The 484,759-nt window shown below is 34.2% G+C and overlaps 17 protein-coding genes and 9 long non-coding RNA genes across 53 annotated transcripts; 10 read left to right on the forward strand and 16 right to left on the reverse strand.

The window, feature by feature from the left end:
* The first annotated feature begins 2,834 nt into the window (after window positions 1-2,834).
* On the forward strand, window positions 2,835-97,780 carry LOC145312134 (uncharacterized). The gene is made up of 16 exons (XM_080151278.1): window positions 2,835-3,012; window positions 10,483-10,664; window positions 11,862-12,061; window positions 20,348-20,448; window positions 22,540-22,591; window positions 34,783-34,861; window positions 35,548-35,604; window positions 39,492-39,619; window positions 48,350-48,475; window positions 77,243-77,357; window positions 78,075-78,124; window positions 82,265-82,335; window positions 94,058-94,183; window positions 94,707-94,734; window positions 94,944-95,022; window positions 97,301-97,780. The coding sequence occupies exons 1-16, from the start codon at window positions 2,908-2,910 to the stop codon at window positions 97,350-97,352; spliced, it is 1,551 nt and encodes a 516-aa protein (XP_080007404.1). The 5' UTR covers window positions 2,835-2,907; the 3' UTR covers window positions 97,353-97,780.
* Window positions 50,453-51,316, reverse strand: LOC145312136 (uncharacterized). The gene is made up of 2 exons (XR_013876912.1): window positions 50,955-51,316; window positions 50,453-50,753 (listed from the first exon to the last, which is right to left on the reverse strand). It is a non-coding gene; the product is annotated as an uncharacterized LOC145312136 (long non-coding RNA).
* LOC145312135 (uncharacterized) lies at window positions 54,009-54,783 on the reverse strand. Its single transcript, XR_013876911.1, has 2 exons — window positions 54,511-54,783; window positions 54,009-54,309 (listed from the first exon to the last, which is right to left on the reverse strand). It is a non-coding gene; the product is annotated as an uncharacterized LOC145312135 (long non-coding RNA).
* Window positions 97,781-106,537: 8,757 nt separating the features above from the next.
* On the reverse strand, window positions 106,538-110,283 carry LOC145312860 (protein Star-like). 2 transcript variants are annotated; one of them, XM_080152094.1, is made up of 7 exons: window positions 110,127-110,283; window positions 109,646-109,689; window positions 109,193-109,284; window positions 108,662-108,788; window positions 108,253-108,343; window positions 107,657-107,751; window positions 106,538-106,877 (listed from the first exon to the last, which is right to left on the reverse strand). In XM_080152094.1, the coding sequence occupies exons 1-7, from the start codon at window positions 110,271-110,273 to the stop codon at window positions 106,634-106,636; spliced, it is 840 nt and encodes a 279-aa protein (XP_080008220.1). In that variant the 5' UTR covers window positions 110,274-110,283; the 3' UTR covers window positions 106,538-106,633. The 2 variants fall into 2 exon arrangements, with proteins under 2 accessions (XP_080008220.1, XP_080008221.1); XM_080152095.1 differs by lacking the exon at window positions 110,127-110,283 and having other exon boundaries at window positions 109,646-109,714.
* Window positions 110,284-171,684: 61,401 nt separating this feature from the next.
* On the reverse strand, window positions 171,685-188,941 carry P58IPK (dnaJ homolog subfamily C member P58IPK). Its single transcript, XM_080151280.1, has 12 exons — window positions 188,428-188,941; window positions 187,425-187,660; window positions 186,944-187,081; window positions 186,417-186,497; window positions 185,985-186,073; window positions 185,481-185,582; window positions 184,262-184,456; window positions 182,737-182,805; window positions 182,516-182,585; window positions 178,526-178,687; window positions 177,896-178,016; window positions 171,685-172,394 (listed from the first exon to the last, which is right to left on the reverse strand). Exons 1-12 carry the CDS (start codon window positions 188,513-188,515, stop codon window positions 172,225-172,227), a joined length of 1,521 nt encoding a protein of 506 aa, XP_080007406.1. The 5' UTR covers window positions 188,516-188,941; the 3' UTR covers window positions 171,685-172,224.
* Window positions 188,942-192,992: 4,051 nt separating this feature from the next.
* On the forward strand, window positions 192,993-197,630 carry LOC145312138 (uncharacterized). Its single transcript, XR_013876913.1, has 3 exons — window positions 192,993-193,094; window positions 195,188-195,244; window positions 196,531-197,630. It is a non-coding gene; the product is annotated as an uncharacterized LOC145312138 (long non-coding RNA).
* Window positions 197,631-202,597: 4,967 nt separating this feature from the next.
* LOC145312122 (uncharacterized) lies at window positions 202,598-207,150 on the reverse strand. 2 transcript variants are annotated; one of them, XR_013876906.1, is made up of 5 exons: window positions 207,026-207,150; window positions 206,037-206,072; window positions 205,044-205,104; window positions 203,580-203,629; window positions 202,598-202,983 (listed from the first exon to the last, which is right to left on the reverse strand). It is a non-coding gene; the product is annotated as an uncharacterized LOC145312122 (long non-coding RNA). The 2 variants fall into 2 exon arrangements; XR_013876907.1 differs by lacking the exon at window positions 205,044-205,104.
* A 2,167-nt stretch (window positions 207,151-209,317) lies between these two features.
* Window positions 209,318-227,394, reverse strand: LOC145312139 (uncharacterized). 11 transcript variants are annotated; one of them, XR_013876920.1, is made up of 17 exons: window positions 227,266-227,394; window positions 226,801-226,873; window positions 225,067-225,133; window positions 223,730-223,878; window positions 223,162-223,267; window positions 222,371-222,538; window positions 221,617-221,855; window positions 220,465-220,574; window positions 220,081-220,138; window positions 215,655-215,729; window positions 214,005-214,202; window positions 212,814-212,949; window positions 211,555-211,677; window positions 211,221-211,274; window positions 210,085-210,735; window positions 209,821-209,894; window positions 209,318-209,424 (listed from the first exon to the last, which is right to left on the reverse strand). XR_013876920.1 is itself a non-coding variant. In XM_080151284.1 (15 exons), the coding sequence occupies exons 1-15, from the start codon at window positions 227,327-227,329 to the stop codon at window positions 210,499-210,501; spliced, it is 1,854 nt and encodes a 617-aa protein (XP_080007410.1). In that variant the 5' UTR covers window positions 227,330-227,394; the 3' UTR covers window positions 209,318-210,498. The 11 variants fall into 11 exon arrangements, 4 of the variants coding, with proteins under 4 accessions (XP_080007410.1, XP_080007408.1, XP_080007409.1 ...); XR_013876918.1 differs by having other exon boundaries at window positions 209,318-209,405; window positions 209,821-209,861; window positions 210,411-210,735; window positions 214,005-214,208; XR_013876917.1 differs by having other exon boundaries at window positions 209,821-209,861; window positions 210,411-210,735; window positions 214,005-214,208.
* A 1,890-nt stretch (window positions 227,395-229,284) lies between these two features.
* LOC145312124 (uncharacterized) lies at window positions 229,285-231,777 on the reverse strand. Its single transcript, XR_013876908.1, has 2 exons — window positions 229,729-231,777; window positions 229,285-229,507 (listed from the first exon to the last, which is right to left on the reverse strand). It is a non-coding gene; the product is annotated as an uncharacterized LOC145312124 (long non-coding RNA).
* Window positions 231,778-234,419: 2,642 nt separating this feature from the next.
* On the forward strand, window positions 234,420-235,463 carry LOC145312141 (uncharacterized). Its single transcript, XR_013876921.1, has 2 exons — window positions 234,420-234,503; window positions 235,394-235,463. It is a non-coding gene; the product is annotated as an uncharacterized LOC145312141 (long non-coding RNA).
* Window positions 235,464-239,639: 4,176 nt separating this feature from the next.
* On the reverse strand, window positions 239,640-243,958 carry LOC145312125 (uncharacterized). The gene is made up of 4 exons (XR_013876909.1): window positions 243,815-243,958; window positions 242,161-242,308; window positions 241,130-241,204; window positions 239,640-239,796 (listed from the first exon to the last, which is right to left on the reverse strand). It is a non-coding gene; the product is annotated as an uncharacterized LOC145312125 (long non-coding RNA).
* Window positions 243,959-246,608: 2,650 nt separating this feature from the next.
* shtd (anaphase promoting complex subunit 1) lies at window positions 246,609-263,542 on the forward strand. Its single transcript, XM_080151289.1, has 21 exons — window positions 246,609-246,881; window positions 247,471-247,576; window positions 248,001-248,054; window positions 248,325-248,423; window positions 248,798-248,923; window positions 249,305-249,611; window positions 250,168-250,334; window positions 250,633-251,025; window positions 251,459-251,605; window positions 252,088-252,200; window positions 252,693-252,888; window positions 254,002-254,164; window positions 254,472-254,691; window positions 255,141-255,246; window positions 255,959-256,185; window positions 256,398-257,400; window positions 258,126-258,316; window positions 258,669-258,750; window positions 259,259-259,364; window positions 260,505-261,750; window positions 262,302-263,542. Exons 1-21 carry the CDS (start codon window positions 246,649-246,651, stop codon window positions 262,699-262,701), a joined length of 5,685 nt encoding a protein of 1,894 aa, XP_080007415.1. The 5' UTR covers window positions 246,609-246,648; the 3' UTR covers window positions 262,702-263,542.
* A 5-nt stretch (window positions 263,543-263,547) lies between these two features.
* DCAF12 (DDB1 and CUL4 associated factor 12-like protein) lies at window positions 263,548-300,790 on the forward strand. 8 transcript variants are annotated; one of them, XR_013876922.1, is made up of 14 exons: window positions 263,548-263,739; window positions 264,754-264,860; window positions 267,635-267,752; window positions 268,054-268,156; window positions 278,702-278,761; window positions 283,623-283,693; window positions 285,555-285,677; window positions 285,996-286,094; window positions 286,527-286,607; window positions 288,468-288,609; window positions 294,721-294,843; window positions 295,264-295,581; window positions 296,015-296,218; window positions 300,077-300,790. XR_013876922.1 is itself a non-coding variant. In XM_080151285.1 (13 exons), the coding sequence occupies exons 1-13, from the start codon at window positions 263,690-263,692 to the stop codon at window positions 296,039-296,041; spliced, it is 1,422 nt and encodes a 473-aa protein (XP_080007411.1). In that variant the 5' UTR covers window positions 263,548-263,689; the 3' UTR covers window positions 296,042-296,288. The 8 variants fall into 8 exon arrangements, 3 of the variants coding, with proteins under 3 accessions (XP_080007411.1, XP_080007413.1, XP_080007414.1); XR_013876923.1 differs by having other exon boundaries at window positions 296,015-296,199; XR_013876925.1 differs by having other exon boundaries at window positions 296,015-296,199; window positions 300,107-300,790.
* A 2,057-nt stretch (window positions 300,791-302,847) lies between these two features.
* LOC145312126 (uncharacterized) lies at window positions 302,848-305,514 on the forward strand. The gene is made up of 5 exons (XM_080151267.1): window positions 302,848-303,399; window positions 303,614-303,742; window positions 303,940-304,133; window positions 304,412-304,588; window positions 304,963-305,514. Exons 1-5 carry the CDS (start codon window positions 303,003-303,005, stop codon window positions 305,278-305,280), a joined length of 1,215 nt encoding a protein of 404 aa, XP_080007393.1. The 5' UTR covers window positions 302,848-303,002; the 3' UTR covers window positions 305,281-305,514.
* A 165-nt stretch (window positions 305,515-305,679) lies between these two features.
* Window positions 305,680-310,061, forward strand: LOC145312606 (uncharacterized). Its single transcript, XM_080151864.1, has 4 exons — window positions 305,680-308,411; window positions 308,697-308,863; window positions 309,253-309,339; window positions 309,650-310,061. The coding sequence occupies exons 1-4, from the start codon at window positions 307,869-307,871 to the stop codon at window positions 310,059-310,061; spliced, it is 1,209 nt and encodes a 402-aa protein (XP_080007990.1). The 5' UTR covers window positions 305,680-307,868.
* A 2,502-nt stretch (window positions 310,062-312,563) lies between these two features.
* Su(Tpl) (Suppressor of Triplolethal) lies at window positions 312,564-408,177 on the forward strand. The gene is made up of 11 exons (XM_080151290.1): window positions 312,564-312,719; window positions 332,784-332,834; window positions 377,092-377,201; window positions 384,925-385,038; window positions 385,353-385,724; window positions 398,190-398,260; window positions 398,374-399,394; window positions 399,821-399,992; window positions 401,210-403,508; window positions 406,855-406,935; window positions 407,505-408,177. Exons 1-9 carry the CDS (start codon window positions 312,591-312,593, stop codon window positions 401,357-401,359), a joined length of 2,190 nt encoding a protein of 729 aa, XP_080007416.1. The 5' UTR covers window positions 312,564-312,590; the 3' UTR covers window positions 401,360-403,508; window positions 406,855-406,935; window positions 407,505-408,177.
* Window positions 408,178-413,493: 5,316 nt separating this feature from the next.
* rho-7 (rhomboid family intramembrane serine protease rho-7) lies at window positions 413,494-419,998 on the reverse strand. 2 transcript variants are annotated; one of them, XM_080151291.1, is made up of 7 exons: window positions 419,873-419,998; window positions 419,404-419,462; window positions 418,082-418,147; window positions 416,304-416,364; window positions 415,489-415,574; window positions 414,654-414,759; window positions 413,494-413,956 (listed from the first exon to the last, which is right to left on the reverse strand). In XM_080151291.1, the coding sequence occupies exons 1-7, from the start codon at window positions 419,964-419,966 to the stop codon at window positions 413,868-413,870; spliced, it is 561 nt and encodes a 186-aa protein (XP_080007417.1). In that variant the 5' UTR covers window positions 419,967-419,998; the 3' UTR covers window positions 413,494-413,867. The 2 variants fall into 2 exon arrangements, with proteins under 2 accessions (XP_080007417.1, XP_080007418.1); XM_080151292.1 differs by lacking the exons at window positions 413,494-413,956; window positions 414,654-414,759 and adding an exon at window positions 414,969-415,159.
* A 1,228-nt stretch (window positions 419,999-421,226) lies between these two features.
* LOC145312152 (presenilin-associated rhomboid-like protein, mitochondrial) lies at window positions 421,227-426,951 on the reverse strand. Its single transcript, XM_080151302.1, has 6 exons — window positions 426,776-426,951; window positions 426,083-426,153; window positions 425,499-425,585; window positions 422,681-422,737; window positions 422,056-422,135; window positions 421,227-421,359 (listed from the first exon to the last, which is right to left on the reverse strand). The coding sequence occupies exons 1-6, from the start codon at window positions 426,932-426,934 to the stop codon at window positions 421,259-421,261; spliced, it is 555 nt and encodes a 184-aa protein (XP_080007428.1). The 5' UTR covers window positions 426,935-426,951; the 3' UTR covers window positions 421,227-421,258.
* Window positions 426,952-427,043: 92 nt separating this feature from the next.
* LOC145312153 (U6 snRNA-associated Sm-like protein LSm5) lies at window positions 427,044-431,233 on the reverse strand. 2 transcript variants are annotated; one of them, XR_013876929.1, is made up of 4 exons: window positions 430,476-431,233; window positions 428,418-428,471; window positions 427,467-427,656; window positions 427,044-427,164 (listed from the first exon to the last, which is right to left on the reverse strand). XR_013876929.1 is itself a non-coding variant. In XM_080151303.1 (3 exons), exons 1-3 carry the CDS (start codon window positions 430,584-430,586, stop codon window positions 427,534-427,536), a joined length of 288 nt encoding a protein of 95 aa, XP_080007429.1. In that variant the 5' UTR covers window positions 430,587-431,233; the 3' UTR covers window positions 427,044-427,533. The 2 variants fall into 2 exon arrangements, 1 of the variants encoding a protein (XP_080007429.1); XM_080151303.1 differs by having other exon boundaries at window positions 427,044-427,656.
* Window positions 431,234-432,000: 767 nt separating this feature from the next.
* Su(var)3-3 (lysine-specific histone demethylase Su(var)3-3) lies at window positions 432,001-447,089 on the reverse strand. Its single transcript, XM_080151293.1, has 18 exons — window positions 446,968-447,089; window positions 446,483-446,579; window positions 446,140-446,242; window positions 445,009-445,135; window positions 444,265-444,467; window positions 443,745-443,853; window positions 443,286-443,329; window positions 442,046-442,190; window positions 441,562-441,682; window positions 440,751-440,903; window positions 440,130-440,238; window positions 438,561-438,707; window positions 438,280-438,376; window positions 437,393-437,618; window positions 434,811-434,924; window positions 434,305-434,404; window positions 432,794-432,896; window positions 432,001-432,394 (listed from the first exon to the last, which is right to left on the reverse strand). Exons 1-18 carry the CDS (start codon window positions 447,087-447,089, stop codon window positions 432,100-432,102), a joined length of 2,415 nt encoding a protein of 804 aa, XP_080007419.1. The 3' UTR covers window positions 432,001-432,099.
* Window positions 447,057-449,088, reverse strand: MED4 (mediator complex subunit 4). Its single transcript, XM_080151301.1, has 2 exons — window positions 448,961-449,088; window positions 447,057-448,463 (listed from the first exon to the last, which is right to left on the reverse strand). The coding sequence occupies exons 1-2, from the start codon at window positions 449,060-449,062 to the stop codon at window positions 447,765-447,767; spliced, it is 801 nt and encodes a 266-aa protein (XP_080007427.1). The 5' UTR covers window positions 449,063-449,088; the 3' UTR covers window positions 447,057-447,764.
* On the reverse strand, window positions 449,072-460,449 carry Sf3b5 (splicing factor 3b subunit 5). Its single transcript, XM_080151304.1, has 2 exons — window positions 460,302-460,449; window positions 449,072-449,372 (listed from the first exon to the last, which is right to left on the reverse strand). Exons 1-2 carry the CDS (start codon window positions 460,409-460,411, stop codon window positions 449,222-449,224), a joined length of 261 nt encoding a protein of 86 aa, XP_080007430.1. The 5' UTR covers window positions 460,412-460,449; the 3' UTR covers window positions 449,072-449,221.
* LOC145312127 (uncharacterized) lies at window positions 449,637-450,089 on the forward strand. The gene is made up of 2 exons (XR_013876910.1): window positions 449,637-449,752; window positions 450,052-450,089. It is a non-coding gene; the product is annotated as an uncharacterized LOC145312127 (long non-coding RNA).
* Window positions 457,173-457,628, forward strand: LOC145312862 (uncharacterized). The gene is made up of 2 exons (XR_013877147.1): window positions 457,173-457,291; window positions 457,591-457,628. It is a non-coding gene; the product is annotated as an uncharacterized LOC145312862 (long non-coding RNA).
* A 230-nt stretch (window positions 460,450-460,679) lies between the features above and the next one.
* Window positions 460,680-470,070, reverse strand: rogdi (rogdi atypical leucine zipper). Of its 7 annotated transcripts, none has more exons than XR_013876928.1 (8): window positions 469,940-470,070; window positions 469,287-469,475; window positions 467,880-467,978; window positions 467,107-467,204; window positions 466,578-466,778; window positions 465,737-465,830; window positions 462,430-463,643; window positions 460,680-461,847 (listed from the first exon to the last, which is right to left on the reverse strand). XR_013876928.1 is itself a non-coding variant. In XM_080151300.1 (8 exons), exons 1-7 carry the CDS (start codon window positions 470,006-470,008, stop codon window positions 463,575-463,577), a joined length of 819 nt encoding a protein of 272 aa, XP_080007426.1. In that variant the 5' UTR covers window positions 470,009-470,070; the 3' UTR covers window positions 460,680-462,493; window positions 463,556-463,574. The 7 variants fall into 7 exon arrangements, 5 of the variants coding, with proteins under 5 accessions (XP_080007426.1, XP_080007425.1, XP_080007424.1 ...); XR_013876927.1 differs by having other exon boundaries at window positions 460,680-461,434; window positions 461,780-463,643; XM_080151300.1 differs by having other exon boundaries at window positions 460,680-462,493; window positions 463,556-463,643.
* On the reverse strand, window positions 470,017-471,807 carry LOC145312149 (ribosomal protein S6 kinase beta-1-like). The gene has a single exon (XM_080151294.1). The coding sequence runs from the start codon at window positions 471,762-471,764 to the stop codon at window positions 470,451-470,453; it is 1,314 nt and encodes a 437-aa protein (XP_080007420.1). The 5' UTR covers window positions 471,765-471,807; the 3' UTR covers window positions 470,017-470,450.
* Window positions 471,808-484,759: the final 12,952 nt, after the last annotated feature.

The following is a 484,759-nucleotide window of genomic DNA, read 5'->3' on the forward strand; positions in this document are numbered from 1 at the left end:
CAATTTCAATGTTCAGGCGTTTCATACACTAATTTTAATCTACAGAGGGTATAATTTTTTGTGTATCATCATTTGGATGTGAATCAATTTATTGGCCATGATGTACTTCGCTTTCTTCTTGGATTATCTCCATGGGTTAAAAAAAATACAAAACAATCATATTTTTAATGTACAACTATGCCCTGTTTAAATAATTTTTGTCCATTATAGACCATAGTGTTTTCACTTTTTTTTCCACGTAACCATAAATCATAATAATATCTAAACCTAATTAGTTTCATATTTCCGTGTTTAGTCGCCAAATTCTGATACAATTTCACTATACAATATTAATATTAACAATTAGGATTTGGTTTATTAATAGAAATTAGTTGCTTCGTCCCTAGCTTCTAGGAGAGAGGGAAGGCGGTCAGCAAAAAAACCTAAAAAAAACCAAAGACTTTTAAAAAGCATTCCTGAAAAATATAATCAAGATAGGTACATTGTACCTTGTTGTCCTAGGAATGATTATGCCAAGTTTGAAGTCTAAAGGACAATTAGCATATGCCTAAATTAACGATGAAAGCTATCTGGTACGAACGTACGGACATATTGGACGGACGGACGGACTCTGATTATAGAAAAGCCTAGCTTTGAAATAATTAATTCTAAGCATTAAAAAATGTACATCATTTTACCTTTAGATAGTATTACCAAAATATTATGTACATGTTTTTTTTAAAAGTTGTAAAAATGTTGAGTAAAAATATGGAGGGAGGGGACATTGAACCGCAAACTATACTGGTACACAAAGTTTTGCTTCTATTAAATCTGGCTTGGTTGGTTTAAAATAGCAATATCCTCTTTATAATTTACTAATAATTATCATTATTATAGAAGGGGTAATTATGTTTATCAAAATTGTGGTTATACATTGTCTCATCCCTTTAAATCTCTGAATAATATAAAGAATTTAGAACAATCTTTAATGTTGTGAAAACTTTGTAATGTGAACCTCTTAAGATTTATTAAAAGTTTTGAACAAGTAATATGATGTTGTTTAGTTTGGTTGCGGTTATGTGTTGTGGATAAGAAAATTTCACGATAAATTTACATACTATCATTATCAACAAAGTTACATTGCAGTTAAGTTGTAGTTAATATGTAGTTAAAGTTATTTGTCAAAAAGTTTGGCGCTAATAGTTATGAACAAACAAATTAAATTCATGGAAAGTACCCAAATAAAATACTGTTATAAAACTTTGGGTACCAGTCGAAATTATAGGCAAATGTCCCCTCCCTCCCTGAAAAGTTTCCCATGTTAATTTATGACTCTCCTAGATGCCAAGTGCTCAGTCGCTGGTTATGTAAATAAGTAATATTTTTGGCTTGTTTGTTAAGATATCGCAAACTTCCAAGCCAAATAAGTCCCTTTTGTGGGAAGCTTAACATAGGTCCTAAGAGGACATTTTGCTATTTTAAGGTAAAAAAATCCTTTAATTTTAGCAAAGAAATTGTTAAGTTAATCTGTAAATCTGGTTGTATTCATAACAATTGGTTTGCAAAAAGTTCTGCTTCAGTACTAATTTTGTTTATTTATAAAGTAACTCTAAATAGAATAAATGCATCGAGTAAATAAAAAAAAACTTTTTAACAAAACTAACATTTGACGAATAGAGATATAAATGAATCAGATTTGGAGTCTTACTGGAAAATATTTTGTTATTTCTAAAAAATAGACCCTCTACTTTCAATTTCAGCCCAAGAAAAAAAATGTAAGTCAATATGGCAATTTTTCTAAGTCGGATGAACCTTCTCTGGACCTTTAGAAAGATTTACACTTAAGGAGAACCATATCAATATTATTATGCGGTTAGCGGCATAATAAATATATAAGTAAACATATATAACCCAGACAACTACCTGGTTCCATTGGTGGAAACCTTTTTCGTCTGCTAGCACATTGTTTTCTGCTCTTTTGCAGTGACTTGGGTGTATTAATATTTTCGACGCTATTGACTGATATTTAAAAACGAATTTAAAGTCATGGAAGGGTCCCCAACCCGTGGACATACAGTTCTTTTACCCCTACCCCCTCTATTCTTTTACTTTAATAGCAACACTTTTAGGTATAGAATTATGTAAATATATTATTCTTAATGTGTACTATCCCTGAAAGTATACGGGGGTCATCCCAGCGTAAAATGTAGGAAGTTGACGCACAAGCTCTTTTTACAACACAGCGACAATAATAGATATGCTAAAACTAGATGATCAATCTGTTAATTAGACCAATAGTAAATAAACACTTTAATGTCAGGTCCAACAGCAAAATCTCTCCTTTTCTATCCAAACACCCGGGGTATTAGGTTAAGTAACACCCAATAAACAACCAACTCTTTGATTGAAAGTCATAACTGTGCATGGTAAAGAAATTCGCTGGTTTTAGCCAATGCATTCTTTCAACTCTATTAATGTCTGGCATCTGACATATCAGCAATAAGAAACATTTTTAACAATTTTAGTTCGTCTGCTTGAAATTACTTTTTAGGTAGGTTGGATTATTGTGTATGATTGATGACTATCTAGGAGAATAAATCTATTACAACGACACTACTATTTCAATATATACGCGATAGCACCAGGGGATTTTAAGCAGTTTTATGCAAGAAAAAAATATTTTCTAATAAAAATAGTCATAAGTTCAGTTAGTTTGTTAATAGTTCTTATCAAAACAAATTATATTTTGTATAAAGTCCATATTAACCCCTGCAAGGGTTTGAATCTGTAGAATTTTATGCTTTGTGGTTTTAAAAACATCAGTTAGCTTACACTTGACGTCAATTCTGGATTTATTTTAAATCAAAAGTGTCAAACTATTTTTTTTACAATAAAAATATATATATTTTTACTCAAGTGACAGCTGCAATGTTTACTCGAGCTGCTATATTTCTGCTGTTGGCAGCTGGCTGCTTGGCTGACACGATGCTGCCGAGTGGGAAACGGCTGGTTAGAAGAATTAAGCATCACAAAGTAATTTTTTGTTTTCGATTTTTAAAAAGCAAAGTTTTTCTAATAAGGATCAGTCAGTCCGTCCATACGTAACGGCTAGCTATTGTAAATAATTTAGGCATGTTATAATTACCTATCGAATTTAATCTTTGTATTTTGATTGCTATAATTACCAGAAGTCGGTAAGTCTATAAAGCATGTTGATTTTTCATAAGATTTAATTATTCATATAATTTCTAGAATAATATTACTAGGACTATTAGGCATTATGTTCTTATGTTTGCCTGATTTGTTGAGCTTTGTTTTTTGGGTGTTGTTATTCTTGATTAATAGTTAAATTTAAATAATTAAATTTATTTAAAACCAAATATAAAACATAAATTTTACATTATTACATTATAGAATTTCTCTTACAAAATTTAGGGTTACATATTATTAAAAGCAAACAATTCTACAATTAGGGTCTTATTGTTATGTACTAGTATTAGGTTGGATTTAGAAAGCTAAGCAAATTGTTTTAAGAAAATCCGTATGACCATTTTAAAAATGCTGATTTTATAATTTTGTGTGTGATATAATTATCCTGTTCATCGGTTTTTAAAACAATGATTTCTATGGTAACAAGATGCAACATTTTAAAGGGAATCAATCAACTCAAAAATTAAATCGGATAAAAGAATTTTTTGAATCATTATCTTATATTAAGACTTATTTAGTTTTTTTAATATTCTGCTTATTAAGTTATGATACTCTACAAGTATTAATGTTCAATTGATCTTCCGTCAATTTAAGCTTCGCTTCTATGTATGAATTCATCCTTGTTTTCTTTAATAAAGAATAGCTGTGTTTCAAATTGTCCTTGATTTATTAATAATATTTCCTTTTCATTGCTACCCTTGTGAACATTCTCTTTAGAGAAATCTTTCACACACTTTTTGATAAGTAAATAGATGGATTTTTTTAATGATATAAATAACAAGTAAAGAACCTAGTAAAAGTGTCTGACTCTGATTATGACATAAAAAAAAATTGCCAATGAGAGGCCAGTATACACTGTAATTGACTAATGGTAAAATTTATAGTGGCCTTTAATTGTTTATTTTTTTACGTTAAAATCTGAGTCAGCCACTTTTGCTAGGTTCCAAGTAAAGAAATAATAATAAAACTTATACAGGGTGAGTCAAATAAAACTGAGTTTTCCGATTTTCAGAAACAACCAGAAGGAATACAGAAAAAATAATTATATGTCCTTGTTCTCTGTACAAAAGCACATCAAACGTGTAAAAGGTGTTTTTCATTATCTCTAAATATGCGGCCTCTATGATAGGTGTATGGTGTCAAAAAATGCCTTGTGTGAAAAATGTTGATCAAGAAAAATTAAAATAACTCATCTATTTTGTATAAAAAAATCGTAGAATTTAAATATTAATTTAGAAAAAGGTCTAAGAAAAGTACCTAAATGAGTTTTAAATGTGAAATGCTTTTTGGCTTCTCACAAAAGCATTTTTAGAATACTGCAATTGGTCATTTTTTCACATTTCTTGATTGTGATCTGTTTTCAGTAAAAGAATTGTTTTAATAAAGTAGCTTAAAGTATAAAGAAAATAAAACCTTTTTATTTGACAAAAAAATCTCTAAAGACAAAAAAGTTAGAGAAGTTTGAATTTATTTTATATGAATGTTTTTTTTAAATATTGCCCTATTTTGATTATTAAGTTATTATGACGGATTATAAAATATAAGCATAATTTGTCAAAAGGGGGCGGGGATTTTGAAGATTAAATCAGGTCATCATCTGATAATCTGATTTATTCTGTGAAAATTTTATTTAAATAAATTGTATTTTTAAGATGTTAAATATTTAGAATCTGTTGAATAAAAACTTTAATGAATAAAGAATATGTTTGGTCATCTGTTTAGAATGGCAGAAATATTTTGTTAGAAAGAAATCTACTTAAAAAACACAAAATAATAGACGAAAAAGTCATCACACAAACTTTTTGAAATCTTAATTGCTCTAAAAAGCGCCGTTGTTTTTAGAAATATTCAAAAACACCTTTTCTAAGTTTAATGTATATTTATATAGAAAACAAGAACCTATAATTGTTTTTTCCATATTCCTATTGGTTGTATCAGAAAATCGGAAAACTCAGTTTTTTTCTGATTCACCCTGTATCTAAAAATAAATAGCCTAAAATCAACACAAGACCTATGTAAATCTCTCATTAATGGAGAACTCAATCGTTTGAAATCTAAAACCAAAAAAAACTTACTACTTTATATTATACGAAGATGGTTGTCAATTTCACAAATAATTATGGATATGCCACAGTTATTCAAACACAACTACTTCTTTTTTATATTTAAATTATTGGTGAAAGGTTTGAAAATGCTGGTTTGTACTTTGTGTACTTGTATAATATCCAATATAATGTTCCCTGCCTCCCTGGAAATGAGAGGACAAGAATTGTAAAATCCAGGGCTTGGTAGCCGCGTGTAAGCCTCAGTTATATCGTCATATTATAACATTAAAATTCAGCTAGAAGTCTAATACTTTTCCTAAACAGACAATCAATATTTCCGAATTTTTTTTTGCACAAAAGTGGGTTTTAACTTGAGGCTTATGCGCAGCTTAGGCGCGGCTGCAGATCCCTGGTAAAATCCTCTTGTGCAAAATTCTTTTATTTGTATATCGAGTTTGAACGGACTCTGAAAGTAAAACACACTGCAAGGGCATAGTTGGTCAATCAAATTAGGCGAACGTGTACCTTAATATGCAAGAAACAGGATGTCTCTCTGTAAATCTGACTGTTTGTACTGAAAAATCTGGATAATATTTGCATCCTTGATGAGTATTGGTAAGGGGAATCATCACACAAGTTCAGTAGTCTATCTTAGATAGCGGCCGAGTAAATCACATTTTCTCCATTGCGTACTGATGGACATATGGACGTACAAAGTTTATTAATTATTTTTCAACAGAAGCTTTTGCATAATTAGGGCAAATCCTTCCATTCTAACGTCCGTAACAGGTAGCTCTTTTCGTTTATTTAGACATTAGACATGTAAGAATTGTCCTATCAATTTCAAACTTTGCATGATTTACGCAATTTTGTCATAAATCTATGTACAGTTTTGTTTAGACTTTACAAATTAATGTTCTGCTTATCAAGATCTGATACTCTACAAGAGTTATTGTTCATTTGTCCTTCTTTCTGATTTTATGAATGTTTTCATCTTTGTAAATGTACATTTTTAATATCATATTTGTAATGTTTTAGCAGAAAATATAAAATAAAGAAAATATTAATTATCTCATAGCCAACAAGACAGTTATTAATTCTATGATTGTTATTTCTATTTTCATAGAATTTTTTTACAATATAGATAAAGAATAAGAAAACTTATATTTTGTAGTCTTAAATTATATTATTGGCTATGCTACTAGGAGCATTTAAGGGTGCATGGGGGTGAGTTTGGGGTGTCGACCCTCCACAATCGATTTTAGTTTTTAAATAAATTTTTTTGTGATTTTTTACTAGGGATAACTTCTCTCTCCCTCCACCCCCCCCCCCCCCAAAAAAAAAAAAGAAGCTTTATGGGTCTAGAAAAGGCTTTACTGTTAACTGTTCAGCGGTTAGCTACAGACAGACACATATCCTGATACTTTTGAATTAGGAATGTATAACTATTACAAAACCTAAATCTAGTTTCTTTAATAAAAAATTTGCTTCAGAAAGTATGTTTTACAGTAACAGGATGTATGTATTTCTATAGGATTTTTTTTACCTTAAGGAGACTTCGGGTTCTAGACATCTCCACGCACCTTTAAAAATACTCCTTGTCTTATAATTGTCCATTCGCCCCATAGACTACCAACCCTTTGATTGCACGACCTTTGTCTAAAAAGTACCTACTGTGCTTGGTAATGAGTTGCGCCTGTTTTAGGCCAAGGTATTCCCCCTACTTTAACGATTTATGTCGCGCACCTGACATAGCAGCAATAGGATTAATGTTTAATGTCTTTAGTTATGACGAAGTGTTAAGCCAAGATTCGAACCTATCACCTCCCCAACAACGGACAGATGCGCAACGTGTTGATCCACGGTCAGGGGTTGAAAAAACTCTTAGAATAGGGCCGATTAAATGGAATAAAATCCACATGCAACCCTTGCAACCTTCCTGAATAACACAACCAGAGCAACCTTTATAATATATATATTCTAATATTGGATTTCTAAACTGCAGGATATGAGAAATCTATATTGTATTCATACTGAATCTTCAAATGGTTGCCTGGATTAAATTGTAAAATCTGTACTATTTCTGCTATAAATTATCATATGATTGTTTATATTTTCAATAATCCTAACCGCTGATCTTGTTAATTGCTGAACCGATATGATTCGAAGCTCTTTATAGTGCCTATTAAAAAGAGGATAAATTTAAAAGCTTTTGACTTCACATATGCTTTAAATGGTCTTAAGCTATTTTACTTCCTTTCTTGATGTTCGGGGGTAAGCAACTAGTTTTGATAAAAAGTATACCCTAACACAGAGAAAAGGGGTGGCTACACCCCTCTACGTGCCCATTAATCAAAACGCCCCCTGATATTCAGGGAGAAGTCAAGGTAAAAAAAACATCCCCCTTAAATTTAAAGAACGCTTTTTGGACTTTAAAGAATGTTGATTATGTAGAGATGATCATCTAGGAGGGTGTATCCACCCCCCTACAGCTCACACCCCCTTCGATTTTAGTTTAAGGGAAGTTTCAAAATTATCCAAATAATCTGTACAAATTTTACAATAAAACTTAAATGGCAGTTCAAACATATCAAACAAACACACACACACCAACATAATACCTATAATTTTGTTCTTTTTATGAGAAAGTGATGTTCACTTCTTTCTCTTCATTAGACTTATTTTTTTGTGATATTTGACAGGGAGGGATACGACATTGGAATGTAAATTATTAAATACCCAAAGTTTAAAAAACTTTGGGCACTTTTATTAAAGCTCGATTGGTTTGTTCTAAAAAGCTGTGTCAAAACTTTTTAATCAACCAATAATTTTGATCTACAGAAAGTGGAATTTTAATATTGACCATTAAAGTTGTACATCATTTTATCTCCATTTAGGGAGAGAAAATTACTCGAAAATCAGCCACGTGACGTCATAAAAATTAGGGATTATCCATCTATTTTTTAGGGGTTTTCTTTCCCACTTCTCCTCTCATCTCCCTCATTTTTATGACGTCACGTGTCTGATTTTTGAGTGACTTTCTCCAACTGCATCTCTATTGTTTTATCCCTAACTAGCGGCTTCGCCCCTAGCCTCTAGGGGCTTTGCCCAAGAGGTGATAAAAAAAAATTATTGCGAGAGACCATAAAGGACCATGGAAACTCCTTCAAAAAAAAAAAAAAAAAAAAAAAAAAAAAAATGGGGTGGATTTTTTGGTTTTTGGGGGGGTTGGGGGTGTCCCACCCCCCGAGAAAATAGCTTAAAACCACCACAGGACCAATAGGTAGATACCCTGAAGAGTAGAATCCGATCGGTTCAGTGGTTACCGAGATCTTAAGGGACAGACAGACAGACGGACGGACAGACGGTCAGACGGACAGACGGACAGACAGACATCGTTCTACTTTGTATTATAGATAGTGGGGCAACTGTCTTGTATAACAAATAAAAGTTTTAGCATGTTAAACTTATATTTTCTAATATTGTCAATCTGTCATTATGGCTTTTCAAACTTTGCTTTTATTTTTTTCTTCAAACTTTGGCCTTTTTTCCACATTTATCAATTGTAGCGAAGCTATTTTATGAATAAAGAATACCTGTCCTTGTAATCAAAGCATTTTAAGCTGCCAAAATATTTCTTAGGTATTTATTACAGTTTAAAATGAATGAAATAATACGTAGTGCTTTTAGTGCTTCCTGGGCTCGGCATCCGCGCGTCAGCTGCCTGAATGCTTCAGGGAAATCAACCTTAAAGCCTCCAAACGGGTTTTAATTTGAGGCTTAGTCGCCGAGCCCTGATTTCCTATGCACTGAAATGATCCGCGCGCCCTTCTTCTAATCTCCGAGGATTTTTTTTACTTAGATCCTCCAAGGTTCTATTCATTTAGGGTATAACTATCCATGCGGGGCTCTAATAAACTTTACTCAACCTGATATAGGTATAAAAATTAAGTCTTTTATATAAAAAGAATATTCATTTGCAACCAAGATATACTGTGAAGGAAATATTTTTCCAAATAAATAATTTAACTAAAAGTTAATGAATATACATTGATTTACTTACAATTTCCGCAAAATTTAAGATATTTTTATCTGATATTGCTGCGCCACTTATAACTATAATTTTACTTGTTATTACAAAACAAGTAATCGACATACTCAGATAATCTTAAGGGGTAAGACAATAAGCAATACATTTATTTACATCCTCAAAGATAATAGCATAAAACTTTGGGCACTATTGTAATCTATAAAACAAAGTAGAACGATGTCTGTCTGTTTGTTTGTCTGTTTGTTTGTTTGTAGCGAAGGATCTCGCTAACCGCTGAACCGATCAGGTTCTCCTTTACAGGGTAGCGTCTCATAGTTCCCGGGAAGGTTTGTAACTATTTTCTTGGGGGGTGGGACACCCCCAACCCCCCCAAAAGTTATAAATACCCAACTCCCCCTCCCCCCAAAAAAAAAATTAAAATAGTGGGGTCGACTAACCCCACCCCCCCAAAAGAAATTTTTTTTTAAATTTTTCTTTTAAATCTAAAATACGAAAAATTGGTTTGATCAAACCTCTTGGAGCAAAGCCCCTAGATGTTAGGGGCGAAGCCGCTAGTTAACAATAATGTAAATCTCTCCATAGATATGGTCTTCTTTCAGGATAAAAATGTTTTGATGATTGAATTGATGAAACTAGACCAAACCTTTTTAAAGAAAAAGAAACAAATCAAATCCTTCCTGGGTTTTGCACTCTGAGAGAAAATCACATCATAGTTTTACATTACTTGTCATTTATCCCTCTGGGACCCCCCCTCCTCATTTAGTAGTAGGGGATCTACTCTATAAGCGTTTATGTCTGTCATTATATATCTCTCTGTAATGCTATGGTGTACCGATTTAGATATTCCCCATACCTTTACTTAAAGTTTTTTCCTCCACTTTTCAATAATTTTCCCTCCCTTTTCTTCAGCCTTTTTTACCCTTTTTATACTTTTATTTCCCTTTACTTTTCTCTTTATCCCCCTTTCTTCTCATTCCCTTTCTCTAAGTCCAATTTATTAACAGTTTTAAAGTAAACGAATGAAGGAACATATTTACAAATCTTTGAGAATACTGCCCTAATTGCATTATAAGTTAAAGTGATACTTTCAAATTACTTTGAAATTCTTACATTTTAATTCCAAGGGGTCATTTTTATGGCCCAATTTAGGGTCTGTAGATATTACTGGATTGTTCCGATCACTTTAATACATTTCAGGAAAGTAATGACGGAGAAGAGAGCTGGCAGGGGGAGGAGCAGGGTGCTGCAGGCAGTACCAGGAGGGCGGGGTGGCCACCAGCTGCAGGGCAGGGTCAGGGGGAGGTGGAAGGAGGGGCACATGGGAAATTGGTTCGGAAGAAAAAGAAGATTTTGGTTGTCCCATCTTATAATGACAAACTAGGAATTGGATTTTTTCTTGTTAGTAGTAGTAGCGCAGCTACGCTATAATCAGGGTATGTCCGTCCCTACGCTCTTTCGTTCATAAGATACGGAAATTGTCATGTGTTACGTTATACAAATAAGTCCCAAAAGAAAGGATGAGAGGAGAAGTGGGAAAGAAAACTTCTAAAAATGGATTTATAGGTATTTTTATGACGTCACATATCACACCTCTTTCCGTTACGTTCGTTACGGTTAGCTCTGATCATTAGGCATGTTAGAATTAACCTATCAACTTAAAATTTTGCAAATTATTCCTGTAGCAGTTATGTTTGTATTTCCATTTTAAACATGCTGTGTTTGAAATTTGCTGATCCAAATTTTTTACAAGATTTACCATGATTCCTGAAACAATGTGTAATGAGCAAAATATATCTATTAAAATTAGTAAATGAAATAGTACATAACACATGTCTGAATCTATTACAGTGCCTCTAAATAAATTACGTTATACAATAAAATGACCAATGAGAGGCCTGTATAATTTTTACCATTTGTCAATTACAATTTAATGGTCATTTTATTATACGACGTCATTTTTTGGCGACACTTTATACTGTTTCCATATGTCCTATCTGTACATTTGTTTTGAGCTCTGCTTCCATGGATGTTGTCATCCTTAGTTTGTAAGGAATGTGTGTGAAAAAAAATATTAGAATTGTAAAAGTATTTCCAACAAAAGTCTTTAGAACAAAGTATTTAATCAATTACAAAAGAATGTTTTTTTATAAAATAGTTCTATAAAAGTACACAAGAAAGAAAAAATAGTAAAACCCCAATGAATATTTGACTTTTTTCTTTTTAAATTTGAATATTTTTCTTTTTTTAAATTGAAACGAGGGGAGGGTTGTTCTTTCCTGTGATTTACCCCTGTGACCCTGTAGGGCCTCTTCTACCTGAGTTGCACAAACCCTCCGGGGATATCCAGTGCCTAATGTAACCAAACTTAACCTGAATTTAAAATAATAAATAAATAAGCACCCCCCCCCGTATTTTAAATTTTTTCAAAGGAGGTAATTTATATTTTAAGTTAAACCACCTATTTTTTTTTAGGTTTCCTAACCCTATACTTTATCCATAAAATGGAATTAAATTTACTTTAAAAAATCACATACTTTTCTTATTCAAAGCTTATTTATAAAAATCTAATAAATTTAAGGAAACCAATTTAATCACCATGCTGACTTTACACCAACCTACAACCAAAGCAATATGAGACCGCCGCAGGGCTATGCGGCCCAAGGGTTGCTGCGACCAGAGTCTTCTGGATTCATGAATACACAGCTGCCGCAGCCACCTCAACCCAGCTATAATCGGCAAGAAACAGTTCCAGCCAAACCGGACGAAGCTAAACGATGTAAGAGGATTAATTATTACATAGTTTCAAAAGTGTTTTTAGTAAGTTTCAATTTGGTAAATTATTTCAGCAGTTTCCCCAAAAAGTGCCAAGCGAGCACAAAATCCCCCCCTCAATATTTTGAAATACATTTTTATAATATGTGTTGGGTAATTTCATTTGTTTGATGTTTAGCTAAATTAGGAATAGGGTATCCCTAAAAGTATGGGACCCACAGGGGTTAAATATAAGTAAAAGTTCTACTCAACCCCCTTTACTTTTTAAAAATAAGGCGAGAGGAGTGGGTCCTGTGCTCGCTAGAAACTTTGAAGGAAAGTACCAATATTTTTTTAAGTACTAAAAATCAGTTGAAGAAAGTGTCAAGGGATTGGTAAAAAGCAAAAGAAAAATAGTATTAAAAGTTCAGTTGTGACGAAATGTACTTATTGCATTATGTGTCTTGTCTACTATCAGACAGTATTCATAAAATAGTTTTAAAATCAACATTCTTTTATATTAATTAAAAAGAAAGAGGCAATTACTTTGTTTTTTAATTGCTATATTTTTACCGAATAGATTAAAGTAAAGATTATACAAATCTGTAGTATACATTTTTTAAACAAAGAGGACGGATAAAGCCTTTAGTTTAGATTTGATGCTCAATTGAAAATAGGGGTTGGGGGTAGTCTTTTTCTAATGGCTTAGTTTTTATGCCATAACCCTACGGGGCAATCGTACCTTGTACCCAATAAAACATAATCTAACCTGTTCTAAAGTAAAATATAAACCCACAATTGAAATAATGCTTTTTATTTTAATTCCAATTTATTTCAACAGAAGGGGACGGGGTTTTATGTGCTCAATAGGGAACTTTGAGGGAAATCGCCGATTAACCTTTATAACTTGCCAAGAGTTGCTTTGAAATCTTCTTGTTTAGTTTAGTGTAAAGTTTATATTCAGCAAATTCTCAGACAAATTAAAATTACATAAGCATTTACTAAACCATTAAGTAGAAAAAGATTTCTAGATGTACTCTAGTTTCTGTTTAGTTATTTTAGAGTGGGTTAGTTTCAATTTATTCTTAAACAAGTATGACAACATCCATAAAAGCGAAGCTCTGAAACGGTAGGACAAACGGACATTATCACTTGTATAATGTCAGAACTGAATAATCAGAATGCGAATGTATAAGAGTCAAAGCAAAATTGTAAGTAAATTTGTTGAAAAACTGCTTGATACAGGATAATGATTATGGACATACTTACATTTTTAGGACTTGATTATAGAGTTGCTTCGCTTATAATATTGTACTTTGTTGTCACAGGAATCAGTATACCAAAAATCAGACCAATCGGATAATTAGGTCACATACAAATTTGTTGTTAAAATTGTAAAAATCAACATGTTAAAACTAAATGAATCACCATGCAAAATTTGAAAGCGATAGGACAATTCTAACATATCTAAATTAACGAAAAAAGCTATCCGTGACGGACGGACGGACGGACTGACCCTAATTATAGAAAAGCTTCGCTATTAAAAATAAACTTTCTGCTCTTCATCATCCCCATGATAAAGTAACAGGATGCTTGTCTGTTTGTGTGTACCAAAGGAACACGCTAACCACTAAACCGATATGGATCTGCTTTTCAGTATAGCTTCTCATAGGTCCTGGGAAGTGTTATTACTATTTAAATATTTTTCTTTTTCAACTAAAAAAATTGGTATGTCAAATTGTAACCCATCTCCACCCTCTGGAAGCCTCTACGGGCGTAGCCACTAATAAATATATATTTAAGTTACATAAATAAACTATCTTCGGTATAGTGAAAAAAAAATAATAAAATTTTCTATAATATACATATTGGTGTTTTAGGAGAGAAAAAGCCCTTGGCCTTTATTTGATGCAAAAAAAAAAAAAACACCAAATTTGTGGCTGTGATTATATTTTTTTGGTATAGACTATAAAAATATTATTTTATTGAAATATTCTATTAAAAGTAATTTTAGAAATAAAATTTAAACCATATGAAGAAACCAAATTTTTGCATAATATTATCTGTATGCCAATCTAGATGACATAATATCACCATGACCTTTAAACATAACTTCAGGATGAAATATTCTTTTCGGGTGACAGGCAACCTTAGGGTAAGATTTTGTACAGTAAATATTTTGTACATATACATGGTTTTTTCTAGAGGTTAATAGATATGTTTACAAAAAATATTACTTAATCAACTTTTTGAAGAAGTATTTTATTGGGCCCTTATACTTTTAAAATTTTGATACATTCTAAGACTACTGGGTATCTGTCACCATCCTTCTCTGAAATATCTGTAAGAAATTTCCCCTCCATTTATCAAATCTGTGACACTAACAGGGAGGGAGGGAGGGGATATAGGACTATAAATTATACTGTTACCCAAAGTTTTATAACATTAAAATAATTTATTGGCCTAAAAACTTTAGATGATTGGGTTGTACAAACTTAAAGTGTCCAAACATCTCTACCAATAATAGTCTTCATATTGGTTCATATATATATATATCGTTGTTAGGGTGCTCATCAATTTATTGTCCATTATCTTATCCCTTGCGATCCCTGGAACCAAATCATTTTCCCCCTTTATCCCCCGGAATTAGCACAAAAACATCACTCTCTTGATTTATATGTGTGACACTTTTCTTTAATTAGGGTCTGTCTGTGCCTAGCAAAGTATCTAGATCATGGAAAGAAAACGAAGTAGCGGAGTTCGTAGAATTTTCACAGCTTTTCTTCTATTTCTAACGCTGCGGGGAAAACATTCACATTCACCTAACCTAATCTAACCTAAAATAACCAAAAGCTACTGTGAAAATACGATAAATCCGCTTCTTTGTTATCTCACTAACCTCTGAACAATAAAGCTTCTCATAGGTCCTGGGAAGATTTTAAACTATTTTGGGTGAGGGTACCTCCACCCTCCCAAGAGAAATCGCATTAGAAAAAAATAGGATGCTAAATGAGGTATATCTATTTTGATAATATTGGTTAATTGAAAAGTTTTCCATCAGTTGTAATATCTCCCCCCCCCCCCTTATGTTTTTATTTTTAAGTCATTCCAAAGAGCTTCGCTATTAAAAATGTTGTCATTCCAGATTATATAATAAAATATATTGGAAATTCTAAAGGGCAAAGATTTAGTTTTCCTATTCCCTCAGGGAGGGAGGGACGTTGGAATATAAATAACATTGGTGTCCAAAGTTTTACAACTAATTCATTAGCTTAATAACTTTGGATACTTTTGTCAAATCTTGGTTTGAAAAACTTCAAATGGCCAAATTTTTCCACCAACAATTTTATTATATAGAAGCGTTAAACATATTTATCGCCATTATAAATCTATAGTCCATTGTCTTATCCCTTAGGATCCCTGTATTCAATCTTGATTATCATCATTGGGGATGTAAACCTATTTATTATCCTTGTCTTATCCTTTAAGATCCCTATATTCCCTGCAGACTTGAAATGGTAATCTTGTTTATCATCATTTGGAATGTATTTTAATTTATCGTCCATTGTCTTATCCCCGTCTTCCCTGCAGATTTGTTGACAAATTGTGAATATTTATCAAGCAAACATATTCAAATAAGTTCTGGGTTAAATAAGTTTTTATATGCTTCTGGGTCATATATCATACAGCAGGGATCATAAGGGATATGACAATGGGCGATAAATTGGTATAATACATCTCCAATTATGATGCACAAAATTACCTGTTCAAATCTGCAGAAAATACAAGTATCTTTTGGGATAAAACAGTGGACGATAAATTAATATGCATACATACCAAATGATGATAAACAAAATTACCTCTTCAAATCTGCAGGGATCTTAAAGGATAAGACAATGGACAATAAAATAATATACATACATCCCAAATGATGATAAACAAAATTACCTGTTCAAATCTGCAGGGAATACAGGGATATTAAAGGATAAAACAATGGACAATAAATTGATAGGAGGTCTCACTTGGGGCTTGAAGGTTTAAGGACAAAGTATTTTTTCTATATGTACCATATCCCCTTCATGGTTGAACCATGAATATCAAAAATATATTTCAAGTTCTTATATATGGCAATAAGGAAATAGATAAGATTTATTTGTACAAATATTAAACTATTTATGCTAGACTTTGAATACAGTTTATTTTCTTTATATGAAAGAGTTACAATTTCTTTAGTTTGTTTAAAAATATTTCGCCAACCGCTAAACCGATATGGTTCTTTTCTTAAAAGTGTAATTGCCATCAGAGTGGAAGGTTAGATTGATCTTCCTGATAAAAATAAAATTAAAGGGGATGACTTTTAGAAAATAGATTTAATCTCCCTTAACAATTTTTTTTTAAAAGCTAATCCGCATAAAATAATCATGGGTCAGTCAGTCCGAGTAAGCCAACAAAAATAGTTTTCTCAGGGGTTATGAATAATAGAGGTTTGATTTTTCTAATGTAGATTCCACTGACTATAGGACATATTTGTCACTTTTATAACATTGACAGCCAGACCACTAAATAACCGCTTTTAAGCCGCTCAAAAAAGCAAATTCACATATAACTTTATATATGAAGTTACATTTTTTCTAAAAAATAGGAAGTATAAAATTTCTTTTCATTTTCTTGGTGGAAATATAATTTTGCGGTGTAGATCAGGGAGGGAGGGGACATTGGATAGTAAATTACACAAATATTATATTTGATTATAGAAAGTGCAGTGATTACACTTTTCATAGGGATAATTTTAAGTATGTAAACAAATGTATCGTCTATTGTCTTATCCCTTAAGATCCCTGGATGAAAAGAAAAAGCATACCGGCATCAGTCCAGGAAATCAGTGATAAATTTTCTTCATACCTTACAAATACACAACTCTTTATATGGGTGGTTTCACCTAATATCGCAAATGGAACACTTTAATTTTTTGTTAAAAATATGCATTTTTTTGTTCAACTTGGCTTACGTTATTAGAAGAGCCACGCAGAGTTAATAACTAGTAAGAATAGGGCTCTTGCATGATTATAGCTTAGAATTATGTTTTTTTAAAGAAGGGAGAAGATCCGATGGTCCATTTATAGGAATGGGTGAAATTAATCGACATCTTGAAAAATAAGCTGGATGTACATATAAATGTAAATGAATTTGTTGCACATTTCCTATCTTACATGAATTTTTGATATTCTAAGCTTAATTTTTAAAAGCCTCTAAATATGTTATGTATACATATATAGTAATAGACTTTCAGCTACACCACCAGAGGCCTCAAGGGGGGGTAACTTTCCCTTTTTAGCTTTAATTTCAAAAAGAAACAGTACCCTCTACCAAAATAGTTTTATATCCTCAAATGACCCATAGGTAACTTTACAGTAAGAAAAAACAAACATAAAGGTTAGCAAGATCCTTCTTAAAATTAAAATACAAACAGGCTGACAGACACACAGCATGTTACTTTTATATTAGGATTATCTTGAATGATTGTTGTGATATAAATGTTTGCTAAGCAAATTACAAATAGTTTCCAATTCTTTTACACAAAAAATACAACTATTTCGTATGATTAAACCAAAGTAATTCTTAGAGTTTCCTTTGATGCTAAAAGTTTGAAACAAACATAAAGTCTCAAAATAAATTTATTGTATGGTTTTAGTCTTTATATAAAAGAACCAGGTGTTTGTCCGACTTTGGGTGTGTGTGTGTATTTGTACTCAAAGATCATGCTAACCGCCAGATTGGTATGCAATTTTTGGTGAACAATTTATTTTACATCTTTGAGGCAAAAACCTGAAATTTTTATGCCTAGAAAATTCTTTATATTGAACCATATAGAAATGAACATTTTAGTATGGCTTCGAAACTGATTAATATCTGCTGTATTAGAGCCTATTCCGAGCCATACTGAAAAATTATGTCTAGCATTGTATTATATCCAGTTTTCTACGCATATAAAAATGTACAATCACAAGATTCAGTTTTTCTAGTTCATGCCTTCGACATTGTCATACAATAATGTTCACATTCTCACACCCCATACAAGAAAATACATTATAAAAGCTAGAACAGAATAGAATCATGTTTTCAACGAAAATACAACTTTTACCGGAAGCAGAAATAAAAATGGAAACAGGCAGAAAAGTTGGAAAACAAAGAATATAAACAAAAAATGTTAACATATTATGTAAGATTTAAAGTTTAACTTTTTATCAAAAATTCTTTTTGTCCTCTACCTGCATAATACATTTTTTTTTGAGGGGGGGAGGCAAGGATGCCCAAGATTTGTTTTTGGTGGGGGAAAATGAGGGGGTTTAAAGTTTGAATGGGATAAACATTAAAAACTCCTTTATTTCCCCTCCCCTAGACGTCTTTTGGGGGAGGGATGTTTTTTTTTGTAAGGACGGCTGTTGATAATTTTTTGAAAACTTACCTAGACCTAAAAGAAGCGTTGAGGAAAGTCAAAATATATCGGTTTAGACTAGCATCCTGTTACTTTTTTATAAGTGTAAAATATGATATTTAACATCAAAGTAAAATATTAAAATTAAATAGTACAAAACAGACAAATGATTTTACCAATTTTCATATATTTTTTTGTTTTTAAATATTTTGTAGAACTACTATTAAAATATTTGGTGTGAGATTGGTAAAAAGTTTTAGGAATGATACAAAATTTTGAATAAAAAAAATTATTATCCATTGCAGCATCAAAATTATTATAATAAGATTTGTTAAGTATAATAGAGATTTTTTTGGCAGATATTGTGATTAAATTCCTGAATCTTAATGGATAAGACACAAGATAATGATGATGACACAACCCAATCTTTCCAGATTTTGTATAATTTTTTGAGGAATACGACTCCAGTGACGTCATATTTTTCTTTCCCGATAAAGGGAAGGGGGGAAGAAAAAAAGAGATGGGAGAAAAGGGGGTTTTCCCCATCTCTTTTGAAGAGATTTTCTTCCCCCCTTCCCTTTTTCGTTAAAGAAAAATAAGACGTCACTGGAGTCGTGTTCCTCAAAAAATTATACAAAATCTGGAAAGATTGGGTTGTGTCTGAATTGACACAACCCAATAATGGAAAAGTTTGGACACTGATAGTTTGTTTCAACAAATGAGGAAAAACTTTGGGGACCAGCATAATTTACTTCTGGTGATTGATATTTTAATTTTTCAATTTGATAAATAAAATAAATATTTGAAAACTTGGAGCCCCAACAAAGTTTAGAATGATTGAACAATGGTGATGTCAAATTGTGGATGTGTGCAGGGATCTAAAGGGATAAGACAATGGCAGATAGATTGATGTAAATCCCCAATACTGATACACAAAAATTACCTCTTCGGTAAATTATGATTTGTGGTTGAAATTTTTAAATACTCAACTAAATGAATCAACCAATCAAAATTAGCTAAGGTCCCCAACTTGTTAAGCCAGGGAAAAAATAAACGTTATTATAAAACTTTGGGGACTCGTGTAATTAACAGCTCATTGTCCCCTCTCTCTCCTTGGTGTTTGTATGTGTGTGTGTGTGGGTGTGTGTGTGTGTGTGTGTGTGTATGTGTAAGTGAAGTCACAGGAAAGAATTGTAAAAAAAAGTATCCAGACATAACAAACACATTTTTACATTTATTTCTCAGCTGGAATTGCGGATTTATAATTATAATATACCTTTTATTTATTCTATAAATATAATCTTTTATATAGAAGCTTTACAAAGTGTCCTAAAAAATCAGCCTTGTGACGTCATACAAATGAGGAATTATCCATCTCTTTTTAAGGGGTTTTCAATCCCACTTCTCCTATCATCCCTAATTTTTATGACGTCACATGGCTGATTTTTTGAGATACTGTAAAGCTTCTTTTATATGGGGTAGTAAGGATTCTGTTTGGATCTCGATAACCACTAAACTGGTTGAGAATTACAAATTAGAAATGCAATAAGTCCTGGGACGGTTTTTATCATTTTATCTTTAGATAAAAGTCTTGGGACTATTTAAAGCGTTTTTAGTACCTATTTATTCCTTCCGACTAAAAGCTCCTAGATGCTAGGGACGCTACATATTAATAGACAATAGAAATTTAATATTTCAACAAACTATGAAGATTAAGAACAAGATTAAAAAATTAAGCTTCCCAATATTTCCTTAAATTAACCAGCTTAAGAGTAGCTTTTAATATACTATTATATTACAAAAGGCAGATTGTTTCTGCCATCATCAAAAAGTCGGAGACAAAATTTTGTTTTACTGAAATTAATTTTATTATAGTCTTGTCACTGTTTACACTGGTCTCCTTTCCTAATGATGTTTGTGTCTCCACCACTGGACAGAATGGAACCTGTTTCTCCAGACAGGACTGTACTAGTCAGGTAAGGTCTCCCTCCACAATACTGTGTGTGTCTCCACCACTAGACAAAATGGAACCTGTTTCTCCAGACAGGACTGTACTAGTCAGGTAAGGTCTCCATCCACAATATTGTGTTTCTGTGTGTGTCTCCACCACAGGACAAAATGGAACCTGTTTCTCCAGACAGGACTGTACTAGTTAAGTAAGGTATCCCTTCACAATACTGTGTGTGTGTTTGTGTGTCTCCAACATTGGACAAAATGGAGCCTGTTTCTCCAGACAGGACTGTACTATTCAGGTAAGGTCTTCATCCACAATCATGTGTGAGTGTGTATGTGTGTCTCCACCACTGGACAAAATGGAACCTGTTATTCCAGGCAGGACTGTATTAGTCAGGTAAGGTATCCCTCCACAATAATGTGTGTATGTGTCTCCACCACTAGATAAAATGGAACCTGTTTCTCCAGGCAGGACTGTACTAGTCAGGTAAGGTCTCCCTCCACTATAATGTGTGTGTGTGTCTCCACCACTGGACAAAATGGAACTTGTTTCACCAGGCAGGACAGTACTAGTCAGGTAAGGTCCTCCACAATAATGTATGAGTGTGTATGTGTGTCTCCACCACTGGACAAAATGGAACCTGTTTCTCTAGACAGGACTGTACTAGTCAGGTAAGGGGTCCCTCCACAATTATGTGTGAGTGTGTATGTGTGTCTCCACCACTGGACAAAATGGAACCTGTTATTCCAGGCAGGACTGTATTAGTCAGGTAAGGTCTCCATCCACAATAAGGTGTGTATGGTTTTGTGTGTGCCTCCACCACTGGATAAAATTAAACCTGTTTCTCCAGACAGGACTGTACTAGTCAGGTAAGGTCTCCCTCCACAATACTGTGTGTGTCTCCACCACTGGACAAAATAGAACCTGTTTCTCCAGGCAGGAATGTACTAGTCAGGTAAGGTATCCCTCCACAATACTGTGGTTGTGTGTGTCTCCACCACTGGACAAAATAGAACCTGTTTCTCCAGGCAGGAATGTACTAGTCAGGTAAGGTATCCCTCCACAATTCTGTGTGTGTGTGTGTGTCTCCACCACACTGGTCAAAACAGAACCTGTTTCTCCAGGCAGGAATGTACTAGTCAGGTAAGGTATCCCTCCACAATACTGTGTGTGTGTGTGTGTCTCCACCACACTGGACAAAATGGAACCTGTTTCTCCAGGCAGGAATGTACCAGTCAGGTAAGGTATCCCTCCACAATAATTTGTGTGTGTGTGTTTGTGTGTCTCCACCACACTGGACAAAATGGAACCTGTTTTTCCAGGCAGGAATGTACCAGTCAGGTTAGGTCTCCCTCTACAATGGCGTGTGTGTATGTTTGAGTGTGTGTCTCCACCACTGGACAAAATGGAACCTGTTTCACCAGGCAGGACAGTACTAGTCAGGTAAGGTCCTCCACAATAATGTGTGGGTGAGTGTGTGTATGACTCCACAACTGTGCACAATTCAAATTCAGGTATATTTATTTATGACACCGATTATCTGCTCTATAACTCACTCTGTCCGTTTGTCCCATCATTTGTGCTTCGCTAAATATGGATGTTGTCATCCTTTTTCAAATTTTACATCGTACATAAAGACCATATGTTAAAATGAATAAAAGTAACTGTTTTGAACGTGCATTCAGCATTTTCAATTTTATGATAAAATAATACAAACGAAACACGACGAACAATAATTTATCATCTTTTCAGGGAGGGAGGGAAAAAACCTAGGAGTGTCCGCTTTTTTAATAATATGACAATTTTGAAATTTTTTTATACCCCTGTCTACGAAATAATGACTATGGCCGCAGCGCTCTGCCCCCTAGCCTGCCTAGCCGCAGCGCTCGGCCCCCTGGCCTATAACCTAACCTAACAAGAGGACCGAGGGGTGGGGGGGTTGTATAAAAAAATTGAAAAAAAAATTTTAATTAAAAAAAAAAATTTGGGACTCCTGTGTTTGTCCACTCCGACGTTTGTCCCACTCCTGCGTTTCTCACCAATACAGATTGTGTATTTCAAAAATATTAAAAATTAATAGCGCAGCTACTCAATAATGCTATTCTATTTGTAGGGAGGTACTGCGGCTGGAACCTGTGCTTCGGGTTTTGGAGTTTGTTGCCTGGGTAAGTTAAATTGATAAAAACCGGTTTTCAGCCATACTGAAAAAATAATATATAGTATTCAAATAAAAAATCATGAGATTAAACCAGTTTTGTTAGCCCTGCCTGCCTGCGGGCTACCGGGACTAACGATACTAATTCTAATCATAAAATTTTAGCTTTCTATTATACGATGCCATAAATAACTATTAATGTTTCCAAATATGGATAAAATGCGGAGTAAAAAAATAGGATCTACTGCAGTTCACGGTAAAATATTGTTGGTAATAGGGTTGGGCCGGATATCCGGTGTGGCCGGATATCCGGCCGGTTATCCGGCCATTTTCAATATCCGGCCGGTTACCGGATATTGAAACTATCCGGCCGGATATCCGGCTCTATAATTTTTTATACTTTACACCAAAAATCTCTGCTTTTTAAAATCTTAAAAGGCTCTAATTTTCTTATTATTGAAGCTAGAAGAACACTTTTTCTGAATAAGTTTAACTTTATGTAAATTTATATAAGATTTCTGAAGAAATTTTTTTTTACTACTTTAATATCTGGTAATTTGGCCGGTTATCCGGCCGGATATCCGGTAATTTGGCCGGATAACCGGATATTTGCCGGATATCCGGCGTTGGCCGGATATCCGGCCGGTTACCGGATATCCGGCATTTGAAATCAGCCGGATATCCGGTATCCGGTATCCGGCCAAAAAAGTATCCGGCCCAACCCTAGTTGGTAAGCAATGTTTCCAAAAATCTATGAATTTTAAAGGCTGCTAGCTGCCAAACGGCTGAACGTACAGATCATACCCGCACACCATTTTAAGCGGCATAAGAAGGCCTACAAATAATCTGGAATAGCCAAGATCCAATTATGCACAGGGAAACCTTTACTGAAGAAAAAACGCGTAAAATAGGTCTTTTTCGCGCATTTCTCTGCACTGCGAGATAATTATGCATTATTGATTAATGGCTATTCCAGATTATTTGTAGGCCTTCTTATGCCGCCTAAAACATGATCTGTACTTTCAGCCGTTTGGCAGCTAGCAGCCTTTAAAATTCATAGATTTTTGGAAATATTGCTTACCAGCAATCTTTTACCGTGAACTGCAGTAGATCCAAAAAATAATTATCAAGAAAACAATCTAATCTAAAATGTAACTTTGTTTCAAGAGAAAAAGATTTATTTCTCTTTGTATAATTAAATGGTAAAACTTGATACCCTAATTAACAAAAACTTAAATGAAAGAAAATTTCTAAATAAAAACTCCTGGATAAATCTGGGAACATCAGGGAGGGAGGGGACATTGTTCACTAAATTACACTGGTACACAAAGTTTTATAAAGATCTCATTTTATTACTTGAAAACTCTTTTACAAATATTGATTGAGTGATTAAACTTGTCACCAATCTTCAGAAGGGGTTATTTTATTAGTCATAATTGGGAGTATATTAATTGTGGTGCTGATAAATAATAAACAGGAATTGTCGTTCAAGTTTTTCTAGGGAATAAATACACCTTTTGTAGTGTAGTGTGAACACTGCTGGTTTGTACAACCTAATCAATATTTTCTTTTACCCCACAAATAAGAGAATATGTTATCACACTTAGGGAGAAATATAATTTCCAATCCAATGTCCCCTCCCTCCCTCCCTTCCTCCCTCCCTGGTTGAATCTGTTTAAAAGTTGTATCTCATTATGTCTCCTTTATTCTGTAAAGTTTTGCTAAACATTTCATTAGTGTGCATAATGATGGCCTTTTATTTGGTGAAATATAACTAGTACACCGAGATTGTACGCATATTTGATAAGTAAAAAAAACATTTAATACAAATGGATTTAGAATATATGGATAAATTGTTAGGGTAAAGTTGGTTACCCATTTAGTTTGCTAATATGAAACTCGTTCATCCAGTAGGAGGAGAGGGCATGTTGTATAGGGTGTGGATAGGGTTAGCGTTATTTTTGCCAACTGCATGAAAATCTTGTACAACATCCAAGTAATGTATGTATGTATGTATATAAACCCTTTTAGGAAAATTAAAAACCCAGGAGGAGACTGTGAATAATTTTGGTCTTAAAAGTTTGGGTTGTACAAACTAGTAGTGTCCAAACTTTTCACCCAATGATATTCATCTACCAAAGGGATAATTTTATTCGTCAGATTAGGAGCTTTCATCAATATATCGTCCATTGTCTTATTTCATATATAAAATCCCTGAAAAAATGTGCAGGTTATTGGCTGTACAAAATTGTACATTGAATTGTAAATTTGCCTGTCACCCATTAATGAACTAAATTAAGGAATTCTAGTTTGGGCCTATTTCACGGTGTGCATCAACTCCACGTTAATACAAATAAGAAACAAAATTGCCACACTTATTATAGTAAGGCATCATAATATTATAAAATATTAAAATCACAATTGTCTGAATCATATGATTTCAGGAAATACACCTACTGGTTCAGTGGTGGTTTTAATTTGGAGACCCCACCCTCCTCTCAAAAAAAACGAAAAAAAGATTTTAATAGTGCCTATTAAAAATGACGTCATACTGACCTATCATTAGTCAATTAAAACGTATACTGGCCTACCATTGGTAATTCAATCTGTGTAGTGGCCTACCATTGGTAATTTGTATGTATAATATGCTGTCATTTTTATAGACATTATACAGAGCTTACTTTTTATTGTTCATGGTAAAAGTAAAAGTAAAATTTGTAAGTCAACAAATGAGAGAAAGTATTTCTTAAAAACTTTGGGGACCAGTATAATTTAAAGTCCAATGTCCACTCCTACCTGGTTAATGATACAGAAGTGATGTTACACCTTATTCCTTGCAAACTCTCCTTTCATCAGTGAAATCTTTTCAAATCTTGCAAACAATTTAGAAATAAATTGTTTAAAATGTTTTGCCTGTGTATTATACATTTCATATTGTTTCATTCTAAATCTAGATCTTTTAAACTTTTTATAGGCATAAGCATTACTCACTGACTGACTAACTAACTCCTCTCTCCCTCCTTCCTTCCAACAGAAAAGCTTGTAAAGCTATTAGAGTATTTACTTTAAACAGTGACCCTAAAGTATATGTAATTAGATTATAATAGTCCTTGCAATATCTTAGTTTGACTCTCTTTAAGGCTTCAAGGTGACCATCTTTTTCTCCAATATTTCCTATATCATCACCAAATAAATTAAAAAATTTGTACTTTTTATTAGATAATTCGCCACCTAAATTGATTAAGACTATGAAAAGAAGAACCCCTCCCCCCCCCCCTTATTTTCAATTTATTTTAAAAAAGAGAAGGGAGGGTTGTTTCCTCGTCACTTTGAGGGAAAATCTCCAAATTTTGAAAAGTAAGTATTATTTGGCATCTAAAGAATGTATTTGTAGATATCTTTGCATGAAACAATTTGTAATACAAAATAAAATTCAAATTTAAACAGTTATGGGAGTTTTTCAATTCTATCCATTTTTTAAGAATGTAGATTGTTGATTGTATTTATGCACAATAAATTTTTAATGAACAGTTTGAATTACCCATAAACTGAAAAGGAAAATTAGGAATGTATGATTTACATTAACTATTGCCTTTGCTCATTTCTTCTAAGATCTTTGCCATAAAAGAAGTAAGGAATGCCCCATTACATGTACTTTTAAGCTAAAAATAGGGATAAAATTATTAAGTTAGATTGTTTTGTGTGGATAGAATTTCCAGTATGGCTTCGAATCCGCTGGATTAGAACCAGTTCTCATCCATACTGTAAAATAAGGTATAGCATAGTTTTACAGACAATTTTCCACAAATATTGAAATAAAAATTATAATACAAATAACCTTCGGCAAATAGAAACTAACAAAACTGGTTTTAATACTTAATCCACGCAAAGCTGTCTATAGTACGATGCAATAAAAACATATTTCTATACTTTTCGTGAGCAAATATGAAATTTTTCTGAAATTGTTCAACAATCTATACAGCCATTTACGAGATCGTTGTGAACCTAAAACAAATACGCAGAAAAGATTGAATTTAAAGGCCCACAAATGCTTTACGCAATAAATTAGTTTCCAAATTTTTTCAATTATTGCATTTAATTTACCAGATATATTTTATATTTCAATTACATTAACTCATAAAATTTACACAATTTTAGTTTTTAAAGACAATGGCAACATGATTTACGGATCATAATGTTGCAGACATCACACAATATGTTGATATACATCTCCAATGATGATAAACAATGTTACCTCTTCAGAAATATTAATATTATTGGTGGAATAATTGGGTATAGTCCTTTCCACGACATCCCTCCATAAGGAGCGATTCTTCGTATTTTTAAAATGGCTTTTTATAGGTTATTTTAGGTTAGGTTAGGTTATATTGTGTAAGGTGATTGCCGCACAGGGTTAGGTAATTGGCCCCGCAGGGTTAGAGCCCCCCGCAGGGGCTAGAAATAGGAGAAAAGCTAACGTGAAAAATACGAAGAATCGCTCCTTATGAAGGGATGTCGTGGAAAGGACTATACCCGAATAATTTGTACACTACTAGTCTGGAACCAAGAAAAGCACCCAAAGTCTTTGAGTAATATGATAAGGTGGTTAAAAAACTTTGAGTACTAAGATAATATCCTCTCCATTCCTGGCAACACTCAGTTGATTAAATATTCTTTTTAAAAATCCTAACAACTTGGAAAATTACACTAATTCATGTAATGTAATCCTATGTTTAGAAATATGAATTTTAATATTAAAAATAAAAAAAATTTAATTTAAGCCTTGTCAATTTTTAGATATTTAAACTTTTTGAATTCTCCAGTGAGGGAGAGGACATTGGACTGGTTAAACCTTTAAAAACGTTTATTTAACCTTTTAGGGAATTAAATTAAATCTGAATAAGTTTCTAAAATTTGTCACCAATAATCTATATCTACAGAAGGGGAAATGTTCTACTATCATAAGCTTTGGGGATGTACCTAAATTTATCGTCCATTGTTTTATCCCTTTAGATCTTTGATAAAAACACCTTGTCCTGAGATTATTTTTGTTATGAACGAATTTGGAAACTGCAAAGCAGAGTGTGCTCTTATTATAAGCAAAGCTTTTCTAAAGCAAGGGTTGGTCCGCCATTAAGTAAATTTGGAACAGATTCACTTAGAATTGTTGTGCTAACCTTTGAATAATAATAAATATTTATTGATATCAAGGGCTGCTATTTAGCCAATTAATTCCATTTGAAATTGCCGAAAATTAAAATTTTGTTGGAGTAAGGTTGGAGTAAAACTTGTTTTTTTTTGGTGTAACTGAAAGGGAAGTGGGTGAGAGGGTGAGAAAAAAGGGAAGGGGGTTGAGGAGAAATTTTCACTTAGAATTGTTTGTCAGATTCATGTTCCATTTCCCTGGTTGGTATTCATTCGTATGTCCGGATGTTTTATAGATATTTTCATCCTTGTTTTCACCAGGGAACTAAAGGGATAAGACAATGGTCGATGAATTAATATACATCCACGTTAATGATACACAAAATTATCCATTCTATTGATTACAATTAGTGTTGCACTGTAATGAACCAACTAAACAAAATTCAACAAAAAGTCCCCAAAGTGTTGGGCAACGAATAAGAAAATGATTTTTGAAAATTTTGGAGACTAGTTTTATAACCAGTCCAATGGCTCCTCCCTCCCTGGTTTTCGCCCTATTTGATGATTTATATCAATGTTTTTCATTTTTACACCAAAATATTTGGACGTTATTATTTTTGTCCACAAAGTTTTTCATTTTGAAAACAATTATTTTCTGACATCAAACACAACAATCTTTCATATTAGAAAAGGATAGGGTACCCAAAGTTATATAAACAAAACTTTGGGTACTGTTTTTTATTAAATCTTGATTGGTTGGATCAAACTAGCAATGGCTAAACTTTTAATCCAATAATTTTGATCTACAGAATTCTAATTTTGATTATCATCATTGGGGATGTACGTCAATTTATTGTCTATTGTCTTATCCCTTAAGATCACTGAAGAGAGTAAATATCAACAAATTAATCTTCTCCCAATTACAAGCAACAAAAGAAGAATTCTATGCACAAAAATTGGGGAAAGATTAATTTTCTTGGAGAAGTTTGACAAGGTTTGTTTGTACCAACCAATAAACATCTTATATTTGTCCTAAACTTTTTATTCCAACGAATAAGAGAACTTATTTGCAAAACTTTTGGGACAAGTATGATCTAAAGTTTAATGTCCCCACCCTCACTTGTTCTTATTTCAGAAATAATAGTAGAGGCAGATAATAGATTGTTTATTATCATTGGGTTCCATATCCCTCCCTTTGAAACTACATACTCTATTTATTTCTATTCATGTTTCGTTTCAAATATTTTTTTTGCAATCTTTTGAAGTGTAATATTTAAGCATTTAAAATTCTTTACAGAATTTTACCTCATATGTTAAATTGTATTTTTTGAAAAATTTATTTTTTGGGCCCGGGGGTTCTAAAATTTGTGTTGTATTATAGCACACTTTTCCTCAACAGTTTAGCGGATTTAAAACCAACACGCAACAAGCGGTCAATGGATCCTATAAATAGACATATTTGCTGAATCAAAACTGGTTTTACCTAAATTGTATCTGTTCCTTCTTCAGGATTATAGAATTTCAAAGATTTTAACCAAAAATGTGCGATGATTTGACTTTAAAATAGCATTTAATCTTAATGTTCATGGCTTAGTAATATAAGTTTGTCATATTTGTTGAGGTTTTAAAACAATATTTCTATAGACAATTCAACACTGCATATTTAGGATTTATAACAATGGTTATTTTATGCATTATGAGTGATATAAAAAGTCATATCAAAAGTACTTTTTATATATTAATTCTAATTGTTTAGATACTTTGCCGTTTATTACACAAAAGTAAATATTTTTGTTCTAAACCATTTTGAATTTTATATGGATAAAATAATTGATATAATGAACAAGGATGACAACATCCATAAAAGCGAAGCAATGAAACGGTAGGACAAACGGACATAAACACTTGTATAGTGTCAGAACTCAATAATCAGAATATAAAAGTACAAGAGTCGAAGCAAAATTGTAAGTAAATTTGTGAAAAAAACTGCTTGATACAGGATAATGTTTATGGACATACTTACATTTTTAGGACTTGATTATAGAGTTGCATCGCTTATAATATTGTACTTTGTTGTCCCAGGAATCTATATACCAAAAATCAGATCAAACGGAGAATTAGATCATATAAAAATTTGTTGTTAAAAAAGTTGTTAAGTTATCAACATGTTTTAAATGAACGTACGGACATTCTGGTAATGATTATAGAGTTGCTACGCTTTATAATCGTACCAAACTACTACAGGAATGACCATGCAAAGTTTGAAATCGATAGGCACAATCGCTATTTTTTATATTGAGCTAGTATATCTTATTAAACACCAAATTATTGTCTTGTGTATTTAAGATTATTTAGCAATTGAAAAAAATTATTATTTAATTTTGTATCTTATTTAAGACATTGCAAAACCTTTTTCAAAATGTGATCATAATCTAAATAGGTCAAAGATTTTGGTCCTTGTTGATCTATAATTATATCTTTTTAAAAACAAGACTCTTTCAAGATAAAGAATAAAGGATAGAAGCATATACATACAACAAGTATCTTTAATAATGCAGGATTTTACGTTAACAAACTAATAAAGGTAAGTCATTAGGTTAGATTAGAAAACCTTTACATCTCATTTCTGCTGCTTGATTTTAATTTCTTTTATTTTTCTATATTTATTGTTCGTCTGTCTGTCCATAAAGGATAGATCTTATCGTTAATTTAGGCTTTTTATAATTGTCCTATTTTTTTATACTTGGCATGGTTGGTTATTTCTGTAGTAGTAAGGTACGATTTAGAAAGCATAGCAATTCTACAATCGTTGTCTATTTACAAAAAGTTGATTTGAAACATTTTTTATATTCCTACTACAAAAAGGTAGAATGTTATAAACAAAGCATATAAAAAATGTAGGGATGTTCTTAAACAGTCTCCTATATTTTGCAACAAATTTACTTACATTTTTTTAGACTTATACATATACATATATTTATATTTGCTTTTTAAGTTATGACACTCTACAATTGTTAATGTTTTTTTGTCCTACCCTTTCATAGTTTCACTTTTATGGAAATTTTCATCCTTTTTATTTAATGTATAATCAACTATTAAGTTGTTAACTAATTTGACTAGGTATACTTATTAATAACAGTCCTTTGATATAATCAATTAAAGGCCTAATGTCTTTAACAATCTATTGTTTATGTGGTTGATAACTTAATACTATCGTGTCTTTTTTACATACAAAATTCGAGTGTCAATGCTAATTGTTTCTATGTAAACAAGGATGACAACATCTATAAAAGCGAAGCTATGAAACCGTAGGATAAACTGACATTATCATTGTGCAGTTTAAGAAGTGAATAATCAGAATATAAAGTTATAAAAGTCGGAACAAATGTGTAAGTAAATTTGTTTAATTGTTTGTAATTAAAAAAAAACTGTTTAAATACAGGATAATGTTAAAGGACATAATTACATTTTAGGACTTGATTATAAAGATGCTTTGCTTTAAACATTGAACTTTGTTGTCCTAGGAATCAGTATTCCAAAAATCAGATCAATTAGATAATTTTTACACATAAAAATTTGTTGTTAAAAAAAGTTAAAATCAACATATTAAAAATGGGCGTATGGATTGGACATTCTGGTAATGATTATAGAATTGATACGCTTTCTAAACCGTATCTAATTAGTACAGGAATAACCTTGCAAAGTTTGAAATCGATAGGAAAATTCAAACTTGTCCAAGTTAATGAAAAAGGTAATTGTTCCACCTAAAAAGCTAACTGTTACTGACTGACGGACAGACTAACCGACCCCAATTGTAGAAAAGCTTCAATTTAAAAAAAAGTATATGTTGTAAATCAATTGTGCCAGTATTTTTAGTTAAATGATATGTTTATTTTTATTACTGTTTTTACTTTCTAAGTTTAAAATTTCAAGGTAATTTGAAGAAAAACAAGCATTAATTAAAGTCAGAAGTTACCCCCGTCGACAATTTTATAAGTTATAATTAATCTACAAAAAAAGGTTTTTAAAACAACTACTACTTTCATGTGTTAAGGGTAATATACAGCATATATATTTTACATCAAAGGCCATTTTAAAGTCAAATCATCACACAATTTTTGTTAAATCTTTGAAATTCTATAATCGCGAAGAAGGAACAGATACAATTTAGGTAAAACCAGTTTTGATTCAGCAAATGTGTCTATTTATAGGATCCATTGGCCGCTTGTTGCGTGTCGGTTTTAAATCCGCTAAACTGTTGAGGAAAAGCGTGATAGGTCTAAAATACACCAGATTTATAAAGATTGAGGTATTTAAAACATCATATATGGCATGAAGAGAAGAGCCCAAAATTCCTTTGATTGGGTTTTTGGGAGGTTAGGGTTGTAACCCACTCAGAAAACCTTTCATATTGTTTTTAAAAAAGTAGGGGTTGTATTACCACCTTGGACGTCCTTTGACAAGGAATACTGGCAATGTAAGGTATAGAGATGATACACTAACAATTCTTCTCAGAAAAATCATAATAGCATGGGGTTATTCTGGTCCTTAAAGTTGTATAAAACATTTTTTCATTCGTTGGCTTCACAACGTTGTGGTGATTGGGTCTATTTTCCCTAAATCGAACAAAAAGTTGGAAAAGTAACGGCTAACGGCTGGCGGCTGGGCCGTTTTCCCATTTTTTGTATCTATATAGTGGAAATTACGAAACCTATCTACACATAACACTCTTTGCCACTCCAAAACGCTATCAAACGGTTCTAGACGGTAGCTGTTGGTACTACATGTTTTAAAAATGGTTATTGCTATCATTTAACATGAATTAAACCAAAAATATGTTTTAAAAAGTTGATTCCTACGTAATTGATGATGGATTTACCCTGAAAATAAGCAAAAAACGGCTAAACGGCTGAGCCGCCAGCCGTTACTTTTCCAACTTTTTGTTCGATTTAGGGAAAATACCTACCAAAGACCTACCAAGGATTACTCATGCAAAAGTTCAGATCGAAATTCGAATTCTAAATGTCATTTGCTCACTAATTACGAGATGGTTGCATTAACCCTCCCCCCCCCCCTTTATTCAACAGAATGAGTAGTTTTGATCGACATAATTGAAGGTGTACATTAATTTATCATCAAATGTCTTATCCCTTCAGATCCCTGGAGTAATACCATAATAGCATCTTTAATAGACCTATTGATATAAATGTGTTTGTATCTCGGAAATGAACATGAAAAATCGGATGAATCTACTTTTTATCTCTCCTACCACACGCGCACACACACACACACACACACACACACACACACATACACACACACACACAACATGATAAAATAAAGTACCGTTTCCCTTAAATAATAACAAGGATGACAACATCCATAAATCAGAAAGCACAAAAAAATATTGATGGACAAACAGACAAAGTAAGTTATAGAGCAGATGTTCAATTTTCATTAAAAAGAATGAAAAAATAACGTAACATTTTTATAATAAAAAGTTTTTATGTCTTTTGATATATGAATGATTGACAGACGGACAAAATAATGTCTAGACTAGATTCGTACATGGCTTAGGAATCTTAACTGAAAATTTCAGCTGTCTTTCTTAAGTGGCAGCCGAGAAAATCCATGGCGTTACCTACTGACTGATGGACGGACAGACAAAGTAAATTAACTAGTAGCTTCGCTACTAATAATCTGTACAACACAGTGACTTGAGAAAATTATTATTAAAGCTTAAGTAATGTGTATCTATGTTATCAGATACCCAGGAGGCCAAAAATGTACGCAAGTCTAAATGTACAGGTTCTAGTAACCAATAACAAAATTAGTATTTGTTCAGTACCTTTTAATAGATAAATGGATGTAGAATATGCAAGGATATTATGACAGGAGAAAAATTGTCGTCAATTTATGTTGCAATATCCCCTCGCCTTTATTGGTCGGGCCGTTTATCAAGCAGAATGGAAGAGGATTGGGGTAAAGGAGGGGGATGGGGGAGATCGTTATTTTTGCCCGCTACAGAGTTCACTTTATTATAGAAAATCTGGTGTAAGATCCAAGTAATAATATACAAATCTATTTAGAAATAAATGTATAACTCGATAAAGATATACTGTACAAAATAGAACCCTGTATTAACCACTCATAGTATTTATGTAATATATAAATTCGTCAGATATGACTTATCATTTTCCAACCATGAGTTTTGGTTCCGCCAGTTAAACTCAACTGGAAATATTTCCGTTATGTCATACTTATCATCTTAATTGTTCTTTTTATACATTAAGAGATGTTATATAATGAAATCATTAGATAATGAATTGACTTTTAATATCCTTTGTATTATCAGTATAACTTTAGAATATTAGATTGATTAATAAGATGTTAGTTCTAAATACTAAAGTAAGTTTGGTGTATATTGTTTGGACAGGTTTAGGATGATTTGCTGAAGTGTGATCTCTACCCAAAAGTTAGTAGCCCTAATACAGATATTTCTTAACCCTACTCAAAAACTGCTTTGTTAAAAAAGAAATAAAAAAAGAAGATAACATTTATATCTTCTAAAATATAATTAAATCAAAGAATAGAAGGGGGCAGCAGCTACACATAACTTTTAGCAAAATTGCAAAGACCCTGTCCCGAATTTGTATTCGATCATTGATATGTCAATTGATAGTTTCCATAATATAAACATATAAACACAACCAATTTCCTGCAAAAGAACAAAACAATATCAATAAAATCCAAATTAGTTTATGCGGTACAGTGCATTCTACATTTGTTAAATTCCTTTTAAAGTTGTCTTTATCCTGTTCATTAATTTACTAATATTTTTTCAAAATATACAATATACATATTTTAAAGTTAGTATGTTTTTCAACCAATTTAAAAAAAATTACACTATTCTAAGACATGAAGATATATATCGATTTTAGCAATCATTTTCAATTCATTTTGTCTCTTGTAGAAGTGAATCGAGCAATATTAGCTTTGTCGTTATAGACATTCCTTGAAATGTTAAAATTTTAAAAATATTTTGTATAATTTTAGTGACTGCTACTTGTGGTGGTTCTACAGCAGTAAATGGAACTTTCTTTACCAACCTCGGGTATCCTTCTACATTTGACAGGTTATATTTTTATCATTATTTGTAAAGATCTCTATATGTCTGTCTGTTTGGTCTATCCGTCCATCCGTTAGTCAATGGTGGTCCTACAGCAGTTAATGAAACTTTCTTTGACAACCTTGGATACCCTTCTACATTTGACAGGTTATACAGTTTTTATTAGTAGCGGAGCTGCTTTATAATTCACTAAATTCACTTTGTCTGTCTGTCTATCCGTCCGTGTGTCAGTGGCAAATCTACTGCAGTAATTGATAATTTCTTACCTATCTGGGAAACCCTTTTAAATTTGACAGGTGAGGCAGTTAATATAAAGTCGCAAATCTGCTTTTTAATTCACTCTGTTTGTCTGACTGTCTAACCGTCCATCTGTCTGTCAGCAGTGGATCTAGATAAGTAAATAGGACTTTCTTTACTAATCTGGGAAACCCTTCTAAATTTGAGAGGTAAGACAGTTTTTATTTGTCATTGAATAGAAGATACTCTATAATAATGTCTGTTTGTTCGTCTGTAAGCAACTAATTGGCGAAACGTGAATTTCTCTGCTACTTTTCAAGATAGACTGCTTGATTTTTTAGTAGATTTTCTGTACCTGTTAGTTGAAAAGTAATCTTTATTAAAACAAAATATTTGTAATAATTGACAATAAAAAAAATCTACGAAAAGTATAAAAATCAAGGAAACTATTTTAGTGTTGGTTCCTGCCAATTAACCGTCAACAAATGCAAAGAAAATGTGTGTCAGCTCAGGTAAAATATAACATTTTTTTTAAATGAGAAAATTTTTTTTATGCAAAGTATGTTATATAAGGCTTATAACCTCCTACTGAACAGGAAAAGTGGTTTTTTATTCGTATTTCTAGACCGTTTATTGCGAAATAAAAAAAGGATTTAAAATTTTTTTTTATCTTTTTATCCAGACTAGTGATTACGCCCCTAGAGGCCTCTATGGACACGTAAAATGTTTTCTTTCAATCTATGTTGAGATCATCTGTTTACAGCAAAACATTTCTTTGGCCGCTATGAGAGGGAAGTGGAACCCTAGCCAAAACAGTTCTAAACTTTCTAAGGACCTTTAAGACGCCACCCTGTAAAGGAGAACCATGTCGGTTCAGTGATTGGCGAGATTCTTCTGTGCACACAAACAGATACACACAGATCCTTTTACTTTATTATAAGGAATACAGTTCAAACCCAGTTTTTATGCAGCAGATATAATTTTCTGGTGTGATCAAAAAATTTTATATTAGCAACAATTTAAGTGTTATGAATGTATGAAATAATACAACTATAGGTAATTATTGCATCGTATTATAAACAGTTTTCCACAGATATTTAATTAAAAATTTAGGGATTTAGATTAATTCCAGTTTTATTATTTCATTGAAGTACAAAGTTAATTTTTTTCTTGGAAAATTCTTTATAATGCGATACGAAACATGATTTTTCAGTGTTGCTCAGAACTGGTTTTAATCCAGCGGATGTTTATCGGATTCGACGTTTACTGGAAATGCTATGACTTTCAGTGCTGCAATAAAAAAAATTCATTTTAAATTCCTAAATCTTATATTTTTGTACTATTTGTGCATTTAGAATTCAACTTTAAGCGTAAACATCAGGGACTTTAAGGGATAAGACAATGGAAAATAAATTGAATTACATCCTTTTCCCCAATTGTGATAAACAAATTATCCCTTCTGTAAATTTAAATTATGGGTTGAAAAGTTTGAAAACTTCTAGTTTGAGCCAACTAATAAGATATTGTGGTTACTAAACTTTGGGTACTAATGTGCAATTTACTGTCCAATGTCCCCTCCCTCCCTGATATCATAATGGATTTGTTTTTAATGAGTTGTGAAAATTAGTCAAATTTGGAGATGAGAGAAAAATTTATGTTAATTAAAATGGCGCCTTGCTAGATAAATTTGGCTTTATAGTGCATTGTGTGGCTTTAAAGCAATGCATTTATACTTTTTGATCTGAACTATATATTTTCTTTTTTTTCTTTTGGTATGCATTTGTTGATGTTTCTTACTTTTAATAAAAAATTTGAATCGATGTATATCGAGAACTGAAACACCCCCCTCCCCCCAAAAAATAAAGTGGGTGATCTGTGCCAATTGAGGGAAATTGCCAAAAATATCATTTGAACATTCAAATTGAACAAATTGAATTTCATTAACTTTTAAAAATATAAAAAAGATTAATTTTAAAAACTAAGAACTGTTTTTATTGCAGCACTAAATGTCATTTTCATCTTAAATAAAAAAAATAAAAAGGCTTTTTTGTCTAAAACTAAAGATCTCTAAACATATTGTATACTGGTCTTAAGTGATTGTACTTTTTAAAGAAGCTTTAGATATGTCTAGGGGTGGTTATGAACTATTTTTCTGACTTCCCTACAATTTACAAGGGGCTAAGGGCGAAGCATACTAGTATACATATGATTTAATTAGATTAAATAGACTTAGATTATAAATATTCACCTGCTTTACATATTTTACACACCTAGATACCACAGGCTGCTAAATATTTGCTTTAAGTAGATTAAAATTAAATTAATTCAATTTGCCAATTCACGTACCTAAATTTTAATTAGATTATCATTTACTGTATACATATCCTTTAATTTTAATGGTTTTAATGCAAAAAATTAATTTGAATTAATTTTATACATTATATTGATATTAAAGATAAAAAATGAGCTAAAATTTAATTAGATTATGATTTACTGTATGTACATAACCTTTAATTTTAATGGTTTAAATGCAAAAAAAAACTGTTTGAATTCATTTTATACATTATATTGATATCAAAGAGAAAAAGGTGCTAAATTTTAATCATGTTTTGATTTTTAATGTACATATCCTTTAATTTTAATGGTTTGAATGCAAAAAAAATAGTTTGTATTGAATTTTTGTACGCAATGTCCATATTAAAAAGAAAAAAAGCTAAAATTTAATTGGGTTATGATTTACTGTATAAATCCTTTAATTTTAATGCTTTGAATGCAAAAAAAAGTTTTAATTATACATTATAACGAAATTCAAAAGATGATAAGTATAGACAAGACCGAGAATGGTCATAGATACGTAAATGTATTTTTTAATTAATTCTTAAGATTAAAAAAGAACAGTAAAATGGAATACTAAACTCAAAAAGATTAAAATTTATCTCAACTACAATATAAAATTTTGACAGGTTGCACTTTGTAGCCTTTAGAGGCTGCGTAGATTTATTAAAAAGTAGTTTCGAAAGATATCTTGATAATATGATTTCATATTGAATCAGACAAGTTAACTTAAACGTGAATGGGCTAAATTACATTTAGATTTAGTTTAATAGTCATCCGTAGTTTTGCAGCATAGATATTAGGTACCAGGGAGACAGGGAACAGTGGACCGTAAATTCAATTTGTACCCAAAGTTTTATAAACGATGGCCCAAAAAATTGAAGTGCTTTTATTGAATTTTGTTTGGTTGGTTCCAAACTTGGTGTCAAAAACTTTCAACCAATAATTTTGATCTAACGAAGGGGATATCATTGGGGATGTACATCTATTTATCGTCCATTGTCTTATCCCTGAAGATCCCTGTTATTTACATTTAATACAAATTTATTACAGCACAGAAAGCTGGATGCGAATTTCAGTACATAAAAATTTCCCATTGAGTTTACGTTGGACCACAATTTTTTTCAATTTATTAAAAAAAAATTTTTTTTATAAATTTAGAGCATTTATTTCATGTTATAGTTTATGAATAGTTTTAGTTAGCTAATGCAAAAAAAAATCAATTATTATGAACAAAACATGGCTTCCTATTTATATAGATGCTTATAAGAATTTGTAGACAGTCAAAATCGGGTTTCAATCATGTACAGTAACTATTTTTTTGTATATTTATTGAATGCTTTAGGTATTTACTGAAATGTACAAAATAAAGTGCGATTTTACAACTAATTATTCTTAGAAGTAGCATTTTAGTGGATATTTGCCTTCGTACTTTTGAAACTTGCCTACGTTCTCAGTCTACTGTTTATTAGTCATCAAGAATCTTACTTGTTTATATCTTTGTGCAGAAAGCTTATGTCTTTATTTTCGTATTTATTATCTTTATTGTTTGTCATAATTTTTGATAAAAATAGAGTACAAGCAGAACAATCATTGATACTGAAAAACTTTTGCAAAATTATTTTATATCATACTCAAAATATCCATTAAAATATAAATTCTTTGCGGCTTCTTATTAATAAAACCCATTAAACCTTGGAGTAAATTCCTATTTTTTTTACAAGCATTTACAATTAACAATTTGAGATATTTACATATGCTCAAAATGAATTATGATTGTTTAATTTTTAAGATAAAATCCTTTAAAATATCCTTTAATTCCTAAACTCTTCTGAATCCCAGGTAAAAAAGGGACGTTGGATGGACTGTAAATTTTAATGGACTTTAAAGTTTTTCCACCAATAATTTTAATCTTTAGAGTTGATAATCTTGTTTATCACAATTGGGGGTATAACTATAAATTTATTCTTAATTGTCCTATCCCTTAAGATCCCTTTCTTAATCCTAACCATCCCTGCAACCTACATAGTACCTTCTCCTACAATCCTGTTGTGTATACCTGTAGGTTGGACATAGAGAACATGGTGCTGGCGCAGCCAGAAACAACGGACCACAAGTGCGAGTCGGACCAGTTCATCGTGACCGGCGGGGCCCCGGTGCCCGCCATCTGCGGTACCAACACTGGTGCTCACAGTAAGGATACATTTTGTTACGTTGAAGCTTTTTATAGTGCCTATAAAAAATGACGTCATACAGTACAAAAGACTAATGATAGTCCAATACATACACAGACTAAATTACCAATGGCGGGCCAGTATACATTTTTATCGACCAATGGTAGGCCAGTATGCCGTCATTTTTTACAGGCACCATAATAAGCTTCTGTTGGTGTATACAGATTTAAGGAATGCAATGGAACAAGAATGTCTAAGCCAACGGGGGGAAGGCAGCTTATGAGATTTGTAGAAACTAAGGACTTTGAACAATTGCACATAACTATGCCAAAAAAATTTAAGAGGGGGATTGTGGGCTAACCCCCCTCCCCCTTATATATTCTTGAAAAGAAAATTCTACGACATGTAATATATAAAAGGTAAAAATCATAAAAAAAAGAATAATTGCTTTAACTATATTTGTTGTGTTTTAATTTAACACAAAAGTATACTGTACTCAAACTGTATAATTTATATGTATATCTGTATGTTTGATTAATAATGTAAATTTGCATCCGTTCATTTATACTCCATGGAAAAGACAAAATTCTAAGTATAAGTATGTTAGCTTTTGAAGGTCCATTATCACCATCAGTAGTTTCTGGTATTACTATACAATATTCAGTTTAGTAGGAATATCCAGGGATCTAAAGGGATAAGACAATGGCCGATAAATTGATGTACATCCCCAATGATGATACTCAAAAGTATCACTTCTTTAAATTGAAGTTAGTGGTTGATTGTTTGAACATCCAACTTAATAAACCAACTAACTGAAATCTAATAAAAGATCCCAAAGTTGTCAAGCCAAATAATAAGAAATAATTATTATATGACTTTTGGGACTAGTGTAATAAACAGCCCATTGTCCCCTCTCTCTCTCTCTGGGAATATCAGTTTATCAGGGAGGGAGGGAGGGCACATTGAATTCAAATTATACTATGTTACTAGTTTTAATAAAATATCTCAATTGTTGGCTACAGAAGGGTAATCAATTTATTGTAATTGGGTGTAAATCAATTTTTTGAACATTGTCTTATCCCTTAAGATCCCTGATTATTATATTGTATTTTAAATTTGTGTAACTAATAATGTTTGCTAAAATACCAGGGAGGGAGGGGACATTAAGTTGTTTATTGCACTAGCCCCCAAAGTTTTATAAAACCGTTTTCTTATTCGTTGACTCAACAACTTTGGAGACTTAAATTGAAATTGATTGATTGGTTCACCAACTTGAATGTGCAAACGTTTCAACCAATTATTTTAATCTACAGAAGGGGTAATTTTCTGTATCATCATTGGGTATGTACATCAATTTATAGGACATTGTCTTATTCCTTTAGATCCCTGTAAAATACTAAATATAAGACAATGAACAAAAATGTATGTATGTAAATCAACAATAATGATTAAAATGTTTTCTCGTATTCATTCAAATCCGGTGGATAGGAACCGGTTCTCATCCATACAAAAAAACTATGTCTAGCATCGTATTATATCCAGTTTTCTACGAATATAGAAATGTACAATCATAAGATTAAAACTTGTTTTTTTAGCCGGTGCCTTCGGCACCACGGGGCTAAAAAAACTAGTTTTAATCTTATAATTGTACATTCTATATCCGCGGAAAGCCGTTTATAATACGATACGAGAAATAACTATTCCCATAATGTAGATAAAAAATATTGGTTGAAAAGTTCGAATACTCCTCGTTTGAACCAACCATTCAAAAATCAATAAAAGTTCCCAAAATATTGAAGACAGCGAACGTTTTGAAAAACTCTCAATATAAACCCAATTCAAGAGTAAAATTAAAATTAACCACTTTACTTTTAGCTCTCACTGTTTGTTTAAAATATGCAAAAATCTTTCATTTGAATTTGTATAGAATATCAATGTATGGTAGTACTATAATAGACGTATTGCCATAGATGGAAAATTAATTCCAAATAATTCAATCACATAATAAGAGGGACAAAATCTTTGGATAATATAATTTTCTCATACAAAGCTTTATCCTAAGAAAATGAACTATTAAAAGCAGACTTATCATAAAATGAAAAAAGAAAATCATGGATAAGAATACGGACAAGAAGATTTAAAGAGCATTTCTTTAAACAAAGAATAGATTTATTAAAGATAAAATCACGAAACCTTTCCCACTTACCTTACTTTTTTTATATTCTTATTTTGTATGATGACTGACAGACTGACGGTCAAGGTAAATTCATACTGGTTGCTAAGAACGTTGAAAAAATTTATTTTGTACCTTTATCCACAAAAACTTTGAAAATCTGACTAAAAACACCAAAGTTAGGAGGAAATATGTAAGAAAAAAATCAAAAAAGCTACCTTTCCTCTTATCTTTGAAAATAACGGGAAATTTAAGTGATTGGGTATCTTGACTTTCTATATTTATTAGTGCTATATATGATGGCTTGTATGAAAACAATGTGTGAATTCACATTACTGCATACTTTCTACCTTTTAGAAAACTGACATTTGGGAAGAAAAATTTCATATAAAATAACCATATTAATCAAATCTGACTGTAAATATAAATGTATATAATTTTTATTTATTTAATTTATTATTGTTGTTCTTTTTATGTATGTACAATCAAGAATAATAAATCTAATCTATATAAACTATACAATATACTTAAAAAGGTGAATGCACCAAAAGTGAAAAACAAATTAGGTTCAATTCAACTAAAATTTGTTTTTGTTGCTGCACAACTAATGGTAAAGTGAATGCATTTACAATTCTCTATATTTTAAGTATAGCGCAGCACTGCTAGTCCATAACTTGCTTTGTTCATTTGCCAGTACAGAGGGTATATAAAAAAAGGTATTATATATTGATGCTATTCACCGCATTAATTAGGGTCACTCTATTTTCTCCTTTTTATATTAATGTTTATATGTTAAAAAGTTATAAAAGGGGAAGGGTTGGCAGGGAAAGGAAAGGAAAGGGGAGTTTAGGAAAGGGGAGGGATGGGAAAGGAGAATGAAAAGAAAAGAAAAGAAAAGGTAAGGGGAAAAAAATTAAGGAAAAGGAAAGGGGAGGGAAGTTTATATGGGAAGGTAAATGAAGGGAAGGGAAGATAAAGAAAAGGGAAAGGGAAGGTAAGGGAAGAGGAGAGAAAATTCGGCTATAGTCCCTTTCGTAACATCGCACCTTATGGGGCGATTCTTCGTATTTTTCACAGTAGCTTTTCTCCTATTTCGAGCCCTGTGGGGCAATCACCTAACCCAATATAACCTAACCTAACCTAAAATAACCTATAAAAAGCCATTTTAAAAATACGACGAATCGCCCCATATGGGGCAATGTTACGAAAGGGACTATTCCCGAAAATTCTAAATAAAAATCAGGCCACCCTACCATTACTGAAAGATAAATAGAATGATCGACAGACAGACGTGAATACTTCTAGAGTACCTTCGATCCTAATAAAACTTTCGCAACAACCCCAAAAGATTTAAAACTAACAAAAAAAGTATAGAAAAAAACGAATGCAAATTCATATATAATTAAAATTTTGCAACTTTTTACATTGCAGTTTGATTTAAAATATTGCGAAAGCAGATGGAATTCTAAATTTCATTTATTCATGGATTTTTAAAAAACTTATTTTGCGTGTTTAACATTTAAGGTAAATAATAAGGGCTCGGCAGCCTTAAATTTAAAACCGCATGAATGATTCGAAAAATTTTTGAAAAAAGGGATAGCCGTATTTAGTTCATGTTTAGACTACCAGCTGATTTTAAGAATTGTAAATGGTTGGATTCCCTGAGGCTTACAGCTGGCTGCCGAGCCTTGTAAAAAAATACTAAAAAATATAGTAAATAATTTTTTATTATTTATTTTTTTATAACACTATTATCCATTTACAATATATAATACAAAGTAGAACGATGTTTGTCTGTCCGTTTGAATCTCTTCTTGGTTTACAGATATTCCTGTGGGTGGGACAACCACAACCCCTACAAAAACTGAACCCCCGCATAAAGAGTAAAAGGACTTTTTTTGTATTCAAAAATAAATGTCTGGAAATGTTGCTTAAAGAGCTATATTTATTCGAGGGGGGGTTTCCTATCACCTTTTTCTGTCTCTAGAGGCTAGTTGCGAAGCAACTGGTTATATCATAACATATTTGGGATTTTCCAGAAAGTGCCTAGTCGCGTACTTTGATCCCCCTTCCCTTATTTAAGATGAATTGAAAATAAGGGGGATTAAGGTATTTTTTCGTGTGTTTATGATTTACTTTATGTCAGGTTAGGTTACGTTATATTTTGGTAGATAGTAGCCCCGTAGGGTAAAGGCCTTGCAGAGTATGATACCCCCACAGGGATTAGGTAAAAAGAAAAACAAATACTTCCCATTTATCTTCAATTTATTTCTACAATATAGGGATTGGGATCTGAATTCACAAGGCCCTTTGAGTAAAAGCACCACACATATTTTTTCAGTTCAAATGTTTGAATTAATTTGAAGCAACCAAACATTGACTCATAACTTTAACCTTCTTCTATTTACTTTCAACAATTTTTGTTTAAAATATAATTATGCAAGTTTAATTTCAAGTTAAGCCCTTGAGCCTTGGTTGCGGGGTGTTGCCTCTTTATGAATATAATTAAATGTGTTGTTTCAATTAAATCTTTGTTTTCCTTTTATTATACATGCAGGGATCTCAAGGGATAAGACAAAAAAATGATCCAACATGATGATAAACAAACTTACCCTTTCTGTAGATTACACTGCTAGTTTGAAACAACAAATCAAGGATTGATAACAGTACCCAAATTTAAGGCAATGAATATGAGCACGTCTTTATAAAACTTTTAGTACCAGCATAACTTTCATTCTAATACTCCCTCTCTCCCTGATTATATATGTTAATTATAAGATTTATTTACTTTAAGTATTTCGAAATAATTATATAATTAGATTCTGTCGGTTATCGGATTTTTAGCGAAGCTACTCTATCAAGGAGTCAATCACCAATATAAAAGTTTCTTAGCGACTACAGGAGATAGAGGTATGAATTTTCAAAATATTGGGCAAATATGAGCATTTTATAACATTGGCAGCCAGACCAATTCATAACTGCTTTTTGATCGGTTTTACTTCCGGTCTTTTTTTAACCATTTTTCAGCTTTTATACGAGATTATTGATAATAATATATGTAAAAAAGTTTTATTTTCCAAATATAATTCTATAAAAAATACTAGTCTTTAATATGGTTGCTTTTCATGATATCTATACTACAAAGTAGAATTGTGGTAATACGGCAAACAGACGGACGGGCAGTTTACAGAATTGCTACGCAGTGACTTATCATAACAAGCCTTCTGCACTAATCCCATTATATCGCCATTTACCTCATGACCGCCGGTGACCCCGCTGTCCAGCGGTCAAACTGGCCTGCCTAAATATGGGGAGGGGCACGGACACGCAGCTATCACGCGCCCCTCACGCAATTATACAACCGGGAGGCGCTGCCTCCCCTTTTACCACAGCTACCCCCGCCGACTGTCTACCGCCGTGGGTTAAGCCCTTGTGTCCCACACCCCCTTCAAACCTAACCATTGTTATAATCTGTTGTATATATATAGTAAACATCCATTGTAAATATTATTCAGTTAAATATATAATTTCTGTATGACTAAATCCTGCTAGTTTGTTTTGGTAGAATAATTCAAGGCTAAGGCTCGTTGGACTCGAACTCGCAACCCGTGAGCTGAAACGTTCGGCTTACCACAGAATGATGTCTGTCTGCCTGTCAGTCTGTCTGTCTGTCCGTCCGTCCGTCCCTTAAGATCTCGGTAACCACTTAACCGATCGGATTCTACTCTTCAGGGAATATACCTACTAGTCCTGTGGTGGTTTTAGGCTATTTTCTTGGGGGATGGAACACCCCCAACCCCCCAGAAAACAAAAAAAACCTCCCCCCCATTTTTTTTTTTTTTTTGTAGGGGATTTCCTTGGTTCTTTTTTATGTAGAGGATTTCCTTGGTCCTTTTTTTTTTGTAGAAGATTTCACCCTTTGGGCAAAGCCCCTAGAGGCTAGGGGCGAAGCCGCTAGTGTAATAAAAGATAACAAGAAAAGATTTTCATCTTCTATTATTTTTATAGAAAATTAAGGTTACTTATTTATGATTTTGTTTAAGATTAGATAATTACACATACTATACATATAACATTTTCTGTGTAAAAAAAGTACTACACTTATAAATTCCAGAACTGTTTAATGAAACCTCATCTTAATTCTTATTTATTTAAAAATTCTTACCTTTGCTAAATTTTGTTAATCATACAATTGTTTTTTGCTTTAAAAAATTTAAGTAGTTTAGGAACCAAAATGTTATTACTATGAAAGGCTTTTAGATGATTTTTTTTTAGCTTATAACGCTATTGCACTCATAGTTATTTCAAGCAAAAGTATTTTTAGAAATAGCAATTAGTTTGTAATTAGAATAGAATATATATGAATATAGATTTAATAAGAAAACATAGATCTTCAGGGATAAGACAATGGACAATAAAAAAAATTACTTCTTCTGTAGACTAGAATTATTGGTGGAAAAGTTTGGACACTGGTAGTTAAAAGTCCTAAATGTTTTTGAAACCAATGAATGAGAATTTGTGTTTATTAAAACTTGGGTACCAATTTACTTCACAGTCCAATGCAATGAGGAAGGGAAACTTTTTATAACTACATTATCTTATTTTTTGCTTCAAAAACTTTGGGTACTTTTAACGAACTATGATTGGTTGGTTCAAAACTAAAAGTGTCCAAACTTTTCAATCAACTCAAGGGTTAATTTTGTTTATAATCATTGGGGATGTATATCACTTTAACGTCTATTGTCTTATCCCCTTTTCCAATATTCTTCTTGCCTTCTTAGAAATAGAAAGTTAATTTTCATGTGCTAATAATTCCTGGTGCCACTAGACTTGACCTGATGTACTTTGTGCTGGCGGGACCAGAACCTATTGACCATGTCTGCAAGGATGACCAGTTCAATGTCCATGGCGCGGCACCTGTCCCCTCAATATGCGGCACCAATTCAGGACAGCACAGTAAGTTTAAAAAGGCGGTTTCCCTAAAATTCAAGGACCCTTCACTTTTTTTTACTTTAGGTCAGATTAAGTTAGGCTTGGGGAATAAAAACATGAAATATTGGGAATAGTCCCTTTCGTAACATCGCCCCATAAGGGGCGATTCGTCGTATTTTTAAAAAGGCTTTTTATAGGTTATTTTAGGTTAGGTTAGGTTATATTGGGTTAGGTGATTGCCCCACAGGGTTAGGTAATTGGCCCCGCTGGGTTAGAGCCCCCCGCAGGGGCTAGAAATAGGAGAAAAGCTACTGTGAAAAATACGAAGAATCGCCCCATAAGGTGCGATGTTACGAAAGGGACTATACCCGAAATATTTTTACACAACCAATTGTATTCCAAATAAAACTATAGGGTGGTGCTTATTTTGCTCCTCCCCTACCCCTCCGGTAATAAAGTACATACAAACAAAAAAAAAGGTAAAAAAAGATTTCAAGCTTTGAGAGTTTTAAAGTTTATTTAATTAAAATGTTAATTATTTTTATTAATTTAATAATTTTGTGTCTACATAAAGTTAAACATATAACATGTACATATATAACTATTTTATAACATGTACCTTTAATATATACACTATATTTTGTATAATATATTCACTCATAAATATGTATCTAAAATGTAAAAATAAAACATATTTTGTCTTTTTTATGTTTAATGTTCAAAATTTTTTGAAGTATTGTTATATTTTTTTGAGTTATGGGTCCTTTCAACAAATTATTTGGTAAGATTATATATCTATAATACAAAGTAGAACGTCTGTCTGTCTGTTTATTTGTTTGTTTGTTTGTTTGTACTAAAGGATCTCGCTAACCGCTTAACCGATCGGGTTCTCCCTAGAAAAAAATTATCCCCCCCCCGCAAGAAAAAATAAGATTTTTTAAAAACTAAAATATTAAATGGGATGGGGGATGTCGACTCCATTCCCCCCCCCCCAAATTTTTTCCCCTTTTTTAAATCTGAATTTAAAACAAACGCATTTTGGGATTCAATTCTCCCTTCCTCAAGTGCCCCTAGAAGCCTCTAGGGGCGTAGCCGCTAGTAATTCATAAATTACTAATAGTTTAAATGTTTTAATTTTGAAATTAGAAAAACGGATTCCAAAATATGAAGCATTATATGAGAATATTTTACCCAATCAAGAATTGTTAAAAGTCTTCAAAGTTTTTAGGACAGCGAATCAGAGATAATTACGAACCTAATTTCCAATAAATTATTTTGCTAATTTTTAGGTCCGCTTTAATTAATTTAACCTAAACCATATCGTGGGACCTTAAGCATATTTTAGAGTCCGTTTTTATTAATCCTAATTGAACTGAATCGTTGGAACAACAGATCTATAATGTAGATGTCTATACAGATGACTACCTGAACCCATTTTCCAAGGCCCTTTTCGTCTGCTAGCAAATTTTTTTCTGCTAATTGGTTATGTTAACATTCCCGACACTATTGGTCAATTTTCAGAGACCCAATTGAGAGTCGAAACAAGGTCCATGGGATGGGGACATACAGTTATTTAACCCCTTCCCCCTCCAGTGCTTTACTCTAATATTGGAACCTAAGCATACAAATAATTTTCTACTTCAGTGTATGTTGACATGGGCTTGTCCACCAACTCCCCGATAGTGTTGACCGTTGTGACAGCTGGTCCATCATTTGCCCGGTCATTCTCAATCAAAGTTTCTCAAATTGAATGTGATTCTCTGGCTAAAGGTAAAACATTGAGTCATGTAAAGGAAACGAAGTTGCGGGTTTCGTAGCTTTTCTTCTATTTCTTAGCCCCTGTGGGGGGCTCTAGCCCTTCGGGGCCAATTGCCTAACGCTGCGGGGCAACCACCTAACCTAACCTAAAATAACCTTTCAAAAGCTACTGTGAAAATACGACGAAACCCGCAACTTCGTTTCCTTCACATGACCCAAAACATTTGATAATTTCTTGACCGCTTGATAAATTTGAAACCCGGCGTTAAAATTTTTTTTAAATTTACCCTTATTCTTAATTATCCTTCGGTAGATTAAAATTATATGTGGAACAGTACAGATACAGCTAGATTATTTTAAGTTTTGGAGACCAGTATAATTTATAGTCTAATTTCACTCCATCCCTGACTTACTAGTATACATTTACTCTAAATCAAGCATATGTCCCTTGATAATGTCTGACCAAGTCACATAACAAAAACGACATTTTCTTGCCTGTTATACAAGATAGAAGTCTTATTTTTGATAGACCATTCCTTAATCCACATTCCATGATAATTTTAACAAAGTTAGAATTTTACATATTAATATAACATGTTAATAAAGGGGATGTTAAGTTTAGAGAATTTTTGTCAAAAAAGTAAAAATTATATAATATTTGTGTAGAATTTAGAAAATACAATTCAACTAATGAAATAAATGGTTTGGGCTAATTGTTTTCTAAGGATTATCTAAATAATATCCAAAGAAAATAATTATTTTTTCAGCGTGCTCTTTTTAAGTCCTAGGTTAATATTAATTGATATACATTATATTGAGTACTGTGTAGCCGTCTGATCTTTAGTATAGATGTATATACAGACAACTACCTCCCTTCATTTTTCAAAGACCTCTTTCGTCTGCTTCTAAATAATTTTTTGCTACTTAGCTGCGTTAATATAAGCTATACCATTTTAGTTGATTTTCAATGACCCATTAGGAAGGTTGCACAAGACGATTGCGATGGGGAGATACAGTTATTTAACCCTTTCTCCCTCTAGTGTTTTACTCTAATGTGTAGCCCCCCAGTGTTTATAAATCAAAGATATAGGGGAAATAAACTTATGAAAACGTAAACGTATTTTTAATTTATTTTAAAATAACGGGATGGGGTTTCAGTACACTATGGAAACTTTCAGAAAAAGCACCACGTTTCAAAAATAAATCTTTTAAAAAAAGGAAAAATTTGCATAAAAAAGAGGAAAATCGTGGGAATAAAGTTTTTAAGTCATTTCAAAGTTATTTTTCTCTTCAAAGTTTATGGTTGCATTTGTGGTTGCTTTCAAATATTTTACAAATTCAAACAAAAATTTTATATAAATTTACATTCTACAGTTAGGGAGTTGAATCCATTTTTATAGAAGCAGAAACATAATCTATGATTATGGTTTGGACCCTCTAAAACTGTAATCTACCCTTCCACTTTCCCCTCTCTTGGTGAAGATATCTTCAACGCCGATACGATTTTTGAAATGTAAGATTCCACTTTCAATAGAGGCGAAACTGGAATCATACATTCATGTTTACACATCAGCGTATTCATAAACATTGATTTCCTTATTTATATCGACATAATAGTAATGTATCATTCTACTTTCAATAGAGACAAAACTGGAATAATACATTCAAGATAACATATCATATATTTAAATTGACATAGTAGAAATGGTACATATTAGTTAGTTTTTTTTATATTTTTATTAGTTTGAAGTTTTTAAGAAAAAAAGGACCTAAAAATAAAGGTTGCTAACACTTAACAATCAGGCCCATTTCCGGACCTTAATAGTTCAACGCCCCCCCCCCCCCCACATATCATCTCAGCTCCTATTAGAGTTAGATGGCAAAAAAAATTGTGCATGTTTGTTGGGCGAGCGGAATCAATAGCCGGCCTATTAAATACCTATTTAGTTAAAAACCAAAACCGTTTATACTGCCAAAATAAAACAAATATTGAAGTTGTACAGATTTATTAAAATAAAGAAAAAGATGGATACATACAGGTTAGGTGCGAAGCTTCTCTACAGGTGTCACGCCAGGATGACCCAATCTAACCTCTTAGTCCTGGATTAAATAACCAAGACAAGGTTCAGAAGGCAAAGTAGAAGGAGATGACTCTAAACTCTGTTGTTAGCTGCTAACCTTTGCCCTGTCTCCAATCCTAGTTGTCAGTACAACCCGTATTGAGTAGGGCGCCAGTTAGAGCAACACTGGGTACAAGGTACACGGTATGGTGGAAACAGTTTGGTAGATTCTAAATAATAACATATTAAGAACAAATAATATAATAGATAACAACTATAGATTAACTATTAGAGTATCATAATAGAGTTAAACCTTACTATATTGCAAAAGGCAAAGTCCAAAGGTTAATTGAAAGAAAGCTGTCCTAATAGAGTGTCTATAGGGCCTTATATCTATTGGATAATGATAATTACAATTAATATTTACATACCTAAATACAGTGCTCATTAGGCGGCGGATTTCCTTAAACTGCAATTATCTACCATTTAGCTATCCCTAACGTAAACTTATAGTTGAGCGATAACTAGTTTAGGACATAAACAATAGAAACTTAGTGTACTTAAAACAGAATATCTATTAAAAATCACAATAATTCAATCATTTAATGTACATGTTTTAAGTAATATTTTGTCAACGTTTTGTAATAATTTTTATTTATTAAGTACAAATGAACATTAATTAACCCTTTGGGGAAGAGTGCATATTCACCTAGCTGCTCATACGACACTCCCATGGGAAAGGAATAAAAATGAATAACATTTTTTTTACATTAAGTTGATCGTATGAGCATTACTCAACATTATAAGCATGATTGTATGAGCAGTCTTCAAAGATCTTATTCAGATAATGAATCATATATAGGATGATAAACAATCAAGAATGTGTGTGTGTAGCCTAAAGTGCAAACTTTATAGGCAGGAATGGAAATATGTGCACTGATTAATGTGCATAGTAAATACGTGTGAATAAATAATCCAAGAAATGACATGTAAACGCCAAAAGTTAGGATAAGTTGATATGCATAGGAACAACTATAAATGAATAATCCAGAGATATGTGCAGAGTATGTGAAAAAGCATGGATAAACAATCCATAAAATGTGTGCACAGCTTGAATGTGCATTAAATAATAACATGGATGAATAATCCATATATGTGTACACATGTTAATGTGCATAAAGCTTTGTGCACATGTTGATGTGCAAATGAAATAGTTAGAGATGAATAATCCAAAGATGTGTGCACATGTTGATGTGCGAATGAAACAGTTGTGGACGAATAACCCAAAGGACGTGTGCACATGTTGATGTGCAAATGATACAGTTATGGATGAAAAATCCAAAGGATGTGCGCACATGTTGATGTGCAACTGAAATTGTTATAGATGAATAATCCAAAAGATGTGTGCACATGTTGATGTGCGAATGAAATAGCTATGGATGATTAATCCAAAGATGTGTGCACATGTTGATGTGCAAATGAAATTGTTGCGGATGAATAATCCAAAAGATGTTGGCAAATGTTAATGTGCAATTGAAATATATATGGATGAATAATCCAAAAGAAGTGTGCACATGTTGATGTGCAAATGAAATAGCTATGGATGAATAATCCAAAAGATTTGTGCACATGTTAATGTGCTAATGAAATTGTTGTTGATGAATAATCCAAAAATGTTTGCAAATGTTAATGTGCAATTGAAATATATATGGATGAATAATCCAAAAGATGTCTGCACATGTTGATGTGTGAATGAAATAGCTATGGATGAATAATCCAAAGGACGTGTGCACATGTTGATGTGCTAATAAAATTGTTATGGATGAATAATTCAAAGGATGTTTGCACATGTTAATGAGCAAATGAAATAGTTGTGGATAAATAATAAAAAGAATGTTTGCACATGTTGATGTGCTAATGAAATTGATATGGATGAAAAATCCAAAAGATGTTTGCACATGTTGATGTGCAAATGATACAGTGATGGATAAAAAATCCAAAAGATGTTTGCACATGTTAATGTGCAAATGAAATAGTTATGGATGAATAATCCAAAAGATTTGTGCACATGTTGATGTGCAAATGAAATAGTTATGGATGAATAATCCAATTGTGCACATGTTTAAAATGTGCAGGAATGTGGCATGGAACAGTTTTCCAAAAATTAGAACAACAGAAAAAAACTACATATTGAAACATATGATTTACTCAAATTGCCAATCATAGTAACAATATATAATTTCATTTTAAAAAAATATTTGAAACATATGATTTACTCAAATTGCCAATCATAGTATCAATATCATTTTCAAATATTAGCACGACAGAAAGAAGATGGTTATGATCATTTTTGTGTATGTGCTGAAAGTGTTTGGGCGAATTTTAAATAAACACATCAATAATGTACAAGAGTATATCGTGGAAATAATTTTCCAATGCAGGAAAAAGTTCCTGTATAAATGCAGAAAAGAGTAAGTGGATGTATAATTCAATGTAGGTGTAAAATATTCCTATTCATTTAAAGATCAACAATGTAAATAAAGTTATGAATAGGAAAATTGACAAAAATCAGTAATAGTGGTTAGATTTCAAGGGTATATTGCTGTAATACAAATTTTCACTCTAATCACAAAGCATTGAAAACAACAAATATTTCCAATCTACAACATATTGGAAATATAAATATGCAAAACATAGGTTCGGTTTAAATACCAAATCATAGTTACGCATACTATATCCCTTAATCTTTAGTAATGAGTAATCCTACTGATATCATGGACAAAGAGAATTAGTTAAAGTAGAAAATTAAGTTTAAGAGTAATAAACTTATCAAAGAAAATTAAAGCTCAAAGTATTAGAAAAACTATCAACAATTCAGAGTAGTGTGCTTATAAACTACATACATGAATTTAATGTTCAATATTGTTGACGAGATTTAAATAATACAATTTTTTTGACCTTGAGTGAGAATGCCTTTATCCCTGTTAAACAACACGGGTGTACGTTTAAAGGCTACAGAAATGTTTGTGTATGTAAGAGTGAGTGTGTGTGTGTGTTTTGCACTGGAAATTTAACTCGACAAACATACATACATAATTATATTGCTACAATAATAAAATTAATTATGGCTTGTTAAATTTAAAGAAATTGACTTGATTAAGACTTCCAAATTATTAAACCATAAATGCGAAGCAATAATGAAATGTACAAATACACTATTTGTTAATTTTGGCAGTGTTTACACTTTTTCACTTTCAAAGAAAGCACAGCTATTATGTACAAATATAATAGAGTATAATTTTAAGTGTATTACTGAAAATTGGCAGAGATTTTATTGTATTTAGAATTCTAGAAATGTATTTAGAATTCTGACAGTGTATTTAGTGTATTTAGAATTGTTGGGCGAGCGGAATCAATAGCCGGCCTATTAAATACCTATTTAGTTAAAAACCAAAACCGTTTATACTGCCAAAATAAAACAAATATTGAAGTTGTACAGATTTATTAAAATAAAGAAAAAGATGGATACATACAGGTTAGGTGCGAAGCTTCTCTACAGGTGTCACGCCAGGATGACCCAATCTAACCTCTTAGTCCTGGATTAAATAACCAAGACAAGGTTCAGAAGGCAAAGTAGAAGGAGATGACTCTAAACTCTGTTGTTAGCTGCTAACCTTTGCCCTGTCTCCAATCCTAGTTGTCAGTACAACCCGTATTGAGTAGGGCGCCAGTTAGAGCAACACTGGGTACAAGGTACACGGTATGGTGGAAACAGTTTGGTAGATTCTAAATAATAACATATTAAGAACAAATAATATAATAGATAACAACTATAGATTAACTATTAGAGTATCATAATAGAGTTAAACCTTACTATATTGCAAAAGGCAAAGTCCAAAGGTTAATTGAAAGAAAGCTGTCCTAATAGAGTGTCTATAGGGCCTTATATCTATTGGATAATGATAATTACAATTAATATTTACATACCTAAATACAGTGCTCATTAGGCGGCGGATTTCCTTAAACTGCAATTATCTACCATTTAGCTATCCCTAACGTAAACTTATAGTTGAGCGATAACTAGTTTAGGACATAAACAATAGAAACTTAGTGTACTTAAAACAGAATATCTATTAAAAATCACAATAATTCAATCATTTAATGTACATGTTTTAAGTAATATTTTGTCAACGTTTTGTAATAATTTTTATTTATTAAGTACAAATGAACATTAATTAACCCTTTGGGGAAGAGTGCATATTCACCTAGCTGCTCATACGACAATGTTCCCTGTTAAATAATAAATTTCCGACTTTAATTAAGACAAAGTCATTTTTCGCTTACTTCACCCTTTCATTTAACAACTTTCTTTTTAAGGTTGATTAAAATGTTAAATGGATGTAATTTCCTTATTTTTGAAGCTAGAACAATTTTTTCAGAAAATGTTTATCTTAAAGTAAATTTTATATTAGAAATCTCAAAACATAAATTATCTTATTTGTTGGCTTAACAACTTTGGGGACTTTTACTGAATTTTGATCTAATATCTATAATACAAAGTAGAACAATGTCTTTCAGTCTATCTGTCTGTCCATCCAGCTGTCCCTTAAGATCTCAGTAACAACTGAACCGATCAGATTCTACTCTTCAGGGTTTATACCTATTGGTCCTGTTGTAGTTTTAAGCTATTTTCTTGGGGGGTGGGACAACCCCAACCCCCAAAAAAATAAAATTCCCCCCCCAAAAAAAAAATATTCTGGTGATGCTCATAAATTATGGGCGCAGCACCTCATGGGGCAAAGCTCCTAGAGGCTAGGGGCGAAGCTGCTAGTAATTAATAACCATACCATTCAAAATCCAATAAAAGTCCCCAAAGTTGTTAAACCAGCCAATAAGAAAACGTTATCATAAAACTTTGGGGACTAGTGTAATAAACAGTCCATTGTCCACCTCTCTCTCTGCTAGTTCCCAAAGTTTCACAATAACGTTTTCATTTTTGTTTGCTTAACATCTTTTGGGACTTTTACTGAATTTTAATTGGTTAGTTTATTTAGTATAGTGTCGAAACGTTTCAACCACTGATGGCAAATTACAGTAGGGGTATTTTTGGGAATGTACATCCATTTATCGGCTATTGTCTTAAACCCATCAGATCCCTGGTGTCGATAAACTTGAATTAAAGTACCTAGAGTTTTTGGACCAGCTAAGAAGGTAATTTCAGTCCAATGTTCCCTACCTCCCTGGGTACAATAAAAGTTGTCTACAGGGAGGGAAAAATGGACAAAAAATTAAATAAATTCTGTCTATAATAACATGAGAAAACAGAATGAGAAGGACAGTAGCACCCTGTAATCGTTATCAGAAAGTTCTGAATGTCCATTTAAAACATTTGACGAAGCTTTTTATATTAAGAGTTATAGCAATATAAATTGATAAGATACATACAAAATGTTATTTCTTCTAAGCGACGTTTTCTACAAAAAGGGTTGGTAGAAGTCTATATGTATGTCTAAAAAAACATTCTTATGGTTTGCAGGTTTCCATAACTATGTCTTATGCCTCTAATAAGGGAGAGTTTAAATATCAGTAGTACCCTTAATTGGTTGATGAAAACTGGCATTGTCAAAACTAAACAGCCAACTGTTTTTCCAGTTTTGTTAGTCCTGAAGGGGCGAAGCCCAGTCTAACAAAACTGGTGTTAATTACAACTTTTTACTTTACTATTTGTATAAAAATGTCTATAATAATATACAATAAATGGTTTCAAGTATGGATTAGACGGGTCTGATCCAGCGGATATTAATTGGTTTCGTAGCCATACTGGAAAATCATAAAAAATCATGGACAGAATGACGGACAGGCAGAAAAGTGAATTGTAGAGTACCATCGCATTTTATATTTTCTTAGTATTCATATCCAGAGAGGGAGGAGACAACTGACTGCTTATTACAATAGTGCACAAAGTTTTACAACAACGTTTTCTTATTCATTGGCTTTGGGGATTTTTACTGAATTTTGATTGGTTGATTAAATTGTGTTTATAAACGTTGGAACCACTAATTTTAATCTACAGAAGAGGTTATTTAGAGCGTCATCATTATGGATGTGCATTAATTTATCGGCCATTGTCTTATCTCTTTATATCCCTGATATGTTTCATAATTTTATTTGTTAGCTTTGCTTAAAGGGACTGTGAACGAGAAAATTTCTCATCAGATTATCAAACCTTAACATCTTCTCATTGATATAATCTCAAATATAGGGCAAAACTGTCTCTCGTTTCCTTAAAAAACGGCTTTTTCCGACGATTTTTACTATGTCCAAGTTTGGAGAAAAAATATCCGGACTATATAAATGTGCAGTTAATTGTCTTTTTTTCCTTCTATAGCTAAAACTAAACATTTTTACATAGTTCTCTATTTTTCCTAACGATTAAGCTTTCTTTTAACAATATCCTTGCTGTAAACCAATGTATAGTTACTTAAAAATTGATAAAATAAGTAATATTTTTTATTGAAAACCAAATACAATAACAAAGCAGAAACAGGTTATTTTATTAGTATCCAAGTAACTTTAGATGGCCCATCTCTCGCCGACCTTTAATTACAAAGAAGGCGTCTTAACTTTTTTGCTTTTTATTTAAAGGGACTGTGAACGTAAATTTTTCTCATCTTAATATCAAATCTTAACATTATCTCATTCATAATATCTCACAGATAGAGCAAAACGCGCTTTTGTTTGCTTAAAAAACGGCTTTTTCCGACAATTTTTAAAAGGTAAAGGGAAAGGAAGAAATTTTCCGTATTATTTAAAATGTGCATTAAATTGCTTTTTTCTCCCATTATAGCTAAAATTAAACTTTTTCACATAGTTCTTGATTTTTCGGGTATAGTCCTTTCCACGACATCCCTCCATAAGGAGCGATTCTTCGTATTTTTCACAGTAGCTTTTCTCCTCTTTCAGCCCCTGCGGGGGGCTCTAACCCTGCGGGGCCAATTACCTAACCCTGTAGGGCAATTACCTAACACAATATAACCTAACCTAAAATAACCTATAAAAAGCCATTTTAAAAATACGACGAATCGCCCCTTATGGAGGGATGTCGTGGAAAGGACTATACCCGATTTTTCCTATCGGTTAAGCTGACTTTTAACATAATCCTTGCTTTAAACCAATGTATAGTTACTTAGAAATTGATAAAATAAGCAATATTTTTTATTGAAAACCAAATACAATAACAAAGCCAGAAACAGGTTTTTTTGTTAGTATCCAATTAACTTTATACGGCCCATCTCTCGCCCACCTTTAATTACAAATTTGTAAATAATAAAGACGCAATATTTCTTTATAAACAGTCTGATAAAAGTGTAAACTAATTCTCCAAAGTGGGTTATTTATTGTCCAACACAATAAAAAGGATATTACTATTTTAAACCATTTAGTGCCGAACCGGGTTTTAAAACCCGGTTCCAGAAAATGTAAAAAAAAACCGGTTTCCGGCTTCATAATTGCATCATTCTCAGTATGAATCCCCCCTCTACTACCCTGGCTTTCATTTCCCCCTGGAGCAGGCAGTTTTGCTTACTTCCATTTGCCGGTATAGATCAACAAAGTTTGAAAATCATGAAAATTCAAAATACCCCATCTAACTTTTTTGTTTTTATAGTAAAGTCGCTGATTTTTTTCGTTAAATCTAAAGTTTATTGACAAGTACATCTATTTGTGAATTCATTTTATTTAAATTATTATTTTTTATAGGATTTTTCTATCGTTTTTTTACGCCCTATATAGGCCCGGTTCGGCATTTCCATTTGGAGTCTGAAATTTTTATTACCCGGTTTCACTAATAGATCTTTTTTGACAACAACAACAAAACAGGGTTTTTTTACCCGAAATCGCCGGCTAAACACGAAATTTGAAATAAATCGCTTCATATTATACTTGTAGCTCTATAGATTACATGAGGTTGTGTAGCTTTCAATTACGGATCGTATCAAAGTTCTAAAAAGTGTTCATCTCACTTTTGGCGTTCAAAAATTACATTTTTCGATTTTTGGTCAAAATAACCGGGTTTATACAGGAAAACCGGGTTTTAACGCCGGGGGAAAGCACCAAAAACGGGTAATAATGCCTGGTTGGTATTTATGGCCGAGCCGAACCGGGGTTTTTTTGCAACTTTCCTGTGCACGCCACTAGAGCAAAACAAAAAAATACAAATTCCGTTTTGACCATTATAAAGCTTCCCTGAAACTTTCAGCTCGATTGGCCCATAAAAGTGGCGCTCAGCACTAATGGGTTAAATAACCTATGAGATTCAACCCTTTGTAGACAGTGAGGTATTTTTTTGTCAATAATACGAATTCAAAATAGGTCTTTATTACCTAATTACTACGTTATAAAAAAAACTAATTGGCAATTTTATATCATAAAATAAATCCTTAACAGTAAGTAAATTGTTTCAACTATATATGACAAGTTAAATATCCCTACAAACATTATAAGAAGCAAAAACGTTCAGATTTTCCCTGTTTTTTCCTTTTTCCCTCCCAAAATACCATAAAATCAAGGCATTATTCCTGGATATTTTTGTTAATAGGACGTTTTTGGTTGATCAGTGTAGTGAAATGTGCTTAGAAAATGTTAAGATTTGATATTCAGATGAGAAATTTTTACGTTCACACTCCCTTTAAGATAGCTAGCCGGTTCTTTTAGTAAGTAATAGATGTAAAATGGTCCATAGAATTCAAATATGCAATCGGTTTTTTTGTAGACCTCTTATTTTTGAAGTAATTTAAGTTTTTAAAAAAAATAATTAAGTCAGTTTTAAGATACTAAAACGCAACAAAATATAAGAAGAAAATTGCCAGTATGAACAAAAATAGTAAGATCTTTAATTTGACACCTTACTTTTAAAATTCTGTTGAGTAATTATTGAAAAAATCTATTTTTTTAACTTCGGTTTAATAAAAACTTTAAACCTAAATATTTTCTCAAACAGACATAAAAAATATGGGTTCATATATACCTTTAGAATCAGAAAAATATTACGAATCCATTCTAAGCAAAATTGAAAAAGTTTTAGAAAACTATAATAAAAATATGTTTTTTTTCAGAATCATAATTTTTGGCTTTAAAGGGCACACTTATTAAATTTAACCAACCAAAGAATTTTTTATCCAATCTTAACCAGACAAATGCCATCTAGCTAAAAAAAGATGCGTAGATTTCATTTCTGGCAACCAGAAAATCCGCAGAAATCGAATTCACAAGATCCAAAAAAGTTTCATTAAAAAAAAACCTTACACCAAAAATGACAAACAATAATTATAACGACGACTTAGTTTCTTTTTCCTGTTTAATACGAATATTGAAACTAATTTTCAGGCATGCATGTTTGTTGGTATAGTACTTTTTTTAGAAACCAAAATACAAACATATATAAAACTACGAAATTGTATATTAGTTACTAGAAAGATTATATTTTTTTCTTGCTTTAAAACAACTTTTTGTACATAAAAAAATGCATGCTGTATAGTTTTTAAAAAAATAGTCAAATAAAATACCTGATTAGAATACAAAGCAAGAAATAAAGGTTATCAACTCCCTATGAGCTTTTTGTGTTAAATAGAATTATTAATAAGAATAAAAGAGTTTCAAAAAAAAGTAAAATAACAAAATGTTAGGTGAATTGTTAATATTAAATCAATCAAAAAATGTTTTACATTCTTATAATTAATTTCAATAAAACATATATATGCTCAAGAAAGGTTATTTATAATTATGAATTCTACCAGACTAAAATATAAAAGTGGAAATAGTTTATGAAGACGACACAAAATGATTTTAAAAATTACTTATTTTTATCTTTTTTTTAAATCTTTAACAACTTTAATGTTTTTATTATGTAAATATATAAAGTATTATTCAAACTTAAAGGATTTAATCTTTTTCTTTGTAATTTATATGTCAAAACAGTGTAAAAATGAAGTTCTTAATTACGAATTTTCAAATCATTAGATTTTAATACAATTTATTATAGAAATAAAGAATAATTTTAACAAAAAAAAAATTGCTACAAAAAGGCTTACTGTATTATTAAACTAACTTAATTGTATAATTGCATTTATTTTGTTTATTTACCTTGAAAAATGAGTGTTTAAGTGCTGCATTGGTTAAAATCAAACCTAAAAGTGCTCTTTATTCAGTGACAGAGTGAAAAAAATATATACCTTGTTTTATAGTTTTTGATCTCTTTTTTTATATATTTTTATCTGATATGTATATCAAAATTTAAAAGTATCTATTTCATTAGATATTCATACTTTGCTAAAACGTCTTGGTTACTTTTTGCACTATATTTGCTCTAAAAAAGATTCTTTATCTGACTTTTACATTTAAAATGAAAGATTTTATGCCAATTTTTGTGTTGACTGTAGAAAAAAATAATTATTTTGTTTATATGCAATTTTCTATAATAAAATGTGAGAAATGCCTTTTTTCACATGTAGGGCGAAAAAAGTAACAATGAAAATATTTTTTACGTCTTAAGCATGTCCTAAACTCAAAGATAATAAACTTTCATAAAAGATTTATTTCAGAATATGTCATTTAGGGCATAAAATTAATTTTGCAAATTAACATTACAAATGTTTGCCAATAACTTTTAAAAATGATTTCTGCGGATTTTCTAATTTACAAGGGTGTTTTCTACACATTTTCCCCTTTCTAAAAATACCTTCCTCATAAAGATTGGCTTCCGGAATGTATATACTTTCCGAAAATGATATGTGAAGGGTTGACTTGAACAAAACCTGAACAAAACCTAAACAAATGTACATACACTGAAACAGATATTTTTTAAACACAAGAAACAATAATGCATTTTTAACTGCATTGTTTTGAAGTTTATAAACAGACTGAAGCATATTTGTTCATACTTTTTCATTCTTTATATGTTATGTAAGTATCACTATTTTTATTGTAGTATCTATTGTATATATTGTATGAACATTATCCTTTTTTTTGTCAATTCTATTGGTTAAGTTTTGAGGTGAAGCTTCCTGATTCGTCAATTTTTGAGATTTTTGATTGGCTAGTTTAATAGTTAAAATTAAGTATTGCCTGTAAAAATATAATATTTTAGGCCATTTTTATTTTTTTAAGTTTTTACTTTTTTTCAATTTTGCTTAGAATGGATTCGTAATATTTTTCTGATTCTAAAGGTATATATGAACCCATATTGTTTTTGTCTGTTTGAGAAAATATTTAGGTTTAAAGTTTTTATTAAACGGAAGTTAAAAAAATAGATTTTTTCAATAATTACTCAACAGAATTTTAAAAGTAAGGTGTCAAATTAAAGATCTTACTATTTTTGTTCATACTGGCAATTTTCTTCTTTTATTTTGTTGCGTACCCACAGGTCTCCTTAACAAAACCTTAGATTTAAAAAAATCTCCAAAGAAACGGACAACGGGGCCTTCAAATAGGCCACAGTGGTGGTTAGAATCCGTTGGAGATTAAATCTTAGCTGCTCCTTCTTGCCAGATATTTCAATTTGAAGTTGTGTGGTAAAAATGCCTAAAATTACAAGAATTCCAAGGATATATGCATACATGAACACCTTAATTCATCAAAAAAAAAGGTGAGTTTAACATTTGAGGAGTTTAGATGTCTCTGTATATAGAAACTACACAGTTCCTCCCCATTTAGAAAATTTTAAAATTTTTAAGAAATTATTTTAACAAGAGTTATGAAAAAGGTACAATGTCCAGTTTATAACTTTAAGCTAGAGGCTGTTACCCTGGAACCAGTAGGAAAAAACCTCAGTTCAAGTTTACATATAGCTAAAGTTAATTTTTAAAATACTCACAACCTCCCCCCCCCTCCTCCAACCCCACCACTTACAGCCCATAAATTTAAGGGGGGAGGGGGCGGGGGGGGTAAAGTAATAGTATTATGTTTTACTCAAAACTAAAGAAAAATTTATATGTTAGATTCTTAGGCCTAAAGTTTCTGGAAATATTGTTGACTACCCCCCATCTCCCCCCCCCCCCCTTCCTAATGAAATCTAATAGGAAGGGGGTGAAGGGGCAGAGTTCTTTAGATATCACTAAAGAAATATATAAGCTTTAGTACTTAAACTTTAGTAGGCATCAAAACCTCTTACAAATATTACTTTTACAAACATTACTGAATCCCCCCCCCCCCATCTGTTGGAAATAGTGACTAGTGGCATAGGTAAATAATATTGTGTATCATTTAGAAACCTCTAGAGATATTTCAATTTATATAGGCCCATATTTACTTTTATAAATATCTATTCAAACTATAACCCTCCCAATTTAGTACAATTATTTTGCTGCATAATGTTCTCCAACCTATTGAACTTATAAAAGAAATATTGTCAACCCATTGCTCCTTCCCCAAACATTGAATAGGTAATACATATAAAGAAATTTGGAAATCTTAAAGCTTTATTCCAAAAATTGCTCCTTATTGCTTTAGTGGTTCCTGAGTAAAACACAGGTGGTGAGATTTTATGGAGGGTAGCTGTAGAGGGAGGGGGAGGGCAAGCAATAATTTAATATTTTTTTATGGGGGTGGAGGAAATTATGCAGCAATATAATATTTCTGGTTGGGATTTGTTGAAGTTGGGGAAAGGCCAGCAATATTTGTTCAAGTATGAAGTAATTACGGACCTACTAAAGTTTAAATCCAAAAGCACACTATATCTTGAGTAATCTCAAAGTAAATCACAAGGGTATTGCTATACTCCCTTCTATTGTTTAATTGGAGGGGGGGGGGAGGGAGATTGTAAAGCAATACGGAGGGAAAGGGGGCTTGGTGGTTTCAGCAAAATTTGTAAAAGTTACTTTTGACCTACCAAGGCATATCTCAAAGGTTTGCTTGCTGCTATAATTCTAGCGGTCTCTTAGTAACACAACAGAGTAGTACCCTTTCAACTGCAATCCTCCCCCCTTTCTCTCTTTACAAAATGTTATGTTTTTGATTTATGGGGGGAGGGGAAGAGGTCAGCAATATATGTAAAAGTGCTTTGGGTCCTACAACAATACATATCCAAAAGCTTATATATATCTAATAGTCTTTTAAAACACATTGGAATGATCTTCTGCCACCCCCCTCCCCCTATATTAGGTTAGGACAAAGGGGAGGGGGGGGGGGAGAAGGTGGTCAACATAATTTCTACAAACTTTTGGCCTAAAAACCTTACATAAAAATTTTTCTCACTATGCTTCAATTAGTTTTTGAGAAACACATAATAGTATTATTATGCTTCCCCCCCCCCCCTCCACCCTAAAGTTTGTAGGTTGTGAGAGTATGGGGGGACGGGAGCAGAATTACTAAAAGTAACTTGGGCCATATGTAAACTTAAACTGAAGTTTTTTCTTCTGGTTCCAGGGTAATAGCCTTTAGGATAAAGTTGTAAATTGGACAAACCTACTTAAGCTTATAGTACCTTATTTATTACTCTTATTTAAGTTAAAAACATCATTTATAGTAGTAAAATTGTTTTGAATTGAGATGTAGTGTGTAGTTTACATATGAAGAGATATCTAAACTCCTCAAATGTTAAACTCACCCTTTCTATTTGATGAATTAAGGTGTTCACTTATGCATATATCTTTAGAATCCTTGTAATTTTAGACAATTTTACCACAAAACTTCAAATTGCAATATCTGGCAAGAAGGAGCAGCTAAGATTTAATCTCCAACGGATTCTAACCACCACTGTACCCTATTTGAAGGCTCCGTTGTCCGTTTCTTTGGAGATTTTTTTTAATCTAAGGTTTTGTTAAGGAGACCTGTGTACCTTAAAACCGACTTAATTATTTTTTAAAAAAACTTAAATTACTTCAAAAATAAGAGGTCTACATAAAAACCGATTGCATATCTAAATTCTATGGACAATTTTACATCTACTACTTACTAAAAGAACCGGCTAGCTATCTTAAATAAAAATCAAAAAAGTTAAGACGCCTTCTTTGTAAATGGTAAAGGTGCAATATTTCTTTTTAAACAGTCTGATAAAAGTGTAAACTAATTCTTCAAAATGGGTTATTTATTGTCCAACACAATAAAAAAGGATATCATTATTTTAAATAACCTATGAGATTCAACCCTTTTTAGACTTTGAGGTATTTTTTTTGTCAATAATACAAATTTAACCCATTAGTGCCGAGCGCCACTTTTATGGGCCGATCGAGCTGTAAGTTTCAGGGAAGCTTTATAATGGTCAAAACGGAATTCGTATTTTTTTGTTTTGCTCTAGTGGCGTTCACAGGAAAGTTGCAAAAAAACCCGGTTCGGCTTGGCCATAAATACCAACCAGGCATTAACACCCGTTTTTGGTGCTTTCCCCCAGTTTTAAAACCCGGTTGACCTGTATAAACCCGGTTATTTTGACCAAAAATCGAAAAATGTAATTATTGAACGCCAAAAGTGAGATGAACACTTTTTAGAACTTTGATACGATCCGTAATTGAAAACTACACAACCTCATGTAATCTAAAGAGCTACAAGTATAATACGAAGCGATGTATTTCAAATTTAGTGTTTCGGCTATAGGTGCCGCCGTTTTCGGGTAAAAAAACCCGTTGCTCGAAGTTTTAAAAGACACACACTACAAAAAAAGAACATATAAAATTTGGGTGTTACATATCAGAAAACGAGCATAAAACTATTGGGTGACACCTATAGAGATTACTAGGGTTATTAGGGTGGCTCAAACCCTTACTAATGACGTAAACTGTTATTTTTATTGGTTGAAAAGTTAAAACCGGGTAATAAAAACCGAAACCGAGCCGGGTTTTAAAATTTTCGGGTATTTATGGCCAAGCCGAACCGGGTCATAATAGGGCGTAAAAAAACGATAAAAAAATCATATAAAAAATTATAATTTGAATAAAACGAATTCACAAATAGATGTACTTGTCAATAAACATTAGATTTCACAAAAAAAATCAGCGACTTTACTATAAAAACAAAAAAGTTAGAAGGGGTATTTTGAATTTTTATGATTTTCAAATTTTGTTGAGCTATACCAGCAAACGGAAGTAAGCTAAACTGCCTGCTCCAGGGGGAAATGAAAGTCAGGGTAGTAGAGGGGGGATTCATTCTGTAAATGATGCAATTATGAAGCCGGAAACCGGTTTTTTTCCCATTTTTCGGAACCGGGTTTTGATGCCCGGTTCGGCACTAATGGGTTAAGATAGATCTTTTTTACCTAATTACTATGTTATAAAAAAAACTAATTGGCAATTTTATATTACAAAATATATTCCTTAACAGTAACTCAATTGTTTCAACTGTATATGACAAGTTAAATATCCCTACACACATTTTAAGAAACAAAAATGTTCAGATTTTCCTTGTTTTTTCCTTTTTCCCTCCCAAAATACCATAAAATTAATGCATTATTTTTAGATATTTTTTGTTAATAGGACGTTTTTGGTTGATCAGTGTAGTGAAATGTGCTTAGAAAATGTTAAGATTTGATAATCAGATGAGAAATTTTTACGTTCACACTCCCTTTAAGTGAAAGCTTTTCATTACATTAAGTTTTAAGTCTTAAGTATGTGTTATAACATATAACATAGGCCAAAGTTAAACTTTATCTGAGAGTGATAGGACAATGGCAGATTGGTTATCATACCTTTTCTTAAAAATGAAATGGTTTGGCAAGGGTAATTAATTTTCCATCGTCCTTTACCATTATCCCAAAGTTGATTAAATCTATAAGGCCTTTGAATCTAATTTATTAAGCTATTTGAAATATATTTAAATCTATTTTTACAGTTTTAAAGAATCCTGAGATATGAATTACCTTTACATAAATTCAATCCACCTACAATGAAAGCCAAAATAGACAGGCAAAATTTCTGGATTCTATTTTGTACTTCAGTTTTAATTTTCATTGGTTTGAAATAAATGCACATTTAAAATAATCTTTGTCTAAGAAAAGGAAGGGATTAAGGGGTGGGTGAAGTTCTGACACATTTGTATCAACCTGGTGTATAGGCTTTATCTTTGGACTGAGAGGATAGGTTATTAGGGATAAAATCATTCTTATATGATGAATTTCCCCCAGATTTAAGATTTTTTGGAGAGGCCTCCAGGTTCCGGAGCTCCAGGCCTCCAGGTGGTCTCTCTACAGGTAAAAATGAAAAAAAAATGTTTTTTTCTTCAAATATGTGAATAACAATCAAAAAGAAGCATATTTTGTTTTATAAGTTAACCTTTAACTCTTCAAAAAAATCTTATTTTTAATTTTTATCTGTACAGAGACCACCTGGAGGCCTGAAGCTCCGGAACCTGGAGGCCTATACAAAAATCTTAAATCTGGGGGAAATTCATCATATAAGAATGATTTTATTTCTACTAACTTATCCTCTCAGTCCAAAGATACACCCTATACACCAGGTTTACGCAAATGTGTCAGAACTTCCCCCCCCCCCTTATTACTCCTCCTTCTTTTTCTTCACTTTAACTGATACAAGCAACTTTTACTATAAATGTCCATTTCTTTACTCCATCCACTTTTAACTCACAAATCAGACCAAATTGTTTAGTGATTGATCAGTAATTTACCACAAAAATGCACAATTAGATAAGCAATTAACCTTTTAGTGCTTACTTACACAGTGAGAGATTACTAGGGAAATATTAAGATGAAATAGATTGAACAAAAAATTACAAATATATACAATTGAATTAATTAATAAACGACTTTCTTAAAATAATTTTGATTACTCATTTGATACACTTTTAAAAGTATTTTTTTAAATAAACAAAACATCTTTTATAAAAGGCTCTTTGTATGTTTTGTTTATTTAATTAAGAATATACAACAATGTTTAAATTATATATAAAATCTATGCTTTTTTCATAATTGACATAATTTTAAAATAGTATGGTACATTTCTATTATGTCGATGTTAAAAAAGTAATGGAAGATTACAGAAACATAGATATTAAAAATGTAAACCATGATTCTAGTTTCGCCTCTATTGAAAGTGGAATCTTACATTTCAAAAATCGTATCGGCGTTGAAGATATCTTCACCAAGAGAGGCAAAAGTGGAATCTTACATTTCAAAAATCGTATCGGTGTTGAAGATATCTTCACCAAGAGAGGGGAAAGTGGAAGGGTAGATTACAGTTTTAGAGGGTCCAAACCATAATCATAGATTATGTTTCTGCTTCTATAAAAATGGATTCAACTCCCTAACTGTTCTAATCATTTGTTGACAATAATCAAGAAGAAACAAAGTAAACAAAATTAATTTTCATGAAAACTTTTTTTAAAAAATGAAAATCGAAAAATGTTCTTTTCTCTACAGACATACAGGCTAGCACATATTGAACGGGTCATTTACTAAGTATATTTGCGATTACTTTTATTTAATGAAATCTTCCAATTTTTAACATGTACAAAACGGCCTGCTTAATTGCTTCAAGATCCATGTCAGATCTATATAGGAAATAAATGTCTATAAACGAGCTCAAGTTTTCCAAGGAATATATGATTAAAACTCATAGTGCTCCAATAATCGATAATAAACTCTCATTGCCCAGAACGATAAGACCCATTATTTTACTTTATTAAAAATAAATTCATTTTTTTCATTTCATGTTGCTATTTACCTTATATTGATGTATTTAATTTCTAATCATAAAAAAGAAAATTTAAATTTATAATATGATAAATTTAAGAAAACTATGTTTTAAAAGAATTTGATTGTGGCGACATTTTGTGTGTTCAAATATTAAACTAAAATTGTAATCATCATCATTAACCCTTTGGTGATGGTAATGTAAAGAAAAAAATATAATTTAAAAAAATCTTTTAAAAATCAATTAAATTATTAAATATTTACTTTCTTTTAGATAGTAATGCCGGGTGAGGAAAATAGATTTATTGAGAAATATATATGCATATAGAAAACTAGCCAATAGGGAGATAATTATATCGAGCCAACTCTAGTCTCAAATAACGCCTATCTCAGAAAACGCCTATCTCAAAAAACGCCCATCTCAGAAAACGCCTATCTCAAAAAACGCCTTTTACATAAAATGCCCACTACATTTTTAAAAAATAAAGCCTAATTTATAACTAGTATTTAATAGAATAATAAAATACCAATTCAACCAGTCAATAAACTATGTACAAAAATGGATAAAATGGTAAACTAAAGAGAAGCTTCTATATTAAGAGAATAGGGATAGTTTGAATAAATGGAAAATGGGGGATGGGAGAAAATTATTGGAGGGAGAACTCATTAGAGGTAAGGGTTTAATTATTGAAGCTTATTGAAAAGTAAATCATTTTTGAATCTGATAAAAAAAAGAAGGAAATTAGGAATAAGACATTAAAAATGTAAAATTGCTTTATAATTTATAATAATTATTCTAAACTAATTTTTTATTTTGAGGAACAGCTATATAATTCCGATAATTTTAAAGCATATCATACTCAATAAATATTTTGTATATTATTTGTGTATGTTAATTATTATATAACATGAATCTAAAATTTCTTTTAAGCATAATATAAACTAGAACAAAATTGTGTGGTCAAATAATAATAATAATAATTCACTAGGTAAAAGTTTTTGTTATTCAATTGTGATCAATTTTCAAAAAGCAAACCTTTAGTATGTTATTGCTCAAAATGATTAAAAAAATAAAAAGTGCCTAAGGAATGTACAAGAGTGACATTATATTCACAATACCTTCTTAGACTTACATGTTTCACTAAAAGATAATTCTAAAAAATGTAGTAGGCATTTTATGAAAAAGGCATTTTTTGAGATAGGCGTTTATTGAGATGGGCGTTTTTTGAGATAGGCGTTTTCTGAGATGGGCGTTTTTTGAGATAGGCGTTTTCTGAGATGGGCGTTTTTTGAGATAGGCGTTTTCTGAGATAGGCGTTTTTTGAGTATAGCCATATTGAACGTCTATAAATACTTTTTTTATAAATTCATACATTCTACCACTTCGCCAGATAGATATCCAATTTATTTATGGAACGAGTGGAAATTATTTCCTAGTGCTTTAAGCCCAAGATATTGAGAATCCGATGGAAAATGGCAACGATTCGCAAAATTTCATTTAGACAGACACTCATATATCCCTTAACTTAGAAATAAGGGGTATAGTCCCTTTCGTGGCAACGCACCTTAAGGGGCGATTCACAGTAGCTTTTCACAGCACAGTAGCTTCTTTCCTATTTCTAGCCCCTGCGGGGGGCTCTAATCCTGCGGGGCCAATTGCCTAACCCTGTGGGCCATACGAAAGCATTTAGTAATTTGAATCTGTGGGAAAGCAAAACTTTAGCTAATAACAAAAAGACAGTTACCATTATTGATTATAACAGGATGTCTAAATGTCTCAATGTTTATAATTTGATGAAATTAAAAGTTTCTTTGTTAAAAGTAAACTTGTAAGTTTTCTAAAAGTTTGAAACTATAGGAATAATGTTTTTTTTGTATTGCACAATATACACTACGATTTGTAGAACAATATACACTACGATATGTATAATAGAACTCATGAAATACTCGCACAAAGTGAAATATAAGTTACTAAATGTTTTGTGGCACTGCTGCCATAATAGTTTTATAAAAAATATCACAATCATAAAATAAAAGTGTTAGACCGAACTTATAGGACCATAAAAAGTTTATAAATATTTGGGGTGAGGATAGCTCCAACCTCCTTCTCCTAGAAAATATCCCATACCCCCCCCCCCCCCAAAAAAAAAAAAGCTTTTTCCGTTAAAACGGGGTTTTAACTTCCCTCTTAAGGGGCATAGCCGCAAGTAGTAGATAAAGCATTCAAAATGATATCTTATATTTATTCCTATATCCCTAGCGAAGCCCTCTTTATCCGTATAAGTATTCTTTTACTGATGCTTTAAATCCTTCGCCCACATGAACAATGTATTTTTTACTAGTATTTTCTTTGAATCTAAAATGATTCTTATGCTTATGTATCCCCTTATCCCTGATGAAGCCCTCTTTATCCGGATAAGTAGTTTCTTTTACTTATCCCTTTATTCCTGATGAAGCCCTCTTTATCCAGATAAGTAGTTTCTTTTACTTATCCCTTTATCCCTGATGAAGCCCTCTTTATCCAGATAAGTAGTTTCTTTTACTTATCCCTTTATCCCTGATGAAGCCCTCTTTATCCGGATAAGTTATCTGTTTTACTTATTCTTTTATCCCTGTTGAAGCCCTCTTTATCCGGATAAGTAGTATCTTTTACTTATCCCTGGTGAAGCCATCTTTATCCTGAGTAGTAATCCCTTTTACTTAAACCTTTATCCCTGTTTAGGCCCCCTTTATAGGGAAAAATATTCTTTTTACTTATCTTCTTTTTCGCCCACATAAACAATGAAAATTGTATTTTTTACCAATATTTTCTTTGAATCTAAAAGGATTCCTATATTTAAGTATCCTTTTATCCCTGTCGAAGGCCCTCTTTATCCGGATAAGTAGTTTCTTTTCCTGATCCCTTTAACCCTAATGAAGCCCTCTTTATCCGGATAAATAGTCTCTTTTACTTATCCCTTTAACCCTGATGAAGCAATCTTTATCCGGATAAGTAGTTTCTTTTCCTTATCCCTTTATCCCTGATGAAGCCCTTTTTATCCGGAAAAGTAGTTTCTTTTCCTTATTCCTTTAACCCTGATAAAGCCCTCTTTATCCGGATAAGTAGTCTCTTTTACTTATCCCTTTATATCTGTAGAAGAACTCTTTATCTGGGAAAGTAGTCTCTTTTACTTATTACTTTTTCCCTGATGAAGCCCTCTTTATCCGGACAAGCAGTCTCTTACTTATCCCTTTATCCCTGGTGAATCCCTATTTATCAGGATAAAAAGTCTTTAATAATTTATTCCGTTATATCGAGTAAGCTTTCTTTATCCGGACAAGTATTCTCTTTTATTATCTTTTTATTCCTGATGAAGCCTCCTTTATCCGGATAAGTAGACTCTTTTACTGATGCTTGGAATCCTTCGCCCACATAAACATGAATCTTTATGAAGATACAGGCTTTACATGCCCAGCTACTACTTTCTATGGGTTAAATTTTGTTTGTTTTTTTTGCTTTACTTTGCTTTGATAAAGATTTTTTATCTGGAAATGTAGCAATTTTAAGGTGGGAAGTGAAATTTTACTTCGCACACCCCCTTGGCTAATTCTTGTGCTTGCCACTGTATAAATTATAGATAGATTTCGTTGTGTCTTTTTAATTAAGTGCTTGAGGAGTGGTGTTTTAACTTTTTATACAATAAAAAATTGTTTCATGGGTTTGTGGGAATGATATAAAACACCCCCCCCCCCCCCCCCCCCCTTCAAGCCAATAGAGGTAGGGGGAAGAGATAGGGTTCAGCCAAAATCATGTAATGTTTTTACTTTTAAAATCTGTATAGAAAATCAAAATGCTCTTCCCCCTATAAACCAAATTCGCCTTCCCCTCCTCCCAACCCTCCGGGATTGCTTTTTTCCACATAGCGCAAATTCTTACATTTGGTTTGGTTGATTTAAATCCAAACCTTTAAAACTGTCATCTTTGTTCGGTTTTTTTGCATATTATATGGTGCAGCGATTCTTCTTCAAGCTTTGCAAAGTTACTTCCTTTTCCTGTTAAAAAATATACCAGTTTTAAACATTATAAATGCATTTATTTAATATGTACAGATAATTTGTAATGTAATTCATGTATAAAAGATATTACAACAGGATGAAGGGTTTATTAAGTATCGATTTTGTAGAGTATATGTATTCTTTTGAGTTTAAAAATTTAATCAAGGTTTACTTTCTATAATGTACGTACAAAACAAAGACATTTCTACATTTTTCAATATATCAATTCAACTTTTAAAAAAAAATCATTAAGTTTATTGGTCTTGTACTGTTTAAATTTGTGTACATACTCGGTCTCCTGAGTGTCTCTTATCTAAAAGGAACCTTTATTTAAGCAAAGCTTTTGGTTGGTTGATTTGCAATTTATTAAATAGCTATCATCATAAAAATTCCGATACATTAAAAGGATTAAAGTTTGAAAACTGATATTTATCTAAAGTCCCAAAAGTTTTAAAGCGAGCGAATAACATATTTAACGCGTTTCTAAATCTTTATTAGACCAGTATAATTTACAAATTCAATGTTCCTTCTTTATTATATCTAGATTTCTTTTAGATTCTTAGTGTTTTTTTTAAAATCAATACATATAATAGGTTTATTACTCTTGACGAACTATCAGACAAAATAATCCATAGAAAGGAATTTCCAGGAAGATTATTTTTTAGTTTCTTAATAGTTCAATAATACAAGCGACATTGTACATTCTTTAACCAATAATATGGCCGGTTTGTTCCTGAATTGTTTCTTATTAGTCCAATTAACTGATTGGGTATCTAGGCCAACTATATTTATTAGATACACATATACATAAGATCCAATAACATAAATAGGATTGGAAAAATAGTTTCATCTAAAGACTTTAAATATGCATGTGTGTGTTTGGTTTATGTGTGTGTGTGTGTGTGTGTGGGTATGGGTGCGTGTGTGTGTGGTTGGGTGCGTGTGTATGAAATACGTATGCAATCAGAAATAAAGGAAACTTCTTGATTTTTTTAACTTTCACAGGAGGGACAGAAATTACATTATTATATTAAAGCCCTCCTTCCCTTTCTTTTTCTCCTTTTCTCTCTGTATATTTAACTGGTTGATTTGCCCCTTGCCTCTAGTGAAGGGCGAGTGATATCTGGAAAAATGCCTGAAACCATACCATGTCATTTATAAGGCATTCCTCGAAAGTAGAACCCAATGGAACCAGCCGTTTCCTAGATATCTAGCTTCAGACAGAAAAAAACCTTACTACTTTTTATGATACTAGCGGCTACGCCCCTAGAAGCCTCTAGGGGCACTTAAGATAGGAAGGGAAAAAGTCGACCTCGTCCCATTTTAAATTTAAGTTTTAAAATGGGACGAAACCCTCCCCAAAATAGTTTAAAACCTTCCCAGGACCTATAAGAAGCTTCACTATAAAGGAGAACAATATTCGTTCAGCGGTTATCGAGATCCTTCGGGACAGATAAAAAACGCTTACTACTTTATAAACCCAGAACCACTTCATTATGCAATCTACATTTTCCTGGATATTTTGTCTACGGTAGTCCATAAGTGTACAGGTTTACAGTACATTGTTTCTATTTGTTAAAGCAACACATATGATAAAAGAAAAAGATTCTTTTTAAAGTAAAATGCTTATATTTCAATCAAAATCTATATTTTTGTATTTTTTACCGATCCACTTCATTATGCAAATCAAAAGAAAATCATTGGGAAAACGTTTGTTTTGCACTTTTCTCCACTTTTAAAAAATGATTCTGATAAAATAACAATTTTTTAAGGGATTTATGCATTAATTATAATGAAAAACAGTTTAAGGTAGATTTTAATGATTTTTCTAAATAAGAAATAATTGCAAAAAAGAAATTCTATCCCTATCACTTTAGAGGACAGCTGCAGACCCCCAGTCTTATGGATGAAGCTAAATACATGTTAAAGATAAAAATTACCCTGAAAAGTATACAAAAATGTTTTTTGATGTGTTAAAAAAATCCATTTTAAAATCTTGATTTTGAGGATGATGGCCTTTAAGATGCTCTTACTGGTGGTGAAGGTGAGCAAAATGTTATCTAAGTACATGACCATTACAACAACTTGTCTATTAACCTATGTACCGATTTTTGTAGTCATAGCAGCCTCCAGTGGAGCCTCTCGACATGAAATATAACCATTATCTAAAAACTACATTATTTACTTTATGAATTTTAGTAATTAAATTTGCAATTTTTTTCTTTTTTAATATTGCTTGGCTGGAGGCTGCTATGACTACAAAAATTGGACCATAGTTCAATATATAAGTTTTCTTCATGGGCATGCACTTTGATAACATTTAGCTCACCATCACCACCAGTAAGAGCATCTTAAAGGCCATCATCCTCAAAATCAAGATTTTAAAATGGATTTTTGTAACACATCAAAAAACATTTTTGTATACTTTTCAGGCTAATTTTTATTTTTAACATGTATTTAGCTTCATCCATAAGACTGGGGGTCGGCAGCTGTCATCTAAAGTGATAGGGATAGAATTTCTTTTTTTCAATTATTTCTTATTTAGAAAAATCTTTAAAATCTACCTTAAACTGTTTTTCATTATAATTAATGCATAAATCCCTTAAAAAATTGTTATTTTATCAGAATTAATTTTAAAAAGTGGAGAAAGGGGCAAAACAAACGTTTTTTCCTTGATTTTCTTTTGATTTGCATAATGAAGTGGATCGGTAAAAAATACAATAATTTAGATTTTGATTGAAATATAAGCATTTTACTTTAAACAGAATCGTTTTCTTTTATCATACGTGTTGCTTTAACAAATAGAAACAATGTACTGTAAAGCTGGACACTTATGGTCTACCGTAGACAAAATATCCAGGAAAATGTAGATTGCATAATGAAGTGGTTCTGGGTTTATAATAGGATGATAAATGTTATTCATTCAGGATTAATGTAGATTTAAAATATTTACATCTACGCATCTATGACCGTTTTCAGTCTTGCTTCAGGATAGCAGTTTCATGTATTTCTATTATTATCCAAGTTATTTTAAACTTTCACTGCTTTGCTACTTACGGACAGAATTATCCTTTCTTCTTTGGTACCTTTTTAAGAACACGTAGCGGTGCGCATTCGCTCGTCGTCGGGGAGATGGCTCGAATCTTAGAGCAAACCACGTCATAACTAAAGACGTTAAAAGTTGTACCTATTTGCTTCATTGTCAGATGCGTAACATTAATAGTAAGAAAATGGAGAATGTCTTCACCCAAAACAGGCGCAAAACCACGCAGACAAAGGTCGTGCAATCAAAGGATTAGTTGTTTGCTCTAGTTGGTATGTCAGTTCTTTAGATCCTACTATTTAGGTCTGACCTCAAGTTGTTAAAAACCGTCCCCAGATTTAAAATTATTTGATTACACTTCCCTCCATCCGTGACATGCAGGGAGCATAAAATCCCTTGCATAACAATAAAATCCCTTTAACCACAGGGATAATAATGGATAAGACAATGGACGATTAATTATTTTACATCCCAAAAACAACACTACCCCCTAAATTATAACCATTGGTCAAAAAAAATTTATACTTAAATATGAACTAGCAAATCAAGACGTTTGGATTAAAGTATCCAAAGTTTTTAAGTCAACGAATTAGAGAACATTGGGCACCGGTATAATTTACAGTCCAATGTCCCCCTCCCTCATTCCTGTTTTAACCTAAGAGTGACATAAACATAGATTTGAATAAAACCATTCAAATTTAGGATTACTGACTGAGACTAAGTAGACCAAATATGTACGCCAGTTAAAAAAGTACAAGAGCAAAAAATATAAAAATCTGTTTGTTTAGTACATTTTACCCTAGCCTCTAGGGGCTTTGCCCCAAGAGATGATCAAAAAAAAATTAAGGTGAAATTCGTAAAAGGACCAAGGAAATCTTCTGCAAAAAAAAAGAATTAAGGAAATCTTCTGCAAAAAAAAAGCACCAAGGAAATCTTCTGCAAAAAAAAAAAATAAAGGACCAAGGAAATCTTCTGCAAAAAAAGAAATAAAAATAAAGGACCAAGGAAATCTTCTGAAGAAAAAAAAATAAGGGGGGGATTTTTTGTTTTTTTTTGGGGGGGGTGTCCCACCCCCCAAGAAAATAGCCTAAAACCCCCACAGGACCAGTAGGTATATACCCTGAAGAGTAGAATCCAGTCGGTTCAGTGGTTACCGAGATCTTAAGCTTCAGACGGACAGACGGACGGACGGACAGACGGACAGACATCATTCTACTTTGAATTATAGATAAGGTCTTAACACAATCCTAGCCAATTGACATCAATGAGAAGAGAAAGACCTGTCAAACATCAATAACTAAAAATATTCATGTCTTAATGTTTGAGAGGCCTTTTTATGTCGAATTGTCAGGGATTGAGAAACCTTGTTAAGGTGTCTATAGAAAGGTCTTTACAGGCCCCATCAAAAACACTGAACTCTCCAAGTACTTAAGGCGAGTTAAATTGTGAGCGATTGTTTTTTTTTTCTCAAAACCCTTTAAAAATATTTCTAAATATTTATAAAACCATTGTATAAAATCTGACATATAATTAGCTATCATCAATTTCAAGGGCATATAGGAGAAACATTTCTTCAATTTATTCCAAGATTTTCCTTTTTTTCTGAAATGATTGATTTTATACTTTTATGAAGATATAAAAAAATAAAATTTTTAAATGAGGGCTAATCCTTTTTCTAGAATAATGATTTCTGGGAAAACAAGGTACAATTTCTTAAGCAAATATCTAAAAAATCAGATCCTAAAAATGTAAGTTCATCCTTAAACAGTATCTTTCTTAGAGTTTTGCTTTTATACATGTTCTCAACCTTATTTTCGAAATAAATTGGGGGCGCTGCCATTTTTACAACCAGCCGAAATTCACTGTATTACTGGTTTTCATGATTAAAGTAACTGTCATAAACACTAGCTAATTTTATATCCAATTTTGTCAAGAATACATATATTTTATGCCAAATGTACACCTACTTTAACCAATTCAGACAAATTCAAATTTATTTATATGTTTAGCTGGAACTGGATGTCTGCAGTACTTTACTGGAGTGAGTGGCAACTTCTTCTCATTCAACTACAATGATGGTACTGGCCTCCAACTTTCTGATACAGACTACACAATATGTGTCAGGTATACAACTTTTAGTTGGTTTTCTAAATTCAAAATTCAAAATTGGCAAGGTGAAGGAGTAATGTCATTGGTTTATATTAGTGGCAAATCAAACAATAACATGACCTTTAATCAAATACCATCGTATTATTGGGCGTATTTTAAGTATTGGACATGTTATTGGGCCATTGTAGTATGAATCAACCAATTATATGTTTCCATATTAAATACATCCAATACTGTTCTTGTATTTTGACTGTATGACATGTGATTGGTTGATTTATCACTTCAATGACCCAATCACATGTTTCCTTGTCAAATCAATCCTATAATGCGCTTGTTTTTCAACAAGAAGGCATGTGATTGGTTGATTTATCACTACAATGAGCCAATCACATGTGAACTTGTAAGATACATCCAATAATGCACTTGTTTTTTTGACAGAAAGGCATATGATTGGTTGATTTATCACTACAATGGCCCAATCAAATGTCCAATACTCAAAATACAACCAATAATACGATGGTATTTGATTAAAGGTCATGTTATTGTTTGTATTGATACTAAATCAACCAATCACATGTGTCCTTGTTAAATTTCATTTTACTATTTATCTACTCTATAAGTCAGTTTGTCTGTTTGTCCAACCCTAATTTGCTTCACTTCTCAAAGGTTGTCATCCTTGTTTTGATATTAATTATATTTAAAAGTTAGTTTGACCTTAAACTTTTCTTTCAGGATGGAGAGAAATTTTTGTGGAATTCAATACACAGCTTGTCCTGATGCAGGTATACCCTTACATTTCCCTGGAACAAGGGATGGTATACCCTTATATTTTCCAGAGAAAAGAGATTAATTTTACAGCTAATCTATAATAATTACCAGAAACTACATATTTTTCCTTTAAACATATAAATTTACTTTTGGAGAATTGATTCCTTGAATAATAAAGCATAATGTTATAAGTGGGTCATCTCTACAATTAATTCTTAAAATGTAAGCATATGTTCTAATATTTTCAGGGACAATGATTGCTAAATATATATTTTTTTAATTCGAGTATTTAACATTTCCCAAGAGAATTAAAGACATTTTACTTTATAAAAATGTTATTGATCCTTGGAGTCTCAAATAATTTAGATTTAAACACGTCACATTATTTGGCAAATCTTCAGAATAGACTATTTATGTAATTCTAAAACATTACTTACTTTAGGATCAACCTTTTTACTTTATTTTTCATTCTAGCGGCTACTCCCAGCCTTAGAGACTTCTAGAATCACTTGACAGATTAGGGTAAAAAAGAGCAGGAGATTGACCTCAACTTTCATTTTAGCTTTAAAAAAAATTGGGGGCATGGATTTTTTCGAAGGGTGGAAATACCATCATTTAAATAAATATAAATCTTTTTAGGCTTAAAAAAGCTACATTATAAATAAGAACCATTCCGGTTCAGTTGTAAAAGTGCTCTTAAGCTACACAGACAGATGGACATATTTTTACTTTTATATACGAAAGATATAAAAAGGCTAACAAACAAAATTGTCTACTTTGACAGATGGAAGGACCGATTTGTAAAGTAGCTGGCACTGCTATAAATTTATTAATCATCCGTTGTCCCTGAATTAGAATTATAAACAGGATTACCATAACTTTCAAGTCCAGTCTGCACAGTCATCAGGGGGACATAAGATCATAAAATACACAAGTTTGTTCCAAAACTTTGGGTACTTTTCTCACAATTTAATTGGTTTAGGTCCAAACTAGTGTGTCTAAAATGTTAATTTCTTTATTTTGATCTACAGAAGGAATAATTTTGATTATTGGGGATGTATGTAAATTTATCGTTCATTGTCTTATCCCTTAAGATCCCTGACAGAGACATGAATTAAGATTAAATCTAGATAAAAGGATTAGAAATTGATTCACTCCAAATCATGTTAAACAAAAGTACCCCTTTTGTAGATTAATAGTTGGAATAGTTTGATCACTGAAAGTTTTTCAGAAGTATGTAAGAAAGGGTTAATCAAGGGTTTAGACCAACGAATGTGAGAATTTGTTATAAAAGCTTGATTCATAAATCATCTGAAAAAGTTATAGGGAGGCTTTGAGATTGGTTTTTAATTTATACTTATAAGTACTTTCCTACATTCGTTGGATTAAAAACATTGGGAACTCCTATTAAATATTGATTGGTTGGTATAAACTATAATATACATTTTTAAAAATTCATCATTAAGAAAATTATTTAAATTGATTTTGATTGAGTATTTCTATTTGAATTAATAGGATTAACTTCAACTTTATTCAGCTAGATAATCTTTCTATAAAAACATTTTCTGTCTTCTATGATTAGGGCAAAAGTTCAGAGGTGGATTCCTAAAAAAAATTTGCTCCACTAATCGCTTAGTGGGGCAAAATTGTTTTCGTGAAAAAACCTCCAAAATCACATAAAAAATCTACAAAAATTAAATAAAATCTTAAGTCATAACCCTTCTATGATTTTGTTTATTTTTTGTAGATTTTTAATGTGATTTTGGTGGATTTATCACGAAAACAATTTTACCTCACTAAGCGATTAGTGGGGCAAACTTTTTTTAAGAATCCACCTCAGTTTTCAAACAGAGATGGCAACATCCATAAAGGCGAAGTATGCAGGAAGGGGACAGTGGGCTGTTTATTACACTAGTCCACAAAGTTTTTGAGAACGTTTTCTTATTAGTTGGCTTAACAACTTTATTGAAATTTAGTTGGTTGATTCATTAATGATTCATTACTTTTGTGTATCATCATTTTGGATGTACAATGTACATCATTTTATCAGCCATTGTCTTATCCCTTTATATCCCTGCCAAGTGTGTATGGATAATTTAATACTTAATGATAGAGTTGCCTCGCTTATTACATTGAGCCTAATTCTCCGAGGAATCAATATTTCAGGAACAAAGTCAATAGGACCTTTATATCGTGTATCAAATGTAATTAAACAAGCTAATATATCATATTTTAAACAGACAAAAAAGAATTTCGTTTCATGCTTATTGAGTTACTACGTTTTCTGAATTGTACCTTACTGTCACAGGAATCATGATGGAAACTTTTAAATCAATAGGACAATCCTAGCATAAGAGCTACTCGTTACTTATGGACGGTCGTAGACGGGGTGACCCTAAATGTAGAAAGCTTTGCCTTTTAAAAGTAGCATTTTGCACAGATTAAAAGTTTACACATTCACATCTCATTTCCTTTTCCTTAATCTAAAGGTAATATACAGAGAGAGGACATTGGACGGTAAATATAAACTGGTACCCAAAGTTATATATCCATGCTATCTGTTTTGTTAGCTTTAAACTTTGGGTATTTTTAGAATTTTCATATGTTGGTTCTAAATAAGCAATGTTCAAACTTTTTAACCAATAGGAAGGGGTAATTGTGTGTATCAGCATTTTGGATTTACATAAATATATCTTCAATTGCCTTATCCCTTAAGATCCCTGCGAGATATAAGGTTTATCAAGTTTTTGCAGGTTTATAATTGTAACACCTTGCCAAATAGCTTTATCAAATATACCAAAAAAAAATCAAGGTTTTAGGACTTAACAAGAATAATTACAGTCATAAGTAGCTAAGCAAGGAATGGACAAACGGCTAAAGTGAGGTTTGGGGTAGGTATTCAATTGTTCAACAAAGAAAAGAAAAAGAGAGAACATGCAAGATCATGAAACATTTAAAAATAGATTTTATGTCGTGTAAAGCATAACCAACAGACAGACGGACAAAATGATTTGAAGATTAGAGGTCAAAGTCAAAATAATCTTCACAGAAAATTCCAGCTGCAAGTCTTAAAAAGCAGACGTTAAAACATACGGACTAACTGATGGACAGAAAACGAATTATAGAGTAAGCTTTGCAACTAAAATAAGATTACCAAGAAATTTTTTTTTTTAATATAGAAACTTTTTAGTTTGGGGTTATTTTATACTACCAATCTTTTTTCCATGTGATCAGGGATCTTGATGGACTATAAATTGATGTACACACCCAATAACATAGCACAAAATTACAAAACTTTGGGGGCCAGTATTATTTACATTCTTATGGCCCCTCCCTCCCTGCATGATATAAACAGAGAAAGAAAGACATTAAAGTTATTGGTCGAAAAGTAGGCCACTGCTAGTTTGTTCAACCCTATCAAAATAGAATTTATAGAAAATAAGTAAATGAATGAAAGCACTTGAGTATATGAGTTACAGACCAACGTTTCCTTCCTCCCTGCATTATATAAACAATAAGAAAGGCTGGATTTGAGGCTAAACTATTTTACGAGGCACAATTGTAATAAATGGCGCAGAAAGAACAATTGGTGGTTTCCCTTAAATTGTCTAGTTTTACAAAGAACCTACCTGCCACCCATTTTTTATTATGAGTGGGGTGGGGGGTAGTTTATCTGTTTTTTTATGTTTTTTTTACTTTAGTCTAATAATGCTAGTCAAACCCTTGGTTGGGCGTAGGAATTTTTTTTAAAAAATAAGGGGGGGGAGGTTGCTGTACTTCCTAGGAACTTTAAGTAAAATCACCTAACAATTACGCAACTTCATTCATTCTAGATTAAAATATTTCCTTTTCAAATGGATTTAAATTAAAAATAAAGAAGTACAAAAGATAATTGAGGATAAATAAAACAGAAAATCCAGAAACCTTTTATTATCAATATATAACTTTCTTTTGTAGCATAACCGATAGACTGACGGACCAACTTTATACTGGATGCTCTTTAGCAAAAGGTATCTTAATAAACAAACAAATAGTAGTTCATTTAAAATAGCGGTCAAAATTACATTTTACTTGTACGGACGGACGGCTATCAAAGAGAATTATAGTTTAGATTCACTACTGATAAACATTAATTATAATCTATTTATTTACAGCTAATAATCCACCTCAGTCTTTCTCTATAACTGGAGGTACCCCACGGCTTGGCAGCCTTGTTGGAACACAGGTATACTTTTACAATAACATTTTGTATCTGTCTATCTGTAATAAACTCCCGACGACGAGCGTATGTGCTACGTTTGAAGTTACTGTCGCTGGTTTCTTTTAACAAACAATATCGATTAGAACATTGTCACAATAAAAAATTTCTTGGCTGGTAAGATTTTGTGATTTTCTAGGCATTTTACATTTTCTTTAAATCAATTATTTTCTTATTTCTAAAGTCTAATATTCCTTTTGTAAACTTTTATTACTTTGCTGCTTGTAGACATATTTGAGTTATATGGGGGGGGGGGGGGGGAAATTCTACCCTCAAACATCTATTTTAGGTTTTAAGAGAAATCTATTGGGGACATTGTTTTCTAAGGAGTATTTATCTTGAAATTAGAGGTATCCTCCCCCAAAACAGTTATAAACCTTCGTTGAATGTCTTAACTCTAAAGGAGAACCATATCAGTACAGCCTTTTTCGAGATATTTCAGTACACGCACACAGAAAAACATACACATAGACATCCTGTTACATTTATATAAGAATGTTGACAGCCAATACAGGAAATTATATAAAACTTTTACTTCTCAATCAATTATTGATTTTCAATGGTATAGAATAGAAATATGACAGACACAAGCGTGTAGAAGTGGGTGATGGTAGCGGGTGTATTCACCTCCCTGACAAAATTAAATTAATTTCCTACACCTCTCTACACCCCTTCCCCCTTGACATATGTCTACACCACCCTTAAAGACCCAGCTAAAACATTCAAGGGGAAGTGGGAAGGGGGGGGGGTCAAGTTAAAAAAAATACCAACCTCTTAAAACAATAGCATCAAACATACCAATACAAAGCTTTCCCAAAAAAAAAAAAAAAGATTTTATCTTCATTTAGGAGGGGTGTCAAATATATTTGTTACACCCCTTATCCCCCCCTCCTCTATCCAAACCCTATGCACGCCACGGCGTAAGATGTCAACATCAAACATTTTACAAATACAGGGCGTTATTTCGAATTTAAGAAAAATATTGTCAAATTTTACCATGGTTCTTCACGGATAAGAATTATATACAAAAATTGATATAAAAAACTACCCTTCTGGAGACTTATTTGTGGGACTACATCCCACTCTTATTTTCAATTTTTTCATTATTAGGGGGTTTATAGGCTCAACAAGGCACTTTGAGGGATTTTTCAAGAAAAAGTAATGTCTAATATTACAATGGATCCTGTGGTATAAGAAACTGATGATTATTAGATTACCCCTTATGTTTAACTAGCGGCTACGCTAGAAGCCTCTAGGGACACTTAAGGGGGAAAAGTCGACCTAATCCCATATTAAATTTAAGTTTCAAAAGAATAAAAAAAATATTTTTTTGGAGGAGGGGGGGTGAAGACACCCTCCCCAAAAATAGTTTAAAACCTTCCCAGGACCTATAAGAAGCTTTACTGTAAGGGGGGACAATATCGGTTCAGCGGTTAGCGAGATCCCTCGGGACAGACAAAAAACGCTTACTACTTTATATAATAGGATTAAAATTATTGGTGGAAAATTTTAGACACTGTTAATTTGAACAACCTAGTCAAAATTTGACAAAAGTCGCTAAAGTTTTGAAGCAAATGGATGGATAACGTATTCATAAAACTTTCGGGATTATTAAAATTTACATTTGAAAAATTATAATTGAAACAGCTAAAATTATTGTGGTGATTTGCTAATTTTTTAAACTTTGCAAAAATTCTGGCAATACTTAAATAGATATATATTTTTACTTGGACCTTACCATGTTCTCTAAAAAAGTGTTACAAGCATCGATCTAAAATAACATTTTACCCCTCCCCTCCTCCTGGATGAACAAACTGATCAATAAATGAGTTCCATGTTGGCAAGACCATGTTAGCTGACCATAGAACACCCTGTATATTGTCCCCAATATTTATATTTAATAAGCTTCTCACACATTATGTAAGAAAATCGAATATTATTTTGTACTTTTCTACATTTATATATAAGAATTTTTTGAGAAATTTTTACAACTAACAACTTGCAAGTCGGATATCTTAAAGGACAAGACAAAGGACGATAAATAAATGTACATCCCAATGATGATAGACAAAAGATTAGAAATTTGAACCAATCCATCATGATTTAATAAAAGTACCCAAAGTTTTTAATCAAATTCATTTTAAAACACGTTAGTAGTGTACATTAGGATATATAAGTTGGAAGGAATTTTAATGTTAGGGGGAGATTTGAAATCTGCATCAAATTTTAAGGATTTTTTTTATAAAATTCGGTTTTTGTATAATTCTTTATAAAGCGGAATTCTTATTAAAGCGGAAATACAATTTAAGTTAATTATTTTTGACCAATAGGATCGGTGGATTAGAAACTACCTGCGCTCTAATTGGTTGAATGATGTACGACACTTAGGCTTCTCCAATCAGAGCGCAGATCCTCAGAGCCTCCTTGGTTACAAGTAAAGAAAATCAGCTGTAACCAACAATGGATTTGGTTCGAAAAAATATTTACCTAGTAATTTCAGCTGAACTTTTTTATCTGCCGCCCATATATTATTTTAGATTTATTTCGCTTGTTGACTATATCTTATTCATGAAAGAATATAGTTAATCGTGTTAATAAATGAGTTTAGATTGACATAAAAATAATTAAAATTTGTAGATTAAACTTTACACTTTTTATTGTTAGCTTCTTTTTTACATTTTTTTGTAGTAAAGCTACTCTAAATATCACACATTAGACAAAATCCCATGAATCAAAGTCTAAGCCTACCCATAGACTATCTTCTTATGGACGTCGCATAATTAAAGTAATATATATAGAGCGATAAATAGTATATGTAACAACCACCCCTTTTCAAAGACCTTCTACCGACTTTGGATTGGGTCCTTGAAATCAGCTGAATCTTTCAAAAATGTAAATACAGCCGGGTGCTGGCAAAAGAACCAAGAGCAAATTGTAAACTAATGTTAACACAAGGACGCCCAAGCTTTTTACTTTGTATTGGGGTAAAATTAGGGGTTCTATACGTTCAAGGGGAGTAATCTAACGTATTTAAAAACAACTTGAGAGGTGTAGATAAGAGGATTCAAAGCCTAAAGGGATAAACACCCTTTTACCCCTTTACTTGGACGTCTATGTATCAGCTATAATGATTCTGCATTTTTCCTAGTTAATTTCGTTTTTGCATTGTTTAAATACTGTTCATTTGTTGAAAAATATTTTGAAAATTATCTATTGATCTCATAAAACTGACAATAACCCAATTACTTAAAATAAGGACATAGTTAATTTGCCACCACCTCAGGGAGAGTTCAACCCTTTGTGGTAATACGACACCCATACGGACAGGCCCAATACAGAGTTGCTTCGCTGTGACTTATGATAACAAACCCACCGCACTAATCCTATTATATCACTATCCATCTCATGACCGCTGTTAACCCCGCACCCGGCGGTCAAACTAAGCCTGCCTAAATGTGGGGAGGGGACTTGAACATGCAACTATCACGAGTCCATCATGCACTTATATAATCGGGAGGCACTGCCTCCCCTTTTACCACCGCTGCCCCCACAGCCGTCTACCGTCGGGCGCTAAGCCCTAGCGCCCCACACCCCCTTCAAACCTAACTATTGTCATATTTTTGTTGTATATATATAGTAAACATAACTTGTAAATATTATTCAGTTTAAAATATATAATTCTGTATGATTGAATCCTGCTTGTTTGTTTGGTAGAATACTTAAAGGCTAGGGCCCGTTGAATCCGAACTCGTTACCCCGTGGGCCGAGTACGCTCGGCTTACCAGAACTTGGTGTCAGCGTGTTTCAATCGAGCCTTACAGAACTAGCCTATTCTACCTCTGATTGGACCCTTTGGCAAGTAAGGGGACAATCAGCCGCCAACTGAGAAGCCAACTGACCCATGAGACGGCCTTTTTAGGTCGAATTTCCATCATTTTGAACGCAATATGTGGGCCTCTGGCCTACGGCAAGCAGATTTAGCCTGCTAAAAGCGCCAGTTAAGACGCTTTGTCCGTGTCGTGTAGGAGTAGCGCTAGGTGCGCAGCCACGGCAACCGGATAATTTAGCTCAGACGGCTACAAAACTGAGTCTAAATTGGCAAGTGTAGCTGGGACAAGCCCCAGGACACCCAGGCCAAACCTACGAGACAGACAGCTGTGTGCTGGTCTCCCTAAGAAGGCAATGTGTGGCTGCGAAGCTTCAGCACACAAGTAAGCCCTACCACTGCGACGGATAGCAGATTTTGAGCCACAGGCACGGCAGGAAGGGACATTCCCTGCCGCTGTCTCCCAGGATTCGAACCCGAGGCGCTGTAGGACGGGCCATTCCCTGCCGCCATTTGTCGGGATTCGAACCAGCGGCGCTGTAGGACGGGTCATTCCCTACCGCCGTCACCCCTCTGAACCTTGCAGGACGGACATTCCCTGCTGCCAGTGCTTCCAGAATCACACCTAGAGCTCCTAGTGATAACAACACATCATTGTGTATAAAAAGTCAACCAAGTGATAAAAATAAATATAAAATTGTTGACCAAGTGATAATTAATAAGCTCTAGTGATTCGAAGCTACAGTCTAAGCCACCATGGTAAGCGATACCACCATAGCTGCGGTGCGGCCACCACCAAAGTTTCTGCCAACCCCAGCCGAACGAGAGGCCCCCTTGTCCCAAGGGCAGGACCTCCACTTCCCCTGCCATATCAGGGTGAGGTTTCCTACTCCTGACCCTGCCCAGCATGTACAGGTTGATGCCATGGTTGATTCTGGCAACCGTGTACCAGGGTCTGCTGTAATTTCTGAGCACCTCATGCACGCGATGGGCGTGCAACGCATGTTGATTCCGGACAACACCCAGATCCTGACTGCTAATGAGGAAGGCCAGCCCCTCCAGGTAATTGGAAAATTAAAAGAGTTATATATGGCAGTTTCACACACTCTTATACTCCATCTATACCACGTGACTGTGGTCCGAAATCTCTCCCACCCTCTGAACTTAGGAGGGTATTTTCTCAAGGAGTTCGGAACTAGGCTCTGTTTCGACATGCAACCACCTTGCTTGTGGGCGCGTGGGGAGTTTATCCCACTCCGTGGCGTCCCCATTGACCGGGAGACAGCCGAGAGAGAGCTAAGCTATGAGGGGCCTCTGCCAGGCCCCCTGCCTGAGCAGCCGCGTGTGGTTGAGAAAGGCACACACTGGGTGGACGCTGAGCTCAACGCACACAAGGGCGCTAACCTGCTAGCCATGGGGTTGCCCCCAGTGCCCAAGGTGCCAAGGGAGAGCCTGCCAACAACGTTTCCTGAGATTGCCAGCCCTCCAGAACCAATCTTCTCCTCCGACATTTTTATCAACGGCCAGCCGTGTCCACCTGGCCCCCTCTACCTGGGACCTCCAGCCAGTCCACCAGCCAAGCCCGAGTCCAGACCCGTCAAGTCGCGGTCTGATGTACCCGGAGCCACACTCAACTCTCAGGCCCCAGCCTCTCCCGGCGCCGTGCCCGTCAAGTCGCGGCCGGACGCCCACGGAGCCAAAGCTGGACCCAGCATTTTGGCCTCTCCCAGCGCCGAGCCCGTCAAATCGTGGCCGGACGCCCCCGGGGCCAAGCCTGGTTCCGACCCGTCAGCCTCTCCAGAAGCCGAGCCCGTCAAGTCGCGGCCGGTGGGTCCCGGAGCCAAGGCTGACCCCTCACCAGCCACGTATAGGCTGAGCGCTGTCACTCCAACTGACGGTCAACCACCCCAGCTCCGCACAGCCAAGCGGGTGGTCCTGCCTGGCCGCGGGGTTATGGCAGTCCCTGTTGAGCTAGTAGGCCATCGCACCAAGGATGCCATTCAACTAGCTGCCCCAGAACAGAGGTTTGGGGAGGACCTTGTTATTCCAGAGGGCCTGTATGCCCACAGGCCTGGCTCTGCCACTGTGTTTAGAGTACTGGTGGTCAATGAGGGGGAGGTGCCCCTCTTGCTGGATGCTGGCCTCCCAGTGGCAGGGGAGCTGGTCAAACCTGACATTCTGGAGGTCTCTGATACGCCTCCCCCGCGTCTCCACTCGGTCCAAGAACCTGCTGAGCCTATAGACATGCAAGAGTTGTGGGAGGCCTTGGAGATGGAAGACAATGAGTTCCTACGCAAGGACCCCTTGCTCAAGAAGGAGGTCTGGACTACGTTGTCAGAGTACAGGGACGTCTTCTCCAATTCTACCCCCGGCTGCACAGATGTGGTTGAATTGCAGCTGCGCCTCAAGCCAGGGACCCAGCCGATCCGCCAGAGATTTAGGGATCTGAACCCGCGGCAAGAGGCTGAACTGGAGAAACAACTGGACACTTGGCTGCAGGAAGGAGTCATAGAGCCGTCGGACTCCGCCTGGAGCAGCCCCCTGGTGCCCATCAAGAAGAAGGACGGGAGCACCCGCTGGGCCGTCGACTACAGGGCCCTCAACAAGTGTCTGGAGCTGGACAGCTACCCCCTGCCTAGGATCCAGCAATTGGTGGAACGAGCTGGCGGGCACCGTGTCTACAGTGCTCTAGACGCGGTGGCCGCATACTACACCATCCGTGTGTCTGAGGATAGCCGGCCCTGCACCGCCTTCACCACCCCCAGGGGCTTGTATCAATGGAAAAGGATGCCCTTTGGCCTGGCTACGGCACCGTCTGTCTATTCCAGGGTTATTGCAGGGGTCCTAAACCCACTAGGCACAGCCAACCTCCAGTCATACCTTGACGACGTCCTGACCTTCCACCAGGATACCTGGGCCCACCTGGCCAGGCTCCGAGAGGTCTTGGAAGCCCACCGCAGGGGAGGGATCCGCCTCAAGCCAGCCAAGACCAAGTTGTTCCGGTCCAAGGTGGATTATCTGGGTCACACCCTCAGCCGAGAGGGGATAGCCATGCAAGAGGACTATATTGACCGCATCTTGGACTGGCCAGCCCCTAGCACCCCCAAGGATTTGCTGGCGTTGCTGGGCTTCTTTGGATACTACCGCCTGTTCATCCCAGAGTATGCAGACCTCACATACGAGATGAATCGGCAGAAGACGGCCAAGGCCCTAACCTGGACGCCTGAGATGGAAGCCCAGCTGCTGCAACTCAAGGACAAGTTCCGACAGGCCCCCATCCGAGCGCCGCCCAGGTTTGATTTACCAGCAGTGTTCCAGCTCACCACAGATTTCAGCAGCCGCGCCATCTCTGCCATATTGAGTCAATGCCAGGAGGGCAAGGAGAGGCTGATTGCCGCCGTGGGGCGCAAGACAACCGACCCTGAGACGCGCTACCCGTCCTGGAAGGGAGAGATGGCCGCCATTATCTATGGGATCCGAAAATTCCACGGCATCTTGTCCTACCGCAGCTTCCAGATCAACACTGATTCCTCTGCCCTGCTACAGATGAAATCACTGAACACATCCACAGGGATGGTGGCCCGCTGGCAGGAGGAGCTAGCGGCCTTAGACTTTACCGTCTGCCACAGGCCTGGCACCCAGAATACCAACGCCGACGCCCTCAGCCGCCGGGAAGATGCCAACATGCCAACGGCTAGCGCCGAAGAATTAGCAGAGCAGGCGGAGTATATCCACAACCTGGCCCAGCTAGGGGAGCCCGCAGCTAGCCGGCCTCCTGCCGCCCGACTGGACTCAGCTAGAGTATTGGAAGCCCAGACACAGGACCCCCTCCTGCTCCGTGTCCGCCAATGGGTGGCTGATGGCAAGGCCCCAACCAAGGCTGAGCTGCGTGGCAAGGAACGAGACGAGCAGCAGTACGCCAGCCGCTTCTCAGCCCTGGGGCTTGACGAGCATGGCTGCCTCACCACCACTGACCAGACTCTGACAGGAGAGAGGACAAGATACCTGCTGCCGGCGGCCCTCCAGCAGGATGCGTTCTTTCTAGCCCATGGGACCCCCATGGCTGGGCACTTTGGGATGGACGCAACTATCGCCCGCGTTGCCATGCACTTCTGGTGGCCCAACCTGGCCCGTGACGTCCGCCTGATGGTACAAACCTGCCCTGAGTGTGTCCAGAAAGTTACCAAGGAGAGGCTGAAGCAGGGGATCCACGTGCCCTCCCGCCAGGGGTATCCACAGCAAGTCCTATTCATCGACCTGGTGGGGCCACTGCCAGAGACCCCAGCTGGGAACCGCTACATCCTCACCTGCCAAGATGGATTTAGCCGGTTTGTCAGCCTCTACGCCATCCCCAACAAGCGCACCCTCACGGTGGCTGAAGCCCTGTTGCACCGCCACCTGGCCACGTTCGGGTGCCCCCTGAAGATCCATTCCGACAATGGAATGGAATTTACCGGCCAGGTATTCCAGGAACTGGCCTCCCGGCTCGAGATTGGCCTGACACATCCACCACCCTACAATCCGCAGTCCAACCGAGTGGAGAGGTTTCATAGGACGCTCAACACAGGCATGCGCCTGTTCCTAGACAGAGACGATAACAACTGGGAGCCCCACCTGCCTGCCATCGCCTTTGCCTACAACACCAAGGCCTGTAGATCCACTGGTGTGACCCCGTTCCTGGCCTTCTTTGGGAGAGAGGCCAAACTTCCGGTGGACATGGTGCTACGGCTGCCAGAGACCGAATATGCTTCAGTTCCAGCCAACGTCCAAGCTCTGTTGCAGCGCTACTATGCAGTTTATGATGCCATCCAGCAGAAGGAGGAGGGAGCCATCAGGAGGAGCGCGGCAGCTTACGAAGGCACGGCCAAGTATGAGGTTGGAGACTTGGTCTGGTACCTGGCCCCTCGCCTGGTGCCAGGAAAGGCAGCCAAGATTACCAAGAGATGGACGGGCCCCTGGAAGGTAGTAAGGAAAGCTACAGAAGTCCATTATGTCATCAAACCTGCCTCTCCAGTAGCCAGGATCTCAGAAGTTACCGCGCATGTAGGCCGACTGCGCAAATACACTGGAGATGTGACTGCCCACCAGATCCCAGAAGACATCCAAGTTGACGTGGACGGCGACGAGGATGCCACCGAGCTGCCAGTTGGAGCGGCGGCGCCCGCAGCTAGCAACCCAGGAGAGTTCCCAGTGCACCAGCCAGCCGCAGCCGCCCCACAGCCTAGCGGCCAAGATCGTGACCCAGTGGAGGAAAACCTGCAGGAGCAACCCAACGAACCACCGCCGCCGCCGCCCGCTCCAGAGCCACTCAGAGATGCCATCTGGAACCCTGACGCAGACATGGAGAACCTGCCAGCCAGCAGCGGACCTGTAGGAGAAGAGCCAGCCACTGCGATGGAAGAAGCCGCCCCAGAAGAAGAAGAAGAAGCCATGTGCCCCCTGCTGATGACAGCCATCCCCATCCGGGTAGGAGCTAGGAGGCCAAGCAACCTGAATCAAGCAGGCGCCCCCATGGAATTCTATGCGCCCTTTGCCATCACCATTCCACCCTTAGGAACCACCAGAATCTGCCTAGGCCTCCGTGTCCAGTTACCAGCCGAGACAGAACTGATCCTGCAGACGAGGCAAAATTTCCAGCGGCGAGGCCTGGCCGTGGCCAACCCACGCCTAGAAGCCAACCAGGAGCTGACAATGCTGATCACCAACCACAGTCAGACCGAGCAACGAGTGTCCCGAGGAGCCTGTGTAGCCCGAGCTGTTCTCCACCGAGCTGTGCCCCAGGAACTGCCTGTCCGGCGCATGAGCCGGCTGTCGTATCCCCAGGTTCAAGGCCTGGTGTCTCAAGAGCCACGCAACCCTTGAAGGGGAGGTTGTGGTAATACGACACCCATACGGACAGGCCCAATACAGAGTTGCTTCGCTGTGACTTATGATAACAAACCCACCGCACTAATCCTATTATATCACTATCCATCTCATGACCGCTGTTAACCCCGCACCCGGCGGTCAAACTAAGCCTGCCTAAATGTGGGGAGGGGACTTGAACATGCAACTATCACGAGTCCATCATGCACTTATATAATCGGGAGGCACTGCCTCCCCTTTTACCACCGCTGCCCCCACAGCCGTCTACCGTCGGGCGCTAAGCCCTAGCGCCCCACACCCCCTTCAAACCTAACTATTGTCATATTTTTGTTGTATATATATAGTAAACATAACTTGTAAATATTATTCAGTTTAAAATATATAATTCTGTATGATTGAATCCTGCTTGTTTGTTTGGTAGAATACTTAAAGGCTAGGGCCCGTTGAATCCGAACTCGTTACCCCGTGGGCCGAGTACGCTCGGCTTACCAGACCTTTATGGAAAAATAATTGAAAACAACGTAAATTCAGGCGAAAAATAAATTTGGGAACATCTGCAATATATTAGTTCTATATTTGTCGCTAGACGTCACTAAAAACTTGATAATTTTGATTTGCAACAAAGTATTCACATCATTAGGAAAAATGTCTTGTTAATCACAAATAACTAGGTTTACAATTCAGTAGTGTAAATCGGACAAGATGATTATTAATATAATTTCATAGTCAGGAGCCTAGTTGTAAGAAATTGATAATGGCAGTTTTAAATACTTCACGTAAGTTTAGACAGAAATGACAATTTTTCACAAAAATTGTCCCTTTCTTTTTTAAAAAGCAGAAGAAAGCATTAAACAGCTGAATTTAGAAAGCAAAGTTTAAGGAAATTATTCTCGTCTGCTGAGCTTTAGGGTCTTTGCCATCGGATATCATTTAGTAATCTGTTTATACATCTATACTATAAATTTATTGTCGCATACTTGATGCTTTATAAAAGACAATTTGATATAAGGGCACAGCTTAATGAAGTATATTTCAACCCAGGGAGGGAGGGGACATTGGACTGTATAGTATACTGGGACCCAAAGTTTTTGCAACCATGTTATTTTATTCGTTCGCTCACATATTTTGGGTACTTTTATTGAATTTGACTGATTGGTTTCAAACTAGTAGTATCCAAACTTTTCAACAAATAGTTCAAATCTACAAAAGATGGGGTAATTTTGATTCATAGTGCAGTGAAGTGTTTCAGGTTATCGTCCACTGTCTTATCCCTTAAGATCCCTGATTTGAACCTTATCCTTATTCATGATTCTGTCTGCTAAACATATGAATATAATTTTATCCTCAGACACTGACAATTTATTCTAAAAGTTTTATCACTTGTATATTTTACCATATTGTAAAAAGCAAAATTTGGTGTTTTCCCTTTTAAAGTTTCTACCGAGCAATGAAACCCCTCACCTTTACTATTTAATATGAATTGATTTTAGGGAAGGGGGTATTTATTTCCTGTGTCTAACCACGTGGGGGACTATACCTGCGGTACTACCCAGTACCCAAAATAACCTAACCTAATCTGACATAAAGTATTAAACAAATAAACAAAAAGTTTTAGATAAAAGGGGAAACTTCTGAAAAATTTATAGATAATAAAATGTTTATATAATGGTTATATTGTTTAAGCCTCAGCAAGCATAAACATTTTAAAATATTTCTTTTCTTATGTAAGATATGTCTTGATTATTTACATTTTTCTTCATTTTCTTCATTTTATTCAATTATCTTTATTAAATTCAATTTAGATATCATTTAAAATACAAATTCTCTACTGGGGCCTAGGTTAATGAGTAGCATAACTTATCTATGAATCACATTGTCCGTCTGTCTGTCCAAACATTTTACTTGGTCCGTCAGTCTGCATTATGTGCTAGGATACATTAGATAAGATGTTTTTTTGTGCTTTGCTATTCTTGAATGTTGTTATTCTTTTTATTTTAGTGTTCTACTGACTGGCTAACCATTCCATGTGCCACAAACACAAATGACCCGAATGCACAGTCAGGAACACCTGTTGTATGTGTTGACCGTCTCTGTGGCCAAGTATTTAATTCTGCCACCACACAGGTACAAAGACGACATTTTAAAAATTAGAAAATTACGCGGTTTTTGTGTTCGTTGATTAGAAATTATTACACCTTTTATTACAATTATTTTATTATGCACAGATTTGCACATTATGATGATTATAAAATGGCAATGATCTATTATAAAATAGTTTTATGCCATCATAAAGAAAGGAATGACATTTTACCTATAGATTTTCAATACAACATGCAAAATATGTAAGTGCAAATTTATGGTTTTAGATAGAAAATGCAAAGTTTCTCACCGGTTTCATTCAATTGATGAATTGCAGTTAAATTTGAATATTCATCAGCAGGAATGAAAGGATAATAATTCATTTTTCCGTATTGCTTTGAAACCAATAATATACAATGGATTAAAACCGGTTCAGCATCTCAGGACTAAAGGACTGGTTTTAATCTTATAATTGTACATTTTTGTATCTAAGGATTGCTGTTTATAATACAATGCTATTAATAACTATTAAAGTATTATTTAACTTTCGATATTGTATATTTTTTAGGCAAATTCACCTAATGTTCCTGTATACAGTAAGTTGAAATTTAAATTATTTACAGATAACATTAACTAAAACAAATACACACAATTATAAATTTTGTTAGAGAATGAAAAAAAGTTATTTTTAATTAAGCCCTTACACTAAAATAACTTTTATAAACATTTACTTTAAAACATTAAACATAATGTTAAAACGTTAAGATATAGATTTATTAGTAATTGATTCCATTTCATAATTTAGGTTTCTCAAAGCCATTTAATGTGTATGTACATACAGACAGCAATGAAGGCAGCTCTAATCCAACTGAAACAGCTAACAGGTTATAATCATTTTAATGCTGTAATAGTTATGAAAGAATTAAATTTTTAGTGCACAACAGAGTAAACAAAATGTATGAAAACCAAATACAGGGTCCAATTTTGTACTGAACTGAACATATTATGTACATGTAAGTTTTGCAAAATATTTTGAAATATCTCTTTTCTAAAATGTACAATTATTTAACACACTTTTAGAAGCAATGTTGTGATGGTTATTTGCCATTGTAGGGATGAAATCTGTCCTTTTACTGCCTTTAGTTTTGACAATAGATATGATCCATGAAAACAACAATTTAGTGAGTTGCCAAATTTGTTTAGTATCATCAGATATCTTTACTCACAAAGTTATCATTTTTACAACATTACCCAATTGGTCATTTAAGCCCACACATATCCTCACAAACCCGTATCCTACTAAATCCCAGGGATAAGACCATGGACAATAATTCCATGTACATTAATTGATCCCTAAGGATAATGAACAAAATTCTAAATTGAAATATTGGGTTCAATTTGTTCAAGTTTTAAAGAATTAACCACAGTTTTACAACCAATGAATGTGAGATTGTGTTAATAAAGTTTTAGGGATAGTCCAATGCCTCCTCCAACCCTGACCCAACCCCAGGGAGTAAGGGAGAGGACAATGGATCGAATATTCAATTTTTTGGAGTCTCAGACTTTGGGTTCTGGCTTAAAGGGAATGTGCAAGAAAAATGCCGCTACACGCTGTGTTAGTTTTATGTATAGCAGACAGAGAGTAGTTAAAATATAAAAGTTAAGAATAAACGGCCCCCCTCCCATACTCTATTTCCCTCCCCTCCCCCCACACAATAGGTAAAGGGAGGAGGGAGGTGAGGGCAGGGGAAATTAACAGGATACAAAGGGGCAGGCAGGCGTGCGGGGTCATATTCTGATATACTGGTAATTTAATTTTCAAATGATTGCTTTTTTACTTGGAACTTTTTTCTTAGTTTATAGTTTTCTAAATTTAATAAACAAACCCTTTACAATGTCCTCCAAATTTTCTGGATTAATCTGGATTTCATGGCCTTTCTTTGAAAACTCTTAATTTGAATTAATTGCCTATTGTCCCCATTCTTACTCCCTGCCCAACCCACACACAGAGAAAGACACACAGTTTGGAGTTTCCAAAAATTTCCAAGTTTTGTAGCTGAGTTGAAAGTCGTGGATTATCTGTGCAGTATTTGCACCACCTGGACAATACAAATTATTCAATAGAGTTTCTGTAAGCCATGAATTGAAGTCTCCACCCCTTCTTAAATCTTTTTAGTACTAATTCATGTGGTTAACTTCATTTTATGAATTTACCTCCAAACAGTAACAATTATGCGTCTGTTTGTAAAGAAACATCTAATATAAACTCATACACAATTTATATGAATCTTTTATTATCTTTCCAATATCCATATAAAAAGGGTACATAGGTAAATCCGCCTGAAATTCTCTCATATCACCTTTCTAAGTAAATCTTACTTGTAGCCGCATGAAAAGGGTACATCAGTACATCCGCCTGGAATTCTCACCATTTTAAGTATATGAATAATCTGGCCGGCAGTTACTTTAAAAAGAGTACATAGCTATATCAGCCTTGACTTCACCGATATGACCTTTCAAAGTATATGAATAATCTACTATCTGGCCCGTAGCCACATGAAAAAAGCACATATGATATATCAGACTTGATTTCACCCATATCAACTCTCTAAGTGTATGAATAATCTGTTATATGGCTCTCAGCATTATGAAAGGTACATAGATATATCAGCATAAAATTCCGTTATATCATCTTTCTAGTATATGAATAATCTATTATCTGGCCGGTAGCCACATGAAAAAGCACTCCCTCAAATGCTACTTACCACAGATTAACAAGGTGCACACAAGAAAAGTAATATGGTGACTCTGAATACAACATTTCTACTCTTAATATCGCCCTAACCTCTAAGGGCCTCAACTAAAGATAGAGGAATACCCTCAAAAAAAATATGTAAATGGGGGAGCTATTTTTCCTCTGGAAATGATTAATCCCCAAAGAATAGTCTAACAATAAAAAAAACTTCAGATTAACAGACAGATACACATTGTAAAATCTACACCGTAAAAACATATTACTTTAAGATTTCGCTTTTTTAGCAGCCGACTGCCTGAAAAGAGCTGATTTGAAGCCGGCTGCCGAATTCATATTGTATCATTTTAAAATTTAGTATACTGGAAACACTGCATATTTTCAGAAATAAAATCTTTTTTTTGTTTTAGGGGATTCTGTTTAAATTTCATACAGCAGCCATGCACAGCTTCACAAGGATAAAAAATAGTTTTAATTTCATTTATACAATTGTTTTTATTCATAATTGTTTGTTTTTGTTTTGTAAGATTCTAGTCATCAAAACTTTTTCATATGTGGGCATTATATGTAATTTTTATAAAAGGTTTAAAAGATTAATCACAAGTACCTCTCTTTCTATAACTCACTTTTTCCGTTTGTCAATCCATATTTTTGGTGCTTCGCTGCTTATGGATGTAGTCATCCCTTTTATTTTTTAGTTCTAAATAATAACATATTCTTAGGAAAACTTTATTAAAAGTTTATTTAAAGCAATGCAAAAACAAGAAATATTCTTTCTAGTCAGAAACTTAACTTTGTTAAATTATAATTTTGTTAATTTTTGTTTCTTTGTTATTATTATTAGATTTTGTGATAAAATACTTTTTTGTAACAATAAATATTAAACTTTATTTTGTTTTACCAACCATTTAGGAGGGGGTATTTACCCCCCCCCCCCAAACAATTTGGGGGGGAGAGGGGGTGTTGATTCCCCCCCCCAAAAAAATAAAAAATCCTTTCCAAAAATATTTTTTGAACACTTCGCGCGCATTTTTAATACTAAATATTTAATAAAATTTAAATTACCCCTCCAAAACATTTTACCCAGGGGGTAAATTTTGGGGGGGGGGTAAACAAAATTTACCCCTGCCAACAGATTTCAGGGGGAGTAATTACCCCCCCAAAGCAAATTTTACCCCCGGGGTAAAAATTTTGGGGGGGTAAAAAAATTTGCGGCGCGCTTCGCGCGCAATTTTACCCCCCCCCCCTGTTCTATAGATCTGTTCTATGAGCAACGAAATATTTGGTCAATATAATTTCTCTTAGAAAATCTATATCCTAAAGAAACACAACTATTTGTAGCTGACTTGTTGTATAAATAACATACCAATAATAAATGCCAAAACTTTTAAACCAACAATGAGAATTGAGTTCAGATTGTTCCTATAACACTGAGTTCCTATTAGTACAATTAGGGGATTGTTTATCTAGACTTCCTATATTTATTTTCTTTTTATGATAATCTTAATATAGCCATCTGAGCTCAAATCCTTATCTATATTACAAAGTAGAACGATGTCTGTCTGTCTGTCTGTCTGTCTGTCCGTATGTCCGTCTGAAGCTTAAGATCTCAGTAACCACTGAACCGATTGGGCTCTTCTCTATTGGGAATATACCTACTGGTCCTGTGATGGTTTTAAGCTATTTTCTTGGGGGGTGGGACACCCCACACCCCCCAAAAAAATGAAAATATCCCCCCTCCCCCCCCAAAAAAAATTTTTTTTTACTTTTTCTTTTTAAATCTAAAATACGAAAAATTGGTTTGATCAAACCTCTTGGGGCAAAGCCCTTAGAGGCTAGGGGCGAAGCTACTAGTGATTATATAATGTATTCTTAGATGAAATAAACAGGATGTCTGTCTGTGTGCACCGAAGTATCTCGCTAGCCGCTATACCAATATGGTTCTCTCTTACAATGAAGCTTTTCATAGGTCCAGGAAAGGTTTATATCTATTTTGAGGGTGGATACCGCTACAATATTAATAGAATCGACTGTAAAATTATTCCTCCCCTCTCCCCCCCAAAAAATTTACCTTTTTAAAACTAAAATTGTAAGGTAGACATGAAACACCCCCCCCCCCCCCCTATTTCCTCAAGTGCCACTATGGGCGTAGCCGTTAGTATATATCTATAATACAAGATTGATGTCTGTCCGTCTGTCTGTCCGTCCCCGAAGATCTCGGTAACCACTGAACCGATCGGATTCTACTCTTCAGGGAATATCCATACTGGTCCTGTGGAGGTTATAGGCTATTTTCTTGAGGGGTGGGACACCCCCAATCCCCCCAAAAACTAAAAAAACAACCCCCCAAAAAAATTATTTACATTTTTTGTAAAATCTCAGTAACTGCTCTACCCTTCTGGGAATATACCTACTGGTCCTCTGGTGTTTTCAAGCCATTTTCTTTGGGGGAGGGACACCCCAACCCCCCAAAAAATAAAAAATCCCCACTTCCAATTTTTTTTTATTTTCTTTTAAATTTTTGTAAACAAAAACCAGTAATTGGGGTGGGGGAACCGCACTGCAACATGGGGAAAAGCCCCCATAAATCCCCCCCCCCAAAAAAAAAAGTTAAATTTTTACGAATTGAAATTTTTGTGTATACGGCAAACAATCTGGGTTTAATTTTTACGAATTGAAATTTTTGTGCATACAGCGCACAACCTGGGTTTAATTTTACCACAGAGTAATTAAAAAAAGTATAATTTTTTTGAATATTTCTATTTAGAAGGATTGACTTTCCATTACTATATAGTTCGAAGCCTCTAGAGGCTAGGAGCGAAGCCGCTAGTATATATATAATGTATTAATTCTATGTTGATCTACTTTGAACTAAACTTTGGGTTCAATCCTTAAAAATATGGTAACCGCATAACTGAAGAGGTTGTACTTCTAATGGAACATAAACACTGGTCCTGCAGTGGTTTTAGGCTATTTTCTTGGGGGAAGTAACCTAGAGGCTAGGGGCGACTCAACTAATCCTATCATATGAAGTAGTAGAGTTTTCTGTTTGTCCTTTATGAGTTCTCAATTATAGGTAAGCTTTACGTGAGTCCTGGGTTGGTTTTAGGCTATTTTCCCTTTTTTGAGTTTAGAGATTCTACGATAGAGGCGAGGCTTCTAGAATACAATTTGAATCAAAGTGTACATTTTCAAAAGTTCTTAATACTCATTTTTTAAGAATTGATCTGTGTGGACATAAGTTTGGTAACCAGAATCTTCAGAATCTTGTTCTATTTATCTTCAATTAGTTCTACAGCTAATTAAGGCAGGGAAGGTAGGACTGTAAATTACACTGATACCCAAAGTTTTAAAATCATGTTATCCTATTTGCTAGCTTAAAAACTTTGGGTACTTTTACTGAATTTTGTTGAAAATATTAGTGCCCAAACGTTTTAACCAACAATTTTAATTAGTGATAATCTTATCTATCATCATTGCATTGGGGATGTATATCAAATAATCGTTCATTGTCTCATCCCTTAGGTTTCTTCAATGAATGGAAGCAACAAACTTTTACTAAATTTCAGAGCAACCTCGCGGTGCTTTCCTCAAAATGCAAATTGAGCACTTAAATCCACCATTATTTTCTATTAATCGAAAATATGGAAGTACCTAGCCCATGCAGGGCTATACCTGCGGTGTCTAAACCATGTGGGTGTACCCTGTCCCAATAGAACCGTACCTAAAACTGTCTTAGATGAAAGTAATAATCAAACAAATAAAAAACTAACCACTTCTACCTTATCTTTTAATCATTTTTAAAAATAAGTTAGGGTTCTGAGCTCTACAATGCTCTTTAAGAGAATATGCCATCTCTCTCAAGCAAAAAAATTATGTTATTTACACCGCGTCATAACTAAAATCTTGTACCCTTGTACCTACAGCTGCTTTGTCAGATACGCGGCATTAACATTAAAAATAGGCAGTATGCCTTGGCCAAGAACAGGTGAAACTGATTGCAATGCACAGAGGTTAAAACAAAGCTTGTGCAATACAGTGTTGGAATGTTAGAGCTTTGGGACCTTCTATAAACGTCTGGCCCTACTGACAATGTTAGTTTGAACCAACCAATCAATATTATTTAAGATTTTTTATATATTGTATAAGAAAAAGTATCTATAACTTTAGATAGCAGTAGTGCTTTAAATTTCAACCAAAGATTTTTAGTTGAAGTTAATGAATTATTTACTTGAATGAATAAGTTTCAGATATAAAACTAAAATAAGATATAACCTTTTTATTTAGTGTATATTCCCTTTGAAACCTCTCACATGAGAAGCAATATAAAATGATAAATTGATAATCAGAATCTCATGATAAACCCATATTTGCAAGCAAATATATAAGACAGTGTAGACAGAAAACAAATACATTAATCACAAATAATTGTATTGTTTTTAACATCAATTCTTTCTTTACTTACACAAAACTTTGCAAATAATATAAATTTTCTAGGCCTGTATACTTCTTAAACAAGGATGACAACATCAAGAAGTAGCGAAGCACCAAAAATTACTGAATGGACAAAACCAACAAAGTGAGTTATAGGGGATGCTCAGTTGACATAAGAAAGAAAAGAAAGAATGAGAATATTCAAAAAATCAGAGAACCTTTACAAAATTAAGGTTTATGTCTTTTGAAGCGTTACCAATAGACAGACGAACTAAACAATACACACACTTGATGAACATGTGTTATAGGAATCTTCACTGAAAATTTCAACTGTCTATCTTCAATAACAACCGAGAAAATCACATTTCCCCAATAGCGTTTCGAACTGACGGACGGACATACAACATGAGTTATAAAGAAGCTTCGCTATTAACAAAAACCAATGAATAAATCATATAAGATGGGAAATATTGTTTTGAGGGAGGTAGGGGGCAAAATTAATTGTACTGGTACCCAAAGTTTTATATAGTCCTTCTATCATTCATTTGAACTTAAAACTTTGGACACTTAGTTCAAACTAGCTGTGCTCAAACTACAGAAAGGATAGTTTTGTTTATCATCATTGGGGGTATAAAACATTTTATGACCATTGTCTTTAAGTAAAATGTTTTATAACTAAAAATCGAATAAGTGTTATACATGGCTTTAGGAAAAAAGTATATAATATTGTGCATAATTTTCAGCAAAACAAGGATGACAACACTAATGAAAGCGAAGCTCTAAAATCTAATCTTAGGATTACCGAACAATAACACCTGTAGAGTGTCAGAACATATTTATTAAACAGAATATTAATTTAAAGTTGTAAAAAAATAGATCAATTTGATGGAAAATTGCTTATATACAAGATTACGTTTAGATACATATTTACATTTTAGGAATAGGTTGTAGAGTAGATTTGCTAAAACAAATTTTACTTTGTTATCCTAAGAATCATTGTTTCAAAAATTAGATGAATATGGTTATTATGTTATACAAAAAGTTTTTGTCCAACAATTAAAAATCAATTGCACCTGTCTCTTACAAGACAATTCAAACATGCCTAAATCAACTAAAAGGGCTATCAGTAATGGACGGACGTACAGACCCAAATTATAGAGGAGCTTTGCTACTAAAAAAAAACTTTCATTATATATTGGCAAACTTTGGGTGAATTTTAAAACTTGACAAAATTGGAAAGTTTCTTTTGATGATTGATTTTGTTGATGCACATTTACCAGGGATATTTAGGGATAAGACAATGGAAAAAAAATATTGATCTATATCACCCAATTATGAGAAACAATTTACCCCTTCTGAAGATTAGAATTGTTTTTAATAGTTTGAACATTGAAAGTTTATAAAGCCCAATCAATATTTGATAAAAGTAACTATTTTTATAGCCAACCAATAAGTTTATAAAACTTTAGATACCAATTTACCCTCCTCCCTCCCTCCCTGATATTTACTAACTTTAAACATAAATAATTTAGTAGAAAAAATGTTTTGATTTTTACTAGTTAAAGTTTTCAAAGCAGTGCCACTTTACAGTGTGTTAAAAAGTTTCAAAAAGATGCATTTCATGGCAAGAAGAGATAGAAATAAAGCAGATATATTTATTTTCTACCAAATACGTGATTTTTATCAAGGAGGGAGGAGACATTGGACTATAATTTATACTAGTACCCAAAGTATTATAAACCTCTCCTTTGTTGGCTAAAACACTTTAAGTGCTATCTCAATTGGTGGGTTCAAACTAGCAGCGTCCTAAACTTTTAAACCAATAATCTCAATTTTAAACTACAAAATATACACCAAATTTATCTCTTAATGTCTTTAATTCTTTATAAAAATCTGAGTTTTATGTCGTCTATATGGATTTGATAAAAGGTGGTTGTGACTGACATTATATCAACATGCAATTTAATAAATTAATTATTTGCTTGTGGCATATTACATGATATAAAAGTTGTCATGACATAATAGTGATATAAGGATATTCGGATCTATTGCAGTTCACGGTAAAATATTGCTGGTAAGCAATATTTCCAAAAATCTATGAATTTTAAAGGCTGCTAGCTGCCAAACGGCTGAACGTAAGATCATACCCGCACTCCATTTTAAGCGGTATAAGAAGGCCTACAAATAATCTAGAATAGCCAATATCCAATTATGCACAGAGAAAGCTTCACTGAAGAAAAAATTATTGATTTATGGCTATTCCAGATTATTTGTAGGCCTTCGTATGCCGCTTAAAACAGTGTGCGGGCATGATCTGTACGTTCAGCCGTTCGGCAGCTAGCAGCCTTTAAAATTTATAGGTTTTTGGAAATATTGCTTACCAGCAATATTTTACCGTGAACTGCAGTAGATCCGGATATTATAATGACAAGATGGTAAGACTATTTTTTTAAAAGGAAAAGCTAAATTTTAATGTAGGAATCCAAGAGTTAATCTATCCACTTCCAATTGTGTCCTATACCTTTATTCCTGATATAAGGGTAATAAAAAAATAAGTTAAAGGATAGCATGCAGGACCAGGTTTATTAAGAAACAAGGATGACAACATCCAACAGATTATAGAGTTCCTCCGCTTTCTAATTCGTACCTTACTGTTATAAGAATCATCATGCAAAGTTTTAAATCGATAGGACAATTCTAACCTAACATGTCTAAGTAAAGAAAAGAGCTAACCGTTACGTTCTTATCATAGAAAAGCTACGCTTTTAAAGACTAGAGGCTTGTCCATAGCATCTAGGTTCTTTAAATACTAAAACTATGTTTTAGAAAAATAAATTATGTACAGAATTAGTACTGTACAAAATAGGACCCTACCTTTGTTTGTCATCGAAAATGTTACTACTTCTTAAAAACTTCCTTTGCAGTTCTATTTCAAAACATAATGCATGATAAACATATCGAATCAAGTGCAGTACATGGTAAAATCTCTAAAAATCGATCGATGAATATTAAATGGTGCTAATTGCTAAACGGCTAAACGTATCTGTTATGTTCGTATCAAATTTTAACCGAAGGATAGCCTACGAATAATCGGGCATAGACATTACTAATAGTAATAAACATTTATTTCGCAGCGCACATAAATGCACGAAAAAGAACTAGCATTACCTGTGCATAATTGGATATTTCAGAATATAGATAGACCACTTCATGCCATTTATAACGATATTACCGTGAGCTGCCAGGGATCTGAAGGGATATGACAAGGTAATGAAATTAATTGATGTACACTCACAATAATAACACACAAAATTACCCCAACTGTAAATAAAAATTAGTAGTCGAAACGTTTAAACACTCAAATTTATAAACCAACCAATCATAATTCTCTATGGTTGTTAAGTCAACGAATAAGAAAACTTTATTATAAAAAAATGTGGACTAGTGTAATAAACAGCCTCTCTCTCTCTGATGAACTGCACCAGTTTCATATTTGCTTATATCCTGTTTGTTTCTATACCCAGGTATTACATACATACAATACACATATATTAGCATGGCTAAGAATTATATTTGTACATTGAACTTAAGTGCCACTTTGATGGATGAATATTTTATATCCTTAACTGTATCTTTCGAGAGTTAAGGGTGGTTTTTTGATATAATGTTAAGTAAGTGAGAAAAAAATAGTATCTACATTACAAAGTAGAACAATGACTGTTCTACTGTCTGTCTGAAGCTTAGATCTGAAACAGCACCTCCCAAAAAAAATTAACATATCAATTAATTAATGTCTGTAATGAAAAATTATCTTAATCCTAGAGACCTATAGGGGCGTGGTTGCTTGTATTATAATAAGTTAATAATATTATGATTTTATCTTTCTATTCCTAGAAAGTTGTTTGTAATTCGATACGATACAGTACTTCTCAGTATGTATAAACCAGTTTCGAAGCCATATTAGAATTTAAATTCTAAATAATTATATTTCGGGTAAATCCATTGTCTATTTACTATGTGAATGACTTATTAATGTACATGCATAATATTCTCGATATTGTTGATCTTATAATCCCCTGTTCTATTTCAATACACAATACACATGCATTAGACATGTTTATCTAATATCTACACTCAGTGGCGTGTACAGGGTTGTGCTTTTTTATAACAAATAAACATCAGAGCTGGAACTTTAAATCATTTTAGTGGTGAGCCAGATCAGGGTGAGCCAAATTTCAGCCAATCACAGCGCGGCATTTCATAAAATGCTGTGCTCTCATTGGTGGAAAGTTGGCTCACCCCGATCTGACTCACCACTAAAATGATTTAAAGATCCAGCTCTGCTATATAACTCCGTTTGTCCATTAATGATTTTTTTGTGATTCGCTACTTATAAATGTATTACTCTTATTTTCCAACTTTATAATAATGTTTTCTTATGCGTTGGCTTATTAACTTTGGGAACTTGCAGTGAATTTTGATTGGTTGGTTCACCAGATTGAGTGATTAAACGTTTCAACAACTAATTGTAATCTACAGAAGGGTTGATTTTGTTTATCTTGTTACATTACCTCGTATGGGCGGGATTCTCCTTCGATTTTTAAGTGATAATCTACAGGATCCATTACCCTAACACCCGAGAATAATAGATTAAGTAACATCCAACAGACAACCAACCCTTTAATTGCAAGATCTTTGTCTGAGAAGTCCTAACTGTTCATATAATGTGTTGCCCCTGTTTGTGGGCCAAGTACTTTCCCCTACTCTAACCTTTTTTGACGCGCACCTGACTCAGCAGCAGCTTTAGGAACAATTTTTATCGAATTTAGTTTTGACGCGATGTTGGGCCGAGAATCGAACCTTTCAACTCCAAGACTAACAAGCAGATGATCTCAATGTTGAGCCACGGTCGCGGGTTTTGTTATGCAAAATTGATTCAAAAACTTAAATTTTTTGTATGGTAGCTTTATATGTACATTTATTCAAAAAATAGAATATGAACAAAACAAAAATAAATAATCTGATACTAAATATTTATCACAGACGTTAAAAAATATTCTTTTCTTTTTCAAGCATCTTTTTAAAAAAATTACAATTATTGATGGTTATTGAAAAAATATTTCTTATGCAAAATTGCCATGTTGATCAACATGTAATTGTATATACATTTAAAGGGTAAAAAAATCTTTGGTGAAAATCCAACTTAATCAAAAATTTTTTTTTTGATTTTTTGAGTGACTCATTTTCAAAATTCATATAATAATTTACTTGTGATCGGTTGGCCAATCCTTTTGGGATATAATGTTATGCTAAAGTGGAAAATTGCCAAGTTGTTTTACATTTCTAGCCTTAACAACATCATTTCTAACAAACAATGAATTTTGATCCAATCCGGTGCCTGCATGATAATCATTTCTGTGTCTGAACTTTGTATACCCTTGGTCCTCCAGGAATTTGGTGATTAATTCTGGTGAAGAATCTTTTTGCACTTTTCCAGCTAAGTCTGTCTCAACAGAGATTACTTCTATGTCTACTTTGTCCCAGGGAATTGTTCTATAAAAAAAATTATTATTTTTACAAGGTTATCACACAAAATATAGAAAATAGTAAATTGTGTGCATGTCTCTAAGTTCTTGTAAATGGCTAAACTAATTTTAGTTTGAGATATTTTGAAACGGACAAAAGTTCCTGATTCAGCTCGTCAAGGCCTTTCCAGGGGGCACCATGAAGCCATAGTTCTGAGTCAAAAAAATTTTTGAATGTCGTCTTTGCATATTAATAAGTAATCGAATATTTATTTTAGTGGTTGCGTTCTAAAACTCAATTTTTAAAAATTCTTTTTCGGTCAGAAATTTTTTAAAGGTTAATTTTATCTGTTGCATATCCCCTCTTTGTCTAATTCCAATATGAACCCGCCCTACTATACTATGTTAATGTCCGTTTGTCCTAACGTTTCAAAGCTTCGCTTTTATGGATGTTGTCATCCTTGTTATTTTTAAACTTAGATCTGGTAAGTTTTGCTCAATGTTCCAGTTCCCTGTTAATTTATGTTAACAACCTTTAATCATACATCATTTAAAAGTTATCTATCGCATCGTATTATAGACAGCTTTCCGCAGATAAAAATGAAAAATTCTGAGATTAAATCAGTTTTTTAGCACTAAGGGGCCAAATGCCCTGGCTAACAAAACATGTATTAATTTTATAGTTTTTATTTTATGCGAATAATTGTCTGTAATACAATGCTATACATGATATTTCAGTATGACTGAGAACCGGTTCTTATCCAGTGAATATTAATAGGTTCCGAAGCCTTTTTGGCAAAGTTATACCTGAGAATTGCCAGTTCATATCCCTCAATGTCCAGAACAAACAGGTTCACTTTGGGATTTCCCATGGTTAATAGCAAAGAATAAACTGGAAAGCACTGCAAAATTTAGCAATTTTACTTACAAAAATTATTTTTAACAAAAAAATCATGATCAATGCAATATTATGTGCATGGCTAATAATTTATGGTTAATAAAGATTTCATTTATCAAACTACATATTGTTTGCTTAAATGGACTATGGCTGATCGTCCTAAATGTTAAACCTGTTTATGTAAACTGTATAACAAAAAATAAATAGTATTTTTAATGTCTTTGGTATTTAATCTGACTAGACGATATCCTATTAAATAAAGTAGAAAGAGATTTTTTTCTGAAGCTTAAGATCTCAATATCTACAGATCTGATTGGGTTATCTTCCGCTGGAAAGCTTAACATAGGTCCCGTGATAGTTTAAGGCTACTTCATTTTCCGATTTAGGTCTTGAGATAGTTTAAACTGGTCTGCCCTAGAGCCCCTAGATTTGAGGGGCGCAATAGCTAGTTTCAAATAAAACACGAATGTAATTTATATTTTAATATGTGTAAAATATTGCTTTCCTGAACTGTGATTACCATATTTGAATGGTCTTTAGTGGCAAATCCAGCCATGGCTTTCCCTGATGTGTTTCCAGCTTTTATTACACCAACACTGAAATTAAAATACTATTTAAAAACTTTAATAAAATTCAAATGCTGCAATGTTGTTATTATAATGGTAGTCTTTGATATAAAAGTAACAGGAACCCGATGTGTGTGTGTGTGTCTGTCTGTCTGTACCGAAGAAATTAGTGTAGTTTCTCTTAGGTTTATAGCTATTTTGGGAACTGTAACACCACCGTCCCAAGAAATTTTCTACCTACAAGGGTGCCAAAACTTTTTATTTTCAAAACTACAATTGAAGGTTCCCCTAGAGGCTCTAGGGGCATGACAGCTGGTATATTTCAACTCAAATTACAAAGAAATTAACCTTTCAAAGTCAAAATCAATAAAATGTGGAGATTTTTGTGCTCCCAGACACGTGTTGATGATGTGAGATCTTCTGCCAACACTCAGACATTGGTTGTAAAAATCTGGCACTATTTCAACCAACAAGCCTAAAAATAAATAAAAAGTAAAATAAAAAGTAAATAAAAATGTCTGAAGCATAATTAATTTTTAAAATTTTGTTTACATTTATTAGGGATTAAGGTCCAAGAAGCTAGGGTTGAAGCCGCTAGTGAATTTAAAAAGCAATTGAAAGAGAGATAATAGTGATTTCTCGCATCGTATTATAAACGGCTTTCCGCGGATATAGAATGTTATAATTGTTATAAGATTAAAACCAGTTTTTTAGCCCCGAGGTGCCGAAGGCACGGGCTAAAGAAACTGGTTTTAATCTTTTGATTGTACATTTTTATATTCGTAGAAAGCTGGATATAATACGATGTTAGACATAGTTTTTTCGTATGGATGAGAACCGGTTCCTATCCACCGGATTCGAATGAATACGAGAAATTACCTTTCCATCCAAAATTAGCTTCTAAAGGTAAGGTAACAGACCACTCACAGTTTTGAGCTCCAGCCTCAAGGAAAAATCCGTTGGTCATATTATCCTATAAGTTTCAAGTTATCAAAGTTCTAATCGTTGTAAACTTAAGTATATACAGGCAAGTATGTCCCTAAAGGCCTCTAGAGGCACATGAGTTGGGAGGGGGCAATTGATTTTTAAATATTAGCTTTAAAAAGATTTTTTTTTAAATTCTTGTAGGGGAATATTTTTTCTAGGGGCGATTTCTCTTTGACCTACCCAAAATTAGTTATAAACCTTCTCTGGACCTATGAGAAATTGCATTGTAATAAATAATCACAAAGTAGGATCTTCCAGTACAGATAGGCAGTCATCTTGTTACTTTTATATAAGGATATGAACAAAATTGTATTTTTTTATTTTGTTATATGAATATTTGAACTTTCCTTGTAGACCATTTCCATAACATCAAGAGCTTGTTGTTCACTCTGGTAGGTGCACATATTTTAGTACAACTTAGTGATAAATAAATTAATACTATAGGAATTGTCATTTTGACAAAAGATTTAAATTTATTGTTCCTTTCCAAGGATGAAAACATCCATAAAAGCGAAGCTCTCAAACGGTAGGACAAACGAAAATTAACACTTCTAAAGTCTCAGAACTGAATAATCAGAATATGAAAAATATATGTAACTCGAGACTAAATTTTAGGCAAATTTGTTGAAAAATTGCTTAAATACAGGATAATATTAAACATTCTTACATTTTTAGGACTTGATTAAAGAGATGGTTTCAAATCAATAGGACAATTCTAACATGTGTAAATCAACGAAAACAGCTAACCGTTCCAGACGAACGTACTCAATTATAGAAAAGCTTTGCTTTTTAAGTAAATTTTTTTGTGTTGTATATTAAAATATTCCTCTAAATTTAAGCTGGAAGTATTTGCTAGATAATAAACTTGAGGTGGAACTTCCGGAGGCTCCAGGTACATTTTTAAACTGGATATCAGGAAGGGATGATCAGGGGCAAGACAATTTAATAATGGCCTGCAACATGTTACATTCATTTTTGTTCATTTACTAAATACAGTTATTTTAATAGTATCTATTGCATAGACGTTCTTTATTTTACCTAAAATGTTTTTGTTTAAAATGGCATTTTTCTTCTTTTTTTGTTGCATTTTAGTACTTTAAAACCAACTTAATTCTTTTATATAAAAAATTGCTTCAAATTAAGAGGTCTTTAAAAAACGATTGCATATCTAAATTCTATGGATCAATTTACATCTACTACTTACTAAAAAAACGGACGAGCTATTTTTTAAAAATCAAAAAAGTTAGGATACCTTCTTAGTTTTTTTTTCAAAATATGTAAATGTAAATTAGAATTTAATTACTTTTGTTAAAATGAATGCTTTTCCTTCTGGAAAGTGTAACAGTTTCATTAGCAACTGTAGTCAGCAAAAACTTATGGTTTTCATCAGGATATAATTCCTCTAACTTTTTATAATTATGCTCAGCTAGTAATTGTTTTATCTCATCACAGTTGTATTGGGGTAAATTATCATGTAATTTAGCTTCATCAGAAAATTTCAAGTCAACATTTGTTGATTTTATTTGATTTTGAAGCAATATTTGTTCTCTCTCGTATTGTAACCTGAAATTTAAGAATAGTTATTTATCGCATTGTATTATAAATAGCTTTCCACGGATATAAAAATGTACAGTTAAAAGATTAAAGTGTTTCTATAAAAATAATTTTAAACCAAATTAAGAACTAAGGTATTCTTGTGAAACAGCTTATAGTGTATAATAAACAAGGATGACAACATCCATAAAAGCGAAGCTCTAAAACAGTAGAACAAACGAACATTAACAATTGTATTGTGTCAGAACTGTAACAGAATGAAACAAAATTGTAAGTATATTTGTTGAAAAACTGCTTGAAACAGGATAATGTTAATGGACATAAATACATTTTTAGAACTTGATTATAGAGTTGCTTCGCTTATAATATTGTACTTTATTGTCCCAGGAATCAGTATACCAAAAACCAGATAAATCGGATAATTAAATCACATAAAAATTTGTTGATAAAAAGTAAAAAAAATCAACATGTTTAAAATGGACGTACGGACATTTTGGTAGTAATTATAAAGTTCCTATGCTTTCTAAATCGTACCTAACTACTACAGGAATAACCATGCAAATTTGAAATCGATAGGATCATTGTAACATGTTTAAATTAACGAAAAGAGCTAACTGTCTGTGACGGACGGACGGACGGACCGACCCTAATTATAGAAAAGCTTCGCTTTTAAAAATTACGCCATACAATGTAATTGACCAATTATAGGTCAGTATACATTTATATTTTAAATTGTATACTGGCCTATCATTAGTCATTTGTATGTATTTTTTATTAGGCAATATATAAAGTTTTTTCTATTCTTGTAGCATACCTTTGATTACTTGCTGAAAGAAAAGCTAATGATGATATAATGGCACAGAGCATAAAAATTTGAATAATTTTTTTCTTATTTATTTTTGAAAATTCCTCCATAACTTTATTGTTCCGACATTTTATATCCATGAACTGTTGATAGCGAGATTTTTCTGTCATTTTAGCTTTTATAGGGTCTGAAAACAAAATAATTTGATGACTATGTAATAATAATTATAATTAAATACTATTCTGTAACATTGTTACATTATCCTATATTATAAAGTAACAAGCACAATGTGTATTACACACACATCATAAGGAAAAATGAGACACATACACTTTTTACTTCTGCATGGAAAAGGATTTAATAAATTGCACATAATTTCATCGAAGCTGTTTATAGTACCATACAATATTAATGACCAATGATAGGCCAATACACAGATTAAATTACAAATGGCAGGCTAATATACATTTAACTGACCAATGATAGTCCAGTATTACGTTATTTTTTAGGTACTATTAAAAGCTTTAGTTTTATCTAGCAAAGATATTTACACTATCCTGGGAAAAGGGATACAAACAAACAATTCTAAGTAAAAATTTCCTCACAGCCCACTTTCCTCATTTTAATAAAAGGGTAATGGGAAATAAAAAGGGAAATATTGCTTTTTAACAGGAATGTTTTAAACCTGGCAGTAACCAAGAATATACATAAGTTGCCGGCAACCAGGAAAGTTAAACATTGGTTGCTCCAGAAATAGTTCTGGGTATGCACATTTCATGTTCGAAAAGTATATACTTTCCGGATGCCAATCTTTATGAGGAAGGTATTTTTAGAAAGGGGAAAATGTGTAGAAAACACCCATGTAAATTAGAAAATCCGCAGAAATCATTTTTAAAAGTTATTGGCAAACATTTGCAATGTTAATTTGCAAAATTAATTTTATGCCCTAAATGACATATTCTGAAATAAATCTTTTATGAAAGTTTATTATCTATGAGTTTAGGACATGCTTAAGACGTAAAAAATATTTTCAGTGTTACTTTTTTCGCCCTACATGTGAAAAAAGGCATTTCTCACATTTTATTATAGAAAATTGCATATAAACAAAATAATTATTTTTTTCTACAGTCAACACAATAATTGGCATAAAATCTTTCATTTTAAATGTGAAAGTCAGATAAAGAATCCTTTTTAGAGCAAATATAGTGCAAAAAGTAACCAAGACGTTTTAGCAAAGTATGAATATCTAATGAAATAGATACTTTTAAATTTTGATATACATATCAGATAAAAATATATAAAAAAAGAGATCAAAAACTATAAAACAAGGTATATATTTTTTTCACTCTGTCACTGAATAAAGAGCACTTTTAGGTTTGATTTTAACCAATGCAGCACCTAAACACTAATTATTCAAGGTAAATAAACAAATGAATGCAATTATACAATTAAGTAAGTTTAATAATACAGTAAGCCTTTTTGTAGCATTTTTTTTTGTTGAAATTGTTCTTTATTTCTATAATAAACTGTATTAAAATCTAATGATTTTAAAATTCGTAATTAAGAACTTCATTTTTACACTGTTTAGACATATAAATTACAAAGAAAAAGATTAGATCCTTTAAGTTTGAATACTACTTTATATATTTACATAATAAAAACATTAAAATTGTTAAAGATTAAAAAAAAAGATAAAAATAAGTAATTTTTAAAATCATTTTGTGTCGTCTTCATAAACTATTTCCCCTTTTATATTTTAGTCTGGTAGAATTCATAATTATAAATAACCTTTATTGAGCATATATATGTTTTATTGAAATTAATTATAAGTATGTAAAACATTTTTTGATTGATTTAATATTAACAATTCAACTAATATTTTGTTATTTTACTATTTTTTGAAACTCTTTTATTCTTATTATTAATTCTATTTAACACAAAAAGCTCATAGGGAGTGTATAACCTTTATTTCTTGCTTTGTATTCTAATCAGGTATTTTATTTGACTAAATTTTTTAAAACTATACAGCATGCATGTTTGTGTCAATAATGAAGACATTACGCGTTTTTATGTACAAAAAGTTGTTTTAAAGCAAGAAAAAAATATAATCTTTCTAGTAACTAATATACAATTTCATAGTTTTAAATATGTCTGTATTTTGGTTTCTAAAAAAAGTACTATACCAACAAACATGCATGCCTGAAAATTAGTTTCAATATTCGTATTAAACAGGAAAAAGAAACTAAGTCGTCGTTAAAATCATTGTTTGTTATTTTTGGTGTAAGGTTTTTTTTAATGAAACTCTTTTGGATCTGGTGAATTCGATTTCTGCGGATTTTCTGGTTGCCAGAAATGAAATCTACGCATCTTTTTTAGCTAGATGGCATTGGTCTGGTTAAGATTGGATAAAAAAATCTTTGGTTGGTTAAATTCAATAAGTGTGTATGCTAGATCCAGGAATCTTGTAATATTGCTAGGAAACAGGAAGCATTCGTTACCAGCAATATTTTACCATGAACTTCAGTTGATCCTAATCTAAATATTACTAATATTTCCTGATTGAAACACTTTCCAAGAAATTGCTATGTCCCTTCCTGAGTAAAAATTGTATACCTGTAAATCAGCATCCAGAGTTAAAAGTTTATCCAGGTGAGGCAATGAATTTCCATAGAAAGGAGCTATGAAATACAGATCCTAAATATAAAAGTACTAGAGTTGGCTCAATATAACTATATCGCTATTGGCTAGTTTTCTATAAGTACATATCTATTTATCTATTTCTCAATAAATCAATTTTTCTCCCCCGCTAACTATCTAAAAGAAAGAAGTGGGTAATTTTTTAATAATTTAAATGATTTTAAAAAAGATTATTTCAATTATATTTTTTTCACATTACCATCACCAAAGGGTTAATATAATTAAAATTTTAGTTTTAATATTTTAACACAAAGGAAGTGTCGCCACAATCGAATTCTTTTAAAATACAGTTTTCTTAGATTTACTCTATTATGAACGTATATTTTTTATTTATGAAATAAGGATTAAATACTTTAATGTAATTCAAATATCTACATGGAGTGAAAAACTTAATTCATTCCATAAACAAATAGGATAAAGGTCTTATCGCTTTGGTCAATGAGAGTTTAATGAGTATTATTGGAGCACTATGAGTTTTAAACACTTTACCATTGGAAGACTCGAGCTCATTTATAGACGTTTATTTCCTATATAGATCTGTCATGGATCTTGATGCAATAAAGCAGGCTGTTTTGTAAATGTTAAAAATTGGAAGATTTCATTAAATAAAAGTAATCGCAAATATACTTAGTAAATAAGCTTTTTTGTTTGTAGCGAAGGATCTCGCTAACCACTGAACCGATATGGTTCTCCTTTATAGCGAAGCTTTGTATAGGCCCTGAGATGGTTTTAGGCTATTTTATTTTTGTAAATAAGTCTGGGTATGGTTTTAAGCTATTTTTCTGCCCTTATTTATCCCTTCGAATATAGAGCCCCTAGATGCTAGGGGCGCAGCCGCTAGTATTGAATAATTTTATAATTTGTAAAATGTATAGACATTTTAAAGAACATACAATTAATACCACTTAAGTTATCCCAGGCTTTCTGCAATTCGGGGTTAACAAAACTGGTTTTAAGCATGTAAATCTTTATGTTAATACGCCTAAATTTGTCTCTAATACAATATAAATAACTTTTTAAAAAGTAAATTAGTGAAAAAGGAAAAACGATATACTTTTTTGTCAACTTTGATGATGCTTAAAACTTATTGGTTTATTTGTTGATATTTCTTCTAGATAAATAGAACATATATTCACAATTATTTAACTTTGTGTAATATTGTTCTCGTTTACCGCTGAACCTATATGGTTCTCCTTCACAGTGAAGCTTCTTAAAGTATAGAGAAGGTTTATAACTATTTTCGAGGAGGGTATATCCACCCTCACAAAATAAATCACCCCTAGAAATAAATTATACCCCACAATTTTTTGTTTAATTTTTCGTTTTAAAAATTTAATGGAAATTGGGAGAGTCACCTCCTACCCTTTAAATACCCCTTGAGGCTTCTAGAGACATTATAAAGCACAAAATATGTATGGTTCGTAACTAACAAGTAACTGAAGAATAAAAGAAAGTGAAAGTGCGTGTATGTGGGATACTTCAGTTCACTGCGTCCTCACTCGGTGCAGTGGTTACATTCTAACTGGTGTTCTCCAAAAAAAAACCCAGGAATTCTAAGGGATCAGACAATGGACGATAAATTGATGTGTACACCCCCTAGGATGATAAACAAAATTACTCCAACTCTAGATTAAAATTATATAAAAAAAATTACCAATCAAGATTTGATTAAAGTTCCTAATATTCTTAGGCCAACTGATCAGAATACGTGATTATAAAACATTAGGTACTCGTTTAATTTAAAGTCCTGTGTCCCCTCCCTCCCTCCCTGCAAAGAACTAACAAGAACGAAAAAGTTTCGCAGCAAAGTAAAATAGTAAATTCACAACTTATTCTGTGGTATAAAGTAATAATTTTTTAAATATGTGTATTACTAGCGGCTTCGCCCATAGAGGCCTCTAGGGGCACTTGAGGGAAGGGGGAAGTTTTAGTTTTTTGGTTAAAACGAAAAGGGACGAGAAATAGTTAAAAACATTTCCTTAACCAAAAATAGCTTTACTTTAAATAACACAACCATTTCGGTCCAGCGGATAATGTTAGACAGCCTTAAAGCTATGAGAAGCTACCCTGTTAAGGAGAACCCGATCGGTTCAGCGTTTAGCGTGATCCTTTGTTACAGACGAACAAATAGACATCCTGTTATTTTATCATAAGGAAAATGACTCAGCAAAATATATGTTCTTATTTATAACATACACACATTAGAAAGTGCTATTATAACGTGCACTCGACTACCTCGCGCATGGACATGACTTGCTTTAAAATATTAGATACTAGCAGCCTTTTTAGGGGGAGGGGAGGGGGGATGAGGTGTGACGAATCATTTTTTTATTTTTGATTAAAGAAAGATTTTAGGGAAAAGGACTTTTTTGGGAAGGGGGGCTAGTGGTGAGTCGAGCACACTCCTTTTTAGTAGCGAAGCTACTCTGTAATTCGAAATGTTCGTCTGTCCGTCCGTCCGTCTGTCTGAGACAAAGTGGGGGAAACGTGATTTTCTTGGCTCCTATAAAAGATAGAATGCTGACAACATTTCCATCATTAAGGAGCACAATTAAGTATAAAACATTAATGGCGGTAGGACCGCTTTTTAGCAGGTTTTAGGCTTTTTTATATTTTTCACATTTTTCTCCATATCTTCAGTGTTTATGGTCCGATTTTTAAAATCTTTTCAGTTATAGATATCAAAATTTAATTTCCCGTCGTTTAAAGAAAACAACCATGACGGCCAGACTGCCTTTTTGCAGGTTTTTTGCTATTTTTAAATTTTTCAAGTATTTTCCTTATCTCTGATGTATATGGTCCGATTTTCCAAACTTTTAAAGTTAAGGATATAAAAATTAAATTTTCTGTCGTTGAAAGAAAACAACCATGGCGGTCAAACTGCCTTTTTGCAGGTTTTTTGCTATTTTTAAATTTTTCAAGTATATTCCTTATCTCTGATGTATATGGTCCGATTTTCCAAACTTTTAAAGTTAAGAATATAAAAATTAAATTTTCTGTCGTTGAAAGAAAACAACCATGGCGGTCAAACTGCCTTTTATCAGGTTTTTGGCTATTTTTATATGCTATATTTCCCCATATCTTTGGTGTTTTTGGTCCAATTTCAAAACTTTTTTAGGATATCAGGTTCAAAATAATTTTTTCATTGTTTTATGTAATCTACTTTGACCGTCGTCATCATACAAAATAAATCAAGGTTTCGTGTTTATTTACCCCAATAAATCTATTCTTGATTTTAATAAATATACTTTAAATCTACTTTTACGTAGTCCCATCCACGATTTTTTGTGCTTCGCTACTTATGGATGTTGTCATCCTTGTTTAATTTTAGTTTTTATTAGAAAAAGTAAAAATTAAAAATTTGGAGGGGGCTAGATTTTTTTCTTTTGATTTCTCTTGGGAGGGTTGTCGTATCCTCCCCAAAAATAGTTATATACCTTCTCAGAACCTATAAGACATCATGTTACTTTTCATGTTTGCGAGATCCCTCGGTACAAACATACAATCACACAGACGACAGACATCATGTTACTTTATCATAAGGATTATGAATTCCATCTACATAATTGTCATATGATGAATCAATGGAATTTTCTGGCATCTTAAAGGATAATACAATGGACAATTTATTGATCTACGTCCCCATTGATTATAAACAAAATTACCCCTGCTGTGCATTAAAATAAAAGTTTTAAAGTTTTGTCTATTATGAACCAATCTTGATTTAATAAAAGTACCCAAAGTTTTCATCCCTGTAAATTAAAGATCCATAAAAACTTTGGGTACCAAAATAATTTACAATGTCCCCTTCCCACATTAATGGAAATTTTCTTTTGTAATTATAATATTCATATTGTTCTTGAGATATTTAAGCAAAAATATAAAAAGCGTAGTTTTTCTATAATTAGGGTCGGTCCGTCTGTACGTCCGTAACGGATAACTTTTTTCGTTAATTTAGGCATGTTAGAATTGTCCTATCGATTTCAAATTTTGCATGGTGATTTCTTTAGTAGTTAGGTACGATTTAGCAACTCTGTAATCATCACCAAAATGTCCGTACGTCCATTTTAAACATGTTGATTTTTTTACTTTTTTAACAACAAATTTTTATGTGATCTAATTATCCGATTGATCTGATTTTTGGTATATTGATTCCTGGGACAACAAAGTATAATGTTATAAGCGAAGCAGCTCTATGATCAAGTCCTAAATATGTAAGTATGTCCATAAACATTATCCTGTATAAAGCAGTTTTTCAACAAATTTACTTACAATTTTGCTTCGAATCTTATACATTTATATTCTAATTATTCAGTTCTGACACTATATAAGTGTTCATGTCCGCTTGTCCTACTGTTTCAGTGCTTCGCTTTTATGGATGTTGTCATCCTTGTTCAGAAATAACTAGATATGAAATGAAACTGTTTGATGTTTCTTAGACAAAAAAGTTCCAGCCGAGAAAATTTCCTCTTTAGAAGCCGAACAAGCTTTAATCTATCGGATATAGCGGCCAAGAAAATCAAGTGTAGGATACAATAGACGTACAGTGAGACATTGTGAGTTATATATGAGACACTTGAGCTTCAGTAGGGAGGGAGAGGGGTTGTGGATCGCTTCCCGTCCCTCATTTTCAGTATTAGTTTGAAAAAAAAATGAAAAAAAGACGGACTGACAATAATACAATTCAAGGATATCCCTGTTCACAATTAGCCATTCCTGTTACTTTAACTTGCGGCTATGCCCCTAGAGGCCTCTAGAGACACGTAAAATTGTTTTATTTTCAATCTATTTTAAAATCAGCTATTTACTAAAAAAATATTTTTATCGACGACAGATTGTGTTAGTTATGTTTTAGCTAATTGCAAAAGTGTCCGTAGGGCGGTTTTTAAATTTTTTTTTGAATTTTTGTCGATTTCTCTGGACAGGGTGGCGGTACCCTCCCCCAAAATAGTTATAAACCTTCCCGGGACCTATAAGAAGCTACCCTGTTAAGAAGAACCCGATCGGTTTAGGGGTTAGTGAGATCCTTCGGTACAAACATACAAACACATAGACATCCTGTTAACAAGTGTGGGGGGTAATGCATACTTTATTATAATTCATTGATATCCCTGTTCACAAATAACTACTCCTGTTACTTCAATATAAGAAGAATAAAGATAGCATTTAATTAGTAGCAGCTTATACCAATAACCAATTTAATTCGGGAAAAAATCACGAAACCTATACGTGTTTTTCAGCTGTCGTTGGGGGGCAACACATCGTAAAATTGACGACATCTCCATTTGCCCCCCAAATATTATTTTAGATTAATTTCGCTTGTTGGTTATACCTCATACCTGAATTAGAAGGCATTAAACTCAGGGAGGAAGGGGACATTAGACTGTTAATTATTATTATATATGAAACTAGCGGCTACGCCCCTAGAGGCCTCTAGTGGCACTTTAAATGTTTGGTGTTTTTAAAAAATAATAAGATACCTTGCAATGTTGCGATGGAGTCTTTATTAAATTGCTACGTTAGTTTGCAATGCTACGTAGGAACCTCTATTCGAGGGGAAAAAATTTCGATCTATTGTGATTACTCTTAAGAGGGTGGTGGTACCCTCCCCCAAAATAGTTATAAATCTTCCCGTGACCTATGAGAAACTACCCTGTTAAGGAGAACCCGATCGGTTTAGCGGTTAGTGAGATCATCGGTACAAACATCCATACACATAGACATCCTGTTACTTTATTATAATTCAGGGATATCCCTGTTCACAAATAACCATTCATGTTACTTCAATATAAGAATAAGATAGCATTTAATTAGTAGGCATCAAACTCAGGGAGGAAGGGGACATTAGACTGTTAATTATTATTATATATAAATTATACATTACTACACCCGAAGAGGAAGGAGTTAGTCTCCCCCCCCAAATAGTTGTAAACCTGTCCAGGACCTTTGAAAAGCTACATTGTAAAGGAGAAACATATTATTACAGTGGTAAGCAAGATCCGTCGATACAAACAGACAAACATCATGTTACTTGTAAATAAGGATCATTGGGTATAGTCCCTTTCATGGCAACGCACCTTAAGGGATGATTCTTCGTATTTTCACAGTAGCTTTTCTCCTATTTCTAGCTCCTGCGGGGGGCTCTAACCCTGCGGGGCCAATTGCCTAACCATGCGGGGAAATCACCTAATCCAATATAACCTAACATAACCTAAAATAACCTATAAAAAGCCATTTTGAAAATACGACGAATCGTCTCTTAAGGGGTGTTGCTGTGGTATACGGCAGCTCTGGACCATGCAGAAACCAGGACATTATAGTGATGCTACGCACCTAGCTAAATCCTGTTATTCTACAATTACAAGGCCACCTGAAAATATGTCAGATAACGGTACTGGTTTCATCTCTCAGTTGTCCTGCAAATGGAGGGAGGGGGTGTTACCCCTCCCTCTCCCATCTTAAGCACCGGAACCTTCCCCTTCCACCACCAAGTTATCAGCACCACCTCAACCCTGAGGATAAAGGATCTAAACCTGCCCTCACCTGATAGAGTCACCCCCACACAGACTGTTGTTGTCACAAGTAATCATCAAACCTTCCCTCTTTAGTACCCAGACCTACCACTCAACCCCTCTATGCTTATCTACCTATTGTGCTGCTCCATGGGCTATCCTGCCTGCCCCAGACAGGGATAGCCATCTACCTAACCATTGCAATTATCTATGTTTTACTGTATGATTTATCCTTAACTATCTTTATTCCTAATCCATATGTATTTATATTATGGTTAACTGTATTCTTAATCCCCCCCACCCTTTCCAGGGATGGGGAATCATGATTGCCCAAACTGACTATTGTATATGTATTATAATGCTTTTATGTTATGATCATTTATTCCTATCCATGTAGTTATTGTTTGTTGTATATAGCTTCAGTATCCTTCAACCCTTCAATAAAGTGACAACTGAAATAGATGTTGATTCTTGTCTAGTGAATGCTAGAGAAGCATAGCTTCTCTATAGTAAGGTGTCCACGTCTGTTCACACTGCCGTAGTCTTTATTCGAACTCTGGTGTCTGCCATTTACCCTAGGCGGATACCACAACTTTGGTGACAGCTGTGTGAGATTACGGCGAACCACAAGTGTAGAGCAGACGCGTATCTGAGGCTAAGGTACTCCCAGCAGTGAATCTGGCAAAACTGACGCAAGCAACCTGAATTACCCACCCTGGACAGCAAAGTTTAACTCTGCATCCGGCAGTTGTGGAAGCGAGACAGCGAAATTTGATGAATAACCGCGAGCAGCGCTGATATCTAACGGAGAATTGAGCGCCAAAAGGGCTGAAACAGGCCTGCGGACCGGCTGAAACAAGCCAAATAAGTGTAAACGGCTGGAAATAGGCCAATTTTACTGCAAGAGATAGCAGGAGCCGAACCAGTGGCGCTAGCAGGACGGGACATTCCCTGCCGCCAATAGGCTGAAACAAGCCACATAGCTGCAAGCGGCGCTAGCAGGACGGGACATTCCCTGCCGCCGATAGGCTGAAACACGCCACATAGCTGCAAGCTGCGAGCCAACATACGAGTGTAGTTCACCAGAACAGAGAAAAACTACGTCAACTCCAAGTATCCTGAGAAGCTACAACGCAGCCACCCATCTAGAAAAACAGATATTATGTTACATTGCAGGGATTACCACCCTGATGTGATGGCCAAACAATAGATTTATGAGCAAAGCTTGGCAAACAAATTGTTGTGTTGTGATAAATCTAAGAATAGACCAGGCTTGGATTATTGTGATAACAGCTAAAAATAGAACAGAGTTGGTAAACAAATCTGTTATGCAATTGTGATAAGGACAAAAATAGAATCTAGATGTAATATAATAAAGACCCTGATATACAATCAAAACATCTCAAGCCCACAGCACAATAACAATACACCCCTTATTCCAAGGGAAGGGGAGAAGCCCCTCTCCATTGAAGGCAAATAAAATCAGGGTGATATAATAGATAAACCTAGGATTAAGAAGAAAAGGCAATATTACACCAGCCCACAGTTACCCCCCTCCCTCACAGGGGGAACGGACGGAGTTACCCCCGTCCCCTTACGCGCTTCCCCCTTCCTACCCACACTAGACTAAGTCCGTCTGTAGTGTGGGGCTAGCGATCGGACACACAGAGCGCCATTCACGGGTAGCGCAACAGAGTGCGGAAAATATCATAAATCCAACGGACGAAGCTGACCAATGAGAGAGCGAGTTGAGGGGTGAGAGCGCGTTTTCCCCGTGTGCGCGGATTTGACGGTGCGGACGCGCGTTGCAAGGACAGGAGATTTCACGCACACACACACACACACACACCCACACAGGAGAGGGGCCATTCTATAGCATACATCAGAGATATTTTTTTAGGAGAAAAACTTGCAAGCTCCTCCCTCCCTGTCTACAGTGTGATAAGGAAAACTAAACCAGTTCCTTGAACCCGCTCAGACCCTCAACATCTCCCAGCTCTGCCAACCCTACTTCAAAGCTGAGTGGTTAGTGAAACAAATATATGTATATATAAATACCCAAGTGATAAATAATGTTGTTTTTTTTTGTATCATGGGTACAAACAAGTGAATACTAACCTCACCAAACAACACTGGAAAACTGATATGGTAACTGAACGAAAGTACGCCCACCCTGTGGACATAGCCTGACTTGCTGCCCCACACTGGGCAGTGGTGGTGTGTACCTGGACCATCGACCCTCATAGTTGTGAACTATATACAGAGGAAGCGTGATTTTTTTTGGAGCAAGGAGGAAAAGCTAGCTAGCTCTGGGGATATTCCTATACACGTATATATATATATATATGGGCGTGTAGCCATGTATATATATAGATAGCCTACCTATCCATATATCTACTAGTGGATACGCTCCTAGAGACATCTGTGGATGCCTAACATATTCCCTGTTACCTTTAAAGGGCGAATATAGCTAAGATCCGCTGGTTACCACAGAAATCAAGAGTTATACTGGAAAGGAGAACAACCCAGGCTCAACAGTTAAACAAGACGCTGGCACCAACAGACCAACACCCTGCTACTTATCATGGGGGCGCGCCAGCCACAGAAACTCTTGAGCCAGGAGGACCGAGCCTACGGCTACGTGGACTACCACCCTAATTACACAGCTATAGTATTTATACTAGGGGTGAGCCGGCTCGAACCTCCTTGCGGCGCGGCTACTCTACTCTGCTTCTATATCTACAAGATACTACTTCTGTTATTACTTTGGCCTACTGTGTTGAGTACAGTGAACATCAAACACATGCCAGGTCACAGACCCCTGGTCCCTGAGATGCCCTTGTCTGGAAGGGTGACTGAATGTCCGCTGCACAGCTCCTGTTCAGTTGGTGCTCCACGCACGAGAAATAGCAATACTGGACTGGGGATTGCTGAACCTGTAGGTGTCCTCCTGGGGGTGTTGAACGATGCAACTGAGCCTAATGAGAAGGTGACAAGCTTCAGAGACTTAGTGGCCAGCCCCAAGATGGACACTACCACCAGAACTGAGACTCCAACGGGGCCCAGCCCTAGGGCCAGTACCACCTGTTTCTGGGGTGGAAAGGTCCTCCCTGGCGCTGGCCTCACCAAGCTGGAGGATGGGGAGCTGTCCCAGGGGAATAGGCTCTTCACCCAGATGCCCGACGCGTACCTGGGGGTGGGGGAGCCGCCACCCAAGCCTCCCTGGAAGCCCCCAGGCATGGAACGACTGGGGACCGGCCTAAGGATGGGGACTGGTGACCTGCTGCAGTGGAAGACTTTACCCAGCACGGAGGGAGCAGGGTTGACCAGCAGCAGTGAGGCTGTTCCCCCACACTCCAAGACCAGATGCCGCTACTCTGTTGAACCACTGCACATGTCCCAGCCAAGTTCCCCCATGCTGCTGAAGATGGAGGCCCACCAGGATGCAGAGCTCCAACCAGGGAAGTCAATAAGAAGGCCACCCCTTGCCAAAACCAGAACCACCGCAGGGGCTCCCCACCAGCAACTGACGGAGCCTGGCAGGGACGCAATACCAGCTGGCAACTCTGGCCCAACTCAGGTGGCTACCAACAGTCTGCTGACAGTCCGGAATACAGTTCAGGCTACCATCAGTATGGCATCTTCTGGGCCTTGCTGGTCCACCTGTGGGTACCTGTCCACACACTGGCCACAGGTACCCCCCAGAGATCATAGCCCCCTTTCCGACTGGCACCATCAACGGCCTTTGCTACCAACCACCTGGCATACCCAGAGGCAGGATCCCTCCTGTGGAGAAGCACCTGCAGAAGCTAAGGCCGAGGCTGGCCTCGCCACCCAGGGGAGGAGAGCCGCTGTTGGATGGAAGGAACCTGTGTGTATGGGGAGGAGGCTGAATGTAACCAAGGAGCCACCACAAGCAGCCCGGCACCGCCTGACCCCTAGTAGGGGAGACCCTGTTTGTCAGCTGGTGCCCCAACTGGAGGAGGAGAGGCCTGGCAGGTTGATACACCCTGGGGAAGCCGGCCTGATGGGACTCAGCTGGACGAAGGGGCGCTGCCGCTTCAACGGCCACACAGCCGCCAAGTGTAGAACCGGTTGGGACCGGGCAATGAAGAAACACCAGGCCGCCCAACAACCTGCATGCAACCAGTCTGCCACCCAGGTCCACCTGGAGGGAGATGCCCAGCCGTCACCCCAACTAGCTGCCGCCGCTGGGGCCGCGGCTACCCAGGAGTCTGTGCCTCAGATTGGGACCATGGTGGCCAGGATCAACGTGCTGGGAGGAGCGGCTGAACCCAACCGGGTTGGCCTGGACCGCAGCCGCAACCACAGGGGACCGGTGTCCGTAACCCCTGTCACCCCCAGCAAGAGCCGAGGGGCGCTACCCAGCGCCACCGGGACGGTGGACGAGGAGGCCCTGGCGGCCGCCGAGTGGGAGAGGCAAGAGGCGCTAGCCAGCGAGTCTGAGTCGATGTATGGGACGCCAACCGGCGTCGCCACCTGGAAGGAACGAGAGGTGCTTCCCTGCACCACCAAGATGATGTCTGGGGCGACAACCGTCGCCGCCACCTGTGAAGACTGGGGGGTGCTATCCAGCGCCCCACGCTGGTGCCTGGGGCGACAACCGTCGCCGCCACCGAGAGACCTGGACCCCTGTGAAGACTGGGGGGTGCTATCCAGCGCCCCCACACTGGTGCCTGGGGCGACAACCGTCGCCGCCACCGAGATACCTGGACCCCGGAAGGAGCCCGCAGCCCCAGAGGAAGGGGTGACACCCGTCACCCCCAGCCAGCCAGAGCCCCCAGCCAGCAGGGAGAGTCCAGCCGTCCCACACCCTCAACTGCATCCAGCTGTCTACCTCCCTCAACCAAGCCAGGGTAATTGTATTGCACTGGTGTACCAGGAAGTTTGGGCTGGGCCAAACTTGCCTGCGCCCCCTGCATCTGCCCCAGGAGCCAGGGTATCAACCATTACCAGCCAAACTGAAGAAGCTTTGACCGCTGCCTGGGGAGTAACACCACTAGGTGCGCCAAGTGCCGAGCCTAACCATAGAAGTAGAGGATCTCCAACAATTATGGCTACCCCAGATGGAGACAATGTGCCTGGACCCCTTCAGGCTAGGGGAGGAAATCCGGAGCCTGGTGCCTCCAGTCCACCAGCAGCAGTGTTCGTGGATGGGCCTGTCTCCCAGCCAACTAGAGCGGAGCCACCCTTGCAGATCCAAGACAGCCGCCGGCATAAAGGAGGGACTGTTACCCTTCCCTACCCCGCAGGTCGGACTGCCATGCACCACCCTGCCAATGTCCAGAATGAGCCTGAAGGAGGCAACGCTCCTACAGCATGGCAACCACCACCTGCCCGCGTTGACAGAGACCCTGGAAGCCGAATGAACCTGACCAGCCCCGAGGGCGAAGCAACTGCGCCTGCATCCAGTAGCCAGCCTGCCAGCAGCAAGGTGACCAACACGATGGAGACCACCAGCCCAGTGGAGAAACCTGAAGAGGTGTATACCAGGCGGCTGTTGGTCCAAGCCCCCTCATGTGCTGTGCCACCCCTGGAGGTTGACAGGGTGGCCTCAGAGGTACACATCCAACGGCCAGAATATCCAACAGGACCAGCTACTCCAGCAGATATAGCCGATTCCGTTAGACCTGGGGAGGGCTGGAGTCCACCACCGTCCAGCAACTGGTATCCTGGCGGACCCATTCCACAAGGACAACAAACTGAAGGCCGCAACCACTGTCGGAAGTCTGGCGGTGCAGACAACCCCTCCAGCCTTCCGAGGGGAGAGTTGTGGTATACGGCAGCTCTGGACCATGCAGAAACCAGGACATTATAGTGATGCTACGCACCTAGCTAAATCCTGTTATTCTACAATTACAAGGCCACCTGAAAATATGTCAGATAACGGTACTGGTTTCATCTCTCAGTTGTCCTGCAAATGGAGGGAGGGGGTGTTACCCCTCCCTCTCCCATCTTAAGCACCGGAACCTTCCCCTTCCACCACCAAGTTATCAGCACCACCTCAACCCTGAGGATAAAGGATCTAAACCTGCCCTCACCTGATAGAGTCACCCCCACACAGACTGTTGTTGTCACAAGTAATCATCAAACCTTCCCTCTTTAGTACCCAGACCTACCACTCAACCCCTCTATGCTTATCTACCTATTGTGCTGCTCCATGGGCTATCCTGCCTGCCCCAGACAGGGATAGCCATCTACCTAACCATTGCAATTATCTATGTTTTACTGTATGATTTATCCTTAACTATCTTTATTCCTAATCCATATGTATTTATATTATGGTTAACTGTATTCTTAATCCCCCCCACCCTTTCCAGGGATGGGGAATCATGATTGCCCAAACTGACTATTGTATATGTATTATAATGCTTTTATGTTATGATCATTTATTCCTATCCATGTAGTTATTGTTTGTTGTATATAGCTTCAGTATCCTTCAACCCTTCAATAAAGTGACAACTGAAATAGATGTTGATTCTTGTCTAGTGAATGCTAGAGAAGCATAGCTTCTCTATAGTAAGGTGTCCACGTCTGTTCACACTGCCGTAGTCTTTATTCGAACTCTGGTGTCTGCCATTTACCCTAGGCGGATACCACATTGCCACGAAAGGGACTATTCCCGGATCATCTTATACCCAGATGTCCTTGATTAAACTATAACTTATGTATTGCAGTGTTTGTGATAAGACTGCGTTATACTTTCTTAATCAACTTTGAATTAATTATCCTAATTATCCAATATAAAATGGATATTGGGAGACTAAGGGATAAGACAATGGACATTGAATACACATTATACATACCCAATAATGAAAAACAAAATTACACTTTCTGTTGATTAAAATTTTTGAAAAAACTGGAAACTTTTTTCTCGTATTCATTTGAATCCGGTGGATAGGAACCGGTTCTCATGAATACGAAAAAAACTATGTCTAGCATCGTATTATATCCAGCTTTCTACGAATATAAAAATGTACAATCATAAGATTAAAACCAGTGTTTTTAGCCAGTTATTTCGGCACCTCGGAGCTAAAAAAAACTGGTTTTAATCCTATAATTGTACATTCTATATCCGCGGAAAGCCGTTTATAATACGATGCGAGAAATAACTATTATGGAACCAACTAATAAAATTTCGATGAAAGCACTCAAAGTTATTAAGCCAACAAATAATATTATGTGCTTATGAAACATTTGGTACCAGTGTAATTTTCATTCTAATGTCCCCTCCCTCCCATTATAATACACAATCAATACGTTGCAGATAAATAAAATTCATACAAAAATAGGTCACAATTAAATATTTCTTATATATATGTCCGTACGTCCATTTTAAACATGTTGATTTTTTTACTTTTAAACAACAATTCTTTATGTGATCTAATTATCCGATTGATCTGATTTTTGGTATATTGATTCATGGTCAATTATCCTGTATCAAACAGTTTTTCAACAGATTTACTTACAATTTTGCTTCGACTCTTATACATTTATATTATGATTATTCAGTTCTGACATTATACAAGTGTTAATGTCCGTTTGTCCTACCGTTTCAGAACTTTGCTTTTATGGATGTTGTCATCCTTGTTGTTGTATAAAGAGAAGTGTATAGAAAAAATATGGGACTTACAGAAGTTGTCAGAGAGGGAGGAGACAACAGAAAATAATTTTTAATTGTGCCTAAAGTTTTGGGAACTTTTATTGATTTTAATCTTCGTAAGGAGTATTTCTTTAATCATTGAGGATTTATAATTATTTATCGTCCGTTGTCTTATCCCTTCAGATCCCTGAATAGAATTGGCTGTGCAAGACATTTTATGATTGCAAAAGAGGACAGAAGAACGCTAGTAAAAAATTGGAACCAAAAATACAGGGAGGAAGGGGACTAGTCCCCAAAGTTTTCTAATATCGTATTCTTAGTCTTTGGCTTAACAATATTGGGAACTTTTATTGAATTTTGATTCGTTGGTTCACTAGGTTGAGTGTCCAAACGTTTTACTTTAAACCACTAGTTTTGATCTAGAGAAGGAATAATTTTGTGTATTGTCATCGGCTTATCCTTTTATATACCTGAGAAAATAATAAGAATGAATGAGCAACAGCCAGGGATTTGGGGATATGACAATGGATGAAAATTACAGGTAATCCCCCAAATTATGATGAACAAAAATATGAAGAAGAGGGGTAATTTCTTCTCCAGGGTGAAGTCCTCCATCTAAGGAACAAAAATTTTCTTGCTGGTTGTGGGTAATCACTTACCCCCCGCCCCCAATAATTGTCTTAAATCATCTTAAACAATCTTAAATAGCAAATCTAACCAGGCTTTTTCTGGTTATTTGTGGCTGTAAATATTATGTGTGTGTATGTGTGTGCATGTGTGTGTATATATATAAATGTGTGTATGTGTGTGTGCATGTGTGTGTGTGTGTGTGCAACATGCATGCACAAATCTAACATTTTCTATAAAGGTTTATCACCAATAACTTTTGATAATAGATGTAATATTTAGGTAAAGGAAGAAAATCATTTTCAGTACGACTTAGAAACCGATTAATATCCACTGAATTAGAACCAGTTGAAAGCCTATAGACATGATGTTAAACAAGTCCTAGATTTAAATTAGTGGTTGTAAAGTTTGAACACTACTAGTTTAAAGAACACGTGGTACCAGAGGTACCAGAGTAATCTACAATCTAATGTCCCCTCCCATCCTGGTTTTGACCTCATAAAATTTTACTACAAGATTTTTCATCTGTAATTGAATGTAAAAATTATTAAAATATTAAGTGATAATGGACTGCAAATTATACTGGCACCCAAACTTAACCCCTTACAGTCGGGCCCCTTGCCGCACCTTCATCAGTTATCTCAGTTCCTATTAGAGCTAGAGGGCTAAAGATTTTTGTGCAAGTCCCCTGTGTTATGATGAATTTCCGACCTTAAGTAAGTCAAGGTCAATTTTCGCTTCCTTCACCCTTTTATTTAACAACCTTTGTTTTTAGGTCCTTTTTTACTTGTAAATTTCAAACGGCTGTAATTTTTTTTATTTCTGAAGCTAGAAGAACAATTTTTTGCAGAAAATGTTTATCTTTATGTAAATTTTATATTTGAAATATTAAAATATAATTTCAGCGGCCGCAGCTGTACTTGGCAGCTGCCAGCCGCCGCAGTCGGCGGTCGGCGGGAAAACGGCGGCGGATCTTTATGAAATTTTAATACACTATGTAGATATGTAAGATAAGCTTAAGTTTGAAATTTGAAGTCTCTAAGTCAACAATTGCGGCCACAGGAGCCTTTTAAAGATTTCTGGAGACCTGGAGGATCAGGACCTGCAGGATCATACCTGGAACCTAAAATTGACTTGAACACCTGTATTTAATATGAGGATTCACTACTAGAGGATATTTTGATAAAATGCTTTGTTTAAGTCAAAAAAATATTTTTGCTCTTTACCTGGATGACCCTGCCAGGTTTGCTGGCATCCTGTGCCCGCCAGGATGGAGATATCCATAAAATTTCAACTCTCAGTTATGTCTCATACCCACACTTAAAAAGTCAAGCAGTTTGGGCTCTTTATCTTTCACACACAGAAAATGAGATAGAAAAAACCGGATGGGGGGGCGTTCAACGCCCCCCCCCCCCCGACCGTTAAGGGTTAAAGATCATGTTCTCTCATTCGTTAGATTAAAGTATTAGTTACTTTTATTAAATACTAGCGGCTACGCCCCTAGAGGCCTCTAGGTGCACTTGAGAAGGCGAGAATCAAATATGATAGCCCAATTTCTTATTTTAGATTTTAAAGTAAAAAGTGGAAAAAAAATTTGGGGGGGCGAATTTTTTTTTTGGGGTGGGGTGCCTAATAGTAAATAGTTATAAACCTTCCCGGGACCTATGAGAAGCTACCCTGTTAAGGAGAACCCGATCGGTCGAGCGGTTAGCGAGATCCTTCGGTACAAACAAACACACAAACATCCTGTTACTTTAGTATAAGGATTGAATTTTTGTCAATTGTCTAATCCCTAAGATCCCTGAAAGATTAGGTATACATTATATTATTAGAAAAAATGAGGTTTAGTTACTTTTTATTTAACACTAGCGGCTTCGCCCCTAGCCTCTAGGGGCTTTCCCCAAGAGGTTTGATCAACCTAATTTTTCGTATTTTAGATTTAAAAAGAAAAAGTAAAAATTTTTTTTTTTTTTGGGGGGGGGGTATTTTTCATTTTTTGGGGGGTTGGGGTGTCCCACCCCCCAAGAAAATAGCTTAAAACCATCACAGGACCAGTAGGTATATTCCCTGAAGAGTAGAGGCCAATCGGTTCAGTGGTTACTGAGATCTTAAGCTTCAGACGGACAGACAGACGGACAGACGGACAGACAGACATTGTTCTACTTTGTATCCTTATACTAAAGTAACAGGATGTTTGTCTGTCTGTGTGTCTGTCTGTCTGTCTGTCTGTGTGTCTGTCTGTGTGTACCGAAGGATCTCGCTAACCGCAGAACCGATTGGGTTCTCCTTAACAGGGTAGATTCTCATATGTCCCGGGAAGGTTTATAACTATTTTGGGGGAGGGTACCACCACCCTCCCTAGAGAAATTAAATTTTTTTTTAAATTTATCAATTTTAGAAAGAGAGTTCAACGAAAAATATAAACATCAAACGTAATTTTTTTTTAACTTTTTCTTTTAAAATCTAAAATAAGAAATTGAATTATCAAATTCGACTCTCTCCTCCTCAAGTGCCCCTAGAGGCCTCTAGGGGCGTAGCCGCTAGTTATAGATAAAGAACTTACAAGTGAATATTGAAAAAGTAAAAAAATAAAGGTAATCTTCTAGCTTAATTGTTTAAAATTAGGAATTTTTCGAGTAACTGAGGACCCAATCTAAAACCGAAGTTTGCTATATAAAGCCCCCCCCCCCTCCTTTCCTTTGACTAACAAAGATTTGTTCAGCCGGTCAAAAGATCCTTTGGTACATACACAACTTCATATCTTTAGAATAGGATACTCTTATTAATTACTATTAGATTATCTTCTTTAGTATTCTGTTAATATGAAATTTCTGTTATGAAAATGAAATTAAAAATTAGAAGTTATAATGATTATTTTTTTGGGGGTGTGGAGGTTCTCTTGGGAGGGTGGGGCTACCATTTCCCCAAAAAAGTAAAAACTACAGATTGACCCTCGAAAAATATTTTTTAGTATCTGCAGCCTACATATCTCAATGAATTATTAAAAAATGTATATGACCTTGTTCTCTATAGATTTCCACATAAGTAGATAAAAAAATATTTTTTTTACATCAATTAACAGCTGAGATTTTTAGAGCTAAAGTTTTGAACAAGTGGCTGAGGAAAAAGTAACTGTATAAGAAGCTTCACTGGAAAGGAAAATCATATCAGTTTATTGTATTAAATGTATCAAAATATTTCCAGTATGGCTTCAAATCCGATTTATATCCTATTGATTAAAACCAGTTTTTTGGCAAGTCTGAAAAATCCTATTAGACAATTTTCCGTGAATATTAAAATAATCGGGGCTAACAAAACTGGTTTAAATCTTATGACATTTTAATATCCCCGGAAAGCTGTCTATACCTATAACTATTTGTGCAAAGAAAAAAAAAATATTTTATCTAACTAACATTTTGATATTGAAAAAGAGCCTGAAATTTATTGCAATTGACTTTATTCCAACATTTTGCAATTTTGCTTGTGGGACTTGGTGCCAGGGAGGGAGGGGACAATGGGCTGTTTATTATACTAGTCCCTAAAGTTTTATGATATCGTTTTCTTATTCGTTGGCTCGACAACTTTTGGGGACTTAGTGAAATTTAATTGGTTGGTTCATTATGTTGAGTGTTAAATTTTAACCAATAATTTTAATATACAGAAAGGGTAATTTTGCGTATCATCATTAGGGATGTACACCATTTTATCGGCTATTGTCTTATTCCTCTAGATCCCTGCTTGGTGGGGCGGTTATTGATGAACAAATTTTCCACTTTGTAATGAAGTTGACACTTGGTGCATTGAATGCATAAAATTGAAATCTAATGTAAAATGGATTAAAAAGGTGCATGCAAGGCATATTGTCAATAGAGAGAGGATACTAGGGACAGCGAGGGAAAAGAGGAATCTTTGGCCAGTTGGAGATCTCTTGATAAATTTTGTGATGGTCTGAGGCTAAATTCTTTTTTTCATCTGTTGTAAGGGAAAATGTTAGCCTCGGAGAGCCTTGATAATGCGCGTGGTTATTGGTTAATACTTCCCTCAGACAACCCTATGATTGCACAACCTTTGTCTTAGAAGTCCTAACTGTGCATTTGTAATGATTTGGACTAAGGCATTCACCTAATCTAACTGTTTATGTCTGCGCATCTGACAGCAGCAGTAGGAATCATTTTTAACATCTTTAACGTTATGACGTGGTATCAGGCTCGTATTCAACCCTTCAACATTCCCTAGAACAATGCTAATGTGGTATTCGGCAACCCTGGGCCATGCGGAAACCAAGATATTATAGTGATGCTACGCACCCAGCTAATCCTGTTATTCTACAATTTTAAAGCCACCTGCAAATATGTAAGATAATGGTATTGATTTCATCTCTCAGTTGTCCTGCAAGTGGAGGGAGGGGTGTGACCCCTCCCTCTCCCTTCTTAAGCACCGGAACCTTCCCCTTCAACCACCAAGTTATCAGCACCACCTCAGCCCTGAGGATAAAGGTTCTAAGCCTTCTTTCACCCGATAGATTCACCACCCACACAGACTGTTGTTGTCACAGTAATCATCAAACCTTCCCTTTTAGTACCCAGGCCTACCACTCAACCCCTCTATTCTTATCTACCTATTGTGCTGTTCCATGGGCTATCCTGCCTCCCCCGGACAGGGATAGCCATCTACCTAACCATTGCAACTATCTATGTTTTACTTGTATGATTTACCTTTAACTATCTCTATTCCTAATCCATATGTATTTATATTATGTTGTACATCTTTAGTAACCTTTAGACCCTGAATAAAGTAACATCTGAATAGACTTTGTTTGTTATTTAGTGATAGTTAGAGAAGCGCAGCTTCTCTATAATATATGTGTCCACGTCTGTTCGCACTGCCGTAGTCATTTGAACTTGGGTATCTGCCATTTAACCGAGGCGGATACCACACTAATACATGTTATAATAAAGTAGCAGGTGAAGGAAAAAAGGTTGTATTTGTATATTGTCTGTCTAAAAGTCTAAACAAAAATTTAAAACTTTGTTTGAATACAGGATGCTAAAAATATACGTAAGTTTAAGACTTTATTATTTTGCTGCTTTAAAATTATACCTAGTTGTTATTGGAATCCATCTTCCAAACACAAGTTTATAGGATAATTGTGTTTAAAAAGCAAAAAATAATAATTTTTCATTTAATCATACGGACTTCCTGGCAATGATTATAGAATTGCTACGATTTCTAAACTGTAGTACAGTTATAGGAATCATTATGCCAAATTTGAATTTGATGACTAAATTGCATGACTAAAAATTATTAATAAGATCTCTTGACAGGAGGGCTGATATTTTTCCACGGATATAAAAATGTGCAATTATAAAATTAAAACCTTTTTTAGCCCAGAGATGCCGATGCATGGGCTAAAAAAACTGGTTTATTTACTTTTTTATATTCGTAGAAAACTGGATATAGTACAATACTATACCTAATTTTTCATTATGACTGAGAACAAGTTCTAATCCACCGGACATTAGTCGGTTTCGAAGCAATACTGGAATAGTAATTTCACGCATCGTATTATAAACGGCTTTCCGCGGATATAGAAAGTACAATTATGAGATTAAAACTAGTTTTTTTAGCCCCGAGGTGCCGAAGGCACAGGCAAAAAAAAATGGTTTTAATCTTATGATTGTAAATTTCTATATTCGTAGAAGGCTGGATATAATACGATGCTAGACATAGTTTTTTCGTATGGATGAGAACCGGTTCCTATCCACCGGATTCGAATGAATACGAGAAATGTATTTGATTTATGTTTGTCTATTCAGCTCTCCAACTCAGGAAGTAAAACATTAATGGTCTTTTAATTGAATATATTGATCAAATGCAAAACTGTTTGGAGAAAAAAAAACTATTGTTTCCAAACTTTTCTGTATAACTTTTTCAACTATTTTTAAACTTGATTGGCGTTTGATAACCCCTAGTAAAATAAAAAGAATATTTTTTTGGTCGGTGCATATAATGTTTTTGTTTAGTCTAGTTTTAATCTACATTTCCAGTATCGAAAACGATTAATATACGCTGAATTAAAACCAGTTCTCATATATACTGAAAATTCATGTAAAGCATTGCATTACAGACAATTTTCTTAAAATATTAAAATGAAAATCGGCCCTCAAAACTGGTTTGAATCTTGTTATTTTCATTTTAATATCTACGGAAAACTGTCTATAATAAGATGCGATAAATAACTATAATAATTAAATTTTTATAAGCAGTATTGTAGTGTTTATTTTCACTTTTTGGGTACATTTTCCGACTACTGGGAATATTCCACACATGTAGCCTTACTACTAAAAAAAAGAAAAAAGAAACTTTTTAATTATTTCCTTCTTTTCCATCTTATACCAAGGACAATCGGAAAATGCGAATTTAACTGGTGTTAACCCTTACAGATCGGGGGGGGGGGGGGCTCCAAGAGCCCCCCCCCCTCTTGTTTTTCCAATCTCATTTTTTTTGTAGGTAAGATGGAGATCTGTGACTTCATGACTTTTTAAGTTTAGTAATTATACGTCGGCAAGAGTTGATTTTATTAAGATATCTGGTCTGTGTCGGTCGTGGTGTCCGGTCAAAGTCGGTTGGGTAGCACCAAAATTAGAAAAAAATCTAAATAAATCTTAATTTCTACATTATGACTTTTGTGTATAAGGTAGGAACCTAACATTTTTTTGGTGAATACTTAGATATCAATGACCTTCTGAGAAAAGTGGTGTTATGACCGTTTGACCGCTCCCTGACCGACTTTATGACCGATTTTTGTCCGGCTTTTTCTACTAACATATATCATGAATATCGTGGTTTCTATTACAGCTAGAGACCTATAATTTTTTTTGGTAAATCCTTGAGCAACAATAAACAGATAAAAATATTAATTGGTGCCGCCAACCGCCGTTTTACCGCCGTAACCGCCGAAAACGGCGGTTTCTGTTATTTGCCGTTTTTCGGCGATGGTCAGAAACAGTAATTTTTTTGTTATGAAAAATAAAAGTTCGTCCAAAAATTTGGTCATCCTAGCTGCAAAATTGGCCGCTCTACAGCTGTTTTAAAATTCAGCGGCTGGCCGTTAAAAAGCGTATAAGGAGCGGCTAAGCAGCGGTCTGACCGCTATGACTATAATAAGTAATTTTCTCTAAAAATACACACGAACCACCAGAAAAAAATTTTACGTCTTTATCTGTAACCCCCCCCCCCCCCCCCCCGATCTATTAAAGTGGGAATTGGGGCCCGATCTATAAGAGTTAACAAGAAAAAAAAACAAGTTTTCTATATGTGATATAAATAATATATAGTTGAATATATTTTATAAATGTTGAGACCTTGCAAGCTTGTGACAGTGTCAAGTAAAGACATAGTGACAGAAGTACATAATCTTGTTATAGAGTAGCTGGTGACAGTGTCAAGTAGAGACATAGTGACAGATGTACATAATATTATTATAGAGTAGCTGGTGACAGTGTCAAGTAGAGACATAGTGACAGAAGTACATAATCTTATTATAGAGTAGCTTGTGACAGTGTCAAGTAGAGACATAGTGACAGATGTGCATAATCTTATTATAAAGTAGCTTGTGACAGTGTTAAGTAGAGACATAGTGACAGATGTACATTATCTTATTATAAAGTAGCTGGTGACAGTGTCAAGGAGAGACATAGTGACAGATGTACATAATCTTATTATAGAGTAGCTTGTGACAGTGTCAAGTAGAGACATAGTGACAGATGTACATAATCTTATTATAGAGTAGCTTGTGACAGTGTCAAGTAGAGACATAGTGACAGATGTACATAATCTTATTATAGAGTAGCTTGTGACAGTGTCAAGTAGAGACATAGTGACAGATGTACATAATCTTATTATAGAGTAGCTTGTGACAGTGTCAAGTAGAGACATAGTGACAGATGTACATAATCTTATTATAGTGTAGCTTGTGACAGTGTCAAGTAGAGACATAGTGACAGATGTACATAATCTTATTATTGAGTAGCTGGTGCAAGTAGAGATATAGTGACAGATGTACATAATCTTATTATAAAGTAGCTTGTGACAATGTCAAGTAGAGACATAGTGACAGATGTACATAATCTTATTATAGAGTAGCTTGGGACAGTGTCAAGTAGAGACATAGTGACAGATGTACATAATCTTATTATAGAGTAGCTGGTGACAGTGTCAAGGAGAGACATAGTGACAGATGTACATAATCTTATTATTGAGTAACTGGTAACAGTGTCAAGTAGAGACATAGTGACAGATGTACATAATCTTATTATAGAGTAGCTTGTGACAGTGTCAAGTAGAGACATAGTGACAGATGTGCATAATCTTATTATAAAGTAGCTTGTGACAGTGTTAAGTAGAGACATAGTGACAGATGTACATTATCTTATTATAAAGTAGCTTGTGACAGTGTCAAGTAGAGACATAGTGACAGATGTACATTATCTAATTATAGAGTAGCTGGTGCAATTATAAGGATGTGACTCAACATGTTCATAACTTTCCAACTAATGGGACAAAGGGACAAATGAACATATTAAAAGATCATAATACAAAATTTAACATGGACTCTTAACCAAAGATTTTTTAAAAACCTAAAATTATTTTTTGTTTTTTCACATCAACTTTAATAATAATCATACAAAAAATATATTTACATATACTAAACGTCAACTTCCCGAGATATCTATTTACTGGGGAAAAAAACTGTTTCAGTTTTATATTTTAAATTTAAATAGTCCTTTTGTTGCTGCGCTATTTGTGGATTTATTGTCCTTGTTGTTTTAGATTTTAACCATTGGTACCATGTGTTGAATTCTTCTGTCCTTGTTGGAGAAGGTTTAGTTAGGACGCCTTCTTTTTTTTTGAATATATTGGTTTTTGTAGCATGACCAATGGGTTGACATATCAAGTAAAAATATGATATATTAAATCTTAACATAAAGTTTCCCACGTCTATCTTTAATAGAAGCCGAGAAATTCACTATTCCCCTTGACGGTTCCTTTCAGACTAACGGACGGGCAGATAGTTCGAATTTCAGAATTGCTTCGATACTAGAAATACCAAAGAGTTGATTAAGCACTTTTTTGAAATGTGTACATGAAAAGAAAGAAAATAAACTAATCCTGTTCATGAAAAGAAAAGTTTTATTGGGTATGCAAAACTTTTTAGTAGTGAAGCTACTTCATGATTAACCTTGCACATTCGTCCGCCAGTTCTTGTGGAAGTGTAATTTTCTTGGCTGCTATTTAAGTTAGACTGATATTATGAAGATTTCTCATACCAATCAGGGGCTGCTATACAGCCAATTAATTCCATTTAAAATTGCCGAAAATTGAATATTTTGTTGGAGTAAGGTTGGAGTAAAACTTGTTTTTTGGTGTAACTGAAAGGGAAGTGGGTAAGAAGGGGGAATTAAAAGGGAAGGGGGTTGAGAGGAAATTTTCACTTATACTTGTTTGTCAGAATCACATTCCCTTTTCACTGATACCAATGAGCATCAAAGTATATAATCTACTTAGTCCATTAGCCATTAACATGCTACAAAATTATATTAAAACATTTGTGAAAGGTTTCGTGATCCTTTAAATTATAATTTTATAATTCATGACCAATGAATATCTGCTCTTTTGACTAAATATCCATGCATGATTTTTTGTCATTGGCAACTTTTGGATGTTGTCATCCCTGTTTCCTTTACAAACTTTGTTATGCACAAAAAATAGTAAAGCTACAAAAAAAGATTATCTAATTTAGTAGAATATTTATATAAAAACTGAACACTATAAAAAGAAAACAAGGATGACAACATCCATAAAAGCGAAGCTCTGAAACGGTAGGACAAACGGACATTAACACTTATAGTGTCAGTACTGAAAGATCAGAATATAAATGTATAAGAGTCGAAGCAAAATTGTAAGTAAATTTGTTAAAAAACTGCTTGATACAGGAAAATGTTTATGGGCATACTTACATTTTTATGACTTGATTGTAGAGTTACTTCTCTCATAATATTGTACTTTGTTGTCCCAGGAATCAGTATACCAAAAATTTGATCATTCGGATAATTAGATCACATAAAAATTTGTTGTTAAAAAAAGTATATAATTCAACATGTTGAAAATAGACGTGTATGGACATTCTGGTAATGATTATATGAGTTGCTATACTAAATATTCTATATCGTATCTAACTACTACAGGAATTACCACGAAAAGTTTGGAATCGATAGGACAATTCTAACATTCCTAAATAACTAAAAAAAGCTATCAGACCCTAATTATAGAAAAGCTTTGCTTTTTAAAAAAACTGGTAAAAGAATTCTCATTACTTTAAATCTGGCATTCACAGGGATCTTAAGGGATAAGACAATGGAGGATAAATTGATGTACATCTGTAATTACGGTGAACAAAATTATTTCTTCTGTGAGGGGTAGTTTCACGAAATGCATTTGAACTTAATTTAGTGAACTGCATATTTTTTGCTAGTTTATGGGTTAAATATATGGCATATATTTGAAAGAATTTCAATTTTCTACCTCGTAGTATTGAAAATATCAAGACTTGAAAATCGTCTTTTTGTGATATATGCAATTTAAAAAGACGATTTTCAAGTCTTGATATTTTAAAAACTACGTGGTAGAAAATTGAAATTCTTTTAATTATATGCCATATAAATGCAGTTTAACCCATAAACTAGGAAAAAATATGCGGTTCACCAAAATAAGTTTAAATGCATTTCGTAAAAACTACCCCTTTAAATAGGGGCTTTGCCCCAAGAGGAAATTAAAAAAACATCAGGTACGTGCCTAAAAAAATGATGTGAGTATCGAAATAATTACATCTTCTATTACCTACCCCGCCAAAAAAATTGCAAATATTTCGCAAATTTCGCGGGTAAATGGCAAATTCGCAAAATTCGCAAAAATTCTTTTTAAAAAATGAATAGCCTAAATCACCACAGGACCAGTAGGTATTTTCCCTGAAGAGTAGAATCCAACTGGTTTAGTGGTTACCAAGAAAGGGACGGACAGACGGACAGACATCATTCTACTTTGTATTATAGATTATAGATGGAAAATTTTCACACCCTTCTGGTGAATCGCTGTGCACGGCATATGTTTAATTGATCTTAATTGGATGGTTCAAACTAGCAGTGATTAAACTTTCCATTATTAATTTTAATTTACAAATGGGTAATGTCCATCAAGTTTACTTCCATTGTCTTAAACCTTAAGATCTAAGGATAAAAAAATTACAAAGATTTGGGGAACACTCCACTTTACAGTCAAATGTCCTCTCCCTACTTGGACAATGACATTCTTATGTTGGCTATTTATATAACAGAACATTCCTATTTTTTTTCGTTTTTATTTTTAAATAGAAAACTTTAATATCCAGTGTCCCCTCCCTTCCTGGGCATTCTTGCGTCGAGTATTTGTATAACAGAACATACCTTAACTTTTATTATTTTCTTCCTTTTTAAAAAGAAAAGTTTAACTGGCCGTAAATCTTATTTTTTTTCTATATTCAATGAAACCAAAAAAGGGCACTCATTGATTAACAACAACACAAAGTTTAAAAAAAAACATTGAGAGGGGGAGGGGACCTTTTTTTCCAAGGGCGATTTCTTTTTGAATCTTATAAATATAAGGAAGAACTAAGAAGCTGTAACGCATATGAGGGATCCTATTCGTTATGTGTTAAAGGTTACTTTTGATAAATACTAGCGGCTACGCCTCTAGTGGACTCTAGGGGCACTTAATGTAGTGGTGGGGAAGTCGCCCCCCTAACATTCAATTTTAGTTTTAAAACGAAAAAGTAAAAAAAAATTTTAGGGTTGTCATTTATTCTAGGGGCAATTTTGGGAGGGTGGTGTTACCATCCCCCAAAATAGTTATAAACCTTCACAGAACCTACATATATGAAGCTTCATTGTAAAGGAGAACCATATTGGTTCAGTGGTTAGCGTAATCCCTCGGTTCAGACAGACAGAGATCCTTTTACTTAATTCTAAGAATTATTTTTATATTCAAAATTTGAATCTCAATATAATATTAAAATACGTAGAATAATTTTTTTAAATGTTTTTATTTGATAGTATACCTTTAAAGTATCATTATTTATTATAGGCAAAGTTTAGGTTTAGTCTTCCATATAATCAATAAATCTTTTACTCTAAAATAGAAATAGTTACAAAGTGAGTTTAGAAAAAAATGTTGTTTATAGATAAATTGCATTAAAAGAGAATATGTTAAGTATTTCAATTAATTTCTTCAAAAGGAAAAAAGTAGATATAGAAACCTTTTTCATGATTTATGTATACCTAAAATGTGCAAAAGTTTAAGAAGTACAAAACCTATTGACAAAGAACATGATATTAGTGCTTCTAAAAGTTTATTCGATTTTAGGTTTAAAGAAACTCTTAGATTTGTACATTATAGTAAATCAAACACTTTTAAAAATATCTGTAAAAATCGAGAAAAAAAACCATATGGATGTATAAAATATATGTTGTATAAAATTGGATCCTAAATATGACCCCATCATTATGTAAACAAGGACAATTTTATCCATGGATGGTGGTATCAACCCACACTACTAAACATTGGCAATAATTGTCAGGGATCTTAAGGGAAAAGACAATAGACGATGTACATCCCAAATGATTATAAACAAAATTGCCCGTTATGTAGATTAAAATTATTTGTTTAAAAACTTGGAAACTATAAGTTTGGAAACCAACTAATCAAAATTTAATAAAAGTTTTTGATCCATTGAATAAGATAGTGTGGTTATAAACCTCGTGTATCAGTGTAATTTACAGTCCAATGTCCCCTCCTTTCCTCAATTTTAGCAAATTTTCATTAGTTATCTATCGCATCGTATTATAGACAGCTTTCCGAGGATATTAAAATGAAAAATTGTAAGATTAAAACCAGTTTTGTTAGTTAAGGGGCCAAAGGTATCGAAGTCAAAATGGAAAAGAATTCCAAAAAATTTCTATATTTTCCTTCCAACTCTTATTAGTAAAAACCTGCTTTTGGAAGCTTGTAAATTTTAAAAGTGGAAATTTGTGTTGATTGAATTATCTGCAATTGTCTTTTCCTTTTTAATTTTATGGACAAAAATAGTTTATGAATTAGGGTAAGATTTCTATTCTACTGCATCCAAAAAGTTTGACAATTCAAGGGAGGTAGGGGACATTGGACTGTAAATGATATTTGTCCCCAAAGTTTTATAAGAAACGTTCTCTCATTAGTTGGCTTATAAACAATAAGAACTTTTATTAAATTGTAATTAGCTGATATAAACTAGCAGTGTAAACTATTTTCTCGTATTCATTCGAATCCGGTGGATAGGAACCGGTTCTCATCCATACGAAAAAACTATGTCTAGAATCGTATTATATCCAGCTTTCTACGAAAATAAAAATGTACAATCATAAGATTAAAACCATTTTTTGTAGCCTGTGCCTTCGGTCTAAAAAAACTGGTTTTAATCTTATAATTGTACATTCTATATCCGCGGAAAGGCGTTTATAATACGATGCGAGAAATAACTATTCCACGAATAATTTTCATCTACAGAAGGAATAATATATTTGGTATGTACATTGTACATCAATTATTTGTCCATTGTCTTATCCCCTAATATTCTTGAGAAATCAGAAAGAAAGGAAGAAAGATAGATAGAGGGAAAGAGAGAATGAGAGAGAGAGAGAGAGAGAGAGAGATAGATAAAGAGAGAGAAAGAAAAAGAGATAGAGAGAGGGAGGGAGAGTTGGGAACAACCAGAACTTTCAATTTATTGTCCTGCTTGGCTGACACTAAGAAGTAAAGATGCACTTATTTATTGTTTTTATACCATATCTATATATATTATATCATACAGGGTGTCCCCTACATTCTTTATTGTTTTTATACCAAATCTATATATATTATATCATACAGGGTGTCCCATCCATTCTTTATTGTTTTTATACCATATCTATATATGTTATATCATACAGGGTGTCCCCCATAGGCGTCCAAGGGGGGGGGTAATGGGCCATTTGGCACCCCCAAAATTTTGTGAACAATACCCCCCCCCCAAAAAAATTACCCCTACCTTGGGGGTGCCGTAGGCACCCCCAACGATTTTGGGGGGGGTAATTACCCCCCCCAAAATAAATGTTGAACCCGGTATTAGTGTCGGACTGATTATGACGTAACAAAAAAAATTAGCCAATGAGAGTCCACTATGAATTTTACCATTGGTCAATAATGTCCTCTCATTGGCTAATTTTTTTTGTTACGTCATAATCAGTCCGACACTATTACTGGGTTCATAAATGTTCTTTAAAAAAAATTTTTGGGGGGGGTATTTACCCCTCCCCAAATTGAATGTTCTTAAAAAAAATTTGACTGAAAATTTTTTTTTGGGGGGAGGGAGTAATCCCCGCCCCCCCCCCCTAAAAAAAGTCATAGTGTGACTCGAGCCTTGAGGTGTAATATATTTTATGTTCCTCGTTTGGTCTCCTAATAGTTAATGAAAAGTATATCCTAAATGGCCAATGAGAGTCCACTATGAATTTTACCATTGGTCAATAATGTCCTCTCATTGGCTAATTTTTTTTGTTACGTCATAATCAGTCCGACACTATTACTGGGTTCATAAATGTTCTTTAAAAAAAATTTTTGGGGGGGGTATTTACCCCTCCCCAAATTGAATGTTCTTAAAAAAAATTTGACTGAAAATTTTTTTTGGGGGGGAGGGAGTAATCCCCGCCCCCTAAAAAAAGTCATAGTGTGACTCGAGCCTTGAGGTGTAATATATTTTATGTTCCTCGTTTGGTCTCCTAATAGTTAATGAAAAGTATATCCTAAATGGCTTTTGATAGTTTATTTTAGGATAGGTTATATTGGTTTAGGTGATTGCCCCACATGGTTAAGCAATTGGCCCCCCGCAGGGGCTAGAAATAGGAGAGAAGCTTGTGTGAAAAAAACGAAGAAACGCCCCTTAAAGAGCGTTGTCACAAAAGGGACTATACCCCAATATAGTCCAACCAGTTAAAACAGTTCTTAACCATGATAACAAAAAATTTAATAGTTTGATCATGTTTTATTTGCTTGGGCCTTTATAAGGGCTAAAACCATCCCGGGGATCTATGATGTAATTGTAAAGCACTGAAGATTCCATAAAATAGATACCTAACTAAATTAAATATTTCATTAAATAATGAAAAAGAATTTCTATAGGCGATTTCTTTTGGGAGGATGTCAGGGTGTCTCAAAACTAGTTATAAAACTTACCAGGACCTATAAGACGCTTCACTTTAAAGTATAATCATATTAGTTCATTGGTTAGTGAGTTAATTATTGTATTTTTATGTTCTAAAGAATGAGATACTACTATATATTTGAACTAGCGGCTTCGCCCCTAGCCTCTAGGGGCTTTGTCCCAAGAGGTTTGATCAACCTAATTTTTTGTATTTTAGATTTAAAAAGAAAAAGTAAAAAAAAATTTTGGGGGGGAGGGGGTATTTTTCATTTTTTGGGGGTTTTAGGGGTTTCCCACCCCCCAAGAAAATAGCTTAAAACCATCACAGGACCAGTAGGTATATTCCCTGAAGAGTAGAGCCCAATCGGTTCAGTGGTTACTGAGATCTTAAGCTTCAGGCGGACAGACAGACGGACAGACAGACAGACAGACAGACAGACATCGTTCTACTTTGTATTATAGATAGTAGTGGCGCCCTTAGCATCTAAGAACTCGTGTTTTCTAAAGGGTAAAAAGGGAGGAGAAAAATAGCCTAAAACCACTCAAAGGATTGACCTATAATAGTGTGGGAACATCATGGGATCTATGTGAAGCTTTCCTAAAAAGGAGAACTCAGTATTAAAAGTAATGAAATCTGAAGCTATAGTCAAATAAACCTTACTTACTACTTTATGTTATAGGATAGTACTTATTAACTTAATAGATTAGGTAGGTGCTTTTTTTACATAATTAAATTACCCCCCCCAAAAATTTTACCCCTGGGGTAAATTAGTTTGGGGGGGGTAATTACCCCCCCCCAACAGATTTGGGGGGAGTATTTACCCCCCCCAACAGACTTTAGGGGTGGTAATTACCCCCCCCAATCAAATTTTACCCCCGGGGTAAAAATTTTGGGGGGGATAAAAAAAAATTTCGGCGCGCTTCGCGCGCCATTTTACCCCCCCCAAACACGAATTACCCCCCCCCCTAAAATTTTTTACCCCCCCCAAAAAAAAAGCTTGGACGCCCCTGGTGTCCCCTACATTCTTTATTGTTTTTATACCAAATCTATATTTATTATATCATACAGGGTGTCCCCTTCATTCTTTATTGTTTTTATACCATATCTATATATATTATATCATACAGGGTGTCCCTACATTCTTTATTGTTTTTATACCATATCTTTATATATTATATCATACAGGGTATCCACTACATTCTTTATTGTTTTTATACCATATCTATATATATTATATCATACAGGGTGTCCCCTACATTCTTTATTGTTTTTATACCATATCTATATATATTATATCATTCAGGGTGTCCCCTAAATTCTTTATTGTTTTTATACCATATCTATATATATCATATCATACAGGGTGTCCCCTACATTCTTTATTGTTTTATACCATATAGATATATACTATAGGGTATTGTACAGGGTGTCCCCTATCTAATGCCCTAATTTTTATATGCGCAGCATCTTTAAAAGCATCTACTTCCCACACTAACTGACTAAGAATTTTATACACCACTACTAGAGTGTCACTGGTGTCAAAGCTACATGAGTATTTAAGTGTATGTTACATAACAATCCTATTTTTTTCTAAATTCATCATAATTTTAATGCGTTCTATCTCTGGTTACATGGTGATTCTACTACAGGCAGAAATACAACTAGATCTTTTTTGTCAAAATATATAAAACTCTGCCAAAAATAAATAGTCATACTTAAAGTAACTTATGCCATAAATCATCTACCTGGTATGGGATAGCTACACATAAAGGCTTTCTTGGTAAATCTAAGCCAGTTCAGCAAACTTGCAGCCAGATCATGTACTTCCAGCTGTTTGGCCGCCAGCTACCATAAAAGGTGCTTTAAAGTAGGAAAAAATATTTTTTGGCTGTTTATTTGCTGCAAATGAGGAATACACATTGTACTGTATAGTATAATTTGTATATCTACTAAAATATTTTGCACTAAATTTATGTAACAATATCATTTGGACACCCTGTGTTTATACTATACTATACTATACTGGGATTATAAAATATTGACAAAGACATCAAAAGATATAAAAGTATGTGATTTTATGTTAGGTACAGATACCAAGAAGTCCAACAATAAACGCAAGCTTTAAAAGTACGATAAGAGCCACTGAAATACTGCCCCTCTTGTTTTTGTACATTTTAGTAAATAATCTTTTTTTAAATACTAATGGCTGCTCCTCTTTTCGAAGGGGGAAGGGATGGAACAGTAAAAATAGCCTTATACCATACTAGTATCTAAAAATAAAATAGCCTAAAACCATCCCAAGACCTATGTAAGGATTCACTTCAAAATTGGTTAATCGGTTCAATAGTTATCCATATCCTAGGCTACTGACAAATGTACAAAATTATATAAAAATTATAACACCACCCAGATGACGGGTAATACATATCTGAAAATACGCAATGACGCAAAAGAGTACAAATGATACGCAAATTCTGATCACAAATCTCACGTTTATCTAAAAATGCAACATATAATAATAGCTATCAAAACAATTTTCATGCATAACTTTTATCTTATTAGGATAACAATTAAATATGAAAAATATTTTTACCATATGAAATTCGTGATCAATCACCTAATTGTAAAAAATGCAAGACATAGCTTTTATTTTAAGAAAGACTAGGGGCAACGAACGCCCCCAAGAAGCCTCTAAGTGTTCTTAAGGTGGGAGGGGGATAAGTCAACCGCCCTTCTACTTTTTAATTTGAGTTTTAATAAGAAATATTCAGAAAAAAAATTTGGGGGGGGGGATTTTAAATTGGGAGGGTCATTTTTTAACAATTTTATAAAAAAAAACATTGGCGCACTTTTATAAACACCTTATCACATAATAGATAATCCAGAATAATCCACTTCAAAGAGAATGTAAAAAGAGAGGGGGTTATATCAAGTTTGAAGATATCTGAAAATAGTTATGATCACCATCTTCCACTATCCACCACCCATGTTAAAATGCTGAACACGCCAGTGATTTCAGATACTTCCTTTATTTAACTGAGGACATAATTTGAGGATTATAGACCCCCAGTAGACCAAAAATGTACTATCCTATTATATAAAGTACTAAGCTTTTTTGTTTGTAGCGAGGGATCTCGAACACCACTGAACCGATATGGTTCTCCTATAGAGGGGAGCTTCGTATAGACCCTGAGATAGTTTTAGGCTAGGTGCTGGATGCTAGGGGCGCAGTCGCTAGTAGTTTATAAAGTACAAATGCATAGAACCATTTTAATACTGCTTCTTAAAGTGTTAATGACATTTGAATTTAAGAAACTGTTACAAATCGAATTAATACTGTACAAAATCGTACTCTGAATTAACCCTCCATCGACATACTTAATCTTTCACCCGAATTTCATTTTCAACTTCTCAATTAGAATATCAATCTCTATCAATCACAGGAAGGGCTGTTTATTATACGGTACCCAAAGTTTTATTACCATGATATCTTATTCGTTGGCTAAATACTTTGGGTACTTTTTGATTGGTTTTAGTTAGGGTTGGGCCGGATATTTTTTTAACCGGATACCGGATACCGGATATCCGGCTGATTTCAAATGCCGGATATCCGCTATCCGGCCGGATATCCGGCCAACGCCGGATATCCGGCAAATATCCGGTTATCCGGCCAAATTACCGGATATCCGGCCGGATAACCGGCCAAATTACTACATATTAAAGTATCAAAAAAGGATATAGTCCCTTTCATGGCAACGCACCTTAAGGAGCGATTCGTTGCATTTATTTTAGGTTAGGTTATATTTGATTAGGTGATTACCCCGCAGGGTTAGGCAATTGGCCCCAGAAGGTTAGAGTCCCCCGCGAGGGGCTAGAAATAGGAGGAAAGCTACTGTGAAAATACGAAAGGGACTATACCCGCAAAAAAAATTTCATCATAAACTGGTGTTTTATATTATACTAGCGGCGGCGTCCCTAGTATCTAGGGATATTAGAAGGGACATGAAAGTGCAGAAAAATAACTTAAAACCTTACAATGACTTAATTTTTACTTGAAGATTTCAAATTTTAAACTTAGGCTTTTTTATATATCTCCATGACATATTACAATTTCATTAAATCTGTTGCCGTTTACCTGCCAACCGTCGGTTTGCGGCTGGCAGCTGCCAAGTACTGCTGCCACCGCCAAAATTTATGTTTTGATTTTTCTAATATAATATTTACATAAAGATAAACATATTCAGAAAAAATTGTTCTATTTAGCTTCAATAATAAGAAAATTACAGCCATTTAAGATTTTAAAAAAAACAGAGATTTTTGTTGTAAAATATAAAAGATTATATTGCCGGATATCCGGCCGGATAGTTTCAATATCCGGTATCCGGCCTGATATTGAAAATGGCCGGATATCCGGCCGGATATCCGGCCTCACCGGATATCCGGCCCAACCCTAGTTTTAGTCAAAAACTACTGACCAAACGTTTTAATCGTTATTTTTTCTTAAGAAGGGGTTATTTTATTTATCATAACTGGGGATATATTTATCATTCATTGACTTATCCCTTTATATACCTGTATTTTTTGGAATTTGATTTACTGTGAATTGTGTAAGATAGAGGGTAAAGATTAGAAATTAAACTTTTAATTTTTCCTCATTCAAATTGTAATGAATATCAGGGATCAGTGGCGTGCGAAGCACTTTTTTTCTGGAGGTGGGGGTTACCAGTGCTTAAGAGAGTACTTTGTGTGAAAGCGCCGTTATTTGCAAATCTTTTAAAATGTATTTTAAATATTTAAAGTTTTATATGTGAAATAACCAGAGGTGAATTCTTAAAAAACTTTTGCCTTACTAATATCAGTTTGCCTCACTAAAATTTTAGTAGGCAAAATTATCCCCTCTAATTTTTTAGCGAGCCTCACTGATTTTCGTGAGTCAACAGTTTTTTAAGAATTCACCTCTGGTTATTTCACATATAAAACTTTAAATATTTAAAATACATTTTAAAAGATTTGCAAATAACGGCGCTTTTACACAGAGTACTCTCTTGAGCAATGATATCCCCCACCTCCCCGCTTATTTTAAAAGAAAAATCAAGGAGGGGGATGTTGGCTTTCATTTGTGTGTTTGGAACAGTTTCTGTTGGGTTATATGGGGTACTGGGTAGCCCCGCAGGTTTAGGCCCCACAGAGTTAGAGCCCCTGCATGTGCTAGAAAAAGGAAAATAACTACCCCTCTTCACTTTTCTCAATTATTTTCAAAAAGTGTAGGGGGTGGGGGCAGTTGTTAGTGCTTAACAGACCGCTTGTAAGCTTTTATCCAAATTTCAATATATAAAATTCTTTTCATTTCGCATTTTTTTGTGTTAAACGTATTTGAGTAAATACCTTTACAAAGAAACCGAAGCAATTTATGTATTACCCTAGATAGTCTATCAGACTCAATAATCCGTCCATCTTAAAACAAATTTCTAGCAGACAAATTGGATCTACTGCAGTTCACGGTAAAATATTGCTGGTAACGAATATTGCCAAAAATCTATGAATTTTAAAGGCTGCTAGCTGCCATACGGCTGAACATACAGATCATACCCACACACTATTTTAAGCGGTTTAAGAAGGCCTACAAATAATCTGGAATAGCCAAGATCTATTGATGCACAGGGAAAGCTTCACGGAAGAAAAAACGCATAAAATAGGCTCTTTTCGCGCATTTCTCTGCACTGCGAGATAATTATGCATTATTGATTTATGGCTATTACAGATTATTTGTAGGCCTTCTTATGCCGCTTAAAACAGTGTGCGGGCATGATCTATACGTTCAGCCGTTTGGCAGCTAACAGCCTTTAAAAGTCATAGATTTTTGGCAATATTCGTTACCAGCAATATTTTACCGTGAACTGCAGTAGATCCGACAAATTGTTTAACATATGATAAAATTCTTGGCTAATAGAAACTCCCCTAAGTAGAGGTTTATAGCTGATATAAAGAAAAGAACTACTCTATTGTACAAAAATATGTACATACACTCAATCCCTATAGCCTCTAAGGAATGGAGGGGGAGGTCCAAGATATTTATGATGCTTACCTTAAAAACACTTCAAATTCCGACCAGCCATTTCCGAGATATTTAGAGTCAGACAAAAAGTTTACTAATTTATTTGAAAGGATAAAAGAAACATGTCTCGATGCATCTATGTGTTTTTTTCAGAAAAATCTCGCTAACTGCTGACCGTTATGGTTCTGCTTTACAATAAAGCTATGGACATAGCCGCATGTTTCCGAAGAATTAGTCTGATTGCTCTTGCAGTGTATTACAACTGGTCAAAATAAGAGATTGGACATCAATAATTTCTATATTCTATATCTATTCCTTCAGCAATAAAAATTGTATCAAAGAGAATTTGTGTAAATATATAAAAACATTTGCAGGGATATAAAGATAGACAAATGGAAAATCTAAACTTTCGCGTTACTAGAAATATTAATAAGACCTCTGTTATTTGTAAAAAAAAATTAGGGGTGTTATAAAGGGTTGTTGAACATTATTTTGATTTATTTATTTATTTTTTAATGAATAAATTTTTCAGCATTTACCTTTCCCTGCACTCCTCAAAGGGATTTGAGGTTTTAAGGTATTCTAAGGGATAAGAAAATAGACACCTATGGAGATGCGATCCCCAATTTTCAAAATTCTTTGAACATACGAATAAGACTTTTACAGAAATGCTTCGCATCTAGTCTATCTACCTATGTTTAATATAAAGTTTACACCATATAAGAGTAGAATCTAAATATTTGATTGACGTGCCCCTGCAATTATCAAGCACAATTCAGGCACGAGACACAATTACTTTAGCTAGGCCTGAGGCACCTTTTGTATACTTTTATGCATTTATAGGCCTATCTTTACCAATATAATACCATATATGGGTAATGCTAGCCTAATCATGGTAAATTGTATGTGATTTATTAATGTTATATGCTTATTAAAACATTATGTTTATTGTTAAAGTAATCATGTAACCATTTAGTTCAAGTATGTATGCCTACAACCATAGTTTGATTTACGTCACAAGTTAACATACAGACACTTTATTAAACAGACAAACGCTTAGATCCTTATTATTAGTTGATGTTATAGCTTGCACTTCTTAAAATATCTCAGTTATTTATTGACTCTCTAACCATCAAGTTCTTCTGGCTTTAAAAGGTAATGACTTAGTTGTTTGGCATGCATTGTAGTTTAAATTTAGGACCCTCAGTACTTAGCATGAATTGAGCTTAGGCCTTATGTTAGAATTCTAACACTTAGCACAATTCAATGCTTAGGACTTGGGGCACTTTTCTGTCCTACACTACTTATGATTATTATCACTTATCCTGTAAATATTTTCATACTTAACTTATTCACATGTAATGTAAATACACTTTATAAAACCATCTTCCTTCTTGAGTGCTTAATATACAGGGTGCGCCACATATCTAGGGACTTTTTCTAAATTGTAAACAAATGAACATAAAATCGTCAATTTTAAAGATTTTATTAAATTTTAAAAACTGGGGAGCAAATTAGGTATATGACTATTAGATCATTGAATAAAATCGCCGCCAGCATCAATCACCGCCTCTACCCGCCTCCTCAACTGCCGGCAGGCCAAGGTCAGAATGTAACTGTCCAAGCTGGCGAAGTTCTCCTTGATAGTGGCAATGAGGGAGGTCTCTATAATATGGGTACGTCTATTGGTGCATGCTTCAAAGTAGCCCAAGGTCCAAAAGTCCATTGAATTAAGATCGGGCTGCTGGGAGGCCCCATTTCCTTAGGAATGTGAGTAACCGCAGGATCCAAATTCACCCAACTTTAAAGCTACCCTTTGACACGGAGGCTCTTATTTGGACCACAGTTGAGCTAAAACGACGTTCTATACCTTTTTGGAAATGGCAGGAAGATTCATCTAGGGTTATCAGCGCAATTCATAGTCTAAAATGAGTTTTAAGTTCCATATGGGTCTCTGACGTCGAGAAACAAGAAATTTTCACGATTTTACTCGATTTTTGACGTTTTTGACATCACTAAATCTGCCACGTTTCACTTTGACGGAGTACTGAAGCCAAGCCATTTTAGATAAAGAGCTGTAGTCTTTTCTAGTGTCTTACTTATGTATCTAACAGTATCCCCAGCAAGTTGCATTACTCTAGCTCATCTACAGATGGGCTGAGGTCCGATTTAGTGGGCCCTAGTTGAGAATCCAGATTATACCACCGGCGCACTTCGAATCTGCCTTGTTGAACATAAGCGCGGCCAGCTCGGAGTACGAGCCCATCTTCGCCCAAAGATTTTTTTGTGCTAAAAGGTCATTACCTAAGCTTTTTATAGTGGGGTCAAACGTCCTGATTGGTCAAGTAGTTTTGACGCTATGGTCGTTTTAAAAAAGTCCCTAGATATGTGGCGCACCCTGTATAATACCGATCGAATATCATAACCAACCATTTATTCTTAGTTTAAAGCAATATAATACCTCGTGTGGGTCTTTTGTTGAGCTACCACTAGCTCAACCAAATTCGTATTATACTTGTAGGAATAGAGCATTCTAAATTGACGAACCGACGATGAGAATGTCTATGTGTATTGCAATAAAAGTAGGATTTTAGTAGTACTCATAGAAGAGCGATCTCCATACCATAATATTGGACAAGCGCCCCATTCGCACTACCACCTAAATGCACTAACTAAATTCTATAGATTAAAATCTTTTCCACCAGTAACTTTAATCTTTACATGGGTTAATTTTCTTATCAAAATTGGATGGGTATTGTGTATATGAATTTATCTTCAATTATCTTATTCCTTTATATCCCTTTTACTAATTGTATATGTCCAGTCCTCCCATACATTACAAGCACACCTCATCTGAAGACTAAATGGGTCCTGCGGAAGATCACATCAAAAGTTGTTGAAAACTAGTAAAATTTTATCCTCAGCTAACCCTGGAGGGGGGTAACCCTCAAGAGCAGTCAGTATAAATTTTCCCGCATCGTTTCGAAACTGATTAATATCAAGTTGATTATAACTGGTTCTCAGATATAATGAAAATTATGTCTAGCATCGTATTATATCCAGTTTTTTTTATGATATAAAAATGTACAATCATAAGATTAAGACCAATTTTTTTAGACCGTTCCTTCGAAATCTCGGGGCTAATAAAACTGCTTTTAATCTTATAATTGTACTATTCATATCCGCGGAAAGCTGTTATAATAAGATGCAAGAAATAATAAGGAAATTGACAAAATAATTCAATTTAGAGTCAAAAAGAAATCTGAAATCTCCTAGTAGGAAAGGAACTCATAGAACTCTAATATTTACTAGTTTCCGTGTGATATTCTGCAGGACCCATTTAGCCTTCACACTAGGTGTGCATGTGTATGTAATCATAAACTTTTCTCATTAATGTGTCTTATATAGTCTCAGCTTTTTTTACAACTGTCAGTGTCTGTACTCTAGTGGGAATTTTTTCAGCTTTTTTTCTATAACAAGGTCTGTCCACCAGTATCACTATTATGTAAAGGGTCGTAAATGATAGACTAAAAACGAAAACTTAGTATACAGGCCAAATTATGATAAACAAATTTACCTTAAACTATTTGACATATATTTTCATTCAACCTCATCAAGATTTCCCTCTTTAAGAAAGATACTTTTCTAATATACAACATATACCTCTATCCCTGGACACACATACACAACATATCCCTCTATCTCTGGACACACATACACAACATATCCCTCTATCCCTGGACACACATACACAACATATCACGCTATTCCTGGACACACATACACAACATATCCCTCTATCCCTGGACACACATACACAACATATCACGCTATTCCTGGACACACATACACAACATATCCCTCTATCCCTGGACACACATACACAACATATCACGCTATTCCTGGACACACATACACAACATATCCATCTATCACTGGACACACATACACAGCATATACCTCTATCCCTGGACACACATACACAACATATCCCTCTATCCCTGGAAACACATACACAACATATCCCTCTATCCCTGGACACACATGCAGAGCATATCCCTCTATCCCTGGACACACATACACAGCATATCCATCTATCTCTGGACACACATACACAACATATCTCTTTATCTCTGGACACACATACACAACATATCTCTCTATCCCTGGACACACATACACAACATATTCCTCTATCCCTGGACACACATACACAACATATTACTCTATCCCTGGACACACATACACAACATATCGCTCTATCTCTGGGTACACATACACAACATATCCCTCTATCTCTGGACACATATACACAACATATCCCTCTATCTCTGGATACACATACACAACATATCCCTCTATCCCTAGAAAAATACACAACATATCCCTCTATCTCTGGACACACATACATAGCATATCCCTCTATCCCTGGACACACATACACATTATATTCCTCTATTCCTGGACACACATACACAACATATCCATCTATCTCTGGACACACATACACAACATATCCCTCTATCCCTGGACACACATACATAACACACAGTTCAATTATCCACTTTGTTTGACTTTCATCTTTAAAAAGAAAAGTTTGAACTTTTCTCTGAATGTTTGATACACAGCAAAAGAGAGGAGAGTTGTAAACCAAAGGATAAGGTAAATGAAAGTTAAAAGAAGAAGGCGGACGGACACCTAGTATGCCAAGAATATACGCTATATTAGAGATTACAAGAGCCAATTGCCGTTGCATGCACAGGTTTTTTCACCAAAACTTTAATACCTCCCTTAACCCTAATGGGGGCGAATGTATAAGTAACATAAAGTGGTAAAGTAAAATTCTTAATTTGTTAAGTCATAATTTTGCAGGGTCCATACAAGATCGAACAACAGGCAAATTTAAACTAAAATGATTTCCTATCACTTCAACCCTTGAGTGAAAGCTGACAAAAACAATGAAATTAAATATAAAGGCATTTAACGTCCTAATTAAGAAAGCAAAGTTTAATGAAATTCATCATTTTCTGCTAGCTAAAGGGTCTTTGTTATTAAAGGTAGTTAATTAGAATTATACATCTATACTTATACATTTATTGTACACTAAAAAAAATCCGTGAAAATCATCATCCTTGTTTTTTTCTTTGGATCTTCAAAAGCACTTTTTCTTTTTTCTTCTATGATGCAAATAATTTCTTCAATTTGGAAAATTTGCATAGTAAGCGACAGAGGAGGAAGCCAGGGATCTTAAGGGATAAGACAATTAACGATTAAATGATGTACATCCTCTTTTCTTTTGATCAAATATATCGGTTAGAAAGTTTGAACATTGCTTAAATTATAGCCAGAAATTGGATCCACTGCAGTTCATGGTAAAATATTGCTGGTAACGAATATTGCCCAAAATCTATGAATTTTAAAGGCTGCTAGCTGCCAAACGGCTCAACGTACAGATCATACCCACACACCATTTTAAACGGTATAAGAATGTCTATAAATAATGTGGAATAGCCAAGATCCAATGATGCACAGGGAAAGCTTCACTATAGAAAAAACGCGTAAAATAGGCCTTTTGCGCGCATTTCTCTGCACTGCGAGATAATTATGCATTATTGATTTATGGCTATTTCAGATTATTTGTAGGACTTATAAGCCTTCTCTGGGCCCATGCGCTTATGCCGCTTAAAACAGTGTACGGGCATGAACTGTACGTTCAGCCGTTTGTCAGCTAGCAGCCTTTAAAATACATAGATTTTTGGCAATATTCGTTATCAGCAATATTTTACCGTGAACTGCAGTATATCCCAGAAATTAATCAAGATTCAATAAAAGTACCCGGATTTTTAAGCAAACAAATGAGAGGGTATGTTTTTAAAATTTCAGGTACCAATGTGATTTACATTCTAATGTTCCCTTCCTCCCTGAAATAAAGAGCAAGTAATGGGTATTTCTAAGAACAAGGACAATCATGTCCAATGCAGATTACGATGATTTTGGGTACAATTTTGTACTTTTGAGTTTCACAAACATTTATAGAGGAGAATCTACTATAATTCACACACTTATAGTTGTAATAGGTCAGTGGTTATTTGACTTTGTACTGTCTGCCAACACAAAAAAAGTTGTAAGGTTATCAAGATTTTTATAAATTAAGTAAGGTCTATTTATTTCCTCTTTTATTTTGTTTTAATGATTATCTAAATGTTACAAGGATTAATTTTATATTCAAGTTTAGATTCAATGCTAAAATAACATAACCAACAAAAACTAAGTCTAATATTTTAATCAGAATTTTAATCCTATTTTAGAATAATGTACCTTTTGAAATTAAATTTTATGTAAAATAATGGTTTTCTCTTCAAATTGCATTATAACTGATTAGATTCATTTAAGGAGGATGAAAATGTATAAAAACAATTGTGGCATGAAAACACTACAGGGATGCAGGGATTTTGTTCAGCAATGCCAATTTTGTTAACACGGTGATCTAAAATTTATACAAAAGCAAGACACAACCCAATCTTTCCCGATTTTGTATAATTTTAACGGAACACGATTCCAGTGACGTCATATTTTTCTTTCCCGAAAAAGGGAAGGGGGTAAGAAAATCTCTTCAAAAGAGATGGGTAAAACCCCCTTTTCTCCCATCTCTTTTTTTCTTCCCCCCTTCCCTTTTTCGGGAAAGAAAAATATGACGTCACTGGAATCGTGTTCCGTAAAAATTATACAAAATCGGGAAAGATTGGGATGTGTCCAAAAGCAACTAAGTTAGGTGTAGTAGAAGTTCAGGGGTACGTCCAGTAGGCAGGACCGTCACGACTAGTCTTAAAACACAGGACAAAGCCCAAATTGTGTTAAAATTGTGTCAAAAACACAATTTGGGCTTTGTCACAAACAGCAATCCACACAGGAAAGGAGTTTCAGGTCTGGGTTAACTAAAGGGCCATATCAGAGGTAGCTATTCTAACAATCAATTTTACAAAAAAAAATCACGTAAACCTTTTAAAATTTCCTTTAGAATTTTTTGTCAGAATATCATTCCCTTTTCCCTGGGCCAGCTCATCCCCTGCAAGTCTTTTTGAAAGAGTCCACTAGGTACGAGTTAACAGATCAGAGGTATCATAAAGGCCAGTCCGTATCTGCAAGTCTATTGCTGAAGTCCACAGGTGAAGATGATTAAAGTCCCTCCAAAGATTATGCCGTCATACGATAAAATAGCCAATTAGAAGCCAGTATACACTGTAATTGGCCAATGGTAAAATTTATGTTGGCCTCTCATTTGTTATTTTATTGTAAGACGTCATTATTTGTGTAGGGACTTTAATCATTTTCCCACAGATATGCTTGACCACTTACTTACTCTCAAAGTAAATAAAAGCTTACAAAACATTTTTTGCACCCGATAATATTTTTATTCCCAAGATGTCTTTCATCTTTCTTTCCTCCAGAAAATATTTAGAATAATTGAAAATAAAATTGTATATTCTATCTAATATATTGTAACACACTCAAACACGATTTTGCAACAAGCTAAAGAATTTAATATTAGGGTGTTTTCTTCCAAAATGCCTATAGAGTATTAACCACTCCTCTCCTTTATTGCTTACTAGCGGCTATGCCCCTAGATGCCTTTAGTGGCACTTTAAATGTTTGGTTTTTTGTTGCTAAAGATACCTAGCTATGTTGCGTAGGAGTCTCTAACCTTAAAATAAAAATTTTGATTTATTGTGATTTCTCTTGGAAGGGTGGTGGTACCCTCCCCCAAAATAGTAATAAACTTTTCCGGGACCTATGAGAAGCTACCCTGTTAAGGAGAACCCGATCGGTTCAGCGGTTAGCGAGATCCTGTTACTTTATTATAAGTGTAAAAATTTAAGGAAGGGGGGGGGAGAAGTCCTAGGCCTAGTAATGAACAAATAGGCAGGGGCGTCCAAGCTTTTTATTTTGGGGGGGGTAAAATGGAGCGCGAAGCGCGCCGCAAATTTTTTTTACCCCCCCCAAAATTTTTACCCCGGGGGTAAAATTTGCTTGGGGGGGGTAATTACCCCCCCTAAAATCTGTTGGTAGGGGTAAAATTTGTTTACCCCCCCCCCCAAAATTTACCCCCGGGTAAAATTTTTGGGGGGGGTAATTTAAATTTTATAAAAAATTTAGTATTTACCCCCCCAAAATTGTTTGGGGGGGGTAAATACCCCCTCCTAAATGGTTGGAGGTGCCTACTGCACCCCCAGGGTAGGGGTAAATTTTAAATGGGGGGGGGGGGTAAAATGAAAAAATGCCGTAGGCACCCCCAAATTCGTTTGGGGGGGGTAATCGCCCCATTACCCCCCCCCCCCCTTGGACGCCTATGCAACTAGGCAATAAGATGGAATACACCCATATTAGGTTTTATTACTACAAGATTGGGTATAACACGCACCCGCTTGTTGTCGGTGAGCTGATGGATTCCAATATTTGCAAAACTTTAATAGCTAAAGGCAATGTCTTGGTCCTAAATCACGGGAATGTCAATAACATGCACAGACATTTATATCATCTATTTCTCAACTCGAGTTCTTTCAAAGAGTTCAGAATGGGGTTTTGGGAAGAAGTGAGTAACTTTATAGTTATGTTACATACTAAAAAAATATTGAAGTTTTAGATTTGCACTTTCGATCCTTTTTTTATAAAAAAAAGTTTTTTATCAGTAAATCTTTTTCTCGTATTGATTTGAAATCGGTGGATAGGAACCGGTTCTCATGAATACGAAAAAACTATGTCTAGCATCGTATTATATCCAGTTTTCTACGAATATAGAAATGTACAATCATAAGATTAAAACCAGTTTTTTAGCCGGTGCCTCCGGAACCTCGGGGCTAAAAAAACTAGTTTTAATCTTATAATTGTACATTCTATATCCGCGGAAAGCCGTTTATAATACGATACGAGAAATAACTATTTTCGTATTCATTCGAATCCGGTGGATAGGAACCGGTTCTCATCAATACGAAAAAAGTATGTCTAGCATCGTATTATATCCAGCTTATTACGAATATAAAAATGTACAATCATAAGATTAAAACCAGTTTTTTTAGCCCGTGCCTTCAGCAACTCGGGGCTAAAAAAACTGGTTTTAATCTTATAATTGAACATTCTATATCCGCGGAAAGCGGTTTATAATACGATGAAAGAAATAACTATTATACAGAGGACAGTAAATTACACTGGTACCCAACGTTTTATATCCTAGTCATCCAATTCGTTGAACTTTTTGAATTCCGATTGGTTGGTTCCCTTCTAGTAGTGTTCAAACTTTTCAATCAATAATTTTAATCAACAGAAGGGGTATTTAAAATATCACCATTGGAGATACATGTGAATTTATCGTCCATTGTCTTAACCCTTTTGATCCCTGACTTGATAGCAGGATAGAACGTACAGTTTTCATTGAAATAAATTAGAAAAGTATACCTACTAAACTTATTACCTGAGATATTACACAAAATATCATTCTCATTTTTAAAATCAGTTTGAACCAACCAATCAGGATTTAAGCAAAGTACCCAAAGTTTTAAAACATTTTTATAAACTTTGGGTACCGGTATAATTTACAGTTCCATTTCCCCTAGCTCCCTGCTAAAATCCGTCTTGAATTTGAGTTTCCGATTGTGTACATAGTTTGCTCATCCTATCTCAATATTTAGTACTAGCTAAAAAAGCTTCAAACTTAAAAAAAAAATTTAAAAAATTAAAATTTTGATTGTATAAATCGCTTATAAATTCGCTTTTACCTTTGACCAGAGTAGCTGAAAATAGGTTTTACAATATTTGAATTATCTGCTGTACAACTTCTGAGATTAGGCAAGAAATATGCAATCAATTTTCAGTTGATCGTCTTCTCTGTATAAAAATAACATTAACCCAGAATCTTAAAAATAAGCAAATTTCAACAGCTATAAATTTGCAATGGAAACAAGGATGACAACATCCAAAGGCAGCCAAACAGAAAATAAAATGATAGGACAAATGGACTAAGTGAGTCAAAGAGCATAGGTATGTTTAGTTATTATTTAAAATATATAAAGAAGTATAATGGATAGTAGAAAATCAATAAACCCGTATGTATAAAAGAAACTATACATTTTAAATGCCTTTTAGTAACTGACATATCAACGGACCAAATAAGTTGATAATGCCCTTAGAAAAGAGGTTTTATTCATAAAAAAGTCAGCAAACTATTCACAGCTATCCTCAACAGTTTAGCGGATTTATAAACAACACGCTCCAAGCGGTCAATGGATCCTAAAAATAGACAAACTTGCTGAATCATACCTGGTTTTACCTAAATTATACCTGCTCCTTCTTCGGGACTATAGGCTTTTAAAGCTTTTCACTTAAATTACCCTATTATTTGACTTAAAAATAGCGTTCGATAAGACATCCTGTCGCTGTTTATAAGTTTTAATACAAAAAAGATGTTATTATTTTCTTTTAAGGCCATCCAAATGTCTTTTATTAGATTTAAATTTAACCGATATAATTGTTATTGGTTCCCTCTGCCGATTCTATCCATATTTCATGAAATTAAAACCATATGAAAGAGTTGACGAGAAAATAAGAAAAGTGTTGAGAGGATAAGTAAAAACTAAGTTAATGATAGTATATTAGTATTAAGACTAAAGTAATTTTATCTAATATAAGGTTTAACAATGTTAACCTCAAGAAAAACGTAAATATAATGGTGGGACAAAGTAAATTATAAAGTAAATGATCAGTTAAGTTGTTATAATAAATAGGAAATAGAGGAATAGAAATAAAAGAAAAGAATGATAGGAGAATATATAAGAAAACAGAGAAACCCTTAAATATAAATATAAAAAATGTAGCATGACCAACAGACTGACAGAAAAAGTAAGTTAGTTGTATGCTGTTACTTTTTGTTAAGGGATATCTTCACAAAAATTGACTTATCTATCTGAAATAGTATTGGTTAAAATTAAATTTTACCATATTGTTATGGACTGACAGACAAGATGAATTATAAAGTAGTTCTGCTACTAACCCGCAACTATGGCTCGTCATGTAGCGCATCCGCTCTTCGTTGGGGATGTGATAGGTTCGCGGTACAATTAAAGAAGTTAAAAATTGTTCCTACTGTTACTATATTAGGAGTGCGGCATAAATAGTTAGAGTAGGGAGACAGGAATCTAAAGGGATAAGACAATGACTTATAAAGTGATGTAAATCCCCAATGATGATACACAAATTTACCCCTTATTTAGCTAACACTTAGTGGTTGAAAAGCTTGGAAACTCAACTTAAATACCAATCAATCAAAACTTAATAAAAGTCTCCAAAGTTGTAAGCCAACAAATAAGAAAACATTATTATAAAACTTTTGCTACAGCCCAATGTCCCCTTTCCCTTCTCAGACAAAGTGTTGGTTGTCTGTTGAATGTTACTTAAATGAATATCTAACAGTGGGCGGTAGAGCTCCCATGACAAGCGCGCGGATTTTGAAATCAAAGGATAAACCCAACCCAATTAGGTAATATTTTTGCTATTAAAAACTTAAAACACATAGATGTATTTTTGTTAAGTATACTCTGCTAACTTAATTTGAAGTCAAATAAGCTGATCATATTTCTACCATCCACTTTCTTATATTATGCCTGGAGTAAAACTCCAATTATATAGGTTAGTACTCTAGCATATAACTTTTTCTCAAGATAAAAATACAGTTAATCTTTTAGATGATTGTAAATTTCTTTGCTATTAATTATAGCATACTATTGAAAATCGGTATGCAAAAGATAAATTCTTGTCAAGTTTCACAATTATCATTTTTATCTCTTGATAGGATAAAAAGTAATGCATAATTTAATTTTCTATTCTTATCATTGGTGTTGGGCGTTATATACCAATAATATTTGATGCAGTTATCAGTAAGTATATATGTGGTATCCGCCGAGGATAAATGGCAGACACCGGAGTTCAATTAGATTACGGCAGTGTGACAGACGTGGACACCTTACTATAGAGAAGCTACGCTTCTCTAGCTTTCACTAGATAATGATCAACATCTATTTCAGTTGTCACTTTATTGAAGGTTTGAAAGATACTGAAGCTATATACAACAAACAATAATTACATGGATAGGAATAAATAATCATAACATAAAAGCATAAATAATACATATACAATGGTCAGTTTGGGCAATAATGATCCCCCATCCCTGAAAAGGGTGGGGGAGAATTAAGAATACAGTTAACCATAATAAACATGACAGATTCAATCATTAATTCTAAGCGTAGGGAGGGGGTCACTAGACCCCTTCCCCAGGACTCGGGGGAGGGCCATTGACCCTCCACCGAACCCCAGATCAGGGGTGCCATAGGCATGGCTCACGGTTGCCGAATACCACAACTCTCCCCTCGGAAGGCTGGGAGGTGGTTTCCCTACCAGACTTCCGACAGTGGTTGAGGCCTTCGGTCCGCTCCTTAGGGCTAAAATATATACAAACGATAATGATTCAATGGAATCCTAGTGGTGAGTATCTTCTTAGGGTTGATGGGCTCCCAATGTGGGATAGAAGGCAGAGGCTGGCTTGGGTTGGACACGTTGGTCAGCGCCGGCAGGTATCAGGTTTGCTGGTGGCACAGTGGTTGCTGGAACAGTCAGCAGTGGGGCCTGCTGGTTGTTGTTGGCAGCGGCTGGGGCACTGGCTGCCAGGTTGATCGTCTGAGCAGCGGCCTGTCCTCCTGAGGGGCCGCGGGGTCTGCCAGAGGGCGGTCCTGGCCTACCTGGGCGGTCATGCCCGCTGTCAGTTGATTTCATAGACACCATTTCCTCGGCTGCTTCCCTGCCGATGGGAATGGCATCCCAGTCCACTGAAAAGTCCCGGGACTTGGCATGGTTGAGCCTGGCTCTAGCCAGCGCTTTCCTATATAAAGCTGGATGGTACAGGAACACTTGTGATATCGCATTCAGGGCTGCTCGGACTCCTCCTTGTGCTGCTGCCAGGGAAATGATGGTTAGGTCCCCCAGCAGTTTGAGGATCAACAACAGTAAACACAGTATGGCTGCGCCATCTCCCCACTCGTGGATGGCTTGTCTAAATCCAGCCCAGACATTCAGGGCTGCCTCTCCTTCCTCCGCCAGTCGGTCAATGTTGTAGGACACTATCCCATGGTCTCCTGTGGCCGAACAGCTGCCTTGCTGAACGCAGGAGCCATAGGATAGGCCGGTCAGCATGGCACTCTTGTATGCTGGGAACGCCAGCAGTTGTTGCCAGTCGTTCAACTCAGCCTGCGAATACAAGCCACCTGAACTGAAGTCATCTAAGGGTTCTGTCAACAACTGTTTAGGCGTATCCAGCGGGGGTGGCCTCTTCTTGGGAGCGGGGGTTAACTCTATCCAGCCTTCCTCCGCGTGCACAGTCAGGGGGTAGGTGGAGGAGCAGGGAATCTTGGTGGCGTGTTCACTGTATACCCGTGTCACAGCGTCTACAAAACCTGTGGGCTCTACTGGCACTTTGTCCCAACACTCCTTGTGTTCGCGGACAACGTACTTGTGACGTTGGCAGGTCAGCTGCAGCAGGATGTCTCCCCTCAGTACCGAGAACGTGCTCCCCTGGACACGCACCGGGTGGGCCGGGTCTAGTTGCTGGAGCTTCCAGCAGTTGGCCGCTACTTCTTCTGCTGCGGTGCTTTTCATGCGCGTTTCCAGGGTAAACCCAATATAACCTGCATGTATCTGTGCTTGAAGGGGAACGTCCACATCCCTGGCCGACACTCTGGGCAGCGCAGCCGCGGCTGGGTCAGCTGCCACGAACAACGCTGGATGGTTTGTGGCATGGGCCTCGAAGTCGCAGTTCACAATCGAGGTGGGGTTGGTCATGTTGATGAAAAACTGGGCCTGATGGTCAACCAGATATGCATCCATCACCAGGCTGGGCTGGAGGCTGCGGATCAGCCTCAAGGGGCAATCTCTTCCCAGGTGGTCCCACACGTAGGTTGCTTCCCCAGTGATGCAGGACAGCTCAGAATGGGGACACTCTAGGGTCAGGTGGTCAGACTGGGACTCCACCCGTCCATCCTCCACCACATAGGTCTCCTCCTTGACCAGCAGCCGTCGCTCCTGGAGCACTAATTCGTTGCGGTATAGCTGGCCCTCAAAGTGGACGTCCTCCCCCTCACAACCCACCCCCTCGGGGCTGTTGACGAGGGCGCCCACCATGTCGATGGTGAAGAACAGGGGATGGTTCAGCTGGAACGTCAGTGGCTGGGTCTTGCCTGGCAACGTGTAGACTCGGTTCCTGGCCAGGTCTCGGCACGCTTCTGGGTCTATCTTGGTTGGCCTCATGAGGGTGGGGACCGAGGTCACCTTGAGGTGACCCCATACTCCACACCTGAATGTCCACTGGGACACGGTGAGCTGACAACTGTACCCAGTGGTTTCCCTCACCTTGACTTGCTGCAGGACGTGTACTTCATGGCCAAGGGGCACCTCTTGGTGTAGGGGCTCCGTGTTACACATCTTTTCTTTATTGTAAGACGTGACATGGGTGGGGTTGGCACAGTCCCACCCCACCAGGACGTAGCTGGTTGTAGGCCACACGGCTGCCAGCAGGAGGCCCCACAGGACCATCCACCAATGGGAGAGGCTTCCAGGCAACCATCTTCCTCGTACACGCGGCTGGGGATCTTCAGCTCTGGTCACGGCTGCTTCTTGGGACTGGACACGGCTGGGCTGCTCCTGGCTAGATACAAGTTTCCATTGAGCGTTATCTGTATGCGGCCGGGGCACCCCGATACCCTCCCCAATGACAGACTGGCAAGCGACTGGCACTTGCCTGGGTGTCGGCTCCCCTAGCCCTAAGTGCTCCCTTCCCTTGTCCAAAGCATGCCCAGTGGCATGGGGCTGAAGTGCATGTGGCACAGGCTCGCCCTTACTCACTTCCCTCCCCTGCCCTAGGAACTCAGGTGCATGGGGCACAGGCAAGTCCTTATTTTCCCAAATTTCAATCTCCCCAGCCTCTGGTGCAGGGGGCACAGGCAAGGCTGGGTTTTTACAATATCTTGGATACAACACATTTAACAAATTCAACTTATCCTGATGTTGAGCAGCTGGGTTCCCTTGGCTGGCAGGGGGCTCTGGATGGCATGTAGCTGGGCTCTCCCTGCAGGCTGGTGGCGCTGGCTGACTGGGGGTGACGGGTGTCACCCCTTCCTCTGGGACCGCTGGCTCGTTCCAGGACTCAGGTCTCTCGGTGGCGGCGACGGTTGTCGCCCCAGACATCAGGTTGGAGGCTGGCTCGTTCCAGGATCCAGGTATCTCGGTGGCGGCGACGGTTGTCGCCCCAGGCACCAGGTGGGAGGCGCTGGATAGCACCCCCCCATCATCCCAGGTGGCGACGCCGGGTGGCGTCCCATACATCGATGCAGAGGTGCTGGCTAGCACCTCCTGCCTCTCCCGTTCGGCGGCTGCCAGGACCTCCCCATACACCGTCTCAGAGACGCTGGGCAGCGCCCCTCCACTCTTGCTGGGTAGGCTCAGTCGGGCAGGTTCCATCATGTTGAGGCTAAAAGGCTGGGGCCTCAGCACCTCTGGCTCGGCTATGTTGTTGGGCTGTATCAGCTCTGGCCCCAGATGGTTAAGACTGAAGCCTAGGCCAACCCGGTTGGGTTCAGCCGCGCCGCCCAGTACGTTGATCCTAGCTGGGACAGTCCCAAACTGCGGCATCCCATCGGCTCGGTCCGCAGCTCTGGGGGCGGCTGCTTGCTGTGGTGGTGCTGGGGGCGCGCTCCCTTCCATGTGGGCCACTCTGCTGGGCTTCCCTGGAGGGGCACCCTTGTCGGCGGTGCGCCTGCGGCTGGCTACCTGGGCCCAGTCAGCTCTACAATCGGCCACCGTGTGACCGTCATAGTGGCAACGCTCACACTTGGCAGAACGGTCACGGCGTGGCTGGGTGCGTCTCTCCTCTAGGCTAACTTCCACAGGCGTTGGGCAGTCTCGAGCTCGGTGGCCTCTCCCCTGGCAGCGGTAGCAGCGGCCTGGAACCTTGTCATCTGGAGCGACCTTCCCCATCTGGTGGAGACCCGGAGCCAAGGAGCCAATCTCCATTGGCTCCGACTCGTCATATTGGGGCAACTGGATGCAGGCAGATCCAGTCAGCCCGTCGGTCGAGTCCACTAAGCACACACCTTCCTTCAGCTGCTTAGTAACCATGGTCACGGTGAACATGGCCTTACGAGTGTACTCAGGTACACTCGTAATTTCATGGTTCATCATGAGGCGTTTTACATTGGCGTTACGAATTCCACGATTTAATTCGTCCACCAACAACTCAAGATCCTCATGGTTGTAGGCGTCCCTATACAAGGCGCACTTAGTTGATATGTACGCTTGTATAGGTTCTGTCGAGTGTTGCTTGTAATCCCTAAACGCTTGTTTAAGCGTTTGGGATTCAAAAGCAGGGCGAAATAACAATTCACACTCGGTCTTGACCTGTTCGTAGGTCAAGGCTTGGCCTGCCTCGCCAAACAGATGGGACGCCATTTCCGCCGCTTGCCCTACCAGTGACAGTAGTAGGGCGTTGCGGCGGTTGAGGGAATCATGAGGTGGCACGCGGTAAGCCGCCCATGACATCTCGAGTCTGCGGATATGTGCCGACCAGGATTGCTTGGGCGGCCCTCTAAACTCCGGCAGATTGCTCAGCATCAGCTTGCGGTACTCGGCTGGGGCCGGCTGAGGGTCATCCTGGAGCCATCCTGGGGCGTGGTCACCTCCTGGGGCTTGATGCTGGTCCATTGGGTCAACGGTGCAACGGCGGGCACAAAGTTATACAGTACTAAAATGAATGGTTTGTCACTTGAGGCTTCCTAGCCTAACAGCCAACACTGTTTGTATCACTAGGTTGGGAGTTTAGTTGCAAAGATATAACTTAGCTGTACTTATCACTAGTTAGGTGTTGAGGTTGTAGGGTAGGCTGGTAGAGGTAGGTAGATGTTGAGGGTCTGAACTGCTGTCAGGAACTGATTGGGTTTTCCTTTATCACACTAGAGCTAGAAGGAAAGAAGCTTGTAATTCTTTATTTGCTAAAAATACCCCTGTTAAATGCTATGGAGTAGCTCCGCTCCGGTGTGAGTGTGTGTGTGTGTGTGTGTGCGTGGAATCTCCTGTCCTTGTAACGCGCGTCCGCGCCGTCAAATCCGCGCACACGGGGAAAACGCGTTCTCACCCCTCAACTCGCTCTCTCATTGGTCCGCTTCGTCCGTTGGATTTGTGATATTTTCCGCACTCTGTTGCGCTACCCGTGAATGGCGCTCTGTGTGTCCGATCGCTAGCCCCACACTACAGACGGACTTAGTCTAGTGTGGGTAGGAAGGGGGGAAGCGCGTAAGGGGACGGGGGTAACTCCGTCCGTTCCCCCTGTGAGGGAGGGGGGTAACTGTGTGCTGGTGTAATATTGCCTTTTCTTCTTAATCCTAGGCTTATCTATTATATCACCCTGATTGTATTTGTCTTCAATGGAGAGGGGCTCCTCCCTTTCCCTTGGAATAAGGGGTGTATTGTTATTGTGCTGTGGGCTTGAGATGTTTTGATTGTATATCAGGATCTTTATTATATTACATCTAGCTTCTATTTTTGTCCTTATCACAATTGCATAACAGATTTGTTTACCAACTCTGTTCTATTTTTAGCTGTTATCACAATACACAATAATCCAAGCCTGTTCTATTCTTAGATTTATCACAACACAACAATTTGTTTGCCAAGCTTTGCTCATAAATCTATTGTTTGGCCATCACATCAGGGTGGTAATCCCTGCAATGTAACATAATATCTGTTTTTCTAGATGGGTGGCTGCGTTGTAGCTTCTCAGGATACTCGGAGTTGACGTAGTTTTTCTCTGTTCTGGTGCACTACACTCGTATGTTAGCTCGCAGCTTGCAGCTATGTGGCATGTTTCAGCCTATCGGCGGCAGGGAATGTCCCGTCCTGCTAGCGCCGCTGATCCAAATCCGGCTGATGGCGGCAGGGAATGTCCCGTCCTGCTAGCGCCACTGGTTCGGATCCTGCTATTTCTTGCAGTAAAGTTGGCCTATTTCCAGCCGTTTACACTTATTTGGCTTGTTTCAGCCGGTCCGCAGGCCTGTTTCAGCCCTTTTGGCGCTCAATTCTCCGTTAGATATCAGCGCTGCTCGCGGTTATTCGTCAAATTTCGCTGTCTCGCTTCCACAACTGCCGGATGCAGAGTTAAACTTTGCTGTCCAGGGTGGGTAATTCAGGTTGCTTGCGTCAGTTTTGCCAGATTCACTGCTGGGAGTACCTTAGCCTCAGGTGCGCGTCTGCTCTACACTTGTGGTTCGCCGTAATCTCACACAGCTGTCACCAAAGTTGTGGTATCCGCCGAGGATAAATGGCAGACACCGGAGTTCAATTAGATTACGGCAGTGTGACAGACGTGGACACCTTACTATAGAGAAGCTACGCTTCTCTAGCTTTCACTAGATAATGATCAACATCTATTTCAGTTGTCACTTTATTGAAGGTTTGAAAGATACTGAAGCTATATACAACAAACAATAATTACATGGATAGGAATAAATAATCATAACATAAAAGCATAAATAATACATATACAATGGTCAGTTTGGGCAATAATGATCCCCCATCCCTGAAAAGGGTGGGGGAGAATTAAGAATACAGTTAACCATAATAAACATGACAGATTCAATCATTAATTCTAAGCGTAGGGAGGGGGTCACTATACCCCTTCCCCAGGACTCGGGGGAGGGCCATTGACCCTCCACCGAACCCCAGATCAGGGGTGCCATAGGCATGGCTCACGGTTGCCGAATACCACATATAAACAGCAGGTCAACAGTCTTTAGATATATGAAATAATATTAAATATGTATTAGATGGTAGTTCACAGCACAAAAAAACGCGCGAACAGAGGTTAGTGGGTTAAACTAAGCACTACTTTTATTCCTCAAAAAATAAAAATCACCCTGTGATAAACATGCTGCTACTTTTGTTTTCCATAAATTGTTACATGTCTTTTATTACTATAAATAAACATATGGTTGCCCTTTAACATCCAGGGGATTTGTATTCAAAATGGAAGGAAAAGGCAGAAAAATAGCCTAAAACCATTCTGAGACCGATTTAAATTTTCCATTATTTCGAGAATTCAATCAAATCATTAGTTATTGAAATCTTAAGCTAGCTACAAACAAAAAAAACCTTAAAACTTTAAAAAATAGAATAAGTATAAAATACATTTTACATTTGTGCCAATAAAAAAATTTGATCCTAAATTCATGTTAGTATATTATACTGTAATCTTAGGCAATATGATTATTTTTTAGGAACCGCTATTCTTGACTAGCTGGAGAATTAAACGTACACTAGATCATTTTCTGATGATATTTTTTTCTTACTGCCCTGTAATTTACTAATTACATTTCATATTTTGTTTTGATATCTATTTCAGCTTAAAACTGTAGTCATAATGTCACCAATCCTACTTTATAAAGTAGTAAGTTTTTTTGGGTCATGTAAAGGAAACGAAGTTGCGGGTTTCGTCGTATATTAACAGTAGCTTTTGAAAGGTTATATTAGGTTAGGTTAGGCGATTGCCCCGCAAGGTTAGGCAATTGGCCCCGCCGGGTTAGAGCACCAGCAGGAGCTAGAAATAGGATAAAAGCTAATGTGAAAATATAACGAAAACCGCAACTTTGTTTCCTTCACATTAGCCAGTTTGTTTTATAAAGCTTAAGATCTGAAAAGTTGTTAGGTTGTACTTTTCAAGAAAGCACAATCAATTTTTTTTTAGTTATTTTAGGCTATTTTCCTCCTCCCCCGCCTTCCCTAGAGTATCAGGTTGACCAATTAGTAATCTTATAATGTTAAGTAGTAAGTTTTGTGAATGTATGACTATGAATTAACATTCTGATATTTGAATGGTAATTTTGTATAAAAACAAACACTGTAAATAATGGTTTTAGCAAATGCTGTTAACAATTTTATCAATATATTAAATACAAATGATTCCTTTTTTGTAATAAAACGTATAAACAGTGACAGGATGTCTTATCGAACGCTATTATTAAGTCAAATAATAGGGTAATTTAAGTGAAAATCTTTAAAAGCCTATAGTCCCGAAGAAGGAGCAGGTATAATTTAGGTAAAACCAGGTATGATTCAGCAAGTATGTCTATTTTTAGGATCCATTGACCGCTTGGAGCGTGTTGGTTTTAAATCCGCTGAACTGTTGAGGATAGCTGTGTATTTTGAATAATAGCCAAGAAAATCATAACGTCCCCATTTCATTACAGACAGATTATGGAGTAGCTTCGCTAATTCAAAAAATTTATCGGGCATGAATAAATGAATTTGTGCATAGTACGTGATAGAAATATTATTAAACAAGATTGGTTTTCCTCAAAACGTATGCCTTTAAGAAATAAAACAAGGATGACAACCATCCATAAGTAGCGAATCAAATTAATATTAAAAGATATCAACAAAATAACATAAAGAGTGGAAGCTTATGTTCCATAATGATAGGAATGATCCGTCAAGACGTTTCGGGTGCTTATCTTTTATTAGAGGAGCAAAAAATCACTTTTCAGACAGACATTTCGGAGTCTTCTAAACCAAAGAAAAAGGCAAATATTTGTAATATTTCATTCATTCAGACAGACATACATCCTACAAATTTGTGTATAAACTAGGGTTGGGCCGGATACCGGATATCCGGCTGATTTCTAATGCCGGATATCCGGTTTCTGCTGGATATCTGGCCAACGTTCGATAACCGGCAAATTACCGGATAACCGGCGTCAAAAATTAGCCGGATATTATGTAACCGGATAGTTTCAATATCCATTATCCGGCCGGATATTCAAAATGACCGGATATCCGGCGCAACCCTAGTATAAACATCCTATTACTTAATAAAAACATGGATTGCAACATACATGAGTAGCAAAAACCCAGAGAAAATTACGAAACCTTTTAAAGGATGATCGACAGACTGACAGACAAACAATTGTATATCCTAGATGCTAATAGAAATCTTCTTTAAATTTGAGCTATCTGAAATAGTAGCCGAGAAAATTAAATTTCTCCATATCGTTATGGACTTTAGGACAAACAACGTGAATTATAGAGTAGTTTTGACACTAAAAAAGGCATAAATATAAAAAAAAATTATTTCAATTTCTATTTGTACAAAACATACATAATAAGAAAAGACAATAAAATAACTAATATCACAAACAAATATTTCAACAATGAAATGAACAAAAAATTTAACAAGGTAATTAAATATCAATGGCATTGAGATAAGAAAACGAATCAAATATTCTTTACAAAATTAAAGAAAGTGAAAATAATTTTGATTAAAGTAAAATATAATTACAACTTAAGCTAGACTATAATTTTTGCTTATTTGAATAATTTTCATCACACAAATTTTGTGATTTAAAGAAGGCATTTGATTCAGTCATATACAAAATCTCTTTGTGACAGGGAATAAAAGTTGTAAATGCTTTTTCAATTATGTTGAATGAAGGTTAATTTCTTTACTTTTCGTAGCAAGGACTTTCAAAAAAGTGGGTGGGGAGGGGGAGGGTGGTCAACCCCCCTCACTTAAAAAAAAAAAAGACGCCTTTGATGCCTTCGATCTAGTCCCTGTGTAATTGTATTTGTAAGCTAGATGCCATGTGAAAAAAAGTGAAACAGCCTATTAATTAAAGTGAAACTTGAACTGGAACGGTCCGCTGCCGCCGAACGGATTACCGCCCGGGAAATGGAAGTTCTGGCCGCCTTGGCGGAATGGGAAACCGTCGCCGTGGCCGCCATGACCAGACTCAGGATCCAGAGGGTCCTCACCGTTGTCGTATTTGGTACGCATCTCTAAAAGAAAAAAAACAAAATTAATTAGGAGGTCTTAAAGAACAAGACAATGGACAATAAATCAATGTACAACCTCCAATTACAATGAACAAAAGTATCACTTATGTAGATTCAAATAGTTGGTTGAAAAGTTTGAACACTGATTTGTACAACCCATTCCATAGTATTAAAAGTAATAAAAGTTCTAAAACTAAAATATGAGAATTTATACATGTTCATAAAGTGAGGTTTTTGGTTGGGGTAGGGAGGGGGGGTGTAGGCGACACACCATCCGAAAAAAATCACTTTCAGGCCTCCTACTAACTCTAGAGGTAAATTCATGGGGTTAGTGACGCAGTCATTAGTATACAATAGAAATTTGAAGATAATTGATCAACAAAATATGAATAATGATGCTATATTCAAAATTCACACTTTTTCCTTACATCTTGTGTATAGAAAATGTATTATAAAGAAAGTGCATTAAAAGTACCCTCGGAGCCATTATTATTTCAGTTATGTTATTTTGAATATTTGTTATTTATCGCAGCTTTCTGCGGATATTAAATTGAAAAATTGAGATAAAAAACCAGCTCAATTTCCCAAGGGCTAACAAAACTTTGTTGATTTTATGATTTTTATTTTAATATTCGTGGAAAAGTATCTGTAAAGCGATACTTAGCATGATACCGGTTGTAATCCAGCGTATATTGATCTGTTTCAAAGCCATATTAGAACAAGGCTTCCAAAGTGCAAATAACAATATCAAATGTTAAACTATCATTTAATTGTTAACTTTTGGTGAATACGAATAGCATAATAAGCAAATATGGGATCATTATTGATTAGGAAAATAGGGTAGCCCCGCAAGGTTTAGGCACCTCAAGTACAGGTCCATCCCCACAGGGATACGGCCTACAAGAACAGGCCTATCCTATTGCAATCTTGAATGAAGCATAAATAGTTATGCAACATGCGGCCCATTGCATGGCTGGCTAGGTTTTGCGGTGATTTGGTTGGGATATTATAATCATGGAAAAAATTCTGGAAATTTTAAAGATCATATGGCGAATTCCCCCATTTCTTCCTACACAATCTGTTGATACTTTTCAAATTTTATTAGGTTCCCCCCCCCCCTCTTATAAAAAAAAGCTTGGAGACAACCATAAGAATAAATATTGCAAAGTAAGCCTTTTAAAATTCGATTGTGGCTTTTGAGTAGGTATCATTTGAACATAAATGAAAATATTAAAAAGGAATTTTAATCATGATTTTTGAGCGGAAAAATGTTTAACATCTTTGACAATTCATAATGCCTATTCCATATTTATAAATCCACTGTAAATGTGGTTGAAGTTATAGAATGGGACCACTCAATCTTATCCAGGGAGGGAGGGGACATTGGACTGTCAATTAAATCATAATTGTACCCAAAGATTTGTAAAATAAATTTTGAGTGATATTCTAAAATCTTCATTGGTTGCAAAAATAGAATAGAAACTTTTTAAACCAAAAAAAATTAAATCTTCTGAAGGGGTAATTTTGTTGAAATAATTGGGTGTGTCCGCAAATTCTTATCCCTTAATATCCCTGATCTTAGGAAACAAATTGTCCATAATATGCATTCACAAACTCTTGGCTTTCAACAATAATAACATAACTTCTTGTTCATCTTATAAGTCGGACATACAGGCTCCTTGAGAGATAACATAATAGACGATAAATTGATGTAAATACCCAACTATACGACAAAAAACCCTCCTCAGTAGATTAAAATAATTACTAGATTAGTTTGAATGCAGATAATTTGTACTAATCAATAATAGATCAACCTAAATCCCCCAGCCAATAAATGGGAAAATGTGTGTTTTAAAATGTTTGAAATCAATTAAGACGATTCTATAGTATGATTTGAACTAGGGTCAAGCGGGGCATAGACCGGTAAGGGGCTAAACCGGTATTTTTTAACCACCTTCAGAAAATTACCTTTATATCCATGTTCCTTTCAAATGACAGAAAAAAAAACATAAAAGCAAATTTGTTCCTTATTAAATTCCCTTAAAGATGAATTTAAAGGGTACTTTTTGGGGCTCAAAGTCGGACGAAATTTTTTTTTCCAAAAATAATTTCACCTAGTTGTATCAAGATCGACCTACACAAAAATTGGTAAGACCTAGAACTAATTCGTACAAACCTTTAGAACAAAGAATTGCCCGCTCTTTCCAAATCCGTTGAGAGCTTAATGTTTTTTTTTCAAAAATGACCAAAGTTCGCGCGGGGTCTTTTTCGGTAACGTCGAAAAAAAATTCAAATACGATTTTTAAGATCAATTTTCAGGTTTTCTTTGGTAAAATCTAAAATTCAATAGGTATGGGCTTTTTAAGTATTAGGCCAAAAAGAGAATAGAACAGGTTTTTTTATATTTTTTTTTGATAAAATTTTTGTGAGAAAAAAATCGAAATTTCTCGTCCTTAAAAAAAATTATTTTTGGCACAGAAGAAATAGTCCGATCCTTATGAAAATTTTTGTGGATAATCCCTATAACCTATACTAATTTATGTTTGACTGGCCGTTTTTCATATCATTTTTTAAGGTTTAAAAGACGTTACCGGATTAGCCCCACCGTGGGGTAAAGGTCGGTAATTTCTTTGAGTCCAATTATGACAAACTTCTAAAAGTCCTAGGATAACATTCTTTTAGGACCTGTTAGTCTTTTCCGTAAGCTTTCTAATGGTCTTGGTTTCATTTGAAAATATTAATATTTACCCCATTTTTTTTTCTTCAAAAAAAACAAAAAAAATACCGGTTTAGTCCCGCCTCACCCTAGTTATATTATCATCAATGGGATATATTTTCACCCCTTCTTCCAGAGATGGTAAAAACCAGGTTTTTAAAAAAAAGAACAAACCATTTTTTTTTGGTTTTTATTAAAAAAACAGGTTTTTTTTTAATAATATTTAAATTATATTATAGTATTCTAATTTAGTATAAAGTTAAATTTTTATGGAACTTATTGCATGTTTTAACTTAAATACCTAAACAATGTATAATAATGCATTTAAACTTCTTTTAGAAAAATTAGGGTAGTGCGGGGTTATTCCGGTCAATTTTTTGCTTCAACTTAAAAAAAAACATACTTCCCAAAAACTTTTACCGGTTTTTAAGAGTGCAAATGAAAGATATGGCAATAACGAAGAAGCCTGTCTTGGTCCCGTTAAGATCTCGCAACTAGAAGTCGGTCAAAAATCGGTTTTAAGGGCGGCGGTTGGCCTATACCGGAATAACCCCACCGGTGGGGCTATTTCGGTCAGTTGACTTTGGGGGGGTAAAACACCCCCTTAAAATATTTTTTTTAAACATTTTAAACTATGAGTAGAAAGCTGAGGTCATTAGCTTTCTAACGGTACTAGTCGCATGCAGATCAGAAAATTTTTTGACCACATTTTGCCCATTTTAAAAAAGTCGGTAAAATCGCAAAAAAAACATCGATTTTTTTCATGCAAACTTTTAAAAAAAAATCGTACTTTTTATTATATGATTAGGTTTTTTTAAGCTTTATACATAAATTAGAGGCAATTTCTGATTCGCAGGTCTTGGAATTTCTTGAAAAAAGTGATTTTTTCCAAAAAAAATTTTAATTTTAAAAATCCTGCCAGTTTTGACAGCAGTTTTTGATACATTTTTTCTTGTCTCAAATTGGCTAGGATTGACCTACAAGGATGGTTAAGGTGTCTAAAGATGCAGAATTACATGCCTGACAATTAACTCCAAATGATATGGGGTCTAACTCTAATATTTCAACACATTTTATGCAACAGGAATTTTGAAATTACAAAATCTTGAATATGTACTCTAAATCTTGGAGATAGAACCCATATCCTGGGGAGTTTTTGTTAGGACATGCAAAGAGCTTTCTATAGACACCTTAAACACCTTTCTAGCTTAATCCTAGCCGATTTGACATAAAAAATCCAAACCGCGCAAACACCCTCTTATACGAAAAAGATGCAAGGGTTTCATATGGAATTTTAAATCTTCTAGCGGTCTTTCTAATAGACATACCCCTTCTTACATGAGCCAATGCAGCTGATACATCTTCAGGCAAATATTTAAGGCGTTCCTTTGGGTGATATACTCTTCCCATTACTATAAAAATGTGTCTGAAAAATTTTTAATGTCTTTACAAATTGAAAAGCTTAGGCAACAAAACATGACATAATACAAGCAGTAAAATGACTAGTAATGTACATCAAACAACAGGCAAGGCAATGATTAAAGCTTAGGTCATGCATTTGGGTTGTTCATGCTTCCAGATCACCTAAAAAAAAAATTAGGGTATTATACATTTATAAATACAGTAATAAAAAAAGTAAAAAAAAGTGACCGGAATAGACCCTTTTTTTGAGACGAAAAAAAAATTATGAAAAAATCAAGTTAGAACAACGCCTCCAATTGCAAACGATAAATGAATGCCATATCTTTCATTTTACAAAAACCCGGGGGTCAATAGGACTTACCATTTTTTCACAATTTTAGATTGAACATGGCCTATTTTGAAATTTTTTTTTTGCAAATTTTTTGCAACTTTTTGAGGGCAAAAAAATCATAGAAGGAGTGATCTGACAAAAATTTGCTGAAGTAAGAAATGAAAGTATAGGCAATAAACTACAACTTTGCTTTTCTGAAGATCTCTCGCAAACGTTTAGAACACCGTTAAAAAACGGTTTTAAAAAAGTTGGTCGAGTGACCGGAATTAGACCCCCCTACCGCATTAACCCCGCACTACCCTATTTGCCTTTAGAAAAGTATTAAATTGTCTAAATTGTCTATTAGATATAATAAGTACAAGATTTAAATTATTAAAAGAATTTTATATCAGGTATTTAGGTTTTTGACACTAATTTAGTGTATTATTTACATTATAAAAATATATAACTGGAAAGATAGGCCATTGTATAAAATTTTTTTTTAAACCATCCCCACCTTGGTTTTTTTAAGCTTGTTTTTTTTTGGTTTAAACCAAGTGGTTTTTTTATGCCAACTCTGCCTTCTTCGGCAAACATCGTTTAAACAACAAATCTCGTAGATCTAGACCCCTAATCAGCAAATTTGACCAATAAGAACACAGTGTAGGGACAATCCGGCCAAGAGGTTAGAATGTGTACTAATTTTTGTACAAAAAAAGTAGTAATTTATCTAGTAGGTCACAAAAAAGTTGGAATTCTTAGGATAAAGCTATATTGCTCGAATTATAATAATAATTCATATGTGTATGAACATAATAAAAAAATCTTCCACTGCACTGTAAGAAAATTCGGCGTTATCCTCTTAGAATTTTTTTTTCAATTTTGAAAATTTGAGTAACCCCCCCGCCCCCTGAGAGCGAACAACTATTTTAGGTGCTGCGGCTAGGCATGCAAGGGGGCCGAGCGCTGTGGCTAGGCAGGCTAGGGAGCCGAGCGCTGCGGCCAGAGTTAATAGTTTGCTGTCGGGGGGGTAATAAATCTATTGTTTGAACAAACCTTCGTCTGTAAGGACCTCCTTGGCCGCGGCGATGTCCATGAACTTCTTCTCTGCCACCTTCTTATCCTCCTCACTCTGGAACTTGTCCGGGTGCCACTGCATCGCAAGCTTCTTATATGCCTACAAAAACGAAATATAATTGACAAGAGGATACGTCCCTAGATGCCTCGAGGAGGAAGGAAGGCGAGGGGGGGGGGGGAGCAAACCTCCACGTTTTTTGTTCAGGGATTAATTTTTTTCTAGGATAGATTTATCTTGAAAATTAGTTAATAAGAACCTTCCCAGGACATATGAATTGTTTCACTGTTAAGGAGAACCATATCAATTCAGCGGCTAGCGAGATCCTTCGGTACACAGAGACAGACTGACAAATATCCTGTTACTTTTATACAAGAATGATGACAGTCAAACCTAGCAGACCGAGAATGTAAGCAAGCTTAAAATTACAAAGGGTAAATAATTGAAGGCAGGCAATCAGTAGACCGAAAATGTATTTTAAGTACAAAGAATAAATATTGATGGCAGATACCCAATCATCCCACCCCTAACATACGGTTACGGTTTCGTTTAGCAAACACAATTGGATGTGAGGGGAGGGGGAGTTGTATTTTTTTCTTGGAAGTACCTACCTTATTTATATCTTTTTTGGTAGCCGTTCTCTTAACACCGAGTATTTTATAGTAATCCCGTTTGGAGGCTTGCTTCTCCAACTTTTGAGCCTTGGCCAGACCCTCCTTGGCCCGCTGCAAGTCTTCATCCTTTTCAAGAGCAGTACGGTAATCTTTAACAGCCTAAAAAATATCAATATTTATAGTTCCATAAAGTGCATTTGACCAGTTAAGGTAATTGGAGTGGTAAATATTCAAATATATTAGATAGGTATAAAGACATTGAAAATAAAAATTAACTTTTACCAGAATATTTTAGAGATACTCCAAAAACTGTCTAATTTGTACATTTTTTAGACTAAATAATCATATTGAAAAGAGGATGTAAAAAATATAATGGAACTGATAAGAAAAAAAGAGCTATTTTTAATGTTTAGAAGAGAAAAAACTTAATAGCAAGTATCAAATTGAAAATATGTTTTATTAGAAAGCCCCCATGGGTATATTTAAGATAAGGCGGTAGGACTACTTAATTTTATCAACTATCAATAAAGGGAGAGGTCATTTTCTAGTAAATCCCGTAAAGGTGTGTGTTATAAGGCCTAAAAATAGTAGTAGAACGATAAGGTGCTCTAGATATATGTATTCCCTATTGAATAGAACAATAGGGAAATTTTTTTTTTTTTTTTTATAACCGTACCTGGATTATCTAAAAAAAATACGAAATTTCTATCAAACGCTTTGTTTGGCTCAAACTGACAAAAATTAAAAAAAAATATAATTATAATAATAATGTTTTCTATAGGTACAAGGTAAAGGTTAAGAACAATCTATACCATTAAACAAAGGAAGAAGTCATTCTTTACAGGTTGATTTATTATAATTATATTTTTTTTATTTGTGTCAGTTTGAGCCAAACAAAGCGTTTGATAGAAATTTCAGATATTCCAGGTACGGTTATCAAAAAAAAAAAAAAAAATTTCTTCCCTATTGTTCTATTCAATAGGAAATACAAATATATAGAGCACCTTATCGTTCTACTACTATTTTTAGGCCTTATAACACACACCTTTACGGGATTTACTAGAAAATGACCTCTCCCTTATTGATAACTTTGTTATAGGTATTGCCTGACACTTTCTGCCAGAGGCGTGCAGAAGTGGGGGGTAACAACACTATAAAACCCCATGACAAGGGTCAACATACCACTTAAACACTCAAGGGGGGTGTAAAGCTAAAAAAGTCACATTATACAGGATCTCTTAGGTTTTAAAAAATGTTGGGGGTCTTAATATAAACTTGATTGGGTTGTATATATCAGCAGAGTTCAAACTTTTCAACCAATAATTAAAATCTATAGTATGGGTTACTTTTGTTCATCATAATTATGGGTTTACATTATTTATAGGTATTTAATTGTCTTATCCTTTAGGAACCCTGTTCATTCCCGTTATCAACCCGTGACCTGGCTCAATTCTTAAGGTTGAAATGTTAGCACTTAGTTGAATCAGAATATTAAATAAACTAGGAATAATGTTAACTAAAATACACAACAAGCTGAAAGTTGAAACCCAAACCACTAGGTATTTAAGAGTCATTCATTCTCAACATATACAGGAATCTTAAGGGATAAGACAAGATGGACGAAAAATTAATGCACATCCCCAACGATAGTAAACAAAATTCGCATTTTGTAGATGCAAATTTTTGGTAGAAAATTTTTGACACCTATAATTTGTAACCAACCAATCAAAAATTCAATAAAATAACCAAAGTTTTTGAGCCAACAAATAAGATAACACTTTGGGAACTATTGTAATTTACAGTCCAATGTCCCCTCCCTTTCTGACATATAGTTCATTGTTAGATTTTTATTTAAATCTTGACTATAGCAAGTAAAAAGTTATTTTTAAGCTTTTTGGCTTTTCGAAATAACAGAACATTTCCTCGGGTTATCTTTCCTAATACTTAAAATCCCATTCGAAGCAAAAAAGCACGTAATCCTCTGTAAAATACATTCATATTTTAGGAAAGGATGACAACATCCATAAAAACTCTAAAATTAGACGATATGAAAATGTAGAGTGACATAAAATTAAATATAAATGTAATGAAAAATTCCTTAAATAGGTGTATGTTACTGTCATAATTAAATTTTTAGGACTTGTTTAAAAAAAAATCAGATAAGCAGGATAAGGATATCATAGAAAAAATGTTGTCAAAAGTTAAAGATCTAAATGTTTCAAATGGACGTACTTACTTTATGGTAACGATTTTAGAGTTCTACGCTATCTAAATAACACCAAGCATGAAATAAATAGGTCAATTCTAACATGCTTAAATTAACTAAACTTTACGTACGGACGGACGGAAAGACAATAATAAATAGAAAAGCTTCGCTTTAAAAATGTAAAAGAATTGTAAATTTGTGAGAGATAACTCCAGGGTTATTCCGGGATGAGACAAGGGACGAAAAATTGGCTTACAACCCCAAAACAAAATTAGATACCACTTTTGAACAATAAAACTTATTTGGTTAAAAAGTTTGGATCAGACCAATCAAAATTTTATAAAAGTACCCAAAGTTTTTGAGCCATCGAATATGAAAATGAGGTTTTAAAACTTTGGGTACTGATATTCAGTGTCCCCTCCCTCCCTGGTTCACATCACACTGGGACTCTTGGTATACTCCCCAAGGGGAGAGAAAACGTTTAAAATTCGCAAAACATACATATAGATGTAATTCTGGGTAGAGATAAGACCTTTGAATATTTGAATATCTCGTAAACTGATCCTTTTTCTACAAGTGGCCGGTTAGGCACTGACAAACCCCCCCCCCCCCCCCCGAAACTTATTTTCTAAATAAATTGTCAATAAAGAGAGGTTTTTAGTTCTTAACCCCTGCAAGGGGCCCTAATCCAATGGGGCCTATACCTGCGGGGCTAACCAGCAACAAAGTAACCTAACCCGACCTAAACAAATGAAAAAAACAGACGAAAACCTATAATCCCACCCGAGGGTGGGGACATTGGGCTGTTTATTTCACTAGTCCTCAAAGTTTTATAAAAACGTTTTCTTATTCTTATTTAAGGACTTTTTATTAATTTTTGATTGGTTGATTGTCAAACGTTTCAACTACTAATTGTAATTTTGTGTTTTATCATTGGGGATGTTTCATCATTATATCAGCTATTGTCTTATCCCTTTAGATCCCGACATCCAACCCCAATTTTGAATTAATTAAAAATAAGGAGTGGGGGTTGTCAGTGCTCAATAGGGTACTTTGTGTGAAACAGTGCAAACTTTTCATTTAATTTGTGTTCATGCATAATATATAGAACTATTTTAGCTTGCATAATCATATCTTTTCTTGTGGTGTAACAAAGAATCCTTTGTCTTTCTTTAAAGGCGAGGCTTTTCTAAATTTAAAGCGCTTGTCGTTAATTTAGCCATGTTAGAAAAGTTCTATCAGTTTAAATCTTTTCATGACAATTCCTGCACAGTTTAGTACAATTTAGAAAGCGTAACAATTCTATAGGTTTTTATAACTAGAAAGTCCAAAGGTCCATTGAAAACATACCTTATTTATTTTACTTTTTGATCACTGTACAATATACAAATAATAAACTGTACAAATTCCGACACTTACTTCAGTAAACATGTCTTCAGCCAAGTAGGCTTCAGCTCTATCACATTATAGTTGAGATTCATTATAACTAATATGTACACAGTACATTGTACAGTTATACTGTACAAAATCCGAAACTTACCTCAGTAATCATGTCTTCAGCCAAGTAGGCTTCCGCTCTATCACAATATAGTCGAGATTCATCATTAATAATATGTACACTGTACAGAATATACACTGTACAAAATCGGACACTTACCTCAGTAAACATGTCTTCAGCCAAGTAGGCTTCAGCTCTATCACAGTATAGTTGAGATTCATCATAACTAATATGTACACCGTACATTGTACTACAGTTATACTGTACAAAATCCGACACTTACCTCAGTAAACATGTCTTCAGCCAAGTAGGCTTCAGCTCTATCACAGTAAAGTCGAGGTTCATCATTAATTCTGTTCAATACAAGCATATATTTCATCTTTTAATAACTAGAAAGATATTTAATGACTCTTTTCAACTTTTCAGCAAAACGATGTAATCCTATAAATTGCTTTTTATTATCCTCGAAAATCTGTCTATAATATGATAGGATAAAATATATTCCTGATGGCTTCAGAACATGCTTTTCTCGCCTCTCCAGTTTCACCTGACTTTAGTTCACAGTGGCATAATCTGAAATATTAATAATTAGAACATAATTTTCTCTCCTGTCCATTTTCACCTGACTAGTTCACAGTGGCATAATCTGAAATATTAATAATTTAATTTATCGTTGATTGTCTTATACCTTTATATTCCTAATTATTCCTTGGTTTAACGACATTTATCTTAAAATTCTAAGTATGCATTCTTTGGGCCAAGACATTCTCCCTTTTATTGCTAATAAATATAACGTCTTTAGTATGAAACAATATAGGCTCAGAATCGAACATGTAGCTAATATATATGATAATAATAAAAATTAAATGATATCAAAATTAATCAGAAGAGATTGCATGAATAAAATCTTATTAACTCTAAATATTATTCAGCACCGCAGATATGATTTTAATCAATCTTTAATGGAATTCAAATGTCAATTATTCATAGCGAAGCTACTATATGATTAAAAATATGTCCGTCAATGGTTTCAGGGGAAATAGGTTTTTCTCAATTTCTATATAAGAATGATGGCTGATCTCTGTTTGTGAAGATTTATCTGGCTAATGCGCATCTAGTCTATTTTATTTTTGTCCGTCGGTCTGTCTGCAAAGCCTTCGGAGACATACTAAAATGGATTTTTAAAGGGGCAACTAAAATGTTTAGGAGTATAAACTACTGACCTATTAGATTAATTGGTCCGTCAGTCATCTATATTGAAAATGTGCTTTTTCTAGCTGACATTAAATTAAACACACAAAAAAGTTCTTGTGACCACTGAGCATCTGATCTATAGTTAACTTTGTCCTTCCGTAATTTTCTGTGCTTCACTACTTATGGATGTTGTCATCCTAGTCTTACCTAATAAAAAGGCAGCCCTATTCTAAACTTATATAATAATCTAGACTTTTTCACTTATAATTCCATGAATACCAGTAAAGTAAATTGGAAAAAGGAGAATTTGGACAAAAGTTTGCCATTTTCTAAGAATTTGTTTATTGAAAAGTTTTTTTTTCTAAATATCTGTTTTTGTATTTGGGAATTTATTTCAGCGAGTAGAACTTTGGTAAAACAAAAAAAAATACATCCTGGTTCCGCTTTTTAACATCGTGTAGTTAAGATACAAATAATGCCGAAAGATATTTAGAGAGAAAAGTTCAAAGATTAAAGTCAGTTTCGTATGCAGGGAAAGAGGGGAAATTGGACTATAAATTGTATAGGAACCCAAAGTTTTATACCTAATTATTTTCTTTCATTTTTTTACTTTAAAACGTTGGGTACTTTGAACAAAACATATTGGTTGGTTCAAACGTATATTAACCAATAATTTTATATACTGAGGGGTATTAAGGACATCCAACGAATTGGACCTTTGGTTAGGGTAGAAGCCCCTATCAACACCTCTAAATAAAGAGCCCCTAGTCGCTAGGGGCGTAGTCGCTACCTAGTCTTTTTTTTTGATAAAGTGGAAGTATTTTTTAGACTTTACCTATCATAAGCATGGAATCTTATGTTCTCGATGGTTGGCTCATTCTTGAGGACCTTATTGGCCATGTCTTTGCACTCGTCCCAGTTCTGTTCCTGGCTGGCCTCCTTGGCGGAGTTAAGGAACTTGGCCACCTTCTTGGCCTTCTTGTACAGCGGGTGACAGTCCTTGTGGTCAGGATCCAGCTTCAGACACTCTCTGGATAAAAAAAAAATAGATGTAAATCCTTAAGGTATTTCATGAATAAAACGGGATGAAATTAAAAAAAAAAGATGTTTGATGGGTCAATTTTTAAAAATCTGTAGGTACTTTTCCTCAATTTTTAATCGGGCACTGAAAATTTAAAACACCCCCTTCCCACCCTTTTTTTAATTAAGTTGAAAATAAGGTGTGTTAGTTTTTTTATGGTTTACCCTGCAAGGCCTTAACTCTGGAAGGACTAAATGAGGGGTGAGGTAGGTTTTTATGCTCAACTGGTAACTACTAAAAATGCATTCATATATCAAAATAAACCTATATACAAGCATTTTCTTAGTATAATCTTACTAAAATGAAATTCAATACTTTGAAATGTATTAGGTAGGTAATATCTACTTATTTTTCATAAATAAAGAAAAAGTTTTTCGATTGAAAATCATGTACCTAGATATTAATTGTTGTAAAAAAATACTTGTTATTAAATTCTACACACATATTTACATTTTTAAAAATAATAATGATCTATTACAAAAACACAATTGAAGTTAATTAGGGAGGGAGGGAACATTTAACTATAAATTTTTGCCTTTTCTCGCCAAATTAGTAAATTTTTAATCATCTGAGATAAACGTTTTTTTCATAAAAACTTCCCTTATATTTTCACTTGGCACTTGTAATATTTCAAATATGTCAATATTAAAAAGTGTCGAGTGCAAATATTGAACGACATCATACTTTTAGTAAAACTACACTTCTCTTCTCCTGCATTAGCACCTTTCACTTTCCTGTCGTTCCTTATATTTAAATTTGGCGAGAAAAGACAAAATAAATTCGGCGGGAGCGGCGGTTCCGACGCCGACTCTTCACCATTCCATATTGTACCTCTTTAAAGCAACTGCTATCTCAAATCTCAGAGCTGTATATCTTTATTTAGTTGAGTTTGGGTTTTAAAAAGTGTCACTTCCGCCTCCCCCATTTTGTTTATTATAATCTATGGTAAACATTAAATCCTCCCTTGTCTTACCTAATTTCATTGAGAGCTTCATCCGCCTCTCCTAGTTGATAATGAAGGCTGGCAAGCTTATAATACCCAGCTGTGTTATCCAAAGTTAGTTTGGTAACTGATCTAAATAAAAACACTTGTTAAGATACAGTTAAAATATTTCCTCTATTTTATTTTATCTCAATATATATGAATATAAATCAACCTTTCAAATGACAAAAAAAAATTTTTGGACTGACCCAAATTAGTTTAATATTTTTAGTAGCGCCAGGAAGGAAATGTGAATTACTTAATTTTAACTTAAAATAGACGCCTCAGGTTTTGTTTAAAGATTTCCGTTAACAATCCAATGGGCATCCACAGTATACACAACTCACTTGGTTCACACGTCTGTCAGTCAGTAGACTGTTTCACTTATGGACTTCGCTACTTTCATATAAATGTTGTCTTCCTTGTTTATTTTTGTTGTAGTTTTTAAAAATAAATTTAATTGCATTTTAGGTAAGTGTTGAAAACAAGAATTACCGAATGTCTGAAATTGCATGGGGTACGTTTCCAATTTGTAGATAGGCTTCAGCTCTCATTTCTCGTAGACTTGGATCCCATGGTATGTTCTAAACAATTTTATAAATAACAAAAATTCAAGAATCTCAAAGGATTAGACATAGAGATAAATTAATTTACATCACCTAGTTATGAAAAACAAAATTTCCCCTTCTGTAGAATAAAATTATTAATGGATAATTTGCACACTTTTTGGTTTAACCAACCAATTAAGATTTAATAAAACTTTGTAAGCCGACGAATAAAAAACGTGTTTATATAACTTAGGGTACCAGTAGAGTTTATAGTCCAATATCACGTCTCCCTCTCTGATTACATTTGTAAAATGAAGAACTATATTAATAGATTTTATATAAACAAAATTGATTACCTAAAGGAATAATGAAAGCTTACCTCTAGTAATTCTGTTATAATATCTATAGTTTGCTGGTGATTGTTCCAATCTGCGTAATATTTGGCATCTCGAAGTTTTTCCTGTAACGAAATTGATAATAAACTAGATTTATTTCTATAGATGGTTAATAAGGAACAATAATAAAAGGAAGATTTCTTAAAATTTCATGAAAATAGGTGACAATCTGACACTCAGGCCAGGGCTTAGGCCGCTGCAAATTAGCTAGTTGACACCAGACCTAAAACTTCCAAAATTAAAGTAGACTTTGAAATCAAGACCCAAACAAACATAAAGGTAGTTTAATGCATCATATTGTAGACTTTTATATACGGTCTATGACAAATGTAGGAGTGAAAAACGTCGGAGTGGACAAACACAGGAGTTTTGAAAATATTAAGTTAATTAAGAATTTTATAGGTTAGGTTAAGATATTTTTATACAAATGAGCCCCTCGCACGGGTTAAGACCATATATACGTGTAATAGCTGCACACAGAAAACAAACATAATAATACATCAAGAATTACCTGTAAAGTACTAATCATTGTGTAAAGCATATTTGCGTCAGCATTGTCGGGTTCTTTTTTAACAACATTCTCCAAGTCAATATGTGCTTCATCCAGCCGACCCATCTTCAGTAACAAAGCTCCTCTTTGTTGACGTGCCTAAAAAAATAGAAGTTTACTACCTAGTTGATTTTTATACTTTTAAAAAGAATAAGAGACAGACAGACAAATATCGCTCTGATTTGTATTACAGATAAACTTAAGTTATACCTATACCATTACCTATATATTTATGGATTTAATTTTTGTTTTGTTTATTTTATAGGCTGGGTCAGGTAAGGATAGGTTATATTTGGTAATAGGTAAACACACAGAGTTAGGCTCCCACAGGGTTTAAGCAAAGGCAAAAACTACCTGCTGGCCTTATTCTTAAAAAATAGGGGGGGGGGGGGTTAAGGGCTCCATAGGCACACTTATAAAGATAGCACCCTTTACTCTTTACCTTCAAGAAATCTGGCTTCAACTGCAAAATCTTGTCAAAATCCGCAAGAGCTGGCTTGGACCTGGAAAGGGCCATGTACACAGTCGCCCTCTTGTAGTAGGACATGTAGTTGTTAGGGTCGGCGTCTACAGCCGCGTGGAAGTGGGTCAGGGCATCCGAGTAGGAGCCTCGGGCAAGCAGGTTCATGCCCAGGTTTAAATGTTGATCAATTTCTGCTTGGGATACACAGCTAACCACTGAAAAAAAGATAATACTATAAAATCAAATAATAAAAACATAAAATACAACTTTTTAGAGCTATCTTTACGCATAAAAAGACTAAAAAAGCCTAGCTTTTTACATTAGTAGAAATCTTGCTAGATATTAGTTATGCATGCTCAGAAAGCGGAAACTTTTTATGGTAAAATATCTGATTAAACAAAACAAGACGATAACATCCTAAAATGGAAAAACTATTTCTTATATTAACACTAAAAGGTAAAAAAGAGTGTTCAGACTAAACAACTTACTTAAAACTTAAAATAAACCTTAACTCCTCTTGCGACATACTTGATTCAATGAAAAAAAGGAGTAAATTGTAAGTAATAAAAGTTGCTGCGATTAAAAAAAATAGAATAAGCAGGCACGAAAAAACCACAGAAATCTAAAAATGACACAGAACTTACAACAGACTTTAAAGGACAAATAAGCAAAATAAATTGATAATAAAAACGACAAAACAAAGTCTTTATCGTAAAAATGTTAAAATTTATCCTATCAAATAAAGCAGTGCAGTGTAAGGGTTTTTGTCTTATGATGAAGATCTTTGACTACAGGGAACCGATTGGATTCTTTTTAAGATAAGCTTAACATAGGTCCTGTGAAGGTTTTAAGCTATTTATTTTTAATATATAATTCTTGGGAAAGTTTAAATCTATTTTCCTGCCCATTCCCACTAATCCATAAACAAAGCCAGGGCCTTAGATACTAGAGGCGTAAACTCAAGTTATTTAAAACAACTTACTGTAAATAAAACTGTCAAAATATGTGAGAAACAGAAGAAAGGATGCTGTCTTCTTTGACAGCACCGCAATATCGAGCTCCATCTTCATCGGATATTATTCAGCGGCTACCTCATAGTTCAAAAAATATTCAACATTATTTAGAAGTCTGTCTGAAAGAAAAATTCTATATAAAGCAAAATAACTAATTAACTATTAGATCTAGGAATCAATATTAGTTAATTAAAACCAAAAAATTATTTAGTTTAACATTGACATATTGCCTTTCTGGGAATGATTATAGAATTGGTGTAATAACTTTATTTGTTACAGGATCGAATCGATCACATGCTAAGAATAAGATTATATAGAATATACATTATGCGTTAATTAACTATATATTAAAGCTATCCGTTGTGGAAGGACGGACCCTAATGTTTGGGTACCAAAGTAAATTACAATCCAATGTGCTCTCCCTCCCTAAAAATAATTCATTAGTATATTAATAGATTCAACTTTACAAGACTATTGTCAATGCAAAATTGATTCCCTGCATAGCAGACAATTCTTAAGCAGACAAGTCGTGGTCCTCTCTCATTGCACAGTGGGCCAGAATTGGCCAAAACGGTTCAAAATTCAATAACTCACAAACTATTGGTTTTAGAGAAAAAATTGCAAAACATGAAATGTCTATCTATGCAAAAACTAAAAGTTTGCTTATTTGTGTATACTCAGTTTTGGGGGAATTTTCGCGGATTTTTTTTTTCAATTACTACTAAACTTCATTTTACAGTTTCAACGTCAAAAGAACAATTTCATATTTTTTAATTTTAAGCAACTTTGCTTTTATGTACAATTCACCTCTGACCACTCCTTCATGTGGTTTTGGTGTATTTTTCGCGGATTTTTTTAAAATTACCACCAAACTTCATTTTACAGTTTCAACACCAAAAGAACAATTTCATATTTCTAAATTTTAAGCAACTTTGCTTTTATGTATAATTAACCTCTGACCACTCCTTCATGTGGTTTTGGTGTATTTTTCGCGGATTTTTTTTAAAAATTACTACCAAACTTCATTTTACAGTTTCAACACCAAGAGAACAATTTCATATTTTTAAATTTTAAGCAACTTTACTCTTATGTACAATTCACCTCTAACCACTCCTTCATGTGGTTTTGGTGTATTTTTCGCGGGTTTTTTTAACCTACAGAACTTCATTTCACAATTATTGGTTGAAACGTTTGAACACTCAACTCAATGAAACAACTAATCAAAATTAACTAAAGCCCCCTAAAGTTGAAAAGCCAAGGAATTAGAAAACATTTTTATAAAACTTTAGGGACTTTTGTATTAAACACACTGTCCCCTCTCACTCTCTCTGGAAAAAGCAGTATAGTAGTTTGGGAGGGAGGGGGCATTGGGCTGTTTATTACTTTAGTCCCCAAAGTCTTATAATAACTTTTTCTTATTCATTGACTTGACAACTTTGGGGACTTATTATTAAATTTTGATTGTTTGGTTCTGAAAGTTGAGTGTCCAAACAATTTAACCAATAATTGTAATCTACAGAAGGGGTAATTTTGTGTATCATCATTGGGGATGTACATCAAATTATTGGCCATTGTCTAATCCCTTTTGACTTCTGAATAGTAGTATAGCTATGCATAAGCAACAATTGTTAAAGGCTAAGCTTTTCTATAATTCCGGTCGTTCTATCCGTTTGTTCGTTCAAAACGTATAGCTCCTTTTAATATTTGAGACAAGTTATAATTGTCCAATCGATTTCAAACTTTTCATAATAATTCCAACAGTAGGGTACTATCTAAGAATCTTAGTATTCAATGCGTTTTTACTTTATAAAGATGCATGGTTTTCATTCTTGTTCATAGGCGTGCAAACATTTTTAACTGGGGAGGGGGGAAATACCCAGTTTGAAAAAACTAGACTGAGGAACATTAATAACAAGGATGACAAAATCCATAATAATCAATATAAATATCTCCACAACTAATTATATAATATCATTAATTTATTTTATCCAGGGATCACAGGGGATAAGACAATGGACGGTATATTGATAATGATAATAAATTAACAAAGTTCGGGGGGAGGGGGAATAGGAATGTTAAATACACAAATACCAAAAGTTTTAAACTTATGCTTATTTATTCGCTGGATTAAAAACTTTGGGTACCTTTATTAAATTTGAGTTCATTAAAAGCTTCTAAATGTTTCAACTAATGGGTAATTTTAATCTACAGAAATGTTAATCTTGTTTGTCTTATCCATTAAGATCCCTGACAAATTTAACCAGGTTGAATAACATTATTAATAAGAAATTTGGGACCAACAACAAAATTCAATGAATGGTTTTGAGCCAACAAATAATACCACGGGGTTAGAAAGCTTTGGGTACCAGTATAATTTATGGTTTAATGGTCCCTTCCTCCCTGTGTTTGCTTAAAAAACGTTTAAGTAATGATGCCCTACACTCACTATTAGTGTCATGTATCAGACATAGCAGCAGAAGGTAACATTTTTAACGTCATTAGTATAACATGGTGTAACAAGAATCGAACACACAGGTATGCTATCATTTACGCTAATACGACAGGTTTTTAATATAAAGCTTTACAAATGGTAATATTCGTTTGTCCAACCGTTTCAGAGAGCTTCGCTTTATGGATGTTGTCATTCTTGTTAACATAAAATTAGTTATTTCTGCACTATTTCAGGACATTATACAAGGACGTCAATGCTTTTTTTATGGGGAAGGGGGATAAATTAAGGGACTTCATATGTAAGGGTTAGTTTTATGTAGCATCAACACTTATGAACAAACACATACACACACACACACAGAAAGAGAGAATTATAAGAAGAAAGAGAGAGAGAGAGAGAGAAAGAAAGAGAGAAAGAAAAAGAGAGTGAGAGAGAGAGAAAGAGAGGGAGAAAGAAAGAGAGAGAGAAAAAGAGAGAGAGAGAAAGAAAGAGAGAAAGAGAGAGAGAGAAAGAGAGAAAGAGAAATAAAGAGAGAGAAAGAGAGAGAGAAAGAGAGAGAGAAAAAGAAAGAGAGAGAGAGAGAAAGAGAGAAAGAGAGAGAGAGAGAGAGAGAGAGAATGAGAGACAGAGAGAGAGAGAGAGAGAGAGAAGGAGAGAGAGAGAGAGACAGAGAGAGAGGGGGGGAGAGAGATAGGGAGAGAGAGAGAGAGAAAAAATGAGAGTATACAAAATTGTTACATTTACACATATAATATTAGGTTTATATGAAGAAAAAAATGTGCAACTCAAATTATTAACGTACGTATAAAATTGTAGTTTTCAAAATTCAACCAGCAAATTTTAAAACTTTCTAGAATGCACGGCTGCAAACGGCTGCAGCTAAAATCTTTTCTCCTGGCCTATGAATGAGCTAAATTTTATGAGAGTTAAGATCTTAGACCGGGCAAGTCTGGGCAAAATTTGCTACAAGCTTTGAAAGTTGACCTATGCTTAAAAATAAGCAAAAGAACCACGTACATCTTAATTTTGGAATATGTATTTACCCTTATAAGCATAGAATATTTAATATTAGTGTACTTATTTTTAGCGTAGATTCGAAATTTGAAGCCAGATTTAACATAGGAGTTGCCGTTTTAGAGATATCAGGGGTAATAAAATGCCCCTAAGCTAAAGAAACAAAAAAACAGGAATTTCAAAATATTTATACCAGGAACACATACTTTAAGTATAAATATAAAATATAAATAAATATTAAATATTTTATAGATATAGTCGAGGTTTATGTTACATAAAGCCATTATAATCTGAAACCTTCCCCTTTTCATTTACCCCGCCTACAAATAAAAAATTTTCTTATTTTAGATCTCACACACCCACACCCACGCATTCTTGTTAGCCTGTAAATAGCATGGTTTAGATCTAAATAAGGTGCTCGTCATTCAGAAAAACTTTTATAATCTAGACCTCAATATTTATTTCCCCTTTTGCAAAGTCAGAAGGGTAAAGAATTTGAAAAAAAGGCTTATTTTTTTCATCGAAAAGGGAAGGCTCAAGGGGCTTTTAGAGCTACAGCTGATACTTGATAGTTTGTTTACCTACTACGCAACGCTACGCCCACGGGCCACACACTACGTAAACATTACATATATATTTGTATATATATTATAGGATAACTACTTTGATATTTTATATTTACATACATTAATAAATTTTTTTATTACATTTGCCTGTATTAGAGCATTTTTAATTTGCGAATATTTATGCATATTAAGAAAAAAGCACTATAATGTTTCAGTTCCTCATCCATGTTAGTTAACGTAATGAATAAAAGTCTTTTCAACAAAAAAAAACTGCGGTTTTGTGATTATCTCACCCATCCAATTATCCTATTATATAAAGTAATAAGCTTTTTTTGTCTGTTTCCAAGGATATCGCTCACTACTGAACCGTTATGGTTCTCCTTTATAATGAAGCTTCTTATAGGTCCAGGGAAGGTTTTAAACTATTTAGGTGGAGGGTATCTCCCACATTAACTCCCCCTAGATGCCTCTAGGGGCGTTGCCGCTAGTGCTTATTAAAGTATTAACTAAAACTGTCTTATTCTTATGTTACAGACTTAAAAATGGCATGCAATCAACCAGAAAATATAAAACGCAGGATTTTCTGTCAGCTTTATAAAATAAGGTAAATTATTATATTCCAATAACATAATTAAATTAGATCGATTGTTTATTTTTATAGCATATTCAGTGGTTTACAAAAAAGTGTATTTAATTTATTGAAAGATCCTCTCAAAATATATTGGTTCCACAGAAAGTGAAAGGGATATTTACACCAAAACAAAAAAAAATCAATGTTTTTCCGGGGGGGGGGGGGTAAGGTGGCCTCCAAAAATAGTTATAAACCTTCCCAGGACCTGTGATAAGCTACACTGTAAAGGGGAACCATATCGGCTCAGCGGTTAGCGAGATCCTTCAGTACACACACACATAATTTGTTTTCTTTCATGCTAGGGGCTGCGCCCCTAGCATCTATATATGTGAAGGCTCTGTATATGAAGGATAGGGGAAAATGGCCTAAAACCATTGAAAAACTTAAATCTACAAATAAATACCTAACTGTAAACGATCCTGGTAGCTTTGCATAGGTCCTGGTAAGGTTTTAAACTATTTTGTCGGAGGGTATCCTAAAAACACATTTCCTCCTCCAATATTTTTTTCTTTTTAAAACTACAATTTTTGTGGGCAGTCGACTATTCCCCCCCCCCCTTTTAGGCCTCCAGAGGCATAACCACTAGTATACAAATGTTTGAATTTGACTGATAAAATGTATTTTCTTTAAAAATAAAAAGGGGCTATGTAATTCAGAAATGAAAACCAAGAAAATATTTTCCAGTATGGTGTCGAAACCAAAAATTATCCGCTAAATTATAACTGGTTCTAAAAATCATGAATAGCATTGGATTTAGGGATGGGAATCCGTCGAATTTTTGGGCCGGATTCGGATTCCGGATTCTGAAGGAATCCGTCAAAAAAAGTGACGGATTCTTGCGGATTCCGGATTCTTATTTTTGGCGGATTCCGGATTCGGATTCCGGATTTAGCAGTATTTTAAAAGGCCGTCCGTCACAGAGGGATAGCTTTTTTCGTTAATTTATCACTATGTTACTTGGTTGAAGCCTTGATTTGTTTAAAGTGTTGACTTCCAGCATAACTAAAACATTTACATCACATTAGTAATTATTAAAATTTGTTATGTAGAAAATTTTTTTTGATCTTTGCCTTCAAACAGAGGGAGTTGTAAGAAAAAAGACGATAATTTTAGCCTACCAATTTAGAATCCGGAATCCGCTATAAAAAACGGATTCCGGATTCGGATTCCAAAATTGGTCGAAAATTGGGCGGATTCCGGATTCCGGATTCGGATTCCGGATCCGGATTCCCATCACTAATTGGATTACAGATAATTTTCTGCCAATAATAAGATATAAATAATAATTTTTTAGCCCGGATCTTTGGATTCTTGGAACTACTAAAACTGGTGTTAATATTGTAATTTTACATTTTTTATCCGCGGAAAGCTGTCAATAATACAATAAGATATTTAACTATTATCCTTATTTAGAACAAATATTCAAGAGATAAGTTAGAAAGAAAGAAGTATTTGAATGGTATAACGTAAAAACAATAAACTAAATGCTTCTGTATTAACAGCTTTGATTTCAAAATTATAAATAGAATCGCATGTTAAAACTTAACAGCAAAGTTTGAATTCGGTAGGACAATTCAAAAATGTGCAAATTAACGATTCGGAAGGACCAACCCTAAGGGGGGGGGGGGTTAATGCAACCATCTCGTAATCAATAGATAAATGGCACTTAGAATTAGATTTTAGATCTGTAAAACGTTGAAGTGGGAAAGAGAATAATGTGGAGATAGGTTTCGTGATGGATTTACCTTCAAAATAGCTTAATGGCTAAACGGCTGAGCCGCCAGCCGTTAGTTTTTCAACTTTTTGTTCTATTTAGGAAAAACAGACCTACCAAGGATTACTCATGCAAAATTTCAGATCGAAATTTGAATTCTAAGTGCCATTTATACACTGATTACTAGATGGTTGCATTAAACCCCCAACCCCCCCCCCCCCCCCCTTTATAGAAAAGCTTAGCTTTTAAAAACTTTTCAGCTAAATACTAAGTATATTTGAGAATAGATTTTCGGTATGATTTTCTAAATAATTTAGTTGTTTTAGAACATATTAAAATAATACAATTTTAGGTGAATCAGTCAAGACTTACGCTACGTTACCATCTCACACACTTCAACAGATCATAGGTAAAGTTTATATAATAGAAGCGGCTGCGCGTATAGTATTTAATGAATTGAAAGTGGTAAAGAAAAAAAAAAGAAAATAGCTTGGAACCATTCTAATACTTAAATATATAAAATATAATATCTTAAAACTACCTAAGTGAAGCTTCTCGAACACGTAGAACTTATTCAATTCAGTGCTTTTCTAAATCTTAAGCTACATATAAAAAAACGTCAATAATTTACTAATCTTGAAGCAAGGACACAGCATTTAGCAATAAAATAATGTAAAAGGGGATATTATATAAGTATTAAGTATATAAAGATTTTAAGGCAGTTTCACACGAAGTACCTAGTTCAGCACGGAACCCCCCTCCTATATAAATTTTGTTATTGAAATTAAATAAGTAGGGGAGGGGATAGTTTTTAGTGTGTTTAACTTTAGTTTAGGTTAGGTGATATTAGGGGCTTACAGGATTTGGGCACCTCCTGGGATGTCCAAGGGGGGGGGGGTAAAGAGGTTGTTCCCCCCCTCCCTCCTAAAAAAAAGCTTGGACGACGACGTCCTAGCTTATCAGTGTTCTGGAGCTGGAGCCGGGAGCAGCAACATTTTTGGTGGAGCCGGAGCCGTATTTTTTGTTAAAAACGGCTCCGGCTCCAGATTAGCCAAAAGTGATTTTTTAAAGTAATAATATAATTTGGCAACGGTCTATTTCCATATAATAAACTGAAACTATTGTTACTTAACAAATAGACACACATCCTTCTACTTTTATATAGCTTTAATCAAATAAAAGCAAAATATTTTATATTAGGTATTTTTTTTTATCAATTTCAATAATGAACAAAAGTTGATATATTAATTTTAAGGTAGGAGCCGGAGCCGTATTTCCAGATACGGCTCCGCGGAGCCGGAGCAGCATCAAAATTAAACGGCTCCGACACCCTGCTGCTTATATTATATAAAGATTTACCCCCCCTCTAGATTTTACCACTCCCCCCCCCCCAAAAAAAAAAAAAAATATTTCTAAGAGGATATTACCAGTTCTAATCCAGGGGACATTATAATTTTTCATTTTAATAATCACGGAAATTGTCTGTAATGTATACCTAATCTATATTTTTTCTTCACCTGGGGGTGTTACGGTGTCTTGTTATGAGTTTGGCATAGAGAATCAGCCGGAAATCGCCAAAAAAAAAATATCAGCACTAAAATTGAAGTGATTTATTTTCTGAATGCCCTTTACAATAAAAAACGATTGTAAACCTGTTATCACCTGTTTTAGGTAAACTTTATTCTTTTTTTTTAGAATGTAAGATAGAAAAGAGGAAAAAGTTGTCTGTGAGTCAAGAATACATACCTACCAAAAAGAAAATGAAACTCAACAAACAAAAGAATTGAATTGAATTGAAGTAATGGCACGAATCTGCCGCTTTCTCCGAAAATTGTTTCCCGCTGATTTTTTTTTCTTTTCTCGTAAAAGGGGACTATGCACGAACAAGACAAAGTGATCCAAAGCACCTTCCAGCAGTGAATTTATTTTTTAGTGAATATACTAGATAGTTTTTATTGATTTATTTGATTTATTTGTGAAAAAAAAATTTGAAATTATAAGCATCTTTTGACAAAAAATCATCGAATGTTATGTTGAGTTCAAACTGTTGTTTCAATCGCTTTGACATAAAGTATAATATTTTGATGAAAATTGTATATTTAGAAAAAAGGTTGGTAACTTGTTTAAGTTAAATTAATGTACTTTTGCAATTTACAACAATTAATGATTTTTGCCGTGTTCTTTTATTTTGACCTTTGAACTCAAAAATGCATATGTGATAATGCACCAAAAAATGTAAACCTAACATTTCAAAGATTTTTCCATATTAAGTTCTTAATTTTTTAGTGAGATAAACAAAATATTGAACATAAACCTAGTTTATTGACTAAAATAATACTAAGGTTCAATGCTGTGAGGTGCTTAGAATCACTTGGTCTTGTTCGTGCATAGTCCACTTTTTTTCTCCCACTAGGCATTGGAATTATTTAACCATAAATTAATTTCATACCTACATAGTAGGTACATTTGAGCCGATTTTTAAAATTATTTATATTTACCTATGAAAGAAAGATTTAAAAAGGAATGTATTTGTGCGGTTCGTTCGGCTGTTGCATATAACTGTTTTAAGGTATTCATGTTTATTAATGAAGTTTAATTATTAGTAAGTTAATATCAAATATCCTGTTTTAGGCATTTTATAATTATCATAATTTAAAACAATGTATTTTCTTCTTTTAATTAGTAGTACACTCACACTATACCTGTCAATTTTTGCTTGTTTGTTATTTAATTAAAGTTAAGGTTTATATTAGGTTATACAGACTTTTATATAATTAATAAATACAAATAATGAATTTTTCTAAAATTATTTTTTATTAGCAAAGAGACTCTATAATTCGAAATGTCCATTCGTTCTAGAACCAGAATTGGGGGAAAATGATTTTCTTGGCGACTTGTTAAGACAGGCAGTTGTGTATCAACATTAGGGTGGGTCCATTTCCCCCTTTTTTAGATTTTACTGTCATTATAAGTTGCGGAAGTCATATATATGAATGATAAGCCCCATTCAAGTTTCAAAAGTGACTTGGCTCTTACGGCTGCCGGCACGCGGGGGGTATAAAAAGTGCCCACCCCCTTATAAAACCAAAAATTTTGATTCCTTCAAACACAGGCATGTTGCATATCAAAATGACCGTATTGAAATGCTTGCTGATTACGAATCTGAAAACCGTTTTAAAATATTGCTCCTAGTTCGAATAAGATCTCATTAAGTACCTAAAAAAAGCTGATTTAGTCAAATATGTTTATTTTGGTAGGTTATTTGAAAATCATTTCAGACTAAATCAATATTTTTCAAAACGGTTTTTAATCTGTAATCAGCATTTCAATGCGGTCATTTTGATATGCAACATGCCTGTGTTTGAAAGAATTTTAATTTTTGGTTTTAAAATGAAGCGGGCACATTTTATACCCCCGCGCGCACGTTGTTTTTGGATGAAAAAAAACCTATCAAGTTTCACAGGGTTCTATATTGGCCCAGTATCCCTTGCCAATGTCTACTAATGTGAAATTCCAAAATCGACCCACCCTAATTAACATTCCATTCAGATGTGGTTATCATGTCAACAATGTCAGTTTTATGTACCAGAAATTCTAATGCCTTTGTGAGAAAAAACTACTAGTTTTCCATTCCACCAATTAAAAAAAAATTTCAATGCATTCATCATTTGCATAGTCTCAAAAGTTTGTCTGTCTGTTTAGTTTACGCTTAAGAACATATAGTTTTCAAATTAAATTTATTGTCATTAGCCCTTTCCACAATTTCATTTCATTTTTGTAGATTTTTTTATGTGATTTAGGATCGAAGATATTTCATAAAAACAATTTTTGTCTTACCAGCGACCCTATCTATAATACAAAGTGGAATGATGTCTGTCCGTCCGTCTGTCTGTGTGTCCGTCCCTTAAGATCTTGGTAACCACTGAACCGATCAGATTCTACTCTTCAGAGTATATACCTACTGGTCCTGTGGTGGTTTTAGGCTATTTTTTTTGCTGAAGATTTCCTTGATCCTTTTACGGATTTCGGAAAAAAAATTTTTTTGATCACCTCTTTGGGCAAAGCCCCTAGAGGCTAGAGGCGAAGCTGTTAGATTTTAAAAAAGAATCCACCTCAGTTCATGAAAACTATTCTTGTTTAATTCAGTCTACAATTTGATAGCAATGTTTTGTAGTTTTTTTAACTCTTGTACCTCCTTGAATTATTTGAAGTAATTGCTGGTGAAATCTTGTCTCTATTTTCAGTTATTATATTATACACAATTTAAACTCAACAAAGCATTTGACACTTTTTGATTAAAAAGATTCTTAACTGAACAGGGGTGTAGAACCTGTATGCTACAGTAAAGGACATATTTTTGCCTGTTCATCAGATGATTTATTTGAACCTCAAGATCTTATTGACTGCTGAATTAATATTGTTAGTTATTGTCAGGGAATCATTATTGATTCTTGATTAAGGGTTACCTCATACGGGCGGGGATGCTGTTCATGACACTCAAATGCAATGGCAGGATTACTAAGGGGAGTTAAATGTCTCCTTTTCTGTCAAAATGTATTAGGTTAAGTATCACCCATCAGACAACTGACTCTTTGATGTGCAACCTTTGTCTTAGTAGTTCTAACTGTGCATGTTAATGAGTTGTGCCTGTTTTTGGGCTAAGACATTCCCCCTACTCAAACTATTAATGTTGTGCACCTGACATAGTAACAGTAGGACACATTTTTAATGTCTTTAGTTATGATGCAGTGTTAAGCCGAGATTCAAACCTATCTCCTCCCAGACAATGAGAGTAGGCGCTATGTGTTGAGCCACGGTCATGGGTTACTTTATTTGCACTCCCTCCCAAATTAACTCTCTTTGGACCAACAAAACAATAATTAACCTTATAAACTATAATATTTACTATTGGCTACGCCCCTAGAGGCTCTATTTACACTTGAAAGTTTTTTTTTTGGAATGGATAGGTAATTCTTTTATGGTGATTTCTCTTGCTAGGTTGGTTTTATCCTCAATTAGATACAAACCTTCCCAGGACCTTCACTGTAAAGGAGAAATATATTTTAATGGTTAGCGACACCCTTCAATACATCGAAAAAAATATGATTTCAGTATAGAAAATTTTTCTCATACCTTCTATCCTGTCTTTTGTTGAAGGCTTTAGTTCAGTGCAATTGCAAGGTCTGAATGCTATTAAAGGGATAGTTGCAAGAAGTGCAATTTAGACAAATGATTTCAAGCAGAAGTTAAAGGTATGCTATCAAACATATATAATTTCGTATTACAATAAATATCAAACGATTAGACTATCACTAAATTAGTCATCATGCTGTTTTTGTGAAAAAAGCCAGCCATTTTCATAGAATAATTTCAAGTCTTGATTTTTTTAAAACCACATGGTAAAAAATTGAAATTCTTTCAAATATATGCCCTATAAATGTAGTTTAAGCAATTTAACATTAAAAATATGCAGTTCATTTAATTCAAGTTTAAATGCATTTCATGTAACTACCCCTTTAATACGACGTCGAGTCATATGTCAGCTGTTATTTTATTATGATAATATATATGCCTTGAATTACAATACAACAATTTCCGCAGAAAACTAGCTTAACCTTCGCCAGACATACAGGATGTTTTACTGTTCAGCAGATAGTATGATCCTGGAGTCCGCATCATGTAATTTGTATTTCCGTTTGTCCCAAATTATGATAGTAATCTAAGTAGGTATTTTAGCAAAAAAAATATAACTGTCCACAGTAGTGCTAGAAAAATATTTTTAAGTTTTGAAATTGTCTAACCAATCTCATCAATCTAGGACACTATTTGTATGTTCATACGTCCATTTTGTATGTTGAATGACAGTCAATGTAAATTACATACTTGATACTGAAAACAATGAGAAATTTTTTGACACCATATTCCACAAAAACTTTGAAGAGATATGAGGAAATGCGTAAAAAAAGGCTACCTGTCCTTTCATCTTTGATTATAAAAATCCCTGGGAACTACGGGAAAGGAGGTTGTGCACAATAATGGGCTAAACAAGGGGGATAATTCATGGATTTATTTTAGAATTTTTATCTTCTTTAGGGTTTAAGTTATTTTTAAGAATATTGGCGACCGCTGTTCACCATTATTTTTCGCCACCAAATAAAAATTAATTTTCTTTACATTTCTCACTGAATTAGGTTATTTTGAAGCCTTTTTGTTTTATAAAAAAATATTCCACTGTTAACTAACCCTGCAGGGAAACTTGGTCATTTTAGATTTTTTGTGAATAGTCCCTCTCGTAGCAACGCCCCATAAGGGGCGATTTGTCGTATTTTTAAAATAGCTTTTGATAGGTTATTTTAGGTTAAATTGGGTTAGGTGATTGCTCAGGGTTGGAGCCCCGTAAGGGGCTAGAAATAGGAGAAAAGCTACTGTGAAAAAAAAACCAAGAAACGCCTCTTAAGGAGCGTTGCCACGAAAGGGACTATACCCAATTTTTTTGTGTATCAAGGAATATCTTCAATTCAGTGCTTCTTCTGTGCTTTTTAGGACATAGGTTATGTCTTATTTTGATGGGTCAGTATAATAAATTAACAAAAAAACAGCCGAATTATGCAATTAAAATCATTTCAGACCAGTTTTTTTTTCTATATTTCCCTACATAACTAACCCTAAAAATTAACATAAAAAACAGTGAGTTAAATGCCGCTCCCGATATTCACAGTCGCTGCTAAAAAAAAATAAAATATTCTTTATTGACCCACAAAAAAAAAGTTGTCGTGTTAATATCCTCAGATTCAGAAGCACAAGAGATTTGAGAAGCACTAAATATAAGATAAAACCCGCGACCGTGGCTCAACACGTAGCGCATCCGCTCGTCGTCGGGAAGGTGATAGGTTTAAATCTCGGTCCGACACCACGTCATAACTGAAGACGTTAAAAATGGTTCCCACTGCTACTATGTCAGATGCGCGACGTAAATAGTTAGTGGGAGGAATGCCTTGGCCCAAAACAGGCGTTACTCGCTACCATGCACAGTTGGGACTTCTAATACAAAGGTCGTGCATCTCAGAGAGTTGGTTGTCTGATGGGTGAATCGATGCTTTACACCGCAATCATAAGTATTGTATGTATGTTCCAAGGTGCGTGGAGAGAGGTCTAGTACCCGAAGTGACACCTTGCCCCCTAGTCTTAACTCTAAAATATAAGATATATCTTGATAAACAAGAATTTAAACTCTCCCCCCCCCCCCCACTGCTCTGTATTTATTTATAGGGGGAAAATAGTTGACAGTGGTGGAAATTGGCGGGGTCACCTGTATTCTTTAAAGTAACTTTAGCCCTTAAGTAGCATATATCCGAAATAGGACAAAGACAAAGGTCGTGCAATCAAAGAGTTGGTTTTCTGATGGATGTTACTTAACATAATATCCTTAGGTATTGTATCGCATTCGCATTCCATTAAAAGCAGAGGTTTCTCTGGATTCTCAATATGATGACTTAAAAATCGAAGGAGAATCCTGCCCTTACGCGGTAAGGCGATTATATTTCATATTGATAGGAATGTTGGAAAGAAGTTTCAGTTGTGTCTTTTATAGGAGCTGAGTCAACTAAAATTCCATTAAAATGTTTAATACGGACATTTTACATTATAGAGTAGCTTTTCAAATAAAACAAATAATAATAATAATCGTTCAAAAACAATAAGAAGAATTTATTTTAAAAAATAAATCAACAAAGATATGTATAAGGTACAATGTGCAGTGTATTAGACATAACTCAATATAATTAAACCAAGAAGGAAAGTTACAGAACAGAAATTTTTCATAGCAGTCAATAAACAACGGCTGTATAAAAGGGGACTATGCAGGACTATTCTAAGCATTTTCTAGCATTTATTCTTGGTATTTTTTTTATTGAGTATACTATGTTTATGTTTAATATAATATGGTATCAAATAAAAAGTTCAATTTCACCATGGTTTTATATGTTTTTTTTTAAATGTTGAACATTTTTTGGTGCATTATCATAAAATGATTTGCCGAGTTCAAGGACAAAATTAAAAAAACACAGCAAAAAACATAAATTGCTGTAAATAACTGCAGTGTTTTTGTCTTTCGCCTTTCATGTGAACTTTCTTGATCATGTTGAAGACCTAAAAATATAATTGAATTAAAATTTTAAATTCTTTATGTCTAGAACAGTAATTTAGGGCATCATATTGTAGACAGATTTATACGGACAGTAACGGATACAATACAAAAATTATAAATTATAAATGTGTAAGAGTCGAAGCAAAATTGTAAGTAAATTTAATGAAAAACTGCTTTATACAGGATAATGTTTATGGACATACTTACATATTTAGGACTTGATTATGATTATAGAGTTGCTTCGCCTATAACATTATACTTTGTTGTCCCAGGAATCAATATACCAAAAATCAGATCAATCGGATGATTAGATCACATAGAAATTTGTTGTTAAAAAAGTAAAAAAATCAACATGTTTAAAATGGACGTACAGACATTATGTTAATGATTATAGTTACTACGCTTTCTAAATCGTACCTAACTACTACAGAAATCATCATGCAAAGTTTGAAATTGATAGGACAATTATAACATGCCAAAATTAACGAATGAAAGCTATCTATCTCGGACGGACGTACGGGCGGACGGACGTACGGGCGGACGGACGTACGGACCGACCCTAATTATAGAAAAGCTTCGCTTTCAAAATAAAACTTACTTCTAATACACACATTGTATCATATACTCTTTGATTTGATGATAACGGACCTAAATTAAAATATTTATATCCATCAAAACATATTAAGATATTGTTCAAGATATCTAAGGAATAAACCAGAAAATATGAATTCTAATGTAAATTGTGCCTCTCTCACACAACTATTGGCTGTTACACTTAAACCTTCTTTAAACATTCTTAAAATTTCCTAGAAGTTTTGGGACAAATGATCCGACTTTTACCATAGTTCAACACATACGAGTATATACTTTACAAGGATGGCAACATCCATAAAAGCGAAGCACTGAAACGGTAGGACAAACGGACATTAACACTTGTATAGTGTCTGAACTGAATAATCAGAATATAGAAGTATAAGAGTCGAGGCAAAATTGTAAGTAAATTTGTTGAAAAACTGCTTGATACAGGATAATGTTTATGGACATACTTACATTTTTAGGACTTGATTATAGAGTTGCTTCGCTTATAATATTGTTCTTTGTTGTTCCAGGAATCAATATACCAAAAATCAGATCAAACGGATATTTAGATCACATAAAAATTTGTTGTTAAAAAAGTAGAAAAATCAACATGTTTAAAATGGACGTACGGACATTCTGATAATGATTATAGAGTTGCTACGCTTTCTAAATCGTACCTAACTACTACAGGAATCATCATACAAAGTTTGAAATCGATAGGACAATTCTAACATGCCTAAATTAACGAATAAAAGCTATCTATCTCGGACGGACGGTCCGACTCTAATTATAGAAAAGCTTCGCTTTTAAAAAGAATATAAATATTTAAATAAAATTGTTTTCAACAAAATGGGAAAGTAAGAAAGTATACAACAACTCGCATAAAGGAATTCCATACAAAGGTCAAGCAATCTAATTGTATGTTGTCAGATGGTTTATAGCTTATTTGCATTACTACTTTAGTGTTTTCATGGAAAAGAAAATAGAAAGATTTTACTCGTATTCATTCGAATCCGGTGGATAGGAACCGGTTCTCATCCATATAAAAAAACTATGTCTAGCATCGTATTATATTCAGCTTTCTATGAATATAAAAATGTACAATCATAAGAATAAAACCAGTTTTTTAGCCCGTGCCTTCGGCACCTCGGGGCTAAAAAAACTGGTTTTAGTATCATAATTGTACATTCTATATCCGCGGAAAGCTGTTTATAGTACAATACGAGAAATAACTATTATTGCTCCTTCGGCACCTCGGGGCTAAAAAAACTGGTTTTTAAAATCATAATTGTACATTCTATATCCACGGAAAGCTGTTTATAATACGATGCGAGAAATAATCATTATTGCTCCTTGAATAAGTTGTAACTACCCCTCAACAATGTGCAGTGGGGGGGAGTTTTGCCACATTTGCGTAAACCTTGTGTGTAGGCTTTATTTTTGGACTGAGAGGATAGGTTATTAAAGATAAAATCATTCTTACTTGATGAATTTCGCGAAGTTTTAAGTTTCAGGTTCCGGAGCTGCAGGCCACCAAGTGGTCTCTGTACAGGTTAAAAATGTTATTTACATATTTGAAGAAAAAACATGCATATTCTTATATGATGAATTTCCCGAAGTTTTAAGATTTTTTGGATAGGCCTACAGGTTCCAGAGCTGCAGGCCTCCAGGTGGTCTCTGTACAGGTTAAAAATGAAGAAAATCTGTTTTTAAGAGTTAGAGGTCAACTTATAAAACAAAATATGCATCTTTATGAATGTTATTTACATATTTGAAGAAAAAACATACATATTGTTTCATAAGTTGACCTCTAACTATCAAAAAATTTTTTATTCATTTTTACCTGTACAGAGACCACCTGGAGGCCTGCAGCTACGGAACCTGGGGCCCTATCCAAAAAATCTAAAAAAATCGTGAAATTCATCATATAAGAATGATTTTATCTTTTATAATCTATCCTCTCAGTTCAAAGATAAAGCCTATACACCAGGTTTACGCAAATGTGTCAGAACTCCCCCCCCCCCCCTCCCTTATTTAAATGTAGATCTTAATTGTCTCATCTGCAAAGATGTATTGTACAAACTCCTTAGCTCGCTTAAATTATCATTTTTTAAAGCCATGTAAACATTACAAATTCAAAAAGCAAAGCAAAATATTTTTTTGAACGAAAGTCCTCTAAATCAACAATAAGGGTGTTCTTTCTAATATTGAAACGTAAAATAAATAACAGTCCGCATAAAACATTAATGTAAATTGTCGGAGAGCATAATTACTTATAAATGCGAGACTATCAAGACTTAGTTAGAGAAATGCTTTGCTCGCGAGATCAATTAAGAAATAGTCAAATAATATGTATTTATAATTGACACTCTTGCAAGAATTTAATGTAGATGAGAAGACGATTCTAACATGAATGACAAATAAGAATTTATTTATTTGACAATAGTCTTTAATTAAAAAAAATAATTTAAATTACCTTAATACAGACTCCACACCAACCACACCCAACCATCTGAAATAAACACAAAATAAGAATCGGAAACAAGAATTTTTATACTTGAAGGGTAAGCCAGCAGGGGTGAATTCCTTTCCCCTCCCTATTTCTTTCCCCAATTTTTTTACTAACGAGGATGACATCTTACATAAAAGCGAAGCTCTAAAAAAGGAGGACAAACGAACTAAAAAACATGATAGCATTAATCAAAAACATATCTTAGACTTGATTACAGAGATGATTCGATTATAACATTTGTTTGATCCTAGGAATCATTATTCCAAAAGTCACATAAAAAATCAAAGTCAAAAGAGCAAAAAGTCAACATGCTTTCGAAATTGTACAGACGGAAACAATGCTTGACAATACTGCTAAATAAAAAGCAAAGTTTTTTGTCTGAAGCTAAAGATCTCGAAAAATACTCATCTTGGGGAAGCTTAATATGTGTTTTTGGATGATTTCAGGCTAATTTTCTGACCGGTCACGACTTAGCCTAGATTTTAGGTTCAAAGCCGTTTGTTACAAAGTTTGACCCCTTACTAGAAGAACGTTAGTAATAAAAGTTTTAAACATGTGACTTTAAAATATTAATTGTCTTAGCGTGGAAATATGAACATGATTAGAAACATTAATCCTATATTAATATACTTTCATGTGCTGTCGATTTTATAAAACTTTACAGGATATTTATTCCTAGTTCTAGTTTATATTTAGAGAGTAAGACCATAAAAATACTAGCGGTCGTACCAATTGAAACTAAACTAGAGGCTTTTAATTGAAGTTTTGGAGAAGGAGAAAAAATAGACTCAAACCATCCCTGGAATTTAATTTCCAAATAAAACAGGCTAAAACCACCTATGAACCTAGTTGAATCAAACTTGCCTTGTAGGAAGAACTCAAACATTTGAGTAGTTATTAAAATCTTAATCCTACAAAAAAAACTTTTTACTTCATATAATAGGATAATTTACCTAAACTGTCAATAAACTGTTTTTGTCAATAAAAGATCGGCTTCTGATGGTGGGGGGGGGGGGGGGGGCAATAATGGTCTTTTATTATTACTCATTATATTTATCTGAAAAAAATACAAATCATTAAGATAAGTCAAAGTATGAAAGTAACAGAATGTCTGCAAATCTGGAATTGTTGCATCGGCTCGATGTCGGGAAGGTTATCAGACTAAACTAATACCCAAAAACGTTAAAAGTGGTTCCTTCTGCTGCTATGTCAGGTTTGGGACATAAATAGTTAGATTAGGGTGAATGTCTTAGCCCAAAATAGGCGCAACTCATTATCAGGCAAAGTTAGGACTTCCGCACAAAAGTTATGTCTAAAGAGTTGTTTGACTAAAGGACGTAAGACCATATAAACATGCACAGTAATTAAGCAAGATTTAGTTATGTAACAAAATAAAATCTTTTGATGTATCTCTTTAAAGAAAATATGTAGGTATGTAAAAGGGTTTAAACTTTTGGAGAGGAATCTTTAAACCTCCCCCACCCCTTTTACATTAAGTGTCCGTAAAAGCCTCTTTTAGCGTAGCCGATAGTAACGTATACATATGTACTTACAGTGTATAATTCTCTTTTTTGTACCCCATAATAAGTAAATATACTTTGCCAAGGAAAATAATATTATCTATAAAACAGCTGTTTACATAATGTAAACAAATATCTCTCTATATTCCTTGGCAATATTATTAAAAGGCTGTTTGTAAAATACACAAAATATTATAATAATTTTTTTAATCAATAAAATTGATTTTATTATTTTTACACTAAGCGTTTATTCTTGTGAAAATTAAAAGGCTATTTCTCGGTATCGATATTTTTTTACTTAGGGGCTATTTACTACCCCTTATATCTCTAAAACAGCAACTCCTTTGTAAAATCTGGCTTCAGATATTAAATCTACACGAAAAATAAGTACGGATAACCCTCTATACTCAACTCTTCTATGCCTGTAAGGGAAAATATATATTTCAAAACTAAGATGTACGTGGTTCTTTTAGGAATATTTTTTATATAATTGATTATTTAAATACCATTTTATTTATTTATTTCTAGTTTTACTTATATTATCTGATTACAATTAATGTAACGTTTATCTGAAGCTTGATTTTTCGAAAATCGGCCATCATTAGCCTGAGAAATCTTGAATTGAAGAAGGGTTGGTAGTGGTCAAAAATAACCTTAAAAGAATGCGACCCTACTCTACTTTGTTAGGCACTGGACGCACTCAGAAATACACCTGGACCTTGAAAATATCATTTTTAAAAGCCCTAATGTATGTAATTTAGTCATATAAAGAAAAAAATATAAATACCAAGAAACCAAATACCCCCCCAATTTTTGTATTTTGACACCTGCTGGCCCACTGTGCATTGGTCAGATTTATTTGTTCTCAAATTTGATTGGTGTAAATGTTTATACAAACAATAATATGCGACTAGAAGTAATCTCATTGGTCAGAATTTATTACATTTGGAACACAAATGTCGTCGTTTCAGTATCAGAATATTTTTCTCTCCATTCTTGAGCGGTTGCGACTCTAGCCTCTAAGGGAAGCCAAATCTGGTTTTCTACGAAAATATAAATGTACATGTACAATCATATAATAAGATTACAACCAGTTTTTTTTAGCCCGTGAGGATTGAATGGGCCATATTTTATAAGAGAATTGCTACTCAATTAGTGTCTTTTTATTGGATATAGAACATCTGTGGATATTATGTCGGAGGTAAAATGTTATAAATTTAGGTCGCTAATATAGATATCGCTTATTGGTCAGTTCGTTCATCCAATAAAAGGGAAGGCATTGGGCAAAGGTGGATCGTTATTTTAGCAAGTTTCACTTAAAATTGTCCAAGTAATTTTAAATTCATCGTCTTTTTGACTGTATAAATAATCATTGCTATATATTGTTATTCGTTTCAGTATTTTTCTAGTAGCAAGCTACTTTAAATTCTAAAAAAAAAAAGTTTATTTTTCTCTTCGTAAATATAAGACCCTGTGCGAGTTATCCATATTGGGAAAGCTTTACAAAGGTCCAAGGTGGTTTTACGTCATTTTATAATTCCCTCCGCATCTAAAACCTCCTCCCCTAAGATGCTGAAGGAAAAGCCGCTAGTAATTAAAAAATTAGGAAGATTTGGTTTATGAAAGAAGGGGAGAAAGCAGTCTCTCCCGAAAGGTTTGTCACCCCGCGGCCCCCCTTCCATTCTGGATATCTTGGTGCACAACAATTGAAAAACATACAACAAATGATCACGCAAAAATTTATTTGACAACTTGAATTATGCTGCTGATAAAAATAAAACAATTTCTACAATGATGTACATCTGAGAACTTTCTATACAAATATTTAGGATCTAGTGCAGTTCAAAAATGTTCCTGGTAACGATTATCTCCATAAATATATAATCTTTAAAGGCTGCTATCTGCAAAACGGCTGAACGTACATGATATCATGCACGCACACCGTGTTAAGTGGCATAAGAATTTAAGAAAGCAAATAATCTGGAATGACAATGGTCCAATGATGCACAGGGAAAGTTTCATTGAAGGAAAATTTAAGAAAGGAAGCATTTTTCACGCATTTTTGTGCACTGCGAGAAATTTGTGCATTATTGAATATTAACTATTCCACATAATTTTAAAGCCGTCTTTTGTCCATAAAAATTGTCAGGGAAAATAATCTATATATTCCATTAGCAGCCTTTGAAGTTCATAAATTTTGGGGATTATAGTTACCAGGAATACTTTACCATAAACTGCATTAGATCTAATATTTAGTTAAATTAAATAACTGGTACCTAAATTTTTCTTTCTTATTTACAACCTAAAATTATTTTCTTTGCATTAAGAATGTAACAATAGGCTTTTTAATTTACTTTTGTAATGTAATTCGTGATTTTAAACGATTAAAAATAATTTTAAAATTATGAATCGCATTTTTGTAATATTGCAGATACGGTTTGCAAATAATTCTGAATATACAATGATTACATTACAAAATTTGTAATTTCTACCTTCTTCGTCCGCGAAGGGTAAAGATAAATTTTAAGTTTTGCCACAGAATATTTGGAATTCCTACTCATTCCTGAGTGAAAAATATTACAAAAATACGATAAAAAAACTATTTTTAAAATTTCATTTTTCAAATGTTAGGTAATATAGAAAGGTGATCTGCTATGAATAAAAATTACTTTGCAAATAAATAGAGAAAAAAATTGCTAGTACTTTCTTAAAATAAAACTAATAAGTAATGTGATGAGTAAAAGAAAAGTATGAAAAAACGGCAGCAGTTATGATTATCTAATGTTTTAAATTAAAAAAAAAAAGATTTTAGCTTTACAAAAAAAAGTTAAACATTAAAAAAATGCTTGACAATGATATAACAACAAATAGCACTAGGTTCAATAAAAATATTCAATCAATCACATTTATTTTTCAAGCTTTGTCCGCTTTCTGCTGATAGCCTCTTCCACAGCTTTCAGCTGCTTCAGCAGCTCTTCCTTGCGTTTCGCCTTGGCATCTACAGTGCCGCCAGCGGCTGCACCCACGGCTGCTCCCCCCGGGCCGGCTCCGATGACTTTCTTTTTCTTGTCCTTGTTTTTGTCAATGGCCAAGACGTCGGATATTTTCTTCGGTTTGGAAGATTTAGCCTCAGCCTCTTTAGCCTAAGAAACGAATACTTTTATGAAGATTTTCTCTGTGTAAGGACTTTAAAAAAGGTCTTACATGTAAAAAGCTGGATCTTTAAATCATTTCAATGGTGCGCCAAATCGGGGTGAGCCAACTTTCCACCAATGAGAGCACAGCACTTTACGAAATGCCGCGCTGTGATTGGCTGAAATTCTGCGCACCCCGATTTGGCGCACCATTGAAATGATTTAAAGATCCAGCTCAGGATGACAACATCCATACAAGAAAAGCTCTAGAATTAGAGGTGGGGCACACGAATATAAAATCATTTAGCATCTTTTTTAGTATATTAATTTTTAAGCCTAAACAAAATTGTTTATGAGTTGAAAAATGATTGGAATGGCCAAGTTATATAAGTTTAGATATATTGATTTTTCTAAAGATATACTTAGGATTAAATAATTAAGCCTAAGTTGCTTTTGACATTTTTTTATTTTGACATAAAGAAATAAATACTTGCCTGTTTAGCTTCTAAGTTACTCTTCAACCGTTGTTTCAATGTCTCCATTAATTCCTAGACATTAAATTACTCAGAAATTTTAAAACTTGCTATGGTATAGCATATGAAACCCTGTAGTATATTATAGTATGTCCGATAAGATCGCGCAAAATCCAGTTTTAGGAGAAGTATTTCATTAGTCCGGACGGTATTAATTTTATTTTATAATTGTTTTTTTCAATTTTCGTGGAAAAATGTCTGTAATACGATGCTGTACATGATTTTACGGTATAGCAGAGAACTGGTTATAATCCACCGGATTTTAATCGGTTTTGAAGCCATACTACAAAAATACCTCATTCTCTAGTTTCCTCAGTTTAATACTGTCCGGATGTTCCGGGTTCTGCTCCAGCTTTCTTTTCCTGGCCTCATAATCTGGCAGCTCATCCTTCTTCGTTCCCAACTTTTCAAGCACAGCCTAGAAAATTATATGTGTTAGTTCATTTCATTCGGACTAAAATGACAGTCCATCCGTTACAAACGGAATGAAGGATACACACAAGCAAAGGACAGGACATCATGGAGGATTAAGTTCCTGCATTCTCAGGACTAAATAGAAAAAAGAAGGGACGCACCTAATAATGATATATGAAATGACATGACTTATTTTCAATTTTTCACAAAGTATAACTGGCTTTGTCTGATTTTAAAAAAGGTTTAGGATATTAACTTAGTAAGGGATAGTTGCATGAAGTGTATTTCAGAAAAATGATTTCAAGTTACAAGTTACCATCAAACATACTTATAAATTTTGTATTACTATAAATAGCTAACAATTACAGATCACTAATTTAGTCCTCATGCTATTTTTGTGAATATAAGCCAGCTGTATAAATTGCATATATCACAAAAATATAATTTTCAAGTCTTGATATTTTTTAACTACACGGTAGAAAGTTTAATTTATTTCGAATATATGCCCTTTAAGTGTTGTTTAAACAATTGAACAGGAAAAAAAATGTAGTTCACTAAATTCAAGTTGAAAAGCATTTCCTGCAACTACCCCTTTACATTTGAACTTCAGTCCTGGATGTTTTCAGGCTTGTTTAATAGTAAAAAAAAGGACAGGTAGCTTTATTGCAGTAGTTATCAAATATGTTTCTGGAATCATTTCATTCAGACAGTAAATCTGTTTCATTAACGTCCACTCTATGTTACTTATGTTTGTTTTCTATACATCTATTAATATTTTTTTTGGGCTTCGCTACTTATAGATGTTGTCATCCTTGTTGAATTATAAATTAAAAGATGTTTGACGAAGAAACCTAGGGTTAAGAATATATTTTTATCAATTATCGCATTGTATTATAGACAGCTTTTCCCAAAAATATTTTTAAAAAAGATTAAATCCAGTTGTGTTAGACCCGATGGGCCGAAGGCCTAAGCAAACAAAACTGGTATGAGTTTTATGATTTTTATTTTTATATTAGTGGAAAATTGTCTCTTATACCTTGCTATACATGCTTTTTCAGTATGGCTAGATTTCGAAGCTATACTGGAGAGCTTTAGGTATATATCTTTTATTACTAAGGAATAGATTTTATAAATGTTTACCTGGTTTGAAGGTTTGCCAGAGACAGTTTTCAGCGCTACCTTGGACTGGGATTTTGCCAGGCTGAGCTTGACAGGATCTCTGGGCTGTTTGTGAGAGGACACCTTGGTCTGTTCACCACCAATAGAATTTCCTTTCCTGGAATAGACAATATAAGCATCCTACGCCCCTTTGATACATTAAACCAAAAATTGCCATACAATAAAACAGAGATACTAGGTAAACTGCTTTCTAAATTAATCCAAACTGTACAAGGATTAAAGGAATAAAAGGTTTAAAATCGATTAAACGATTCTGACAGGCTAAAATTAACGAGCTTAAGACGTACGAACCGAACCCAAGTAAGGAAAACTGACTTTAATAAATTAAATGTCCCTTTCACTTTAAAGAAAAGTCTCTTATAATATTAATTGGGCGAGGCAAGTTAATGAAAAAAGTTTTCTTAAAATATAAACTGATTCCTTTGACAGTTAGGTAATGTATGGAAAATATACCAACTCTAGAATCATTCCTACTAATAACTCCTTGTATCCATTTTTAAAATGCTTATCTTTAGTATGTTGATTCCCTGAGCGATTAAGCACAATTTTGAAAGCCAAGCATAACTCACATCCAAGTCTTTTTCATAATCTGCATTGTAGCAATTTTGGAATATATTTTATACCTACTAAATTTTTGTTTAGACTCTTACATAATAAATTGGTATATCCTATAATATAAAGTATTAAGTTTTTTTTGTCTGTAGTGAAGGATCTCGCCAACTGCTGAACCTGTATGGTTTTCCTTTACAGCAAAGCTTCTTATAGGTATAGTATATTATATATTCAATTCATTGACGTTCGTTCTTCTGATCGTCGCTGAGTTAAACTTTTATGAATGGAATGTTATTATCCTCCTTTTTTTTTTAAATTTATCCCTAGAGCCGTTTAGGGGTACTTGATCCCTACCCATTTTCAAATATTGTTCTAAAATAATATAAAAAATTGGGGATGGGGTTTAATTTTTTTTCCAAGTGCGATTTTGTTTGGAATATTGGTGGTGTCCTCTCTTCTAAATAGTTACAAACCTTCAATGGGCCTATTAAAAGTTTCATTGTCAAGAAAAACCATATCGTTTAAAGATAGGCGATATCCTTCAGTACAAACACACAGACAGATGACCTGTTACTTTCATATAAGGATTATTTTGCTTACTTTTCTCCTTCCAGTTTAACAGTAACTTGTCCTGACTCTCCCGCCCATTTTCTACTGCTCCCACCAGAAAGACCTTTGGACTGTTGTGCCACCACTCCCAGTCTCTTCTGCAGGGGCGCTGTGTTCTTGCCGGGGGGTGGAAGGCTTGGCCCACCCCTCCGTGGTATACCCTCGGGGGTGCTGGACCGACTCCGACTTCTAGAACTATATCATATAAGAATATGTTAGATTAATACAAGACAATCCATGATAAGGTAAGGGGGATGCAGGAATTCCGTGGAGCCTATCCCCAAGATTTAACTTGAATTAATTTTCTGTTAGTCATGTCCAAGGACCTCCAACTTGATTTTTATTAATTCAGTCAGGTTGGCGGAATACACAGCATACTTAAGGGGGGGGGTTTTTAATGCAACCATCTCGTAATCAGTGAGCAAATGGCACTTAGAATTCGAATTTCCATCTATAATTTTGCATGAATAATCTTTGGTAGGTCTATTTTCCCTAAATCGAACAAAAAGTTGGAAAAGTAACGGCTAACGGCTGGCGGCTCAGCTATTTTGCCATTTTTTTATATTTATACTGCAAATTAGTCACGAAACCTCTCTCAACATAATACTCTTTTCTACTCCAAAACGCTATCAAACGGTTCTAGACGGTAGCTGTTGGTACTAGAAGTTTTAAAATTGGTTATTGCTATCATTTAACATGAATTAAACCAAAAATATGTTTTAAAAAGTCGATTCCTACGTAATTGATGATGGATTTACCCTGAAAATAGGCAAAAAACGGCTGAACGGCTGAGCCGCTAGCCGTTACTTTTCCAACTTTTTGTTCGATTTAGGGAAAATAGACCTACCAAGGATTACTCATGCAAAAGTTCAGATCGAAATTCGAATTCTAAGTGTCATTTGCTCACATTACGAGATGGTTGCATTAAAAACCCCCCCCCTTATTAGAAATCTTTGATAATTTTTTAACTAAAACCTAAGTAAACACAAATAGGTACCTAATATACCTAAATAAATAAATTTGAAAACTTTTCTATTTTTAGAGGGATAATGTGAACAAATTGGACAACAGACTAAATTGCCACATTAGAAACAGATTAAAGACTCTTAAAATCAAAACCATCTATTACCATGTAGCTTATTGGCGGCTATCCAACCCTGGCCAAAAGTACATAGATAAAGCAGTGATGAAGTCTATTGGATATTAGACTATAAATTCTAAACTTAGGGTACTTTTATAAAATCTTAATTTGATGTTTCAAACTGGTAGTGTCCAAACTTTTTAACCAAAAATTCTGAACTACAAAAGATGCATGTTTACTTATAATAATTGGGGATGTACATATATTTTTCGTCCATTGTCTTATCCGTTGAGATCCTAGGTATATATATGCTATAGGTATAAATGTGCAATGGATATAGATTATCAGACATGTATATCATGACAAGGAAAAAAATTGTCAATTTACCTAACTAACATGAAACTTATTCGTTCATATATTAGAAGAGGAGGGGATTTGGTGAACGGAGTGGAAGGAGGGGGGGGGGGGCGGGGGGAATCGTTATTTAGCCGGCTGCGTGTTTCACTTTAATAGAAAATCTGGTTTAAGATCCAAGTGATAAAATATCCATTAATTGTGACCTGTCTGAAGATCTACTTGATGGTGATGTTGAGTATTTTCTTCTCCGTCTGAGGCTTGAACTCGAGCTAGAGCTTCTGTTAAATATAAATATCTATTATTAAACAAGAAAAAGTGGGTCTACAACTAGCGAAGCATTGTTAGGTAAAAATAGGCTGGGTTAAAAAAATAGCAGTAAAGTAAGAAGACTTATACATTTCATGATCTCTGTATGCCCTATCATGTTTGTACATACCTAGGTACTAACATATCGATTCCACAATCGAAAATGAATTAGCGGGTTTAGTAATATTTTCAGAGTAGCTTTTATTAGGTTATATCAGGTTATGTAAATGTTACTGATTGCCCCGCAGGGTTATAGCCCCCCATGGCTAGAAATAGAAGAAAAACTACTGTGAAATTATGACAAAACCTGCTACTTCATATTCTTCCCATGCATGGTCCAAAATATGAAAATTTCATGAAAAAAAGGCCAAGATAGACAACACATGACATACATGATACAACCTAACATCTTGGCAGATAACCATCTAATTTACTGATTAGAACGACGGAAAATTAATTCGTAGGCGTTTAACCACCCATCAATCCACTATCCATCATGCATCAGAGGGTTTTTCAATAAGCCAGACAATGAGAGCACATTCTCAGCATCTTTTTAATTCACCTGACAAAAGAGAGGACATATTTACCAGCATGTCTTCTCCGGCTACTCTTACTAAGAGCTGGTATAGAGTCCAATCCAGGACCAACCTCCGACCTCTGGCCCTGCAGTATTTGCACCAAAAACGTAACATCAACAGCAGTACAGTGCACAGCATGCTTACTTTGGCTCCATATAAAATGCTCAGGACTAAAAACATCCAAAGAAAGACTGAAATATAAAACCTGGCGCGGTCCATGCTGTCTCCCCCCACAACCCACCCAAACAACATCTACCCCCCCAAACCCACCTTCACCCCCAACACCCCCTCCCCCACCCACACCCCCTCCCGTTCCCCCTCTACCCCCTGACCTGCGAGCAGACAAGTTCCAGATTCTACAACAAAACATCAATGGAATCAGCAATAAATTAGATGAACTAATTGAACACATGTCTAAAAATAACATCTTAGTTGGCGCTATCCAAGAAACTAAACTTTGTGATAAGTCTAAAGCCCTTACAACTTACAACTACACCTTAGTAAGGCAAGACAGAGGCACTGATAAAGGAGGAGGGCTTGCCTTTCTCGTTCATGATGACATCAACTTCTATAGCAACTCAACACCTGCTAATCTCATCAATGATCCTCATATCGAAACACAGACCATCACCATCCCTGGAAAAGACTTTGACCTTCAGATCAGAAATGTATACATACCACCCACAGCCAGCTGCTCTTCACCCTACCAACCTAACATAGAAGCTTTATTTGAAGACCTTAACGAAACATCTATATTAGTTGGTGATGTTAATGCTCACCATAGCTCCTGGTATTCAGATGATGAAGATGATGCTAGGGGAAGGGCAATAGTAGATGCCATTGATGCTCTAGACTTTGGTATTCTCAACGAGGATACACCCACAAGAGTCACAGCTCAATCTAGTACTGCTCCAGACCTCACTATAGTATCATCCTTACTTCTACCTGTCACCAACTGGAAAACTGAAATAAAGTCTAGTTCTGATCACCTGCCCATAACCATCTCTATAACAGCGGAGATCACCAAACTTAAATCAGAGCACAAAACTTACATCAATTTTGCCAAGGCAGATTGGACAGGCTTTACAGAATATACAGAGAAAATCTTTAGTAGAGCTAAACTGGTCACAAATGTCTATGCTAGTGAAAAATACTTCAGAAATAACATCTTAAAAGCAGCAAACAAGTTTATACCAAAAGGCAGAATCTTACATCCCATCAGTAATATTCCGACAGAAGCTGCAATATTAATTGAAGAAAGAGACAGCATAAGATCACAAAATCCATCAGACCAAAGAATTCCAGATCTGAATAAACAAATAAACACAAAGATCAGCGACCATAAAAGACAGAAATGGAGAGAACATCTTGATAACTGTAAATCAGGATCCAAAAACTTCTGGAATACCATCAAAAAATTAAACAATCCCACCCAACAACCTAAAAATCAGGGAATTGAATTTAATGGAAAGATTTACAATGATCCTAAAAAGATAGCTCACAAGTTCAACCAACAATACACCCCAGGCTTATCCTCAAAACCGAAAAAGCAAGCAAGGCCTACTATAAGAAAACTTAAACAAAAACCCAAATCAAACCCAGTTAAGATATCAACACAACAAGTGACCGAAGCTATCAAAAAGTCTAAAAGTTCTAAAGCACTTGGACCGGACGGCATTTCTCCAATCATGATCAAACATATAGGACCCAATGGGATTAAAGTTCTCACCAACATCATCAATCTTGCTGTCAACAACTCTCATATCCCATCAGTCTGGAAAACTGGACGTATTATTCCACTCATTAAACCTGGAAAACCATCAGATAAAGGCCCCAGTTTCCGACCTATTTCACTGCTATCTCCAATAGCCAAGATTCTTGAATCAGTTCTCCTTCCACTGATTAGCCAAGCTGTTGTCCTAGAAGATCATCAACACGGATTTAGGAAAGGAAGATCGACAACTACTGCACTACACACCATCAATGAGCATATAACTAATGGCCTGAACTCCAAGAGACCAGCAAACAGAACCATCTCAGTTGCTATCGACCTTTCCAGAGCATTTGACACAGTGGACCATGACCTTCTCCTCAAAGACATCAATGAATTAGATCTCAATGACAACATCAAGAGATTTATCTGTGCTTACCTCCGTGGTAGACAAACATATGTCGAATTCAGAGGTGCCAAATCCCAGTACAGAAAGGTCAAACAAGGGGTGCCACAAGGAGGGGTGCTTTCCCCTCTCCTTTTCAACCTTTATATGTCAAAGATGCCAAAACCACCAGGCAAGATTTTACTTGTCTCCTATGCTGATGATTCAAATGTTTTAAACTCTGGTCCAAAACTCGAGCCTTTATGCGAAGAATTAAACTCATATCTCAACACCCTTGATAACTGGTTTATTTCAAGAAATCTCTTTATCTCGCCAGCCAAATCTACAGCCACATTGTTTACAACATCAACGAACGAGGTTAGTACAGAACTAAACATCAAAATTCAAGACCAAACTGTACCTACTGTCAAGAAACCAAAGTTCCTTGGCATTGTTTATGATAACCTATTCACATTTAGCCAACATGCCACTGACATGAGATCTAAACTTATTAAGAAAAACAATGTTTTGAAAGCTTTAGCTGGAACTACCTGGGGCAAAGATAAAGAAACACTAACATCTACATACAAAGCCATTAGCCAGTCTACCATAAACTATGCATGCCCAATTTGGACCCCAACTCTAAGTAATACTGCCTGGGATAAACTTCAAACCACTCAAAACCAAGCTTTAAAAACTTCACTTGGTTGCCACAGAATTACTAGTATGGAACATGTTCACAATGAGGCCAAAATTATGCCTGTTCGAGCCCACTGTGAAATGCTTTCAAAGCAATATCTGGTTTCAACTCAATTAACTTCTCATCCAGTTAAAATTGACCTCTACAGCCCACCCCCGCCACGAAACATGAAACAAACTCTCAAATCTAAATTTGGAAGGTATGTTAAAAAACTGTTACCAAGAAATGAACATCTTGACAAAGAAAGCTACAAAAAAAAGATCAAAATTATACATACCAAAGAAGTACAGGAAAATATCAAAAATCTTGGAAACAATCCTGTGCTGAATGCCCCTGCCCCACAAATAAACAACAATGAAAGAGATCTACCCAGGACAACCAGATCCACACTCTCGCAGCTTAGATCTGGCCACAGTATCTTTTTAAATACATATAAGTCTAGACTCGACCCAACAGTGAACAAGAAATGTCCGGACTGTAAAATAGGCCTACACACCACAGCCCACTTGTTCAAATGTAAAGCTAAACCCACAACTCTCAATGTTCGTGCCCTCTGGAACGCCCCCTCTGATGCTGCTAAGTTCCTTGGACTCCCCCTTCAGGAGCCCCACGACGATCATGGATAGAATGGATAAGATGCCCGGGCTACACAAACAAACAAACTAGCCATAAAAAATCTAAAATTCGTTAAAAAAATACGCAAGATAGGCAAATTTTAATGTGGAGGACAGTCACACGTGACATCATATGAGGTGGAGTAGGCTGACAAGATGTTGTGGGTAATCTTTTAGGTTTATCAAATTTGCCTGGCGAGACTTTCAAAATTTGGTATACTTGTTAAATTTTTAACCAACAACAGGTATGATTTTTTTTTATCATTATTGGGTATTTATGTTTCATCGTCCATTGTCTTATCCCTTAACATTACTGCATAAAATGTAATTCTAACCTGCTGGAAGAGCTGCGGCTTGACCCACTGGAGTAGCTTCGCCTTCGTGACCGTCCTGCTTTAAATCAAATAACAATTTAATATCACAAAATCATCAGAGAGAGAGAGGGGACAAGGGGCTGTTTATTAAACTAGTCCCCAAAGTTTTATAATAACGCCTTCTTAATAGTGGAATTAACAGTATTGGAAACTTTAGTGAATCTTAATTGATTGGTTCATTAAGTTGAGTGTTCATACACTTCGAACGTTTTAATCTACAGAAAGGGTATTTTGTCTATCATCATTGGGGATGTACATTAATTTATCGGCTATTGTCTTATCCCTTTAGATCCCTGCAAAATCATATTTACCTATTTTATGAAAATTTCCTTTTAAGCCACTTACCTTTACTTTTATCATCTTTAGATCTCATCCATGGATCTGCCCAATCTTCTCCACCTCTGGTGAATCTGGACTTGGCGGCAGGATCTTCCCGTATAGTTGGACTCGGACTTCTGTAAACATATTCAATTGTTGTATGTATATATGTGAAAAGAATAATAGTCATGTTCTCATAGCTATTTTATAAAATATGTTTTATACAGATGCACACAATCAGGAGCTTTGATTAAGTAAATTGATTTAATTTAAATCCTCGTGTTTCAATTCTTGAAACTAAATGGAAAGAACGATCATAAACTTTGTATGTAATATTTTTGTCATTTCAAATAATAGGGTGCTACATATAGGTCATATTATTCTTAAGTGAAGCCTTTGCATTTATTTTCTATAATTGTATTCAATGCCTAGATGGTTCTTTTATATTATATATTTTATTTTATTTTTCAGATTTAATTTTAAATTCTTTTTTCCATCATAAAAGCAATTTTGAGAAGAAGAAAATGCAGGCGCGAGAATCTGGGTAAGTTATTTTGATTATTATATTGTATTTTTAAAAATCTAGGACAAACGGAAGATTTAAATTCTTATTTTTATATAAAAACTTGTAAGGTTAATGATTGGATTAATTTTTATTAACGTGTTAAATTATAATTCATTAAATACTTAAAAATTAAAGATTTGTCAAAAGAAAATTTGGATATTATAGTGTTGTAAAACATGTTTTGTTCTGTAACTAAAGGGAAGTGGATAAGATAAGGGGACAACTTTCACATATGATTGTTGTCCCTGCACACAATAAAATGATTTCAAAAATTTTGTTTCTATTTCCTTATGTAATGTTTATTTGTATAAAAAGTAGCTATAAACTTTTAGTCTTTTGTTCGTTTTAATTTAATATCCAGTTACAGACAAAGCATTTGAAAAGTGGATATTTGACTTTATTTGAAAATAGAAAAATTTGTTTTTGATTAATCTTTATAGCAATCTTACAATATATTTAATGACAATTATATGCAGCTAATATTGGAGTATGGTATTTAAGGAATCAACTACCTACCTTACAATTTCCATGTGTTCTTACTTCTTAGAAATAAATATATATATTAGTTACCTACCTACCTAAGGTATTATCATTAATCATGAAATAATCATTACCTTGGAGGTGCAACACGACGTGTTCTGGGAGGCGGCGACTCACTATAACCCCGCCTCACAGCCGCCGCTCTTTCACCGCGCGCTACAAAATCTGCTGGTGGCGGCGGGGCGATACGCCTGGTCTCGGCGGGATAGTAGTTGTCATAGTTGTCTGGATACTCGTCATCTGCGTAGGGATCGTGTGTGTGGGCAGGGCTGGCGGGACGGGTGTAGTAGTCGTTCTCTTTATCCAACTCAATCTACAATTGAAATAGGCAATTACATGTTTTTGTAAGTCCGTTAGAATCTCGCTAACTATACCTAGCACCTTTTAAGTTCTCCATATTCCACATAGGTAAGGTGCAGGAAGGTTTCAATCTTCTTTTTAATTAAGCTTTAGGATGATTTTAAGCTTTTTTCTGGTCCCTATCGTCCCCTTCAAATACGGAGCCAGTAGATGCTATGGGCGCAGGCGCGATTTTCAATTAATAAAATTACTATTGAATGTAAGATGACACAAACATTTTTCCCTTAGACTACCTTTGTATTTACATTCAGAATGGGGGGAGATAATTAAATTTGATTGGTTGATCATTAGGTTGAGCGTCCAAAACTTTCAACTACTATTTGTAATAGAAGGAAGGGGTAATTTTGTGTATCGTCATTGTGAATGTACATTGATTTATCGCCCATTGTCTTATCCCTTTAGTTTTAGTTTTATTACTCTTGAACAAAAAAGACAAATAAATTTTTTTTAACAATTCTTTGATCTCACCTGAGTCAAACTTAAATTAGATTTCTTTTCTTCATACTCCACGTCCATTTCCCGCCGTTTATGACTTCGCCGTCGCATTTCCTTGGCCTGGCGTAGACCTCGCTCCCAGGCTGTCTCGTAGGCAGGGGGAGGGGGACGCATTAAAATGGGCTCTTCAATTTTTTCCTCCTACAAAAAGAAAATTTCAAAAGGTGAGGTTTATGTTAAGAATTAAGTACCTATATTTGTTAGATACCTTACCTCATATGGACGGAATTATCTTTCGAATTTTAAATGATCATATAGAGAAACAAGAGCATCATCCGCTTTTAATGGGATTCGGTACTCTTAACACCAAAGAATATTTGGTTAAGAAACATCAACAGACAACCGTCCCTTAGATTGCACTACCTTTGTCGGAGAAGTCCTAACTGCATGGTAATGAGTTTCGCCTTTTTAGAAATCACAGTAGAAATCACCCCTAAAAACAAACCCCCCCCAAAAAAAAATTTTTTTTTAAAAAACTTACTTTAAAAAAAATTCAATTGTAAATGGGAGGAGGGGGGCTATTGCCTCCCCCAACCCCGATCTAAAGTGCCCATAGAGGCCTTTTTGAATCACATGAGGTTAGATACCCAGGAATAAGGTAAAGCCACCAAGCGAAATAAATCTAATTAAAATAATATTTGGGTGGCAGATAAAAATAATATTAATACTACTATGTGTTGTCCCTAAAGGAGAGTGGAAAATAATGTATAGGTTTATTGATTGTTTTCAAATTAATTTCGTTGTTGGTATAAGCTGTAAGATACCTCAACTTCTGGTATTTCTTCTGCCTCTGGTTGTCCAGGTATAATTGATCTTGGGGTGGCAAACATGTTGTAATTTCCTTTGTCTAATACTCCAGGATGCAAAAACCTTAAAGCATGGTATTTTTATACATCTGATAACACTGTACTTTGTACCTATCATTATGTTATGTCGAAAAGAAATCATTTATAACATCTCTACAAAAACTGAATAAATACAAATGCTACAATTACAAATGATCTAATTTACAAAAGATCTAACCCTACAAAAGGTCTAATTCTACAAAAGATTTAACCCTACAATCTTGCCTTAAGAAAATCGACCCTTACCTCACACAGCAAATTTGTAAGATTAGTCCTTTTGTAATTTAGACCTTTTGTAGATTAGAAATTAAATTAGCCCAGTAGTTAGAGGTCCCGCAGGTTTAGAAAACCATACACGGAGTGGTTAGGCACAGAGAGAACAAAAATTACCCCTCCAACTTTTTTTCAATTTATTTCTTAAATAGGGAAGGGGAGGAGGTTCAGTTCTCGATAGGTACTTCGTTAGAATTCACCCCAAATGACCTACCTACAACTAGTACCCCATGTGCAGTGTCCTCTGTTGTAAAATCTGCAGACAGCCTTCGGTTCATTACGTTCATTCTTCAGGGCCTCATCCTCGTCACTGATCTCTCCGTCCTCCAACTCTTCACCAGACTCGAGCTCGTTATCATCATCCTTGTAAAAAGTATGTTCAATTATCACTTTAATAGTTATTTATCGCATCGTATTATATACAGCTTTTTCGCTTTAAGATTAAACCAGTTTTGTTTTGCCTGAGGGACCGAAGGCCAGGGCTAAAATCTGGTATTAATTTTATGATTTTTAGCTTAAAATTCGTGGGAAATTGTCTGTAATACGATGCTATACATAATGTTTCAGTATTGCCGAGAACCGGTTATAATCCAGCAGATATTTATCTGTTTCGAAGCAATACTGTAATGTATCTTAAATCATAATTGAATTTATTTATCACCTGTAAATCTTTGACCGTTAAATTAAAGTAATAAAAACATGACAAGAATGTTAATCCTTAATTAAACAAACACAACCTTAAAAATAAGAAAAGTTAACTGTTGTATACTTAGTCTTATAGGGATAAGAAAGTTTTTCTTGATCTCTATAAGAGACATGTCAGAGTACACTTGGAGTATGCCACACCTGCCTGGTCCCCTTGGCAAGCAGGTGACTGTGAACTTCTGGAGAAGGTTCAAAGGAGAGCTGTTAATATGATTTCTGGACTTAATGGCACCTATGAAGAAAAGTTGAAGCATTTAAATCTTCAAACTCTATCACAAAGAAGATTTAGAGCAGATATGATTGAAACTTACAAGATTTTAAACAACTTAAGCAATGTTAATCCGGAAGTCTGGTTCACAAGATCAAACCCCAACAGAGTTTCAACCCGCTCATCTGTACCTAACCCAGATTTGAACTTAAATCTACCTTTCCGCAGAACAGAGATTGGCAAAAACTCTTTTAGTTCTAGAGCAGTAAGAGGCTGGAACAATCTCCCAAGCGAAATAAAATCTTCTACCAGCCTGGCTCAATTCAAAGTAAAGATTGACAAACACCTGAAAGAAGCTTGACTTTTATGTTAGCACCTCCTTTATGGCCCTAAACGGGGCTCGTCGGAGTATATATTTATATTATATTATAGTCATAATTAATCTAGAAAATCATCAAGCAGATATAATGTTAAAATATATGCAGGTACCCAAAGTTGTTCTCTTAATCGTTGGCCTAAAAACCTTAGATAGTTTTTTAAATAAGGAATAATTTTGTTTATTTCAAGGATTATACATTGATATAGGTATTTATCTAACGTCTTATCCTTTAAGATCCCTTCAAATATTGCTTAGGTACCTTATCCTTTTTTTCCTCATCATTGACCTCTCCATCTTCCTCTCCGGTGTTATCAGCCTTAGATTCATCCTGGTACAACCAATACTTGAATATTAGGATTTAAAACGGACTATGCAATAGATTTCAGCACCTTACGGTAGTTATGTCAAGCTTTTTAGGTAAATATCCTAGGTTGTAGTAACTAAGTAATCAGATTGTCTGTCTTTGGGTATATGTCCGCTAACGTCTTGCTGGAAGATCGATTCAAGAAAAATTACCCCATTCCCAACTTTTTTTTATCAATACCTAACCAAAATATGGAAGTAGATACCCCTGACCACTGCAAAGCCCATAAAGGCGAATGGCGTCAGGGATAAGGGATGGGAAACGTAGGAAAATATTATTTCAGGCCTATTTCAAGCCTAGGCCTATTTCTAGCCTAATAAACCAGTTTTGGGATAGCGCAGTGGTTCGTATAAAATGCTAATGAAAAAGCTGTGTGTGTGTGTGTAGATAAAGTATAGAATCAAATTCAGGTAGCTAGTTTAAAGTAAAAAACATAACTTTTTATAAACCTATATATTAATGGCTTTTGTTAAAATGAAGTTTTTTCTCTCCCAAAATTTTTTATCTTTTACTTTGGTAATTTGAACTGTCAGAAAGCTATCGTTGGGTTTCCCTCAGACAGATTTTAGTTTGTATTATTTGCATTTTTATTAATAAGTAAAAATTTTATTTGAAAATTTCATTGCTAATTAAAATTCAAAATAAATAAATAAATATACACTTGGGTAACATTCTATCAAGTTCTTTGGATACTATACTGGATATAATGTAATGATATATCTGTACTGTGTTGTATTGTACAAAAATTAGGGTGAAGGTGTTGTATCATTTCCGTACTAAATTTTTAAAATTCAAAATACAACATCTAATTTATAAACTACCAAATGAAAATTCGTAGCTACCTTCTTTCCAAAAAAATAATCCAGTTATTTTTGTTTTTTCTATGTGGCCCTTTTTTAATGTTTAACTCTAAGCAGATTTAATAATTAAACTAATGTGATCTAACACCATTTATATTTATTTTTTCGTAGCAGACGAAATCATTATTTTTTCTATAATTGTCTGCTTCTAAAATTTCCGCCATCTGTGATTTGGGCTTGTTTTGTATCAACCAATCACCAATTGGCTCCGCCAATTGGTGATTGGTTGATACAAAACAAGCCCAAATCACAGAACACTATTGGTTTAGAGCGGTAGCCAATATGAGCCGTCCGCCAGTAAGGTCATTAAATTAGGCAAATGGTAAAAGTTGCATGATCCCTTTCAAAACCAGGCCAAGACCTAATTTATGGCCAGGTTTCCTATCCCTTATCCCTGGAATGGCGTATCTTTAATTTTTTTTTTTAAGAAAGAAATAACTTCCTTAATTTGAAATTTTCCCCCTACCCACAGGATCTTCAACCTTCCTCCTATTTTTATATTTGCAACCCAATCATGGTGTAGGTAAAAAAGTAATCATTTATAAGGTAAAAATATTTTACGAAGTTTTTCTATAATTAGGGTACGTCCGTCAGGAACAGTTAGCTCTTTTCGTCGTTAATAAAAAGGTTAGAGATATCATATCGATTAAAAACTTTGCATGATGGTTACTATAAGAATTAGGCATGATTTAGAAACCGTTGAAACTCTATAATCGTTATCAGAAAGTCCGTACGTCAACTTAAAACATGATCGTAATAATATTCAAGTTCCTGTTGTGGCGATGAGACTTCCTCTCTGGAAGAATTTGGACTTTCTGCACGAGTTTCCTCTCCTTGATCAACTTAAATATAAAGAGTTTTATTAACAAAGTACGAATTTTCTGTATAAAAATGACATTTTCAATATAGACATTAGAAAAAAATACTAGTTAATGCTATTGTAATGAGTAAAACAATAGAGGGGGAAAGGGGGTAGATAATTGTATGTCCCCACCCGTGGACCCTGTGCCGACTTTCAATTGGGTCTTGAAATATCAGTCAATAGCGTTGTAAATATTTAGATAGCCAAGTCACTACAAAAAAAAAGAAAACAATTTGCTAGCAGACGAAAAAATCACCAACACTGGATACAAGTAGTTATCTGGGTTATACATCTATACTTACAGATTTATAGCTATTGTTACAAATTCCTGGAATCGAATAAAAAATTAATTTCATGCAAATAATTAAATACCTTCATCTGCTTCGTAATCAAGTTTGTCCTCATTTAAAGTCAAATTATCTGTTTGATCTGCCATCGTAAATTTAAAAACTCAAATTATTAAATTTCTGACTATTATTTTGACATTTTCTAATAAATCTGAAAAAAATGCATTAAATAGATATTATATGTTATTCGTTTTTTAACATCTAAAAAATAAGTTTTTATTACTAATGTAATATTTTTGTGACACAATATCTAGTTGAAGCTAACTCAAGATCTCAGAAACCACTTTTCCAAATTTGCATGAACTTTAATTTTTTAGATAAATACTAACTGGGTTGGTTTTTCTTGGGGTAATAGTTGAAAGTCCTCGACACCCCTGAAAATTGAGTTTTATTTTCTACAAACAAAAGTAGGTTGTCAGGGGAACACCGTGTCATCGGCCCTAAAAGCACGAATAAAACGAAGGGGAGAGATCTACTAGGTATAACCTCTAAGGGTACGTAAAACGGCATTCTTGTTAGATAATATGTCAGATTTGCTTCTTAAAATCCATAACAGTCTATTTTTAACTAATACGGTCCCATGGGCCTCTAGAGAGAATGGGAAGAGTCTACCGTTCACTGGCTAGCATTTAATTCAAGTTTTAAAAGGGAAAGGGAAGAAATTGTTTTGAATTTATAGGGTGTGGGTCCGGGGGGGGGGGGGGGGTCATTGATTCTTCTTGAGGAGGGTGGACATATCCTTCCTTAGAATAGGTGAAAATCATCCCTACACCTATAAGTAGCTGTACTTTTAAGGAGATCCATTTCGGTTCAGTGGTTAAGAGAGATCCTTTGCTTAGAAATATTAACCTGTTGTAGTAAAAGCTTAGGTGAATTATTTCTAAAACCGGCGTAGGATTTTAATTTAATTAAAGAAACATAACAAATAAACTAAAATCATTTAAAAAATTTATTAAAATGATTAGTTTAATGTAAAATTGTAAAAGTATTACTAAACATGATAAAAATAGAAAATATAATATAAAATAAATAAAATTAGACTTAAGCGCGAGATTGTTAAAAATGCCGCGCAACATTTTTTAAGGATATAAATTTCTAACATATAACAAGTATAAAACATGGATTGGAAATACTTACCAAAAAGTTACTTCAAGCCTAAATGTCCTTATACCAACCAAAGATTTTAAATTAAAGCAATTTTTAATTTTATAGGAAACAATCGGTTTAGTGGTTTACTAATTTGTACAGTTCCAATAAATATTTTAAGTTTAATTTTCTACAATTTCCCTATCTATAGTTTTTTCGTTCGAATGCCGAGTTCAGTGTTGCCAGAAAAAAAATTATTTTGGCAAAATCGATTAAATCTCTTCTAAAGAAAAGATTTTGCAAACTATAAATAGTTCTCGAAAATTGTCTCTAAAGATATTATTTAAAGTTTATATTTTTTAGTGAAAATAAACCCGTTATTTCGAAAAAAAAAACAATTTTCATTGTCAATGAAATATGGACGACGACGACTAATAAAACGACATTTATAAACTCTCCAATTCTAAGTTAGAAATAATAAATTAGAAAAACTTTTATATAAAATTTAAAAATCTGAAGATATAATAAGATTAAAAATGATAAAAAGATGAATTTTAGATAAAAAAAGTAAAAATTTAAAATTATAAGTTACGAATAACACGTTCAACAAAACATTAGAGAAAATTTCCATTCATATCAATATACTTGAAATGGAAATTTTCTCACCTTTATTTTATGAATTACTAACTCTTGATTTCATTAAGGAATACAGCTCTCGACCTAAATCTGTTGAACTTCTTTTGGAATTTATTTTATTTTATTTTAAAGAAAAGATTTATAGAAACCAGTACTTAAACAATTTAAGATACTACTTTTTCTTAACAAATATATTTAACTAACAAACCCCTTACTTATCTAATTTACCTAATATTTATTGCTTAAGTACTGGTTCATTAAAACATAAAAATACAGGGATGGAGGGTGGGGTTGAAAAACTTTTAAATAAAATTTAAAAATCTGAAAATATAATAAGATTAAAATTGATAAAAAGATGAATTTTAGATAAAAACAAGGTAAAAATATAAAAATTATAAGTTACAAATAATCACGTTCATTGCAAAACATTAGAGAAAATTTCCATTCATTTCAATATACTTGAAATACCAAGGAAATTTTCTCACCTTTATTTTATGAATTACTAACTCTTGATTTCATTAAGGAATACAGCTCTCGACCTAAATCTGTTGAACTTCTTTTGGAATTTATTTTATTTTATTTTAAAGAAAAGATTTATAGAAACCAGTACTTAAACAATTTAAGATACTACTTTTTCTTAACAAATATATTTAACTAACAAACCCCTTACTTATCTAATTTACCTAATATTTATTGCTTAAGTACTGGTTCATTAAAACATAAAAATACCAAAAACAGTAAGAAAAACATCCAAAAGAAGTCAAACCCAAAGAGAAGCACGAAAATCAGCTAAAATTTTTGATCGCAGATCCCAATCTATAACAGGATTTAGTAACCATGATTTCAAAGCAGGTGGCCAATCAGTTTTAACAGGTTTGCCAATATTGTCAATAAGATATTTGCCTTTAGGATCTGTTCTTGATAATGTATCCGCTATTAAAGCTGGCAAAGTTGACACTCTTGGAAGATGTTCCACATATAATTTAAAAGGTGTTGAACCAGCAATATGATTTATTACTGACACTATGAGACTGGTAAAAGGATCCTGACGAGATCTGCCATTGATAAAGGCCCAAACAACAGCAACATTATCCACCATACATACGACATGTTTATTATGTATCAACTTGTAGTTATGATAAATTGAAATAAGGACACCAACTGCTTCTAAAAAAGTTGTCTTGTTTCCAAACTTTTTTCCATCTTCATCGAATAACTGTAAAATAAACTTCTCTGGCCACATACATTGTCCAATGTAGAAAAAATCAGACATTTCACTATGAGGCATAACATAACCAACTGCGCCTATGCCTAATTCATGGTTACTTGTTTGAGAAGCACAACCTGCGCCATCTGTTACAAACACAATGGATTTTGCTGGAGGGCACTTATTCATATCAGATATAGGGAAACCATCTTTCAACTCCTCTAGAATATACAACCATTGATGTAAAAGATCAATTGTATCAGCGTCCAAGAACAGAGGTTCCATTTCATAGGAATTTTTTAAATCATCTATTACAGGAGTTCTAAAAAACTTTAAAACTGGACACATTTGAACAATAAAATTTATCATACCCAAAAGTTTCTGAAGTTCATTTTGTGAAACTTTTCCACCAGTTAGAATATCTGATATATAATTACTATACTTGATTCTTTTCTCTTCAGGAAGTGACCATGACATATTTATAGTATTAAAATAAATGCCTAAAATCACTCCTTCTTGATGGTATAAAAAAGCTTTGTCTGGTTTGTCTAACGGAGCTAATGGTAACTTGATTTTTTCAGCTAAATCCAAATAAACTTCAACAAACTTTTTATTCTCAGCTAATGTTTTGGTCATAACAATCTGATCATCTAATTGACGTTCTAAATACAATTCTATTGTTTCACTTTTAACTTTAACAATGTCAGAAAAACCTTTATGTAATCTGTCATAATTTGGTACAGCTGATCTTGCACCAAATACTTGTGAAGTTTCAAGAAAATATTTGTTTAACCAAAAAAAACCTTGCAAGAATAAATGATCAAAATGGGTTGGAACAAGTTTGTATGCACTCTGGTGATCAATTTTTGACAAATAAGCTCCTTTTCCAATAGAGTACAACTTTTTTGCCACCAAAGATGGACTAGACATCACTACTTTTGTCATTAAATTGTCTACTATTGCATCATTGAAACTTTTTCCTTCTGGTGCACTTAAATTTAAGATGGGTCTAAATTTGTCTGTTTGTTCAACAACAAACAAACTATTTATTCTAAGATTCACTATTGGTGGCTGATCAAAAGGTCCAGAAACATAACCTTTTTTTATCATGGTTACCAACTGATCAGTGAATTGACAACCAACTTTTTGTAAACCCATATTCTGTGCATTTGAATCAAAAAGAGGCTCTATACGGTCAAAATCAACTAGTGAATTTGCGCCATATCTTAAATCATTAATAGTTTGTAAAACTGATTCACGTTGAGGTAAAGACAATTTTTCTTTGATTTGTAAAAACTCACTTTCATAAGAATTAGCACAAATCGGAGTATTTGGACTATATCTGCCAGGTAACGGTCTAGAAGGAAATTTAACCCAAAAATCAGCATTTGGTTCATCATTATAATTTTCCAACAGAGGAATTTCAGTATTTTTTAAAGGCTTTGGTAATTTGATTAACTCTTTATTTACCGGAAAAAATCTCCTCTTCTTTAGCCAAGATTCCAAAACATCTCCAGGTAAACCCAAATGACTGAATTCAACATTTCCTTAAACATTCACATTGTCATTTTAAAACCAGCCCCCCAATAAAATTAATATTCCAAATTTTTTTCTGAAAATAAACACTATTATTATTGACAATTTCAAAATAATGATAAATATTATAAAATAAATCTATGGATTTATAAATATATATATATATATATTACTGGGATAAAAGACGACTATTAAAATCAATAAAACTCTTTAACTATAAAATAGTTAAATAAATAAAAACAGATTAAAATGGAATAATAAAATGCTTAATCTATAAAAAGATAAACATGTTTTAAAAATCTATCAAAAATAGATATCATAAAATACAAAAATAAAATCTGTATAAATGTATTAATTCTAAGCTCGATATAACATAAACAAATGAAAACTACCATAGCTAATAATAAAAGAAAAACTTAAACTCTTATTTATAAGCTAAAATAAACAAACAATAAATAAAATCAATTTTTTGGATGACTGCTGTTTTTATGTCCCTGGCCGCAAGGTCTACCATTTGGCATTTTAACATTACAAATATGAAGGTATTTATTCCCTCCATTTGTGTCGTGCACTTTCTAGACTTAGAATCAAAAGAGTTTTTGCAGTTTTTGTCAGAATTGAACACACGACAAATAGTTCTTACTGCAATGTAAGAAGCACCAGGTTCTGAAGGTGTCCAAGTTTCTTTGATAACCTGTTTCATTTTCCCATCAACATTTTTATTAACCACGGGAACCAGCTGAACAAAAGAACATTTTTGATTGAAAGTACAAAAACTTCGGAAATGAGCATCTAGCTCTGAAAATGACATATGCGGTTGTTTCTGAGAAAATCTGATTGCATTTGTTTGCAGTACGCTATCAGTGAACGAAGTACAAAAACTCCCTTGGTCTTCATTTGTATTGTATCCAAAAGAGTTAGGAATATCTTTTAACCAATCATGTACTAGAAAAAAATTCCACAGAGGTTGAAGAGATTTGTCCCAAGGAACAACTCTGTCCTTCGCAACATATAAACCAAAAAATGCAGCCTTGAAATTTCTAATATTTTCAATGTCTTCTAAGTAAAGAGAAGTTAAAACAGTTTGATTTCCACTCTCATCTCGCACCACATTTAAACTTGATAATCCACCATTTGTTTTCTTTACATTTTCAGGGGAAAACATTTTTACAGAGAGAATTGTGGAATCCGGTTTATGAAGCTCTTCAAAACCCTTCATTGATATCTTATTTGTCAAATCCAGCCTAGATAGATCATAGGTATTAATGGGAAGTAACTCTTTGTCATCATAAAAATGAGCCGCTTTAACAAACATTTCTTCAGAGCTTATAGTTGGACAGCGATCAAATCTCAATGGATGAAGTTTATCTTTAAGATTATCCATAGTATTATTATCCCATGACTTGACAGTGTGTATTTTAATAGCATTATCCTTTAACTTGGTTTCTAGTGTAGAAGGTTTCTTAATCACTTTACTCTTTGCCTTACAGTTTTCAATAGCCAATTCACCTATTGTTAAAGTGATCGCGAATTTAATTTTTTAAAATGCATTTTCGTTTACCTTTTCGTATTTTTAAAGTAATTTTCAAAGTATAATGCCTTAAAAGTTTAACTAAGTTAGAAAAAAATCAGTTTAAAATGCCAAGAGTATTTCCACATGAAAATAATGTTAAAATTTGAGAATCAATTAAACTAAGAGAAAATTAGCCATTTCTTCGCTTGCAGATAAAAACAAAAAAAATGATACTTAGAAAATATTTTTGTAATATATCTTTATTAATATTTGTCTTCGAACTTTCTTTAAAATGTAATGAAAAAGTCTGGTTTATTTAATAAAATCATTAACCAAATACCGCTGTGTTTATGCAGATATAGTGACAAAAGAAAAATTGTTTAAATCTCTAGAATCAATAACATTTAAGAATTAAATTGTTTAAAAACCAATGATCTATTATATTTGCTATACATTTACAGCAAAAAGTTCAGTCATTTTAATAAAATATTTTCATTAAAATGAGCATTCTTTTGTTCTCCCGATCATCGGAAACAAACCAAATTTTCCCAACAAATTTTACTACATTTAATCCCTAGATATCCAAAATATATTTTTTTTATTTAAATTTTTGTAAAACCTAAAATTTATATCTTTATAATTCTAATAAATGTTTTTCACTTGTTTTTGACAAAACTTTAATTTTAAAAGAAAATTGAGATATAAAATGAAAATCCAGGGCCCAAGGACTTTATTTACATTATAAACCATATGGGCGTTTGTTATTGTTTGTATTTGTTCAATCTGATTTCACACGCGTCAGCAATAGGTTGAAAATTTGTGTAAAAACATTTCAAGGCTTACTAGCTTAAGTTTTAAAATAAAATTGCTTAAAACTGTCCCTGGGCCTGTGTTAAACTTCCCTTCAAAGGAGAACTTAAAATAGGTTTAATAAAAATGTATAAGCTTTCGACAAAAAAAACTTATTTCTTATTTAGTAGGATTGTTATAATATAAAATGATGGTTGTTTGCAATGTATTCTTTTACCACGGCTTCTAAGTAAACTTTTTATGATACTCTGTATAAATAACGGGAGAATGTATTCTATAACCCTAAGTACACTTTTACAAGAAAATGCTGAAACCAATTACGTCAAAACGAGATATTTGTGGGGGAGAGTGCGTGTAAAGGGATGACACATAAAACTTTAAATAAACATTCAATATTTAACAAAACTACAATTTGATTTTAGAAACAAAATGAAAATGTACGACGTTTTAGCCATGAATGTGAATCCCTTTTGAGGTACATTTTTGTTGATTAATCATATCAAATTAATTAACTATTTACGTTGCGCATCTGACATAGCAGCAGTGGGAACTATTTTTAATGTCTTTAGTTATTTCGCAGTGTCGGACCGAGATTTGAACCTATTACCTTCTCAACGACGAGCAGTTGCGCTACGTGTTGAGCCACGGTTGCGGGTTATTTACGTCAAACATGTTTAAAATGAATTGACAAAACCTCTTATTTAGTGGCGTGCACAGGCTTTTTTTTAGGTTCTGAGCTTATTTTTAGAGATATTGAGATGATTTTTTTTCAGAAAACTTTTTAACATAACCAAACTAAGTAATCATTACAAATTTCATTTTGGGACTTTCCTTCTAGTGACTAGTGGAGCAAAAGACCCCCAAATACTAAAACTTTGAGTTTTGAGCTTATATTTAAATATATCAACCTGTTTTTTTAAATAAACTTTTCCAACATAACCGTACTAAGTAATCATTACAAATTTCATTTTGAGACTTTCCTTCTAGGGGCTAGTGGAGCAAATACCCCCAAACACTAAAAATTTAGGTTCTGAGCTTATTTTTAGAGATATTGAGATGATTTTTCTTCAGAAACCTTTTTAAAAATAACCAAACTAAGTAATCATTACAGATTTCATCTCAATATCTCTAAAAATAAGCTCAGAACCAAAATTTTTAGTGTTTGGGGGAGTCTTTTGCCCCACTAGCCCCTAGAGGGAAAGTCCCAAAATTCAATTTTCAGACCATTGTCAAGGAGGGGAGGTGTATCCGTCCACCTTAGTTTTTTCAGGGAGTGTATCCATCCAACTTTATTTAAAATCGGCCCAAAATTGACATTTATGTTGTTTTCAAACTATATAAATAATATTATTTTTTTTTGTTTAGATGATGTCGTTGACTGTGATTTCATAAAACAAACAGAAGCTTATTATTCAAAATCTAGAAGAAATAAAAACACAGTGAGAAGTTGGAAGTGTCACTTTTTGAAAAACAAACTTTTACATCTTACATTTCTTAGTTTCAAGTAGCAATTGCATGCCTATGCTTTCGGGAAATTTTGAATTTTATTAAATCATTAAATTCATTTATGAACGAGAGCAATTAATTTTAAGCACATTTCTTTTTCAGTTAAATATACTAGGTTTCTTTTCAATATAGGTAAAAGAGGGGGGGGGGGAATGTGGTGACTCATACCATGACCGCCGCTGTTTTTTTTAAAGATACCAAAAAAAATGATCCCTAACAAAAAAAATTTGGCGAGCTTCGCGCGCAATTTCCCTACTAAATATTTCATAATTAGCTAGGTACCTTTATATAATTATTAAATTACTCCCCAAAAAAAATTTTAACCTGGGGGTAAGTTTTTTTTGTAGGGGGGGTTGAAAATATTTACCCCTGCCATCAGATTTCAGCGGGGGGTAATTACCCCCCTCCCCAAGAAAATTTTACCACCATGGTAAAAATTTTGGGGGGGGGGGGGTAAATAAATTTTGCGGAACGCTCCGCGCACAATTAATTCCCCCCCCCCCCCAAACCAAATTACCCTCCTTACAAAATATTTACCACCCCAAAATAAAAAAGCTTGGACGCCCCTGCAAATATCTCTAAAACTAAGGGAGTAGCACCCAAAATAAAATTACTGGTATGTCGTGGCATGAGTAACCACATTCCCCCCCCCCCCCTTTAACAAAACAAGGATGACAACATATATAAAAGCGAAGCTCAAAAATAAACGTTAACATTAATATGTCAGTTTCAGTACTTTAAGAGCAAGTTATTAATTGTATGTATAGAACATACTTACATTTTTATGACTGGACTGTAAAGAACCTCCTCTTAAAACGCTGTACCTTGTTGTCATGGGAATTGTTAATTCAAAAATCAGAAAATAATTATTTAAATTAATAAGCTTTTTTGTTTGTAGCAAATAATCTTGGTCCTTTTTACAATAAAGCTTTTTATAGGGCTCGGGATGGTTTTTGGCTATTTTATTATTGTAAAAAGTCTGGATATGGTTTATGGCATTAGACTATTTTTTGGCCCACAAACATATATTGTTGCCAAAAAAAATGTTCCCAAAATTACATATTTTTATTGGACATATTATGTTTCTGGTAAGGATAATCTGAATCATACCTTACAGTTAAAGGAATCATCATGGCAATTCTCAATCAATAAGACAATTATTACATGCCTAAATGAACTATAAGATGCTAAGAGCTATCCATTACAAAAAGCTTCGTTATTGAAAATTTTAAAAAAAGTTTACACTAAAGATGATTTAATTCTTTGATACTAACTTTTGTGATTTATTTGTTATAGATGTATTATGTACTTATATTGGTTGATATTTTGCAGAGATTTATGTATACATATTGAACTAAGCAAAACTAAATATATCATCATTTTTTACTTTGTTAAGCCTATATGTTATTAACTAGCGGCTACGCCCCCTAGAGGCCTCTAGTGGCACTTTAGATGTTTTTGTTTGTTAAAGTCTCCATGTTACCTCTTTATTCTTAAGTCTCCCATGTTTGCTATATTTTTTATATTAATGTTGTAATTCGTGTCATTCTATCTATTTAAAACATTAATGCAATGTTAAATGGCTTTCATCATATTTTTTTTGTTCTATTTTTATCGTAGTTTTTTAAATCTAATTTTTATCTCCAGAAACAATATCAGTACTTATATATAAATAAGTTTTAAAACACTTTACAGTAAAAACTAATTTCTCAAAATTTCTATGGATTTGATCTTACTTTTAATTTCACCTGAAAATATCATTGAATGACTCCTTTAAATTTTGTAAACCCTAAGCTTTTGTAATTGATTATGTTTGTATTTTTAGTGAAGATTAAAATTCCTTTTATATACATATATATTGCGTTTTTGTGTTTTGATCAATAAAATACTTAATTTGGAAAAGATTTTCTTGGTCTATACATTCTATACGTCAAGTTTAATATGTTGGATTAAACCTATCCAACTTCTATCTTATTAGACGTTAATAATAAGGATGAAAATGTCCATAAGCAGCATAGGAAAACAAGGCCGGATGAACATCCATAAAAGTGAAGCTCTAAAAATCACAAGGAAGGAAAAACGAACAATAACTCTGTAAGAACTTTCTAAACAGAACATCAATTGCTAAGACTAAACAAAATATTTCCTAAAGGAGGAATTCCGTAAAGGTGTGTGTTTTAGAACATTAAAATAGGAGTAGAACTCAATTTGGCATTGTAGTTGCTATAATGCGGCTTAAAGTGGATTTTAAAAAAAACGGCGGTGGAATCACTACTCCTGCCGAAAACTGCAAAAAAAAATCCGCATTTCTCGCCAAATTAGACAATTTTGAATCATTTGTGACAAACTTTTATTTGATAGAGTTGGGACATGTTTCTAAAATTAAAATCAAAGAAATCACAAGTGTCCAGAGCAAATAAAAGGTCAGCTATTTTAGAAAATAATAAGATTGTCTTAAAGAGAGGGGTAGGTGTCTGGTAAAATCCTTTAAGGTTATGTGTTATAAGTTAAAAACAGTAGTAGAACGATAAAAATGTATGTTAACTTTTAAAAAAAAAAATTGTCTATAGTTCTCTTCAATAAGAAATACACATACTTTGTGAATATTATCGTTCTACTACTATTTTGAAGTCTTAAAACACACACCTTTACGGATTCTACCAGAAACCTACCCCTCTCTTATTCAAATTTGGGTAATTTAGCAAGAAAAAGGAAACAAAAATTTTGTAGGGCATACTGTTTTTTTTGCCGCCAGCAAAGGTTTTGCCGCCATTTCTTTACAGTTTTATATAGTACCATATTAGAGCAACTGTCATAACAAATTTTAGAGTTCTACTCCTATTTTAAAGTCTTAAAACACACACCTTTACGGAATTTAGTGAAAAATAAAGACTTTTTAGTAAAGATTATATAGTTGCTACGCTTTTTAGATTGTACCTAACGGTTATAGGAATCGTCATGCAAACTTTGAAATCAATAGGACAATTCTAACATGAGTAGATAAACGAAGAACAGAGATTACTGTCATGGACAGGCGGACAAACCCTAATTATAGAAAAGCTTCGCCTATCTGAAATAAATTATACATAAATTTTTAGCAAAATTTCGTGAATCCTATTACATATAGTAGTCAGGTTTTGTTGTCTATTGCAAGGGATCTCACTAACCACTGAACAGATTTGGTTCTCCTTTACAATTTAGCTTCTCGTAGGTCCTGGGATGGCTTATAACTTTTTTGGAGGAGTGTACTACCACCCACCAAAGATAAATCGCTCCTAGAAAAAATGACAACCAACCAAATATTTTTTTTTAATTTTCATGAAAATTAGTGGAGGGGGTAGACTAATCCTAACTCTCCACAAGGGCCCCTAGAGGCCTCTAGGCATAGCTGCTAGTACAAGGTAAAATGATAGGACAAACTTTAATTTTAAGGATTTGATTACAGATTCCTTGCTTATGTCCTGTCTTTTTATAAATTTTATAAATAGAATAGGTAATTATATCACAAAAAAGTTGTTGTCAAAAAAGTTTTATATCAGCATGTAAGGACTTTCTGGTAACAATTAGAGAGTTTTTATGCTTCCTAAAACGTACCTAACTGATATAGGAGTCAGCATGCAAAGTTTTAAATCAACAGGACAGTTATGACATACCTAAATTTATTAAAAGAGCTAACCATTACAGACAAACAGATGGAGTGACTCTAAATATAGAAAAGCTTCGCTTTGTTTCTTTTTAAAACAGTATAAACTATCTCCACATGTCAAAGGAATCTTCACTGCAAATTTTTGATGAAACTTCAATGGCAGGCGAGAAAATCCCATTCCCACAATGAAGTAATGGACAGACAAATTATAAATTAGCTTTGCTACTTCTAAAATCTAATAATAATAAGCAAACAGCATAAGGAAATATTTAATAATCAAAAAAAGGGATAGTTCCACGAAATTTATTTTTTTAAATCATTGAACTTGTACTTACAAGAGGTAAAACTGTTAAGACTGTTAACTAATCCCTTAAACAAAAATGGACATTTCTTATTATAGAGTAACTTTACTACTTAAAATTATACATCATAAAAAGTAAATATCATAAAAAAAGTCAATCTGTTAAAAGTATTTATATTTTAATTTCAACTAGAACAATACCTAGTAAAGACATTTAAACTCTTATTTTTCGAAATTTTCAAAAATACAATAAATATTATTAATTTTTTTATTTCTTTTTCTTGTTCTCATCAAGGGTTGTTAACTTCTCAACATCTGAAAAAAATTAATAATGAAGATTTCTATACATGTCTGTTTGAAAAGATCTCGCTAACCGATAAAGGATTCTTTTTAAATCGAAGCTTATAAAAAGTCCAGGGAAGGTTATATTCAATAACTGCCTAGAATTACTGGAAATTATATACTCATATTTATTAGAAACCGATTAATATCCTGTGGAAAAGAACCGGCTCTCATCCATACTAAAAATATGAGTATGGAGATTCTTTAATTACTCCTAGGTAAATTTCTTCCTAGCTAATCTAGCGGGGCTAATCTAACCTTTGCTTAACATTCATAAAATTTAATATACTTTTATGTAATGAAGGATATTTCATGTTTTTAAAGTTAAAAATCATTATTATATACCTAAAGGGTGAGCAAAAAAATGCGTAGATTTTTAAAATTCAAATTGCGCGGCTTGTGTTAATAGTAGAAAAATGTTACGCATACCACTAGAACCGCTATGAAGTCTATTTTTTAGAAATATAAGAACGATTCCTCTGCTACGTATAGTTAGGGAGCTACGTGTTAAAATGTCCCAACTGACTTAAAACTTGACTTGCGAGTATATTAGTAAATATTAGACAATAATTCTTGCAAAAAGACGTGCGTACATTTTTAAAATTCAAATTGCGCGGCTTGTGTTAATGGTAGAAAAATGTTACGCATACCGTAAGAACCGCTATGAACTGTATTTATTGGAAATATAAGAACGGTTCCTGTGCTACAAATAATCTAGGAGCTAGGTGGTAAAATGTCCCAAAATTTACTTGCAAGTCAAGTTTTAAGTCAGTTGGGACATTTTAACATGTAGCTCCCTAACTATACGTAGCAGAGGAATTGTTCTTATATTTCCAAAAATAGACCTCTTATCGGTTCTAATGGTATGCGTAACATTTTTCTACTATTAACACAAGCCGCGCAATTTGAATTTTAAAAATCTACGCATTTTTTTTTTGCTCACCCTTTATGATATTCATTTATCATTAGCTTCCCCCCCCCCCCCCCCCCACCAAATAATGGAGTGACAACATCCATAAAAGCGAAGTTCTGAAACTGTAGGACAAACAAACATTTACACTTGTAGAGTGTAAGAACTGAATAATCAGAATATATATGTAAAAAAGTTGAAAATTTTTTTTTAAAAATACTGCTTAAATACAGGATAATGTTTAAGGATCATAAAAATTATGTGATATAATAGCCTAAATAACATGCCTAAATTAACGAAAAGAGCTATCTGTTACGGACGGGGCCCTGATTATAGAAAAGCTTTGCTTTTAAGAGGGTGATTGGTTAATAAAATTGGGTTTGGTTAATAACTTACCTGTAGTTGTTGTTGCTGAGCCATCATACTTTGTTGTTGAATCTGCATTTATTTCCTTAACTGTACCTCTGGCTCCTAAGAAATTAAAATGATTTATCCTTTTATATAAAGTATTAAGAGTTTTAAAAGCGAAGCTTTTCTATAATTAGGGCCAGTCCGTCCGTACGTCCGTCCGTCCGTCCGTAATGGATAGCTTTTTTCGTTAATTTAGGCATGTTAGAATTGTCCTATCGATTTCAAACTTTACATGGTGATTCCTTTAGTAATTAGGTACGCTTTAGAAAGCGTAGCAACTCAATAATCATTACCACAATGCCCGTACATCCATTTTAAACATGTCGTTTTTTTACTTTTTAACAACAAATTTTGATGTGATCTAATCATCCGATTGATCTGATTTTTGGTATATTAATTCCTGGGACAACAAAGTATAATGTTATAAGCAAAACAACTCTATAATCAAGTCCTAAAAATGTAAGTATGTCCATAAACATCCTGTATCCAGTAGTTTTTCAACAAATTTAATTACAATTTTGGTTCGACTCTTGTACATTTATATTCTGATTATTTAGATCTGACACTATACAAATGTTAATGTCCGTTTGTCCTACCATTTCAGTGCTTCGCTTTTAAGGATGTTGTCATCCTTGTTATGTCTGTAACTTAAGATGTCAATAAATACTTTCAAGGAGGCTTCACATAGTCCTTGGGATGGTTTTAGGGTTTTTCTGCCCTTCCCTACTCCTTCAAATGTAAAGCCCCTAGAGGCTAGGGGCACAGCCACTGGTCTTTGTGTGTGTTTGTATCAAAGAATCTTGTATACTGCTAAACCTATTCTAGTTCTCCTTTATTGTAAAGCTTGGCAAAGGTCATAGGAAGGTTTTAACCATTTTGAAGGTTTGAGTAAAAGGAAAAAATGACCCTCATGAAAAAAAAATCTTGTCAAGATCTTGCTTACTACTGAACCGATAGAGTTAAAGTTGACAGATATATAACAGCATTTTGAATTCAGAAATTTTATTAATACCAACCTTTAACAGTTTTTGAATAAACAGACTTCTGTCTTGCGGGTTCATGTTTAGCAGCTTCTGTTTTTGATGTTGAGTGAGCTGAATGGTATGCCTCTGAAGCTGGACAGTCTGGCCCCATTGACCAGTTGGGTTAGGTATTATCAGTCCCCTATAAAAAAAATAGTATTCATCTTAACAATCCTTAATTTAAGAATAGTTATTTCTCGCATCGTATTATAAACGGCTTTCCGCGGATATAGAATGTACAATTATAAGATTAAAACTAGTTTTATTAGCCCCGTGGTGCTGAAGGCACCGGCTAAAAAAGCTAGTTTAAATCTTATGATTGTACATTTCTATATTCGTAGAAAACTGGATATAATACATTCGTAGAAAACTGGATATAATACGATGCTAGAAATAGTTTTTTCGTATGGATGAGAACCGGTTCCTATCCACCGGAATCGAATGAATACGAGAAAAATAATTACCACTATTGGTATTTTTATGTACAAATCCTCTAGAATACAGGTTAAGGCAATGACCGATCAATTGATGTACCTTCCAATGCTTATCCACAAAAGGGGGGGGGGGGGGGGGGGTTAATGCAACCATCTCGTAATCAGTGATTAAATGGCACTTAGAATTTGAATTTTGATTTGTTTTCCCTAAATCGAACAAAAAGTTGAAAAAGTAACGGCTAACGGCTGGCGGCTCAGCCAGTTAGCCAATTTTTACCAATCTTAAGAGCATCTTAGTCACGAAACCTATCTCCACATCATACATTTTGTCTCTCAAAAACCTTATCAAACGTTTCTAGCCGGTAGCTGTTGGTACTAGAAATTTAAAAAATGGTTATTGCTATCATTTAACATGAATTAAACCGAAAATATGTTTTAAAAAGTTGATTCCTATGTAATTAATGATGAATTTGCCCTGAAAATAGGCAAAAAAAACGGCTAAACGGCTGAGTCGCCAGCTGTTTCTTTTCCAACTTTTTGTTTAATTTAGGGAAAATAGACCAAGGATTACTCATGAAAAATTTCAGATTGAAATTCGAATTCTAAGTGCCATTTAATCATTGATTACGAGATGGTTGCATTAAACCCCCCCCCCCCCTTATCTCTTCTTTAGATTACAATTAGTGGTTAAAACGACATATAACTTGAACCAGTCATTCAATAAAATTACCTAAGGTGATTGAGCTAACGAATAGAAAAACATTGTTATAAAACTTTGGGAACTAATGTAATGAAAAGCCCAATGTCCACTCCCTCCCTGTCTAGAATAAGATTCAGTGACGGGCCCTAATTATAGAAAAGTTATGCTTTTAAAAATCTTTACGCATAACATCTATAGGTATAATCGTTACGTAAGTAAGTGTACATATAAACAAATTACAATTACAAATTACAAATAACTCAAATTACCAGGTAAATTATATGTGTAAAAAATGATGAGAACGCTCTCATTCATTGCAAGAAAAATTTTGGTACTTAAAGATTATCTTTATTGGCTGGTAAAAATATGCAGTGTCCAAACTTTTCCATGTAATTGAGATGCACATTAGATCATTTTCCATACTTTTAATTTAATAAATCTTTATAAGTTGATAAAAGATAAAAGCAATGAACAAATGCATCCCTTGAAATTATGTATATTATAATAAAATTACCTTTAAACAAGATTTTACTATTCTTTGTTTGACATATTTGCATTTTAATCTATGTTTAAAGGCATAATTATTTCAATCTACACTCGACAAACAGACTGGGCTGGCTACAGCTGTGCGTTTGTTTTGTTTTGTTTTGTTACACACACAAATATGCTTTCCTTCTCCCTTTCTCAATGGTGCCGAGATTTCTCAATATTATGTATTCTATCAAAATATTAACTAATTGCATTTATTTAATTTGTTAGTGGTTATATTATTTAATCATATGTTTACAAAGCAAATAACTGACTTCAAATGATTTTTAACATCATATATCTATGGATATGTAGATATTTTTAAAAATATTAAAATAAATGAAAAATTGAAAATCCAGGGTCCATAATCAAAAATGTTATTTGGCATTTTTTTCCATATATGGATATATTTTTACGATCATCGGGAGAATTTTTAATCACCCCTAGAAAGCTATATACAACCTATTTTGGTTAGTTTAATATGTATGTAACAAAACCTTACATATTTTACTATGTATCCACGAGTAAACTTCAAGAAAAATAAGTGTCATTTGTCAATTAGATAGGTTTTAAGATATGTATAATAAAACACACAAAAAACATCAATGTTTTAATGTGTGAAAATTAATTTTTTAAAATTTTGATAATTTTTTAAATGTGAAGTATATAAGACTTAATTCTTTTAAAAATACTCTTAAAAAACATTAATCTGTAACATATATCAACTATTTTCCAGCTTCGTGATCACTTTAAGTAAAAATAGCACTCAGGGATTGGACCTTCACCTGGAGCTAAATCAGGAAAAATGGTTCGGAATTCTGATGCTGACATTGTTGTATCCATAAGAACATCAGATCTTTTATAGTTCATTCTGTTGTTATTAACAAAATTTGAAGTATTTTGAATAACAGAGTTTGACGGCAAATTTAAGAAATGACTATTGTTTGATTGTGATTGAAGATTGCTGCTTGAACAAGCATAACTTTGATAGGTTGGACCGGAAGGTAAATAAACAGGAGCTTTTTCAGTAGACTAGTTGAAAATTTATAATAATGTTATGAAAATGTAAATAAAATACTTAGTTACATAAAATATAAACTCCTTTCTTTTTGATTAAAACCTATTTAATTTATGTATGACTTATTTAAAGAAGATAAAAAAAAAATAAAATAAAATTATCTCATTTTTAAATATTTAAAAGAAAATAGAAATCATTGATCAAAACTATAAAATTTAATTTTACAGAACAAAATAACATTATTATTAATCTATCCTGTGAATTTAGAGTATGATAAACACGACCTTGTCTTCTCAATTGACTTGTTCCATTACTGTTACTTAAACCTCCATTACTACTTTGATAAAACCCATCAAAAGAATAGTTATCAGTAACTGTTTGTGTTGATGGAGGAGGTGGAGGTGGACAAGATTCCTGACTTTTAGTTGGCAATGGTGGATTAGTGCTCTGTAAATGTAGCGAGATTACTGATGGAACACTTGAAATAGCTGAGTTTCCAGTAATTTGATGACCCAATTGATCACTTATTTCTAATTCTGCTGTATTTACAAGATTATTAAATTGATCTGTAGATAATTGATCTGGATTGACTAGGCTGTAGCCGGGTGGTAATTCTAAAATTAAAAGTTACTTAATAAAAAAAGAAACTTTTTTCTTAAAAACTTTACACTACTATAAAAAGTAATATAAAACCTATTAGATATCTTATAAATATACCTACATTAAGAGTTATCTTATAAATTACAAGTCAATATTCTAAACTATAAAGAGTTTAGATATATTTATGTGTCAAAATTCTAAATCAATAAAAAATTTAGATATTTTTAAAGTAACTCCTCAATCTAAAATTATTCAACATAAAAGCAAATCAATATTCTAAACTAATAAAGAGTCTAGATATATTTGTTCTTAAATTCTAAATTAAACAAATAATATTTTCAGTTAATATTCTAAATAATAAAAAATTTAGATATATCTTATAAAATTTCTAAACTAATAAAGAGTCTAGATAATAACATTTAAATGATAAAATTCAATATATTAAAACTTTTAAATAAAATTTAAAAATCTGAAAATATAATAAGATTAAAATTGATAAAAAGATGAATTTTAGATAAAAACAAGGTAAAAATATAAAAATTATAAGTTACAAATAATCACGTTCATTGCAAAACATTAGAGAAAATTTCCATTCATTTCAATATACTTGAAATACCAAACCAAGTCAAATGTGCGCATAAGGAATTCCGCGTAATATTTTTTCTATATTATAAAGAAAGGACATTTTTTCCTACATATTTTTTCCTTAAGTGTTTATGGTCAAAAGTAACCTAACTATTATTCTGAAATTAAAAAATTAATCTATAGTAAGAAAATTTATATTGAAAAATGCTGTAATTGCAACTAAATGTTGATAAAAATCATGAATTCAAAAATAATCTTAGGGGAAAAGTGACAACATATTATTTGTCCTTCATAGGCTGTCGTTTTTTTTGTTATTGTTATTTTTGCTCCCTTTCATGTTTTAATTTAATTAAATTAGTTTATATAATATTTTGATCAAGGCATTTAAAATATGACCTTTATAATATTGATGCTGAATTTTAAGTTGTTTCCTTAGTATAGAATTTATCAAGAGTTTTTGATATATTGAACCCAAAATAATCTTGGAAATGGCTGGAAGATGTTTTTTTTTTTTGGGGGGGGGGGGGGTTGATTTTTTCCTCTAAATATATTTTAATACTGGAATCTTTTTAACAGGATAGACGCATATTTTTTCAGAAAATGAATATAACAACACAATGATCTCATTTGAAAACACGGTAGATTTTGTGCCGCACGGCCGCCACGTTGTGGCCGTGCATCCGGCGACCGACACCGACCCTGAATTCTTATCTCTACAACGGCTTCATAAAGAGACCGTCTTTGAGTTGGCTGATGCGGACGCAGAATTTTATTCGCTGGGTCCCGCTCCCGAGGAGGAGTTGTACTGCAAGGGGAAGATTGTTGTTTTAAGTGCGGGAGGAAACACAAGGTACGTACTGAAAATTATGAAATGCAAAGTATTGACGAGGCTGTGCAGGTGATTTCCCTCATAATTATAGATGAACATCCCCCCTCCCCTATGCATTTTGAAATTTTGGAAAAACACGTTTAGATTCGATCTTCTACGGGGCACTTTGATAACCTTTACTTAATCAGTTTGTCTCTGGTCCATATGGATAAGTTTTAACCTTTGAGAATTTTACAATAAGGAGGAGGTAGGTTGTGCTTAAATTCCGTAAAGTTGTGAGTTATAAGGCTTAAAAACAGTAGTAGAACAATAAATATTCACTAAATATATGTATTCCTTATTGAATAACCCAATAGACAAATTTTTTTTATAAATTTATAATTTGTGAATATTATCGTTCTACTTCTGTTTTTAAACTTTAAAACTCCTACCTTTACGGAATTTTAAGCACAACCTACCTCCCCCTTTATGACGCTTATAATATAATGGTTACTATGGTAAAGGTCATTGCAAGTATAGGAAGGGGGAATGACTTATCGTTGATGAAATGTATTTCTACAGTGAATTTGAATTTCCAGGTAAAGGTTTCTTAAAATATCTTTTATTTCAGGAAATGCTACACAGCCAGAGAGAAAATCGAGGAAGTGGTCAGATGCAGATTCTTTACAAGTCCTGACAGACCTTGTGTTTTACCACGTCTTATTCTACCATCAAAGGTATTTTACACGAGAAAGTCTTTTTGGTTAAAAGATAGAATTGTAATTTTACTCGTCCTCAAAGTTTTAAAACGCGTACCTGCATTCTAAGACTCAAAAACTCTTAAGACTTATCGAATTTAGATTAAGTTGTACAAACTAGTTGAGTCTAAACTTTTAACCAATAATTCAAATCTCTAGAAAGTGTTTTTGTTTTTGTCCTCGCCGGTATTTTATCATGTATTTAAGATAAATTTTAAAAAAAGTTATATTTTTTATTCTACAATACAAAAACTGTTATTCCGCCACTTATTTTGTGTTTTTGTCGAAACCTTTACCTAAATTGTTGGGGGTGAGGAGGGGGGGGGGGGGGGGCACGTCTTTAGGAGTCGACATTTTAACACTTAATTTAGAATATATTTGTTCAATGAAACATTTAATTTAGGATTTAGTCGGAGAACCAATAGATACTGTGTGTATCAGAAACTCATCTGCCATAAGGAAACATTCATGTTACTTTGAATTTGATTTTATTTATAACTAGGGTTGGCAATCCGAAATCCGCCCAATTTTTTAACCCATTTTGGATCCAAAATCCGTATCCGCGATTGAAATAGCGGATTCGTATTGTTAAACCTTTCCTGGACCTATGAAAAGCTTCACTGTAAAAGAGAACATTATCAGTGCTATCCTTAACTAAATACACAACACAGACAGAAATACTGTCTTTTTTACAGTTATTAATTTAAACTTGAATGTATAAATAATCAGGGTATATTGTGATTCTGGCGATGAATTCATAGTTGCCTTGCAGTTTGGTGTCACGCACATGTGGAAATCAAAGTTTGGGTTAATCTTGGAGCGACAGGTAAACAGAAATCTCCCCGTCCGTCAGTGGCGGTAAGCTCTCGGATATTTTAAAAGTATGTTAATAAAACATTACAAGATACTGTAACATTTGGGCATATTTATATAAGCGTAGCAACTCAATAAATATTACCTGGAAGTTCGTATGTCCACTTTTATATATTGTATTACATAAAAAAGATTTATCCAATTACCTTGATTTTTGTAATAGTAAATCCTGGGAATATTAGGCTCCATGTATTAAGCGAAAAATCTTAATAAACCAGTCTGAATACGTAAGTACGTCAATATTACACACCCTAACTGCAACTCTGTTTATTTGTCCGTCTGTTTTTCGGATGTTTTCAGTCTTGTTGATAATGATTATTTGCTCAGGTTGGAGATAAAGAGAAACCTTATCCTGTGATATTTGCTTTACTACATCCACTTGATGATTTGAGTAGAGTTGTGTTCAAGCAAGCCAATAGTACCTTAGAGGAACCAAAAGATTCCTCGTTACAGGTTTGAATTTTCTATTTAATAACATTATTAGTTATTACTTATTACCTATTTGTTTTATAAGATCAGAAAAGACTGTCATCTATTAAACTAGAAACATCGACCACTAAGATATTGGCACAGTCTTCGCTTTTTTTTGTATGTTTCATTCTCATATTAATAGAATTATTATCCTAGATGGTCAATCAGACACAATTATAATAAAGGACTAAGATCCATATGATTTAATGATATATTTATAGTGGACTTATTTCATGAATGACATGAAAAAAATGTGTACAATTTCTAAATAATAATATGGTCGGATTTTCTTACACCTTTGTCTTATTGGTTTCATCAAGGGATGGATAATCTAGGCTTTTATATTTATTCTTATATATTTAGATTGTTTTTTCGGATGTTGATTCTTCAATTGTGATAACCTACAACCGTATGACTGACCGTCACAGCGTGTGGCGGGTGCGCCGCGCCACTCCAGATGACCTGGAGCCGGGCGTCCCAGCCTCCTCCCGCCCGCCAACAGGAACCAACACCCCGATACCAACGACGGCTGTTAACACGTCGGGCAGCATGTTGGGTGTGCAGCCCATCTCGGTGACTCCTATTACTCATAGTGCCTCGCCGTCGCTGGTGAGCACGCCTGGGCCTAGCTCTAGGTGTAGTCGACCCACTTCCAATATTAACACTCCAAGTAAGTATTACTTTACAACCTAAATTTACGAAAAAAATTTCTTCTCGTATTCATTTGAAACCGATTTATATCCGGTGGATTAGGTCCGGTTCTCATCCATACGAAAAAATTATGTCTAGTATCGTATTATATCCAGTTTTCTACGAATATACAAATGGTTTTAATTTTATATTTGTACATTTTGTATCCACGGAAAGCTGTTTATAATACGATGCGAGAAATAACTATTCTAGATTTAATATTAAGTTTGGTTTTCTGTTATCTTAATAATCATCAGAAAATATTTATTTAAATTCGACATTCAATAAATCATACCTACCTATATTAGTTAATGAAAAGTTTTTAAAAGCAAACTTTTAAAAAATTTTAAAACAGAAAAATTAAACCATTTTAAATGAATATTGAACACTGAACAGTTTCTTGAAAATTATGTGGTGATTTTTATTTGTTTAGCCTTAAGGACCTCTAAAATACCCTGATTTTTTTTTATTTCATGCTTTTTGACAAATTTTCATTTCAAACAAAAAAGCTATTTAACTAATCTTTTTTTTAACAGGTACTCGACCCTGTTCCCCCGTAGCTCCTGGCAGCAGGCTCAACTCTCCACAATCCATGGGAAAACTGCTCCGATGCGGTGTTTCTCCATCTTTTTCATCAAAAGTGTCGGCGAGGCTGGGACAAACTATTTCTAATAGCATGATACACAATACGTTTGAGGATAAGGTAAGATTTTGGTAATATTAATGTTAAGCATTATGTTATTTAAACGGGAGATATAATTATTATATCTCAGTTGCCATTTAATATAGATACTAGATAGCTGATTTTCTTTTGTAAAGAAACCCCTTACTAAATCCAGTTTCTAGTATACAACTTACTTGGTCTGTCTTTTAGAAGGTCATGCTTAAAAGACATACGTATTTATTTTTATTTAAAGATTTCATGATTTACTATAATATTACCATTGAAAAATATGTTCTGTAACTCACTTTGTCCGTTTGTTCATGAAGATTTTTTTTAGGATAGAGGAGATACTACCCCACTACCATTATCCGTATCCCTTTGCTTCGACCACATCTGGACAGAACAGACAAACACAAACATCAAAGAGCCTTTCATCGGGATGGCCAAAAAAGTGTTCATCTCTCAAGACCCTGTGGGCCAATCTTATTTCTGCTTCCTGCTCCCCAACAACCAACTCAGCATCGTCAAGTTCAAGTTTGCCAACAACGAGGCGGCCACGATGATATTCGGGTCGGTGGAGAAGATCTCTGGTGTGGTGGATGCCGCGCCCTTACCTGACCTGCGGATGGTGCTGGTCCTGGAGGCCTCGGGCTGCCTGACCCTGTACAGTGGCACCATGAGGGTGGGCAAGACCATTCTCTCCCATAATGTCAATACTGTTCTTACACAGGTACAAAATTTTAAATGTGAAAGGGAAGATTTCAGGGATCTAAAGGGATTAGACATTGGCCGATAAAATAATGTACATTCCCAATCATGATACACAAAATTACCCTTTCTGTAGATTACAATTTTTGGTTTAAACGTTTGGACTCTCAACTATATAAGTGAAACATTAAATCAAAATTCAGTAAAATTCCCCAAAGTTGTAAAGCCAACGAACAATAAAATGTAACTATCTGTAATACTTTGGTGCCTAGTACAATAAACAGACGAATGTCCCCTACCTCCCTTACAAGGAGTAAAAGAAGCTATGAGCATTATTTTTGGCATGTTATAATTGACCTATCAATTTTAAACTTCGGTACAATTTCAAAATATAAGTATTTTATCAATACCATAGAGTTTGTTGCAAGTAGGATTTCAATTTGTATGCTTTTTAGGAAATAGGAGCTTTAGCCCTCGACAGTGAACCCATAGTCCCACCACCCCTTCTTGTGGCCGCTGAAAAATCCACTTCCTTCACCTCCACCCCCATTCTCAGAAGAAAACAGCAAGTTCTCAATTTGAAAACTAATAAAAATGAACAGGTTCATATTACTTTTTTTAAATTTAAAAGTTGCTTCATTATGTCAGATGCGCGACAAAACAGGCGCAACTCAATACCATGGACGGTTAGGACTTCCAGAAAAAATTTGTGCAATCAAATGGTTGGTTGTCTGAAAGCAAGGGACATTTTGACCATTTAAACATGCTGTACATGATTAAGCAAGATTTGGTTCATAGATACACCAAAATATGAATCGTGGTGTATGCCGCCGTCTCTAGGCTATCCGAAGCAACTCCATTACTAGTTTGTCCAATGTTCCATCACTTAAAGTTTATTAGGAATTAAGGAAGAAGAGGACATTGGGTTTTAATTTTATCTCATTTGTTAGCTTAAAAACTTTGATTTTTAAAAATAAACCTTGATTAAAATATACAAACTTTCGATGTCCAAACTTCTCCACAAAAAGTTCATTAATTTTTTTCTCAAAATTTAAAGATAGGATTTAATTTTCTTTACCTGTAGAACTTGCAATTTCTGTCGCCTGTGCCGTCCAAGAAACAAGTGTTGCCAGTTGAACTACGAGATCCTGTGGGTAGACAGGTTACCATCATATACAACTCTGGAGAAATGAGAAGGTATTGGTTTCAAAATCAAATTATTTTAAAGATTTATTTATTTGTTAAGGTAAAAAAAAAGTTAAAATATCTGGCAGTTTTTTTTCTTTAATTTGTAGGTATATTTTATCACTAACGAAAGTTTTGATAGAGAAGTATTTTGATGCTTTTAAGTTATGTTAGGTTAATTTAAGGTCAGAGGAGTCCCGCATAGATAGTATTCTGTAGGACTAGTGCATCCCCCCCTCTCCAAGGTATAGAGTCTGTTTATTCATGTTTCAAGTGAAAATGGGTCTGAGTTAAAACATTAGGGAATCTTCAGTATTTTAATCATTTTGCCCGAAGATTTATTTTAAACTTGTAAGTTTTTGCATTTATCATATGTGTCATAGCGAATAGTTTTCTATTTAAATTAAAAGGGTAAAAAGAATGGTAGGACCATTACCAAGCGTTCCATAAAATTGTAGTTTTTTCGGTTTTCGGATCTTTGTTATGAATATTCATTACTTTCAGAGTCACCCTGCCCAAAGTATCAACCTCCCTGGTAGGGAAGGCACTAAACTTTGTGATAGAGCTGATGCCCCTGGAACTTGGCCGCCAGCTGCACGGGTCCTGGTACACAAGACGTCACGCGCCTGGCCCGTCACTGTCCCCCGCAGCGGAATGGGATATCTTCTGTAAATGCATCCTAGAAAAGTGCGGCTATCAGGTAGGATAATTGGGTGATAGACACTCAGTAGAAAGAGAATATGATAGTATTATAAACAGCTTTCCGCGGATATAAAATGTACAATTATAAGTTTAAAACCAAATTTTTATAGCAACGAGATTTTTATATTCGTATATAACTGGTTATTAGACCGACTCAGAATTACCACTTTTTTTGAAATTCAATGGGCGCGCTATTTCAACCCATTCCTTTTATGATATCAAGACCAATGATACCAAAAAAAGTGTTCTAGTAGCTTTTTTTCAGCAATATGTCAAATTCGATTTTCATAAAAAAGGGGAAGGTTCCCCCCTGGGGGTGAAATTTTTTTTTCTTTCAAACCATGGCTTTATACACCTTCCTGAATTCGTCTTGAAGAGTACATTAAGGATCAAAAAACGATTTTAAAATATTTTGATCATAGCAAGAGCTATTCTCAAAAAACTAACAATTTTGGCCATTTTAGCAAAATCAGGTGATTTTGACGGTTATTTGAGGATAACTTTTTCTGGGATCAATATTTTTTAAAAACGTTTTTTGATTCTTAATGTACTCTTCAAGACGAATTCAGGAAGGTGTATAAAGCCATGGTTTGAAAGAAAAAAAAAATTTCACCCCCAGGGGGGAACCTTCCCCTTTTTTATGAAATTCGAATTTGACATATTGCTGAAAAAATAGTCTGAGAACAATTTTAAAGGTATCAATAGTCTTATATTTATGAATAGAATGGGTTAAAATAGCGCGCCAAAAAATTTTGCATCTTGAGTCGGCCTACTGGTTATAATACGATGCTAGACATAATTTTTTCGTATGGATGAGAACCGGTTCAAATCCACCGGATTATAATCGGTTTCGAATGAATACGAGAAATTGATTTACATCTCTACGATTTACGATGATAAACAAAATTACCCTTTCTGCAGTTTAAAACTATGGAAAAGTTTTAATTCTACATGTTAATAACCGATATCAATTCAATACAAGTATTCAAAGTTTTTGAGCAAACGAATAAAAAGTGGTAGGTATAAAAATTTAGGTACCAGCGTAATTTATTGTCAAATGTTTCCTCCCTACTTCTCACTGAAATAAAAAATGTCATATTCAAATTCTTAGACTGAAAATCTGGATTTGAGTTCGAGTCCGGAGCTGAATACCAGCGGAGACGGACGGTGCGGCGGCTCCAACTGTGGATCCGGAGCCAAGAGGTCGCGAACAGAGGCAGGCACGGACGGAGACTGGCAGTACCTTCTCCATTCACCACAGCATACTTTTTCAGGTAGGATTCAGGGAGGTAGGGGACATTGGATTGTAAATTTTATTGTCACTTATAAAACACTGCCACCCTCATTCGTTGGCTTAGTTATAAGCAAAGCATCTCTATAATCGAGTCCTAATAGTATGCCCTTACACAATATCTTATATTTAAGCAGTTTTTCAGCAAATACACTTACAATTTGTTTAAATTTTTATTCATTTATATTTTGATTATTCAGTTCTGACACTCTTCAAGTGTTAATGTTCGTTTATCCTACCGTTTCAGAGATTCGCTTTTATAGATGTTGTCATCCATGTTATTTGTTTAGGTCACTGCATATCCAAGATCCTGCGACTGGACCACGTTGTCAAGGAGAGTGTTGACTACAAGGTTGGCCAGAATAACAAACCTGGAGAGATTGACTCGACCTGTCAGCTGTTCAACTACCTGCCCTCCTGCTTCCTGGCTCTTCATCTACTGTACGAGGAGCTCAAACTTGATACCTCTAAATACTCAGAGCTGCCGTTTTTGGTTAATCTCTTATCAAGGTAAGCATTATTGGGTAATAAATATTTGATTTGTCCGTTTAAAAATATCTTGCTCTTATCCTTAGAAGTTAGGAATGACTGAAAAACCACCATTTTTATTGCTTTTTGAGAATCGGCCAATTTTTAGAGGTTTTTGAGATTTTCTCAGGCCTTGAACGTGATATTTTGAAACAGACAAAAGTTTCTGATTATACTCATCAAGGCATTTTCTAGGTTCACCATGAAGCCATAGTAACAAATACCTAAATTACCAATGTAGTTAAAAATTTAAGTTTGCATTGTTATTAAATGTTCAAGAATTGAAAAGTAAAACTATTATATTATTTGGATGAAATGTGTATATTTTCGAACCAACAGTGTGGTCTGATTGTTCAAACACTGTGTTCCTATTGGTCTATTTAATTGCATTGGGTATCTGAATTTTCTATATCACCTCCATTGTTATTTAGACTAGCCACAGATTTGCAGCTGCACGAGTATCAACTTCATTACTGGAAAGATTTCCCTGATAACTGCTTCCTACAAACTTCAGAATCTGCCAGTCAAATTAGACAGGTAATTTCATTTTAATAGGTACTTTTTTTTATAAAAACTATTGATTAGGTATCCTGTTTTGAACTGCTAAATGCAGCGTTTTGATATTTAAAATTTTGGTTAAGGGTAGATTATTCATTAATAGACAGACATATTGATGAAAACCGCCTTTAGGACCTATGAGAATCCTTACTGTAAAGTGGGAACCATATCGGTTCGCCACAGACAAAAAGCTTACTACTTTATATAAAAGGATATCAGAACGTATCCATATAAACTGATTATTGGCAATGGAAATTTTTGTTGAAATGGTAACTTTATAATCACAAATTGCACATTTTTGTATATGATCACAAATACCGTAGTATTTCTTTTGATAATCTACATAAATAAACAATATTTTACATTTTCTAAAAATTAAACATATAAAGATCAAGGACGTCCGATTGCGGTTGTAAAGGGGTGATTACCCCCCCCCCCTCACAAAAGAATTTTTATTTTGAATGTTAACCCCCCCCAAAAAAAAGAAAATTAAATAGCTTGGACGTTCTTCCCTTTATGATATAAATTATAACCCCTAAAAAATTTGAGTTTTGAATTTCCCCCCCCCCCCAAATGAAAAATCTTGGACGCCCTTGAAAAGGATCATATTAACTTGTTTAAAACACTAAATGAAGTTATCCATTTACATTCCATACACCTATCCATGTTCACTAAATATAAATCTTTTTAGGAATATATACGCAAGCTGAGCAACTCTACAATTCTACCCCCCACACCGCCCTGTGTATTCAGCCACTTGCTTAATATCAGCGAGGGTCTGTCTGTCAGTCCTTTCCCCATATTGGGCACTCTGAATTCCAGCATAAAGTTGACAGTTACATGTATATCTGTCCTTGCGGCTGGCGTTAAGCATCAAAGCTTAGAGATGAAACAGTTTATTAAGCCAGTGTCTCAACCAGGAAAGATGATTAAATGATTTTTAAAAAGGGGGGGGGGGGACAATTGTAATCCATCTCAAAGTTAGTTTTTGGAGCACGTGTGATAAATTAAAAAATTCAAACATTAAGAAAAATCACACTTATTAGTTATTATCACTAAAATTAATGTATGTATCTACAATATGTTTATTCCATTGAACACAAACAAATATTAATCATCTGATGGTTATTAGGACGGCCTGGTTCTCCAATACCTGATGTCTACATAAACGAAAATGCTTCCCATACAGTTGCTGAAATAATCAGCAAGTCCACCTGGTGCAAAACTCGGCTCGGCAACCTGCCCCTGAATGTTGCCTTGCCTATTATATCAGCCCTGTCCACGTGTCAGCTCAATCCAAACCCAAATTGGGGCAAGAATATTCTGGAAATTATCGGTCGTGATGACTTGGCTCAAAATGTTGATCTCATTGACAATAGAATCCAACCCAGACGTTCTATTGACGAGGCCCCGGATGGTTTAGAAGGTTTGGAGTGTGAAGTAGCCCGGCTGCGGTGGCCCAAAGACCTGCGTCGGATGGAAGCCCGCCGGATATTACAGTCCTGTCGGCCGGCCATAATTTCTCTGGAACAGGGACCTGAAGTTTCAGATCATGATTTTGTTGAAGAAAAAGAATACTTTCTCAAGCGAATTTGTGAGCGAACCATGGCGCTGCCGATCGGCCGGGGCATGGCCGCGTTGCGATCAACGTCGCCGCTACCAACAGAAATGCTGTGCATCCCACCGTTGTGCTTGACTGGAAGGGCGGGGCCGAAAGGAACAAAGGTCGAGTTGGCGCACATTGACTTCCCACAAAACATGGACCATTGGCCGTGTTTCCACAACGGCGTGGCGTCCGGACTTAGACTTTGCTCCGATTTAGATTCCACGGATATTGACTCGGTGTGGATCGCCTTTAATAGGCCAGGGAGTGCCGAAAATTCAGCTGAAACCGAACATGCAGGTTTTCTCATGGCTTTGGGCCTTAATGGCCACCTGGCAAAGCTGAGCAAGTCGGATGCTTTTGACTACCTGAACAAGGGCAGTGAGTCCATTAGTATTGGGCTGATGATCGGTATGGCTGCTTCTCACCTTGGCACCATGGATCTGTTGGTCACGAAGAAGCTGGCAACACAGCTGGAGGCGCTGTTGCCACCAACAGCCACGGAGTTGCCACTTTCTCATAATACTCAGGTGATTATATGTTCAGACAGGGAGGGAACAGTTGTCTGTAACCAAAAGTAGTATTAACAAGTTATGTCATTCGTTGGCTTATTATTAAATCTTGATTTGATCATTGTCTTAACTTTTCTACCGATGAATATGATTTACATAAGTGGGGAGTATTATTTTAGCGTTCATTGTCTTATCCCTTAGGATCCTAGAAATAATAAAAATCTATTTATAGGGATTCATTTACGTGATAATTTATAAGAGACTAGTGGCTTCGCCCCTAGCCTCTAGGGGCTTTGCCCCAAGAGGTGATAAAAAAAAAATTATGGCGAAAATCGTAAAGGACCATGGAAATCTCCTTAAAAAAAAAAAAAAAAAATGGGGGGTGAATTTTTGGTTTTTTGGGGGGTTGGGAGTGTCCCACCCCCCAAGAAAATAGCTTAAAACCACCACAGGACCAATAGGTAGATACCCTGAAGAGTAGAATCCGATCGGTTCAGTAGTTACTGAGATCTTAAGGGACAGACAGACAGACGGACAGACAGACATCGTTCTACTTTGTATTATAGATTGTGTGTTTTTTGTTTGTGCTGAACTGAATCCAAGAGTAATCGTCACAAAAATCAACCCCCCCCCCCGGGCCCCCCCCCCCCCCCAATAAAAAAAACATGAATAAAAGGAATGGTAAGGTAATATTAAAATCAAAAATATAACAAATAGAAATTTTTAATATTTGTATTTTTCAGGTTGCAAGTTTGTTAGGAGTAGGTCTGGTGTATGCCAACACTGGGCACAGGCACATGGTGGAGGTGTGTGTCCAGGAACTGGGTAAACTACCTGGACCCGAGCTGGAGAATGCCATGGACAGGGAGAGCTACAGCCTGACTGCTGGCCTGGCGCTAGGGGTCATCACAATGGGCCAGGAATGCAATACATCATAAAATTTTAGAGTAATATATGGGGAGGGAGGGGACATTGGGCAGTAAATTACCTAAGTTTGATAAACATTCATTGATTACCTACTTTTATTCATTCTTTATCAGTTGTTTAAACTAGGAGTATCAAAAGAAAATTGCCCTTAATTCTATTAAAAATAGAAATATGAAACACCAGGAAAAAATGTATTTTTTTCTATTATGCAAAGTAGTTTTTCTTATGATTAATTTTTAACAATGTTGCTTTGAATAAATTCATAAAAGGAAAGTTGTTGAAGCCTTATTAAAGTTTTTTTTTTTAAATACCTCATTTTGTATTGCATTATGACAGGGAGAGACACTAACAGTTGGAACCCTGGCTGATTTACACCTTCCCAATCTACTTCATAATTATATGCTGGGTGGGCCTTGGCCGAAACTTAATACAAGTCTTACTCAGGATTGTTGCATTTCAAATAGGAGATTGGAGGAAAAAATCTATAAATATAGATGTATATTGTATAACCAGACAAACTACCTGTCCCCCTGTTGGTGACATTTTTCTTATACTAGCAAATTGTTTTCTGCTCTTTTGTAGCAACTTGGCTGTGTTAATATTTCTGAAGCTATTGGTTGATTTTCAAAATCCCAATTAAAAGTTGGTACAGGGTCCTCAGGATAGGGACATATCCCTTCCCCCCATTAGTGTTTTTATTATTTGGGACATTAGACAATAAAATTACAATAGTAACCAAAGTTTTATAACCTCGTTGTGTTCTTTGTTGGCTCAAGAACTTTAGGTACTTTTATTGGTTTGTACCAACCTAGTAGTGTCCAAACTTTTTAAAAAATAATTTAAATCTAAACAAGGGTTAATTTTGATTATCATCATTTGGGATGTATGTTATTTTATCGCAAATTGTCTTATCCTTTGATATACTCTGGAATCCAACAATGATTTTGTACAGGAAAGATGTCAGAGTGACCAGATAAAAGAGGGAGACAGTATCAACACAGACATAACCTCTCCAGGAGCCACCCTGGCACTTGGATTTATGTACTGGAATACAGGTAAACCTTTACAAAATAAAAATGGAGTGAATGTTGGGTATTGATTAAAAAATCACTGTCCTATTCATTAACAGTGAAAATTCGAACAAATTTATATAAGAAGAAAACATAGAATTAAAAATCCGAAAATTGCATATCAATAATTTGCATAATTTCGAACCTTGTAACGCCAAGATTTAATTTTTGTAATGATTTTGCTGATTTTAAAGTAACCACATTATTACCTACTAGCGGCTACGCCCCTAGAGGCCTCTAGGGGCATTTGAGGAGGAGAGAGTCGAATTTAATAATTCAATTTCTTATTTTAGATTTTAAAAGAAAAAGTAAAAAAAAAATTTACGTTTGACGTTTGTATTTCGTTGAACTCTCTTTCTAAAATTGAGAAATTTAAAAAAAAAATTAATTTCTCTAGTGAGAGTGGTGGTACCCTCCCCCAAAATAGTTATAAACCTTTCCGGGACATATGAGAATCTACCCTGTTAAAGAGAACCCGACCGGTTCAGCGGTTAGCGAGATCCTTCGCTACAAACAAACAAACAGACAGACAGACAGACATCGTTCTACTTTGTATTATAGATAATCTAATATACCGACTATTTGTAACAGACATAGATATAAATACATACAGAGTGAGTTATCCTTAGTTTTAGAAAACACGTAAAAATATCAATACTTCTATTTCTATCTTAAAAAATATGTGGATGTTTCTTCCCTAAATTTAAATGTTTATTCAATGTAATAGGATGCAGGGAGGAAGTGGACAATGGTCTGTTTATTACACTAGTCCCCAAATAGTGACGTTTTCTTATTCGTTGTCTTATCAAGTTTGGGGACTTTCATTAAATTTTGATTGTTTTTTTCATTAAGTTTAGTGTCCAAACGTTTTAATCACTAAAAGTATTCTAAAGAAGGGGTAATTTAGTGTATCATCAATGTTCATCGCCTGTTATCCCTTAATTCCAGAGCACAGGCCACGCACAATGGTTCTTTATTCTTCTTTGAATTTTTCATGAGTAGAGGCATCACTGAAAGATTATCAATGGAGATGCACTGCACAATCACATCAACTTATCGGTCATTGTCTTATCCCTTTAGATCCCTCAATATAATGTATTATTAAGATATTTGAATTGTTTTTAGGTAATGAGAACATAGCATCTTGGATGGAGGCACCAGATACAATGTTTCTCCTTGACTTTGTCCGTCCAGACTTCTTAATGCTGAGAACCTTAGCCAAGGGCCTTATCTTGTGGAATAAAATCCACCCTAGCGTGGAGTGGATGGAGAGTCATGTGCCAGCCAATATTGTCGGCCACTGCCTGGTCCGTCCGCCTGATCATCCAGAGCCCGGCATGGAGAATCTGGACTATGAAACTATCAACCAGGCCTATTGTAATATTATTTCTGGTGCTGCTTTTGTGTTGGCTCTCAAGTTTGCTGGTACCTGGAACTTATCAGCATTTAAGACACTGGAGCATTATATCAAAAAGTTTATTGCCATCTCTAAACGGTCAATATCCGAGCTAACCGGCAAGGCAATGATTGAACAGACCACCTGTACACTTGTCCTATCACAAGCCATTGTTATGGCAGGATCTGGAGATTTATCAGTGCTACGTGTGTGTAGGTTTTTAAGATCACGTGTTCATACATCTACTATTGTCACTTACGGCAGCCACATGGCAATTCACATGGCTGTTGGATTTCTTTTCCTTGGAGGAGGCAGGTATGGGCTGGCAAGGACACCCACAGCAATAGCAGCCCTCATAATATCCTGTTTCCCAAAGTTTCCAACTCATAGTAATGACAACAGATATCATCTGCAAGCATTTAGACATCTGTATGTCCTAGGAGTTGAGCCTAGGCTGCTGACTACGAGATCTACAGAAACTGGGGCCGTTGTCCCCTGCTCAATAGCTGTTCAGTACGCGGATACGCCACAGTACATCGGTCCTGCCCTGAATTTAACCAGCCCCACCTTGCTGCCAGATTTGAACAGCCTCTCATCCATAGCTATCAGCGACAAATCCTTCTGGAGGACAATTATGACACGTGACAATTCATGGAATACACTGAGATTAATCTTGGACCTTGGCGGTGATTTTTTCGTTAAGAAATGCGGATTGTCCTACAGCAAAGGTTTGGTATGGTCATTAAGTGAGGAGGAAATGAAGATATTGGAGGAAAATGGATTCTCCCGTGGATCATGGCAGCAGATGATTTTCCTGGAATCGCTACCTGTGGCCGCTAGCAGCAGGAAGGAGATGGAAACCTGCCAGGATTGGGCCGGACAGCTGAAAAGTTTGATAGCCTGGTGCCTGTTTAAAGAACAAAGACAGCTTATACCATTTATTCAGTCACTCATTTCAATTCCATCAAACTTGGGGTAAGTATTTTCATTTCATCTAAGGAGGGTGGGGACATTTGCCTGTAAATTATACTAGCAATGTCCAAACTATTCAACCAATGTTTTGATCTATATTCAGGGTAATTTAACGTCTGTATTTTTTGTTTATTTCCATGAGAACCTCAAGTAATTTTATACCATTAGAAAACATGAAATATATTTTGCAAATTGTTCAGGTAGACTTATAAACAATTTAAGAAATTGGAGGTATGTTCCCTTTCGTTGCAACGCCTCTTAAGAGGAGCTTTATCGTATTTTCACAAAGACTTCCTCTATTTCTAGCCCATGTGAAAATACGACGAAACGCCTCTTAAGAGGCGTTGCCACGAAAGGGACTATACCCAAAATTTGGGTACTTATACGAATTCTTGATTTGAAAATTGAAAGTATTAGTGTCTAAACTTTTGAACCAGTAATTGCAATATAAAAAAGTTGCGTGAATTGTCAAAGGCAATGAATATCATTTTATCCCCTATATCTTATCCCTTAAGATCCATATTTTTTTTTATAAACAATAAATTTCTTTTTAGAATCCATCAAGCCGGCTTTATCAGCCATTACCTCCGCTTTCTTCACGCCCTGCGGCGCATCCCTACAAACAACAAGTTCCTGGAACCTGAAACGGTCATCTCAATATGTCAGAGCGCCAGCCTCCATATAGACCGTACCTGTCTATATCACCAGCAGCAGCAGACAGGCAAGGCAAATGTGGTGACGGGCATGCGTGATTACCTTATTGCCGGAGCTAGGCCGATACTGGGCGACCCTACCGACCGCCAGCTGCTGTCCTCGCTTGTGGCACTGAATCAGGTGCCGCTGGTGCCGGCGGCTAAGTCCGCAGTTGGCAGTGGATCCGCAAATCCTATCAAGTTGATTAGCCAGTTGAAAAATAGTCCAACTCCCGCCTCGCTTTATAGGCTTATTAGATGATTAGTTAAATCAATATTAGATTTTTAGTGTGACAGGAAGGGAAATGTCATTGGACTGTAAATTATACTGGTCCCAAAAGTTTTTTTAATACACATTTCCTTATTCTTTAGCTTCAAAACTTTGTGACTTAATAAATCTTAATTGGGTTGTACTAACTACCATTTTTTAAAATTTCAAATTTTGATTTCCAGTGGGTAATTATATTCATCATTTGGGGTGAACATCAACTTATCATCGATTGTATTATCCCTAAAGAACCCTGGAGTGTGCTCAATTTTATATTAGATCTTATCTTTGGCTGTTTTATTTATAAAATATTATCTGGTGGGCTTTCCCTCAAAATATCTGTTGTGCACTGACCCCCCCCCCCCCTCCCCCTTTTAACACTTATTTTTAAAATAGGGGGATTAAGGGTCAGTGTTCGACACTGAAGGGGTTTATATTCTGCATGGTTGACCCTGCTAAAGGAAGGGGGGGGGGGGGAAATAAAAAAATTGTGGTTGGGGGAAAAAATGTAAAAATTAAGAGATTTAAAAACTTTTTTTTTTCTATTTTTATCCTCTCCTTGGTGAAAATAAAATAAAAGAATACCTATGTGGGAGGGGGGATATTATGAATAAAATAAAGACTTCTAAAAATATTTTTCCATTTTGTCCCTTCCTTGCTGGAAATAACTAAAAGCGAGGAAAATATATGAATCTTGTGCAGAATATACACCCCAAATGCTCTTAAAATAAATTGTCTGTTATTTTGTTAGTTAATTATGATTATGGACATCATGAATCATTATATTAAAAAAATTACCTTTTGCAACTGAATGTGATATTTTTGTTATTACAGAGAATTGTTAAAAATGAGAAAAATGTTGAATCAAGATAAAATAAATACGAAATAAAAGACAGGACACCTTGCTTACCTGGATCCTGGTGGCCGCTGGCAAGTCAAGTGATTTAAAGTTTTATAAAGATTGATAACATACAAACTAGAAATGGAAACAAACCGAGAATCTACCAATTTAAGGGAGTTGGTCTATATAAGGTAATTTTACTTTTATGAATTATCTCCCCTCCTTGGTTAAAAAATTAAAAGAGTATATGTCAATGTGGGAGGGGGTATAATATGAATAAAATAAAGAGTTCTAAAAAAATTTTTCCATTTTACCCCTTCTTGCTGTAAAAAACTAAGAAGGGGAAGAATACAAAAATTTGTAGCAGAGGGGAAAAAATAATCTTTTGCAGAATATACACCCCTATCATAAATTTCACATCAATGTCTTATCCCTGGAAATAGAACCTTCTTTAGAATGTTTTTATGTTATCAAAAGTTTTCTTGAAAATTTAAGAAAACATAATATTTTTTCTAAGAAATCAAGTCAATAATATTTTTCTTTAGTACTTTTTTTTAATCTAATGATTCTATTTTAGTTTATATTTTTTTAACCTTATAGGGGAAAAAACGTTTGAGAAATCAAATATTTCTTTTTTTTTACTATTTTTAGGTATTTTATGTGAATTGTTATTAGAATCAAATGTTATGAATTACGTTTTAATTTTGTAGATCAATCTTTATTTATGTCTGTTTTTTACATGATTTCAGCTTTATATCAAAATATACTGTAAAAAAGGAGGGAGTGGATTTTGGATAGTAAATAACATTTAAAACTAAAGATGAATTTTGAGTGGGTAGTTTTTAACTTGCAACCAATAATCTTTATCTAACCAGAATATTGTTTTCTTATTTTTAAAAGAGGAGTTACAATCAGGGTTGTACCGTCCGTCCAACCATAAATGTTAATGATATTTAATTGAAGCATATTAGAATTTTCCTATTTAATTCAATCTTTACATGATGATTCCTGAGATGGTTAGGAACATTTTAGAAAGTTTAACAAGAAAAACCATACATTTGTCCTATAAGTTTTCCATTTAAACATGTTTATTTTAAAGATATTTTTACATCAATCTTTTACTTAAACTAGTTTTCCTATAGCTATGATTTAAAAATTGGCAATTCCTGGGACGATTAGGTTTTCAAGGTATGTTGTTATTTCAGACGGCGGCCCATAGTTGGACGGATAGCCCGAGCCATATCAAGTAGAACTGTCACCAGCAAATCTGCAACAAGACAAAATTCCACAAATAATGTTCCACAAGACTCCAAGGAAACCATAAGCTATAAAATTAAATCTCATCATTTTATGCAAATCTATGCGATTTTTTCTTTGGGGGGTTTTAATAGTTAAAAACTTTTCCGGGACTTTAAGAAGCTTCATTGTAAAGGAGAAACCATATCGGTTCAGCGGTTGGCGAGATCCTTCGCCACAGACAAAAAAAAGCTTATTACTTTATAAAATAGGATATATCAGCTATTATTATGGACGTCCTGTAGGAGTACCTGTTATGTAGTATCAATTGGAATAATGATTTTGAAGTATTAATAGTTATTTATCATATTTTCGTAATATTGTGAATGCTAGAAAGGATATTAAAATTATTTCAACAATTTTGGTCATGTGATCAAAATTTGAATTTTCCTTCTACTATTGCCCCCTCTGGGGGCGAAGTAGGTGGAAATTTAAATTTTTGTCACTTGACCTTAATATTGGTGAAATAATTTTGAATGACCTTTCTTGTATAAGCAATATTAATAAAATACGATACTTGGTTTTGTCTCATTCTCAATCTTTTTCTTAAATTCAAAAAAGTCTATCAAAAAATTTACATCATCTAAGGGTGAACAATTAATATCTCTGTCTATTTTTCTCTATATTTCTTCCCCCTCCCCCCTCCCTCACTTTTCTGTCTATTTCCTTCTCTCTCTCCTCCTCTTTTGTACGTTCATTTATACAATAGAGATAACCTAGAGACAGCACAAGGGAATTTTGTTTACATTATGTATCAGCTATAAATTGTTGAATATGTTAGGTTAAAGCTTTCCTTGGGTGAAATATTTGAAGAAAATATTTCTTCCATCATATAATGTGAAGCGTATGACACAACATATAATAAGTTAGTTATAAATGATTTAATTTCTTATAATAAAGTTATCTTTCTAAAAATTATATCATTGCAAAATTTAGTTGCAAATAATGTTGCCTATAGGGCTGTATTTCATATACAACAAAAAGTGAACAAAGGTTTCTTTTTAAGAAAAAAATGGGGTCAGATTGACCATCTATGTCTAATGTTTATACCCACATCAAATATTAAATTATAACAATGTACAGTAGAGTGGATCAATTTTGGACATTGAATTTGTAATCAACATCTACAGTTTAAACGTCATATAAGAAACCTAAATATAAAAAATTGATTTTGTCCTTGAGGGGAAATGGGGGGAAGGTGTTTCCATGCATTAAAAATTTTAGAAGTTTATTCTGGAGGTGCAACTTTTTTCTTTCAAAGTATTGCTTTATGCATCTTTTTGAATTTGTCTTGTTGATTAATATAAGAATATCAAATTGGTTTTAAAAAATATTCATCCAAGCATGAAAAATCTTAAATTAAATGTAAAATCTCTTGGTTTTTAAATTTATTTATGGATTAGGATCAATAGTTTTAAAAACAGATTTTTTATTCTTATTCTACTCTTCAAGACAAAATTGGGAAGGTGCATAAAGCTATACTTTGAAAGAAAAATAATTGCCCCCCCCCCAAAAAAAAAAAATAAATTCTCCCCACAAGTGTCTTTCTCAAAGTTTACATGCATCAGCGAGCCTCCCCATTATTCAAAATATTTTCTTTTCATTTTTTGGTCTCTTATATGATGTTCAGACAGAAAGTGTATGTAGCACATTTAAAATTAGAAAATCATTGAAAATCAAGCCACTCTAATGTACAGCATTTATTTCTTCAATTCCACAGTACAAAATTATTCCTGTATTTAAATTTAACATATCATATAGGAAAAAATATTCTTGTATTTAAAATTAAAAATCATGTTGGAATTTATTTTACAATTTTTAAGTTTTTTAATAATGTACAGCAAATTATTTCCTTTTTATCTCATGTTTTGAAATTTATAAGATAGTTAGAATAAATTACAGAAATAATGAAAGATTTAAAGAAGAGAGCGTCAGGGGGGGGGGGTCGAGGGGGGTTTCCCCCCTCAGGAGAGGGGGGGTTGAGGGGGGTCTCCCCCCTCAGAAAAAGCTTGGGCTTAAATCTTCAACAAATAAAGAAAACAAAATTATTTAAAAAATTTCTTTTTTATGTTAAATATTATTATTTTTGTGACACTTGATTTTGAATGACAAAAAATGTTGAAATAAATATTACCCACTGTATGAAATGTTAAATTAGAAATCAATAATGATGTTGGAAAATTTATTCTCATTTTATACTCTGAAAAAAGGAATTGACAAAAAATAATAATTTTTATTCCAAACTTTTAAAACAGCATGCCTATTTCTTATTGGTTGACACTCGAATTAAAATAAAATAATGAATATTATTTCAAGACCAGAAATGAATTTGAAATAGATAATTTTCTTTCCCCTATATTTTGTATTCCAAAATGCCAAGAATTAATTTTGAAATAAAATAATTTTCTTTCCAATATTTTTATTCCTTTTTCTTATTGGACGTCATTTTGTGTCCAATGAGAGACTAGTGTTTAAATATTTTAAAGCTTATTACAGCATTTATTTTGAATATGATAATATCAACATTCTCACATTAAATGTGATAAATATCTTTACAATTACAAGATTACTTGTCTACAATACAATACGATACAGGATTTTTAAGCTGTAAAGTTATTTATATGTCCCACGAAGGTTTATGAAAGCTATTTCGGTGTAAGGTCCATGGCTACTCCCCCCTCTCCCTAAAAGAGTTCTGAAACTGAAATTACCTACAGATAGATGGTAGATTGCCCCCTAAATTGCCCCCAGGGGCTTAGTTGCATTAGCTTATGTTGCCGACTCCCCTCCAGAGCTGTGATTTTGTGTGCTACTCTGACAGCGAGGACGAGGAAGACACAGAGAAGTCCATCGACATCTCATGCAGCTTTGTACAGTGTAATCTCAACAGACAGCTGGGTCTTAATAGGTAAGGTTACATCTCCTTGCAGCTTAGTACAGTGTAATCTCAACAGACAGCTGGGTCTTAATAGGGAAGGTTACATCTTCTTTCAGAGGAAATTTTTAAAAAATAGAATATTTGCAAGCAAAGCTTCATCCTAAAAAGAAAAACTATACAGCACACAAATAATGGATATAATGGGGAAAAAACTGCCATTTTGTAACAAAATATTTACACCTTTTTATCTGTAATGTGTTTGGATTATTTCTTCATTATGTCACCATTGTTGGTTCAATCTAGAATTTTTATATTTATTATTATTATTTAGAAAATTTCAACGGATGGAGATGTCAAGTGAATATGCTACAAGACACATGCTCAGTAATTCTATGATGAAGGAATATGAAGTTACTGTGGGTAATATGAATAAGGTAAGTTCTCAGGGATCTAAAGGGATAAGACAATAGCCGATAAATTAATGTAGTGTAGATCCCCAATGATAATCTTCAAAATTATCTCATCCGTAGATTAAAATTAGTGGTTGAAACGTTTGAACACTCAACTTAATGGATCAAACAATCAAAATTCAATAAAGTCCCCAAAGTTGTTAAGCCAACGAATAGGAAAACGTTATTATAAAACTTTTGGGACTAGTGTAACAAACAACCCATTGTCCCTTCCCTCTCTCTCTCTCTTGTAAGTTCTAGTAATTCTGGTGAATAAAGTAAGCCTGGTGAACAATCAGAGAGGGTTAGGGGGGGGGGGAAGTTTTGCCACTTTCGCTTACTCCGTGATTATTGGGCTAGGTATTTAAGTTAGACTATAGGTTATTTGGGATAAAAGTTTACTTTTGGGTAGTAGCTCACGTATTTTTAATAATTTTTTGGACAACCCCACCCCATAGCCCCCCGGGGCTCAAAAACCCCCTAAAAATAAACCTAACCTTAATTTTCTCAGAAACAATTTGACCAATAGAGATGATTTTTAAACTTAAGCTTTTATGCTTATAAACTAACTTTTAGTTTAGAAGTCACCCCCCTGCCGCCAACCCCTAGTCCTCCGGGGCTCAAAAAAACCCTAAAAATGAACCTAACCTTAATTTTCTCAGGAACCATTTGACCAATAGACATGATTTTTAAAACTTAAGCTTTTATGCTTATAAACTAACTTCTAGTTTAGAAGTCATCCCCCTGCCGCCAACCCCTAGCCCTCCGGTGCTCAAAAAAACCCTAAAAATGAACCTAACCTTAATTTTCTCAGGATCCATTTGACCAATAGAGATGATTTTTTAAACTTAAGCTTTTATGCTTATAAACTAACTTTTAGTTTAGAAGTCACCCCCCTGCCGCCAACCCCTAGCCCTCCGGGGCTCCAAAAAACCCTAAAAATGAACCTAGCCTTAATTTTCTCAGGAAACATTTGACCAATAGACATGATTTTTTAAACTTAAGCTTTTATGGTTATAAACTAACTTTAAGTTTAGAAGTCCCCCCTGCCGCCAACCTCTAGCCCCCCGGGGCTCAAAAAAACCCTAAAAATGAACCTAACCTTAAGGGGGGGGGAAGTTTGTACAGTTATAGGAAATGAAATTCAGTACCAAATTTTGCCCTGGCCGTTTGGGCTTGTTTTTATAGTTTTCAACCTAATTCTTTTTGTAAGCGCTCTTATATGATTGGATCTACCTGTAAAACTTTAAAACTTGAATTTTGGGACTTTCCCTTAAAGGGGCTAGTGGAGCAAAAGACCCCCTAACACTAAAATTTTAAGTTCTGAGCCTATTTTCAGAGATATTGTGACGATTTTTTTAATGAAAACACTTTTTAACAAAACCGAACTAAGTAGCCAATACAAATTTCATTTTGGGACTTTCCTTCTAGGGGCTAGTGGAGCAAAAGGCCCCCCAAACACTAAAATTTTAAGTTCTGAGTCTATTTTTAGAGATATTGAGATGATTTTTTAAAATGAAAATATTTTTAACAAAACCGAACTAAGTAGCCATTACAAATTTCATTTTGGAACTTTCCTTCTAGGGGCTAGTTGAGCAAAAGACCCCCCAAACACTAAAATTTTAAGTTCTGAGCCTATTTTTTGAGATAAGAGATGATTTCTTTAATGAAAACATTTTTAACAAAACCGAATTAAGGAACCATTACAGATTTTATTTTGGGGCTTTCCTTCTAGGGACTAGTGGAGCAAAAGGCCCCCCAAACACTGAAATTTTAAGTTCCTAGCCTATTTTTAGAGATATGAGATGATTTTTTTAATGAAAAAATTTTTAACAAAACTGAATTAAGGAACCATTACAGATTTTATTTTGGGACTTTCCTTCTAGGGACTAGTGGAGCAAAAGGCCCCCCAAACACTGAAATTTTAAGTTCTGAGCCTATTTTTAGAGATATGAGATGATTTTTTTAATGAAAACATTTTTAACAAAACCGAATTAAGGAACCATTACAGATTTTATTTTGGGACTTTCCTTCTAGGGACTAGTGGAGCAAAAGGCCCCCCAAACACTAAAATTTTAAGTTCTGAGCCTATTTTTAGAGATATTGAGAGGTTTTTTTTAATAAAAATATTTTTAAAGAAACCAAACTAAGTAGCCATTACAAATTTCATTTTGGGACTTTCCTTCTAGGGACTAGTGGAGCAAAAGGCCTCCAAACACTAAAATTTTAAGTTCTGCGCCTATTTTTGAGATATTGAGATGATTTTTTTAAATGAAAATATTTTTAATAAAACCGAACTAAGTAGCCATTGCAAATTTTATTTTGGGACTTTCCTTCTAGGGACTAGTGGAGCAAAAGACCCCCAAACACTAAAATTTTAAGTTCTGAGCTTATTTTTAAAGATATTATGGCTGATTTTTTTAATGAAATTTTTTTTCAAATAACTGAAATAAATAATCAGAAGATAAAATTTTAGTGTTTGGGGGTCTTTTGCTCCACTAGCCCCTGGAAGGAAAGTTCCAAAATGAAATTTGTATTGGCTACTTAGTTCGGTTTTGTTAAAAATGTTTTCATTAAAAAAATCGTCTCAATATCTCTAAAAATAGGCTCAGAACTTAAAATTTCAGTGTTTGGGGGGCCTTTTGCTCCACTAGCCCATAGAAGGAAAGTCCCAAAATGAAATTTGTATTGGCTACTTAGTTCGGTTTTGTTAAAAATGTTTTCATTAAAAAAATCGTCTCAATATCTCTGAAAATAGGCTCAGAACTTAAAATTTTAGTGTTTGGGGGTCTTTTGCTCAACTAGCCCCTAGAAGGAAAGTCCCAAAATGAAATTTGTAATGGCTACTTATTTCGGTTTGGTTAAAAATATTTTCATATTAAAATATCATCTCAATATCTCTGAAAATAGGTTCAGAACTTAAAATTTTAGTGTTTGTGGGTCTTTTGCTCAACTAGCCCCTAGAAGGAAAGTCCCAAAATGAAATTTGTAATGGCTACTTAGTTCGGTTTTGTTAAAAATATTTTCATTTCATTTTAAAAAATCATCTCAATATCTCTAAAAATAGGCTCAGAACTTAAAATTTTAGTGTTTGGGGGGCCTTTTGCTCCACTAGCCCCTAGAAGGAAAGTCCCAAAATAAAATTTGTATTGGCTACTTAGTTCGGTTTTGTTAAAAAGTGTTTTCATTAAAAAAATCGTCTCAATATCTCTGAAAATAGGCTCAGAACTTAAAATTTTAGTGTTAGGGGGTCTTTTGCTCCACTAGCCCCTTTAAGGGAAAGTCCCAAAATGAAATTTGTAATGGCTACTTAGTTCGGTTTTGTGAAAAAAGTTTTCATAAAAAAAAATCATCTCAATATCTCTGAAAATAGGCTCAGAACTTAAAATTTTAGTGTCTTTTGCTCCAATAGCCCCTTTAAGGGAAAGTCCCAAAATGAAATTTGTAATGGCTACTTAGTTCGGTTTTGTGAAAAAAGTTTGCATTAAAAAAATCGTCTCAATATCTCTGAAAATAGGCTCAGAACTTAAAATTTTAGTGTTTGGAGTGTTTGGGGGGCCTTTTGCTCCACTAGCCCCTAGAAGGAAAGTCCCAAAATGAAATTTGTATTGGCTATTTAGTTCGGTTTTGTTAAAAAGTGTTTTCATTAAAAAAAATTGTCTCAATATCTCAGAAAATAGACTCAGAACTTAAAATTTTAGTGTTTGGGGGTCTTTTGCTCCACTAGCCCCTTTAAGGGAAAGTCCCAAAATTCAATTTTTAAAGTTTTACAGGTAGATCCAATCATATAAGAGCGCTTACAAAAAGAATTAGGTTGATAACTATAAAAACAAGCCCAAACGGCCAGGGCAAAATTTGGTACTGAATTTCATTTCCTATAACTGTACAAACTTCCCCCCCCCTTAAAATTTCTTATTTGAAGAGTTAGAAGTACACTTATTAAACCAAATATGCTCATTTATGGATGTTATTGACATATTTGCTGAAAAAAATTAGAATCGGCCTCCAGGTTCAGGTGCTGCAGGCTTCCAGGTCCACTCTGGAGACATGTAAAATTAAAATTTCTTATTTGAAGAGTTAGAGGTACACTTATAAAACTAAATATGCATCTTTTTGGATGTTATTGACATATCTGCTGAGAAAATGAGAATTGCCTCTAGGTTCAGGTGCTGCAGGCCTCCAGGTCCACTCTGGAGACAGGTAAAAATTAAAACTTCTTATTTGAGGGGTTAGAGGTACACTTTTTAAACCAAATATGCATCTTTTTGGATGTTATAGACATATCTGCTGAAAAAATTAGAATCGGCCTCCAGGTTCAGATGCTGCAGGCCTCCAGGTCCACTCTGGAGACAGGTAAAAATTAAAATTTCTTATTTGAAGAGTTAGAGGTACACTTATTAAAACAAATATGCTACTTTTTGGATTTTATTGACATATCTGATGAAAAAATGAGAATCGGCCTCCAGGTTCAGGTGCTGCAGGCCTCCAGGTCTACTCTCGACAGGTGAAAATTAAAATTTCTTATTTGAAGATTTAGATGTACACTTATTTTACCTTCCTGGTTGCAGCTGGCCAGGTGAATATCTGAACTTGGAGCCAATTTAATATTTTTTTCCAGAAATAGTAATAACAGCCAAAAGATCCATAGGGTAACGCGGGGTAATTCCGGTCAATTTTTTTCTTTAACTTAAAAAAAAACATACTTCCCAAAAACTTTTTCCGGTTTTTAAGAGTGCAAATGAACGATATGGCAATAACGAAGAAGCCTGTCTTGGTCCCATTAAGATCTCGCAACTAGAAGTCGGTCAAAAATCGGTTTAAAGGGCGGCGGTTGGCCTATACCGGAATAGCCCCACCGGTGGGGCTATTTCGGTCAGTTGACTTTGGGGGGGTGGAACACCCCCTTAAAGTATTTTTTTTTTAATTTTAAACTATGAGTAGAAAGCTGAGGTCATTAGCTTTCTAACAGTACTAGTCGCATGCAGATCAGACAATTTTTTGACAACATTTTCCCCATTTTAAAAAAGTCGGTAAAATCGCAAAAAAAAACATCAATTTCTTTCATGCAAACTTTTAAAAAAAAATCATACTTTTTATTATATGATTAGGTTTTTTTAAGCTTTATACATAAATTAGAGGCAATTTCTGATTCGCAGGTCTTGGAATTTCTGGAAAAAAGTGATTTTTTCCAAAAAAAATTTTAATTTTAAAAATCCTGCCAGTTTTGACAGCAGTTTTTGATACAATTTTTCTTGTCTCAAATTGGCTAGGATTGACCTACAAGGGTGGTTAAGGTGTCTAAAGATGCTAAATTACATGCCTGACAATTAACTCGAAATGATATGGGGTCTAACTCTAATATTTCAACACATTTTATGCAACAGGAATTTTGAAAATGCAAAATTTTGAATATGTACTCTAAATCTTGGAGATAGAACCCATATCCTGGGGAGTTTTTGTTAGGACATGCAAAGAGCTTTCTATAGACACCTTAAACACCTTTCTAGCTTAATCCTAGCCGATTTGACATAAAAAATCCAAACCGCGCAAAAATCGCGAACACCCTCTTATACGAAAAAGATGTAAGAGTTTCATATGGAATTTAAAATCTTCTAGCGGTCTTTCTATTAGACATACCCCTTCTTACATGAGCCAATGCAGCTGATACATCTTCAGGCAAATATTTAAGGCGTTCCTTTGGGTGATATACTCTTCCCATTACTATAAAAATGTGTCTGAAAAATTTTAAATGTCTTTACAATTTGAAAAGCTTAGGCAACAAAACATGACATAATACAAGCAGTAAAATGACTAATAATGTACATCTAACAACAGGCAAGGGAAGGTTAAAGCCTTTGTCATGCATTGAGGTTGTTCATGCTTCCAGATCACCTGAAAAAAAAGTTAGGGTATTATAAATTTATAAATACAGTAATAAAAAAAAAGTAAAAAAAGTGACCGGAATAGACCATATTTTTGAGACGAAAAAAAAATTATGAAAAAATCAAGTTAGAACAACGCCTCCAATTGCAAACGATAAATCAATGCCATATCTTTCATTTTACAAAAACCCGAGGGTCAATAGGACTTACCATTTTTTCACAATTTTAGGTTGAACATGGCCTATTTTGAAATTTTTTTTTTGCAAATTTTTTGCAACTTTTTGAGGGCAAAAAAATCATAGAAGGAGTGATCTGACAAAAATTTGCTGAAGTAAGAAATGAAAGTATAGGCAATAAACTACAACTTTGCTTTTCTGAAGATCTCTCGCAAACGTTTAGAACACCGTTAAAAAACGGTTTTAAAAAAGTTAGTCGAGTGACCGGAATTAGACCCCCCTACCGCATTTACCCCGCGTTACCCTATTCTGTTTTATAAGTTGACCTCTAACTCTTCAAATACGAAATTTCAATTTTTACCTGTCCAGAATATACCTGGAGGCCTGCAGCACCTGAAACTGGGAGCCGATTTTAAATTTTTCAGCAGTTTTGTCAATAACATCCAAAAGGATGCATATTTGGTTTTTATAAGTGTACCTCTAACTCTTCAAATAAGAAATTTTAACTTTTACCTGTCTCCAGAGTGGACCTGGAGGCCTGCAGTACCTGAACCTGGAGGCCGATTCTCATTTTTTCAGTAGATATGTCTATAACAAACAAAAAGAAGCATATTTGGTAAAATAAGTGTACCTCTAACTCTTCAAATAAGAAATTTTAATTTTTACCTGTCTCCAGAGTGGACCTGGAGGCCTGCAGTACCTGAACCTGGAGGCCGATTCTCATTTTTTCAGCAGATATGTCAATAACATCCAAAAGGATGCATATTTGGTTTTTATAAGTGTACCTCTAACTCTTCAAATAAGAAATTTTAACTTTTACTTGTCTCCAGAGTGGACCTGGAGGCCTGCAGCACTTGAACCTGAAGGCTGATTCTAATTTTTTCTGCAAATATGTCAATAACATTCAAAAAGAAGCATATTTGGTTTAATAAGTGTACCTCTAACTCTTCAAATAAGAAATTTAAATTTTTACCTGTCTCCAGAGTGGACCTGGATGCCTGCTGCACCTGAACCTGGAGGCCAATTCTAATTTTTTCAGCAGATATGTCAATAACATCCAAAAAGAAGCATATTTGGTTCAATAAGTGTACCTCTAACTCTTCAAATAAGAAATTTTAACTTTTACCTGTCTCCAGAGTGGACCTGGAGGCCTGCAGTACCTGAACCTGGAGGCCGATTCTCATTTTTTCAGTAGATATGTCAATAACAAACAAAAAGAAGCATATTTGGTAAAATAAGTGTACCTCTAACTCTTCAAATAAGAAATTTTAATTTTTACCTGTCTCCAGAGTGGACCTGGAGGCCTGCAGTACCTGAACCTGGAGGCCGATTCTCATTTTTTCAGCAGATATGTCAATAATATCCAAAAGGATGCATATTTGGTTTTTATAAGTGTACCTCTAACTCTTAAAATAAGAAATTTTAACTTTTACTTGTCTCCAGAGTGGACCTGGAGGCCTGCAGCACTTGAACCTGAAGGCTGATTCTAATTTTTTCTGCAAATATGTCAATAACATTCAAAAAGAAGCATATTTGGTTTAATAAGTGTACCTCTAACTCTTCAAATAAGAAATTTAAATTTTTACCTGTCTCCAGAGTGGACCTGGAGGCCTGCTGCACCTGAACCTGGAGGCCAATTCTAATTTTTTCAGCAGATATGTCAATAACATCCAAAAAGAAGCATATTTGGTTCAATAAGTGTACCTCTAACTCTTCAAATAAGAAATTTTAACTTTTACCTGTCTCCAGAGTGGACCTGAAGGCCTGCAGTACCTGAACCTGGAGGCCGATTCTCATTTTTTCAGTAGATATGTCAATAACAAACAAAAAGAAGCATATTTGGTAAAATAAGTGTACCTCTAACTCTTCAAATAAGAAATTTTAACTTTTACCTGTCTCCAGAGTGGACCTGGAGGCCTGCAGTACCTGAACCTGGAGGCCGATTCTCATTTTTTCAGTAGATATGTCAATAACAAACAAAAAGAAGCATAATTGGTAAAATAAGTGTACCTCTAACTCTTCAAATAAGAAATTTTAATTTTTACCTGTCTCCAGAGTGGACCTGGAGGCCTGCAGTACCTGAACCTGGAGGCCGATTCTCATTTTTTCAGCAGATATGTCAATAACATCCAAAAGGATGCATATTTGGTTTTTATAAGTGTACCTCTAACTCTTCAAATAAGAAATTTTAACTTTTACTTGTCTCCAGAGTGGACCTGGAGGCCTGCAGCACTTGAACCTGAAGGCTGATTCTAATTTTTTCTGCAAATATGTCAATAACATTCAAAAAGAAGCATATTTGGTTTAATAAGTGTACCTCTAACTCTTCAAATAAGAAATTTAAATTTTTACCTGTCTCCAGATTGGACCTGGAGGCCTGCTGCACCTGAACCTGGAGGCCAATTCTAATTTTTTCAGCAGATATGTCAATAACATCCAAAAAGAAGCATATTTGGTTTAATAAGTGTACCTCTAACTCTTCAAATAAGAAATTTTAATTTTACCTGTCTCCAGAGTGGACCTGGAGGCCTGCAGCACCTGAACCTGGAGGCCGATTTTAATTTTTTTAGCAAATATGTCAATAACATCCAAAAATAAGCATATTTGGTTTAATAAGTGTACATCTAACTCTTCAAATAAGAAATTTTGATTAAGGTTAGGTTCATTTTTAGGGTTTTTTTTTTAGCCCCGGGGGGCTAGAGGTTGGCACAAGGGGGGTTGACTTCTAAACTTAAAGTTAGTTTATAACCATGAAAGCTTAAGTTTAAAAAATCATCTCTATTGGTCAAATGGTTCCTGAGAAAATTAAGGTTAGGTTCATATTCAGGGTTTTTTGGAGCCCCGGAGAGCTAGGGGTTTGTGGCAGGGGGGTGACTTCTAAACTAGAAGTTAGTTTATAACCATAAAAGCTTAAGTTTAAAAAATCATGTCTATTGGTCAAATGGCTCCTGAGAAAATTAAGGTTAGGTTCATTTTTAGGGTTTTTTGGAGTCCCGGAGGGCTAGGGGTTGGCGGCAGGGGGGTGACTTCTAAACTAGAAGTTAGTTTACACGCATAAAAGCTTAAGTTTAAAAATACATGTCTATTGGTCAAATGGTTCCTGAGAAAATTAAGGTTAGGTTCATTTTTAGGGTTTTTTGGAGCCCCGGAGGGCTAGGGGTTGGCGGCAGGGGGGTGAGTTAAAAACTAGGAGTTAGTTTACACGCATAAAAGCTTAAGTTTAAAAAATCATCTCTATTGGTCAAATGGATCCTGAGAAAATTAAGGTTAGGTTCATTTTTAGGGGGTTTTTGAGCCCCGGGGGGCTAGGGGGTGGGGTTATCCAAAAAATGATTAAAAATACGTGAGCTACTACCCAAAAGTAAACTTTTATCCCAAATAACCTATAGTCTAACTTAAATACCTAGCCCAATAATCACGGAGTAAGCGAAAGTGGCAAAACTTCCCCCCCCCCTTAATACTGGTCTCCAAACTTTGGGTGCTAATCACAAATCTTGATTATATACTAGCAGTGTTCAAACTTTTCCACCAATGATTTAGATTGGAGAATGTGTTATTTTGTTTATCATAATTGGGGTTAAATACTTTAATTTATTGTCTAATTTCTATCCCTAAAGATGCTGATTTTTAAACTTTAGCAGTTATAGGAATTTACACAAAATTCTGACATTGATATCTTTAATAGCAGCTGATTAAATCTTATTTTTAATAGACTTTCACACTTTCCTAGTTATATGATAACTACGCTAACAAAAAAAAATGTCAAACTCTTTGCTTAAGTCGAAAGAACTCAAATTAAACATAATTCTTTAACTCAGTGTTTCGTAGCCGGAGCCGGGAGCAGCAACATTTTTGGTGGAGCCGGAGCCGTATTTTTTGTTAAAAACGGCTCCGGATTAGCTAAAAATGATTTTTTAAAGTAATATTATAATTTGGCAACGGTCTATTTCCATATAATAAACTGAAAAACTATTGTTACTTAACAAATAGACACACATCCTTCTACTTTTATATAGCTTTAATCAAATAAAAGCAAAATATTTTATTTTATCAAATTCAATAATGAAAAAAAAATTGATATATTAATATTAAGGTTGGGGCAGGAGCAGGAGCCGGAGCCGTATTTCCAAATACGGCTCCGCGAGCCGGAGCCGCATCAAAATTATACGGCTCCGACACCCTGCTTTAACTAATAGAGAGAAAGAAATAGACAGAATCTTGAATATTTGGGAAGATTTCAGGGAGGGAGAGGACATTTTTAAAATTCATAACAACTTTCCCTTATTCGTTGGTTTATAAAACTTATGGATACTTTCAGCACATTTTGGCAAGTTGGTTTTTTACTAGCAGTGTTTAAACTTTTCTACCAATAATAAGAATCTACTGAATGTTCTTGTCTTAAGCCATAAGATCCTTAGGAATATTTTCTTTTGATACAACTCTTTTTATATAATATAATTATTATTATTTAGGTATTTAGTTCTCAGTGGTTAAGTCATAAACAAGTCATATTTGGAACTAAATGTAATAAGGTAGGTTATTTTTTTGATTTTTTTTCTGGTCAGAAAAATCAATATATTTGGTAATGTATTTTTTAGATGAGACTTGGGACCTATAAAAACTTATGTCTTAAAGTTAGCCAGCTCCCAATAGCTCTAATGGATAGAAGATTCCCCCCTCTTTCTCTTTTTTTTTCATATCTTCATATAATAGTATTATTAGTATTCGTTAGTATTATTTATTAAAAGAAAATTGATACCTATAAAAACTAAAGTCTAAAGTTAGCTCCCAATAGCTCTACTGCATAGAGCAAACCCCAACCTTACTTTAAAATACTCAGAGGTGTATATTCTTCTTGCAGGGGTGGGGGGGGGGGGATAAAAAATATGTGGTTGGGGGATAAAACAAGGGTATATATTCTGCAAATTGAACCCTTTAAAGGGGGGGGGGGAAATGTAAATATTAAGAGAACAAAAAAAATTTAATTTCCCCCCTTCCTACCCCCTACTTAGTGAAAAAATCTAGGAGGGGGAAAAAAATTTTCATCAGATGAAAAAATGATTCTTGTGCAGAATATACACACCTGAAAATACTTTAAAAGTGAGCATATTCCTTTTTTTTAAAAGAATTTCAAACTATTATTACCTACTTTATTCATGAATCATTATTTTTCGTAATTTAAAAAAAATTAAATTTTAAAAAGAATACATTTTTAGAAGGTTTTTAAACTATGAATAAATACTTTTTTTAGGATTCATTATTATTCGTACTGTGAGGAAAAAATAACACTCAAGGAATGTCTCCTTCTGTAGATACCTCGTAATCTTAGAAACACAGCTACTACAATTGAAAAATAGGCACAAAAATACCTACTTTTTTTGTTACATTCACTGGAGTAAAAAAAGTATTTTAGATATTTTATAATTTGCAAAAACACGATCTTTCATTCGTTGGCTTAAAAACTTTTATTAATCTTTATTGGTAGGTATAAACTAGCAGTATATAAACCTTGGCACCATTAATTTTAACCTACAGATGGGGTAATTTTTTTTGCCATAATGTATCGTCAATTATTTTATTCTTAAGAACTCTGGGCTTACGAGAGGTTAACCTTTTTTAGTACTTTAGAGAATAAAATCTGCAATTCATTCTTAATATATTTTCTTAATTAGAAAGAGTAGATTTGCTCAGTACAGAAAATTAAATTATTCATTTGTGCATTTCATTGTATTTACCTCATCCTACACTTTACTTTTTAGCTGAACTATTGACTGTGCCTTTAGCATCTAGGTGCTATGTATTCGAAAAATATCCAAGGAGTTTGAAAAATGCCTAAAATTATCTTTTTATCTCTGCGAAAATTTCCTAAAATGGAAAACTCAATCGATTAAAATGACTAGGATATAATTTGGTTGAATTTTATATAAGATTATTTCTGCGGATAGTAATATGAAAAATAATAATGTTTATTCCAGTTTTATTATTCTCGAGGGGCCGAGAGCCCAGGCTAATTTAACTGGTAATAATGATTTTTAGTAGCGAAGCTACTCTATAATTCACAATGTCCGTCCGTCCGTCTGTCCGTCTGTCCGTCCGTCCGTCCGTCTGTCCGTCCGTAATTAATGAATTGGGGGAAACGTGATTTTCTCAGCTCCTATAAAAGATAGAGAGCTGAAATTTTTTGACAACATTCCCATCATTAAGGAGCACAATTAACTATAAAACATCAATGGCGGTCGGACTGCTTTTTAGCAGGTTTTAGGCTATTTTTTATATTTTCCAAATTTTCCCCATATCTTTGGTGTTTATGGTCCGATTTTCAAAAATTTTCCAGTTAAAGATATCAAAATTAAATTTCCCGTCATTTGAAGAAACAACAATGACGGTCAGACTGCCTTTTTGCAGGTTTTTGGCTATTTTTATATTTTTTACATTTTTCCCCATATCTTTGGTGTTTATGGTCCGATTTTCGAAATTTTTTAAGTTATAGATATCAAAACTAAATTTCCTGTCGTTTGAAGAAAACAACAATGACAGTCAGACTGCCTTTTTGCAGGTTTTTGGCTATTTTTATATTTTTCACACTTTTCTCCATATCTTTGGTGTTTATGGTCCGATTTTCAAAATTTTTTCAGTTAAAGATATCAAAATTTAATTTCCTGTAGTTTGAAGAAAACAACAATGACAGTCAGACTGCCTTTTTGCAGGTTTTTGGCTACTTTCATATTTTCCACATTTTTACACATATCTTTGGTGTTTATGGTCAAATTTTCAAAAAATTTTCAGTTAAAGATATTAAAATTAAATTTCTGGCGTTTTAAGAAAAGAAACAATGGCGGGTTTTGGGCTATTTTTAAATGCTTGACATATTTCCCCATATCTTTGGTATTTTTGGTCTTTTTTAAAACTTTTTGCATTAACAGTTTTAAAATATTTTTTCCCATTGTTATGTGCATCTAGTATGTAATTTACTTTAACCGTCTTTATCATACAAAATAAAACAAGGTTTTGTGTTTATTTTCTCCAATAAATCTATTCTTGATTTAAATAAATACACTTTAAATCTACTTCTACGTATTACCATCCACAATTTTTTGTGCTTCGCTACTTATGGATGTTGTCATCCTTGTTTATTTTAAAGTTAGTATGTTTTTCAACCTATTTTAAAAAAATTACACTATTCTAAGACATGAAGATATATTTCGATTTTAGCAATCATTTTCAATTCATTTTGTCTAAAAAAATATAGGCATGAGACATTAGATAACAGCAAATATGATCAAAGATATTAAACATACATTTATTAAGAACAATGTCACAAATTATTTTGAATCTTAGGTATCACCATAGAATACAGATGACTACTGAAAAAGTTTGAAATAAAAGATTAGTTTTTTAAAAAGGAGGAGTAGGGAATAATTCCTGGCCTTGTTTGAGTTATGGGGCGGGGCATAGTTTCTATTGAAGGAATTTTTTTGATGGTTAGGAAATAGGCGGAGTTTTGGTTGGTGAGTTTGGTTGAAGGCGGAGACAGAAAAAAACTGGGAGGAGTGGGGGGGTTATGAAAAGGTTGTGGATTTATCTTTGTCCTTGGTTGTTTATGGGTGGAGATTTGGATTTTGAAATCTGTTGAAAAAATGGGTGGAGTTATTCCTGAGATGGGAAAAATTTTAATCTTTATGATATCCTGCTTTGTTTAGGTTTTAGGATGGAGGAAGAATTGGTGTTCTTTTGAATTAACCAAAAAAGTGAAAAAATGTGTACATTTTTTTGATGAAACATGATATGAAAACTACATGGTATAAAATGTTGACTTATTTGAGAATTTTGGAAGCATAGTTTGATGATGCAAACAATTGATTTGAGTTAAAAGATAACCTGAATATCAAAGAAGCTTAATCCTTTGAAATGTTAACTGTGTTTTAAAAGTTTTTTTAAAAGTGATTTTATTTTATAATTTGTAGAAGATTGTCAATAATACAATACATGATATTTCAGTATGGCTTAGAACTGGTTCTAATCCAGCGGATATTAAAATCTTTATAATCTTATAATAAAGTAAAAAGATTTTGTTTGTCTGTACCGAAGGATCTCGCTAACCGCTAAAACGATCGGGTTTTCATTAACTGGGTAAAGTTATAACTATTTTAGGGGAGGGTACCACCCTTCTAAGAGAAATGGCCCTTGAAAAAATTACCACCCCCTTCCAAAAAAATTCTACTTTTTTCAAAACCTAAATTTAATAAATGGGTTTTGGATTCAACTCACCCTTTTCAAGTGCACGTATAGGCCTCTAGGGGCGTAGCCGCTAGTTATTAAATAAATACATATTTTCTCATTTAATATTCATCAGAGCATCAAAAGAATTTAATAAAAAAATATTCAATATTTCTTCCTGATATTTATGTAAATATTCACTATAATATTCAATATAATCTTATTTTTAGTAGCAAAGCTACTCTATAATTCACTTTTCTCTCAGAACGTCCATCTGTCAGTCCGTAACGCTATGTGGGAAATAGACTGCTGATATTTTTGGTGAAGGAATCCTATAGCAAAGAGCATCCAGCATGCAACTTACTTGGTGCGTTGGTCTGTCAGTCATGCTTTAAAAATTATAATATACTTAAATATTTTTTATTTATTTTCTAAAGTTTCTAATACCAATTGAATTATTGCATAGTTCTTATTTTTCTTTATTTCTTATGACCACTGAAAACCTGCTTAATAACTCTAATTTGTCCAGCAATAAGTAACTAAGATTCGCTACTTATGGATATTCTCATCCTTGTTATATTAGAAATTTAATATGTATCTTATATTTTCAAAAACCAATCGATATTGAAATACAAAAGATTTGATTTTATTGAATTTTTTCAAGGGCGGGGGGTGGGGGGGAATTGATGCAACCATCTCGTAATCAATGCGCAAATGGCACTTACAATCCGAATTTCGTCTATTCCCTAAATCCAACAAAAAGTTGGAAAAGTAACGGCTGGCGGCTCAGCCATTACGTTATTTTTTGGCTATTTTCAGGGCAAATTCGTCACAAGCCATATTTACATATCATACTCTTTGCCATTCTCAGACGTTTTCAACCGGTTCTAGCCGGTAGCCGCTGGTACTAGAAAATTTAAAAATGGTGTTTGGTATCAAAAATATGTTTTTAAAAGTCGATTCCTAAGTAATTAATTATAGATTTGCCCTAAAAATAGCCAAAAAAAACGTCTAAACGTCTGAGACGTTACTTTTCCAACGTTTTGTTCGATTTTGGGGAAATAGACCTACCAAGGATTACTCATGCCAATTTCATAACGAAATTCTGATTCTATGGGCCATTTGCGCATTTGGCTCTGGCTTCACAACATTGATAACAATGCCTAATGTTTTTAGTTGATGGTTCTAGATGTAACAACAAAGAAGATAGATCACATTCCATCCCTTGAGTCTAGAGAAGCGGCAAGGTAACATTTTAAAGATATGGTTTCGCTTCTTTCAACCTTATTCCATATTTGTCCTTGCTTTCAAAAGCGAGACTTTAAATTCAAAAGGGGACTGTGCCCGAACAATAGCAAGTAATTCTAAGCACTTTCCAGCAGTGATTCTAAATGTTTTTTTTTAATGAATAAATTAGGGTTATGGTTGATATAGTTATACCAACTAAAAGAATTATGTTTAACTATGGTTTTCTATAAGTAAAACATTGAAATGTGAAGCATTTTTTGATGAAATATCAAATGTTTTGTTTATTTCAAAGGTTCATATAGAATAACAAGCCACAACATTTTCAAATGCTGTAAATTAAGAAAGTACACTAATAAAAATGTTTACAATATTACAAGTTACTATCCCTTTTTAGGAAATAACATTTTTCATTGAAAAGTTTTACTTTCGTGTCACAGCAGTTTGAACTCAACAAAACATTTGATGATGTACAGCAGGGGCGTCCAAGCTTTTTAAAAGATTGTCTATTAATTGCGGTGCTGGATCGATTCCTAGATTTTTAAGTTTTTGTGAATTTAAAGGTTGCGTGATTTTAAAGGTTTTGTGATTTCCCTATTATATCAAGTTTAATGTTTATTGTATGATACTGCTGTATAGTAAATTTCTTCCCGATATCCATTCATAATTTTTGAGCTTCGCTACTGTGTTTGAATCCTTGTTTTTTATATATCCATCTCCACGTTTCTTGGGCAGCCTTGGGTTAGACAAAACTTGTACCATTACTGTAAACCTACGCAGAAAAAGTTGAAACCTATTATTTGTTTTTAATATGAGGATGCGTTGGAAACTTGTAAACAATGTTTTTGCAAAGGTGTTTCTTTCAAAGTTCCTGTTGAGCAATAACCCCCCCTCCCCTCCCCCTGGCCTTTATTAACAGGTTGTTTTAGGTACGGGGTAGCCCCATGGGGTTTAGGGTAGGGTTGGGCCGGATATCCGGTTTGGCCGGTTATCCGGCCGGATATCCGGCCATTTTCAATATCCTGCCGGATACCGGATATTAAAACTATCCGGTTACAGGATATCCGGCTGATTTTTGACGCCGGATATCCGGTTATCCGGCCGGATATCCGGTAATTTGCCGGATATCGAACGTTGGCCAGATATCCGGCCGGAACCGGATATCCGGCATTAGAAATCAGCCGGATATCCGGTATCCGGTATCCGACCAAAAAAGTATCCGGCCCAACCCTAGTTTAGGGCATATCAGGAAAAAACTACTTTATTCAAAAATGAGTTGGGGGGGGGGGAAGGGGGCTTTGTGCTTCATTGAGGAAAACATCGTTTTTGCTCAAAAAAGTTTGAAGTAGAAACTTTTTTGTGCTGAATTGTATTGATTTATTTGCTTAATTTTATATTTATATTTATTTATTGAAATTTCCCTTATATGTAACTTTTGAAATAGACTAAAACCATCTCTGGACTAATAGAAAACTTGCCTGAATTTTATTAGCCCTTACGTTCACTGTACATTACATTTATTGTTTGAAATGTTTAACTAATGATAGTAAAATTCTTAAAACGTTGGGTATCAGAAAACTTTATAGTCCAATGTCTCTACCCTTCTTTGTTTTTTCTATTTGAATATCAAATATTGTCTCTTTCACAGTAGCTTTTGTTAGGTTAGGTGATTTCCCCGCTGTTTTTTTTTTCAATTGGTCCCGCAGGGTAAGAGCGGCCCACAGGGGCTATGAATATTAAAGCTGCTGTGAAAATACGAAAAAACGCCCCTTAAGAGGCGTTGCCACGAAAGAAACTATACCCCAAACAAGCATTGGATGCAAGGTTAATTATTTTCTGGAGTATGTAATTACAATTGTTTAGATCCTTAAACGGAAATTTCAGGCCCCCAAACGGGGAGCGGGGTGTGAACAGTATTGAGATGAACCCCAGCAAGACCCTCCTCACCACTGGCGCCAGCAACAGCAATGATGTCGCCGTATACAGGTACAAGCATTATTATTGGTTGAAAAGTTTAAATATTACTACCTACTGTAGAACCAATTAAACTTAATTGAATATAAATTGAGTCAACTAATACCCATTATTAATGCGAGACATCATTATTGTGCTTTCATTTAAACTAATTTTCAGACCCTAAAACCCTTTTTGAGAAAAAATATTTTTTAAGGATACTATCCTTGCGAGCCTCTTCTACCATTTACTTAACTTAACCTAAAAAAAAACATCAAAAGTAGTTGATTTGTGGTCCATATGCGATGCAAGGGAAACATTATTTTTTTAATAATAATTGATTTGTTTCAGATTACCCACCTTGGACCCTGTGTGTGTTGGGGGAAGAGGTCACCAGGACTGGATATTTGATCAGACCTGGATAGACGATCAATTCTTTGTTTCTGGATCCAGGGATGCAATTACAGTTTTTAATGCCAAATAATCAAAAAAGTACAGGGTTTTAAGGCATATAGCATTTACCTTTTCCACCAATTAAGTTTTACATATGTTTGGCCGTAAACACCTGTAACAAAATAGCCGCTAAAAGTTAGTGTTTATTACTCAAACTTTCATAGTTATTAGTTTGGCTTACCTATAGAATCCAAAAATAATTTCTAGTCGAACTATGAAGTACCTGGATGTCTATCTATCCAAGTAGTAGGAGATATGTTTGTCTGCATGTATTAAACTTTGCATATCTAGGTCATTTTTCATCAGAATTGTACTATTCTCTACACGATTGGTTGAATAGTTAGTTTTTAATTTTATTTCAAAAAGTAATGTGTTATATGCAAACTTATCTTGTTAAATCATATAAAAAAACTGTAATGTGCTGACCTGCAGAGATGGATCCATATCTTTATGGAGGATAACAGATCAGCTGCTGGAAGAGGCGTCGGCCTCAGATCTCCCTAAACATAGGTTAGTTACCTTTAATTTTGTAGCACAGCTATCTCATAACACTGTGAAAACCTGTTATTTTTCTTGGCTTCCATGCATTGGACCACTACTTTTGTTCCATGGTCATTTTAATCTTTATTTGGTCTGGAAATATTTAGAGCTTTGTGTTTGTGACTCATACTGATGGTAACAAATTACCTACAATAAAAAAAGAGAATTAGATGTGTAACTAAAATAAGTCTGTCCTTATGTTCTTCCTTCCTCAATATATGGATATTTTTTTTATATTTTTATGGAGGATAACAGGCCTCAGACCTACCTAAACAGGTTAAATCCAGGGATCCTAAGGGACGATGAATAGATGGACAACCCAAGTCAAACCTAGTCTAAATGTTAGGTTAATTAACATATCTAAAAATACGATTGTGTAAAGATATATTAGTACTAAAACAAGAAGCACTTTATTCATTAGAAGTGTAGCACTAATATTATAATATGAAATAAGATAAGATAAAGTGAGTTTTGCAGGAGATACTCAGTGTTTATAAAAAAATAAAGAGAAATAACGGGATGAAATTTTGTTATAATTTGTAGAATGCCCAACAGATTAACTTACTAGGTATGCAAATTGGTATGGGATATCGTTACAAAAATATTGATCCGTATGGGTAAAATAGATTACACATCTTTTTAGACGAACAGACAGATTTATAGAGTAGCTTCGCCACTAATAATGTAGATACTTGAAATAAAATTGCATTCATCTTTAACTTTTAACTATTATATAAGGAACTAAATTTTCTAATGCATTAAATGTATTTTATAAGAGAATGAGGGGACAATGGACTGTGAATTTTATTGGTTGCAAAAGTTTTATAAAACATGTTCATTCATTCAACCAACCCTTTTATTTCACGACCTTTGTCTGAGAAGTCCCAACTGAACTATGCATAGTAATAAGTAATGCCTGGTTTACTAGGGCGTAATTGTGTTTTTGTCCTACATAAATTCTTCTGTTCATTTTATTCTCCCCAATATTCCTGATATTTAGTTCTTTTGAACAAAATATAATTTTAAGACATACAGTTATGAAATAGCTATCTTCTAACAATATGGTACAATATCTCGCATAAGCGGCTACGCGCCTGGAGACCTCTAGGAGAACTTTAAGGAAATGGGGGGGGGGGACTGGATTAGTAATAAAAGTAAAAGAAAATTGGGTGGTTTACCCTCCATTAAAATATTTATATACCTTCCCTTGACCTATAAGAAGTTTAACTTTAAAGGATTACTATTTTAATTCAGCGATTAGCGAGATGCTTTTGTACTAGGGATGACAATCCGCCAAATTTTTGGGTCGGATTCGGATTCATACAAAAATCCGCCAAAAAGAAAGCTGATTCTTTTTTTGCGGATTGGGGATTTTCGGATTGGGGATTCTAGCAATTTTTTTAAAGGTCTTTGTATACCTACCTAACTTAAAAAATTTAGCACCTACAGCGTCCATTGTTTAACCCTTACTTAACCTAACCCAACCTAAAATAAGCATGAAAAGCTACTGTAAAAATAAAAAGACAAAAAAAACTTTGGATACTTCCCACAAATTTACTTGTAGTTAAGTATCAATAAAATGCGTTTTTGTTTTTTGTCTTATCACATTTTAAATAAAAAAAATTAAGCCCTACAAAAATCATAGAAATTAACAATCCGCTTACGCAATTTAAATTGGGGATTCGGATTCTTGGTCCAAAAATTGGGCGGATTCGGATTGCCACCCCTATTTTGTACACACCGATCCTGTCACTCTTAAACAAGTATATAGTATTTTTAGACTCTCGAACAGTAAAAAACGAACCTGTAACTTACCTGTCATCATTTTAGGTATATGGAGCCTCTGTTGACTAAAGCGTGCAAACAGGCGGACAAAGTTCGGGCCCTGTGCTACAACCATAGAACTCAAGAAATTGCTGTGATATCTCCTAACAGTTACATCCACTGTTGGAATGCTCTGACAATGAAACAGGTAATAGTCAACAGTCAAGTCAGGCAGGGAATAATAGATCATACTGGTCTACAAAGTAACAAAAAGAATATTTGAAGTGTTTTTGTTTATTTGTACTAGTAGTCTGTAAATATACAGAGAGAGAGGGGATAATGGGCTGATTATTACACTAGTCCCCAAAGTTTTATAGTAACGTTTACTTATTCGTTGTTTTAACAACTTTGGGGACTTTTAATAAATTTTGATCAGTTGATTGTCCAAACGTTTCATCCACTAATTGTAATCTATAGAAGAGGTAATTTTGTGTATTAACATTGGGGATGTACATTAATTTATCAGTCATTGTCTTATCCCTCTAGATCCCTGGTAAAAATGTGTGTATATTTGTAAAGGGACAAATTCTGAGTGTAAACAAGAATGACAACATTCATAAAAGCGAAGCACTGAAACTGTAGGACAAAATGCCATTAGAACTTATAAAGTGTCAGAACTGAATAATCAGAATATAAATGTATTAGAATCAAAGCAAAATTGTAAGTAAATTTGTTGGAAAACTGCTTGATACAGGATAATGTTTATGGGCATACTTACATTTTAGGACTTTATTACAGAGTTTCTTCGCTTATATCATTATACTTTGTTGTCCCAGGAATCAACATATCAAAAATCAGATCAGTCGGATAATTAGATCACATAAAAATTTGATGTTAAAACAGTTAAAAATCAACATGTTTAAAATGGACGTACGGACTTTCTGGTAACGATTATAGAGTTGCTTTGCTTTCTAACTCTTACCTAACTCCTACAGGAATCATCATGCAAAGTTTGAAATCGATAGGACAATTCTAACATGACTAAATTAACGAAAAGAGCTATCCGTTACGCACGGACGGGCGGACCGACCCTAATTTTAGAAAAGCTTCGCTTTTAAAAATGCGATTTAGTTAGGGAGTGACGAGATATTGGACTGTTAAATAAACTGGTTTTCAAAGTTTTAGAAACACGGTCTCTGATTCGTAGGTTTCATAACTTTGAATAGTTTTGTTAAATCTTAAATGTATTGTACAACTACAAACTAACAATGGCCAAACTTTTCCAGCAATAATTAGAAGTGGTAATTTTGTTTATTATAATTCTGAATGTAATTATCTTTCTTTTATTGAATATTTATTATGAATGCAATAATTCTGGTTGAATAAAAGTTTCAAAAAGATATAAAAATAACTAAAAGTTGTTTGAAACTGCAGAACTAACAAAATTTGGAGGGTTTTCCTCAAGTGCATAGTCGACCACAGAAACCCCCTCCCCCTTATCTAAAATAAATTAAAAATATGGAGAGGGGGGGGGGGAGTATTTTTGGTATGTTTATGTCTAACTCACTACTGAGGTTATATTGAGTAAAGAGGAGCCTCTCAGGGGTAGGGTTAAGACATTATGGAAAAAATACCCTCTCCTCCATTATTAGTTGGTTATTCCAAAAATAAGGATGGGGGGGGGGGGTTCTGTGCTCGATAGGCTCTTTGAGGGGTAGCACCAAATTTGTAACTTTGCTCCCAGAGAGAGATAGAGAAAGAGAGATTTAAATTAGATGTTGAAAGTTCAAGTTTGATCTTATAATTAGAGTTTACTTTCTATACGTGTGTGTACGTATGTTTGTATGTATGGGTGCCTATTTTTACATACGACGCTTTTCTTGGTGTATAGAATGTCTGTTTGTCATACAAACGTCCTTTCACAAATATTTGAAAGTAAACCAAAGTTTGTAAACACCTTTTTTCATTCTTAGGCTTAAAAATTTTGGGGACTTTTTATTAAATATTATTTGGAAGTAGCAATACAAATTGCAATAGAATTGGTAATTTTGTTTATCATAATTTGGTGTGTATATAACCACCCTAAGACTTATATAAAGCTTTCTTAGTATGGAGAACTCAATCGGTTCAGTACTTATATATTGATATCTTAAGCTACAGACAAATATCCTACTTTATTTAAAAGGATACCTACTATATTTTGATAGTATCATCCTTGTTATAAAACTTTCATCTGTATCACCGAGCAAAATATAAATTTATTGGGAAAACGTTTTCATTTAAGCAGCTCTACATATACCAAAATATGATATTAGAAGATAAATTTCAATTTAGTTATTAAATATATTTTCTATTGAACGAAAAAGGAAACAGAAAAATTATAGTATTAAACGTTTTGCTTATCCTTCTATCCTTTTTTTCAGGGTTTCGGATCCGGATCCGCATATTTTTGAGTCCAAGGATCCGGATCCGGATCCTTGGACTCAAAAAAATGCGGAAAAAATGGAAAAATCTACCTAAATTTATATAAAATCTCAGACATTCTCTTGATAAGAGCCAATCTTTAAGATTTGTGGTCAGACTTGAAAATTGAAAGTATTTTTGACTTCGAATTAAAGAATAAATATTTTTTGAAAAGTTTGGTGATTTTATTTTTATTGTCAAGGATCCGGATCCGCAAAAAATCATTGCGGATCCGAAACACTGCTTTTTGATGACTTATCCTAAATTGTCCTGATAAGTAAAATGTAAAAATTGGTTTTGGTGGGTTTAAGAGTTTTTTTTTGAGGGAGAGGGGGTGATCTATTAAATTTTACGATTTTGATGTACCTACCCTCTACCCCCCCCCCCCCCCCGGCCCCCCCCTCCCTTGTACTGTACACCCTTTATTTGGTATAGTGTGATATTCATTTTGCTCACGTTTCACCCCATTCAAAAAAAAAAAGAAATAGGGTCTTAATCAAATGTCAGGTTTATGTCAAATTCAAGTTCAAATGATAACAACATTTTGAAATTTAATAGTTCTGCTACAGAAATTGAATTGAAAAGGGAAAATAAAGTTTCATCTTTCTTCAAATTAGAAATAACATTTTGGTTAATATTCAGCCCAGCAACCAGTGGACCACAATTCGCACCCCCCCAATGGAGGAGTGGGGGGGGGGGGTGTGTAAAATTTTTTGCAGAGCGCTAGTGATCATGATAGTTCATTAACATAAATTTTAAATGTTTTATCCAGGGACGTCCAATCTTTTTCTATAATGAGGGGTTTCAAAGTTTTAAGGGGGGTAATCTAATGCATTTTACAATATTTCCAGGGGGGTAAAATGAGGGTTTGACACCCATTTACCCCCCACCCTTGGATGACATCTATGCTTCGGCCCTATAAGTTTTAAAGACAACGAATTAGAGGATGTGTTCATAATAGTTCAAGGATCAGTATCAATGCCCCCTTCCTCTCAAGGGATTTAAATGGATAATACAACAATTGATAATTGTGCTTACGTAATGATAATGAACAAAATTATCCCTTCTGTCGATTATAATTAGTGGTTGAATAGTTTAGACAATAATGTTAATGTGTCCTTAGTTTAGCCAACAAATTGCAAAACATTTTTAAAAAACTTTGGGAACTATTAAAATTTAAAGTTCAATGTCCCCTTCCGTCCTGATAAAAGCCAGCTATTATAGAGACTCTTTTTATTCTTTTAAAATTAATGAAGGAGGGGGGAGTTTAAATGGTCCACATTTTTAAAGGAATTTACCAAATGTATCTCAGGTTGTTATCTTTGTGCGTGTGAGATGTTTGTGTGTAGTGTGTATGTGTGTGTGTGTCGTCTTACCATGTGCGGGCATTATGAGTATGTAAGTTGGAAAGAGAGCAAAGAAATAAACGTATGGATCATAAGGGATAAGACATGTGGCGATAATTTTATATACATCCCCAATGATAATCAACATAATTACCTCTTCTGTAGATTACAATTATTGAGCTAACCAATAAGATAACGTAATGGTAAAACCTTGGGTACCAGTGTAATTTACCTGCCTGAACCACCAGTTTTTATTTTTTAAAAGTAATATTATCTATATTTTTGGGGAGGGGGGAATTAAATTATTTTTATTATTTTGTACCAAAACGCCTGTATTTTTTACTTTTCTAAATCTCTTGGGAGGATATTAGTAAACCTTCCCTAGACATGTGAAAAGCTACATTTTTAAGAAGATCATTATTGGTTCAGCGGTTAGCAAGATCCTTCGGTACACACAGTCATATCCTGTTACTTTATAAAGGATTTTTTGCCTTTAAAGATTTCATATGTAAAGATATCTTAATAAAGTTGAGGAGTAGTGTAGACTTATTGACTATCTGAGAGAATATACAGGGTGCGGCACATAAATCCGGACTTTTTTTAATTTTTAAACAAATGAACATAAAATCGTCAATTTTAAAGATTTTATTAAATTTTAAAAACTGAGAGGCAGAATAGGTATTTGACTATTAGATTATTAAAAAGAATGGCCGCCAGTCTTATTCGCCGCCTCTACCCGCTTCCTCAACCGCCGGCAGGCCCAGGTCAAAATGTACCTGTCCAAGATGGCGAAGTTCTCCTTGATAGTGGCAATGAGGGAGGTCTTTGTGATATGGGCACGTCTATTGGTCCATGCTTCAAAGTAGCTTTAGGCCCAAAAGTCCATTGAATTAAGATCAGGCTGTTGGGAGGCCACATTTCCTTAGAAACGTGAGTAACCGCAGGGTCCAAATTAACACAACTTTCAAGCTACCCTTAGACACGGAGGCTTTCATTTGGACCACAGTTGAGCTACAACGACGTTTTTTACCTTTTTGAAAATGGTATGACGATTCAGCTAGGATTGTTAGCGCAATTCATAGTCTAAAATTAGTTTTAAAGTTCCATATGGGTCCCTGAAATCGAAAACCGAGAAATATTAACAATTTTTCACCATTTTTGACGTTTTTGACATCTTAAAATCTGACACGTTTCACTTTGCTGGAGTACTACGGCCAAGCCATTTCAGATAGCAAGCTCTAGTCTTTTCTAGAGTTTTACTTATGTATCTAACAGTATCTCCAGCAAGTTTTATATGCATATCCCACCTACAGATAGGCTGAGGTCAGATTTAGTTGGCCCTAGTCGAGAATCAAGATTAAACCACCTGCGCATTTCGAATCTGCCTTGTTGAACATATGCGCGGCCAGCTCGTAATACACGTCCTTCTTCGTCCAAATTTTTTTTTGTGCTTAAAGGTCATTATCTAAGCTTTTTATAGTGGGGTCAAACGTCCTGATTGGTCAAGTAGTTTTGATGCTATGGCCGTTTAAAAAAAGTCCGGATTTATGTGCCGCACCCTGTATATATAAAACGTGCCATTTCTAGCTACAACTAATTCAGAGAGAGAGGCAAGGACAATCACCACCTGGGAGGGAGAGGGACATTAGAATTAAAATACCCAATAGTTTTAATTTGCAGGGGGAGGGGGGTAATTTTGTTTTTCATCATTGAGAGTATTTTATTTAAAAAAGAAAGGGGGGTTTCTGTGCTACACAAGGCATTTTGAGGGAAACTGGTAAGTTCTAAATCTTCATAGCATTATTGACAGACTGACGGTGTAATAAAAAGATACTAAGGGAATATTAGCTTTCGCAATATTCGTAAAATTGTGAGCAAGCTTCCAGTCAAATGCGCTTATTAAGTCTAACTGTTCTTAACGTATAGTATAATTAAATGCATAGTTAAAAACAGTATGACCTAATAATCGCATTTGACTGGAATCTTATCACAACTTAGGCAACATTGCGAATGCTACTATTCCCTTTATTTGAAAAATGTGTATTTGGTAAAGTTATCTCACCCCAAGTATATGGACACGTGAATACTAGTGTGTGTGTGTGTGTCTGTGTGTTTGTGTGTGTGTGTGAGCGTGTGTGTGTATGTGTGTTGAGTATTTATTTGTTTAAATTGATAATATTTACTGTGATAAATTAATTTAACCTGAATTAAAGTTTGCAAAATAAATTATAGCCAGTTATTTCTGGAAAGTCATTTACTCTCTTTTGAGTCAGGGAGAGAAGGGACATTGGACTGTTAATTAGATTCATAGCCAAAGTTTTATAAAAAAAAAAAGTTACCTCATTTGTTAGCTCTAAAAGCTGATTTTTTGTATTGATTTTTGATTAGTCGGTTCCAAATTTGCAATGTAATTTTAATCGGCAATTTTGTAAATCATCATTGGGGATTTAAATAATTTCATCGTTCATTGTCTTATCCCTTATTATCCCTGCTGATTTGACGTTTTTTAGTTGATGTCCAAAAAGTTGCCGCACACCCTGGAGAACTGTTGCCTGTCAGCTGATGAGGACTGTCAGATGTACGCTGTGGGCAGCAAATCTCATACCGACCTCCTGGACTCTAGATCTCTTCAGGTATTGCGGTGCTTTCTCTGTACGTGCTTATTGAGCACGAAAACCTATACCCTATCTTTTTTTATGGGAGGGGGGGGGACTTATTAAGTAACAGGATGTCTGTTTGTCTGTACCGAAGATTCTCTTTAACTGATGAACTGATCTGGTTCTCCTTTACAGGGTAGCTTCTCATAAGTCCTAAGAAGTTTTATAACTATTTCGGGGGAGGGTACCACCACCCTTCCAAGAGAAATTGGCCATAGAATTAAATTCCCCCGCCCCCCAAAATTTTTTTTTTACTTAAAAAAAATCTTAGGTAATTAAAAAGAAATTGGTGTTAGGATTCAACTCCCCCCTCATCAAGTGCCCTTAGAGGCCTTAAGGGGGGGGGGAGGGGGTGGTAGCCGCTAATCACTGAATATTTCACTGTTTTTTTCTTAGTCTGTCCGCAAGATTCCAAGTCGGAACGCAGGCTGCGGCATCCGCTCCGTCTCCTTCAAGGGCAACATCTTGACCATCGGGACGGGCACCGGCCTCATCATGTTCTGGGACCTGCGGGCCAGCAAGTTCCTCGAGTCCACCATTAACAGCAACCGCGTGGCGCAGCTGAAGGCGGGCCGGGGCTGGGTCAAGCGCGACGATCTTTTCCTGGGTCGCGACCCTGAGAGCAAGTACATGCCCGCCATCTACACGCATTCGTATGATTCCAGCGGGACGCGGCTGTTTGCTGCCGGTGGTCCTCTACAAAATAGTCAGATGGTAATTTTTTAGTTTGGAGTAGCTTCGCTATTTGCAATTTAACACATAATATATGGTCAGTCTGTCCGTCTTCAAATAAATTAATCCATTTATATCTTTGAATGATGATTCTTAAAACAATAAGGTAAAATAAAAAGGCGAATTTTTTAATTATTACCTATTATTGTTTATTAATATTTCTCGTATTCATTCGAATTCGGTGGATAGGAACCGGTTCTCATCCATACGAAAGAACTATGTCTAGCATCGTATTATATCCAGTTTTCTACGAATATAAAAATGTACAATCATAAGATTAGAACCAGTTTTTTTAGCCCGTGCCTTGGGCATCTCGGGGATAAAAAACTGGTTTTAATCCTATAATTGTACATTTTATATCCGCGGAAAGCTGTTTTAAATACGATGCGTGAAATAACTCCTATTTTATTTTTAGGGAAACTACGTTGGCCTGTTTCAGTGAAAAGAAAATTTCACAAAATTATAATACAGAAAATGAAAAATAATCCAATCCACAAAAACAATGAAAGAAAATTTGTTGTAAGCAACATAATTTTCACAAGTCAACTCAAAACAGTGATTCTATGAAATATAATATGTAAGGTTTATGTATGTTTGTATGTATATTCGATGTATAAAAGTTGTTTATAGCATCGTTTTATAGACAGCTTTCCAAGGATATTAAAATAAAAATATATATGATTTTTCAGTATTTATAAGAACCGGTTCTAATGCAGCGGATATTATTCGATTTAGAAGTAAAACTGAAAAAGTTTTTTCTAAATGGCTTTTTAACTATGCATTCATTAAACAAACAAGGATAAAGCATCCATAAAAGCGAGGCTCTAAAAAAAAACGGTACGACAAACTAATATTAACTCTTGTAGAGTATCAGAACTTAATAAGAGCCTTTATTTTTAAGTGGTTACCTAATAACTTTTCAGCTTTGTAAAGACTACAAAAGCCATTTTTTATTTAGCTTCTAAATTTTTATACATTTACAAATTCACTAGGATCTTAAGGTATAAGACAATGTCTGTAAAATTAATGAATATCCCCAATGATGATGATCAAAGTTACCTCTTCTACAGATTAAAATAATTTGGTTTGGACAATTCTAGTTTTAAATCATCTCATCAAGATTTGTTAAAAGTACCCAAAGTTGTGAGCTAACTGCTGAAAGGGTACTACTATAAAACTTTGGGTACTGGTGTAATTTATAGTTCAAAGCCTTCCTGACAAAGGGAGGATTAGGTTGCGCTAAAAATCTGAAAAGGTGTGAGTTTTAAGGCTTAAAAACAGTACCTAGTAGAACGATAAAATTTATGTTAACTTAAAAAAAATCTTGTCTTAAGTTCTTTTCAATAAGGAATACATATATTTAGTAAATATTAACGTTCTACTACTATTTTTAAGCCTTAAAACTCACTACCTTTACGGAATCTTGGCACAGCCTACTCCTCCCTTCATTAATAAATGATAAGATTTGGTTAGGATATATATCAATTCCAAAACCACGTACACCAATTTTGGATTAAAATAAGACAAAGCTGACAAATACGAGGGAGCGTTCTCTGCCGGGGGTGAGGGGACATTGGGTTTGTTTATTACATTAGTCCCCAAAGTTTTATTATAACGTTTGCTTATTTGTTGCGAAACAGTTGTAACCCACAGAAGGTAACATTTTGTGTATCATTTGGGATGTACTACATAAATTTTTAGACCACTGTCTTATAATTTTTGGGGACATTTTTAAAAGCGAAGCTTTTCTATAATTAGGGTCGGTCCGTCCGTCCGTCCGTACGTCCGTCCGTACGTCCGTCCGTCCGTCACGGATAGCTTTTTTCGTTAATTTAGACATGTTAGAATTGTCCTATCGATTTCAAATTTTGCATGGTGCTTCCTTTAGTAGTTAGGTACGATTTAAAAAGCGTAGCAACTATATAATCATTACAAAAATGTCCGTACGTCCATTTTAAACATGTTGATTTTTTTTACTTTATTAAATAGCTTTTTTCGTTAATTTAGGCATGTTAAAATTGTCCTATCGATTTCAAATTTTGCATGGTGATTCCTGTAATAGTAAGGTACGAGTTAGAAAGCGTAGCAACTCTATAATAATTACCAGATTGTCCGTACGTCCATTTTAAACATGTTGATTTTTTTACATTTTTAACAACAAATTTGTATGTGACCTAATTATCCGATTGGTCTGATTTTTGGTATACTGATTCCTGGGACAACAAAGTACAATATTATAAGCGAAGCAACTCTATAATCAAGTCCTAAAAAAGTAAGTATGTCCATAATCATTATCCTATATCAAGCAGTTTTTCAACAAATTTACTTACAATTTTGCTTTGACTCTTATACATTCGCATTCTGATTATTCAGTTCTGACATTATACAAGTGTTAATGTCCGTTTGTCCTATCGTTTCAGAGCTTCGCTTTTATGGATGTTGTCATCCTTGTTTAAATATTGACTATTAGGTTGTACTACAAACTAGCAGAGTTTGAACTTTTCCATCAATAATTTTAATATTAAAAGGGCTATTTTTAGCATTAATGGCCTTAAACGCAACTCTATCAATAATTTAATCTACAAAATTGTTTTTCATTACTTTCGATATACTTCAATTTATCGTTTATTGTCTTATCCCTTAAAATTCTAAATACCTCTCAAGAAAGACGTGAAGTAAGAGATATTATTCTATTTGACACCCATCTCAGTTCTTATTAAAATCTAAATCAATTCAATATACAACATCAAAGAAACATCTCTTACTTTGCTAAGAAATTAATAGTTGTTTCCCCTTAAAGTGTCCTGTCGATCACTGAATCCCCCGCCCCCCATTGCATTGTTTTAAAATAATTTTTAAGATAGGTAGGGTGGGGGGGGGGCCCGGGGGGGGTAGCTCTGCAATGTTAGGGTTTAGGTAGGTACAGGAAAAAATTTAACCCCCCCCCCCCTCGAATGCAGGGGTGAAGGTCTGTGCTCTTTAGATACTTTGAGGAAAGTACCAAATTTGTATTTGGTTTGATTCATATTTTAAACTTGGAGTTAGGAATAAAATTTAAATAAATAAGAATAATGAATGAATAAATGATCCAGCTATCTTCCAAGCTACCAAAGGCATTATTTGCATAAAATCATCTTCCATGGTTATATCCTTGGTTAAAAGCAGGGAACATAAGGGATAAGACAATGGATGATAAATTGATGTATATCCCCAAAATTAACTCTTTTGTGAAACAAATTATTATTGGAAAAGTTTACACTAGTATTTTGAACCAACCAAAATTTAATAAAGTATTTGATCTAACAAATTACAGAATATGTTTAAGAAATTTTGATTGGTTTGCACAAACAAGGAGTGTCCAAATAACCTTTTTACAGCAATATAGGGGGTTACGTGTTCAGCATAAAATTGGTGTACATCAATTTATCGTTCATTTTCTTATACCTTAAGATCCCTGGGTTGCAATAGAAAATTTGTGAAAAACATTTGTGTTATTTTTATATTTAATTTATATAGGTCAACATTTTGAGGCATAGTCGGCCGCTAGTATATACTAAAGTAACAACAGGATGTAATTGTTATGTAAATGACTGTACCAATTGGTAATTACCGGGAAAGTGTTTTTTTGGTTCTTGGCAGGGTTTAGGCTATTTGGTGGGGTGGATACATTTAGGAAGACAGTGAGATAGACATCCTGTAACTTACGCACTAACATTAAATGATCCACTATCCTATTATATAAAGTAGTAATAGTTTTTTTTGTCTTAAGCTTAAGATCTCAATAACTACTGAACCGATTGAGTTCTCTATTTTAGGTAAGCTTTACATAGGTCCAGTTATGGTTTTAGGCTATTTCATTTTTAGATTCAAGTCTTGGGGTGGTTTTAAGCTATTTTTCTAGCCTTGTGTATACAGAGTCCATAGATAGTAGGGGAACAGCCACTATTCATTCTATTAGCAAGTTAATGAATTGTATTAAAAAAAAGTTATAAAATTATCACCTTAATTTCTTAATTCTTTTTCCTTGAGTTGAGGCGGATATAAAGGAAGAGGGGATTGTATACTTGGAGATTAGAACTATTTGTGTCTATTGCATTTAGAAACAAGTTTTCCTTTTTCTATACATATAAGTTTTCCTTATACATGTTTAAAATAAGGAACTTTTGTCCGTTTCAGAATATCTCGTTCATAGCCTAAGAAATGAAGTTAAAAAACGTAAAAATGGAGGTTTTTTTTAGTCATTTCTAAGGCTAGGAACGAGATATTTTGAAGAAACAGACTAAAGTTCCTTTTTCTACTCCTCAAGGCCTTTCTAGGGAGCCATCGGTTTTTAAACTTAAGATAAATTAAAAGCATCCAGAGGATTATTATTCTTAAAAAAATCATTTGCAAGTTCAAAAGCGACAATCTTTAAAACTAACTATAAATGAAATCTCTTATTTGTCTATGATGTTTCTAATTGCACTTTGTTTTATAGGATCTCTATGTATAATCTCCCATTAATTAGAAAAACCTTGGTTTACAAAATAATACAAAAGACCTATTAATTGTAAGAGGAACAAATTGTAATATTTCTAAAATATGTAATCTACCTTAAATGTTCAATTCATGTAATGTTATTAATTGTGAGTTTTAAATAGGAAATACAAGAAAATTTTATAAATTGTAAAATATGTACTAATGCGTCTTCCTCTCGCAGGGATTTTGAGGGATAAGACAATGCAGGATAAATTGATAGAGATCCCCAATGGTGATAAACAATATTATCCCTTCTGTAGACTAATATCATTGTTTGAATTGTTTGGAACCTTTCACAAAAATGTATCCAAAGTTTTTAAGCCAACGAATAAGATAACTTTGGGTACCAGTGTAATTTACAGTCCCCTTTCATCTAGTGACCTGCTAGGTTAGGTTAAACATGTACCAAAAGTTTTATTTGTTGGCTCAAAAACTTTTGATACTTTCATTGAATTATTAATGGTTTTAGTTTACAGAAGGGTAACTTTGTTTTGCATCATTGGGGATGTATTTCCATTTATCGTCCATTGTCTTGTCCCTTAAGATCCCTAAAATGTAGCGCGTTTCAATAATTATCTGTAATATTTCGTTATGACTATTAACATCACGTATTAAATTAAATTATCTGGAATGTAAAAATTATTATGATCAAATAATATTCTTATTTGCAGTATATTTGTTTATTTTTACACAGCAAAGCTTTTCTACAGTTAGCGTCGGTCCATTGTCCAATAAATTTTAAGTATAAATGTAAGACCCAGACAAATTCCTGGTTCCAGTGCTTTGGGCGTTTTTCGTCTGCTAGCAAATTGCTTTCAGCTATTTTGTAGCGACTTGGCTGAAACATAAGACCTAATTGAAATTACTGTCTATAGAAAGAAGATTTTTTTCATTGATTGAAAAACTATATGGGGGGTGGGGGGTTGTTCGATGGTCCATTCATAAGTTATGAGTGAAAATCAACTATGATTAATAGCAAAAATATCAGTAAGTACAAAGCGAACTTTTTTAGAATGGTCAGACTTTAGTCTTCATGTATCACACTGTTCTTTGTTTCAACTAAAGTTGGAGAAAGGATTTGTCCTATTATATAAAATAGTCCAATTTTTTTAGTCTAAAGCTTAAGATTCTTAAGTTACTGATCCGATTGAGTTCTCCATTTAAGAAAGGCTTTGTTTTATGCCTTTTTTTTGGTTTTGGGCTAGTTGTCTACCCTTCCCATTCCCTCCGAATATAAAGCCCTAGATGCTTGGTGTGCAGCAGCTAGTATGTAATTATATAGATCGGGCTAACTCTATTCCAAGGATGACAACATCCATAATTAGCAAAGATTCTATCTCTAATAGAAGCAAAAACAATTAATTTTAAAGAAAGGTTTCTTGTAGCATAATTTCGACAACCTAAACACGTTGAGATAGGCGTTTTTTTTAAGTATATAGTCAGTTTGAGTTATTTAAAGATATTTTGTAATTTAAGGAAAAAAACAGCTATCTGTCATAATAGAATCCGAGAAAATCTGAAGTTAGTCCTCGACGTTCCGAAGAGGCATATAAGAACATTTGATGTTATGGAGTAGCTTTGCTACTAATATTCTATGATATGTAAAGGTTCTTGTGACATTTTTAATATTAGCACAAATATCAGAACAGAATTATCCACCGTTTCTACCCTAAGACTTATTTTGTATTGCAACACAGAGTGGCTGATTGCTGTCTTGAAACTTTAACTACATAGTACTAATTTACTCGAAATGCTAAAGGTCAATATAATTTAAGAGAATTAAAATGTTGACAAACTTTATAAGGCGAATAATTCAAAATCCTATAAATTCATTCAAGTAAAGTTTATTGTCTTTAGATATTAGGAAACAATCTCGTGGATATTTCTTATTTGATTTTAATCCTGTTATTGGCCATTTTTTGTTGAATTAAGAGGAATATTGATATTATTTTATTGATCGATTGCTGAAATACATCACGGAGCATTCTCGAAAATTGCGCGTCACACGTTTTTATAGCCTGCCGGCACACGAGTTGAAATCTCCTAAAACTTACTTTAAAACAAAACGTTTTTTATATTCTCATTCGTTTTCATTCCACCGATAGAGCTAGTACTCTCTCTTACATCGCTTTTTAATACGTTTTCACCCACCCTCCCTAACCCTTTATTTTATTATTAGAAATTTTCTACTTTTTTGCTTTTCTAATTCCTGTATTTTTATATTGATATTGTTCTTTCTAATTTGACATACTTAACTATTCATGTCTCTACATTTTTTTCAAATCAACGTTTTTTAAATCCTCTGTGATCATGACACCATTCGAGTACTATAAACTCAGGAATGTTAAGTCATTCCATGCTCACAATATCGTTGCCAATAAGCAGATTTTAGGTTTAAACCTGCATTATTTTGTCGTTTATCAAAGTAAAACTGATAAACATTTAGTAGTCAGAGAGCTGATTAATCGTGCATCTCGTTTTAAAGATCAATTAGAACAAATTAATCATACTTTAGATGACAGTTTTTTATCCGCCAAATCTGTTTATGATAATTTTGGCCAGTCTTTCAAAGATTTTGAAGCAGAATGTCGCAACACCTTGTCACTTCTTGATTAATTTAACTTACTAAATTTTTTCTTTTTCTTTCTTATCCAAAAAATTCTTATTTTTCTTTATTTAATGTTCAGACACTATTTTTCTTGAATTAATTTCAATTTTTTCCTCTTTAGATTTTCTTTTCTTAAAAAAATACTGATTGTTAAATTACAGCATGTCTTATTTTGTTAATATTTTTGCATGAATTTTTTCGTGAATGTTTTTTTTTAAATTTCCATTTGTTTGTTAAAATTTTCTTTTAAATTTAAATTTCCTCTTCAGACCTAAAAATGCCTGTTCCTACAGGACATTCGCACAACTCCTCAGATGAGGATAATTCCCCCCCCCCCGCATCTTCCACGGTGGTTCCTACCACAAATTTGTCTAGATCCTATTCGGCTCCAGTCAATACCTCAGCTCCCTCGTCGGTTGTAGCTCCAGGTCCGTCATCGGTCGCACAAACGATTATTCCCCAGGATCCTAAAGATCCATTGGGGTTAAATAACCTTCCCCCAGCCGGCTCATATTTGCCGGGGATAGGTTTTGTGCCACAAATTAATCAGCCGCCGAAAATGACAGCGCGACTTCAAGAGTCTGCAGCTCCAGCGCGACCATCAGTGTCAGCAGCTCCCCATATTGAATCTGAGAAAGTTAAGATGCCTGTCAGACATGCTTCAGTGTCTTCAGGTAAAATTCATACTTAGTACTCATGATTTTGATTCAATGATTTAGAAATTGAAGTTCATATGAATTTTGTCTTCTTGGCAGTTTTTTACCCTTACAAAAATTTTTTTTCCTTTCTCAACTTTAAACTTTTTCCCCCCCCTTTTTTTCTTTCCTTTTTTACAGCTATTAACCTTTTTCCACTTTATTTTCTTTTAAATCTTTTTTATTTTTTTAGACGATTTTTCCCCTAAACGCAAGAAGTCAAAAAAGAAGAAACGCTACTCTAGTAGTTCCTCTTCTTCCAGTTCTTTCTCTTCATCGTCGAGTTCTACGGAATCAGATGAACCTAAAAGGAAAAGAAAAGGTACTTTTTTAAATACTTAGACAATAAATCCTTTCTTTCTCCCATTTATGAACTTTTTTAAAATTTTTACGATATTTATTACAGAAATTTATTTTGGTTCAATTATTTGAAATATAAATTTCTTGTTTCTATGGACATCGACTGAATATTTGACGTTATTCTTCGGATTATCATGTCTTCATACATTCTTTCTTTAGGAAAGAAGAAGAAAAAGAAGAAGAGCAAGAAGCACTCTTCCGATTCTGACAGTAGCAGCCAACTAGTAGGCGGCCGAAAAGCTAGACGTCGCCTCCGGCGAGCAGCTGAAATACTGTCAGACCCACCTGCCTGGATAGGTATGACGTCAGCAGACATACATGCCGAACGGGAACGCCTCTTCGAACATCTAAACGTAAGAAAAACATTTTAACAAAAATTCTTTGATCAAACATATATTTTTTAATATATGTAGGGGTTATTTAGTCTATTTAAACAAAAAAGGGCAGTTATTTTGGGTCAAGGGCATTTTCTTTTTCTAAATTCCTTAAAAATTTTTTCTCTTTTCAACATTTTGAATATTTTTGTTATTTCAAATATTAATTTTTTTTGTTAATTTCTTTATCCATGTTTATCTTTTTTCAAATTTGAAATTCTTTTCTTGGAAATCTCACAATAGTTTTTTCTATTAAGTCTTTGGATGAAAAGAATGACGTCTCTCTCACATTTTTAAAATGCGTCTTAAGAGACACCTGCCGTTCGAAGAATTATGTTGAGGATGCTGCGAAGCGTCTTGTGGCGTTGAAGGCCCCCAAGAACTTGTTATATGACCTACAGCAGTCGTTGCAAGCCTGCTATCAAGCAATAAAGGCGAGAAATTCATAAATTTTTTCTTCTTTTTCGTTTTATAATAACTAAACCTATGCCATTTTTTAGTTTTCTTATTTTACGTGCAAATTCGATCAATAGAAACCGTTTCTTGTCTATGAAATCTATTTAGTTTTTCAAATTTGTTTTTTAAAGAAGACGTGCAAATATTTGATTAACACCAGTTTTATTAGCTTCCGCACCACAGAAAAGATTTGTATAATATTATTCTGTGACATTTACATTATTTTTCATTTCATTTCAGTTTCATTATTTTGTCATGTAAAGGAAAGATAATTCCTACGACACCTTTCTTTTCATAGAGCTAGACATCAACATATTTTATTCAAAATTATCAAGATTTTCATTTTATCTAGATAGCTGAAAGCTCCATCGGGTACATCGAACTGGCTTTTTCGAAAAACATCGGCCACGCCAACCGGGTGGCTCTAGCAGGTAACAGACGCTACCTCACCACCCAGCAGCAGCGTATCTCGGATTCCCTGCCTGACTTTCGAGGGGACTATAGCAGAGGAGCACGTGGCGGCTTCTCTAACGGCCGGTTTAACTCAAATGGAGGCTCAAACCCTAGGGGCAGAGGATCCCGAGGACGAGGTCGAGGATCTCTTCGCTGTCACGGATGTAACGGCGAAGGACATAAAGTCGACGACTGTCCTTCCGCCAACCCTAAATAATAATTCTACCCCGCTTTACGCTATTCAAGATTTAAACCTACCGATACCTACCTCAGATATTCCAAATTTTCATATCGCTTCTCTAAAAAATTTTTGTTTCACAGAAGATTATGAACATTATAAACGTTTATATGATATCCAATCGGATTTTTTATCTAGTTATTCTCCAGCTTATTCTATTCATTCACTTACAGCAATTAATTTCTATAAAAATATTCTTAATGCACCATCTTTTGTTCTGCAAACCCTTACTTTTGGATATCAACCAGGTAGATTATTGAGAATAATTCTTTCCACATTTTATTTATTATATGATTTTTGTTCCACAAAATTTTTTCTTTTTACAATTATTCTCCATAATCTATCTTTTTTAAGTTTTTACATCTCCAGTGTTACCATATTTCGAGAAGAACAACAATAGCGCTGTCCGCAATCCAGAATTTGTTCATCAAGAAATTCAATCTTTGCTAGACAAAGGTATTATTGCTCAAATCGATCATCAGCCTTATTGTTGTTCACCTCTTACGGTAGCTAGTAGAACATGTAGTTTAACTAACACAACTAAACTCAGGAAATTTTTCGACACATAAATATTATTCCAAATTCTTCCTTCAATTCTTTTTTTGATTCCCCTCTTTTTTCTACCCTTTTTATATAATATTCTTTTCTTTTTCAATTCTTTTCACTACCTCTCAAATATTTTTGTTGGAATTCATTTTTTCAAAAAATTTTTCATATTTACCCCCCTTTTTTAAATTTTTTCGAAATATTTCCTGCTTTTAGATTGTGCATCGACTTATCCCGCCACATTAATCTACTTCTCCAGCCTGAGAACGTCTCTTTAAATGACATTAAGACAGTGCTGCCTCGCATTTCTCAGGATGTATTTTTTACATCCTGGGATTTGCGGGGCATGTACCATCAAGTACATCTACATCCTGCCGTTACTGAACTTTTTGGTTTTTGTTATAAAAATGCTGATAATTCCTACTCTTTTTACAAATATTTAAGGCTTCCCTTCGGGGTTGCCTCAGCCGTATTTCTAGTTGATGCCTTGATACGCCCAGTTAAACATTTTTGTCACCGTCACAATATAGACGTGAGTGTCTATATTGATGACGGCCTGACTGTCGAATTAAATTATTTTAAATGTCTTCTTAGTACTCACTTTGTCCTATCAGTTTTACTATGTGCAGGTTGGCATTTTCAACTTTCTAAATGTCAACTAGAACCTGTTCGTCGTATACAATATTTAGGTTTTATTCTTGATAGTAGTAAAATGATAATTTCCCTGCCCATCGTTAAAATTCAGAAAGTTTTATTTCTTCTTGACAAAATTTTAGCTGCTTTTGATTCTAATGATCCTGTAGATGTTACTATGTTAGCCTCCTTTTTAGGCAAACTATGTCATGCATATTTTAGTCATGGAGATTTTATTCGTGTTGTGGCTAGAAACTCTAATCATGCTCTTGGTGTTTACACCTCACAGTATGGCTGGAAAGGAGCTTTGTTTGTCAATGCAGATATGTTTCAAGAGTTGTCCCTCTGTAAAGAACATTTTGTTTCTTTAAACGGACAACCCATTCGTACTGAATCCAAAACAATAGAAGTTTTTTCCCCCCATCAAACATCTTTTTTAATTGACAACATTGATCCTAATGATTTAAACAAACATTGTAATATTTTTGTGTCAGACGCCTCTGACCACTCAGCCTTTTCATTCAAAGCTGGAGACTGTAAGATTATTTCTGATTATTTATTTACTCCACAAGAGGCTGAATTATCTTCAGGCCATAGAGAACTTTTAAGTATTGTTAAAGCTTTTGAACATTATAGCAATTATTTCGCCACCCTTAAAGGACAGTTGGTTATTTGGATAACGGATAGCATGTGCCTTTACTCTTTTTTGCGTATTGGAAGCCGTAATTTAGTTATTCAAAAATTATTAATTCAATTAAAAATTCTAGAGTTCCAATACGCAATCCGTATTATACCTAAATGGATGCCCCGAGACAGCTCACTCATCACTTTAGCAGATTTAGGTTCTAAGCTTTTTAAATCCTCTAATGAATTTGGGATTAGTTCTAACGATTTTCAATTTCTTCAAAGTTATTTTTCTATCAAATTTTCAGTTGACTGTTTCGCAACATCTAAAAATTGTAAAGTAGAGAAATTCATTTCCCCTTTCCCCCAACTAAATTGTTTCGATATTGATTTTTTCACAGTTTCCCTGACCAGTTCAGAATGCTACTACATCCACCCCCCAATTTCTCTCCTTTCTCGTGTTTTTAATAAATTAAAATTATATGAGGATATAACAGCAGTGGTAGTTTTGCCCTTATGGCCGACATACCCTTTCTGGAATTGTATTGTTAAAGGATCTTATTTTAATTCTTTTGTAAAAAATTTTCTGCTCTGGGATCCTTACTACATTGCTTCTACACCAAATAATTTTTTCAACGGTCATAAGACGTTTAAAACTCTCGCCTTATTGATTCATACCGGTAAAGACTATGCAATTCCTTTACCACAATTTTAATCATTATGTTTTTTAATGAATTGTACAAAATTTTTTCAGCATCCTTACAATGAGAACGTCTTTCAAACATTCAACTGTAAATTATCATAAGTTTAATGCTCAGTTACAAACTTTTAAAGACAATAGACCTCTAGAAAAGAGAGGCCCTCTTTATTTTCCGTCAGTTTTAGAGAAATACAACCTTACAGAAAAAAGGAAACGCCATATAAAATTGACAGCGTCTTCAAGAACTAAGTCCACGCAACTACTCCACAACCGTACTTTACGCCGTTTTGAAATTTTTTGCGAAAACAGAAATAAAACTCTGTTAAATTTTTCAAAAAAGGATTTAGCCGCCTACATAGAATATTTAGAGGACTCCGCAGCTAAAAAATCCGCCGTAGTCGGTTTGGCAGGCGCGATAGATTTTCTCGCCAGTGCATTAGATATGAAATCCCCCTGGACCCCCCAAATTGAAAGAATGTATCAGGGTATCACGAGAAGAGCCTCTGCAGAACAGCCTTTGACCAAGAAAGCGCCTAAACTGCCCATAAAATACCTGACTTTGGCCATCGATAAGCACGTGACACCTTTTCTAAAGAATCCAGATCAGGTAATCTTTTTTCATATGAATCATAAATCCTTTTTTCGAATAAATTTTGGTTAATACTTATTATTTAGCTATGTTTAAGTTTTCGGACCAAACTACATTTAATATACGGAGTTTTTTACATTTTCTTTCTTTTGTCTAGCATTCATATTGATCTCTAATAGAAATCTTATTTCTTAAAAATTCAAATTTAAGTTTTTCGGACCAACTATTTTAAGATATGGAGTTTTCTACACTTTTGTATTTTCCATTAATATTGTTTTCTAATAGAAACCTTGTTTTCTTAAGATTCCAATTGTGACCCTCCGAGCAATCGTGGCTCAGCACCTTCAGTACAGCTTGTGCGCGCGCATATCTGACCTGTTGAGATTGAGAGCTTGTGATCTAGCGGTTACCACACTAGGAGACACGCCAGCAATGAGCATAACCTTCAGATCTTCTAAGACTGACCCTAGGTACTTATTTTAACAAGAAAATCTTTCTTAAATTCTTCTTTTTCTCCAAAATTTTTTCCAGAATTTTTCAAATATCATACGACATTCTTTTCTACCTATTTTTTACTTTCTATTAAATTGGAAATTACAGTATAATTGCAAAATAATTTCTAATTATCTTAAAACAAATTCTTTCAAAGTTTTTTTAATGTCTTAGTTTGAAATGTTTATAATTACAAACGATTTCTTAACTACTACCTATTTTCCTCTACCGTAAATTGTTAAAGAAAATTCCAGAAAAATCTTTTTTCAAAAATTCCAAATTTTTTATACATTCTTCAACTCTGTATTTCATTTAGAATATCATTGTTTTTTACACAAAAACATAAACATTATTTTTTTTTTTTTAGATTCGAGGGCTCCACCAGTTACGTGATCTTCAATGGATCAGAGTATTGCCTTTATTCACTGCTGGTCCTGTATTACAATAGGCTCCGGTTATATTCATCAGATACTTCCTGTTTGGATACAAGCTATTTGCTGCCCCGTACAGGGAATGGTACCACTTCGAAATCTTCTAGGCGAGTTTTTAAGCATAATACATTCATACATTTCTTATTCCTTTTTTAAGTTTTCACAAATTTTATTGGTAATTATATTTTTTAGAATCCTAGTCGCAGATGGACGTTACGCCATTTCAGCTTCCACCTTAATGAAGGATGTAAACTTAATTTATAGTAACTTAGGACTTAAGCATAAAATTACATCTAAATCTGCTAAAAGCTTAGGAGTGTCATCTGCCTTTAGATTAGGAATGAGCGATGATCATATCCGAGTCTTAGGCAGATGGCGCTCCATAGCTACAGCTCAACATTATCGAGCTATTGATGATACAACACTTATTGAAATTTTTTCCAAGATTATGCTAAAATCCTCGAGCACAGCAGTCCCCAGGTCTTTAGCAGCCCTTACAGACCAAGCCTCCAATTCCATTGCTTCACGGACGACTCCCTCTTGGTCCTCAGCCCATTCAGCGCCTCTGAACCGCGCTCTTATCTTCCAGATTTTGTTAGCTTCGGGCTATCTAGACCCCCAAGGATGCCCTCTCAACAACGAAGGTTATCCCCTCCCTCAAGACGTTCCGGAGGTTAGAGCCAACGGCGAGGAACTCCTAGCCATCGAGTCTTCTCAAACCTTCATAGTAACTCTGCCGAACTAAGTTATTATACACTTTGTATTATTTTTATTTATGCTTTTCATTTTAAAAAATGCTTAAATAAAACAGAAATTTTTTAAATTGCATATTAGTTCTTTTCTCAGTATTTTTTCAGATTACTTACAATGTTTCTTTTTTAAGAAAAAAGAATTTTTTAATAACTACCTACCATAAAATTTTTTCGATTTCGAACTGGTTTTATTTATCCGATTATTCTCGCGAATTTCTTCGTTTTCATTTCGATTGGTTCCTAAATACTTATCGAATTCTTCGAATTTTCCCAATATTTAAACTCTTTTAGCTTATTTTCGACGGATTCTTTAGTGATTTATGGAATATCGATCGATAAAAAATATTAATTGTAGCATAAGGAAACGAAATAAGACGTTTTTAATGGAATAACATGAAGTTACAAAATTGGTATTTATATGTTGAAATTAATTTGCAGTATAATAAGTTCAAATGCCCATAGCTGAGATTTAATGTTGGGAAATTTAAGTTGGCTCAATTAAAAATTTAACTCTTACAGATCGGGCCCCAATTCCCACCTTGATAGATCGGGGGGGGGGGGGGTAATTTGATCCCCCCCCCCTCTATCTCGGCTCCTGTTACAATTAGAGACATGAACATTTTTTTTGTGGTTCATGTGCATATTTAGAGAAAATTACTTTTTCTAGTCATAGCGGTAAGACCGCTTTTTAGCGGCCAGCCGCTAAAAATTAAAACAGCTGTAGAGCGGCCAATTTTAAAGCTAGGATCACCAAATTTTAGGTGGAACTTTTATTTTTTATAACCAAAAAATTACTTTTTCTGACCATTGCCGAAAAACGGCAATAACGGAAACCGCCATTTTCGGCGGTTTCGGCGGTAAAACGGCGGTTGGCGGCGCCAATTAATATTTTTATCTGTTTCTGATCACAATAAAAGACTACATAAAAAAATTGGTTGGTCTATAGCTGTTTTGAAATTCGGCAGCTAGCAGCGTACAAATGGCAAAATTACAGGTTGGAAATAAAAAATCGGTCAAGGAGTGGTCGAACAGTCATAACCTTACTACTACTCACGGATGTTTATTATTGCTCAAGGATGTACCACAATTTTTTTTAGGTCTCTATATAGCTGTAATAGAAGCCACGATGTACATATCAAAAGCAGGACATAAAATCGGCCAGGAAGCGGTCAAACGGTCATAACACCACTATTCTCAGATGTTCATTGATATCCTAGTATTCACCAAAAAAAAAATTTTAGGTCTTTATCTTATACACAAAAGTCATAATGAAGAAATTAAGATTTATTTAGAATTTTTTCTAAATTTGGTGCCACCTAACCGACTTTGACCGGACGCCACGACCGACACAGACCAGATATCCTTATAAGATCAACTCTGCCGACGTATAATTACTAAACTTAAAAAGTCATGAAAAAAAAGTAAAAAATAAACTTCTAAAAGTTGAAAATACTCCATTTCTTATCAATTAGATCCCAGTTTTGGTGATGAAGACAATTTAAAGGGGGGAAGGGTAACGGAGATAGTCACAGTTTTTTAAAGACAACGACATAACTGAATTTTTATGTTTTTCAAATTTATATCCGAATGAATTAAGATATCTAGAAATGTCATTTTGGTTACTTAAAATGATAAAAATCTCATTTTTACATCTATTTATTTTGGTCGGTAGTACTAGTATTTTATATGTAACACGCCTTTTTCCATTGTATTAAGGCACATTTCATTTTTAAATCAAAAGTCTATGACATTTTATTTAAATTAAGCATTTTTATGTGTAAATTCATGAAAATCAACTTAACTAAAGCCATAATTAAGTTAATAACTCCTAATGACACAAATCAGCTGTTTGAAACAGCGTCTAAGTTACATTTTTTGGATTTTCAAGCTTTTAAAAAACTGTGCCTAGGCTTGGATAGAACTAAACGAATTTTTTTTAGAATTGAAATAAAAAACAGCTTACGTTTAAAGAATTGAAATTTATTATGTTGAATAAAAAATTCATTCTAAAAGCACCTAATAAAACACATATTTTAAAATTTATTCAGAGCTAGCTTTTAGATAATTCTAAACTGTAATAAAATCCACTGTCTAAAGAGAGAGAGAGAGATAGGAGAATAAAGAGGCGTGAGAAATCCTCGCTCCTCTACCTGTAAGAGAGGAGAGAGAGACTAGAAAGATAGAAAGGGGGGAAGGGTGTACATTACCACTATCTTTAAACAGAGAGGGGCACAGTAAGATTGTAACAGAATTTTCAAAAGCCTTAAAATCTCGAATTTAACCTTTAAAAAGACATATTCTTCACGAATTAGACGTAATATTTATAAAAATATGTAAAAACTGAATGATTAGGAAATTTTTATTTTTAAAATGTTCTTATTGTCCATAAATAATACAACGCATGCAGATTCTTGACCTTTTCTAAAACCTCCATTACAGATCCTGAATATCCTATAGTGATTGATAGTTGGGGGGCAGTGGTGGGGCAGGGGAAGGGGAGACGTCCAGAGTTTAGTGTTGCGATGGCTTTACTGCTGGAGGGAGGTGTACATCCGTTATCCTCCGTTACTAATAAAAATAATAAGAGTGTAGTTCATGTGAAATTAACAGACTCAGCCCTAAAATGCTTCGAGGACATAGCTAGGCAAAAGGTATACCATACTCCTCGTTTTCCTAGCTGCTGGCTCTTTTTTCGGCGGCCAAAAAATCATTTTTTTATGTAACCAGAAGTTTGAAGTGAAAAAATGTGTTATATTATAAAATGCTGTACACAAAATTTTGATCAAAAATACGTGATAATAATTTATTTGTGTATTTTCATCTGCTATCCACTTTTCATGTGGTTATAATATCTAAGTATTTTTATATTTTATCATATTTTTTGTTGAAAATGTCAAGATTTTAAAAAATGGGCCTTTTTGGGAGTTTTTTCAAAAAGGCTAATTTTTACAATCAACCTTCTAAAATCAGAAAAAGATTTAATATTTTTTGTATGAATTGTTGAAATACGTTTTTAATAAGGAATAAAATTACGTTTTTGCCATTTTGACAGTTTTTTATTTAAAAAATGTCAAATTTAAAAAAAGCTACCTATTATTTCAAAATGGGCCTTTTGGAAAATGTTTTTAAAGGCGAATTTTTTAAATCGTCCATCAAAACTTGTATTTTCTGTTTGAATTGCTGGAATGCATGTTAAACAAAGGCTTTTAAGGAAAAATTGTTTTTGGGGGTGTGTTTTTTTTATCCATTTCTAAATGTAAACTCCATAACAAAATCATTTTGATTGAAATAATGATTTACTTAAGTATTTTAAACTTGGCTAGGTAATTATATCAATTATAAATAAATTTGCCAATTAACCTATTTATAAAAACAAATTACGATATTTCTTATAATTCTGTTTTTAAAATTATATTTTTTTTATTTTCTTAAATCTAAAGATAAAATGTTATTAAAGTGTCATTTTCTTATACACAAAAAAGTCGCCAGGATTGCAACGTGTTTACTAAAAATCAGCTGATGTATGTTTTTTTTACTTTTTTTCTACGATTCTGCAGTTTACAACTTTTTTTTATCTAGTTTTTACTTGTTTTATTAATTCTTTTTGGACATTTTTACGTTTTTTTTTAAATTTATTTTGTAAGTGAGTTTTGCCACGTAGTCCGTTAATCGGCAGACGCCTAAAATAACACGTAATTTCATGTTTCTTAAAAAAAACAGTCTTATTACGTTTCATTAATAGGGATTGTTTTAGGCCATTTTTGTATTACTTTTGACATAAGATAAGGCAATGGAAGATTATTTGATGATTAGTAAAGATAAAAAAGGTTTATAAATTTAAGAGTAGAGGTTGGGAATTTTAAAGTTCTCTGTACTTTGTTCTTATAGCTATCATGTTTGTGTGTGTGTGTGTGTGGCTGTAATAAATAGTAAAACTGGTTTTACTCCTCCCCCATTATCCCTAAAATCTTCCCCTCCCCTTGGCACGGTCCCCTGCCTTCCCCCCCTAAAATCTCCGTTGTGTGTATCTATCTATCTTTATCAGCAGCCTGTGTTGGTGTCCATAGCTTTGGCATGGCGAGTCGTGGTGGTGGTGCCCTATCATACAGGGAGAGATGGGCTGGGATGACCAGGGGGGGGGGGGAGCTAAGGGGACCTGAGACATAAGGGAAGAGGGGGTATCTAGGCCTATATTTTAGACTAATGGCTTCGCCCTCTTACTAAAAAAGTGAATTCTGGGCACTTTAATTTTTTCTACACTACGCCTTTTTTTAATGGATTGTAAAATTATTGCCAAGTATTTTTAAGACCAAATAAATTAGGTTTTATGAAGACCTGGAAAAATGTTTGTTTAACAACACAAAATAAAGTCTAATAACAAAATTTCTTATTTGTTTATTATGGAGAGTTGCTTCGCCCATAACCTATATTAGAGTTTCCTTCTACTTGGGGGGGGGGGGGGGGTATTTCCCGAGAATAAACAACATAATCAGACCAGCAATTTCAGAGATCTTTTGCTGTAGACCAAAAACAATTATAATACCAAATTAAGGCAATTACTAAATTGGCATAAAAATAGACATTTTTAATAATTAATGTTTCATTTATTTTGATCAAATCAATATAATAATTTATGAGTAAATATGATGATTGTTAATTGGAAATTAATCAAGTTCTGTAAAGGGTGTGGACATTATTTTAGCGAAGCTACTTCATAATTTCGTCTGTCCGTCCATCTGTTCATAAAAAAACGGAATTGGTGAAATGCTGATTTTGTGTGAAGAAATTTACTAAAGAACATCTAGCATATAAATAACTTGAATCGTCAGACAGTCAATCAAGCTATAAAAAGACACTGACCGTTCGTTCGTCCATATTTTGTTGTGCTTCTCTACTAATGTATGTTGTCATCCTTGTTTATTTATTGATTTTTATAATCTCCCTTTTCTTTCCCTTTATGGAAATAATGGAAAGAATTCATAAGTTTATGGTAATATTTGTTTACACTAGGTTCTTCAAGTGCGTTGCCATTTTATTGATTTCTTAGGATGGTCCCCTAACTTCTAGGGGGGCACAAATAGCTTAAAACTATCTCAAGACTTAAATGAAGCTTTCCTAAAATGGTAAACTCATCTTGACCGACACTCGAAAAAAAAACTTACTAATATTAAATCAATTTTTTCCCAAAGCGTATTGAATTATTTTTAGCTGACTTTTAAGAATATTTTCTAGAAATTACTAGATAAGTATTTTTACGTAATTTGGATTATTTAAATTAAAATCATAATGTATTTTTAAATTGGATATTTCTAATGATATAATGTCTTAAAAAGGTTACAGTTAAATGTTGTGAATTTTTTCTCTTAAAAATAATCTTTAAAGTAGGATATCTAATTTCAATTAGGTCTTGCTAACAAAACATATCTAGGTATGTTTTGTATTTGAAAATTGTGTGTGTTTGTGTGTGTTTAGGGGTTGTGTTTGTGTGTGTGTGTGTTTAGGTTGTGTTTGTGTGTGTGTGTGTTTAGGGGTTGTGTTTGTGTGTATGTGTGTGTGTGTGTGTAGGGGTTGTGTTTGTGTGTGTGGTCTATTTGTGTGTGGTTGGCAAAACCTGCAAATTCAAGGCTCTCAATATTTGCACTAATACATTGTCCAGACTTTTACATCTTCTTCCTTCCTTCTCTCTGTGCAGCAATCATCAAAATTTGCATCCCCCTACCTGCCCCCCACCCCTGCCCTACCCCACTTTTCAAGTAATTTATTTTTGTAGGGAGCATCTAGAATGGATAATTTTTGTCAATGGACCAGAATCTAGATCATGAAAAAGGTTTCAATTAGTACCTACCTAATACTTTTTAATATACAATTTTTTTCGCTAAGTTTTTGGGAATTTATATTGTGAACAAATTTGGTACCTTTGATGAAAAAAAACAATTTATGTACCTATCTATTTAACTTGAAAAAAACTAATTTTGCAGAATTAATTGGACACTTTTTACCATGTGGCATGTTTACTTTTTCTTTTTGCGAATCTTTTCATACCATCTTACATACATATGTGCAAGTATATGCTTTATTTTATAACTTAATTTTTTTTTATAAAAAAATCATTAAGTAAAAATTATAAATTGTAGTTTTTCCTAATGTTTTCTGTAATTTATGAATCTATTTTCCGTAAGGATGGTTTTTATTTTCTGCCTGTGATAATTGAAGCAAGTAACCCCGATTCAAATATTTTCTATTTCTCAGGAAGGAAGGGATCATTGGACTGCAAATTATATTGGTCCCAAAGTTTATAATCATTTCTTTTGATTCATTGATCTAAACCTTGAGGACTCTTGATTGGTTGGTATAAACTATAAGTATCTAAACCTTCAACTTAGAGGGGATACTTTGTCTATCATAATTTAGGGTGTATGTGCATCAAATTAACCTGCATTGTCTTATCCCTTAAAATCCCTGCTTCTTCTACACAACAAATAATGTCGAGACTTTAATGATTTGCAATTATTTACTACTTCTAAAAAAAATAACACAGAGCCAGTTTTTATTTTCTTACATTTCTTAATAAGCTATAGGCTGGTGCGAGGGAGGTAGATAAGATGGACTTAAATCTTTGATAATTAAAGTCAATCATTTATAGAGATTCTAAAAATGTAATAGGTACCTATTGAACTCCAAAAAAAAAAGATATTTTATGTAAATATCATTAAAAAATATTTGAATTTTAAAGAAACATTTAACCTACTTTTAAAAGTGTGTGTACTTTTAGACCTTTACAGCTGAGATTGGGACAAAATTCAATGTTCAATGGTTTTTCTTTTCTTAAGATATTTCCACTAATGGTATTAGTAGAGTTTAGTTATTTAGAGTAGGTTTATTTATAGTTTTTGATAAAAAAGAAATGTATTTTCTGAAAAGGGAGCATAAATTCCTTTTAGGATATTTGATTTGCTAAAGCCACGATTTATAATATAAGTTGTAACTTTTTCCTTTGAGCAATGGTTAAATAAACACTTTCTAATGTTACACCATGGAGGGAGAGGACATTGATGGTTAAATAAATCTTCAAAATACCCCCATAGCAATTAACCATAAAATTGGGAAGATTAATTCATCACCGAGTATTCTATCCCTGCTACTTAAGAATCTTCCCTCAACACTTGAACTTTCATTGAGATTTTTCTGGAAAGAAAAAAAGAAAGTGCCACACTTTGTGTACTTTAAATGGTTTCTTCATAGTTGTCTTAAAAAAAACATTTATATGCTTGGAATTTTGTTAGTTTTAAAATAGGTAGGTAGGTAGAAGTGAATGAAATAATAGATTTATTTATCCTTAATAGGAATTACAAAAGAATTTAAATCTAAATTTGCCTGCATTTGAATAGACTATATGGAGTACATTTAGTATTCTAATATATTACAGGGTGATTAAAGCAGTTTGGGACATTTTTTTCATATTTAAATGTTTTATTTTCTTTCATTGGCGTATTACTTCAAGCATTGGGGTCTTAAGATTTAGATCTAGCTGCCCATAAGAAGGGTATAGTCAATTTGATTTGGCCGGAAATACTTTAGGTACCTAGTACATATATGTATAATGTATATCAAAGGATCCTTTCTCCACTTCTCATCAGTGTCTTAAATTAGAGTAGAGGATACACTTAGTTTTCCTCTTAAATAGAAATTGAAGATTTCTTGGAAGTTTTTTCCTTTTTTGTTTGTTTTAGGAGTGACATTGATTAGTTAGATTTGAGAAAGGGATATGTTTAATATCTCCTCGACTATTTGGAAAAGTCCCTTTTGTAGCTGATGAATATGATGGGTTCTAGATTAATTTGCCCTGGGAATGGAGATCCTTTGCAAATTAGAGTTCGCAAAAAAAAGTATGTTCTTAATATTGTAAATGTTACAAAAAAAAACATATGAAAGGCTCAGAACCGGTCTAATTAGTAATTTCATTAGAAATAATTGGATTTTGTTAGTGTTGTTATTAGGAAATACAAGTTATTGCGAATGTCAGTGAAATATATGACATAAATTGTCTTAAAATAATTATACTAATTGGGAATATAAATAGCATGCACAGCTGGGGGTAACGTGGGGGCGGGGAGGGGATTAAGGAAGGACAGCATTAATTAAAACATTTTGTCCTTTAAACATTTATTTTCTTATTTAGGGGGGGGGGGTTAGAAATGGGCGATTAATTAATGTAAACCTAAAATTAAAATAGACTAAATTACCCTGTATGTAGATCAAGATTTTTACCGTCTATACAGGTTCTATAATTAAAGATAAATTTGAAATTAATATTTTTAATCAATTCTTGAGACATATACAATGTGTAAAAGTGCCCAATTGATTTTAATTAGATAATAACCTTTTGTGGCAATGAGACAAGGTGAAGAGAAAAACAAGAATGTCTGGATCCATAGCAAATATCAATAAGAAATATTTTTGAATATTGATTTAAGACATGTTAATCAACAATTTAAATCTTCTTATCGGGGAGGGGGTGATATTCTGGTTCCCAAAGTTTTCTAATATAATACTCTTTATTTTGGTTGTCTAGAAAACGTAAGGAATTTAATTTGATTGCACAATCTAGAAGTTCCCAAACTTTTCAACCGATAATTTTAATCTGCATAAGGGGTAATTTTGTATTTCATAACTAGGGATCATATCCATTATTAAATAAGATAGGTAGAGTGGGAGAACCAATGCTCTGAATGAAGACGTGTCGCGTGTAAAAAGTTGATGTAGTTCAAGGCAATTTTACAGCTCTATACACAGTGTATTAGAGTCAGATGGGAAGTTTTTGGTACAATTATTTCAACATGGCACTGTCAGACGTAAAGGGTTAATTAAATTATTATCTTAGTGGCTTCGTCAGCAGGATCTAGTAGAGGAAAGAGAGTAAAATAGCCTAAAACCTCACTAAAACTTTAAATACGTTATGTTATGCCTTAGTTTTGAGGAAAATGGTAAATTTTTTATATTTTTTTGGCGGGTTAAAAAATCAGCAGTTTTATTATTCATTTTTTGAAAGTTAAGGCTTTAAACCGTATAATATGCTACCTAGCCAAAATAAGTTTTTATTAGTATTTTTAAGGAATTTTAAGTTATTTTTGCAGTTTTTCAGTTTCTTAAATCCATGAAAAAATGGCATATAATAACATACTGTAGCGTATATATATATATATGTGTGTGTGTGTGTGTGTGTGTGCTTGACTAAAATATAATTACATATTGTTAATAATCATATTTTAAGCTCGTAAAGTTTTACTAAAATATGTATTAAGGTTTTCAACAATGTAAATCATATTGGGATATAAAAAAAATAACTACTGGCTGCGGCTCTTGCTTAAAGGGGAGAAAGGGCTGTAAAATAGCTTAAAACCATCCCGGGAGCTAAGTGAAATTAATAAAAGAGTAAGAAATCATTCGGTTCAGTGGTTAGCGAGACTTTAATGGACAAACAAACAAAATCCTTGCTACTTTATATTTATGATAATTTAATGGAAACTGCTATAGTTTTGAAAATAACGGAAAAATCTTAAGTTATGTCAAATATTTAATTTTCCCCCCAAAATGAAACATGTCCCTTTTTCCAGTAATTTTGAATTAAAGCGCCAGTTTAAATATCCAGTAGCAGGGGGCTTTTTTTAAAAGTGCGGGGGGGGGATTAAAGCACGTATTTTTCAGTATTTATGCATGCCTTGTTGGTTGTGTTAAGCTTCCTCCCTTAATCAAACATCTGCCCATCTATTGAAAATTATCCCCCCCCCCCCCTCCCCCAAACTCTCATAGTTATCTTATATTTTACACAATATAAACATTATTTATAAATATGTACATACATACATCCGCGAAGGGATAAAAATAATTTAATTATGGGGTTTTTGGCAAAAAAATATTATTTAAAACAAAATTTGTTAAATTCTAATTTAATGGAAAGGTTAACTATTTACCTAATTTTAAACTTTTATATGTAATATTTAGCCCTGTATTACCATTTAAACCGAAACGTAACAAAATATCCCCCCCCCCCCCCCAATTCTTAAAGTTTTAACGACTCCTACCTCTTATAGAATGCCTCTATAGTCCACATTAGATTTAAGAATAAACAAATTAACTAAAAAAATATCTAATTTTTTTTTTTAATTACGAGGATTTTCCATTTAATTATGCTGTAAAATATTAAAATCTGTAAGGATATCTTACATGAAAGATACCTTATAATTTTTCCTATTCCTATTACCCTGCTAATATATGTAACTGAATTGTATTGGGTCTAATCATGCATTTTTATTTTACTTCAACGGATATACGTTTGGGGGATTATTTAATATTAGTGGGCATATTTTTTTTTCATAACTTAGGTATTTAAGCTTAAAAATACCATAATATGTTTATGTTTTTTTTTGCAGATTTTTTACAACTTAATATAGGCTTCTGTACACCCACACTATATCAAAGATCACAGGCTAAGCCAGCTGAACAAAATGGGAAGAAAAAGGAATAAGAAAGAAAGAAGGGAAAGAGAGAAAGAAGGAAAGGGGGGCGGGGGTGTTATATCATGACCATCGAGTGAACGGATCTATGTAAACGAGTTTTATGCTTTAGGATTTAAGTCTAGCAGCGTATAGTGTTACCATGCTTTTTGTGTTTTATTTTCATCTTGGCTAATCAAAAAAATGTATACCCATATTTTCTATAAAATAAGTTTTAGCAAATTAAATTTTTATACATTTTGATCACTAATGTTTAAAATATTAGGCATGTCTTTGTTGCCTGGGGCTTAATTGACTCCCTTTTTTTTGTAAACCTACCAATCAATTTTCTTTGCTTTTTCGGTGCTATGCCTTTCTTTCTTTCTAGTTAAATTATGTTTTTTTTTTATGGAGATGGAGGGGGGGGGGGGTAATGTGGTATTTGTAATTGGTTAGGAAAGAAGGGGGGAGTAAAAAGTAATAAGGGGACACAGTCTATTTGGTTAAAAATGAGAGCTGAGATTCTAAAATGGTTTAAAAATTTTGACCACATCTTATGCTTTTTATGACTTTTCTTACGTAAAAAGGAGGAATTTGGCGTAGGGAAAGGGGAATAAAAAATACACTTTTTGTTTACTTGACTTTTAAACTGATATTTTTTCTCTAAAATAATGGTTATGTGAGTGTAATTATATTTCAATTTTAATGGCTGATGGACCATATTTTTTTTGAAATCTATTTTTCTTTGTAACCAAATCTAGTTTAATAATGAAAATAGGCCTTTGTCTAGTGATAATACATTATATATACACACAGAAAGAAAGAGAGAAAGAAATGTGGTTGGTTGGTAAATAAGCCAGAAGATAATAGACAGTTATGCTTTGTGTCTTATTATTATATATTAATAACAACTTAGATAACTTTAATATGTGGATTTATTTCATGTCTTCAGAAGGGAGGGGTAAACATTGTTGAAAACTGAAATGCATATTGCTTTACTTAACTTAAAATCCTTTTTTCCTCTCTTTTCTTAGTTTGCTGTCTTGAGTAAAGATAATAGGTATCTATCTGTTCTAATCTAGCCTCTTATTCAAATTGATCTTTCATGCTATTGACTGAGCTGCTTGCTACTTCTATTCAATTTAAAATGGTGGTTTTCAGAGATGCTGTGAAAAAATTTGAGAGATTTTAATTTTAAAATAAAATAAAAAATTATTTAATTACAATTATATAGCCCAAAATTTTTAAGAATGAATATTTTTAAATGTCCAGTTAATTTGACAATTTAAATTTTAAATGTCCATTATGAACTAAATAATTCCATGGTGATAGAGGGGTTGGGGGGGGGGGGGGGAATTGTGTCCACATTTAATATCCAAACTAACCAATTATTAGTGGATAGATTACCCCCTCTCCCCCCCTGTCATTATTCTTACATTTTACACAAGTTCATTGCCTCTTTTTTTTGTTTAGACCAGGGGTAAAGTGGGCTTCAAAATTGACTCCCAGGGGGGCAAAGGGGGCTTCAAAATTGACTTATGAAACAATTTGAACTGTTTTCAAAGCGGTGAAATATCATTTTTAGTCTTATTAAAAAAAAAGAATTAAATTTTTTTATGAAATATTTTTTTAACCCTTTATGCCTGGGAAAATTTTAGTCACGTGTTTAGACATTTAAATGAGGGTGGGAATTGAATTTTTATTCTTTATTTACTTTTTAATGAACTATGACATTTTCAAGACAAGCTTATTAATTTTCATATTATGAATAAAAAGTACAAAATTTTAAAAGTTTTAAAAAGCAAAACTTGGTAAACTTTTCTAAAATTGAAGCATAGATAATAATTGAGAATAATCAGTAATTTCAAAGTTAATGATAAATAAATGTATATTTAAATGAGGAAAATGAATATCTCTACATTTTTATTAAAATTACCTTCTTACAAAATCAACTAGTTTTCCTACTAAGCAATTTTTTTATGTAGCTGGGCAATTTGGAGTCTTTCAAAAATACTTCTTGTAAACATCGTAAATAAAGTATGTACCTAAACATACATTTTAAAAATATACAAATATTTTGACTTTCAGAAAAAAACTCTTTTGTTGAAATTTATCTGGTCCTTAAAATTGAAAAATCCCAATTGAACCAGCTTTCGTTTTTGTGTAGCCATGAGAAATAATGATTGCATCATGTAATAGCTTTAGCTTTATTGCTGGCTAAGCCAGAGTAGGGCAGTCCAATAAAAATTTTAAGAAAAGGAGAGAGAGAGAAAAGAGATAAATAGAGAGATTTTGTGTTGTGACAAATGTAAAGATTATGTTGTCATTAAGTGTATTGCTCTCATTTCCTAACATGTTTCATATAACTTACATCAAGGATATAGAAATGGAAAATTATTTTAAATCAAGCAGAAAAAAAAACAATAATGTATAAAATCGGAATTTAGTTTTTAAGGAAAGGATCATTAGGTATGTACCTAATGAAAAGTGTATTTTCTGCACAAACAATTTTTAGAAAATGTTGACTGAATAAAAGTACCATTTACTTTACTTACCACTATTTTTTTGGATCTACTGCAGTTCACGGTAAAATATTGCTGGTAAGCAATATTTCCAAAAATCTATGAATTTTAAAGGCTGCTAGCTGCCAAACGGCTGAACGTACAGATCATACCCGTACACCATTTTAAGCGGCGTAAGAAGGCCTACAAATAATCTAGAATAGCCATAAATCAATAGTGTGTAATTATCTCGCAGTGCAGAGAAATGCGCGAAAAAGACCTACTTTACGCATTTTTTCTTCAGTGAAGCTTTCCCTGTGCATAATTGGATCTTGGCTATTCCAGATTATTTGTAGGCCTTCTTATGTCGCTTAAAATGGTGTGCGGGTATGATCTGTAAGTTAAGCCGTTTGGCAGCTAGCAGCCTTTAAAATTCATAGATTTTTGAAAATATTGCTTACCAGCAATATTTTACCGTGAACTGCAGTAGACCCATTTTTTTTACTTGTTGTCATCCTTGTTTTATTTTCTACTTCATGAATGGCCGTTTTCTATTTTTAAACATTGAGACTTATTTTGAGAATATAAGAGCAATTCTGAGCTAAAGAGAGTGACATACTTTTTATATTTATTTTTGCACAATCTTTCTTAAACTAACTTTATCTTGTATGATTGATGATATCTAGAACCTCTCAAAGTAGCAATGGGTTGTTTAATTGGTTTTAATTTCACATACTACCTAGGAAGTACATACTGAAAAAAAAACATTTTGAATACATTTATATCAACCATTCATTTATTATTCACGTAATATTAAATATATAAAAATGAATTATCATGCAATTCACCAATGATGAATAAGTTGTTTTTAATAGTTCTAAAATAGAAAATTGTAAATAAAAAGAGAATTTACTAGAATAAAGTCTGTTAAACAGGGCTTTATATTAATTTTATTTTAAATTTTCAATTAAAACAATATTCTTTCCAATTAAATTAAACATGTGTTGATTATTTGTTATATATAAACCCCTGAATAAACAATATGTAGCTAATCCTCACTTATAGTTCAGAAATACAATTGACGTCATATTTTTCAAAATAAATTCATTTTTTTTATTATATAAGTAACAATTAACTAGATAGCTAAAACAAAGTTTATTTTCAATATTCATAAAAATCTTAAGTTGTTATGATTTTGAATGACAAATAAAAGCCAGAACTTTTCCCCGATTTTTCCCCAACACCATTTCATGCAATTTTGGAAGTGCAATGGTTTACAGGGAATAAGGCATGTAAAAATATTAGTTTTTATTCCTTATTTCAAAGACTGTCCAAACTAAGCCGCCGCCGTGAAGAAAAACCATGGTTCATCTGATTTTACAGAAATTCAAAAAATCTTAGGCGTTGACTTTTTTTGTTGGATCAATGCTTATCACTTGCAGCCTTGCGGGCAGTTTTTGCACTTATGGGACGCCACCACCTAACTTCTTTGGTCAAAACACCAGAAAAATTATGACACCAACTACGTCATGGACATTTGTCATTTTTATGCCAAGAAACTGTTCAGTTTTTAAACGTTTTTTCAGAGCAATTTTTATGCTTTAAAAGAATATTTGCAATTTTGACCATTAAAATATTCATATATACATTTGTTTTGTGTTGAGATAATTTATCTAGTATCTACTAAGTCAGAGATTTAAGTCAACACTTTTTAGGCCTCTGTAATTGCTAAAACAATTTAGAGTAAATGAAAGCAAAAGTTTTAAAATAGATCTAGATTATACAAACAACACGAGAAAGCTGAAAAATAAAGGATTGTATGTTTTAACAAGAGCTTTATACATTTTAATTATTTTACTTTTTAACAATCTGCTCTATATTTAAATATTAAATATAATCCTTTTTTGTTTAAAGTATTTTAAATGACAAATAGTAGTAAAAACACTTGTATAGATATTTTAAATATTAATTTTGGTAAATTACTTTGGTAACATTTTAATGATTTTTAATTTTAAGCTAATGTTGTTTAATTGCTTTAAACATCTGTTGACTTATATGAACTTGGAATTAAAATATAAAGGGGACTTTAAGTTGAATAAATCAAAATAGTTTCAAAAGTAAAATTTTGACATTGACTTAAACACTTGCTGCCTTGTTAAAATTTTCTTAATTGTACTAAAATATTTTATTAAAAATTACAAAGAACAAACCTCTAGACAGTCTTTTTAGCATCAAATTAGATATTTAAATATGCCAGTTTTAATCAACTAAACGCCGCGGTGCATTAAAAAAAATGTTCAATTATGACAATGATTTTTTTCTGGTTGGTGATTTAACACAAATTGTTATCTTTCATATTATGAAAACTTATTAAGAGCGCAACTACTCATTGTGTATCCTTTGTCTTTAGGTTGTTAAATGTATTATATAAAGCTTATTTTCCTTAAGAAACTGAAAAAATGTCAGTTAACTTTTTTTCTTTTATTACTTTTTTTCTTTTATTCCTTATTTTTAAGGTTCTATGAAAGCTGCCTTTTCTTTGGAGACCAGGCTTCTTGTTTATGTTATTAGTCTTTCTGCTAAAGAGAGATAGCAAAATTTGATTTATATTTATTTAATGTTTTATCAAAATGCATTGCTTTATCTTTAGGACATGATTACAGCTTGATAAGATATATACATTAACATAATTGACTTCTTGATATGTGGATTTGTATTCCTTTATTATATTACTAGCGGCTACGCTCCTAGAGGCCTCTAGTGGCATTTAAATTTTTTTTTAAATATCTAATTTGAGAAAAAATTGTCTTTTTTTTTCGATTTTTATGTGATTCCTCTTTGGAGGGTGGTGGTACCCTCCTCCAAAATAGTTATAAACCTTCCCGGGACGTATGAGAAGCTACCCTGTTAAGGAGAACTCAATCGGTTCAGCGGTTAGCGAGATCCTTCGGTACAATCAAACAGACAGACATCCTGTTACTTTATTATTAGGATTTCACCTTTAAAATAAAATTTTAAGTTACCTACTTTAGAAATACCTGCCCCTACTTTTATAAATAAGAAACTTTCTTCCTACTGTTTAGTTTTTACATTATCCTGGAACATTATATACATGTTAATGATTTATTTAATGGTTTCTTCATTGATTTAAAGTAGTTCTTGAGATATAATATGGCATTACTATAAGACTTATTGAACAAGGGATCATTTAGACAACTGGGAAAATTGAAGGAGACTTTATAATAGTTTTTTAATAAAGTATATCTTAAAGAAAGAAATTATAGTTAAAGTTCACTTTTATGTTACAACATGTATTGAAACTTGTGTGTCCATCTATGTTAAGTGGAAATATTGATTGTCTGCTATTGTTGTTACTATTCTCTTAAACATACTTCTACTATTTGCTGTCCATCTAGGCTCTATACAGGGAGGGATGGCACATTGGACTTTAAATTCACTTGGCTTCAAAGTTCTTCATTCTCTCATTTGTTGGGTTAAAAACATTGTTAGATTTTGATAGATTGTTTGAAACTAGCAGTTTAAAACTTGTTTACAGAAGGGGTAATTTTGTAAATCATAATTTGTGATGTAAAAGGTCTCATCCCTTTAGATCCCTGGGTGAGGTCAAGATTGAAACAGAATGTAGTAAAGAGTTAACAATCAAGATAACAATTTCTAACTTTAAAATTTAATTTTATTGAAATATTTCTAATTTTTGTTAAAAGGTTTTGTATTACCTATAGGTGTTATTTTTGTCATAAAATCTCTTTTTATAAAAAATTAATCTATAGGTACCCCTTTTCAGATCACACTAATACAATAATATTTAACAAATATAATAGCAGCTCAACTCTGATATATCCACTAATATACATTTATAGATGCATGGATTTTCTAGGGGGGGGGGGGGGGGCTCCATCTTACAGAAATGCTGTCTACCAATAAGGTGCATTTTATCTACAGCTTAAAATGCTCAGATTTGGGCTGTGCACAGGAATTTAAGATATGTTTGACAAGAAAAAAAGTGCTTTCGTTGGTTATAAAACTTTGGGTACTTATATTAAATAATTTTAATCTACTGCAGGGTAATTTTATTAATCATCATTGGGCATGTATATCAATTCATCGTTCATTGTCTTATCCTGTAAGATCTCTGAAACACTTCTCTTTATTTCTGATATAACCTAAAATATTGAAGTTAAAAACTCTTTTGAAGGACTAAAGAAGGAAAGGCTTAAAAGTTAAGAACATTGTTTTTAATTTGTAGCATACCACCCAAATTGGTAGTGATATATTAAACTAAATGAATAATCAATAGATTAAAACTTATTGCTAATGGCTTATTAAGGAATACATATGGAGTTGTGTACTTAAAAACTAGGACTAGGTTGGAGTGGACAAAGACGTTAAAGCTTTTTTTTTGGGGGGGGGGGGATTTTAAGCCCCCCCCCCCCTGGGACGTCTATGGGAGTGGACATTTGACTGTAAATTATGTTGTTGGTACCCAAAGTTTTATAAACACTTTGACTTAAAAACTTAGGGTACTTTTTCCTTTAGATCCCCTAAAAGGGCAGTCAGACAATAAGCATACAGTGCCCTTTTAAATATATATCAATATTTTACCGTTTGAATATCTTTACCAACTGGGTTGCCATGTTATTTGTGAGTATTGCAGCATTAATATTCAACTCAAGTTTGATCTATGCTATAAAAATATTTCCGTATCGGCATTGTATTCTCCAGGTTTTTATATCAAACAAAACTTTCTTTTTGTTCAGCTTTGTAAATGCAATAGTTCGTCGCAAAATAAGTTTCTATTTAGAATATTAAATATTTTCCTTAAATATAAAAAAATAAGAAAAAAATATTGCCTTGGTCCTTAAAAATGTTTTGACCATTTTGGTATTATGATAACTTTTTAAGAATCAAACTTTAGGAAAAACCAAGTATACTTAAATCTTTGTTTAATCCAAAAATGGATGTATAATATATGTGGATATTATGACAGGAGAAAAATTGTCGTCAATTTAGGTTTATCGAGTATAAGCCATAAGGGGAGGGGATGGGGAAAATCATTGTTTTAGCCGCTACAGCGTTCACTTGATTATAGAACATGAAAATATGTTGTAAGATCAAAGAATTAATATATCCATAAATCTGAAACCATTAGCTCCCACAATCTTTTTATATTTGTCCTTTATAAATTGACAGTTATTACACTGAAGCTTGAAAATTGTGCAAAATAATTTTGTTTGCAGCATATATCTCTATCTGCACTTCTTCGTCTTGGAGTTTATGTCTGGGTGTCACTCACGGATTAAGGGATTGGACACTTAAAAAATAATTCACGAAAAACATGAAAATGTCTTAACATCTACCTACCTAGGTACCTATCCAATGTAAATATGATAAAAAAAAATCTAGAAAAATAATTTGTTTTGGTACCTACACCCTTATTCCTGATCGCGTTAAAGCCTTTAAATCCGGGAAAGAGTGGATTAAGACATGGTTTAAGGCCATTTAAATGTTAAAGAAGGGGGGGGGGGCTATTGGAATAAAATCAATCAATATTTCAGCAAAAGGTATTTATTTCTTTATTACTATACACACTATTTCTCAGAATTTTGTCTTTGCATTTCATTATTTTTCAAAAAAACAAGGATGAAACCTTGGGGGGGGGGGGTATGATATATGGTTTAAGTTTTGATATTACATCAATTTTTTTGTTTTAACATTTTCCTCAATTTCACATTTAATAAAAATTAAATTTCAAAAATTTTAATTTAAGATTAGTCTTCATTATTAATTGAATTAAATGCTAAATGAATAGAAAAGACTGATAAAAGGAACATTTTTTTTTATTCCATGAGCTTTAAATTGTGCTGAGTGAGTTTTTATACATTCAATGTCAGATAATCAACACAGAAGGACATTTAAAGTCGGGGGGAGGGGGGGGGTCACTGTGGAATATTCATGTATTTTCATTTCACCAATTCAGGTTATCAAGTAAATCAACAGTTTTATCCGGGGATTAGACTATAGAGGATAAAAATTATTATCAGAATTATTGGTTGAAAAGTTTGGGCACTAGTTTAAATCCAACAATTGAAAACTTTTTAAGAGTATCCAAAGGCTTTGAATGATAAAAAGTGATAAAAATGACTAGGGTTACAAGCTTAATTTACAGTCAAATGTCTTAAAATCTATTTAAACATACCTATATAAATTAATATGCAAAAATGGCTGCAAAAAATTTCACTGTGAGTATTTTAACAGTATTGCATGTGCGAATCCGTGTAAAGCACACAAATCAGGGAGGGGAATAAACATTTGGAGAAAAAAATAATGGAATAAGACTAGAATTACACCAAGTAAAAAATGTGAATTTAAAAAGTTTATACCTATCACAAAAATGAATTACTAAAATATTTTCAGGATAGCTTTCCCTATCTCTACCTTTGCACATTTAGGTTTAGTGTTGTCATTTCCTATTTATAAATACGTGTGCGTGGTATATATACACACATTTCAGAGATATTAAGGGATAAGATAATGGGAAAAAAATTATATGATTATCCAATGATGATAAACAAGATACCCCCCTCTGTAGATTAAAGTTCTTAGTTGAAAAGTTGGATTTGATACTTCTAGTTTGTTAAATAATCAAAATTCAAAAAAGTACCCAAAGTTTTTAAGCCAAAAAAACTTTGGGTACTAGTATTATTTACAATCTAATGTATTCCACCTCCCTGCATACATTCAAATACAGCCTATGCACTTGATAGGCATTTGTTTATTTTCAATACCATTTTAGGTTATTTTTCATGTGAAGTATCATATTTTTTTGCAATAGCAAAAAAAACTTATGTGCAAAAAGTTAGGATTATTTCTTCTAAATGATATGAAGTTGTTGCAATTTATCTGTCTGACTGGCTGCAAAAGTTACGCCTAGGTCATGATTATGTAAAAATTAAACATGCTCACTAATTGTGCAAGGATTTTTATATAAAAATAAAACATTCTGCAAGGATTTACTTTCGTTTTGATGCTTAAAAGTATCAATAAATGGGGCAACCAGTGTCTTATTTAAAATTGGTTGGCAGCTGCAGAGCCCTGCTAATAATGTAGACATTGATTAAATCATAATTTAAAGGGAAACTCTTAGATTATTTATTTTATAGATATATGTAGTTTTTTATTATAATTTGGTAAATTATTTTTAGACAAAAGTATGAGTAAAAAAGGTTTTTTACTATTTCTTTTATTTACCTAAAAAATGTAAATCACTAGAACACTTTTAATAATGATTGATAAGCTTCAAGATAGAGAGATAGAGATGTATGCAATACTCACTTCTAAATTGTTTCAATGACAGCTGATTATGAGAATTAAATGAAGATTACTTCAATTATTTGTTCTCAGCGCATCTTCATAATTCTTGTATTGAATACAAGTGATGGGAGGTCAGGGATATTGGGACACTAAATTACACTGGTACCCAAAGTTTTATAAACACAATCTCTCACTTATTTGATCACCAAAAAAAGAATATTCATGATTTTATCGTTCGTAAAAAAACGTCTAGTCTGGATGTACATCATCAAAGAACAATGTCATAACAAAGACCTTAAAAAAATGCTTACCAATATTGTGAATGAAAGAATTATATAAAAGATTATTTGGAAAATGATTGAGTTAAGTTTCTAGGAACTTTCCAGTTTATCATGTATTATTGCTGAGAGGTCACTAGAAGTAAAGTCAACCTACGTTTTACATTTGTACTGTCAAAAAGTAGATTTTATCTAGGCAACCTCAAGTATATAATTCATGTGATTATTTGGAAGAAAAAAACTAGTTAGGACTTTTAAACATACCTTCCTTTAATTATTGACAAAATACCTCTTAAATAAATAATCATATCACTATTTAATTTAAATCATTGTATTTGATTATAAATGTTGAAATTAAAGATATGATTAATAAGTAGAACATCATCATAAGACATATACACTCAGATACAGTTATATAATGTCAAGTTTTAAGCAAGATATTTCAAATCAACAGATATTTAAATAAGTAAAAAAAGTAGATTTTTGTCATTTTTAAAAAGACGTAATACTTCAAAATCAATTCTTAAATTTCTGAAAAATATGTATACTAAACCACATTGTTAAGTCTAAAAGTCAATTTATTTGGATGATTTTAAACATTGTCAAGCTAATCCATTTCAGTTTAACAATTTCAAGGATGTTTGACTTTGGACCTATTTGGTTTTTAGGATTAAATAATGCCATTTATCATATTAATAAGGTGGTTTAACTGGGAAATATTTCTTAAAACTTTCTATCTAATAATTTTTATAGATTAAAATAAATTTAAATAATGTAAAAATGTAATTTTTATTTCATTAATGAGGGAAATAAAAAAATGCTGATGTTAATTTATTGGTTAAAAGGGAATTTTAAAAAAAATTCAGTAGAATATTTTACATTATTTTAATAAAAAACATATTTTATTTTAATTCAACAATTCATACAAAATTTTAAAATTAAATCTTTGTTATGTAACACACATTAAATTAATATCCAACTTTTAAAAATGATAAAATACTAAAATATCAACGTGAAATGTACAGCAGATAAAGATATATGGATAATATTATGAAACAACAGACGTCGTCGCTTAGCTAAAGATGCATTGATAATATTTCCAACTATTTGCAAATGTTCTGACAGTTTACTTTTTATTTCGTTTGGGCCATGCTCTCCCCCCCCCCCCCTCCCTTCCTTTCAAATTCATCTAACTGGTACAAAAATGTTTTTGAAACTGTGCTGACTACAAAATATTTTTTAACCCACCTTTAAAAGTCCAGTAAAGTGTTTTTTGAGAAGGGGGGGGTGGTGCTAAATGTACTAAATGAAACAAAAAAGGAAAATGCCAATGTTTTGATCAACATTTAAAACTTCCGGATTCCTTGTTTTTCCTTTCAATATTTTCAAATGTTCCTTCAAACTTCTGCTTATGTATTTCAAATTTTCGTTTTGTTGTATTTTCACAATTTCATATATAATATAATATATTTGTATTGAGTAATAAAAATATTAATAAATATTTATGTACCTACTTAAAAAATATCAATTATAAATGTATAACAAAAACAATAAAAAAGTACAAAATAGAATTGTTTTGTTAACTGCTTAACCATAAATTAGGTTACTTCTAAATGATATCGGTAAACAACAATTCAAGGGAGGTAAATGTTTTTTAAAGAAAAAAAAACTTTTAGAATTAATTTCATATTTAAATAAGGTAATTTTATGAATACTTTATATTTTACCTATTTGTTTTAGAAAATTGTATGAAACTTGTATTATTTACTAAGTATGTCATAGGTTTATATTTACATATAAAGTCTTAGTTATTTGATACCTATTATTTATATTAATGTATACTAGTATGTACTATATTTACCCTTCCTATTTATATGATGTAATACTATATCTTATGCAGGGAGGGTGGAGACATTGGACTTTAAATTACACCGGTACTCACCGGTTTAATAAACACGATTTCTTAATTGATGGCTTAAAAACTTTTGGAATGTTTAATTTTGATTTTGGGGATAAATCGTCCAATGTCTTATCCCTTTAAATCCTTGATATTATGTAAATTCTAATTATAAATGAAATATAATTAACTAATGATTTTTTTCTATTTTTAGGGCGGTAATTATGACACGCCTACTATACAGCTTAAAAATGATTTAAATGGGGTAAGTTATTTTTTATTAATCTTAATTTTTTATGTATGTGGCCTAATTTTAATTAAGCCTTAACTGATTACATTTGCTTTAAGTATTTACTTAAAAATTATTTGCTTTTACTCAATGAATTTAGGCTATAGTAATATAATAAATAACTGAGCTTTTTTTAAGCAATTTTATTAGATATATTTAGCCCTGGTAGGTATAAAATATGTCTAATAGGATAAAGCAAAAGAATCAACAATCACCAAAAATAAGGCTCCATATTTTAGAATTGACACATTCTAAAATCACCAAAAATGGAAATATGCTTAAATACTTATATGCTTTATTTTTATACATTTATTTACATTACCAAGAGGTTTGGGGATGGGGGGGGGGGGGGTTGGAAGAGGGGCTAGACTGAAATTTGTTTAAATTTTGAATGTATGTCAAAATATTTGACTGTTTTTTGAGTGGGTATGCTTACATGACTTTAAAATGGTATTTAATGAGAATTTTTCTGTTTATTTTAGTCATTTTAAACAGCTTGTTTTGTTCTTGTAAGGTAAACTGTACACAATTGATTTTAAACTTAATTTTAACTCTTTAAATTTAAACTTAGCATAATTAAAATAAAACTAGTTTGCTCGTTGCTAAACATTTCTATTTTTATCATTTTGCGTCAGAATAAGATTTATTTTACAGTATCTAAATATAACCTGTTGTAAAAATAAAAATAACTTCCCAGAAAATATTACATTATTTTCAACCTACATCCAATGTAGATTTTTAAAAGCGAAGCTTTTATATAATTAGGTTCGGTCCGTTCGTCCGTAACGGATAGCTTTTTTCGTTAATTTAGGCATGTTAGAATTGTCCTATCGATTTTAAATTTTGCATGGTGATTCCTTTAGTAATTAGGTACGATTTAGAAAGCGTAGCAACTCTAATCAATACCAAAATGTCCGTACGTCCTTTTTAAACATGTTGATTTTTTTACTTTTTTAAAAACAAATTTTTATGTAATCTAATCATCCGATTGATCTGATTTTTGGTATATTGATTCCTGGGACAACAAAGTATAATGTAATAAGCGAAGCAACTCTAGAATCAAGTCCTAAAAATGTAATTATGTCCATAAACATTATCCTGTATCAAGAAGTTTTTCAACAAATTTACTCACAATTATGCTTTGACTCTTATTCATTTATATTCTGATTATTCAGTTCTGCAAGTATACAAGTGTTAATGTCTGTTTGTCCTACCGTTTCAGTGCTTCTTCTTCTTCTAGGGCGTTCTGTACCGATAGTACACTGCCTACTGCTCGTGCGTTTGCACTAACAGTGTCTGGCCTACATGTTTTTAAGGAGAGAGAGAACTCGGCTACTGATCTCCCCCTCCGTTGCCAAAAAAAAGACGGCTGCAGGTTCCAGGTTGCCCTGTACATTACAGTTTTGTCTCCTCTGGCCTCCTGGTCGGTTAGCCATCCGGATGGATGTTCCCGCTTGGACCACGTGGAGGTCCGACCATACCCCAAGCACCGTTTCAGTAAAAACAAGGATGACAACATCCATAAAAGCGAAGAACCGTTTCAGTGCTTCGCTTTTATGGGTGTTGTCATCCTTGTTTTTATGTTCTTCAATCCCATTAAATTGGTCCTTACATTTGTCTTTACGATATGTGGAAATAGTGAAAACTGAAAACAACGGGGATTTCTAACTGCCAGGTTTGTAGCTGGCCGCATTGGCTACAATAAGCGGCCGTCATTTGCTGCTTGACAAGCGATTGTAATGAAACAGCTGTGTGCAGCTTATTGTCAATCCCAGTGGCGAGTTGTTTTTTGGCATCTGCGGCAGCTAAAGTGTTAGCCGCTTAATTTTATTTCAACTGTTATTTAATGACAAAATAACGCGGCTTTAAGCCGTTGCAGCGGCTAGCGTGTCAGCCTCATAGTAAAAATACTATTGTGTTCATTCATCCTCTAGATAAGTTGTGAGTCCTCAAGCTGTAGTGACGTCACACATAATAATGTTCAATTTATTTTACAGTCTCTCCGGTGTGTTCAACCAAAAATTTCGAGGACAAAACTCTTTGTCTAATAAAAGATTTTTTTTGTGGATATATTAGTTTTTTCTTCCTGCCTTTGATAGCATCGGGGGAAAAGCAGGGATCTTAAGGGATAAGACAATGGACTCTATAGTTGAAAAGTTTGGACACAAATAGTTTGAACTAGCCAATCAAAATTCAATAAAATTCCCAAAGTTTATAGCCACCTAATGAGATAACATGTTATACAAATGTGGGTACCAGTATAATTTACAGTCCAATGTCTCTTTCCTGTGAGGAAGAAAGATTCGTAGATTAAATGATCTATCATATTTTTGGACACATTTTTGAAACCCCTTGTTTTACACATAGTATAATATCACATATTCATTTTACTCTATTTCCGTGGTCAACTATATTACGCACAGCTTTGTATTTATAGTTATTCATTCAATGCGATCATCACAATTCAGATAGATTTATGACATCAGGGGGTTTAATATCCCCCCTCGTCTAACTTTTACTTAATCTTTTTCTTTATGATTTAAATTGAATTTTAAATTATGGTGTTGCCAAAAGTTCCATAATATAGTCTTCACATTCTTTGGGTTCTTATATTAAATATATTGATTGGTTTGTTCAAACTACTATGAATGGGTAATTAAGGGGGGGGGAAGTTTGTACACTTATAGGAAATGAAATTCAGTATCAAAGTTTGGGAGGGACGTGTGGGCTTGTTTTTAAAGTTATCAACCTAATTCTTTTTGTAAAATCTCTTATATGACTGGATGTACACGGAAAACTTTGAAAATTGAATTTTGGTACTTTCCTTCAAGAGGCTAGTGGAGCAAAAGACCCCCCAAAACACTAAAAATATGAGTTCTGAGCTTATTTTTAGAGATATCAACCTAATTTTTTAAATGAAAACTTTTTAAAAATAACTGAACTTAGTAACCATTACACATTTCATTTTGGGACTTTCCTTCTAGGGGCTTGTGGAGCAAGAGACCCCCCAAAACTAAGAGAAGGAGTTCTGAGCTTATTTTTGAAGATATCAACCTGATTTTTTTCAAAAAAAACTTTTTAAAAATAACTGAACTAAGTAACTAATACACATTTCATTTTGGGACTTTCCTTCTAGGGGCTTGTGGAGCAAGAGACCCCCCAAAACTAAGAACAGGAGTTCTGAGCTTATTTTTGAAGATATCAACCTGATTTTTTTCAAAGAAAACTTTTTAAAAATAACTGAACTAAGTAACTAATACACATTTCATTTTGGGACTTTCCTTCTAGGGGCTTGTGGAGCAAGAGACCCCCCAAAACTAAGAACAGGAGTTCTGAGCTTATTTTTGAAGATATCAACCTGATTTTTTTCAATGAAAACTTTTTAAAAGTAACTGAACTTAGTAACCATTACACATTTCATTTTGGGACTTTCCTTCTAGAGTCTTGTGGAGCAAGAGATCCCCCAAAACTAAGAATAGGAGTTCTGAGCTTATTTTGAAGATATCAACCTGATTTTTTTAAAGAAAACTTTTTAAAAATAACTGAACTAAGTAACCATTACACATTTCATTTTTGGACTTTCCTACTAAGGGCCTTGTGGAGCAAATGACCCCCCAAAACTAAAAATAGAAGTTCTGAGCTTATTTTTAAAGATATCAACCTGATTTTTTTAAAGAAAACTTTTTAAAAATAACTGATGTAAGTGACCAGAACACATTTCAGTTTGGGACTTTCCTTCTAAGGGCTTGTGGAGCAAAAGACCCCCCAAATCTAAAAATAGGAGTTTTAAGCTTATTTCTAAAGATATCAACCTGATTTTTTAAAGGAACTTTTTTAAAATAACCGAACTAAGTAACCTTTACAGATTTAATTTTGGGACTTTCTTTCTAGGGGCTAGTAAAGCAAAAGACCCCTGAAAACCATAAATATTAGTTCTGAGCTTATTTTTAAAGATATTAGGTAAGCTGATTTATTAAGGAAAACTTTTTTCATTTAACTGAACTACGCAGCCACAACAGATTTGCTAAAAATCAGGTTGATATCTTTAAAAATCAGCTCAGAACTCATATTTTTAGTGTTTAGGGGGATCTTTTGCTCCACAAGCTGCTAGGAGGAAAGTCCCAAAATGAAATGTGTAATGGTTACTTAGTACGGTTCTGTCTAAAAAAGTTTTCTTAAAAAAATCAGGTTGACTAAGTAACCATTACACATTTCATTTTGGGTCTTTCCTACTGGGAGCTGGTTGGGCAAAAGACCTCCAAAACACTGAAAATATGAGTTCTGAGCTTATTTTTAAAGATATCAATAATGTAGTGGTAATCAAGAGTGTGTAATGGTTACTTAGTTCAGTTATTTTAAAAAGTTTTCTTATAAAAAATCAGGTTGATATCTTTAAAAAAAACTCAGAACTAATATTTTTAATTTTGGGGAGTCTTTTGCTCCACAAGCCTCTGGAAGGAGCGTCCCAAAATGAAATGTGTAACAGTTAGGTACTTAGTTCAATTACATTAAAAAAGTTTTCTTTGAAAAAATAAGGTTGATATCTATAAAAAAAAAGCTCAGAACTCATATTTTCAGTGTTTTGGGGGGTCTCTTGCTCCACAATCCCCTAAAAAGAAAGTTCTAAAATGAAATGTGTTATGGTCACTTAGATCAGTTATTTTATAAAAGTTTTCTATAAAAAAATTAGGTTGATATCTTCAAAAATAAGCTCAGAACTCCTGTTCTTAGTTTTGGGGGGTCTCTTGCTCCACAAGCCCCTAGAAGAAAAGTTCTAAAATGAAATGTGTTATGGTCACTTAGATCAGTTATTTTATAAAAGTTTTCTATAAAAAAAATTAGGTTGATATCTTCAAAAATAAGCTCAGAACTCCTGTTCTTAGTTTTGGGGGGTCTCTTGCTTCACAAGCCCCTAGAAGGAAAGTCCCAAAATGAAATGTGTAATAGTTACTTAGTTCAGTTATTTTTAAAAAGTTTTCTTTGCAAAAAAAAATCAGGTTGATATCTTCAGAAATAAGCTCAGAACTCCTTTTCTTAGTTTTTGGGGGTCTCTTGCTCCACAAGCCCCTAGAAGGAAAGTCCCAAAATGAAATGTGTAATGGTTACTAAGTTCAGTTATTTTTAAAAAGTTTTCTTTGAAAAAAATCAGGTTGATATCTCTAAAAATAAGCCCAGAACTCCTTTTCTTAGTTTTGGGGGGTCTCTTGCTCCACAAGCCCCAACAAGGAAAGTCCCAAAATGAAATGTGTAGTAGTTACTTAGTTCAGTTACTTTTAAAAAAGTTTTCTTTGAAAAAAAATCAGGTTGATATCTTCAATATCTTCAAGAATAAGCTCAGAACTCCTTTTCTTAGTTTTGGGGGTCTCTTGCTCCACAAGCCCCTAGAAGGAAAGTCCCAAAATGAAATGTGTAATGGTTATTAAGTTCAGTTATTTTTAAAAAGTTTACATTTAAAAAATTAGGTTGATATCTCTAAAAATAAGCTCAGAACTCATATTTTTAGTGTTTTGGGGGGTCTTTTGCTCCACTGGCCCCTTGAAGGAAAGTACCAAAATTCAATTTTCAAAGTTTTCCGTGTACATCCAGTCATATAAGAGATTTTACAAAAAGAATTAGGTTGATAACTTTAAAAACAAGCCTACACGTCCCTCCCAAACTTTGATACTGAATTTCATTTCCTATAAGTGTACAAACTTCCCCCCCCCTTATTTTATCGTGCTTTGTCTTATCCCTTTAGATCCCTGTCAAACATGGAGGTTGAGAAATTTAGGAAAGTTGATAGATATTTAAAAACCCTTTGTAGTAACTCTAATTATAAAAAAAATCTATTATCCATTTACGTAAATGTAATAATATTATGTTTACATATTATAGTTTTACTATATAATACAGAGCTTCAGTATTTGTTTAGCCATAATCCCACACAAATTATCGTTTACATATTTTCAAGCATAGCAACTCTATAGTAATCCTTATATGTTTTTTGTACAAATAACTTTTTATTAAAAGGGAAAAATTATCAGTAATCTTAAGGGACGATTTGCTGTTAATTTATGTCAAATACACTTTCTGTATATAAAGATCATTGTTGAAAAGTTTAGACACTAAGGATTAAAAAGTTTTTTTTGCCAACAAATGTTTATAAAACTGTGGGGACTAGCTAAAGTCCCCTCCCTCCCAATGAATTTAAAAAATTTATTTATATTGCTTCTGTCATAGATAGATATTTCAAAATAAATATGCAATTTTTATAAACTTGCCCTCTTTAAAAATGCTGTGGGCTCTTTTTAGACAACTACTACTTCTATGGCTTAAATAAGAAAGAATGAAAAAAAAAAGGTTGGGTTGAAATATCAAGTCTTGACACAAAATTCTGGTTCTTTGTCTAGTTACACAATTCATTGAACCTTGGACTTTTAGATATTTTAAGATATTTCTTTTAAATATCAAGGGCTGTGTTGGTACATTACTTTAATTTTATCCTTGTTATTTACATATTTTAGATATTTCAAAGTCAATTAGAGAAGCATTTTTACTTGGAATTTCTGGAAAAGTAGAAAGAGGGGGGGGGGAATAGAATGTTGAAATTTAAGGCAGGGTAAGGGGGTGGGTAGGGTGGGGTGAGATAAGTTAAGTGTAGGCCTTAAATAAATTAAACTGCATGAGTAATGCTTTGACAGCTTTCTTTTGTTTGTTGGGGGGGGTGGGGTGAGTGGGGTACAGGCCCGGCTGCAGCTTCAGTTATAAAAAGAGAGGGGGGAGGGTTGTGGCTAATTCTTCATTTTCCATAAATATTTACTTGTGATTTCCCTCCCCCCCCCCCCCCCACACACAATTGCACATAACTTAAATAAATTGACGTCAAGACTAAATAGTATTGAGAAAAAATTTAAATAGAATGGAGGCCAGGGGTTGGGGGTGGGTTGTCAAATGAGGTCCATGACCGTTTTTATGGGATATTGCAGGTGATTCTTTGATAATGAGTAATAATGTCTCTTTGCTTTTTTGTTAGCGCTGTTGTTCATTCAACCATATACAAATAAGCTTTTATATACAAAGACCAATAGGCCATTTTCAGCTTATTTTCTCAATTTTTACTTTACTTTAATACATTTTGTTAATGTCGGCTTATATTAAGAGTTGAAAAGGTTTTTTTTTAAATATTTAACTTTACTAAACAGCTGTTTTTTTTAATCAATATAAAATGAACAAAAGATAAGATATAGAATGGTGTCAACACTTGGGATCTTAAGGGATAAGACGTTGGACGATAAATTGGTAAATATACCACCGATTATGATAGTCCAAATATCTCCTTATTTACATTTAAACTTTTGATTTAAAGGGTTGAGCACTTATAGTTTGGAACTGGCCGATAAAAGTACCCGAAGTTTTTACGCCAACGAATGAGAGACTAAGTTCTTAAAACTTTGATGACCAGTATAATTTTCAGTCCAATGTCCCCTCCCTCTCATAAGTTGGAACAATATAAATTGAATAACCATCCACATACCACACTAAACATTATAACTGTTTTATAATTTGTATAATATTATACCGTTGGTCTGTGTGTTCTGTCTGATTTTGCTATTCTTAGAAATTTTACATTTTTTCTAGATTTTTTTAAGAGATTAGGCCAGTTCATAAATACCTATTTTTTTTGTAGCCAAGAAGACAAAAAAAAACCTTTTATTCACGCATTTTTCTAAACAAGTTATGCCACCTTTCTTTCAATAAAAAAAGTTACACAATCCGTTGTCTTTGAAATTTTCATTGCCCAAATTTTTCCACTGATTGTCTTTGTTATCAATTTTTAGGGTTAGCAACAACTACTTTTTTTCAGTAAGAATTTTTACAGTTTTTTTAATGAAGGTATCATATGATTGTTTCTTACTTGCAAATATGTCTTAAGATTTAATTTATTCCCATTGCTTTATATTGCTTTTTACTACATATAATTGTAAGTTTTGATGCATATTATTGCAAGAAAGTTGAAAAACTGGAAAAGATTTTTTCATGAAGCAATTCTTTCCTTGTTACGTAAAATAATTTGGCGGCTCTTCAAGTTTAGGGACCTGAAGGGATAAGACAATTAACTAAACCCTAGGATGGTAAACCATATTACCCCTTTTTGTGGAACTAAATATTGGTTAAAAAGTGATAATAACCTAATCAAGATTTGATAAAAAAGTTTTTAAGTCAATGACTCGGAGAAGGTTTTTTTTTAAAAACTTTGGGTACCAGTTTGGCAACGTTCCCTTCCTCCCTGTTCAAACTAAATTGAAGATAATTTTATTTTTCAATAAAAATGAATTTTAAGATTTATTTTAAGTGTATTTTTACCTATACATTTTGTGTTAATATTAAACCTTTTTACATGAATGTAACATGTGTTTTATATGATTAATTTTCCGTGTAGGTACAATATTATATTTTTATTCATAAAAATATTTAAATTTTCGATTGAAAATCGTTTAACAGTCTTTTACAATATTTTTACCAAATATCAATTTTAAGAAATAATAATATTGATTTTTAGCATTCATTTTATTTGTTAATTAAATCATAACAAACCTTCAAGATTAATAAAATGAATTTCATAAATTTTTAAATATTTCAACAAAAAAAAATATTAGGTATCATGAATATAAAAAAGAAGATTTAAATTTTATGAAATTATGTTTCTTAAACTGGTCATTTTGATAATACGGTATATTTGAAATGTTCTCGTGACATGATAATTAAGTCCTGTGAAAATATTTCACTTATTTAAAATCAATTTTTGTCCTTTGTTTGTGAAATTGAATTAGATAACATTGAAGGTGGATCAAAGTATGATTTGATGGATAATTATATTGATGGTTATAAGACAGATTTGATCAGGGATCTTAAGGGATAAGACAAATAATGATATTTAGGTACATGTCTAAAGGTGAAAAACAAAGCTACCCCTTCGATTCTGTAGATTAAAGTTATTTGTTGATAAGTTTTGATTTTACTAGTTTGTAGACAACAAATTAAAATTTTATTTATTTTTTTTTTTGTAAACGAATAAATTAAAGTGGTAACTTACAGTGCAATTTCCCCTTCTTCCCTGTATTTATTTTTTTTTATTTGGGATCAGTTGAACATTCCATAGCCAGAGGGGGTAATTAATATTTATTTGAAGTAATCATAGATTATGTTTCTTTATTTTGGATTAGTTTAAACCATAAAGAATCAATATTTCTTTAAAATTAGTTCATTTTTTGTTAAGATATTTAGATTGTTTTGGTTAAGCCCCGTAGGGTTTTTGATATGGCCAGACAAGATGTTTTGATATTTAGATGAAACTAATTTGATGATAGGCAATAAATGATACGATTTTGTACATAAGGTTTAGTATTTGGGAAAGGTTTATTAACTTTAGTCTACAAAAGTGAAAGATAATCTTATCAAATATTGATTTAAGTTTTAGAATCGGTATTTTATTGTTTATCAGCCATGGTATTTATAAGGCTTACGTACACTATTGGACTACTGGTTATCTGTCACCTCTATAGACTGACCGCTGTACATTCTTATAAATAAATGGTCACTCATGTATTTTGTGAACTAGAGAAACGTGACATAAGATTTAAAATACTGGTCCCCAAAGTTTAATAAACACATTCTCCTATTCGTTAAATTAAAAATTTTGATACCTTTTAAAAGCTTAATTGGGTTGTACAAACTTTCATTGTCTTATCCCTCAAGATCCCTGATATGAAATCGCCTGCATGCACGTGACTCAAATAACGTGACAGTTTTAATTACAAAACAATTAGACTTGATATTATTGAAAGGTAGAAATATGTGTGTGTGGGTGTGTTCAGGCGCCTGGCGGGGCAGCAGCAGCAGCAGGAACTATAGAGGTCATGGTATCCACACTCTCTCGTAATAATTCTCCGCCCAGAGATACTAAATACGCAGGGATGTAAAGGGATAAGACAATGGCCTATAAATTGATGTACATCCCCAACAAAATTGCCATTCTGTAGATTAAAATTATTGGGTGAAACGTTAACTCAACTTAAGCCAACAAATTAGGAAACGTTATAGTTAAACTTTGAGGACTAGAGTAATAAACAGCCTAATGTCCCCTCCCTCCCTGCTAAATACTCTATTTATCTCCTTGAGAAATAAGCAATAGGCCACAAGTTTATGTTTGTGTTCCTATACATCTGACTCATAGCTTTCCTTACTATTCTCGTTTATATGTGTAATGTATATTCTGTACTAGTGGCGTCGCCCTTAGCTTTTAGGGTAATCATCATATATCACATTTCTTTTGTTAGAGAGCAATAGCTTTTTTCTTGGGGGGTTTAATACATTTTTCGCCAAATATACTAAATCCTAACCTAGTCCGCTAATTATCCTACATAGAGCCGTTTGCAAGATCTTACAGGACGTAAACACATGCAACTTTTTACGTTATATAAGAGTAGGATAATATAACTATCTAAAAATTATACATTTTATAATTTCTCCAACCCAAAGAACTCTTGCATCGCGATATGAGTAACATTTTTTTAAAGGAAATGTCAAATTGTTTCCAAAAATATCCCATCAAATGGGATAATTAGTGTTAATTATAAAAATAAAATACCTATTACCTATACATCTAGATTAATATATTTCTTTTAGGACCATTAGCAAGGAGAAAAGGGACTTTGGACTGTAGTCCCCAAAATCTTATAGTAACGTTTTCTTAATCGATGGTTTAACAACCTTGGGGACTTTAATTGAAATTTTTGATTAGTTGTTTATTTTAGTTGAGTGTCTAAACGTTTCAATCACTATTTTTAATCCACAGAAGGGGTGATTTATGTCCATTGTCTTATCCCTTTAGACCCTAGACCATTAGGGTTACTTTTGTTATAAATAAACTACAAGTTACTTAAGTAACACATATAAAGCAAGAGTTGTAAATTCCTCGACAAGATTGGCAAGTTTCAATTCCAGTAAAGTTGCATAATTAGACATTGACACTAGATACTAGAGGAGAGAAGGAAGGTGTCCTTGGGTGTACACAATTGCAAGTCTTGATGACACGCGGTACCCCCCCTGCCACGCCACCAGACACCCCTCAATGCTACACCCCCCGCTATGTGACACCTCCCCTTGCAATGCACAGAGACTTAGAAGAGAGAGGTGTGTAGGGCTTCTTCAAAGAGTTGCAAATAAGAGCAAATTGCATTTTATAAGATATTCCAGGGCGGCTGGGAGGGGGGGTAAATTGTAAATTAATCTACATACCTTTCTTTCCCCATTTCACCATCCTATACATAAGGCATAATGAAATCTTCAGATGGTTGTATTAATTTTCTGTCCATTCACCTCTCCCTCTTTCCCTGAAGATATTCAGAGTAAAAGCTTGGTCAAATGGTTTATTTCAAGTGTTTTTACACTAAAAACTCTGTAATTTTATAGTTTTTGTAATAAAATTATGTTCATCCTTTTTCATTATAAAACACAGAAATACTCTTAGATTCAACTCTATGGAGTAGACACTTCTTTTTAAAAATATTTTTTATAATAATTTTGATATTTTGAGATTCAATTTTTAGGAATTATTTGAAATAAATTTTAAATGTTTTAAAATAAAGTTTTTAATGTGCTTTGTTAGTTCCTCTAAATTTCAAAATTAATTTTAATAAATGAAAAGTGAGATTTAAATATTTTAAGACAGCTCTGTTATGTAATGATTAATTTTGTAATTATATGAGGTAAAGAGGCGTAAAAATATAGTTATACATTTAACATACAGAATTTCAACTAATTGATGCTATTATTTCAGAATTTTACTCAATTTTCCTCTCTCTATTTTTAAGTAATGTTATAAATTTGGAGATATTTAATTACCTTTATCAAATGCCTAATAACTTATAATTATTATATGTATTTATATCAATAATTTGCCTTATGTTATGTTATTGGCACACTTAACTTGTCCCCCTCCCCCTAATAATAATAAGACTACTTACATGATATACAGGGATCTAAGGCATAAGACAATGAACAATAAATTGATGTACCTCTAAAATTCCGCTTTACAGGTAGATCAGAATCACTGGAAGAAAAGTTATGACACTTAATATTTGTACAACAACCCAAATAAGATTTGAGTCCAATGTCCCCTCCCTCCTTGATAATGTATTTCTTACTTAACAACCTAGATAATCTGTACTGCAGGGACTTGTATGCCAGTGATTGATGGAAATTCGGGTCGCACAGATATTTCTTTAACACTTGACTAGCATGAATTATGTACTTACTTGTAATAGATTAGGCCCAATTTGTTTAGATATTACTGTTGGTTTAATCAATATACTTTTATTTTTTAATTAAAACAAGCACTATCTAAAGGTGTCCTACATAAAAAACAAAAGTACAGATTACAATGAATACAAATGTTGACATATTATCTGAGCGGCCTGAATGTAAATACAAAGTATAACAGTTATTGCTCGCAAGCTCTCAATTGTTATATGCTGCTAGAGAGTAAGGGGTGGATACATTTAAATGTTTGGTTATCACTTAGACAACAATAAAGGGGGGGGGGGTAAACTGGTTAGCAAGGAATTATTGTTATAATGTGGGGGGGGGGGGGGGGCTGGGGAGTCATGAGTAGGACAAGTTAGTTGATTGACCCCATCATGTTACCATGTTAAAAACAGGGGGGGTGGAGGGGTACTTTAGTAATCTTAATGGGGTGATTCTTTCTTATTTTTATTATTTAGGTACATTTTTATAAAGGGGGGTGGGAGGGGATGTTGTATATTGTATTTGGATCAATATGTCAGAACAAAAGGGAAGTTGGGGGAAAGAGGGTTTTAATGGTGTAGATTTATACCAAAAACATAAATTTTGGGAGATAAATATTTCAAGCACTGACCCTAATAAACAGCTGATTTCCCCCCCCCCCCCCCTTTAATTCCTACTTCAGATTAGCGAAATTAGATGAATGAGAGGGTAAAATGATATAGAAATTAAATAGGGGGGCGAGGTCATAGCTGATTAATTCTATTTTTATCAGTTTGAATATAGGACCTATAAATTATATTTATAAAGTCCAATTAAACCGAGATAAATTTTTATAAAGAAAAGCTTTTAATAAATAATAGCATACTTTCAAAATTTTATTTAATGAACACGTCTTTAATACATGACTAATATTTAATATTAGTTTATTTCTCAAAAATGCAGTTTCCTGGCAAAAAAATCATTTTTATGCTTCTATTTATAATGAAGCAACTATGCTCTTTAGTTAAGGAGCTTGTGACATTTTACATCTTTGAAGCCTGCTGAAAAAAATGTTATTTTTTCCTACAATACAATGATTCATGATGTTGCCAGGGAAGGAGGGGACATTGGACTGTAAATTTTACTAGTCCCTAAAGTATTATTAGGAAGTTTTCTGGGGTTAATAATTTTAGGACTTGATTAGGTTGCACAAACTAGCAGTATCCATCTTCAATCCACATGGTAATTTTGTTAATCCTAATTGGAATAGTATATCAGTTTATCATCTCTTGTCTTATCCCATAAAATCCCTGGATCTTACGCAAGATGCAAGGAAAAGGTTCGCTGAACAAGAGTAAAGATCAGCTGTTTCTCAAAATCAGCTGATATTATTACACACACACACACACACGTATTCCAGACAGCTCAGGCCTATGTGTGTATGTATAGGGTGTAAAGAACTATAGTTAACTAGGCATGCAGTAGTGTAACATTCACATGTTTAGATGTAAGCTAGGGAACATTCCACTCAAAATAAGGAATTTTAGTTTTTAACAAGTATTTATTTCTTTATCTTTTTTTCTGACTCCTACTCATAAAGGTACCTAACTAGAGGTCATTAATATGTAAAATTCTAATTTATATCCTGGTACATATATATATATTGCTACTAGAGAATGTATGTGACGCGCCCACCTCTCCATCCCTCTGGAGAGTTATCTTTCTCTCTCATTTGTTCAACTTTTATCTGATTCCCTGGGTTGACTTCCTTATAATAGGCCATTAAACCAAGGCATGCCATATATATACATAGATAAATAATATATATTGATTCATGTATAAATTAACTAACTCAGTGTAAATACATATAAATGCCAAAATTAATTTAATTTGATATTTATGTTTGATTTCCATATAAATGGCCCATCAATAGGCTATTAACAATATAGTTTGATTTGATTATTTATAAGTTTTGTTTGAGCCCCCACAAGGAACCTCATTATATATTTAATGATATTTATTCAACCATTATTCACTTTAGCATGTGTTCCATATATTATTTCAAGTTTGGAATATTCATAATTTTAATTATTTTTTATTTATAAAGTACCTATATTTTTAACTATTTTATGAATTTAATCTTAAGAGATGGTTTAATTGATCTAATTTTGTTAATTGAAGAGTGATATTTTGTCTCAATTAGGTAATTCTTGGAAAAATATCATTATTTTACCTTTCTCTGAACTTATTTTAAAAGTTCATTGCTCAATTTCGGCAAAATATTTATGAAACAAGGATGTAAAACCTACATAGATGAAATATTTCTTAGCCTAGAGCAGGAGTTAAATAAAAAAAAGCATTTTTTATTGTATTTTTTAAAGAAAAATCCCCTTTAACTAGTTTTGTTGCAATTGACAAAATTAGAAGATTAGCAATCTGTCTTTCAAAATTTGATTTGGTCTTTTTAAATTTTCGGTGGTTTACATGTGGGATTTGTGTGTGTGTGTTGTTGTGTTTGTGTTTTGCAGCCACCAATGAATGGAATGAGAGGGGGGATGGTTAAGGCCTACATGGAAGGTCAAATCTTTGCCTACCTGCTTAAAAAATTCAATCCTTTAGCTTGGATATTCTCACGCTTTGCATTTTCTGGCGACTGGTTCAGTGGGGGGGGGGGGGGGGTGTTAGAGGGTTTCTTAGTTAAGGATATATATGTTTTATAGGATACATATATGGAGATATCTTGTGGCGATACATGCAGTTATTCTTTCATTCTCTTTCTTTCATGACCAGACATCTAGTAGTCTAAAAATGTAAGCAGGTTTTAAAAGTACAAGAGTAAATAACCTCTAATATGCTTCTTCTGAAAGCAAATGTACAAATATGTGTTTTTTTAAATCGGACCTTGATGTAAAACACCCCTTTCATACATAAGTATAGAATTAAATAACCTATAATAAAAAAACTTCTCCCCTATCTAAATACATGCTTTAATAATAATCAATTCAGATAAGAATCAAAAATCTATAACAGACAATTATCTAGAACACATATTAATAATAATCATACTTCAACAGATCATTTTATTGATTTATTGTAATTATGTTTTTACTTGAAAATCATTTAAACACGTGTATTTGTATAAGGGTTGTGCCTTTTGTCTTTAATATTGATACTCTTAAACACAGAAAAAAAAAGAATCTAGCTTATTTATCAAACTGTTTACTTTCTAATTCTAACACAAATTATAAAAAAAATGCCCCTCATTTCACCCTTCCTAATTAAAAATTTGATATTCCTAACTTCCTGACTGATTATGCATATTCAATTGTTAGTATATATTTATTTCTAATAATATGCTGGCTGGCTTCCATTTATCTTCCTATAATAAATATATACATTGCATATATATACTTGCATTAGTCTGGCCAGAATTGCATTGGAATAATAATTAAATTAAAACTTATTATTAATAATCATTTTATTTTATTAATGATGTAGCATATGGTAATCTTTTTTTTTCAATTTGTAAAGTACAGTTTTAAAGGCCTAAAATTCTTTTTGACCTTGCGTTAAAACTTATTTTTATTTTACTTTCTAACCTAACATTATTGCTAATGCTTCCAAAAAAATATTTAAAGATTATTTTGTATATATTTGTTTTTGTATTGCTCTAAAAATAATTTAATTCTAATTGAATTATCATATTTTTTTGTTGGACAGAAAGCCAATTTGAACTACCTTTGCCAAATAGAGATAGGACAATGGAATGTTATTTAATCTTTCCCCAAAATTCAAGAGATTGTGCTTTTGATAGCAGATTGATTCTATGTCAACAGTGTCCACTCCCTCCCTAAGTCTCCAAACAAAGACGACACGATCATTAACTGGTTCTTGGTGCACTCTAAATGAAATTTCCTTCAACTTATTTCAAAGTTTTATAACATAACAGTAGCAGTCTAATAAAGGGTGAAAATGTACTGTTATAAGTTTGATGTAAATAGCTTGAGGATCCGAACCATCTCTCCCTTTCAACTGTTGATACTGCTGTCTCATGAAGCCAACAAGGGGTACAATAAGAAGAGAAGTCAAACACAAGACATTTCAAATAAATACCTTTAAATATGTATCCCAAACTTGATGGTTGTACCATAGTTAAAGGAATGTCTGCTATGTTTCACCAGATTTTAAACCAAGATTTGAAGAAAGAATCTTTTTTTCAAGGGCTTTTGTTTGGCTTACATATAAAGTAAGCATTTTAAGATATTACATAACATGTCCATTCTAATGTTTGTTTTTAAGAACTGTGAATTGTACACTGTACAGTCCAGTGTTGGGGTTTAAATGAACTTTAGTCTGAACTTTGTATAATGTATAATTAAACCATCAATAACAGAATTGATCATGATAAAAGTCTTTGTTTTCAAGTCTTGGTTTAAAACAATTATTAAACTTGTTCATTATGCTGCTACTGCTGTGTGTGTTTTTATTTGGAGTGGTTTTTACTAGTTTATTACATAATTTTTAAATTAAAATATCTTTTTATAACAAGGGCTATTATGTTTTTAAGCATTAAAAAAAATAACTTGCTTTATATCCCAAAATTCCTAAAAATATTCAGAACACAACATCAAATGTAAAGGGGGGAGGCGGATGTGCCACTTTTTGAAACCAAAAGTAAAATGTGCATGATCTCAGCCCTTAAAAGAGTTATAGCTCTAAAATTCGGTATAGCAGTTTCTTTTGTGGAGAACAATATGGAACTGTGAAGAAACGGCGGCGGAATCGCCGCTCCCGCCGAAAACTCGACATAATAGACAATTTTTAATCATCTGAGATAAACTGTTTTTTTCATAAAAATTTCCATTATATTTTCTTGACACTTAAAAGATTTTACACTTTTTTTAGTATTGACTTGTTTTAAAAATTACAAGTGTCACGAGAAAATATAAGGGAAATTTTTATGAAAAAAAGTTTATCACAGATGATTGAGAACTATCTAATTTGGCAAAAAACGGCAAAAAAAATTCGGCGAGAAACGGCGGTTTTCGGCGAGGGCGGCGGTTCCACCGCCGTTTCTTTACAGTTCCATATTGTTCTCCACAAAAGCAACTGCTGTGCCAAATTTTAGAGCTGTATCTCTTTTATGGGCTGAGTTCATGCGCGTTTACTTTACATGGTTTCAAAAAGTAGCACATCCGCCTCCCCCCTTTATATTATCCTTTTGTTTGTTTTGTTTCTATTTCCATATTGATGCAAATTTAAATCCTGATTTTATGATCATGTTTATTACCCTTTACCGCCGTGTCGTCCTTTTAGTTCCTGTAAAAGAGTGCAAAAAATTGAGTATTAATCTGGTGAAAACGTTTTTCATTGTTCTGCTTGCAATTTCATCTTAGCAGGGATCTGAAGGGATAAGAAGATCACATCCCCAGGTCCACAATGCTGATTAACAAAATTACCCCTTACTTACTAACAAATTATGGGTTGATGGGTTAGACAACCTAGATTTGATACAAGTACCCAAAGTTTTCAACCCAACTAATGAGAGACTGTATGATTTACAGTCCAATCTTTGGATCATTAGATAGATTACCCCTATTGTTTCTACAAGATTAGTTATCTATGCAAATCATGCTATTGTTTTAAAAGTTTAGGCGTGTGTATGTGTGTCATCTATATATTCTTCCTGCCCCCTTCCCCCCCCCCCCCTTCAGTTGAAACTCACTTACATTTAAAATTCAACACTTCATTTTAATGTAAGTGCGAAACTTCCTCCTTCATACGCTTTTTTGCATCAAACGAGATCCATTGAAAAATATCAGGCATATATGACATAAAATATATAATCCTGTATTCATGTCATACAGTTTTAAGGTCGTATAAGTAGCGCAACTACTCAAATGCATGAACCAGTGTCCGTTTGTCCAGTTCGGTTTTTACTTAAATGTTCATTTATACAAAATATGTATTTTTATTATTTTAATTGGGGCTGTTCACCAATTTATAGTCCGCATACATCACTGGTGTTTTGCGATAATTTTTATTTGGCCATCAAACTTTTTAATTGGTCATCCTTGTTGAACTCATATTTTGAATGCAGCAATTATGGGATTACACAGCCGCTTTTTATTATTTATTATTCATAAAGATATAAATATATTATTATTCAGTTGTATTTTAGTAGGCAAATTTATTTATCCTTAATTAAGTTCCAGAATGTTTTGAAAAGTTTAAAATTTGCACGTTCACAGAAGTGGGACATTATCTGAAAGATAAGGAATAAGAGGGAAAGAGTGGGGGGGGGGCTCAAATAAAAGGGAAATAATTTAAAATTTCAAGGGTAGGTGAGGAGGGGGGGTATGTTAAGTATTGCCCCTTTGAACCTGACAAAGTAACCCCTTCCTAGTTATGATTAGTTGCTAGGGTTAAGTAGATCAGACACACAATTGTGGTGAGCTAGCTGGACTTTTGTGGGAGGGGGGGAGGTGCGGTTAGTTTTACCAACCCAAGAAAATTAGGGGAAGTTTTTTTTAAAGGTGTATTGGGGGGAGGAGGGGAAGTTTTTATTGCACCTGAATGTTAACCCTATACTTTCGATAACCCCCCCCCCCCCCACATAATCCTAAATTTAACCCCAATTTATTCGAGTATTTTTCACATTTTAACATAAACTCCTATTAATGGATGGGATGTCGCGCGGCCCTTTTAAAGTTCCTATCTTATTATCTCACCTAAAAATATTAATTTTACCTCGTAAATTAAACATTAAATATTTTATGCTAAGTCCTAAGATTAAGGTTAAAAATGTTAATTCTCTTATAAAAAGAAACCATATTCAAATTGGGAATTTCTTGTTTATAATTTCATCATTAAAAAAAAGAATAAATTCCTATTTTTAGCAAAAATATAACTAATATAGGCACGAGCAATATGGCCTTATTTTTATTTTGTGCCCACCCCCTAAAATTTACTTGTCACCTAGCCACCTCCCCCTTTTTCTACTTTTTGTCAATTTTTTTAGCCTCTATGGAATATTGTAGATAACAAGAACAAAAATATTCTCACCTAAAATTAATTTAATAACATTTTTTATGTAAGGAATGTAAAGAACATGAAATAGATTGCTTATTCATGTATTATTATATTTTTTTTCTCAATTGGACGTACTGACTTAGTAAAAAATAGCTTAGCTATGCTACCAATAAAACGGCCTGGTCACAAAGCGTTCCTTTAATCCGTATCCCACTGACTATTTGTGCAGGGATCTCAAGGGATAAGACAATGGATGATAAATTGATGTACATCCCTAATGATGATTTACAAAATATCCTCTTCTGTAGATAACAACTCAAATTAAAATGTTATAAAAGTAGCAAAGTTTTCAGGCTAAAAATAATAGAATGTGTTTAAAAAACTATTGGTACAAATTTTAATTTCCATTCTAATGTTCCCTCCCTCCCTGGTGCCCCACTGACTATTTGTGAGATGTTCCCATTGATAAGATCCAATATCATACCAATTCCGGGACCACAGAATAAAAAAATCATAAAAATACCAAAACTTTTTGCATGGCTGCTTACAATTTAATTATAAGCAGCTGCGGCTTGCTACAAGCGGCTTTCCAGCAATGAAAATAAGCATCTCAGATAAAGTACAAAAAAACTTCTTTTTGGCTTTAAAAGATTTTTAAACTTAATCTGATAAGCTTAAGTTTAAGTACCAATAAATGAATTAAACTATAAACATCATAAAAAAGTGACCATTTAAATCTTGAAGAATAACTATCTGATTACAATAAACCCCTCCTATCTTTTATTTTCAATGTTAGATTGATTATTAATTAGATATGAAATATTTGGGCATTTCTTCATACATATCAAATAGTTGTTTAGATCGATTATATAAATTAGATGTATTAAACAAGGATATATAAATTCTATCTGTCAGAAAAAAAAAGAAAAATATATTTTATTGAAACCGTTTAGACTTAAGAACAATGGGATCTAGATTATTAACATAGATATATAATTTTAAAAGAAGGAAATTTTATATCTATATGACAATTCTAACATGCCTAAATTAACGAAAAGAGCCAACCGTTACGTTCGGACGGATGTTCAGACCCTATCTATAGAAAAGCTTCGCTTTTAAAAAGAAATCAAAGCTTTCACTTTGTATAATGCGCATTAGCTGTGTACTAAGATTGGATGGACATTTGAAATTATATCATACCATCATCATTATAGGATGTTTGGAAATTCAGAAATTTTAAAAATCCCGCAAGTATGACTATACCCAAGCTTTTTATTGTTTGGTGAGCTCTAGATAATTTTGACATGCAAATAATTTATTTTAAATAAAGGCCCTAAAACACACATGTAATTTTTATCATAATATTGCGCATTTTGCTTTTTTTTCAAGGAGGGGGGGGGGGGTTAAATCTTGTTTTATGTCTCACAGAGTATATGTGCGTGTGTGTCTTTATGACCGTGTGTGTGTGTATATGTGTTTCAGGGAGGGAAAGGACAATGATGGTAAAATAAATTTACAACCCTTACATTCCCCAATATTGATTATAAACTACATTAAGTCTCTTACATAATATTTGGGGGTAAATTAACAATTGTTTTATCCCTAATTCCCTGGGGGGTTTTAAGCGTGTTTATTTGTAAAATGGGGATGTGTGGGGGGGGGGTGAGGTGTGGAGGAGTATGTGGACCATGAAAATTTGTGTATGTTTGGGGCGAGGGGGGGGGGGAATGACTACTACCCCTCGTTACATAACTGTTTCTTCTCCAACTGGTTTCTTTATAAACTTTTGAGTTGGGTATGTTCAATTAAACCAACATTTCTTTTTACAGAAAAAAATATAAACGTATTATTTATATTTTTTAGTATATGTATATGTTGCGTTTTATGTTTTTTAAATCTTTATTAAATAGAATAAAAAAGAATGCATTTATTTTTTTCTAAATTAAAGCTTTTTTGTGTGTTTTACTCTTTAAAAAAATCAATTCTTATCTTATTTGACTGAAAAAGCTTTTTCTTTTGTGTACTTTTGACAGATATATTTTTTTAGTGAGTGTTTTAGGGAGAACCCTTTTATACAAGAGAGCCTTTACTCTGGCGATGCCAATTTTCATAAAGGTTACCTCTCTAGCTAAGCTAGACCAACCAGCCACATTTCATTTATCTTAATACCTTGCCACTTAGTAAGCTATTTTTTTTTTAGAAAATTGCCGTAGATAAAAAAGCGGATTATACTGGACTAGGGAATCATTTTTTTTTGTCTCGATATTTTTGGAATTATTATAGATATTAAAATTTATTTCTATTACCAACTTAACAAAGTATTTTTCTCAAGCTGCAAAACAAAGATTTTTGTTTTAAAATTTCAAATTAAGTAAATCTTGAATTTAAGCCAATTTTAATTCATTTTTTTCAAATCAATTTCAGTTTTACAAGTGTCATAAAAAATTCAAAAGAAATCGTACAATTTTTTATGGTTTATAGCTCATTAAGCAGTTTAATTCTTAAGTAACTAATAAAGTTTTATGCAATAGTTGATTTTTTTTCAATTAGGATAACAGGCAGGTAATTATATTTCATATAGGCAAAAAGTAATAGCTTATCAGGAAGGGAGGTGACATTGGACCGTAAATTATAGTAGTACCCAAAGTTTTATTAATACTTCACTTAAATATTTTTGATACCTTTGTTAAATCTTAATTGTCCACTAACTTTTCTACCAATAATTCTAAGCACATAAATTTTTTTTGTTATTTTGGAATGTACATTAATTTGTCACCTATTATCTTATCCCTTTGTATCCTTGTAGTTTACAAAGCGAACAAGGATTAGAAAGAATTGTGTTTTGTTATGAAATGTTCAGGGGCGTTTTCAATTTAAGTAATGAATAAAGAGAGAGAGAGAGAGAGAGAGAGAGAACCACAAGCCTTTTATTGCTTAAATTCATAATTCATATATATGGTGTAATAAGCATAATATTTAGCTATTAGGTTTTTTCCTTCATTATAGAATGTTTTAACTCTGTATTTTGTGACTGGCGGCTACGCCCCTTAGAGGCCTCTAGGGGCTCTCGAGGAGGGGGAGTTGAATCCCTATTAAGGAGAACCCGGTCGGTTCAGCAGTTAGGGAGATCCTTTGGTACAAACAAACCGACATCCTTTTACTTTATTATAAGGATTTTCCATAAAATTGTAAGATCTAATTATAATTATGCGGCTGGCGAAACCTGATTATTAAGCTATGCACTCTAAAGTCAGAAAAAAGGCCTCAAGGTACATGGGCCGCAATTTTTCTACGTGGCACCGCAATCTTGCATAAAAATTGTGTAATTCCCGGATAAATTGAACCCATATAAAGGATATTTATTGCAGGATATATAAGAGATAGCTTCCAAGAAATCTACCAATTGGGATTGTCAGATTTACATGTTCATAGGAATTTTACCGTTTTCAATAAAGTTTTAAGGGGTACCTCTACCCCCCCCCCCCCCCCCCATCATAATTTATATAAATATATATATTATCTATCAATAGGATTAATTGTATATTTATTTTATTTCATTTTTTGAAATTAAGGGGGTTGTTTGATAGACTTTTTTGATTAAAAGGATGCTATTTTATTTATTACTAAATATAATACATTTATTTCTTTTTACATAAAACGTAATTCTTTATACTTAACCAGGGAGGGAGGGGACATTTGAATAGCAAATTATACTGGTACCCAAAGCTTTTATTAATGCATTCTTTCCTTCTTTGGATCAAACTTTAAGATCCCTCTAGCTAGCATAATATCTTACCTAAAATCACAAATTGCAGCCAACTTATTACGTATATGTAAAAATGCATTTTTTAAAGGCAAAGTACTGTTTAGAATAATTTTAAAATGTCCTTGCCGCCTAAAATAAATTGCAGTTATAACTTTTCAAAGAATTATGACATGTCGTCGCGGAGGAAAAAGCGGTATTTTTAACCCTCGACACTAACCTTTTGGTGAAATATGGTGTAGCTAATGAAAAAGTACTTATTTCATAGCCTTTTTATCACGGATTTTCAGGGATAAGACAATTGGGAGAAATTGATAAACATACTTCCCCCAATGATATTAAAATCAAGTTTTATGGGATAAGACAAGAGATGATAAACTGATATACTATTCCAATTAGGATTAACAAAATTACCATGTGGATTGAAGATGGATACTGCTAGTTTGTGCAACCTAATCAAGTCCTAAAATTATTAACCCCAGAAAACTTCCTAATAATACTTTAGGGACTAGTAAAATTTACAGTCCAATGTCCCCTCCTTCCCTGGCAACATCATGAATCATTGTATTGTAGGAAAAAATAACATTTTTTTCAGCAGGCTTCAAAGATGTAAAATGTCACAAGCTCCTTAACTAAAGAGCATAGTTGCTTCATTATAAATAGAAGCATAAAAATGATTTTTTTGCCAGGAAACTGCATTTTTGAGAAATAAACTAATATTAAATATTAGTCATGTATTAAAGACGTGTTCATTAAATAAAATTTTGAAAGTATGCTATTATTTATTAAAAGCTTTTCTTTATAAAAATTTATCTCGGTTTAATTGGACTTTATAAATATAATTTATAGGTCCTATATTCAAACTGATAAAAATAGAATTAATCAGCTATGACCTCGCCCCCCTATTTAATTTCTATATCATTTTACCCTCTCATTCATCTAATTTCGCTAATCTGAAGTAGGAATTAAAGGGGGGGGGGGGGGGGAAATCAGCTGTTTATTAGGGTCAGTGCTTGAAATATTTATCTCCCAAAATTTATGTTTTTGGTATAAATCTACACCATTAAAACCCTCTTTCCCCCAACTTCCCTTTTGTTCTGACATATTGATCCAAATACAATATACAACATCCCCTCCCACCCCCCTTTATAAAAATGTACCTAAATAATAAAAATAAGAAAGAATCACCCCATTAAGATTACTAAAGTACCCCTCCACCCCCCCTGTTTTTAACATGGTAACATGATGGGGTCAATCAACTAACTTGTCCTACTCATGACTCCCCAGCCCCCCCCCCCCCCCCACATTATAACAATAATTCCTTGCTAACCAGTTTACCCCCCCCCCCTTTATTGTTGTCTAAGTGATAACCAAACATTTAAATGTATCCACCCCTTACTCTCTAGCAGCATATAACAATTGAGAGCTTGCGAGCAATAACTGTTATACTTTGTATTTACATTCAGGCCGCTCAGATAATATGTCAACATTTGTATTCATTGTAATCTGTACTTTTGTTTTTTATGTAGGACACCTTTAGATAGTGCTTGTTTTAATTAAAAAATAAAAGTATATTGATTAAACCAACAGTAATATCTAAACAAATTGGGCCTAATCTATTACAAGTAAGTACATAATTCATGCTAGTCAAGTGTTAAAGAAATATCTGTGCGACCCGAATTTCCATCAATCACTGGCATACAAGTCCCTGCAGTACAGATTATCTAGGTTGTTAAGTAAGAAATACATTATCAAGGAGGGAGGGGACATTGGACTCAAATCTTATTTGGGTTGTTGTACAAATATTAAGTGTCATAACTTTTCTTCCAGTGATTCTGATCTACCTGTAAAGCGGAATTTTAGAGGTACATCAATTTATTGTTCATTGTCTTATGCCTTAGATCCCTGTATATCATGTAAGTAGTCTTATTATTATTAGGGGGAGGGGGACAAGTTAAGTGTGCCAATAACATAACATAAGGCAAATTATTGATATAAATACATATAATAATTATAAGTTATTAGGCATTTGATAAAGGTAATTAAATATCTCCAAATTTATAACATTACTTAAAAATAGAGAGAGGAAAATTGAGTAAAATTCTGAAATAATAGCATCAATTAGTTGAAATTCTGTATGTTAAATGTATAACTATATTTTTACGCCTCTTTACCTCATATAATTACAAAATTAATCATTACATAACAGAGCTGTCTTAAAATATTTAAATCTCACTTTTCATTTATTAAAATTAATTTTGAAATTTAGAGGAACTAACAAAGCACATTAAAAACTTTATTTTAAAACATTTAAAATTTATTTCAAATAATTCCTAAAAATTGAATCTCAAAATATCAAAATTATTATAAAAAATATTTTTAAAAAGAAGTGTCTACTCCATAGAGTTGAATCTAAGAGTATTTCTGTGTTTTATAATGAAAAAGGATGAACATAATTTTATTACAAAAACTATAAAATTACAGAGTTTTTAGTGTAAAAACACTTGAAATAAACCATTTGACCAAGCTTTTACTCTGAATATCTTCAGGGAAAGAGGGAGAGGTGAATGGACAGAAAATTAATACAACCATCTGAAGATTTCATTATGCCTTATGTATAGGATGGTGAAATGGGGAAAGAAAGGTATGTAGATTAATTTACAATTTACCCCCCCTCCCAGCCGCCCTGGAATATCTTATGTACACGGAAGCTAGACTGGTTAGCTATGCTTGGTGGATGTGGGGTGGGGGTGGGGGGAGTATCTATCTATAGTATATCTCCAAGTTAAGAACCGCTATGGAAGCATGGATATTATATTAACATGATGTAATCACTGCTTGCTCACATGCATGTTAGGCCTATGAATTGGAGGAGGGGGGGGGGGGGCAATGACTGTTAATTTAATCTACAATTTAATTTTGTTCTTTGCCCTATCCCTAATGCGAGGAGGAGTATATAGAACTTGTGGATTTTTTGTAGTCTGTATTTTTAAAAAGTGTGATGCCCCGTTTTCAAAGATGTTTATTATTCATATTTGACTAGATCTAGAATGGTAAATTACAAACTTTCCTGTTTATATATTGAGGTCACAAGTTTGAGTCCTAATCAGTACTTAAATTAATATAAAGTTACAGACTTAAGAAAAAATTCATATTGCCCTTCAATACCTAACTTTATTTTTTGAAATGGTTCACACTTTTAACAATTCTCAAGGTTAAATAAATCTAGTCTGGGGGGATTAAAAATATATATATCAGATATATACACACAACTAAATACCACGCCTACATCACCCCCCCCCCCCCCCCACCCCTTGATACATTTTATACATAAATAAGTCCTTAATGTTTTTTTGCACTTTATGTGTTACAATTTAAAATTGAGATTTGATGCAATGTAATAGACAGGGGTAACTTCACTTAATCCCTCCCTCCACATTTATTTTCTTTAATTTATAATCCTTAATATTTGGAATGTTCTTTTTTAAGGGGGGGGGGGGGGAATAAAGTTATGTATACCCTTATGGAATATGTAATGGGGCCTAAGTATAGTTTTTAAAAGCATAAATTATAAAGGGAGTAATATGATGCTTTACATGGGGCAAAATGATTTTAAATAAGGCTGTTTGAAATCACGTAAAAACATTAAATAGATTAATTGTTGTTAAAATTGACTATTAAGTTTTACATTATTGTCTAAATAAGACATTTATTTCAGTGCAGATCAAAAATAATACATTAGGCTACTGCTTAGAACCTTAAAAGTATACCTATAGTTTGAATCTTAAAAATCTACAAACATTATAATACATATTTTGGTCATTAAACAAAGGACACAAGTAGTAAAATTGGGCAAATAAAAACTAGTTTGCTACATGATAGCATCATGTCACACCTTACCAACACCAGGATCCATTATAAATTTTATCATCATGCCATCTTAAAATCTTTATATATATACAGTTTGAAATATATTTTTCTATATATAGATCTCCAGAGAGGAAGGGGATATTGGACTGTAAATTACAATGATACCTTAAGTTTTATAAAACCTTGATTAAATCTTGATTGGTTGGTTCAAACTAGCAATGTCAGAACTTTTACTCTTAGTTTTAATTTACAGAAGGGCTAATTTTGTCAACATCATTGAGGATGTAAATCAGTTTATTGTCTTATCCCTTAATATCCTTGAGGTGATAATTCAACCCCCCCCCCCTCCCCCACCCCGTCTCGAGTTCGATCCGCCTACCTATTTTATCCTACCTAACTGTTTTAATCAAATAAATAAAAAAAAACTAATTTGAAACTGAAAACTATTGCATATACATGTGAGATTGTGATATTTATTGAGATTAAATGACAATTAATGACCATATCCAGCCGCCCCCCACCATCGCCCCCGCCCTAACCTTTCAATCAGCCAACCACTCACTTGTATGTAGGTATGTTTATCAGGGATCTTAAGGGATAAGACAATGAATGAAAAATTGAAGTACAACCTTAATGATAACAAACGATTTTTCTCGTTCTGTATCATTTGTAAAATATGGACCAAAATTTTAAGCAAGAGAATGAGAGAGAGAGTGGGATAATAGAACTTTTGGTACCAGTATAATTTCAAGTCCCCCATCCCCTCCCTCCCTGATGTTAATGAAGTAAAGCCAGGATTAATTATGCAAGACATTGAACCAAATGTTCCCTTACTTGTGATTGTTGGTAAGACTGCTAGGCTGGCAAAATTTAAACAAGGATAAAAACATCCATCATTAGAATCTCAGAGAACATAAATTCTGAAAAATCAAAAAGTAAATCACGGCTTCCCTTTTAAAATTTTGGACGGGCAAACATACATATATAGGTGATGATTCTTTACCAGTTTAACTCACAACAGCCAAGTAAATCCAATGTTTTTACTGAAAGTCGGACAATCTTTGTAAGTTATAAAGTAGCTTTGCTTTTAAAAACCTTGTACTTACATATACACACACTCACACAATCAGATAAAAAGATATCTAGAAGGATAGATAGATATCTAGCTAGCCATAGAAGGGAGCAATCAACCATATGATGTCTACACAAGCTAACCACCCTCATAATACTTTTAATTCCTTAAAAAAAACAGCAAGGACAAGGGCTGAAAGAGTTAAGATTAATTGCAACTTTTTTTTTACATGTTTTTGTTCATTGGTTTGGTTAAGAAAGACATTATTAATGCACATATGTTTTCTTATTTCATTTTTACCTTTTTTGTCCTAATTTAATTGTACTTTAAAATTAACATTAATTGCTAAATGTAATCTTTTGCAAGATCTCTTATCATAAGGCCCCAATTTTTTTTACTTGTTACCTACTTATAGGATAAATGTATAGGTATGTGTAAACTGTTTATCTTTAAACTTAAGCCAATATGACTTTAATCAAATAGGCATTTGTTTTTTTTTATGTTTCACAAAGATGCTTTATGTAGTTGTTTAAAAAAATGTGCTAAGTGGTAATATGAAATTTCGCTGTATAAATAATGGCTTTACCCCTGTAGGGCCTGTGCATAAAACTATCCTTGTTTCTTGTTCTTAAACCTTACTGGAGCTCCGGGCTTCAGATCCAAGCCACCAAGAATTTCTCCAAATTTCTCCCTCTCTCTCACTCTCTTCATCACACAGGCTAATCTTTAGCTTTAATGGTTGCCAAATTTAAAAATATTTTCTTATTTTTGCAAGCTGAGTTACTTCAAGAAGTGAGGGGACATTACACTGTAAATTTTACCTACTGGTCCCCAAAGTTTTTAACACGTATCTTATTCATTGGCTTAAGACCTTTTGTTGAATCTTGATTTTACAGTTGTTTAAACTTTTTCACCAAATGTTTTAATCTAGATAAGGGGCAATTTTGTACATCATAAATGGGGGTTTACAGTTTTTGTTGTTCATTGCTTTATTCCTTAAGATTTAAGATTAAAAATATTTATTACTTTTTTACTTTAAAATTCAGTATTTGGCAGCTATGAATGTTTTCACTACAAAATTAATCAATTCTTAAAGTCTTGCCCTGAAAACAAAATTAAAACCTTTTCTTTATCTGACAAGCGGCGAGTTTTAAATGGGGTAGCATATATCTATCATATGTAGTAAAGAGTACATATCCATAATTTTAATTAGTTCTTTTGAAAATATCCTTACAATTTCTCTTTAATAAAAAAATTTAAAAGAATAAAAAATGGCACTTTATTTATCTAGAAAAAGGACAAAAAAAGATTTAAAATGCCATTATCTGAAAATTATTTTATATTTTATTAGAATTTAACTCGTGATAACTTTTTATGGGCTTTGCTTGGTTGACGAGGAAAATAGCCTCAAATATTTTATCATCTAAATAAAAACTGTTTGCAATGAAGGGTATGGAGATTTCAATGGGTGTAATGACACGTTTTCTTATTCGTTGGCTCAAAAACTTTGGGTAATATTGTTGAATATATTTTTGTAGTTGACGATTACAAACTTTTAAACCCTTAATCTGCTGGGGATTTCTTGTTTATCATCATTGGGGATGTACATATATTTATCTACCATTGTCGTATCCCTGGTGGTGGTGGTATTAAGGTCTATCATGGCCTGCAGCCACTTATAAAAACAGTTTTTGGAATAGCCACGTTTATTGTGGGCGCGCCAGACACCCTGTACACCCGAATTGTACACAAGTTTTACAACGTACACAGTACAAAGTACAAGAGCAAATAGCTGCTCTAATACTGCTTCTAAAAGTTGTAATAATATTAAGTTTTTAAAAAAAAACTTTATGTACAAAATGAGACCCTAAATTAGCCACTGACGTTATTATGCCGTAATATCTTAATGCTACCTTCGTATTTTTTAAAAACTGATATTTTGGTATTTTAAGCAATTAAAAGAATTATCATTGTTATTAGTATTTTAGTAGCAAAGGTACTCTATATATCACTGTCTGTCCGTCAGTCTGTAACGCTATTGGTAAAACAATATAGAGAACAACTATTTTAGGTTAGGTTAGGTTATAGGCTAGGGTGCTAAGCGCTGCGGCTAGGCAGGATATTACCAAAATTCCCCTTACCAAAGAACCTCTAGTTCTTATGGTTGATGTCATCCTTGTTTTTAAGTGAATCTTTTAGAAGTTGTAAACCATATTTTTTTGTTTTGGTTGACTGGAGTATTTTTTTAAGCGAAGCTGTACTTCATTTATTGTATGTCCGTCCATAAGTAACAATTTAGAAATCTTAGCGAGTCTAAAATTAGTACCAAGAAATTTTTTTGTTATTTTTTGTCTGTTTTTTGCTTCGCTTTTTTATGAATGCTGTCATCCTTGATTCTTTGTTTAGCCACAAATTTTTTTTTATATTGTAGCTATTCTGTGAATTACACTTCAATCTTTTGGGTTTATTACCCCTTTAAATATTTTTATTCCAGGGGGCCATGATTCAGCATTTTAATACGATTTAAAGTCGCCCAAAAAACTTGGAAACAATCGGTTCTCAGCCATACTGAAAAATCATGTATAGCATCGTATAACAGACAATTTTTCCAAGAATATTAAGATAAAAATCATAAAATAAATACCTGGCCCGGGCCTTCGGCGTTTCAGTGTAACAAAACTGATTTTCAATCTTTTTTTTCATTTTAATATCAGCGAAAAGTTTGCTATAATTTAATACGATAAATAACTATTCTAGAAGCCTGTCCCACATCTCCCGACACGTAAGGCGTATTCAAAACCAGTCTTTCTTGGATGTCGTCATAAGCTAGAAATTATGTCGTTTTAAATAGCATAATTTTACGGACATTTCAGATAGTTAGATGTATAATTTACGTTAAATGATATAATTTACGACTTTTTCACTACCTCCCCCCCCCCCCCTTAATTTTTTCTTTATTTGTTATCTCCATCCCCTTATCTTTCCCCCCTCTCCAAAGGCCTAAGTCATCTCTCTTTTTTTTGTATTGGATGTGAAATGTTATTTGAAACTAGTTGATTCTGGTTATATGTACAATGTTTCAATGTATACTTCTATAGAGGCACACTACTTCATCAAACTAAGACTTTGATATTAAATTACAAATGTTTATGGAAGTAGAACGCTTGATATTTATATTTATTACCTAAATGGTTTTGAATAAAGTTGACCGCAGATATGTAAATTAAAATTGACTATTTCCATAAAATCATGAAGATTTTTTTCACGTTAAAATTAGACTTTTTTATATTTTATCAAACAAAATGCTCCTTGTAAGCTTTAAAAAAAATAAAAAACTTTTTAATGCTTATAAAAAATGACTTTGAATTAAATTAGGGAGAGGTGTGTTGGTTTAAGATATTAGCCAGGGTCTCTGTGTTCACTGTAGAGTATACATACAGGCCACCAAAACATGATGAAAGTTTTTAAAAATTTTCATTCTTTCACAAAACACTGTCTCATTATTGTAGCCAGTGAGGAAGGGAGGGGTTTATAGAAAATAAATACTCCCTTTGTCCTTTATTTGTTTTTTTAGCTAACAAACGCAGAAATTACATACTAAATAAGTGATCCCAGAATCCTTGCACAAATAAGACGATTTCGCGTGTAGGAATGGGAGGAAAGTCGAAGATTTTACTTAATAAGAAGTTGTTTTTGCTGTATTAAACCAGATTTTTCCAATTGTACGACGAATCAATTAGGGTAGACGTAGATTTATGCATTCAAACGTTTTTATCGAGTAAAAATTAGCATTCGAATTTGTTTCAAGATTTACCTAAACGTTCTTAAATCAAAAATCTTAGTGGAAAAGAAAAATTACCCCTCAAATAGTTTAGAATTATTGGTTAAATCAGTGGGGATTATATTAATTTATCATCCATTGTCTCATCCCTTACGACTGATGCGTACACTTTCATGTGTATAGGTGTTAACCATAGAGGTCGTTTTTTTTTGTCTAAAAGAGTGAGGGCCATAAAAAATCAACACGCTTTTTTTTACCATTTAGTGTTTTTAAAAGTGTTTTGTAATAAGACATTATATTACTAAGAAAGGGGCCAAAGGGTTAAAGAGAATTATATACGTTTTATTATACAAATAATAATATTTTATAAACATTTGTTAAAAAATATGAATTTGTTATTATAAAAGGAGGTATAAAGAATAAAATAGATGAATGTTAACATGGATGACAACATCAATAAGTAGCGAAACACAACAAAGATATGCTCACTGCCAATGCCCAGTTGTCAGAACAAAGAGAGATAATAGGCAAAAAAAAGGTTTTTGTCTTTTAAAGGATTTCAGCTGTCTATCTTCATTACAAGCCGAGAAAATCACCCATAGCGTGACGGACTGCCTAACAGACAGACAAAGTAATTTATAGAGTAACTTTACCACTATAAAGTGTTTTATGTTTACTCTCTATGAAAAAAATATATTGATTTATTTTTGTCACGTTATTTACGCACGTAAAAAGAGTATAACCCACAAAAAATTTGTTTTATTTATTCAAAAAAGGTTCAAAGTTTTGATTTTTCAATAATCATGAAGCACTAATAGAAGATAAATATATGTGCACCACCCCAATTTATGATTAACAAAATAGATTTAGTACCCAAAGTTTTATTAGGCTAAAAAATTAAAGGTGAAATGTGTTTATAAAACATTGGGTACTAGAATGATTTAATATGCTTTCCTTTCGTCCCTTAATGTCAAATGTCCCTGCGAAAAGACAGAATATTTTTATAACTACACATAAGATTAAAATTAATATCTTATCAATTTTCACTTCCAGAGACTAGTCCCCAAAGTTTTATAATAATGGTTTCGTATTCGTTCACTTTACAACTTTTGGGAATTTTGATTGGTTTGTTCATTACGTTAAGTGTCCAAACGTTTCAACCACCAATTTTAATCTACAGAAGGGCTAATTTAAAGTATCATCATCGAGGATGTACATCAATTTATCGGCCATTGTCTTATCCCTTTAGATCCCTGATACACTTCCATATAAAATTCTAGAGAATTATTTGTTATATTATATATTCTAAGAATATATTTTTGAAGGTATTCACTGTCAATATCAACAAGGGTGTAAACAGCTATTTTAAGTTGGGGATGGGTAGCAGTTAAACTGCTTTATTGTACTTTATAGTCCGAGGAATCTACACCAAAATTAAAATATGTAGTAAGGTTTTAATCAAGGGTCTGAAGGGATAAGACAATGAACGATAAATCGATGAACACCCCCTTAAGATAAGAAATAACCCCAGCAAAAGATGAGAATAATAGGGGAGGTGGGATCATCCCCCTTTTTTGGCACAACTAAACAGCAACCTTAACATAATAATGCAATATAATATACATGTAAATCAAGATATATAATTCTTATCAATTTGATTACCTTTCTAACCCCATAACAAATATAAATAATACAATTATTTATACATATAAAATAATAATAATATCAAGAAATTGTTATCAGAAAGGGGGATATTGGTGTAGGTATATACTGGTACCCAAAGTTTTTAAACAAGATTTCTCATTCTTTGGTCTTAGAGACTTGTATTGAAATCTTGATTACCTAGTTATTACAAATCTTCAGTCTTAAATCTTTTCCACTTATGATAATGATATGCTGAAGGGGTGAGTTTGTCTAACATAATCTAAGGTATACATCAATTTATTATTCATTGTCTTATCCCTTAAGATTCCTGATCAATTGTAAACACAAAACATATGATCTGATATATTTTTTTGTTTTTCTTAGTATATCATATCTTAAATATGACGACACAATTTTATTAATTCTAAGACGTCATTCATAAAAAATTAAAACGCAATAATACCTAATTCTAGTTGATCTAATAATAAAACTTATTCCAACTTTTAATACTTTTTAATCCAAACATTAATTCTTGTCCCAATAAAGTCTTTTTCCTTTATAAATCTCACGTTTTAGAAATATTAGTAGAAATAATTTATTTCATGGATCTAAAGGGAAAAGACAATGACTGATGAATTGATGTACATTCCCACTGATGATACACAAAATTACCCCCCCCCCCCTGTAGCATTAAATTAGTGGTTCAAAAGTTTGAACACTTAACTTAATAAACCAACCAATCAAAATTCCCCAAAGTTTTTGAACCGACGAATAAGAAAATGTTATTAGGTATAAAACTTTGGGGACAAGTGTAGTACTCTCTCTCTGGATTTACTTGGATTTTTATAAAAATAAACTTTTTTTAAAATTAACATTTTCTAAGTTAAACGACCCTTGACTATGTGTGTCCGTTTCTTAATGAATTAAAATGATATTATTAGTATCATGTTTCACCTTTAAATCAAGTGAAAGTATGTTAATGCAAACATATTAAACTCTATATCATGGCAATAGATATAGTTCATCTAGATGCTTAATCTGGCCCCAAAAATCCGTCTTAAAAAGGAATCCTAAGCAGACGAATCTTTTTTGTTTATTTATACTTTCATATTTTTAAAGAAATAGTACATGTTTTGTAATATGCTCATTATCATGCAATTGATAAGAAAAATAACTGGCCTTTCATATCAAAATTTGTACACTTTCTAGACGAAAATATGGCCGCATTGCCCCTCCATTGTTTTCCTATTGGCTGAAATAAAGATTATGTATCTCTATGATTATATCTATTATCATGACACAGTAAGACAGGGAGAGAGAGAGAAAATTGTAAGGGGAAAGTTGAGGGAAACAATTTCAAATATGAATTAGTTCAAACACACACACACACATATATACACTGAAAATCACACACACTCACACACACAAAATATGTTGTGGTATTTAGGAAGAAAATGTTTGAGGTGGATCTTTTGACACCTAGAGTTGCCTATCCAGGTTAATAGCCCCGAAAATAACATTCCTTAACTAGTAGATCATCTAATTAATATTGCAAATTATCAATAATATTCTGTTTATTGCAATTTTAAGTCAAACTTTACTGGTTGCAGTGAATTAGAACATCATGCCAACTTTAAACACGTCTTTGACCATAGACATAAACATACACACACACACACACACACACACATAATTCAATACACTAAATACTAATAAATTAGCATCAAATATGAATTGAAATTAAGCTTAGCCGTCCAGAAACTTTTTATTATCCCAAAAAAATGTTTATTCAACCTTTTTTCCGCGTTTGCGAAATTAATTTTCGTGTGTGCAGCCGTTTTCAAGGTTTTTTTTCTGGAATTTCACTTAGAGTTTTTTTTAACACAGTTATACCTAGCATATCTATCAAAATTTTAAGAAAAGTTAATTATAAGAATTGTAAATATTCTTATAAAAACCTGTTATTTTTTGTACCAATTAAAAACCTATTTAAAGCATGTAAGTTCTGAATCTAAGGGCCTAAAACAAATTATAAATCAATAAAAAAACAAATTCAAGTCCTGCTTTATATAACCTTGCCCTTGGGGCTAATTTTGATCTTAATTGGACCGATGGACGGATAGACGGATGGATAGATAAATGGCTACCTCTTAAATAGTGGTTATCATATTTGTTATGTTTTACACCAGTTTTTTAAGCTTTCACTTAGTTATTAAATAGGTCATCTTTGCTTAACTTATAAAAAAAAACTGAATGAATATTAAACAAATGTATCTATTATTAAATGAATTATTTATTGCTATGAAGTATTACAATTAAATCTAAATGCATATATGTATAATAAAAACATATTTAATTATTAGTTAATGAATATCTAATATGAGTAAGTAATGGTAATAATATTAATTAATGATAAATCTGCTTAAGTATAAATAAATGTATTGTATATATATAATTTATATTACATGTATATTTGTTCTCTGTAGAAATAATCAGCTGATATAGCTAACTACACACACACACACACACACACACACACACACACACACTTTCATTTAAAAGCAGATAACACACTTTTCCTGAATTTCTTGTTCAAATAAAACACTTGACACGTCTTAAGATTCCTTGGGCCTATGCCTATCAATCAGGGGAGGGTCCAAGGGGGGGGGGGGAGGTAAAATTAAGAATGGGCAAGAAAATTTAGATTTTTTTTACCTTTTTAGGTCAAAAAGTAATGTTATTATCATGGAAAAATGATGAAATAACATTTTTTTGTGAGTCATGGTCTTTGAAAGGGCCTTAGCTTCTTGAGGTTAAAGAATATAGAAAAAAATTAAACAAAGATAAAATGATGTGGTTAAAGAACAATCTATTTTTTACTCACAATAAAAATAATTCTAAGATAATGAGAATTAAGTATCATAGTTGTTTTTATACAGCATTTGTTTCAATATTCAATATCATTTTATCTCCCTTTTTTTCTCTCTCCAAATCTTTTTTTCCTCTCTCTCCCTAGTCCTATTGTGAATGAGATGATTTCTTTGTGAATAAAAAATTGTAAGAAAGTATCTCATTCTAACAAAGAGTTGAAACTTAAATGTCAAAGAAGTTGCCTTGGGCGCCTAGTAAAAACAAAAATGTGCATAGTTTTCATATTTCTGTTGGCTCACAGATATTCTATGTTAGGAAAGGGGAATAACTATACAAAATGGAAGGGTCGAGGGTTGGTTACTACAGGTATTAAACAAGGAAGTACATTGTGTATAATAGTGCAGCTACAAAAAACCGATTGTCTACTTTAACAGACAGACGTTCAGACATTGTAGGTTATAGAGTAGCCTCGCTACAACTTAAATTTTACTGTATATACACAGTCTTCAATTATCATCCAGTTTTCCCCCATTTTTCTTGCCATACTCCAATAAAACCAGGGATCCTAAGGGATAAGACAATGGATAATAAGTAGATAAACACCTCAAATTTTCCCACTGCAGATTAGAGTTTTTGGTGGAAAAGTTTAAACACTGCTAGTTAAAAAAACTTTGGGGACTAGTATAATCCCCCATCTCCCTGAATAAAACACAACAACAATTAACCATTTTGCAAAGCTAAAACATTGGGTAAATGGTAAGGGTATGGTTGTTATTATTTTTCTGCCAATAATTGGGGGGGGGGGGGGTACATAAAGTTTGCATAGTAATAGTTTTAAGTGCAAAAATAAACCTTATTTTCCTACAAACAAGTACAAATCAGGGGTGGGGAAATTTTACAAAAAATAATAGTGTACTGAAAAGTACTTTAATTTACAGGTTAATGCCCAAACTATGTTGTTTTTATTAGGGAGAGGGTCAAAGTCCCCAAAGTATTAAAAACACCCTCTAGATCATTTTATTTTAACTTAAAGTGTCCTAACTAACAATATCAATCTATTATAGGTATAGTAAATTTTGTTTATCATCATTGGAGATGTACATTCATGATAAAAATTGATCTGTCATCCTTTTTTTCTCAAAAGTTTTGGTCGTGTGTTGCTGATCCACTTATTACACTAGTCCCCAAAGTGTTATAATAATGTTTCCTTATTTGTTCGATTGAAAACATTGGGAACTTATTGAATTTTAATTGGTTGGTTAATTGGGTTGTATGTCCAAACGTTTTAAACACTAATTTTATTATCATTGGGGATGTACATACATTAATGGTCATGGTCTTATCCCTGTAGATCCCTGGTTATATTATGAGTTGCCGCAATTATGGGGTTCACAAGTGTCAAAACCATGCATGTGTATATTCACGTTTAGTAGAGCAACTAGAAGTTCAAACAGTAATTATATTTCTGCATATAAATGTTTTTTTTTTGCGTACTTTCCAACCAAGTCGCAATAAAGACTTTTGCTCTGTGCAAAAATAGAGTAAAACGATTTTGAACATTTGCAAAAATTGGCAGATTTTTTTTCTCAAGAATTAGCAGGCTAAATTTTTTATTTTATTTTTTAGGACGGCCTTATATAATTTAATTTTAAGCCATATTTTTTTCATACCTATTAAACGTAATATTTTCACATGCTTAACAATTTTAATTATTGATTTATGCAATAACAAAAAAGTGTTAAAACATAAAAATTAAAGTGTAACAAATAAAAATATAATTTTTCATGGTAAAACTTGAAAAAAAGCTTTACCTAGCACTCCAGAAAAAAGAAAAAATATACTGATAAAAGTCTGAGGAAAATTAAATTTGGCCATAAGTTGGTAGCAGGGAGGGAGGGGACATTGGACTGTAAATTATGCTAGTACCCAAGGTATTATATCCACGTTATCTTATTCGTTGGCTCAAAAACTTTGGCTTTTTTTTATTGAATATTGATTGGTTTACTTCACTCTAGTAGTGTCTAATTTTTTCAATCCATAATTTAGTCTAAAGAAAGGGTTATTTTGTTCAGCATCATTGGGGGACGTGTATTAATTTATCTTCGATTGTCCTATCCCTTTAGATCCCTGGTGATTACACAGCCACTTGTGGTTGTAAGTCAAGGATAAAGATTTTAATTAGAAAATTAATTTTAATATGTAAACAGATTAATAAAAGTACATATCTATAATACAAAGTAGAATGATGTCTGTCTGTCCCTTAAGATCTCGGTAACCACTGAACCAATCGGATTTTACTTTTCAGATAATATACCTACTGGTCCTGTGGTGGTCTTAAGCTATTTTCTTGGGGCGTGGGACACCCCAAACCCCCCAAAAAATAAAAAAAATCCCCTACAATTTTTTTTTATTTAAATATAGTGGTAACATCTCCAGAGGTACTTAATTTTTTTTCTTCTTTAATTATCTCTTGGGGCAAAGCTCCCTAGCGGTTAGGGGCGAAGCCACTAGTTTGAAATATAGCATAATAATCTGTAAATTGATGTTTTTACCTTCCTATTTTACTTAATCCTTTAGATATGTAAAAAATATTAATTTCATTTTTTGTTTAACTGTAAAAATTATAAACAGGAATCACAAGGGATCAGGACACCTTCTATTAAAATTTTTTGTTGAAAAGTTTGGACACTGACGATTTGAATAGCCTTAAGTTTTTATGATAAAACTTGTAGTACCAGTATAATTTTCATTCCTAAGTTCCCTCCCTCCCGGAGTTTTAAGACATAGATTTTATTACAGCTTAAGGCCTTGCTAAGTTGCCAATTAAAAATATTATTTGTTGCTTTTTATGCGACACTAGTATGTTACTTTTTTCTGTAATACTTGTAATGAAGTACCCAAAGTTTGAAACTTTGAGTACCAGTGTAATTTCACGTTTATTGTCTTCTCCCTTCCTGAGTCACTCTCTTTTTTTGCAGCCTTGATTTCATATGTTGCTGAAAATATGTTTCTATAATAAATTGAATAATGTAAATTAATCCGATTAGAACAGGGAGGTGGGGGGGGGCATTGAACTTAAATTACACTGGTAACCAAAGTTATATAATAAAGATAAGACTCAAAACTTTGGGTGCTATAATCTAAACATTTTAAGTGTTTATTTTAAACTATAAAAGGGGTAATTTTGTTTATCATCATTAGTGATGTGTATCAAAATTGTCCTATTTTTCAGTGTTAGTGTCAAGTACGTAACCTACAAAAATTCTTTTATTTGAAAAAAAAGTTAAAAATTTACTTTTGTTGATCAATTCTCTTTGTTTAGACTTGAAAATTTTAGCAAAAGAAACAATCAGTATCCACATGTTCACAGCTGATTTTATCCTGCAGTTTTTAAAAGCGAAGCTTTTCTATAATTAGGGTCGGTCCGTCCGTACGTCCGTCCGTCCGTAACGGATAGCTTTTTTCGTTAATTTAGGCATGTTAGAATTGTCCTATCGATTTCAAATTTTGCATGGTGATTCCTTTAGTAGTTAGGTACGATTTAGAAATCGTAGCAACTCTATAATCATCACCAAAATGTCCGTACGTCCATTTTAAACATGTTGATTTTTTTACTTTTTTAACAACAAATTTTTATGTGATCTAATCATCCGATTGATCTGATTTTTGGTATATTCATTCCTGAGACAACAAAGTATAATGTAATCAGCGAAGCAACTCTATAATCAAGTCCTAAAAATGTTAGTATATCAATAAACATTATCCTGAATCAAGCAGTTTTTCAACAAATTTACTTACAATTTTGCTTTGACTCTTATACATTTATATTATGATTATTCAGTTCTGATACTATACAAGTGTTAATGTCCGTTTGTCCTACCGTTTCAGTGCTTCGCTTTTATGGATGTTGTCATCCTTGTTTATATACAATTAAATGACTTTTTTTTCAATTTAAACATGGAAAAAAATAATGTTAAAGTTATGGTAATACCATTTAAAATTCTCACCAAATTTCAAATGTTCTCAAATGATTGACAGTTTTAATCAATAGATTTAATGTAAGATTGCCTAGCTAAGACACACACACACACATACACACACAAGCTTGACATATTAACATGAACATTACAAGTGGATTTATTATACAAAATATAAATAAATATGTATTAACTAATTTAACTTACGTATAGAATTCCAATTATATATGTAACTGAAAATTTTTATGTAAAGGTTTTCCTTACTTATCATGATAGATCTAATTCTAGAATGTATTTTTTGTCTTTAATGATTTTTTTTCTCATTTGAACATTGTTTTTTTTTGCTGTGACGCTTAAAGTAAAAAATACCTTTTTTGTTGGTGCTACAAAAATATTATAATTAATGAAAACTGATCTTCGTTTGAGGATAAGACAATGGACGATAATTTGCTGTACACTCCCAATTATGGCAAACAATATAACTCCTTATTTAGGTCAAAATGATTAGTTGAAAACATAGGAAGGGGTTAATTTTAGTTTTGTTTGATATTTTGTGTCACCTTAATGAAAAGAATAGTTTCTGGACAGTGTTTAGAAGCTGCAGAATTCAGGGAATTTAGGGATAAGAAAAGGAGAAAAAATATTTAATTCCATCTACAAAATGTACAATAATACTCACATTTAGTTATGAAAATTTATGAAATATTTAATTTTGTGGATTATGCCTAATCCTTAATCCCTGCGGGATTCCTCACATGCCTGAAACAGTTTATTTTTGCAAACTTAATTGCACAAATTACAAAACTGATCTTTTAACAATTACTATTTGTAATTACTTTGTTCTCAGCTTTTTGGTAATTCTCTGTAATTGATAATAGTTATATATTGCATCGTCTTATAGGCAGCTTTCCGCAGACATTAAAATTAAAGATTATAAGATTTTAACCAGTTTTGTTAAACCCGAGGGACCGAAGACCCATGCTAACAAAACTGGTATTAGATAGATATGTATTTCAACATAAGCATACAAAATAATAATACTAAAATTATTACACATATTCACATATTTTTATGCATAGTTTGGTACTTTCATGACCTGGGTTGGCCATTGCATTGTATTGATTTTAAGATTTTTATTTTTATTCGTAGAAAATTGTCTTTAACACGATGCTATACATGATTTTTCAGTTTGGCTGCGAACCGGTTCTAATCCAGTGGATATTTATAAGTTTCGAAGCCATACTGGAAATAAATTCCTTATTATTTTAATTCTTTTTGAAAAATACTTAAAATATGGTTATATATTTGAATTCTTGAAAATGTGAAACTTCATATCAAAAGAAAATAACTAGCTAACGATTACATTGTATTTACGTATAAAAGTTCTAAAGTAATTCAACTATTTATAATGTTTTTGTTACTGTACTTAAAGTTTTCAAAAAATGTTCCAATTTTTAAGAAACAAGAAAGAAAATCTACTAAACTTTGTACCATTTACATTCCTTAATATTCAAGGACTGAAAAAGAAAGAAAAGTGGTTAATCCTTCAACGTTAATTGAATTGTTTTTAGAAAACCTCAATTATAAGACGCGTTCATCAATTTTACTATCGGTACATTGGTTATAAGTGGTATGTAATAATAAATGATGGTTTGTCTATCCGCCCTTCCCCCCTCGAGTCCCTCTACAACTTCAAATTGGACCCCTTTTACCCCCCTTGTGGTCGATTGCAAAACTTATGTATGTGTGTGTCTGCATATATGTATGTACTCAGCCATAAAGGGTTAAAAAAAAGTCTAAAAATTATATTCAAAATTTTTTTTCTTAATTGTAAGCTTATTATTGCTGAAGTAAAATTAATGTATTTTCCCTATATCAATTATCCTTCTATCCCTGCGAATATTTGTCCATGTGTAAGTATACAGGGAGGAAGGGGACAAGTCTTGCTAATTAAATAACTATACAAGCCATCATTATAAGCATACAATAGCAGAAATTTAAAAAGTATAAGATGATTATTTTTTATTCCAATATCAAATCCCTTTATCCTTGATGCGTATGTGTACATGGTTTAAGAAAATACTCTATGTATGACCTTAAAAACTCAAGTGAATCTATTTCCTATGAAAACTGAATGGTTGCTTGTTTGTACACACACACACACACACGTGTCTGTGTGTGTGTGTGTGTGTTTGTCAATTGAAGTAATACAAGGACGTTGATTTTTTTCTGGAAAAAAAACAACTCGAAATTGCAACTTAAAATATCATTCTTTTTTTTTCTGTTACCTTTAAGATAAAAAAAAACATATCTGATGTATCGCATGTGTTATTACTATTTTATTAATTTACTTATGAGAAATATAACATGCCATAATATCATTAAAGTAATATTGTTTTAATATTAACCATATGATTAATCAATGTCTTACAAAATATGTTTGTTTTATATTTTTGTATTGTAATGTTAGGTTAATGTATCTAAATCAAGCTTTATTTATCTAACATGACGTAAGTTAAAAAAAGGCGCAAATTAAAGCTAAACAAATTGCTTAATTGTTGACCAAAACTTGTTTTTATTTATTTTATTTCAAATCATTTTGGTATTTTTAATGAAATGTTTTCTAACCCCCATTGTATTAATGTTTTTATTTACATGTAAAATAATTTTTTAGTTTTCTAAATTTTTGCACTAATTTAACCATTGTACATGGAAAACTGTTATCTTTTAAATTAAAGTTAAGGATTAGGCTATTTGTAGTCAGCAACACTGCACAAGCTTAGCAGGAGCGTAGCTACTCTATATTTATTTTGTAGTCAGTAAGACTGTCAGTAGAGCTCCTCTATAACTTACAAAGCGAGAGGGGAAATTGGACAGGTCGTCATAGTTTTATGAACACTTGTTCTTATACGTTGGCCTGAAATCATTAGACTAAATCTTGATTCGGTTGTCCAAACTGAGATTGAGTCCTCTTTTTTTTTTATCATACAATATTTATTGGTGTATTACTAGCTCAAGTATTTGTCCCCGTGAGTGTTGAATACTATCTAGGGATTTAGACACAGTGTACACATTCAATTACATACACCTTAAGTAACAAGGATCACAATATATAAATCCATGTGTAGAGCGATAAAATCTGTATATGTCCAATTCTCTGTGGTCAAAAGATTTAAGAAAAATCTAATTACCCCTTCTGATTAAAATCATTGGTTGAAAAGTTTAAACACAGCTTGTTTGTACAACCCAATTAAGTTTAAACTTTGAAGCCAAAACTATGGACACAAGTATAATTTATAATTCAATTTTCCCTCCATCCCTTTAGTTAAAAAAAAACTTACACGAAGAAAAAAATATATTTTAGAGTAGCTGCAAATGAAAAAATACACACACACAAAAACATTTTTCTTGCATATGTTAATAATTTGACTTGATTGACCTTGGACACCAAACCAAAAGTAATAAAATATAATTGTAAAGTTTTCTCTGCGGCTACTCAGAACTTGGAGTTAAAAAAATGACGATGAATTCAATAGAATTTCCTTTCATGTCATTTTCAAAGCATTTGCGTCAAAGGCCTGGTCGTGCGGTGCATTTGGGAGATAAAAATTTTTAATACTGTTTATTTAACACTAAATTAATTTTTAAAGCTTATTTTGTTTGATTTATATTTGTTAAATTATCTTATTTTTACCAATTAATAATGTACCTAAAAATCTTAAAAGAAGAAAAATATTTTTGTTTTTAAACAATAAATTATTTTGTTCAAAATGTGCTGTGTTTACTTAACTTGTATTATTGTTATCAATTTTATTAAAATGCGTAGGAATAGGTGATTATTCTTTTCCATGAAAACTTAATTTAATTAAGATTTTTTAGTACTTTGGACTATGATGATATAGGTAGATAGGATTTCTAAAAAAAAGCGCAAAAATGTTAATTTTAATATTTATTTTCAGGTATTGATCTTGCCACATGGAAGCCAAGGGGGCAAGAAAAGTTTTAGTTTTTCCATACAGGCTCAGCAAGATGCCTCATCATACCAGTGTCTCAAAACCACACCACAAGGGTAAGTTTAGTGCGTAGGCCTACTGCTGTTTTGTCAGGCGCTTTACATCTATTCTTTTGGTACCAGATCTTTTGTATCATAGTTAAAACTTCAGACAAAAAAAAATATTTAGCAACCCCTTTTCCACAAGTTATGATATAAGAATAAAAAAGATGGTTATTATTTGTCATGATTCCACTGATCTGCGCAAATTTACCATCAGGGATTTCTAAGGATAAGTCAATGCAAGAAAAATTGAATATTTATCCCCAATTACACGATTAACAAAATCACTAATAGATTGGAACCAACCATTCAAAATTCAATTAAAGTATCCAAGATTTTAATCCAACCTAATAAACTTTGGATACCAGTGTATTTTAGAGTCCAATGTCCCTTCCCTCCCTGTTTAAGCCTTTAAACCTTTAGCTGGTAATAGTATTATTTACAAGGAGTGCCTATCAACGTTTTGCCTACTCAATGTGATGAAGAGCCAAATTTTAAAAAATCTATCAAAAAAAAATTTTTAATTTTACATTTTTGACCAAATAAATAGTTAGGTAATACCTACCTAACAAAAAATCTGCAAAAATTTTTTAAAAATCAACTAAAATTTTTTAAAAATCAACTAAAATCAAAATAAAATCAACTAAAATCAAAATAAAATTAAACAGGGCTCTACAACCCTGGACTATTACTTTCATTGATCTAGTTTATTCATCCAGTCTTAGGATGATTTCATTCTTAAACAAGGAGATTTGCCTTTTCAAAGAATTATATAATAAAACTCTGGGATTTTTAAGGATAGGACAATTTATGATTGATTTGAGTACTCCCTTATTATGTAATTTTTGGTGGAAAACTTAATATACTCGCATTTAAATTTGGAATTTTTGAAATATTGATTTTACATTTCGAATTATATACAGCATTGTATTTCTATGGTTTCATAAGTGCAAGCAAAATATATTTAATTTTAATAGTTGCATTTAATATTTCTTTTCTCTAATGGCTTATGTAAGGCTTTGATCTAATAATAGAATTTTTTATGAATATTTATCAGTTAGGCTAAGACTTATTAAGTAAAAAAGCGGTTAGACTGCTTTGGTAAACTGCGGATTAACACAGCTGCGGCCCTTAAATTTATCATATTGAAATCAAATGTAAAATATTGTATTGAAAATAATATTTGATATCAAGTGTTCTTCTTTTATTCACAATTAATGTATTTATATTGTGACGTGAGGATATTTTATTTGAACATATGCTTTTATTGAAAATAAATAAGGATTTATATCCTATTTAAAACTTATGTTTTTCAGTATAAATAAACTTTATATGGTTGAATTTCATCCCTATACATACTAAGTAATAATTGAGTCAAAACAACATTGATACATGCTTGAATGATTCCAAGTCTGCTCTGCTATTAGCATATGGAATAAAATGCATTAAATTAAATGACATTGCCAGCTAGCTAGCTAGATAGATAGACAGATAGCTAGATGTCCTGTACTAGCACTTTACAACTCAATAAGTTGCAAAATATGCTATGAAGCACTTGAATCATTATCCTATGTCAAAACACACATCTATAATCTTTACATAAAAGAACAGGGTGTCTCTCTTATGACATTTAAATAAGTTTTGAATATTGTTGTTTACAAACGTGATTTTCTCAGTAAATTTTGTCCAAACATTGTAAATCCCAAGTCTTATCTTTTAAACCCTTAACTTCACTTTCATCCTTTCTTAATAACATCAACATTTATTAATATCTTTGGAAAAATTTTCAAAATAAACTTGATATTTATTATTGAATTTAACATTTGAAAAGAACACCTACATAGTTGCATCTATTGGTTCTTTAAAAATTGATGTAAAATGGTTAGGTAAGTGTAAACCTTTCAAGAAAATTCAGTGATCTTAAGGGATAAGACAATTGATGATAAATTGATGCAGATAACCAATTATGATGAATAAAATTGCCCCTTCTATTATGGGTTTTTGTTGGAAAAGTTTTAATACTGTAAGTTTTTGTTTTTTTGCAACAAATTAAGATTTAATACCTAAGTACCCAAAGTTTTAAAGCCAAGGAATTAGAGAAGAATGGTACCAGAATGATTACAGTCCCAATGTCCTTTACCTCCCTGAAAAAATTCAATCATCTTAATGAAATATTTTCATTTTATTAAGACTTCTAGAAATAAGTAAAAACTCCTCTAATACTTTAAGCTTATAATCTATTAAATTTCTTTAAAGGGGCCCTTTTTAGTAGGTATTAATATTGTTTATTTGAATAATCGTAAAAAGTGTACTTAATAATACAGTTGTCTGTTTATGTAACTTGAACTTACATAAATGTTAGTTTGGGCAAGTAGCTATAGGTAGGTATTTGAATTTTAACATGGGCATATTTTGAAATTATTTTATTTTTGTGCCGTTTTACCTTTATTATTATTATTATGTAACTAGATTGGGATTCTTTTTTGGAGGGGAGGGGGCGGGGGGCAGGTGGACAATTGATCTTCCCACCCGCCAAATAGCCTAAAACATGACCATAAAGAAAAAGATAACATGCAGCGGATAACTATTATCTATGTTTATTGTTTTATTTAAGAAATTCTAGGCGAGACATCAGACATTTAGCACTTGAAAATCCAGACCAAAACTTGATCCTAAAATAAAATATTTACAAAATTACATTTTAACAAATGTTTTAAGTTTCAGAAATTTATTTGTTTTAATTAAAAATAAATATAAGTATCCTTAGTGGGGAGGTAGCATCTTTGTTCTAAAGAATTTATGAAACCTGATATTGTACCATATTAACAATTTATTAAAATTTCTTCGCCTCCACTTATGTAAAGAAAAAGGTGTCAAATTTTTATATATTTAAAATGTACATTTTGATGAGAAAAGTTTTTTTTGTAAGTTTAATTAACAAACTAAGTTTTATTAAAAAATAAAAAAGTTTGATTTGTGAAAATTACATGAAATTTTAAAATGTTAATATAGCAACCCCTAGATAACCTTACCCGGCCCCTCTGTTGTTAACTAACTTAGTTTAAGTTGTCAAGAAACCTCAGGATTTCAGGGATTGAACAGTGGACGATAAATTGATATTCCTGTATAGTGTGTAAAGGAAGTAGGGGGGTTGCAGTTTGGTACATTTTTGCCTTTGTCCCGACCCTCATTATCCCAGGAATCCTTGTCTCTGACCCTCATTGTCCCAGGAATCCTTGTCTCTGACCCTCATGGTCCCAGGAATCCTTGTCTCTGACCCTCATTATCCCAGGAATCCTTGTCTCTGACCCTCATTGTCCCAGGAATCCTTGTCTCTGACCCTCATTATCCCAGGAATCCTTGTCTCTGAACCTCATTGTCCCAGGAATCCTTGTCTCTGACCCTCATTGTCCCAGGAATCCTTGTCTCTGACCCTCATTGTCCCAGGAATCCTTGTCTCTGACCCTCATTGTCCCAGGAATCCCTGAGAGTTCGAAACAAAATACAAAATCTTGTTTCAGCATTTTTTTTATGTCTCAAATATTCCGGCTTAAACTACAATCTTCATTCTACATAATTATCAGGGACTTTAAGGGATAAGCTAATGGATAACAAATTATGTACATCCCCAATAATAACAAAATTAAATTACCCCTTCTGTTGAATTAAAAGCATTGAAACGTTTTAACACCATAGAACCAATTAATCAAAACTGAATAAAAGTACCCAAAGTTTTTAGCTAATAAGATGATGATAAAACTTTGGGTGACAGTATAATTTACAAGCCCCCCTCCTCCTTGGCATAAATATATACATAAATTTATAATATAGGCATAAACTATTCATTTTACGCATTATTTACATTTTTTCACATAAATTTTAAAATTGCAATGTATAGGCTTTTTAATAAACAAAAAAATAGTTGTTATCAACTTGGCTGTCTAATTAAGTTTCATATTTTAAAGTTTTTTTTTAGAAGGTCTCGGCCGCCAGCTTAGCTGTTAATTTAGCAGCTTGTTATTGATGGCTGCGGCTATAAATAGTTAAAATTTATTAGGGTTGCTGTGACCTATTCTAATTTTTTTTTTTGAAAAAAAAAACATTGTTTAAAGTATTTGAATACACTTGTTCTAAACATTTATATAATTACTCAGTATTAAAAACATTCATTTTTAATTAAGTTAAATTTAAAATTTAATTAGGATATTTTCATCTTTTAAATAAGATTAATAAGGAAAGTAAGGTTCCTTTTTTTCTGTGGAAAATTAGAAATACTCGTCAATTTAGTGATTTCTTGATAATTTAACGTCAAAAACAAATTATATATATTTTATCACATTTATATTATCAGTTTATTGCTATAAAGACATGTGTGTTTATACTGGATGTACAAAGATTACAATTGTTGCTTTAATTTGTACTAGCGGTTGCGCTCCTAGCATTTATGTGCTTTGCATGGTATAAAACACATCACCAAATATTAGTAATAAAATAGCCTAAAATCACCCAAAGAACTTTGTGAAGCATCTTTCAAAAGGTTGAATCAATTGGTTCAGTGGTTTGGGCATTCAAACATAGGATTAAGCTATGTAATTATTACTATAATTTGTTGAGAATTATAAAAATTTGCTATGAAATAAGACGACACAAAACAAAACAAACAAAATAACAAAAATGTTAACTGCAAATTGTAATCCTTTGTTTCCATTTTCTTCCTGACCGCAAGTTTTTTTTTCATTTTCATTGTTTTTTCATTCATCAATATCTCATTGTCTTCGAGGGATGGTCTTGTAGCGTGTAATAGTTATTCATCGCATCGTATTATAAACAGATTTCCGCGAATATCAAAATGAAAATTTTTATTATAACCAGATTTGTTAACCCCGAGGAGCCGAAGGCCAGGGTAACAAAACTGACCTATTAATCTTATGATTTTTATTTTAATATTCGTGGAAAATTGTCTGAGGTACGATGTTACACATGATTTGCAGTATGGATTAGAACCGGTTATTAATCGGTTTCGAAGCCATACTTGAATATATGTTGTGTGGGGGTTTCAAATTGTAGGATAACGCCATAGTGCGAATCCTTTTATTTTTTAAACAAAATAAGTTTAGCCCCTAGCAAGCTTGAAACTAAAGATGTAAGGGCTATTATTGCAATTGCCAAGAGCCAGAACTAAAAGTACGTCTGCATTGCAATTTTGGTGAAGTAACCTTTAAGAATTTGATGGCTTCTAACCAGCATCAATCTTGATATTTCCATATTTTACAAAATTATTACATTTAAGAAAAAAACACTTTTTTTAATAGGAATCAAAGATTCAAAACCATAATTAATATTTAACTAGATATTTCTTGATTTTTTATTTATTTGATATGTTTATAAATAAATAAAAATCCTTATATAAAAGTAACAGGATGTCCGTCTGTATGTACCGAAGTACTAGAAAGCTTCTGTTAGGTCCCAGGTCTTTCAATTCCTGAAAAACTGTTTTCTGGAAGAGTACCTTTACCATCCTAATCCGCCGCTATTTATAATTATCTTAAAAATTGACATTTGCCTTAACTGGAGCACTAGAGTGGAGTGTGTAACAGTTAAGCTTTGTCATAATTTTAAAAACATTGACACTTGATCAAACATGTAAATGTTAGTTCAACTCTTAATCATGGATGTAGGGATGGCGCAAGTGGGATATTTTGATATTTATTTCATGTCAAATTTTATTACTCTCTTTGCTTCGCCCCTAGCCTATAGGGGGGTGGCGATGAAGTTCAGAAAATGGTCTAAAACCACCCAAATACCAGCAATTCCCAAGATCTTAAGCCTTAAACAAAAAACCTTTACTTCTTTATAAAGCAGTAGTTTAACTAAGGAATATTGAAAAATTAAATGTACATATCTTTATATTCCTGACATTTAAAAACGTACTACACCACATACTAACATACAAAATGATATTTTAGACATAAAAAAAATACTTCCTCATAGCAAAGCAAAGCAATGATAAACTTAATTACAAAGCTGTAAAATTGGAACTGTTTATTGGCTTAAATTTAGATTAATTTAATAAAATTGCTTAAATGTTATTAAATTTTCAAGAAAAAAATACAAATTAAGCTTTGGATTTACCGTTTTAATACTTGAGTTACAAGAAATTTTATATTTTTTTTATTAGATTCTTTGATATTACAAATATTACTTCACCACTCCCATATATTTCTATCTTTGTGATCTTGAAATACCAGGAAAAAAAGTGTTTAATTTTATTGAATAATCTGGTATAAAATTACAAAGCTTGGTATTGGCTCATCATTATTAACAAAATCTTTGCTTTTCTGCATTTTTCTTGTAATTAGACATTTTTATACTTTCATGCTTTATTAACTTCTTCAAAACAAGGATGGAATCATAAATGAATAAAACTTAATTTTCACATTTTATGTATAATTTTTGCTTTAAATAATTGCAAATTTTGCTGCAATGAATTTTACTTTTTAAATGAAACAGGTTTAATTTTATAAATTCTACCGTTGAATTAAAATAAATCTAGTTCTGATTACATTTGAAATGATAATTGAAGAGCTTTGTCTCTTGAAAAAAAAACTGCTTAGCACTGGCTTTAGTTTTGTTTCACCAGGGATAAAGGAATTTGTAATGATAATAATCATTTTCTTTTTCTTTGTCAAAGTATTTCCCTCCCCTTAGATTCAAAAAATATTTTTTTATTATACATCAACAAACTTCGACTAACATTTATTAGTATATTTTTGACATGGCTATACCCCTTTATCCCTAAATTTTATGTTGGCGGTAGCAGAGAAGATAGCAACACCTGCCATTCAGACAACCTGCCCATTGACATCATTCAAATGTCAAGCCTTGTATATTTATTCAACATTACTCAGCTAAAGTGAGATTCATGTCTTAATAACATTTGATTCCACACAAAAAAAAGCTAAAAATATTGTAGAAAACCAGTTGTTAAATTGTCTGATCACTCGCTTTTCTGTTAATTCAGGGAGTGAGGGCACATTGAAATGTAAATTACACTGGGGCCCAAAGATTTGAACATGCTTACCTATTAGCTTTCTAAAAATCATTTAGTAGTTTTATCGAATTGTGATTGATTATATTAAACTATTGGTTCGAACTTTTCACCCAATAATTTTGATCTACAAAAGGATTATTTTGTTTATAACCATTGGGAATGTACATAAACTTCCATTGTCTTATCCCTTAAGATCCCTGTATTAACCACTAAGGCAGCCATGATAATAATTCTAATCATCGCAACCAAACCATAAAAATTTACTGAACAAATTTTTAATTAGAATGAAATGTATATTCTATTTATTGGATATTGTTTTATATCAAATTAATTCTTTGTCTGAAGTTTTAACAAAACAAAAAAAATATTTCTATTGTTTCTAAATGTTATGTTTGATTTGATCTGATTTAAATTGATTTGATGATGAGGCTTTATTGCAATTATTAGATACACACAGCTTTCTTTCTTTCTTAAGACTCTCAGGGCAAACTATTAAATAATTTAAGCTATTGTTATTTAAATGCCTTTTAGGAATTGAATTAAAAACAGAAATTGTAAATAAAATGCATTGACTTTTGAAAAGTACAATTTGACTTTGCAGAAATATCTATTATTGTCTATTTTCAACCAACCATTTTATCAGTAACCTAAAATGGACAATTTTGTTAACCATTTTGTTATTTTTAGGTTGGAAACCCTTGGGCAGATGCGGGAGACCATCCGAGTTCAGGCCAACGAAGATGTCTACGAGAGAACCATTCAGAAACAACAGGAGGTCAAGAGGGAGAATGAAAAGAAAACGTAAGCAAATTTTGTACAGTATTTTTTTTCTCGGGTTTCTATGAAGGTTTATCTATACTTAAATGTACAAATCAAAGAGATTCTTGAAACTAAACATCAATTAACCCTTTAGAAGTAGTTTTTAAGTTGTAATTTGCCCTTATACTTTTAAGTCTTGCGTACATTATCGGTATAATGGGTGTCTGTTGTCGATTTTTATACTTGGAATATGAAGAAATTTATTCCTAAACTTGGATTTGATATCTATTAAGTAGTAAGGATTGTCCTTTTTAGGGAAGCTTTTAAATTTTTTGCAAATTAAATCCTTTTTTCAGAACCAAGTTGCTTGAAAACAAAGACAAGAAAAAGCTTAACCTGCCCCGCTGCAACCAAGTGGTGAAAACTAACACTGTGAAAAGTATACCCCCGCCAACATCAAGACACTATCCAAGTGCTACAAGTGCTTTTTCAAGTACAGAATCCTCATACAGCGGCCCGGGCAGAGGGGGGCCCCCAGGGGGCTTTGGTGGTGGTGGTGGTGGTGGGGGCAGCCGGCCCCCTCCGCACCACCACTCATCCTCTACCATCACCCCCTCCTCCCACCATCAGGAAAAGCATTCAGTGAATAAAAAGTATGAGATTAATGCCAAGTGCCACTCTAGTAATAAACCAACGCCTAATCCAGAAATATTAAAAAGACCACTCAGGTGAGACAACTTTAACTTATTTAATTCAGGAAGGGTGGGGCTAATGAACTGTAAAATACACTTGTACGCACCCAAAGTTTTATAAACATATTATCTTAGTTGTTGGATCAAAACTTTTATTTAATTTTAATTTGTTGGCTCCAGTAGTGTCCAAACTTTTCATCAATAATTTAAATCCACAAAAGGGGTAATTTTGTTTACCACCATTTGTCAAAGTCAAATTGTTGGCTAAGATAGATATTGTTAACAGACAGACACAAAGACTTCTAGGCACTTTGCTGGAATAAATTTTGTACCTGCTGTTTATACAGTGTGTTCTTCAAATCTGCGTCCTGTTCTTTCCAGCCTCTGGTCTTCCAGTATCCCGGGTTACCACTGTGGTTGTCCGGGCATTTGTTTCTGCAAGTATCAAGGTCGTGGAAGTAGGGGGCAGGTTGATGTTGGTTTGCTAAAATAATTAAATATTAATATGTTTAATAAATTAGTTGAAACCTAAAACTTTATCCTAGCTACCAGCCTTAGTTTTCCCATCCTGTATTTTATATACTTTAAGGGTTAAGGTACAGTAAAAGAGAAATGGCAGCTCTACCTGTATATTGGATAGTGCCAGCCTAGATTTCTCTTAAGAGCCGGCAGACATTATAGATAGACGGTCTGAAAAAAGTTTTGTTTTTGAATGATTGGAAAAAAGAAAGAACAGACCGATTATTTATAATATCTGCCGCAGTAGACTGAAAGCAACCTTCTGTTCTGGCTCGACCTAAAAATGGACAGCCGTTAGATTGGACTGCACACTCCGGGGAGGAAAGAAAAGAACATAGGGTTGCAAACAGACCACTGCATATTTTACAATATTTTGTTAGTGGGAAAGGGCGACACAAACCGGTCTTGAAGCCAATACCTTACAATATTAAGGTATTTTTTACAGTATTGGACCTACTTTCAATTTGATTAGGTAGCTATTTCATTTCATTGTTTAACTTTGTGTGTTTTTTATTTTAATTTATACCCGTGTATCTGAAAAAATAGAAAATTGGTAGATAAAAATTACAATTTCAGCAGTTGAAACTGCAGCTGCAGGTTGTCCATACTAAGGGCCGCTAGTTGCTGCTGGAATTGCAGACTTTCTTGCTCCATTCTGGCGTTAGAGTTGTTGGCAACTGACAGTTGGTCTTCGTAGTGAGACGTGTCCATTTCAGCCTGGTATTCGGCCAGGCGGGCTCTAGCCTCAGCCCGGTCCCGCTGCTGAATGGCATTCTGCGCCCGTTCTTTGTAGGCTTGAGCCACTTCCTTGGCTACAGCCAGATCGGCCAGATCCAGGTTTGACTGGTCTAGCAGGAGCAGGAACATATCCCCCTGGTAGCTCAAATAGCGGATTTCTTCCCGGGCCTTCTTTAACAGCTTTTTTAGCTTTTTTATCCTGTTGTCAGATACTCTGCGCCACGGGACAAGCTTCTTGGACTGGTTCCAAGCTGGGTCTGAAGCTGCTCTGTAGGCCTCGGCGGCTGGGCCCATTTTAGTGGCCAAGTCAAAAACTTCGACCCGCAACTTTTTTAGGGATGCTCTGGCCTCTGGCTCTGTCATGTTTGCCATGGCTTCCTCCCAATCATCTGCTTGGTTTTCAAGAGTATAGAATGGGCGGGCTAGTTTAGACAGGTAGCGGCTGTTTACCTTGTCCTCTGGAAATTTGGCGAAAAAATCCTCGACGCCAAGCCGGATGGTCTCAAGCATTCCACGGATATCGGATAATTGAGCAGTACAAAAATTACCGTGGTTATATGGAAGGTTGAGGGCTGCCATGACATGTAGCGGGATGCTCATTTTAGCTTAGCTTTTTTTTTGTGGTCTGAAAAAATCAGAATTAATGCAGTGGAATAAAACTTTTAAAAACGGGATATGGAATATTAATAAGATAAAAACACATAAAAAAAAACTTATATTTTTTCATAAAATCAGGATAAAATGATACAATATTTTATTTTTCTTACTTTGAATTTAGTATCTTGGCCGCTTGGAAGACATCCTGCCATAGAATTCCTCATGATGTGGGTATTCTTGGTGGTCACGGCGGTATTCTTGGTACTGGTGGCGGTCCCGTGGGTCATATTGATCAGGATATTGGCGGCGGTCACGTGGGTCATATTGTTCAAGATACTGGCGACGGTCTGGGGGGTCATATTGGTCCTCCCGATATTGGTCATGGGTCGTTGGGTAATCCCTACGACCATAAGGCTGGTGGTCAGACTGATATGAAAACTCGGAGATCTGCTGAGAGTTTTCACGGTGGTTTTCCTGTTGATAGTAATCGGTCCGATACTGAGTTTCTTCTTGATAGTGGACCTCTCTTGGGGTTGGTGAGGGTTGCCTAAACTCTGGTGAAGGTGCTATCCAGCGCTGTGATAGTGTTGGACGCTCTGGAGACAGTGATTTTTGGCGCCGTGGTGGTCTTTCTGTGGATGGTGATCTTTGGCGCTGTGATGGTTTCGGTGCCGGATTACGGATTTTTGAAGATTTTTTCTGTAGACCATAAGTAGCCAAAGTTGGGTTGGACTTATGTTTACAGTCTTTACACGTCTTTTTTCTGCAAAATAAACGATTTGTGTGATATTTGGGGATGGTCTTGATGAAGGCATCCATATTCTCCACGGTTTTCATTCGATGCAGGTACTTTTTTTGGGCAGCTGTATACTCCAATCTTGCCAGATGTACCTCAAGGGTTTTTCGTTTGGCTATAAGGTGATTGATGTACATAGTGTCTGTAAACAATCTTTGGTACCTTCGGGCTTTTGCATGATCTGGTCCGACTAGCTGCCGGATAAGATCAACATCGATGGCTTGAGTATACAGTTTTTCTGTATTGTTTCTCGACGTGTATCCCACAAGATTGTCGATTTCTTCCAGTAAGTCATCAGGTAATGGAGGGGGAGTCCTATCCTCGTCTGGGACTTTCATTTTTGAAAGTAGTTGGAACTTTGCTCTCTTGACGACTTGTTCCCGGATGTATCGTGTTGTTTCACAAAAGGTGCCTTTGTTGGTCCACTCTGGTGTAGGTATATCATCTTCCTCGCCAGGTGTGAAATTGCCTCCTGTTTCGTCAGTGGCTTCGATTTGGTCCGAGAGATCGTATATTTTATGCTGGAGTTCATCAATCGTTTTTCTGACCGCATTGATTTTTTGGGCCGTTTGGGCTTCCTCCAGCAGAAGTGTTACCATACCATCACTGGTAATCTCATCATAGAGTTGCTTATCAATGGAATGTTCCTCATTTATTGCCAGCTTTGCGTAAGCTGAAGTCTGGACCACCTTTGACCTTTTCTTTTTGGCTTTATATGACTCTAGGGTAGCTTCTTTGATGGTTCTGTTGTTGGAATCCATCGTGACTAAAACAAAAAAATGTTTGTTAGACGCGGTAGTGTCGATAAAGGGATACAATAGTTTTTTTTTACATAATATATAGGGATAAATTAAATTATAATAATACTAAATGTCGCTTCCATGGATGTTGTAACACTCCGGTTCTGCTCAACTGGGAGATAATTACAATCCCACCGTTTGGTTATGAAATGATTAAGCTACAACGCCGTAAACAGCGCTGTAGTTAGGTTTGTTATGAGGTTGAAATGATTAAAAGTACATTACTACATAGTGTGGTAGTTGTGTTTTGAAGAGTTAAAATTACTTTAATGATAAAATGCTGTTAAAACATCAGTGACGATGAAAAAGCAAGAAGTCTTGTTTGTGCCAAGTAAAGTAAAAAAATCACCGTTAGGTACAAACATGATTGGTTTTGTCAAGGTTATTTGAATGTAAAATTAAGGCAGGAGCAAGCAGTTTTCAGGTAGCTTCAGCCGTGTTTTTGAAGAAGAAAAGCAATAAGTTCTGGGGACCAGTACTCATTTGCGATTTAGTGGCAGTTTCAGCCGTGTTTTTGAAGAGAAAAGCAATAAGTTCTGGGGACCAGTACTCATTTGCTATTTAGTGGCAATTACAGCCGTGTTTTTTGAAGAGAAAAGCAGTAAGTTCTGGGGACCAGTACTCATTTGCTATTTAGTGGCAATTACAGCCGTGTTTTTTGAAGAGAAAAGCAGTAAGTTCTGGGGACCAGTACTCATTTGCTATTTAGTGGCAATTTCAGCCATGTTGTTTTATGAGGTATTATATGTGGTTTTGTTCGGTGAGGTATGACTTGTCACACTGGGAAGACGCGGACCTGATTTGGTCAACTAACGATAACTCGTCCTCGGAGAAGAGAATAGCAATGTGCCTGACACTTCTTCTGGTTTCATGAAACTCTTCTCTCCAGTGTTTCCGCCAACGAATAATTACTTGACGAACAATACCATCATCGGAAGTGATGAGGTGTAACACTTGGCCAAGGCGCCAAAGTTGGTCCCCGATTAACTCATCTGGGGCACGGAGAAAGACAACAATATCCATCTCTTTAGGCTGTGGACCTGTTTTGCCAAACTTTTTTGGCCTTGGGATGTAATCTGGGAGACGTTCATACAGCCAGATTTGCCACCATGATTGGTAGAGGCGCTCCATCTGTTCCAGGAGACGGGAGGGTTGTTCTACCCTCATTGGCCCAGTGGGTGCTCGCCTGTTATTTCTGCCGTGTATCAGACGGTTTGGAGTGATGAGGTCTGCATGACCTATATCCTCAGTCCTGGATACAGTGCAGATTGGCATGTTGTTTATCTCGTTGGCAATGTATGAGAACGCAGTTTCATATGACATAACATCCAATTTAAGACCATTGAATGTTGCATTGAACAAGGTTTTAATTTCCTTGATAGAGCGTTCCACACATCCCTGATAATTGTGTGCAGCGGTAGGACCGATTTCGTATTCGATGCTACAGCTTTTTCCATTCAGTGTTTTGGTAATGTCAGCCATGGAAAATTCTGACTTTGCTACGCCTTTGATAAGTTGTGCACCTGGGTCGATGTACACCTTTTTGGGGTAACAGTACCGATGAACAAACCGTTGGAAAGCCTGTAGGAAGGCGTCTGTGTTATACTTTGTCATAGCATAACAAGCAGTAGCAGAAGAAGCTGGGTCTCTACAGACTAGGCCCCAGACTTTGACTGAGGACCTGTGGTTGTGTTCACAGTGGGCCAGGAAGGGACCCATGAGGTCAAGTTGGCAGTAATAGAACGGAGGAGCAATGGTCAATCTGTTTTGGTGGATTGGTCCCATTTCAGCTTCTAAAAGCTTGGCTTTAAACCTACGACAGTGTGGGCAAGCTGCTCGAATCTCCTTGGAAAGATCTCTGCCATTGAGAATGTAGGCAATGTGCCTAGACTCTAAGAGTGTTGCATTTACATTTCTGTGTAGTGCGAGCTCTTGGTGGGCATATAGCATAATGGAGTATGCTATTATGCTATGACGATCAACAATTGGTCTAACGAAATGAAGCGGAGACAAATCTGGCATGATATTGTCAACATCTTCAATGTTTGTTCCCTCGACAATACGACCATTGTATTTTATAATCCCATCATCGGAGACGACATTGTTGCCGTGGGCCTTTGAGCTGGAGAACTTGATTATCTCTTTGGTGGCTAGCCTAAAGTAGTAATTCTCAGCTGTCTGGATTTCCTCGTCCGATAGCTGGACAACCCTTGTGGTGAGTTGTGCAGCTTTTGCCTTCGTCTTACTGCGATATGATTTGAAATCAAAGAAGCAGAACTTTCGAATAATGGCAATGACACGGAGAGATTTAGGCCAGGACCGTTTACACGGGTCATAAAGATAACCTGAAAACTTTGTTATCTCAGCTGTCCTTTCCTGAGGTGATTTTGAATCACTGTGAAGGATTCTAACCTCTTGGGCAGCGGCCTGTTTTGCCTCCATTGTTAGTTTGAGGTCTGTGAAGGATTTGGCTGGCATGTCCTGGTAGTCGAGATACATCCAGGGTTTGCCATTCTGCCATTCTGAGTTAGAGTCAATGTCCTTAATAGTGGCAAGGAAACGAGTCCCAAGATCTGCGATGTTGTTTTCAGATTCAACATGACGCCATTGATCAGGGGAAGAGAACCTTCGAATTTCGATTACACAGCTGCGCACGCCAAGGGAGAGTGGTCGCGCGTCTTGATGAAGCCAAGACAGGACAACACTGGAATCTGTAAAAAAGGTGACCTTGTCAACCTTATTCTTGAGGTTTTTTGCGACAGTTGTTGCAAGAATGGTGCCTACAACAGCTGCCCTGAGCTCTGCTCGAGGGATTGTGGAGCCGGTCACAATCTTGGATTTAGCAGCTGCTAAACGGACAGTGACCTCTCCTGAGAGAGATGTTGATCTAACATGCACACATACAATTGCCATGTTTTGGCTAGCATCAACAGATACTAACAGATCAACTTTGGGTTGAGAGTTTGCCGGGATCACTGACCGTGGACATGAAACCGATGCAAGTTGTTGCATGGTTTCAATGTTGGCCACCCAGGTGATGAGCAGCTTGGTTGGGAGCCCATCATCCCAACCAGTGGCATATGAAAGGAGGTCGTGATAATCTGCTTTGAATTTAGCAGTCACAGGGGTGCATAACCCAAGGATGTCGAAGTTTGAAGCAACTTGCGACAGAATGGTTCTTTTGGTAAAGTTAGGTAGAAGAGCCTCTTCAAGGCTGCCTTCTACTGGTGGAGGTCTTTTCCCTCGTTTTGTCTTACCAAATGACAACGGTTTTGCATCCAAGCTGATGGTGTCGGCTAGTGGTGCCCAGCGATAGCCGAGGTATCCGACATGTATTCCGTCACTGGACACGGTATCTTCAGGTACAGCTGAAGATCTGACGAAGCTTTTAACACTCATGCCTGCTAGGTCAAGTGTGAATTTAACTCCAGCAATAAGTTTATCCAGATCAGCTGCGGAGTCTGTTGAATCAGAGGTATCATCAACATATGTTTTAGTTTTGAGGACCTGGGCACCTGCAGTGTGTTCAGGGAAGTTGTCCATGACATACTGAGCTACCTGTTCAATTCCCTCTGCTGTTTGGTTGCCAGAGGGTTTAACACCGTAGATGATTGTGCGCATGATACGTGTTCTGACAGTGCCACTGGGGTCAAGACTGTCGACCCATAAGTATTTATGCCAGCGGAAATCAGATGGTTCCAACTTGACTTGGTTGTAAGCCATCCGTATGTCACATGCGAAGGCATGCGGGCCTGCTCTGAAGTTGAGATCCAAAGCTAGGATCTTTTCCAATTTGTTGGTGCCTTTTGCCAAGACATCATTTAAGCTTTTACCTGAGGAAGTCGTCGCAGATGCGTCGAAGACTACACGCACAGGTGTTGAGATTGAGTTCTCTTTAGTGACGAAGCGCCAAGGGAGGTAATATTCTCCTGGAAGGTTGTCTACTAAAGCTCTTTCCTCAGTGGACAGGTCGTCAATGTCACATGAGTAGCCATTAGATGCTAGCTTGTCATGTGATGCCAATACCTGTAGTTTTGCCTCAGGATCTTTTTGGAGTTTTCGCAACTGTGACTCCAGGACTTTGAGGGCCCTATTTCTGTTGGGTTGCAACTCCTTAACCGGATCAGCAATGAAAGGGAGGGTTGCTACGATCCGTTTTTCGTCCGGTTTGAACTTAACCGAGTTTTTGATAAGGAATTGTTCGGCTTCTTCTTTGAGAGAAGTTGCCTCCAGGATATCGCCGTTTTTGCAATCGTTGCAGACGCGGCATCCTATACAACGGTAAGGTGCTTGTGTGCCAATGTCTTCACTTTCGAGGAATTTCCTTTCATGTGTTTTGACATGTTGGATATTTGAGCTGTATGTATGAACATCCAGCGAAGTGTCCTCATCTGTAGTTTCCTCTACAGTGATTGGACGGAGATGTGGGAAGGTATCATCTTTGGGGTCAGTTGCACACCAATTTTTGCCACTGTTGAAAAGTGATTCAGTGGTGTAACGATATGCAGACAGTTCGTGAGTGAAGAATAGCGCAGCACCCACGAAATTTACCGTCTCAGCTGCTTTAGCCCAAGCCTTGTGTGGTCCACCAAGTACACCTGTGTGGCCATTGACACCCTTGAGTGGGCTTCTGTACAATGACAGGCCACAGGGTAATGAGCATATGCGCATTGGGAACAAGTAGTTGTACTTGATCCCGAGAATAATGTCGACTTGGCCTCCTCCAATGACATCGGGTACAGTTGGTAGGAGTTCATGACCCTTGTAATGTGCAACAAGGTCATTGTACGGCTCGTTGAGTTCCCATCTGGGAAACGGAGCCGTTAATGTGTCCATCTTTGCGGCGATTATGGTCGCAGACATAGAACTGTCGTCAACGGGCAGTGTAAACTTGTCACTTCCATAGGGTAAGTGGACAACTTTACCGCCTGCTACGTTCATGAGGGTCGGTCCTGGGCGGTGCTCCGACGCGTTTAGTCTTATAGCCGCTGAGGCTGAGACTGCTGCAGTACCGCACCCGCTGTCGTAAAACACGAATAGCGGGTTCCCCGAGGGGTCAGGAACATTTTGGCACATGAAGATGCCAGGGGCGGGAACATCAGGAAAGGTGTTGGGGCCGGAATCTTCAGGTGAGGAGTCGGAGGTTTGGAGATTCATGGTGATATTATCCATGAACAGTAAATTGCCAGAGGTTATATGCATGTCCTTTGGCAAGGATTTGCGGAAGTCGTCCAGGCGACGCTTGTTCTGCTCGGTATGAACAGAACACGCAAGTATGTGTTTCTGTACACGGTGGAGTGACGCGTACTGGCAACTGTCGGTTTGACAGTAAAAGGTTGTGCGACAGTTATTTTTGTGATGATTCCACCACTCGTCAATGTTTTCAAAATTAACGTTGGCGTCCATCCTGAGGCACCTGTGACATGCTTTTGTCTTGCCATGGAGTTTACGTTTCTCCTTGTGCGGTGTGTTGATGTACACGTTGCATTCAAACAAATATGTATGTTTGTTTTGACAAAGAGCACAATCAGTCAATACGGGCTTTGAAGATGCGCCTGTATATGCTAAGAGCGGGGTTTGCGTCTTAGCCGACTTGTCAACAGTCTTGCCTTTAAAGCGTTGTTTTGGCTCCTCTGATGCATTGAAAGTTGAAGCCGTGTAAGTGTTCGAGGCTGGTTTACTCCGGTTCGAGTTTTTCTGACCAGGGTTGTTACCAGTCTGGTGTGGCTGTCTATTGCCGGAGCTACCACTGCTCGTGTTGGCATTGTTTCCAACAGAGGTTGTGGTGCCAGTATGGAGGGATGCTCCTTCATGCTGATTAAGCTGGTATTGGAGTTGGCGTAGCTCACAATCAAGGAAGAGGAGAAGCTGTTCATAGCAATACTGCCCATCTTCCTCTCCATTTTCATCAGCGCTTTTGAGGAACGTTTTTGACATTTCCTTAAAGTAGTCGCCTTTGAGAAGGTTCAGCACGGAGTTGGCGATATCTGTTTTGCCGTGATACAGAGTTTGCTCCGCATCGTTCTCTTTTGCAAACTCCTGGGTATCAGCAAGTAATGAACGGAGTTTTACCATCCAGGTAATCTGCTGTTCCCAGTTGTATTTTGGGCATGGTCCAAGTTCCATGATTTTAGCCTTGCGTTTGGCTATGATGCTGGTTTTACTGCCATAGTGGAACGACAGTTGCTTCATACAAGCCTTAATGTTTTTTTCGGCTGAGCACAACATCTGTGCGTTGCCTTGCAGGCATTTTTCCTTCAGGATTTCTAACGCTTCGACTTCTGCTATTGAAGGCATTGAGTCGATGTAAATCTGGAACTTCTTTTGGAACATGAATAGGTCAAATTTATCCGTCTTAGCCCCAGAAAAGTGAGGGATAGGAATGTTAGATGACCTCTGATTGAAAGAGTGTCCTGAGATAGGTACCCCAAATCGAGTTCTCAAACTTTCAACGAAGGATTCCACGCTGGATATCTCGGTTTCAAGCATGTTCGACTGGGCATCTAATGCTGTTGCATCTTGCTCCATGTCAGTAACCATTGCGTCCTCACATAAGGTTTTGGCTTTCTGTAAGGTACGCTGTGCTTTCTCAATTAGCTCTTTAAATTGAGCATTGAGCTTATTGAACTGACCTAACTGCTTAACTTCGGTGGTTTTAAGATCAGTGAATTTTTCGCAGAGGTCGTCAAGCTCCACAAGCAGAGGGTCCCTTTTTTGTTTTACCCTTGCTTGCTTCACCGCGTATGTCGTAGGATTTATGCGGTTGGGGATGGGGGCTGTATGCTGGAGCGTAGTTGCTGCAGGAACAGCTGTGGCTTGAGCCGTAACTGCTGGAGGCGCAGTTACTTGCCTGTCACATGGTAAGGTACCTGCCTCGGATCCGACTGCTGAAGTGGTAGTCGAGTCGTCAGAACAGGTAGAGAGAGGTACTGCTGGAGCAGCAGTTGTCGTACTTGGTTGAGCTTTCAAACGTGATGTACGATGGTCATGAATGAACTCGATTTTTGAGCGCATGGCTATACGTAGCTGTAACGCTTTGTTCATGTCAGCTTCGGTGACCCTTGGGTCTGGGCTGTTGCGAAAGAAAGCTATGATGTGGCGAATTGACGAGGCTTTTTCTTCCAATAATGATAGACTATTGTCTAGCTTTTCAATGCTAAACCTGTCAGGGTTATTTATGATGCCCTGACAGTCTTCGTCTATCATCATGCACTCATCGCATTCGATGATGAGTTTGGTTGCCTCATCAGTCATGGTTGGGGTCTGCGCTGGAAAAAGCGTAGATAGATCGACACTAATATTGTGTGTCGATGTGGAAGCGTTATAAGCTGAGCCTGGGAGGTGGTCGTGTAACGGGAACTGTTCAGGGTTATAAAAAACCTCGTCCTGAACCTCTTTCTGTAAATCTTCAGAATAGAGTTGTTCCAGAGCTTCTTCAAGAATTGAAGCTGATTTTTGAAAGGATGGTATGGGGGAATAATTATCCCAATCTAGTTGCTGTGGGGCTAGCTCAAACTCTTCAGTATCTGTAGGGGTTGTGGGGGTTTGTGGTGAAAGGCCGTTATACGGATGTGTAACGGGAAATGTTGTCAATGGATCAACAGGTGAGGAGGGTAGGTGGGGGGCTGCAAGTAATTGGAGAGCTGCAGGGGGTGTAGGGAATCCTCGGATAGGTGACGGGGATGGGCTACGGAGGTGGCTGTTTTGGCCTGGGGGGGTGCGACTAACACTGGACCTGCGTGAAGAAACGACAGGCCTAGAGTTGCGGTCAACCGGTTTTTTCCGTTGAAGTAGCGCTTTTTTTGTTTTAAGGAGTTTTTTGGCGCGTAATTCAAACGGGGTGTTGAGTTTATGTTTTTTGGCTAAAACTCTGACGGTTTTAAGCCGCCGGTTCACAACAGTCGCAGAGTCGGATTTTGAACGTGTATTTTGTGGAGGGGTGGGGTGGTTAATGGAGGGTAGGTGAAGGGTGTTATGCCTTGAGCGTGTAATTGCTCCGGGCGGTTTTGTAATGAAAACTTCCCTCATTTACCACTTATGGATGGTTTTATTATATTTCTATATACTACCCTTTTTTTTTTATTGGTGATTATTATTTTCTAAGTTCCGGTTGAACAGAACCATTGAAGCTAATAATGGGATGGGTCTTGTAAAGTACAAGTACCGGAGGAAATAAGGGGGGGGGGGGGGGTTTTAAGTGGCCTTGTGAACAAGTACCGGGGGGTAAAGTTTGGGTGTGCCCTCAATTAATAAGAGCTAAATTAGACCAAGCTGTATGGTCAGGAGTTTTTCCAGGTATGGCACAGTATCCAAGATCTTATATCAACATCAATGTCAAAGTCAAATTGTTGGCTAAGATAGATATTGTTAACAGACAGACACAAAGACTTCTAGGCACTTTGCTGGAATAAATTTTGTACCTGCTGTTTATACAGTGTGTTCTTCAAATCTGCGTCCTGTTCTTTCCAGCCTCTGGTCTTCCAGTATCCCGGGTTACCACTGTGGTTGTCCGGGCATTTGTTTCTGCAAGTATCAAGGTCGTGGAAGTAGGGGGCAGGTTGATGTTGGTTTGCTAAAATAATTAAATATTAATATGTTTAATAAATTAGTTGAAACCTAAAACTTTATCCTAGCTACCAGCCTTAGTTTTCCCATCCTGTATTTTATATACTTTAAGGGTTAAGGTACAGTAAAAGAGAAATGGCAGCTCTACCTGTATATTGGATAGTGCCAGCCTAGATTTCTCTTAAGAGCCGGCAGACATTATAGATAGACGGTCTGAAAAAAGTTTTGTTTTTGAATGATTGGAAAAAAGAAAGAACAGACCGATTATTTATAATATCTGCCGCAGTAGACTGAAAGCAACCTTCTGTTCTGGCTCGACCTAAAAATGGACAGCCGTTAGATTGGACTGCACACCATTGGGGATCTCCATTGTCTTATCCCTTAAGATCCTTGCATTTATTCATTGATATATAATTCATTCTCTTAATCTGATGGACTGACACTTGCTGAAAGATCTAGTATTATCAATACATTTCTTTATTTCAGAGAACGATTGATACACCTGTTAGCTGTTAAACCTTATAGAAAAGTGGAATTATTACCTAGGCTGCAGAGAGGTAGGTTTTGCTCATTTTAGATACCTATCTTTTTGTTGTTGAATTTTGAAATTTTGTTCTTAAAAGTGCACCTACCGTTCTTTCGGGTTGTTAATGTTCTCTTGTGTTTGCAGATGGGCTGCGGGAGAAGGACAAGAAGCAGGTGATGCCTTGTCTGAGCGAGGTGGCCAACTACAAGAGCAACATCTACGAGCTGAAGCGCAGCGTCTGGAATGACGTCATGGAGGACTGGCCCTTCTACACGGAATCTGACAAGGCCGCGCTGCGCCGCCGCAAACCGCAGAATCTGACGCCGCCCGGCTCCGACAACGGCTCTACCTCTTCCGGGCACTCGCCGTCCTCCACGAATCCGCCCTCGCCGCCGCAGATCACGAATCCGCTGAAGCGACAAAGCTACTACGAGCCGAGCAGCGATACGGCCAAGAAGAAGCGAGTGTCGCACTACAAACGGCCGCCCAGCAGCGCGGCCGGCGGCGGTTCGGATCATCAAATGTCAGGCTTTGCACGGTCACCATACAGTTTAAGCGGTTCTAGTCCAATGATGGGGGGTAGTGGTCAGCACGGTGGTGGGGGCAGCACCCACGGGGGCACTCACAGCAACAACGTGTCCCCCAGCCCCAGCCTAGACTCCACCCACTCCTCCGGGGGGCGCAGCACCAACATGGACAGGTTGGATCACCTGCCCAACGGTTCCGGCACCTCCATTTTCGAGGACGCCAGCGCCCCGGACTGGGGACAGTTCCCCAATGACAACGACCAGCCGCCAGCCGAGCATGTCAATCACCACCACAACGCAGCAGTAGCAGCAGCCACCGCTACTGCAGCCGCTTCTTCCCACGGCCGCTCTAATTCTCCGTTTAACAATTATCAACATACACGGTCTAGTCCGGCGAGCGGCGGCGGCAGCACGACATCTTCGTCGCAGCAGCTCATCAACAGCTTCGAAGCCAACTGCGCTGTGGAAAATAGTCATCATGGCAGTGGCAGCGGCAGTGGCCGGGCGGCAGCCGCCAGTCCGCACGCTGGATCATGGAATTCTGACAGGATAGACGGCTCCCCCACGGACAACTCTGGGGCCTCGCCCCCGCTCAATCTTCAGTTTAACTATAACAACACCAATACAGATTATTTGACGTAAGATTTTTCATTTTTCTCTTATATTCTGATTTTCATTTTTAAAAAAGCAGAGATCTTAAGGGATAAGACAATAGACGATAGCACAACTTTACTCCTTCTATTATAAAAACAAATGACATTGTTTGTACCACTCAATCAAGGTTTTTAAGGCAATAAAGTTAATTAAATTGCATATAGAACTTTGGGGACCAGTTTAATTTACAGCTCTTTAAATGATTATAAACTAAATAATAAGATGGTAAGGGAAGGGGCAATGGACTTTAATGATCCTGTCCCCAAAGTTTTGACGTCGTCTTGACATTGTTCTCCTATGATTGGGTAATGCTAAGTAACTTGTCTTATTTTTCCCTTTGTAAAAAGGAAAAATTTATTATCCGGTTTCGAATAAATACAAGAAATGTAAATATCTGTTTTATTTTGCAGCGAATATGTTCCCATCTTGACGCGGGACCAGAGAGTGAGATACAAGAAGGAATACAACACGCATTACAATGAGTATCTGCGCTACCACGAGATACTCAGGCAGGCAAAGAGTAGGTTTACAAAGCTGTCCAAACAGAGGGAGAATCTACAACGTGGCACGCCGGAATATAGAGTAAGTCAATTTTATTTTAGCTATGCTCAGCTCATAACATTTGACATAGATAATTGAAAGCAAAGCATTTCTTGACTTAGCACATATTAGAATTGTCCTACCTATTTCAATCTGACTTTCCAAAGCTAGGTAGGTATTAATTAGAAAACGTAGCTAGGTACTTTTTATTAATAAGATAAAATTTGTCCATTTTGATTGTTCTAAAATATTAAAATGTATTTAAGCAACTTTTAGACTCAAAACTTCTTTTGAAAAAAATGACACATTTTAACGTTTCTTTTGCCTAGCTTAATACTTGCCATTTATAATTTATTAACTTAATGTAGCATTAAAAACACCTTTTCTAACATCTAAAATTAACCAACCTTGCAAATCAATCGGTAGAAAATTTTGCCAAATATCTTTCAAGCAATAAAAAGATTTTAAGAATATTTGTTGACAATTTTATTGATTTCTTGTCCTTTTAGCAAAGAAATTATAACAAGGATGATAACATCCATAAAAAGCGAAGCATTGATCCATTATGGATATACGGACAAAGTGATTTAAAGATCAGATGATCAGTGGTCAAAAATCTAGAATGAAATAGATGGTCTTTAGGTATATTTATTTAAATTTTTGTTGCTTAACTGACAGGCTGACGGGCTAAGTAAATTATTAAATGTATGCTCATTGGTTCCAAAAATGTTTTTTTTTTGTTAATGAAGCACATTTTAAAGTCTGAATTTATTTGAAAATTTGTTGATATAACAGAGAATTAGAAACCCTTCAAGTCCCAGCGCTTTGTTATATTTTGATCACTTTTGTCTAAAAATAATTTATTTGGCCTAAAATAATATTTAGATTAATTAAAATCTAAAATCAACATTGAAGTACATTTTTTTATGAACTGACACAATTTTAATACAAGAAGGGGGGGGGGGTGAAAATATAGTTGTTAGGTGAATTGTATGTAGTTATTAAGGAAAATACACTTTGCAATGCAAAATGCATATTTTTCTATTGTTGAGTTGTATAAAAAGATTTAGAAAGTATGTTTTATAGTTCTAGTTATACTTTTACTATTGTCTCTATTTTGGTTTTATGCCTTTTGAAAATGAAGGCATTAGGTTTTTTCATTTTCCGCCAATATTTTTTTTTAATGTTTTCTTGTTATTTGTCAGCGATAGGAGATTTTAAGAAATATGTACTAACAAATATTTTTTCTCTATTTTCAGCGTTTTAGCGAAACTGTGATGGCGGAGTACTCTCGCTACAGCCAGGACCCAGTGTACCAGGAGGCCAACATGAACTTCCACTACCTGCACAACAAGCTGGCCCACATCCGCCAGCTAATCCATGAATTCGACACAATGCATCGAAGCTAGACAACACCACTCTGCCCCCCCTCCATGCCCCCACTCCTACTATACACACAACTACGCCACTAAACACTGAAGAACATACACACACACACAACTAACCAACCAGCAGCCACAGCTACACAGTGATGAAGAGCCCATGAGCTTTTCTATCCCTCCTTGCAGTAAAAAAAACCTCCAACCCAATTTTATAAAAAAAAAATTGTCTGCTTATTTATTTTGTGTATGTTGAAACAAGGATGCTCACATACACAAGTAAAACTATAAATATCAACACAAATAACAAAGCATAATGGAGCAGTATTGAAGCAGCTATTGTAGCATCCTCCACCAGTATTCCTCCAGTTTATAGTCCACCTAGTAGCCGCCAGCAGCAGCAGCCAGACAGTATTCCTCCAGATTTAGAGTAACACACCTTCCCACAACACCCCCCATTTCCACACTCATAGTATAAAATATATTAGTATCAGAGCCACAAATTTTGGAGCAAGCTCGGTAACTTTTGGTATTTTCAGTATTCCTCGAGTTTGCGCGTAACACCACCCCTCAAAGCCAACCAGCCAGCCAGCCCCCCCAAAGTATTCAGTATTTTTCCAGTAGAACAAAGTTAAGTCCCGCCCGTCCCAACCTCACCAACCCTCATGTCGTCACCCCCACACAGTATTTTTATAATTTTATCTAAGGTCTTCCCGCCTGTAGCCAGGGCACTGAGCCCCAGCCCTGCAAGACTCACCCACCCCCCAGGAGCTGCCTCCCATGTGATGAATAGCATAGTGTAACCAACTACAAACTCTGTACTACAACAACAAGACAAGAACAAGTCATAATAATTATCGCACTAGAGAGGGAAGCCAGTGCTTGCTTCCTTGTTACACCAAATGATATTTCATAAAGACATGTCTTCCCCCCCCCCCCCCCTTAGCTCCCTCTCCTGAATAAAGTTTCTAGCTGGTGAAGGAGAGTTAGGAGCAGCAGCAGACACTTTTGTATCATAGTCTTCTTATGTGACAAATCCTTCTGATTGGCCGCACGGAAATTTTCCTGCTGTAACAAGTATGTACCATATATCCCCATACCATACCAGTCTCTACCTACACCCTGCAAGAAGAAATTGGCAGCAGCCCACAAAACCATCATGTTAAACAATGCTCAAATCAAATGTTAAGCAACCAGCTTACTTATTTACCTAGCAACACAAATCATTTTTAAATTTGTAAAGTGTACACAAAAACAAAATGGCGTCTTCTCCCGGATTTAGTACGTGCGGTACACACACACACACCCACACACACACTATTCTCTCTCTCCTATTGAATCCCATACTCAAATTCGTGATAAAATAATATCTCTGAGAAAATATATGTTGAGGTGAACTGTTATTTGTAAGAATAATGAAAAAAAAAACTAGACTTGTCACACCTGTGCCTTCCTACTGCGGAGCAGTGTAAACAACAAAACTACTACTCCTCCCAAAAAAACACAACAAAAATGATCTTTAGTGGTTACAAAACTGAAAATTAAACATGGACTTATTACTACGATTTTATTATCAAATGAATGGCATTCTTTTTTAATTTTATTTAGACATAAAACTGCTTTAAATTGAAGATGATAACGTGATGTTATAAAATATAATTATTTAATTAAATGATATATATGAATTAGTGAGGAATTCTGCTTATTAGTGTTTTCCTGCATTTACCATATTAACCAATATTATGTTCTTTAGTTTGCTCAGATCCTAAACACAAAACCACACATAAAAACACACACACACTTTTTTTTAGTAATATTTATAAACTTGTTTGACCAAATGACTCAAAAAAATTGATCCCTCCTTGCTGAAAATTAGTTGTAATTATAATTATTTGCTCATAAAATCCTCCAAAAAAATAGAAAATTATTTGTGTAATGCTTTTAAAAATCTCTCCCCCCCCCTCAATTCCTATTGTGTCTTCATATAGTGCCAATAATGAGAATTTTATTTCTAGAAAAAAATAATTGTGCCTATTAATATTTTTATTATTATTATTGTGATGTTAACTATTTAGACAAAGACTATGGCAAGGCATTGAATACTATTGTCAGCTGTCTGTTCTTACCTGGATCTTATTGATTGATTGCAATATTAATTGATTGATTGATGATATTTCTGGTAATCTACAGACTTCTAGGTGCTGTGAGGCAATTTGTGCATCAAAAAAATTATTTTTTCTAAAGTTTTTTTGTATCATTTTTTGAAGTTTCATTAGCCGTTTATGTTAAAATTTTATATACAAATAGTTAGAATATGTATTATTAGTTATGTTATACTCAAAATTTAGGTTATTCAATTACAAAATTTATAATAACGACTGATAAAACTTTTAAAAATGATATGGAATTGAGGACTGAAAGAGAAAAAAATGTGGTGGCAAAAGAGTTGTGTGTGTATTTCCAATTGCCACCGTATTTATACAATTATTTGTTGCATCAATGCCGGACTACTCCCGCGACGACACACAAAAAAACGAGCTTCCCCCCCAATGCTATTTTTCTCTCTTTGTGTAAGAAACAAAAAGAGTCATCAAGACATTATACCGACTTTAGATTTTTATTAATTTCTAGCAAGGTTTTTTTTTAATAAAAAATCCTTGCTGGATGCAACTATTATGTTCTAGTCTGGTGTTAGACCCATGGTATCATGTCCAGTTGATCTAGGAATCACCCCCCCCCCCGCCCCTACTCCTGCTCAATATAAAAACACTTAAAAAATCTTATATTGTATCAATAAAGAAAAAAAATGTGTTTTTTCATTGGATTTTAACAAAAAGAAAAATAACACTTTTTCTTCATTAGGTAAACTGGATATCCTATCTGGGCTTAACACCTTAACATTTTTGAATTAATTTTTGGGCATTATTTAGGCCCAATATATGTTTACTGCATTATTAATGTGTACGACTTGTACATTAATGTGCACACAAAACTACACAAACATACGCGACCAATCACAAATACTTGTTACGCATTACTATTTAGTAGAATTCTTCATTCTGATATAAACCTCTATTTTGACAAAATGACCTCTTTTTTTCCCCCCTATTTTCCATGTTATTAAGTTAATTTTCTATCAAGCAGATTTTATTTTGTTTTGACATATCATGAATTAAACTGTCTGACAGAAACACTTTTTAACAAACAATTATCCTATTATTTATCCAGGCTTAAAAAGCCTTAACATGACTATTTATCTTCTATGTTTTCTCCTTGGACATAAAAAAAATTACCAACGTACATTTTGCTACAAAAAAATTAATAAAAAAAATATTCGTCTAAAAAACACATCAAGTGATTATTTTTATATTTTTTATACTTGTGACATTTTAGGATGTGAAATGTAAATACTTTTTTGCTCGCTTAAACAGAAAAAAAATGAAAGTATATAAATATTAGGAAATGTTGAATCAATTTCTTCCATAATTAGAAATTCCAAGATAATTTTCATGCAGATATATAATAATTATGTTTTTATTATTCTAAAAAAATCCTTATGTTAATTATGTAAATTTGAGTTGCCAAACTTATGTATCAATGATAATTAGATTATTAATTAAAAAAGCCTTTAATTTTGATAATTAGGCTACTCCCCTAGTCTCCTGATACTCTCCCTCATTATATCCTAATCTATCTCTTAATAATTTTACCCTTCCTTATTTTTGTCCTAATTAGGGTAAGGCCGGATATCCGGCCATTTTCAATATTCGGCCGGATACCAGATATTTGGCTGACTTTTAATTTCGGATATCCGGTTCCTGTCGGATATCTGGCCAACGTTCGATATGCAAATTGCCGGATAACCTGATATCCGGCATTAAATATCAGCCAGATATTCGGTATCCGGTTAGTTTCAATATCCGGTTTCCGGCCCAACCGGATATCCGGCCCAACCCTAATCTCCATACATGACACACAGCCCCTTTCCTTCCTGCAGCTCATCTCAAACTTATAAAGTATAATAGTAACAAAAATGTGGAATTTTTACATTTTTCTACTTTTTCTGAAAGCCAAGGCTTTGCATTATTATTTTATTATTATATTATTATTATTATTATTCTTTGTTTTATAATGTGATACTGTCAACATATATTTTCAACTTGTCCCCACCAATGCCTTTTTTGGGGATCTATGTCAAAATTTTAATTTTACTATTTAGTTAGCACACAAGATTTTTTCTTATAAAAAAAGCATAAAATTAACTGAACATAGATTGAAAAAAAGCATTTGATATGACATGTTGAAAATTTGTGTTTAACAGCAACTAAATATGAAAACAAGGACAGCTAGAATTGACCGGCAGCGGCGTGGCTGTGCCAAACATACACACACAAACACGCCTCCGCGCGCATTTTTCTATAAATTTGGACGATTTTCTAAATTTTTACGCTCGCGCGCGGGGGACGTATTTTTGTGTCATGTTGTATGGTGGTTCTCCGCCCCTCCCCCCCGGTTTTCCTCCCTTAACTAAGAGCTCACTAAACAACTGATATTAGCTTTTTAAAATTCCAATTATATTCTGAAATCTTATATATTATATATTAGCTTTTTAATTTGTTTTATTCTTCAAGAATTGGATTAGTTGTATAAGATCTCATGCAGCGTATATTCTGTGTATATCCAAAAGCTTGAATCCATTATTTTTTTATGATTGGAATGCATATCTCCTCTCTGTGATGTGTCAGCTCTGGTTCACATTATTCTTGGCACACCATCTCTAGTAAATATACTTTGTTGATATGACTAACAGCACAACATCAAGAAATTTTTTCACTGGGTATCTTTCAAAAATAATTTTAATTTTCTTGCATATCAAGCAATTTTTTATTGTCACAAATTAATAAAAACTTGTTGGCTATTTTGTATATTGGCATACTACCTATGTATTATTTATATTTAAGTAAATGGCTCTAATTTTAAAATTTAAATTCTCTCGCAGGCCTACCTGTTAACAAGTTAAAATAATATTTTTTTTTCTGGTGATTGCTCAATTCAAAAGTTTTTTACATTTCAATTCAGAAATTAAAAAAATAAATTATCATTGAAGCTCATATTTGTTTTACATCCAAAAAAAGTTGTTTAATTGTTGAATTTATCAAAAAAGTTTATCTAACTGTTATTATTTTTTGTTGTCAAAATTTTTCCACAAAAAATTTAAATTTGTGAGTCAAAAATGATAATTGCAGCTTGCTTGTTTTTGAAGGCATTATCTTAGGGTGGTTTTTAGCCATTTTTCTTCTGAATTGTTTGTAGATATTTTATATTTCCAAATTGCTTATTATGTTTAAAAATGATACCTATATAAATTTCTTGATGTTATGGTCATATTTTCAAACTCTGCCAATTTCTTATTATATTATTATTTGTTTTGAAAAAGTTGTAAAAATATGAAAATATGGATATTTTGTAATGTCATACCACATGATTAGATTCCCTCTCTCCTGGGGGATAACTAATCATTTCAGTCAGATTTAACATATATCATAGTAACGTTTTTTTTACAATGCATATATTATTCGCGAATAGAAATGAAAAATACAAAAAAAGTATAAAAGTTTATAAAAAAATTATTTTATTATAATTATATTATTATTTGATGTTGCATAACCCTAAACCACATTTTTTCAAACTTTCTTATTTCCCCCCCGAACATGAATTAATTTGTCTCAGAACTCTGAAAATTGTTGAGGATTTTTAGTGCCATGCCATTTTTTGTATATTTTTTGCATTGAAATGTTAAGATGCATGTATTCTGTGTACTTAGAGTTGTACACTATGTACTTTATACTCTACATTCTTAGGTTTATGTGTCCTCGCACAAAATCTACCAGAATGTACTTCACAAAGTACATAATGTACACACTTTGTACTTCCTGTACTTTTTTTTTGAGAAAAAACCCAATGGATTCTACATACACACAGAGGTGGTTGAAATAATCATGAAAAAAATCGTTGATATTAAATCTATGCATTATATAACTATTATTATCATATCAATCTCATAACAATAATCTCCTCGAGTAGAATCAATAACTCCTTCAGAATTAGTTCCATAATAAAAATTAGTAATTATTTAATCATTAACTAAATATTCAACGATTTTTATACCTCTTAGCCTGCGTTTATATATGTGTAATAAAAACCAATTGATAATTCTCCTCTTTTATATTTTGTAATTTTCAATGTGATACTTTGAAAATTTTTGTGATTTATTTCGTTAATTCATTCCAAACACTCTTTAAGCCTTTTTTTCTCCAGTTTTTAGCAATTTTAGTTTAGAAATTTTTTTCCTGCTTAAGAAAGTAGTTTTTGATACACAAACTTCCTAACTTTTTACCTTTTAGATCCAATAATGAAACAAAAAAGAAACATTTTTTAGTTTTTTAGTAATGTGTGATGTGTTTTTAGCCATTCTATATATTATATACATATATTTTTATATTGAAGAAATGTTTTTAGTTGTATAAACATGTTGTGAGGCTTAGGCACTGTTTAATATGACCCATGTGGGTATCGAGTTCTGTACCATGTACAGATATTTTTTTATTATTGCGCCAAGTACAGTAATATATAATAATAATTATAATACCAGGGTTATGCAACATCCCCTCCCCCCTCTCCCATGATAACGCCCTGTGTGCCCGGAGCTGTGTACCTGGAGGATCCTGCCAGGTGCAGAGGTCCCGGCAGCCCAGGGTGTAGGGACCATGCTATACATACGTGTTGGATGTTCATATAGTAATCAATGAAAGCAAGATTTAAAAACGAAATAAAAATGATACATGATCTGGAAATGTTATTTATTTTTGGATAGATTTTTAAGGTGATAAATACCCGTTAGCCCGAGAATTGTACACAAGTTAATATTTTCTAAAAAAGTATTTGGTTTTAAGAACAGATCTATAGTATAGATGTATTTACAGTCAACTACATCCCTTTTTCAAAGACCTCTTTCGTCTGATTCTAAATTATTTTCTGCTACTTGGCTGTGTGAGTGTAAGCGACACCATTTGTTGATTTTCAATGACCCAATGGAAAGGTTGCCATGGGGAGATACAAATTTGTAACCCTTTCTCCCTCTAGTTTTTTACTTTAATGTTTTAAGATTATCTTCGTTTATTTTAAAAAACTCAAGAAAGGCCAATTGGTACTGTTCAAAATCGGATCCGTAGTTATCCTGTCATTGATTTTAAAGAATAATTTTTCTTATTAACTACAGAAGTGCGTTGGTTGATGGGAATTTTTAGAATTTAAAGGTTTCTTTTCAGTTAATTTTATCAAAAGAATTAAATGGAATTGCCATCAAATTTTAGCTTTAACTTAAATACAACGTCATATATCAAATTAACAGGATGTCTTAATAAGGGACGTATAATCTCGAATGTTGATAGCACATTTAGAAACTTCGTAACAAAGAACACAAAATCTATAAGTAGCGAAGCACAAAAAAAATTAAGGATGTTAAAACGGATAAATTGATTTAAAGAGCATTTATATAAAAAATTGTAGGAAGAATTAGGAAACCATTCCCACGTTTTTTTCAATTTCTATATTTTGTGGCATGACTGAAAACCGACGGACAAAGTCAATACATACTGAATGCTCATGAGTATAGGTAATCTATATCAGCCGTCTATATTAAATAGCAACTAAGAAAATCACGTTTTTTTCCATAGCGCTACGGTCAAAAGTAAATATAGAGTAGCTTCGCTACTAAAAAGATTAAGGTCTCTATATATTGCTTCCAATAAATATGAATCAGCAGGTAATCTTATTCTTGCCAGTAAAATAACCTAACCTAGGCATTAAACAAAACAAACGAAAAACTACAATCCCCCTCCCCCTCATTTCCAATTCATTTAAAATGAGTATGATTGGTTATCGGTGCTGAAGCAAATATTTGTGCTTACTTAATACTTATAGATGTTGTTATCTTTTTTTTCTAATTTACCTTTTATATTGTAAATTAGGATTTTCCTTAACTTCTGTTTCACCCTAAAACAGTCTGACGATTCTTAGAATAAGAATGGATGTATTATTACTTTGATCTTATACTAGATTTTCATGTTATTTAATAGAGTGAAACTCGCAGCTAGCCCCATCCACCCCCTTTACCCTATCCTCTCCCCTCTTACTTGATGAACAAACTGACCAATAAGTGAGTTCCATCTCAGCGACCTAAATTGACGACAACTTCCACTCATATTCTATAAACATTACAAACGGTTACGCCACTAGCATCTATGGGCTCTGTATTTGAAAGGGCAGAGAGCTAGGAAAAATAGCTTTAAGCCACCCCAAGACTTAAATCTCAAAGTAAAATAGTCCTACACGATCACATGATCTATGTGAAGCTTACCTAAAATAAAGAACCTAATCGTTTCCGTGGTTATTGAGGTATTAAGCTTCAGAGATGGGTTTTTGAGAAAGAATGCCGCGTTTTTTCCGGCATTTTTTAGACATTGATTGATTGAACGAAGACGATATCGTCTTCGTTCAATCAATCATTATTATGTAAATGCCAACAGAGTATACAACTAAAGAATTCATAATTTTCAAATTAATATTTTAGTCATTTGTATAATGTCTAATACAGCTCTAAAAAGATGCATTAATTAATATGCAGCAAAAATAGATTTAAGATAATTTGTTTTTCTTCTATGAAAGCCGTACCAACAAAAGCGAAATAATTAAATAAATAGTTGTATACTCTGTTTATACGACATGTCTAAAAAATGTCAAAAAAACGCGGCATTCTTTTTTCAAAAACCCATCTCTGACAAATACCATTAGTTCTACATTATATACTAGCGGCTACGCCCTCATTATTTATGTATTTTATGTTTTTAACCATCACAGGTCCAGTAAGTATATTCCACGAAGAGTAGTCCAATCGGTTACTGAGATCTTAAGCTTCAGACAGACAGACATCGTTCTACTTTGTATTATAGACTAGTTGCTTCGACCCTAGACTGTATGGGAGGGCGTTGGAGGTCAGGAAAAAAGCCTAAAACTACACCTAGACATATAAGAAGTTCCCCTTAAAAGGACAACACATAACTGCGAGATCTTAAGCTTCAGACAAAAACCATTAGTAATTTATCTGATTTGTACCTGATAGTTTATGCAATGATTTATAATTTATTGTAATTAATTTTTTTATGATTGAACCAGATGACCTTTTTGCTTTGAAATAATACAAGGGTGATAACAAAAACGAAGTTCAACAAATATTAAGAAATATAGAAGAACAACTTTGGGACACTTTTTTTTGGAGAGTTTTCAAGGTTTTGAGGGAGGTAACTTAATGTATTTTTTTTTTCAGAAAGTTTAAGGGTTTGAAGGGGTGTTATCTAAAGTAATTTTCTACTAACTTTCAGGGGGTTAAAATGAGGTGTGATTTATCCCTACCTTTTGACGTCTAAAAACAACTCATATATCCATAATAACTTGAATACAGGATGATTAATGTAGACACACTTACACTAGAAGACCTTATTTTAAAGATGCATCGCTTAAAATATTCTTAATGTCTTTGAAATCATTATTCCAAAAATCAACGATTAAGATGTTTATGTTAGCTAACTGCGATTGCGCCCCTAACATTGGGTAAGGATGGAGGAAAATAGCATAAAACCAAATATAAAAATTAAATAGCCCACACCATTCCTAGACACATTTAAAGCTTTCCTTATTTAAATTTAAAACTAAATCGGTTCAGTATATAATAATTCTTAGGCTACATATACAAAAAGGATAGGATTTGGTCTAAAAAATACCCAAAGATTTTTAGATAAATATATATTTGGTAAACAATCAAAATACTTTTAACAAGTTTATTTTTTTATACATAACATAATGTCAAATAATCACAGAGTTTTGTTGAATTAATATTAGCCCCAAAAACTTCTTGGTGGAAAAGTTAGTACATAAAAGTTTAGTACAATCTATTTAAGCTGAAGAAATAAATTATAAATAATAGGAACATAATTTTCAGTCCAATGTTCCTAACCCTTACTAAAGCCTAAATAACTGTATTAAACTTTCAATGGTCATAGTTAACCTAACCTAATATTTTCTATCGAACATTTTTTTTATAAAATTGAAGCAATTAACTTGATTTAAAATTTCAAAAAATAATACATTACTTTAAGAGTTCAAAAAGAAAATCTTAAAAACCAAACTTAAAAGTAATAAGTATAATATAATACAGGGTGCGCCACATAAAACCGGACTTTTTTTAAACGGTCATAGCGTCAAAACTATTTGACCAATCAGCATAGGCGTCCAAGGGGGGGGGTAATGGGCCATTTGGCACCCCCAAACGATTTTGGGGGTGCCGTAGGCACCCCCAAAATTTTTTGAACAATACCCCCCCCAAAAAAAAATTACCCCTACCTTGGGGGTGCCGTAGGCACCACCAACGATTTTGGGGGGGGTATTTACCCCCCCCAAACGATTTTGGGGGGGGTAATTACCCCCCCAAAATAAATGTTCTTTAAAAAAAATTTTTTTGGGGGGGTATTTACCTAACTAAATTAAATATTTCATTAAATAATGAAAAAGAATTTCTATAGGCGATTTCTTTTGGGAGGATGTCAGGGTGTCTCAAAACTAGTTATAAAACTTACCAGGACCTATAAGACGCTTCACTTTAAAGTATAATCATATTGGTTCATTGGTTAGTGAGTTAATTATTGTATTTTTATGTTCTAAAGAATGAGATACTACTATATATTTGAATAGTAGTGGCGCCCTTAGCATCTAAGAACTCGTGTTTTCTAAAGGGTAAAAAGGGAGGAGAAAAATAGCCTAAAACCACTCAAAGGATTGACCTATAATAGTGTGGAACCATCATGGGATCTATGTGAAGCTTTCCTAAAAAGGAGAACTCAGTATTAAAAGTAATGAAATCTGAAGCTATAGTCAAATAAACCTTACTTACTACTTTATGTTATAGGATAGTACTTATTAACTTAATAGATTAGGTAGGTGCTTTTTTTACATAATTAAATTACCCCCCCCCAAAAATTTTACCCCCGGGGTAAATTAGTTTGGGGGGGGTAATTACCCCCCCCCCCAACAGATTTGGGGGGAGTATTTACCCCCCCCCAACAGACTTTAGGGGGGGTAATTACCCCCCCAATCAAATTTTACCCCCGGGGTAAAAATTTTGGGGGGGGGGTAAAAAAAAATTTCGCCGCGCTTCGCGCGCCATTTTACCCCCCCAAACACGAATTACCCCCCCCCTAAAATTTTTTACCCCCCCCAAAAAAAAAAGCTTGGACGCCCCTGCCAATCAGGACGTTTGACCCCAATATATAAAACCAAAAAATTGGAAGCATTTCGTCATGAAAAGCAGAACAGTTTTTTTTTATAAAACTGTGATGTAATTTGATTTTTTTGTTAATTTAACCATATTGTATATTAGGGCGGGTTCATATCGGAATTAGACAAAGAGGGGATATGTAACAGATAAAATTAACCTTTAAAACGTTTCTGACCGAAAAAGAATTTTAAAAAATTTAGTTTTAGAACGCGACCACTAAAAAATATATTTGATTACTTATTAATATGCAAAGACGACATTCAAATTTTTTTTTAATTAGAACTATGGCTTCATAGTGCTCCCTGGAAAGGCCTTGAGGAGCTGAATCAGGAACTTTTGTCCGTTTCAAAATATCTCGTTCCTAGCCTTAGAAATCACTAAAAAACCACATTTTTTAAAGGTTTATTGAGAATTGTCCAATTTGTAGAGTTTTTTTTAGATTTTCTCAGGCTAGGAACGAGATTTTTTTAAACGGTCAAAAGTTCCTGATTCTACTCCCCAATGCCTATTCTGGGAGCACCATGAAGCCATAGTTCTGATTCAATAAATTTTTGACTCCCATTTACAAATAGCTATACAATTGAATGTCTGGTCGTCAGCGGTTTTAAGACTTAAGATAAATTTTAAATCATCCAGAGGTGTATTTTACTCATACAAATCATTTGCAGATCCCCGCTTTGGCCTCAGAAAAAAAAATTTCAAAATCGACCCACCCTATTGTATATATATTAGTTTATCTACACAAAAACTGCCTTTCATCAATGATGAAAGGTGCTTAACATCACTTGTTCTCCCATTCTTCCATTCGTGCTTAGTCCACTTTAATATGGAAACCATAATTCAAACATGTCTTCAAACCGTTTGATATCCACTGTATTAAAACAGGTTTTGAGCCATACTATAAAAAAAAATGTATCGTAGCGTATTATAGTATACGTGCAATAAAATAAAAATCATAAAACTTATACCAGTTGGCTCGTGCCTTCGTGACCAACAAAACTGGAATTACCCTTGTGATTTTAAAATTTAACTAGCTGTAGAAAACCGTCTATAATACGATACAATAAATAACTATTCTGTATTTCTTTCCATTGCATGACATCCAATAAGCATGTTCTAACATGATATTTTATAATAAAATTAATATTCTCAATCTCTCTTGGTAGATGCTTGTCCTGTTCTAAACTGATGCCAGGCCTGAACCACTGTGCCCCGGGAGTCCCACAGCAGTCTGCTACCTAAACATAATATTAATTATTTACTGCATCGTAATATAGACAGCTTTCCATGGATAGCAAAATTAAAGATTGAAACCAGTTTTGTTAACCCAGAGAAGTCGATGTCCCGGGCTAACAAAACTAGTTTTAATTTTATGAATTTTTTTATATTCGTGGAAAATTATCTGTAATCCAATTTTCAGTAGGTATAGCTGAGAACGGATTCTAGACTGGAAATTCCCATGATCGTCTAAAAGGGGATTTATTTTATCCGTTTACAGCTCAGATAACGACATTTTTTAAAAGAAGAATACATGATTTTTTCCAGATATCTTAAGGGATAATACAATCGACGATAAATTGAGGTACACCTCCAATCGCCCCTTCTGTAGATTTATTGGTAGAAAAGTTTAGACACTGCAAATTTAAAATTTGTTTTAAGTCTACCAAGTCAGTTTTTTATTCTTTAAGCCAACGAATGAGAGAACATAATTATAAAACTTTGGATACTAGTATAATCTTCATTCCAATATTCTTTCCCTTCTTGCAACCATAATTAGTGCACGAATGGCAATTATTTAGAATACGAATTTCGTTTTGAAACTTGGCATGATTAATCCTTGAGAGCACTAAAAGTTAAAAAGTATGTGCCATTTTCATTTGTGCAGTAATTACGAGATGGTTGCATCCCCCCCCCCCCCCCCCCAATTATTCCTACCTGCATGGCACCAGAAAATTCCATAAAGAACTCCAGACAGATGTGCCGCATGATCAAACATCCTCCAGCCAGCAATCATACCAACTGTGTCCAGACACATCATACCCTAGAGAATAAACACTATAAAGAACTCTAGACAGATGTGCCGCATGATCAAACATCCTCCAGCCAGCAATCATACCAACTGTGTCTAGACACATCATACCCTAGAGAATAAACACTATAAAGAACTCCAGACAGATGTGCCGCATGATCAAACATACTCCAGCCAGCAATCATACCAACTGTGTCTAGACACATCATACCCTAGAGAATAAACACTATAAAGAACTCTAGACAGATGTGCCGCATGATCAAACATCCTCCAGCCAGCAATCATACCAACTGTATCCAGACACATCATACCCTAGAGAATAAACACTATAAAGAACTCTAGACAGATGTGCCGCATGATCAAACATCCTCCAGCCAGCAATCATACCAACTGTGTCCAGGCACATCATACCCTAGAGAATAAACACTATAAAGAACTCCAGACAGATGTGCCGCATGATCAAACATCCTCCAGCCAGCAATCATACCAACTGTGTCCAGACACATCATACCCTAAATAAATGTATAAACATAGATGTATACTCTAGACAACTACCTGGATCCAGTATTTGGGACCTTTTACGTCTGCAAATTGCTTTCTACTCTTTTGTAGCGACTTGGATGTGTTAATATACCCGACGCTATTGGCTGATATTCAAAGACCAATGAACAATAACGTGCTCAGAGAGTTCCAACAGATGTCCAATGGTCTGATCATCTAAAATTTCTACATTCAATTTACCTTAATAGCTGCACTGGCAGTAAATGTGAATCCAGGTAAAAATATCAGCTGAAGTTTGGCATCAGGTACTAGAGTGGCAAAAATACCTGCAAATAAAAAAATTAAACATGAAAGTTGTGTAAAAGTGATTGAAATTTTATTACATGGATATTGCACTCCGTATATGTACTCTGATAAAGTAATGTTCACAGCTGGCTAAAATAACAAACGATACACCCATCCAATCCTCATATCCTATCCCCACCCTACCCACCTACTGGATAAAGAACCTGAACAATAAATGATGTCCAAATTACCAAGCTAAATATATCCAAGTATATCTCATATCAATTGTATTGTAAATTATACAAGTCTCTAAAGTTCAAAAACACGTTCTTTTATTTTTTAGCCTAATAACATTAAGGGTCTTTTATAAAATCTTGATTAGTTGGTACAAACTAGCAGTTGAGCGAGGCTACTCTACAAAATGTCCGTCTGTCTGTATATTTGTAAGTAAAAGAAACTATATTGAGAAATAGTGGTTTATAAACTGCTATATAAAATACTAACGGTTACACACCTAGAAGCCTAAGAGGGCACTTAAAGTTGGAGAGGGAAAAGTCGACCTCCGCCCCATTTTTAATTTGAGTTTTAAAAAGAAAAAGTAAATACCCTCTCTCAAAATAGTTAAGAACCTTCCCTGGACCTATAAAAAGCTTCACTGTAAAGGAGAACCATATATGTTAGCGAGATCCTTCACTACAGACAAATATAATAGGATTATATTATGTTGAAATTTTTTGTGAATATTCCTCATGGGTTTAAAAAAAACTCACCAACAATTGTTAGGATTGCACCGCTAGCTCCAATACTGGGGGACATGGAACCCATTGATATCTAAAAAAAACATTTATCTTAATTAGAAATTCAGCTTTCCGCGGATAAAAATGTACAATTATAAGATTAAAACCAGTTTTTTAGACCTGAGATACCGATGGCACGGGCTAAAAATAAATGGTTTTAATCTTATGATTGTACATTTTTATATTCGTAGAAAACTGGATATAATATGATGCCAGACATAGGATTTTCATATGGATGATAATCTAATCCACTGGATATTAATCTGTTTTGAAAGAATTCGAGAATAGTTATTAATCGCCTTGAATTATCGACAGCTTTCGTATTTTAATATTCGCGGAAATTTGTCTATAATACGATGCAAAACATGATTTTTTTTCAGTATCTCAGAAAACCGGTTCTAATCCAGCGGATATTAATCAGTTTGGAAGCTATAGTGGAAATCCAGATCTATATATTCTATATATGTCCTTCTACTTATTCTCCTTTCGATCTAATAACTTCGCCAAAATTCATGTTACGCTATTTTTCAAACTCAATTTGTGTAAATAAATAAACGTCTGTCTGTGTGTATTATGAAGGATCTCGCTAACCGTTGAACCGATAAAGTTTTCCTCCCTTTAAACTCAAGTGCCCCTAGAGGCCTCTATAGGGGCGTATCCGCTAGTAATAAAAAAGAATTACAGAAGGAAAATAGTTGAAATTAGGGAGAAAAAAATAAAGGATTATTCCAAGAACAGAGTTAATGTGTAATCTAAATCAGGAAGGAAGGGGGACAATGGGCTGTTATTACACTAGTCCCCAAAGTTTTATAATAACGATTATTTATTTGTTAGCTTAATAACTTTGGGGATCTTATTGAATTTTGATTTATTGGTTCATTAAGTTAAGTATCCAAGAGTTTCAATCACTATTTGTAATCTACAGTAATTTTGTGTATCAGCATTGAATATATAGATCAATTTATAAGAACTTTGTCTTATCCCTTTAGATCCCTGAATCTATATCAAACATCAAAGGACTTCAGTCTCTGTAAATAAGGAAACCTGGATTAAGGAAAATTGATTTTTATAAAAGGTTCAAAGTCAATGAAAAGTTGGTGCTTTCCCTTAAAGTACCTAGCTATCACAGAACCCCCCCCCCCATATTTTTATAATTCAATTAAATTGAAAATAAGGGATGATACATATGCATAATCTTATTGGATGGGGGGCTAACCTGCCCAATATAACCTAACTTATCCTTATACTAAAGTAACAGGATGTTTGTCTGTGTGTCTGTACCGAAGGATCTCGCTAACCGCTGAACCGATCGGGTTCTCCTTAACAGGGTAGATTCTCATAGGTCCCGGGAAGGTTTATAACTATTTTGGGGAAGGGTACCACCACCCTCCCAAGAGAAATCACAATAAAATCGAAAAAATTTAAATATTCCTGCCGCATAGTGTCGCTAGCGTATGAATGTTTCTACGTAGCGTAGTGGCGCTGCGTAGACATGAATTTAACAGCTGATTGACCATAGACAAATTATTTCTCAAATTATATTTAAATTTTAAAACAACATTTAAATGCCACTAGAGGCACCTAGGGGCGTAGCCGCTAGTCTTATCCTAAAGTAACAAACGAAATCAACCTCAACAAATTATTTTCAAATTATTTAAAAATAATTTATAAAAGGATGTATATTATATATAAACTGATTTAATGAGCTTTATTTTATCCTTGACAGGTTTTATGTCATAAATATAAATTACCTTGAAAGCATAACTTGCTAGGGCAGTTAATACGCCAGACGAAAGATATACTGCTAAAAATTGTTCCTAAAAATATAAAATGTCTTGAACGCCAAAACATAAATATACTAAGATCTAAATTAATAAATTTCTGTCAGGAAATTTTAAATTTAACAAAAAAAGGCTGAGTGTTTAATTACAATTTAGCAGTGTCCAAATTTTTCCACCTATGATTTTTATCTACGGATGGTAATATATTTTTCATCTTTGGATGTTTACATCATTAATTTATTGTCCATTGTCTAATCCCTTCAGATACGTATTTATTTCATTGGATCTATTATTACTTGGATCTTCACCAAATTTTTATGTTCTCTAAATAAAGTAAAGCTTGCAGCAGGCTAAAATAACGATTTCCTCTTTCAACCCCTTTGCCAAATCCTCTCCACTTCTACTATATCAACGAACTGACCAATAAACAAGTTACATGTTAGCAAGCTAAATTAACGACAATTTTTCCCCTGCCATAATATACCCATTAGACCGAAAATGTACAGTACACAAAAGCTGATAATAACAACTAATCACTCAGGGAGGGAGGCAACATTGGACTGTTTCAGTGTTTATTACACTAGTCCTAAAATTTATATGAACATTTTCTTTTTTTGGCTTTACAACTTTGGGGGGACTTTTATTGAATTTTGATTGGTTGGGTCATTAAGTTGAATGTCCAAACGTTTCAACCACTAATTGAAATTTACAGAAGTGGTAATTTTTGTGCATCATCTTTGGAGGTTTACAACAATTTATCTGCCATTGTCTTATCCTTTTATATCCCCACGAATAACTAACGTGTTGCTTTCAAGAGTTAAATTAATATTGGTTTTAAAATCTCTTTGTCTTGTAATCCTTATAATAGAATAACAGGATGTGTGTTTGTATGTCTGTCTGTGTCTGTTTGTCTGTACCAAAGGATCTCGCTAACCGCTGAACCGATCGGGTTCACCTTAACAGGGTAGCTTCTCATAGGTCCCGGGAAGGTTTATAACTATTTTGGGGGAGAGTACCACAACCCTCACTAAAAATCGACAAAAATAAAAAAAAACGCACTGCGGACACTTTTTGCAATTAGCTAAAAACATAACTAACACCATCTAGCGGCAAAAATTTTTTTTTGGTAAATCGCTGATTTTGAAATAGATTGATAAGAAACAATAGAGGCCTCTGGGGGCGTAGCCGCTAGTTTTAACATAAGGCATTCAGAAAATATTTGTACAACTATAGAATAACCTTGTGTACTGTACAAAATCGGACCCTGAATTTTACTGTCATCAAATTCTTACCTGTCCTAAATATTGTACAACAGGTCCCATAAAACTATGAAGTGCAAACATATTAAAACCTAAAATAAACAAAATTTTATAAACACAGACAATCTTTTTGGAGACTAATTTCTAAAAGACACAAAAAAAATTCAAATATTTATTTATTTATTATAGGATTTGATGTTGAAAGGCTGCTCTGCTGGGGTAAAAAATTCATTGCATCAGAACTATGGCTTCATTGTGCTCCCAGAAAAGGCCTTGAGGAGTGCCCCTAGATGCTAAAATGGTCCAGCCGCTAGTACATGATGAAAGTATTGCAAAGAAAATGGAAACCAGGTAGACCAAAAAAAAAACCTGGAGGAGGGAATTCCAGGATGAACTGAAAGATGTGAATCTATCATCTTTCAATGATGCCTCTACTGAGGCCCAATTCAAAGAAAAATGGAGAACCATTGTGCGTGGCCTACGCTCAGAAAATAAAGGTTACCTAAATGTAGCGGAGAGTGATGTGAGAATGCAGACAAAATCATAGGTAAACAGGTGGCAGGACCTGCTGGCGAGGCAGCAAACCATTTGGACATTATACCCTTACAACAGTTCAATCAATTCAATCAAAAATATTAAATAGTGGGTTATTTTTTCCTTTTTTGTGTAAAGTTGTGTGTAAAGTTTTGGTCAAATGCGCTTATAACGTCAAACTGTTCTTAAGAGGGGGGGTAAGTTTTGACACATTTGCGTAAACTGTGAGTATAGGCTTTATCTTTGGACTGAGAGGATAGGTTATAAAAGAAAAAGTCATTCTTATATGATAAATTTTTCCAAGTTTTTAGATTTTTTGGATAGGCCTCCAGGTTCAGTAGCTGCAGGCCTCCAGTATAAAAATTATATAAAATTAGCTCTTAACTCCAAAAAAAAAAATTTGGATTTTGATTTTTACCTGTCCAGAGACCACCTGGAGGCTTATCAAAATAATCTTAAAACTTGGGAAATGTATCTATAAAAATGAATTTATCCCTAATAACCTATCCTCTCAGTCCAAAGATACACTCACTGTTACGCAAAAGTGTCAAAACTTCCCCCTTATCACCATTTCATATATATACATTCGGTCATTATAAAGAACAGTTAATAAGAACATTTGACTAAACGGTTACACGCAACTTTAAGGAAAATACTTGAAAAAAATTATCTTATTTTTTTACATTAAAATTATTTTTATAGATTGACTTTTGTTACAATTAAATTGATTCGTAATGACAGTTTTATAAACACGTTATCTTTTTCGTTGGCTTAAAACTTAAGGGGCTTTCATAAAATCTTCAAGAGTTGTTGAACTAGCCGTAAATATTGTTCTGTGTTTTTGGTCCCAAGAGTTTTTTAATTCGTTAATTCATTAATTCGTTGAGTTAAAATTTGGGAAATCTTTTGGAAACTTTATTGGAGAGTCTAAATCTTTCCACAAAAAAACAAGTTTAATTCAGGGTTTCGGATCCGCATTGATTTTTTGCGGATCCGGATCCTCAAAATTTGGTCAGTGCGGATTAGGATCCGGATCCTACCGGATTCGGTCCCGGATCCTTGACAATAAAAATAAAATCACCAAATTTTTCAAAAATATTTATTCTTTAATTCGAAGTCAAAAATACTTTAAATTTTCGAGTCTGACCCTAAACCTTAAAGATTGGCTCTCATCAAGAGAATGTCTGAGATTTTATATAAATTTAGGTAGATTTTTCCATTTTTTCCGCATTTTTTTGAGTCCAAGGATCCGGATCCTTGGACTCAAAAATATGCGGATCCTTGCGGATCCGGATCCGAAACCCTGGTTTAATTTATAAATGGGTAATTTTATTTTATTTATTATGAGGGTGTTTTACATAATTTTAACGTCCATTGTCTTGATATCTCTAAGGTTAATGATTGTATTGAAATGATTGAATGCCTGTAAAGCTGGAACTCTCCACCCACAAAATACTAAAAATAAAAATATTTAATAATATTTAATATGGATAAAATCCGATTGTCATCTCACATAATGTATAAAATCGTAATGCAAAAATGTGATTAAAAAATATATTTTCATAGTTTGTAACAGCGTTGCGGAGCCGGTGCCGCCATATTTTGATGGAGCCGGAGCCGATATTTTCGTCTCCGGGTTAGCTAAAAAAAGAGATTTTTTATTAATTCAAATTTGGTAACTCTGTTGTGTCGTTTGCAAATGCCCCTTTTAAGTTTTTCAAGTCTATTTTTATCAAAAATTGAACTTTTAAAACCTTCAAAAGTAAAAAATAGACCTAACAAAAAATTATGTTGAGTTTTTCTTGATTTTAGGTCGATGCCGGACACCCACCAAAATAATACGGCTCCGCATCGCTGGTTTGTACTTTAAAAACATTCATGTATCGTATCAAATAAGACAAAACTATGCAAATCCTCATAATTAAGTACAAGGATCTTTGTATGTATGTATTTCTGCCTGTATTTAAGGATCTCGCTAACCGCTGAACCGATAGCTACACAGTGTAACTTCTCATAGGTCCTGGGAGGGTTTATATATCTATTTTTGGGAAGGGTACACCAGGAATCGCACCTAGAAAAATATCTCCGCCCCCCATCAAAAAAATCTAATTTAATTACATAAATGTAGAAAGATAAAATAAGATGATTTACCTAGTACATTTAAGGCACATATAGGAATAAATAGTCTCTCATATCCAGGCATATCATTCCACCAGCGTCGAAACTCCTCCCTACAAAATTTAACATTAATTCAAAAATTAATAAATTGGTTTTAAATGCATCCTATGTTCTCCTATTTGTAAAACTAGCGGCCTCTAGGGGCACTTGAGGAGGGAGTTGAATCTAAAAACCAAATTTTTTTTTTTTTTTTTGGGGGGTGGGGGGTAATTCTTTTCTTGTGGAGATTTCTCTTGAGAGAGTGGTGGTACCCTCCCCCAAAATAGTTATAAACCTTGCCGAGAACTATGAGAAGCTACCCTGTTAAGGAAAACCAGATCGATTCAGCGGTTAGCGAGATCTTTCGGCACAAACAATCAAACAGACCGACATCGTTCTACATTGTCTTATAGATAAAATTCGGCGGGGGATGAAGGTTTTCGGCTGTAACGTTAGTTCCGCCGCCGTTACTTTACAATGCACATTAGACCTCATTAAAGCAACTGCCATCCACATTTCGGTGCTATAACTCTTTTTCAACTAGAATCCTTTGTAAAAATAACACAGAACCGGTTTTAATCCAACGGAAATGAATAAGAATGTAAACATGAATACTTACCTAAAATCACCAGCTTTTCTACCAAAGTCAAAATTTAGGCCAGGAAACTTAGATCTCCTAAAAAATATAAACATTTTATTTATTTATATTAAAATGTTAGGTAGCAGATTTAATTATCGGGGTTTTCCCTCAAACTGAAACCTGTCCCCCCCCCCCCAAATTTTTAAAAATAAACAAGGGGAAGAGGGTAGTTTTCTGTTCATTTGTTTATTACTTAGGTCTGGTTCTGTTTAAGTATATTGGGTACTAGATAGCCTAGGAGGGATATAAAATACCCCCTACCCTCCCTCCTGTTTTCGTAAATAAAGGTGGTAAAGGGGGGTAGGAGGTCATTGCTCGATAGGCACTATTGAGTGAAATCCCTCAATTCTCTTAAAATGTGAATAGTTTTTAAGAAAAGTGCATTTTTTAAAAGGATACAAAAACCTTTCCCCAGGAAGGGAGGGAGGGGACTTTGGACTGTAAATTACACTGGTACCCGAATTTTACTAACCACTTAATAAGGTTAAGTTTAAAACTTAATAAGGTTGGGTTTAAAACTAGAAATGTCTAAACTTTTCAACGAATAATTTTAGTTTAAAGAAAGAGAAATTTTGTTAACTATCATTGGAGATGTATATCTATTTATCCTCTCTTGTCCTATCCCTTAAGATCCCTGCCTTTTTGTGGAATGAGACTGAGATGAGATTTCATTTTACATTGTGCAAAATAATTCATATTAATCTTTTTTAGTATCGCAGCTACTCTATAATTAGGGTCGGTCCGTCCGAGACGGATAACTTTTTTCGTTAATTTAGGCATGTTAGAATTGTCCTATCGATATAAAACTTTGCATGGTGATTCCTGTAGTAGTTAGGTACGGTTTGAAAAGCGTAGCAACTCTATAAACATTACCAGAATGTCCGTACGTCCATTTTAAATGTAATGACTTTTTACTTTTTTAAGAACAAATTTTTATGTGATCTAATTATCCGATTGTTCTGATTTTTGGTATACTGATTCCTGGGGCAATATAGTACAATATTATAAGCGAAGCAACTCTATAATCAAGTCCTAAAAATGTAAGTATGTCCATAAACATTATCCTGTATTAAGCAGTTTTACAACAAATTTACTTACAATTTTACTTCGACTCTCATACATTTATATTTTAATTTTTCAGTTCTGACACTATAAAAGTGTTAATGTCTGTTTGTCTTATCGTTACAGAGCTTCGCTTTTATGGATGTTGTCGTCCTTGTTTAGTATCAAATCAAGCTACTCTATAATTTACTTTGTCTGTCAGTCAGTCCGTAACACTATAGGGAAAATGTGATTTATTCGGATGCAATTCAAGATAAAAGACCAATTTTTTGAGCATCCAGTATATAATTTACATCATGGTCCGTCGGTCTGTCATTTATGATAAAAATATGAATGTCAAAACATATAAAAAGCATATTTGAAAGGTTTTGTGATTTTTCTATTTCATCCTTTATTTATGACAACTGAATATAACTTTCGACAGTATTTTATGGCCTTGGATGTTGTCATTCATGTTTAATCTTCTATTCTGCTTAAAAAATAACAAAAAATAAGCGTCTTGTCTCAAAATAAAGGATATAATATTAAGTATATTTGACGTATTTTTTGCTGATTCTTGTGACGGATTTTCGTCATAACCAAAGACTTTAATATTTTTTTTACCGCGTCGTATTATAGACAGCTTTCCGTGGATACAAAAATGCAAAATTAAAGGATTAAAACCTGTTTTGTTAAACCCGAGGGGCTGGAGGCTCAGGTTAACAAAAATAGTATTGATTTTAAAATTTTAATTTTAATATTCGTGGAAAATTGTCTATAATACGATGTTATAGATGATTTTTTTCAGAATGGCTGAGAACCAGTTCTAATCCAGCGGATATTAATCGGTTTCGAGCCATACTGGAAAATGCAATAAAGTTTAACTTTTACAATGCTAAGCTAGGACTTAAATAAAGGGTTTTGCAATCAAATGGTCTGTTGGAAAAAAAACCATGTCATAGCTAAAGACATTGAAAATGATGCAATCATTTAAACTAGGACAACAACCATCCCCACCCCACCCACCCTTTGTTATCGTTTTTTTAAATAAAAAAAAATGTTTCTTGAAACTGCAGGGTAATTTTTAGCTGTTGGCAAGAAATTGAGTGACGGACAGACAGACATTCTTTTTAACAGGGATGCGGAGCCGGAGATGCCATATTTTGCTGGAGCCGGATATCCTTTAATTTCAGAGCGGCTCCAGGGGTAGCTAAAAACATATCTGGGAAAAAGATTTTTTATACCTTGATTAAACTTAATGTTTAAATTTTATAACTTGGAAACCCTTTTAGGTGTTTCAAGTCCTTTTTTCTCAAAAATTTAACTTTTAAAACCTACAAAAGTCAAAATAGACTTACAATTTTTTTTTGAGTTTTCTTCATTTTAGGTAGGAGTCGAAGTCGGAGCCGTTATTTTTAGAGGCGGCTCCGCGGAAACGTAGCAATACCAAACGGCTCCACATCCCTGATTTTTAGTGTTGTAGGTAGATAACTGCCAAACTTCACAATCAGGCATTGTTAATCCTGTAAAATCCAAGTACCTGTCAAGCTGTTGACGAGATATTGTGGGACGGACAGACAGACAAACTTCTTACTATTATATATACCTTGCAGCTTCTCTCATGTTCTCATACTGCCAAACTGCACAGCCCGACATGGTAAATCCTGTGAATACAGTTCCAAATACCTGTTCAGATGTTGGCGCGATATTGAGGGACGGACAGACAGACAAACATACTTCTTACTATTATATATACCTTGCAGCTTCTCTCATGTTCTCATACTGCCAAACTGCACAGCCCGACATGGTAAATCCTGTGAATACAGTTCCAAACAACACTGGCCTGGAAATATTTTAATTTTAAAATCATAAGGGATAGTTGCATGAAGTGCATTTAACGAGTTTGGATTGCAAGAATATGATTTTCAAATCTTGAATATCTAAAACTACGTGGTAAAAATTTTAATTCTTTCAAATATATGTCATATAAATGTAGTTTAAACCATTAAACAGGTAGCCGGTTCACTAAGTTTAAGTTCAAATGCATTTCGTTAAACAACCCCTACGGGGTATACTTATATCATGTCGGGATCTTCTAAACCTTTTTTAACCTAACCTAAAGAATATTCCTTATAAGACAATTTTTTATGAATTCACGAATAGTTTTTATTAGGTAGGTAATAAAATGTGAAAAAGTAGGTAATTCTTTTCTAAAAATAATTAAACTTCTTTATATAAATTAATAACAGGCGCTGTGCCCTTAGGAAATCAAATAGGGGAGGGAAAGACATAAAATAGCCTAAAACCATATCAATATTTTCAAGTTTTTATACTTACTACCTTTTAAGAGCTGAAAATCCAACTGGTTTAGTATATCCATATTCATTGTGAATTTCTACAGGTTCACTTTTCTATTTATTTAAAGGATATTGTTGTATTAATATCATTATTTTTTGTAAACTTTTAAAAGGCGAACCATTCCTATAATTAGGTTCGGCCCAATAGTCCGTTCTTCTTTACCTGATACAATCTTATTTAAACTTATAAATTAATATTCTGCTTATTGCACTTACACAAGTAAAACTACCTTTCAACCCCCCCCCCCCCTATTTTCAATTTCATCAAAATAAAGGGAGGGGGGGGGGGGGGTTGACTAGGCAATTATATGGAAACCGCTTTGCAAACCGAATTGAGAGTTAATAGATTTATTGGAAAACCAACAAAAAAAAACGATTATATGATTTTAAAATTAAATAAAAAGCATAATATTATGAAGCATTAATAATATTATAAAACATTAATAATATTATGAAACAATAATAAAAGATATTATGTCATTTTTTTAAATAAAAGATACATTCAATAAAAAAAGAATAAGAAACGTGATTTTCACTTGAATTCAGGGATCTTAAGAGATGAGACAATGAAAGTTAAATTGAGGTACACTCATAATTTTTTAAAACAATTTTAATCTTCTTGTCAATTAATAAAAAGTTTTATTTTCAATAACATTTCATCTAAATATTCTTTTTCCTTTGCTTTTCTAAACTGTCTAACTTCCATTCTAAAAACAGGTTTGTTCTGGAATATTCTAGAAGGACAGCTGACAGGTTTATTCTGGAATATTCTATTTGGACAGCTGTTGCTGTTCAAACTTGCCATCCGCCCACAAAATCTGCTAATAACTGACATTATAATTAAAAATTTATATTTCTGCAATAAAAAAAAATTAATACTTTTTAAAGTGTTTTTCACTTTTCTCTCACTTGATCCACTTATTTTCTTGTTATTATAATCTTAGATTAAAAACTATATTTGTTGGTTTACTTTACAAATGTATAAAATGATACAAGCAGAAGTATGTATTAAGAAGAGATCACATAAGTCTAAAGACCAGGCTTTTACCATATACAGGGCGTTCCCTAACAAAGTTTAAATAAGAAATTAAGTCCATTGGTTATTAAATATCAGGGATCAGGAATAAGATAAAGGATGGACGATAAAAATTACCCCCAATTACGATAAACTAGACTAATCCTTCTGTATATTAAAAATGATTGGTGGAATAGTTTTGACAATGTTAGTTTTTTATCAACCATGCCAATTAAGATTTTAAAAATCATTTTAAAATGTTAGGTACTTTTTGGGTACAAGTATGATTTTCAGTAAAATGTACCTACCCTTCCTCTCCCTATTGAGAGAGATTTTAAAAGTTATTATGTACTTTTTTTCTTAAGGGACACCCTGTACATTTATTTATAACAAACAACAATACAAAAAAACCCGCGAAATCACGCCTCCTCGGGCCCGCCGCCGCCAGGAACCAGCATGGTGATGTTGTTCCCGTTGAGCAGGATCTGGTCCAGCTTCGTCACCCGTCTACCCTCACTCGTGCTCTCGTATTCTACAACATCCTACATAAAAAAAAATATTTTGTTTTCTTTTTAAAGACTAGCTGCTTTTTGGAAAGGTCTTTTTTTATATGGTGATTTTTCTTGGGATGGAAGTACCCACTCTTAAAATAGTTTTAACCTTTTCGGTTCGGTTCGGTTTTCTAGGGCCTATAACAATTTTTACTACAAAGGAGAACCAAACGATTCTATTCTACATATTGCGAGATTCTTCGTAACAGAGAGATATCCTGTTATTATTTTATTAAGATAACCAATCTTGATTTTAAGGATTCTTACTATGGACATACTTACATTTGAAAACTTATTGCCGAGATGCTTTGCTTTTAACAATATGTGTAATCGTCTTAGGAATTAATGTTCCAAAAATCAAGTAAATCATAATACACATATCAAAAAGTGCAAAATAAAGCAGGGCTATCATAAAGGGATAGGACAATAGCTGATAAATAAATGTACATTGTACATCCCATTCCCCAATTATCATAAACAAAATGACCCTTTAATTGAATTACAATTTTGGTTGAAACGTTTAGACACTCAACTTGATGGATCAACCAATCAAAATTTAATAAAAGTCCCCAACGGCCACGAATAAGAAAACGTTATTGTTAAACTTTGGGGACTAGTGCAGTAAACAGCATATTGCCCCCTATCTTCGTGGAATTAAGACAAAGATCTTATAAAAGATTAGAATTGTACTTTTTGGACGTACGGAAGGACTCTTAATGCAGAAAAGATTTAATTATAATAATGTTTAGTACCTCCAGAACCATATTGACATAATCATCAAATCCCAAGAGAGTTCCAACAACCTCCTGAAAAAATAAAAAAAATATGTCAGCTTCAATTTTAGGGTAGTTACTCTTCTGAGTTGTGAAACAAACAATTAAATCGGTGCTTGCCCTCTAAGTGCCTAGCGAGCACAGAACCCCCCTCCCTCCTTTTTATGCCTATCCCCTTGAGAACCTTACCTTTGCGGGGAATATACTTGCAAGGCTACTATGTAATACCCTGTAATCAGTATAACCTCACCTGGGTAAAAAAAATACACAGGAAAACCTAACCCTCCCCCTCCTTATTTCTAATTTTTTTTAAAGACAAGTGGCTACGCCCCTAGAGACATTTAAGGATACTTGAGAGAACGGGAGAAGTCTGTCTTCAATCCACTTTTAATTTTATATTTAAAAAGGGAAATTAAAAAACCTTTTTTGGGGGAAAGGAGTAATTTTTCTGGGTGCGATTTCTCTTGGGATGATGGACATACCCTTCTCTAAAATTGTTAAAAACCTTCTTTGGACCTATAAGAAGCTACACTGTAAAGGAGACCAATTTCAGTTCTGCGTATAGCGAGATTCTTCACTACAGACAAAAAAAAGCTTGCTACTTTATATTTAAGAAGATTATAAGTGGGGTTCTGTGTTGTTTGGGCTCTTTAAGGAAAACTATTATTAAACCTTCAGTGGATCTTTTACAAAAACAATAATGATAAGAGAGACAAATAAATTAATATAAAAAGAATATGGACAAAAAATCGTTGTAAATGACAGGAAAAGTCCTTAAAAATTTTACGTGTCTAGGTACCTTTCTAGACCTCCAAATAAATTACTATCATTAATACATCCGTAATAAGCAGTTACTACGTCTTATATATATATTGTATTATATATAAGAGGATGTTTTTCTATATTTTTTTTGTTCAAAAACATTCTGATTAAAATTATCAATAATATATTTTAATAAAAGTTTTAAGGATTTCACTACTACCCATTTATGAACTCCCCCCCCCCCCCTTAATTTTTCTTTTTGTTTAGAAAAACACATTTTTAGTAACTGCAGTGGTTTCATCCTTCGGGTATCTTTAAACCTTTACTTAACCTAACCTAAAAAAAAGCTTTGAACATTTTTAATATGGTACATTTGTGGTCCATTTGCGATAGATGGGAAACCGCCAAGTTTTGCTTTTTGAATGTGAATCATTAGTAATGAGGTCTGTTGAAGAAGTTTAACTTGAGGTTCCAAGTAAATATGTTTATTTTCTCATTAAAATACCAGACAACAGGCACCCAGAAGACAGAGAATGTAACTTGGGGTAAAAAGTACAACGACAAATATAAAAAAAATACAGCTTTTAAAAGTCTAGGTAATCAACGTTAGAAAAACACGTTTTATGAAAGCTTATGTCAGTTTAAAAAGAAAAAAAAGATCACTTTATTTTCGTGTACAGGCACTCAAACACCTTAGAGTTTAAAATAGTTAATAATGTACAAAATTGGATCCTGAATTAACTCCCCATCCAATGTTGCGAGTAGACGAATTATAGAACTAAAGTAGGTTAATTTTGTGCTAATTACATTTTCATATGAAAATCATGAAAATATCCCCAATATTGTGAAAGGGCCGCCAAAGGATCTAATGGGATAAGACAAATGAAAGGTAAATTGATGCACAATTTTGGACACTGAGATTTCAGGATAGTCCCCAGCGTTTTTAAAACACTTTGGGTACTATTACCATAATTGTGTTGACGAATATGAGAGATTGTGCTTTATTAAAAACTTTGGGACCAGTCAAATTAACAAATATCCCCCCTGGGTATTCTAAGCAACTTAAATGGATATAAAATAAACGTGAATATTTTGACAGCTGAAAAATTGTCGTCAATTTAGGTTGCTAACATGGACATAATATATTGGTAAGCTAATTCATCCAGTAGAAGGAGGGGATGGGGTGGATGGTGGGTATTGTTATTTTACAGTTTCACTTTATCAGAGTACATGATAATCTGGTGTAAGATCCAGGTAACAATAAATCCATTGCACCTTATCATTCTTCATGATGATATGAATTCTGGAGCCGATACACTTGTCCACCAGCTCCAAGGGGAGCAGGGTTCCGGGGGTCATAGTTGTGGCGGCAGTAGCTCCGGACATTTTTACAACCTTCTGAAATTATGATGATATACTGACACTATTCAACTACTGAAAAACATGTTTTAACTATTTAATTATTTATTCTTAAATACCATTACATAAAGTACATTTTTTGAAAGGCTGGTATAGTATTTGAAAGTGACAAAAATACAACTGAATTGAGTAAAAAAGTAAAGTCAGCATTGACAAAAACGCAACTACTGTTTTAAAAATACATATTAGACTTCTGCTTTTAAATATTTATAATAAAATACCTACCATTTTTTAAATTAAAAAATTTTGGGATAAAAGATTTTTTTCATTTTTTTATTACTTATCAAACATAAAAAAGGCCACTGATAGTCTGATAGAAGAAATTTTATAATGGCATAGCAGACAACCAACCCTTTAATTGCAGGATCTTTGTCTGGAGATCCTCACTGTGCGTGCATGGTAATAAGTTGCACTTGTTTTTTGGGTTTCAGTTTTACAAAAAAAGTCAAAGTATTACATAAAAGTGAAAAAGATTTATTTTATCTTTATAAACATTAATACTTTAATATCATAAAAAGTCATGTTAACCTTAAAATGTTATTATAACTTTTCTTAAGTGGGTAATTTAAAAAAAGTTGTTACGTTTAAAAAATCAATAAAAAGGAGCAAATTTTTATTGCGAATTTATTATTAACATTTATTTACTTACTTTATATAAAGAAATATGATAATTGTTTAAATTACGTTTAATAAAATTATGATCATATGCTTTGTTAATGAAGTTTAATAGAAAAATAAATTACATAAATATTACATAGAAAATGAGTTTTCCAGTATCGCTTCGAAACCGTATAATATCCACTGGATTAGAACCGGTTCTAAGCCATACTGAAAAATCATGTATCGTATTGTATCCAGTTTTTACTAATATAAAAACATACAATCATAAAATTCAAGCCCGTACTCGCGGCATCTCGGAGCAAACAAAACTGGTTTTAATCCTATAATTGTACATTTTTATATCCGCGGAGGGCTTTTTATATTACGATGCTATAAATAACCAATACTTAATAATTACACGGGTTAAATTAATAATTCATACATAAATTCAAATGTGGAAAACAGCATAAGTTAAATTTGCATAATAAGGGAAGATAATGATTTTTATACAGGTACCTAAAATACTTTATTATATCATAAGGGATATGACAATGGACGATAAATTGATGTACACCTTCAAATATTATAGAACAAAATTATCCTCCATCGTTTCAGATAAAGTCATTAATGGAAAATTTTGCGCTAAAAATCAAGATTTAATAAAAGTTTCCAAAGTTTTTAAACCAACGAATGAGTAATGTGTTTATAAACTTAAGGAACGAGTAAAATTTCTGGTCCAATGTCCCCTCCTTGCCTTTATGCATAATTATTTAGAAAAATATATTTTCTTTTTAAAAAAGCTTATTTATAATAATGCATTCAATTAAAAATCATAAATTATTACATAATACAATTTGGGTGATAGTTATGAAAATCATCTTTATGCAGTTGTCTCTTGTTTAACAGCCGCGTCCGATTTGCTGTACACATCTCCAGTATCCGCGGCCAGCGTGCCGGACGGCGGGGCGTACGGACAGCCCAGGAACTGGTCGGCTATCCTGCCCGCCTCCCGCAGTCCCGACAGCATGGCGCCGTGCACCGTGGCCGGATAGTTGCGGATGGTGTGCTCGCCGCCGAAGAAGATTCTTGGTGGATTTTTTGTCATGTCGTTGCCTTTCTCTGGGTTGCCAGGGATGATGGGGGTCGCCAGGATGTCGTAGTCGTTTCCAGAAGACCTAAAAAAGTTAACTTTAAGCAAAAATATTCACAAAAAAAACACATTGAATTATAGTTGGAGGCTCCGCAGGGTTTAGGCATATAGAAAAATATAAGGTAGTAAAAATGAATTGTATGAAAATAACTATATGAAGTAAAATAATGTCACATGGCATAATAATAATCAAAACTAGATCTAATAAATTGGCTGTCCTTGTAGAGAAATAGCTGTAGCTGCTACGTGACAATGGGTCAGCTCTCTTCCTGTCTCCCCCCCCCCCCCCCATTCCCTACCAACTAGTTGAAACTGACCTTGTAGAAACATAGCTGTAGCTGCCACGTGACCATGGGTCAGCTCTTCACCTTGCCACTCTCCCCTCCACCCCCCCCCCCTTCTCTACCAACTAGTTGAAACTGACCTTGTAGAAACATAGCTGTAGCTGCCACGTGACCATGGGTCAGCTCTCCACCTTGTGACCACTGTCTCCCTGGGTGTCGGTACATTCGTAGTTCCAAAGATTCCTATACATTAATTAAAAAGTAACAGGGAGGGAGAGGACACTGGACTATAAATTAAACTGGTAAGTACCCAAAGTTTTATAACCACGTTTTCTATATCGTTGGCTCAAAAACTTTGGGTACTTTTATTGATTTTGATTGTTTTGTTTTAAACTAGTAGAGTCCAAACTTTTCAAACAAGAAGTGATAATATTATTTATCCTCATCGGAGACGTATATCAATGAATAGCGAAGCACAAAATAATCTTGGATGGAAAAACGGACAAAGTGAGTTAAAAGGCAGATGCTCAGAAGCAATAAAAATTAAATCATGACTCCCTTGTATGTAATTTAAAGGCCTTTTATAGCATGACCAACCAACAGACCAAGTATTTTGTATGCTTACATCTCTAGGGGCTTCATAGAAAAATGTCAAAGTTTAATCTTATTTTACTGATCAAACATTTCGGGTAAAAGTTTTAAGCTGTCACTTTTCGTTAAAACTCATATTTAGCTGCAACTCAGGGTGGAAGGGAACATTAAATTATACTGGTACCCAAAGTTTTGTAACCAAGCTCTCTAATTTGTTGGATAAAAACATTGGATACTTTTATTAAATTTGTTAGGTCAAATGTCAAAATTTTTCATCAAGTAATTTTAACCTGCAAAAGAAGGTGATTTTGATTATAATAATTGTTAGTCAATAAAAAATTAACGTCCATTGTCTTATTCCTTATGATCCCTGAAACCAGTAAGTGCAAAATGTCAAACAAGTAGACATTATATTTCAATTTTTAATGGGAGAAAACAAGTTCAGTTACAAAACAGCTAAGCTTTTACTATGAAATTAAAAATGATGATTTTTCTCAAAAACGGACTAAATCTTTAGGACCAGGGATGGAGGCGCAGGCGACATTAAAATGTAAATTTCGCGGTTACCCGAAGTTTTATAACTACGTTATCTTATTCACTGACTCAAAACTTTTTTTGTACTTTTTAAACTTTTGATTGGTTGGTTCCAAGCCATACCTAAGTGTCTAAGATTTCAACCAATAAGTTTATCTTACAAAAGCGGTTTTTTGTCATCATCATTAGGGATGCATACTAATATTTCGTCCATTGTTCAATCCCTTAAGATCTCTGATAATATTACTCCAGCTATGTGCATAAGATCAAATCAAATGGTGCTTTCCCTTAAAGAACCTAGCGGTCAATAAAGTCATGTCCCTTTCTTAAAAAAATTCCATTGAGAGGGGGGGAGTTTTCTTCTATATGCATCGCGGGCTACCATGTACCCAATATAACCTAACCTAATGTAAAACATACAAACCCTCCATATTTTGTTATTTTCAATTTTTTTCAAAATAAGAGGGAGACTGGATTTTCTGTGCCTAATTAAACACTCTGAGAAAACCGTCGAACAAATCCTTACCTTTGAGCACAGCAATACATCTGCCAACAATGACGTCATCAGAGACATTCTCCATGATGGCGGCGGCCTCTCCAGCTACAAGGGCTAGCAGGACGGGAGCCTACAAAGTTACAAGACTCAAACAAAGGTAACGACATCCAAAGACAGCAAAGCGAAAAGAAAGAATAACAAAACGGTAGGTAGGAAGAGGACAATGGGTTGATAATTTGTTTGTTACACTTGTCCCCAAAGTTTTTAATAACTTTTCTTATTCGTTTGCTTAACAACTTAATTTATTGCTGATTTATTAAGTTGAGTGTCAAAACGTTAACCAATAATTTCAATTTACAAAAATGGAAAATTTTGTGTATCATCATTGTATAATTATCAACCATTGTCTTATCCCTTTAGATCCCTGATAACTATAATATGGATGGACAGGACAACCAAAACCATAGGTGTATTGTAGAATGGCATGGAGGATCTTAAAAAGAATTTTCAGATGCATATCTTACAGTTAACCCTACCTTATAAAGGTTCCAGAACAAGAAGAGTTCTCCCCTGCTGGCTGTAGTGGAGCCCACGTGACCAAACAGGTTCGACGTGTTGTCCCAAAATATTCTGTCAAAACACAGAACAACCTGAAATCAATAGAAGAATTTAAAATGTAGCTAAGGACAAGAAGGAAGTTGATTTGTATACAGGTCTTCAAATCTGTAGAAATACGTTTTTAAATTCGTTGGCTTAAAACCTTTAAAGGGCTAATACTATTTCTGGTACCAAGTATAAATAGGTCTTACCAAAAACTGAATAAATTGGAAAAAAATGTTTAGTAATTGCAGCTTTCTTTGTGTAACTTAGTATTTAATAAGACTACCTCCCAAAACCAGCTGAAATTCACAAATATTTTCTTTTGGAATTAATTTAGTTTTCGGTAACAGCTCAGTCGGTACAAACTTTTCCACCAATAAATTGCTTTAAAAATGGCATTTTTTTAACTATATTTAAGGATAAATGGAGGAGTAGGTTGCGCTAAAAATCCGTAAAGGTTGTGAGTTTTAAGTTAAAAACAGTAGTAGAACGATATAAATTAGTGTTAACTCTTAAAAAAATATTTGTCTATAGTTCTTTTCAATGCGAAATACACATATTTAGTGAATATTATCGTTCTACTAATATTTTTAAGCCTCAAAACTCGCACCTTTACGGATTTTTAATGCAACCTACTCCTTCCAAATTTGTCCGCAGATTTACTCAATTATCTTTAAAGATTTAACCTTTTATTCTAAATATTTTTATTACGTTTGATTTTGCAAAACAAGGAAATATTAAATGCTTTTAAACAAGAATGATAACATCCATAAAATTTGGAACTTAATAAATCAGCAAGACAAATATAACATTGAAACATTGACAAATATAAAGTAACAATGCATTCAATATTCAACAATATAAAAGTCTTAACAAAATAACTAGTAAAACTATCCTAAAATAACTTAAATATATTATGCATACTTACATTTTAGACTTGATTCAAGAGAAGCTTTGATTATGCCAAATCCTAGTGAGAATCAAAATCTCAAAATCAAATGAATAGGATTATCACATTAATAAGAAATGTAGTCGTAAAAGCAGAAAAATGGTCATTTGGACTTTCTGGTTATGATCATAGAGTTGCTTAGCTTTCTATCGTGCTTAATCATTATGAGAAGTTTAAAATCGATAAGACAATGCTAACATGCCTAAATTAACGCTAAGAGCTTACAGACAGCCAACCCTAATTCTGGATAAGCTTCGCTTTTGTCTATTTATAAAAATACGTAGTTAGTTCTGAATAAAAAGTCTGATGTCTACAGGGAGGGAGAGGACATTGGACTGTAAATAATACTGGTCCCCAAAGTTTTGACCTAAGGGACATGTTTGAAATCTGGATGAAGTTGCACAAACCAGCAATTTACAAATATCAAATATATCATTGTTAGGGGTGTACACCAAATTATCTGCCATTGTCTTATCCCCCTAAGGTCCCTTGGTTTCATTCGACGAAGATAAAAAAAATTCCAATAATTTACTTAGTACACTAAGGAATTGGATCTACTGCAGTTCACGGTAAAATATTGCTGGTAAGCAATATTTCCAAAAATCTATGAATTTTAAAGGCTGCTAGCTGCCAAACGGCGGAACGTACAGATCATGCCCGCACACTATTTTAAGCGGCATAAGAAAACCTACAAATAATCTGGAATAGCCATAAATTAATAATGCATAATTGTCTCGAGAGAAATGCGCAAATAAGACCTATTTTACGCGTTTTTTCTTCAATAAGGCTTTCCCTGTGCATTATTGGATTTTGGCTATTCCAGATTATTTGTAGGCCTTCTTATGCCGCTTAAAATGGTGTGCGAGTATGATCTGTACGTTCAGCCGTTTGGCAGCTAGCAGCCTTTAAAATTAATAGATTTTTGGAAATATTGCTTACCAGCAATATTTTACCGTGAACTGCAATAGATCCAAGGAATTTATTTCGTATGGTTTCTTTCAAATTAAAAATACTGAAAAATAAAGAGAATTAAAATACAAGTTAACGTCACCTAACTTTTCAGACATATTGAAAGCAAACGTTTTTGAAAAAAAATATATTAATTTGTACATGATATTGAATTAGAAGGTGAGTGTCCAAACGTTTCAACCACTAATTGTAATCAATAGAAGGGTTAATTTTGTATATCATTATTGGCAATGTACATCAATTTAACGTTCGTTGTGAAAAAAGTAGCGCGTCAATTTAGGAATCCACTGAAAAAAAGGCTTAGACTTTTATCTTAGTTTTTGTTTATCTGTCTGTCTGTTAGAATGAATCTCTCAACTAAAATGTAAATACCTTAAGCCGATTCATAAAAACAAGAATAAATAGCTGGACGATAAAAAAAAACAATTAAGAAGTGTTATTGGTCAAAAATTATCTGAATTCGATGTCATTGAACCCACTATCTCTAAAGATAAAGCCTTAAATCACCGTTTACGCAAATGTGTCGAAACTCCCCCACCCCCCTCCCGCCCACCCCCAAAACAGTCTATTATTCCATCAATTCAAAACGTCAAAACCCACCTTATTAAGGTTACCATAGCCCAACCGTTCTACGGCCTCCGTTTTCCAGGACGGCAACGGCGGGTTGAACGACACCACGTTGGGGCTGCCCGTCTGGGCCGAGGCAATGGCCTGCTTGAGAACTCCCAGGGGTAGGGTGCAGAGGACCGCGTCGGCCTTGTAGGTGACGGGGTTGGTGCTGTTCCTCGCGTTGCTGGTGGTCACCTCCACACCTTGTCCATTGTACCTGAATTATTTATGTTTAGCCAATACATTGAACACGTGATCTGATGGCACTTAGAGATTATAAAAAAAGAGAGAGCTTGTAACAAGCTGTGTCTTTCCTCATTACAAGCACCGTCTTTTCTCTTCTAAGTTGTATATGATTTACCTGGGTTTCATTCAACTCTGTCTTTTCTCTTATAAGCTGTTTCTTTTCTTGAGAAAGAAAGAACTTGTAATTGAAATAGAAATTCGTTTATTAGATGGTTAATAATCGTTCTAAAGATCACCAATTAAAACCTCTTTTATTACCTACAGATTTAATGTAAAATTATCTAAAAACATACGTTTAAAACAGACATACGGCCTTTTGGTACAGAATTTGACATACAGACAACCTTTTTTCTTGCCTCTTTTTCTTGCCTCTTTTTCTTGCCTCGTCTTATAAACAGCTTTCCGCGGAAATAAAATGTAAAACTATAAGATTAAAACCAGTTTCTTTAGCCCCGAGATGCCAAAGGCACGGGATTAAAAAACTGGTTTTAATCTTGTGATTGTATATTATTATATTCCTAGAAAACTGGATATAATACGATGCTAGACATAGTTTTTTTTTCGTATGGATGAGAACCGGTTCTAATCCCCCGAATATTCGATTCCGAATGAATATACAAGAAATAATTTACCTGATCTGCCTAACAGCTGTATTAAGCTTAATATCCAATGCTTCACTGAGAGCAACAGGAACACAGCTGTAGCCATTTCTTACTGTCAGGTGAGAACCTAAAAATGAGTTTGTGTAATAAATACTGGCGGCTACGCCCCATAAAATCCTCTAGGGTAACCAATCAATAAAAATTTAATAAAATTCCCCAAAGTTGTTAAGCCAACAAATAATACAAAACTTTATTATAAAACTTTAGGGACTAGTGTAATAAACAACCCAATATCACCTCCCTCGTTTTACCTGTGAATGCAAATCCATCATCCTGGTCCCAGTGCTTGAGGCTCAGGTTGGACAGTGGGGTCGCGTTGGCAAACTCCAGGTTGGCAAAGTGCCAGTCAATGACCTGTCTGTCCCTGGAGGACAGGTAGATATCAGAGGGAGGAGAACCTAAACAATATTTTCATCAAAATTTTTATGTAAAATTAACAGGATGTTTGTCTGCCTATATGTAACGTGTAAGTAGTGCAGAACGTTAATTGATATTTACCTACTGCTTCTTTATCAGATTCGTGACATTCAAATAAGGGATGGTGTAAATAATCCAATTAACAGGCACAACTCATAACAATGCACTTGTATAACTTCAAGACAAGGTTTTTATTGTATAGAACGGCGTTATGTGTTTCCAACTTGTTTAAAACATGCTTAACCTCTAGAGGACGAAATAAAACAATTCAAGGTCCTTTTAATGTATCTCTGAACAAAAATGAAAGTCCTACAAGACAACCAACTCTTTGATTGCACGATTGTCCTTGTTCTCTATAGATTTCCACATAAGTAGATATAAAAAAAATTTCCCTCCATTAACACCGGAGATTTTTAGAGCTAAAGTTTTGAAAAAGTGACTGAGGAAAAAGTAACTTTTAACATGAAACGACTTTTTTAGCAAAATTAAGGTAGAAGTCCTTTTATTTTTGTTACTAGCAGAAACTTTATACAAAAATGAATTTAGGCTTTGAGTAAAAAGCATTTTTTTACATATATTTTTTAAGTCTTTTTAGTTAAATGATATTTTGAAAAACTTACTTATTAGGCAAATTTGTTTTAGATTAAAAAACCAACTACATCTTTATGAATATAGCAGGAGAATTGTTTTTGTTTCATAATCCTAACTTTAATAACAAAAAAGTTATAAAGAAAATAAAATTAAAACATAATGATTTTTTAGTCTAAAAAACTTAATTAACCCCCTATTAAATGATTGAGATGTCAGAAAAGGGGGCGGAGCAACTGTCATGATTAATCCTTTTCATAAATAGGGGTAAATAAATAACCTAAAATTTGCAAATAATCAATTTATTCAGTAGTATTTTTTGCCATATAAAATTGATATTTTTTGGTGGAATAAAAAAGAAATGATTAGTTAACTTGTTTTTCTTTGTGTATTATTATTCATTTGCCAGAAAAACATAATATAACCATCCAAAAATTATGAGAAACAAAAAAAATTCTTTTTCTCAGTCGCTTTTTCAAAATTTTAGCTCTAAAAATCTCCGGAGTTAATGGAGGTAAAATCAAAATTTTTATATCTACTTATGTGGAAATCTATAGAGAACAAGGATATATACATTTTTTAATAATTCATTGAGAAATAAGGGCTGCAGATGCTAAAAAATACTTTTTCGAGGGTCATACTGTATTTGTCGCACACCTGACATATATTGAACAGTGCTGTAGGAACTATTTTTAACGTCCTTAATTATGACGCGTTATTGATCGAGCAATGATTCCAACCCATTACCTGCCCGACAATGAGCGGATTCTCTACATATTTTATGCCCATTGGCGAGTGGAAAAATCTAGCGTTACCTTCTAATTCTTCCAGTTTTTTCTCTAGTTCCTTTTCTTGAGCTTGGAGCTTATCAAATTCTTTGGTTAGATTCAACAGATCACGTGTCTTGGTGCGGTACGCAAATTCCTAAAAACATATTTAACTGACTACAGAGAACTAAAAGACTAAGATTGAATAAATAACCAACCACTAAAATACTGCACTGTATCTTACAGTTGAACTAATATTTAGTTCTAACTTAATATGTCTTGTATCAAAGAAAGCAGTTAAGTTTAATTTTTAACGTCTTTGGAATGACTGTTTTTTTAAGACTTATGTACAACTAATAATCATTTTAATAAAGTAAAGGAATGTTTGTCTTTACCGAAGGATCTCGCTAACCGCTAAATGGTTCTCCTTTACAGGGTAGCTTCTCATAGATCCTGGGAATGTTTCTAACTATTTTGGGGGAGAGTACCACCAACCTCCCAAGAGAAATCGCCCCAAGGAAAACATCACCCACCCACAAAGTTTTTGTTTACTTATTATTTTTAAATCTAAAATAAAAAATTGGGTTATCTACTTCCACTCCCCCCCCTCCGCAAGTGCCCCTAGAGGCATCTAAGGGGCGAAGCTGCTAGTATAAAAAAATGGCTAACCTTTGTTGTGTCTCTGTTTGTCATAGCCTCCAGCTCCTTGAACTGTTTGCTGGTCTCCATCACCTTCTCCTTGACTGTGTACAGCCTGCTCTGGTTCCCCTTCAACTCCTCCTGCACGCTGATGATCTCTTTCCAGTACTTTATCTGCTTCTCCTACAAAATCATCATTATCTACAATTAATACAAAATATTTAGCTACCTACCCAAAGACTAGGTAATTGAAATATGTATTTTTTGTTGCATATCTACTCTATAATTCGTTTGTTGGTCTGTCTATCTGTCCATTACAAACTGGCTGGTAATACTAGAAGACATATATAATATATTATATATTGACATATACAGGTTAAAGAGGGTACCGAACTATTTAAAGATCCCATAAAAGAAAGTTCAATACATTTTTAGAAATATCTTAGTTTACTAAAATATCATAAATTAATAACCTTCTATAAAAAAGTACAGTTAAAACAAAAAAAAAATAGAGTATCATTTATGTCCGTTACAATACTGGAATTTATCACATCTACTTAATATAATTTTTAATATTATTTTTTTTCATTAATGAAATGACATAAAACGCTTAAAAAGCCGTAGACTCAAAATTAAATTTTGGAATAAATTTTTTTAAAATCCAAAACCATTAAAAGACTTAAATCTAACAATAAATAGCCTTAAACCACCCCGGGACCTATGTACCACTTTCCTAAAATGGCGAACTCAATAGATTCAGGCCTTAGATAGATATTAATCATTCAAACAAAAAATCCTTGGATATCAAACAGAAGGGTAGAATATGACAAAAAAACGTGACCTTAACATTTTTCTCCTGAAGTTTGATGACCCACTCCATGGCCTCTCCCAAGGAAACAGGATCTCCGTTGCAGTAGTTGAAATCCAGCTGATGTGACAGATACGATGTGGCCTCCAGAAGCCTTAACAGATTTATATTTATGCCTGTATTCTATATTTTACTCCGCTGTTATCAAATATAGACAGCTGAAATTTTGTCAAAATAAAATTTTGTACCAATAATTCTAATCAAGAGATTGGTATCATTAGGCTGATTATATGCTAGTCCCCAAAGTCTTAAATTAAGGTTTTCTTATTCGTTGGCTAACAATCTTGGGGACTTTTAATAGATTTTTGATTAGTTAGTTCATTTAGTCGAGTGTAAAAAAGTTTCAACTACTTATTGTAATCAACGGAAGGGCCAATTTGTGTAGCATCATTAGGGATATACTTTAATTTATCGGCCATTGTCTTATCCCTTAAGATCCCTGATCATTATTTATTACCTGTTAAATTCTTTCTCCACCATCTCATCCTTATCCTTAGCGACAGTGGTGCCATTGCTCTCATAGAGCGGACACTTCTGAGAGATCTTGGACAACTCCATGTTCACTTGCTTGGATAATACTGTTATTGGATTTCCTCCCAAACCTAGATTATAATGATGTAATAATTTTTTATCGCATCGTATTATAGACAGCTTTCCGCGGAAATTAAAATGAAAAATTACAATTAAAACCAGTTTTGTAAGCCCCGAGGGGCTAAAGTTACATGCTAACAAAACTGATAGGTAGGTATTAATTTTATTATTTTTTAATATTTGTTGAAAATTGTCTATAATACGATGCTATACATGATTTTCAGTACAGCTGAGAACCGGTTCTAATCCAGCGGATATTAATCGGTTTCGAGGCCATACTGGAAAAACATGAGTAACAACATTCATAAGTACCAAAGATGTTCATCAGTTACAATAAAAAATACACTAAATCATAGAAATTGTTATAGAACGATTTTGGGATCATGGGGCAATCATAAACATTTACCTAACCTAAAATAATTTATCAAAAGCTACTGTGCAGAAAATACGACGAAACCCACTACTTCGTGTTTTTTTTATCCCAAAATCGTTCTATAACAAGCGTTTGTTTCAACTGAACATCTTTGGTACTATTAGATTTAGTGAAATTTAGCGTCCTATTTTATTCATGAAAGCCCTAAATTTCAGTTATATAAATAATATTCTTCATAATTTTTATTCATATTACTTTTATACTTAAAAGGTTAAAAAGCCTTCTAAGATTTAGAATAATGTTAGAAAACATATAAGTTTTCATTCATAATATATAAAAGTAAAGCTACAATTATCAAGAAAAAGTTCATTAAAGACTTAATTTTAAGTTTTTTAAAAATCACATTTTATGTGGTCAATTGGTTTTTGAAACATTAGGCATCATTATTTATTTAAAAGATTTTCTCCAAATGTACAACTTTTAATTTTAATTGATGCTTAGTATCAAATGGTTTCTTTTTAGCTATCCTCAAAGTATCCATAAACAAGGATAGTTCTTTTCATAGGTAACAAAGCATAAACAAATTAATAACTAAAAAGAAAAGAAAAAAGAAACTAAAGTATATTTTTAGTAGGTAGGTAGATATTGTTAATAGTGCACTTAATAACTGTACATTTATGAATCTGTCAATGAACAATAATTAAAAACAAGGTCTATTAAAGGCAAACTTTACCTGTCACAACCATAGCGCCCAGATCAGCTATATAAGATCCTTTCCTGAATGCGATGACAAAACTTTAAATTTCCGAATTCATAATTTGACGAAAAAATAAACCAATAACGTGTCTCCTTCTGTCAAAGCACATCAAAAACACATCTGTCAAAATAAGACGTTGTTATTTTGACATGAAGACAAAAAATTAGACCAATATGGCGGCAAATAAAACGTTGTTATTTTTACGAGAAGAAACGTGATTGGACTAATGTGGCGGCAAATAAAACGTTGTTATTTTGAAGAAAAAAAGACACGTGATTGCTCCATTGTGCCGGCAAAATAAAACATTGATATTTGAACAAGGAAACATGTGATTGGTCCATTATGGCGGCAACTTAAAAAAATAATTAGACAAGGAGAAACGTGATTGGTCCATTTTGGCGGCAAATATAGGAATTCAAAGTTGAGTCATCCTGCCTGAAAGTAGCTATCCTGCCACCGACCCTGTCCCTGGCCTCCAGAACAACCACCTCCATCCCAAAGGACTTGAGCTGTTGGGCTGCGGTTAAACCAGCAATTCCAGCTCCTAAAATTAAAATGTCTGTATTATGATAACTATAATAATGAAAGGACAATGTTTTCCAATTGGAACATAGCAACAACAAAAAACAAACAACTGCGTAGGTAGAGACTGTATTAGTTTAGATTGTGAAGTTTTATGAGTGACACATACATACACTTATTTAAGCATGGATTGAAAGGACATTGGACATTATAATGACTGCCGAAATGTTGATCTTAAGTGGGTTGTACAAACTAGCAGTGTTCAAACTTTTCCACAAATAATCTTACTCTAAAGAAGGAATAGTTTTGACTATCCTAAATCAAATGTCTACTACTTTGTAATGTTAAAATGAAGATGTGCAACAATTTATCTTGCATTGTCTTATCCCTTAAAATCCCTGTAGTTAAGACAAGATTTAAAACAAATGCTTACCAATGACAATAACCTTCCCCTTCTTTGGCGGAAGCGGCTTTGTCCTCCTGTAGATTCCAAAATTTATGTAACCATGTCGTTCCAGGAATGCGTGGACGCGCTCCACCAGAGACTTGTCCGAGTCCCAGGGAGCCTCCAGCCTGGAGATGGCGTCGTCACCGGCCAGCTGCACCTTCGGGTTCTCCAACCACATCTGCAGGATCCTGGTAAATAATAGATTTAACACCCTCGATGTTTAATCAGTCACAATAATCCGTCAAATTTAATAATCATATCAAATTCGACTGTTTTTGGCTGAATGTTTTCTTATTTCATTTGTATTTCATCATAAAAATAGGGAAAATAAGGATTTAAAGCGATAACTTGTGACGAAATTGCGTTTTTACTCTATCAAACTTACCCAAAATATTTATATTGGTTGGTATTAACAATTAATGTTAATTATTTTCATTTCCTTTTTTGATGGGATTGCATAAAAGGGGGGGAGGTGGTTGTGCTAAAATTCCATAAGTGTGAGTTTTACTGTTAACAGTAGTAGATCGATCATATTCACTAAATATGTGTATTCCTTATTGAATAGAACCGTAGACAAAAATTGTATATATTTATTATTTGTGAATATTATCGTTCTACTACTTTTTTAAGCCTTAAAACTCACACTTTTATGACATTTTAGCACAACCAACCTCCCCCTTTATTGTCAATTGTCTTATCAATTGCGATCCCTGCTTCTCTCATCATTACCTGTTTCTGATGTTAATGAATAGTTTCTGAGACTGAATAGGTGTGACAAGATCTGGGAAGCAGGCAGCCTCTATCTGGGTCATCTTGTCATAAGGTACTCGGCTCTGGAAAGCCGCTCCTTCCAATCCTAAAATACAATTTAGTTAATTTAAAAATAGGCAATCCTTAGCATCCCTGATTGTATTCCTACCTGTAGGTTCAACAGGGAGTTCCATAAGATCATCCTTGGCATCCCTGATAGTATTCCTACCTGTAGGTTCAACAAAGAGTCCCATAAGGTCATCCTTGACATTCCTGATTGTATTCCTACCTTTAGGTTCAACAAGGAGTCCCATTAGGTCATCCTTGGCATCCCTGATAGTATTACTACCTGTAGGTTCAACAGGAAGTCCCATAAGATAATCCTTGGCATCCCTGATAGTATTCCTACCTGTAGGTTCAACAGGGAGTCCCATAAGGTCATCCTTGGCATCCCTGATAGTATTACTACCTGTAGGTTCAACAGGGAGTCCCATAAGATAATCCTTAGCATCCCTATTAGTATTACTACCTGTAGGTTCAACAGGGAGTCCCATAAGATAATCCTTAGCATCCCTGATAGTATTCCTACCTGTAGGTTCAACTGGGAGTCCAATAAGGTCATCCTTGACATCCCTAATAGTATTCCTACCTGTAGGTTCAACTGGGAAAAAAGACTAAGGTGGCTAGGACATGTGCTTAGAATGGAACAAAATAGGTTTCCAAAAAAGTGCTTAAAATGGAACCCCACCACTGGTAAACGTAAACGGGGACAACCAAAAATGACCTGGAGGCGGAGCACTGAAAAGGACCTCTTTAATTTGGAATTAACATGGGGAGAAGCTTAAGCACTTGCCAAAAAAAGGAATTCATGGAGGAGCAGGGTGGCCGTATTCTCTGGACTCCACAGTCCAAAAGAGAGACGCGCCTGAACTGAAGGTTCAACTGGGAGTCCCATAAGGTCATCCTTGACATCCCTAATAGTATTTCTACCTGTAGGTTCAACTGGGAGTCCCATAAGGTCATCCTTGGCATCCCTGATAGTATTACTACCTGTAGGTTCAACTGGGAGTCCCATAAGGTCATCCTTGGCATCCCTGATAGTATTACTACCTGTAGGTTCAACAGGGAGTCCCATAAGGTCATCCTTGGCATCCCTGACAATCTCTTTAACTTCATCCTCACTGTCCTCCTTCTTACTAACTCCAGAGCTCACCTGTAACAATATATCATGAGAGTTCATACATAATTAACTGAGTATGTATATTTTCCATTACTCCTCCTCCACGGGGGGGGGGGGGGGGATAGTTAAATTGAATGTAAACAACCAAAGGTATGTTTACTTATTTTTAATTATATTGAGTGTAAGATACATCTAAAAATCCACACTTAAATATACCTTTGTAGGTACTTTATAAATCGAAACCTGAACTAGCCTATCATTATTAAAATGTACCTTTTCCTCTGTGTAGTCGACCTTGACCTTCTTCCTGGTCTCCCTGACATCCCCGTCATCTCCTGGCCTCTTACCACCTCCACCACCCTCCAGAATTCTGACACAAAAACATGAATGTTTGATTTTGTAATACAAAACATGGCTCGATGGAAGTTTTTGCGTCGCTACTAGTTCGTGTGTCCCCTTCCCATCCCTCCATTTACACCCACTTTTTTTGAGCAATGATTCCTAAGACAACAAAGTAGGATAATTTAAGAAAGCATCACTATAATATAGTCCAATATGTAGGTAATAATGTTCTTAAACAGAATCCTATTTTGAAATTTATATAGGTACAATTTATTCAACCTTTATTATGTTCTAGACACTTTACAAATGGTCATATTTGTTTGTTCTACAGTTTGATTTCAGAGCTTCGCTTTTATGGATTTTGGAATACTTTTTTAAAATTTGAATTAACTTGAGAAATAAATAAAATATATTACCCTGCAGGCTTAGCCGCAGGTTTTACTGGCGGCTTTTCATCATCTTCCGACAGCACCTCAACTATCTCTGGTTTATCACTCATGCTAGATTCTGAAATTTTTAGTAGAGTAGGAAGGTACATATGTTAAAGTAGGGTATTGTCAGTTCAAGGAGATAAGACAATGGACGATAAATTATTGAACACTTCATTTATTAACCCCTTCCACATATTTAGATTAAAAGGGAGGGGGCGAAAGTGACACTTTTTGAAACCAAAACTAAAAGTTAAAGGAACTCAACTAAAAAAAGAGTTACAGGTCTGACATTTTGCATGGCAGTTGCTTTTTAGGGGTACAATATGGAACTGTAAAGAAACGGCGTCGCAACCGCCGAAAACCGCCGAGAAAAGGCAAAAAAAATTCGGCGGGAAACGGCGGTTTTTGGCGGTTGCGCCGCCGTTTCTTCGCAGTTCCATATTTTACCCCTATAAAGCAACTGCCATGCAAAATCTCAGACCTGTAACTCTTTTTTTAGTTGAGTTCCTTTGTTTACTTTTAGTTTTGGTTTCAAAAAGTGTCACTTTCGACTCCCCCCTTATTAGTGGAAAAGTTGGTACAACCAATTATAGAATTTAATTGGTCCCAAAAGTTTTTAAGCAATGAAATAAATGATACTTTGAGAACCAGAATAATTTACAGTCCAACATGCCCTTCCTACCGACAACAAGATAAATGTTTCAAAAAAATTACATAGTGAAAAAATGGAATTTTTAAAACTTTACAATAACAATATCACAGTGGAATAAAAAGAAAAGGAATCAATTGCTGTCTGTTGAACTGGAGCTAGAGCTGTCCGTGCTCATGACCTCCACCTCATCCTGGCCAGCGTGCTGCGACCTGGAGCCCGAGGTCTCAATGTGTATATGTCCACCGCCAGGCACCTGCATGCTCAGCTCGCCCGAGGCGCTCCAGCCGAAATGCGAAGGCCTGCCGGGCGATTGAATATCACGGCCAGACCGGCTTGGCGACGGCTGTGGCGGAGCCGCCGGCGAGGGGAAGGTTGATGTGGCCGGTTGGGCCGGCGCCAAATGCTGCAGCTGCTGCGATAACGGCAGCTCGGCGCGGGACAAAAATCCACTGCGCATTTCAATGTCTGTTGGGTAGGGACGGCGGGGATCGCCTTGCTGCCAGTTTGGCGGAGCCGCCACGGCATTGCTAGCCGAGATTTTGTGAGAATACTTAATCAGATCTTCGGATAGGACAGGTTTAGCTTTGCTAATGCTATCCAACTTCTGTTTTGCCTGATAGATTGTGTTGGCCAATAGGGATTCAGCTTCCTTTAACTGCTTCTGAAGATTCCTTATTTGTTCGTCCTGTTCCTCCACCTTTCTTCTCACCTCATCTATCTGTTGTTCCACATCTGCCTGTTGAGCTGCCACCTGCAGGGCTGCCTGCAGCTTCTTGTCCTTGTCAACAAGCAGCTCGGTCATGGCAGCGTGATCGCTGGCAGAAAAACGCTGAAAATACAGATAATTGTAATATTGATGTAAAACCCACCTCCCTTCAATCCCCCCCTCCCCATTCGTCTTATTTAGAAATAAGTTGATTGAAAATAAATTTTTTAGTCTGAATGTACTTTTATCATGGTCATGTTAGATTAGCCTTAGGTTATATTGGTAAGCAGATGTTCAGCAGTCATAAAAAAAAATAAGTGATAATGAAATATTATACAATCACAAAACCTTTCCAAAAATAATATATATTTGTCTTTTTTTTTCATGACCGACAGAGTGAAGAACCAAGTAAAATTTTAACGGGATGCTTTTTTTGATGAGAGATATTTTTACCAAAAAAATAACAGTTTATCTTAAGTTAAAGTAGCAGCCAAGAAAATCACATTTTCCCCTCCCCATAACGTTAGGGTCGGACAAAGTGAACTATAGAGTAGCTTCGCTTTTAAAAATTTTAATATTTTTTTCATTTATTTTGGGAGATTTTGTTGTCAATGAATTACCTGTGCTTTAGGCAAAACACAGTTATCTAGAAGTTCTCTGCTTATTAATTCTACATCATCTATTAAAGAGAGGATCACCTCCCTAGTACAAACTGATAACATTTTTAGCACTCTGAAATTTAAATGGCAGTTTTAGGTATCTGATTTAAAGCAAGAAATGCCATAATTCTTTGAACAAAAAAATTGAAAACAATATACAAGGTACAAAAATCAATGCAAACACAGCACATTAAAAACAACAACCACGTGTCACGTGTTCCTCTAATCCTCGGTTTTCTTCTCTGGAGGAGGCCCGCAGGGTTGAAGCATCTTCTCCAACAGGTTGAACTTGATCCTGGCCTTGCTCTCGTTCTCCCCGATGGCCAGGTAGTTGGTCAGGTCGTAGTGACCCATTAAGCTCGCGTAGGTGTCTCTGAAAAATAGATATAAAAATTAATTAAGATGCATTTTAAGTACACCCCTTAATATCATAAAAACATACCCATTCCAGATTTTAATTGTTTATGGAAATTGTCTTAACCTCTTTTCGAGGAAGCTTTGTGTTTATCAAGTTCGAAATTAAACTCCTTATCATTAAACCAAAAACAAAGCGCAAATGTCGTCTTTTAGGGCTTTCCTTTCAAAATGTGGCGCGGCATAGAGTGTTTGTTTATTTTTGATGCGCACGTTCTTTACTTTTGAATGAGATATGAGAGTGTGAAGATTTCGGAGAACAAAATTGGGCCTATCATTGGTCTCATTGAGTGTGAACTACCCTAGTATATCAGGGATTTGAAACCATAAGAGCTTCAGGTAGAATTTGTTAATTTGATTAAGAAGTATGGTGTATAGGACGATTATATGTAGTTTTAAAAAGGCTTTAGCCAGCTAAGCATGAAACTTAATTATGTTTAATATATGTTTTAGTAATTTTTATGTGCCTTATTGTTGCATTTAACAATGATTTATTAAACCAAATAATTTTCCTTTAAAGCCAAAGTTTCCAAAGATTCTTTAACCATAAGAAAAGAAAAAGATTTTTTTTAGTGCTCAAAGTTTTAAGATAACGAATAATATTTTATTCTGTTTATTAATTGATCTTGTAATTTCAGGTCTTTGAAATAATTTCATCAATAAATCTATATTCAAACCTGCTGTTGAAACTTGATGGTTCCTGGTATTGGGGGTTTGTATGTTCGCCAACTGATCTCGTGAACTTCCCGCTAATTCGGAAGTCCAAGCTCAACCAAAGTGTCATGGTTGAGACAATTTCAAAGTATCTGATGAATAGGCGTTAGCATTCATCAAGAGATCAATAGCATCTAGTGAATTATTGATGCAATAAACTGTGACAATTTTTCTGTGAAATAAGTACCTAGTGAATCAATATGCCACTAACCAAAAAGCAGAAAATTGAGCGAGCAATCGCTATTGGCAGTGAAAGGCTAGAAGTTTTTGATGAACAGTTAAAAGTGTTTTATGACAATCTAAAAGCCTGCCAAAGTTTTAGTTCATGTGAAAATGTGAATGTAAAATCAATTCGTGACATTTTTAGTGAGGTCAAGGACCAATCTGACCTAATAAAAAGTCTAAAACCTGCCGTGGAGACTAGTGAGCTGCGCGAGTTCAAGCGTGATTTGGATGAAGCTAGTGAGCAGAAAACTGTTGCAGATAAAGTTTATGCGTCGTTGGAGCAGTGTACAAAAATTCTGTACTGGCTTGACAATGATTCAGATGACGCGAGGTCAAGCACTGTCGCCAGGAACCTCGACGTCATTGAGAAGGTGAAGATGGACATGGGAGTGCTTAAAATTTCCGTGGAGTTGCGCCAAGAAGTACGTGATATGTACCGAAGGCTTAGAGAGATGGAACGTCGTTCATCTAACCTGGATGAGAGTGGGACACCTGCCATGCTCTCCAGAAGTATGTCTGCTGTGGATATTCGGAGTTCCAACCCGCAGTATGGGCGCTGGGACAACAGTTTGTTGCCGTCGTTCGACGGTACTGACACGGATTACCCAAACTTTAAACAGGTCTTTAAGGATCTATGCTCTGGTTATGGATTTGCTGACCAGAGGTTAAGTCTGATGTTGTGTATGGAGAAGGTGATAACCAACCCGGAACTACGCAAGCAAGTGTCAGCGATTAGAGATCACAATGAACAATGGGCGTTTCTTGACCAGATGTTTTTATCAAACACTCGCCGGTTCATGAGGATTTTAACTAAGTTGAACAAGATGAAACCTGTGGATAAACCTGTGGACGTGGTTAGCGCAATTGCTACCTTCAAGAGCATGATGCAGGAGGTAGAAGCCATCGTTGGTTCTGCAGCTAAGGATTACAACCACCTAACTCTCATTCATATTTTTAAAGACAAGTGCCCTGAAAATTTGAGAGACAAAATTATGATGGAGCTAGGTAGCATGAACCAACCTAACATCCCGAAGATTGTTGAACTGCTGGAGAGGACCAGGGGTGCCATGTTGGCCGGTGATATGTCCTATGACAGTGGCGCCGGCAAGAGAAATCGTGACAGAGCTGCCGCCGCGCAAGTATCTGGCCGCAGCGACAATAAGAATGGAAAGGCTGGGAAGGACAAGGCTTCCAAGTGGAACAGTGCATGTCCTGTGGAGAGCTGCAAGGAGAAGCACCCGATTTTCCGTTGCCTCACGTTTAAGAAGATGGATGTGGTTGACCGAAAGAAAGTTGTCCAGCAGAAGAAGTTATGTGAACTCTGCTTGTGCGACGGCCATACTGCTGACAAGTGTAATAAATCTGATAAGCTTGGTGTTTGTGGTACCAATAATTGCGACAGATACCATTCCAGGTTACTCCATGAGGCTAGTGCTGGTGTGAATACAGTCTACAAGTCAAGTTCTGCACCCAGCCCCTGTACCTTCTTACTGCAGTTAGTTCCTGTTGTAGCACCTGGCGGCGGCACCTGCCACGCCACGGTAATGTTTGACTCCGGGGCAAATTTGCCACTTGTGTCTGAGAAGTTATCCAACAAGTTGAAGCTGAAATCTACTGGCAGATATACAACTATTTCTGTAGCTGATGGCAGTGAGTCTTCCTGCCGCAATGTTGTGTTTTATTTGAAGGATAGGGACGGCAATCTGAGGGAGTTTGAGGCAGCTGTCATGCCTACCCTCGGCGGGGCCAACGAGATGTGCTCGGTCCACCCCGAAACTGCCGCCGAGATATTTAAAATGCCGCCAGAAAGGTTTACATATATTAGTGGAGGCTTAGATATCATCATTGGAAATACACATCCTGACGTGTTTCCTTCAACCTACCAGAAAGTGGGCCAGTCTATGTTGTGGCGAACCATTTTTGGTAGTGGTTTTATCTGTACGAGTGCTGATGGTGGAGCTGGAGATCAAAAGTCGGCTTATAAGGCTGTCAGTGTCAGTGGAGGCACTTTGCCAGACTTTCTGACGTCTGAATCGTTTGGCATACAGCCGCAGGCACTTTGTCCAGGATGTACTGCTTGTCAAGAGTGCAAGGCTATGGCCGACGGCACTACCTGGGACCAGCGTGAGAGGCAGAGGATAATTGAGGCAGGTTTAACACTAGACTTGCAGTCCAACAAGTGGACAGGTCAATATGCTTATATTGAAGATCCTCACACTTTACCCTACAATGAGAGTTTAGCCCGCAAAATTGCTGAAAAGGATCGTGCCAGGATGGTCAAGGAAGGTACCTATGGAATGTATGTGGAGGTATTCAACGACGCCATAAGAAGAGGCGTTTTCCAAAAAGCCACGCCTGAAGAGTTGCAGTATGAAGGACCTAAGTCTTGTTCATCAATAGTGGTTGCTTTCAAGGAGGATTCAAGTTCCACACCCATGCGATTGTGTGCAAATAGTTCTCTGACGTTCAAGGGTACCAGTTTTAATAACATAATGCTGGGAGGCCCGCCGCCAATGCAGAAGATATTTTATCATTTGATGCTTTTCCGCGGTTACAAGGTTGGTATAACCGCGGATATCTCCAAGTTTTATAACTCCATCCTGGCCACAGAGTTCGACAGCCAGATGAAGAGAGTTTTATTTTCCCCGACGCCAGATGGTCCACTTGAAATTTACCTGACCAAAGTTGTAAATTTCGGCGAGTTAGCTGCGGGAAATTTGGCAGTTACAGCCCTGAAGTTGACGTCCCGCCTGTTCGGCGGAAAGAGTGAAGCAGAGGTCAAGGAGATGTATGGAGAGGGACAAATAAACGGTAGTGAAATTGTTGCCAAACCTGAATTATGGAAGGAGCCACAAATACCTACCTACCCTGATGAGGAATTCAAGTTACCTCAGATTCCAGTTGCAGTCAAGCTTGAGAAGCACAGCTTCATAGATGACGTTATTTCGGGAGCAGGATCGAAGCCAGAAGCCAAGGAGATGATGAAAGAGGCCGACAGGATTATCGGCAAAGGTAGTTTTTCCTTCAAACAAGTCATTTATTCTGGAGATGATTGCCAGCCTACCAAGGTTCTCGGGCTGATATGGAAGCCAGCCACCGATGTGTTGTCCATCGCCACAAGAGTCAACCAAGATGGTAAGGTCAAGGGAAGGAAGGTGAAAGAGGATGCTGATTTGTACAACCTCCAGGACGCCTTGGACGAGAATCTGACAAAGAAGATGGTCCACAGGTTCGCCGCCCAAACTTTCGACCCGATCGGGCTTTGCAGCCCTATTCTGTTGAGAATTAAACTTGTCCTGCGGAAAACATGTTTGCTGAATTTGGGCTGGCAAGATTTCATTCCAAAAAGTCTACGGGATGAACTTGTTCAGTCGCTGGAGGACAGAGCTGAGGTCGCTAAATTGGAGTTTGACCGTTGTGTGGTCCCGGATGAACCAACTGGCCTTCCATCCTTGATGATGTTTTCGGATGGGTCATCAGAGGCTTATGCATCTAATGCATATTTGAGGTGGCCAACTAGACAAGGATTTGAAACGTTTCTGCTAGCCACCAAGTCAAGAGTTGCGCCGGTTAAGTGTGAATCAATTCCACGCCTTGAATTGATGGGGTGCCAGATGTCCACAAGGTTGGCAAAGTCCGTCAGAGATGCCCTGCCCTTTGATGTTATCAGAGTGATGTACTTTACTGATTCATCGTGTGTTTTATCACAAATAGTTTCCAACAGTGCTATGTTGAACACATTTAATTCTCATCGTATTGGAGAAATTCAATCTGCGACCAACAAGGATGACTGGAGGTGGGTCCCCGGGACGCAAAACGTTGCAGATTTGGGCACCAGAAGCACCTGCAAAGTATCAGATTTGGGACCAGGTTCCAGGTACAGATTGGGCCCAGAATGGTTGCGCCAGGATGAAAGTGCGTGGCCGGTGAAAACTGCCGAAGAAGTCAAGCAGGTTTTACCCCCAGAGGAGTTGAATACCAAAATGGTTAAGTTATGTTCAATGAAAGTTGCCGGAGAAGCCGCTGAAGATGTCTTTAGGTTTAAGCACAGGAGATCATTTGGACAGGCCAAACGTATTATGGCAGCTGTCCTGCAAGTTGCGAACACCTGGTTGAAGAAGCTAAAGAGCAGACAAGAAGGTAAGGCTACAGCCGCTGGTAGTCATGTAGCGGCCGCAGATTCTGTGTACAAGCCGTCTTTGTACAATTTTATGGCGGCGGCGGAACTTTTCATTGTGTCACGAAGCCAAGAGGATGAGTGGATAAATGACGCTAAAGGCAATTATGCGTCATTAAATCCATTAGTGCATGAAGTATCATTGACCTGGCCTGTCGTTGGTCCAGGTGGAAAGTATGTGACTAGGGAGATGAGGATTCTTAAGATGGTTGGTCGTGGACAGCCAGTCATTGACGCCATTACTGGTGGCCGTAAAATGATATTTGAAGACATGCCAGGTTTAATAATTTTGGAGCCTGGTAATTGGTTAGCTGCTGTTTTTATGAGAGAAGCGCATGTTGAGCTTCACTCTGGTGTCCGTGGAACTTTAGCTGAGAGCCGCCGTTGGTGCTGGATTGTGAAAGCAAGGAGGTTGGCCATCATGGAAGTGAAGAAATGTTGGCCCTGCAGTGTTGAGAGGGCTAAGGAATGTCGTGCTACCATGAAGGAGGTGTTACCTGACAAGTTGGTCCCGAGCAGGCCTTTTGAAGCTGTGCAAGTCGACCTGATGGGTCCGCTGGTTACGAGGAGAGCTGCCGCCAAAACGAGGAGTCAGACAGCAACGAAGAAGGTGTGGGTGTTCGTGGTGGTCTGCAGATTCTCAGGGGCGTTGTGGTTAGATGCCTTGGAAAAGTATGATACCAGCAGTATCCTGTTGTCCCTGCGCAAGTTGGAAGCTGTTCATTGTCTGCCGAAGGTAATAGTAAGCGACATGGGCACACAATTATCCGGTGCTCGCAAAGTTTTAGAGCAGAAGTTGGGCAGCCAGGTAGAGTTTTCTTGGTCTCAGATCCCGGCCCGAGCCCACCATTATATTGGGCAGGCTGAGAAAATGGTGGGATTAACCAAGAGATTGCTGTCCAAGAAGTTGGTGAATAGTTCTGTTAATTTCAACGAGCTCCTGGTGCTGTTGGCGGAGGTCAGCAAAATTATGAATAGCAGACCACTGACGATTGAAGCTGCAAACGACGTGGAGAATTGGCGGCTGATTACCCCTGGCCAGCTGCTGGGAAATGTTGACCGCCAGCCGTTGTGCAATGTGGCGATGAAACCGGAGGACCAAATTTCCTCCAGGTTGAAGTTGTTGGAAGATTTATCTGCCCAGTTTTGGACTGCCTACCGCCAGGAGATCCTACCGAAGATATTACGGATGTCCAAGTGGAAGGATGAGATGGCAGAGCCACTAGCTGACGGAGATATAGTTCTGGTTACGAGTACCAATCCCCTGATGAGATGTTTGAGGATGGGCCGAGTGACGAGAATTGAGGATGGGAGAAAGACTGCAAGAGTCTTGTTCAGACTGACAGATAAATCTCCCCTAGAAGAACATGCTGTATCAGTCAGGCAGTTGTTAAAAATTATGATTAATAATTGATTCTTATTTTATGGAAATTGAGATTTTTTTTAGTAAAAAGCCACATTTTTCATATGCCTATTTTTATGCCTAAAATAAGAATCAAATGAAATGCGATTAAATATTCTTCTATTTCATATGCTCAAATTTAATTTTATTGAGTTTAACTTCTTTTCAAAAGTACAATTCATTTTAAAACTTACCTGAAAAGTTTAACAAAAAGGAATAAATGTGTCGAGGTTGCGTGATTCGATATTTATTCTAAGAAAAAAATCAAGTATTTTTTAGCAGATTTTTTTTAAAATTATATATGAATTTCAATCAAGTAAAACATTTTTATTCAGATCTAGGAATGATTGAAAATTCATATTTTAAGTTTTTTTTTACAAAGAAAAATTGGTATTTTTTCATAATTTCAATGAAAATTCTAACGAAGATATTATTTTGCTATTCTTTAAGTATTAAAAAGTTTTATTGTTGATTAAGATATTACAGTTCTTATTCATTAGGTTTGAAAAACTTTCTGCCCAAGGATTTTGAAACATTTTTCTTACTACTCTTTTTGATGCTTAACAAATTTAGTTTTAAGTACCTATAAATCTTAATTTTCTTGTCTAAGATTTATGTCGTTTTATTTTTACCATTATTGTTTACATTTACATTTCAACCTGATTTCGTAGGTACTTATTGATTTATTAATAATGATTACTACCTATTGATTATGAAATGATTATTATTTAGTATAGTTGTTATATTTACAGCATCATGATTAATAGGATTATCTATTTTAGGATTTGTGTATGTGATATTGTGATGTCATGTGCATGGAATGTTGTATGGTACAAACCAATCCCCATCCTTCTATCCTAAAATGTGAGGTATTATGAGTCCTAGTGAGGAGTATAATATTGTGTATGCATTTCACGGGGTTTCATTTAGTTAGGAGCAAAATTGTCACGTTTTCGGGATGTGGCCATTCTCATGTGATTATGGTGAGTTGAGTTTAGTGAGAAATGTTGCTAGTGCTCAGCGCGAAAAAAACCTTGAATCTCGTTAAGGAAGTTAATTTGACTTTCAAACGGGGGGTGTGTCTTAACCTCTTTTCGAGGAAGCTTTGTGTTTATCAAGTTCGAAATTAAACTCCTTATCATTAAACCAAAAACAAAGCGCAAATGTCGTCTTTTAGGGCTTTCCTTTCAAAATGTGGCGCGGCATAGAGTGTTTGTTTATTTTTGATGCGCACGTTCTTTACTTTTGAATGAGATATGAGAGTGTGAAGATTTCGGAGAACAAAATTGGGCCTATCATTGGTCTCATTGAGTGTGAACTACCCTAGTATATCAGGGATTTGAAACCATAAGAGCTTCAGGTAGAATTTGTTAATTTGATTAAGAAGTATGGTGTATAGGACGATTATATGTAGTTTTAAAAAGGCTTTAGCCAGCTAAGCATGAAACTTAATTATGTTTAATATATGTTTTAGTAATTTTTATGTGCCTTATTGTTGCATTTAACAATGATTTATTAAACCAAATAATTTTCCTTTAAAGCCAAAGTTTCCAAAGATTCTTTAACCATAAGAAAAGAAAAAGATTTTTTTTAGTGCTCAAAGTTTTAAGATAACGAATAATATTTTATTCTGTTTATTAATTGATCTTGTAATTTCAGGTCTTTGAAATAATTTCATCAATAAATCTATATTCAAACCTGCTGTTGAAACTTGATGGTTCCTGGTATTGGGGGTTTGTATGTTCGCCAACTGATCTCGTGAACTTCCCGCTAATTCGGAAGTCCAAGCTCAACCAAAGTGTCATGGTTGAGACAGAAATTTTCAACGATGCTATAGTTTGAACAACCCAATCAAGATTCAATTAAAATGTCCAGAGTTCAAATGTTTATAAAACTTTGAGATTAGTATAATTTACAGTAAATTATCCCCTTCCTCCGTGTTAAAAAAAACGTGAGTAAAAATTTACGTAAAAATAAAAATCAGACTGATAAATTAGCACAAAAATAAAAATGTCTAAAAACTGTATTTTATGATTTCTAAAAATTAAAGTTTTGATTGCTAATCAAAAGTTCAGCACATTTTCTTAATCATTTAATTTTGTTTACTTAATTAATTTACTTGTTTAATCTGAATTAGTGCAAAAACTTCTAGTTCAATTAATAAGAATATTCGATAAAAAAAAAAAAATATTAGGTAGGTACGTATTTATGGGATTAGGCATTGATTAAACTTTATAAAATAGTACATTCGCTTCAAGATTGAGATTCTTTTTTTCAACAAAAAAAATCTTTTTTTTTATCCTGGATGTTCTATACCTTTACACTAGGACTACAGGTGCTATCATATATACCTTACCTCTGCTGGTTAGTAGCCCATTCAAATTTAGTTGTATCAGGATGTCCTGTGCCCATGTACTAGGACTACAGGGGCTATCATATATACCTTACCTCTGCTGGTTAGTAGCCCATTCAAATTTAGTTGTATCAGGATGTCCTGTGCCCATGTACTAGGACTACAGGTGCTATCATATATACCTTACCTCTGCTGGTTAGTAGCCCATTCAAATTTAGTTGTATCAGGATGTCCTGTGCCCATGTACTTGGACTACAGGTGCTATCATATATACCTTACCTCTGCTGGTTAGTAGCCCATTCAAATTTAGTTGTATCAGGATGTCCTGTGCCCATGTACTAGGACTACAGGTGGTATCATATATACCTTACCTCTGCTGGTTAGTAGCCCATTCAAATTTAGTTGTATCAGGATGTCCTGTGCCCATGTACTTGGACTACAGGTGATATCATATATACCTTACCTCTGCTGGTTAGTAGCCCATTCAAATTTAGTTGTATCAGGATGTCCTGTGCCCATGTACTAGGACTACAGGTGCTATCATATATACACCTTACCTCTGCTGGTTAGTAGATCATTCAAAGGGATAGTTTCACGAAGTGCATTTAAAAAAAAATAGTGAACTGTAATTTTTTTCTATTTTAAATAACGTAGTAGTGCATAATATAAAGTTATTGATTAAAATTAAAAGATTTGACCAGGGATTTTCCTTAAAAAATGAGTTTTTCATTTTTATTTTCAACTTCGTTGCATGTTATATATGGCAAAAACTTTTTTGTCATAAATACAACTTTAGATAGCATTTACTAGTTAATAGAACTTTTTATACAACAAAATACACATAACAACAAAGAATGACCAATAAAATATTTAGTATAGTACTTAAAGTAGTGATCTTTTTATATGTCTTAGTAGAATATATTAGGCATTGGATAGATATGATTGTGATAAAGAATTTTAACATTGACCTGACCGAACTGTTTTTATTTGACAATATCTAAAAAAGTTAGTGATTTGCAACATAAATTACATGAGAATGGTTTTATATATATTTATATATATGTTGTATGGTTAGTTGGTATTTCCGCGTGAGATAATGTGAATATTGTAAGTAAACCGGACGGTTTTCTTTAATTTTTAAAAAGAATCTATTGAAGACCTGTTCTATAATGAACCGGACGTTATTTTTAATGTTTTTTTAGTAACTTGTCCCAAGGGGAACCCCTGTTCAATTTTTTTTATAACTCTTGTGAAATATGTGGAAAAAGATTCTCAGATATTGGTGATATGGCTATACATATTTGGAAAAAAATAGACCATTCTCATGTAATTTATGTGGCAAATCACTTTAACTTTTTTAGATATTGTCAAATAAATTCTTTAACATATAATCATATCTATCCAATGCCTAATATATTCTACTAAGACATATAAAAGTTCACTACTCTAAGTACCTTAACTCTTTAAATACACTTTGTAGAACTATCCCTTTAGTTGTATCAGGATGTCCTGTGCCCATGTACTTGGACTACAGGTGCTATCATATATATATCTTACCTCTGCTGGTTAGTAGCCCATTCAAATTTAGTTGTATCAGGATGTACTGTGCCCATGTACTAGGACTATAGGTGCTATCATATTTAACTTACCTCTGCTGGTTTGTAGCCCATTCAAATTTAGTTGTATCAGGGTGTCCTGTGCCCATGTACTTGGACTATAGGTGCTATCATATATACCTTACCTCTGCTGGTTAGTAGCCCATTCAAATTTAGTTGTATCAGGATGTACTGTGCCCATGTACTTGGACTACAGGTGCTATCATATATACCTTACCTCTGCTGGTTAGTAGCCCATTCAAATTTAGTTGTATCAGGGTGTCCTGTGCCCATGTACTTGGACTACAGGTGCTATCATATATACCTTACCTCTGCTGGTTTGTAGCCCATTCAAATTTAGTTGTATCAGGATGTACTGTGCCCATGTACTTGGACTACAGGTGCTATCATATATATCTTACCTCTGCTGGTTTGTAGCCCATTCAAATTTAGTTGTATCAGGATGTCCTGTGCCCATGTATTTGGACTGCAGATGTTCCATCTGCGACAAGATATTGTACCGGTCGCCCATCTTGTATGTGTTTTTTTAAATCTGTAACTAATTTAACAGGATTAAAGTAATTAAAATTAAGTATAATAAAATTTATAAGTATACTAGATAATATATTGCATAATACTAATAAGTAGGTAATCACAAAATAGAATATGAGATCATATGAAAAAATTAAGGAAGAAGGGGAAAGTGGATATTCTCAACATTTTAATTATCAATGACAGTCAAATTCAGAGTCCGATTTTGTACAATGCATATTTTATAAATATGGATTTTATCGAATTAAAAAAAAAGGTTGTTCACTAAAGAACCAAACGAAGATATTTTTAAAGTCATATATTAGAAGCATAACTTTGATGGTCATTTGCTCTTGTACTTTTTTATCTAGCGTACAATTTTAGGACTTATAGATAACCGTCACCCTTATTCCTCTTAATTAACAATAAATAAATATCAGAACATATGTAAACAAATACATTTTTTATTGCAAATAATAAAGAATTTCTTAATAATTTTTTTAAAAATATGAATAAAAATGATGTAATAATCTAAGTCTAACTACTAATTAAAAATCTAAAATCTATAGGTATAGAACCGGACAAAACATTAACAAGAATAATAATAACCATAAGTAGCGCAGCATCGATAGTGAACAATAGCTTGGGTGATAAGTATCAGTAAACTGTAATAATATAATATAGAGAAGTAATTTTTCGTTGTCGATTGAGTTATACTTTTTAGCGAAGGTTCACATTGGTACCTAGGTAACAAAATTGTTTTAGGCTAATTAGATTTCAAAAATTAGTTCAGGAAGGTTTTATGCTTTTTTTTATGGCCGCTCTCTTCATTTCGAATACCTATATGTCTTCTAGAATTTTAAACAATTTTAAATAAAACACAAAATCTTGTAAGCTTAAGTTCTATTGCATACGGATGAACGGACTTACACCATCTATAGAGTAGCTGAGCTACTTGATCAATAATGACTAGAGTACACAACCTACTGGGGTCAATTATTAAATCACATATTTGTTTGCTAAGCTAGAAAAAAGGGGTGCTTTCCCACATGTGTCCAGTTGAGTACTGATTTACCCCCCACCCTTTACAATATTTTTGAAATAAAATAAAAATTAGGTGGGGGAGGGGGTCGTAGTGTGGTGGCCCAAACCATGTATAGGGCCTACACTTGTATTACCTATTAAACGAATAAATGAAAACTACCACCCCCTTATTTATTTCTAATTTATTTCAAAATAAAGAGGGGGAGGGGGTATCAGTTTCCAAAAGGGGACTTTGTGTAAAAGCAACGAAAAGTTCTTATTTCAGCAACTTTTAATGATTTTTTTAAATCTAGCCTAGCAATAAGATTCTAAAATATGTAACAACCTTTTTATGGATGGAAACATTAAATCTAATGGCTTAAATATCTATACATCTAATTATAATACAGAAATCTAGAAGTATTTTGAATAAGAGAAATTTTTAAAATGGGGGAGGCGAATGTGTCACTTTTTGTAACCGTGGATTTAAAAAAAAATAGGGTCACTTAGTGTGGCAAAAATTATTTTTGTGAAAAATTCTCCAAAATCGCATAAAAAATCTACAAAAATCAAATAAATATTAAAAGGGTTATTAACATAAGATTTTGTTTAAGTTTTGTAGATTTTTATGTGATTTTGGAGGATTTTTTACAAAAACAATTATTCCTCACTAAGCGACACTAATTTTTCACCTCTGACCAAAAGCAAATAAGAACTGAACTAAAGAAGAGTTAAAGGCCTGAGATTTGGCATGCTAGTTGCTTTAATAAAGTACAATGTGAAATTCGGCGTGAAACGGCGGCGAAATTTGACAATTTTTAATAATTTAATAGCACAAGCTTAATTTTTTCAACAGTTCAACATTGTACCCCAATAAAGCAATTGCAATGTCAGATCTCAGTTCTGTAATTTTTTTTTAATTGGGTTCTTTTGTGTTTCAGGTCAGGTTAAAAAAAGTTCCCCATCCGCATCCCCCTTTTTTATAATCAAATCAACGATTAATGCAAATTTTTGGTAAACGATAATGAATAATGGCAGTATTTTAATTTACTGTTAATTTCTAAGTATATGAAGTTACATTTGAGTTAATTTTAATCGGGGACTGAGGGGACATTGTATTGTAAATTGCACTGGTACCAAAAGTTTTATAACAACGTTATATTATTCGTTGGCTCATAAACTTTGGGTACATCTATTGAATTTGGACTTGTTAGGAGTGCTGTACAAATAAAGGGTTAGTTGCACGAAATGCATTTAAACTTGAATTTAGTGAAACGCATATTTTTTTCTGTTCAATGGTTTAAACTACGTGTATAGTAGGGCAAATATTTGAAAGAATTTAAATTTTCTACCACTCAGTTTTAAAAATATAAAGGCTTAAAAATCGCATTATTGTGATATATTTAATTTATATGGCTGGCTTATTTTAACTAAAACAGCATGACGACTAATTTAGTGATGTCTAATTATATGTATTTGATGATATTCTTGTAACTTCTGCTTGAAATCGTTGTTATAAAATGCACTTCATGCAACTATCCCTTTAATCTTCTAAGGGAATGTTAACCATTCTTGAGGATGAATATCCATTCTCACATAAACGACCCCTTAAATAGTGGATGTAAATATTCTTTTTTTCTCCACGAGGTAGTCATTTTTTCCCCTGAGGTATCATTTTTTTTACCTGGTATCATTTTTATCCCCAAGGTAGTCATTTTTTTCCCCCGAGCATGGCAACCGGTGAACACTATCTCAGTTCTGCACCACAAGCCTCGCACGACTGAAGTTCCCATGTCTATACAGTCATATGTAAATGAAAATCTGAGAAAATATTTTTAGAAGATTTTTGAATTTTTTTTTTGAAGATTTTAGAATTTTTTTTGGAAGATTTTAGAATTTTTATGAATTACTAAAAGAAGGCATAATTACCTCGGGGAAAAAAATGACTACTTCGGAGAAATAAATGAAAATTAAAAACCAAAATTAAACCACATTTTAGCATAAAAATGAGTTTTTGTTTAAATGAGAATGATATTCCTATCCAGTTTTTTGTTTAGGAATGAATACCCCATTTATCGTCCAATGTCCTAACCCTTAAGGTCCCTGACAATTCCGGAATAACTTGGATAAAATGAAATGATCTAAGCTGGATTTTCCATTTTGTTGTTAATATCAATTTCTTTGTATTGTGAGAGAATATCAAGCTTGTCCTGGGAAACAGCAAAATATTTTAATCTCATATTAAAGACCTAGCAATTCCATATCATATTCTAATATATAAAGTACTAGCGGCTTCGCCCCTAGCCTCTAGGGGCTTTGACCCAAGGGTTTTTTTTTTTGGGGGGGGGGGGGGGCGGGGGAGTCGACTCCACTATTTTAATTTTTTTTTGGAGGGGGGATATTTTTCATTTTTTTTTTGGGGGGGGGGGGTGTCCCATCCCCCAAGAAAATAGTTATAAACCTTCCTGAGAAGCTACCCTGTAAAGGAGAACCCGATCGGTTTAGCGGTTAGTGAGATCCTTCACTACAAACAAACAAACCAACAGACAAACAAACAGACAGACAGACAAACAGACAGACAAACAAACTAACAGACAGACAGACAAACATCCTGTTACTTTAGTATAAGGATTAAGTTTTTTTGTCTGAAGCTTATGATTTAAAAGACTAAACCGATTGATCTCTCAAGAGAAACTTTCGAGTATTTTAGTGAATTTCAATTTGTAGGGGTTTATTTAAAAAAAACTAGTAGTGTCCATTGTTTCAACTTATAAGTAATCTTGTTTATTATCATTGAAGATGTATATCAATTGATCGTCCATTGTCTTTCCCTTAAGATTCCTGAAGTTTTACAGACAATTTACAGGGTGGGGCAAATAAGACCGGACAAATTCTAACTTCTAAACAAATGAACATAAAATCGCCAATTTTAAAGATTTTTTTGAATTTTAAAAACTGGCAAGCAAAATAGGTATATGACTATTAGATTATTCAATAAAATTGTTGCCAGCCCTAATTACCGCCTTTACCCGCCTTCTCAACCGCCGGCAGGTCCAGATCAAAATGTACCTGTCCAAGCTGGCGTAGTTCTCCTTGATAGTGGCAATGAGGGAGGTCTTTGTGGTATGGGCACGACTATTGGTGCATGATTCAAAGTAGCCCCATGCCCAAAAGTCCATTGAATTAAGATCGGGCTGCTGGGAGGCCACATTTCCTAAGGAACGTGAGTAACCGCAGGATCCAAATTCGCCCAACTTTCAAGCTATCCTTATACACAGAGGCTCTTATTTAGACCACAGGTGAGCTAGAACGACGTTCTTTACCTTTTCGGAAATGGCATGAAGTTTCAGCTAGGGTTGTCAGCGCAACCCATAGTCTAAAATGAGTTATAAAGTTCAATATGGGTCCCTGAAGTCAAGAACCGAGAAATTTTCACGAATTTTCTCGGTTTTGTGACGTTTTTTACATCTCAAAATCTGCCCGTTTCACTTTGCTGGAGTACTACGGCCAAGCCATTTCAGATAGAGAGCTCTAGTCTTTTCTAGTGTCTTACTTATGTATCTAACATTATCTCCAGCAAGTTGCATAACTCTACCTCACCTACAGATGTGCTGAGGTCAGATTTAGTGGGCCCTAGTCGAGAATCCAGATTAAACCACCGGCGCATTTGAAATCTGCCTTGTTCAACATATGGGCGGTTAGCTCGTTGTACACGTCCATCTTCGTCCAAAGATTTTTTTGTGATAAAGGTCATTACCTAAGCTTTTTATAGTGTGGTCAAACGTCCTGATTGGTCAAGTAGTTTTGGTGCTATGGCCGTTTAAAGTTTGTCCGGTCTTATTTGCCCCACCCTGTATATACATCCTCACCTCAATAATAATAATCAAGATTAATTATTGGTTGAAATGTTCTGACACTTGTTTGCAGCGTTTCGGAGCCGTTTAATTTTGATACGGCTCCGGCTCCTACCTTAAAATTAATATATCAATTTTTGTTCACTATTGAATTTGATAAAATAAAATAAATAATATAAAATATTTTGCTTTTATTTGATTAAAGCTATATAAAAGTAGAAGGATGTGTGTCTATTTGTTAAGTAACAATAGTTTTTTAGTTTATTATATGGAAATAGACCGTTGCCAAATTATAATATTACTTCAAAAAAAACATTTTTAGCTAATCTGGAGCCGGAGCCGTTTTTAACGAAAAATACGGCTCCACAAAAATTGTTGCTGCTCCCGGCTCTTGGCTCCAGCTCCTAAACGCTGCTTGTTTGTGTGAGATAAAATATTTTTGCTCCTGCCTTTAATTGTTGTCCTGTCTGTAGGGCAACAGTGAGTAAGAGCAGGACATCATTGATCCAGGGAACTGTACAGTCTGCCTGGTACCGGTCAAACCTGAATAAAAATATATATGCAAACTTTGGAGTTGACACTAAACCTTAACCTATTTTAAACCACTTTAAAGGTTTTTAAAACCCTTACTTGTATATTCATATCTTAAACTAACCTAACCTGTACAGAAAAAAATGATTAATTTAAATTTTATTAAGGGGGGGGGGGGGAGTTTTTTTCACATTTGCGTAAATCTGGAGTATAGGCTTTATCTTTGGACTGAGAGGATAGGTTATTAAAGATAAAATCATTCTTATATGATGATACACCCGCAACTTTAAGATTTTTTGGATAGGCCTCCAGGTTCTGGAGCTCCAGGCCTCCAGGTGGTCTCTGTACAGGTAAAATGAAGAAAAAAATTTTTTAAAAAGAGTTTGAGGTCAACTTATAAAACAAAATATGCATCTTTTTGAATGTTATTCACATATTTGATGAAAAAACATACATTTTTTGTTTCATAAGCTGACCTCTAACTCTAAAAAAAAAATTTATTTTTACCTGTACAGACCACCTGGAGGCCTGGAGCTCCAGAACCTGGAGGCCTATCCAAAAAATCTTAAAGTTGCGGGTATTTCATCATATAAGAATGATTTTATCTTTAATAACCTATCCTCTCAGTCCAAAGACAAAGCCTATACTTTAGGATTACGCAAATGTGCCAAAACTCCCCCCCCCCCCCCCCCGGACGATTCATATAAACATGATGGATTAATACATATGAACCGACCCTAAATGTAAAAAAAGAATTACCTTGCGACACCTTTATCCGTGACCATATGATACACAGCAAACACCAGCTTCCAGGACTGTAGGTAGAAGGATACAGCCACCTCCCTGGACAGCGGCGGGTTCAGTGCCTTGCTGTTCTTACTGGCCAACAGCTCCTCTAGGGTGCGCTTCTTCGGGTTTACTAAAGAGGATCTGCTTCGTAAAAGCGGACCCATAACGTTCCTTAACATTTTTAAGCGTTTAAAATTAAGATTTTGCCTGAAGTGGCAACGAATAAAAAAAATAAATCTAATGATCTCATCATTTAAATAGATTAAAATTAGGGAGGAAGGGGAAAAATAAATGTAATTTTGCAAAAACTTTCTCTAATACGATGGCTTAAAAACTTGGTGGACTATAATTAAATCTTGATTAGATGTAAAAACTAAACAGCAGTGTTCAAGCTTAAAATCTTCAGAAAATGTAATTTTGTTCATCAAAAATGGGTATTTACATCAATTTATCGTCAATTGTTATATCTCTTAAGATCCGTGAATATGTAAAGATAAACCTTAGAAAGTTGTTGACATCATTAGCAGATTTGAACTTGTGCTGTTCGTCTATGGAGTCCAAAGCCTCGGATGCCATCAACAGATGGTTGGCTGCATCCTGAAAAAAATATTTGCTTAAATATAGAAGGTACTTTCCCTCTTGAGGATTGCCCCCTCCCCCTTTATTTCATAAAGGGGGGGAGGGGTAGGAAGGTTTTCCCCCTTTGTGTAATTTTTACGCTTCCAAAAACCTAATTTTTTAACTAACAAGATTTTTTGCAATTCATACCTAAATTAAGTATAATGGTGCAATTGTTGTTTAAGTAGTAAGTATTGTAGACTGATGATATTGAAATAAAAACGACTAAAAGCTGCCCAAAAGCAGTCCGACCGCTACGGATGTTTTATACTTAATTATGCTCCATATTGATGAGAATGTTGACAAGAAGATTCAGCCGTCTATCTCTTGTAGGAGCCGAGAAAATCACGTTTCCTCAAAAACGTTTCAGACATACACACTTACGAACATTTCAAATCAAAGAGTAGCTTCGCTACTAAAAACATACTCTTAATTGTAAAAACCTCGTTTAAAATACGATAAATTAATTTCTAAATCTCTAGGATGATTTTAAATGTACTAAACACCAAGCTTTACGAGATCTCTACTACAATGATGTTTTCCTTTACTAAACCTGTATTTGTTGTAGTTTCCATGGAATATCCTCTCTAATATTTGTATTATGATAAGCATCCTTGCTGTGTGGCCGTGTCAACTTCAGATTTATATTTATACCTGTATTTGCTGCAATTTCCATGGAATATCCTCTCTAATATTTGTATTATGATAAGCATCCTTGCTGTGTGGCCGTGGCAACTTCAGATTTATATCAGCCTAAATTTGTATATAACATTATTGCACTCCATAAAGACGTGCAAAACAAGGATGACAACATCCATAAAAGTGAATCTCTGAAACAGTATGACAGACGAACATTAACTCTTGTAGAGTGTCAAATATGAATATACAAAATATGTAGGATATATAAGTTTTGACAAAATTATACGTAAATTTGTTGCAAAACTTCTTAAATACAGAATTCTGTTTAAGTACATACTGACATATTTATGACTTGATTATAGAGATGCTTCGCTCAAAATACTGTACCTTATTGTAATAGGAATCAGTAATCTAAAAATCAGATCAATTGGATGATTTTATCACATAAAAAATTGTTGTTAAAAAGTAAAAAAATCAATATTTTTAAAATAGACGTACGGACATTCTGGTAAGAATTATAGAAATGCTATGCTTTCTAAATCGTACCTAACTTCTACAGGAATCATCATGCAAAGTTTGAAATCGATAGGACAATTTTAACAACCCTAAATTAACCAAAAAAGCTATCTGTTACGGACGGACTGACCGACCCTAATTATAGAAAAGCTTCGCTCTTAAAAATTGATTTTCTAGATAAAAGTAGGTAACCATTGGACAGTTAATACACTGGTATACAAAAGTGATAATTGCATGAAGTGCATATAAAAAGTTTTATTGCAAGCATAAAAATACCATCTAACATATTTAACTTAGTATTACAATAAATAGCAATCAATTAGGCACCACCACAATAGTCAGCATGCAGTGTTTGTGAAAAAAGGACAGCATTATAGGTTGAATACATAAAAAAAATATGATTTTCAAGTTTAGATATTTTTAAAACTACCTGGTAGAAAATTGAATTCTTTGAAATATTTGACTTATGGATGTAGTTTAAACTTTTGAACAGATAAAAAAAAGCAGTTCACTAAATTCAAGTTTAAATGCACTTCGTGCAGCTACCCCTTTAGCAACCCCTGAATTTTAAATCTTTTAATGTTTTGTCTTAAAATAGAAAAATAAGATAAATATTTGTTGGCTAAAAATGTAAATTATTTGTAATACATGTTTTATGAGGAATCTAAAGGAATAAGACAATTAATATACATCTCAAGGATGATACACAAAATTACCTCTTCTTTAGATTAGAATTAGTAGTTGAAACGTTTAGACAATCTACTTTAGGAACCACCTAATCAAAATTTAATAAAAGTCCTCAAAGTTGTTGAGTCAACGAATGAAAACGCTATTATAAAGATTTGGGGACTTGTGTCATAAACAGCCCAGTCTCCACTCCCTCGCTGTGATTTATTATCTCATTACCTGAGCAATACTATCGCCACACAGTGTGACAATAACTTTAATCTGATCATTTGGATTGGTAGGACCAGCGGACAGAGCAAACCTCTCGGTTGCTGGCGGCCGCTCTGTGTTTATATTGCCGACAGGCAGCGGAAACTTGGCCGCACATTCTTGAACTGCGGAACGCAGTTGTTGAATCACATTACCAACCTAAAACAGAAAGGTTACAATATCTAATAAGACAGCGGGTACAGTACTTGTTATTATGCGTGGAGCTTGATCTGGCCATTGCGAGGGGCTGCAATTCGGCCAATCAATTCCATTTGTAATTGCCATATAAAATGTTATAACGAATTTAATTTATCATGTCAGTATTAATCTTACTAAAAACAGGGATGACAACATCCAGATGTAGCAAAGCACCAAAACAACAAAGATGAGAAATCAAAAAAGTTATGTGAAAAATAAAAATAGCCAAAAACCTGCTAAAAAGCAGTCGACCACCATGGATGTTTTAAAGTTTATTAAGCTTCATAATGATGGAAATGTTTAAAAGAAGTTTTAGCCTTCTATCTTGAATAGCTGTCGAGAAAATCTCATTTCCCTCATAGCATTACGAACTGACTGTCGGACAGACATAGTGAATTATAGAGTAGCTACGTTACTAAAGATACCTCAGTTTCTAGCACCCAATTAAATTCTCTTTGCAATGAATCCACTTCTTCTTGGCTTGTGTCCAACATAGTTAATATTTTCTAGAAGTATCAAAAATCAAAACAAAAATTCCCATGATGAAATCAATTTTACAACAATCATCCCACACAAGGTAAATACAGGGATCCAAAGGGATAAGACAATGGACGGACAAATCTACAGTCCAATGTCCCCTCCCTCCCTGGGTAAATATCAAGGTAATAATAACAAAGCGAGTAAATACTAGTATAATAACAAATAAGAAGAAATGAAGATGAAAAGCTCCAGCATAAACAAAACAAAGGGACTACTATTTTTATTTTCTGTTTAGAGGAGATGGACGTGTAATAACTTTATCACAGTACTTTCTGCACCTTTTACAATATTAAATTCGCTAGCTTTTGTTGACAAAATATTACAAAAAATATCCCAATTTAATATATATTATATTATGTGTATGTAGGTAGAGTAGATAGCGACTATGATATTTTCTTAATTCTCGGATATTTCCATGTTCTCTCCGCCGCGGGTAGGATTGAACCCAACTGCTACAGCTCCGCGTTGGACGCCGCTGGCACCGGGCCCGACAAAACTACCGTGGCCCAGGTGGCCGGCCAGGGAGCTGCCCAACCCTGGCCGGAACCGGCGCACGGACCGCGGGCGAAACTCTTGGCGCTGCATTTCCTCGAACACGGACGGTGCTACGTACGTGAATCCCTGGAAGACTAGGTTGACACTCTCTGACAGGTGGGCGCTACAGGGAGAGTCGACGGGCGTCTCCTTGGTAAAATTTGTATCAAACTGCGAGGTGTCGTCCTCGCTGACCAGCACTGGCTTGAAGGGCGGGTCCAGCTTCTTGGCAATGACGTCGGCCCAGTTGATGTGCTTGAAGAAGGGATGACACTTGATTGGTTCTGCGTCGGCGGGACCGCTGCCCAGCCGCAGGTTTATCTGGCGTTTAAGCAGCTTCTTGATGAGGTCACGGGCGTCCGGTGTGAGGTAAGGAGGTAGGTTAAGCTTTCCTTTCAGGATTTTCTCGATAGTCTTCTTTCTGTTCTCGGCGGTAAATGGCGGGGCGCCGGTCAACATATCATACATGAGGGCGCCTAAGCTCCACCAGTCAACCGCTTTGCCGTGACCCGTTCTGGTTAAAATTTCTGGCGCCATGTACTCGATGGTGCCGCAAAATGTGTGGGTAACAGTCTCTTCGTCAATGGATTCTTTACACAGGCCAAAGTCGGTCAGTTTGACGTGGCCGGCCGCGTCCAGCAAAATGTTTTCTGGCTTCAGATCTCGGTAGATGATGCCCTGCCCGTGGAGGTGTTCCAGTGCAAGTGTTATCTCTGATACGTAAAAGCAGGCTGTGTCCTCGTGAAATATTCCCTCCCTCTCAAGGTGCATAAACAGTTCTCCTCCGCTCAGATATTCAAGGATAAGATAAAGCTTTCCCTTGGTTTGGAAAGCATAGAGCAGGTCAACAATGAAAGGATGCTTGACGGCCTCCAGAATGTTTCTTTCAGCCTTTGTGTGCGCGGTATCTTTTGAATTTCTAACAATGGTGGCTTTCTTTAAAACCTTCATGGCAAATATCTTTCCCTTGTCATCACTTGTCAACTTTCTAACTTGAAAAACTTTGCCATACCCGCCCTTGCCCAGAACTTTCCTCAGCTCAAAATCTTGCGGTGCCGCGGGTCCTCTGCTGCGGCCAAGAAAGGCTTCTGCGTTAAGTTCCAGCGCCTCTATACCTGGCGTACCAATGATTTGTTGGTTAAGGGCGGAAAAATCTGGACCCTTGTCGTAAACCATCCCCTCGGAGACTTCAATTGCGTCGTCATCAGAGACGTGTGCGTCCTAGATTCATTTACAAAATAATAATTTTTTAAATTCTAAAAGAGGGGAAGGGGGGAAAGATGCAATAACCAATTAAAATAAACCCAACCTAATTTTTAAAGTCGTAGTAAATATAATTGGAATTTTGAACATTATGTCTTGCTTTAAAAAAAGGTAAAAATTAAGTTTGTATCTGTGATAAAAATTGCATTAAGATGAATTTATGAAATATTTTCAGGACATATTTTTTTGAGATAATTTAAGTTACACATTCTTCCGGAAAATATATAAATAAAATCATAGCGGTCTAGGGATCCGTTTAAAATAATTTTGTTTATAAGACAAACAAGGATGTCAACATCCATTAAAGTGAAGATCTGAAACATTATGACAAACGAACATTAACACTTGTAGAGTATCAGAACTGAATGAGCAGTATATAAAGAGGGGAGGCGGATGTGCCACATTTTTGAAACCAAAAGTAAAAGTCAACAAAGGAACTCAACTAAAAAAAGAGTTATAGGTCTGAGATTTTGCATGGCAGTTGCTTTATAGGGGTACAATATGGAACTGTGAAGAAACGACGGCGCAACCGCCGAAAACAGCCATTTTCCGCCGAATTTTGTTTGCCTTTTCTCGGCTGTTTTCGGCGGTTGTGCCGCCGTTTCTTCACAGTTCCATATTGTACCCCTATAAAGCAAATGCCATGCAAAATGTCAGACCTGTAACTCTTTTTTTAGTTGAGTTCCTTTGACTTTTAGTTTTGGTTTCAAAAAGTGGCACATCCGCCTCCCCCCTTATAAATGTATAAGTATTAACAAATTTTGAAGTAAATTTGTTGCAAAACTGCTTCAATAGAGGATACTGTTTAAGGACATACTTAGATTTTTAGGACTTGATTATAGAGATTCTTCGCTTATAACATTGTACATTCTTCTAAGAATCCGAATCCAATTTAAAAATTTGACGGATTGTCGTCCCTAATTATAACATGTCTAAATTAACACTAATTATTATGGACTGACGGACGAATCCTAGTTATAGAAAAGCTTTGCTTTTTAAAAAAATGTTTGAATTTATTTTGTAAATTCCTGGGGATCAGTCTCAAGGGCCATGTCATCGTCCATAGAAAATACTCCGGCCATTTTGTTTGATATTTGATTGGTGTGTGCACAGAAATATAACAATTAAACTAAATACAACAACAGGATGTCTGTGTGTGTAGATGAATAAGGTGAAATAATGTACAAAATTAACTATAAATGGTTCACAACACAACTTCTCATAGATTCTTTACAACCATTCTAATTATTCTGAAAACATAAAATGTTAATTAAAAAAAAGTACAAATCCTGATATAAAACACGATAAAGGTTTTTGATTGTCTGTAAAGCTAAAATATAAATTTTAGGGAAGCATTGATCATATATTAGCTCCTAAGATAGTTTAAGGCTAATTTATTTCTAAATTAAAGTCTAAGGATGGATTTTGACTATTATCTAACACCTATCCCTCACCTTCAAATACCATAGATGCTAGTTTATTCAAAAATGGAAAAATTACTCGTTTTAAAGACTTTAAACATGGTAAATTAATCTACGTACGTCGTACATACCCTTAAAGTATATTTCATTTATAAAAAAAAGTAGTATGTTTTTTGGTCTGTGGCTAAAGATCTCGGAAATTGTCCATCCAAATTCTTTATACTTTCTAGAAATATTTCTTGGGTAGTGTTAATCTATTTTCCTTAATTACCGAATAATATATACTAAAAGTACGTTCTATTAATTTTATGACAAAGTAGCGACAGAGCCCCTAGAGGCATTTAGTGGCACTAACAGGAGGGGAACAAACCTGAACTGTACAGTAGAACTATATCGGTTGGTTTAGCGACTTTTGGTACAAACAAACATCCTGTTACTTTTATATAAGGATAGATAAATCTATTTATTAACACACTTAAATAAAGCTCACATAACTTTTTAAAATAATTTTCTATCTAAACCGGCAAACATTTTTTAAAAATCTTTTCGACCGGCCATTGAACTACGCATTTTAATTAAAATGACGCAGTTTCATAATTAGATAATATTAGCATTCTAAAAGCAAAAACTATAAGATTAGGCATAAAAAAGCCTTGAATACTGAAAATTGTGCTGTAAAAAGTTCAGAATATTATATTAAGCGCAAAAACATACTTTTCAAATGTACTGTACATATTTATTTATTTAAATTTAACACAAGAAAAAATACATATGTTTATGTTAAAGACCTTTGTAAAAGGCAGAAAAATGGCCTATTATGCCTTGAAACAATAGATTATATAATTCCATACATATTTAATGTAAACAAAATTAAAATTTAGGCTAAAAATTGCATGACCACCGAATAATGAGGAGAAGGAGAGAGAACTGGGAGGCAAAAAATGGGGACGGGGGTAAAGGAACTTGTTTATGACCTTTAGAATTTGTCGCGGCATTTGTGCGCTTATATAACAAAGAAGACATTCTTACTTACACTAAAATTCAAATTTTTGGCCAAGCAGTAATATTAGAGATATGACAATAGAATATAATTCCCATTGAAGATAAACAAAATTACCCCTTCTATAGATTAAAACAATTTTTGTAACGTTTGAACACTTAACTTAATGTAACAACCGAGCCGCTAGTAATCTATAAAACAAAGTAGAACGATGTCTGTCTGTTTGTTTGTACAAAAGGATCTCGCTAGCCGCTGAACCGATCTGGTTCTCATTAAAACGGGTAGCTACTCAAAATTCCTGGGAAGATTTATGACTATGGGGGAGGGAACCACAACCCTCCCAAGAGAAATCGCCCCTAAAAAAATTACCCCCCCCCCAAAAAAAAAAATCTAGGGACCAAGCTGCTAGTTTTATTATTAGGCAGCATTGTGCTGAAAGCAATTATATAGAATTCTGGATAAAAAAAATAAAAGTTACTTTGGATATTCGATGCAAATTTGCAGTAAAATTGTTTAGATACATAATGCTATATATGGACTTACTAGCTTGTGAAAACCAATCAAAGTTTATAAGAATTTCCTTTAAAGCTATCGAACAAAAAGAATGTGTTTATAAAGATTTGATGAACAGTTTTTCTTATAATAAAGTAAAAGGATCTCTGTCTATATGTCTGTTTGTTTGTCTGTCTGCTTGTACCGAAGGATCTCGCTAACCGCATAACCGCCATGGTTCTCATTTTACAGTGTAGCTTCTCATAGGTCCTGAGAAGATTTATAGCTATTTTGTAGGAGGGTACTATCACCCTCCCAAGAGAAATCTCAAAAAAATATAACTAACTCCATCTAGCGGCTAAAAATGATTTTTGGTTAACCGTTGATCTTAACATAGATTGAAAAGAAAACTAGGGACGTAACCATTCCTCATTGAAAAAAGTGTACATTTTTTAGTTTTTATGTTTGCACACTTTTGGCAAATCTATTGTTGTGCAATATCATGGGGTGAAAAGTTGATTATGTGTCTATCAACAAATAAACCAGGGAGGGAGGGGACATTACACTGTAAATAACACTTGTACCCAAAATTTTATTTAATCATTTGCTCAAAAACTTGAGGTACTTATATTGATTTTTTTTGTGTTGTACCAATTTAGTAGTACACAAACTTTTCAACTCAAAACTCTAATCTTAATAAGGGGTATTTTTGATTATTATAAATGGGTTTGTATATCAATTTATTGTCCATTGTCTTATCCCTTAAGATCCCTGATAAATACACATATCAACTTCTTTAAAGCTACTATATGATTCAGTTTTTTATGTATAGGGGTTTACAATACTAGGGGGCTGGGGGGTGAAAAATTCATTATCTATAATACAAAGTAGAACGATGTCTGTATGTCTGTCTAATGCATAAGATGTCAGTAACCACTGAACCGATTGGGTTCTACTTTTTAGGGAATATACCTAATGGTCCTGTGATTGTTTTAAGCTATTTTCTTGAGGGGTGAGAAACCACCCCAACAAAAAAAATCCCTCTCTCCTTCAAAAAAAAATTTGTTTTAGGTAACTTTTTATTTTTAAATCTAAAATACGAAAAATTGGGTTGATTAAACCTCTAGGTGCTTTGCCCCTATAGGCTTGGTGCGAACCCGCTAGTAATATTTAAAGTAGTAATGTCTTTAATGTCTTTGAAAGTAGTAATGTCTAATGTACCCTTTTTAAATTTTAGTTCTTAGAAGAACATTTATTTCTATGGGTGATTTCTTTTTGGTGATAACTGTCCCTGGTGATAACTTTCCCCAATATAGTAATAAATCTGCCAAGGACCTAAGAGAAGCTAAACTGTAAAGAAGAACCGTATTGGTTTAGCGGTTAGCGAGATCCTTCTGTAGAGACAGACGGACACACAAAGGTCCTGTTACTTTTATGTAAGGATAGTTTACCTACATGGCTTATCTGAAAAATCAACCATTTTAGATATTTTAGATATCTTAAAAAACACCTTTACACATGATAAACAGATATATACGATTTGGACATTTTGTTCCTTGTATTATTCATAACCAAATTTAAATACAAAGATTTTTATCCTAAAAATTATAATTTGACACTTTACATATTTGCATTTACAGATGAAAGAGTAATTTTCCAGTATGGCTTCGAAACCGATTAATATCCGCTGGATTAGAAACGGTTCTCAGACAATGTTCTATGGATAATAAATCAAAAGCATAAAATCAATGTCAGTTTTGTTGGCCTGGGCCTTCGGTTCCTTGGGGCTAAGAAAAGTGGTTTTAATATAATACTTTTTCATTTTAACATCCGCGGAAAGCTGTATAAAATACGATGAGATAAATAGCTATTATTTGCATATAAATAATAGCTAAATACCATCATCATTTGTAAATATGTAAAAGAACTAAAAAAAAATAGCTAAAATGGTTGAATTTTAACAGTTAGGTACAACTTGGAAAGCGAAGCAACTCTATAATCATTACCAGAAAGTCTGTACGTTCATTTAAGACAATCTGAATTTTACTCCTTTGATAACGATTGATATAATTATCTCATTCATCAGATTTGGAATGATTATTCCTACTACAACAAGTTACAATCTTATTAGCAAGTCATGAATATGCAACAATTTGCAACAAATTTACATACAATTTTGTGTCGACTTAAAAATTAACAATATATTATTATGTACTTTACACGTGATAATATTCGTTTGTCCTACCTTCTAATTTTAGAGCTTCGCTTTTATGGATGTTGTCATCCTTTTATTGAAAAAAAAATTATTTAAAATTCTAATGATTTAAATTTTGATGAATTGGTGTAATTAACCATTAATTTTACTTTTATAAGCAGTATTCCTCTGGATATTTAAACTTCTGTACATTCTTGGTCTACTTGGTGTCTGTCATCCGGTATTCTAAATGTTGCGATGAACGTTTAAAGGGGTAGGTGAACGAAATGCATTTAAACTTGAATTTTGTGAGCTGCATATTTTTTTCTGTTCAATGATTTAAACCACATTTATGGGGCACATATTTGAAAGAATTTCAATTTTGTACCATGTAGTATAAAAATATCAAGACTTGAAAATCGTATTCTTGTGAAATATGTAATTTAAATAGCTGGCTTATTTTCACAAAAACCGCCTGACGACTTATTTAGTGATTTTTAAGTATTTGTTATTTATTATATTACAAAATTATATATGTTTGATGGTATAATTAAAACTTTTGCTTGAAATCATTGTTCTGAAATGCACTTTACGCAACTATCCCTTTACAATCTATTTAAAGTCCTTTAAATCACAAAACCTTTATTATTATCATATTACCCTAAAAAGTATCTTTTTGTGTGTAAGATTTTATTAACCACTAAACCGATTAAGTTCTCCATTTCAGAGAAGCTTCATATAAGTCCTGATATGAGATTATCTTTTATATGTAATAATGTCTGAATTGCATATAAATTTATAAAAGGCTTCACTGTAAAAAGAAATCCATTTTGGACCAGAGTGGTTATAAAGTAGTCCTTTACAACATGCATGAACACAGATAGAAAATCTACCACTTTTATATAAAAAAAACCATATTTATTATTTATTCAAAAGCTATATTAAAAATGTTTAATAAAAAAAGCTATATTGTTAAATAATATTCCAAGCTAAAGTAAGCCGTAGAGAAATCCTTATAATAAAGTAACAGGATGTTTGTTTGTATGTACCAAATGATCTTGCTAACCACTGAACCGATCTGGTTCTCCTTAACAGGGCAGCTTCCCATATGTCCCAGGAAGGTTTATATTATTTTAGGGGAGGCTACCACCTAACTCCTAAGAGAAATCGCCCGTAGAAAAAATCTCCCCCCCCCAAAAAAAAACTCTAAATTAAAAAAAATTGGGTTTGGTATTCAACTTCCCTCTCAAGTACCCCTAGAGGCCTCTAGGGGCATAGCTGCTAGTGAAAAATATTGTATTTAATTAAAGGGTATATATAATATATATAGATCAATATACAGACTAACAGACGGCTAAACTATAAAATTAAAGATCAGCTTTGTTGCTAAACTGATAAATTCCAAGTTAGCTCTATTAAGATATTAGAGTTAACACACAAATTACCCCCTTATTGCAAAATAAATTGAATATTCATAAAAAGGACGCGCACCAACTATTCTATTCCTCAACAAGGAAAAATCAACACATCAGGTACCGAATATTTTCGTTTATTAGCATAAACATCATCAGGGTCTAAAAAAATATTAATTTTTTTTACAAAAAAGTATAAGAAATGTTTATATACACAGATACATAACAAATCATTTAAGCAAAATGGTCAAAATTTAAAGCAACAAGGACAAATATATCAAAAAAAGCGTAGTAACAACAGGACTATATAAATTGAAAAAAAGGGGTGTGCAGTTTTTTGTTTATCTATTACTTTTAGGTCAGGTTAGGTTAGATTATATTTTGATATTTTGGTATTGGATAGCCCCACAGGGTTAGGGCATAGGGAATATTTAACAACACTTTTTTTCAGGGGAGGGGGGGTTACCATTTCTCACCCTTTGCTCTAGTGGGAAAGCACCAAAATATTTGTAGTGAAATGAAAAATATTTGTATAATTTAAATTGAACCATCTGCACTGCATTAATGCAAACTTTCATAGTTATTACACAAAACAGCCAAAAAATAGTATTTAAAATCAAATAGATACTTTAGTGCTTTTACAAATAACTATTATTGACTTTTTTGAGTGATGCTAAAGGAACCCTCTTACAAATTGAAAAAAAACCTTTAAAAAGTTTGTTAAGGAAGTTTGTATCGGTAAAACGGACTTAAAGACACCCCTAGAGGCACCTGGGGGAAGGTGAGGAGAGAAAAAAAAACAATTTAAGGAGGTCATTTTTTCCATCGCGATTTCTCTTTGGAGGATGAAATTACCCTCCCTTAAAATAGTTGTAAATCTTACCTGGAAATATAAGAAGCTTCCCATACTGGTACAACGATTAGAGAGAAATAAGCCACAGAAAGACATCCTTTTACTTTTATATCCCTACTAGTGGCTACGCCCCTAGAGGCCTCTAGTGGCATTAAATTTCTTTTTATTTTCAATATCTAATTTAAGAAATAATTTGTCTATGGTCAATCAGCTGTTAAATTCATGTTTCTACGCAGCGCCACTACGCTAGCGACACTATGCGGCGGGAATATTTCAATTTTTTAAATTTTTTTGTCATTTCTCTTGGTACGATGGTGGTACCCTCCCCCCAAATAGTTATAAACCTTCCTAGGACCTATGAGAATCTACCCTGTTAAGGAGAACCAGATCGGTTAAGCGGTTGACGAGATCCTTCGGTACAGACACACAGATACAGAGACTCCTTTACAGGGTAGCTTCTCATAGGTCTCCCGATCTCAAGTGCCCCTAGAGGCCTCTAGGGGGCGTAACCGCTAGTATGGATATAGATTAATATTATGTTTGTATAAATATGAAGCATGGCGTTCAATAATCAATTATCAGGGGGCGATAAAATTTAAATTTGATTGGTTTTTAATGAATTGGCATGAGAAATTTTACAAGCGCTACATAGATTTTATATAATGAGAAGGCTGTGTAAGTCGGGAGGGAGGAGACATTGGACTGTAAAAAAAACTAGTCCCCTAAGATTAAAACTACGTCCTTTGCTTAAAAAGTTGCGGATTTTCATTAAAATTTTATTGGTCCTGGCTTTTACACATATATTTTTAATCAAAAGAAGGGTAATTTTGCTTAATTAAGGGTAATTATCGCCCTATGTTTTATCCCTTAAGACCACAAGTAAAACCTAATAAATAAAAGGACGTGGAAAATTAATTTAAGGGTGGCATGTCTTCTAGATAACTCTATTTCTATAACACACAAATTGTAACTTAATTCAATTGATTGACTTTCACTAACATCCTCATAATAAAGTAAAAGGATCTCTATTTGTGTGTGTGTACCGAAAGATCACGCTAACCACTGAACCGATATGGTTCAGCTTTGCAGTGATGCTTCTCATAGGTCCAGGGAAAGTTATAACTATTTTGGGGGTGATTACCACCAACACTCTCTCAAGAGAAATCGAAAAATTTACAACCTCTAAAACTAAACCTAGTGGGCGAAAACAGTAAAAGTGTCTGACCATGACGTCAGAAAAAATTAACAATTAACCAATAAGAAGCCAGTATTCACTGTGGTAAAATATATAGCGGCCTCTCATTGGTTAATTTTTTCTGACGTCATAGTCAGACACTTTTACTGTTTTCCTAGTGGGCGGTCAAATTCATCAACCAACCAAACCTCTTTAAGTGCCCTAGAGGCGTATTCGATAGTATACTATAAAAGAAAAGGAGGGGAATGACAATACTGCTTTTGAACAAAACAAATGAACATGAAAAAAATCCAAAATAGTACGACATCGCGTCTCCATATCGTAGACAGTGCAGTGTTTAGAAAACACCTTCATAAATGTTGACGCTATAGTTACCAAAATATTTGTCTATAAGACAGCGTCGTTACAATATCTGTAACTGCTCCAATTATTAGCTGGAGATTTGATCTGTGTGTAACACTTGCCTCCCCGGCCCCCGGCCGGGTTGGCAGCACGACTTATAGGTAGTATTTTTAGTTATTGGTTAACTTAATCACATTATTAGAACTACTTATAATATATTTCAAAATAATAATCAAATGTTTTCTTTTTAAAGCAGTAATAATTAAAATCTAGAATACTTTTCATATAATATTAACAAATATATGTGATAATTTTGAAGAACATAATTTAAAAAGCTTCACGTTAGAGGCACCTAGCGCCTAAATTTAAAACTATATATTTAATTTTTGTCGAAATATCAACTTTCTTAGCCTAAAGGTTTTTCGTTACATTATTATTTTTTAATTCCAAAATACATAGTAGAACGATGTATTTCTGTCTCTTCTGAAGCTTAAAATCTTGATAACCGCTGAACCGATTGGGCTCTTCTCTTCAAGTTGCAGCAGCTGACAGAAAAACATTCAATTAAAGAGATTGTGAAAATAAAGTTATTCCTCTTATTTTCAAGCCATAACATTTTAACTGCCATAATATCTGAAAGATAAAGTAAAACGACCCCTTTTAAACTCCTTTTTAAAGCGAAGTTTTTCTATAATTAGGGTGGGTCCGGCCGTCTGGAACGGTTAGCTCTTTTTGTTAAATTAGATATGTTAAAATTGTTCTGTCGATAAAAACTTTACATGTTGATTCCTTAAACAGTTAGGTACGATTTAAAAAGCGTAGCAACTCCAAATATAATCGTTAACAGAACGTCTATTTAAAAAATGCTGCTTTTAACCTTTTTAACGACAATCTTTTTTGTGATATAGTTATCCTATTCATCTGATTTTTTTATTACTGATTCCTATTCCAAGGCAAAATGTTATAAGCGAAGCATTTTTATATTCAAGTCCTAAAAATGAAAGTAAGTCCTCAAACAATATTCTGTAATTAATTCAGTTTTGCAACAAATTTACTTACATGTTATATTCTTTTTTTTCAATTCTGACACTCTTCAAGTGTTAATGTTCGTTTTTCCTACCATTTCAGAGCTTTGCTTTCATGGATGTTGTCATCCTTGTTCTTTTCATGGTTTTCGGGGGTTATTACGTCATGAATACACTTATTTCTGTGCACGCGCACCGACAGTGTTACTAACAAAGGGGAACGATGTTTGTCTCTTCGCTAGTTAAGATTACCATTATGCTACATATGTAAAAAGATGTTAACGAACAATACAGAGATATCGTTCTATATTTATTTCTAGAGTTGGCAATCCGAATCCGAATCCGAAATCCGGGATCCGCCCAATTTTTGGTCAATTTTGGAATTCGAATCCGGAATCCGTTTTTTAATAGCGGGGATTCATAATTGGTAGGCTAAAATTAGCGGCTTGAGTTTTTTCTTTCATTTCCCCGTTTTAAAGGCAAAGATTATCATAATTTTATATATCTTTTAAAATCTGGTTCGATTCTCTGAAGTGAATTATAGAGACCACCAAAAACATTAATTTTTAATGTAGCACTTTTTAATAAAAGCCTTTTAAAATATTGCTAGAATCCGGAATCCGCCAAAAATAAGAATCCGGAATCCGCGAGAATAATGTCTATTGTTTAAAGAGAGTGTTAAAATAAAAGGCAGCATATTTGTTGTAATTCTATGATTGTTTTTTTACGCGAATTTTTCTATATTAAAGGTTCTGTCCGTCCGAACTTTCCATTTTTATAGTTCTAATAATTTGTTTAGGCATGTCTGAATAGTCTAATGTTTACATGGTGATTCCTGAAGATGATTTAAGTCCCTCCCCAAATTATGATGTCATAAGATATAATAGCCAATGAGAGGCCAGTATACACTGTAATTAACTAGTGGTAAAATTTATGCTGGCCTCTTATTTGTTATTCTATCGTATGACGTCATAATCTGTGGAGAGAATTTAATCATCTTCGTGATTCCTGTACGAGAAAGCATAGCAATTCTAAGAACTATACCAAAATGTCAGTTTTTGATTATGCATATTAAACAACTTTTTTTCAGTTTTTTTTTATACGATCAAATTATCCTATCCTTCTAATTTTTTGAATATTGATTAATTAGAAAATATGCGGCAAAATATAGGAAAGTCTTTTGAAAAATGTCCAACAAACCGACGGACAAAGTAAATTAAATAATGAACTTCCATTGGCTAAAGAAATCTTAACAAAAAACCTTAGCTGTCTACCTTAAATAGTGGCTGAGATATCACATTATACTTCTTAGCATTACGTTCGGACGGACATCCTTATAACAAAGTAACAGAATGTCTGTATGTGTGTACTATCAGCTGAACCTAGATGGTTCTCCTTTACAGGGTATAACAGAATGTCTGTCTGAGTGTACTATCAGCTGAACCTAGATGGTTCTCCTTTCCAGGGTAGCTTTTCAAAGGTCAAAGGAAGGTTTTTAATAATTTTGGGGAGGGTAACATCATCAACAAAGAGAAATTGCCCAAAGAAAAAATTCCCCCCCTCCCCACCAAATTATAAGGCCTCTAGGGGCGTAGCCACTTGTAAAGTAGCAATGTGTTGTATTTTATCTTTGCTTATACAAGTGTTCAAAAAAATGCAAAGAAGTATCCACCGTTTTTTTTACAGGGATGAAGGAAAAATTAGTAGTTTAGAATGTTTACTAATACGTTAATTTAAAATTTTTATGTACTTTTACATATATATAATGTAGAAATGAACAGTATTCTTACATTTAGCTAATAACTATTGTCTTAAAAAGGAGTAATTTTTTTTTCTCATCATTGTGTGGCTTTCATTAATTTATCATCCGTTGTCTTATCCCTTAAAATCTCTGATTTTTATGTATGTTGGTCAAAGTATTTGTGTGTAAATGAGAAAGGTAACGGTTCAGATTCTCTAGACTAGTACAGAGTGCTTCATTCTTATATTCTTCAGAGACAATATCCCTCAACACTAATTCAAGCTTTCTCCCCCCCCCCCCCTTCTCAACCCAAATACGGAAAAAATAACCTAAAAGCAACCCGAGAGCAATGTGAAGCTTCCCTTAAATGGATAGATCAATATGTCTATTAGAATAAAAGTCTATGATTTCATTTACTTTCATTTTAGATTTTTTTTATGTTTTCATAAAGCGGAAAAGGGAGGGGGGCCGGGGGGTTGGACTATAGTGATAGCCATATTTGTTTGACATTGCGCGACGTCTTCAGGACACTGTATACACATATTTTCTTTAGACTATATAGTTCAGCTTAGAACCAACATTCCTTTAAAACCCCCACTGCCCCACCCACCTCCTTCCTTCCGAAGGAAGGGGGTCAATGCATTGGCTTGAAGAGGAAGAGGTAGGGGGGGGGGGGCGGAGTCATAAAAGAGGGCCAAAAAAGGAAAAGAAAGTGGGGAAATATACTTTATTTAGCTATAAACATCAAAAAGGGGGAGGGTAGATAAGTTTCTCACGGCCCCTTGTGTGTATATAGTTTATATGAGAAATAAAAGTAAAGGTGTGTGAGAGAGAGAGAGAGAGAGAGAGAGAGAGAGAGAGAGAGAGAGAGAGAGAGAGAGAGGAACCAGGAAGTATCGGAGTCATAAAGTAGCTGATTATATACATATATACTAGCATATACAGTGGCGAATAAAAAAAGAGGGAAAAAGGGAAATTTTTATCACATCACCCCTCAATTCAAATTAAATTTTTATTCCACTAATATTTTTTCCTAATTATGTATTATCCATTTAAAAAATCCTTACACTAAAAGTAGCAGGATCTGTGTCTGTTTGTCTAGGATCTTGCTAACAGCTTGATATGGTTTTCCTTTAAAGTGAAGCTTCTTATAGGTTCAAGAAAGCTTTATAACAATTTAGGGGGAGCATACCACCACACTTTTAAAAAAAACGCCCCTATAAAAAAATAACC

Source organism: Acartia tonsa, chromosome 2 (genome assembly GCF_053477335.1).
Source record: "Acartia tonsa isolate MP-2025a chromosome 2, ASM5347733v1, whole genome shotgun sequence".
Taxonomy (NCBI): Eukaryota; Metazoa; Arthropoda; class Copepoda; order Calanoida; family Acartiidae; genus Acartia; species Acartia tonsa.

Excerpts from the sequence above, each read along its gene's own strand:
- LOC145312134 (XM_080151278.1), top strand. The coding sequence starts at position 2,908 with ATGTTTACTCGAGCTGCTATATTTCTGCTGTTGGCAGCTGGCTGCTTG. Across the intron at positions 10,665-11,861 it reads CCATCTTATAATGACAAACT|AGGAAACCAATTTAATCACC; the intron begins AGGAATTGGATT and ends CTAATAAATTTA. Across the intron at positions 20,449-22,539 it reads GACAGGACTGTACTAGTCAG|GGAGGTACTGCGGCTGGAAC; the intron begins GTAAGGTCTCCC and ends TTCTATTTGTAG.
- LOC145312860 (XM_080152094.1), bottom strand. The coding sequence starts at position 110,273 with ATGAATGTAACATGTTGCAGGCCATTATTAAATTGTCTTGCCCCTGAT. Across the intron at positions 109,690-110,126 it reads CTTCCAGCTTAAATTTAGAG|AGTGAACAACAAGCTCTTGA; the intron begins GAATATTTTAAT and ends TGCACCTACCAG. Across the intron at positions 108,789-109,192 it reads AGCTAATTTTGGATGGAAAG|GCTTGTTGGTTGAAATAGTG; the intron begins GTAATTTCTCGT and ends ATTTATTTTTAG.
- P58IPK (XM_080151280.1), bottom strand. The coding sequence starts at position 188,515 with ATGAAGATGGAGCTCGATATTGCGGTGCTGTCAAAGAAGACAGCATCC. Across the intron at positions 186,498-186,943 it reads CAATGATTAGTACTTTACAG|GAAAAACTTCGAGATGCCAA; the intron begins GTAATTCTTGAT and ends ATTTCGTTACAG. Across the intron at positions 182,586-182,736 it reads GCATGTTCTGAAGCCATCAG|AATTAATGATGAACCTCGAC; the intron begins GAATATATTTTA and ends TGTATTGAACAG.
- LOC145312139 (XM_080151281.1), bottom strand. The coding sequence starts at position 227,329 with ATGGCAGATCAAACAGATAATTTGACTTTAAATGAGGACAAACTTGAT. Across the intron at positions 226,874-227,265 it reads TGATTACGAAGCAGATGAAG|TTGATCAAGGAGAGGAAACT; the intron begins GTATTTAATTAT and ends TTTATATTTAAG. Across the intron at positions 210,736-211,220 it reads GTAACTTAGAAGCTAAACAG|GCTAAAGAGGCTGAGGCTAA; the intron begins GCAAGTATTTAT and ends TTCGTTTCTTAG.
- shtd (XM_080151289.1), top strand. The coding sequence starts at position 246,649 with ATGATCTCATTTGAAAACACGGTAGATTTTGTGCCGCACGGCCGCCAC. Across the intron at positions 252,889-254,001 it reads TAGAAAAGTGCGGCTATCAG|ACTGAAAATCTGGATTTGAG; the intron begins GTAGGATAATTG and ends TCAAATTCTTAG. Across the intron at positions 256,186-256,397 it reads ATTAAGCCAGTGTCTCAACC|AGGACGGCCTGGTTCTCCAA; the intron begins AGGAAAGATGAT and ends CTGATGGTTATT.
- DCAF12 (XM_080151285.1), top strand. The coding sequence starts at position 263,690 with ATGGAAACAAACCGAGAATCTACCAATTTAAGGGAGTTGGTCTATATA. Across the intron at positions 286,608-288,467 it reads TCAGATCTCCCTAAACATAG|GTATATGGAGCCTCTGTTGA; the intron begins GTTAGTTACCTT and ends TCATCATTTTAG. Across the intron at positions 288,610-294,720 it reads ATGCTCTGACAATGAAACAG|TTGATGTCCAAAAAGTTGCC; the intron begins GTAATAGTCAAC and ends GACGTTTTTTAG.
- LOC145312126 (XM_080151267.1), top strand. The coding sequence starts at position 303,003 with ATGCCTGTTCCTACAGGACATTCGCACAACTCCTCAGATGAGGATAAT. Across the intron at positions 303,400-303,613 it reads ACATGCTTCAGTGTCTTCAG|ACGATTTTTCCCCTAAACGC; the intron begins GTAAAATTCATA and ends TTATTTTTTTAG. Across the intron at positions 303,743-303,939 it reads ACCTAAAAGGAAAAGAAAAG|GAAAGAAGAAGAAAAAGAAG; the intron begins GTACTTTTTTAA and ends TTCTTTCTTTAG.
- LOC145312606 (XM_080151864.1), top strand. The coding sequence starts at position 307,869 with ATGAGAACGTCTTTCAAACATTCAACTGTAAATTATCATAAGTTTAAT. Across the intron at positions 308,412-308,696 it reads TTCTAAAGAATCCAGATCAG|ATTCCAATTGTGACCCTCCG; the intron begins GTAATCTTTTTT and ends TGTTTTCTTAAG. Across the intron at positions 308,864-309,252 it reads TCTTCTAAGACTGACCCTAG|ATTCGAGGGCTCCACCAGTT; the intron begins GTACTTATTTTA and ends TTTTTTTTTTAG.
- rho-7 (XM_080151291.1), bottom strand. The coding sequence starts at position 419,966 with ATGTCCAAATGGTTTGCTGCCTCGCCAGCAGGTCCTGCCACCTGTTTA. Across the intron at positions 414,760-415,488 it reads CTGCCAGTGCAGCTATTAAG|GGTATGATGTGTCTGGACAC; the intron begins GTAAATTGAATG and ends TTTATTCTCTAG. Across the intron at positions 413,957-414,653 it reads AATTTTCTGGTGCCATGCAG|GTAGCAGACTGCTGTGGGAC; the intron begins GTAGGAATAATT and ends TATTATGTTTAG.
- LOC145312152 (XM_080151302.1), bottom strand. The coding sequence starts at position 426,934 with ATGTCAGTTATTAGCAGATTTTGTGGGCGGATGGCAAGTTTGAACAGC. Across the intron at positions 426,154-426,775 it reads GACAGTTTAGAAAAGCAAAG|AAAAGTGAACCTGTAGAAAT; the intron begins GAAAAAGAATAT and ends TTAAATAAATAG. Across the intron at positions 422,136-422,680 it reads AGAAAAGCTGGTGATTTTAG|GGAGGAGTTTCGACGCTGGT; the intron begins GTAAGTATTCAT and ends TAAATTTTGTAG.
- LOC145312153 (XM_080151303.1), bottom strand. The coding sequence starts at position 430,586 with ATGTCCGGAGCTACTGCCGCCACAACTATGACCCCCGGAACCCTGCTC. Across the intron at positions 428,472-430,475 it reads TCATCATGAAGAATGATAAG|GAGGTTGTTGGAACTCTCTT; the intron begins GTGCAATGGATT and ends TTATTTTTTCAG. Across the intron at positions 427,657-428,417 it reads ATGTCAATATGGTTCTGGAG|GATGTTGTAGAATACGAGAG; the intron begins GTACTAAACATT and ends TTTTTTATGTAG.
- MED4 (XM_080151301.1), bottom strand. The coding sequence starts at position 449,062 with ATGTTATCAGTTTGTACTAGGGAGGTGATCCTCTCTTTAATAGATGAT. Across the intron at positions 448,464-448,960 it reads GTGTTTTGCCTAAAGCACAG|CGTTTTTCTGCCAGCGATCA; the intron begins GTAATTCATTGA and ends CTGTATTTTCAG.
- Sf3b5 (XM_080151304.1), bottom strand. The coding sequence starts at position 460,411 with ATGGGCGACCGGTACAATATCTTGTCGCAGATGGAACATCTGCAGTCC. Across the intron at positions 449,373-460,301 it reads TGGGCTACAAACCAGCAGAG|AGACACCTACGCGAGCTTAA; the intron begins GTAAGATATATA and ends TCTATTTTTCAG.
- rogdi (XM_080151300.1), bottom strand. The coding sequence starts at position 470,008 with ATGTTGGACACAAGCCAAGAAGAAGTGGATTCATTGCAAAGAGAATTT. Across the intron at positions 469,476-469,939 it reads ATTGGGTGCTAGAAACTGAG|GTTGGTAATGTGATTCAACA; the intron begins GTATCTTTAGTA and ends TTTCTGTTTTAG. Across the intron at positions 466,779-467,106 it reads GATGTCAACAACTTTCTAAG|GAACGTTATGGGTCCGCTTT; the intron begins GTTTATCTTTAC and ends AAAAATGTTAAG.
- LOC145312149 (XM_080151294.1), bottom strand. The coding sequence starts at position 471,764 with ATGGTTTACGACAAGGGTCCAGATTTTTCCGCCCTTAACCAACAAATC.